We start from the raw sequence: 576,716 nt of genomic DNA, 5'->3' as shown, positions 1-576,716 counted from the left end.
CCAGACCTGGCCTCGATCCTTGCAAAACCATAGGAAGTGAGAAAAGCTAAGACCGCACCACTCTGCCCATGGCATCTAGGAAAACTAGCAGAACTCTTTTGGTGTATTTAAGATAAGCAGGAGGCTTTTTTTCTTTTACATTTTTGGTTTTTTCTTCTTTCCTTCTCTCTCTTTTTTTTTTCTTTCCTTCTTTCTCTCCCTCACCCCCCACCCCCAGTGACAATTAGACCTGGAGCTGTGAAAGGTCCAAAGACATCCAAAGAGGGAGTACAAGACTAACCCTAAAAATTGAAAATTGGAGATAAATTTCACTTTGCTATCCTATAGAACTTGCATTTTATTGTTTATTTGTATTACTATTATTTTTACTTATTTTATTTTATTAGTATTTTTTAATTTCTATTCTTTCTGTTCAGCTTTCTTCATTTTATTTCTTTGTTTAACTTCGTTGTTTGATTGGTTTTCCTTGTTCTGCCTTTCACATTATATTTTAATTTTTCTTCTTTCACTTCACTTGTGTTCCAATAACACAGTATTCTTTGTCATGTACTTTTTATTTTTGTTATTCAGATCATGTATTTCTTGTCATATTATTATTGTTCCAGTACTAGTGTAAATAATTTTTGTTCCAAGCAACTGTAAATAATACACAGCACCCTTCCCTGATCTTAGCCCATTTCACATCTGCTTTATTACTGTTGTGATTAATTCTATTCTCTCATACACTACGCCTACTTTCTATCCTTTACTCTCACTACATTTCATCATCTTACCTTGCACAAGTGCTCTGTTTCCTGGATTCAGTTCACAATCCTAACAAGAGTCTTATCTCTTTTTACCTTTTATAAAAAGTGGCTAGTTGGGTGAAATATCACAGTTAATGCTATACTTATCCAAAGGATCTCCGATCTCTCCTCTCCTTGTTGGTATTTTAAATCCCATAGATTACTCTCCAACCATCTTAATCTATTTTGCCTTCCCCCTGGCACTGATCACACACAAAATTAGGTGGGAACTGTGAACATCAGTATACATGCTGGAGGAGAGAACCCACCAACAAAGGAACCACCAATAGGTAAAAACCCAAGAACAACAAGAGAACCCAAACAAACAGAAGAAAGGGCAAACCTAGAGCATCCAGACAAGGAGATCAAAGAGACCACACCACTGAATCCCATAGAATTCCTACCAAAGAAGTTCACTCTACAAAGACAGCTATCAAAGTAGAACATTGGGAAGTGCAGAAACAAACAAAAAGAATCACCTAAAATGGGGAAACAAAAAAAAACCCTGCAATCAAAAGAAATAGAAGACTCCCCACTAAAAGAGCTAGATGAAGTGGAGGTAGCAAACTATAAGATATACCATTCAAAATAATGGTTATAAGGGTGGTCAAAGAACTCATAGACAACTACAAGGAACTGAGTAAGAACTAGAACAGTGTAAAAAAGTAAATAGAAGCTATAAGCAAAAAAAAAACAGGAAAAAATGAAAAATACCATTGTGGAAATAAAAAACACACTAGAAAGATTTACAAGTAGGCTGGATGAAGCAGAGGACTGAATTAGTGAGCTGGAAGACAAGGTGGAAATAAACAACCAGGTAGAGCAGATGAATGAAAAAAAGAAAAAAAAATATGAAGATAGCTTAAGGGAACTCCAAGACAACATGAAATGCAACAACCTTTGAATCATAGGAACACCAGGAGGAGAAGAAAAAGAACAAGGGATAGAAGCCCTGTTTGAAAAAAATAAAGACAGAAAACCTTTTATACCTGGAGAGTACAGAAAAAAAAAAACATGCAACTTCAGGAAGCACAGAGAGTCCCAATCAAGATTAACCCCAAGAGGCCTACTCCAAGACATACCATAATTAAAATGCCAAATTTTGAAGACAAAGAAAGAATCTTAAAAAGTTAAGGGAGAAACAAAAATAACATATAATGGGCGCCAATAAATCTAGCAGCTGAATCCTCAACAGAAACACTGCATTCCAGGAGAAAATGGCAAGAAGTATTTCAAGTAATGAAAAACAAAAGCCTACAACCAAAACTACTCTATCCAGAGAGGCTCTCAAATAAAATGGAAGGTGAAATGATAAATTTCTCAGGCAAAAGAAGGCTGAAAGAATACACCTCCACCAAACCAGCACTACAAGATATGCTAAAGGGACCACTATAAGATGAGAAAGTAAAAGAGTCAGAAAGAGGAACATAGGTACAAATGGAAAAAATGAATAAATACCTATCAGTAATAACCTTAAATGTTAATGGATTAAATGTTCCAATCAAAAGATATAGAGTAGCTGAATAGATAAAACCATATCACCCGAGGGGAGAAAATCCTCAACGATCTATGGAGTAGAGAAGCAAGCAACCAAGATACTTCAGCATATGTAAAAATAGGGGACCAAGGATTGTGGCGGAACCGAAAAACCAGACCCTAAGAAGAGGGCTGCAACAAGGTAGGGTCCCGGGGACCAGTGTGTGGTCCGGAGGCTGCAGCCCCAGGCCCAGGGCCCACTGCTGGGTTTTCCACAGAGTCCTTGGGAGAGAGCCAGGACAACTGCTCCCTCCCCAGCCAAACAAGATCTGAGCGGCACTGGGAGGAAGCCAGGTGCTAGCAAACACACAAGGGCTGTGAGCTACCTTTGGAGGCTGTGGACACCAAAGAGGCTGGGTTGCACAGCAGGCCCTGACACCCACAGTCACCTGTCTAGCTGGAGAGTTTGGCGGCAGAGAAGCCAGACCACTGTGGGGAGTGGCAGGCTTGAACAGGAGGAATTTCTCAAGAGGAAGGAGTAAATAGACACTGTTTGGGGAATTCTCCTAAAGGGATCAGTCACTCCAGCCTCCCTGCCACCTAGCCGTGGGCGTGGGGGCACACGTGCAGGGAGAGCATCCCCGCACCCCAGTCCACAGCAGTATACCTATTTACTATCCTCTACTCTCACCTTACCTCAGAATCTGACCTCCCACAACCTCCCTGCTTTACAGATCCAACTCACAATCCTTCCTTCCCCAACAAGAGTTTTATATTCTTTCCATCCTATCTAAAAATCAGTTAGCTGGGTGGAAGATCACAGTTAACACTATACATAGTCAAAGGATTACCTATATCTTCTCTACTTGTTGCTAATGTAAATATCATAGAATACTCTCTTGTTGTCTTAAACCGTTTTGCCTTCCCCCTCCAACTGATGACAAAAAAGAATAGGTGGAGGTGGTGAACACCAGGATACCCACTGGAAGAGGAAACCCAACAACAAAGGAACCACTAACAGATAACAACAGAAGAAGGTGAAGGAGGGAGTAGTAACCACACAAACCTCAATACAGGACCTATCTGGAAATACAACTAAACAGTAGAGACAGTACCCAATACAAACAACTGAACAAGAGCAAGAGAGAATTCTTTAAACCTTATACACACGGAAGAACCAGCTTCAACACAACCTGCCCTCACCGGCACAACAAAATACAGGAGGTGGTGGACAGAGTGACCATCATTTAACCAGCAGATGGGAAGAAACCACCAAAGAAAGACTCAACAACAATCAAAACAAAAAGGCAAACACAAAGCCAAGTTAAATGACAACCCAAAACCAGTGAGCTTGGGAGATCAAGGAAACTGCACCACTAAAACTCGCTGCTATTCTACTAAAGAAGTTCACACCACAAACCCAGGGAGCGAGAACAGATAAATTTAAGCTGAGAATAACAAGAAGAGTCTCACAAACAATGGGAAGACAAAGAAACAATCCCCAAATGAAAGGAAAGGAGGAAGCCTCAGAAAGAATGCTAAATGAAATAGAGGCAATTCAACTATCAGATATTGATTTCAAAGCAATCATTGTCAGGAAGCTCAATGACCTCACAATGAGCTACCAGAAACTACAGGGAAGCTACAATGAACTCACTGAAAACTACATCAGCATGAAAAAGGAAATATAAGCTCTCAACAAGGGCAAAGAGGAAATAAAGAATACAATTTCTGAACTGAAGAACACAGTGGAAGGAAAGAAAAGCAGAATCGATGAAGCAGAAGATCAGATCAGTGAGCTAGAGGACAAAGTAGAAGAAAACACCGAGGAAGAGCAAGAAAAGGAAAATAGGCTCAGGAAATATGAAGAGGGATTAAGGCAAATGCAAGAAAATATGAAATATAATAATATCCTTATAATAGGGATACCAGAAGGAGAAGAAGAAGAGCAAGGGATAAAAAACTATTGGAAAAAGTAATGAGGGGAAACTTCCCTAATTTGCTGAGACAAAAAGTCACAGGAATCTAGGAAATACAGAGAGCCCCAATCAAGAGAAACCCAAAGATACCAACCTCAAGATACATCATAATTAAAATGGCAAAATTTCAAGAAAAAGAGAGAATCTTAAAGGCAGCAAGGGAAAAATGGGAAGTAACATACAAGGCAGCCCCAGTAAGGCTAACAGCTGACTTCTCAATGGAAACGTTCCAAGCCAGAAAAAAATGGCAAGAAATATTCCAAGTAATGAGAACCAGAGGTCTGCAACCAAGGCTACGTTACCCATCAAGGCTCTCAATCAAGATAGAAGGCCAAATAAGAAACTTCTCAGAAAAAAAGAAGTCTAAAAGAATACACCTCCACCAAACCAGCTCAGCAAGAGATGCTAAAGGGACTGCTTTAAGGAAAGAAAGGAAAAGAGAGAGTGAGAGAGGAACACACGTACATAAAAGACAATGAATAAGTACCTATCAATAATAACCTTAAACGTAAATGGACTAAATATTCCAATCAAAAGACATAGAATAGCTAATTGGATAAGAAAACATGACCCACACATATGCAGCCTACAAGAGACCCACCTCAGGATAAAAGACCTACACAGGCTGAAAGTGAAGGGCTGGAAACAAATTTTCCAAGCATATGGACAGAAAAAAAAAAGCCGGGGTAGCAATACTCATATCTGACAAAATAGACTTCCAAAAAAGGACGATAAAGAGAGACCCAGAAGGTCATTTCATAATCCTCAAGGGAAGAATCCACCAAGAAGACATAAATATTGTAAATATACATGCACCAAACGTCGGAGCAGCCAAATACATGAAGAAAATTTCAGAGGACTTCAAGAAAGATATTGACAGCAACACAATTATTGTGGGGGATTTTAACACCCCACTATCAGAAATGGACACATCTTCCAAACAAAATATCAACAAAGATATTCTGGCATTGAACAATGCCCTAGATGAAATGGGCTTTACTGATATATAAAGAACACTCCACCCCAAAGAAGCTAAATACACATTCTTTTCAAATGTACATGAAACATTTTCAAAGATTGACCACATGATAGGACACAAAACATGCCTCAAGAATTTCAAAAAAATTGAAATCATACCAAGCATTTTCTTGGATCACAAGGGACTGAAACTAGAAACCAACCACAAGGAAAAAAACCCAAAACACTCAAAATCATGGAGATTAAAGAGCATGCTATTAAACAACAAATGTGTCAAGAATGACATTAGGGAAGAAATCAAAAAGTTTGTGGAAACAAATGAAAACAAATGCACAACAACCCAAAACTAATGGGACACAGCCAAAGCAGTCCTGAGAGGGAAGTTCATAGCGATACAGGCCCACCTAAAAAAGTTAGAAACATTTCAAACAACCTAACCCTATGTCTACAAGAACTCAAGGAACAACAACAAAGACAGCCCAGAGCAAGCAGTAGGAAGGAAATAACCAAGATCAGAGCAGAATTAAATGACATAGAGACTAAGAGCACAATTCTAAGGATCAATGATTCCAAGAGCTGGTTCTTTGAAAAGATAAACAAAATCGACAAGCCTTTAAGCAGACTCATCAAGAAAAAAAGAGAGAAGACCCCAATAAACACAATCAGAAATGAAAGAGGAGAGATTGCAACAGATACCACAGAAATAAAAAGGATTGTAAGAAATTAGTACAAAGAACTGTATGCCAAGAAATTTGAAAACCTAGATGAAATGGACAAATTTCTAGAAAAATATGATCTTCCAAAACTCAATGGAAAAGAAGCAGAAAGCCTGAACAAACCAATAACAGCAAATGAAATTGAAGCAATAATCAAAAAACAAAAGCCCTGGACCAGATGGTTTCACAGGAGAATTCTACAAAGCATTTAACAAAGAACTAACCCCTATCCTTCTGAGATTATTTCAAAAAATCCAAAAAGCTAGAAGACTCCCAAACTCTTTTTATGAGGCCAACATCATCCTAATTCCAAAACCAGATAAAGACACAACAAAGAAAGAAAATTTCAGGCCAATATCGTTGATGAACATTGACGCTAAAATCCTCAACAAAATACTGGCAAACTGCATCCAACAGTACATTAAAAAGATCATACACCATGACCAAGTGGGATTCATTCCAGGTATGCAAGGATGGTACAATATACGCAAATCAGTAAATGTAATACATCACATAAACAAAAGTAAAGACAAAAACCACATGATCATATCAATAGATGCAGAAAAAGCACTTGATAAGGTACAGCATCCATTTATGATAAAAACTCTCAGCAAAGTGGGAATAGAGGGAGCATTCTTCAACATAATAAAGGCCATATATGAGAGACCTACAGCCAACATCATACTCAATGGGCAAAAATTAAAATCCTTTCCACTAAGATCAGGAACAAAACAAGGATGTCCACTTTCACCACTTCTATTCAATGTAGTACTGGAAGTTTTAGTCACAGCAATCAGACAAGAAAAAGAAATAAAAGGCATCCAAATCAGAAAGGAGGAAACAAAACTGTCACTGTTTGCAGATGACATGATAGTGTACATAGAAAATCCTATAGATTCCACCAAAAAACTGCTCAACCTAATAAATGAATTTGGCAAAACAATGGGATACAAAGTCATTATCCAGAAATCAAAGGCATTTCTGTACACCAACAATGAAACAGCAGAAACAGAGATCAAGGAAAAAATCCCATTTGAAACAGCAAAAAGAAAAATAAAATACCTAGCAATTAACCTAACCAAAGAGGTAAAACACCTGTACTCGGAAAACTACATAACACTGAGGAGAGAAATCAAGGAAGACACAAACAAATGGAAACATATACTGTGTTCATGGATTGGAAGAATTAATATCATCAAAATGTCCATACTACCAAAAGCAATTTACACATTCAATGCAATACCTATTAAAGTACCAATGGCATATTTCACAGACATAGAACAAACACTTCAACAATTTATATGGAACCATAAATGACCCCGAATAGCTGCTGCAATTTTGAGAAAGAAGAGTAAAGTAGGGGAGATCACAATACCCGACACTAAACTATACTACAAGGCCACTGTAATCAAAACAGCCTGGTACTGGCATAAAAACAGGCACATAGACCACTGGAACAGAACAGAGAGCCCAGAAATAAACCCAAGTCTCTATGGTCAATTAATATTTGACGAAGGAAGCAGCAACATAAAATGGAATAAAAATAGCCTCTTCAACAAATGGTGTTGGGAGCACTGGACAGCTATGTGCAAAAAAAGGAAACTCGGGCACCAACTTACACCTTAAACAAAAATAAATTCAAGGTGGATAAAATACTTAAATATAAACCCTGACACCATTAAAGTCCTAGAAGAGAATGTAGGTAGGAAAATCTCAGATATTTCATGCAGAAACTTTTTTATTGACAATTCTGCTAGAGCAAGGGACATAAAGGAAAGAATAAACAAATGGGACCTCATCAAAATAATAAGCTTTTGCACAGCTAAAGAAAACAGTATCAAAATAAAAAGAGAACCAACTGTATGGGAAAACATATTTGCCAATGATACTTCAGACAAGGGTTTAACCTCCAAAATATATGAAGAACTTACACAACTCCACTCTAAGAAGACAAGTAACCCAATTAAAAAATGGGCAAAGGACTTGAACAGACACTTCTCCAAGGAGGACATACAGAAGATCCACAGACACACGAAACAATGTTCAATATCGCTAGCTATCAGAGAGATGCAAATTAAAACCACAATGAGATACCACTTCACACCAGTCAGAATGGCCATTATAAACAAAACAACAAACAACAAGTGTTGCAGAGGTTGTGGAGAAAAGGGGACCCTAGTGCACTGTTGGTGGGACTGCAGACTGGTACAACCACTATGGAAAGCAGCATGGAACTTCCTCAGAAAAGTAAAAATGGATCTGCCTTTTGACCCAGCAATTCCACTGCTGGGACTATATCCTAAGAACACTACACCACCAATCCAAAAGAACGTTTGCAGTGCGATGTTCATAGCAGGACAATTTACAATAGCTAGGTGCTGGAAGCAACCTAGATGCCCATCAGTAAACAAATGGATCAAAAAACTATGGCACATTTACACAATGGAATTCTATGCTGCAGAAAGAAAGAAGGAGCTCCTACCCTTTGTAACAGCATGGATGGAGCTGGAAAGCATTATGCTAAGCAAAACAAGCCAGTTAGTGAAAGACAAATACCATATGATCTCACATTTAACAGGAACCTAAACAGCAAAACGGAGAAACAAGCAAAATATAACCAAAGACACTGAAATAGAGGACAGACTGACAGTGACCAGAGGGGAGAGAAGAGGGAATTTCAGGGGAGAATGGGAAGGGTTTACAGGAACAAATTTAAACGACACATGGACAAAAGCTAGGGGGAGGGTGGTAATGGGAGGGAAGTGGGGAGGTTTGGTGGGTGGGCTGGAATGGGAGTAAAAGGGAGAAAACTGTACTTGAACAATGATTAAAATAAAATAAAATAAAAAAATATATCACCCACACATATGCTTCCTAAAAGAGACCAACCTCAGAAGAAAAGACCTGCACAAACTGAATGTGAAGGGTTAGAAAAAAAGAATTCCAAGCAAATGTACAGGTTAAAAAAAGCATTAGTAGGAATACGCATATCAGACAAACCAGACTTCAAAAAAAGGGCCATAAAAAGAACTGCAGAGCCCTGGTTGGTGTAGCTCACTGGATTGAGTGTGGGCTGTGAACCAAAGGGTTGCTAGTTCAATTCCCACTCAGGGCACATGCCCGGGTTGCAGGCCAGGTCCCCAGTAGGGGATGTGCCAGAGGCAAACACACAGTGATATTTCTCTCCCTCTCTTTCTTCGTCACGTCCCCTCTCTAAAATTATATGTAAAACATCTTTAAAAGCAAAAGCTCTTATTTTTTTAGAAAAAAAAAAGACCTCCAGAAAGATACGTAATAATTCTCAAGGGAAGAATCCATCAAGAAGATATAAACATTATAAACATATATGAACCCAACATAGGAGTACCCAAATACATAAAGAAAATCTTAGAGGATTTCAACAAAAATATGGACAGTAACAAAATTATAGTAGCGGATTTTAACACCCCACTGTCAAAAATGGATAGATCTTCCAAACAAAATAATAGCAAAGATATTGGATCATTGAACAATGCCCTAGATCAAATGGATTTAACTGATATATAGAACCTTTACTACCAAAGAAGCAAAATATACATTCTTGTCAAATGCAAATGAAACATTTTCAAAGATACACCACATGATAAGTCACAAATCAAGCCTCATCAAATTGAAGAAAGTTGAAATCATATCAAGCATCTTCTCCGACCACAAGGGACTGAAACTAGAAAACAACCTCAAGGAAAAAACTCAAAACCACTCAAATCCATGGAAACTGAATTGCATGTTATTAAACAATGAATAGGTTAAGAATGGGGTCAAGGAAGAAATCAAAAATTTTCTGGATAGAAATTTGAACCTCAGTGAAATGAACAGATTTCTAGAAAAATATAATCTTCCAAAACTGAATGAAGGAAAAGCAGAAAGCCTGAAGAAACCAATAATAGGAAAAGAAATTGAAGCAGTAATCAAAAAAATTCCCAGTGCACAAAAGCCTTGGACCAGAGAGTCTCACAGAAGAATTTTACAAAACATCTAAGGAAGAGCTAACCCCTATCCTTCACAGATTAATCCAAAAAAATCTAAAAAGACGGAAAACTCCCAAATGCTTTTTATGAAGTCAGCATTATCCTAATCCCAAATCCAGATAAAAAACACAACAAAGAAAGAAAACTATAGACCAATATCACTGATTAACACAGACAGTTAAATCCTCAACAAAATATTGGCAAACTGCAACCAGCAATACATTAAAAAGATCATACACCATGATCAAGTGGGATTCATCCCAGGGAGGCAAGAATGGTACAATATTTGCAAATCAATAAATGTAATACAACACAAAAATAAAATGAAAGACAAAAACTATATGATCATAGCAGTAGATGCCAAAAAAGCATTTGGCAAGGTACAGCACCCATTTATGATAAAAACACTCAGCAAAGTGGGAATAGACAGACCATTCCTCAACTAATAAAGGCCATATACAAGAGACCGATAGCCAACATCATACTCAATGGGCAAAAAATAAACTTTTCCCACTAAGATCAGAATGAAGACAAAATGTCTGCTTTCACCATTTTTATTCAACATAGTATTGGAAGTCCTAACCACAGCAATGGGACAAGAAAAAGAAATAAAACACATCCAAATTGGAAAGGAGAAAGCAAAACTGTCATTGTTTGCAGATCACATGATAGTTTACATAGAAAGTCCTATAGACTCCACCAAAAAACTATTCCACCTAGTAAGTAAATTTGTCAAAACAATGGGATACAAAATCAGCATTAAGAAATCAAAGGCATTTTTGTATACCAACAGTGAAATATCAGAAACAGAGATCAGGGGGGGAACCCAATTTGATATAGCAACAAGAAAAATAAAATACCTGGGAGAAAACCTAACCAAGCAGGTAAAAGACCTGTACTCAGGAAACTATACAACGCTGAAGAAAAAAATTAAGGAAGACACAAACAAATGGAAGCATATGCCATGTTCATGGATTGGAAAAAATAACATCATCAAAATGTCCATACACCCAAAGTAATTTATAGATTCAACACAATCCCTATTAAAGTACCAATGGGATATTTCACAGATATAGAACAAACATTTCAAAAATTTAGATGGAATCATAAATGACCCCAAATAGCTGCAGCAATTTTGAGAAAGAAGAGCAAAGTAGGAGGAATCACAATACCTGATATCAAATGGTATTACAAGGCCACTATAATCAAAACAGCCTAGTACTGGCATAAGAACAGACACATAGACCATTGGAACAGAATACAGAGCCCAGAAATAAACCCAAGTCTCTATGGTCAATTAATATTCAACAAAGGGGCAGAAGTGTAAAATGGAGTAAAAATAGCCTCTTCACTGAATGGCACTAGGAGATCTGGACAGCTATATGCAAAAAAATTAAACTTGATCACCAACTTACACGATATACAAAAATAAATTCAAGGTGGATAAAAGACTCAAATATAAACACAATAAAACTCCATCAGAAGAACATAGGCAGGAAAATTTCAATATTACATGCAGCAACTTCTTCACTGATATGTCCCCTAGAGCAAGAGACATGAAGGAAAGAATAAACAAATGGGACCTCATCAAATTAAAAAAACTTCTGCATGGCTAAAGAAAACATCATTAAAATGAAAAGAGAACCAAATTCATGGGAAAACATATTTGCCAATGATACCTCAGACAAGGTCTGATCTGCAAAATATATAAAGAATTCACACAGCTCCACTCTAGGAATACAAACAATCCAATTTAAAAAATGGGCAAAAAACTTAAACAGATGCTTGTCCAAGGAAGACATACACAGGATCCAGAGACATATGAAAAGATGCTCAGCATCGCTAGTCATCAGAGAGGTGCAAATTAAATGATACACAATAAGATACCACTTCACACCAGTCAGAATGGTCATTACAAACAAAGCAACAAAGGACAAGTGTTGGACAGGATATGAAGAAAAGGGGACCTTAGTGCACTGTTTGTAAGAATGCAGACTGGTATAGCCACTATGGAAAACAGTATGGAATTTCCTCAGAAAACTAAAAATGGAACTGTCTTTTGACCCAGCAATTCCACTGCTAGGATTATATCCTAAGAACCCTGAAACACCAATCCAAAAGAACCTATGCACCCCAATGTGCATAGCAGCCCAATTTATAATAGCCAAGTGCTGGAAGCAACCTAAGTGCCCTTAGGAAATGAATGGATCCAAAAACTACCGTTTATTTACACAGTGAAATACTATTCAGCAGAAAGGAAGAAGCTCCTACCCTTTGCAACAATATAGATGGAACTGGAGAATGTTATGCTAAATGAAATAAGCCAGATGGTGAAAGACAAATACCATATGATCTCTCCTATAAGTGGAACTTAATCAACAAAACAAACAAGCAAACAAAATATTACCAGAGACATTGAAATTAAGAACAAACTGACAATAACCAGAGGGGAGGTAGGAAGTCATAATGGAGAGAAAAGAGGGAAGAATTTTCAAGAACATGTACAAAGGCAGCATGGGCTAAACCAAAGAGGTGTAGCATCAAGGGTGGGGTGTGGGAATGGCTGGGGTGGTGGGAGTGGTAGGGGAAAATGAAGACAACTGTACTTGAACAACAATAAAAGAATTAATAAAATGTAGAAAAGAAAATGAAAACAGACCAACAATGAAGAAAATCAATGTAACAAAAAGCTGGTTCTTTGAAAAGATCAACACAATTGATAATTCTCAGTCAAGATTAAAAAAGAAAAAGAGAAGGCACAAATTCTCAATATCTGAAATGAAATGGGGGATATTTCTAGAGACACTGCTATGCTAACATCAAGGAGAATGCTATAAACAACTGTATATACATAAATTCGACAATTTACATTCAATGGACCAATTCATCAAAAAAGCACAAGCTACTACAACTTGCTCAATATGAAACAGATCATTTGAGTAACCCTATATATATTTAAAAAGTTTAATTCATAATTTTAGCACACTCCCCCAAAAAATCTCTAGGCCCATATCATTTCATTGGAGAATTCTACCAAATATTTAAAGATGAATTAATGGTAATTTTATAACACCTCTTCCATAAGATATAAGAGAAAAGAGCATCCCCCAATTCATTTTATGAATTAGTATTACCCAAATACCAAACTATGCTAAGTGAAAAAAGAAAATTCAATCTTAAAAGGTTACATGCTATATGATTCCATTAAGATTTTGGAAATGATGAAATTACAGAAATGAAAAACAATTTATGTTTGCCAGGCATTAATGAGGGAGAATGGGCAGAAAAGAGGTTGGTGTCACTATAAAAGGCAACATGAAGAAACTTGTGGCTATGGAAATATTTTTGGTTTTGTTTATATCAATATTAATTTCCTGGTTATAATGTTATATAGTTTGGAAATATTGTAACATTGGGGACAACTGGGTAAAGTGTACATAATATCTTTTATAATTGGATGTGAAACTACACTTTGAGATAACGCAATTATGTCAAAATAAAAAGTTCAATTAAGAAAAGACATTTTAGGGTACTGAGGACGGCAGCTAAGTAGGTAGAAGCTGAATCCACTTGCTCCTTTCCCCAACCTGGATTTTCAGCTGAACTTCAAACAATCAACCTGAACAATCATTGGAATCTTAGCTAATATGAAGTTTTGAAGCCAAAGAGTGCAGAAGATGCCTCACATCATCTGGTAAGGCGATTTCATAAATGAAAGGGGAAATACCATGTGTGTGGCTCCTCTTACAGTTGAGAGACCAGACAAAAATCATAGCTTTTGAGCTCCCTTCTACCTTAGAGCAAGGGGCCTTAGTTGCACACTAGGATCCCTAACTGTAATCAACAAAATGTGGGGGGATAGATACATTGTGATTGTGAAACCCAGGCTGCACACTCCCAGCAATCAGTTTCTATTGTTGAGGCACCAACTTGGAGAGCTCAGGATAAGGGCTCAGACTGCTGAAGGGACCAGATGGTAGCACCTGGGTCTATCAGAGGCACCTATAGGCTTCAGCCAGCCATGACTTTGAGAGACTTTTCACTCCTTGGGGTGGTTTTATAGGCAGAGAAGCAGACAGTGAATCAGTACTGCAGTGTACATACCGCATAGAGACTTATTTAAAGGAACTGAAATGTGGTCAGGCGAGTACCCAGTGCTCAGCTGTTCCTCCAGCAAAAAGGCCAGATTGAAATAACAGCAATGGGGCTCCCTTCCCTTTGAACTGTGGGGTCATAAAAGTATTCACAGAAATAGAGAGGGAAGGGGAGTCTGTAGGGTCTCAGGCAGTGGGATATAGTGAGTTCCACCACTCTTGTGAAAATGAGAGATCACAAATTCAGCATGAACTGGCTCTATGGTTGGGGCACCTGGTGGAAGTGTTAACTATACAACTCAGACTAAGAAAGAAACCATACTGAAACAACAGGATTTCTGAGCGTGGCAGCCAGCAGTAGTGTAATAGAGATTTCTGACTGCAAGTGAGGCCCAAGGAGGAAACCAAAACAAAGAACATGCTCAGTAGCTTGGGAAAGAGAACTGATTTCCCCACTCTCAAGTGTGTGGGCAGTGCCCTGCCCGCCCCCGCCCCCACTCCAATTTGTGAGCTGCTGCAGCTACAGTGAGGAACCTAGCAATACAGGACATGTGGGGATTTGGGGACCATTCTGAACTTTTCTCAGCCATGCCAAGCCATGTTGGATTTCTGGATCCTTTCCCAATAAAACCAGCTGGGCAGAGAGATAAGATATTTTTGCAATCAGGAGTTTGGGGGGCCCTACTCAGCTCAGTTTGTAAGCAAACCAGGGGCTGCATGAAGCAGAGAGTTCTGGACTGTGTCTCCTACAAAGGCTGTGGGCTGGAAGTTAGAAGGGTGAGAGCTGAGTACCTGGGATACTTTGCAGTGTGGCACATGCACTCACAGCCTACAAAAACCTGGGAAGTGTCCATCCTCCTCTTGTAGGGTTGCAGGAAACACCCCCAAAGGGGAAACCATGCATGTCAGCTTTCCAAATCCAAGATTTCCCTGCTGAGTGCGGTGCCACAGGGAGAAGAAAGAAAAACTCCAAAAAAGGACTTTCAAAGTGTAAGGCATTTGAAGGATGTCTCCTGGGAACAGGAGAGAGAGCTTAGCCTGCTACTGAAGTCTTGGAATGAGAAAGAGAATTTAGCCCCCACCTGTGGTCTGACCTTGCCCCAACCCCAATGGGATGTTCTTTCTATCTATTCCTTGAAGTTCAGAGCTGCTGAGCCCATTTCTGCAAAAGGAAATTTCAATGTACCCATCCTGAATCAGCACTGAACCCCTCTGAAGAAGCAAGTGCCAGAGGCTCTGGCAAAGACTGAGGGGTTGGCTTTGAGTTGGGGCTACTCTTCCCTCACTTGGTGCCTTACAGACTACAGGACCAACAAAGTGGAAACCTGCTAGTCCTATCTCAACAGAGTTGGTATTAGATTAGACCCTCAGCAGGAGGTTGTGGAGAAAAATCAGGCAATCCCAGGAAAGGGCAAACAGGCCAAAGGAGGAGGCTGGCCTCAGATAGCCTCAGCTCCTTAACACAGCTACCACCAGCTCCAATCAGGAAAGAGCTGTACATTTTACACAGATTGGCCCCTCACATGCACAAGTAGTTCTAGTAAACATGGATACAAGCAGTGAACTGCCTGGTAGCTGCAGAGAGATAGCCTAGAACTGGCTTCACATATTATCTGAAAGCAACCTTTTTCTGAACCCCACCAACTGGACCCAGAAACAATAAAACCAGTGGTAAGCTTCATCCCACACCAAAGTTCAAACCAACTAGACACACAATCAGTATACACAAAGGAGTATTCTTGCTGGCTCCAGATCTACCAGGAATGATGCATCAAGTGGCAACAACTGCACAGAATCCCATGCCAGGAGGTTAAGGTTTACCCTTACAGTTGCCCAGACTGAGGAATAATTCTATCCACAAAAGAACCACCAACATTTAAGATGAAACTACAATGAGGGGGTCACAGAACCCATCAGAAATACTCCTGGACCACAGAATCCAGGTATTCTGAAAGACTGGACAACTTATCCCTGCAAGACATCTTTATCATAAAACAGGCAAAGTATGTTCAGGAGACATAGCACACCTATCCAACACACAGAGATCAAATGGGTGACAAAGAAAAATGTCCCAAGCAAAAGAACAACAGACATCTCCACAAAAACAATGAAAAGATATAGATGAAATGGAAGAAACACAAATACCAGATGCAGAGTTTAAAATAATGGTTATAAGGATGCTCAAAGACCATAGAGAATGAACAAGATGATCTCAGTGAGAACTTAAAAAAGAGATAGTGAGCACTAAAAAGGACATTAAAAAGCAACGCCAAGGTATGGAAGCATCCCAAGCATGCATCAATAGATGAGTGGATAAAACAATTATGGGACATATAGTAAGATCAGTCTGGAAAAAGTCAACCTACTGTTAATATAATGAGAATGGTTGGCAGAACGTTAATGTAACCTGGAAGCCAAAGAGAGTGAGCTGGAATGTGCATGCATGAACAATGGCAACTTCACTATACTAGTCAGTGGGTCCAGTAGATGCCGTTGAGTGAGCACGAGTACTGTGTGATCATCACTTTCAAAACAATTGAGTGAGTAGAGCAACAAATCTGCATCAAATTTTGTTAAGCTTTAACCTTCTTCTGCAGAAACTATTTGGATGATTCAGAAGGCTACAGCTATGGGCAACTGGTGATTGACAGTTTCATCACAACAATGTGCCTGCTCATGCACCAAGTTTCATGTAGAGTTTTTTTGGAAAAACATTAAATTACCCAGGTGACTCAGCCTTCCTATACAGCCCAGATTAGGTACCCTGTGACTTCTGGGTATTCCCAAAACTATAATCACCTTTGAAAGGGAAGAGATTTCAGACTGTCAATGAGATGAAGGAAAATACAACATGTAGCTGATGGTGATTAGAAGGGCATAAGGTCCCAAGGTACCTACTTTGAAGGGGACTGAGGTGTCATTGTCCTATGTGCAATGTGTCTTGTATCTTATTTAATAAATGTCTCTAATTTTCATAGTACATGGCTGGACAGACCTTGTGACATACTTTCTGGACAGACCTTGTCACATACACGGTGGAATACAACTCAGCCATAAAAAAGAAAATTTTACCCCTTGTGACAGAATGGATAGACCTGGAAAACATGCTAACTGAAATAAGCCAGTCAGAGAAAGACAAATACCATAATATCTCACTTATATGTGGAAATTAATAAACAAACTGAACTAACAAACAAAATAGAGACAGGCTTATAGAAAGCAGGATGACAACTATTTGGGAGTGAGGAAGAAAGGGGTTGGAGGGATTGAGCAAAAAGGAATAAGGGGATTAAATGGTAATGGAAAAATACAATAAACTTTTTTCAAATAAGTTTTTTATTAAATATTGTAAAAATACAGCAGATTTTGTGGCAACTTATAAATAAACTGATACTTTGAACCTAAAAACAATATAACTAAAAATTCATTTCCAAATGCAAAGCAGTTACCCTTTATTTAGGGGTGGTTCATGTGAATGCATAATTTTGTTTTTAAGGAAAAGATAATTGTTACAATTAGCTATGTAACCACTTACATACCTCTAAATTCTACCTGTCAAAACAGTTCTTTTAAGAATCCAATTTAAACATCGTATGCTTTTCTTCAGTGATTTTCTCCATATTCCTTAATAGACAGAATGCAGGAAACTATTTGAACACCCAGATCATACTACAACACAGGCCTCTCCATGGGAGCCCAGCTCCAACTTGTGAAGAAGGCCCAGTTCAGAATGTAATGAGGTGGTAATTTATAATAGTACAAATCATTATCTAAAAGTAACAACTTTAGGAATCTTTATTTAGGGTTTCTGTGGTTTAGGCACATCCAAAATTTCTTCATAGTCCGCACTTATTTCCTTTGCCAAGAGACCAACTGTAACAATTCAATCTAAATCCTGACTTTGAAGGCAATCTTTCTTAAAATGTTCCACAGATCCACAAAGTCCATAGCAACCCTATCAGTGTAGACTCCTTTGGGATTACTGGTACAAGATCTAGACAAGTGCCCCATTTCCCCACAAAAAGCACTTTGCAAAAGGAAATTCACCAATAGCTGGGCCTACTTTAGCCTTGCATTTGGTTATCTTGTGCTCTGTAGATCCACACTGATAACATATTACAGTGCCCATATCTTGATTCTCAAGGGTGGCTAGGCAATCTGCAATCCCATGGCCAGATTTTCTACAATGAAAACATACCATTGCATTTTTCTTTGCCGCTTGTCTTTTTAATCACCTTCCTTCCCTTTGACTTTCTTTAAAGCAACTGTAATTTCTTCCTTTACTTCCTGATGGTTTGTTGCTATTATCTCCCCATTTGAGCCACCTGGGAGTTTTGTCTTAGGTATTCCATGAATCCATTCACATTTTAATTTAAGTACTCCTTTTTCCTTTTGTTCTTTTTGTGTTTTGCTTGGGGTGCATCACTTTTAAGGGACAGCCTATTGGCTTCAAGTTGTTTACTCTTTGGTAGGTTTTGGCTTTTTTCCTCAATGACCCCTTCTTCATATCCTTCCATGATGTTGAAGGCAAGAGTCTTTTGTTATGTGTGGTAGTAACTCATGTCCATCTGGTCATTGTTTCATCAGAGGTACTATATCAAGATAGTGCTGAGGGTTCTTCAGTGCCTAGCAGACAGGTCCTGTGCCATCAAGTCAGGTCCCAGGAAACCATGGAGGCCAGCCAATAATTTTTTTAATAAAATAGGATATAGAAACCATAAAGAAGAATCAGTCAGAAAAAGAGATTACAATATCTAAAGAAGAATTCACTTGAAGGAATCAACAGTAGCTTAGATGAAACAGAAGAATGAATCAGTGAATTAGAGGACAAGATTACAGTATCCACATTCAAATACTTGGAGGCTAAATAACATGCTATTAAAAAATGAATTCGTAACCAATGAAATCAAGGAGTAGATAAAAAAATTCCTGGTAACAAATGAAAATAAACATACAACAAGTCAAATCATCAAAAGCAGCCCTGAAAGGGAAATTCATAGCACTACAGGCCTACCTCAAAAAGCAAGGCAACGATGTTGTCAATTCTCAATATTGATGTAACACTATACTTAAAATAACTAGAAAATCAATAAATAAAGCCCAGAACAAGTATAAGAACAGAAATAATGAAGATCAGCATAGAAATCAATGACATACAAACTAAAAAAAAAAAAAATACAATACAGAAGATCAGTGAAACCAGGAGCTGTTTCCTCAAAAAGATAAACAAGATTGACACACTTTTAACCAGGCTCATCAAAAAAGAAGAGAAGTCATCAAAAAAAAATCTGAAATGAGAGAGATGAAATAACAACTGATATCACAGAAATACAAGGTATTATAAGAAATTACTGTGAACAGCTATATGTCAAGAAATTGGTCAACCTGGGTGAAATGGGCAGATTTCTAGAAACATACAAACTCCCAAAACTGAATCAAGAAGAAGCAGAAAACCTGAATAGACCAATAACAATGAATGAAATGTAAGCAGTAATCAAAAACCTCCCAGCAAACAAAAGTCCTGAACCACATGGCTTCACAAGCAAATTTTACCAATCATTCAAAAAACTATTGCCACTCCTCCTCAAACTATTCCAAAAAATTCAAGAAGAGGGAAGATTTCCAAGCTCTTTCTACAAGGCCAGTATTATCCTAATTCCAAAACAAGGTAAATACCAAGAAGAAAATTATAAGCCAATATCCCTGATGCTAAAATGCTCAACAAAATATTAGCAAGCCAGATCCAGCAATATACCAAAAAGATTAACACCATGATCAACTGGGATTTCTTCCAGGGATACAAGATTGTTACATTATTCACAAATCAATAACTGTGATTCATCAAATACAAACATGAAAGATAGGACTTCTAGCCAAGATAGAGGCATCGGTAGATGTACTTTACTTCTCCACACAACCAGAAGAAGGACAACAACAAATTTAAAAACATAAAACAACCAGAACTGCCAGAAAATAGAACTGTATGGAAATCCAACAACCAAGGAGATAAAGTAAAAACATTCATCCAGATTGGTAGGAAGAGGAGAGACAGGCAGCTGAGGTGGAGAGGACACAGGAAAAGGCAGCAGCTATTGGACCAGATGGTCTCACATTCACTTGTGGATAAACCAGGAGGAACAACTGGGGAGCAACACACACCACGCAAGCCAGGGTTCTGGCACAAGGAAATAAAGCTTCAAGACCTCTGGCTATAAAAATCTACAGGGGTTGTGGTAATGTGAGAATATCTGAGTCTCACAGGAGAGTTTGTTAGAGGGACCCATGGGGTCCTAGAATGTACACAAAGCCACCCATCCAGGAATCAGCAACAGAAGGGCCCAATGCACTTGTGGATAGTTGGGTACTGAAAGTGACACAAGAGCTGGATAAAGGACATTGTCTCCTTTCTGACCCAACCTCCACATACAGTACAACAATACATCAGAGAGGGTTGTCCCACCCTGGTGAATATCTGACACTCCGCCACTTATAATGTAACAAAGAAATGCAGAGACAAAGAAATATAGTCCAAAGGAAAAAAAAAAAAAAAAAACAGATCAGCCCTGGGTGGTGTGGCTCAGTGGAATGAGTGCCTACCTGAAAAAGAAAGGCTAACTGGTTAAATTCCCAGTCAGGACACATAGCTAGGTTGCTGGCAGGGTCCCCATTAGGGGGCATATGGGAGGCAAACACAATGATGCTTCTCCTTCCCTTTCTCAAAAAATAAATAAATAAAATTTAAAAGAAAATGAACAGATCGAAACTCCAGAAAAGGAACTAATTGACAAGGAGATAGCCAATCTATCAGATGCAGAGTTCAAAACACTGGTATTCAGGATGCTCACAGAAATAATTAGGACTGCAAAATAAAGGAAGAAGTGAAGGCTATATGAAATGAACTGAAGAAAAACATACAGGGAACCAATGGTGAAGAAAAGGAAACTGGGACTCACATGAAGAATTTAGAACAGAATGAATAAATAAACATGCAATGGGAACAGAATGAAGAAACAAGAATTCAAAAAAAAAATGAGGAGAGGCTTAGGAACATCTGGAGCAACTTTAAACATTCCAACATCCAAATCATAGGAGTGCCAGAAGGAGAACAGGAAAAGTAAGAATTTGAAAATTTATGTGAAAACATAATGAAGGAGACCTTCCCCCATCCGGCAAAGGAAATAAACTTCCAAGAAGTCCAGGAAGCTCAGAGAGTCCCAAAGAAGTTGGAGCCAAGGAAGCACACAGAAAAGCACATCATAATTACATTACCCAAGATTAAAGATAAGGAGAGAATCATAAAAGCAGCAAAGGAAGAAGTAACAGTTACCTACAAAGGAGTTCCCATAAGACTATCAGCTGATTTCTCAAAAGAAACCTTGCAGGCAAGAAAGGGATGGAAAGAAGTATTTGAAGTCAGGAAAGGCAAGGACCTACATCCGAGATTACTCTATCCAGCAAAGCTATCATTTAGAATGGAAGAGCAGATAAAGTGCTTCCCAGTTAAGGTAAAATTAAAGAAGTTCATCATCACCAAGTCTTTATTATATAAAATGTTAAAGTGATTTATCTAAGAAAAAGGAGATTAAAACTATGAACAGTAAAATGAAAAAAAAAATTCACAAATATCAACAACTGACCTTAGGGGAAAAAAATAAGGAAACAAATAAAACTGGAATAGAATCAGAGAAATGGGGGAAAAGATACAGGAAATAAAAGCATAATTGGTAGGTACAAAATAGGCATGTGGATGCTAAGAATAGTATGGGAAATGGAGGAGCTGAAGAACTAAAATGTACAACCCAGGGATGTAAATTAAGGCGAGTTGCTAGAGGAAGGTAACATGCAGGACAGAGGGGGACAAAGTAGAGAAGAAAATAGGACAACTATAATAGCATAATCAGTAAAATATACTTAAATAAACAAACAAACAAACAAAAGCTAAAAATCACATGAACATATCAATAGATGCAGAAAAAATATTTGATGAATTTCAGTACCAATTCATGATAAAAACTCTTAATGAAGTGAGAATAGAGGGATTATAACTGAATATTATGAGACCATATGAAACACCTACAGCTAATATCATTCTCAATGGGTAAAAACTAAAAGTATTCCCTTTAAATCCACTTTCACCTCTCTTATTTAACATACTTCTGGAAGTCCTAGCCACAATGATCAGATAAGAAGCATCTGAATAAAAGGCATCTAAATTGGAAAAGAGGATGTAAAGCTGTCATTATTCACAGATGGTATGATATTGTACATAGAAAACCCTAAAAACCACATCAAAATACTGCTAGACTTAATAAGTGAATTTGGAAACATAGCAGAATACAAAATTAAACCAAGAAATTGATAGCATTACTATACACCAATAGTAAGCTTTCAGAAAAAGAAAGTAAGGGAAGAGGCAAGGTGGCAGAGGAGTGAATGGAAGCCACACAACCTCCTCCCAGGAAAAATCTGGAATTACAACTAAAATGTGGAGAAATCTCCTAGAACAAACAATTGAACAATAACACAAAGAATCCTTATAACCTTAGACAAACAGAAGAATCATCTTCAGAACTAAATGACTGGTAAGGAGTGCAGTGGAGACTCAAGAGGACTGGCTAGGTGCACACAGGCGGCAGCACCAGAGGGATAATTAAGCAGCTGATAAGATCCCCCTGAGAAGAATGGGGTCTAAACCCTAAGCTGGGATCCCAAGCCTATAGCACCAGAGCCCAAAAAGTACACAGATAGCAACTGGTAACGAAAAGCAGAAGGGTTGCTCTCAGCCAGAGGTGGATAGTTGGAGATTTGGAGATGCAAAGAGCTGTTTGAAGGGCCAACACACAAATTTTCACTGGCAGCCACTTACCTGGCGCTCCAGCAAAGGTGGGAGCAGGATGGGCTAGAGACACCTGAGGAGAGACTGGGTATGAAAGCTTTGGGAAGAGGGCTGAGAGAATAGATGCCAGGATTGTGGTGCTGTCATCCCCCATACAGCAGCAGCCATTGTGCTCAAGCAGACCACTCCCCTCCAAGCAGCAGCATCCTGAGGGGAAACAACAGTTCCAACTCCAGGAAAGACTCTGCCCTGACTCTGTGATGCTTAAGCCTGATGGCTAAGTGCAGATTGACTAGATTAACAACTGAAGGAGACAGTCACAGACAGTAGATCCCTGGCAGTCTCAGAGCAGGCTGCCTAAGGTCAGATGGGGTCAACATCTGACATCACTAGAGGCACATTCAGAAAGAAAAAACAGTGGTAAATACTAGAAGCTACTGAGATGAAATCCACTGTGGTCTTCTCCATAATTAGCAATATTTTCCTTCCATAGCTTTTTAATATTCATTTCTCATCCAGCAAGTTTGTGCATGTTAAGTCACTAGATTTTATACTACAGTTTATTTCTCTTCTTTCTTATAATAGTCTTAATCTCTTTACACCCTTATTAATACTGATTCCTTTGCTATTGATAGTCGGATTGCTGAGGGGAGGGAGATGTGTTTGTGGAATTAGGTTTGTTCCCTGGGCTTTGTAGTTTTGTTCTGGAAGCACCTGTAAAACAGCATATAAAATGTGGGTGGCACAGTGACCCTCAGTCAACCAGCTAGAAGGTAGGACCCACCAAAGAATGACCCAACAATAATCAAAACTTAATTACATCCAGAGAGCCAACATAAATGGCATAAAGGACATCCCAAGGGCATCAGCTTCAGGAGATCAATGAGAGTGCACCACTGAATCTGACAGGTCACCCACCATAGAAATTCATGCCACAGACTCAGAGAGTCAAAACAAGTCAATTTAAGAAGCAGAGGAAACCAAGAATCTCACAAATGACAGGAGGGAAAAAAAAGGACATTCAAATGAAAGTAAAGGATGAATCCTCAGAAAGAATGCTAAATGAAATAGAGGCAAGTCAACTATCAAATATTGAATTCAAAACAATGGTTATAAGGAAGCTCAGTGAGCTCACTGAGAATTACCGAAAACAACAGGGAACTTAATGCAAATTATGCCAGCATGAAAAAGGACACAGAAACTATCAACAAGTGTTAAGATGAAATGAAGAATACAATTCCTGAACTAAAAACCACAGAGAAAAAAATCAAAAGCAAGCTAAAGGAAGCAGAGTATCAAATCAGTGAGCTGGAGAACAAAGTAGAAAAAAACTCCCAAAAAGAGCAAGACAAGGAAAAAGGACTCAAATAGATGAAAGAAGTATTAAAGGAATTGCAACATAACATGAAGTGGAATAGTATTCATGTAATAGGGATACCAGAAGGACAAGAAGAGAAAAGGATAGAAAATCTGTTTGAAAAGTAATGATGGAAAATTTCCCTAATTTGATGGGAGAAAAAAATCACACAACTGCAGGAAGCACAGAGGGTCCCAATGAAGAAGAACCCAAAGAGACCCACTCCAAGACACATCATAATTAAAATAACAAAATTCAAAGACAAAGAGAGAATCTTAAAGGAACCAATGGAAGTAAGAGGAAGTAAGCTACAAGGGAACCCCATAAGGCTAGCAGCTGACTTCTCAATGGAAACACTACAAGCAAGAAGTGAATGGCAAGACATATTTCGAGTAATGAAAAGCAAAGGCCTTTAACCAAGATTACTTCATCCAGAAAGTTTCTCAATTAAAATGGAAGGAGAAATAAGGAGTTTATCAGACAAAAGAAGGCTGAAAGAATACACCTTCACCAAATCAGCACTACCAAGATATGATAAAGGGATAGCTTTAAGAAAAAGGGAAAAAAAAAGAGTGAGAGAGATAGGCACAGGTACCAAGAAAGTAAAACGGTAATGAAGAAGTATCTATCAATAATAACCCTAAATGTAAATGGATAAAATGCTCCATTCAAAAGGCAGAGTAGCTGAATGGATAAGAAAACATGACCTGCACATAGGATGCATAAAAGAGACCCACCTTAGAACAAAAGACCTTGACAGACTGAAAGTGAAGGGTTGAAAAAAAATATTCCAAGCACAGGAAAAAAGAAGCTGGTGTAGCAATACTTATATCAGAAAAAAATAGACTTCAAAACAAAAGCTATAAAAGAGACACTGAAGGACATTTTATAATACTCAAGGGAAGAATCCATTCAGAAAACATAAACATTGTAAACATATATGCACCCAACATAGGAGCACCCAAATATAAAAGGAAACTTTTGGAGGACTTCAAGAAAGATATTGACAGCAGCACAATTATAGTAGGGGATTTTAACACCCCACAGTAAAAAATGGATAGACCTACCAAACAAAACATCATCAAGGATATTGTGACACTGAACAATGCTCTAGATCAAATGGACTTAAATATATATATATATATAAACTTTCATCCCAAAGAAGCAAAATATACATTTTTTCAAATGCACATGAAACATTTTAAAAAATAGACCACATGATAGAGCACAAAAGAAGCCTCAACAAATTCAAGAAAACTGAAATCATATCAAACATTTTCTCTGACCACAAGGGACTGAACCTAGAAACCAACCTCAAAGAAAAAACTCAAAAAACTTAAATTCATGGAGATTGAATAGCATGCTATTAACCAATGAAAGTGGTATAATGAGATCAAGGAAGAAGTTAAAAAGTACCTACAAACAATTGAAAATGAGCTCACAACAGTCCAAAACTTATGGGACACAGCAAAGGCAGCCCTGAGAGGAAAGTTCATAGCATTACAGGCCTACCTAAAAAATAAAATAGAAACATTTCAAATAAAAAACCTAACCCTACACCTTTAAAATAACTGGAGGAACAAAAACAAAACCCACAGCAAGTAGAAGGAAGGAAATAACCAAGATCAGAGCAGAACACTAAAGAACAACACAGACACTAAAAAACAATTTTAAGGTTCAATAAATCCATGAGCTGTTTCTTTGGAAAGATAAACAAAATCACAAGCCTCTAAGCAGACTCATCAAGAAAAAATGAGAGATCACCTAACTAAATAAAATCAGAATTGAAATAGGAGAGATTACAACTGACACCACAGAAATACAAAGGATTGTAAGAAATTACTATGAAGAACTGTATGCAAAGAAATTTAAAAACTTATATAAAACGAACAAATTTCTAGGAAAATATAATCTCCCAAAACCAAATGAAGAAGCAGCAGAAAGCCTGAACAGACCAATAACAGCTGATGAAATTGAAGCAGTAATAAAAACAACTCTCACCACACAAAACCCCTGGACCAGATGGTTTCACAGGAGAATTTCACAAAACATTTAAGGAAGAACTAACCCCCATCCTTCACAGACTACTCCAAAAAAATCCAAGAAGACAGAACACTCCCAGACTCTTTTTATGAAGCCAGCATTGTTCTAATCCCAAACTCAGATAAAGACACAACAAAGAAAGAAAACTTCTGGCCAATATCGTTGATGAACATAGACACTAAAATTCTCAACAAAATATTGTCAAACCACATCCAGCAATACATTAGATCATATTCCATGACCAAGTGGGATTCATCCCAGGGGTGAAAGGGTGGTACAATATTCACAAATCAATAAATGTAATACATCACATAAGCAAAATGAAAGACAAAAATCACATGATCATATCAATAGATTTGGAAAAAAAAGCATTTGATAAGGCATAGCATCCATTTATGATAAAAACACTTGGCAAAGTGGGAATAGAAGGAGCTTACCTCAGCATAATAAAGGCATATACAAGAGACCTAGAGCCAAGGTCATACTCAAGGGGCAAAAACTAAAGGTTTTCCCACTTAGATCAGGAACAAGACAAGGATGTCTGCTTTCACCACTTCTATTCAACATAGTATTGGAAGTCCTAGCAACACTAATCAAACAAGAAAAAGAAAAGGCATCCAAATTGAAAGGAGGAAGTAAAACTGTCATTGTTTGCAGGTGACATAGTTTGCATAGAAAATCCTACAGACTCCACCAAAAAACTACTCCACCTAATAAGTAAATTTAGCAAAACAACAGGATACAAAGTCAATATTCAGAAATCAAATGCATTTTTGTATACCAACAATGAGATACCAGAAAAAGAAGTCAGGGAAAAAAAATCCCATTTGCTATAGCAATAAGAAAAATAAAGTACCTGGGAATAAACCTAACCAAGGAGGTAAAAGGCCTATACTCAGAAAACTATACAACGCTGAAGAAAGAAATTAAGGAAGACACGAGTAAATGGAAGCAAGTACCAGGGTCATTGATTAGAAGAATTAACATCATTAAAATGTCCATACTGCCCAAAGCAATTTATAGATTCAACACAATCCCTATTAAAGTACCAATGGCATATTTCACAGATATGGAACAAATATTTCAAAAGTTTCTATGTAACCATAAATAACCCTGAATAGCTGCAGCAATTTTGGGAAAGAAGAACAAGGTAGGAGGGATTAGAATACCTCGCATCAAACTATATTAGAGCCAAGATGAAGGCATAGGTGGATATACTGTGACACCTCACACAACCAAAAGAAAGACAACAACAAACTTCAAAAAAAAACAGAGCTGACAGAAAATTGAAGTGTATTGAACTGTATTCAAGTGTAATAAGCAAGGAGTTAAAGGAGAAACACTCATCCAGAGTAGTAGGAAGGGCAGAGATGGGCAATTGAGCAGAAAGGACTGGTGGGAAGGCAGCTGCCAGAAGACTGGGGTGGGCAAGGCAGTGGCTGGTGGACCAAGTGAGGAAGTGGCTGGCAAAGCAGGTGATCCCACATTTGCTTGTGGATAGACCAGGGGGAACAACAGGGTAGTGAGACCATACAACCAATGGTTCCAGTGTGGGTAAACAAAGCCTCAAAACCTCTGACTGAAAAAAACATCTGGGGATTGAGGATGTGGGAGAAACTTCCAGCCTCAGAAGAGAGTCTGTTGGAAAGACCCATAGCATCCTAAAAGGTACAAAAACCCACCCACCCAGGAATCAGCACCAGAAGGACCCAATTTGCTTGTGGATAGCAAAGGAAGTGACTGAAAACCAGCAGAAATCTGAACAAGATGCATTGTTCCCTCTCAAAGCCCTCCCCCACATACAACAGCACAACCCATATTCCTGGTTGACCCACCCTGGTGAATATATAGGGCTCCACCCCTAACTGCATAATATGAGCTCTGAGGAAAAAAAATGGCCCCAATGAAAGAACAGATCAAAGCTACAGAGAAAATAAAACTAAGTGTTAAAAGAGATAGCCAACCTATCACATGCAGAGTTCAAAACACTGGTAATCAGAATGCTCACAGAACTGGTTCAGTATGGTGGCAAAATAGAGGTAAAAGTGAAGGATATGAAAAGTGAACTAAGGAAAATATACAGGGAACCAACAGTGATGGGAAGGAAACTGGGACTCAAATTGATGATTTGGACCAGAAGGAAGAAATAAACATTAAACCAGAACAGAATGAAGAAACAAGAATTAAAAAAAAAAATGAGGAGAGGCTTAGCAACATCCAGGACAACTTTAAACATTCCAACATCTGAATTGTATGGGTGTCAGAAGGAGAAAAGGAAGAGCAAGAATTGAAAACTTATTTAAACAAATAATGAAGGAGAACTTCCCCAATCTGGCAAAGGAAATAGACTTCCAGGAAGTCCAGGCAACTCAGAGAGTCCCAAACAAGTTGGAACCAAGGAATCACACAGCAAGGCACATCATAATTGCATTAGCCAAGATCAAAGATAAGGCAAGAATCTTAAAGCAGCAAGAGAAAAGGAGACATTTACCTACAAAGGAGTTCCCATAAGGCTGTCAGCTGATTCCTCAAAAGAAACCTTGCAGGCAAGAAAGGGCTGGAAAGAAGTATTCAAAGTCATGAAAGGCAAAGACCTACACTCAACATTACTGTATCCATCAAAGTTATCATTTGGAATCAAAGGGCAGATAAAGTGCTTCCCAGATAAGTTGTTACAATTAAAGGATTTCATCATCACCAAGCCCTTATTTTATGAAAAATTAAAGGGACTAATCTGTGAAAAAGAAGAAAATCAAAATATGAATAGTTAAATGACAACAAACTCACAACTATCAATGACTGAACCTAAAACAAAAACTAAAACAAAAACAAAAATGAACTTAGCAAACAACTAGAACAGGAACAGATTGACAGAAATGGAGATCACAGGGAGGGTTATCCATGGGGAAGGCGGGGGGAAGAATGGGAGAAAAGACTCAGGGAATAAGTAGCATAAATGGTAGGTAGAAAATAGGGTGAGATTAAGGATACTGTAGGAAATGTAGATGCCAAAGAATTTACATGTATGATCCATGGACATGAACTAAGGAGGGGGGTGTGCAAGTGGGAGGGTGTGTGCAGAGCAGAGAGAAACACAGGGGGAGAAATGAAACAAATTTTACAGCATAATCTATAAAATATATTTTTAAAAATCCTTAAAAACCTTATATTTGAAGGCGACTGTAATCAAAACAGTTCAGTCCTGACTTAGGAGCAAATATATAGATCAAAGGAACAGAATAGAGAGGCTAGAATAAACCCAAGTCTCTATGGTCAATTAATATTCAACAAATGGGGCAGAAGCATAAAATGAAATAAAAATAGCTTCTTCAACAAATGGTGCTGGGAGATCTGGACAGCTACATGCAAAAAAAAATGAAATTTGACTATCACCTTACATCATATGCAAAAATAAACTCAAGATGAATAATGACTTAAATATAAATCATGATGCCATAAAAGTCTTAGAGGAGAACATTGGCAGGAAAATCTAAGATATTCCATGAGGCAATGTTTTCAACAATATGTCCTCTAGAGTGAAGGACATAAGGGAAAGAATAAACAAATGGGACTTCATCAAAGTAAAAAGATTCTGCATAGCTAAAGAAAACAGCATTAAAATTAAAAGAGAAACAACCATATGGGAAAACATATTTGCCAATCATACCTTGGAGAAGTGTTTGATTTCCAAAATATATAAAGAAATCAGAGGACTCCACTCCAGGAAGAGAAACACCCAATTAAAAAAATAGGCAAAGAACCTGAACAGACACTTCTCCAAGGAGGGCATAGAGAGGGCCTAGAAATATATGAAAGAATGTTCAGCATCAATAGTCATCAGAGAGATGCAAAATAAAACCACGATGAGATACCACTTCACACTGGTTAGAATAGCCATCATAACCAAATCAACAAACAATAAGTGCTGGTGAGACTGTGGAGAAAAGGGAACCTTAGTACATACACTGTTGGTGGGAATGCAGACTGATGTAGTGACTAAGGCAAACAGTATGATATTTCTTCATAGATCTAAACTGCTTTTTCACCCAGCAATTCCACTGGTGGGATTATACCCTAAGAATCCTGAAACACCAATTGAAAAGAATTTATGTACCCCAATATCCATAGCAGCACAATTTATAACAGCCAAGGGCTGGAAGCAACCTAAGTGTCCACCAGCAAATGAGTGGATCAAAAACAATGGTACATTTACACAAAGGAATACTATGTAACAGAAAGAAAGAAGGAGCTCCTACCCTTCGTGACAGCATTGATGGATCTACGCTAAGTGAAATAAGCCAGGGAGTAAAAGACAAATACCATGTGATCTCACCTATAAGTGGAACCTAATCAACAAAACAAACAAGCAAGCAAAATATAATCAGACACATTGAAATTAAGAACAAACTGACAATAACCAGAGGGAAGGTTGGAGGAGATAACAGGGCGTTGGGGGAAGGGTTGTTGAGGATCATGTGTAAAGGACACATGGACAAAGCCAAAGGGGGATAGGATCAAGGGTGAGAGGTGGGGATGGCTGGGGTGGGGGGAAGTGATGGAAAATAGAGATAATTGTACTTGAACAGCAATAAAAAAGAGAAAAAAAGAAAAAATATAAAAATAATTCAAGCACAGAAATAGTAATTATACTGTTGGAACAAATATCCAGTTTTACTTCCTGTCCACATAAATAAATCTCACTTCTCATCTTCTGTAACTGGAATGGTTAACTGGAGGTTGTGATTATCCCAGATCACTTTCTATGCAATATGTAAGATATATATATAAGTATATATGTGCATTTAATTTTGTTTTTAAACTATTTGCTGCCTAAATGACATAATCCTATACTTAATATCAGCAATGGACTGTTTCCACTTCCTAAAACATAGTAGAGATCTTTCCATGTTGGTATATACAGAGCTATTTGATTATTTCACAGTACATAGGCATTAAAGTTCAACCAGTCCACAATCAATGTATGCATAAATTGATTTGAGTTGTTCTTTGCCATCAAATCCTTGTATTTGCATCTTTGGGCAAATGGGAATTATTCTCTAGGAAAAGCATTTTTTACTTGTTTTTTATTTATTGTGACTTTTGTCATTTAAAGTTTGTAATTTTTATGAAGGTAAATAAGACAACTTTATCCTTTATGTATTCTGAATTTAGAGACTTTCTCACAAAATTGTTTAAGACCCTACTTTATAAATAAAAATTCTCTTTATTTTCTCACTAAAAAAAGAGAGAGAAAATAAAAATTCCATTTACTATTGCAACAACAACAACAACAACAACAAAAATAAGGTACCTAGGAATAAATTTAACCAAGGAGATAAAAGATCTGTACTCTAAAAACTAAATGCCACTGAAGAAAGAAATTGAGGAAGATACAAATAAATGGAAGCATATACCTTGTCCATGGATTAGAAGAATTATCATAATTAAAATGACTATTCTATCCAAAGCAGTCTATACATTCAATTCATTCTTATTAAAATATCAATGACATAACTTCACAGAAATAGAACAAATACTCCAAAAATTTATGTGGAACCAAGAAAACACCCTGGTAACCCTCAGCAATCTTGAGAAAGAAAAACAAAGCTGAGGAACCACAGCTCCTGATATCAAACTATACTATAAGGTCACTGTAATAAAAACAGCCTGAGACTGGCACAAGAACAGACATATAAATCAATGGAACAGAACAGGGAGCCCAGAATTAAACCCACATCTATATGATCAATTGATATTTGACAAAGTTGACAAGAGTATACAATGGAACAAAGACAGTCTCTTCAATAAATGGTGTTAAGAAAACTGGACTGGTTCATGCAAAAAATGAAATTAGATCACCAACTTCTACAATACACCAAAATAAATTCAAAGTGGATGAAATACTTAAATGTAAATGACAAAACCATAAAAATCTTAGAAGAAAACATAGGGAGTAAAATCTCAGATACTCAATGTAGAAATATTATTGCTGATATATCTACTAAGGCACTGGAAACAAAGCAGAAAATAAACAAAGCACAAAATAAACAAAGCAGAAAATAAACAAAGCACAAATGGGACTACCTCAAATTAAAAAGCTTATGTATGCCAAAGAAACCAAAACCACAACAAATAGGGCACCCAGTATATGGGAGAATATTTTTGCCAATGATACATCTGACAAGATTTTAATCTCCAAAATATACAAAAGTAATACAACTCAACACCAGGAAGACAAATGACCCAATTAAGAAGTGGGCAAAACACTGAAATAAACACTTGTTCAAAGAGGACATACAAAGTGCCCATAAACATGTGGCAAAATGTGTAACATAACTAATCATCAGAAAAATGAAAGTTGAAACCTTATTGATATATCAACTTACCCCTGTCAGAATGGTTACAATCAATAAATCCAGAAACAACAAGTGATGGTGAGCTTGTGGAAAAAAAGGGAACCTTAGTGCACTGTTGGTGGGAATGTAGCCTGTACTGCCACTGTGGAAAACAATAAGGAGTATCCTTAAAAAATAAAATTGTAACTCCCTTTTGACCCAGTGACTCACTTCTGGGAATATACCACAAGGATCCCAAAACACCAATACAAAAAAATATATGCACCCCCATGTTTATAGCAGCATTGTTGCCACATACAATAGCCAAGATTTAGAAACAGCCGAAATGTCCATCAGTAGATGAGTGGATAAAAAAGCTGTGGTATGTTTACACAATGGAATATTACATAGCAGTAAAAAAAAAGAAGAAGAAACTCATATATTTTGCAACATCATGGCTGGACCTGGAGAAAATTATGCTAAGTGAATTAAGCTAGTCAGTGGAAGAAATATACCACATGATCTCACATATGTGGAATCTAATGAGCACAATAAACCAATGAACAAAATAGTAACAGAAGCTTAGATACAGTTTTAGATACATAAAACTGACTGAGAGCTACTGGATTGGATGAGGTGGAAACAGGATGAAAGATGGTGAACAGATTAACCAAAGAACATTTATATACAACCCCTGTACATGGACAATAATATGTGATTGGCTTGGGGTGGGGAGAGGATAGAGCTAGGTGGAGGTCAAGAAAGGGAGAGAAAGAGGGAATAACTGTAACAGCATAAACAATAAAAATAAAACTAAAAAAATAAAGTTTTAGTTCTTATTAAAAAAAAGAAAAAGAAGGCATTCTGTCCAAGATGGAGGTATAGGCAGAAATGCTTAGCTTCCTCACAAATCAAAAGAAGGACAACAATAAATTTGAAAACAAAGACAACCAGAACATCCAAAAAATCATTTGTGTAGAAGTTCAACAACCACACAGATAAAGAAACATTTATTCAGACTGGTATGGGGGGTAGAGATGAGCAGCTGGGTTGGAGAGGAAGCATAGCAAGGCAAGGCAGCAGACCCCATGGACAATCCTATAATCGCATGTTGATAAGCCAGGAGGAAAGGGTGGGGAGCAAGACAGACCATGACACACAAGGTGTCAGCAAGGCACACTAAACACTCCAAACGCCTGGCTATAAAAAATCTCTGGGGGTGGCAGTGGGGGAAACTCCCTGTCTTACATGAGAGTCCATTGGAGAGGCCCACAGGGTTCTAAAACATACAGAAAACCACCCACTTGTGAATCAGCACCTAAAAGGGCACAATCCACTTGTGGGAAGCAAGGGAAGTGATGGAAAATGGGGTGAAAGCTGAGAAAGTGGCATTGCTCCATCTCTGACCCCTCCCCCACAGCCCCACCAAGGAGTGTTGCCCTGCCTGGGCAAATACCTAAGGCTCCACCCCTTAGGTTTGAACAGGTGCACCAAAACAAAGATATATGGCTCAAATGAAAGAACAGATCAAAACTCCACAAAAAGAGCTAAGTAACGAGGAGATAACAACCCATCAGATACAGAGTTCAAAATGCTGGTAATCAGGATGCTCACAGAATTGATTGAGCTTGGTCACAAAAATGAAGGAAAAAATGAAGGCTACACAAAGTGAAATAAAGCAAGATATACAGGGAACCAACAGTGAAGGGAAGGAAACTGAGGCTCAAATCAATGATTTGGAACAAAAAAAAAACACCCAACTTGGAACAAAATGAAGAAACAAGAATTCAGAAAAATGGCTTAGGAACCTCTGGGACAACTTCAAATGCTCCAACATCCAAATTATAGGGGTGCCAGAAGAAAAGGAAGAGCAAGAAATTGAAAACTTATTTGAAAAAAAATAATGAAGGAAAACTTCACCAATCTGGCAAAGGAAATAGACTTCCAGGAAGTCCAGGAAGCCCAGAGAATCCTAAAGAAACTGGACCTAAGGAGGAACACACCAAGACACATCATAATTACATTACCTAAGATTAAAGAGGAGAGAATCTTAAAAGCAGCAAGAGAAAAGGAGACAGTTACCTGCAAAGGAGTTCCCTTAAGACAATCAACTGATTTCTCCAAAGAAACCTTACAGGCAAGAAGGGACTGGAAAGAAGTATTCAAAGTCATGAAAGGCAAGGACCTACATCCAAGATTATTCTATCCATAAAAGCTATCATTTAGAATGGAAAGGTGGATAAAATGCTTCCCAGATAAGGTCAAGTTAAAGGAGTTCACCTTCACTAAGTCTTTATTATGTGAAATGTTAAAGGGACTTATCTAAGAAATAGATTTATCTATTTCTACTATTATATACTATTATATATACTATTTATTATACTATAAACAGTATAATGACAACAAATTCACAACTATCAACAACTAAAACAAAAACAAAACAAGCAAACAACTAGAACAGGAACAGAATTACCGAAATCAAGATCACATGGAGGGTTATCAGTGGAGAGGAGATAGGGAGAGAATGGGGGAGAAGGTACAGGGAATTAGAAGCATAATTGGTAGACATGAAATATACAGAGGGAGGTTAAGAATAGTATAAGAAGTGGAGGAGCCAAAGAACTTACATGTACAACCCATGGACCTGAACTAAGGGAGGGAAATACTGGTGGGAGGTGGGGTACAGGGCAGAGGGGAACAAAGGGGAGAAAAATGGGACAACTGTAATAGCATAATCAATACAATATACTTAAAAAATAAAAAATATATATACAAACAGGGTAGCCCCAGCTAGGTGATTCAGTTGGTTAGAGTGTCATCCTATACATCAAAAGGTTGCAGGTTGAATCCTCGGTCAGGGTATGTCTGGGAGGCAACCAATTGATGTTTCTCTCTCACAATGATTTCTCTCCTCCCACTCCCCCTCCCTTCCTCTCTCTCTAAAATCAATCAGTATATCCTCAGGTACAGATTTTTAAAAATATATATGAGCAACCCTGACTGGTGTGGCTCAGTAGGTTGGGCGTTGTCCTGTGAACTAAGAACTGAAAGGTCAAGGGTTCAATTGCTGGTCAGGACACATGCCTAGGTTGTGGGCTAGGTCCCCAACTGGAGACATGTGAAAGGCAACCAATTAATGTTTCTCTCTCACATCAATGTTTCTCTCCCTCTCTTTCTTCTGCCCTTCCTCTGTATCTAAAAATAAATGAATAAAAATTTTTAAATATATATGTTATATGTATATTTTGTGTGTGTGTGTGCGTGTGTGCGTGTGTGTGTGTGTGTGTGTATGAATAGGGTCTCCACTATATGAAGCACAGGTTTTTATAAACAAACAATTTAGCTATGACTTGCTAAGGGTTAGAGTATGAATTGTATATCAGTTAGGTTCTTCAAGTTGACAGAAAAGACCACAGATAAGGAAAGTGAGGCTCAGACAGTAGAAAAACTAAGTCCACCAGCTTGTGAGGACTGGCACTGCTTTTATGCTGTCTGGAAGGATGCAGCTATTGGGAGAACAGTTGGGCTAATGTGGGTCAAAGTTATTTGCACAGTACCTGCTCTCTGTATATTTATCAATGGAGAGTCACTAACTGTCACTTGGGCTATTAGGTTCTTTTTCCTTATTCAGACATTGCAAAATTTCAGGGAAGAGGTACAGATAGGTAGGTAATGGGCACAAAAGTTAGTAGACAGACAAAAAAATAAAGATGGAAAAGAAAAAGACCTTATAAATTCTACAAACCAAAAACAGAGTAGTGTGTATGGCCCAAAATATATTTGAATATTTAGAAGAAAGTGAGTTTAACTACCACTCTGTCTGAAACCACATTTAAGAACAAAGTCAACTGAAAAAGATGCAGAATAGAAATGCATTCTGACTGCTCCTGCCTGTCTCTCATCCCCACCAAGAAGGGCTGGACTCATTAGTTTGTTAACAGAGCTGGGAGAAATTCGTTGTCTTGAAATTTTCCTTGACACTATTGGCAACTGTCCCTTCACAAATTGTCCTAGAAGCTATATCTTATTCAGTTTTCCTTGTCCCAGTTAGTTACCATATGCACCACTTAAAATTCTCAGACTATTGATCTTGGTGTGTTTTCTTTTAAATTTAAACAATGATGAGATCCTGAAAAGGTATGTGCCTCACTACCACACAACCTCTAGTGATGTTTCATGGAGGCCCAAGGCTGGGGAATCCTTCATCTGAAACAGGTCCCAAGAACACATCTGTTTTTCCCAAGCAGAATTCAGGCCTACCAAGTGCCAAAGGGACAAAGCTGCATAGAAATGTTCCTTCCATTAGGCCATCTCTTTTCAAGGCACTAATCCAGTGTGCTCATCAAGAAAGCATTAATCCCACATCAGCCCTTGCATCTGTCCTTCCATGGGACGCTCATTACCTGTTTTAAGTATGTCCAGTTTCTATAGAGCAGAATGAAGAAATGTTCTTTGAGAAAATAATACTAGGTGTATCTCCCTCAAGTCTCAACATCACTTTATGGAATTGGTAAATGTAACCAATATTTATTCAATAAATCTATTTATTCTGAATAGTAGAGATTTTAGTAGAGAGTATACTCATGTATCCTAAAAAGTGAAACCATGTGTTAGTCATTTATTGTTGCATAACAAATTATCCCAAAATGTAGTAAATTAAACAGAGTAAGTTTGTCTCACAGTTTCTGAAGTTTGGGAATCCAGGCAGAGCTCTGCTGGGCGCCTTTGTCTCCAGGCCTCACACAAAGCTTCAGTCAAGGTGGGAACTTGAGCCACAGTCATCTCACACCTCATCTGAGACCAAGCTCACTCACACTATTGGCGAGTCTCATGTTCTTGATCTCTTTGGGCTAGGGACATCAGTTCCTTGCCACATGGGCCTCTCTGGGAGGCCCCACATGGGACTCACAACACAGTAGCTTGGTTAACCCAGAGTGAGGGCTACTAGTGGAAACTAGAGAGGGAGCAGCAAAATGGAAGACAAAGTGTTTAGTAGCCTAACCTCAGAGGTAACAATCCATCATTCTTTTTTCCTATTTTGTTTATTAGAAGCCATCAAGTTCAGCCAACACTCAACAGGAGAGGATAATACCAGGGCATGAACACTAGCAGTCAAGGTCACTGACCATGTAGCCACTGCCTATCACACAACATACGTCCTTCTCCCTGTGTTAAACAATACCCAGACCCTGCATTCTTCCATGACCCCATGTTCAACAATTCTGGGATGGGGTATGTGTTCCCTACATTAAACAATACTAAGAAAAAATATTGCTTAGAGGTTCACTCCAGGAAATGCCTGCTCCTGGAAGATATGAGTGAACTAACATAGCTTATATAGAAAGATTAACATCTTGCTCATCAAGCCTGCTTCAAGACTTTCACTTCACTGTACCCAACAGTCCAGAGCTATGATGTCATAGATTTTATGCAAGCACAAGTTTCCTACCTAGCAAGATTCAACTTCAAATCACTTAGCTTGTGTCCTAACAACCTGTGAATGTTCCCCTCCACCCAGCTTTACATTTTCAGACAGTACTAAAACTTTGCATAGGTCATATTCTCTCTTACTGCAGTAGGTTTAAAAATAGTGTTGCATGAGAAACAGATTTCTCATTGGGCACTTTAGAGGTCAAGAGTTGACAATTTCAGCTATAGTTATTTCAGTTTTCATTATCAATGAAATCTTGGTATTTAAAAGTGACTCACTGTCATGATAGAATGGCAAATTATTTTAGTCAGTTTCCCCCTGAAATAAAATTATAATTATTTTTAAAAAAGGTACTGAGGCTTGCTACACATTCAACTGTTATGCCAAATCATCTTACTTAAAATTATAGATTGAATTAGATTTATGTATATCAAAAGATCCAAATTGTCCATATTTTGTTAACATCATTCTACTATTTCTTAATTTTTATTGATAGTGGGGCCCTTCCTGCCCTTCTCTTCCATCCCTTGAAGAGGGAAGTTGTAAAATTGCCTGAATCTCTTTTTTTCCACATAGGCAAAAATTCCAATAGATTCATCATTCACAAAACAATATTCTCTCACATCTCAAAATGCTTACTGAATTTTTCAGTTTTTTAAGTTCTTCTTTGATTTATTCAGAATCCTCTTGACTTTCTTTGGATAAAAAGTTAACACATGAAGCTCTCTTTCCTGTTTCCAATATCAAAAACAAACACCACTATAATTCATAGCATTTACCTCCATAGCACTTAATTTTTATGGAAGTGTTGTGTGGAGGGGCATTTTACTTTGTCATTGTTAGCTCATGAAAATTAATGGTATTACCATATGAAAATTATAGTTGATACTTAGAATTTTAACATAGCTGTAGTATCAAAAACAGAAAATAATCTGGCTTTTTTCAAATTGCTTTTTAATTTTTAGTTTTGTTTCAGAATATTCATCATGACTTAACAGCAGGTTTTATTCTATCTATAGCTGTCCTTATCCCTTACTATAGTGTTCAGTGGTAATGACAGAGAAAATGTTTAATACATGAGAGTCATTCTTACAGGCACTATTTGTCTTCTAATGGTGATTAATGTTGCTAATCTGATACTCAACTGAATTTATGAATTTTAAATTTGGGTTAAGTAAACAACCACATAAGGCACCATTCTAAAATAGTGTCCTTGCAATTAGTCATTGGGAACGGAGGAACATTTGTCTATAGGTGATGACACATTCCACAGGTTAAAAAAAATATGCATTCTGATGTTTGGAATGGGAGCCTGGTTATTTATCCAAAAGTGGCACTTTTGATTGAATAACCATTTACAAAAGAAGAGTTTCATCATGTTAGTTTCAACTTAGACCTTCCTCAGATAATTTCCTTCTCATTCCAGATCTAAATCATGTTCCTATAGTGCAGAATACAAATCTATTAAAACTTTGGGGCTTAGGTAGCCTTTTTATTGAAAACCACTATATTTCTCAAGTCCTGGGGTAATTTGGTCCTTGTATTCTAATGAGTAATTAGTACCACTACCAACCCATTAATCACTCATATTGCTGCTTTAATAAGTAATTTTTCCATGAATATAGCTTAAATATTATGATTGAAATAAAAATACCTCTGCTTTATCAGTTTATTGATATCCTCAATGAATTAATTCAAGCCCCACGTTTTCATTTATTTGAACTTGGTTTCACCAAATAAATTATGTCATTTTTCATAAATGTTCATACTCTTTAATGGTCAATATTCAATTTGATCAAGCATATTAAGATCCAGTGAAAAGTCTAGATGTCAACATGTAATGAGAAAAATCATTTAAAAAGTATTAATCTTTATTTTCACAGGAATCATGTGTCAACTTACAAATATGCCTCTCTACAGTGTGTTAAATAGACAGCAAATGTCTCCAAGTGTATAATCCCTTCAACTGCAGAATCCTGCTCTCCAGCCTTCAGTCATCCCCGCTTCTAGCTGAGGAGTTTGACAGCCAAAAGAACAGAATCAAGTTCTAAGCTTATTTCTTTCCAGAACTGAAGATCTAAAAGACAAAAACTCTTCTTTTTTTTCTCTGTGAATTAGTATTCATCTGTTTAACCACCCTCAGGAGGAGAAGGAATTTCTTTAGAAATGAACAACTTTCCATTAGAATTTCTTTCCACTGCAACCTTCCCAAATGTATTTATCTGTCCAATTAAAAATTCTGATTTTAAATAATTATTTTTGTAATTATTATCTTTAAATTTATTTTAAAATTCAAAGTAATAAAACTTTGAAAATAATTCAGCAATCATAGAAGTTCATGAGATAAACAGTAAAATTCTTTCTGGCACCTTCTTTTCCCAACCTCACTCCACAGAAGTAGTCCCTGATTGTTTTTAAAGCTTTCAAACATTTTTAAATTTCATTTTGAAATTATATGTATATACATGCAGCATTTTTAGGTACAGCAAAAGATTGGGGAAAAATTTAAAATCCATTACTAGGACATTGCTAAATAATTCACCCATATAACAGAATTCTCTGAAGCCATAAGTGAAAAGTCAGGAAATCCCCACATGCAAAATACAGCAAGGTCTCAAAGTTATACTGTCAAATGAAAAGAGCAAAGTATAGAACACTGTGTATGACATGCATACATTTTTATTTTAAAATGCATGAAAATACTACTAAAAATTAAAAAGAAAAAACAAATCTTATAATCTCAAAGGAAGGAATCAGGGGGCTGCGGCACAGGTGGTATAGGCTTTTATAAATTTATTACTTAAATAGTTAAAAAATCACAATAAAATTCAAATGTTTAATTAATAAATACATTTTATTGCAAAAATTTGTTCTGTTTTTTACATTAATAGAATTTACTCTATGGATTGTTTTTGCAATATGCTTTTTGTCACTTAGTGTATCTTTTAAATTTTTTTCTGCTCAATATGTAGGAAGATATGAATTATTTTTCAAAACTGCATATTATTCTAACAGACAAATCAAAGTTTATTTTAGCATTCCTCTATTAGTATACTAATTCACAAGGTTTGGAACCAATCAATAAATGCTTCATGACCTGATTTAATTAAGGTCTCTAATTTTAATTAACTATTAGCTCCTCCTTTGACCTATTAGTAGACAATGAATATAAAATAACAAATATGTTGTTACAATAATCAAATGAAAATTTAAGTAACAATAAGGAAAAATCTATTATTTGCAAAAGAAGTGAGTAACACCACACAGTACTAGTAAGGTATAAAATGGTAGGGTTTAAAGGCAAATTTGATTAAAAACATTAAAATGCATATTTTTTATTCCATAGATGCCATACCCATTCATTTCTTTTCATTAAGCAACTGGATAAGTTAGCCAAAATAAATGTGCTTCTTTTCATTATAACATTTTTATCAAAGAAAATATTAGAATCAAATGCTTAAGAATAATTGGTGATTGGTTACTTTTTTATGGTACACTCATACAATAAAATGCTATAAAGCCATTTCAAACAAAGCAAAAAATTATTTATTGAAATTGTTAAAAAGAAAAAGTTGGTGGAGATCTAAGATGGCGTCGGAGTAGGAAGGAGCAGATTTGGCTTTCCTCTGCTCAGGGGAGAGAGTCCTGACCGATCTTTGGAGTAGAAAGGCAAGCAACCAACATATTTCAACATTTTTGAAAACAGAGGACCAAGGATTGTGGCAGAACCGAAAGAACAAAGAACGGATCCTAGGGGGAGTGCTGCATTAAGCTGTGAGCACGCAGGCGGTGGACGGGCCGCGCCCGCCCGCAGGGGCACCGGTGCGAGCAGCAGACGGGCCGTGCCCGCTCACAGGAGCACGGGTTGCGCGGGGCGGCGGACGGACGGGCCGCAGAGCCAGTGCGAACCCCACGGGCCTAGGAAGAAAAGCCAAACAAGTCATCCTTCAGCCTGTCTCAAGCAGCAAGAGCAGAAAAACCGGTTTGGCCACTTTGAAATCAAGAGACTTTTAATTTGATTCTATTTTTTTTAACAATTTTTAATTTTTTAAGTTTTATTGTTTTTATTCTCTTTTGATTTCTTTTTCCTCTCTTACCTGATTTCTTGTTTTATTCCTTCCTCCTTCCTGTCCTCTAATTTTATCTCTTCTTCCTGCCTTCGTCTGCCTTTTCTATTTTTTTCTTTTTTAAATTTTTTTCATAAATACCTACAAGTGAGACAAAATCCTGGATCGGTGAAAAGACCAAAGTTGAACCCAAAGAAGGGGCATCACAACAGCTGGGACAGTGAGATAAATGTCACTCGGCTATTACAGAGAACCTGCAAGTTATTGCATATTTGTATTATTATTATTTTTCCAGTGTTCCTACATCTTTTTTTTTAACAATATTTTTATATCCCTCTTATTTTTGTATAGCCTGCTTTGCTAGGCTGGTTTTATTGTATGACCTGACAGCTTTCCCCTGATATCTCTTTCTATACCGTATTACTAATCTACTGTCCATTAACTCACCTGTGTCCTATCAACATACTACTCAATGTTCTGTACTCCCTACCCTTATTACCTAGATTTCATAGACTCTGCCATATGAATGTTGCCATAATATTATCATAAATAACTGCTGTTCCATGCAATTGTAATTACTTCACAACACCCCCCACCCCAGATCTTAGCCCATTTCAAAGTTTCCTGAACTCTATTACTGTAGTGGTTAACTCTATTCTCTCACACACTACACCTATTTACTATCCTTTACTCTCACCTTACCCCAGAATCTGACCGCCCACAACCTCTCTGCTTTATAGATCCAACTCACAATCCTTCCTCCCCTAACAAGAGTCTTATCTTCTTTCCATCCTTTCTAAAAATCAGCTAGCTGGGTGGAAGACCACGGTTAACACTATACATAGTGAAAGGATCTCCTATATCTTCCCTACTTCCTACTACTGTAAATAGCGTAGAATTCTCGGTTGCTGTCTTAAACCATTTTGCCTTCCCCTCCATCTGATGACAAAAAAGAATAGGTGGAGGAGGTGAACACCAGGATACCCACTGGAAGAGGAAACCCAACAACTAAGGAACCACTAACAGATAACAGCAGAAGAAGGTGAAGGAGGGAGTAGTAACCACACAAACCTCAATCCAGGACTTATCTGGAAATACAACTAAACAGTAGAGACAGTACCCAATACAAACAACTGATCAAGATTTCTTTAAACCTTGTACACACAGAAGAACCAGCCTCAACACAACCTGCCCTCACCAGCACAACAAAATACAGAAGGTGGTGGACAGAGTGACCCACATTTAACCAGCTGGCGGGAAGGAACCACCAAAGAAAGACTCAACAACAATCAAAACCCAAAGGCAAACACAAAGCCAACTTAAACAACAGCCCAAGATTAGCGAGCTTGGGGGGGTCAAGGAAACAGCACCACTGAAACTCACTGCTACTCTACTAAAGAAGTTCACATCATGAACCCAGGGAGCCAGAACAGATCAATATAAGAAGCTGAGGTGAACAAGAAGAGTCTCACAAACAATGGGAAGACAAAGAAATACTCCCCAAATGAAAGGAAAGGAGGAAGCCTCAAAAAGAATGCTAAATGAAACAGAGGCAATTCAACTATCAGATATTGAATTCAAAGCAGTGATTGTCAGGAAGCTCAATGAGCTCACAATGAGCTACGAGAAACTACAGGGAAGCTACAATGAACTCAATGAAAACTACATCAGCATAAAAAAGGAAATAGAAACTCTCAACAAGGGCCAAGAGGAAATGAAGAATACAATCTCTGAACTGAAGAACACAGTAGAAGGAATGAAAAGCAGGATCGATGAAGCAGAAGATCGGATCGGCGAGCTAGAGGACAAAATAGAAGAAAACAACCAGAAAGAGCAAGAAAGGGAAAAGAGGCTCAGAAAGAATGAAGAGGGACTAAGAGAAATGCAAGACAATATGAAACGTAATAATATCCGTATAATAGGAATACCAGAAGGAGAAGAAGAAGAACAAGGGATAGAAAACCTAGTTGAACAAGTGATGATGGAAAACTTCCCTAATTTGATGAGACAAAAAGTCACACAAATACAGGAAACACAGAGAGTCCCAATCAAGAGGAACCCAAGGAGGCCCACCTCAAGACACATCATAATTAAAATGGCAAAATTTCAAGACAAAGAGAGAATCTTAAAGGCAGCAAGGGAGAAGAAGGAAGTAACACACAAGGGGGCCCCAATAAGGCTAACAGCTGACTTCTCAATGGAAACACTCCAAGCCAGAAGAGAATGGCAAGAAATAATCCAAGTAATGAGAACCAGAGGCCTGCAACCAAGGCTACGTTACCCATTAGGCTCTCAATTAAGATAGAAGGCCAAATAAGAAGCTTCTCAGACAAAAGAAGTCTAAAAGAATACACCTCCACTAAACCAGCTCTGCAAGAGATGCTGAAGGGACTGCTCTAAGGAAAGAAAGGAAAAGAGAAAGTGAGAGAGGATCACACGTACATAAAAGGCGATGGATAAGTACCTATCAATAATAACCTTAAACGTAAATGGACTAAACGCTCCAATCAAAAGACATAGAATAGCTGATTGGATAAGAAAACATGACCCACACATATGCTGTCTACAAGAGACCCACCTCAGGATAAAAGATCTGCACAGGTTGAAAGTGAAGGGCTGGATACAAATTTTCCAAGCAAATGGACAGGAAAAAAAAGCCAGGGTAGCAATACTCATATCTGACAAAATAGACTTCCAAAGAAGATCCATAAAGAGAGACCCAGAAGGTCATTTCATAACACTCAAGGGAAGAATTCACCAAGAAGACATAAATATTGTAAATATATATGCACCCAACATAGGAGCACCCAAATACATAAAGAAAATCTTAGAGGACTTCAAGAAAGATATGGACAGCAACACAATTATTGTGGGGGATTTTAACACCCCTCTATCAAAAATGGACAGATCTTCCAAACAAAACATCAACGAAGATATTGTGGCATTGAACAATACCCTAGACGAACTGGGCTTTACTGATATTTACAGAACCCTCCATCCCAAAGAAGCTAAATACACATTTTTTTCAAATGTACATGGAACATTTTCAAAGATTGACCACATGATAGGACACAAAACAAGCCTCAACAATTTCAAAAAAATTGAAATCATACCAAGAAATTTCTCGGATCACAAGGGACTGAAACTAGAAACCAACCACAAGGAAAAAACCCAAAACACTCAAATTCATGGAGATTAAACAGCATGGTATTAAACAATGAATGGGTCAAGAATGATATTAGGGAAGAAATCAAACGGTTTTTGGAAACAAATGAAAACGAACTCACAACAACCCAAAACTTATGGGACACAGCCAAGGCAGTCCTGAGAGGGAAGATCATAGCGATACAGGCCCACCTAAAAAAGTTAGAAACATTTCAAACAAACAACCTAACCCTACATCTACAAGAACTCGAGGAACAATAACAAAGACAACCCAGAGCAAGCAGAAGGAAGGAAATAACCAAGATCAGAGCAGAATTAAATGACATAGAGACTAAAAGCACAATTCTAAAGATCAATGAATCCAAGAGCTGGTTCTTTGAAAAGATAAACAAAATCAACAAGCCTTTAAGCAGACTCATCAAGAAAAAAAGAGAGAAAACCCAAATAAACACAATCAGAAATGAAAGAGGAGAGATTGCAACAGATACCACAGAAATAAAAAGGATTGTAAGAAATTAGTACAAAGAGCTATATGCCAAGAAATTTGAAAACCTAGATGAAATGGACAAATTTCTAGAAAAATATGATCTTCCAAAACTCAATGGAAAAGAAGCAGAAAGCCTGAACAAACCAATAACAGCAAAAGAAATTGAAGCAGTAATCCAAAAACTCCCAACACACAAAAGCCCTGGACCAGATGGTTTCACAGGAGAATTCTACAAAGCATTTAAGGAAGAACTAACACCTATCCTTCACAGACTATTTCAAAAAATCCAAAAAGATGGAAGACTACCAAACTCTTTTTATGAGGTCAACATCATCTTAATTCCAAAACCAGATAAAGACACAACAAAGAAAGAAAACTGCAGGCCAATATTGCTGATGAACATTGACGCTAAAATCCTCAACAAGATACTGGCAAACCGCATCCAACAGTACATTAAGAAGATCATACACCATGACCAAGTGGGATTCATTCCAGGTATGCAAGGATGGTACAATATACGCAAATCAGTAAATGTAATACATCACGTAAACAAAATCAAAGACAAAAACCACATGATCATATCGATAGATGCAGAAAAAGCATTTGATAAGGTACAGCACCCATTTATGATAAAAACACTCAGTAAAGTGGGAATAGAGGGAGCATTCCTCAACATAATAAAGGCCATATATGAGAAACCTACAGCCAACATTATACTCAATGGGCAAAAATTAAAATCTTTTCCACTAAGAACAGGAACAAGACAAGGATGTCCACTTTCACCACTTCTATTCAATATAGTACTGGAAGTTCTAGCCACAGCAATCAGACAAGAAAAAGAAATAAAAGGAATCCAAATCAGAAAGGAGGAAACAAAACTGTCACTGTTTGCAGATGACATGATAGTGTACATAGAAAATCCTATAGACTCCACCAAAAAACTGCTTGACCTAATGAATGAATTTGGTAAAACAGCGGGATACAAAGTCAATATCCAGAAATCAAAGGCATTTCTGTACACCAACAATGAAACAGCAGAAGCAGAAATCAAGAAAAACATCCCATTTGAAATAGCAAAAAGGAAAATAAAATACCTAGGAATAAACGTAACCAAAGGGGTAAAAGACCTGTATTCAGAAAACTACATAACACTGAGGAGAGAAATCAAGGAAGACACAAACAAATGGAAACATATACCGTGTTCATGGATTGGGAGAATTAATATCATTAAAATGTCCATACTACCAAAAGCAAATTGCACATTCAATGCAATACCTATTAAAGTACCAATGGCATATTTCACAGACATAGAACAAACACTTCAACAATTTATATGGAACCATAAACGACCCCGAATAGCTGCTGCAATTTTGAGAAAGAAGAGTAAAGTAGGAGGAATCACAATACCTGACACTAAACTATACTACAAGGCCACTGTAATCAAAACAGCCTGGTACTGGCATAAAAACAGGCACATAGACCAATGGAACAGAACAGAGAGCCCAGAAATAAACCCAAGCCTCTACGGTCAATTAATATTTGACAAAGGAAGCAGCAACATAAAATGGAATAAAAATAGCCTCTTCAACAAATGGTGTTGGGAAAACTGGACAGCTACGTGCAAAAAAATGAAACTCGAGCACCAACTTACACCTTATACAAAAATAGATTCAAGGTGGATAAAACACTTAAATATAAAGCGTGACACCATTAAAGTCCTAGTAAGAGAACGTAGGTAGGAAAATCTCAGATATTTCACGCAGAAACTTTTTTACTGACTTGTCTCCTAGAGCAAGGGACATAAAGGAAAGAATAAACAAATGGGACCTCATCAAAATTAAAAGCTTTTGCACAGCTAAGGAAAACAGTATCAAAATAAAAAGAGAACCAACTGTATGGGAAAACATATTTGCTAATGATACCTCAGACATGGGTTTAATCTCCAAAATATATAAAGAACTTACACGACTCCACTCTAAGAAGACAAGTAACCCAATTAAAAAATGGGCAAAGGACTTGGACAGACACTTCTCCCAGGAGGACATACAGAAAATCCAAAGACACATAATGCGATGCTCAATATCGCTAGCCATCAGAGAGATGCAGATTAAAACCACAATGAGATACCACTTCACACCAGTCAGAATGGCCATCATAAACAAAGCAACAAACAATGATTGTTGGAGAGGCTGTGGAGAAAGGGGGTCCCTAGTGCACTGTTGGTGGGACTTCAGACTGGTACAACCATTATGGAAAGCAGTTTGGAACTTCCGCAGAAAACTAAAAATGGATCTGCCTGTTGACCCAGCAATTCCATTGCTGGGACTCTATCCTAAGAACACTAAAACACCAATACAAAAGAACCTTTGCACCCCGATGTTCATAGCAGGACAATTTACAATAGCTAGGTGCTGGAAGCAACCTAGATGCCCATCAGTAAACGAATGGATCAAAAAACTATGGTACATTTACACAATGGAATTCTATGCAGCAGAAAGAAAGAAGGAGCTCATACCCTTTGCAACAGCATGGATGGAGCTGGAAAGCATTGTGCTAAGTGAAACAAGCCAGGCAGTGAAAGACAAATACCACATGATATCACCTTTAACAGGAATCTAAACAACAAAACAAAACAAAACAAAAAACTAGCAAAATATAACCAAAGACACTGAAATAGGGGATAGTCTGACAGTGGCCAGAGGGGAGAGAAGAGGGAATTTCAGGGGGGAATGGGTAGGGATTACAGGAACAAATTTGGAGGACACATGGACAAAAACTAGGGGTGGGGGGTAATGGGGGGAAGGGGGGAGGGTTGGGTGGATGGGCTAGAACGGGAGTAGGGGGGAGAAAACTGTACTTGAACAATGATTGAAATAAAAAAATATGTAAAAAAGAAAAAAAGAAATGGGCAAACGCACTGAGTCTTCAAAAAAAAAATCACTGAGGCAGAATGCAGCTTCTCACAACAACGCCAGCTAGTACACTGACACAGATGTGTTCCTAAAATACTCACCTAGGGAGGGAAGCATGTGCTACAAGTGGCCTGCCCTGTGGAATATAATTCCTCTTTTTTTTTTAGTCCTTTCTCACACAGCATGGTGACTATTGTTAATAGTCCTGTATTGCAAATTTCAAAGTTATGAAGAGAGTAAATCTTAAGAGCTCTTATCACAGGAAAAATGTTTTCTAAGTAAATATGGTAAAAGATATTAATGACTTATTGTGATCTTTTCACAATACACACAAATATCATATTAGGTTTACACCTGAAACTAACAATGTTATATGTCAATTATACCTCAATAAGAAATAAAAAACAATCTACAAAAAAAAAAAAAGAAAAGAAAAAGTCAGGTTACAAAGCAGTTTCTAAGTCATGATGTCATTTTGGGAAAAGAATATATTTGCATTGAGAAACATTTTTACAAGACTATATACCAAAACATTAAATAGCAATCTTTGACAAAAGTTGGAAGCACACGTAATCTCTATTTCTTTCTTAATAAATATTTTATAGCTTTTTAAAAATTAACTTGCATCAGTTGTATTATATAAAAGTGATACACAGGTTTATAATTGTTTTGTAATCTCTTAAATTCTAACCTAGGTTGGAGCACATCAAGGGCAAAAGCATAATAATAATGGATTTAACAATCTTCTAAACTTACATTTTAACATCTAAAACTCACATTTATTTGTGTGTACAGTGTCCTTTGTTGCAAAACATTGTTTAAAAATAAAGCCACTAAGGGGTACAAACTTCCAGTTATAACACTAACTTCTGGGGACCTAATGCACAATGTGATGATTATAGCTAATATTGTATTATATACTTAAAAGTTGTAAAGAGAGTAAATCTTACATGCTATCACATGAATGCCATCATCACCACAGAGATTAAAAGAAATGGTAATTATGTGAGGTAGTAGAGGAAGTAGTGAAAGCTATGGGGGTCATCACTTTGTAATACATAAGTATCAAATCAACACACTGAACACCTTAAACATATGCAATGGTATATGTCAATTATATCTCAAAGCTGGAAAAGATAAAGGAAAATAAAACTACAGCTGGGGAGAGACAATGAATCCAATTCTAATTAAGGATTAGATTTCAGTAGTCATTATTACCCACCTTGATGTAGATAAAGGACAAGATCATCTTTTCTCTTGAAAGATCTGTAACTATTCTTACAAAAGTAGAAAGCAACTCTTAGAACTTCACAATTTTAGATATGTATAGCCAGCACCATCAACAAAGCTTGCCAAGAGAAAAAAAAAATGTTTGAATGAGTAAACTAAAAATAGAAAGTGGTGGTACTGAATAAAGAACTCTAGATGTGAAGGTTGCCCCTAAGTAGCTGATGTGAGTTTTCTTCATAAATACTCTTTGATGTTCTGCCAAATTCTTTACGGGAACCCCCTGCACCTACCCTCACTCCAACAGTGGTCAGAACAGAACATTTATCACACCATGTTTACTACTTACGTATATGCATTTCTCCCAATGCCTGCATGTAGGGTTTGTGAAGACACCATGTGTCATGTTTTTGTGCTAAAAAATCTCAGAGCTTCGATTTTGCTGTCTAGTTTTTCTGTTTTGTTTTGGTTTTTTGTGAGTGAATTTAAGAGAGTGACAAACCATGCTCCCCTGCTGGCATCTTCCTTTCACAATATATTTTTCATTTTAAAAAAAAGTAACTTACAAGCAGTATAGAGCACAGATCAGTAGGATCCCAATTTCTTTAAAGAGCATAGATAACCCAATCACAAGTATGCTTTGCTCTCCTAATATATTCTCGGTTTTGGGAAGCTTGTACCACAAATTCAGATAACAGGGATTCTCTGTTATCCAAAACCTATTTGGTGGTAGAAATTTGGATAGTGAAGAAATTATCAGAAAATGTACTCAAATCAATGTCTCCTGAGTTCAAATAGAGAAAGTTCACAATTTAATTAAATATTGGATATTATATTTTAATTATAAACAGTCAAGATGAGATTTCAGAAGATGAGGTGATTTTTACTTTCTTCTCTATTCCCTTATGTATTCTAGAAATTTTCTAAATCAAAGTCGACTGCTTTGTTTTCTTTTAAGTTAGGTGGTAATTCACATTTTAATATATCTTTCAGGAAATAAAAACCTAAGTCAGTATTGATGTGAATTGTGTGACTGACCATCAGATTGTTGCCCAGTCAACATAAAAGGTAACACATAATAAGAGGCACCTTTTTAATCAAAATGAGCTTTGCAATCATCAGAATAGGAAATATTCTAAGAAATGTGTTTTCTCACTGCCCCCAAAACATTCTGTACAATGATAAATAAAATTAATCATTTTCTTTACTTACTATATTAAGCCAATAAATTTTTGAAGGCAAAAAGAATCTGTAATGAAAGAGGAAGCAATATTATTTTTCTCGTAACAACTATGTTATTTAATCAGGTTGCTGTGAATTCAATAAAAGCAATCTATTTTTGCTCTGTCTGCCTTGTTGAGATCAATTTTTCCATTGCAAAAGCAATAAAAACCCCACACAAATTTAAAGGTCTGAATTAAAATCAATATAATTTATTCTGGAATACACTTCTGTTTTCTTCAATAGATGTACTTCAGGCTTTTGAGAATCCCTGCATGTCTGCTGATGAGAAAAGTAAAGCTCATCCTAAACACAGCACTGTAAATATAGCAGTAGCAGCAAAAACAATTTGCCATTGATTGTTTATGGTATTGGGAGTTTTATAAAAGGCTGTAGAAGTGCAAATGTCTGAGATATGAGGGTGTAACATAAAAGTTAGATGGAGCATTTGCACAAAAATACATCATTTAGCACTTGGACAGATCATCAAAATTATGACCCCTCAATGCTGCATTGTCTCTCCTCCTACCCAAAGGCCATGCCTATTTCTCAACTCACTTCAATTTTGACTAGCCTTATAACTTTCTTTCACCAACAGAATCTGGCAGAAGTGATTTTGTGAGTATTCCAAAGCTTAGGCCTAAAGAAGCTTTGCCACTTCTGCTGGCCCCATTTTCAGCCCTGAGACCACCATGCATAAAGACATGAAAGCATATGGCATGAGAGAATATGTGGAGAGAGAGATTCATCCACCGCTCAACCAGCTGCCCCAGCCAAGCACCCCAAGGACATCCAGACAAAGAATGCAAATGGGGTTTGGTTTCAGCTACTTAGTTTGAGAGTAGTTCCTTATGCAGCAATAAGTAAAGTCCTGCTTCATCTAATTATTCGTCCAACAACTAGTATGAACTTTGTGCTGGTCATGAGCACTGGAAAACAGAGGTGAGCATTAACAACAGTCCCTTTTTTATGGAGTCTTTATTCTAGTATTTAAAGGTAGGGAAGAGGAAGACCAACTATTAAAAAACAGTGAAATAAATAACTTCACATACAAAGAGGTGAGTGCTGGATAAAAACAAAGCAGGAGAAGCAGGTGGAGCATGAGTAAGGTGGGCAGGGGCAGGAAGAAGACTTTCACAAATGTTTCTCTGCTTTGGTGATATTTAATCAGAGACCTGAATGTTGAGAAGAAAGAAAAGAGGGAAAAATGTGAGGGAACAGCCTTTTACCAATAAATATAAAGGTTGTGATGTGGAATCAGGCTGCCATGGTTGGGTGTCATAAAGTCAGAGGCAGGAAGGTAATGAACTTGGGGCAAATGCCTGAAGTGGAGGTCCAAAAGCAGGTTCTGAAAAGCTGGTGTAGGCCCTTGTGCACCATAATCAGAAGGTCTGTTATATGGTGAGTGGTGAGCATTTTCTTCCCTTTTAATATGCAGTTATCCAGACACAAAAAATCTTGCTGTAAATAATTTAAGTGATGCAGTAACAAACTTCCCTGTGCCCCCAGTAAAGCCAGCCTGCTGTAATGGCCATTTTGACCCTTGGTTCAAAAATAAAATTAGCATCATTTTGAGCTTTGTAAGCTATCTGTTGCCTGGATTCAAATCTGATAAGCAAAAATTTATGACTGGAAGTATTGTCTTCAAAGAGCTTGTTTCACCCCAGAAATCCCTGAGACTAAAGGGAAATGAATTCAAATTTGGGTCGAATGATAAGGAGTTTGGAAAGCCTGCATTGTGAGAACAGCTCTGCAACTGAGGATGCTACCACTAGTCCGAAATTCAGAGGGAAAGTGGGCCAAACATGCTGCTCCTCACATTGTGTACCTGAAACAGGGGCCGATTGTACAGCTAATAAAGCACCACACTGAATCTCTAAGATTTTCATATCAAAAGTAATTATAAATTGAATTTTCTAAAGCAATACTTAAAGAAGCAATACCTGGATGTTGTCAGAGCAAATCAAAAGATAATGCAGAACTTAAGGGGCCACTGAAACAAGTGCATCCAAGTTTTTTCTGGATCTGCCAGCAGCAGCAACTGTCTACTTGAGCTTTGCTAGGCAAAGTGAGACTACTGTGCATGGGTGATTCATCATGGAATCAGGCTGTAAGTCTCTGGCTCCAGGTGAGCCTGTCATGTACATGTTATCAGTATGACTCTATTAATAAAGATATCCTACCTTGGAAAAGAGCAGAGATGCTGTATCTCATGTGGGTTCAGAGGCTGGCCCATTTCCAGGAGGGAAAGAAGACATAAGGAAACTGAAAAATGTTGGTAACTCTTCAAAAAATTAATTATAAAGACAATGAACCATGCTGTATGGTGGTCACAAGGGCAACCATAGCCAAGCACCACAGACTAGGTGGTGTAAGCAACAGCAATTTATTGTCTCACAGTTCCAGAGGCTGCACATCCAAGTCAGGGTGACAACAAGGTGACCTCCCTCTTGAGGGCAGTGACAGAGAATCAGCTCTATGCCTCTCTTCTGGTAACTGGCTGGCATACTGGGTATACCAAGGTTTATAAAAGTGTCACCCAGTCTCTGCCTTCCTCTTCAGATGGTGTTTCCCTATGTGGATTTCTGTCTCCAATTTTCCCCCTTTTTAAAGTATATTTTATTGATTATGTTATTACAGTTGTACCATTTTTTCTCCCCTTCCTTCCCCTCTTCCCTGCACCATCCTTCCCACCAGCATCCCCCGACCTTAGTCATGTCCATGGGTTCGTATAAGTCCATATAAGTTCTTTGGTTTCTTCACTTCCAGTAGTATTCTTAACATCCCCCCTGTCTATTTTACCTACCAATTACACTTCTTATTCCCTGTACCTTGTCCCCCATTATCACCCCAACCCCTTCCTGCTGATAACCCCCCATGTGATCTTCATTTCTGTTATTCTGTTCCTGTTCAAGTTGTTTGCTTAGTTAGTTTCTGTTGTTGTTTTTAGGTTCTCTTGTGAGTTTGTTGTCATTTTACTGTTCATAGTTTTGATCTCCTTGATTTTCTTAGATAAGTCCCTTTAACATTGCATATAATAAGGACTTTGTGATGATAAACTCCTTTAACTTGACCTTATCTGGGAACCACTGTATCCACCCTTCTATTCTAAATGATAGCTTTTCTGGATAGAGTAATCTTGGATGTAGGTCATTGCTTGTCATGACTTTGAATACTTCTTTCCAGCCCCTCTTTGCCTGCAAGGTTTCTTTTGAGAAATCAGTTGATTGTCTTATGGGAACTCCTTTGCAGGTAACTGTCTCCTTTTCTCTTGCTGCTTTTAAGATTCTCTCCTCATCTTTAATCTTGGGTAACATAATTATGATGTGCCTTGTTGTATATTTCCTAGGGTTCAATTTCTTTAGGACTCTCTGGGCTTCCTCAACTTCCTGGAAGTCTATTTCCTTCACCAGACTGGGGAAGTTTTCCTTCATTATTTTTTCAAATAAGTGTTCAATTTGCTGCTCTTCCTCTTCTCCTTCTGGCACCCCTATAATTCAGATGTTGGAAGGCTGAAAGTTGTCCTGGAGTTTCCTACACCTCTCCTCATTTTTTGGAATTCTTGTTTCTTTATTCTATTCTGGTTGAATCTTTATTTATTCCTTCTGGTCCAAATCGCTGATTTGAGTCATGTTTTACTTCCCTTCACTGTTGGTTTTCTATATATGGTTTTCTTTTATTTCTTTGTATAGCCTTCACTCCTTCCTCTATTTTGTGTCTGTACTCAATCAATTCTGTGAGCATTTTGATTACCAGTGTTTTGAACTCTGCACATGATAAGTTGGCTATCTCCTTGTCACTTAGTTTTTTTTTTTTAAGTTTTGCTCTGTGTTTTTATTTGTGTCATATTTCTTTGTCTTGGTATACTTGTTATGTTGTAAGGGGTAGAGCCTTAGGTATTCATCAGGGAGGGGTAACCCACATAGCTTTGTCATGGAACTGTATGTGGGGGAGGGTTACAGAGGGAATGATGCTGCTTGCTCAGCTCTCACTCCACCTTCAGTCACTATCTTTGATACCCACAAGCAAATTGGGCCCTTCTGGTGCTGATTCCCAGATGGGTAGGTTTGTGTACATTCTAGGGCCCCATGGTCTCTCCAAAAAATTCTCTTGTGAGACTAGCAGTTTCTCCCTCTACTGAAACCCCCACAGGTATTTATAGCCAGAGGTTCTGAGGCTTTATTTTGCCCATGCTGGAACCCTGGGTTTTATGGTCTATCTTGTTCCTCAGTTGTTCCCCAGGTTTATCTGCACGTGATTGTAGGACTTCCTGGTCTGCTGCCCTGCTCTGCATCTTCTCTGCCCCAGCTGCCCACCTCTACCCTTCCCATCAGTCTGGATGAATGTTTATTCTTTAACTCCTTGGTTGTTGGATTTCTATACAGTTTGATTTTCTGGCTGTCCTGGTTGTTTTTTGTTTTAAATTTATTGTTGTCCATCTTTTAGTTATGTGAGGAGGCAAAGTGTATCTACCTACACTTCCATCTTAACTAGAAGTCCAATTCCCTCGTTTTAAAAAACACCAGTCATATTGGATTATAGCCCATCATGATGATCTCATTTTAACTCCATTAAATCTCTGAAGACTCTCTCTAAGTAAGGTCACATCCTAAGGTACTGCCAATTAGGATGTCAACATATGAATTTGATGGATGGGTGGTTGGTGACACACTTCATCCCATAGTAGTGACATATCAAAAGGGTGGGGAATCATTTAGTATTCATGGTCTTGGTTGTGCCTCACAATCTCCTAAGGAGCTTTGAAGAGCAGCTGTGTCCCGATGCCACTCTCACTGATTACGATTGAATTAGTTTTGGTTAGGGCCCAGGCATGAGGAAGTTAAAGCATCTTGTATGCTTTCAAAGTACAGCCAAGATTGGAAAAACACTAATTCACTATAATGTTTAAAAGCAGGGTCTACCCTTATTCAGAAGGGAAACTATTAAATAGAAGAGTTATTTTGAGGATCCTGAAGGCAGAGACTATTTGCACTGATCACCAACTTATATATCCCTTGGACTTAACAGTGTCCTGCCTGATGTGGCTGTCCCAGAAATATTAATGTAAGAATGCACAGATGAATAAATTCAACTCAAGTCATATTCACCAAGTATATACTACATACATGTTGAGCATTACATTAAGCACTGAAGAAATAAATATTTTTGAGTAAATGAAGGCATGAGATCATAGCCAACATTCCCTCTGGTCCTCCTATATAATATATGATGGGGTGTTATGATCTAAAATTTAGCATTTTAGTGTACTAGAACTAAAATATTTATGTATTTATTTATTTACTTTTGGTCAAAGGAGAATTTCTATTACTTTTATGTACAGAAAACTCCACAGTGTACACTTAGCTCAACTTGGTAGTCAGTTCCTTACCCTTGACCTTTCTTAGCTTGGCAATTCGAGCCGCTAACTTTGGACCCAGGACATTGTCTCTCCATTGGTGTTAGATCTCATCATATCTGTTGCTGTAATTGGTCTAGATAGCTTCTACCAGCTTAGCCAGAGCTCTTTTGTCTTCTGAGATAACCTGTGTAAAGGTGATGGTGGTGCAGGTTTTTCTATGGACTAGAGGCCCCAGCCTGGCCTTCTCCTTGATGATGCAGTAAGGAACCCCTATCTTTCAGTACAGGGTGGGCAGGAAGACAACCAGCTTGATATGATCCATATTTTGTGCCATCATTACCAGCTAGGGCTTCTATTATCCACCAGGGTAATGACAGTGTTAGCCCCTACTAGAAGGACAGGTGGCTTCTTGGCAGGGACATCCCCTTTGCGGACAGTTTTTTTCTCAGCCCAGGTCAGCAATCTCTCCTTCTTCCCTTGCTTTGTCTCTGGTCAGTACTTATGGGCCAGTTTGAACAAGTGTGTAGCTATTTGATGGTCCAAGGCCTGGGTGAACTGGTTAATGGCAGGAAGCACTTTCAGACACTTACAGAAAATGGCCTTTTGCCTCTGCAGCCAGATGTAGCAGGGCTATTTGACAAAGTGGGTGAGAGTCCATTTTGGGTTGGATGTCCTGTCTGATGCCAAAATACTTGGACCTCTCCTCCAACAGGGGTTCACTAACTTCTTGGCCTCTTGCTTCATCATGATGACAGGGGCCAGCATGACCCTCCTCCCCTTGGTCTTCCTTCCCTTCAGCATCTTGGGCAGAGGGAGGAGAGATCTAAAATATTTATTTTAAATCACCTAAACAACCTGCTTTTACCTAGAATTTATTTATGTATTTATTTATTTACCTGTCTATTTGTAATGACTCATATAACTAAACCACATGGCCATCCTCTCTCACTAAGCACACAGACACTTACATAATAGCTGACAGAATCTTCGTTGACACACTTCAGCATTCCTTCAGAATGTTTCCAAGTTACCATTAATTTGTAGGAGGGAAAGTGATGACAGAATGCACACACAAAGTCCTCGTAAGAAATGCTTACATTCAAAATAAGACCATTCAGATGCCACTGCCCATGGAGCAGCACAACCTAAGATACAGATGTCAGGATTTATCCTTCACAAAGCTACTCAGAGATTGACTGAAATAAGGAAATAAGCAACCACCTGTTGATCTGGTCAGTATGGTAACTAGGCTAGGTGGTTCTAGCCTAGTGAAAAAGCTTCTTTGGCTTCTCTTTTGTTTTTTAATAGCTTTAGGAGATTGTGGAAAACTTTGATCAGTTGTTTGTTTACCCATCTATCCAACCAAGTCTGTATATACTATATGCATCAATAGAAGTTACAAAAAGGGGCTCTGATAGATAAATAAATTACCAGATAGATTCCCCTCTGTTAAGGCTGCCACCGGCCAAAGCCAGGGTACACAGCATGCAGGCTGAATCATAGTGCACTGCCTCTTAGGTAGTTATCTTTGTGCAGGGTGCTGATCACTACAGAAAGAAGCCCTCCATGCAATAAACATCTGTGAAATACCTATTATGTGCCGAAACTGTATTGAGCTCTGGAGGTAAAAAAAAAAATGATTGAGATGTAGTCCTGTCTCTCATGAAGTTAATCGTCCAGCTGGACAGACACAATCAGATGAAAAACTGTTAGACAGTGTAAACAGCAAAGACAAGAGTAATTTGTGGAATACAACCAGACCTCATTGAGGAGGGAATATTAGCAATGGGTTATAGACCATCAGTAGAACTTTATTACATAGAAAAAACGAACAAAAAAAACAAAAAGCAAAGAGAGAATGAATAGTAAGCAACAAAGTGTGATCACAGAAAGATATGGTCAGTGAAAAGCAAACCACCCTATGGAGCCAGAAAAAAGAAGTAGCATAATGGGGACAGCTGGAAAAGGAGCCTGAAAATGTACACTGGCTAGATAATAGATAAATATGGATCAATTCACCTAAGACAGAGGAAAAGGTTTCAGAAACCAAGATAATGGTGGGAAGCCCAAGGAGGCTCAAGGAGGCTCAAACAAAGTGGAGGAAAAGGCACTTATCCCTGTTTATCTGTGAACACAGGGAATTCCCAGTATCATATGGCTTTTGATCTTTAAGCCTTATTGCAATAAATTACTTCTGTGGATAACTTTAATTTATCATATGAATACATTTTCAAATGTCTCATTGCATTTCATTTAAACTTTTTTTATGAGAATAAGCTGCAAAAGGGAAAAAATAAAGAAACTTCAAACAAATTCACAAATGAATGATTTTATAATTGGCAAGTGTTTTTGCAGGGCCAGTAGGAATTTGTTACATTTACACAGAAACAGGGTATCAAAAATATTAAATGTATGAATGTTGTCTTTATTATTTAAGCAACACCTGCTGTTGTCAGTAAGTGGAGTTTAACTAAGACAAGGCAGGAGTATTCGGAAATAAGGAATATAGATTATACTGGGAAGTCTCAATATCAAATTTACTTAGAGGAGATCCAGCTGAGATAAACAATGTCACAGAAAAGAAACAGAAATTCTTTTAGACCTATAAACCCTATCATAACCAAAGTGAAGTTGTGAGCACATAAAAAAAGATGCATATCAGTCAAAATGGAGTTGGTATAGAAAATAAGAATGTGTAGGCAAGTATCCAAACAAAGTAAAAATGAAGTCAACAGCCTTCAAGTATGCAAGAAAGATTGACAAAAAGATTCTATGTCCCTATTCTAATTCTATGATCATAAAGAAATCCATATTACAATTTGACTTCCCTGAATGAGCTGGTTCTGCTATCATCAATATTACTATCCATTAACAGTTACTTTGCTTATTACAAGCAAAGCAACTGGTATTCAGGAGTTATACACCAGTTTAAAGGACTCTAGTGAATTACCGGTACAATTCTTTTTTCCTTTCTTATTGTAATTGTTGTTCAAGTACGGTTTTCTGCCTTTTACTCCCACCCCAGCCCACCCCCTCCAACCCTCCCCACCTCCCTCTCATATCCACCCTTCCTTGTTTTTGTCCATGTTTCTTTTATACTTTTTCCTGCAAACCCTATCCCTTTTCCCCTGAAATTCCCTCCCCTCTCCCCTGTGGTCACTGTCAGCCTGTTCCCTATTTAAGTGTCTTTGGTTATATTTTGCTTGTTTGTTTGTTTTGTTGATTAGATTCCTGTTAAAGGTGAGATCATATGGTATTTTTCTCACTGGCTGGCTTCTTTCACTTAGCATAATGCTTTCCAGTTCCATCCATGCTGTTACAAAGGGTAGGAGCTCCTTCTTTCTTTCTGCTGTATAGAATTCCATTGTGTAAATGTACCATAGATTTTGGATCCATTCATTTACTGATGGGCATCTAGATTGCTTCCAGCACTTGGCTATTGTAAATTGTACTGCTATGAACATTGGGGTGCATAGGTTCTTTTGGATTGGTGTTTCAGGGTTCCTAGGACATAACACTAGCAGTGGAATTGCTGGGTAAAAAGGCAGGTCCATCTTTAGTTTTCTGAGAAAATTCCATTCCATTTTCCATAATGGTTGTACTGATCTTTTTGTTTTCACTAAAAAGAAACTGAGGCATCAACACAGATTAATCAAGACATTTTAGTTTTGATTTTTAAATCCAAGGCACAGGAGAATATCCCAGTAGTCTCTCTTTCAAATAAAGAAACTAAAACCATGTGGTTTTGAAACCACAAAAGACACGGGCATCACTACCAAACCCAATAAGCAATGACAGGGATTGAATTTTTATGGGTGTTTTATACAGCTGGCCAGTGATCTGAGAAGATGTGGGTTCACACCCAAAAGAACCGTCTCACATTTTCTTTCCAGGCCAAGGTTTTTATAGCAAGGAATAAACAGTGGTGTGGTGAGGGGTTTTGAAGTTCAGGGAGGATTAGGCAAAAGAAACTGCAACATTCTTGTTCTGGGCAGTTAGCTGCTCCCAGGGGCTGTGGTCCTCTGCTGCTCCCTGGAACACAAAGGCCTGGATGCTTCCACTTGTCCCCAGGTGGTAATCTTTAGCAGTGCCCCAGGAGGTCAACTACTTTCCCCTGAGCCAGGATGGGCCTTATCTATCTGTAGTTTCTGAAACAAAAGCTTTAACATATATATTACTTGCTAGGCTTATAACTATTTACCTTAAACCAAAATTTCTCAACTCAAACTTTTTTAGTAAAGCTGGCATATGCCCCCTCCAAGTCTCTGTTTTATGACCATTTTTCCCCTCCCTGTTTAATCTCCGCACAGCAGTAAGTGGTTGTAATTATTAACAAACCCAGTTTGTGGCCAGTATCGATTTGATATTACATGGTAGCATAACAATTTGTGACTGCCCAGTTTGCATGAAATTTCAAATTTGATCACATTTTGGTAAGAATGTCGGTCTACATCCTTGTTCTTTTTTAGTTGCTTATATTTGCTTAGTGCCTTGAGGCTATGTAATTTTCTACACAGCTAAAATAGCATAAAATCTAATTTAAAAAATCAGTGGAGTTCAACTATAAATTATTCTGTGTTATATTCAAAGGCTAGAGGTTTGGGAATTGATCACATCAGCAACGTTTTGTTCTAATTGCATTAGGTTATTTGATAATGTTCTAATATACAGTTTTTGCAAAGTGTTGCTTTGAAAAGATAATTCTTTAAAATGAATGGAAGCATCAGGCTTGGAACAGGAAAGGAAACAGACTTGAAATAAGTCAGTTACATATGGGGCCAAATTAAGTGCCTTGTCAGACTTATACAATTGTCACATATCACTGCAACTGCATGGATTAGGAGACATTGAGCATTAAATCATTTGTTACCATAATTTTGCCTTGGTATTTAAAAATATTTTTACAATATTTTGTGAAGTTGCAGGGGACTCAAGAGTTGGAAAATTCTAGTTTAAGGGAAATAGTTATAGGCCTAGTAAGTAATACATATGTTAAAGCTTTTATTTCAGAAACTAGAGATAAGGCCCATCCTGGCTCCTGGGAAAGACAGCCGACCTCCTGGGGCACTGCTAAAGATTACCACCTGGGGACAAGTGGAGGCATCCAGGCCTGTGTGTTCCAGGGAGAGACAGATGACAACCAACCCCTGGGAACAACTAACTGCCCCGAACAAGAACACTGCAGTTTCTGTCACCAAATTCTCCCTGAATTTCAAAACCCTTCACCTCACCTTGTTTATTTCCTGCTATAAAAATGTTGGCCTGGAAAGAAAATGTAAAATGTTTTTTTTAGGACTCGAACCCACCATCGTCTCAGATCTTCCTCCATCTGAATAAAGCACCAATAGCTGATAGAGATTCAATCCCTGTCTCTGCTTATTGGGTTTAGCAAGTGACAGGTGGCACAAGCTCTGATGCCTTTTCTGGTTTCAAAATCCTTGAGGTTAAATTAAACAGGGTTCACCTTTGCATCTCCAGCACTTAGTCCATGAGCGGTACATACTAGGTATTCAAAACCCATTTAAGAAACAAATGAATAATAATGACTTCTTCATATATACGAAACCCTATCAAAAATGTTTTGTGTGAATTTTCTCATAATAACACCGTAAAGTCATTTCCATTTTTTATTTTGTAGATGTTAAAGAGAGGCTTAGAAAGATCTCACAGCCAGTTAAGCATAAGGAATGGGTCTTCATAGCTCTAATCTTCCCATTCTTAATTACTATGTTACACTAGATGTGGGCAAAAAAGTTTAAGTAAATACTGTCTAGTATGTATGAATCTCCATTTGTATAGTGCAACCAGTGTTAACATGGCCATGGAAAAATGCTATGGATGACTGTCTTCTACTCATACTCACAATACTTCTGACACCAGGTGTGTGAGAGTTTCCCTTCACCAAACAATTCTCTGTGACATGAGCTGGGTGTCCTATTTCAATGAATTCTGATATTAAACTGATATTAGTGCAGACCCCACAAGTTAAGGGTCCAGCCTCACAAGACCTCCACCCACTTCAGATGCTGGTCTTAAGTTCTAGGTTGTCACCCATACTTCTGACAGACTGACTGTGAATAGGAGGTTCCCATGATCCCTTCTTGAGTTTGATCATTTGTTAGAACTTACAGAACTCTGGGAAGTACTTACAGTTACTGGTTTTCAATAAAACAAGAAATATGATAAAGGGTACAGATGGACAATCACGTGAACAGATGCATAAAGGGAGATCCAGATGGGTCCTGAGCCCAGGAGCATCCATCCCCATAGAGATGAGCTGTGTCACCCTCCAGCATGTGGATATGTTCACCAACCCGGAAGTTCTTTGAATACTCTACTATTGGGATTTGTATGGAGGTTTCATCATGTAGCCATGATTGCCCCAATTTCCAGCCCCTCTCCCTTTCCCAGAAGATGGGAGTGAGGCTGACACTTTGAAGTTTTCATCATGCATGTTTCTTTTTGGAAGCCCCCATCCTGAAGCTATCACCTCACTGGAACAAAAGACATTCCTATCATTCAGGATATTCCAAGGAATTTAGGAGGTCTGTGCCAGGAACTCAGGACAGATGCCAATATACAGAATGTGTCAAAGGTAGGTTTACAGTTTGAGTACTTAAAATTCAGTTTATTCTGGTATTATTTATTAATTATTGTATCATTTTCCATATAAACAATGGCATACCTACTTTTATCCCACCCTGTATATATTTTTCTATTATTTCACAGAGCCATATACCCCATAACCCAGAGGCATAATGCAAAGCAGCAAGTGGAAGTACAGCTATGGAACAAAACCAAATTTGAGTTATGAATCATGCTAAATGGTTGCCATTATTCAAGAAATCATCAGGAAATTGTATAATTTTTAATTGTCCCATTCATTTTTCCTGTTGAAGACAAGAGAAATTCACCAATTCATTCAGGCAAGAATAAATCAGGTGAAATTATGGATTTTTTTGTCCAAATATCTTGTGTTTCATAATCTTGGAAAAACATTATTTTGAGCCGGTTTTCCAGAAAATAGCAGGTACCTAAGACAAGTATAGAATTGTATTTAATTATCAAAATACAACTTAATTATTCTTTCTTAGGAACCAAACTCCTGGAAGGCAAGAACATGACCTATATAGTAACAAGTTCTCCATATCAGGTCAGGAATAGAGAAAAGAAATAAAATGGAGTCACTATGATGAAGCTGCTAAATTACTAAAATAAAGTAGGTATGAGGAAACAATTCTATTTTTGTTTGAGTTATCCTGGGAAACTAAACTTTTGACCTTCCTAGTGCTGCATCAATGCCTAGATATGCATCAGACCTCCACACAACCCTCTGGTTGCTCTCTGAAAGACCAAGAAAAGGCTGCCCATGTATACAGGCTTCCTAACATCAATTATTCAGACCTCTGCTTATCTAGAGGATTACCATCTTGGACCAATCAAGATACTACTAAGAATGTAGGACTTATTCTTCTCAAGAATGTACTTTTTACTGTAAAAACTCATATTTTACTCTCTTCTTCAGAACACTTAGTTGTAGTTTTGCAAACCGTAAGACCATTGAATAAATTTTTATCATTTATTTCCAGCAAACCCTCCAGACTCCTTTTAAGTTTGTTGAACACAGGTAATTAGAAGTTTCTTCAACTTCATATATAAGTTATAATAACATACAATTATCAGGAATTCTAGAACTCCTTCCTAAGAACACAAAGGATCCCCACCAGTTTATAATTTGATCTAAAACATCAAGCTAAGTAATGAGGAAAACTCTTAACCCTGAAAACAATCAGGTCTGACCTTAAACCCTGGCTCTGTCAATTCCTAGCTGCATACCTCAGTTTTCTCAATAGTTCCATCATAAACTCCATGCATTTGATAATCACATCGGTCATAGTGACTGCTGCACCTAAAAAGAGTAATAAGTAATAACAATAATAGAAAATAGTTTTGATTATCTTCCATCTGCCAGAGACTGAGCCTGATACACATATAAGTACTTACCTCATTGCTAATGTGTACTATTATTATGCCCAGTTTATAAATGGGAAAATTTAAGTTTAGAGCTCAACTAACTTAAATAAGGTACACAGATAGGAAATTATTAAACTGGGCATTGAACTCAAGCTATTAAATGTGCAAACTAATCTTCAATTTAAAAAAGTAGGAAGGGGAAGAAAAGAAAAGAGAGAAGGGATAAGAAACAATAGGATGAAAAGAAAAAAGGGGAGGGGAGGTAAGGAAGACAGGAGATAGAATCAAAGAGAAAAAAGAAAGAGAAAACAAAAGTAAAAAAAAAGGAAAGGAAAGGAAAAGAAGAGAGGAAACATCCCAAAGTTGTGATGAGGTCTAAATTGATATAGTTATAAAAGTGCTTTTGAGATACATAAAGTGAGTTAAATGTGCAAGGTGCTATCACCTAACAGTATTGATATATATCAGTAAACACTGGGAATTAAAAGTTAATATCAGTGGAGGAATCAACTGTAAAAGTGGCATTATAAAGCAAAGCAAATTCAAAAAGAATGAGTTGGCTGTTTATTTGCTGAAATTATAGGTAAAATGCATTCTCCTAACCTGGTCAGTGACACAGCTGTTGAAAGTATAGGATGAATGCGTTCTAACAGGAAAATGCTTCTCCCAACAGCCTACTTATGGCACAAAAATGACAGCACAGAGTACCTGGCATCGATTCATTGACATTAAACAGATCTAAGCAATACGGTTTCCCCAATACCCGATGAAAGCAGTTATTCTGTTTAGTTCACCAGGCAGTTCATTCCACATTGGACCCCCAAGATAGTGCTCCTATTTCCTCCCTACCATTCCCAACAAAGAAAAGAATCATGTTTCAGAGTCACTTGGAGACACAGTAGGTGGCTACAAGTGAATAAATATAAAAGGTACAGCAGAAGTAAGTTTACAATTGTTCCTATAAAATAATATAATAATTAATAAATAATAATACAAGAATAAACTGTGTTTTGCATACTCACAACTGCAAATCTACTTTTGCCCCACCTGGTATTTCACACAAAATGATTTACCATTTACAGGGAAAATGGACTATTTGGCAAAAGTAAGTGCTAAAAAGAAAGGCGGTCTCTACAAGTTACATGGGTAACAGATTTTGTGTGCTAAGATTCCAGAAGGGATCCTGAAACAGTGATCAGATTCACCAAGATGCTTTAAGTGCCTTGGGAGAAAGAATCTGAAGACTCCTCTTGTGTTTTTTAAACCACAGTTTAAAAGCGACTTCATCAGAAAAGCCTTTTTGCACCTTCCAATCTGCACTTTCAGTGTACAATCTGTATATACTCTCAAAACACTATGTTCTTCTACCCCACAGCCCTTGTAATAATTTTAACTTTTTAAATTTTTGTTAGAACAACTTTTAAAATGCTCAAGAATATTCTCCCATATCTCAACATTCAGATGCAACAGTCATCATAATTTTATTACATTTGCTTTATTTACCTCTTTCTTCTTCTATTTGGTGAAATATTTAAAGCAAAACCCAGGCATCACATCATTTCATCTCTACATACTTCAATATGCAAGTCTTAATCAGTTTCTTTTATAATTAGAGCCTCAGCCTGGGTTCCCCCAAATGCAGAGCCTGAAACAAGGGATTGTGTGCATGTCTATTTTCGAAAGTGACCCCAAGGAAGAATGGGGTTGTGAAGAGTAAAACAAGGAAGGAGAGAAAATCCAGCCAAGGATGCATTATCAGAGGGTTGGCTCTGTGGTCACTGGGATTTGATTTTGTTGAGAATCTTCTGTGGAGCTACAGAATTTGATTCAAACTGTGTATTGAATGACCCAAATGGAGAGTATTATCCACTGTTCCCATATTGTGGTCAAGGATGCTTCATGACGTGGGACTGAACTCTCTTACTCTCCAAGTTTGCAGTGGGATGCTTCAGAATGGCCGAAAAAGTCCCACATCCCACAGGTGTCCTACAGGAGACAATTGAGCAGCCTAGACAGAAAGTGAGATACCAATGGTACAGTTGGCAGGGGCAGGGGATGCCTTCATGTTTTACCTGAACAACTCTGGATACAACAGCAATCGCTGGCATCAATGCTGGACAGAGGAACTGGATCCAGGACACAGAGGTGCCTGACACAACTTTGATGCCATTGCCACAGGTAAGTAAATTCATTTTAGTGCTTTGGATCATTCAATACTCACTCCAAAATCAATTCCCTCAATTGTCCAAGTATGTCTTTTTAGAGATGCTCTAGTCTAATTAGGATCCCAAAAAGGGCTACAAGTTATATTCTTAATTTATTACAGTTATTACTCCTTTAAATCTTTTTTACTTCAGAACAGTCCCCCTTTACTTTTTAAAATGCCATTCATTTATATGGCAATCATGTCAGTTGTTCCATATTTTGGCATAGCCTCATCATTTCACTTCTTTCAACATACCCCATATTTCCTACAAATGATCATAAGCTCTACAGGCTTTATTAAACTCAGTTATAATTTTTATGGCAAGAAATCGTTGTAAGTGATGCTGTATGCTTTGTATCACATTCCATCAGAAGATGCATGTGGCAGAATGAATGGTGGCTCACCAAAAAGATATGTCCACATCTAATCCCTGGAGCCTATGAAAATTACCTTATATGGCAAAATACATGATTAATTTAAAAAATTTAAGAACTTATCCTAAATTATCTGAGTGGATTCTAAATACAATTATATGTATTCAATGAAACAGAGATAGAAAGTTTGGGGATGGTCCCACAGAGGCTCTGTGAAGATAGGGGCAGAGACTGGAGTGATAAGTCCACAAGCCCTGGAACTCCAGAAGAACAACCAGAAGCTGGAAGAGGTAAGGAATAGATTGTCTCCTAGAGTCCTCTGGAGGGAATGCAGCCATGCTGGATTTCAGACTTCTAGCCTCCAGAACTCTGAGACAATCAATTTCAGGTAACAGTAGGGATGTAATGGCCTGAACTCTTCATTGAGAAGTTCCCCTCTGAAATTTCCCTTTAAGGGTTCCATTCACTGATGAGTGTGGCCTGTTTTAATTATTGTTTTATGATAATATTATTATATAAATTCTGTTTTATATAAATAGATAATACAATGGAGATTTGTAGGTTCTATCATTCCTTTCCCATTATTAGTAAGAATTATTTCATAAAGAACTTTCCCTTTTCAAGTTTTCTCTTTGCCTATGCTATAATGCAGCTCATACAAGAAACACTAATGATAAATAGTTAATTCTTTCCTTATAATTGCTATGTTCCCAAGGAAAGAATTGGCCATGATAGTAATTTAATAAATTTATAAAGACTTCCTAAAAGAAGTTTTAAGCTCACAGCAGAACAGAGCAGTAAAAACAGAGATTGCCCCTGTACCCCCAAGTCCCCACACAAGTACAACCTCTCCCACTATCAATATTTCCCTCCAGAGGGTACATTCATCACAATCAATGAACCTACACAGACAACATCATTGTCACTCAAAGTCCATAGTTTACATTAGGTTCACTCTTGGTATTGTTTATTCTATGGGTTTGGACAAATGCATAATTACATGTACCCACCCTTATAGTATCACACAGAGTAGTTCCACTGCCTTAAAAACCCTCTGTGTCCCACCTACTCATGATAGTAGTTTAAATGGTGTGTGCCATTCTTTAATATTTGTCTCCTTAGCTAGAGCCTAAACCCTGTGTGAGAAGAAAATCTGTCAGCCTTCTTCATTGCCTAATCCATTGGTGCCTGCCACAGGGAAAGAGTACACCTGTGATATTTTTATAAACAAGAGCTTCTACTATCCCTGAGGAATCCAAGAACACCAAGAGGAATGCAGAGCACCCGCTCCTTCTTCTCACCTTTTTCTTTTATCACAAAGCAGTGAAAACTACTTTAGGGGATTTTCCCCCCAAGCCCTAAATCAAGGAAGCAAAATCCTCTCAGGTGTATGAACAACACTTTGAGAAGACAACCAAACGTCAAAGGGAAAGGATCTCAAAGCTGCTTCAGAGAAGTCTTGGCATTATATTTCTCTTCTCAGGGAACCATCTTCTACGACATCAGAGAAAGGAGGGACTTTGGAATCACCAAGTCAAGTGCGTTTAAAAAATGCAATTCAAAACAGCCACCACTATAATAATAAAAAATAACCACAACAATAACAGTAATAATCATGAATACATCAAAAATGGGCTAGGTCAATCAATACCTTCAGGATCCAACTCAGGAATCTGTATTTCAAGCCCTTGGGTAATTCTGATGGATACTAGCTATGGCCTTGGGCTTGGAAAATACTCCTATAGTTACAAGGTTTTCAAATTAATATTTTATAATATAAACTTTGGTAAAACTTTAATATAGATCCAATGTGTTTTCAGAAATTAATTTATTCTAAAAATACTGAGAGACTATTAAGGGCCAGGACTATTCTACAAATTGAAAATACAGAAGGAAACAAAACCAAAAAGGTCACTGCCACTGTGGGGTTTATCTGACAATAGAGAAAATGTATAAATAAGTAAATAATTAATATATTCACATATACTGTATTTGTCCCTCCCACCTATCTTAGAAACCTTAGGGCTTTCTGTGGGCACAATGTGAAGGTCAGGCAGTGCCTAAGGAAGCGAGTTATCCAAGTCCACAGAATCAGACTGTGGTAGAGTAGGATAACTATAAACATTACCTTGGTTCTTGTCTACATATGGTTCTTCTTAACCACAGGGACCTGGGTGGTTTGTCTGTTCACCTGGCTCAAGTTTGCACAAGTAAACAACACTGAGGAAAGAGCGTCACTACTGGATGGGAGAATAGGAATCTAACCAGAATCCAAACTGGCTAGCCCCTCTCTAGATCAGCCAGGAGGTACAGAGGTTCATGGGCAACAGTCTGTGTAGAGGGCCATTTAGCCCAGGGTTTCCAAAGGCTACCTAAAGAGACTTTTCAAAATGCTGAGTTCTAGAATTTTGTTCCTGTGTATTTTCATTTGGTGGGATAGGAGTGAAGGCTGGGAATATGTATTTTATGAATCTCTATATTGAAGTTCCTGGGGTATTGTCTAAATGTTCAATAAATCTCTAGTGAATACATGAATAAATAAATACATGAATAAGATCCTTGAAATAACTGTATCAGCATCAGCTGTGAACATTTAAAAAAAAATTCTACTGTATGTCCCTACCTCCCACCTGCTAAGTTGAAACCTCTAGTGGACAGGGCCTTGGAATCTGCATTCAGAATCTTCCCAACTGTTGATTATGAATCCTGGAGTCTCAGAATTCCTTGTTTGGCATTCTTCAAAACCAGTATTGGCTTTCTTCCATGTTCCACTCCATTGCATCCCCTCTTTTCACCCACCCACAGTCTTCTTTATCTCAGACTCCTATGAGATCCCTCACTGCCCCAGTAGGCCAGGCAGTGTTTTCTGAATGTACTTCTGTTTGTTCTTCTGTATTTTTAGAGTGATCTTGGATGAAGAGAGTCTGTAACCAACAGTGTTCTAAAGATCCTACAGACCTTTTTGAAAATTAGTCCTTACATATGAAATTCTGCCCTTTTTCCCCCTACCTTGGAAATAACTTCAAAAATACTAAAATAGCCCTGGCCAGGTAGCTCATTTGGTTGGAGCATTGTCCCATACACCAAAAAGTCACAGGTTCGATTCTTGGTCAAGGTACACTCCCAGGTTGTGAGTTCAACACCCAGTCAGGACACATACAGGAGGCAACCCATCAATGTTTCTCTCTCACATTGATGTTTCTCTCTCTTCCTTTCTCTCCCTTCCTCTCTCTCTCTCTCTAAAATTAATAAACATATCCTTGGGTGAGAATTTTTTTAAAAGACTAAAATATTGTGTTGTTCGGGCCTGTGGTCTCAGAATGGAAGATACTTCTATGCTGTGTGTTTCTGTCCCATGTGTTTTTATCATGTTAGAGTCCAAACAGAAATCTGTATATGAGTCTCCCACAAAATAACAGTATGAAAAATGATGTGTGATGGCAAGGCAAAGAGTGCAAAACAGCTTGTCTGGTAAAAAGAGGAGATATAAAGGAACTACTGTTAGAATATGCATTAGGCAAGATATAAACAACAACACAAATACCTTCAGTTAAAACTCTACATAGCTGGCAGCTTACACTAACCTGAGTGGCCTGGGTTTTGTTTCATTAATTAAAAAGGAAAATGATACTTTGATATACGTTTTCACTACAAGGCTATCTATTGTAAAGTTGATCCATGTTAGCCAAATAAGTATGTTACTGCGCTTTCTAATATTGTTTTAGAGATTGAAACACAAAATTGGCAAAATTTGGGAGCTCAACTTTCCTACAAACTAGGGTATGTGCTTGCTGATTGGCTCAGAGAACCAGTGTGGTAGGCAAAATAATAGGCCCCAGGATGTTCTCATCCTTATCCTCAGAACCTCTCAGTATGTTACCCGGTAAAAGACAAATATGATTAAATTAAGAACCCTGACAGGGGTAAATGTCTTGAGTCATCTGGGTAGGCCCAATCTAATGACATGAATCCTTAAAATCCAAAAAAAATTTTCATATGGGTGAGAGAGAGAGAGAGAGAGAGAGAGAGAGAGAGAGAGAGAGAGAGAGGGAGGTGTGACTATGGAAGAATAACCAGAGAGATGCAGGGATGCTGGCTTTCAAGATTCAGGGAGAAGTCATATGCCAAAAACACAGGTGCCTCTAGAAGATGGAAAAGGCCAGGAGATAGATTCTCTGGAGCCTCCTCAAAGGAACACAGCCCTGCCGACACCTTGATTTTAGCCCAGTGAGATTTGTGTCTATTTAGACTTTAGATTTCTGAACTGCAAAACCATACAATAATAAATTTGTGTTATTTAAGCTACCAAATGCATGGTCGTTTGTTATAGAAACAATAAGAAAAAAAACAATATAACCATTGTAAAAAGGTAGTAATAAAGTAATGACGATCAGGCATCATGCTCATAATAGTATTGCTATAGAAGTCCCAAATTGGAAACACTTCAAATGCCCACCCAGAAGTGATTATGGCTTAGGTATTTGTTATATCTAGTTTGTGAAAAGTCAGGCTCATGAGGCAGGTGTTGCTGCAAAAGAAAAGATGTTTATTCGGGTGCCAAGACCTGGGACAATGGTAAATTCCTGTCTCAAAGACCACCCCACCCCTTCCTGCTCAAATATGCAGAGGTTTTTATGGGGATAGGGAGGGGATGGCTCTATTTTCTATCCAATTATCTTGCTAGATTTTGGCGTGCTTGGGTCCTGTCCATTCATCTCTCCAGTTTTTGGTGTGCTCAGTGTAAGAACTCCCCCTGCTCCACCTTGACCAATGGGGAGATTCAGGCACTCTGACTGACTGACTATGATAACAATTAAGCTATTGTATATAGCATACATAGCTTTCTATATGTACATATAGCAAGATTTATAAAATGGCAATGATGGTACATATGTTTATATAATAGAGTACTATGTGGTCATTTTGGTTTAGGACAGAGATTGGCAAATATATTAGCCCATTAACTAATCTCAGTGTAGTCATCATGCCTGTTCATTACATATTAACAGCTACCTATGGCAGCTTTTACACTACAATGGTAGAGCTGAGTAGTTGTGATAGATACCATGTGGTCTCAAAAACATATGACCCTTTCCAAAAAAAATTTGTTGACCCCTGGTTTTGAAGGATATTCAATAGCATTGTGGTAACTCAAAAAAAGTGAATTACAATAGTAAATATATTATATGATCCTGAGTGTATAAAACAAACTCAGATATAAAATAATACAAATGTAGGGAAAATTCTGTACCTCAAAAGTGTTCTTCGGAAACTCTACTTCTGCAAAATGTTTAAAAGTACTGTCTGGACTTCTAACCAAGATGGAGACATAGGTAGATACAATTTGCCTCTTTGCACAACCAAAAGACAAACAACAACAAATTAAAACACAAATAAACATGAGAACTGCCAGAAAATTGAACTGTATGGAAGTTGGACAACAACGAGTTAAAGAAGAAACATTCATCCAGATTGGTAGGAGAGGCAGAGATGGGCAGCCAGGATGGAGAGGACTCACAGCATGGTGGTAGCTGGCAGGCTGAGGTTCCACATTTGCGTGCAGATAAATGAGGAGAAACAACTGGAGCGAGACAGACTACCCGACCCAGGGTTCCAGCACAGGGAAATAAAGCCTCAAAACCTCTACGTGAACAAATTTGTAGGGTTGGGGTAGCAGAAGAAACTCCCAGCCTCAAAGGAGAGTTCATTGGAGAGACCCACAGGGTCCTAGAATGTACACAAAACCACCCACCATGGAATCAGCACCAGAAGGGCCCAATTTGCTTGTGGGTAGTGAAGGAAATGACTGAAAGCCTGCCAAGAGCTGGACAAGTGGCATTGTACCCTCTTGAACCCCTACCCCACATATAGTGCCACAACACTGTGACCTGGGTTGTCCCACACTGGAGAATACCTAAGGCTACACCCCTTACTATGTAACAGGTGCACCGAGACAAAAAAAAATATGGCTAAATGAAGAACAGATCAAGAATCCAGAAAAAATACAACCAAATGATGAAGAGATAGCCAACCTATCAGATGCAGAATTCAAAACACTGTTAATCAGGATGCTCACAGAAATGGTTGAGTATAGTCACAAAATAGAGGAAGGAGTGAAGGTTATGATAAGTGAAATAAAGGAAAATATACAGGGAATGAGCACTGGAGGGAAGGAAACTGGGACTCACATCAATGGTTTGGACCAGAGGGAAGAAATAAACATTCAACCAGAACAGAATGAAGAAATAAGAATTAAAAAAAATGATGGGAGGCTTAGAAACCTCCAGGACAACATTGAAAGTTCCAACATTCGAATTATTAGGGTACTAGAAGGAGAACAGGAAGAGCAAGAAATTAAAAACTGATTTTAAAACATAATGAAGGAGAACTTCCCCAATCTGGCAAAGGAAATAGACTTCCAGGAAGTCCAGGAAGCTCAGATGGTCCCAAAGAAATTGGACCCAAGGAATCACACAGCAAGGCACATCATAATTACATTACCCAAGATGAAAGATAAGGAGAGAATCTTAAAAATAGCAAGAGAAAAGAGAGTTATCTACAAAGGAGTTCCCATAAGACTATCAGTCAATTTCTCAAAAGAAACCTTACAGACAAGAAGGGGCTGGAAAGAAGTATTCAAAGTCATGAAAGGCAAGGACCTACATCCATTATTACTCTATTCAGCAAAGCTATCATTTTTTAAAGACTTATATATTGTTAGAGAGAGGGGAAGGGAGGGAGAAAGAGAGGGAAACATCGGAGTGAGGTTGCCTCTCATGTGCCCTGCACTGGGGACCTAACCCACAAACCAGGTATGTGCCCGGACTGGAATCGAACTGGCACCCCTTTGCTTCACAGTCTGGTGCTCAATCCACTGAGCCACACCAACCAGAGCCAAAGCTATCTTTTAAAATGAAAGGGCAGATAAAGTGCTTACCAATAAGGTGAAGTTAAATGAGTTCATCAACACCAAGCCCTTATTATATGAAATGCTAAAGGAGCTTATCTAAGAAAAAGAAGATCAAAAATTTGAACAGTAAAATGACAACAAACAACTATCAACAACCAAACCTAAGAAAAAACAAAAAGAAATGAACTAACTAAACAACTAGAACAGGAACAGATTCATAGAAATAAAGATCACATGGAGGGTTATCAGTGGGGGAAGGAGAAGAATAGGGGAAAAGATATAGGGAATAAAAAGCATAAGTGCTAGGGACAAAATAGACAGGAGGAGGTTAAGAATAGTATGGGAAATGGAGAAGCCAATGAATTTACATGTATGACCCATGGACAAGAACTAAGATGGGGAAATGATGGTGGGAGGAGGTGTGCAGGGTGGAGAGGAATAAAGGGGAAAAATGGGACAACTGTAATAGCATAATCAATACAATATATTAAAATTAAAAATAAAATAAAAGTACTATCTGTAAAAAGAATAAATTCTATCATCAAATAAGCTTGGGAACTTCTGGATTAAAAGAAATTTTAAGGATTTCCAGCCAAAAAGGAAACATAGGTAGACACACTGTGCCTCTTCGCACATTCAAGTTAGAGACAACAACAATTTAGAAACAGAATAACAACCAGAACTGACAGAAAATTGATCTGAATGGAAGTCGGACAACCAAGAAGTTAAAATAGACACGTCCATCCAGACCGGCTGGAGGGGCGGAGTTGGGCAGCCAGGGATGGGGCAGCTGGGGGTGGGGCAGCGGGGCCCTACCAGAGAGGTGAGAGTGTTGGGACTGGGTGTCTAAGGCCACCGGGGTGCACCAGACCACAGTGGGTGGACCCTGAGCCTAAGCATGCAAGTGGCAGCTGGCAGACCCTGGCCAAGGGGTGGCAACCGGAAGACCCAGAGGAGGCAATTGTGAAGCAAGGCACTGCGAGCAACCCAGGATCACAATGCTGGGAAATAGAGCCTTGGGGCACTGATTGAAAACACCTGTAGAGGTTGAGGCACAGGGAGAGACTCCCAGCCTCACAGGAGAGGTCCTTAGAAAGTCCCATGGCATGCACAAGCCCACCCACATGGGAATTGGCACCAGAGGGGCCCAGTTTGCTCAGGGGGAAGCAGCAGAAGGAACTGAGGTCCCATGAGAGCAGAGTAAGCACCATTGTTCCCTCTCGGACCCCACCCCCACATACAGTGTCACAACCCAGCAACTGGGTCGCCCTGCCCTGGTGAACACCTAAGGCTCCTCCCCTCATACGTAACAGGTGCTACCCAAAGGGGGGGGAAGATGGCTCAAACAGAATTGAAAGCTGCGCAACCAGTTTTTTTAAGCAACCAAGAGATAGCCAACCAATCAGATGCACAGTTCAAAGCACTGGTGATCAGGATGCTCACAGAACTGGTTGATTTTGGTCGCAAATTAGATGAAAAAATGAAGGCTACAATAAGTGAAATGAAGAAAAATGCACAGGAACTAATAGTGATGGAATGAAAGCTGGGTCTCACATCAATGGAGTGGACCAGACGGAAGAAAAGAAATACAACCAGAAAAGAATAAAGACATAATAATTCAAAAAATGAGGGGAGCCTTAGGAACCTCCAGGACATCTTTAAACAATCCAACATCTGAATTATAAGGGTACCAGAAGGAGAAGAGGAAGAGCAATCAGTGGCAAACTTATTTGAACAAATAATAAAGGAGAACTTCCCCAAGCTGGCAAAGGGAATAGACTTCCAGGAAGTCCAGGAAGCTCAGAGAGTCCCAAAGAAGTTGGACCCAAGAAGGAACACACCAAGGCACATCATAATTACATTAGCCAAGGTAAAAATGAAGGAGAGAATCCTAGAAACAGCAAGAGATATGGGGACAGTAACCTACAAAGGAGTTCCCATCAGACTGTCAGCTGATTTCTCAAAAGAAACCTTACAGTCCAGAAGGGGCTGGAAAGAAGTATTCCAAGTCATGAAAGGCAAGGACCTATATCCCAGATTGCTCTATCCAGCAAAGTTTTCATTTAGAATGGAAGGGCAGATAAAGTGCTTCTCAGATAAAGTCAAGTTCAAGGAGTTCATCATCACCAAGCCCTTATTTTATGAAATGTTAAAGGGACTTATCTAAGAAAAAGAAGATAAAAAACATGTATAGTAAAATGACAGCAAATTCGCAATTATGAACAACCACACCTAAAACAAAAACCAAAAGAAACTAAGCAAACAACTGGAACAGGAACAGATCCACAGAAATGGAGATCACATGGAGGGTTAGCAACAGGGGAATGGGAAGAGGAGAGAGGGGAAAAAGGCACAGAGAATAAGTAGCATAGATGGTAGGTAGAAAATAGACAGGGGAGGGCAAGAATAGTATGGGAAATGTAGAAGCTAAAGAACCTATGACACATGGACATGAACTAAAGGGGGGAATGTGTGTGGGAGAGGGTGTACAGGGTGGAAAGGAATAAAGGAGGATAATGGGACAACTGTAATAGCATAATCAATAAAATATATTTAAAAAAACCCATAACCAATCAAAAAGAATAATCACTTTCAACAGTTATCAATATATATATATATATATATATATGTATGTTTCTATGTATATAAAAGTAATTTTAAATAGGTTCACACACATTGTTTTGTAGACTGCCTTCTTCACTCAACAAGATATCACATCATCCTGTGTCAAGTATTTGTCCACAAAAACTCTTGTCATGATGGATCACTTTTGGTTTCAGCTTGGAAGTCATCATTCCCGTTCTTTTTAAAACATCATTATTGAGGTACAGTTCATTGACTTCCAGTCAAGATGACATCATAGACAGAGATGGCTCACCTCTTGGTACAGCTACATCAAAATTATAGCTAAAATATTGAACAACCATCACTCATAACTGTCAGAAATCGAGTTAAATAGAAGTCTTAAAATTATGGAATTAAAGAAACCACATGCATCCAGACTGAGCAGGAAAGCTGATGCCATATCTGAGACTCCATCAACCTAGCTAACAATGTTTGACCCACCTTAGAGATTCCCAGAGACTCCAGCCCACCCAACTTATGGGCCCACCGAAGCTGCTTTCCCATATGAATGACTGGTCTTGGCTCACATTTCACAACTTCTTACATCTTCTCAAACAATCAATGCTGGCCTCAGTGAACCCCAGACCCAGCATTATCGGCAGCCAAACTAGGTTCAGAGCTTTGCTTCAACTGGGAATCTCCAAGCCCAGCACAAGTAGCAGCCATCTTGGATTGCTATATAGCTCAGGCAGGGTGGCCCTGGGCAAAACAGGTGGGGGATGACCTTGGCCTATACCACCTGGGAAGCCCCAGAGCCTGCACATGCAGTAGACAGCTACAGACCATGTCAGAGCATCACTACCTTGCCCCTGTATAACTGATCCTCCATGGGGAGCAGAGGTTGGTAGACAATGGTCACAGCCAATCCTTGCAGCTGACTGGCCTGGGTAAATCACTTCCATTGACCTGCCAACAGCAATCAAGCCTCAACTATAAGAGGAATGTATACTCAGCCTACATGAAGGATGCACCCTGAGTACACAGTTTAGATGATAGGGGAGGCTGTGTCACTGGGCCCTACAGGACACCTACTATATTAGGCCACACTACAAAGGCACAGAGTTAAGCAGCTCTACCTAACACATAGAAACAAACACAGGGAGGCTGCCAAAATGGGGAGACAAAGAAACGTGTTCCAAATGAAAGAACAGATCAAAACTCCAGGAAAACAACTAAACAAAATGGAGGTAAGCAATCTATCAGATGCAGAGTGCAAAACACTGGTTATAAGGATGCTTGAGGAACTTACTGAAGACCTCAACAGCATAAAAAAAGATTCAGTCAAAAACAAAGGATACACTAAATGAAGTAAAGGGAATTTACAAGGAAACAGCCTAGAGTGGATGAAGCTGAGAAGAAAATCACTGATTTAGAACATAAGCAAGTAAAAAAACAAACAATCAGAACAACAAGAAAAAAAGAATCTAAATAAAGAGAAAAGTATAAGCAGCCTCTGGAACTCAAGAGGTCCAACATTCACATCATAGGGGTGGCAGAAGGAGAACTGAAAGAGTAAGATATTGTAAATCTATTTGAAAAAATAATGAAAAAAAACTTCCCTAATTTGGGGAAGGAAACAGACATACAAATCCAGGAAGCACAGAGCCCCAAACTAGATGGATATGAAGAGGCCTCCTCTAAGACACTTTATAATTAGAATGCCAAAAATCGAAAGTAAAGAGAGAATCTTAAAAGCATCAAGAGAAGAGAAGTTAGTTACCTATAGGAAGTTCCCATAAGACTGTCAGCTGATTTTTCAAAAGAAACTCTTTGCAGGCTAGAAGGGATTGGCAAGAAATATTCAAGTCATGAAAAGCAGGTACCTGCAGCCGAGATTGCTCTATGCAGCAAAGCTAACATTTCAAATTGAAAGGCAGATAAGGAAGTTCCCAGACAAGAAAAAAACTAAAGGAGTTCATCATCACCAAACCATTATTATATGAAATGTTAAAGGGACTTACTTGAGAAGAATATCAAAACTATGTACAAAAAAAAGGCAAAAAAAGAAAGAAATTTGAAAAGGTCTCCTGAGGCAGAGCTCCAAAAAATTAATGACTTTTTAATCTCCAAAAGAGAGGTAGAAAACATACATCCTCCAAATGTAATTGATCATAAGATTAGACACAATGACCACTCAAAGTTGTTTACCTTCTTGTCCCTATGAAGATATTACCTTTCCTGGGAAAAAGATAATTTCTGGATGTAAATAAGGTTTTAGTCCTTAAAATAGGGAGATTATTTTGAATTATCTTAATGACTCAAATATAATCACATAAACCCTTTAAAGCCAAGAACTTTCTCCAGTTGGATATAGTAATGATGGGACAGAGAAAGAATTCCAGGAGATTTGAAGCATGAGGAAGACTTGTCCTCTGATGTGATTCTGACTTTGCAGATGGAGTTGCAAACTAGGGGAGGAGGTGGCTTCTAAAAGCTGAGAATGATTCTTGGCTGACAGCCAGAAGAGTCCTCCATCTTACCATCCGAATCTGAAAATAGATACACACACACACACTCCATCCCCCAAGACTTCAGCTAAGAGCTGAGCTAGCCAACACCTTGATTTCAACCTGGTCAGACCCGAAGCACAGTATCCAGCTAAGCCCACCAACTTCTCACCAGAAAGACTTTCTCATACAGTAAATAGATGTTCCTAAAAACTATTATGTTTGTGGAGATTTGTTACAGCAGCAATAGAAGACGAATACAATAACTGATCCTGTTGTGCAGGGACATATCATGGGAGGAGTGTCCAGGGAACAGATTTCAGAGAATGCTGCTGTAAAGAAATGTACCAACATATTTTCAGCGCTAATTTATTTAATTCTGCAAGGAGTTTCAATTTTTCTTCTTTACGTTTTTCCATATTTTCTTTTTTTAATTTTATTTATTTATTTTTAGAGAAGGAAGGGAAACAGAAAGAGAGAGAGAGAGAAACATCAATGTGCAGTTGCTGGGGGCTGTGGCCTGCAACCCAGGCATGTGCCCTGACTGGGAATCGAACCTGCGATGCTTTGGTTCACAGCCTGCACTCAATCCACTGAGCTACGCCAGCCAGGATTTTTCCATATTTTCTAAATTTTGTGTTGTATATTTATTATTTTCATAACTATGAAGGATCTTTAGAAATATTTATTTTGAGAACTATAGAAGTCTTCCAGATTTAGTCAACAAATATATTTCAAGGAAAAGAAATAAAAGAAAACATATAGATTAAAAGAAGTTTCAGATATGTCAATTAATTATAATTTATAGACTTACTTGAATCTCAAATCAAATTTCAAATTAAGTAATTAATTATATACATTTATATATAATTATATGAGGTTTATCAGGTAATTAGAAACTGAATTATTGATCAATTTGGGTATGCTAACATTATCATGGATTTTTCTTAAATGTGTCCTTATCTCTTAGAAATACCTACGGAAATGTTTATGAAAAAATAAATTGGATAATTTATTATTAGGCCTGTAATGGATGCTTTTGTGTGCTCCCCAAGACTCCTTCCAGGACTGAAGCATCATTCCCTCCACTGCTGGGAAGGTTGACTACTGATAGATAGCTCAGGACCCTGGAGAAACTCTCCTCTGAAACCCTACTTCTTTCACTTCCCAGCAGTTATTGATGCCAAGAGCAGCACTCAGTGAACTTCCTGCATTCTAACCTCTGTCTCAGAGTCTGCTTACTCAGGAAACTAATGCACAAAGACGTCAATAATAACAAAGACACGGACTGTACTTCAGAGCACACCACCAGGAATTCCATGGAACATTTTCTTGAGTTTCTTGATATTGTTCACAGAAACTGACACAACCAAAAGCAGAGTTTTGGATCCAAGTGTCTCACCCACCTGTTTAGCAGCCAAGTTCACAGCTGCACAATGTGCTTCCAGGAAACAGAGTAGAGTGAATGAGAGAAGGAATTGTATGAACGTGTGAACAGTAGTGAGTGCTCACACTCCAGACACGCAGACACCAAGATGGGCTATGCACTTAGATTCTAGGGGACACCAGGCAACCTTCTGAATGACGGCAGGCTGCAAACAACAGCTATGTTTATTACAATGAAGCCTGGAGCACAGTTTCTTCATACACACTTCGAAGCAAAGCTATCTCCTGTATCAGGTCACTTAGACCAGTAACTGAGATGATGAGTTAACCTAGAATATGGCAACATTGTGCTGTTTTCACCTCAGCATTGAACAAGCAAAAGCCAGTATCTTAGGGGAGGCCCAAGTAGGAGAATCAAGTGGGTTTTTATTTAGGTTTCACCCTCCTAGTTACCTTAGCCCTTCTCTTCCCTCTCCCTGGTCTCCCTCCTATCTTCTCCTGAATTTAACTCAGGGGTCTACAAACTACAGTCCGTGGTGTAAATCCAGTCAGCAGCCTGTATCTGGCAGTCCTCAAACTAGAAATAGTTTTAAATGATTGTACTTTAAATAGTTATATAAATGCCTACATAAAAATCTCAATTTTACCTCTTTGCCTGAAAAGTCTTAAGTATTCATGACCTGCATCTTCAAAAATGATTCTTTTGCCCTGGCTGGTGTGGCTCAGTGGATGGAGCACTGGACTGTGAAGCAAAGGGTCACTGGTTTGATTACATGCCTGAGTTGTGGGCCAGGTCCCCAGTGGGGGACACATGAGAGGCAATCACATGTTGATGTTTCTCTCCCTCTGTTTCTCCCTCCCTTCCCCTATGTCTAAAAATAAATAAGTAAAGTCTTTAAAAAATTATTTGTTGACCTTTGGTCTGGCTCACAAAGCAGTATTCATGGAGCAGAAATATTACAACAGGTAGTTTAATGTTTGTCAAGGGCCACATAAACCAGATGGGTGTCCAGGTGTGATCAAGATGGAATCTGTTTTTTGCTGAGGACTCACCAGGACTTCTCTAGCTGAGCAGGTTCAGGTTGGATGTCTATTCTCAGGACTAGTGTGCTCCTAATGATTCTAGAGCAAGTACTGGCTTTTTATTTGTTTATTTGATGTATTTGTGTTAAGTAATGAGTAAAGATGAGCCAAGCCTGTAACAACAGCTAGATATACTTAAATGACTAGAAAACATATATGCAGGGCCTATGGGAGATAGCAATCCAGTCAACCCGTGCAGGTAGTCAGATGTATATTGTCCTCATAGTGTGGTCTGTGGACCAGCAGCGTTGGCATTATTCGGGAACTTGTCAGAAATACAAATTCTTGGGCCAGACCTTAGAATTTACTGCCTCAAAAATCTGGAGGATGGGGACAAGACATCTGTGTTTTCTGCCAAACCTGCAAGTAATTCTGATGCTGCTCAAGTCTGAGAACCACTGAGTTAAACCAATAAGATTTGTGCCAGGATAGAAGTTTTATGAATCAGGTTTTAGGGATGTAAATAGCTGTTTACCATGTTGATGTCAGAAAGTGCTTTAACCACCTTACCATCCTATGTAATTACTTTTTCTAAGGTTACAGAACAAAACATAATAACATCACAGAATGTCTAGGTTGCTTACTATGAACAGAAAACACTGAGCTAGGCACTGCAGTGAATGCTAGGCAATAAAGGCTGCTTGGTGCCTTACTGCCTCTTCTTTGAAAATGAAAATGAACTTATAGCATCAGTGTCATTATATACCAGGGACAGGAAAACATTTTCTGTAAAGGTCCAGATAGTAAATATTTTAGCCTTTGTGGGCCGTATGGTCTCTGTAACAATTATTTAGCCATGTTGTTATAGCACAAAAATATCATATCTATAGATAGCATATAAATGAATGGGCATAGCTTTTTAAACTTTATTTACAAAACCAGGCAGCAGTCCCAGGGGTCATAGTTTGCCAACCCCTGTTCTATACTATCATATTTCATATGCCAGTACATACGATGCCATAAACCCTCCTATACAGTTTTGATACAGGATGAGCCTCTCTTAAATGTATGGGAATGCTCTTGGGTTATTTTTTAAGCCTCTCCTAGGTAAGACACTCTCCAGAAAGCTGCATTCTGCACCTGGGTAGTCACTACCAGCTCACAGCAGGAACCTAAAAAGCAAAGATATCTACTCTGCACCTGCATGAAAAACCCAGCCCTGTATAAGCCAGACCCCAACAGCAGTGCAGGGAGCCATGCTCTATTAGTGTGCACTCCCTGATGCATTAAGCTCCCTCCCTATCTTCTTTTCCTCCACTTGGTTTTCAGTAACCTCTTCTTTTGAATCTACCATATTTTGCCATGCCTAATGTGCACATTTTTTTCCCAAATTTCTGAGGGGATTTGGGTGCACATTATACATGGGTAGTACTAACCCTGTATCTACATAAATGTTTTTAATTCTTTTATTTACACTTATATGTTAAAAGTGTAATTCTAGAAAGCAGTAACAATATCCATATGCAAATTAATATCCTGGAATATGATAATTGGTTTTGTTTATACACATAAATAAATAAAAAGTTGAACTAAAAAATTAAAACAAAATATTTTTCCCTGAAAGTTTGGGCCAAAACCATGGGTACATATTATACACAGCAAAATATGGTATTTTGCCCGCTCTCTTGATTTCTGTCTTGGGTGAGGGCTAGCAAGAACCCCTTCACTGGTGACAGTTTCAGTATATAATTCAATCTGATCATACTTTTTACACAATTCTCCCTGAAATTTAGTCATAACTGATTACCTAACTTTGACTTTCCAAAGCTCTGTTAATATACTGTTTATACAAAAATTTCTCAGAGCAGCCGCTTTCAGGAAATAACCTTACTCCAAGGAGAGAACACATCCTACTTGCTTGTTATCACAGTATTAACTACTGTGACAAAAAAAAAGTTCCTGAAGTTGATGTTATCACTTTAGAGATTAGAAACTAAGGTTTAAAGAGGTTAAACAAATCCATAAAACTCATACAAATGATTAGTTTTGAAATCAAGGCCTAAACTCTGTTTTTTCTGGCTCCAAAGCTCAAACCTTTAGCCATTAATAAGTATTGCTCCCTTTGCTTTGAATACCCAGTATGTACTTAATGTTTAACTGGAAATTTTGCCCAGGATGCAAATGCAAAATTTATGTGTAATTAGCTATTTCTCTCCCAGACTCTGTCTATAACTGTGATCTTGGTTTCAGCGCACTTGATAAGTCTCAGGACAATCACATTTGTTATAGGTAGTACATAATAGAAAACTCTAAATGAATACTAGTTAAGTAATTCTAGAATAGTAAACATTCTTTAACAGCTCAATCACTAGTCTCTTTTGCAACATACAGTCATTTATCCAGGGTCTAGCTCTCTGTGTGACCATTGGCAGGTCATTTCTCTCCTTGGACATTACTTTTTCCATCTGAAACTGAGGTTTTTTATATACTATCAAGAAAACTATCTTTGAATTCACAATTCTAATTCTATAGCAATATGATATTCTTCTCCTAAGTTTTCCACTCTTATGGAGATAATCCATTGTGTTTTTCCATGGTTACAGAATGCATGCTTCTTCTGTTGACACATATGTTAAACCAAATGCCCAGCTTTATAGACTTCACAGCCTAGAAAATTAAGGAAAGATTCATTTAAAACATGAAGCAGAAATGAATACCTGTGACTATGATCATTACTAAAGAAATAGTGAACAAAGCCAAAAATGACAAAAAATTACCAGGGAGTTCACCTGTGATATTCTAAAACTGGGAAGAAAAAATGAAGGTTGATCAAATAAAGCATGTGAAATCTGAGAATACAAGTAGATCTGTACAGATGGGAACATCAGTGAACAAGCACCCATATGCATGTTTTCAACTCAGATGGAGAGCCACTTAAAATAGATCAGAAAGTCCCACAGCCTGATAAGGACACATTTGAAAGAAAATTTAAACTCAGTCCCAGTGGAAGAAAAAAAGCTTACCATCATCCTATTTCCTTAGAAAGATATGGCTCTGATATGTTGCTCATTCAGAAAGTAAGAGGAGCCTGGACAAAGGAGCGAAACATGGTTTTAAACAAACATATTAGAAAGAGGTTCAAGGATTTCCTGAGGATTCAACAGTTCAACCAATGCCTGCCCTGGATGACTTGATTTTTATCATTCATAGTGACATGAAAAAAGTAACAGCCTTTTTCCCAAAGCTGCATTTATTTAATTTAAAGGAGAGTGTTATTTTCTTAGATTATGTTCTTCCTTTTATGTTGTTGTTGTTGTTACAAACCTTTATTTCTTTTAGATGGTGGAAACAGTGAAATTAAAAGACAGTCGGCTTGCTTTTTTTCTTTGTCGTCTTCACTTAACAAGGTAAAAGTTGGTCAAGTTTCTATCAGTTACATAAAAAAATGAAATTATTTTCATTCATGAAATCCCAAAGACTAAGGGCCTAACTTGATATGTGGCATTTGGGTGCTGTCACTATGAACTCTTACAACTGCTGCATTGTTGAGGACCTGTGTGAATCAAACACTTTACATTTGTCATTTATACTTACCTCCCAGACCTACAAGATATGCATTGTCACTCAGCTTACAAATGAGGGTGCCAAAGTTCATAGCAGTCAAATGGAAAGTCTAACGTAAAAGAGCTATTTAGCGCTGAGATACTACTACATAGCTATCAGAATGGCCAAAACCTGGATCACTGACAACACCAATTGCCAATGAGAATGTGGAGTGACAGGAACTCTCAATATTGCTAGTGGGAATGCAAAGTGGTGCAGCCACTTTGGAAAACAATTTCCTGCAAAACTAAGCATACTTTTACTCTATGATCTAGTGATTGTGTTCCTCAAAAACCTATGTCCACACAAAGACCTGCACATAGATGCTTATACCAGCTTTATTCATAGCTACCAAAACTTGGAAGCAATCAAAATGTCTTTCAGTAGGTGAACAGATAAGTAAACTGTGGAACTTCTAGACAATAGGATATTCTTCAGAGCTAAAATGAAATGAGCTATGAAGTCATGAAAATACCTGAAGGAATCTTAAATGCATATGACTAAGTTAAAAAAGACAATCTGAAAAAAAAATACACATTATATTATTCCACCTACATGGCATTCAAGAAGAGGCAAAACTATGGAGACACTTAAAAGATCAGTGTTTGCTAAAGATTAGAGGGAAGGTATCAATAGGTGGAGCACAGAGGATATTTAGGCTAGTGAAAATACTCTGTGTGATGCCATATTGATAGATGCATGTCATAATACATTTGTCCAAACCTATAGAATGTATACAACAAAGAGTGAATCCTAATGTAAACGCTGGGCTTGAGGAGATTATTCTGGTTGGGAGTGTTGATTATGAGGGAGGCTATGTATGTGTGTGGTGGGGAGGGGTATATAAGAAATCTCTGTATTTTCCCTTCAATTTTGCTGTGAATAAAGATACTCTAAAAGATAAAGTATTAATTTTTTAATGACAGTTCCCAATAGCTCTGTCCTTTCTCATGGACAAAGCAGCCTCAGATATCTGATTACAAATGACAGAAATCTCAGTGGCTGACTATTGAAAATTGGCAAAACACATTCTTACCTTCAAAGGAATACAAAACAGCAATCAACAGATACACACTCATTCTTATTGGCAACCTCCATGACTCAAATACTAACATTACCCCCAAACAGAATGAGTTGTAAGTAATTTTAAATGTTTATGTGTCTTAATGTGGCTTGATCTATCACAATGCTCACTAGCATTTTGGATAGACTCCATTTTGAATCGGAGAAACAGTTGGCAGCATTTTGCACATTTCATTTTAATTCAGAGGGAGAACATTTGAGCTCTGCAATTAAAAATAGACTTGGCAGTTATGAACTAACAAATTCACAATTTAAACTGATTTGAGGAAAATAACAACAGTCACTCTTGTGGAGGGTGGGTATGGAAACACAGTGAAGAGGGGGCCAGCTTGTCTATTAATAGTGCTCAGGTCAGGAATCAAAGGGTAGGGTGAACACCCATGGATGATCATTTGACACTTTATGAAGTAGAACAAAAACTTTGCTGAGCAATATTTTCAAAGTGATTCATCCAAGAGGCTGCTACTGAGAGTCATGTGCAACTGTACCCTATTGATGGGAAGGATAGTGAAAGAAAGGAATAGTCCACATTGAACCCACACTCCTAGAGGGAATCCTTCCATTTCATCTTTTCCCAGGAGAAAGCTCAGAAATCTCATGGCTTTGGGAAAATTATAAATGGCTAGATTTATTCAATGAGTCATTCTGGGTCTGAAAAAACTAATATTTACCCACCAAGTGATTTTCAAAAAAACCTATGTCCTTGTGAGGCTTACTGTAATACTCTCTGAAAATTTCTATAGCCTACAAGAGATAGAGACAGTGACAAACGTGGTTTCCATCCATGCTTCCAGACCATGAGAAAACAATGCATTTCAATGTTATTTCCATGAGGTGAACTCCAGCTATGACTCAATGTTTTAAATTTTTTATTTAGTCAATAAACAAGCGTGAAAAGAATGATAATTTAAAGTATCAAACTGTATTTTGCTTCTTGGGAGAAAGCTGGTCTCCCCCTGCTGTATCCCATCTGCCACAAAGATTAGGTCCAAAGCTGAGGAAAGAGACAGATAGGATGTAAGACCAGATCTTTCTAAGAGTGAAACTGGGGGGCCCTTGCAGTGCAGACAGGAGGAGACTTGGGGAGACAAGCAAAAGAAGCAAGAATCCTGAGCCTTGTGTCTCCTGGCCATACCTTGTAGACACCACCTTAGGACACCAAGGGTCAGGTGAAATGCACTAGGGACAGATAAAGCCAGCATTAAGGTCTTTCACCTCAAACACCAGAATGCTGTAGAAGCTCCCCAAAACGGACCACTGCAGGAAGAAGGGCCTTAGAAGTGGGAAGGATGCAATGCAGAACATCACTATCTAACAAAAATAAAATGAGAGGCATATGTACAAATAAAAATTCCCTAGTAACCACATTTTGAAAGGTAAAAAAGTACCAGGTAAAATTGATTTTAATAATATAACTTATTTAGCCCAACATAATAAAATATTATCATTGTGATCTGTAATTAACATGAAAGTATTAATCATATATTTTACATCCTTGAAACCTAGTCCACATTTCACTGGATTTTATTTGTAGCATATCTCTCTCAGATGAGCCTCATTTCAGGTGAGTGAGTGATTATTGATTAGAAAAAAAATGGGTGTGGAAAAGCCTCACATTCAATGTGGTACTTGAGTTTGCTTTTGAAGAACTAACTGATCTTCACCTGGGAGAGTAGAACACTCAAAATGAAAATATCTGAACGTCCTGGAAGATGAATATTTGGGGCACATCCTTCAATGGTCTTTGATGTTTGGAGGCAGGGGAGTAGTAGATGGAGACAAAGATGAGATGGAAGAAGTAAATTGGGGCCAAATTGTGAAAGGGTGGAAGGCTTTTTCTGAATTATTTGCAAGATTACTCTATTCTAGGCACCTGCTGTGCACTAGTATGGTAAAAATTCTTGCAATGCTAAAACAGACTTCTGCAGCATATTGATCTCTTGTTTTTGAGCTTTCAGAAAGTGATCAACCATTAAACAGCCAGAGAGGGGAAAGTGTCGGTATACAGTCTTTAGAGTTCACTGTACATTGCTATTGAATTTTTCCCATCTCAGTTAACTTTTTATTCTCCCCTGAATAAAGTTACTGAGAGAACAATATGATCAGGGAATAAAATAAAAATGTGCTGGGTTACATTTCACCTGAAAATAATAGAATGAGGTTTTTTAAATGGGGACAGGAGCAGCAATATTTGTTCACTCTTACCATCAAGCCTCTCTGGAAGGATGTTTTATCTACTGAAATAATATTAACACACAATCCAAACGGTGATATTAATGCATAAATCATAGGAATGTATCTGAAAATGTTTGTGCTATAAAAATAGAGTTTCTGACTAAAATGGTACTTTATAAATTCAATGTGCATATAGCAATAGTAAGTTTAGAGAGTAGCAATAAACAAAACAAAAAAGGAGGAGGAGACAATAGTTTGTGAAGCTTATAAAGGCATTTATTCCAGCATCTGGGTAATTGGAAATTTGGTTATGGTCAACACAATTTGGGTCCATGTTAAAGGGAGATAGTGCAGTGTGACTGTTAGTAATGTGAATGTTGAAATCGGGCAAGCAATGGTTCCAGCACTGGCTCCTTTTCTTACTACAAGGTGGTTTACCTCTCTGGTCCTCATATTTTTATCTGTAAAATAAAATGATAAAAGTAGTAACTCTGAGAGTTGTTGTGAACACTTAGTGAGATATCAAGGAAGCATCTGACACATGGTAGGAGCTCAGTAAATGATAGCTATTGTTTTATCATTTGTTCATTGAACAATTATTGAGCCACTATAATGTGTTAGGTTCTGGAAATTTAGAGGTGAAAAACACCTACTTAAGAAAGTTCACTATCTAATCTAACAAATACTTTCTATGAAAGCATGCGTTATTATATAGACTTAGAATATATATTCTATATAGTAGTGGTTTTCTCATGCTGTTTCCTATAGCCAAGGGTTTCTCAACCTCAACATAATTGGCATTTAGGCTGGATAACTGTTGTCAAAATTATCCTGCACATTGTTGGATGTTTAGCTACATCTTTGTCCTGTACCCGCCAGATGCCAGTAGCATCCTTCAACTGTGACAGCTAACAGTGTCTCTAGATATTGCCAAATTTCACAGGGAAGGCAAAATCATCCTTGGTGGAAAACTACTGACAAAGCCTAATGGCAAAGGTATTCCCAAATCCATAGATATAAACTAACAAAATTGAAAATAGAGAACATTCTACCATTTCAGTTAGGGTTTTTAATTCTTATTTTTTAAGGAGCCATCGCCTAAATCAGCCAACACAGTTAAGGTTTTATTTAGTCACCAAAACCAGACATTGTGTCGCCAAATTTGGTGATGGTGCCACTTAGCACAAGAGCCATCTGAATGTTACCTACCACCTCTGCATTCCAACAGCCTCTTCCCTAATTCAAGCCCATTCATGTCTCATCACAGCCGTTGTCCCACGTGAGCTGGTCTTAGAGCCTCTTTTCTCTCCTCACTCATCCTACACATCTTTTAGTACATGTTTTCCTCATCAAAAACCTACCCTTGGGCTGAGCAGTGATAGAGTAGCCAATTTGTGCTATTTTTCTCAGGACATGCCCAGTTTTAGCATTTAGCATTGGAAGAGTGAAAGACCCCTGTCCAGGAAAACTAGGGTAATGGGTCACCCACAAAAACAAGTCCATTGAATTTCCAGATAATTCTGTGGACTATCAGAATGTATATAACAGATACAAATCTTAGGTTCAGATCAGGTAGGCAAAATTTCTCATACTTTGTTTTTATTATTTTAAAAATAATTTAGCTTAATGTTGACTTCTCTCATTTTTCTGATTGTCCTTAATTTTTATAAGAGGAAAGAAACCCTTGGTCTAACTTCTACATTTCCAGGTCTAACCTGTACATTTCCAACCCCACATTTCCAGGGCTGAGCCATAGTACTGGGATGGTAAGCAGAGCTGACAAGCTGAGAGGCAAAGGGGCTGTCTTGGTCCTCTGTCATGCTGAGTTTACCACTGTGTCTGCCTACCTAGCCCTTTCTAGTGTTGCTTGCAGGCTGTGTCTACAGATATAGCCATTGCTGTGAGACCTTCTACCTATTCTCCAATGGAAGAAATTCAGGACTTTCTAAGCCCTCACATTGGTCCCTTCCTTCCCCAACAATCTGAAGGAATCCCCCCATTTTAGGCAGTGGGAAGAGGAAACTGCAATGTCCCCCTTGCTGCTTTAACACATTTTAGTATACCTATAAATTTTACCCCTTTTAATTTTCTGTCACCTTTTTTACCCAATTCTTCCACAGTTTAGTTCAGGATCTTAAACAGGTGGCACTTTGGCTGACTAGAGCCCACAGTCAAGCTTTGTGTACCTTACACATTGTTTTTGTTTGCTTGTTTGGTTAAGTTTAAAATTGAATTCTTTAAAAGCGAAAAGCACTCACCAGTTTCCAACACTCGGCCCTCACTATAGAAAAAAAGGCAATGAACACAGATAAAACTCTTATAGAGTGGAGGGAACTACAGAGAGGAAAAATATCCTAGATTCATGTCTCCAAATCCTGGCTTAGCCACATATGGAAAAAAAAAAAAAGCAGAGATGCTGCAGCTGAGGATACAGCACAGGATGTCCTGAGCCCTGAAACAGGGTGTAAGCCCTGACACAGGTGTAAAACCCACAGATCTGCAGAATGAATACAGACCTTTGCAATAATACTCTATCCTGCTCATCATATGACAATCCTCTCCTTTTGTCATCCCACTGCCCTCTGAGCCTCAGCAGTCCCACTGTGTAACCAGCTCCTTTGTACATCGGTCCTGTTCACTGTGTCTGAACAATTGAGCTTGTTGTGTTTTCTCCATGCTGGAATGTCCTTCCTACTGGTTTCTAGTTGAAGCCTAATTGTCTAGCAAGTAAGAGCTCAAACTCTATCTCTTTACAGCTTTACAAAACTTATTGTCACCTTTTCAGGTGCATTCTCCCTTCTCTCCCAGAATTTTAGCTATAGGGATTCCGCCACAAACCTAAAATCTCTCCCTTTATCCCCCTCCACAGATAATCTCATCCCTGATCACAGCTTCAATTATGACTTTTATGCAGATGACCCACATATGTGTATAGATTCCCAGCCTTTTAATGACCACATGTTGAATTGCCTTTTGGCATCTTTTTTTTTTTTGGATACCTCAAAAGCATCTCAAAGTCAACATAACTTAATTAATAACCCTTCTTTGCTGAACCTAAGTTCCCTTTTCAGCAATGGCCACCACCAATCAGCCATCCTGTTAGCAAACCAGAAGCCTGGCAGTCATCCAGGATGTGCCCTTCTCTCTTACACCCCATGTTTAAACCATGGCAAAAGTGGCTTTTACAAGAGGGAGGTAACCTCATCAGGCCCACTCAAAATAGTCTTTTCAATTCTTGCTGCTCAGAGTAAATCGTTGGCATTTTGATTTTCTCTTTCAGTGTTCATGGAGAGTATCATTAATCAACTCTGGGGCATTTACTGTTTGAATATCAGAATCAGTTAGTTTGAGAAAGGAAGTGTCTTGGAATGTAATGATCCCCAAGGATAAATATCATCATGTAAAGACATTATCAGTAATTAGGCCACCCATTATCCCAGCTTCCCACCTCTTTGAACCCACAGCTGTATCAGTCTAGGTTCTTCAGAGAAACAGAACCAACAGGATATATAGATTTATACATTATATTTACAAATATTGATTTTATTATTATTATTACATAATTATGGAGGCTGAGAAGTACAAGATCTGCAGTCAGACAGTTGGAGACACACAAAAAACTGATGATGTAGTTTCAGTTTAAATTCAAGGTCCTGAGAACCATGAGAGCTGATTGGATAAGCTCCAGTATGATTCTGCATCCAAGTCCAAAGGAAGAGGAAAGCTGATGCCCCCACTCAGAGAGGTCAGGCAGAGAGAAACTGTTCTTTTTAATTGGCCTTTTGCTCTGTTTAGGCCTTCAATGGATTAGGTGAGGTCTACCTACTCTGGGGAAAGCAATCTGCTTTAGTCAATTTATCAATTCTAGATGAGATTACTCATATAGCTAAAGTACCCACACAGACACACCAAGAAATAAGGTTTAACCAAATTCTGAGCACCCCATAGGCCAGTCAAGTCCACGCATAAAATTAACCATCACACAAGTTAAACTTGGCCATTTTCCTTTTTACCTGGCCTGAACTTGCTAATTTATCAATTTCAACCCACATCTCACACTGAGCCAAGGTCCACTGAAGATGCACGCTTTGCTACTGCTCTCAATAAGAATAAGGTCTGCCTATTCCTGGAAGCAGATGTTATACATTTACTGTAACCCTTCCTCCAAAGAAAAGAAGAATGTCATTAAAAATGCAGCATTTCCAAAAGTTAATTTAACTTGAGGAAATACAGTTCTATAAGACACACTAGAAAAAATGTTTTCTTGGTGTTATATCCCCCTATTAGTTTTATATGCTATGTAAAATATTACCACACTAGCAGTTTAAAACAACCCCCATTTACTATCTCCTAGTTCCAGTGGGTTAGGAGTCTGAGCTTGGCCCAGCTCAGTTCTCTGCTCAGATTTTCACAGGGTTGGCTGAGCTGTGTTTTCTCCTGGAGCTCAAGTCCACTTCCAAGCTCATGTAGTTGTTACCAGAATTCAGTTCCTTGTTGGAGATTGTACTGAGGCACTCAAAAACTAGAGATAGCCCTCTCCACTGGCAATCACACATGGCTGCTTATTTTTCAAGATCAGCAGGATGACTCCAACCGGTTTTTAAGGGCTTTCGCCTGATAAAATCAGGCCTACCCAGATAATCCCCTTTTTAATTAATTCAAAGTCAACTGATTTAAAACCCTTCATATTTGCCATATAATGTAGCCTAATCACAGGAGCAATGTCCCATCAATTTCACAAATTCCACCCTCACTCAAAGGGAAGAGATTACATTGAATGTACATACCAGGGTTGGAATGTTGAGGCCTATCTTGAAATACTGCCAGACACAATCCAGATCCCGTTTGTGAATGCTATGGGCTCTGACATTACAGAGCCTTGTACAATATCTATGAAATATCAGTATTGCTTCCCAAAGCTGGAAATAACACCTTGGAATGTGCCTGGCACAGATTGGAGATCCAATAAAGTAAAAATGCAGGTTGGCTTCCTTCCTCTCCATCTCGAAAATTTATAAACAATTACAAAAATGGTACTATACTGATGTTAAAGCACATAGTTTTTGGATATCACAATTGAAGGTTTACAACATCCTTAAGCTAAAAATTCCAAAGTTTAAATTTTAAAAGAAGTATATTTATTCATTCTGTTCATGATAATTCATGTTTTCAACATTTTTTCTTCACTACCATCAGATACAATCAATCCAGAAATGACTCATTAGCATATGGATGTCATTTCTGTGCTCTTCTTAACCACCAAAACACCAAAAAAGAGAAAATGTTCATTTATAAAAAAGATTTCAACCACAAAATGCAAAGCATAAACAACATAATGCCTTTGGAACAAGTGCCAATTTTTAGACACAAAATATTTGACATTTAGACTAATATTTGTGTGGTCTTCAGTAGTTACCTTTCAGAGCCTCAATCTGATTACCTAAAAAATGGACACAATAACAGTACCTGCATCATAGGTATATTATAAAAACAAAAATAGATAAAACTAAATGCAATGTGTGTTACTTATTAAGTGTAAAGTTACTTATTGTACTAATTTAAGCTCTCATTTCAGCTCAACTGCTGTGTTGTGCTTTTAAATCTTTGAACACAAAGTTGGTGCTAAACTCTGAAAAACTCAGAAAACTTAGTTCATGTTGGATCTCTTATTAAAAGGAAAAGAAAAACACCATTCTTGTATATTTCACTGTCATTAGACATTAACAGAGAGGAGAAAAATGCAGAGAGTATATTACTCATAAACAAAATTCTTTATAAATAGAATCCTTTACAATGTATCCCATGAGGCATCTGTAGGTCTTTAAGGATATAAAACAATCTATTGAAACTTCTGTGCAAATTGAAACTCATATTTGGAGCAATGCATTAAGAATCTACAGATCATTTATTTATGCTTGTCACTGAAGGGATTGCAAAGATCACTTTTATTATACAAATGTTCCTTCAGTGATTAAAATTCTTCCTCTCTGGCATATGGATGGAAAAGGAATAAAATAAAGTGAATAAGAAATGTAACCTGCTCTGATAAATTGCGTATATTCAAAAATAAGAAAAATAAAGTGTGTGTATCATATGAAAAACTATAATTTATTGGGAAATCTTTGAGTTTTCTTCCTCAATAATGAGAGGCATGGAATAGAATGTTCACTTAGAATATGTAATTTCATCAGCACACTATCAGTGAGACCAGAACAAATGGTAGACAGAAATATGAATAGGATATCATTTTGATATTACTATTGCAAACACAGCTAGGAGAGCTAATGCTCATTTTAAACTGCTTATCAGTCTTCAAAAGAGTCACAACCAAAAAAGAAAAAAAAATTCTTGCAATTGAATCCATTTTTCCCAGAGCTGCAATGTATCCAGTCCTTTTCTGGGCACTATTAAATATATAAGAAAAAGGTGTTGACATTTCCCAGGGTCACTGGGTGGGCTTGTGTTAATTGTGCACTCCACAACTCCTAGGAAGCTGGCCTAAGAGTTTTAACAGTGTATAAAACTGACTTGGAAGTCACTCAGAGCTGGAGAAACCTGATGTTGCCACTTATTGTGTGAATTTGGGTAAGTTTCTTAATTTTTTTGAAGATTCAATTTTTTCAATAGTCAAATAGGAATAAAAATACCTCCCTTTTACATTCATTACAGGGATTGAATGTTTATAAAGCACTTAACCCAAAATGCTGTAGATGGTTGCTGTCACCACTTTTCTAGTTAATGTGTGTCTTTGGCTTTTTCCAACAGCTATGCCTTAAACAAGGATCTGGGTGCAAAAAGTTTCTTTGGGAATTGATTCCAGACTAAAGGATGACAATGATGAGTGATTTGTTGAGCAGGTGACTGCTGCAGGTCACTGGGGCTCAGTCCCCCAGGGGAACTCTTTGAGAGACAAAGTAGACAGTTCCAGCATTACTTCCCACCCCCTACAAGGTGTGAGGGAACAGGGGTATTTATTCACCAACTCTTTGTTATTGCTTTAAGCATCATTCCTGAGGCCATTCACCTTCCCACACTTCTGGCCAGTCCTGCATGCTGGCTGAGCTTGCTCCCAAAGGCAGAGAAATGACCTCAGACATGGAGAATCAAAAGAATTTGAGGAAGTGCCCTTTACAGTATAGATGTGAGCAGTTAGGGAAGGCAGCAGGCCCCCAGGAGGATCTGGTATGTTCTCAGAACCAAGGCTTTAGTGATCTTCCCTTGGTTCCTGGGCTCCCCAGCTCCTCAGCTCCCACTACTTTACGAGGTTATTTTAAATAGGTCAAATATTTCAAATTGTATTCTTGGGCATATTCTTGTCTGAGGGCTTTAGGTTCTCAGAATTTGTGTGTATACCCTCTGTGTTAAGCAGATTTAGAACTTTGAGCTTGGACATCCAGATTAAGTGCAGGGTTAGTTTGGTAGAGGCTCTCAAATATTATAGTTCACAACTGAATTGAGGATACTGGACATACACAAGTAGTAAATATAAATTTAGAAATTTCAGGTGCCAAAGTAGGTGTAGTGGTGTTTTGTGAGAAGTGAGATGGCAGGTTTCGTCATTGAGAAATCTGCTGACTGTCCCAATGATATTTTTGCCTGGTAGCCTTTCCCTTTTTACTCTGAAACTTCAAAGCATCTGAATAGCGTGCACACACTGCCGACTTCTTTAACTATTAGTTGTTTAACTCAGTACTGAACTGGACAAATGATTTGATATAATAGAGTAAAAATAACCAAAGATCAGACAATTGCTTAGGAAACACCCTACCAAATTGTTTTGTTTTATTTATGTTAAGAGGAAAAAAAGGAGGAAATAAGTTATTTCCTACTTGTGTCATGAAGAAAGAAGCATCAAAGCTAAAGGTAAAGCTTTAAGTAAAAGTACAAAATTAGAAGAGTTCCTCAAATATGTAAATTTTGCTAATTAGAATGGAGAACAATTAATTAGTAAGTGTGTAAATTGAGTTCTTACAAAGATGGGGAGAATAGAAAAGAGCATAGGCTTAACTGAGGGACAAACCTGAGATCCAAGCTCCATTAGTTATGAGCTGAGATATCAGGTAACTTAGTTAACCTCCCTGAGACTAAATGCCTCTTTGTAAAATGGGCATAAGACCTGCTTCATAGTACTGTGGAGAGAATGTGACATATACATATAATATGATATGTAAAAGTGCTAGAGTCCATCACCTGGTGAATGAATTAACAAATTGTGTTACACTTTCACAATGGGATGCTTCTCAGCAATAAAAAGTAATGAATTACTGATGCACAAAACATGGACTAATCTTAAAATAATTATACCAGACCAAAAACAAAGAATTTATACTATTTTATTCCATTTATATACAACTCTAGAAAATACTAAGTAATCTATAGTCACAGGACATGAGTAGATTGCTTGAGGACTGAAGAATGGGATGGGTAGGAGGCACGGACCAGAAAGGGAAACATTGGGGAGATGGAAATGCTTGTAATGTCAATCGATGGCTGCAATGGTTTCATATGTGAATACATGTCAAATATTATCAAAGTTACTCTTAAAATATGTACTACTTATTATTTGTTAATTATATATCAGTGAAGTTATTGATTAAAACAGTGTTAGCGACATAGGCAATTCTCAGTAAATTTAATTGTTCTTCTCTGAATGTGTATTTATCTGACTTTGACTCAACCTGCTTGGAGTCAAAGTTGGTGAGTATAAATCAGTTAAAGCCATATAGAACTGACATTTATTATTTTGTCTGCCCATCACCTCTCCTTTTTTTCATGTAACAGAATCTTCTTTCTATTGGTAAACTGCTCTTTTTTTGGCACCAAAACATAGTTCTGGTTTGGGTTGTCAATCATAGAGACCCAACATGTGGGCTACTTAGGGATAGGTGCATACAGCAGACAGGAGTGCTGTGTGCTCAGCCTCCAACTTCTTTGTGGTTTGCTGCAAAATGCTGGTATCTGCAACTTTCTTTAGAGGTTGGCCTCAGGGTTACTGGAGTTGGTTTACTTCCAGGGTACTAGAGCTGGAAGTGCTTAGGAGATTATATCCCTCAAGGCAACCTGTAGCCAGTGGCTGGTGTGGAGATGCAAAAGCCCAGTTCCCTTCCTTCCAAATGTAGACAAACTCTCATGTTTAATTTATATTCCAGAGCCTCCAATGGTATAGGACAGAAGCTGACACTTTCCCTGAAACTGCAGTAGCAATCAATTCTTTCCCCCACCTTATCCTGTTCATCCCATTCCTGAACCATGTTGCACCAAGAATATCCTTAATAAAATCACTGTACTTGAATGTGACCTAAAACAGCATGGTAGGCATCTTTGGCCAAAGAGATTTGTCCAGGAATGGAACTGGAACCTAGCTAGCCTTATCAGTTTTTGATTATGTGTTTATTTGTTTTTTTAACATATTTTTAGGACTTGAACTCAGTGATGAGGACTTTCCTTTATAATCGAGAGGAGGTAAGGACAGCCCCAGTACCCAACATCTTCATTTTGTTAAAAAACAAAAACAAAAACCTGTTTTGGAAGAAAGAAGTCAAACTGAGAGTAACTCAGACCTGGGGTAAATAGAAAGTCTCCATGAGGTTTGAGCCCATGAAGTAAGCTATTTTTATTACAGTCACTCTTTCATTCCAGTAGGTTTTATATTGGCCAATGAATGGCTACAGTTTTGGCTACAGTTTCTCTCACAACAGAAGTTCTGATTGAAACCTCAGGCAAGCAGGGAACTAGGACTATTTGCCCTTGCCAGGTGCTATGGTTCAAGGGACAGGTTAGAACAAACTTCATCAAACAAGATAATTGCTCTTAATCAGGCCACAGGAAAGAGTCAATGTTGAACTTCAAAACTGCCTTTTAGAGCCCAGATAGATTTCTCCTTTTCCTGAATTAGAGATACAACTTGTATTTTGAGTTATAAGTAAGTACTTTAGCAATATTTTCTGTATTCTTGTCAGTTGCTTTTAATAATTTGAATTGATTTATTTCAGAATACCAAACTCTCCCTTTAAACAGAAATTACATCAGGGGAATTTGGAGGATAACCTTAGGTTTTTTACACTTTTCACTCTGGCTGGTGTGGCTCAGTTGGTTGACGTGTCATCCTGTAACTGAAAGATTGCAAGTTTGATTTCTGGTTAGGGCACATGCCTAGGTTGTGAGTTGGTCCTCAGTCTAGGTGCGTATGATCCTTGGTCCAGGCAGGAGTACAGGAGGCAACCATTCGATGCTTCCTTCTTGCATCGAGCATAGATGTTTCTGTCTCTCCCTTCTTCTTTCTCTAAAAGCAATGAAAAAATGTCCTTGGGTGAGGATAAAAAATTTACACGTTTCACCTGGCCAGGTGGTTCAGTTGATTGGAGTGATTGAGAAACATGTGTATGTTTCTCAATACACATACCTTCAGGTAAAGATTTTTTTTTTAATTAGGCTTTTCCCTGAGACTCAGAACAATAATAAACTCATTTTATCAAGGAAAGGAATGATCTTAATGGCACAGACTAACACTAATAGTATAAAAATGACTTCCTGAGAAAGTTTACCTCACAAATGGTTTGAACACTTACTAAGGCAGATGGATAGCAGGACCATTAACTGCCTGCACAATTTTCAAATTGAAATTTGCTGTTTGTGTAGGATATTAGAATAGTACATCTTTAATTTCACTAAAATCAGACTAATGACATAAGAATTGTGACTTTAATTCATTTAATGATTTCTTTTTTTAATTTAGGTTGCATTTTATTTTGCAAGTAATAAAAGATTTAGACATGCCCTTACTTTTTAAAAAATATATTTTATTGATTATGCTATTACAGTTGTCCCATTTCCCCGCTTCACTCCCCTCCGTCCTGTACACCCTCTCCCACACACATTCCCCCCCTTTAGTTCATGTCCATGTGTCATAAGTTCTTTAGCTTCTACATTTCTCATACTATTCCTACCCTCCCCCTATCTATTTTCAACCTACAATCTATGCTACTTATTCTCTGTACCTTTTCCCCCTCTGTCCTCCTCCCATTACCCTGTTGCTAACCCTCCATGTGATCTCCATTTCTGTGGTTCTGTTCCTGTTTTAGTTGTTTGCTTAGTTTTTTTTGGTTTTGCTTTAGGTGTGGTTGTTAATAATTGTGAGTTTGCTGTCATTTTACTATACATGTTTTTTTTATCTTCTTTTCTTAGATAAGTCCCTTTAACATTTCATAAATTAAGAACTTGGTGATGATGAACTCCTTTAACTTGACCTTATATGAGAAGTAATTTATCTGCCCTTCCATTCTAAATAAAAGCTTTCCTGGATAGAACAATCTGGGATATAGGTCCTTGCCTTTCATGACTTGGAATACTTCTTTCCAGCCCCTTCTGGCCTGTAAGGTTTCTTTTGAGAAATCAGCTGACAGTCTGATCGGAACTCCTTTTGAGGTTACTGTCCCATTGTCTCTTGCTGCTTCTAGGATTCTCTCCTTCATTTTTACCTTGGCTAATGTAATTATGATGTGCCTTGGTGTGTTTCTTCTTGGGTCCAACTTCTTTGGGACTTTCTGAGCGTCCTGGACTTCCTGGAAGTCTATTTCCTTTGCCAGAATGGGGAAGTTCTCTTTTATTATTTGTTTAAATATGTATTCAATCTGTTGCTCTTCCTTTTCTCCTTCTGGTACACCTATAATTTGAATATTGGAATATTTAAAGATGTCCAGGAGGTTCTTAAGCTTCTCCTCATTTTTTAAATTCTTATTTCTCCATTCTTTCCTGTTTGGTTGTTTCTTTGAGCCTCAGTTGACAATCACCTACTTTCCCTTTTTCTGGGTCCCTGAACCTCACAAACTTTAGTAAAGGTTCCAAGCAGTTTACATAAACAGGCTGTATAAAATAAAGGGTAAAGTCTGTCAACAGCCTGGTTTTATCTGGTCCTTTAAAACAAAATTTATGTTTTCATTTGACTGTCTTGGGGTGGAACATGTAGTTGTTACCAGAGCCCCAGCATTCCCTCCTTCCCTTATTAAGCATACCTCATTCATTTACAGTTCCTTGCTTTATTCCCCACAGGCCATGACATCTGCTACTTGTGACAGCAGGTGCTGTGAGAGGACAGACACAGTCTGTGGCTGTGGGAAGGACTTTAGTGAGGCTATTCAAAAGAACTAGGCACTTCAGGGGAGAGCTGAGGAAGGTAGAAAACAGAAAAAAATGACACTCTGCATAGACAAAAGCTGTGAATAAGTGTGCCAAGGTGGACATTATAAGGCATTTTCTGGCTGAGCCAACCTTCCATGCAGGAGACACATTGTGAAGACAGAAATGTATATTTAAACCAGAGGTTCAGGAGCTGTAAGCTCCAGGTGGAAAATTAAGATTTTTCTGAAGGCATTAACTTATATTGATGGAAAACATTAAATATTTTTAAATAGGATATAGAAGTGACAAGATGAAAAGGATCTTTTAATTTCTTTTTAAAATAAACTTTTTCTTAATATCAATATATATATTAATTATGGAAAGTTTAGAAATCACAGAAAATAATAAAGAAAATAAAAATCACCACCATCTCATCTCCTAGCTTTCAAGTTATACATGCTTATAGATATACATACATACCCACAACTTTTTAAAAACAAAATCAAAAGTAACAAAAATTTTGACCTGTATTAAAATTTGATGTATCAAAGAACTACAACCAAGACAACTCTGTCCAGCAAGGCTCTCAATTAAAATGGAAGGCCAAATAAGGGGATTCCCAGACAAAAGCAATCTAAAAGACCAAACCAGCTCTGCGAGAGATGCTAAAAGGTCTGCTTTAAGAACAGGAAGAAAAACAGTGAGAAAGAAGGGAACACATGTATGAAAATGACAATGAATAAGTACCTATCAATAATCACCTTTAATGTAAATGTTTTAATTCTCCAAACAAAAGACACAGAATAGCTGAATGGATAAGAAAACATGACTCACACATATGCTGCCTACAAGAGACCCATCTCAGAACAAAAGACCTACACAGACTGTAAGTGAAAGGCTGGAAACAAATATTCCAAGCAAATGGACAAAAAAAAGTGCCGAGGTAGCAATATTCATATCAGACAAACTAGACTTCAAAAAAAGGGCCATAAAGAGAGACCCAGAAGGACACTTTATAATATTCAAGGGAAGAATCCACCAAGAAGACATAAACATTATAAATATATATGCACCCAATGGAACACCCAAATACTTAAAGAAATTTTTGGAGGACTTCAAGAAAGATATTGCCAGCAACACAATAATAGTGGGGGATTTTAACACCACACTATCAAAAATGGACAGATCTTCCAAACAAAATATCAACAAAGATATTGTGGTATTGAACAATGTCCTAGATCAAATAGGTTTAACTGATATATATAAAGAGAGCCTTTCACCCCAAGAAATAAAATAAACATTCTTTTCAAATGCACATGAACATTTCGAAAGATAGACCACATAATAGGACACAAGCAAAGCTCAACAAATTCAAGAAAATTGAAATCACATCAAGCATTTTCTCTGACCACAAGAGATAAAACTAGGAACCAACCTCAAGGAAAAAATTCAAGAACACTCAAACTCATGGAGATTGAATAGCATGCTATTCAACAATGGATGGGTCAAGAATGAGATCAAGGAGGAAATCAAAAAGTTTCAGGAAACAAATGAAAATGAACTCACAGCACTCCAAAACTTATAGGACACAGTGAAGGCAGCCCTGAGAGAAAAGTTCATAGCAATACTGGTCTACCTAAAAAAGATAGAAACATTTCAAATAAACAATCTAACCTTACACCTACAAAAACTGGAAAAACAACAACAAAGACAACCCAGAGAAAGCAGAAGGAAGGAAATGACCAAGATTGGTGGAGAATTAAATGACATAGAGACTAAAGAAACAATTCTAAGTATCAATGCATTCAGGAGTGGGTTTCTAAAAAGATAAACAAAATTGAAAAGCCTTTAAGCAGACTCATCAAGAAAAAAAAAAGAGAGGACCTGAGTAAACACAATCAGAAATAGAAGAGGAGAGATTACAACTGATACCACAGAAATACAAAGGATTGTAAGAAATTACTATGAAGAACTATATGCCAAGAAATTTTAAAAAGTAGGTGAAATGGACAAGTTTCTAGAAAGACATAATCTTCCAAAACTGAATGAAGAAGAGGCAGAAAGCCTGAACAGGCCAATAACAGCTGACAAAATTGAAGCAGTAATCAAAACACTACCAACACAAAAAAACCCTGGACAAGATGTTTTACAGGAGAATTTTACAAAGCATTTAAGGAAGAGCTAACCCCTATTCTTCACAAATTATTCCAAAAAACACAAAAAGATGGAAGACTCACAAACTCTTTTTATGAAGCCAACATCATCCTAATTCCAAAACCAGATAAAGACACAACAAAGAAAGAAAACTTCAGGCCAATATCACTGATGACACTCAAGTCTTCCACAAAACATTGTCAAACTGTATCCAGCAATATATTAAAGAGATCACACAACATGAAGAAGTGGGATTCATCCCAGGGCTACAAGGATGGTACAATATTTGCAAATCAATAAATGTAGTACCTTACAAGAATAATAGCAAAGGCAAAAATCACATGATCATAGCAATAGATAAGGAAAAAGCTTTTGATAAGGTACAGCACCCATTTATGACTAAAACACTCAGCAAAGAAGGAATAGAGGGCACATTCCTCAACACAATAAAGGCCATATATGAGAGACCTACAGCCAACATCATACTCAATGGACAAAAACTTAGAGTTTTCCCACTAAGAGCAGGAACAAGACAAGGTTGTCCATTTTCACCACTCTATTCAACATAGTATTGTAAGTCCTAGCCACAGCAATCAGACAATGAAAGGAAATAAAAGGCATCTAAATTGGAAAAGGGGAAACAAAACTGTCATTATTTGCTGACAACATGATAGTGTGTGTAGGAAATCCTATACACTCCATCAAAAAACTGCTCAACCTAATAAATGAATTTGGCAAAATAACAGGATACAAAGTCAATATTCATAAGTCAAAAGCATTTTTCTATACCACCAATGAAATATCAGAAATAGAAATCAGAAAAAAATCCCATTTGATATAGCAACAATAAAAATAAAGTACCTAGGAATAAATCTAACCAAGGAGGTAAAAGACCTGTACTGAGAAAACTACACAACACTGAAGAAAGAAATTAAGGAAGACAGAAACAAATGGAAGCATACACCATGTTCATGGATTGGAAGAAATAACATCATCAAAATATCCCAAGGCAAATTATAGATTCAGTGCAATACCTATTAAAGTACCACATAGAAGAAACACTTCAAAAATTTATGTAGAACAATAAATGACCCAAATAGCTGCAGCAATTTTGAGAAAGAAGAACAAAGTAGGAGGGATCACAACACCTGATATCAAACTGAATTACAAGGCCGCTGTAATCAAAACAGCCTGGTACAGGCATAAAAACAGTTACATAGACCAATGAAACAGAATACAGAGCCCAGAAATAAACCCAAGTCTCTATGGTCAATTAATATTCAACAAAGTGGGCAGAAGTGTAAAATGGAGTAAAAATATCAAATGGTGTCGGGAGATCTGGACAACTACATGAAAAAACATGGAAGTTCATCACCAACTTATACAATATACAAAAATAAGTTCAAAGTGGATAAAAGACTTAAATATAAGTTGTGACACCATAAAAATCCATCAGGAGAACATAGGCAGGAAAATCTCAGATATTCCACACAGCAACATTTTCACTAATATGTCCCCTAGAGCGAGGGACATAAAGGAAAGAATAAATAAATGAGATCTCATCAAAATAAAAAGCTTCTGCATGGCTAAAGAAATATAATAAAATGAAAAGAGAATCAACCATATGGGAAAACATGTCTGCCAGTGATACCTCAGAAAAGGGTTTGATCTCCAAAATACATAAAGAACTCACACAACTCTACTCTAAGAAGACAAACAACCCAATTAAAAAATGGGAAACGACTTGAACAGACACTTCTCCAAGGAGGATATACAGAGGGTCCAGAGACATATGAAAGGATGATCGGTATTGCTAGCCATGAGAGGGAAGCGAATTAAAATCACAATGAGATACCATTTCACACATACCAGTTCAATGAGAATGGCCATCATGAACAAAGTAACAAAGAACAAGTGTTGGAGAGGTTATGGAGAAAAGGGAACCCTAGTGCACTGTTGGTGGGATTGCAGACTTGTGCAGCCACTATGGATAACAGTATGGAATTTCCTAAGAAAACTAAAAATTGAACTCCCTTTTGACCTGGCAATTCCACTGATAGGATTATATCCTAAGAACCCTGAAACACCAATCTGATGAGGACCCCAGCTCGTGTGGTCCGCAACATTGTGGATGAGACACAACAAATTCTCAAGGACTTCCTGTGAAGGAAAGGGGACGGTGCAGCTTTTCTCTCAAGAGGAAATAAAAGCCTTGGAGCACCTCAGCCAGTCTCTTAAGGGCAGACAGTTCCAAACTCTTGCCTTGACAAGCTTTTGTTGCTTTTCTGGGCACCTTACATGATGGTCCCTTATTTACTATGCACAGGTTCACTTTAGGTGGTCATCTTTTTTTTTTTTTTTTTTTTAATATTTTTTAAAGACTTTATTTATTTATTTTTAGAGAGGGAAGGGAGGGGAAAGAGAGAGAGAGAGAGAGAGAGAGAGAGAGAGAGAGAGAGAAACATCAATGTGCAGTTGCTGGGGGTTATGGCCTGCAACCCAGGCATGTACCCTGGCTGGGAATCGAACCTGGGACACTTTGGTTCCCAGCCCGCGCTCAATCCACTGAGCTACGCCAGCCAGGGCTAGGTGGTCATCTTTTACAGAAAACAAAGGAGAGGATGCCACTAATCACATCACAGAAGGAAGATATTTTCAAATGCAAAAAGTGATTGAACCAGTTACACTCATCCTTGGAAGGTTTAGCATGGAGTTTTGGAAGTTACTTTGCAGTGAATGTTTGCTGCCTCAATACAGGGTGAGGGAGTTTTAGCAAAAATAAGTCTCATAGTGGTCTAGGTACAATGCAGGCCTGATTCCCCACGGGAGAACCTATCTGTGGCTGTGGGTCCTGTCTGGGCCCACACTTTGCAGAACGGTCTCCTATACCAATCCAAAAGAATCTATGCATGCCAATGTTCATAGCAGCACAATTTACAATAGCCAAGTGCTGGAAGCAACCTACAGTAAGAGCTCATCAGTAAATGAATGGATAAAAAAACTATGGTACATTTACACAATGGAATTCTATGCAACGAAAGAAGGAAGGAGCTCCTACCCTTTGCAACAGTATGGATGAAACTGGAGAGCATTATGCTAAGTGAAATAAGCCAGGGAGTGAAAGACAAATACCATATGATCTCACCTTTAACTGGAATCTAATCAACAAAAACAAACAAGCAAGCAAAATATAACTGGAGACATAGAAATTAAGAACAAACTCACAGTAACCAAAGGAGTGATGGGAGGGATTAATGGGGGGGAGGGGAAAGGGTGAAGTGTTTACAGGAACAACTATAAAGGACACATAGATAAAAACAAGGGGGCGTGGAAACGGAGGGAGGTGGGGATGACTGGGGTTGGGGGAAAGGGTGGGGGAAAAGGAAGAAAACTGTTCTTGAAGAACAATAAAGTTCCAAAGTATTTAATAAAAAAAGAGAAAGAAAGGTCTCTTTTGAATCAGATATGGTTAATCTCAGGTCCCTAAAGCATGTGTTGTCAAGCTGGGTACACTATGTTTTTTTTCATGCAGAAGAAGTACGTTATGGAAATTTCTGTACCAAGCTCTTTAAAAAAACCTGTGTAACAACTTTCTATCAGAAAATGGCCTGGTATATACTGAAATTTTTGTGAAAGAAGTCTTTTGTCCACCCTATTTAGAAACATACAGTTGAAAGGGAAAAAAACTCGTTGTAGCCAAGAAATGTGAAAGAACTCTCTAAGTACTTGAAATCTGTAAGTTGCCTAAGTTTAGGAGGAAAATATATGTCGAAGAATCTACTGATCATTTTCAGCCTGTTTAACCTGCTCAGAAAGCCTCAGTGCAGTGTTTGAACATGCTTAAGTTTAATGCGTACTAAGTGAGATTTGGAAGTACTTAGCAGAAGCTAACATTTGTAAAAATAAACTCTCCTCATTATGTAAACTTCAATGTTGCCTTTATTTATGATAAAGCATGACCTTTCTAAAGACATTTGATAATGTCAAATGGAAAGTTTGATAAAAAAGAGCTATGTTTGCTTAAAAATAAATTAATTATCAAAGTTTGATGTATCAATGTTTCCATGCTATTCAATATTGTTCAAATATATTGTTTGTGATATAATTGTAGAAGTTAGCAAAGATCTGGTTCACTATAGAATTATTTGTTGTACTAAAAATAACATGGAAATCACATGAATGTACATTAATAGGAGCAACTGATTTCATTCATTCACTTCACAAATATTTATTGAGGGCTTACTATGTGTCAGATACTGTTCTAGGCATTGAGAATACAATAAGAAACACAAAAGATACAAATATTTGCACCCACTGAGTTTATATTCTATGAGTTTGTATTACAATCTATTAGCTTAAATTCTAAAAAGTTAGCATGAGGTACAGGAATTAGCAAACTTTTTCTGTAGAGGTCCAGATACATCTTTTAAATCGTATGGTCTCTGCAACTACTCAATTCTGCCATTGTAACTGCAAAGCAGCCATAGATAATACATAAAGAAATGAGTGTGCATGAGTTCCAATGAAGTTTTATTTACAAAGATAAGAAGCAGGCCAGATAGATGGATGTATGGATAGGTAAACATAAATATATAGACATGGGTATAGATATAGATAAATAGTATGTATAGATAGAAAAGAGATGAATATAGTAATAAATACAGATATACATAGATTAAAAATTTCATAAAGAAAAATATTAAGGAAATATAAGACAGCACTAACAGTGGCTATTACCTTCAGAGAGTTTAAAAATCTCACAGTGTGCACCCATTGCTTCTTTAAATAAATTTAAATTTTATAATTTTTGGTGTTGCTCAGTATTCTAGTTTATCTTTATGAACTACTTACCAAGAACATGGTTTCCAAAATTTCTCTGTTAAATATATTGCTGCAACTAATATCTTTGAATAAAAATCTTTAACTGTAAATTTAAGTATTTATTTAAGATAATCCTCAGAAATAAAATTATCAGATTGGAGGATTTAAACTCTTTTAGGCTCTGCATATATATGTATATTGCCAAATTGTCTTCTGGTAGGATGTAACCCAACTGAATACACATTGAGCATTTTATTTATTTAAAAACATGTACAAACTTTAATAAGTAATGTTACCTTTTGTTTTATTTTGCATTTCTTCAATACATTCAATGAAGTAAATCTTTCTTTTTCTTGTTTACTAAAGATTTCTACCTCTTCCTTTCTAAATTTTTTATGCATGTCATTTGTCCATTATGGTGTTTTTTTATTTCTTAAGAGCTTCTAGATATATTTAAAATATTTTAATGCTAAAATTTTACTCCAGTCTCCCTTGATCTTTTTCCATTGTGGCATTATTGGCTTCACTCTTATAGAAACTCTTGCTCTAACTTTGATCCAAGGTTATTTCTATTTTTTTGAAAAGAAATTTATGGAAGTTTATAACATGAAGAAATCTGTAAAAGCATCTTCTTTTTGAGGTAGCTAAGTTCTCCTTAGCCTCCATGGTCAGCCATTGGTTCAAACAGAGCTTTGGTAACATTCATTTTCCTACAATATCAAGAGTTCTCCACATTCTTTGAGCTTAAGCTTGTAAAGACCAGAAGCTAATATGGATCAAGTGGCTAGAATCTTTAATGCTGCTTTTTTTTGCAGAATCGAGTGTTTTTCCTCTTAAAGCTCATCTTCCTTTTTACTTGGCTTTTAGTCAACTGACTTCACCATAATTATACGTTTGCTTTCCTGGGAGCTCAACAAAGTTTGATATCAGAGGAGGAGAAATTATTATTTGCACCACTTCTTTCAACTTCTGCTGTAAAATATATTTTTGTTAAAAAAAAAAACACATGTAGATTCTTCCTGGTTTTCTTGCTGTAAATAAAAGCCAAACAAACAAACACTTTCTGGAATGTTTGAGTCTCTTTATGTCTCCACTGAAATTCTAGGGTCAGCTATTTTTTCAGCCCTGTTGAGGGGCCAAGATTGCAGGGATATTTAGACCATCCATGCTAAGCTAGAAATGATACTGATCAGAACAAAATTCACTAACTGATGTGGTCAGGAAAGCAGACCAGAGCACAGTTTACCACTATAGTTAAGGAACTTTTTCTTTTTTAAGTAGCAGAACCTTCCTTACCAACCTCAAGTGCCCTTCTTCCCACTCCAGGTGAAATACTAATATGAGCTAATCTGTAAGTTTAAAATGAGATTCAATATATTTTTACATGACCTCATATCCCCTTGATCTCCCTGGAAGTCACCTGCAGCTTTGCAGGGCAGTCCATCCTTCTTGCACCTGTGTCTCACTGTCCTAAGGCTTTATCTTGCCACAGGGATGTATGTGACTGTCCCACAGAGAGGCAGGTTTTAAGTCTGAGTGTACAGATAATGTGTTGATGCCCCAGGAACAGCCCTCAACCAATGAGGCCAAGGAGTTGTTGGATAAATATGACCACTTCCTCACCCCACAATGGGATGATTATGATGTATCTTCTACAACAGACTGTCAGAGTACCCCCTAAAAATTAATTTCAATTACCTCTAGCCAACTAATGCAGCCTTTATTAGTTTCCCTCCATTCTTATCTCAGTTCCCCACTCCCTCACTGGCTGCCTAGAATCACCCTTTAAATAAGCTATTTGTATCCACAATCCTTGTCTCAGTAACCACTATGAAAGTCACACAATTAAGAAAATAGTATGGTGGTACATAGTTTTTTGTACACTAGTTAGATAGCTTAGACCTGTACTAGTTAATATGGTTGCCACTAGCCATGGGTGGCTATTCAAAATTAAATGTAAGTTAGCTCTGGCTGTATAGCTCAGCTGTTTAAGGCATTGTCTGATATGCCAGAGTTGCATGTTCAATTCCTGGTCAGATCACATATAAGAATCAACCACTGAATGCATTAATTAGTGGAATGACAAATCAATGTTTCTCTTTCTCTCTCTCTCTCACCTCCTTTCCTCCATCTCTCTAAAATAAATAATAAAACTTTTAATTAAATATAAATTATTATATTAAATAACATTAAAGATTAGTTTTCTCAGTTCCACTAGCCATATTTCAACAGCTCAGTAGCCATATATGGCTAATGACTATGGTAGTGAACAGTATAGATATAGAATCTTTTCATCACTGCAAAAAGTTCTATTGGATGGTGCCTGCCTAGGTTTAATCTCAGATTGATAGGGATTGGTCTCTTCTTATTTATTATTCAGGCAACTTATTTCTCACTGGAAGACTCAATTTATACATCTATAAAATAGGACTGAGGTTAATAGTATAATTTATGTAAAATATAAGTGTTCAATGGGGTCTCCAATCAAAACAGCAGGCTAGATAAATTCTGTGCTCACCTTCTCCCAAAACTACTTCAAAATTACAACTAAATTTTAGAACAACTATCACTGAGAACCACCAGAAGACTAGCAAACAGAAGTCCTAGAACTAAGGATGTAAGAAGCCACATTGAGACTGGTAGGAGGGAGGGGAAATAGAAGTGGCAGGTCCCACATTCATGGTGTGGCAATTAAGAAACAGGAGGGATATATCAGCTTCAGAGGTTCCCCCTGAGGAGTGAGGGGTGACAGTCCCAAAATGGGGCACCAGTGTGGGAAGGGAAGTCCCATAACTTCTGGCTGTGAAAATGAGTGGGGATTGTGTCTGAGAAAAAAAAAATTGGGAGACCCAGGTACTACTCTTAAAGGATACAAACTCACTCTCTCAAAGGTCAATGTTGGGCAGGAACATAAAAAATACAGGAACTAAACTGACTAACTTCTGTGTGAGGGCTGGAGGGGCAGGGGTCTGGGTAACTCTCTCCAGGGCTGGAAGTAGAAGCAGGAGCCATTATTCCATTGTTGACCTCTCCACCACCCACCAAGCCAGCCCAGCACAGGTGGACATGAAATCTGAGCTCTCCATTAACCTAGCTAACAACATTAAGTCCACCCTAGTGGTTCCCTGAGACCATGCCCCACCCAAAAAACTGCCTGGCCCAGCATCTTCCAGTGGCTCCTTAATATGAGCAACCTGCCTCAGCTCATGCTATAGACTCACTCAAGGGACAGTAAACCTCAAACAAGTTTTGACTACCCTAGACTTGAGCTGCAGACTTTCTCAAAGATACACAAATCCACACAGCAGTGGCTAGGCTAATTGTGCATGATAGCTCCCTCGAAGTGACCCCAAGCCCAGCATTCTGACAGATCACTTAGTAGATCTTACCAGGCAGCCCCAAGTCCAACACAAACAGTGACTGACCCTGGCCAGCATGGAAGCCACTCCCATGAGACTCCAAACCTAATAACCCAGTGGCTATCTTTGGACTGCACCAGAGCCCTACTCTAACAGCTCCACAAACAGTATGCAAAAAGTGGACTGAGCTGGCACCAGGATCCCACTATAGTGACTGGTTCTCTGAGGGGTCAACCCTTTCACAAAAGCCCATCCTTTGCAGTCACAGCCAGCCCTAATAGCCAGTCAACCTGAGGGTCAATCCCACACATTAACAACAGCTCTCAAGACCCAACTACAACAGAAGGGGACACACAATCCACACAATCCCCAAGGGAATCCCTATTGAAGACCCAACTCAGGTGACTGAGGAGATTGCCCTAATAAGCCCCACAGGACACCTTCCACATAGGACAACTCTATTAAAGACCAGAAGATTTCCCTAGTACATAGAAACAAATATAAGGAGGCAGCCTAAATGAGGAGACCAAAAAGAAAAAAAGTCCCAAATAAGACAACAGGACAAAATCATAGAAAAAGAACTAAACAAAATGGAGACAAGCAATCTACCTGATACAGAGTTCAAAACACTGGTCATTAGGATGCTTAATAAATTTAGAGGAAGAATAGATGATCTTAGCAAGAACTTCAACAAAGACATAGATAATATAAAAAGGTAAATAATTTTTTTTAAAGAATCAGTCAACTCTGACTGGTGTGATATAGTTGGTTGGAGCATCACACCATAAACTGAAAGGTCACAAATTTGATTCCCAGTCAGGGCACATGCCTGGTTAGTTCCCTAGTTGGGGTGCATATAAGAGGCAACTGATTGATATTTCTCTCTCACATCGATGTTTCTTTCCCTTTCTCTCCATCCTTTCTCTCTTTCTAAAATAATCAATGAAAAAAAAGTCCTCAGGTGAGGATAAAAAAAGAACCAGTCAGAACTGAAGAATACAATAATAGAAATGAAGAATATCCTATAGAGAATCAAGAGCAGATTAGCTGAAGCAGAAGATTGAATCAGTGATCTGGAAGACAAAGTGACAAAAACACACAATCAGAACAGGAAAAATAAAAAAAAAGATTTTTTTAAAAAATGAGGATAGTTTAAGGAACCTCTGGGACAATATCAGATATACCAACATGTGCACTATAGATGCCCCAGAAGGAGAACAGAAAGAGACTAAACACCAGTTTTAAAAAGTAATGAAAAACTTCCCTAACCTGGTGATGGAAAAAAACATACAAGCCAAGGAAATGCAAAGTCCCAAACAAGATGAACCCAGAGAAGCCTTCATTGAGACACAACATAATTAAAATTTAAAAGGTTAAAGACAAAGAGAGGATCTTAAAAGTAACAATAGAAAAGCAGGTAGTTACACATGAGGCAGTTTCCACAAGACTGACAGCTGATTTTTCAACAGAAACTTTGCAGAACCAAAGGAAATGAGATGCAATAAAGATGATGAATGGAAAAGCCTTCACCAAGACTGCTTTATCCACCAAATTTTATTTTGAATAGAAACAAAAGTGAAAAGTTTCCCAGACAGAAAAAAGCTAAAGGAGTTCACCACTAAACCAGTATTACAAAAAAAAAATGTTGAAGGGACTCTTTTAAGTAGAAGAGATTAAAAAAAACTCATATAAGTAAAAAAAATAGAAGACAAAAAAGTTCTTAGTGACAAAGACAACACTTAGTAGAAGCAGTGTATCAGCCTATTAAAATGCAAGTAGAAGGGTCACAAGATAAAAAAGATCATGCATAATTGCAATAATAAATTAATGGATGCACAAAAACACACACACACAAAATAATGAAAAATTATAAATGTAGAGGGGATAAGTAAAAATGGTAGTGATTTTAGAATGTATTTTAACTTAAATGATAATAATCTTACAATAGACTGCTATAAAATTGCTCATATTTATATGAAGCACATGGTAGCCACAAATCAAAAATTTATAAGAGATATACAAGAAATAAAGGGAAACCAATTCATACCCAACACTATAGGAAGTTATCAACATACAAGAGAAAAGAGCAAGAGGAATAAAAAGAGAACAATAAGAAAGGAACAGAGAACTACAAAAACAATCAGAAAAGAAAGAACAAAATGGTAATAACTACTTAACTACCAATAATTACTTTAAATAAAAATGGACTAAGTGCTCCAGTCAAAAGACAGATTGAATGGTTGAAAAACTAAGACTTGGACATATGCTGCCTATTGGAAATCCAGTTTAGATTGAAAGACACACAAACTGAGGGTCAAGGGATGGAACAGATATTTCATGCAAGGAGAAACAAACAAACAAAAAAGTAGAGTAGCAATACTAATATCAGACAAAATAATATTTAAAACAAAGTAAGAATGCTTGCTTAGGCAGCACATATACTAAAGTTGGGATAATACAGAGAAGATTAGCATGGCCCCTGCATAAGGATGACATGCAAATCTGTGAAGCATTCCATTAAAAAAAAAGTAAGAGACAAAAGAGGACACTACATAATGATAAGGAATTAATCCATCAAGAGGATATAAGTCTTGTAAACATATGCACACCCAATGTGTACCTGAATATATAAAGCAAATATTAACAGATATAAAGGGAGAGATCAACAGTGACACAGTCATAGTAGAGGATTTTAACACCTCATCGACAGTATTTAATAGATTATTCAGACAGAAAATCAAAAAGGAAACAGTGGCCTTAAAAGAGACATTAGACCAGATGGAATTCATTGATATTATTAGGATTTTACCCACAAGCAGAAGAATATACATTCATTTTGGGTATGCATAGAACATTTTCTAGGATAGGCAACATGTTAGGACACAAAACAAATCTCATAAATTTAAGAAGATTGAAATCATACCAAGCAACTTACCAAATCTTAGTGGTATAAAACTAGAAATCAATTACAAGAAGAAAATGGAAAAAACCCATAAACATATGGAGGCCAAATAACATGGTATTAAACAATAAATAGGTTTACAATGAAACCAGGGAGAAGTTAAAATACACCCTAAGAAAAATGAAAATGAATACACAATGATTCAAACTTTTCTAAGGGGGGATATTTACAGCAATTCAGGCCTACCCCAAGAAACAAGAAGCATCTCAAATAATCTAACCTTATACTTACAAGAACTAAAGAAAGAAGAACAAAGTGCAAAACAAATAGAAGGATGGAAATAATAAAAATCAGAGTGAAAATAAACAAAATAGAGTTAAAGAAATCAACAGAAAAGAACAATAAAACCAAGAGCTAGTTCTTTTAAAAAGGTAACCAAAATTACTCTGGCTGGGTGGCTCAGTTAGTTGGAGTAATGTCCAATATACCAAAAGGTTGTGGGCTCAATCCCTGGTTAGGATACATTCGTACATTGGGAGTTTGATCCCTAGTAGGGGCACCTGCAGGAGGCAAACAACCAATGTTTCTCTCTGACTTTGATGTCTCTCTTTCTATGTTTCTCCCTTCCTCTCTCTCTAAAATCAATAAACGTATCCTCAGGTGAGGAATAAATGAATAAATAAACTGGTAATCAAAACTGATAAAATGTTAGGCAGAATGAAGAAAAAAAGAGACAGGATTCAAATAAGTAAAATTGGAAACGAAAGAGGAAAGTGACAACTGACACCATAGAAATGCAAAGAATTATGAGAAAATACTGTAGACAATTATATGCCAACAAATTTAACAATCTGGAGGAAAAGAATACATTTCTAGAAGCATACAATCTTCCAAGACTGAATCAAGAAGAAATAGCAAATCCGAACATACTGATAACTACTAATTAAATTGAGTCGATAATTAAAAAACAACTCCCAACAAACAAATGTCTTGTACTAGATGGTTTCACAAGTGAACTTTTCCAAACATTCAAAGAAGAATTAATACGTATCTTTCTCAAACTGTCCTAAAAAATTGAGGAGGAGGGAAGATTCTCTTATTCATTTTATGAAGTTTGAATCATGAACTTATGAAGTTTTATGAACTCAGTCCTGATACTAAAACCAAACAAATACACTAAAAAAATTATTGGCCAATATCCCTGATGATCGAGAGCTGCAAAAATTCTCTAAAATATTAACAAATCTAATTCAGGAAAACATTAAAAAGATCATGGCAAAATGATCAAGTAGGATTTTTTCCCTGGGCTACAATATCAACAAAGAAATTAGACTGCTACATCATATGAACAAAATGAAGCATAGACATCATATGATCATATCAATAGATGCAGTAAAAGCATTTGACAACATCTAACATTCATTTACAATAAAAATTCTGAGTAAAATGTGTGTAGGTGGAGTATACCTCAACATAATAGAGATCATTCACAACAAGCACATAGTTAAGATCATACTCAATGGTGAAAAACTGAAACCTTTTTCTTTTGCTCAGGGACAGACAAGTATGTGCACTTTCACCTCTTTAACCAACATAATATTGGAAGTCCTAGCTGCAGCAATCAGACAAAAGGAAGAGAAAAAGAAAAATTAATAAAAGACATCCAAATTAGAAAGAAAGAAGCAAAACTGTCACTATCTGCAGTTAACATATATAGATAACTCTAAAGATTCAACCAAAAAAAGATTAGATTAAATGAATTCAGTAAAAATACAAAATCCTTATTCAGATATAGGTTGCACTGTTATACACTAACAACGAACTATTGGAAAGTAAAATTACAATATTATGAAAAAGAATAAAATGCCTAGGAATAAATTAGCTAAAGAAGTAAAAGGCTTGTATTCAGAAAACTACAAGACATTGTTACATGAGGGAATACTACGCTGCAGAAAGAAAGAAGGAGCTCCTACCCTTTGAAAGAACATGGATGGAATTGGAGAGCATTATGCTAAATGAAACAAGCCAGGTGGTGAAATACCATATGATCTCACCTGTAATGGAATCTAATCAGTAAAACAAACAAGCAAGCAAAATATAATCAGAGACATTGAAATTAAGAACAAACTGACAGTAACCAGAGGGAAGATCAGAGGGGGAAAGTGGGGGGGGGCGGGGAGAGAAGGGTTTTCAGGAACTACTATAAAGGACACATGGATAAAACCAAGGGTTGGGTGGGATCAGGGTAGAAAGGTGGGTATGTCTAGGGTAGGGGAGAAATGGAGACAACTGTGCTTGAACAACAATAAAAATAAGTAAAAAAAAAAAAAAGAAACCTATAAGACATTGGAAAATATTAAAGGAGATGCAAATAAGTGGAAGCACACACCATGCTCATGGATAGGAAGAATTAACATTGTTCCAATGCCCATAATACACAAAGCAAACTACAGATTAAATGCATCGCCTAAAAAAATACCAATGGCAATGTTCACAAAACAAATAATCCTGAAATTTACACAGAACCACCAATGATCCAGAATAACCATGGCAATCTTAAAAAATAAGAACCAGTTTGCAGGCATAGTGCTATCTGATACCAAACAATACTACAGGGCTATAGTTATCAAAACAACATGACGCTGGCATAAAAACAGACAATAGACCAGTGAAACACAATAGAGAATCCAGAAATAAACCCACATCCATATGGTCAATTAATCTGTGACAAAGTGAGTAAGAATCTGCAACAGGTAAGAACAATCTGTTCAAGGAACAAGGTTAGGAATACTGGACAGATACATGCAAAAGTGAAACTAGATCACTTTATTACACTATATAAAAAATAAACTAAAAATGGATCAAGACTTAAATGTAAGACCCCAAACTATAAACTCCTAGAAAAAACATAGGCAGTAAACTCTCTGACATTGCTCTTAGCACTATATGTAGATTTTGAAATGTCTCTCCAGGCAAGGGAAACAAAAGAAAAAATAAACAAATTGGATTACATTAAAAAAATACCATCAACAAAATAAAAATAAAACCTACTGAATGGGTGAAGATATTCACCAATGATACATCTGATAAGGGGTAAAATCCAAAATATATAAGGAACACATATGACTTAAGACCAAAAAGCAATCCAATTTAAAAACTGGCAGAGGAGATGAACAGACACTCCTCCCAAGAGAACATACTAATGGCCAATAGACATATGAAAAGATGTTCAACATCAGTATTCATCACAGACATTCATATTAAGACTACAATGAGATATCACCTTGACAGAAACAAGTGTTGAGAATGTTGAGAAAGGAAAAACTCTTGTGCTCCGTTGGTGGGATTGTAAATTGATATAGAACTCTGGAAAAAACAATATGGAGGGTTCTCAAAAAATTAAAAATAAAACTATCTTTGATAAGCAATTCCACTCCTGGGCATTTATCAGAAGAAAGCCCAAATATTAATTAGAAAAGAGCTATGCACCTCCATGTTCATTGCAGCATTATTTACAATAGTCCTGATATGGAAGTAATCTCTCTCAACTAAGTGTCCACCAAAACACAATTGGCTAAAGAAAATGTGGTGCATATATACAATGGAATATTATTCATCCATAAAAGTAAGGAAATATTGCCACTTGTGGTAGCATTGATGAGCCTGGAGACTATTGTGCTAACTGAAATAAATCAGACAGAGAAAGACAAATATAATTTATCTTCTATGTAGAATCTAAAAAACAAAATAAACAAACAAAACAGAGAATCATAGGGAATGGACTGATGGTTGCCAGAGGAGAGGGGGTTTTGGAACTGGGTGAAAAAGACAAAAAGATTAAAGAGTACATATTAGTAGTTACAAAATAGACATGGGATGTAAAAGACAGCATGGGGAATATAGTCAATAATATTGTAATTACTAGGTATGGTGTCAGGATGGTATCAGACTTATCCAGTGATCACTTCAAATATTATGTAAATGTCTAATCACTATATTGTATACCTAAAACTAATATAATAGTGTATGTCAACTGTAATTGTAAAATAAATGTAGAGGAAAAGAGATGCATAAGGTAGATTTCTAAAGCATCTAAGAACAAGTGTAATGTGTGATAACAGGAAAGTTTTTTCCCTTCATAGGCCTCAATTTCCTATCTTGTTGGGGTGGTACTGAGAGATTTCTAGACCTTAATGACTCTGAATTTTCTTATTAAGGGTGATTATTGCATCAGCTTCATCTTTATTTATTTATCCTTTCTGCTTAAGGTATTGTACTGTGAGCAGGATAATAACATTGAAGAAGACACAGACTTTGTCACTGAAGATTTTAAAATCCTAAAGGAAGAAGCCAATGTAAATTATTCCTTGCTAACCCACTGAGATGACCCAGCCTTGCTTTCAGGGACTCTTGCTGAAGGGGCTGATTGATACTCAAGAGATCAGAGAGAGCCTGAGGCTGGTGAACCATAGGGATGGGTATTTCAGGCAGATGGAACAGCATTGAGACTTTGGAAAGAAAGATTAAGGTGGGTAGAAGTAGAGTAAGAAATGAAAGGAAAATGAGAAAGAAGGGAATAACATGATTGCTGTCCTTTTCCTCTAGCCTCCTCAAAGTCCCACCTTCCAGGTCAATGCCTCCTAAACCCTGGACCATGGATCACCTACACTAAAGATGGTGGGAGTTCATCATCACCAAAGCATTATTATATGAAATGTTAAAGGGACTTATTTTAAGAAAAATAAGATTAAACTATGAAATAAAATGGCAAGAACACATATCTATCAACAATTGAATCTAAAAATAAAACTGAGCAAACAAAAAGAAACAGAGACTGAATCATGGATATGGAGAGTGTTTGATAGTTGCCAGATGGGAGAAGGGTGTGGGGGAATGCATGAAGAGGTGAGGAGATTAAGAAGTATGAATAGGTAGTTACAGAATAGCCATGGGGCTGTAAAGTACAGTATAGGAAATGGAGTAGCCAAAGAATTTATACACATGACTCAAGGACATGAATAATGGTGGGAGGTTACCTGGGGGAGTGGGGGATGCTGGATAGAGGAGGCAAAGGGTGGGGGCCCAAGACAATTATAATAGAATAATCAATAAAAATAATTAAAAATTAAAAAATAACTGAACAAAATCCTATAGAGCCCTTTATTTAATCATCATAATAGTGATTTTCATTTCTGACATGCACCAGCATGAACTCAAATGTTATTCATAAAAATTAGGGTTATTTCTTTAAAATTCTACTTGGTTCTACAGGTTATAGTGAGTTTGTATTTGTCAAATGGTTTTCATGCTTAAAAGAAAAGGTAATGACAAACAACCATTGGAACTGCTAGGTTCACTAGCCCTGTGCTAGGTTTCATGACATGCCTCCCTGGCAAATCAGGGACGCTGGAGAAATCAGTATGGATATGAAAGTGAGCACAATATTTCACAGTTAACATGCACTGCTGAGATGAAAGAGAAAATGTATAAGCCTACTAATCTGTTTATTTTTCTTCTTGAAATGATTAATTTAAGATACAGATGTAGGCAGGCTGTTCTAAGTCCAAAGTTTGATCGTGGAGTTTTAGAACTTAACAATGTATGCAAATTTACGAGAAGTGTTACATTGCTAACTTCCAGTTCATATAAGATGCTGTTATACCTGTAATTCAATTTACTAATGGGGAAATTGAGGCTCATTGAGGTAGACACTAAAAAACAAACAAACATGAAAAGAATTTCTTAGTCAAGTAAAGAGGGCATGGTGGATAACAGCCACTGGGATCTCAAGAACTTCACAACACATTTTGGAAAATAGGTATCATTATAGTCTCCTTTTCACATATGAAACAATTGAGGCTGTGAAGTAATTTGTCCAAGGTCATGGAGCTTTTAAATCACAAAGTCAAGACTTGAGCTCGTTATATCTGATATGTACCTCTGAGCTTCAATCTGATATCAACAGTACAGAATGCTTCTGAGAGTGCTATTGCCTGTGGACACAGTCACTGTTCAAACAGTCCACAAGTACAATTTCAATAAGGAAAAAACATAGAATTGCTGTTTATTCACCCTTACCCAATTTTTCTATATGTCATAGCTGCCCTAGACCCTGGTAGGAAATGGATTTTGCATCAGAGTGTCAAGGTTTTCTGGAAGCAGCATTTAGTGATACCTGCATTTACAGTTTATCAACTTTATGTTCTACATTTAGGAACTCAATGGAGGAAAGTAGAGTAAATTATCTCTTGATATATCAAGACAATTATTGAGAGTTGGCCTCTCAGTGGCTTAATTTCTTTGCTTTTTTTTAGTTTTTAAACTAAGAAAACATTGGAGATGTTTTAATATGCAGATCATAGACCCCATGGTAAGTGACTTTGATTCAGTAGATCTATATCGGAGTCTAAAAATCTGCATTTTTGAAGCTCTAGAAATATAATGGGTCAAAGCAATCTTAAGAAAAAAATAAGGCTGGGGATACCATGTTCCTTGGTTCCAAACTATACTACAAATCTATATTAAACAAAACAGTATGGTATTGGCATAAAAAGAGACACATAAATTAATGGAACAGAAGAGAGCCTGGAAATAAAAACACACATATGGTCAATTAATTTATGATAAACGGGACAAGAATATAAAATGGGAAAAAGACAATCTTTTCAATAAATGCTGCTGGGAAAACTGGACAGACACATGGAAAAGAATAAAACTCGATTACTATCATATACCAATACAAAAATTAACTCAAAGTGGATAAAAGATTTGAATGTAAGACCTGAAATCATGAAACCCTTAGAAGAAAATATAGGAAGTAAGTTTCTAGACATTGGTTCTAGTGGTTTTTTTGGACCGGACTCCAGAAGCAAAGTCAACAAAAGTAAAAATAAACAAATAGGATTATATGAAACCCAAAAAAGCTCTGCACAATGAACAAAATTAGCAATAAACCAAAAGAAATCCTAATAATGGGAAGAGATATTTGCAAATCATTTATCTAATAAGGGATTACTATCCAAACTACATAAAGAATTCATACAACTCTAGCCCTGGCTGGTATAGCTCAGTGGATTGAGTGTGGGCTGCAAACCAAAGTGTCGCAGGTTCGATTCCCAGTCAGGGCACATGCCTGGGTTGCAGGCCATGACCCCCAGCAACCCCACATTGATGTTTCTCTCTCTTTCTCTCTCTACCTCCCTCCCTTCCCTCTCTAAAAAATAAATAAAATAAAATCTTTAAAAAAAAGAATTCATACAACTCAATAACAAAATAATAAAACGCCTGATTTTTAAATGGACAGATAGTCTGAATAGACATTTTCCCAAAGAAACATTTACATGGCCAACAGACACATGGAAATATGCTCAACATCACTATTTATCAAGAAATGCAAATCCATATGACCTCATACCTGTTAGAATGGCTATTATCAAAAAAGACAAGAGACAACGAGTGTTTGTGAGGATGTAAATAAAAGAGGAACCCTTATGCACACTAGGGGGGCATGTAGTAAATTGGTGTAACCTCTATGAAAAACAATATGAAAATTCTTCAAAAAATTAAAAATAGGAGTACCATATGATACATTAATTCTACTTCTGGAAAAGCTTGTGCACCTCTATGTACAATACAGCATTATTACAACAGCCAAGATATGGAAAACAATGCAAGCATCCATTAATGGATGAATGGATAAAGAAAATGTCATGTATATAATTTACAGTGAAACATTACTTGGCCATGAAAAAAATAAATAAATCTTGCTATTTGCAAAAACCCTGGATGGACCTAGTGAATATTATGCTAACTGAAAAAAGTCAGATAGGGAAAGACAAATGCCATATGATCTAATGTATATGTGGAATTTAAAACAAAACACAAAACAAACAAACAAAACATAACTTATACTCATAGGACACTAGAGAACACATTGTATTACCAGAGGGTAGGAGTAATGGTGGGGTTGAGGCAAACATGGGGTAAAAGGGTCAAGAGGTGCACATTTCCAATTATAAAATATAAAGTCAGGGTATGTAATGTATTGCTTGGAGAATACAGTAAATATTGTACTAACTCTGCATAGAGACAGATGGTACACTTACTGTGGAAATCATTTCAGAATACATATAAATGTCAAGTCACTATGCTATACACATGATACTACTATTATATGCCTATTATACTTCAATAAAAATTAGGTTTCCTGACCATTACCCTCTGCCAGCTTCCTGGAAGCAACCACTTCAAACACTTTTAATACTTTCATCTGGTTTTTACTCATTTCCAGAGTTCACCAGTGCTATCAAGATAAGTTACAAAGTGCCTGGGCCCTTGCAACTCACATCTCAGAGTGGCTCTGGTATTTCACATTAGATATCAAACAAAAATCATTAAGAACCTATTAGCAGAAGACAAACAACGTTTGTTAAACCCCTGCTAGGCACAAGATCCTTACATACAATATCTCATTGAATATATACTACCACCTTATGAAGTAGGTACTTCCCAGGCTACAGGTTTTTAAGGGGTAGAGGTGGCTTTTGAATCCAATCTCGTTTAACCGAAAACCCTGTGCTTGTCTCAGTAAAGCAAAGTGTAGAACTCTGTAGTGGAACCTCTGACCTCTAAGAGCTTCCTGTTTGGAAAAAATGCTCAGAAAATAGGAAAAATTCTTTAGAGCAGCTCAGTAAGTGGGACTTATCCTACCTGTGTTACTGCACACCTCCTCTAGTCCTGGCTGAGTGTGAGGCACTGGAGATAGCATACAAATGTCCTCCTGCTCCATCATCCTAGTTCCTTGGCTGCAGAGAAGGCAGAATGAGAGAATGTGCTTGAACACACTGAGGAATTGGTGACACAAGACTTGGGCCCCAAACCTGAGGACCAACTGAAACAGGAAAACTCATACAATGCTACTCAGACCACACAGTCCTCAGTTATGTACTAATAAGTAGTAAACCAATTAACGACTACCAAATGTACTTGAATGGCAATTAGAAAGCCTCTCTATATGCCACTTTCCAAACTCATACTCTAATAGAAAAACGTCATCCTAGAACACTGAACCAAAGAATGTCTTAAATATCTCCTTTCTTTTCATAAAATGTACTCTTCTTTCAGATCCCTTCTAGTCTCTGCTGGAAGGCTGATTTCCTTACCATGGTAACACCTGAGTTTACAGTCTTTGATGAATTCTACAGGTGATCTGCTTCTTGATGACATGTTCAAAACACTCACCAAGTTTAAACATTCAGTCTACAAACATTAATGAGTCTCTGCTCCATCTTGTTAGATGGCATCTCCAGTAGAAGTAATGATGGACGATGGGAACTCAGATCTACTCATGTCAAGGGGAGGGTATGGAGTGAAGTGGTTAGATTCTAGATTTGGGGTATGACTCCAAGCTATGTGACTCTGTGCAAGTTACATAATCCCTCTGTGGCCCACTTCTCTATGACAAAATAGGAATAACAGTAGGACACAGTCGAAGGGTTTCTGTGAGGTTTAAAAAGACCCATATCCAGAGGCAGCAATAGGATGTGTAAGCAATAGCAAAGAGCATAGGTTTGGCACAGAATAAAAAAATAATCCACGAGTCCATACTGATACCAATGAATACTAGAATAAGTAAAGAAATGTGGGAGAAGGTAAAGCTCTTCTCGGAGTAGAATCTCAACTAAAATATGTAGAAAAGGGTGGAACTAAATAATTGCCATTTTGCAACCATCACAGTAATAAGTGATTCAAACAATAATCACTAACAGATACTAAACCTAGCAGATAAAATTGTAATGAAATGAGGAATAGGCTATAAATCTATATATCTCTATCAAGAATAGCAAATGGCAAAATATACATGGCAACTCTGGGTAAAGGATATTTGTGCATTTTGGGGTAATATTCTTACAACTTTTCTGTGTATTTGATTTGTCAAAATTAAATTTTAAAAAAGGAGGGAGGGAGAGGAAGAAGAAAATTACAGCAATAGTTGCCCAGTTCTGTTACATTGTACCATTTTCTCCCATGATAACAAGCTCTGGAACAAGTAAATTAAAAAAAAAATCTAAAAATAGTGCTTAATGAGCTGGGGACAAGAGAGAGAATGGGTTTAATTCCATTTCCACTCGCTATCAGATCTGTGACCAGGAGCAAGTTCCTTAATCTCAATGTGTCTCAGTTTCCTTTTCTGCAAAATGTGGATTTTACACTTCTACGTACTGGAAAATGTTGCTATGGAGACTACATTTGTTCATATTTGTAAAGTTTTTGGCATGCACTAAGCATATTTGCTAGTTATTTTTATTTTTTTTAGTTTTTAAAATTGATTTGAGAGATGGAGAGAAAGAGAAAGGGAGGGAGGGAAGGGGCAGAAAGAAAAAGAGAGCGAGAAGGAGAGAGAGGCAGACATCTATTTCTTGTCCCTCTTATTTTATGCATTCATTGGTTGATTCATGCATGTGCCTTGACCTCCGGTAACCTGGGCTATCAGGAAGACATTCAAACCAAGTAGCTACTGGACCAGGGATATAGTCATTTTTATTGCATGTCCAGTCTTTAGAGTTGGTAAACTCCAAATGTTGTTATAGTGATGACAGGGCTTTGAATCCTTCAATAGTTTTGCATTAATACTCTGTTAGGATTAAAACGAAATCTTACTAAGATGTACGCAGGGGTGCCCAACCTGCAGCCTGCTGGCTGCTTGCGGCTCAGGATGACTATGAATGCAGCCCAACACAAACTCGCAAATTTACTTAAAAGATTATGCGATATTTTTTTTGTGATTACATGTCAAAATATATCAATGTGTGGCCCAAGACAAGTCTTCCAGTGTGGCTCAGAGTGCCAAAAGGTTGGACACCCCTGAAGGGTTTCCGCCAAAATCACCAGACCCATTTGCCTCTCCCTTATTCCTTCGTCTCAGCTCAAATGTCCCCATACTCCAGACCAGCCTGTGACCCAGGAGTAGGCTGTTACTTGGTCGATAATGTCAGCCCAGGCCCCTCCCTCCATCCCTCAATGCAAGGACTAATAGTTGCTTGTCTGTTGGTCCACGGGGACAGTTGAAGCCCCATGACCACTGGACTTGGGATCTTTTTTTTGCTTACAGGCATATTCCTGGTGGCATAGTGCCAAAGCCACCCCTCCGCTGAAAGCTAAAAGCGGACTTGGGGACTTGGAGCCTGGTCTGGGATACTGACGGACTGACGGATTGGCTGCTCCACCAGCGGGCCCCAGAACTGGGCGCTGCCCAGGGAAGCGTCTGCGTCCAGGGCGCACGTGGTAAGGGAGGAGCTTGGTAGTGGGGGAAGGCTGGGACCGCCTCTTTCCACTTCCCCCACCAGCACCTCGCTCAGTTAGCTCTCCGCGCGGGCTATCCTGTCTAAGATGGCGTTCCCGGCGGCAGCGCAGGCCCGAACTATTCTGCGAGACCTAGTGCTCTGGCCACCGCTTCTAGCTGCCAGGTCGCAGGTGAGCAGGCCGTAGGGGGTGCAGGAAAGGCACTGGTGGGGCACCCGCTTGCCTGGCCCCTCTTGTCCTCCTGTCCTATTTCTGCCCCAGTGTCCGGCAGCGCGGCGCTGCACCGGCGCACGAAGGACCTTGCACCCTCCCTCCTCTCTGGTGTGGGCTTAAGGGCTGAGAGGGGCGCCTGGTCTCTGCTCCAGACTGTGAGCCACCCAGGTCTCAGATGGCCCCAGCATCACTACTCGAGCTTGCGGGGAAGGCGTCTGGCCCGGTAAGGGCGCAGCATGCAAGTTGAGGAAGTTTCTCCCATGGCGTTTTGGAGTTCTGAGGTTTTACCCGCTTTCCAGTTAAGGTTTTGAAATGTCTCTACTTCTGAGCGCTTTTGTTAAGCCATGTGTGAACTTGCCTAGAAACCCGTCTCAGCCTAACTTTTCTATAGGCTACCTGCTTTTGCAGACCTCTACGGGGGGAGCTAGGGAAGTGCCCTCCCCTCTCCCGCCCTTCAGTGAAAACCAGTCTGGTCACTAAAACCCATCAGAACATTCGCCCTGTCCACTTTCTCCTTGTTTATAGGAAGTGAAACCCCAAGAGGGCCAGTGGTGGATGCCCAATATCGGATGTTGGAACTTGGCCTCCAGTAGAGTTTACTTTTGGGGGATGGCAAGAGGCAGAAGTTCTTTGTGGAGTTTGGAGTTGGTAATGACTCTTGGAGAAATCACTCAAGTACTTGACATTTTATTGCCCATATCAGGGGTGTCAAACTCATTTTCACCAGGGGCCACATCAGCCTCAGGGTTGCCTTCAGAGGACCGAATGTAATTTTAGGACTGTATAAATCTAACTACTCCTTAACAGTTAAGCAAGAGCTGGGCACTGCTGCTGGGTAGAAACAAGGTGCTGGGCCAGATAAAATAAGGTGGAAGGCCGGATTTGGCCCGTGGGCCTTGTGTTTGCCACCTGTGCCATAGATAATCAATCCCTCTCCCCCTTTTAAGAAAGGACAGTGTGGGGCTCAGCCACAGCAATGCAACATCCTTGTCCAGTTTTCCGTTTCTAATTGATGAGAAGCAGGTTATCACCTATGCAATTTTAACCACGGTATGTATAGTATAGTTTGTAAGAAAAAGATAGCTACTAATGATTTTTTGAGTTACTCTAAACTTTGACTAATTTTGACATCTGCGAGGTTTTTTTTTTATTTTCTGCTTTCACTTCCTGACTTTTCATTTCTCTCCTTTTGTTAATATAAACTTAAAAGGTGCTAATACTTATTACTGTAATATCTTTAATAGGCACTTGACAGTATGGTGGGATAGCAAAAGAAATGGTGGTTTTGTCTAATTAAAATCACTAATTGTTGTAATAGAGTAAGGAGGATATTTCCAGGTGATCAAGTTCTATTCATTATTTAGGTGTGACAAAAAGCTAGAACCGTGGTACTGTGAGTGTGGACTTGCATTGTTGAGAAATATGGGACACAGGGCATGAAAACTCAGGCAAAAGAAATAATTGTTCATAGAAACATAGGTGTTTAGCTGAATGCAGGACTTCTTACTTGCCTAACCAAGAAGTGGGAACTTGAACACAACTCTTTAGAGAATCTGGTTGTGGAGAGATACCCTTGGTTTGACCAATTGCATCTAGTAAACTTGATTTACATTGTAAATGATTTATTATCTTGTAAACAGAAGGCTTAGAAGATGAGCAAAATTTTTTAAAGTCAGAACGGTCCAAGAATCAGAAATGGACATTAGTGAGTATCTAGCCCAATCAATGCATCTCACAGGTAGAAAAATTGAAGCCTAAGGAAGTTCAGTGACTTGTTCAAGGTTATAAAGAAAATTTATGACAGAGCTGATTGCAGAATAAAGGCTTATACCAGGCGTTTGCTTTGTGAGTGTAGCTTTGCTCATGAAATGCAATATGCATTCATGTACATTAGTCTGCATACCAGTAGGCACTATATTGCACCGTTAAAGTCACTAGCACTGCTACACAGTTTATTTTTTTCTTTATAAAAAACATCTTGGAATTGGCAAAAATAAAATAGGTGAATATTGCTCCTGACCTTAAGGAACTCTTCAGATTCTTGGATGCTTCATCTAAATCTGCTTGGACATGCACCTATGCCCTCCCTTGACTGAGGCATATATTACAATTGAACGTCACCCACTTTTCTCACAAAACTTAAGAATCCTCACCAAGTGCCTCAGAAATCTGTTGCCACTTTTTTAACTCAGACCTGTTTTGTACCAGGCCTAGTGCAAAACTGTTAGATATACAGACATAGAAGACTGAGTGTCTACTTTAAGAAGTAACTTTAACCACTCTTATGAAGGTACCCATAGAGTGACACTTTACTCCCTCCCTGTAGTTAAATTTAACATTTGACATATATTCCTAATGCATAATGCCACTGAAATTTTTTTAAAGATGTTATTTAGAGAGGGGGGGAGGGAGGGAGAAAGAGAGGGAAACATCAATGTGTGGTTGCCTCTCATGTGCCCACTGCTGGGGACCTGGCCTGCAACCCAGGCATGTGTCCTGACTGGGAATGGAACCAGCAACCCTTTGGTTTGCAGGCTGACATTCAGTCCACTGAGCCACACCAGCCAGAGCTGAAATTTTTTATTTCCTGTGTTCTTGGCGTCACTGTTTTGATGTTTTGATTGCTTTTATATCCTTAAAGGGCCCACTTTAGCGATTTTTTTATTTTACATACATTTTTGTATTTGGCTGATAGCTAGAACAGGACTGTTCCAGGTGCTGAGGTTTGGAAGTGGTGGACAAGGTAGGCAGAGTCTTTGACCCTTGGCCACATGACACTTTAATGAACTAGGGAACAGCTAGCATGTACATACAGAAACAATAATGAAGATGATTTCAGCCAGTGACAGATGCTATGAGGAAAACAAAGCAGGGTCTTGGGATCTCAAATGAATAGTTTAGCCAGCAGGGTGGTATAGATTAGAAGATTAAGGAAAACTGATTTAACAAGGTAGTTTTTTTGTTTTGGTTTAAATTTCTTATTGAATATAATACACATACTAAAAATATGTATATTATAAGCAAACAACTTGATGAGTTCACCGACTGAACACATCCAGGTAACCAAATCCAGATCAAGAAAATAATCATTTACCAGTAACCTAGGGATGCCTCTGGTGCTCCTTACTTTCATTGCCCTACCCCTAAAGAGGGTAACCCCTCCCCTGACTTACACCAATCATACACTGGTTTTGTTCCTCTTTGTGCTTTATGTAAATGAAATTATATGACATGCACCCATAGAACTCAACATTATGTTTATGAGATCCTGGAAGTGACTTTTTGATATTTGAGCTGAGACCTGAGGAATGAAAAGTAGCCAGCAGGGGAAACTCCAGGGAAGAGTGTGTTGATAGGTAGAGAGGATAGCAAGTACAAAGGCCCTGAAGTGGGAATGAGCCCTGAGTCCAGGTAGTTAAAGAGGGAGAAGGTGGTATAGTACAAGTAGTAATCTGAGGGGTCAGCAGGGGCCAGGTCCGGTGAGCACTTGGAGGGTCTTATAAGGTGTTTTTAAGAGCTTAGAGTAGTTTAGTGACTTGCTCAAAGTTACTCAACTAGTAAACAATAGCTGAATCTGAATCACAGCCCTGGCTGCCCAACGATAGGCATTTTTCATTAGTGTGCTGTACACTCTGTTAGGGATATAGCTAGGCTGGTTTTGAATTTTTACAGGGCAATGTTTAGTGAACTCAGCGTTCCTGTAAAGATCTACATTGTTAGGCATCATCTCACAGACCCAAATCCTGGCAGATGCCACTTTGCCATGTCCAAGTAACAAGGAGAACATGGTGCTGTGGTACGTGGCAGTGTAATATAACAGGAACAGCCTTGGTGGGCATGAGATGAACCCATTCCATCCCTCACATCTCAGAGGATGTCTTGGCTGAGGGCACCGAGTTTTAATGGTAATTGTAAGTGTGGTATTGTTGCTTTTTCATACATTTCCTCTTTCATAATGGCTGGGTGAAGGTCATAGAGCTGTTCACTTGTAAGGGGAGCAGAGGGAGACACTGTAAGAAGCACCACCCCCCAGGTCTCCAGCTGTAGAATCTTTGTTGTGTGCTTCTTCACAAAGCCCAGAGCTTCTGTTTAGGAACTTGGAGAGAAATGTGTATTGTTGAAGGAAACTGCTTAACCTGCCCCTGTTGTTCTATACTTCAAAATGGGTGACTGCAGCTTAACTCTCTGTGCTTTCTAGAAGTAGGAGGCCCAAGACGGATGTTAGCCTTTTAGAAGGGAAGGACTAAAGGTCATGTATAAGTTCTTATCTGCTGATTGAGGCTGTGGAGGCTGCATTGGAAGTTGTGACTTAACCTATATCTGCCTTCTTGCCTAGAAAAAAAATAAGGCGTTTTTCTTCTTTTTTAAAAAAGTCAAGTACAGCTACAATTTCTGCTGTTAGAAAATGAATCCATCTTAGATCATTTAGATGCTAAACTATTGACCTTCTGTGTGGGGAAGACCTTTAACTGATAGCTCCTCTGCCAAATTGGTTTTGTTTACTGTAAATGAAATATTTCTGTAATGCGTGGGTGATGAGCTCATGAAATCACAGCAGTGAGAACTTTGCTGCCCTTGTACCCTGGCCCAGCTCTGCAGGCACAATGCCCAGAAAGTCCCTAAAATATCTGGTATTTTGAGGAGAGAAATAAATTACATAAGTAAACTCAGATCATTCGTTCAACTGTCTTTACTACTCAATCTGGAATTGTCAGTTGTTGCATCTCTCATTGTTACTTGATGGAAATGTTTTGTCTGAAGTATTTAAGAAATTTGTACATGTTCAAGCAAATGATAACATTAATACACTAATGAAATTTTGGGAAATAATACCAGGAGTTAGTCTGGTGAAGAAGGTGAAGGCAGGGAGGGCATTCCTGATGGAGTAGACTGTGTGCAAAGGCCGAGGAGAGAATGTGAGGAGTCAGAGGGGTCATTGCAAACATTTTTCTGTGGAGCGTGCAGCTGAGTAACAGGAGGAGGTGAAGAACAGTGATCTTTAGGACAAAAGAGGCCCAGAACTCTGCATGGCATAAAACTACATAACTAAAAGTTAAGCCAATATTATTCATTTAGTAAATGTTTTGTGAATACTTAGCGTGTGCTCAGTGCTGTTTGTTGTAAACTCCTGAAGGCAGGGAGTATGCTTATTTAGTTTTTCACTGTAAACCCAGTGCTTTGAGTTAAGAGAATGCTGGTACTTACCCAACGAGTGTTGTATGACTGAGTGAACACAGATGAAGCTACATGGCTCCTGCCCTCAAGGGACTCATAGTCTAGTGACAAAATTGGCATGTAATCCAGTAATCATATGGCAGCATTGCAAGTGATGCAGAGGGGGAGCAGGAACAGGAGGAGCAGAAGCAGATTATGTCCTCAGTCTTTTAAGACACTGCTTGTTCCTGCAACAAGGCACTTGCTGTTCCCTCTCTCTCTGAAACATTGTTCTCTCTGAACTCATGCCTTGTTCTTTCCCTTCATTCAGCTCTCTGATTCAATGTAAGTCTTCAGACAGGGCTTTCCCTGAGTATCTGGTACCCCTCTCCCCAGAAGTATTTTCTATCCCTCACCGTATACACTTTATCTGGTGGTTTATTACGTGTTTTTGTTTGTTTGTTTATTGTCTGTGTTCCACCTTCTCTCACAAATGCAAGAATTTAAGCTCTGAGGGCAGATTTTTCTTATACACTTCTGCTATTCTCCTGCTGGCCTGACTATTCTCCTGCTGGTCTGACTAGGTATTCAGCAAGCTTTTGTGGCCTAAGTGAATTAGTGGGGTACATAGAGAAGAAGGAAGAGGCAGATAAGTAACAGGAGAAGTTGAGGAATGATACGGATAATTTTGGCAAGTGAGGAAGGAAGGGGCTATAGGAAATCTAGTTGTGAAAGGGCTTTTGTAATAATGGGAGTATTCTTTCCTCTGTGACAGACCCTGTGCACAATTGTTTCTGCACATTATTTCTTTAACCCATATACAGTATTACTGCAAGAGAGACTGTACTGCCTTCATGTTGCATGCCAGGGAATGAGGCACAAGGGGTCACATAGTAGCTTGCTTAAAATCACAGTGCAGTCAGTCATCTGCCTTGTGCTGATAAGCCACTTATACTTTTAAAACATTAATGTAGATTGCCAAAGGATCCTGTTTGAGCTGACATTTGGTTGCACTGATTGCTTATCTTTTCCCACCTTTTTGCCCCCGAGTGCCAGGTAACTCCCGAGTGCCAGGTAACTCCCGTCATTTGGGCTTGTGTTGACTCAGGTGTACTAACCAGCACTGAGCAATTGTCCTTGCCAGGACTTCATTCATCTCCCTCCTTCCCTGGCTTTGGCCTCTGGGAAACAGTAACAGAGGGGAAAGGAGAATGAGTTCTATGTTCAAATAGAACTAAGTTCAAATTCTGGTCTGTCTGGTTCTTGCTCTGCAAATTATTGAACTTGACAAAACCTCAATTAATTGTTCTCTGAAAGAGAATAATTCTCACAGATGGTTACTAAGATTAAATAAGATGATATATATATATATATATATGACATTTGGCACTATGATTATGGTGGGCTCACAGCGATTTTTTCCTCATTGTGGATTTGAAGGTAAATTTACTTGCATTTTTTAAAACTTATTAAACTAGAATAATTTTCATTTCTCAGATTTCATAAACATGTATTGTTTGCTGCCATATCAGGGTTAGACCCTGGCTTGGTGTTAGCATATGTTTTATTTCACTTAATTCTTGCAACAACCATGTGAGACAGAGGTGGTTATTCTCAGTTTACATGTGGGGAACTGGAGGTTCACAGAGTTCAGGGCCTGCCTCTTGGGCTCCAGTCATCTCCATTGCTTCACAGATGACATGAAGGTCTGGTGAGTCCCAAGGTGGCAGTGGGGAGAGACACAGGGAGGGAGCTTAGTTGTACCATCCTGGATGTTGCTCATTTCAGAAACATTTGCACATCATGATGTTGACTTAGTAGTCATGGCTTCTGGAATTCATGTGCATTAATATTAATAATTCAATGTAGGGGGGCACCTACAAGACAGACTGTAATTACAACGTGTACCAAAGGGCAACTGGTGTGTGCCTTTACTGTCTGCCCAATACGAAGCACTGCCTCCAGGGTGGCAGGATCACGGGAGAAATTGGGAAATGCATTGCTTTGCCAGGTGCACTTTGGGTGATGGTCATGGAGGATGGCGTTCCCTGGTGTCCTGAGTTCAGACTTTGATCAGTGTGCTGATTATGTGGTTGGACTTTGCCCTTTTCTGAAAATGGTTCCAAATGAATAGCACTTAGGCACTAGTCCTCAAAGAATAGATTTCTAATATTTGCCTCTAAAGTTTATTTTTATTTAAAAAATTGGAAGGATTTGGTATAAAGTATGAATTGGTATTGGAGACATTAGGAATAGGCCAATTGAAGGAATAGGTCTGTGTAAGCTTGGGTCCTGTGAGTGACAGTGGGCCCTATTTCTCCGTGTACTTGCCATGTTTCCATTCCCAGGCTGTGTTAGTCCATGGTTGTGATTCCAGGGTGCTGAGGAATCTCAGGAGGGCTGCCTTGTGGAGTTTGAGGTGGGGGAGCACTAAGAGATGAGGCTGGAAACATAAGCAGGGGCAAAATTCTGCTTTATTTTTTTTACATTTTATTTATTTCTTTTTAGTGAGGGGAAAGGTGGGAGAAAGAGAGGGAGCAAAACATCAGTGTGTGGTTGCCTCTCATGCACCCCCTACTGGGGACCTGGCCTGCAACCCATGCATGTTCCCTGACTGGGAATCGAACTGACAACCCTTTGGTTCAAAGGACAGCACTCAATCCACTGAGCCACACTAGCCAGGGCAAAATTCTGACTCTTGTGAGTCTGGAAATGGAATTAAAGTTTATCCTGAGGTCAATGGGGGCCATTGAAGGGTTTTAGATGGTAGGGTGTCAGGGCAGTTTGTGCTTTCCAGTACTCTTTCTTTTTTTTTAAGATTTTATTTATTTTATTTTTAGAGAGGGGAAGGGGGAAGAAAGAGAGGGAAACATCAATGTGTGGTTGCCTTTTGAGCACTCCCTACTGGGGATCTGGCCTGCAACCCAGGCTTGTGTCCTGACTGGAAATCTAACCAGTGACCCTTTGGTTTGCAGACTGGCACACAATCCACTGAGTCCCTCCAGCCAGGGCTAGAGTATTCTTTATACATGTAGTAGGGCAAGAGTTGGAGGAATGACAGAATGGAGATCATTTGAAAGACTTGTAAAAACTCAGTGCATTAGTAATTATGGTCAGGATAATAGGCATTCAGCAGAATTGGAGTCAAGACTACCTGGGTTCAGATCTTGCCTTCAGCACCAATTACCTTTTTGTTCTTTGATGCTTCCTTAACATTTTATTACAAGACTCACTTTCTTTTTCACATTTCAACATCTCTGAAAACTGAATGTGTTTGTATACTTGTGTCATAGATTGGTTAACAGTTTTTTCCCCCTCCAATGGCATATAAAATGAGAGAATAATATAATTTTAGCTTAAACTAAAATTAGGGTGATTACATATTTTATTGCCAAGTTGGGATACTTTTGAATGTGAACTTGAGCACTGTGAATGATTATACCAGGACAACAGGTGTAATGAAACCAAGACTGTTACTGGAAAACAGGTATATAGTCATGGAACTAAAATGGACTCAATGGTGGTAATGGAATAGGAGAGGAACATTGACCTTATTAAGGGAACCCTGGACAGGACCCATTATTTCCCTGCTGGGTCCCCATTGCTGGCTCCTCACTGCTGACTTCTCCCATCCTTTGCCACATAGTAAAAAGGTCACAAAGGCCGTTTACTGTTCCTGAGTGAGAGGGTGTGAGGAGACCTACTTGGACTTACCTTAAGGAAGAAAAAAGGTTTATTGAAACTGACACATTAGAATTCAAGACAGATTTTCCTTGATGTTGGCTTCTCTGTGCCTTTTCTGTTCTGTTAACTGGTCGCTTACCAAAGAGATGGTCACATCTTTTTATAACTTCTGCTGCCCATGACTTTGTCTATTCACACACCCAGTCCAGCCCTTTGCCCCCAACACATCATCCAGCTTCTATTTCCGAGAAAGTTATAGTTCTAATAACAAGAAAATCTCACTAGTCTATATCATCCTTTTGCACTCAGGTTTGGGTTGCTGGGGTACTTCTCACCAACCAATGAGCTATAGATTTCAGGTTTCCATAATGCCCTCCTCAGATTTGATTAATTTGCTAGAGTGGCTCATAGAACTCAGAGAAACATGTGGCTTACTAGATCACTGGTTTATTATAAAAGGATGTAACTCAGGAACTGCCAGATGAAAGAGATGCTTAGGGCAATGTATGTGGGGTGGGTTGTGGAGCTTTCATGTTCTCTGAGCAGCTAGCCCCTCTCCTTAAATCTCCGTGTAGTCACCCACCAAGATGCTTCCTAAACCCCGTAGTTCTGGGATTTTTGTGGAGGCTTCATTACATAGGCATAACTTGAAATCATTGGCCATTGGTGATTGAATCTCTGGCCCCTCTCATCTCCCCTGAGATGAAGGGATGGAACTGAAAATTTCAACCCTCTAATCCAAGGGTGTCAAACTCATTTTCACTGGGAGCTACATTAGCCCTTTGGGTGCCTTCAAAGGGCCGAATATAATTTTAACTCCTTAATAGTTAAGGAGTAGTTACATTTATAGTCCTAAAATTATTTCAGCCCTTTGAAGACAACCAGGAGGCTGATGTGGCCCCCTGTGAAAATGAGTTTGACACCCCTGCCCTAATCCCTGTTTGGTTCCCCTAGCAACCAGCCCCCATCCTTAGTTTATTTAGGGACTTCTAAAGTTGCCTCATTAACACAACAAAGACATCTTTATCATACTTATGAAATTCCTAGGGTTTTAGGAGTTTGTACCAAGACCAGGGTTGAAGACCAAATATGGTTTTATTATTGTAAATCACACTATCATAGGGTACTTTTAGGATTGGAGTACCAAATCCAAAAGTAGCAGGACATGTTGTGAGTATAATGGATGCTTTCTGTTTTGTTTGATATAGATTTATGGTGAGGCTTTTATGAGTGGTATAAAATTGATTTTATGACTATGTGTATTGTGGAAGAAAGAGTGGTACTGTAATAAATCATCAATTCCTAACTGGGCATGTCATGGTGGACAATCATGGCTCAGGCTCGTAGCTTCTGTATGAAAGAAAGGTTCTGAAACCAGCCCCGTTCATTGTTCTTGAACATCTAGAACGCTGATGGCAAACACAAGGCCTACTGACTGAATCCGGCCTTCCACCTTGTTTTATCTAGCCTGGTGCCTTGTTTCTACCCAAGAGCAGGACCTAGCTCCTTGTCCCCAGTTAAGGAGTAGTTACATTTATAGAGTCCTAAAATTACATTCGGCCCTTTGAAGGTAACTACAAGGCTGATGTGGCCCCAAGTGAAAATGAGTTGACACCCCTGATCTAGGTTAACAGTCTTTTGAAATGCCAGGCCTGATACCCCACAAAGGAATAACTACCCTCAAGAAAACACATAATCTTGTTAAGTACCCTGTAGTCCAGTCCCCACCTTGATTTCGCCCACCTTCATGTAATCTATCTTAAATCCCCTCGTTAACTTCAGATGTATAGAATAATCTGCAGACTTACTCTCTAGAGCATTTGAAGTCTTGCTTCCCAGCAAGTGTAAGTTGGGCCTAAAGAAACTCTTATAAAAATTCTTTACATCTCACTTTTTTTATGAATGAAAGATAACATGTTGTCTGACAAACCTGTAGGCTGTGGGGCTATTTCGTGTTATCTAGATGGCAGACAGGAATCCTCCTTAAGCAGTTTGCAAAACTAAACCATCAAGTTAAATGAATGAAATTTCAAGTTTGTTGCTGAAGCACCTGGACTTTTAGATGAATTAGTGCCGAGCCCATCTCTCTGTGCTTGCATCCAACTATGATAAGCTACTTATGTCAAGTTGGTAGGGGCCCTTTGTGCTGAACCCCAAAGTAGCCTAATTAAGGTTGCTGATAACAAGAAATGAGGGGAATCCATAGAGAGAGAAACCTGTGAAGTGGTTGGTTGCAGTTCTGTGATGATTAAGGATTGTGTCAGAGTCTCAGGCAAGGGATGTCACTGAAGAGTACTTCATACGCAAAAAAAATGAAGAGATAAACTTCTTCGCTTTGTGTCTCAAAAAAAGTTCTTTACAGGTTTGCATGTTTCTTACAGCAACAATGTTTTATATAAAATATACTTATAATGTGGGGGAAAACTTACAGGGTTAAACTTTAGAAAAGATGAGAGAAAATTATTTTATTTTCCGTTAAATGACGCGAGTGAGTATGGCATTTCATTGCTCCTGATATTGGCAGTGTGTCAGTAATGTTATCTTTCTACTAATCCATGAGTTACAGTATTACTTTCTTAATAATATATTTTTTTTCTGTGCTGCAGGAGGGGGGATGAATCCCCCCAACATACTTCAGGGTCTGTCTTAATAGGTCAGAAAACATTTCCTTTCCTGGAACTTGGATGTTTTAAATAAGCAAAATTGTTATAATTTAAGTAAAATTAATTCTGAATGCAAAGCAGTGTTTTTGTGATTGAATTTTGGAGAGTTGGAGGAGTAGGGAAGGAACTGCTTTTTTAAAAAATTTTATTAATCATTGTTGGGTTTAATCATTGTTTAATCATTGGGACAGTACAATTTTCTGTCCTTTACTCCCATCCCAGCCCACCCACCCATCCCTCCTCACCTCTCTCCCATTTCTACCCCCCTCGTTTTTGTCCATGTGTCCTTTATACTTGTTACTGTAAACCCTTCCCATTTTCATTCTCCTCTGAAATTCCCTTCCCTCACCCATCTGGTCACTGTCAGCCTGTCCTCTACTTCAGTGTCTTTGACTATATTTTGCTTGTTTCTTTATTTTGTCGTTTAGGTTCCTGTTAAAGGTGAATCATATGGTATTTGGCTTTCACTGCCTGGCTTATTTCACTTAGCATAATGCTTTCCAGCTCACCCCATTCTGTTGCAAAGTGTAGGAGCTCCTTTTTTTCTTTCTTTCTGCTGCATAGAATTCCATTGTGTAAATGTACCATAGCTTTTTGATCTATTCATTTACTGATGGGCACCTAGGTTGCTTCCAGCACTTGTCTATTGTAAATTGTGCTGCTGTGAATATTGGGGTGCATGGGTTCTTTTGGATTGGTGTTTCAAGGTTCTTAGGATATAGTCCCAGCAGTGAAATTGCTGGGTCAAAAGGCAGATCCATTTTTAGTTTTCTGAGGAAGTTCCATACTGTTTTCCATAGCGGTTGTACCAGTCTGGAGTCCCACCAACAGTGCACTAGGGTTCCCTTTCCTCCACAACCTCTCCAACACTTGTTGTTTGTTGCTTTGTTTATGATGGCCATTCTGACCTGTGTGCAGTGGTATCTCATTTGTAGTTTTAATTTGAATCTCCCTGATAGCTAGCAATATTGAACATCTTTTCATGTGTCTCTGGATCCTCTGTATGTCCTCCTTGGAGAAGTGTCTGTTCAAGTCCTTTGCCCATTTTTTAATTGGGTTGCTTGTCTTCTTAGAGTGGAGTCATGTAAGTTCTTTATGTATTTTGGAGATTAAACCCTTGTCTTAGGTATCATTGGCAAATATGTTTTCCCATATAGTTGGTTCTCTTTTTATTTTAACACTGTTTTCTTTAGCTGTGCAGAAGCTTTTTTTTTAATGAGATCCCATTTCTTTATTCTTTCCTTAATGTCCCTTGCTCTAAGGGACATATTAGTAAAAATGTTTCTGCATGAATATCTGAGATTTTCCTGCCTTTGTTCTCCTCTAGGACTTTAATGGTGTCAGGGTTTATATTTAAGTCTTTTATCCACCTTGAATTTATTTTTGTGTAAGGTGTAAGTTGGTGCTTGAGTTTCATTTTGTTTGCACTTAGCTGTCCACTTCTCCCAACACCATTTGTTGAAGAGGCTAATTTCACTCCATTTTATGTTGCTGCCCCCTTTGTCAAATATTAATTGATCATAGAGACTTGGGTTCATTTCTGGGCTCTCTGGTTCCATTGGTCCATGTGCCTGTTTTTATGCCAATACCAGGCTGTTTTGATTACAGTGGCCTTGTAGTTTAGTGTCAGGTATTGTGATCCCTCCTACTTTGCTCTTCTTTCTCAAAATTGCACTAGCCATGTGGGGTTGTTTATTGTTCCATATAAATTTTTGAAGTGTTTGTTCTATGTCTGTGAAATTTGCCATTGGTACTTTAATAGGTATTGCATTAAATGTGTAAATTGCTTTGGGTAGTATGGACATTTTGATGATGTTAATTCCTCCAATCCATGAACACGGTGTATGTTTCCATTTGTTTGTGTCTTCGTTAATTTCTTTCTTCATTGTTACGTAGTTTTCTGAATACAGGTCTTTTACCTCTTTGGTTAGGTTTATTCCCAGGTATTTTATTTATTTATTTATTTTTGCTATATCATATGGGATTTTTTCTTGATTTCTGCTTCTGTTGTTTCATTGTTGGTGTACAGAAATGCCTTTGATTTCTGGATATTGACTTTGTATCCCGCTGTTTTGCCAAATTCATTTATTAGGTCAAGCAGTTTTTTGGTCGACTCTATAGGATTTTCTATGCACACTATCATGTCATCTGCAAACAGTGACAGTTTACTTTTTGACAGTGAAGATTTTAGTTTTTGCCCATTGAGTATGATGTTGGCTGTAGGTCTCTGATATATGGCCTTTATTATGTTGAGGAATGCTCCCTCTATTCCCACTTTGCTAAGTGTTTTTATTATAAATGGGTGCTGTACCTTGTCAAATGTGTTTCCTGCATCTGTTGATATGATCATGTGATTTTTGCCTTTGCTTTTGTTTATGTGATGTATTACATTTACTGATTTGTGAATACTACCATCCTTGCATCCCTGGAATGAATCCCACTTGGTCATGGTGTATGATCTTTTTAATGTATTGTTGGATGCAGTTTGCTAATATTTTGTTGAGGATTTAAGCATCTATGTTCATCAGTGATATTGGTGTGAAGTTTTCTTTCTTTGTTGTGTCTTTGTCTGGTTTTGGGATTCGGATGATTCTAGTCTCATAAAAAAAGTTTGGGAGTCTTCCATCTTTTTGGATTTTTTGGAATAGTCTGTGAAGGATAGGGGTTAGCTCTTCCTTAAATACTTTGTAGAATTCTCCCGTGAAACCATCTGGTCCAGGGCTTTTGTGTGTTGGGAGTTTTTTGATTACTGCTTCGATTTCATTTGCTGTTATTGATCTATTCAGTTTTCTGCTTCTTCTTCATTGAGTTTTGGAAGATTATATTTTTGTAGAAATTTGTCCATTTCACCCAGGTTTTCAGATTTCTTGGCATATAGTTGTTTGTTGTAACTTCTTACAAACTTTTGTGTTTCTGTGGTGTCAGTTGTAATCTCTCCTCTTTCATTTCTGATTCTGTTTATTTGGGTCTTTTTCTTTTTTTTTTGATGAGTCTGCTTAAAGCCTTGTTGATTTTGTTAATCTTTTCAAAGAATCAGCTCCTGGATTCATTGGTCCTTAGATTGTGCTTTTAGTCTCTATGTCATTTAATTCTGCTCTGATCTTGGGTACTTGCTCTGGGCTGTCTTTGTTGTTTTTCTTCCAGTTCTTGTAGGTGCAGGGTTAGGTTGCTTGAAATGTTTCTATCTTTTTTAGGTAGGCCTGTATTGCTATGAACTTCCCTCTCAGGCCTGCCTTTGCTGTGCCCCATAAGTTTTGGGTTGTTGTGAGTTCATTGTCATTTGTTTCCAGAAACCTTTTGATTTCTTGCCTAATTTCAATCTTGACCCATTCATTGGTTAATAGAATGCTATTTAATCTCCATGATTTTGAGTGTTTTGGGTTTTTTCCCTTGGGGTTGGTTTCTAGTTTCAGTCACTTGTGATCCAAGAAAATGCTTGATATAATTTCAAATTTCTTGAATTTGTTTAGGCTTGTTTTGTGACCTATCATGCGGTCCATCTTTGAAAATGTTTCATGTGCATTTGAAAAGAATGTGTATTTAGCTTTTTTTGGATGGAGGCTCTATATCTATCAGTTAAGTCCATTTCATCTAGGGCATTGTTCAGTGCCACAATATCTTTTTTGATATTTTGTTTGAAAGATATTTCTGTTTTTGACAGTGGGGTGTTAAAATCTACCAGTATAATAGTTTTGCTGTCAAGATTTTTCTCAAAGTCCTCTAAGATTTTCTTTATGCATTTGGGTGCTCCTATGTTGAGTGCATATGTATTTACAATGTTTGTGTCTTCTTGGTGGATTCTTTCCTTGAGTATTATGTAGTGACCTTCTTGGTCTCTCTCTATGGTCCTTTTTTTGAAGTCTATTTTGTCTGATATGAGTATTGCTACCCCGGCTTTTTTTTCCCTGTGTGTTTGCTTGGAAAATTTGTTTCCAGCCCTTCACTTTCAGCCTGTGTAGGTCTTTTATCCTGAGGTGGGTCTCTTATCCTGAGGCAGCATATGTGTGGGTCATGTTTTCTTATCTATTCAGCTATTCTATGTCTTTTGATTGGAGCATTTAATCCATTTACGTTTAAGGTTATTATTGATAGGTACTTATTCATTGCCATTTATGTGCCTGTGTTCCTTTCTCTCTCTCTCTCTCTCTTTTCCTTCCTTTTCTTAAAGCAGTCTGTGTAGTATCTCTTGCAGAACTGGTTTTGTGGAGGTTTATGCTTTTAGACTTCTTTTGTCTGGGAAGCTTTTTATTTGGCCTTCTGTGTTGATTGGGAGCCTTGCTGGGTAAGGTAGCCTTGGTTGCAGACCTCTGGATCTCATTACTTGGAATATTTCTTGCCATTCTCCTCTGGCTTGGAACGTTTCCATTGAGAAGTCAGCTGTTAGCCTTATTGGGGCTCCCTTCCTGTTACTTCCTGTTTTTCCCTTGCTGCCTTTAAGATTCTCTCTTTGTCTTGAAATTTTGCCATTTTAATTATGATGTGTCTTGAGGTGGGCCTCTTTGAGTTCCTCTTGATTGGGACTCTCTGTGTTTCCTGGATTTGTGTGACTTTTTCTCTCATCAAATTAGGGAAGTTTTCTGTCATTACTTTTTCAAATAGGTTTTCTGTCCCTTGCTGTTCTTCTCCTTCTGGTATCCCTGTTATACGGATATTATTATGTTTCATATTGTCATGCATTTCTCTTAATCCCTCCTCATTCTTTCTGAGTCTCATTTCCTTTTCTTGCTCTTTCTGGGTGTTTTTTTCTACTTTGCCCTCCAATTCACTGATCTGATTTTCTGCTTCATGAATCCTGCTTTTTATTCCTTCTAGTGTGTTCTTCAGTTCAGAAATTGTATTCTGCATTTCCTCTTGGCCCTTGTTGATAGTTTCTATTTCCTTTTTCATGTTGATATAGTTTGCAGTGAGTTCATTGTAGTTTCCTTGTAGTTTCTGGTAGCTCATTGTGTGCTGGTTGAGCTTCCTGGTAATCATTTCTTTGAACTCAATATCTGATAGTTTACTTGCCTCAATTTCATTTTGCATTTTTTCTGAGACTTCCTCCTTTCCCTTCATTTGGCAATTGTCTCTTTGTCTTCCTATTTTTCATGAGACTCTTCTTGTTAGCCTTTGTTTCTTAAATTGATCTGTTCTGGTTCCCAGGGTTTATGGTGTGAACTTCTGTGGTAGAATATCTGTGAGATTCAGTGGTGCAGTCTCTTTGAGGTCTCCTGGTGTTGAAGCTTCCATCTACTCTTTTAATGATCAGTTGGAGCGTAAGGAAAAATGGTTTAAGAGAGCAAGGGAGTATTCTATGATATTTACAGGAGCAGCCAGTAGAGAAGACATAGGAGATCCTTTGGCTATGTATAGTGTTAACTGTTATCTTCCACCCAGCTAGCCACTATTTAGAAAGGATGGAAAGTAGGTAAGACACTTGTTGTTAGAGCAGGAAAGATTGTGAGTTGGATCTAGAAAGCAGTGAGGTTGTGGGAGGTCAGATTTGAGGTAGGGTGAGAGTAAAGTATAGAAAATAGGTGTAGTGTTTGAAAGAATAGAGTTAAACACTACAGTAATAGAATTCAGGAAACCGTGCAGTGGGCTAAGATCTGGATGGGGTGTTGTGTAGTATTTACAATTGTATGGAATAGCTGTTATTTACAGTAATATTAGAGCAACAATCATATGACAGAATCTATGAGATCTAGATAACAAGAATAGGGATTATACAACCTTGAGTAGTGTACTAATGGAACACAAATGAAGGACAGTAAATTTGCAATGCAGTATGAATTAGATAACAGGGGAAATCTATCAAACGACATAATATAACCAGCCAAGGAAAGCAGACTATACATAAAGAAGATAAATATCAAAATACTATTAAAATTAAAAATGTAAGAATAATGAAAAAAGATAATAGAAATATGAAATAACTTGCAGGTTCAAAAAAAAGAAGGAAAAGAAGCAGAAGATGGAATGAAGAAGAAATAAATGTGAAAAGGAAGAAGGAATAACACTAGAGTAAAAAAGAGAAGTATAAGGAATTGAGAGGTATAAAAGTACTAAGAGTTAAAGTATAAAAGTTGCTTAATAAAAGATAAAATCAAACAATCAAACAAAAAACACCCTTGTTTGTTTCTAAGTGGCCAAACCAGTTTTTCTGGTCTTGCTGGCTTCAGCAGTCTGAGGGGCAATTGGAATCGCTTTTTTCCCTTCCCAATCAGAACTCAGTGAGTCTCTCTCATACTGTCCCCAGGTCTAGCTGTGAGGTCTTCCCAGAGCCAATCTGGTGCCTCTCCATAGGGCCCTGGGTGTGGGTGTGGGAGCTCCTAAGCACGATCTCTGGAGCTCACCACTGTGGGCTCCGGGTCCCACAGAGTGCACACGCCTTTTCCGGGTTCATTGAGTCAGCTCTGGGGATCCTGAGGGGCGCGCACCTCCCCGGAGTTCTCGCCTGTGGGTACCGGGGATCCTGCGGAGCACCTGTGCCTTTTCTGTGTTCAGGGCTGTGGGGTCTGGGTCTCCCACAAAACCACACTCTCTCCGGGTTGGGGGTGTGGGCACAGGGCCAGGCGACCCTTGGTCGCACAGGCTGGGGCACACACTCTTCCCAGGGCTATGGGTGTGTGCTCACAGCCCCTGTGTGATTGTCTCTCAGTTCTCACTCCCCTCTCTGTGCCTTCTTCAAGCAACTAGGCCTTCCCTGGTGCTGCTCAATCCTTGTTTGGCAGGGGAGGGAGTGGTTGACCCAGCTTTCTCCCAAGTGCCCTGAGGCAGACCCGGGAGCACCTGGCCTGGGTCTGCAACCTCGCTGGTCCCCACGCTGATCCCTGGGCCCTTATTATCCTGAAGCACTCTCCTTACCATCTGGTTTTTCAATGTCTGCTACAATTTTTGATCTCCTCTTTTCATAAATGTGATATTGTTGGCTTTTTGCCCTGTTCCTCTGTGGACTGGTTAGTTTTTCTCCTGTGTGTAGGGGGAAGTGGAATCTGCTCCCTCCTACAATGCCTCCATTCCTTCAGCCAGGAACTGCTTTTTTGATTAAAAGTTTAGGCCAGCAAATGATCTTTATGTCTCCAAAACCTTGTTTTTGCTTCTCAAACTTCTAAGGGTACTAAAGATATGAATGCATATTTTTTATTTAAAATTTTTATTATTTACATTTTATTGTGGTAAAATATACATATAAAATTTATGATTTAACCATTTTTAAATATACCTTTTTTGGCATTAAGTACATTCACATTTTTGTACCATCACCATCACCATGAAGTTCCATCACTTCTGGAACTTCCAGAAGTTCCAGAACTTCTTCATCTTCCTTAACTGAAACTTTATATCCATTAAACACTGTGGGGTGAGAAGAAACTTGTCCTCTGTCCTCAGGTTCATTTGGCTGTTCTAACAATCAGATGAATATGAGACAGATTGGCAAGAGAAAATAATCAAGTTTAACACATACACATGTATGGGAACCCTGTGTTTATTTGAGATTCAGACCCCATGTACAAGAGGTTCAGAGATACAAAGAGTATATATAAGACATCCTGAGCTAGGGATGAGGTCATGCACCTTGAGGGTTCCAAAGGGTCATTGCAGGATTGTAAGAAGAGCAGATGCTTAGTAAATCGAAGTTTGCCATGCCCTATTGTAGGTCAAAAGAGGTTATCTCTGATAATCTCCTATTATGGGCAAAGTCCCTAATTCAGGTTTTTCTAGGCAGAAGTTTTTTCTTGAATCTGAGGCTAAAATTGCCTTTAGCTCAGAGCAATCTGCATACCACAGAGGCACATCTTGTGAGATTTCTAAACTCCCACAATAACTCCCCATTTTCTTGTCATCCACCCCTGGAAACTGCCATTCTGCTTTCTGTCTCATGAGTTTGTCTACTCCAGGAACCTCATATAAGAATCATACTATATTTGTCTGTTGTGACTGGCTTATTTCACTTAGTATAATGCCATTAAGTTCCATCCCTGCTGTAGCATGTGTCAGAATTACCTTCTTTTTTCAGCCTGGATAATGCTCCCTTGTGTGTACATGTCACAGTTTGTCCATTTATCCAAGTGGACACTTGGGTTGCTTCCACCTTCTGGCTATGATGAATAATGCTGGTGTACAATGAATATGTAGTTAATGTTAATGATCACCTGAGCAGAAATGTTGTATGGTGTATAGTTGGGGCTACACTTTGTGTTTACTATGTCTGTTAAGAAATACCTTTAGTGTTAATATTTTCATGTTCATTTATTCTTCTAGTGGATATTTGTTATATGCAAAACAGGTGCACCATTAGGCCCAGAAGGTAGTGGGTTGGTAGAAAGCTTGGGCAGGTGAGGCCGTTGCTGCCTTTAAGAGACGTGTGGTCTAGGTGTTTGGCATTCAGAGGGCTCCCGGGGGCTCCCTGGGAGTACAGCTGTGCTGTTTCTCTTGGACTCACCTACACAGTGGTTATTAATGGTGTCTGTTTGGATAACCTGATGTTGAGTACACATAGAAGTAGACACCTGACATTTATCAAGCACATTCCATTGGGCCAATCCTGAGTGCTGTGTACTTGAAGAGGATTAGGTAAGCATTACTATTGTCATCATTGTACCCATTTTAAAGAGAATCATAAACTGTGGCGCAGAGACTTTAAACAACTTCTCTGTTGCCACAAATCTGTCCTGCAGTAAACCCTGGGGATGCAGCTTGCGTTGGTCAGTTCACTTGTGCTTGTTATGGGTTAAATTGTGTCCTCTCCACAATTTATGTTGAAGGCCTAACGCTCAGTACCTTAGAATGTGACCTTATTTGGTGATAGTCTTTACAGAGATGATTTGATGAGGTCGTTAGGGTGGGCTTCTATTCAGTATGACTGGTATCCTTGTACAATGGGGAACTTTAGGCTCAGAAATGCATGGAGACAGAACACAATCTGAACATGAAGATAGAACAGGGCAACACTTATACAGGCCAAGGAAAGTCAGAGACTGCCACCTTCAGAAACCAGGCAAGAAACAGGGAGCAAATTCTCCTTCAGTCTCAGAAGGAACCAACCCTAAGGACATGTTGATATCAGACTTCTAGCCTTCAGAACTGTGAGACTATAAATTTCTCTTGTTTAAGCCACCCAGTTTTTGATACAGGCATATCTTTCTCAGACTGATTGTGGGTTTCAGGTCCAGACTACTGCAGTAAAGCAAAAGTCACAACAAAGCAAGTCACATGGTTTTTAAATTTTTTTACATATAAAAATTATATTTGGACTATACTATAGTCTGTTAAGTGTATAATATCTAAAAAATGTACACACCTTAATTAAAAATATATCATTGGAGCTTTTAGCAAGTCATAATCTTTTTTGCTGGTTGAGGGTCTTGCCTTCAGTTTGTAAAAAACACACTATCTATGAAGTGTAGTAAAGTGGTGGATGCCTGTAGACTGTATGACAGCCCTAGGAAATGACTACTGTTGCTAGGCTCATCTTGAACTTCTCAGCTGAAGCTTTTGGAATCTGAGCTTATCCTAGAGATGCACATCTTGTTTTATAACTGCTTGAAAAGCTAGCACATGAACATGGTGACAGTCCATCTTTCTGTATACTTTATGTACTTGTTTTTGAACCAGAACATTGTTTCCTACCACCTTATTCACCAATGTTGGGGTTAAGACATTCTGACCATTTCTGAAAGTGGAATCAATTTAAAGGAAAAGGAGTTGCAGTTGAGAAGAATATTCCAAGGAATGTGGTACAGACTTGATACCACTTCCCGAGTAGGAGTTCTAGAAATATTTGGAACAGTTGCAAGAAATTGGAATATATAACTACTTATTCAAGTGTGTAAGTTCTGGTATTTTTCATTTTATTTAAAAGAAAAAAAACTTTTTTTCTTTCCCAGTTCTTAACTATTTTCTTTATAGCTCATTCAAGGTTAAACAAAAACTCCTGCATTTTAAAACTTGTGTTACAGGCCTTAAAAAAAAACAGTCATATAATTTAATCCATCTGGTTTTGTAATCACAGTGTAATACCAAGTACTGTTTTCTGTAGTAGTATAAGGTTGAAATTTAAGAATCATCAGCATGCAAACAACTGATTATAAATGGACAATAATGACCATAAAAGTGAAATCAATTTGAAGTGTTATAATGAAAGAGAAAAGGAGTAATAGCAGTAGTTGAAAGAGATCTACTTATGATAATAGGCAAATAGTGGATGAAAGTCATCCAGCAGTGTTGTTCATGGAGTTCTAAGAGTTTGAGTAAAATGGGGGAAACCAGCATAAGAGAGTAAAGAATTATATACATGTGCAGATATACTGCTATAGGTGAAGTCTTCTGGGAAGAGTCGTAGTGGGTTTTAGGAATGCATCATCTCTGTTTAAGATGTTGGCAGATATCACAGAGAGAAGAGGTTCAGTTGCGCTTGTTTCTGGCCCACTAACCAACTCTGGTTTTAAAGTAGGATTCTCAACTTCCATGAGACTGAATGCCCTTATTAACCTGTTTAAATTTGTTGTACATGAATTGTACCAGGAATTTTGCTATGTCTTAGATCAGTGATTTTTAATCTTTTTCAGCTTATGGTACACATAAACTAATTACTAAAATTCTTCAGCACACCAGAAAATATACTTTTGCCTATCTGAAGAAAAGTAGGTATAATTTTAATTCATTCATACCAGATGGGCAATTGTTGGCTGTTGTCATTTTTTAAAAATTGGAAAGCTAAGGCAACCATCCCCCATCCTTTTTGGCACCAGGGACTAGTTTCCTGGAAGATCATTTTTTTTCATGGATGGGTGTGGGGTGCAGGAGACTGAGCTCCCGCAGTAAGGTGAGCCAAGCTTCCCTCACTTGCTAGCTGGTCACCTTCTGCTGTGCAGCCAGGTTCCTAATAGTCCAGGAACTGGTACTGGGTCCACTGCCTTGTAGCTGGGGGTCCCTGATCTAAGGGAAAAATCAGTCCATGCCCTGCACTAAATAGTTAGATATTCCATGTAGACATTCTTGTGGATACTGGTTGAAAATTGCCGTACTAGAACATGTACAGCTTTGCAAATGGCTACTAACACCTTGCTTCCAGAAGGGGTGCATACCATTGATGGCACACGGGAGCAGGTAACACAGAGATGCCACATCGAATATGGATAAGACACCTAGTGAGGAAGTTACTCTGTTAAATATGTTTGAAACCTTAAGATTTTGTCAGGGGGAATTTTTTATTTCTGTGCTGGTATGCTATTGGGACAAAGCCCTAAAAGCCTAACTTCAGGATCAATTCTAAAGAACTGACACATAGCCTTGTTCAGATTCTTAAGAACTTTAATAGGAGAGAAACTTATTGGGTTGGTAAAAAGGTCTGCTTATTTTTTTTTCTATAAAATAAAAGACATGGTTTTCATTTTCACCAATAATTCTATTGATTTGGATATTTTGAATATGTTGGCTGTCTCCTGTGTGGTATAACATTGATTGTTCTTAATTAATATTTTGATTTGATCACTGTCATCTTTAACTGGTCTACCCAACCATGGAGCACCGTCCATAGAGAAATCTCCAGCACAAAACTTCACAACCACTTTTGACACATTTGATCAGTCACAGCACCTTCTCCATACATTGCACACAAATCTTTTTTGTGTTTCAGTTGCAGTTCTTACCTTGGATTAGTAAAGCATAATATGCTAAAAATGTGTATTTTCCTCCATCTTTAATATTAAAATAGCTACACAAATTCACCAACTTTGATAATTTTTTAAAATGTATGCTGATATGACAACTGTCAATACAATCCAAAAAAAATTGTTTAGAATGAAGTTAAAGACAATGAAGTTCTACTGCAGCCATCTTACAGGAAAAACCAAATGAACTTTTTGGCCAACCCAGTATATACTCATTAGAACAACTGCTCCCACAGGTGGTGGGCTGGCAAGAATCCACACCCATCCCAATTCACGGTCCCTTTTAAAGGGGGCTAATAATAGGGGTTTAATAGCAAAACCAGATTGTGGGTAGTTATGTAGACCTCTGTAGTTGTGTAGACCTTCCCAGAGAGCAATATACCACTAAATTAAAAGAAAAATTAAAAGATAACATCAGGGAGTTACCACATTCTATACATGCAGTAACCTCTTACCTGGGGGCATGCTGTTTGTCTTTGTGTTGCATTCCAGCTTCCTGGGTAGTCAGCCTAGCCCAAGGTTGCAGAGGTCAGTATTTGCCAGACATCTTTGCTGCTGGAGCCATATTATATCTCTAAAGTGAGGTCCCCAACATGTGCTTTTAAGATCTTTGGCTGAGGATTTTTCACCTGGACTAGCAAGAATTGAATCCCTTTTATTTTTAAATTGTGTATATCACCTTCTGCTTACATGTATGCAAACTTTGGAGGTAGTATGTAAGGTATCTTTAAAAAATGAAGTGATTTACATTAAAACCAGCCACATACAGAAGTTGATACTAGTGTTAGTGTTCTGCAGATATGGCAAGTGTTGTATGTGAGTGATTATCATTTGGGGTGCTTTGAACCAGAGTAACTTGGATTTTTTTTTTAGTTTGTGTTCCCTGGTAGCAGATCCTGAGAAAAAGACTTTTGGGAATGTGAATTTTTGGGTAGGTGTTTGTTCTCAGGATAATCTGGAAGAGTACTTGGGAAGTTGAACCTAGAAGGAGGAGTCTGAGAGGGTGGGTTAATACATTGAGTCTCAATGAGGGTGACTGCTTTAGTTCTACAGGACAGCTTTGGAGACAGTGTCGGGAGGTTATACTTCAAGAGTTGTCCCATTGGGGGCAAGGGAGTTGGGGCATTTATATACCATCATCACTCCCATTGGGATGTAAATTCCCAGGCACTTCTGGTTCTTCCTGCTCAAGGGTAAGTTGGCTTCAGCACTCCACATAGAAGGCCACAGGCTGGCTTTTGGGAGTGAGAGCACATAGGCAGGGATCTGAGGTGGTGTGAGTGGAGCACTGAGAGCCTCTGCCGCAAGTCCCTTCCACTTTTAAGTGACATGGGAACCACTTATTAGCTTTATGCCTTGGACAATTAGTTTGACCCTTAATATCTCGATTTCCTCATCCAGGTTAAAACAACAGTGTGACTTGCCTCTGAGGTTTTGTGATATTTAAATATCAGTGTTATCAATTTAATATTTATTTAAAATTTATTCACTAATTTTTTAAAATTTAAATCTTTATTTAAGTTTCACCATAAGCAATAATACCCATGAAATTATGGGCTTGATAGGTAATTGAGATATGTGTGTGTGTGTGTGTGTGTGTGTGTTTTCTAAACATGCATTAATAAAAAGCACATGGAAGAGTCCCAACATGGAGAAAGCACTCATGTCAGAGCTGTTATCTATTTTCTGAAACCTTTTCCCCTTTCCTATGGACACATGGCTGTCCTGCATTTTCCCACTTGCCCTGCAGCTGGGCACATTCATGTGACTTTGAAAAGGACAAGGCTAGCTTATGAAGAACTCCTGTATGGTTTCTTTATGTTCTTGTGCCTTTCTGTTGACAGAGATGGTGATCATCAAGGTAATTTGGAAAAATTCTAGTAAAGATGGCAGAGCCTGTGTAACCTGGGTCCCTGAGCAACTCCTGCAGAGCCCTGCCCTCCCTACCTGTTTGCCATCCCTGGATTGTAACTTCAGGATGAAGGATACTTTTGTTGTATTGAACCACTTCATGTTTGGGCTCATTTGTTAACACAGAGCTCAAAAAGCCTTGGCTAAAATCACACAAATGACTTTGAGGAATCAGTTCACATCATTTATAAAATGGGGATAATTAGTGTGTCTTGAAGAGTAGATGTGAGAGTCAAAATGAAGGTGAGGAATTCTTGGTAGACAGAGTGGAGCTCTACGTAGATGTGGGTCATTATGGTTTGTTACTCTGTGCCTGTGAAGAAGAGGGATCAGGGGTTCAGTACCTTTCCATTTGGGGTTGGAGGGCAATGTTACCTGGAGACTATTGTTACTTCTGTGATTCCTTTCAAACATCCTTATTTACAAGGCTCCTGCCTCCTTGCAACCCCCATTATACTGGGTGTGGTAACTACAGTGGCAGAAGAAAGCCAACCCTTGCCTCTCGGTGCTGCACAGACACTTAGTTGGTGGCACCACAACTGATTTTAGGGGTCCCCAGGTGAACATTTTAAATGTTGATCGGTATGCATTGTATGTTAGAAAAAAATTGTAACTAGCATTTTAAACGTGTAATTCCCTACATATTATTGCTTAGGATGAGGCTAAAGGAGATAATTACATAAAATATAGATAGTAGGCTAAAAATTTTAAGTATATAATTGTATTTTTAGTAAGGAGCCATAGTAAAAAATAAGGAAGCTGGTATGTGGTTAATCTGAAGTTTGGAAGGTACTATAATAGGCGGAGCCTCATATATATCATTACTTTCTCTGCCTTTGTTCATTCATTCAGCCAGTAATATTCAAATACTTACTATCATTTAGGGACAGTTTTAGGCACCAGGGATAGCACAAGACAAAACAAACAAAACTCTCTGCCACCTTTCTACTGGGGAAAGAGAGACACATTACAGTATGTGCTAGAATAAAGCAAGAGGGACAGATTGGGGGTTCAGTAATGGGATTATACCTTAAATAAGAGGCATCAGGAAAGTAGTCATTGATTTGAACAAAAATCTGAAGTGGATAGGAGGGAGCCATGGGGAAAATTGGGGGAGATTATTCCAGGCAGGTGGAGGGTAAATGCAGGGGCTCTGAGGTAGGGGCATATACCTGGTATGTTTAAGTAACAAATAGCCAGTGTATCTGGGAGGGGTGAGTAGAGAGAAGAAAAGGATCTTGGTGGGATGTGCAGTGCTTTATTCTCTAGAGCTGCTATGAATTACCACAAACTAGGTAGCTTATGACAGCAGGAAGTTTTTCTCTTGTCTGAAATCTTGAGTCAAGGTGTTGGCTCCTTCTCAGAAGGCTCTAGAGGGGACTCCTTTCTTCCTCTTCTTGCTCCTGGTGACTCCATGTGTTCCTTGACTTGTGTCTACATAGTTCAGTCTCTGGCTCCGTCTTCATCTGGCCTTTTCCTCTTCTCCGTGTACCATCTTGTCTTTTTTCTTGTATAAGTACACTTGTCATTAGAACTAGGGCCCATGTGGATAATCCAGGATGATCTCATCTGCAGATCCTTATTTTATTACATCTTTATTTTTTTCCCCATATAGTGTCATAGTACCAATAAGAGTTTCTTTGACGTAGATGTCACATATGGGGACCACCATTCAACCTATTACCATAAGCAGAGGAGAGGAAGTTGCTCATGTTGTGAGACCTGTAGGGAATTGTAAGGACTTCAGTTTTCACTCTAAATGAAGTCAGTAAAAGACTGGATCTGGCTTTTAAAGAGACCTAAAGAATCAGTCCTTTTTCTGTGAGAATAGGCTGTGTTTATAAGCAGGGAGATCAGCAGTAATCCAGAGAACAGATGAAGATGGCTTGGACCAGAGTGTTGGGTACACATGATAAGAAGTGGTCAGATTCTGGAAACATTTTGAAAGGAGACTCAGAATTTCCTGATGGGTTGAATATCAAGAATGAGAAGGAGAGAGAAGATTCAAGGATGACTCGATTCTAAGTGGCAATATGGAGTTGTCTTGTCAATCTTACACAAAACTGAAAAGTTTCCTAGAAAGCTTTTTAAAAGCATTTCCTTTTTATTTTTTTAAAATTATTTTATTGTTGTTCAATTACAATTGTGTGCATTTACCGACCACCACTCCCCTCACCCCAGCCAAACTCACCTTCTTCCCTTGCTTCTACCCCTGCTTGGTTTGTCCATGTGTCCTTTATAGTAGTTTCTGAAAACCCTTCCCCTCTTCCCCTCATTATATCTTCCCAACTCCCCTCTGGTTACTGTCAGATTGTTCTTAATTTCAATGACTCTGTTTATATTTAGCTTGCTTTTTTCTTTTGTTGATTAGATTCCAGTTAAAGATGAGATCATATGGTATTTGTCCCTCATGGCCTGGCTTATTTCACTTAACATATTGCTCTCCAGCTCCATCCATGCTGTCACAAAGGGTAGGAGCTCCTTCTTTCTCTCTGCTGTATAGTATTCCATTGTATAAATGTACCACTGTTTTTTGATCCATTCATTTATTGATGGGCACTTAGGTTGCTTCCAGCACTTGGCTGTTATAAATTGTGCTGCTATGAACATTGGGGTGCATAGGTTCTTTTGATAGGCGTTTCAAAGATAGTACACAAAGGTCTCCTAGTAGTTATATAATACATAATCAGAAGTATGCCACCAAAACTGGGAATTCGACACTGATACAATGTATGTGTATAGTTCAGTGCCATTTGTCACATGTGTAGATTTTTGTAACCACCAATACAATCAAGATACAGAATTATTCCATCAGTACAAAGTTCTCCATTTTTCTACCCCTTTATACTCACACCCACTCACTCCCCCTACCATCCCTGACCTCTGTCATCCACTAATCTGTTTCCCATTTCTGTGATTTGTCATATGTTATATAAATGGAATTGTACATTATCTGACCTTTTGAGATGCTTTTTTTTTTGGCTCAACATAAAGCCCTGAGTATGTATCCAAACTGCATGTTTTATTTGTTGTGCTTGATTACTGAGCAGTATCCCATGGTGAAACAGAACCATGGTGGGTTCTATTCCTCTGGGTTCTATTGCCCACTGCTGAAAAACCATGACTCCTAATGCCAGAGTCTAATGAAAAGGAAAGGAACTATTTACTGTGAGTTGCACAGGTTTAGAATAATGGTGGAATTCTGCTGTTAAATCCCACTCTCTTTAGAAACAAGAAAACACCCCTAATCACACAGTCCTGTCTCCCCTTGCCAAACCAGGCCAGTCAGGGGTACCATCTCTCAGGAAAAGAAATAGAAGTCTGTAGCTCAGTATTCACCTGGTCTCAGTTCAGCATTCCCAGTTTCTCTCAGTAATCCATGCTTGACTAGTGTCCTGGTCTTAATCCACCATTGGATGGCACTTCCTCATGGTGGGCTGGTGGGAGTCTTTCTGCATCCCTTCAAATCACATGGCCAGGACAGCTTTGTCTGCTCCCAAGCTGCATTGCTGAGGAGAGAGAGGAGATGGGGGACGAGAGGGAGAGAGGGAGAGAGGGAGAGGGGGAGAGGGGGAGAGAGGGTAGAGAGGGAGAGAGGGAGAGAGGGAGAGAGGGAGAGAGGGAGAGAGCGAGAGAGGGGGGGGGGCGAGGGGGAGGAGGGATGAGAGGGAGAGAGAATGCCTCTCATGGCTCTCCTTATTCTCCTTCCAGGCCACATGGTCCAGAGCTCCAGCATGTCTGCTGTTGCTAGGGTTCAATGTGTAGCTTGTCTTTTTACCTTTTAAAGAATCCTTCGCAGAGCAAGTTTTAAATTTTGATGAAGTCCAATTTATCTTTTTTCTTTGATGGATCATGCTTGTGGTGTGTCATGTCTAAAAATCTTCACGAAGCCCTAGATCCACAAGATTTTCTCCTGTGTTATCTTGTAAAGTTGTTCCAGTTTTACATATAAATGTATGATCAGTTTGAGTTAATTTCATGTGAGATGTGAGATTAGTTGAGGTTACATTTTCTTGGCTATGGATAGTCAGTTGCTCCAGCACCATTGGTTGGCAAGGCTATCTATCCTTCCTGTGTTGAATTAATTTTGTTTAGAAAACTTAATTCTTCTGATGAAATCTGGAATTTAGAATTTGTAGGCATCTTTGACATCATCTCTTACATGGTAAAGCAGCTGAATTGCAGAGAAATTGAATGTGGGAGGCCAGTGGTATTGCCTTGGTCAGAATGGGAACCGGAACCTTTGTCATTTGATTCCATTTCCAGGACACTTAGAGCTTCTAATCCAGAACCATATGAGATTCTGGAAAGAGATATTGAACATTTGGCTTAATATTCCCAAGGACTCTGGGCCATCCATCTGCATTAAAAAGGTATTACTCTCAAAACTTGGTCTCTTAGTGAAATCAGTATGTGTGTTTTCTCTTTGGAAGCTTTCTCCCTACAGTTTGAAGTGTAATAGAACACAGGGACCTGGGAAGGCACCCATTGGTGATAGTCTCAGTAACATTCATAAGCATGTTGATCAAGTAAAAATTGCTGAAATGGCTTCAGGTGATTGGTAATGGGTTGGTTTTTGTCAGCTTTCTGTGGTTCTCTTAGGAAGATAATTGATAAAAGATCAACTTTTTCTTGACTCTTTAAAGAGTTCCGCAGATAGATAGTGAATGATTTTATCAGTGGGTTACAGGATCTCAGGACTGTAAACAATTTTGGAAATTATTTAGTCCACAGGCGGCAAACACAAGGCCCGTGGGCCAAATCTGTCTCTTCACCTTGTTTTATCTGGCCCAGCACCTTGTTTCTACCTGGCTGCAGCGCCAAGCTCCTTGCCCCTAGTTAAGGAGTAGTTAAATTTATACAGTCCTAAAATTACATTTGGCCCTTTGAAGGCAACTGCTAGGCTGATGTGGCCCCAAGTGAAAATGAGTTTGACACCCCTGATATAGTCCCAACACAGAAGCCAAGGCTAATTTTTTATTTTTGGAAGGGAGGGTGTCAACATAAGAAACATCCAAACCTGTAGAGAATTTTTATGAGTTAATTTGAACCAAACTGACAACAGTTGCCAGGAAGCAAAATCTCAATGGATTGAGAAAAATGCATTGCATAGTGGCAGTTTTGCAGTTTATTTTATACATTAGAATCAAAGGAGGAGACATAAGGAGGTTACATGAAATCCACTGGTGGTAAATTAAGGGGGTGGGAGAAAGCAAAGCATGGAAATCTCTGAGATTGGATAAAATGTAAAACAGAGAGACGTACTTCTTTTACATTGGTGGGTATGGGATAGGTAATAATTAACAATGCAGCACATAGATTAACAGCACATAGTGGCAGTACTCAGGGAACAAGGTAACAATGAGGGTTTCTGTAGTCTCTGCTCTGAGATATGGGTGTGCCCTGAGAGGCCTGGAAAAGATCACCTTGAGATTTCAAAGGTACATTATCTTAGATACAAAAAGACAATAGACAAGCTTACTTAGGGTAAAGATGGTCCTTTGTCAAGGAAGCTACAGGCCTAGGATGTGATTGCCCTCAGGACTGACTCTCTTTTACTTTGGAAGTTTTATGTTCACACTGTCCTGTGTGGGTATTTTAGGTTTGTAGTTTTTGTAGTTAGGTTTGTAGTGGGCATTTTGAGTTTGTAGGGCCCAGTGTTGCAGGCTTTCCCCAAGTCTGTCAGGTTTAGGATGTGGCCCCTTTTTTATCCATATGGGCAATGGAAACTTGTTTATGGTCATTGGGAACAGAAATCTGTGTTTTGTTTTCTTGTCTTTTACATTTGTGTATGGCTGTTACATAGAATCAAATTGGGATTTAAAGACTTTGTTTTCATTCAGCTTTAGTAACAAATATTGCAACTAGGACTGTGAAGCAGTTGTACAGTTTGGTGGGTTAAAAACACAAACCCAGGGGTTAGGGGTGGAGAAACTATGGAGAGGTTGGTAAAAAAGGTACAGAGTTTCAGTCTGAGGACTTATTTATAACATGGTAAGTATAGTTGATAACACTGTGTTGTATAAGTAAACTTTTCAAAGAGAGTAGAACTTAAATATTCTCACATAGACACAAAATGGGTAAATATGAGGAGATAGATGTGTTAATTGACTTGATAGGGAGATCCTTTCACAGTTTGTATGTTTAAGAAATCATCACATTGCATGTTTTATCTTATGATTTTGTCAGTAAAGCTGGAGACAGAATAGGAAATACTGTATTCTTCATACTATAAGATGCCCCCTCCCCAAGTTGGGAGGAATAATGGTTGTTAATGTTGCTATTGAGTTCTGTTTACATTTACATTTGTGAAATATTGTGTTATTTTTGTTATTAAATTTTTACCACATTTTTTGCTTCAAATTTTTTTTTCCTATTTTAAAACCTAGGTGCGTCTTATGGTCTAAAAATATGGTAATCAATAGAAAAGCAAACAAAAGAAAACAAAAACAAAACATAGGCTCTTAAGGCAGACTCCTAGGTTCCAATCCTGGCCCTTCATCACGGAACTTAATTAAACTCTAAGAATTTTATTTTCTTCAAATGTTAATTGAGAAAATATAGTAAGGGGTTGTAAAGTCTTAACAGAAGTAAAAACTGTGCTGGGCATGTAGTAAGTGCTCAATAAATTGTGGTTATGGCCATGGTATTACTAGTACTAGTTATTTTCTTAGGTATGATAACAATAACAAGTTTTGCCTTTTTGTTTAATAAGTTGAATACTTTGTTAGCAAATCATTTTACATATGGGCACCCTAGAGGGTTAGAGTATATGGTATACTTTCTTAAAATAGCAAGTTAAATAACTTAAATACCACACCAGTTTGGAAAGTAAGAATTCATTCTGATGATCCTCTCTCTGGATCATCAGCATGTCCTAGAGAGTAATCTTGGTACTACGTTGTATATGGACAAGGTTCCTATTTCCTTTTCTAGCCCACTGTGGCCTCATTCTCTTTTCTCTTGTGCATGTGGGCTTGTAAACAGTGAAAAGTAGACCTTAGTACTTGGGCTTTAACTAAGAAAATAATTCAGAGCCAAGACTTGAACTGGAGAGAGAAAGTTTATTCAGCAAGCAAAGAAAAAGTACTCAAAAGAAAGTTTCCAGTGGTGGCTCAAAGAGCTGCCCTGGGGTATGAGCCATGGAGAGGGGTTAACTCTTCCTCAAGCTGACCTGTCGGTCCTGTCCCATTGGCTCCTGTCCATATGGGGAAGTGAAATGGGGCTTTTCTCCAGCCCCTTATTCTTCTCCAAGAGTAGGGAGTCTACCATTTGAGCTACATGCCAGGGGAGAAAAGGAGGGTGCCTTAGGGATGAGGTCCCAATTACCAATAGTTATTTGCTCTACCAGTACTTGTTCTCCCAGTTTTTCTCATTGCTAGGTGTCTGGAGGTATTCTGTCCTGGTGACCTTCTGTAACTGGCCCATCGTCCTTGCTCTGCTCATGTCTGTCTAACTGCCTACCACAGACTCAACATGTCTGTTCTACACTCCACCTGAGGTCCCTTCAGATTCTGGATTTGGATGTCCTTGTGCTTCTGCATAGCATGTTTTCTCTGCTGTATGCTGTGTGGATGTCTTTTCGTAACAACTCTTTTTTTCTTGTCTTCGAGATTTAGCTCAAAAGGTACTTATTGTGATTTTTGTGTGTTTTCCAGTGTTACTTCTCCCTGCAGTGGCTGAGGCTTTTTCACCTTTGAATCCCTAGCATCTTGCTCATGGAGGCTCTGTACACTGCATATGTCCAATTGCTGGTAAACAGAAGCTTATAATTAATTGATAGCAAGGAGTTTTCTGCTTTTGATAATTAGTAACTTTCAGTTATCTAGGAGAGAAAGTTTGGGTATCTGGATGACATCATCAGAACTAGATAAGTTGAGAATAATTTTTTTTCTCATTTAATAAGAAAGTGCTCATGAATAACTGATAAAAATTTAATTGAGAGAATAATCAGGTATTGCTTCCAGCCATTCTCTCCTCTCCGCCCGTTCCCCCCGCCCCAACCCCCCCCAACCCATGTGGAAAACCAATTACTTCACCCTTTTACCTGAGGAGCTCTTTAATCAATGTGATTTGGAATCGATTGTAGGGGAGAAGTTAAGAGTTGATGGTTTAATATTTGTTTAAAAAAAATCTTTTTTAATTTTTTGATTTGAGAGAGAAAGAGACATCTATTTCTTATTCCACTTATTTATACATTCATTGCTTGATTCTTGTATGTTCCCTGTCCAGGGATCCAACTCACAAACTTGGTGCATCAGAAGGATACTCTAACACAGGGGTCCCCAACCTCCCCTCTCTCTGTCCCCTGTTTATAGACACTGCTTGTAGTACCACACAAGCTCTTTCTCCTGTCTTCCATCCCCCTCCACTTCCCTGAGCTCCTCCTCCTGTCTCTCCCCACCTACCCTGCCCCTGGAAAAATGGTCTTCTATGAAACTAGTCCCTGGTGCCAAAAAAGTTGGGGACCACTACTCAAACTAACTAACCACTTGGCCAGGGCTAATTTCCATTCTTAATTTTCAGGGCTGGGAAGCTTTGTGGTTTACCATTAGTTGGCACTTTTTGCCTTTGTTATCTATAGTTATTAGCTTGCTTTTCAGTGCATTAAACTGTATTATACTAAATGGCAATATTGGTAATAAATCTGGGCATAGTCGGAAAAGCTTTTGGTTCTAATGTAAAGTCAGCTACACAGAAGGTAGAATATTTGAATACTTATTTTTGTAGTTGTTCTAATCTTAGCTTTGTATTTAGTTTTCAGAATTTACCTGGTGGCTACTAATGTTTTTATTTATTTTGTGGTATGAAATGAAGGAATTAAAAACTCAATAAGATAACAAACTGAGGGAAAGAGCAAAGTCAAAAATCTGATCTTTTCTAAACTATTCATTTTGGTATGAAAATGATTTCAGGGAAACCTTTTTGATTTTTAAAAAACTCTAATTTTTGTCATTATCTGGATATTTTTATCCTTCTTGCCCAACATTTCTGGCATTCCTGTCTCTAGTCTGTTCAAATTTTTATTAACCATCTCAAAATAGGATGTTGTCTAGCTTGACAGGTAACACTTGGTTTTATACTGAAACCTCAGTCTACTTGGAATTTAAGAATATTTTTAAAACCCTTTTTAAAAAAATATTTTATTTATTTATTTTTAAGAGGAGAGGGGAGGGAGAAAGAGGGAAAGAAAAATTGTTGTGTGGTTGCCTCTTGAGTGCCCCTACTGGGGACCTGGCCAGCAACCCAAGCATGTGCAGTGACTGGGAATTGAACCAGTGACCCTTTGGTTCTCAGCCTGGCACTCAGTCCACTGAGCCACACCAGCTAGGGCTAAAACCTTTTTTGACAAATAATATTTCTAAGGTACCAGGTTGCTGACAAAATGACTGATGTAAAGGCATAGTCTTAGAGAAAACCTATATGGGTGTCAGACATTCTGGACATCTGGTTTAACAGGTAATGTAATGTCTTTTCTGATTTTATTTCTGAATAAGAAAATTTAGCTTGCACCTACTGTAAAAAACCTGAAACTACAGAAAAATATCAAAAGATCATAAAGATATCTTGTGCTCTAGAGAAAGCCATTGTGGATAATAGTGTAGGCCTTTCATTATTTTGCGCACATGTGCATTATGTGTATATATATATATATATATATATATATATATATATATATATACACACTGAGTCAAACTAGCCTAAGAAATAAAGAATTCATTATTCCATATATACCTACCTCAGGAACTCCAGAGGTAGGATATGCCAAGGTTGGGTGATGCAGTAACTCACATGTTACTGAGATTCTAAGACCTTTGCTTCTCTCTTCTGTGAAAGCTTTGGCTCTGTTTTTGCTTTTACTTTGAAAGCCATATAACTTTAGCATTTCTGGGTCCAAGTCAATATCTAAAGAAAGAATAGAGATCATCTCATTTTGTTATTCTCCCAGGGAGGAGGAAGTTCTTCCTCCAAAACCTTCCATCAGGCATTCTCTAACTTGTTTTGGGGGCTCATTAGGTCATATGCTTATTACTGAACCAGCCCTTGTCAAAGAGGTGGAATTCCTGTCATTGGCTGAGACATCAGAACAGTTTAGAAAATATACTGGGTAGTCACTCACAGTGTCTACCTAAGCCATGTTGGGGGCCAGCAGCACAGCTAGAAGTGGAACCCTCTGTTAGACAGTATGCAAAGTCTGCATGATTTCCCCTGTGCTACCTGACTACTTAAACATCTGTCTACTACTAGCTGTAAAGGGTTGGAATTGTACTTCCCCTCATTGGTTTCCTACTGGAATTAGACTGATGGCCAGTGGTCCAAAATTGTGTTCAAGTGTCCACTTGCTGGCTTTCTGTATGGACTAAGCCTGCCCATCCCTTGGCTATGAGGGCATGTCCTGATCTGTGGAGCCCTAGCCCAGAGAGCAGGACTGTGTTTATATTCAGCTATGCGCTGCCCCACAGCAGTTTGATCAGCTGCACATTGTCAGCTAAGAGGTGGAAAGTCAAGTGTAGGTACAAGCTGGAAATGTGTTGATGTGCACCAGCTGGGAGATGATGCAGGGGGCAGTGTCTGAGCCTTTGCTGTGATAGCCCCACCCAAACAGGCCCACTAAGTGCTAAGCACTGTGAGTGCATTTCTTCCCTGACACTGACAGCGATCCTATGCAGTCTATATTGTTATTATCATTATCTATCATTATTCTCATTTTACGAAAGAGGAAACTGAACCTTAGAGAAGTTAAGTAGTTTGCCTAAATTGACCCAAATTGTAAGTGATAGAGTCTAGATTTGAATTCAGAGCTATGGGCCTTCAAAGCTTACACTTTTATCTAAAGTTTCTTAAAATTGTGAAATATAATATACAATACTGAAAAGAATTCCATACAACATTATATATATGTATGTTATACATATACATATACATACATACATATATGTATGTACATGTGTGTATGACATGTAATTATAAGTAGACATCACTCCCTAGGACCAAAATAGAAAGTTACCAGTACCCCATAAAATCCCATGCTCACTTTTGTGGTACTCACTCACTCGGTTGTGGAACTTATACTCTTAATTATCCTGCTTAATTATCCTCCTTAGCAAGTCATAATCTGGTTTAGGCAAAAGCTACATGAACCAGAAATCAGAGGCAAAGATGATCCCTTTCTGTAATTATATTTACCTTGGGCAGGTCATGTGTCTCTGAATAAGACAGATATGAGGCCAAATAGCTTCTAAAAACCTTAGTCACCATTATCCAGATCAGTGGTTGCTTAATTGGAGCTTGAACATCAAGATGAATGGCAGATTTTGGTTGCTTTTTCTTTGTTAATTTAGTAGTATGGTTACAGAAACACTTAATGATTTCAGTGACAGACTTCACTCATTTTGAATAGCAAGTATTTTGTTCATTTATGTAAGTCAGTAAATCACTCTTACACCTTATTGATTAAAATGTCCTAGATTCTGAAGCACTCACAAGAGTAATTTCTCTGAGACAGACTGTACTTTATTTTTAAAAATCTACTATTGAGGTCTGTGCATGATAAAGTGGAACCAAGTGGTTATTAATTTTTCATTGAAATCTTCTGAATAAGTGTTTTCTCTTGATTGGTTTCCAAAGGAGTCATATCCTGAATCTGATTAGAGGCAGTTCATGTACTATGGACTTATTAAGATTCAAGGCACTTTTTTTTATTTTAGCCTGTCTGATATCCCTTTTTAATTTCACTTATTTTTAAATTACTCTAGACATCATCTGGGCATATTGAAGATACTCACTATTATTAATAATGATGATGTTGATGAATCTGTCCTTATTCTTCTCAAGTTTCATAACTTTATTCTTTTCTTTTTTTTAATCCTCACCTGAGGACATGTTTGTTGATTTTAGAGAGAGATGAAGGAGTGGGAGGAGAAAGAGAGGGACAGAGAGAGAGAAACATTGATGTGAGAGAGAGACATCGATCATTTGCCTCCTATACTTGCCCTGACTGGGGATTGAACCTGCAGCCTACATATGTGCTCTGACCAGGAATTGAACACATAACCTTTTGGTGTATGGGACAACACTCCAACCAAGTCAGGCACCTGGCTAGGGCTTATAACCTTATTCTTAATTCTAGTTTGTGCATACATGACTCTATGCTTCCCCTTTTGCTTCCTCTGGAAGACATCGATAATCAATCATGACATTATTTTGGTGAGACCAGACAAAGCCTTGGAGACCTGCTTTATGAAGCATGCCAACTGTCTGCTATCTCTGGTCCTGATTGGCTGTCTTTGGTTTTAGATGTGCATATACCTCTTGACAACCTCTTGAGTAAGTTACATTATCAGCTATTTTTTCTGCTAAATTTCTTCCTTAGACTTCCATTTTCCTACCTATTTGGATGAAGACCTTTCCTTTACTGAGCCTCTATGTATTACATTACTTTCCAAATGTGCTCAAATCTTTCAAGCTGCCAACTAGTGTGAGCATCTCAGAACAAGCTGCTCTACTTACTTTTTGACCAGTCTTTGTCAGTTTCTCTAGAGTTATTTTTGGAAATGACTTTCTGTCTTAAGGTATGAACTGTTTTCTCACATAATGATATTGTTACCAGTGACGTCAACCCTAGTTCAAGACTCTCAGTTCTTCAGTTTGGCAAAAAAGAATGCTGAGTCAAGAACTCTAATGCAAGAGGCAGTTCATTTAGCAAAAGTACACTCGTAGAGAAGAATGGAATGGGCTATTCAGTGAGCCACTTTGGCCTTTTGGAAGGAAAGTCACCGAGGCAGAAGAAGTGAGCCAGTTGGGCTATATGGACTCAAAAAACAAGTTACAGAGGCAAAAGAAGGGCCCTTGGAAACAGATTCAGGGTATTAGTCCAGGACAAGCTGTTGCTGACTGCAGCTCCCCTGGTTGTAAGTCTTATGGGGACCCTTAGAGCTTAGGAGAAAGATAGCAAAGATACATGCCTGAAGAAAGAAGGAGCAGGCATACTCTAGAGAGAGAGCGTGTATGTGCTGGGTCCTTTGTCTTAAGGGTTTTTATCTGTTTTCTAAAGGGAGGAATTTTAAGGGAGGTCTCAGGGGAGGATCTCAATAGAATATTCATCAACTTTCCAGGTGTGTCCTTTAATATGCTGATTCATCAAAATGAACATACATGGTCAGTTTTGTGGTCTCTACTGATTGGTCGGCACTAGGGTAGGGGGTAGTTGATTAGTGCATTTGGTCCTTATGTCAGCCATGGAGTCTCTCTGATTTCACAAGGGTGTGTAGTTGGTGGGGTAATTGGCTTTTCTGGGTCTGGAGCTGAAACACAACTGAGGCCTGGATGTTGTCTCTATTTTGACTGAAACTCTGTGTCTGGGGTCAAGGGACTAGGGGCTTTGTTCCTAAGATTATTTGATGCTCATCAGAACTTCATTGTCTTGAGGGCTTAATGCTTAAGAGAGTGGTCCTGCAAGCAATTGAGGCAGGTGAGGCCAGTTAGGATCAGCTGTTCAGTTTCCCTTTTCCACTTGCCAAGGAATATTACTAGTTTCTTACTGTCCTGTATCAATATGAACTCTCAAAGTTCTGTCTCTGTTAATGAATTCTCTGGCTGTTTGGGATAGAAAAGAACATGTCTGCTTGAATCCCTTTGGGATATGTGCCGGGTAGGCTCCATTTCCAGGATGGCCATGTAAGCTTTTAACAGATTGAACTTTCTGTAACTAGTGACTACACAATAGACACAAAATACACAACCAACTAGTTGAACTTCTGGAGAGTGAAAAAAAGCAGGGAGATCCTGGAAGGGAGTCAAAATTGGAAAGGACAGGCATGTTCTAAGTTTCTAGTTATTATTTTCAGCTTTTTTCTTGAGAGCAGACCACAGTGTTGTCTACAACTCCAATAGAAAATCTATAGTCTTTCTGTCCTGAAGAACTGGGACAGTTTGGGACAACCACTGCACCTGGGAGGTGAGAAGGTATCCTGGAAAGGAGAGAGACAGAGAGGGTGAGTCCTGGATTCTGTGTACAAACTCAGCCAAGATCAGAAGGTATCCCTGGAAGGGTACAGGCAAGGGGCTGACTCTAAGTGGCCTGGCTTAGGTAAAAAAGAACTGAATGGAGACTTAAGCTGCTGCACAAGAGATAGAGTTTGCAATGTGAGTTTGAATGTGTCACCTGTGAATCATTCTTCACTGAGCACAGCTATTTTCGCTATGACTGATACACACAATGTAAATACACTCTTTCCCACTGTTCAGTTGCCTGAGTTTCATATGCTTCTTTCACAGTTGTTGGGCTTACAAGGCAGGCAAGAGGTCTAAAATGTTTAGAATTAGTTCAAATCCTCAGCCAAGTGTTTGATAAGAGATTTTAGGGATGATAGTTCTGTCACAATTCCTACTTCTTTTGCATGATTACTGGTGTGCTATGAAGATTTCTCCCTGCATTCTGATGTCATTGGCTGTTTCATGTTACTGTGTTGGATCTTCGGAATGGTGTTGGAAGCATATTGTAAAAATCACAATTAATAATAAATGATAATAGCTAGTATTTTCTGAGCTCTCATTACATGAAAGACACTTACATGTAGTAAATCATTTTATTGTCATGATAACCCTGTTTTGTCATTCCTATTTAAGGGTTGAGGACCAGAGAGGTTGAATACACAGCTCTAAAGTGGCAAAATCAGGAGTCAAGAGGAAGAGGAAGCTAGGTTAATATGGTATGTGTACTCATGTGCATACTCTCAGAATCATGGTTTGAATTGGGGGACAGGTATTGTCTGGACTGAGTTCCAGTAGATTCCTGAGCAAGGTAGATTTGACAATAATGTTTTTCTGCTACTATATTCTATCAAGTTTACTGGCATGAACTTGTCAGGGACTAGGGTAAGAAATACTAGTGTAGGCCCTAAGACTGAACCCTAATTCAAAGGGTTCAATGATAACCTCTAGACAACATATGCAAAGTAAGAAAAATTGCAAAAATATTAAAATATTTGAAGGTGTTGGAGGATTCCACCCTTCAAGTAAGGGAAGTATACTGAATGATATCCACATTTATTCATGTTCCTCTGAGGACCCTTCCTAGCCAGCCCAGTAAACAACTGTCTGTGGAACGTTATTTTATGTTATTTGCCTAATGAAGTTTTATCTTCACTTTTGCCAGGAAAGCTTGACACTGATAGGAAGTGTTGTTTTTTTAGTTGGTATTTACTACAAATACATGTTTCCTGGCCTTTCATTATGGGATATTTGTTTAATTTTATGTGGACTTGGGGACTTAACATAATTTTCTAGTTTATAGGATATGAGGGAATCAAATATAGAATGAAGGAGTCAAGGAATACTAACCATGTGGATATTGGTTTAGAACTTGGTTTTTGAAAATGTGCAAACTTCGCTGGCTTTTTCTGTGTTTTAAAGGTTTGACCTCTGTGTAAATGACTTTAATACAGATACTGATTGCAGTGTACTACAATGTTTATGAATATTGATATAAGAAATATTTAATGGCTACATTTTGCTTATAAGTACTTCATTCAGCATGGAATTAGAGAAATTTTACCTGAATCAGTCTGTGAAATAGCCCTAAAAACATAATCATGTCTTTTTGAATAACCTTAAAAACATTTTATTTATGTGATGACCACAGCCTTTTATGAGCCAAATAAAGAAGTCTCAGAAGAAACCAACTCTACAGATACCTTGACCACAAACTTCCAGCTTCCAAAATTGTGAGAAAATGTAGTTCTGTTGTTTAAGCAATTTTTTTTTTTACTTTTCATTATTCATTTGTTCTTGCTTTTTGTTTCTGACTTAAGTACATTAATTAAAAGTGCAGTACTGGTACATTCATCCCCCTATACTTGTGGGTTCTAGAGGTGATGGTGGCAGAAAAGCAAAATCAGACAAGCTTAGATTTATATTTCAATATGAAGGATTATGAAATATATTTGTATGTGCTTATTAAATTTGTGGAAGATCAAATGGATTCTTTGCTTGACTATTGAGATGATTATGGTAATGGAATAGTTATAATAATGAAAGCATTTATGGACTGCCTGTTTGGGCTGGGAACTATGATATATATTTCAAAGGGAGGATCTCATTGATGACAAATAATAACTTGACAGTATAATGATTAAGGTCATGGGCTCCAGAAGTTTGGTTTCAATCATTTGTGACTTTGGATAAATGTCTTTTTCTCTCTGTGCTTTAGTTTTCCATCTGCAGTTGGACAAAATAATACTTTTCTCACCTTGCTGTTCCCAGAGTATTGTACTAAGATGTAAACACCTTTCCTGGCTATCTCTCATTAAATGGTCATGGTTATTATCATAGTCTATGGTGTTAGCCACCTTACTGTGTGTTTGAGTGTGCTGCCTGACACGTAGCCCATGTTTAATAAATGTACTCTGAGGTACATCTCTAGTTTTGAGCTGGTTTTGAACTGGTTTGTTTGGCCATTTGTTGATAATATATGGCTAAACACAGAGAAAACTTCTCAGCTTTGGAGTTTTAGAGATAAATGATGGGCATATGGGCTGAAATCTGTATCACTAGAAATATGAGTACTAAACTATTAGCCCAGGGAAAAGCCTGGCCTTGTACAATTAACTCATTGTCACGAGAGCCATTGTTGTTTATCTGCCATGAAGGCAGGTCAGTGGTCCCAGTCTTGGCTTGAAAGTTTTTTATCAGTGGTCTCGATATCTAATTAATTAGTTGTTATTTAGCAAGTACTTACAAAGTACCTCATGTGTGCTTGGACTGGCCCAGGCATGGGGATAAGTTGGTGAACATAGCAGGTTGGTTTGTGCCTCTCGTGGGTTGTGCCAGAAATTGAGAAATCACCCAAATGTATAATTGCACTTTGAGACATCCTCTGAGGGACAGTGATGGACTGTAGTGAGAAAGTTGAATTTGGGAGTGGACTGCTGATGTGAGCTTTGGGGGAGTCAGCACATTTTTTTCTGTAAAGGACCACATAGTAAATGTTAGGCTTCTGGGCCTTAGATTCTCTGTTGCTACCACTTGCCTCAGTTTTTTCAGTGAAAGCAGCCCTGTCCAGTATATAAATGAATGGCTGTGGTTATGTCAGACTTGATTGATCAAAATAGGCTGGAGGGCAGATATGACCAGGGGCTGTAGTTTGCTAACCCCTGATTTTGGGACTCAGGAAAGGTTTTCTAGAGAAAACTATTCATTTGTAAAGAAAATTTATATTATTGAGACAGAATTCAAAAGACTGTAGAGTATTATAGTAAAAACGAAATCTTTTATACCCCCTGCTTTTCCTCAGAGGTGTGTACTATTGTCAGCTTTGGGTATAGAGTTTATTTTATAAGCCACACTTGTAAATTGTAATACACTTTTAAGAAGCCATTTACCTGGTAAGCTGAGTTAGGCGAGTTTTGTCTGGGAAAGAGCTGGTGCTGCTGCTTCTGGGTCTCTCACTATTCACTAGAGGTATGAGGTGAGGGGAACAGATTGTATTTGGCCTTCTCTATCAATAAATGTGACGCAGTCTTTCAGTACTTAATGCAGATCAGAATTTGTGAAATTAGTTTCTTCTCTCAAGACATCTGTATAATAAAAATCTATCAGCATGAGGTAAAGGAGCAGCCCTGGAATTATCATTGAATGGTGCAGAAAAATGGAATTTACAATCGGGAGCATCAAATGCTGCTTTCACTTTGTAATTTTAGAGAAGAAACTGTTCCTCACATAAGCCAAGTGTGTGTGGCAGTCTGTTGAAAATCTGTTCAAAACTTGGTTTTAAAAGCCCCTGGGTGAAAATTCCCATCTTTACTAGCTGTCATGGAATCACATGCTTATTTATTTAACCTGTGGGCTGGTTTGCATTATCTCAGCTGGGAGGTAAAAGACCATAATGAGAATCTTCCCCTCCTTTCCCTTTTGCCCTCTTTCCCCAGAAGTAGACCAGGTCTTCATCCTCTTCCCATGATCTGGATTGGAGAAAGGACATTCGATCCCTCAGGGTGTTTCTGATCAGAGTCAGAGAAGCGCATCAAAGGGCATAGATTGTTTTTACCTAACAAAGAGGTGTCTTTGCATGTCTCCACTGGGAGGCCACTTGGGTGTTCCCCTTGGCTAGACAGGTATACTGCTCCTGTGGGACTCACAGCTGGCCTAGGAGGACAGTAATGCAATTTTCTCTTCTGGACTCCAAGGAGTTTATCTCCTTCTCTCTTAAATATAGGTCAGGGGTCAGCAAACTTTTCCCTCAGAGAGAGTAGACCCGCTAGTAGGTATTTTAGGCTTTGCATCCATATAGTCTCTGTTGTGACTGCTCAAATCTACAGTTGTGTCAAGTAGCTATAGATGATACAGAAAGGGGCAGGCATAGCTGTGTTATGATAAAACTTGCTATTAAAAGTCTTTGTATGATATGTTTGTTCAGAAGAGTTGATTAAGACTTAGTATTCTCGGTCCTATGGAGCACACCCAACCACCCCTCACCACCTCACCCATCAATTTATATATCGAAGCCCTAATCCATAACATAATGATATTTGGAGGTGGACTTATAACCAGAGAATCAGCTCAGATTGGTCCTGTCCTGTTTAATGAGATACTGAGTTACTTTTCAGAGATAACAGACAAGATTTTAAGGGCCAGTGCATGCACAAAGGAGAGACTTTGGCCTTTAGCTGTACCCAGAACCAAAATCCCCCCACCCCCTATAGAACCAAAGGACCCAGACATGACTGAACTTGAATAGTGGAACCCTTTCAGAAGCCAAGCATCCAGGAAGATCTGGTACAGATGCCCCTTTGCAGTAAATGACCAAGTTCCAAGTTCCTCTGATAGGGGAACTCAGGAGTCAGAGATTTTAGCTGTTGTTATAGTTGATAGGCTAAGTGATTAAAGCTTGTGGAAAGCTATAGTTCCAGGAACTGGAATACATGACCTACATGACTCTGGGAGGTTGACAAGCCCCAGGGGATCTGTAAGTGATCATGCTATTTGAGCCATCCATTGTTTCCCAGGGAGGGAATGTGCATGGCACAGATAAAGAATTGTTGATCAGTACATAAAGAAATACAAGAAAAATTGGCAACTTTTATCTGATTATCCTTTTTCCATACCCCTTACCTACCTTTTTTTTTCCTTATAAAAGATTGGTTTGGGATGAAATGTTAAGAGGGCTTTTAGGGTATATAACCTGCCATCTTCTCAGATTGCTGGCATCTGAATAAAGCTCCCATAAAGATTTAGTCCCTGTCTCTACTTATCGGTTCTAATAGTGAAAGGCAGTGTGGCCACCTACTTTTCTGGTTTCATCTCTAGTTATAGCTTGCCTCACCAGCATGCATACCTGTTCCCCCCAGCTTCTTAAAAACCTTTGGCCTGGTTCAGTGAGTGAGATAGATTTGGGGCACCACTAGGTCTCCCAACTTCTTGGCTGGCACCTTCTCATTCAATAAACCCTTCCTTACTCCAAACCCTGATGTTTCAGTTTTGGCTTTTCAGAGCATTGGGCATGTGAACTCTGGGTCCAGTAACATAGCCTTTGAGAAATAATTAATTCATGAAAGTTTTTTTATATAAGAAATGCCCAGACTTATAGAGAATTTTTGTAAGAATTTATTTGAGCCAAACAGATAACATATGTGGGGGAGCAAGATCTCAAATGCTCCTGAGAATAATAGTTTTGAAGTTTCTCTGATGCATTTGAATTAAGGAGAGGATTTAAGGAAGATTACATGAAGGTGGGAGAAAGCCAGGCAGGGCTTGAATTACAGGATCATTGAGATTTTTTGCTCTCTTGAGAGTGGTTACATCTTAGAACAGGGGTGTCAAACTCATTTTCACTGGGGGCCACATCAGCCTCATGGTTGCCTTCAAAGGGCCAAAATAATTTTAGGATGTTATAAATGTAACTACTCCTTAACTGTTAAGGAGTTGAAATTACATTTGGCCCTTTGAAGGCAACCGTGAGGCTGATGTGGCCCCTGGTGAAAATGAGTTTGACACCCCTGTTTTAGAAGGAGGGGTCTGAAAAGAGGCATTGTCAAAACTGTATTAACCTAGATGTACAGAAACAATGCACAGGGTTTGATTAAGTCAAACATAGGCCTTTCACTAAACAAGTTAGAGACCTGGTGTGTGACTATCCCACCATGACCTGCCCAGTCAGGAATTTATGTTCAGATCACTCTATAAGGTTACTTTCTACAGAACCTCCTTTCATATAAGAAGAGAGATGAGCCCTGGCTGGTGTGGCTCAATGGGTTGAGTGCCATCCTGTGAACCACAGGGTCGCTGGTTCAATTCCCAGTCAGAGCACATGCCTGGGTTGTGGGCCAGGTCCCCAGTAGGGGGCATGTGAGAGGCAACCACACATTGATGTTTCTCTCCCTGTCTTTCTCCCTCCCTTCCCCTCTGACTAAAATTTAAAAAATTAAAAAATAAGAAGAGAGATGATCCCTCTGTTACCTCCTATTCTAATTCTTGCTCGTGGTACCCATGTGGAGCATGGCAGGGAGGAGGATTCTTCACCCCAAGGCCATTCTTTGGAGAAAAGGATGTGATTGATTAGTGATATCTGTCATAAACTCAGATTATGGGAACAGTGCTATGCATTTATCATCCTTGCCCCTAGGAATGCCTAGAAAACAAAGTCTTTGCCTATTTATCTTTATCTATCAGGTAGAGTTACAATATGTAAAAGTTTAAGAAAAGCTTATCAAATGAATGGACATTTAACTTGATGCCTTCCTAGAAAACTGAAATTAAACCAGTTACACTGCACAAGAAGTGCTTACTAAATACTTATAATGTTAATGTAAATATCTTTTTATTCTGATGGTTTTCCAAAGAAAGAAAATTCTTTGTATTCTATGTTTAATGTATTTTGACTGTCGGTATTTTATCTTTCTACGTAACAGATCCACTGAAATCTATAGTTTAAATGATATTTTTCTAGCTCTATTGTTAATTCATTTGTGACTTAAGCTTTTACATTTTTTACGAGTAATATAAACAATTAGAATTTGTGTTAACCTTTCTTTGAAATAATATAGAATGGGTAATTAGGAGTCATTCTTCATGTGTACTTCATCAAACTGGTTTCATTCCTTTACAATAAACAGATGCAGTGCCTTATACATTTACAATGCTCTGAATTGTTTTTTACAGGCACAATATACACTTCATGGCTATATAACAAAATTTACCTTTTTTATTTTTAGGGTTGTAGGATGGGAAAGGAGCAGAGAGCAGCATAAGAAACTGCTGTAATTCTCATATAGGTGACTTTTCTAGCACATAATGTGGCATAATAAACAAATATGTATTTGGTCTTTGTCTTGGGTTCTTGGCATAATGCTCCTAAAACCCTTGGAATTTCCTGAGTGACAGGAGTGTCCTTTTGTTATTTATAACTAGCTACCTTAGCCACACCTGAGTTTATGCTAATGTGTTGACTCCTGGTGGGTCCTTAGTTAGTTTCTACCAAGAGGATGTTCTGCTTAGAAGGTTGGAACTTCCAGTCTCCTTCCTAACCCTGCCTCTGGGTAGAGAAGAGCACCTGGAGATTGAGTTCAGTCAGGCAGGGTCAGTCATTTAATCAATCATTCTTATGTAATGAACCTGAATTAAAACTCTACAACAAGAAGATGAGGGCAGCTTCTACATTGGTGAACACATCCAAATACTGCCTGGGAAGGGTGACGTGCCTGGAGGACCTAGGATCTCTGCTCACATCCTGCATTTTGCCCTGTGCATGTCTTACATGTGGCCATTATTTGGTCATAAACCAAATAATGGCCACATGTAAAGCACTTTCCTGAGTTCTGTGAGTCATTCCGGTGAATTTTTGAACTTGAGAAAGGGCCCATGGGAATTGCCCAATTTGTAGTCAGCTGAGTAGAAATACAAGGAGACTGAGAACTCCATTTGCAGTTGGTATTTGAAGTAGGAATAATCTTGTGGGACTGAATCCTGAAACTGTAGGGTCTGTGCTAACTCTCAGAGTTAGTAACAGAGTTGAATTGAATTTTTGGACACCTTTGTATGTAAGAGAATTAGAGAATTTTTGTAGAAAAATGACATTTATCTGGTGATAAAAAATTCCATGCATAATATCTGCTCTTGGCCAATGTGTAATTCATTATGGGACTCAGCATCTTTTGATATTCTGCAGAACATAGTTCCATCAAATAATCAGTGAGCCAGATTATGCTGAAGGTTTCAGAGGGGACATGTAAAGTCATGGCATTCCTATGCTGCCTTCCTCAAACAGTCTCACAAGACCAGTCTCTTCTCCAATGGCCTTTCTCCCTGTACCAAGAAGTTTCTCCTATGTCATGTGGAGCAGTCTAACTCTGTTCCCAAACTATGTGTCCATGCACCAAAAAGCCCTGTAGTCAACTCAACTCCCTTCTCTTAGTTGCAAGTTTGGACACCATCTGAGACTACTTACACCTGTCCTTGTTTCTCATTCACTTAGCCCAATAGCTTATCAAAATGCTCCTTCCATATGCATATGGGAGTTTGAGACGAAGTAGATCTCCCTTTGTCCATCTTGTTCATCCCTTTGTTCAGCCTGATTCACTCAGTGAGACTGAACGGGAGCCCCCTACTCTGTGTCATGCAGAGTTTTAGTGCTGGCACCTTTCCAGGAACAAAACCAGTGTTTACCCAATCGAGCTGGGATTTATCTCTGTGTATGTGTAATGTCATATATATATATATGACATATTATACATATATATATATATATATATATATATATATAAAATGTTACAGGTAGGAAAGTTGAAACAGGGAAGCACCGACTACATTTCTATATTCATACTTTACTTTGCATTCCTGCTTTTGTCATTTGGGATCCAGTCAGAAATAAGTGTAGTGAGAAACTGTAGTTAACTGTAATGATAACTGTAGTTTCTCACTATACTTATCATTTGAATAAGGATAATTTAACAAGAAAATTGATTGAGGAAATATTGGAGGATTAAAGAAGACTTGGAATGGCAAAAAGAGAAGTGACTGAAGTAGAGATTGTAGGTGTAGGAGGAAGCTACCACCCCTGAAATCAAAGGAAGCCACTGTGGCTCTCCAGGAACTGGGGGAATGGAGGGGGTTCTGCAGAGCTGGGACCAGAGCTGTAAGGAAGGAGCCTGCTGGGCTGGTTCTGCTGGCTCTGTGTCTCTTCTGGGAGTGCTGGCAGACCTATGTGAAGTCTTGGAAGTCGCTGTTCAATCTACACTGACCTCCCTAGTTTCTCATGTATTTTATTTTCTTTGTAGCACTTCCCACTCTGTAATTAATTCCTCATTTGTGTGTTCCTGTCTTTCTTCCCTGCCTCCCCTCCTAGCACATAAACCTTGTTAACAGCAGCTTCTCTGTGCAGTGAATCTGTAGATATGGCATGCCAGCCAGAACCATGGCTGCCACATTGTGAATGCCCAGCAGAAAGTTTTTAAACAAATGAACAAGGTGCAGGTTCTGCCAGTGGTCTTGGTGTTACAGAACAGGGCCAAGGGGGATGATATACTATTACCATAAGTACCCCTACTAGGTTTGCATTGTCTGCCGCCAGAGGAAAGATGTCTCTCAATGCTAGAGAGTTGTGAAAGAAAACGAAATGTTTATTTAAAGCTATACAGACTTAAAGTAGTGACCTAATGTCTTCATTAAAATATTAAAATCTTTTAAGATACCCACAGACATACACAGTCCTTCCTTCTCCCTCTGCCCTAATCTGGGGTACTGTATCTCAGGAAAAGAAGTAGAAGTCCATAATTCAGGCTCCTGGGACCATCAGCTGTGTCGCCTCCAGGATCTCCAGCTAATCCAAACCATGTGGCACCTTCTCATGGCCCACCAATAAAAGTCCTTGCACCCCTTTTCTTCCAGACAAACTCTCTCATTTCTTAAGCCATGTGGCCAAAAGGAATGCCCCAAAGCTGTGGGGTCCTCACTCTTGCCCAAGCTGTGGGGGTCCCCCATCAAAGCTCTGGGGGTCTCCACCCTGGCCAAAGCTGGGTGGTTCTCTCTGCACTGCCACAGCCATGTGGTCCTCTTCTACTAAAGCCACGTGGTGATCCCTCAATGGCTGCCGTGTCTGGTTTAAATCCCCTCCCCAGTCTTCCTCTGTATGCCCATTTCCAACTCTTCCTACAATCAGCTACACCTGCCAGCATTCCTGTGTTATTCCAGATTTACTGGGCTGCCATTGTGAGTCTGGGCAGATGTGGCCCCATGTCATAGAGCCAATCTTCTCCAAGCTCTCTCACAGACTCTAACCAGGGGGACCTGCCCCCCTGTTATATCTTGGATGAAAGTCGCTTCTATCCCCCTGGCTTAAGGTGTGGCCACAGCTATTTAACATATCTATGCAACCAATTAAAGGTTATAGGTATGTTAAGTGACCACACCAGATGTTAGCTGCTGCAAAGCTGTTGCTGTACAAAACAGCTCTGCATGTTCCTGCTCCATGTGTCCCTTCCCCCAACTCACACCTGTGGGGGGAAGGGGTGAGGACATCCTATATATCTTTCTAATATTTCCTGGATACTTTGAGTTCTGGACCCCATTCCAAATCCCTACTTGGGGCCCCCCTCTTAGCTGCACGCTGTTTCATTGGTAGGAGTTAAATGCAAGTATATATGCCATCTCAGTTTGTTTTCCTGCTATGTATCAGTAAGTCTTGCCCACTTCTTTTCACAGTATAAAATTAGGGTGATTCTCTATGACATAATTGAGCCAGCACATTTTCCACTAGGAGACAGGCAGGCATTTTGAAATGATGCTGTTCAGTATTTTCAGGGCCTTTTATACATTTATTTTTGCTGTATTTATATGCTAATATTTATCAAGGTTGTATTTTTTTCTTCCATTTCTTGTTTGCTGTTGGCAGAGCAGAGGTCTGGAGTTAGGGAGTGAAGTCTCTGTGCATTTGTTCTGATTACAGAAAGTTTTACATTTCCTAACTCCTTAGAAAAAATAGGCTGCCTTTCTGCTGAACCTGATATAAAAAGAACCAGACAGTATTTGTGAGAATCTTAATTCTTTTGACACAGTGAAACCCATCCAGGAATCCCTCTCTCATTCAGAGCTTCCCATTTCTCCCCCGAATCTCTTTTTCAGGGCAACTCTGTACCTTCCTGCAGGGAAATTTGTGTACTGCCTCCTGCTGCTCCTCCTGCCTGTTATTTCCTTACTCAGTGGGCTGGAATGCCATTCACAATTAAAGTCTCACTGGAGCGCATAGACTGTGGAATCAGACATGCCTAAGTTTGAAATGTGGCTCTGCCTCTGACTGTCTCTGTGACTCTCAGTAGGCACTTAGCTTCTCTGAGCCTTAATTTGCTCATGTTTAAAATGGATCTTGTCCAGTCTCGTCCTCATGGGATTGTGGTGAGAATTAAATGAGGTGATACTTGTCAAGTGTAGAGTATAATTTCTGGAACTTCATGGCACTCATACATGTTAGTTAGTGTTCAGTTTGATTAAAAAATATAAGACTTTGTCAAGGTACCTTTGAGGAATGGGAAAAATTCCTCTTTCCCTTCTCTGGTTCTTTCTGGCTGGCCAGATAAGCAAATCAACAGGAGGCAGATTTACAAAAGAAAATCAAATTTAATCTCATGCAAATGGGAACCTTACACACAGGAGAGATTCATAGATAGAAAGGGGTGTACAGGTATACAAGACATCCTGAGGTAGGGATGAGGTAAGGTGTCTTGTGGGCTTCAAAAGCTCCTTGCAGGATGATAAGAGCAAGGCCTTCAGTAATTAATACTTTGCCTTGCCCTATAGACAGGTCAAAAGAAGGTCAAAACTTTCATCATATATAATAACAAAGGGTCAGCACTACATTCCTGCTCTTTCTTTTATGTCTCACATTAGTATTTCTTCCTTTCCTTGAGCTTAGGCTGCTAATCATACACTATGTTGCTTTTATTTATTTGTTTCTTTAACCATGTTTTCTTTCTGAAGGAGGAGTTGATGTGCTGGCATTATCACATTAAGAGCCAAACAGGAAAATACTATTATTTTTTTTATTATCATTATCACTATTTTTCCTCTTAAAAATAGGATTCCGCTTAATCTCTTTTACAGAGCAACAGTGAAGTGGCTTTTTTATCACAGTGTGTTTTAAGCAGTCAGGCCTTTTATTTTATAATACTGGTATTGAGATCTGTCTTTTTTTAAGATTTTATTTATTTATTTTTAGAGAGGGAAGGGAGGGAGGGAGGGAGAGAGAGAGAGAGAGACAGAGAGAGAGAGAGAGAGAGAGAGAGAGAGAGAGAGAGAAACATCAATGTGCAGTTGCCTGGGGTGCAACCCAGGCATGTACCCTGGCTGGGAATCGAACCTGTGACACTGGTTCACAGCCCGTGCTCAATCCACTGGGCTACGCCAGCCAGGGCTGAGATCTGTCTTTTCATCTGCACCAACATGTTTATTTGAAACCTAGTATTTCTTTGGTAACATGACTAAGGTAGATTTATGGGTGCTAATTTGCATGCAGAATTACATGGGCAAAAACTGAACTATAACAAACATATACCAACTTTTGGCCTGCCATAGCCCACTGAGCAACTGCTTTCCTTGTTTTGCCCATAACAAGATTTTCCTCTGAATTTACAGCTAATTCCTTGTTTGTTTTCCACTGCCTCATTGCTGTTGAGAGCTCAAAATGAGGTTTAAGAGCCTCTTCCTATGGAACAGCAGGAGTTTATAGGAGGTAGTTCTGTGTGACAGAGAATACAAGCTTTTGTCCCTACCGCTCCCACTTGTACTGCATGTCAAGAACTTGGCTACTTTAAATAAGGGTATAAGCCCTTCATTTTCCAGACAAGTTAATAGAGGCTCAAGGCTGTGCAGTTATGTTAAAGCCTAGCTTTGTGTATTTCATTTCAGTGTTGTTTTTAAGTAGATTGATTTTCATTACACAAATAATAAATGATCAGTGATTTGATTTTCCAGGTAAAGGTGGTGGAGCATGGTTACAGCTTTTCGTTGACTATGTTCAGCCCGTTTGGTAAACTTGTCCAGATTGAATATGCTTCAGCTGTTGTAGCTGGTGGAGTTTCTTCAGTGGAAATTAATGCTGCAAATGGTGTGGTATTAGCAACAGAGAAGAAACAGAAATCTATTCTGTATGATGAGTGAAGTGTACACAAAGTGGAACCAATTACAAACATGCAGGCTTGGTATATAGTGGTGTAGGCTCAGATTATAGAATGCTTGTGCGCTGAGCTCAAAAACTAGTTTGTCAGTATTATCTTGTTTACCAAGAACCTGTTCCCACAGCTCAGCTAGTGCAGATAATAGATTCTGTGATGCAAGAATATACAGAGTCAGGTGGTGTCTGTCCATTTTGGAATTTTTTACTAATTTGTGGTTGGATGACCATATTTATTTCAGATATATCAGGAGCTTACTTTGCCTGGAAAGCCACAGCAAAGGGAAAGAATTATGTGAATGGGAAAACTTCCCTTGCAAAAAGATACAATGAAGATCTAGAACTTGAAGATGGCATTCATATAGCCATATTAATCCTAAAGGAAAGCTTTGAAGGGTAAATGACAGAAGAGAATGTAGAAGTTGGACTCTGCAATGAAAGTGGGTTTAGGAGACTTACTCCAACTGAAGTTAAACATTACTTAGTTGCCAATAGCATACTAATGAAGTGACTGAAAAATCTGGAATTTCAGATAATTGCTGAACTTAAACATGTTCAAAGTATGTTTTGTTTTGTAAACTGTTTGCATACTTATTTCTATGTGATTTAATGGAGTGATGTTTTTAAATGACATTTATAGATCATAATAAACTGTTAAATCCAACTTTTAGGTTTTTAGGAGTTAATAAAATTTTTTAAATAGTTAAAAAATAATAAATGATTTTTCCATAATTTTTTAAAAACATTAGATTAGGTTAAATCTTCCTCTGATTACTGTCTTCCTGGCCTGCCTTCCTCAAGTTTTCTGGCATTAAGCTTGATGAACTTCATCTGGACCTTTTTCCTATACATTTAACTTATTCAGGGCTCTATCTTTAAAAGATACAGAATGTTGCTTGGTGTGTGGACATGTTTGTCTGAAGTATAAATGTTATTCTATTTTATGTATTGAAAGAGACTTGATGATTTCTTTTAGTAATGTACCTTGGAGAATGATCAGCATTAGGATGTTCATACTTATCAGGCTAGACTGGCCAATGATGCTATTACAAGTCATTCCCAAGATCTCAGTGGTAAACACATCAGAGATTAAACACATGAGAGATATATTTCTCATTTATGCAAACGTGGGTCAGGTGACTCTAAGGCTGTGTTCCTCCATGTGCTGACTCCACCCTTTCCACTTGTGGTTTCCAGGTCCTTTCAGCTAACAAATAGCATTCTGGAAGGTGGCATATTGTTGCTCAAAAGCTTTGGCATGCTAGTACAAGGGAACTGAGAATGTCAGGGCACACTGGGATACTGGGTGCTGTTGTGTTGGCACAGATATTTTTAAACCTCATATAGTCTGGATATACTGTGGTTTGTTTAGCCAGTATTTTTTTGTTCTAGCTTTCTCTTCTACTATGTATAACACTGCACAAAAGATCTCTGTCTGTATCCCCAGTACACGTGTGAATGTTTTGCTAGGTTAGAACCAGAAGTCTACGTGGGTGGGTATTGTAGTTGTCCTAAAAGCTGTCAAATTGTTTTTGAAGGTGTTTACACTGGTGTTTTATTTGCACAAGTAAATAAAGTATCAGCGTATGAGAAACAGTTCAGTGTACCTTCATAGTGACATTATCAAACCTTCATTCCTTTCGAATGAATGGCTTTTCATTTTTATTTTATTTTCTGTTTTTTTTTTATTACTAGTGAGTTTGTGGCTCTTTCTAATACCCCTTGATGCTGCTTTCTTGAGTGAAGCAGTATTGCTGTGGAAACTCAGGCTGAAGACTGTGAGAGCAGAGCCAGTAGGCAGGTGTGGCTCACACATGCTCCCTTTCTAGGATGCCCAGCTCAATGACATTACTTTCTAGACTCCCTTTATTGATTTTTTCCTCCTGTGGTGCTATTTCAGTAGCCTCCACACCTCTAATTTTAAAACCATGAGGCCAAAGATGATTTCTCAATTGTGTCATTTTTTTTCTGTGTAGCTGTCTAATTTCATGCTTTGATTTTTGGGGGAGAGGGGGTGAATTTTTGCCCTCTCAGTTATTGTATTTTATCTCTTTCTTCTTTTTGTCCTTTCTTTATTTTTCATTCTATTTCTTCTACCTCTGCTCCCTTGTTCCCTTGGCCCTTAAATCTTTATGCACAGCTTTTCTTTTAAGTTGCATTTTTCCTTTTCTCTTCTAGCTTAGAAATGGTTGCTCTTCCAGAGACATGGAAGGGAGAGGAACTAGAGGTCAGTATATAAGTCCTAAAGAAACCAAACCCAGGTACCCACCCACCTTGCTGTTTTGAGAACATGATACTGTCCCTAATATGATCACTTTACCAAAATCTGTATGAAAGAGCAAAAGAAAATTGCAATTTGTCCAGTTCCCATCCTGTCTCTGGCTCATTGTAGGATCCTAAGCACATTAAATCCTGTTTTTAGGCCTCAGGTTCCTGACTGTGGGAAAAAAAAGGAGGTTGGACCCCAATAGTCTTTATGTACCTTGGAATCTGAATGTATGAGTCATTTTCCTGCCTGGAAACTGCATAGAGCAGTGTCCCAGTGTCACCAGTGTTGCCTTCATAAGTGGGCCACTGCCATTTCCTTTGCTCCTCTGTCTTGAAGGGGTGCCTACAGGCTCTGTAGAGCATCAGGTCTTTTAATAGACTTTAACAGGAAAGACAAGTGGTTGTCAAGATGTTAGAGCCAATGGAAGGTAAACAGGAGGTCTCCTCTCTCAGCCCAAGCAATGGAAGGACACACCATTATGAGGCCAGGGCCAGCTGATGGGTGCAGGAGGCATGGTGGGAGAGATGGTGGGACTGGAATTATGGAGGAAAGTGTTGTCTGGAGGGGCCTGGAACTTCAGAGGAAATGGAGTCACTGCCAGAGTTTATGCCCAACTCAGAAAGAGGAAGAAAAAGCCTGTCCAGTCCCTGAGTAGAGCCTCAAGTTTAGGTAGAATCTGGATGGAAAAGAGCATAGGGGGAGCTGCAGGCAAATAACTGGCAGAAACTGTTGAAAGGCCCTGCATCAGATGATCTTTAAACTCCCTTCCATTGCTTCCATTCCAGAGTTCATGTGTTTTTTTGAGCAAGGCCTGACTTCTGTAGTTGAGATACTAGTTTTGCATTTTAATAGGTAGCTTTCTTTTTAAGAATTGAAAAAAAATGACCTCTATCATTTTAGTGTCTTAGGACAGCACCTATTCATACGTCCCTCCCAAAGTCTGGAGCAGTTACACTTTTTGTTACACATGTTGGGTCAGCGTCTTATGAGGGTTATATTCCTGGTAGGCATTTGAAGATAGGAACATGATTTTACTCTTTCCAATCTTTATTACCAGGGGCCTCTGGGATTTTAAAGCTGGAATTCAAATACAGGGAACCAGTAGTATTACACAGTTATCAATACTGTTGATTAGAGAAGCTGATCGACAGCCTCCTGTGATCTTGGGCCACCCATTCAGCCTGTCTTTCCTAATTTGTAAGATGGTTTTATAGTTAGTACAGGCAAGTTCTCCAGAGAGGCTACGTTCTGCAACAGTAAGAAATAATCCCCAGAATCTCATTGGCTAAAAGTTTACAAAGGTATATTTTTCACCTCACATTCATTGTGAGTCATCTGGGGACATGTCAGTCCTCACTTTGGCCCCTGGCTGGTACATCCACTGCCACATTGAATACTGCCATTCCTTGGGTCAGGAGAGTGCGGAGTTCTGTGGGTGGGAGGGTTGGGTTGGTTAATTACGTGTTGGCCCGGGTGTGTCACATACCATATGGATTTACAACTTACCCATGTTTTGCTGTGTATAATGTGCAATTTTTTGCCCAAATTTTTGAGGGAAGATAAGGATGTACATTATACAGGGGTACAATGATCACATAATCCCATATATAATGCCCACAAGAACATGGGGTGCATTATATGCAGCAAAATATGGTATCAGCCAGAGCTAGTTACAGGCCTCATCTCACTTCAGCTAAGGCTAGAAAATGCCTGGAAGAAGGAAGGTTAGGGATGTTTGTTGGTTTGCCCTAATGACAGCTGTTGAGAATGATAAAATGCTTGACTTCTCATGATTGTTTTGATTGTTCCATACATGAGTGTTTAGCATGATGCCTACTGTATGGTAAGTGCTCAGTCAGTAGAATTGTTCTCATTATTGTTATTACTATTCAGCATTTGATTACATTTCCACATACTTTACACCATTCATTTGCTTAGCATGTGTCTCTTTTCTTTTTTCTTCCTCCTGCAAATGCAAAAGTAGACTTAAGTTTTTCCTCTCTAGATATGTCACAAATTCTTAATGAATGAAGTTGAGTTAATGAAGTTTTAGACCCAGTCAGTGACCCTATTCTTTCAAGTTTAGGGTTGACAGACACAGGTAGTTATTAATCACTTTATGGGGTTATAGCTTGGAATCAGCAATGGCTTTAGAACCATGTTCACTGTGTTAGTTTTCAATTTAAGTGCAACCGACTTTAAGCAGGCTTTCATTTGGGTCAATGCAGAAACAGTCAATACGTATTATATGTCTGTGAAACTGGTCTCTGGATCAATTACAATTAGTTTGCAGCAGATTGCATTAAAATATCCAAAATTAATACAGTGAGTATTCTGATGAAAAAGAATTGACTATGACCACACCATGGCTGTTTTTAGTCTTTCTCAAATGTTCTTTACAAACCATATTTTTTCTTCTTCTGTCAACTGCTTTAAATTGGCATGTTAACATAGACTTAATCTATTGATCCTTTCATTTGTCTTTAAAAAATGTCCCAGAATATGGCACATATCTAAGGTGTAAACTTTTTATTTTTTAGGGAGCTTTTACTAAACACCTAATACTTCAGTTTTCCTTGGTATGTTATGTGATGTGCTATTAAGAATATTGGGACAGTGAACAAGTTCATTTTTGAAATTTTGTGTTTTTAAAATTATTAATGTTTCATTAAGACTTCTAAAACGTTTAGAATTAAGATTAACAAATCACATCCAGTTATACAATATTGAGTACATTATGTGACAATTGCTTACCTGGCAATTTATTTTTATCCCAGTATATTTATTTCTAAAGAAGTGCAGGCAATCTCAATATTAAAAACATCATTTCCAATATTAATAAGGATAGAACAGAGACATATCTTTAGGTTTAATCATGTCAGAATTTGAATTTTTTAAAAGTGTGTGTAAATTATGTTTATTTCACATCTGAAGGACTTTTTATTTATTTATGTATTTATTTATTTAAAGATTTTATTTATTTATTTTTAGAGAGGGAAGGGAGGGAGATGGAGAGAGAGAGAGAGAAACATCAATGTGTGGTTGCTGGGGGTCATGGCCTGCAACCCAGGCATGTGCCCTGACTGGGAATTGAATCTGTGACACTTTGGTTCGAAGCCCGCGCTCAATCCACTGAGCTACGCCAGCCAGGCCTGGGACTTTTTCTTTTTAGAGAAGGTCAGTTTCTGGGAATGAAAAGTTATTTGAATAATGGGACAAAAGGCCAGAAGGCAGGGTTTATTCATTTGTATATCTAACTGGTATTTTTGGAGTATCTTCATATGCCAAGCACCATGACATTCTTTATAAAGACACAAAGACAATGCCTACACATTCTCTACCCTTGAGTAGAACCCCGTAAAATTGCAAGGCTCTGGAGCCTCTTTGGAACGCCTTTTGTCCGAAAGAGCTCCATGCATCATAGCTTGGAGATTTCAGAATAAAATGTAGTTTTAAAATAAAGACACAGAGGTCCTGAAAGTTCATGATCCCATCTGGTAAAGCCCTGTGGACCTCAGTTGACAGTCTTTGTGTTTCTGCCTTGGGCATCCACTGAGGCTCTTGACAGAAACCACAAGGAGTGTGTTAGGAGGTCTCCTACCACCACGGCTGTGATGAGTTGTGATTGATGTTATGGTGTCTTTGTGCATGAGGGGCATTGTCATCCTAGCTCCTGTGAGCAGTGGATCCTCTGCATCATGACTCATAGGTGGAAATGAGTTTAAACTAAGTATATTTATTTTTTCCTGTTTTTTTTCTTCTTTTAAACATTGGACTTACAAATTTGATAGGGAATGCTGTTGATCTTACTAGAGAAAATGCAAAGAATCTATTCATGTTATTCTGTCCTTTGATTATCTTCTCTCTGCATAGATAAAAACTAATTGATACATAGCAAGGTGACTTTCATACACCAGTTTCAGTTTTTAGGAACCAGTTTAATTAATGGTGACACTTTCAGGTTACTGAACTTAGCTTTGGTGTGTGAAAGATAATCTCATTAAACATGTAATAATTATACCTAGACTCCATTAAAAACTATGGTAAAAAAATGGATTAGTCTGTGGTCCATTGACCTCAAAATGTTAAAAAAATTTTCCTGAGCTGCCTTACAATGATTAACAATGTTCATACAGGTAATGAAATAATGCTGTGAATTTTTTTTTTGTCTGGGGTGAGGATGGTGGAGGCATATGCTATGTAATAGAGTCCTTATTGTTTTTAAAAATAACTTTTATTTTAAAATACAGACTTACAGAGAGCTGTAAAAATAGTGCAAGAGTCTTTGTATACTTCTAGCCTCCCCTAACGTTGACATCTTAAATAGTTTTTATATAGTCAAAACCAGGAGATCAAGATAGGTACATTACTGTTAACTAGATGCAGATCTTACTGTTTTCATAGTTTCTTAAATGTTGCATGCATTTATATATGTAATTATCTTAATGTTTTGATTAGAAAAACAAGTATGAAAATTTATATGCATTTTTTTCTTTCATCTAAAATCTGTGTTGCTGATTGCCATTTGAGGGTATCTATAATAAGACTGGCCATATAGGTTGACTGTTATTTCTCTGGTTATTAATGTGTTCTTACCTCTCTCCCCAATTTCTCTAGGCAGTTCAATTAACTTCCAGACGGTGGCTGAACCTTCAGGAATACCAGAGCAAGAAACTGATGGCTGACAATGGAGTGAAAGTTCAAAGATTCTTTGTAGTGGACACTGCAAATGAGGCTCTGGAGGCTGCTAAGAAACTAAGTAAGCATACACATACAGGTGAAGTACATTGGCCGGAATCAGTGAATTCACAGGCAGCTGTTTCTCACCAGTAAAATTGCATTGTTGTGGGTTATACTAACAGTGACAGATACCGCAGAGAACTTTTCTTCTTTGCGGTATCTGTCCAAAAAAGCCCAATTAGGTAAACTATTTTTTTATAGGAGAGAGCAGCATATGGGCTGTTATTCTATGGTAATTTTCCTCAGTTTTTGTTAACACTTCACCCAGTTCTCTTATCTGTGGTTTAGTGGCTCAGAGAAATTTGGTTGAAGGATATGGAGTGTCAAAGAGAAGCCAATAGCAGGGTAGTCAGGGAAGGTACTTGGTGTCCTTTTTTAAATCTTTTAGAACATGGAGAAAGTTCCCCTTGAGTGACTGTGCAGATAAAATGGAAGAACATGTTATATTTCAAAATCGAGGTGACTTTGGTTCAGTGTTTTGCCATCTCATTTACTGGCTCCAACTTTACATCATTGCCTCAGCTTCCTTATCTATAAATCAAGGCTAATGTGTATATCTTACAGTACTGTTGTATTTCTTTAAGGACGACTGCATCGATACATGGTAGAGAATCTAACCAGTGTCTCTAGTTATAGATTGAGAAATTAGGAATCAGATCCTACTGTCTGTTTTTCAGTGGACTTTCCTTTTGGTGGCATCCAGACTTTCTTATTGTTGGTCTGGAGTAGCACTGTCTGATAGAAACATCAGTACAGTGTGAGCTACATAAACAATTTTAAATTTTCTAAGTGCCCTTAAGAAAACTAAAAATAAATGGGTGAAATTAATTTTAATAATATACTATGTTTACCTCAGTATATTCAAAATAGGATTTTAATGTAATTAACAAAATAATTATCAATGAGATGTTTTACATTCTTTTTTGGTTCTAATCTTCACAAATGCAGTTTGTACTTTACAGCTCCAGCACATCTCATTTCACACCAGCCACATGTCATGTGCTTGGGCAGACACATGGCTGATGGTCCCCATATTGGACAGCTCAGGTCTGGACACGAGAAGATTTTGCATGTGCATGTTCTGCCTGCAGCTTTGGAAAGCAGGTGTTGCCTATGAAAAGTGAAGAATAGAGCATCTGCTAACTGGCCTTGCCCAGGACTCAGCCAAATTGGAGAGTGTGAGGTAGAGGCAGGCTTCCTATCCCAATTTTCTCATTTTCTGTGATCTTTTAAAAGGAAGCAGTGAGGCACTTCAGCTGTTTGCTGTTCTTCTTTTCTCTCCCTTTCAAAATTCATTCAGATGCTTATACACCATATCCTTTCTTGTGTTATGTCATTTGAAATGTATATTTATTCTTTCCTGCAATAAGTATTTATTTTCGACCATGTATTAGGCACCACGGATATAGCTGTGGAAGATAAGCAAGCCCTCTTTCTCCTCAGAAGTTACATTATGGAAAAAAATTAATTTGTAATTTTTGGATGCTAAATGTAGAAATTGAGAGCAACTGATATATACTTTTAGTTTTATTTTTCAGTTAGAGTTTATATTTAGTATTATTTGGTATCAGTTTTAGGTGAGAGAGCCAATATTTTAAGAAATGAAAATTGGTTTCATTTTCAAAACTATCAAAAATTTTTTTATGGTGAAAAAATTCAGTAAAATTAGCCCTAACCTTGGATAAGTGCTCCTCAGTAAACTGATTATAGATTCAGTAAAAATTAGTATTCGAACCTTTTTACATGAAAGGATCATTTTTGTTTTATACTCCTGTGCTTTGGGAATTAGGTAATGAGAGCAAAGAAATGTAAAGTTCATGTTGGTTTCGGTCTTCATTTTCCCCATTATTTTCTTAAATTTGCTGACATATTAGTGTTCCAGGTCCAAGGGTCCTTCTTAAGGGAATTCTGCTAGAGCTGATCAGCCCCTTCAGGCACAGTTGGGAGGACTTCTTTTTTAGATTTTCATGGGGCTTTGGACTTAATGAACTAATTGGCTTCTTAGTCATGAATTTGTTTTATAAGCATTTATTTAGCCACTTCTTTGTGGTTGGGGATTGTATACAGTGTCTGTAAGACAGAAAATTGTACTCTGGAGGAATTAGCAAGGTGGTATTTATATGCTGGGGCCAGGGTGAAGGGAGGGAAGAGACAACGAAGCAAGTTTAAGTAAATGAAAAATAAAATTAAAAAATGAAAATAAACTTTTGAAAAATCCACTTTGATTTTTGAGGACTGTTTTTAAGGAAAATCAAACTGGATAAAAGTTTGAGAATGGCGTGGCTTGCCACATCCCTGTGACAGTTCTTTATATGGCATAGCTGTGGGAGGGCCTCTCTGGTATTGATTAGAGCTAAAAGGGAATTAAAAGAATGAATCCAAGGACCTCATTTGGTGAATGCATGAGTAATCCTTCTCTTACTCAGCGAGCATTTACTGTAGAAGAAAGGTGTTCTCTGGTTTTTGTTGCTGGATGGACAATTTTGATCAGAGGGGAAATTTATAGTATTGGACCATCTCTTCTTCCAATGAACTGAGGTGCTAGTAAATATTATATAAAAGGAAGTGTGCATGTCACTGAGATTGCCTGGATAAAGCAAAATAAGAATTTGGCAAAACTCCACAGTGTTTACATTTTTGTCACTACAAGATTGATAAGAACCAAGAACACAGTTGCAGTTTTATCAAATAGATTTGAGGTTAAGGTTAAAATTTAATGTATGTGGATAACACATATATCTTTCTGATTGTCCTTAAAATGGGACCTCTATTTTATAATTATGGTATTTTAATGAAAAAAATTACATAGAAGGATAATAATGACTAACATGCAGTAAGTGCTCTATAAGATTTTATTGCTATCATCATCATTATTATCTGCAGCAGCAGCATCATATAATTTCAGGGGCTTTGCTGATGTCAGGATTCAAATTCATAGACAAATTAGAGGTATGTAATAATCAGAATCTTATTGATCATATGATAGGGTTCATGTTTTAATTCAGAAAGTTTATAAATGATTTACATGTATATGCTTTTTTTTCTGCTTCATATTTGGATGTAGTTTTAAAATAACATGACATTTAATAAAATATTTTGAAAATAGATGTCAATGTTAGGCATGCCTATGATTTCCAGGAATCTCTGTGTGGGTCTACAGATCTCTTTCTTTGTGTCTGAACCCACATTCCTGGTTGTCTGTTCGCCACCCATTTATGAATGTCTCCATCTCTTTTGGCTCAAATGGCACTGGTTGTCTCTGGTTGCTCTAAACCCTCTCTTCCTCTATGTCCCTCTGCTTACCCAACTGTGAGATATTTCTAGGTCATCTCAAATGCCTCTCATGTCTGCCATATTCAATCATTTACCAAATCCTGCGATTGGTACTGTAGCATTGTTATTTTGCAAAGCAAGGGAATAAACAATATAAGGTTAAAAACTTGCCAAGTTTCTATAGCTAATAATTGATGAAGATGGGATTTCTACCCAGCCCGATTAGATTTAATCTCCTCCCCAAGCATTTTTCCTCTTTGCTAACTTGATGATGATCTTGGGAGATTTTTATGTGTGAGTCATCATTTTTAAGATGGAAAGTATATATTAATAAAATTAGAAAGTTGAATTAAAACTAGAAGTGGCAGCTTCTGTGGAGCAATTTATAGAAATTGTGTGGTCTGCAGATATTTTCTTAATGATTCATTTTGTTGTATCTTTTTAGGCAATAGAATATTTTGCCATATAGTTATGAAAAACTTGTTAAAATTTGAGCATTTGTTTAAAATGGGTAATGCATATGTTTTGTTTCTCAAACACAATTGAGAATGATAAGAGACTGAGTGAGAGCCTTGTTTTCTGGCACAGAAAATAGACTTATGTCTGATTGAGAGAGTTAATTTGGCTTGGTGAATTAAGTTTTTAATATGTGGGTAATAGTCATTTCTATAACAGTTTGAATGAGCTACCTTTTATAATCACACTTAAAATAAGGAATTGTTTTTCTTGCCTACAATTTTCTCAGGAGGTTTATTAATTACATGTGTTCTCCTCTGTAGGTTAACTTTAATGTATAAAATCAACAGATAATTATAGAATACCCACTGTGTGCATGTATGCGTAACTAAACTTGATGTTGCCTTTCAATTCTCTTTAAAGATGAATGAAGGATTGTGTCTCTCACATAATTCTAAATGCCTGCCTTAAGAGTATTTGCATTAAGCACATATGAAACTTTATTAGGTCCTCCACTTTTTAGTTTTTGGAATTGCCACAATTTGTTAATTATTCCATTATGTTGCTATGAACTCTGAACATTTGATTAAGCAAGAAGATTGTATTTCAAAAGTTCAGTTTTATTTTTTGCCAGGAAAGAAATTGAAATATGAGTGGAGAAATTAATATTCTCTGAGCTAATGACCTGCATTTTAAAATGGAGATAAGCTTTTATTGAACTTGCTTACCTTTAGATTACTTTTAGCTACAGCATGATTTTGTCAATCAATTATATATATATAATCAGCTATCATATATATATATGAAATATATATATATGTATTTTATGTATTTTATGTATATGTATTTTATATGAAAAGAGAACTACCCGTTGACTGTTGATTGACATGTACTATTAATCCCAAGACAATAAATGCATCACGAGCCTCCTTGATTTTTGTGGCTTTGTCATACCAAATTGCATGGTAAGGATCTTGCCAAAAGATCTTAATATCCTTTCTGTTGAGATGATGGTCATTATTGCCTTGTAATGACAGGCAAGGATAACATTGGTTCTGCATATTAAATCTTCATTTCACCACTGCATTGGATGCCTGTTATTTTGAATCTGGAGTCAGGAATGCAAAGAAGCAAGGGTCAGGCAAACACAGGCCATCGGAGGTTGCAGCAGGGTTTGCTTATCAGAAATAATGGTGATGTGCTCTCCTCATGGTGGTGTCTGTGGTGAGATCTGGCTCTTCCTGGCTGCTGGCCCCTTTGTTGCTTCCCATTGTTTTAGCCTCATTTTCCCACCTCCTTGATGATTATGTGAACCTCCCAATATCTTTTTGTAATTTACTTGATGCTTATTTCAGCTAGAATCAATTTCAGTTGCTTATTGCTGACAACCGTGACTCACTCAGACAGAAACTGTTATCATAAGTAAGATAGTAAACTCTGAGACATAGTAAATGCTCAATATTATTGTTAGTCAGAAAATTTTCATTTACTAATGTTTACTTATAAATTCTCCTTAAAGAAACACCTGAATTGACATTAAAGACATTCCCAAAATGTATGAAGAGGTTCTCATTTCCTGTTGCATGTCTTTTTGCAAAGAAGTACCCCTTTTATATAATGTTCTTTTCTCTTCTTCCTGAGTCTGCAAATACAAGCAAGTTTCTCTGGTTGTCATCTTAGAATTTTTCTGTGTTAGAATATCTTTTCCCTAATTGTCTCATGTTTACAGATAGAAGCAGCAGGATAGCTATATAGTGAAGGGTGAGATCAAGGCAGGCTGTGGGCAGGAAGGCTTCGAATGTAGCTTCCTATCAGCTTCCTTAGGAACAAATAACAGTGCATTGAAAGTCAGTGCATCAACTTGGATTTTGACAGTCTAATAACACAAGGATTAATTCATCTTTTCACACTTTAACCAATAAAAATACTAGTAGTGGCATTTAACCTTTGGTTCCCGGCCATGTGCTTGGCATGTGCTAAACATTTTGTGAGTGTGATCTCATGTCATCCTCATTTAAATTAAAAGAGAGGCTTTTCTTTAAGAACTGGTTCTGAATATCACGAGATCTCTGCCTGCACATGACTGTATAGCCACAGTAACTGACATACTTTTACTTTTGTCTTTTCAGTGTATATCGTTAATGGGGATATTTATTAATTTGTTTTTTAAAGCTTCCTTATTGTGAATGAACAAAGAAGGTGTGTGCACCGTCTCCTCCAGCACTTTCCTGTGAATGATTTTTCCTGGGGATCTTCGACTCCCCTTCAGTGTACATTTGGTAGTTCTGAATGTCTAGAGGGTGCCTGATGGGGCTGTAAATGTCAAAAAACCCTGCCTGGGGTAGAGGGGCATAACACTAGCTTGTATTATCTGTCTGCCTGGATGTATTGGCCTTTTTAAAGAAATCTTAAACATATACAAATCTCTTGTTTATTAAAGGAATATGCTCATTATTTTGATTTTAAAAATTACAGAAAAGTACAAAGAAGTAAAATTTCCTCCTATCCTATTGTCCAGAGGAAACCTGACAATATAATATATTTTCTTCCATTTTTTATGTATTCATTTGTTCAGTCAGCAACTTTAATTTCTGTGTACATATTTACATAAATATAATTGAGAGGGAATATTTGTTTTTCACTTGGGAAATTACTAATCATATAGTCCTGTATCTTTTAAAATTCCACATTATAACATGAGCATTACCCAAATAATAAATTTTTTAAAAGTATTGTTTTAATGGTTGTACTTTAATCTCTAGATTGACTGTTGTTTCCTATTATGACTTACTTAGATTGTTTTTTTCTCTTTTAGTATGTTAAGTAATGCTAGCTTCTGTAAACCATAAACTGCCAATTCTCATAGCTTACTACAATAAAGAGTTATTTCTTAGTCACATAAAAGCCCAATGTGGTGTTCTCGGTCTGCCTCTAAATGGTGACTCACAGATCCAGGCTCCTTTCATTGTTCCACTCTGCCTTCTTCAACACATTGCTCCTGCAGATGACCTGGGCATTGTGTTGATTCCAGCCACTTAAAAGGGGAAAAGAGCATGGAGTTGTATGTAGGGATTTTGCAGGGACCATATCACATCAGCTCACATTCTGTTGGCTGAAATTCACCAGGTGATCGTAATGAACTGCAAGAGAGACTAGGAATATTGTTTCAGTGCACACTTCAGAAGAGGAAAGGAATTAGATAGCAGTCTCTAGCATTTAGAATTGGGAGATATTTGTCTCTTTGTTTCTTCATTTATAATAAGCATGGACTATACATAGTCAAAAGAACACAGTTCTCATCCCAGCTCTACTTTGACTACTTAAGCTATAATTTACCTGACTATAAAATTGAGGATAATAACACATACTTCAAGGAATAATTCAGATGAAAAAAAGACAAACATAACACATGACACATATAAACAAAGTACTTGCCAATTTACCTTCCTTCTCTTTTGGTCTGAATTGAGCGAATGTTTCAAGCCATCGTAAAAGGAATGTAATAACAACTATTAGAAACATCAATAGCAGATAAAATGATCAGTGCTTTTGCAATAACACCTGAGTGTTAAACTATATTTACTATACATCTTGTTAGATGATTTGATAATGATTATATACTCGTATACCGTTGGTTTATATTTTCTAGGGAAATGGTAGTGATGAAACCAAATGTTGCATAATTTTGAAAGAAAGTGAAGATTGTGCTTTCTCTACATTTCAACAGAATAAATATTACCTAAGGGATTTTGCTTTTTAAGTTGCTGTGTTCTACCCTAAGGTGGTTATTACAGGAGATGACAGTGTCAACCAATGCACGTAAATAGCACTAATGCTCCACTTGACTTTTCTAGGTTACCTACAAAAAAGTCAGGCGATGAATTGAGAAAGTTTAAAAAAAATATGTTGACTTGATCTGCCTTAGCATGAAAACTGGATGAGTAGACAAACTATGTCAATTATGTATTTTTTCTTTTATTCAACATGGAACAAGCTAAGGGATTTGTGAGTCTGTTATTTTTCTTAAAATGTGGGCCAATTATTAGAATTTTAGGGTGGGGGGAAAGCAGATGGGATGTGGATAACAGAAGGGATTTGACAGTGATAGAAGTATTTGATATGCAAAAATCAAACTGTTCCCAGTCTTCAGGTGGGAGATGTATCACTGAAAAACAGCTTCACATAAACATATTTTCTTTCTAAGTAACCTACATAAAAGTATCATAAATACGGGAAAATTTAGATCCCTTTATTACTTTCCTCTTGCTCAGAATTCTTTACTACTTTCCCTTCTTTAGCAAATTCAGGGTAAATTCATGTGGCCAGTTGTACATGACACAGTCATGGTCTCTCTGGCAGATTCAAGATAAATTTAGATGGCCAGCTGTGCATGACATGGTCACAGTCTGTCTTTGACACACTGCCCTGTTGTGCTGTTTCCTAGTGTGTGGCCACATTGTTTCTTCCTGCCTCCTTCCATGTTCTTTCCTTCACAAAGGGCCTTCTAACCCAGTGGAGATCACCATGGAGTTGGCCTTAAATTCAAATCCTGCATCTTCTATATATTGGCTGTACCCTAGGCAAGTGATTTGACCTCTAGAATCCCCAGTTTGCCCATCTGTAACTGGGTTGAATATTGATAATAACACTCACTTCTTAGGGAACCATGAGAGTGAAGTTATGGACTTAGAAGATTTAGTGGAGTTGTATACCCTAAAGTCTCAGTAATGGGTAGCTGGGATCATTGTCATGGTTATTATTGCCTTTCATTTTGGTCTAGCCTAACTTCCCTTCTGAGTGAGATCTTCTAGGAGATACTGTGGAGGTATTTAAGAAAGTGGGCCTTCAAGGAGACTGACTTTGTATCAAACCTAGCTCCACCTTTTTGTTGGATTTGTTTTAACTTCTCTAGGGCTCCTTTTCCTCATCAGTAAAAGATGAGATGTCAGTCCTATCTACCCATGGACTTGGTGGGAGGTGTGACGTATGTCTTAATATAGTGACTGGCCCACAGGAAACATGGATAGATATTGTCATTATGTGTATGTGTATACTTATTTGAGTATATTGACATATATAGCATTATACTACTTTCTGTGATACAAATATATGTATATATTATAAAATGATTACCACAATAAGTCTAGTTAAAAATCTGTCACCCATAGTTACATATATTTTTATGTGTGAGAATTTTTAAGATCTGTTCTTTTAAAAACTTGCAAATATACAGTGGAGTATTATTAACTATAGCCACCATGATACATTTATTTTATAACTGGAAATTTGTGCCTTTTGATTCTCTTCATCCATTTTACCCACTTCCCACCCCTCAACTCTGGCAGCCACTACTCTGTTCTATTTCTGTAAGTTTTTTTTAAGATTCCAAATATAAATGAGATTGTGCAGTATTTGTCTTTTTTGACTTATTTCACTTAGCACAGTACCCTCAAGGTCTATCCATGTAACAGATGGGAGGATTTTCTTTTTATTTTTATGGCTGAATAATAAATCCATTGTATATAGAATGCATTTTCTTTATACATTCATTTGTCATTGGACATTTAGGTGGTTTCCATGTCTTTGCTATTATAAATAAAGATTTAATGAACATGAGGATGCAGATATCTTTTTTAGTGTTTTTGTTTCCTTTGGATAAATATCTGAAAGGAGGATTGCTATATCTTACAGTTATTTTATTTTTAATTTTTGGAGGAACCCCTTACACTGTTTTCCATAGTGGCTGCACCAAAGTACATTCCCACCAGCAGTACAGTTGTTGGCATTATATTGCTGTGGATTTTGCTATGATGATAAATGATATGCTGTGCATGTCAGTGTGCATGGGGTAGGGTAGAGGGTAACCCACCTGTGTGGTCTGTATGTCAGAAAGAAGAAGCACATTCCTTATGATACAGTTGTAGGCTGACCTCTCACATAGTACTTTTCATATAAGAAATAATGTGTATTCCTGTAAATTAGGACAGGAGGTTTCAAGAGTCATCAGGCATTTAAAGTTTTCAGAAGTGTCTCCAAGCATAGATGACCATCTCTATTGGTTTTCCTGGGACAGACTTAGATATATCTATTGTTCTTAAACTATTATTAATAGCAACCCCCAAATATATTGCTATTTTTTCCAAAATTGTCTCCATTTTAACAATAAAGTATTTGGTCACCTTACTCAAAGAGTAACTTTAAGGGTGACTCCTTGATAGCAATTGTCCTTAACATAAAGCCTGTTTAGTAAGACAGAATATTGTGTGTATATATATATATATATATTCTCCCATTAAATCATGAAGGATGAACAGGAGATGAAAGGGCCTTCCTGACACTGTTAGGGGTGATGGCAGGGAGCCAGGTATAAAAACAGTTGGGTAGGATGAGTCTTGATTCCAGGCTGTTTCTCATTCATCTTTGCATTCGGTAAGTGGTTACAGACTAGAAAAATCAATAAGGGAACAAACACCCCATGGAAATCTCCAACTAGGTTAACAGTTGGCAAGAAGGACTTCTCTGATGTACTCATCCAGTGGTTTTTCTCTAATACCACTGGCCCATGTCCTTAGACTTTATTGGGCATGGTAGATGATCAGCCTAGCAGCTTTGCCTTTGCAAGCTTTGTGTCAGAAATTGGTCCCGGGTTCTCTTTAGGCTGGTCTTCCTACCTAATGCCTCAAAACAGCCATGGTCAAAATGCTGGGACAGTCAAGTTTTCTGGTATTGTCAGGAATGAATCAACATAGACAAAGAACTTCACCTTTTGCCAAGATGTTCTCTCTGAGCTCTAGCTGGCCATGGAATGAAAGTCCCTTGTCCATAGTGGCTTTTTCTTCCGTTTACACCAGCCAACTCTACTTTCAGTTATAGCAGCAGTTTTCAACCAGTGTGCCCCAAGAATTTTTAAAACATGCACTGACTATTTAGTTGGGGACACTGACCTCTTTTCCCTTAGATTGTCAAACTAAAAAACGACAACAGCCAACACAACAATAGCTCTCTGGTGTGCATGAATCAAAATTATACTTAATTTTTTGTCAGATCACCAAAAATATATATTTTAATGTGCTACAGAATTTTAGTAATTAGTTTTATGTGTGCCATGAGATGAAAAGGGTTGAAAATCTCTGAGTTATAGCATCTTGTATGTGTGTTCATTTCAGTTGAAAGGTACCCCAATTATTCTCATTTCAGTGCCATTTTTCACACTGGCTCCTCTACTCTCAGAAAAAGAAATAGACAGTAGTTTTCCATCCTTGTGAGAATGTTGTTCATTACACTTTGATGAAATAAGAGAGGGGACTAAGAGGAAACCAGGGAGGGTTCAGAAATACATGTAAATATAATCTTTTTTCCATGTAGTGTTAATTAATTTAATAGTTATTGGGTGCCTGAAATGAGTTAGGCACTGAGATTGGTTGAGCACAAGGATGACTAAGAATGGTTGGTGCTTCTAAGATGTTTGCTGCATGGTAGAGAGACTGATGGATATATAACCCATAGGATGCAGGGTGGTCATTCTGATGGTAGGGGCATGGCCAGATGTTACAGACATACAGGGGGGAGGGTGCCTATACTATTGTGTGTGCTGGTGGTCAGATGTGGGGTGGGGCTTCCTGGAAGAGTGAAGCCCCATTACATTTCCTTTCTGACTCCTTGTTAAATGTAACACATTTAAGGTAGAGACTTTATTCTGACCCCAAAATAAAAACCTTGGCCTTAATTCTTTTTTCTTTTTGGGTGTCATGGTAACAGCCCTCAAAATAATTGGTTAATAATTGGTGGTACTAGGTTTTAAGAGAAGTTATAATTCAGATACTTTTGCTAGTTGTGTGTCTAAGTAGTTATTCTAGTGGGTAAGAGAAGTGTGCTGCCTGAGGGAACTGGAGATGGCTGCCTTCCCAAAGAATTCTGTGGACAACTCCTCAAGGGGCATTGTTTTTAATAAACCTGACCACTCCTTGCTTTTCTAGGTTGGGAAACTTTGAGTATCCAGTCAGAATTCATCAGACTAAGGTGGTTAGATATTTATCAACCAAACCTATAAGAATGATGTATAAGCCAGATTGCTGATGAGCACATTTACAAAGTGAAATGTTTTTGTCATGACTAGAATGTTCATATCTACTATCTTGATTGCTGTCTTAGAAGACAGATTTTTACCTTTCCAAGGTTTTTTCCGTTTTTAAGCAGAAGAACACACCTCAGCAGAAGCTGGGCTTTCACTTACTCAAACACTCAACAGTAGTTATTCAGTGCTTTTGCAAGGTGGTAGAAATGTAATAGCTAACATTAACTTGAGAATTGGTGTGTGTTTAACATACACTGTTAAGTGCTTTTCTGCCTTGTCTTAAAGAATACTCATAAGACATTTCTGAGATATGTCATCATCCTCATTCATAGATTGTAGAAAAATCTTCTAAGAGGCCCTAGGAGGTCCACATAAGCTGGATTCTGAGATCACACCTTCAGTAACTACAATGAGCATCACAAATTCCAGGCAGAATGGAGCACCTCTGAGTGACAGAAACACCACGTCAAGGGCCTTTTATTGCTGAGCCCAAAGGCAAGGGACAAGGGCCTTTACCATCCAGAGCCCTGCTTACAAGTTTGCTTGTCTTAACCCAGAGACTCTGGTCCATCTTTTACTCTCTTGCTCCCCAGAGCTTAGTCCCCCACACCCTAGACTGGGCAGGTTACCTCCTTAATCCTCCTTGCTTGAAGCCTTCTTGACATCCTGTCTCTTCTTTTCTTGGGTTGATTTTCTTAGAATCCTTAGGAGTCCTGGTATATCCCCTTCTCCTGCCACAAAATGGTGCAAGCAGCACCCATTAGTGAACCAGGAACTGGGGCTACTGTGGTTTACATCACAAAAATACTCTCAGTATAGAAACACATCCACTGTTATTCATTGCCTTTTAACTTTGCAGGGGCTGGAGTTTAAAGGGTCTCTTGTGTACACTAAGTCCCTGAAGAAAGCAGATAGCTGAAATTTTCCACTTTGTCAGTAGTATGGAACCATATACAATTAATGACAGAGAATGATTTCTTTATTGTTTCTTTTAACTTCTGTAGGTAAAAGGCTTGTGATTTCATATCAGACCAAATCACTTTTTATTTGTTCAACATCTTTTGGTATCTTCTCTGAAGAGGTGATTTTAAGCTGACACTTAGGAGGGAGGAGCCAGTCAGGAGAATTAGAAGTAAGGTGTTCCAGACAGAGGTGACCGATGAGGCCGAGATCCTGAAATGGAAATGGCTTTATAAATTGAAAAGCAGAAAGACCTGTGAGACTGGCATTTAGGGAAAGGCAGTGGGGTAAGATTTGAGAGGTAGGTAAGAGAAGTCATTGTAAGCCTAAAATATTTTTGGATTTTATTGTAAGTGAATGGGGAGCTACAGAAAGATTTTAATAAAATTTATATCTATTAGGCATCTCAACAATGCTGGATGATAAACCATCAGTGAATCATTTGTTCTTGCTCGAATGTTTGTATATTGGCCCATTCAGGGCCTCACTGGATATGGCAGCAGGCATCTGGTTGGGTCCAGGTCTGCTCCATGTTAAAGTCATTGTCCTTGAAGCAGTGGCATACCTAGGGACATGTCTTCATGGGGAAATGTCCACAAAAGAAGAGAGCAAACCTAACCACAAGCATGTATCAAGCCTCTCCTTGCATCACATCTGCTAACGTCCCACAGGTGGAACCTGGAGTCAAAGAGGACCCAGAAGAAGGACCTGCAAGGATACAGGGCACAGTGTGCCTCCAGGGAAGGCAAAAGAATAGGGCCATGATTTTATGTGACCACAAGCAATGACCTGATCTTATCTTTATATGAAAACAAATGTTTACCATTGACTAGATGACCAACTATCCTGTATTACCCAGAAGTGAGAGGGTTCCTGGGATATAGTGCTTCCAGAGCTTAAAACCAAGAAAGTCTCAGCCAAACCAGGATGTGTTGTTCCCTATTATGAATTTTCCTGTGATGAATGGATTAACAGGCTGCAGGAAGAGATAGGCTATTGCCGTGATCATCTAACAGAGAAGGTGGTGGTTAGATGATGAGGGTAGCAGAGGAACTGGGGAAAAGTGGATATATATATATATATATATATATATATATATATAGGGGATATCTTTTGGAGGTGGGGCCCATGGGACTTACTGATTTATGGAGTGTGGTAGATGAAGAAATTAACTGAGAGTACGTTAGACCAAGTGACTATGCAGTTTGCTACAATATGATGACCTAAATAACCTATAGAGTAGAATAGAAAATTATAATAATTATTACAAGAATATTATAATAAACCAGTACTTACAAATACTTTCTGTATGATAGTTCACAATATATGGCATTTCTCTTTGAAACCATGCCAAGAAATCAATGGAATAAATGTGGAGGTTGCTATATATAGATCTAGTCTTAGAATAACATAAACAGATTGTATCAGAAAAGTGATTGACACTAATAAAGTGAGTTTTCATAATAGCCTACAAATGTACCCCAGCTGACCAAAGGACTTTGTTTCTGTAGTGACCAAGAAAGCCATGACTATTGGAAAATGGGCCCAATTGTCTTTATTCTAATTTGCCAGGGGCTGAACCTATTGTGATAGACATTTTACATTTACAACATGAATTTCCTGTATAGTAGTATCTTGAGTGACTATATTGGTGTGGTGGAAAGAATATTTAAATAGGTCTGAATCTGAGCTGTGGTTTTTGTGTTCAGTCATTCCTCTCCACACTTTCTAGGTGTGGGGTCAAACACTGTGTATGATTGTGATTAGATACTGCTGATTTCTTTTTATCCACCTTTGTAGTTTAGTATTTTGAATGACAAGGAGAACCTGATCCCCAGACAATTAGGGGATGCTAAGTGGATTAACATTGAATTAATACCAGTTTACATGTGGACAATGCCACTGAATACTTTTGTGACTCTGAATGACTTGCTTGGCATATTTGGGTTCTGTGAACTGGGAATAACAATTTAGGGATGTTGTGAAGATCAAATGAAAGATTGTATGTGAAAGCCCTGTGTAGGATCCTATCAATAAGTTCTTCCTTTTCCACCAAGACCATGAGTTTTCAGGCCTGGTTTCATATTGGCTTCATTTTTTTTAAAAATTCACTGTGCTTTGCATCCTTGTACATAGTGGTAATAAGCATATATTTATGGGAGACATGGCAGATAAAGTGTCAGGTTTCTCATAGCTCTTGATTCTGTTACCTCTCTGGATTTTTGTGTTGGCTGCCTCTATAAGCCAGAGCTACTCAGGTATTTTTCTTCTAATTTTATGGCATGGGGTCTTGGGCAAGTACTTAATCCCTCTGTGCTTTAGTTTCCCCATCTAAAAAGGGACTAACATTTCTTGCATCAGAGATTTGCTGTGAGTCTCCTCATTCTTGTAATAACTCATTTTTTATAATCAGATAACTACACTTAATGATTGTTAGCTGTTTTAATTATAATTGTACTTATTATTTACAGGTAAGTTTCCTGCTGAATTTACTTGACTTGTAGACCTGAGAGATGGGACAAAACTGTCTGCGTATATAGGAAATTATAAAGTTTATGTGTTGATGAACTCTAAAGGGTGCTTTGATAGAGATTTTCATTATTTTTTGGTGATTTGTGATTTTTCTGCAGTGGTCATTGTACTCGACTTGATGTGTTTAATGTGTCATGTAAAAGGGTTTTGATAATCTGAAGTGCAGTCTTTTTGAATCTCAGTTGAACAAAATCCTATTTCACTTTCTCTTGTTCTGTGTTGGCCTGAGTCCATTTTAATGTTTAGTGTCCTCTTGCCAGCTTATTCCTCTGCCATCTTCAAGTTTTTGAGTTTCTCTTTATTTGTCCTAGCTTTTTAAAAATGTGTTCTCTTTGTGCTCTTGATTTATTAAATCTCTGAGATCTTCGTTTTTCTGGGATGGGTCGGCAACCTGAGAGATCTGAATTGCATCATGTGCTAGTCATTCCAGCCACTGATTAGAGGTTAGTAAATGCACACACTGATAATGCTGTGTGCTTTTTCTGGAAAACTGGGCTATAGTCAGTGTGCTAAATAGTGGAAGAGGTATTTTTTAGTTGGCATGCCTCTATAACTATAAATAACTATAAATCTAGAAGTTACTTTTTCAACATTTTCTTCTTCTTTGAATGTCTGAACTCTTAGGCAGTTTTGATATTTTTTCCTTCTGGAAGGATATGAGACTTCTGGCAGGATAAAGAAATAATTTTGGAATACTTAATACTCTGAAAAAAAATGAATGAGGCAAAACACTATCCACCTCAAAAGTTTGTTAGAAGCTGTTGTACCTTTGAAATTGGCAGTGGAAATTACCATGGTCCTTGCTTACTGGAGTATATAGGGTGGCAGGTAAGGAAGAACAAAATACAAATATTTTTAAAGTATGCTTTTTATAGATTTTTATGTATTATGATCTCATTTTTCTTCACATAATAAGAGGTGTTGGAGGACAGGAATTATTTCATTCTCCAGTGAGGAAACAGGCTGGGAGAACTCAAGAGGCTTGATTAAGTATCCCAGTGGCAGATGGGTCCACCGCAACATTTGCAGGACCAGGGACAAAGGTACAAAGGCCCAAGTTCCAAATACAGAGTTATAAATCAAGGTAACAGTCTATCATATAGACTAAAATACAGGTATCCAAAATGGCATAAATTGTTTTACCTTGATAAACATATCTTCAGAAAGACCTGGGAGTCCTGATTTAAAGTCTACATTCCTGTGCTCTCTGGAGTTTTGTAAGAGAATGTGCGTCATAGGGATTATCAACTACCTGTGTCATTCCTCTCCTCAACCTGGCCCATCCTGTATGGTTAGGTGCCTCATGTCGCTCATGTCCAGATCATCCACCTTTTCTGCAAATAGCCACATTTTGGCTAGCATTTCAGCCTCGGACTGCACTGAGGAGGTACCATGTTTTTCCCATGTAAGGTCAGATTTTAGGAAGAGGCCCATTGGAGCCCATTTGGGCAGAAGCTTCAAGGGGATGGGCTCTAGGGACATCCCCTGGGCCTCACAGATTCTTCACTCCATCCTGTGATTAAAACTGATTGCGATGGCTGTAGTGAGTGGGGTATCCGAGATACAAGTTGGATCCAAATGGATTGTTTGGCTACTTCAATCACATTATTAGTCAGTTTGGTGGAAAATAATGTTAATTCCTTCATTCAGTATGCATTTATTATATATAGGTTATTGGTGCTGGAGTTGTAGCTATGAACAAGATAGAAGAACTTAAATTCTACTGGGAGAAGACTGAAAATAAACATGTAAAAAATTACAAAATAATGTCCAAAGGTTACCAATGCTGTGAAGAAAATGAAAGATGATAGGGAGCTAGTGATGGAAGGGTAGGGAAGGGGCTAATGGTCAAGGAAGGCTTTTATGTGGAAATGACATTTGTGATATGAATGCTGAACAGTTGCAAGAAGATCTAAGGGAAGCATGTCCCAAGCAGGTGGAACACAGGTACTGGCCATGAGCTCAGCCACTTCAGGAGACAGAAAGCTGGTCAGACAGAGGTTTGGGCATAGGTGGTCAGGGAGTGGAAGGAAGTGAGGTTGGAGAGAGGGAAGGGTTTGGGAGGTCACTGGTATGTTGTATGCTCAAAGGATTTGGTTTGTGTTCAGTAGGATCCTTTGGAAGATGTTAAACAGGGGAGTGATACTAAAACTTCCTGATAGTTAACTCTGTGTGGCTTGTCAAAATTTTAATTATTTTGCCAATACCAAATGAATCCCCTACCATACAAATTCCCTCACTCTTACAATAGTGGAATGTAACATATATATTTTGTGGACATTTTGAAGAGTTAAACATTGATGTTTCTGGCAAGTAATGTGAAAAAAAGTAGCCATATATTTAGCTATCAAGTTTTATGTTCTTTGCTAAAAATATAGAACCAAGAGAGCTCTAAGCATAAGAGGCATGCTCTTGGTGTTGGTTATTTCATAATTATTCTTAGGTACCAATGTCATCTTCACATGATTTATAGTAATGTAAATAATGTGTTGGAGACTAACAAATCAAAATCTCATTTCAAATGTGTGACACTAATGTTGTGTTGACTTATTGTTTCATGTGTCAGATTTCTGATAGAATTTGTAAAAAACATCTTGAAAGAAGTAACAGGAAGAAACAATTGTGACATCAGATATTCAGCTATGTATACTTTCTCACTAATAAGTGATTGCTAATAAATTCTTAATTGTGTTAAATAGCATAATAGAATACCTCAATTTAGGATCACTCAACAACTTTAAATCGTTTGATAGCAAATCATTTCGAAGTAGCTTGATAATTAAGAGAAAACAAAGGCTAATTTTAAGTTTTATTTATTATAATATCTTTTTACTATTAAAGATGTTTCCTCAACAATTACCAGATGTATAACACAAAAGCAGCTGCATGAAGTTTTTATTTTTATGCATAATATAAGAAATCTTAGACAAGCTTTATTGTATGTTATGGAAAATGAAAGATCTGTTCCTAGACTAAACAGCTGTGTAAAACAAAATGATAACATTTTCTGCTGTTCCAAGTGACCATCTGTTTTTATGGGATTTGACAGGTAATTTATTAATTTTAAGAGGTTTGTTTTAGTTAAGTGTTGGGAAATGTGCATGTAGCAGACTTTTAGGAAAATACTATAAAGCTCTGGAGTTTTTTAGGGCCTTTCTGATGGTCTAGTGGAATCTTTAAAAGTCATTTTTTCTTGTCTGTTTTGAAATAGGTAAAAATATTTGCCAGTGAGTGATAGAATGAGCTTTGTAGGCATCAGTGGCCCATTTGACATTCATTTTGCTTTGGACAGAGTTTCTTTTTTAGTAATATTAACTGTTCAGTTAAGAAAATATTTATTGAATTGTTTTTCAGAGCCATCTCAATTTGTTTTTGCTGTCTTTTTAATATAAAAGTTAAACATAAAAATTAAGTGGTAAGTTGCTTTTTAAACTCTGCCCTTGTCCTTGCTGTCACTACACTTTGTTAGGATCCTTCTCAGATATTCTCAACTCCTGCAAGAGATGTCAGCTCTTTTTCCAGTTCATCTGACACTTTTACAGTCACTGAGTTATCTAGGCTGAATGCAAAACGATAAGAAATGACACAGTTATTATGCTGATTGTGACACATAAATTCTTTATGATAGGCCCTTACTCATGTCCTAATACTTTATTTATTCCAATGTGCTTAGCAAGTCAGCCTGCCCTTGTTTTTTTCCAGGTATATCAGGTGGCTGGAAACAGTCCTACCTATTTTCACATGGGAAGCTTAAATATTTTTAAGGTGACTTAATGCTGGGCAAATAGAGTCAAGCTTCGTCAGTTCTTTCTCTGCCTTTCAGTTGCCAGGTGATGCTGGGAGACTGAATAATTTTTAGTTCAGTCCCCCAATCTGCAAAATGAGCTTTGTGACATTTTCTTCTCTACTTTACTGGAATAGCATTAGAAAAATAAATGAATGTGGTGACTATTGAGTGGCATTTGCTGAATGTGGCTTTTCAGAGGTCAAGATTTAATTTAAAAAAACAGTTTAATTAGGTCTATAATATGGCTCTCTGGTAGTGATGATGATGAGGAGGATGGTGTTGGTGGTAAGGGTAGAAGGTACTATAATAGTGAATGAGAGGGACTTAGAATAGTGACTAATCCCCTAGATCCTGGAAGCAGACTGTCTTGGTTCAGACCCCTCTCCTGTCACTTACTAGTTTTGTGACCTTAGGCAAGTTACTTGTCTCTGAAGCTAGTGAATGTCAGATTTGGGATTTTAACCTGTGCCCATCTTAGCGTGTATTGCCTTTAAAGCAAAAAAAAAAAAAGCCCCAGAACATGTTCCAGAGCATTTGAAAAGGTTATCTGACAGAGCATAATAAAAAGTAGGAGAGCCAGAGACATCCTTATTTTCTTCAAAATATTCATTAAAATAAAATTTAAAATACCCCATGGAGTCATGGGTATCAGTCCAATTGGGGAAGGTAGATTAACTTTGTGCCTGAGGTCTGAGATTGGCATATTGGATCTGCTGCAGAGTTTGCTTGTTTCTGATCTCTCAAAAATCAGTGAATCTCATTATTCACTGATAACAGCTCTTTATTTCATTTGCAAAAGGAAATTCCTTTCCCATGCAATCTAGGTTGTTGTAGAGGCTGGTTGAGAAACTGTACAATAGTTTTGTGAGGTTAACTGGTGGTGTTCTTGGAACTCCTAAGCTTCTGTCCTTGACTTGGATGAGAGATTAGGCAGGAATAAAGAAAGAGCCCCCCCTTCACCACCACCGTCAGAGCTACAGTCTCCGGGAAAGTCATTGATGGTTACAGGGAGGATGCACTATTCTCACTACAAAAAGAAGAAAAAAACCTGGTGTAAAAAGTGGAAATAATGGTTTCTTTTGGAATTACGTGGAAGTGAATTTCATTGTGTAAGTGATTCTGATGAAGTGGAGGTGTTTCCTTTTTATTTTAGGATCTTAGTTGGTTGATATTGCCATTATTTTGCAAATGTTGAGGAAATTCCATCATGGAAATAACTGAAGTAAACTGGATTAGTTTGACAGGGTGTGGAGTGGCAGGGAGAAAGCAGTTCAGCAGAACAGTGATTTGTGCATTCCTGGTGGAGTCAGCTCTTACATTCCAGTGGCTCAGTGTGGCACCTAGTGGCAGCTAGAGACAGATGATGGAGTACTTCTGTTCCAAAGAATGTCATCTGCCTGTCCTCTTAAGTATTACCATGCTCAACTGCTATGATTTTCACAGTGTGGTCCTTTTTCATTGTATGTTCCCTTAGCCTGTGAGAGAGCAAAGGGGAGCAGAGGAGGCACTGAGCATCCTCTCCATGATCTTCCAATGGTCAGGACCATTTGAATTCAGAACTGGTTCAAGAGAGCTGGGCCTAAAGCAGTGATAGGTTAATTGTAAGGGTTGGGTTGACAAGATAAATTGGAGTGTGTTGGAGTACTCAAGCTGTTAAGGAGGTCAGTAGGTCGGGAACGGCATATTGGAAAGAGAAAGCACAGTAGAAAATGAGGTCATGGGTATGGGGAAGGCAAATCTGTAGGGCTTTGTAAGTAATGGGGGGTACTGACTTGAAATTTGCACAACATGAGTAACCACTTTGCAGTGTTTCTATTTAATTTTAATGTTGAAGTATTTAAATAAGTTTATTTGAGTCATTTTACATATAAAATTTACCCATTTCAAATGTACAGCTGGTTCAATGACTTCTGGTAATAAGTATACCAAGTTATGCAAACATCATCATAGTCCAGTTTTAGAACATTTTAATACTCCAATAAGATCTGTCATATGTATTTACTATTAATCCCATTATAACCCTCACAGACAACCATTTATTTACTTTCTGTTCCTATAGATTTGCTTTTTATGTAAATTATATTATGAAACATATAGTCTCTTGTTTCTGGCTTCTTAGTAGAAGTACATATCTCATTTAATATGATGTTTCTAAGGTTCATTCATGTTGCCAAATGTATTAGTAGTTTGTTCTTGTTTCTGAAGAGTATTCCATTGTATAGATATAGCACATTTTGTCTATTCATTTCCAACTGGTGGACTTTGAAGTTGTTTTGAATTTTTTTACCTGTTTTGGTTCTGTTGTGAACATTTATGTGTAAATCTTTGTGTGGAATATGTTCTTTGTTTCTGTAGAGTTTTATAGTAGGCAGAATTCTAGCCCCATGACCTCCATTCCTGTGGGTGATGCACCTATAAATATGTGATGTTACTGGCAAAAAGGACTTTACAGATACAATTAAGGTTACTGTGTGTTAAGGAAATGAAGACCTCAATCCAAAAGCTGTAAGGAACTGAATTCTGCCAATAACCAGTTAGCTTTGAAAGATGATCCTGAGCCCCAAATGAGTGTTACAGTCCTGATAAACTCCTTGCTTTTAGTTTGGTGGGACCCTAAGCAAAGAATCCAGTCCCATCATGCAGACCTCAGATCTATAAACACTGATATAATTAATGAGTGTTGCTTTAAACCGTTAAGTTTATTGTAATCTGTTATATCAAAAGAAAACTAATAGAGTACATCCTTAGGATGGAATTGCTGGGTTACATGGTAAATTGCCACTTTATGAAACTGCAGTGGCTTTGAGCAGAGCAGTGACATATTTGGAAAGGATCTTCTGGCTTTGCTGAAACCAGGCCATGGAGAGGCCAAGGGCAGAAGCAGGGATAACAGTTAGAAGGCAAGACAAGTAATGGTGGTGGCTTAACCAAAGTCTCCCTGTGTGAGCTGGAATCAGGACAGAGCCATTGATGACAGGCATCTGGAGACGGTTGGACCTTCTGGAAGTAGCATGGGGGAGGTGGCATGGTAGAAGGTGATGGTAACATTCTGGATCTCTTGTTGATTGAACATTCCACTTGGTCAGTCTCAGATGGAATCTGAGTCCACAGAAGAGGAGGTGGGATGTACAGTTGACTCAGTGGTAAAAGAAAGGGGCTGTAAGATACTTTCCCTTTTATCAATGCATGTAAATAAACAACTGCCACTTACCACTCTGAGACAGACTAGTTACAGTTGAAGTTGATGTAAGTTTGACAGAGGAAAACGAACATCAAAAAGAATAGACTGAGAGTCTTATGGGAGAAACATAGTGTGTCCTGTAAAGAAATGTGGCTTTGAGGGTGGAGAATGTCATTTCACACAAATATATGTGTGTTGTAATGAAATATCATACACATTACAAAACACTCCTAGTAGTTACTATCAGGTGTTAAGGACATAGGACATACTTGGTTCAATTTGACCTGAGAGATGAGCAGACTTCCTAATCTGGCTTCCTAATTTGGGTATTGTCAGTAATATTCAGTTCTCCAAGTTTTTTGAAGCTAATTGCTAACTCATTTATTCACTATTCCAACATCTTAAATACCATATTGACGATATCCTTACTAGTCTGAATCCCATTAGCTTCTTTAATACTTTTAGGTATTTGGATATACGTTATCTTCCTCCCTCCCTCCCTCCCTCCTTTTCTCCCTCCCCTGCTTCTTTCCTTCCTTCCTTTTTAAAAATCCTTATCTGAGGATATGTCCAGTGATTTTGAGACAGACAGACAGACAGAGAGAAAGAGAGAAAGAGATTCGCCGATGTGAGCAAGAACATCGATCTATTGCCTCCTGTACATGCCCCGACTGGGGACAGAACCCACAACCTAGGCGTATGCCCTGACCCGGAACCAAACCCCTGGCCTTTTGGTGTACGGGAGAATGCTCCACCCAACTGAGCCACCAAGCCAGGGCCCGGATGTGTTATTCTTCTCTCCCTTTGTACTTTAATACTTTAAGAAACTTCTCTGACCTTCCATGTTCAAGCTAGGTATCCCTAACTTGAGACACTGCCACTCCAGGCCCTTTACTCATTATATGCTGTTTTGTCTTAGCTTCTCATCTGTTTTCTTAACTTGATTTTGGGCTTCCAAAAGTTCAGAGCTCATTGTTTACCATTGAATCCCTAGTGCAAAGGACCTTGGCACAGGAAAGTGCTCAGTAAATATTAGTTTCATTAAAACAAGGAATCATAACCAGCATTTTATTGCACGCCCTCCTCTTTTGTTTTTTCTTTTTAGATTTTTATTTATTTTTAGAGAGAGGAGAAGGGAGGGAGAAAGAGAGGGAGGATAACATCAATGTGTGGTTGCCTTTCACATGTCCCCTACTGGGGACTTGGCCTGCAACCCAGGCACATGCCCTAACTAGGAATTGAACCTGTGAGCTTTGGTTTGCAGGTCAGTCAGCACTCAGTCCACTGAGCCACAGTAGCCCTCCTCTTTTAAAAATGTTTAACATATTATCTCTTATAGCAGGGGTGTCAAACTCATTCTCACTGGGGGCCACATCAGCCTTGTGGTTGCCTTCAGAGGTCCAAAATAATTTTAGGGCTGTATAAATGTAACTACTCCTTAATGATTAAGGAGTTGAAATTACATTCAGCCCTTTGAAGGTAACTGCGAGGCTGCGTGGCCCCCGGTGAAAATGAGTTTGACACCCCTGCTTAGAGAAAGAATGAGTGTCCAGAGAAAGTCATTTGTGACTTTCTTTTGACAAACAAATGGAGCAGAGAAAAGTATATTAAGCTGACCACAGATATTTGTGTTTTGCATCTGGTCACCAAGATCTTATTCAACATGATGGAAACTGCCATGTCCTAAGCACTTTTGGTCTTGTGCCTTACTGACTTGGATATATCTTTGGAGTTTGCTGTATCTCCTGAGAAAAGACTCCCATGGAACTGTCTGAAGAATATGTTAATGGCAACAATTATAGGCCTTTGTAATGCCCCCCATATCACTGTGCAGAGATATGTGTGAGAAAATTATTTATTAGAAAAGTGACTGGGCAGCCAAGTAGTAATAGGATAAAGTACTCTTGAGAGAAAGTTAGCATGGCTTACTGTGCAGGCTCCCATCGGGGTGGGGAGGGGGCGAGAATCCTTGATTTCAGGAACACAAACTCAGTTGAACACATGAGGTCTCATTTTCAGACGGTCTTGCCCAGGCTTCCCATTCACATACCCATAAGGTCCTACAAACAGTTCAATTTTATTTGACATTTATTGGGTTACACTTGACATTTCCAAATGTAGTAGATATTTTTCTTCCTGACAACTCAGTTGTGGAATTATGATTGACATTCCATAATGTTCAGCTCAATTGTGTTCAGAACTGACCAATGGTAAGTTTTAGAAGATGAACCAGTTCCAAATTTTGTGACCCATGGATAATATTCTCATCCTGTAAGTTGGAGTAACATTAATATTTAACCAAGGAAATGTCTCCACTGGTGATCTAGGATCTCAGGCTTCATTTCTGGAGTCAGAGGTTTGGCTAGTCTTTGTATGTCTTTCACAGTCCTCTCAGGAGGCACTCGGCAAACATTGGGTAAAAGAATAAATATAGTCACTTTGAGGATGTGTCTTTTATTATCTTTTAATTTTTTATTCTTTTTTTCAATTAACAAAAAAAAGTTGAACTGGAATCATTCCACACAGTGACTTCCACTGTTGGGAGCTTGGTTTATGGCCATTGAGACTTATATGTAAGTGCTTATAAGTGTATTTATTTTTCTTACATTGTGGAGGATACCATCCTGCAGTATCTATCTCGGCTGTGGATGCTCATTGAAACATGCTAAAAACATACACAGAGACAACCAGGTCCTGTGGGGGAATAGGAACAGAAGGGCCACTCCTCACATGGGGAGCGCCTTGGCCACCCTCTCTCCTGGAGGGCACCATGGCCACTCCCTCTTGTGGGGAGCACCTCATGTCCATACCCAAGCAGATTTTTATTGAGAAAACAGACTTAGTTTGTGGATTCAAAGTCTGGCAGAAAAGATCAGAAGAAGTAGGTGACTTACAAATGTGCAGACAGAACCTCTCTGTGATTCTGGGCAGAGATTGGGGTTTTATCTAACAGGGCTCAAAGGGCAGTTTTGGTTTCCTGTCTGTGCCTTTCAAATTCCAAGTTAATAACATTCTCCAGCAAACAGATCTCACAGGATCTTGCCTACTGTATGTCTCAGGCCTGATTACCTGGGGGTCCGCCGTTTCTGGTCTGGGCTGTTTTGCCCCTGCAGGCCTGAGAAGGGCAGGAGCAGAGGCAGCCAGGAGACTTGGATTTCTCACATCCAAGAACAAAGACTCAGGCTTTGACAAAGACAAAGGGGGCAGGGGTTGATGTCTATCACCCCTTCATTTTCACAGCCCTGTGAGTCTTGTCCCTGTCTTTACTTCATGAACGCATCTGTCTTAGATTCATTCTCTATCCAAGAGAATTGTTACCTGTCATTGACTGCCGTTCAAGCAGGAAAAGGAATGAGGCATATGAACAGGCAGTGTTCATGCCAGGGAAATAAGTTTTGTCTCCTTCAGTGGGTCCTGATCCAGAGGTCTCTCACTCAGCCTAAGTCACGGGGGGTTACAGCTTCCTGAGACCAGGCAGGGTGGTCCCCAACATTACATGTTAAAACTTCAGTCACCTTCATAGTACTTTTCATTTGATGTGATACGCCTGTAGAGACACTTTTTTCCACTGCTCAAAACGTTTCTTGAACTCAGCAATTTTGTTGCCTTTTAGCTTTGCTATTTTTTGTTTCATTTCTTCCACATCTGCAAAACATTTCCTTTGAGGACGTTTTTCATCAGAGAAAACAAACAAATAAAAAGTCTCTTGGGTCAAGATCAGGTTAATAGGGAGGGAGGGGTACGGGGGTCTTGCCATTTTTGGTCAAAAACTGCTGAACATCCAGTGCTGTGTGGGCAGTTGTGCTCGTAAATCACCCATCATGCACTCAGGGCAAATGGGTTGATAGAGCCTTCAAGAAAAATTCACTGAAGCTGAAGGCAGCCTCTCACAGCAGTGCAGGCTGGTACACTGATACAGATGGATTCCTAGAACAGTCACTTAGCAGAGGAAGCCTGTACTGCAAGAGGCTAACCCTCCAGAAGATAAGTCCAATTTTTTTGGGTCTGCCTTGTAGTTGGGAGCCGACATCACACACCCATCTTGTCAAGGAATAGAACTCTATACTATAGATATACACAGAATCACTACCTTATTTGACCAATCCTGTTTTTTTAGACATTTAGGATGCATTTGTTTTCTCTATTATACACAACCCTGCCATGAACATCCTTATTTGCTTAGGTGATCAGTGCTATAGGTGTGGAATTGCTGGTACATGACTTTTGAGAGTCCTTTGCTCATCACTGCCTGTGAGAAGCTATACCAGTGTACACACTTAATCCGAGTGGATGACTGAATCTCTCTTAGAGGTAATGTGTTTGTTTCCCTACAGCTGCTCTGAAGTTGTATGTGGTCATTCAGTTGCATTTTTACCAGCATGTTCACTGCCTCTTAGAGACTACTACTAATTCTGGTAGAGACATAATATTGCAAGCAGTGCCATTCTATAGTATTTATATTATTTGTGACCCAGATGTATGTTCCCTATTGTAACTCTGTACCTGTGAGTTTAAACTGTAAGCACATTGAGGACATAGATGGCCTCCTTTATATTGTAGGCAGTGCACAAAATATCATGTAAACTTCTACACAAATATTATATTCAATGACTTCTTTGGTGAAAGAAATTTTAGTTTGTTGTCTGTGTCAAGTGTTTCTGATCCTCATCTGTAGGCATTTGTCCAATATTTGTTTTTAAAAATTAGATGTTATTGCTTCCATGACTGATTCTGTTTGCTTCCTTGTATGTTCTGCTGGACTTTTGACCTAAATCCTTTTTTTAAAAATTTCAATTTTATTTTATTTATTTTTTCAAGTATATTTTATTGATTATGCTATTACAGTTGTCCTAATTTTTTTTCTCCCCATATTCCCCCTCCTCCCTGAAATTCTTTTTTTTTTTTTAAGATTTTATTTATTTTTAGAGAGGGGAGGGAGGGAGAAAGAGAAAGAGAGAGAAACATCAATGTGCAGTTGCTGGGGGTCATGGCTTGCAACCCAGGCATGTACCCTGACTGGGAATCATGAAATTCTTAATGTATCGGGGTCTGCTCTGTCTTGTGCAATCTCTTGTCTTTATCCAGTATATTTTACACTATTCTGGAAAATTTATTCTTTTAATTTTTTTTTCATTTTTAAGGGTCCACATTTAATTCATTTGCATTGGATATTTACTGGCTTTTTTTTTTAAAGCAAATGGTGTGTCTGTATAATATAGTTGAAGGCTAAAGAACACATGGATTTAGGGGTGATGATCACAATTTTTTCCATCCCTGCTTTTTGTGCCTTTGTGACTTGGAAAAGTTGTAATACCTCTCAAATCTCCTTACTTCTATGTAATATTAATAAAATAGTCTGCCTCATAGGGGGTGGTGAGGATGAAATGAAATTTCAGGAAAATAAAAACTCTTAACTATAAAATAATTGAAAAAGTAAGGGTTGTATTGCTTTTGAAGGAAAACAATAAAGTCCAGTCAATCTGTGAGCCAAATACAGAAATGCAGACAATCAGGAGCTGAAAGTATAAGGGTTGGGTTAATTTGGGAAGCCAAAAGTTTAAGCAGTGGTTAATGGAGAAGCTCTGTAGGAAGTAATAGACTAGAAATGAATAAGAAAAGATGGCACAGTTGCCTCTGGTTATGGAAAGGGCCTGACCTGTATAGTCCTGGCCAGGAAGACTTTATATATTTCCCTCTTGGTGAATGGTTGGTCTATCTCAGTGGATGGTTTGGGAGCCCTGCATTGAAGCACAGGATGCTTCAATGCAGGGCTCCCAAATGGCTGGATGAGAGCAGGTGGAGGTAGATGGAAAGCTAACTTTTATTGAGGGTCTTTCATATGCCAGCCATTATATTAAATACTTTCTTCAACATCACTTCTTTTGAATTCATACAGTGAAATGAGAACACATTTTAGTGGTAAGTACTCTGGGACACATTATTACTATTCCTAATTCTATAATAAGACAAATAATCACAAAATGACTGAAGTGGATTCTCTCACAATTCTGGCAAAGAAGTCTGACATGCAGATGTTGTAGGGTTGGTTTCTTCTGGAGGCCCTGAGGGAAGCTCTGTCCTGGTGGCTGGTTGCTGTCAGCAGTTATTGGTCTTTGTGATTTTCTGTGCATCCCTCAGGTTTTTGCCTCTGTCTTCACACTGCTTCACTTCCATTTTTCTGTGCCTCTAATTTCCCTGTGCCTTTCTCTTATATGGACACATGTCATTGGATTTAGGGCCCACTTGCACAACCCAGGATAGTCTCATTTGAAGATCCTTAACTTAGTACAAAGACCCTTTTTCCAAATAAGGTCATATTAACAGGTTCTGGGTGGACATGTCTTGGGGAACCACCATTTAACCTACTATAGACCATGATCTCAGATAAATTACCTGATGGTTTAGATTTTTCACTAAAATCTTGGTATTTACATTATAAAAAGAGTGCTCTCTCCTTTGATATCCTGGGGGGAAAGCTACTGCTCCAGACTAGTCCCCATCCCAGTGACAGAAGCAGTATGTCCCACTTGTATTATTCACTATTTCATTGAACCCTTAGCATAGCTCTGTGCAGTGGGATTTTTAAGCAGATTTCTACAGCACCCATGTTTGCCTGCAGTGTGAGTGGTCTGAACCACTCACTGAACTGAACTGAACAGGAGCACAGTGATTCTGTTAGGGAAGTCTGGCCTTTAGCTCAGCTTTAGGTGACTGGGTCTGCCTGTGATGCGAGTCACTGACACACCAAAGGTGTTCATACCTGATTTCTTTATTCTGCTCATGCTGAATATGCTGAAACCAACACAGATAGTGAGGGATATTGACTTTGTGTTCTTTATATAAAGTTCGATTTTTTTAAAGTCTTGGAATATATTCATATAGCAATGGTGGAATTAAATAAGGATTAAGTAATATAAGGTTGGACAAAAATATCTACTGTATTGAGATTTTCCAGAGTATATTTTCTTTTGTATATATTTTTTGTATCTATTTCTTTCCTTTTTTCTTTATGCTGACTCTTTCACTGCCTTGATATTTTAAAGTTGTAAAGTTACACTGGCAGACACCTGTGACTAAAATAAGTGTAATATGCAGAATAATAGGCCCTACTGCACTTGATCCTCAATGTCATGTGTTCTCTTGTGGAGGATACCGGCCAGCAGTATCCATCCCTGCTGTGGATACTCATTGAAACACGAGAACAACATACACAGGGACAACCGAGTCCTGTGGGGAAATAGGGATGAAACAGCCACTCTCTCTAGTGGAGAGCGCCCCGTCTTCCCGCCCAAGCAGGTTTATATTAAGAATACAGACATGGTTTGTGGATTATAGTCTGGCAGGGAAGATCAAAAGGGACAGGTAATTTTCAAAGGATCTGACAGAACTCCTGCTGGGATTCTGGGCAGAGCTTGGAGTTTTATCATTACAAGACCTAAAAGGCTAGTCTCGTTTCCCGCCCATGCCTTCATATTCTAATTTAATAGCATCCTCCAGCAAGCAGATCTCACAGGATCTTGCATATTCTGTGTCCCAGGCCTGATTACCCCAGGGGGTCTGCCGACTCTGGTCTGGACTACACCACCCTAGTTATTTCTGCAGGCCTGAGTCAACAGAGGAGACAAAGGCACCCAGGAGACTTGGAATTCTCACAACTAAGAACAAGAACTCAGGCTTTGACAAAGCTGAGGGGGCAGGGATTGATGTTGATCACCCCTTCATTTCCACAGCCCCGAGTCTCTTCCCTGAGGCCTCCACGTGATCATGCCTGTCTTAGATGATTCCCCCCATGGGAAATCTTACCTGTCATTGGCTAACTGATCAAGCATTGGAGGCCAGGCACAGAACAGGCAGCGTTCATGCCAGGGAAATAAGTTTTGTCTCCTTAGTGGCTTCTGATTCAGAGGTCTCTCACTTAGCCTAAGTCATGGGGGGTTACAGCTTCCTGAAACCAGGCAGGGTGGGCCCCAACATTCTCTTATAACCAAATTTTAAAAAGTCCTAACACAGAGGATGACATTGTAATCTAGTAGGCAATTGACATGGATTCCATTTCCTAGACCCTTTTCAAATGTTATCTTTCTAACAACATGCTGACTTGTTTTGAAATCCTTTAAGTGGTCTATTGAGGGGAGTAGTATCTAACTTAGAATAGCATTGTGTTCCCAGAACAGTCTTTCCTATCAAGTAGGAAGAGAAGCCAGGCCACAGAGCCCCCTTTGGAACTTTCTTGGTTTGTGATTTAGCTCCACTAAGCTTATTAAAATTTGTTTGGATCCCTCCCTGCCCCGATTTTATATTATATACAAGGTAAGTGATAAGGGTTTTTTTTAATAATGAGAAATAAATACTGTAGTTCTGAAATATTGTGTTAGTCTATGACTCATCCAATTTCAAGTTTCATCCCAGAATAACAAAGTTCTATGAGATCCTGGCCTTAGTTAAATATGGTGTAGATAACTTATTTTCACTTAATACCACTTGACATTCTAAATTCTTATACTCTTAATCTCATAATTGCTTCATTTTGCCATGATTTATACATTGTGAACTTGGACCCTTTATCTTGCTGAAAATTCCATTCTAGAAGGATTTATTAATGAGGAAGTAAAATCTATTTTATTTTCAGCTTTATTTGAATATAAATTCTGATATTGCATATAACATACTGAAATTTGTAATTACTTTTTAAAAGGAAATTTTAAGATTTCATAATATACATTTTAACCTTTGGAAAAATATTATTAAACCTTAGAAATTATTTTGGGTGAATCTAAGTTTATGGTGGGCCAGGTGCTCCTGGCCCCTTTCACATGGCTGCTCCCTTGAGCTTTCCCCACATGCCCAGTGGGCACCCTTTGTCTCCTGAGACCCAAGCTGAGCCACTCCAGAACCTCTGAGCTCAGGCTTTTCTCACCAATTTTTGGCACACTTTGACCAGTGAGAAAAAGGAGACAGAAGACCAAAAAAGGTTGCATATACATTTCTTGCTCTCTCTTTCTGCCCCATGTACTCCTGTCCTCTTCCCTCATGGATTGTTCTCACATACAGAAGCTCCACTGTCCCTGGGGAGAACTCCCATCCTCCATGACCAGCCAAACAGCTATGTTCTCAGGAGCCCTGGCCTCCTTGGCCACATGCTGTGTCTATTCCCACTGTCCATCTGCCTTGCCACCCTGCTCCCTCTCAGTCTGTGATGCCACCCTCAAATAAAGAATACCTTTGGCATACACTTTTTAAAAATAGGCTCTTATTTACTATAATCCAGTATAAGACATTTTGAAAACATAAATTTTCATTGTTTTGTCTAAATATTTATTAGGTAACTGGATAATTTCAGCAGACATAAGCCCTTACTCTTGATTAATTGCCACAACTTCTTTAGCTCTTCAATATAGAAATAAGGTTTTAAATTATTTATATAGATATGAAATATATATTATGTGTTGATTATATTATTAAATTTATACAACTTACTCATTTTGTGATGTGTAATCATCTTAATGAAAAGCATAGGTGTTTTTTGAAGTGGAAAGATTTTAAAGTGTTATTATATGACTAAATCAGAAACAAAAACACTGAGAGAAAGGAAGATATAAAATAATCACTGGCCTTCCCCCACCCCCACTGATCTCTCTTCAACTGGTTGGTGATGGGTGATACTCCTGTCCTTTCTTCTCATTCCTGCCATTACTCGAAGAGAAAGATTTACTCAACAAATAAAATATAGGCTCTGATATAGCTTTCTAGACGGTCAAATATCTGCCCTGGGTATTTAAAAACATTTCTATTAGGTCTCTATTGGTTGAAATGCCACTATGTTTTAAATCCCTATAATAATCAGAAATATTTTATTTAGTATTTAGTAGCTATGAAAAGTTAATATTTAAATCAAATTTTCTATTAACATGATATTTCTTTGTCTTTGTTTATTTAGTCTAATTCTCTCACTTTTTTCTAATCTAGTCTAATTTCCTAGTCTAATTTTTTTTCTAGCTCATGAGTCTACTTAAACTTATTAATCAAACTGTGCTCTGAGCCCCATTTCTTTTGTAATGAAGAGTATACCTTGTTTTCTTGAAAAAACCATTCATTTGTGACTTCACCATGATATGGAACATTTCAGAGAAGCACAACTTACATTGTTTATTTTGAGTTCAGCATGGGGTTTCTATGATTTCTCTTTAATTTTATCTATGAATTTGTACTTTTTTCAATAGCTTATTTGTATCACAAAGTGAATTTCACTCTTAACTGCTCTAGTTGAATTTAATTCTTTACTTATGCCTTCCAGTTGGACCAGGTCAACCTGTTGAGTTGTTTACACTGAGATCACTGATCCATTTTGAGATATTTTCCTTTCTTTTTTTTAATCACTGTTTTGAAATTGATAGTAAAAGTTCATTTGAACAATTTGCTATCAATTTTTAGTGAGAAGTGTTAAGCTGTGAATTAAGTGAACCTCTGATATTTAATGTTGTCTCAACCTAAAATGCTTTTCTGTGTAACCCAGCTAGTCTGAGATATGTATATTTATTTGACAGAGTGGAAGTAACCCTCAGCTGAAATGCTCTAAAATCAACAGTTGGAGAAAATGTGATACTTAATAAAGTTCTCTGAGAAGGTTTCTATTTTCTTTGATACCATCTCCTTCTTACATAGCAGAGTAGTTTTCTCAGGCAGATGTTGTTCTTGATATTTCCCTAAGCTATTGCAGCCCCTCAAGGGTGCTTTGGGAATTTAACTATGTTTATCTGAATTTGTCTATTTGCTGTTTAAAGAAGAGAATGTTCAAGATATTTATGAACGGGAAACACTTCTTTAAAACTTGGTTAAATTATGAATCAGGAATATTTTTGAACTCCACTTTTTTTTTTCCTATTAAAAGTTATACAGGTTATTTATTGGCCCACATGAGATGTTTTTGAGTTTTGCTTTGCACAAACCATACTATAGCTTAATTTGTCTTTCCCTTCAATACAGTCTCTGGGTTATGAATTAACAACATCTTTGTAAACTGCCATGTAGCAAAGGCTTTGTCTATGATTTCTCAAGGAGACCTGTGTTGAGAAGTTCTGTCCTGTGTTTGCCACTCTGTTGATTGGTAAATAGTTGTGTTTATAGTTACAGTACACACACAGTTCTGGTAGTCACGCAGAAAGCCAGGGTACAAAGGGCTCAGATGTCCATGGAGGTTGATTCCGAGTCAGGCTCTCTGTGGGTGTTCTGGATTTCATGTGAAGAGAGTATGGCCTCATGGGAAAAGCCCAGTTTTCTAGTGTAATTCAACATCAACCTAGAAAACAACTGCTCAGAACCCAGTAGACAGTGGACTTTATTATTCATTTTCTTCAAATCTGTTTGGATGAAATTAAGTATTTTGTATCTTTAAGGTCAGTGTTAATTTTATTTATTTTCCAAGATCATATGCTTCATTCTTGGATGTTTGTCATGGATTTCCTGGTTGTTTTTCCTTCTTTCTATAAACAGCTTTGTAGAGAAACATTTCACATACATTTTACCCATTTCAAGTGTACATTTTGGTGACTTTCAATAACTTTGTTGAGTTGTACAACCATCACCATAAATCTTGAGAATGTTTTTCTCTCCCAATAAGATCCCTGATGCCCAATCCTACCCCAACCGTAGGCAACCCCTAATCTACTTTCTGTCTCTTTTAGTTTGTCTTTTCTGAACATTTCATATAAATGGAGTTATGTGATAGGAAGCCTTTTGTCTCTGACTTCTGTCACTTAGCATAATGTTTTTAGGTTCATTTCTGACAGTGTGTGTGAGTTGTTCCTTTTCATTGCTTAGTAGTATTCCATTGAAAGGGTAATACTCCGTTTTGTCTATCTTTTTATTAGTTTGTAGACATTTAGATTATTTCCAATTTAGGGTTGTTATGAATAATGCTGCTAAGAATATTCACATGACAGCCTTTGTGTGGACATATGCTTTCATTTTTCTTGGGTGGATACCTAGAATTGGTATTGCTGGGTCATATGGTAACTTTATGATGAACTTTTTGAGAAACCAGTGAACTGTTTCCCTAATTTGCACACTGATTAACATTCCTATTAGCAATGCAGGGGCTTTCCTGTATTTTTACATCCACACCAACATTTGTTATTTTCTGTCTCATGTATTGTAGCTATTTTACTTATTAGCCATTAATCTGAATTCTTTGGTAACTTGTTTGGTCATGCCTTTGGTCTGTTTTTTCTTTTGGATTGGATATTTATTTCCTTATTATTGATTGTGTTACTTGTATATTTAGAGACAAGTCCTTTGGTGGATATGTTTTACAAGCATTTTCTCCTGGACTATTGTTGGTTATTTCATTTTTCAAATAGTCCTCTTGAAGTGCAAAGTTTTAGAACTTTAATGAGGTCCAACTTACTTTTTCTTTTTTATACTGTGTTTTAGATATCATATCTAAGAAATGTATACCTTGCCCAGGTCTCAAAGATTTTCTCCTGTTTTTCAAAAGGTTTATTTTTAGCTATTACATTTAAGTGTATTGACCATTTTAAGTCCACTTTTATATGTGGTATGACATGAGGGTCTAATTTGACCTTTTGCAATTGTATCAGCATCATTTTTTGAACACTATACTTCCCTTAATAAGTTGTCTTGACACCTTTGTCAAACATGAACTGATTGTAAGTATAGTATAAGGGTTTATTTTTGGACTCTCAATTCTGTTTCATTCATTATACACCTATCCTTATACAATGTGCTAGCTGCCTATCACAGGCAGCCCTTCACCCCCCACGATACCCATGTCCTAATCCCCAGAACCTATGATGTGTTTCTTTATGTGACAAAAGGAATTTCTCAGATGTGATTATGGTTTGAATGTTGAGGTGGAGGGTATTCTGGATCATTAGGTGGGCTCAGTTTAATCATACATGTACTTAAAAGTGGAGACCCTTTCCATGTTAGGTCAGGGAGATGAGATAAAAGGAAGAAGTACTTGAGAATGATAGGGACTCAACCCTCTGTGACTGGCTTTTAAAATGGATGGAGGCAGCCAGCCACTAGCCAAGGAAAGGTGTGTTGTCTCTAGAACCTGGAAACAACTCTCAGCTGGCAGTCAGCAGGTAGATAGGGATTTCAGTAGCACAACCTCAGGAACTGAATTCTGTTAATAACCTAAATGACAAAGGACACACAGTCTCTCCTAGAACCTCCAAAAAGGAATTCATCCCTTGATTTTAGCCCAATGAGACCGATTAAGTAGATTTTTCCATTATGTATGACATTTGCTGTGTTCTTAGTTTTTTGGACCTGAAGTACATGACATGGTGTTGCAAAATGGACAAGAGCTTACTCCCAGCAAGGGAGATGGCTACTAAGTGATCACTGGGTGGGGAGCATACGCAGGGTGGATACACTGATTCATGTCCTGGGCAGGATGGCGTGAAATTTCATTGTGTCACTCAGAATGGTGTGCAATTTAAAACTTATGAATTATTTCTGGAATTTTCCAGTTAATAGATTTGGACCGTGGTTGACCATGGATAACTGAAACTAGAAAGCGAAACTGGCAGGAATCAACTATACATTTATTCTGTGTTCAGAGTAAGGCTGTAAATCAGGTTCTCTTCTTAGACATTTATGTCCTGTGTATATATTGTAAGAACACACATATTTTAATTTTGTGCAAGTTCAAGCAGAAATTGGTAGTACTGCTGCTTATAAGCTAAAAAAAGAACAATTTTAATTATTCACTTATTCATTGTTTTATTTGTTCCTCCATTTGCTCTTGTGCTTTTTCATTCATTTGGCTATCTGTTCATCTGTCCTTCCATCCATCCAGGAGATGTAAATTAAAACATACAGTGTGTCAGGTGTTATGATAGGTTTTGGGGCCTGAGAAGGAAAAGTTATGTCTTTTGTTTGAGGGCTTGACTTTTGCATGGAAGGAGGTGGAAGACCCAGACAGAGAAAGACCAAATTAAACCTTGCTGGGTCTCAGGTATAAAGCATGCACAGGTTTGTGAGCAGAATGATCTCAAACTTGGGGCAGTTTACAATTTTCTGGGAGATGGTCGTGTGGGAGGGACTTTCTTACCCTGTGGTTGAGTTCAACAAGTGGTTGTGCTCAGCTGACTGCCAAGCAGTGTCATCTCTGGATTGCTGGGTTTATTTTCCTGTCATTGTCTCTGCAGTAACTCTCATGGGTCATTAAAACTTTGTTTCTTTGTAGAAAATAGATAATCAAAAAAGCCACTGTGTTTGGTAATAATGGAAAGAAAGAGACAAATAGTCATGGATGGAGAAGGTAAATTTTGCATAAAAAGATATATTTAATTTATTGACATTACAGATTTATGAAATCCAGGGTCATCAGTTCTGTAACAATTCAAGAAAAAACTGACCTGTGAACCTGCTTTTATTAGTATTCCAAACAGTGCAAAAAATTTTTTTTAATGGTTTTCATGATACAGGGAAAATTAAGTGATCTACAGCAAAATATTCAACAGTACTTACTTTGATCCAGACACGTTGCCAACTCATTTTAATATATGGTTTTATTTTTTCCATGAACAATCCTATGAAGCAAATTTGATTATTAATTTCATTTTACAAATGAAGAAATTGAGAATCAGAGGTTTGCAAGTTTGGTTGATGTTAAACAGAAGTAGTTTTGTGAAGTTGGCATTTGAGCATTGGCCCTTGGAATTTAGGGTGCTGTGTCAGTACTTCTTATCATCATAGATCCTGGGTGTCCACATTGTCAAGGCTCTGATGCAGGGTTTCCTAAATATGATATCCTTGACCCAGGATAATTGGATAATTCTGTGTTGTGGGAGACTGTCCTCGGCATTGTAGGATGTTTATTAGTGTCCTCGGCCTCTACACTCCAGATGCCAGAGCAACCCTCAGTTTAAACCACCAAAAATGTGCCTAGACATCATCAATTATCCTATGAGGGACAAAATCTCTCTAAGTTTAGAACCCCTGTAACCATCAGGCAAATTAGGATTCTGTGCTGTGATGTACTGAGGAGAATATCATGGTTAAATGTTTTGGGTAGTAGTAGAAGTATTACTGAGATGGTGCTACCTGAAATTTTGTCCCTGCCCCAAGTTAGTCAAACTGCAAAGTTAGAGGACACAGTCTCTAAGGCTGTCTTCACTTCTGACACTAACTTCAAGTTTGAGGATTTCTAAAACCACTCTCAGTTCTCATGGTTTGCTAATAGGACTCATAGAACTCACTGAAAGCTATTCTATTCAGGGTTGTGGTTTATTACAGAGAAAGAATGCAAATTAAAGTCAGCCGAGAGAAGAGACACATATGGTTCTAGACATGAGGCTCCTTTGTCATTTCCCTGTACAGTCAGGACACATTATATTCTCAGGATTGATGTGAGACATTATGCACAATATTGCCAACCGGGGAAGTTCACCTTAGTGAAATGTTCAGAATTTTTGTTGGAGCTTGCATGATTGTTTGATTGCCCATGTGGTGATGTCAGACAATGTGTTACTCATAGCCCTCACCCTAAATCACGTGGTAGGTTTTTCTGACACGGTCACCCCTTACCCTGAAACTATGGGATGTGTCTGGTCCCTAACAGCTCTTGCCCTAAACAAGCCACTCTCTCTAAGATTGCTTCCCAGAAGTTGAGGGCAAAACCCAGACCACTCTTTAGGAATGGCCAAATAATTTGTGACACAGTCTCTGAGAAAAGGAACAGATGTCCACTTGTAGTTGAGCTAGCATGGCATGCAGCCTCAGCCAGTAGCAATCAGGTGTAATGTGTAAATTGCAGGAATATTAGTTTGCTAGGGCTATCATAATAAAATTCCACAGACTGGGTGGCTTAAACAAAAATAATTTATTTTCTCACTGAGGCTTGAAGTATAAGATCAAGGTGTCAATAGTTTTGACACCTTCTGAGGCTTCTCTCCATAGCTTGCAGGTGGCTGCCATCTCATTGTGTCTTCACATGGTCTCTTCTCTGTGCACATCCATCTCTTCCATCTCTGGTTCCTCTTCTTTATTTTTAAGATTTTTTAAAAGATTTTATTTATTTATTTTTAGAGAGGGGAGAGAGAGAGAGACAGACAGACAGACAGACAGACATCAATGTGCCATTGCTGGGGGCTGTGTCCTGCAACCCAGGCATGTGCCCTGACTGGGAATCGAACTTGCGATGCTTTGGTTCGCAGCCCGAGCTCAATCCACTGAGCTAGGCCAGCCGGGGCTGGTTCCTCTTCTTAGAAGGACCCCAGTTATAATGGATTAGGGCTCCACCCTAATGACCTCATTTTAACATAATCACATCTTTAAAGACCTTAGCTCTAAATATGGTTACATTCTGTGTAACTGGAGGTTGGGACTTCAACATATGAATTTGGGAGAGAGAAGACATGATTCAGCCCCTGCCATTCTGCCCCCTTGTCCCCACTCCCCACATGAATGTCGGCCATTCATGTTCTTGTGTGAAAACTATACCACCGCATCCCAACAATCCTAAATGTATGAACCTATTCCAGAATCAACTCCAAGATCTCATCTGAATATGTAAGTCCACCATGACTGAGGCTCTAAGTGGAATCCATCCTGAGGCAGATTCCTCCGCAGTTGTGAACTTGTGAACCAGACAAGTTACTTCCTTACAAAATACTGCCCTGGCTGGTGTGGCTCAGTGAATTGATTGCCAGCCTGCAAACCAAGGTCGAAGATCTGATTCCCAGTCAGGGCTCATGCCTAGGTTGTGGGCCAGATTCCCAGTGGGGGGGCGCTCAAGAGGCAACCACACATTGATGTTTCTATCTCTCTCTTTCTCCCTCCCTTCCCCTCTCAAAACAATTTTTTTTAAATGTACAGTTAAATATTTTTAAGAAATACAGTGGTGGGGCAGGCACAGGACAGGCAATCCCATTGTACAGGCAGAGTCAGAATGAGAAAAAGTGTCACAGGTTCCAGGTAAGTCAAAACGTAGGGAAAATTCTGTTAAATTTTAAGGCTCAAGAGTTGTCCACTTTGTTTTGGTGATACTCTGTTTTCTGAGCTTCCTGGGGTGATGGCCTTGCCTTCTGGGCTCATTGGGGTAGCAGTGTTGCCCCCTCAATTATCAGTGGCAGCTTTAACCCCACAACTCCTGGTGAAGGTAAATATGATGAGAAATATTAAGCCCGACTTGATCTTCATATATACAGTCAAGGTGGGGAGACAGTCATCTACACAAATAGTTGTATCAAATTGATTATAATAAACAAAAGTTGTAATAAACAGTAAATTCTAAGAGTGCTAGAATTTTAAGAGTTTAGAAGTGTGATCTGGAATATCTGAGATTTTGAGATTTTTACTTACATTATATCTTTTAAGACATGATTCAATAAATGAGTCAAGACAGGAGAGAATTAATGCATTTGCTTTCGTGAGCTTGAGAATCTTAGGATTCCAGATAGAACTGGGGATTATAATTGAAAAGCTCAACTGTTTTATCATCATTCCTAAACATATCCTTAATATACTTTTAACTTCCATGAATAATCTTAGCTCAGGTCTGGAAATGTTTTCTCCAAATAGCTGTAATTGTTTTTGAGGCCTTTCAATACTTGTTTTTAAAAGTTTGCCTCTCTTAGAAAAAAGGGGTAAGATAATTTTAAGGATTTAAAATTTGTGTTCAGGAAATATTCGTGGCTTTTCTTCAAAAAATAAGTCACTTGTCTGCACAAAAAACTTGCACGCAAGGTGGATGTTGGAAATATTGGGGGCAGCATATTGTAAAGTATATGACTGTCAGACCTGAAACTAGTACGAAATAATATTGAATGCCAAGCCCCAAAACACATATAGACAGCTTTATTCATAATTGCCAAAACTTGGAAGCAACCAAGATATTCTTCAGTAGGTGAATGAATAAATAAACTGTGGAACATCCAGAAAGAATATTTCAGCCAAAAAAAATGAGCTATCAAGCCACAAAAAGACATGAAGGAAATTTAAATGCATATGGGTAGGTGAAAGAAGCCAATTTGAAAAGGCTACATACTGTATGATCCCAACTGTATAACATTCTGGAAAAGGCAAAACTGTGGAGGCAAAACAGTAAAAAAGATCGGTGTTGTTAGAGGTTAAAGGGAAGGGACAAATGTGTATGTGGAGTACAGAGGATGTTTAGGACAGTGAAACTACTCTGTACAATACTGGTGTACATATAATGTATGTATACACCATACGTACAATATGTATATTTGTCATTATACATTTGCTCAAACCCATAAAATGTACATCCTCAAGAATGAGCTCTAATGTAATCTGTGAACTCTAGGTGATAGGATGCATGAGTGGGTGTGTTGATAATGGCAGACATTATGCATGTGTTGGGGCAAGGTGTTTTTGGGAAATCTCTTTGCCTTCTGATCAATTTTGTAGTAAACCTAAAACATTTCTAAAAAAGCCCACCCAATCTATTTAAAAGAAAAAGTCACCAGTTTTCTTTAAGACCAGGAGGGAAAGCATTTGTTTTCTCATTTTCTTTCTCAATTGTCCCTTTCTGTGTTGCTATGAAATCTCAGGCTTACATCGGATCAAAGAATCATATTGCTATTTTGTCTTTTATTTTTTATCCTTTCCTTAACTTTGCTTCTTTAAAATTTACCTGATGATTTTCCTTCAGAGTTGTAGCAGATTGGGTCTTATCATTTTATTGAAAATCATACCCCTACTCTTCTCATTTGAGGGATCATTTTGGATTCTCCTTATTAAATTGCCTTGTGTGTGACATGAATACCCTTTTGTTTAGCAAGTTTAAACCCAACAATGAGTTTCTCTGAAATGGAAAAATATTCAATGACTCCAATACAGCAGGGGTTTTTTGTTTGTTTTTTCTGCTGTGGTCTTTTTCTAAGGCACAACAAAAGTCACCTGAAACTGGCCTCCAAGGTGCTTGTGTTTTACATTTTGGTGGAGTTTCGTTTGTGACAACTGTTCTTGAGAGAGCTAATCAATGCATGTCTTTATTCTTTGCTCAGGTGGCTAGTACGGTTGCCATCATCATCTTTTTTCTCTTTTCTCTAGTTGTAGTTGGGTACAACTGAATTAACTTTTTATAGTGATAGTTTCTGAAAACATTTTCTCAAGAACAAAAAGACAGATTTTCTTTGTATATAAGTAAAGAAGGGGGTTGATTTTGGGAGGATGAAGAATCCTTTAATAAAATATTGTCCCTCCTCTAGTTTGGCTCAACTGGGAAAAATCAATTTTATGTTCTTCAAGTGCAAAGAAAGATCAGAAAGAAAAGCTGCCAGTCTTAACAGAAGGCAAAGTGGGATGCTTACCTTTGGCCCCATCTCTCTGGTGGACTTTAAGCAGCCTCTTTCCAAATAGCATAAATTAAAGAGACAAAAGTTGCCTTCAGTGTGAGTGGGAATAGAAAGCAAATTGAATAAAAGTTTGCCAGAATGTTTTTCAAATTACTATTTTTTTTTAGTTTAGAAGTTCCTGACAGACATGAGGTATAGTTTTGCCATATTAAAATGCGTCATTACCTTATATGTAAAAGTATTTTGTTAATCTCCATTGTTATTTTCCCTCCCTTCCAGCAGAGGTTAAACACACTACAGTTACAAGACATGAAAAACATAACATGTGGCCCTGACTGGTGTAGCTCAGTGGATTGAGCTCGGGCTGTGAACCAAAGGGTCACCAGTTCGATTCCCAGTCAGGGCACATGTCTGGGTTGCAGGCCCGGTCCCCAGTGGGGGCCTGGTGAGAGGCAACCACACACTGATGTTTCGCTCCCTCTCTTTCTCCCCCCCTTCCCCTCTCTCTATTAATAAATAAATAAAATCTTTTTTAAAAACCTTGAAAATTAAAAAAAAAACAGCCCTGGCTGGCATAGCTCAGTGGATTGAGCACGGGCTGCAAACTAAAGCATTGAAGGTTCGATTCCCAGTCAGGGCACATGCCTAGGTTGCAGGCCACGGCCCCCAGCAACTGAACATTGATGTTTCTCTCTCTTTCTCTTTCTCCCTCCCTTCCCTCTCTAAAAATAAATAAATAAAATCTTTAAAAAATTTTCTCTTAAAAAAAGAAAGAAAAAAAAACATAAAATGGAAGAGATCCATAATTATAAAGGTAACCATCAATGTTTAAAATCCTAGATAATTATATCTGTTAAATTTCTTAAAAGCTCATTTTATTCACTATGGAGAGAGCTATAATGGCTTATTTACCTTTTGTATGTGTGTTTTTAATTAATGCAATTCAATTTACAAAACAGAACATGTATATTAGTGGAAGATAGTAGAGAAATTGTTACTTTGTAGAGTCCACTATAAAATCTGTTAAGAAAATACGCTTTTTACTTTTAGAATAAAGCAGAATTTCTATAAGTAATGCATGGTCATAATAGAAATATTAAAACCAGAGGGAATTATAAAGAACAAAGTCAAAGTCATCTATTTAATTAGTCCTCAGAGAGATAATTTATCTTCTTTATTTTCTTTGTGCAAATAAATGTGTATTGATTATTTTTATACAGCCGTATTTAACAAATCAAGTTCATATTTTTGTTGTAGTCTGCTTTTTTTACATTAACATTGTATATGAGAATTTTTCAATATTGTTAAATACTCTCCCCAATGTAATTTTAGTGTTTGTATTAAAGTTCATCATTTGATGAATTAGAACTTATTTTTTTCTTTTATTTTAATTGTTGTCCAAGTACAATTTTCTATCTTTTACTCCCAGCCCACCCACCCAGCCCTCCCCACCTCCCTCTCATTTCCACCCAACCCTAGTTTTTGTCCATGTGTCTTTTGTACTTGTTCCTATCAACCCTTCCCCTTTTCTCCTGAAATTCCTCTGAAATTCCCTCCCCTCTCCTTTCTGGACACTGTCAGCCTGTTCTCTATTTCAGTGATTTTGGTTATATTTTGCTTGTTTCTTTGTTTTGTTGTTTAAGTTCCTGTTAAAGGTGAGATCATGTGGTATTTGTCTTTCACTGCCTGGCTTATTTCAATTAGCAGAATGCTTTCCAGTTGAATCCATGCTGTTGCAAAGGGTAGGAGCTCCTTCTTTCTTTCTGCTGCATAAAATTCCATTATAAAAACAGGCACATGGACCAATGGAACAGAACAGAGAGCCAAGAAATAAACCCAAGTATCTACGGTCAATTAATATTTGACAATCGGGGCAGCAACATAAAATGGGGTAACAATAGCCTCTTCAACAAATGGTGTTGGGAGAACTGGACAGCTACGTGCAAAAAAAATTAAACCTGAGCACCAACTTATACAATACACAAAAATAAATTCAAGGTGGATAAAAGATTTAAATATAAGCCATGACACAACTTCTAGAGGAGAACATAGGCAGGAAAATCTCAGATATTTCACACAGCAACATTTGCACTGATATGTCCCCTTGAGCACGGGACATAAAGGAAAGAATAAAAAAATGGGATCTCATCAAAATAAAAAGCTTCTGCATGGCTAAAGAAAACGGTATTAAAAAGAGAACCAATCATATGGGCAAACATATTTGCCAATGATAACTCAGACAAAGGTTTAATCTCAATAATATATAAAGAAATTAGAATTTATTTAACCACTTTTATGCTTTGGGATTTTTAGGTTGACTTCTTTAAATTACTGTAAATTGGCAACTTGAGAAGTAAAGACATGACTTTATAAGATCAAAGATGGAATGTTCACCATCCTCAGAGAACCAAAAGTTTCATTTAAAAGGCTTATTAGTTGCTTCATGCTTGAGCATCTTTTTTTTTAAGATTTTATTTATTTTATTTTTAGACACAGGGGAAGGGAGGGAGAAAAAGAGGGAAACATCAGTGTATGCTTACTTCTCACGAGCCCCCTACTGGAGACCTGGCCCTCAACTCGTACATGTGCCTGATGGGGAATCGAACCCACAGTCCTTTGGTTCTCAGTCCAGTGCTCAATCCACTGAGACACACCAGCCAGGGCATGAGCATCTTTCTGCAAATGCTTGTCTTTGAAACAAAATCTTGTCTTCTGTGAACAAGTGTGATTCCCTTGCACTAGGTGATGGAAGGCACTGCCTGATGGAGCCGGGGTTTTGTGGCCACAGTAACTGGAACTGAGTGTGCCTCAGTAAATCAGAGATGAGAATAGGCAGGTGTAATTTCATATATGGTAGACAGCTGAGATGGACAGGAGTTTTAAGCCATTTCCAATGTGAGCAGTGAATGTGACTTGTGGAGCCTTGGAGAACTGAGTGACAGCTGTCTTGTAGTGTCCAGTTCACCCTCTGTCCTAGACACAGTCAATAGTCCTGTGTCATGGCTGCAGTGTACCAGCACCAGAGAGGGTGCTGGTGAGATGTCATGAAGGAGATAGGGTTTCTGTACAGGAGACATCCCAAGTTATGGAAAGTGACAAATAACTCTAGTATAATGTTAAAAACACAGTAGTAGGCATTTATAAATTACTCTGGGAACACAACAATTTACAAACCCACCTGAGTAGTCAGGAGGGTTTCCCAGGGGCAATGGATTTCTTATGCTGATGAATGTGAAGGGTGTTTGTACACTGATATTAAGTGGTTTGGACTGGAGGCAGTGGCTAGTGAAATGTGTTACATTTTTGTATTTTAATAATATCACTACAGAATTGCGGTGAGACTGAAAGCATAAAATAACTGGTTTTCACACAAATATTCCAAGTGGCATTACAGGATGCCACTTTACACATAATAAAAACAAAACAACACTATGTTCAATAGAGTTTTTCTTACTAAGTCCTCATAAATCAGGAACTATTATAGAGTATATATGACTACACCAAATAATTTATGAAATAATTTATTTGTGGAATGACTTCTCCTCCCCCCAGACATAATATATAAGCCTTGTGAAAACAAGCACACTGTTTACTTTATTTGCCTCTGTATCCCCAGCACCTAGCACAGTGCCTGAAATACAGCATATATTTCATAATGCATTCATGTAGGAATTCTGTTTGAGAAGGTTTGATTGATTCCATGAAGTTTGCTCATTATTTTGATTTTTCAGATGCCACAGTTTGAAAATCTAATATATATTTCTTTATTTAAAAATACCCAGTAGGAAAAATAGAGGTACTATTATAATGCAAGTTCCATTTAATTTTCACTGAAAAGGAAAAATGTTGCTCTAAGATTACAAATAGCAGTATATGCTTATGTCAGTTTTTTAAAATAGGGACACTTTTCTGCTGGAGTACCAGAATTTCAGGCTCTGACTGTTCTCTGTAGATTCGGAAGCAAATATTTAAGACAGGGGTTTGAAGCACCCACAGAAGATTTCATTTTGGAACTCTTGTCCATTTTGGTAAATATAGAGATTGTAATTGGCATTCATCCCCCATCCAGTTTCACTGATGTAACATACCACCTGACTTATTTCCTTCCCTATTTTGGTAGACTGCTTTGTAAGTTGCTGAAAATCTAAATCAGGCTGAAATATGAAATAAATATTGGACTGAATCCTAGCAGAATAAAAACCGAAACCCAGTGAGCCCTGTAAATCAGCTCCACAGAGTTTGTATGCTGGGATCTAACACTTCAGATATATGTTCCAAGGGGAAGAAAGCTGTCCAGAAAACTGAAGACTGTTTACTTCTGGTGCAGGCAGCCTACTGTTTGTAAAAAGAAAGCATGATGGCTGGCCAGATTACACTGTTACTGCAGTATGCTTGATTTTTCTAGAAGGAAAATTAAAAACATCCTTGAAGTTTTCCTCTTTTTATTCCTTCATACATATTACTTAAATGGCAAAAAAATTACTTCAGGGACAATTAGTACTTCTTTTCTAACATCTTCTAATAGTAATAGTTCAAATGCAGGTCCTTAAGAACTTCAATGAAGCCAGGTCAGCTTGACTGGTAGCGTATTGTCCATTCTAAGCTGTGTTTTCCCATTTCCCACTGAACAGTATCTTAGAGATCAATATAAAGGGAACATCTTCATTCTGATAGTTTACACTCTCCCAGTTTATGGGTGTACCATTTTTGCTTAAGTGTACATGCAGGCCATTCCTCCCTGCTTCAGGTTAAAGACCTGAAGCTTTAAGTTGGCTGAGGACTTGAAACTCAGGAACAATAGAGCATTTTACAGATGGTTGGACTTGCTCAAATTCAGAATAAAAATAAGAGGCTTGCTTTTCTCTAGAACACTGTCCTCTTCTTCACTGTTCACAATAGAGTTCCAAAAACTGTTCCCTGAAGCAGTGATTTCTCACCCTGACTCTGAGAGAATTCAGCACATTTCCAGTCAGCTTTTGTGCTATGGTGAGATTTTTCAGAGAAAACATGTAGCACTTTATTTTGTTCTATATTATAAATTATAATTTAAAATAATGAACTAATGGACTGATTATAAAAATACAAATGGAAATTATAGGCATTATAATTTTTAAGTTATAAATTATATTGAACATGTTTTCACTTTAATCTATAGGATAATAAAATATAAATTATGTAATTATATATAAATATACAATTATACAGTTTAGAAACTGTAGTTTTAAATATATAAATATATGTTTAAAGTATATTTTATTGATTATGCTTTTACAATTGTCCCAAATCTTTTTCCCTCCTTTATCCCCCTCCGCCCTCTACCACCCCCTTACCCGCCAGCTTTCCCCCTGTCCCCATAGTTCATGTCCATGGGTCGTAGTTATAAGTTCTTTGGCTTCTCCATTTCCTATACTATTCTTAACCTCCCCTTGTCTATTTTGTGGCTGCCTGTTATGCTTCTTTTTTTAAATTTTTAATTTTTTATTACTTTATTTTAATTGCTGTTCAAGTACAGTTTTCTGCCTTTTACTCCCATCCTAGCCCAACCCCCAGCCCTCCCTACCTCCCTCCTGTTTCCACCCCTCCTTGTTTTTGTCCATGTGTCCTTTATACTTGTTCCTTCAAACCCTTCCCCTTTTCCCCTGAAATTCTCTCCTCTCTCTCCTCTGCTCACTGTTAGCCTGGAACTGGAAAGCATTATGCTAAGCGAAATAAGCCATGTGGTAAAAGACAAATACCATATGATCTCACCTTTAACAGGAACCTAATCAACAAAACAAACTGCCCAACTGCCCAAATGCCTATTATGCTTCTTATTCCCTGTACCTTGTCCCCCCATTCTTCCCCTCCCCTTTCCCACTGATAACCCTCCATATGATCTCCATTTCTGTGATTTTGTTTCTGTTCTAGTTGTTTGCTTAGTTTTTGTTTTTTAGGTTCAAATATTGATAGTTGTAAGTTTGTTGTCATTTTATTGTTCATATTTTTGATCATCATCTTTTTAAAGATTTTATTTATGTATTTTTAGAGAGGGAAGGGAGGAAGAAAGAGAGAGAGAGAGAAACATCAATGTGTGGTTGCTGGGGGCCATGGCCTGCAACCCAGGCATGTGCCTGACTGGGAATTCAACTTGCTTTGGTCCGCAGCCCGTGCTCAATCTCCTGAGCTACGCCAGCCAGGGCTGATCATCTTCTTTTTCTTATATAAGTCCTTTTAACATTTCATATAATGACAGCTTAGTGATGGTGAACTCCTTTAACTTGACCTTATCTGGGAAGCATTTTATCTGCCCTTCCATTCTAAATGATAGCTTTGCTAGATAGCATAATCTTGGATGTAGGTCCTTGCCTTTCCTTACTTTGAATACTTCTTTCCAGCTCCTTCTTGCCTGTAAGGTTTCTTTTGAGAAATCAACTAACAGTCTTATCAGAACTCCTTTGCAGGTAACTGTCTCCTTTTCTCTGGCAGCTTTTAAGATTCTCTCCTTATCTTTAATCTTGGCTAATGTAATTATGATGTGCCTTGTGTTCAGTTTCTTTGGGACTCTCTGGGCTTCCTGGATGTCTATTTCCTTTGCCAGATTGGGGAAGTTTCCCTTCATTGTGTTTTCACATAAGTTGTCAATTTTTTCCTCTTCCTCTTGTCTTTCTGTCACCCTCATAATTCAGATGTTGGAATGCTTAAAGTTGCCCCAGAGGTTCCTAAGCGTCTCCTCATTTTTTTTTTTTTAATTCTTGTTCCTTCATTCTGTTCTGGTTGAATGTTTATTTCTTCTTTCTGGTCCAAACTGTTGATTTGAGTCCTGGTTTCTTTCCCTGCACAGTTGGTGTGCTGTATGTTTTCCTTAATTTCATTTTATGCAGGCCTCATTTCTTCCTTCATTTTGTGACCAAAGTCAGTCAGTTTTGTGAGCATCCTGATTTCCAGTGTTTTGAACTCTGCATCAGATAGGTTGTCTAGCTCCTTGTCACTTAGTTCTTTTTCTGGAGTTTTGTTCTTTCATTTGGGCCATATTTCTTTGTCTTGCTGCTCCTATATTGTGGTAAGGGGCAGAGACTTAGGTATTGCCAGGGCAGGCAACCCTCCTTGCTGCATTGTGGTGCTCTGAGGCAGGGTTCAGAGAGGGAACAATGCCACTTGCTGGGCTCTCGTCCCACTTCCCATCATTTCCTTTACTTCCCACAAGCAGATTGTGCCCTTTCTGTCCTGCTGATTTGATTTGTATGTGGGTGGATTTGCATATATTTTAGGACCCTGTGGGTCTCTCCAACAAACTCTCCTGTGAAGCTGGAGTTTCTCTTGCTGCCATAACCCCCACAGATTTTTTTATAGCCTGGGGTTTTGAGTCTTTAGTTTCCCATGCTGACACCCAGGGTTTCACGGTCTGTCTTGCTCCACTTTTGCTCCCCTTGGCTTGTCTGTGCATGAATGTGGGATTGCCCATGTGGTGCACTAGTCTCCTCCTTGCTACACATCTTCTCTGCCCAACTGCCCATCTCCCCACCTCTTACCGTATGGGTGAATGTTTCTTTTAAGTACTTGGCTGTTGAACTTCCACGCAAATGTTTTTCTGGCAGTTCTGTTTGATCTTTATTTTTAAATTGGTTGTTATCCTTTTGTTTGGTTATGTAAAGAAGCAAAGCATTTCTGCCTACTCCTTCATCTTGTCCAGAACTCTCCTAAATATATATATTTTTGTATGTGTGTACATTGACAGCTCACCAATGTTTGTGTGAATAAACTTTTTTACCTTACTGAGAATTATATTAATAGCAGTAAGAGTAGGAAGCACCACCTACTGAGCACTTACTTATGCCGGGTGTTATATTAGGGCAGTTTATAAAAATTAGGTCACTTTAATTCTTCAGCAACCTTATGAGGTGAAAGTATTACTGGATGAGATGAGTTTATTTGCACACATCAAAGCTTATAAGACACTAACCAGAGTTTGCAAAGAAAGTTAGGGTTTGTTTTTAGGAAGTGGCCCTCACCCAGACACACAAGTGAGGTAATGCTTAAAGATTTGGTTTCCTGATGACTTCGAGAAGATGGATGGGTTATATAAGGGGAAAGTCATCAATCTTGGTGACTAAGGGAGTTAGGCTCATGGTCTCTACTGATTAGTCGGCACTAGGGTAGGGAGTAGCTGATTAGTGTGTCTGGTCCTGATGTCATCCATGGCATTGTTTGTCTGGTTTTCACTATTTTTGGGGGTCTGAAGCCTGAAACACAATTGATGCCTAGATATTACCTCTAATTTGACTGAAATTCTGTCTGTCTCTGGGGTCATGAACCTGAGGTTTTGTTCCTAAGGTTATTTGATATTGATCAGAGCCTATTTGTCCTGAGTGCTTAGTGATTAAAGGAGTGAATGGGAAAGGGAGAAGGAGGCAGGTGAGTCACGGTGCTGGATGAGGCCAGTTCAAATCAAAAGGAAAGAAAGGAGAAAAAGTTGTATTAAGGAAATGAGGTTTAGACATGATTACAAAATGTCACCTTCATCTAATAGACAAGGAAATTGGTGTTGAGAATGTTTGTCACTTGCCATGCTCTTGACCATTAACATCGTACTACTTTATTAAATAAAATTGGGGAACCTTTCACCACATATACTTTAAATTGGGGAATGTGGTCTCTTAGAGTGCATTTTAAAGGGTCACATGGAGGCAAACTGGCATGACTAGAATTGCAAGGAAGAGTTCCCAGTGAGAGTGTCTGTCTGCATTCACTGGCCCAAGCTGGGCTTGGGGTGTCTGGTCTGAAGGGACAGTTGGTGCCTTTAAATGAGGAATGTCTTTTCCTCCTCACAGACCTATTCCTGTTTTCCCCATAACAAAATGGAAAAGGGAATGGAGGCAGGAGTATAGGAAGAGGTGCCAGAACCTTTGTGGAAACTAAATGTTGGTCTGGCCCAGTTTTGGGGTCTAACATTGGATAACTGGTAGATATAGGAGCAACCTTCAAAAATGACAGACTGGCCCTGGCCAAGTGGCTCATTTGATTGGAGCATCGCCCCATACACCCAAAGGTTGTGGGTTTGATTCTCAGTCAGGGCACTACCTGGGCTGCAGGTTTGATCTCTGGTTGGGGTGTATATGGGAGGCAGCTGATAGATGCTTCTCTCTCTCTGTCTGTTTCTTCCCCTCCCTTTTCTTTCTTTCTAAAATCAATAAAAATATATTCTTGGGTGAAGATTTTAAAACTTATAAATAAAATGCCAGATTGGACTTTGAAAACCCCCATAATGTACTGTGATAGCAGAGTAGCATCTCTAGATTTATTTTCATAGGCATGTGTCATGTGTGTATCTTGCTTGCACTGTAAATAGATAAAGACAGCAGTATAGAAACCTTGACGTATGTGATACACACAGCTATTTATTTCATCTGAATTTTGAGTATGCGCCACTGAAAAGTGAAATTTCAAGAATTTTTTTAAATCATTGTCATGGAGGGTGTGGGAATAGAGTAGAAAAAAGGACAAAGTGAGAAGAAATGATAGAATAATGATGATTGAATATTGAGGGAGGAAGTATTTGACCAGATGTTTGTTTTTTAAACATTTGATCAAACATTTATTTTTGCTGGAATATGAATGAATTATAGTCCAGCTCATTTTTGTGTATGTAGTTAGTCAGCAAAGCAAGTAGGCTGCTACAGCTGCTAAGCTGTGTGCTATTCTTTTGTCAGGCAAGAGGGTATTTTTTTTCATAGTTGTTGAAAGCATTAAAATTTGTTTAGCATGAAATGCCCCATATAATGTCAGCGATGTTTAATTGAAAATTAATGCAAGAAAGCAAAAGATACCCAAGAACTCACTTCATTTTTTTGGTGCTCATCAGTGTTCACAAGCATGGAGCAAAAAAGTGCTATGTTGAGTGGTTGTTAACTTTCCTACAAAAAGGCATCAGGGTCGGTGTTCATTACAGTACTTCTGCTTAGTGAAGTTTGTGGGAGTCATTGAAACAAGGTTCAAGTAGCCTCTGGGGATAAGACAAACCACATATAATACTAAATGACTGTGAGAGGCATGTGTTTCTCCTAACAGAAAAAAAAAAAGGTTAACTACCAAAGAGGAATATTTTTATGGTCTCGAAGCATTTGACAGGGTCAGGAGCCTGACATTCTAGATGAGCAAAGTAAACAGCTGTGTTAATTTTAACTTGCTGATTTTATGTTTATTGTGCTGTTTTTATATTCATTTTGTGAGTGTAGGGTGGGGGGTAGTAGAAAACGGGGCTGGGGGTGGGGGAAACTTGTTTGTTTAATAATGGCAATAGTAGCCCTGGCTGGTATAGCTCAGTGGATTGAGCGTGGGCTGAGAACCAAAGCATCGCAGGTTCGATTCCCAGTCAGGGCACATTCCTGTGTTGCAGGCCATGGCCCCCAGCAACCACACATTGATGTTTCTCTCTCTCTCTCTTTCTCCCTCCCTTCCCTCTCTAAAAATAAATAAAATTAAAACAATAATGTCAATAGTAACCACTGCCATCTACAACATCTCAAGATTAGGCAAAAAGACAGGACTATTAAAGTTTTGCTATTTAGTGACTTGAAAGAAGAGAAGAGTTTGTCATTCCAGAGATGTTAAACAGGAGACCTTGTGTGATGATCCAAGCATGTTGGAGTTATGGGAAGGAGGACCTAGAAAATCATCAAGGGTATTCCACACTCCCAGAGGCTGAGCAACTCAGGGGGCTGAGTCAGGTCATTTACCTCCATGATGCCCAGGTATTTATCTAATGCACCCTTCCTCATACTGTGGTAAGGAGGTTGCTGTTACGGCAAAGCTGTTTGGTCACAGAGTTAAGGCAGGGTAGAGTTGGGGCTTGAAGCCAGCTGCCATGTCTTATACCTGCATGACATCAATTGCTAGGGCTGCTCTATCTAACAAAATAACACAAATTTATTGTCCCACAGTTCTGGAAGCTAGAAGTCCAAGATCAAGGTGTGGGCAGCGTGGTTCCTTCTGAGGCTGAGGGAGAATTTGTTCTCTGCCTTTCACCTGTCTTCTTGAAATTTGCTGGCATTCTCTGTCATTCCTTGGCTTGTGGAAGCATCACCCCAATCTCTGCCTTCCTCGTGGCATGGTGTTCTCCAATATGTGTGTGTCTCCAAATTTTTTTATAACAATTCCTGTCATATTGGATTAGGGCCCACCCTAATAATCTCATCTTAATTAATGATATATGCAATATCTATCTCCATATGAGATCATATTCTGAGTTACTGGGTGATAGGATTTCAACCCATCAATTATGGAGGAACCCAATTCCACCTGTGCGATAGACTCAAGAGTTTTTACAGCAATTATAATTTTTGTTGATGAAATTTTTGATATTGGTTTCACAAAGTTTTGCCTCTGATTTGTTTTTAACTAACAAAATAAAATGCAGATTTCACTGAATGCATATGAGAATTCGCGGAGACCTATGACCTCCTGCTTCAGTCCCCATAGTTTTTTCTGCTCCTCCTGTTTGCTTACCTAATTGTAGAGGGGGTTTGTCATAAAATATGAAATAATGAAGGTTATGATGTTTTCATCAAAATAGTTAAGGAATTCTTTAAAGCAATTCTGTACTGTCATATTCTGACATAAAAAATTCACAAGTTTAGGGTTGAAAATTGTGAAAGGCTAATAAAGGGAAGGATTTTTTTTTCTGCCCCACTAGTTATCTTGAATAGAGTCTCTGTAAGTGTTCTTTTGTTTTTTTAACTTCCCAGCTGATGAATTTACCTAAATTGGACTGTTGGGAATTGACCAAATTTTACCATGTGATAAGTATAAAAAGACAACACATCCAATTAACACAGGAGCCTGAGTTTCCAGAGGGAGCAGCTCATCCTACAGCCTGCCCAGCCTAGTACATTTACATTTACTGCTTGAAAAACATTGCTTACTTTCAGTGGAACTGCTTGTTTTCCCTGTGGCATGGGCAGATTGCAGCATTGTTTTACAGACGTGCCTTTTGGAAATGGGTCTGTAGAAAGGTTCTATTACCAGAAATTGTCCATTTCAGGAGACGACTATTCTTTCAAGCCAGCTCACAAATGTGAAATAGAAAGACCAGCGCTTTGTCACACCTGTTCTAAGGTGTTCTCCTGGGATGAGGGTGATGAAGAAACAAATATACCAGAAGCCAGGTAGGACTCCAGTCCTCACCATCCACTGCCACACTGGAGCTGAAGTTTTAGGACCACAGAGGGAAAAGTGGGGTATCTTTCCAGAGAGCTACAGATGTGGTGGAAGTTTCAATTTTCTCTGTGGCATTTAAACAGTTTGATTTTTTTTTAGTGTCAAAGAATAGAATATTAGTTTTAATTGTTACTTATGAGGCACCATATGGCTACTCTATAATTCTGGCATCCCACAGAGCTGCACGCGCATATGGAAAATGAAATTAATTGGAAATCACACCCTGAAATCTATTATTAAGTTAATATAGCTAACAGCTTGTGGGGTGTCCTCATAGTCAGCGTGATGTAATTGCATATAACAACAAGTAACTATAAACTCATATGGGAGACCAGAAGGGATAAACAGAGGTCAAAGGGACAGGCTTTGGAAAGCAATAGCATTAATAATGGATGCTGCAGCAAACATTTCAGTTTCTTGCTGTCCACAAACCTAGGGTAGAGGGAAGCAGTTTAATCACATTCAAATAAATTAATCAGCAGTCTTGTGAATTTCACAGCTAAGGGACTGTTTTTTATTTGGCCAACTAGTGTTATAGTGAGCTAAGGTCATCTTACTGAATTAGTGACAGTTATTTAAATCAGAAGTTCCCAAAGTTAACTGCATCAAAATCTACTGAGGAACTCTTAAAAACACTGAATTCTGAATCTGATTCCTGGGATTTTGATTCATTAGTTCTAGATTTCTAAATTATTAAGAAGTACTGCATGTGATTCTGATCCAGCTCAGCCATGGACCATGGAAACCACTGATTTAAGTGATATATAGCACATGGCTTGATATATTTAAATAGTAAGTCTGCAGCCAGTATATGTCCAGTTCCCCTAATTAGGTTCCCAACTTTAAAATAGAGTAAAATAAGCTAAACTAAAAATATAACCTAACATCTGACACTTGGTAAACCTAGAAATGGTGAATAATTTGATGTCATCTGTACTTTTTATGAATTTTTTTAGTCTATATTGGTCTCCCAAAGACTGTGGACTCAGGGCATTGGCTGTTTTATTCATCTTGGTGTTCAGTTCAAGACACAGAATAGCAGGAATTAAATAAATGTTTATAGACTGTGAATATGAGTGTGAAAAAAGGAAAAGTATTCATTTTTAAAATTAATAGCTATTATAATAGGCATTAGATATAGTCTTTATTCATCTAAGTTGACATTAACAATAGTGTTATAAATTGCTACACAATTTGTGATATTAATGTAACCTTGTATTAGCTCATTGAGAACAGAATCCATGGATTTGTAACCAGGAAGGAGATTTTTCCTAGTCTTTTTTCCTTTTCTTGTGAGTGACAGGTCTGTAAACCTAAGTTATATCCATAAGGGCCATGTCTAGAATTCAGTTGTTGAGAGACTCATTGATCAGACTTTTTGGACAAATACCAGGCCAGGTTGGTCTTTGTGCTGGTGGTGGAAGGTCCTTGTGGTGGTGTAAAGGTGCCCCCTCTCTGTATCTCTGAAACCTGCTCTTATTTCTCTTTTATCTTCTATAGTTTGTGCTGTCTTACTTTCCTATGTTGCCTGGGTATTATTTTTGTTCTCCAGCTTCCACTCTTCTATTTCTGAGGGCAGAATTATGTCCAGAAGTTCTCAAATGCTGTGCAGGTACTGTGATGTTGAAAACCCTGTGTTATCTGGCCCAAAACACATTGCTTATGGTAACTGACTGGTTTGGGCATAAGGCAGATTGGGATCTTTTTGATGGACAGAGGGAAGGAAATGATGTTAAGGCAACAACATATATGTTAGTGTGATTTGTGGCCTGACAAGCAGAGACTGCATGCTGTTTCTTAATATCAGGGCTTCTTTTTCATCCTAAGCCATAAGGCCCTGAATGTTTTTTGTTTGGTGCTTTATTTTGAAGTAATTTCAAACTTACGGAGAATTCTAAGTCCCATACAAACAACTTCATATCACTTTCACCTAGATTCCCCAACTCTTAACATTTGAGAGCAAGCTACATACATGATTGCCTCATCACCCTAAACACTGTGGTATGTATTTCCTCAAATCAAGGAAACTTTCCTGCATCATCACCACTCTGTCCTCCAAGTCAGGAAACAGTGTTGATGACCACAGCCATTCACATTCCACCAACTGCCTTGACGGTGTGTTTTTTCTTTCCTGAACCAGGATCCAAGTCAAGAACACACGTTGCATTTAAATGTCAAACTATTTAATCACCTCTACTTTAGAACATTTCCTTGGTGTTTCTCTTTCTTTAAAGATCTTACTTAAAAGCGTCCAGGGCTTTCCTTCTGTGGAATGTTTCTCAGCCTGGGTCTTTCCAGTGTTCTGCATTCCTGGTAAAAATGCCCTAAAAATCATGGGCAGCTGTTCATAGTTGGTCACATTAGCAAGTATATGACCTTTCCCACCACTGGTCAAATTGGTGTCCGTCAAGTTTCCCCACCTTAGATTTTCCATTTTCCATTTGTAATTGGTTAGAATTTTGTGGGGAGCTGTTCTCAGATTACATGTATATCAAGTTCACCTCCTAACTTCTTCCCAGCTTTGACCTTCATGGACAATTTGTCACTTATCTCTATGATGGCTGCCAATTGGAGATTCTCATTTCCATCATTTGTACAAACTCGTGAGTTGGAAATCTGTAAGGAAGATTTTTCTTCCGCCTTATTTATTTATATCAGCAAGGGCCTATAAATTCCTGTTTTATTCAATCAATTATCATCCATTCCTAAGTCTTTTTGACATGTAGTTTCTGACTTTTGTACAAGATGTCCCTATTTCAACTTGTACTTCTCTTGGTCTAGCCCTCTATCAGCCATTTCCCTCAGAAGAGATACTATTCTTTTCAGTAGTGATACTATTTATAAACCAAAGTCTGGGTATGTTCTTGTGCTCATTATGTTGAGGTGTTAATTGCTGTTAGGCCATCTGAGATAGTTCGGTGTGTATACACACACACACACAAACATATATGTATATATGTGTATACATATTTATCTAAAAATATATGCATTCATTTTACTCTGCATATACACATTTATTTACATACATATAACATCAATAACCATTTCTTTGTCTATATATATGAATAAACATATTTATATCAGTACCTCCAATTTCAATCCTAAATCTGAGTTCATTCTAGCCTTCCCATTTTCTGTGTTTGGAAATACTTTTACCAATAGTAGGAAACCTGGCTTTCCTTATCTTCCAGTATGTGTATTTCCTCAGTCAATTTCTTATAACTGAGGGGGATGACCAATTTCCTGGCTATGCTTTCTGCCTACCACCCCACACCCTGTAATATCTGGCATGTCTGTATGAACACCTCTCCTCCCTCAGTGACAGTGAACTTGGGCTCCAGGTGTGCTGCAGTACTTTCATGATACCTCCCGTTCTCTCCTCAATAACACCCTTTATTCTCAGGGACCGGGAGTTCCCTGGTGTTTCATGAAGTCTATACCTACCCAGAATGAAGACTGTGTTTCTCAGTCTCCCTCATAGCTAGTTGCTGACTTGTGATTCTAGGCAATGGCAGCCACTTTGGTAAGGAGGTCCGAGTAATGTGATTGAGGACTGTGATGGTTATGGAATCATGACATTAGTTCTTAATGCACCTCAGGATGTTTTGTGAGAGAAAAAATGGACTTCTGTATTACTTGAAGTTTTAAAATTATTATTTAAAACTTTTGGTCCTGTCCTGGCTGGTGTGGCTCAGTGGATTGAGTGCCAGCCTGTGAACCAAAGGGTGGACTAAATTCCCAGTCAGGGCACATGCCTAGGTTGCAGGCCAGGCCCCCAGTAGGTGGTGCAAGAGAGGCAACCACACATTGATGTGTCTCTTTCTCTCTTTCTCCCTCCCTTCTCCTCTCTCTAAGAATAAATAAACACAATCTTTAAAAAAAAAAACTTTTGGCCCCTGAACATCTAACCTAATTCTAACTAATACTAGCACTACCACATGAGAAGAAACAAAAATAATTCTAAATTCTATGAGGCGATAGGGATGTATGTAAAGGAGGCCTTACCAAATTTATAGAGGTGCTGTAAGTGTTGAATTTTATCTCTAGACCAAGTGACAAGGTTTGTTGAAGTTTAAAAGAATGACTGTGGGGGAGTTGTTTCCATTTCTTTCCCTAACTACTAAAAATTGTCCCAACCTGAGTGTCAACAGCACGTGAAAAACCGCTCCTACACTGACTGAGAGGGTGACCCCAATTCCTTGGAGTTGTGACCTCATCTATGACATGGGATTTGAAAAGCGTTGTCTTAGTTGTTAGGTTACTTTTAACCCCATTTAGACTTAGAATTTAGTGAACAGATGATGAAATTTCTGAAACCCATATGATTAATCCTAAATAATTATTAATTTTCTGTATATATTTTTAGCTGATGTATTTGTAATGTTTAAGGGAATTTTTATTAAAGTAACAGTATATACTGATTCCACTGTATATGTTTTCAATTGGGTAATTGACATTACTGTTGTAATTTTTATGTTGAAACATAAAGTTATATATTACAACAATATTAACAATATTATAATGCTTTTAAAGTTCATTGAATCTTTTATTGGTGTAATTTAGTACTTGAGAAGGTTTTGCTTACTGGGTCTGACAGTTGAAGTACACAAGAAAAGAAAATGGATATATATATTTTTTTAAGATTTTATTTATTTATTAGAGAGGGAAGGGAGGGAGAAAGAGAGAGAGAGAGAAACATCGATGTGTGGTTGCTGGGGGCCATGGCCTGCAACCCAGGAATGTGCCCTGACTGGGAATTGAACCTGCAATGCTTTGGTTTGCAGCCCGTGCTCAATCCACTGAGCTAGGCCAGCCAGGTCTGAAAATGGGTATATTTAATTTATAAATTTAGTTGAAAATGTCAAGAAAAATGAGACTTTTGGCCAAGATGAAGGCATAGGTAGATACACTTTGCCTCCTTGCAAACCAAAAGAAGGACAACAACAAATTAAAAAACAAAAGATAACCAGAACTGCCAGAAAATCTTAACTGTATGGAAGTCTGGCAACCGAAGAGTTAAAGATGAAACATTCATTCAGATGTTCCACAAGGCAACAACATGGGTTGCCCACCCTTCTCACCCCTGGAGAATAGCTAAGGCTCTAATCCTTACAATATAACAGGTACACTGAGACAAAGAAATATGGCTCAAATGAAAGAACAGATCAAAACTCCCGAAAAAGAACTAAGGGATGAAGAAATAGCGTATCAGATGCAGAGTTCAAAACACTGATAATCAGGATGCTTACAGAATGGTTAAGTATGGTTGCAAAACAGAGGAAAAAGTGAAGGCTGTGAAAAGTGAAATAAAGGAAAATGTGCAGGGAACCAACAGTGAAGGGACGGAAACTGGGACTCAAATCAATGGTTTGGAGCATTGAAATCTTATTTGAAAAAATAATGAAGGAGAACTCCCCTAATCTGGCAAAGGAAAGAGACTTCCAGGAAGTCCAGGAAGCTCAGAGAGTCCCAAAGAAATTGGACCCAAGGAAGTACACACCAAGGCACATCATAATTACATTACCTAAGATTAAAGAGGAGAGAATCTTAAATGCAGCAAGAGAAAAGTATACAGTTACCTGCAAAGGAGTTCTGATAAGACTATCAGTTGATTTCCCTTTAAAAGAAACCTTTCAGATAAGAAAGGGCTGGAAGAAGTATTCAAAGTCATGAAAGGCAAGGACCTACATCCAAGATTATGCTATCTAGCAAAGCTATCATTTAGAATGGAAGGACAGATAAAGTGTTTCCCAGATAAGGTCAAGTTAAGGGTTCATCATCACCAAACCCTTATTATATGAAATGTTAAAGGGACTTATCTAAGAAAAAGATAAAAAATACAACAGTGAAATGACAACAAAGTGTACTATCAACAGCCGAACCTAAAACAAAAACAAAAACAAAAAGGAACTAAGCAAACAACTAGAACAGGAACTGATTCACAGAAGTAGAGACCATGTGGAGCGTTATCAGTGGGGAGGGGGCTGAGAGAGAATAGAGGAAAAGGTACAGGTAATAAGAAGCATAAATGGTAGGTACAAAACAGACAGGGGGAGGTTAAGAATAGCATAGAAAATGGAGAAGCCAAAGAACTTACATGTACAACTCAGGGACATGAACTAAGTGTGGAGGGAATGCTGATGGGAGGGGGTGTGCAGGGCAGAGGAGGATAAAGGGTAGAAAAAAAAATGGGACAACTATTAATATCATAATCAATAAAATATATTAAAAATTAAATTTGTAAGTGATACTGATTGCTGAAGGAGGATTTAGTGTGTTCAGCTTCAGGTGTTTGAACCTTAGTCAAAGCCTCCTGGAAAGTGAATGTTAAAATTTTACAGTTGTAATTAAAATGATAGGAATTGCAAGTTGAAGTCGAAACCGCAAGTGGATTTTTTAAGGCTACAGGTGTGCTCTTAGCAGCAAAGCCTCCCTAGGTCTCCAAACATATTGACACAGGACTGTTCCCTGTTGCAGTGACTGTGACCAAGGTGTGAGGTGAACAAGGTTGTCATCCTGGCAGGGACTGGTGCCAGGCTGTTCATCGAAGCCGATTTCTGGTGCCTCTTCCTGAGCCAATTGGTGATATGGGAGATTGTTAGCCTTCAGTAGATGATCCGCCACCCTGGGTAGGAAGATAGAACATTCACAACCCTCTTGGTTAGGATGGAGGTATAATAGAAAAAGCCTGAGCTGGAGGTCACACCCCTCAACAAGTCACTTCTGAAGGGAGACCCCCTGCAAAACCGGAATTATCTGCTGGAAGGTGGGTGCCTTGTAGTACAGGCTTCCTTTGCTAGGTGAGTGTTCTAGGAACCCCTGTATCAGTGTACCAGCTGGCATTATTGTGAGAGGCTATGCTGGGCTTCACTGAATTTTTTTGAAGACTCTTTTCAACATGTTTGTCCATTTCGTGATGAGTGACTTATGAGTGCACCTACCCACAATGCACTGAGTGTGCAGCAGCTTTTGACCAAAACAGCATGACCCCCATGGCTCACCATCCCTATTCACCTGGTCGCTTGCCCCAAGCGACTTTTTTTTGTTTTCCTGGATGAGAAAAGTCCTCAGAGGAAACATTTTGCCTATGTAGAAAAGGTGAAACAAGAAACAGCAGAAGTACTAAAAGGCATCAAAATTGATAAGTTCAAAAACTGTTTTGAGCACTAGAAAAAACATCTCAGTGTACTGCATCCAATGGAGAGTACTTTGAAGGTGAATGCAGTTTAAACATGAAGGAATAAATGCAAATTTTTATAGATAAATTCCAGGTTTTGGGAGGTTCCACTTCATGTTGTCCTTTGAAATATAGTATCTTCCACTATGAACTGGGGACAATTTCTCAATTATGGGACTATTGGGAGAATTGGTGATATTAGATGTTAAGTCATTCATATATTGCTTGTCATGTAGCAGGGACTTAACAGTAGTAGCATTTGTCAGACAAAAATGTGAAGGTCAATGGATTAGAGTATGTACCATTTGGGGTCACATCCGGGGGAATAATACATAAAACCATAAAGCTCCATATTCATTAGTCACCTGCCATTTCACCAGGCATTGCTCAGTCTTTACATGGATTGCACTCCAAATTCCCCGGTAACCTGTGAGATACTTGCCAGTATCCTTTCCATTTTCTAGATTAAAAATACTTGAAGTTTTGAGAGTTTATGTGACTTTTAAAACTTTACACAGCAAGTGAAATAATTGAACCAGAATTTAAATCTACGAACCCTGATGCTTGAATCCCTGTGGGGTCCACATCCCTGTCTGCAGTGCTGCAGAGGAGGTGGGGCCAGTACTGCCTCTGACTTTGTAGAATCGCTCTCTGACATTTGCACCCCACTAGTTTGGACTGCAGTCTTTTTTCACATGTATGATAAGAGTACTGAGAGAATACACTGATGCTGTAAGCTTGGTTTTATTACAGGATGATCAGTATATTAAATCACAAAAACAGTTGTATAGACAGTAAAAAGAATTGTTCTTGAAGCTGCTAATCCTTGTGAGCTACCTGGGAGTACCCTTTTATGCAGCTGAAAACAGGGTGTTTGCTGTTGTTGCTATAACAAGGTCATCATCTTTTCTTCATTTTAACTGGCAGAGCCCAGAAGTCATCATCAGGAATTCTGCTGGCTTGCCTTCTCTCTGACCACTGTCACCTTACCTACCTCCCAACCTCTTCCACTGCCCCAGACTTGAAGGAAGCATGCAGACTTGAAGAGGATAGGGTAATGAATGGTCATGCTCAAGTGCCATGTTGGAGCTTCAGCTCTGGCTGGATCCTGTGCTTTGAAATTTACAACTGTGTGACCTTGGACAAGGGACTTTATTTCTTTTGAGTTTCAGTGTCCTGATCTCTAGGAATAGTATCTCCTGCAGAGGACTGACGTGAAGATTAAATGAGATGAGGTGTGTAAAGTCCTTTGAGCAGTTCTTAGTGGGTAGTCAGTGCTGAATATGTGAGGTCTTTAAGACATAACAATCCCACCCACCATAGTGATAATGACAGCAATAGCAGCAGTGGTACTAAAGGACAGTTAACATGTGTCCTACCAGTGATGTATAAATGCAAGCTAAGCTCAGAGTCCCTCCGCTGCAGCCTGCCTCAGCGCAGGGCCTTCCCAGCACCAGTGTAGTGGGGGAGGTATGTGCTCAGTTTGCCAATGAATCCTGATGTTGAGCAGCTCTAGATGGAATCAAAGGACATGTTCTCTGTCAGGGATCCTGTGGGATGGGCCAGGGCATTTGTGCCACAAAATAACCACAAATATCAAAAGGGGGACAAACAAAAACAAAGACACACACAAGCCTTGGAACTAAACAGACTGCTCAAATGTAAATGAAAGCATGTGCATTCATGGCAGGGGCTCGTATCTGTGACCTGGAGATACCCAGTTTACTTACAAAACTTGGAGTCTGTCTGGGTGTGGCAGAGCAGTGCTGCACATCTGTAGATTTGGGCCGCTCTGGAAGGCATCTGATCATTTTTATCTCCATGTGAATTCATATGTTCTTGTCCAACCATGAGCACATTTCATCATTTCTGAATGACTGGAAAAAATACAAGATGGGTAGTTGATGTATTCTTAATGCTGATGTAAAAGTCAGTATTAGATTTTATTATTCATCATAAAAATTATCCTCTCCCATGGACAGAGTATTCATCATTATCATCATCATCTACCATTTACCTTATGAAATTTTATGCAAGTTTAAGTGTAAGCCAATATAAGTAAGTATAAGCCAGGCATTGTGTTAAGTACTTTACTTTTTCTTCTCATAAAATACTTATAGTGACTATGAAAGGTAGGTACTGTTTTTATCAGCTTTATTTTATAGATGAGAAAATTGAGTCTCTATTTTCTAGTCATGGTCACTCAACTGACTGTTAAGGGGCAAAGCCTGAGTACTACTCCATGGCTGCAAGACCCATGGCTCCTGAATTTGCCCACTGCACTTTAATCATTTCTTTTCGTTTTTAGGAGGGATTAAGAGGGATGGTATGGTTCTGTACATAGAAGGATGTTACTAATTTCACATTGGAGCTCAGGGATACCTCGAGAGGGCGCTTTACCTCTTTGAGTCACCCTTAAGGAAACATGACTTGAGGCACAGTGTCCTGAGTCTCACAGGGATGAATGTTGAGCCTACCCATAGCTAATTTTGGCAAACGCAGATGGATGTGCTTCCAGGTCTGAACACCATGGCTGGCTTTGAACTGTCAGCTGCTGAACTGACAAGGGGCAGGTTTTGGCCCTGCCTTCCATTCCGAGTCACACAATCTATGAACTGGTGGGTGGTGGTGAGCTGCGTAGATTCCAGTGGCTGTGCTCTGTGTTGCATGTCAGGCACTGATACAGACTAATGCATAATCTCATTTTAGAAATAGCTGCTATTCCCCTCCCCCACTGTTGACAGAAGTAATACATGGTCTTTGTAGCAAATTTGCAGTCAAAAAGAAGAAAAAGTTACCCATACTCCCCTCCAAATAATCAGTTAATACTTTGTTTTTTTATTCTTAATTTATCCTTAGCATATACATTATATATGTATACATGTACATACATGTTTTATTTAAATTGTAAAGTGGTTTTTCCCTGATTATAAATGACATAAACAGTCACTGTAAAAAGCACGAAACTTTAAAGAAGAAATTAAAAATTATCTCAACCTCAAGACCCCATAGGTAACCACTGTTGATGTGAGCTTTATATCATTTCAGCTTTTAAAAGGCATTTATTATGTCTGTGTTTTCTAAAGTTTTCAAGAGAGTAACATACTATAGTTGGTAACATAGATATGTTTTGGCTTTTATCTTCTAAATATTTTCTGGTGGTTTTCTTTAAAAAATCCTGCAGGATTATCAAAAGTCTAGAGTCCCACAGTGTTAAGCTTCAGGCAAGTGACAGTGACGCTGACAGCATAGAAGAGCTGTGGGTTAAAGATTGTCATTTTCATCACTCCATTACTTAAGAGTCAGACCCAGTCTCCAAGCATCATTCTGCTTTTTCCGGAGGTTGCAGGATACCCCCAGGAGAATTTACTTCCCTGTTCAACATGGAATAGTCACACCAAATTCACAGGACAGACATGTGCAAAGAAACACCTTTGGTATAGTTATTATCAATAGTTTCTCCTGAACTTAAAATATCACTGCTGTAAAAATTCATGTTTAAAAATGATTATTTTCAAAAAGCTACATTTGTTCATGGTAAAAAAAAATCCCTTTTGAAATCAGTACTTTATATATCATTGACTAATTTAGGAATATTTCAAAGAGGATTTTGATTTAGACTTGGTGGGGGAGAAGCTAACTCCTTTGTAGATACTATTGAATGCTTGCAGACCTGGTGGGTGCCTGCTATAGGCCAGGTATTAGGTGTTGATCTTTGTGCTGAGGTGTACACATTGAATATTTGTTATGTTTAGTTTCAGTGAAAATTCAGGTAAGAGGCTATAGATCCCTATTGACAATGCTTGTCCATTTACATATTTTGTACTAAGGACACTGTTATGTGTTTTCAGAAACAATAATGTATTTCTTGATTGGGATTTGAATCATACAGATATACAGGGTCTGGCAAAAGTAAGGTCTGCTTGAGTATGGTTGGTAGGGTGATAATGTGGGTGTAATAATTTATAGTTTTATTTTGAACATTTCACCTAAAATGTTGTATGGTGTGCTTGAGTGTGATATTGGAGTCTGTTAAAGAATTAAATGCCTAGGATTTTGTAATAAAAAGAGTTGTTATTTGTGCTAGACACTGTACGTGTCTGTCAAGCCTATTGAACAACACACTTCAGATTTGGTCAATCACTGTGTGTAAATTGTAAATTTTATCTCTCTCCAAAAAGGAACTGTAAATAAATATCAGACTTTAGTTACTGATTTGTGTGTTGAAACATTTAAGGGTAATGATAATGTTGAAACGCATGAAAAAAAAGGCGGGCTGTGATGAATGGAGAGAGATGTGATAAAGCAAGCGCAGTGAAACAGCAGTGGTAGAATCTGGGTACTATGTGGATGTTCACTTTTTCAGCTTTTTCATGTGATTGGAAATTTTTCTAATAAAACGTTGGGGGGCTGTATATATATAGGCTCTATATATACAGCCTATAATGAGGCTGTATATGAAGGGGTTAAAACAACATCTCTAGAATTTTCTTTCTGGCTTAAACATTCTGACCCTGTTTCTTATTAGCAATGTGACTGGACAACTCAGCCTCAGTTGGGTTATTTGTGATATGTGGCTAAGGAATAGGCTTAGTACAAATCTTATTTCATAGTAAGCTCCCAACAGACATTGATTATGGTTTCACAGGGCAAAGGAAGTAATGTTTATGAATAATGACCATATGCTGAGGGCCTACTATTTGCCTGGCAGTCTCCTTTGGTCATTTTCAGGAGAATGAGGTGATCTCACTCTCCATCACACTGTGTATGCCGTTCAGTAGAAACTTACACATGGGAGAAAGCATGAGGGGTGTGATGAGCAAAGCTACAGTTGTGTTACTGACTTTGACAGAACTATTCCCCGGCCCTGTGTGTCCCCCTTGGTTTGACATTTCCTTTGAACTGGGAGGGCCTTCTGAGGTGGATGGCATCTGTTGTGTTAGAGTCTATAATGTTCCTGAGTTCAAGCTGATTTTGTTGATCATCATGGCTCCTTTTGCAAAAGGTTAGGCCATCCCCTGTTTGGGTTGTTTTGTTTTCAGTTTAATGGACAAGTGTTCTGGGAATTCTTCTAAGTAGCAAGACCACCCTAAACACAGCCTAATCACGTTTATGCATTATGATAGCCTGTTCACCTCATGCTGGGAGGCAAGAGAAAGGGCGTGGATCCTGGGAAAGGCTGCCACAGGAGTAAACACACCAGTCCCAGGGCGGTAGGGGGAAGAAAGGAATGTTCCAGGGAATTCTGTGCAGGTGTTTACTTCTGATGTCTGATACCATGCTGCTGGAAACTGAGGTGGAAAACAGAGTAAGAACTATGGTGTTGAAGAAGACAATTGGATACAGAACAAATATTGGCCAAATTTTGGAGGGAGAGTGAGCTGTCATAAGTCTGTGAAGGAGATTTTGAATGTCCTCTGCAGTTGTGAAATCAGCCAGATACTGGGCCTGGTTTTGGAGGTAAGGGCTTCTGTGAGATGATCTCTGGGCTGCAGCTCTAAGGGCACAGGGCTCCCAGGTTTAGAGTGAGGTTGTGCCTGACTGAGCCCATTTCCCCTAGAGAGTGTGTCCTTTAGAACAGAGACTGCTGCAGAGGAAAAAGCTGAGTTACCAGGGGCTCAGCCACTCTTCTTAAGGGGCCCCTCTGCGAGGACCTACTTGTGAGAAGCTGGAGGATCCTCCTTGATGGCAGAAGGGAGAAGCACAGAGGAAACTGGAGTGGTATGGTCAGTGGACCATGTGTGGCAGAATGAGGACAGTCACTGGACAGTAGAGCAGATTCCAGACCATAGCCCATGAGAACACCTCTCACCAAGGGGAGGTTAGATAGAGGAATTGACTTAAATAAAGAAAATCGAGAAATATAAGATTTCTTCTAATCAAGAAGGTAGGAGATCTCAGAGATCTGTACCACTGATAATATGGCTTAAATAAAGATAATAGGGAAATATAAGATTTCTAATCAAGAAGGTAGGAGATCTCAGAGATCTCTACCACTGGTAATATGGCTGTGAAAGTGAAAGGAACATCTTTAAGTCTGTGTGCAGCCAGACAATATTTATATTACATACATTATAAGTTCAGTCATTTCTTTTGGCTCTGAAAACAAAAGCATCATGTCAGTGTTGGACATGCCACATGATTTTCTCCTCTTGTTCATCACTGTTTAAGATCAATAGGAGATCCCCTTTTATCTTTCAGTTATTAGGTAGCTTCCAAAATCTGCCACTAATGGAGGTATTTGCCCAAGCCTGGGCTGTGTGCTCAACATCTCCCACATTGTGAGAGCTTTAACTCCTATAGTAAATCCCTCATCCATGACTTGGACTGGTTCTGCTCCACTAATTGAACCTTGACTGAATGCATCTTTGGTTTGAAAATGAGGAGAAAAAAAGATTTTTTTATAGCTGGTTTTCCTTTATCCTTTCCCTTAAAATGTACCACAAAATCCTGTAGAAATGTATTGGTGTTCATAAATGCTTTTCATTTTCTATGACTGTTTCTAGGATCTGTTAAAGTTACAAATGTTACACAGATATTTTTATTAGCGTATCTCTTGTAATCTATATAAAACACAGTAGAGATTTCTTCTGGGTATTTTTTCTGTAAAAACTTGTTATTTCTTTTTCCTGAAAAATTGTCAGTTTTGAAGCAACTTCATTTGCAAAATATTTGTTTAATGTCCTATGGTTGCAATCTTATAGTATTAGAAATTTTGATTAGCTATAGGTACTTGAATAAAACACATGGGTATTATCACCATCAGTGTTAGGATGTTCAATCCTTAATTTTTCTTGTAGAAATATATATTTTAATTTAGTAGGCCAAATATAAAATTGGTTCATTAGTATTAAATTAAAAAGAGTAAGATATTACAACTGAATTGAGCCTTTCTAGAGATAATTTTTTATTTAGCTTTAATAATTTTATTACCATCAAAGTATATATTAATGGTTATGAATCTAATAATATCAGTGAAAAAATCAGAAGAGTAAGCTAATTTATCATTATAGATTTTAATGAAGGCTATAATATAGTAATAAATATACAGTATTTTTAAGATATGGCAATATGAAAAAATTTATCACACTTTAGGAATTTTTATAGGAACTAAAATTTAGAAATTTCCCTTGAAAACAAAAGTATGTTTTGTGTTAAAATAATATTATTATCTTCTTTATAATCTAACTGTTCAAAGTGGCATTTTCATGGACAAATCGCTTTAGATAATGTGGAATTAATTTGCTACCATATTTAATAGGAAACTTAAGATTTAAAACTCTAGTAAAAAGCCTTATCAGTAAAGGTTTTCTTAATGTGAAATAGTGTCTTCCAGGACAATTTCCTGTTTGTATCACAAAACCCCAGACCTAGACATGACCCTCCTTCCATCTTTTGTATATATGGGAGAATCACTGCGGTAGGCCTGTGTAATTTAAATTGCAATGGGCAGCAATCAGATAGGGAGCCAAGGATCCCTAATCCCAGTTCAGTCAAGGTATGTGACCAGTGGTGGAAAAGTTTATTCTGACATTTGGTCTGTTTGAAATTCTCCATTTCTACATTGATGAGCCTATGTCAGATATGTTGAAAGGTGAAATAATTGTTTTGGTCTCAGAGATGCCATTGGACATATGGAAAGCATCACTGCAGTATTATCTCTTTCCAGTGATCTACTTACAACTTCAGGAAACTGGAATCAGTCTACAGGAGATATTACAGTAATGACTGAAGAGTTTTAAGTTTGGGTTCTGTGGGGTCATAATGAAAACACAGAAGTTACCTTATTTTCCTTGTGAAATTGGCTGTTAGACCTCTAACTTATCACTCTATAACTGAATGTTCTTTACAAATGTTCATTTTTCTGTGATTCTTCGACTCTTGGCTCACCTCTCCCCTTCTCCTTGCCTTGCAGTAATAGGTAAATCTGAAATACATTTTAACTTTTTCAATGAAGGAGTCTATCAAACTTCATAAAAGGTGATCACCATGTAGAAATTATACCATACAGCTATACTGGAAACTAGATATTCCAATTTTGCTATAGTCGGTGAACTGTAGAAATCCTAGTTCCTCCAACAATTCCAGTGTTACCAACCCAAAGTAGATGATCACCAGGGTAGCCATCTCACTGCAATATCGGTATAAAAAGCCCTGTATTTGCATTTAGGAAAGTATTATATTTTTGAAGAGAGCAATGCTGAATAAAAACCAGTTCAGTAATACATTCAATTCTTCACTAAACTGCTTTAAAAAGATAGTTGAAAATGACTTATGTTTATCAATGTTCTTGATAAACATTTTCAGACATTTGCCATGATCCTCCTGCACTATAGTTCCAAACTGTGTCTTGTGAACAGTGTTTGGCATCTACATGTTGTTAGAATGCTGTCTCTACAAAGCAAAGTGAACCAGATTTACCAAGCTTGTCTAATTAAAGACATTTCTTATTTATTCAATGTTACACTTCTCTTAATGAATTTAATTTTTTAGGTTTAATAATGCTTGCAAGAATGTTTATTACTCAGCATTGGATTATTGGCAGACTATAAAATTGGTATAAAAGTAATTAGAATAGCACTTGTGGTAACAAATGAGAGGACAACAGTTGAGAAAGCATTATTTTTAATGTGGCTAATACAACTAAACAAGACCATAATGAGGGATATTTTTAGGCTTTCTAAATGACTGTAAATATTGTTCTCTTAATTGACATGGTATTTGAGAATCTTCCATATCTGTACATTTATCAAGTGTATTTCTTAGTGTGTTTTCTCCTAAAATACATATAAATGATAGTAAATGGGTTCCCATCGCACTGAGTGGGAGCCTGACTGTTAGCAATGCTACCTATCAGCAGTCTGCTGGGATAGGAATACAATAAAATGCATGTGGGGCATGTTTTGGCTCCCGCATGTGAGAGTCATTGTTAATAGCAAGGAATTGAGAGGTGTGCGGACCTGATGATACCAACTAAAAATGCACTAATATGGTTACCAGTGCACATATAGGTGTAACCTCTTTCCATGCAAAACTTATTAGTAGGTGGCTTCCCCCCCGACTCCCCCCTCCTTTTTACCTTGTTATCTTAAAGTATACTTAAGCCATTTTATGTATTCAGACAAAAATAGAATTTCATGTATGGGACATTCTTTTGTATTCCTGTTTGGGAATGGACAGGTAACATTAAAAAATATATACTCTAGAAATTTGTATGGGTTTTTGGAGAAATCATGTCTTTAAATAAAATGGAAGTAATGACATTAAGTATGATGTCAACTTGGTAAATACTGAATGAAAACACTAGTGACTGTTCAGTAGGATTTGGTCACTTTACTTAATTTTCAGTACTTTGTGTAAATAACCACATGAATTAAATTGTTTCATTTGAGTTTCCCTCAAGATGAGAAAAACTTGCTTTGCTCTGAGCTCTTGACCTGCTGTACTGGTTTAGCCCTTGAGATCTCACCAGAAGAGATGATTGTAGTGAATTTATTCTTGGCCTGCAGTATAAGCTGCAGAAGATGCACCTGGATTGTGTCCCTCCCTTTTTCTATATGCCTGACTGATTATACAGTTTCACAGTGTTCCAAGCGGTTGCTTTACCAAGAGGGTGACATAAGTTCTTTGACATATTGTCAAATAGTGACACAGAATTAACAACACTTCATTGAGGCTACAATGGTTTCTTTGTCTTGTTGGTAGTGCCTAAAGCAGATCTAATCGTGCCTGTGTAGTGCCAGTTAATAATGCCCAATTAGGTATTCTGTCTGCATTTCAAGTTTTGTTGCTAGAAAGCTTAGAGGGGAAGCATCTTTTTCTTCTGGATGAGGACATGAATAATGCTAGTGGCAGTGGAGTGCTGGTTATCCTAAAATAATTTGAAGAGATTACAAGGAAAAATCTGACTAGGCACAAAAAGAGTTTTTTTTCTGCTTGATATCTTCAAAAGATATATATTCCTATGTACCACTCTTGGTTAGTTGCTGAAAATAATTATAATGATGACAGCTATCATATTTTGGCTATTGTTTTCAGTGTGCCAGGTGTTGAGATAAGCATCTTACCTAATCTATTTCATTTACTTTTTCACATTAACTAATGTAAATTATTATGACTACTTTAAAGATGAGCATGCTACTTTTACCTTTCAGAACCTCTGTCTTCTCTTGGCTACAAAGGAAGTGATGGGCGGAGTTGGAGGTGGTCACTTGGATCTGTTTAATTCTAAAGTCCTTGCTGTACTGCTGTTCTTTACATGCGTTAGCATGAAGATGCAATAAATTCTTTTTGCTTGTTTTCTCTCCTGGTGAATCTCTGATAATAAGTGGTCATCATAACTTGTCTTTACTCAGTTTGATGGGAACCCAGTTTATTCTAAGACATGGTTTGACTGATGTTATGATGGTTCATTCCCAGGCAGAAACAATTGTCAGAGGGTATAGATTGCAGCAAAGAAAGAGCTGTTTGCTTCTGAGAGAAGGTGAACCCTGGTTTTCTGAGTATAAACAAATACAATAGAAAGGAAGACCAAGAAGTAAAGACAATAAACGAATAATTCACTACATCAGGTGGAGTGACTATCTTACCCAATGCCTGGTGTCAAATCCTTTTGCTGTTCTTTGTGCTTTCATGATAAAACCCTCTCTTGGAATCTTTACATGCTTGCCTATGAGTAACAACAACATCAATGTTAATAGCTGAAATTAGTCAACATGTATGGAGTACTCACTTTATGTAAATGGTTGTAGATACTAACAAATTTTTTTTGCCATCTTTGCCCAAGTGGAAATAATCCTTTTGAATCCTTACACTATATAAAGGCAGTAAGTGAACTAATTGATTGTGGCAATAGTCTTTTCATTAGTCATGAGTTTTTAGGTTCTTGGGATAAAATATTTATATGTATTATTTCCTTTAATTATTGAAACAATCTTCATCATCATTTCACAATCAAGTAAACTGAGTCTCAGAAATATTAAGTAACTTGTCCAATGCTATGAAGCTGGGTAAGGGATGAAGGCTGGATTGAAACCTAGGTCTGCAGAGTCAGAAAACTATTGGAGACTTACAGAAGATTGTCAGACTTGGTTCTCTGATTTTAGACAGATAGAAATCACAGAGGATGTTGGCTGTGGCCTGAGATGGGTACTGTTTGGTTCATTAAACATTTGATTTGGGGACTGCCTTTTTTTTCTTTCTGAGGGTTAAGGAGGGCAGATCTGCTGTTGCTGAGGCACTGTCTCCATCGCTGGGCTTCTTTGCATATCCAGCTTTCCTGTCAGGCTCATAAGGACATCTGAGATCATGACTCTGGTCTCAAATGTCAAGAACAGACAGTTCACTCTGTTTGTGAGTGAGAAATGAAGATTCTACAGCCACTTTCCCCTGGAATGTTTTGTTACTCTGCCAACGTTTTTAAAATATTGCTTGCTTTTAGTTTTAATCTATTTCCTCCTCCCCAGCCCTGTCAATGTATAGAGCAACTGCTGAGAACACTGTTGGTTTCCAATAATACAATTATTAAATACTCCCTTTGTGTCTTGTCTTTGAACCTTTCCTTTTATAATCTTGTCTTATCTTTGACATCTCAGATGACTGACAGCTAGCTAGTTTCTCTGACTAGCAGACTGGTTCCTCCACCACATGGGAATGCCATTACTTAGTAAAATTAATACTGCAGCCTGGATTTATTTAGCATCCTCTGACACTCATAAGAGCAAGGAAACACATGCCTTGCTTTCCCTTGGGATGGTGGAGTATTAGATTAAACTGGTAGAAATATTTCAATGTCCTCAATAAACAGACTTTGTATTTAGGCACATTGATGTTTTTGAAGTTGTTTATTGCCTTTATTTTCAAAGCTGGTTGGAGAGAGCTTTTACCACTTTTATATGTCATTACCACTTTCCTCATTGCTTAAGGAAATAAAAATATTTCTTTATTGCTTTAAAGATAATTAAAAATCAACTACCCACTCTGAATTTTCTTTTTCAGATGCAAAAGAAATTGTTTTAAAAGCGCAGATCTTAGCTGGAGGAAGAGGAAAAGGTATCTTCAGTAGTGGTTTGAAAGGAGGTGTTCATTTATCAAAAGAGTAAGTTTTGAGGTTTTAATTTCTTGTCTGTGGGCCAGGCTGTTACAGAAAAGGAGCACTAAGAGCGGGGTTTGGGCTATGAAAGGTAGGAGCTTAGAGCTATCAAATAGAGGAAACAATTAGAGGTAGATGCTGGCAATACCCCAGTTTTCCTCTTCTCCCATAAAAGGATTTTTCTTCACTAGTTGGCAAAACTTGACACTGCTTCTCTCCTAGATGATCAATTTTTCATTTCAAATGTTGGAAATGATACCATTTACAAATTGAGTACAGCTTCCATAATGCCACTTTCCTATTCGAGAACCTGCAGTGGCTCCCCACTGCCAGTGGTGTCAGTTGTCTCTCCTGTCTGATACAATCCAAGTCTTCCTTCATCTGAGCCTATCTATTCAGCTTTAGCTCCCATGTCTCCCAGAACTGAACACTTTCCTCTCTTGCCATTCATTATTTGTGATTCTTGCCTTCACCTTTATCCCCACTATTGGCCAGTACTTTCCCAAATTGCTCTCTGTCAACTCTTTGTTCAACTCTAAATGTGTTGTGCATTTCAGCTTTATCTCTTTACTATGAGTGTAATTTATTTGAGGGCGAGGGAGGAGGATAGGAGATGTAAACATGAATCTTTTCTTCTTGTCTTCCTGCCTCCCTTTCTCCCTCCCTTCCTTCCTTACATTCACTTGTTGTATTTATGAACAGAAAGTCCCAGGGATTCTGTGTTACACCAGTGTACCTTGTGCTGTGTGGACCTGAGAATTTTAGTATGGACTTGGCTTTAAAATTATTTTCAACATAGACATTGATTTTCTTTTATTTTTCTCTCTTTTTTTCTCTTTCTTTTAGCCCTAAAGTTGTGGGACAGTTGGCTAAACAGATGATTGGGTATAATCTAGCAACAAAACAAACTCCAAAAGAAGGTGTGAAAGTTAACAAGGTAATATGAATGCTTCTGGTCATTTTCTGTGTATGTGTTAAAAAAAAGAGAAAATCATACTTTAGTTTTTGGCAGAATTTAATGCACTTTGGCAATGCGCTATTTTATTTTAATTTTTAAACCTCATGTAATCTGTTTAGTGTGTGGTATGACTTAAAGAGAAATAAAAAGTTTCCGTAATAGTAATATTGTGTATTATCCTCAGCATGTAGTATAAGTGGGTACGGGTGATTGAAGCAATAGCCTTCCCTTTTAGAACTCAGACACATTCTGTTTAAAGCTGAAAAGGGCTTGGTATGACACTATCAAACTCAGTGAGGGATAGTCCCTGCTGCCCCACAACCCCAGCCACAGTACTGTGTATCAGAGTTACTGCCGTGGCTGTTTATCTAAGTGGACCTATACCTTATTTTGAGATTACTATCATTTTGAGCCAGTGCTATTTCTGAGAGTATGTTGTATCAGTGAGATCTGTTGAGGCACCCAACTGTGTGTAGGGCATGCATACACGCATGTGTACACACACGCACACAGAAAATAAAGCCCAGAGCGAAGTAGCCTGCCTCAGCCATGAGCTTGTGAGTATCAGAGCTGAGGCCAGAACCTAACTCTCATCCTATCAGTCTCTTCATTCTGTGTCCCACTGGTGTATTGAGGCACCAGACCTCGTTACCTGGTTTGTAGGACCCAGTGCAAAATAAAAATGTGAGGACCTTTGTTCGAATTTTAACAGAACATTAAACCAAGAGACTAGGAGTGGGATCCTTTTGAGCCTGGGTCCTATACCATTACACAGGTTGCACTCCCGGCCACAGAGGTGCAGATGGATAGATGGCCCCATCGTAGCAGTGAATTGGGCCCAACATTTGGGGGCAGCAACTGTCTGCTCTGTTGACATAGCATCATAGATGACGATCTCTACCAGTGTGCCATGCTTGGGGGAACTGAGGCAGTGCATTCTAGTTTTACTCTTCAGAGAGAGTTGTGTGGAACATTCTTGACATAACCAAAAAGAAAATCACAGCTGGTGGTGATTGTACCATGAGAGAGTCTGTCCTGTTCCCCAGGGAACACTGAGCCCGAGGGGCATCTGAGCACTGCAATCATCTTCATGCTGGTACAGTCTTTCTGGATGTTAAGGAAGCACACGCACAATGAGTCCTAGTTATTTCTTTTTACCACTGCCTCTCCAGTGGATGCAAAAACTGTTTAAAAGCAAAAGTGTTTTTGGTTTGATTTTGTTTGGCCCACTGCACTACCTTTATTTCCCTTTTAAATCTGGTTGTAAGCCTTTATCTGTGTAACTTCTTCAAAATTTCTCCACAGAGAACCTGATTAGTATTTTTACTTTAAAGAAGTTATTGTTTTTTATGTACACATGGATTTTTAAATTAGAGTTTGCAATATTTCTTAAAAGCATATAAAAATACACAAAGAAGAGTCATACTAGATAAGTATAAAATTAGTTTGTAGGTAGGTTCCTGAAATACTGGCGATAAGTGCATTCTTATAAATTGAGTCATTACCAAGAAACTACTAGAGTGATTTATTTTTAAGTAGTTGTTTTTTCCTGATTGCAGAAGTGATTAACCTATATAAAAATTCCAGTAGTATGGAAATATAAAAATTAGAAGTAAAACTTCCTTCTATTCTCACCACCCAGAAATAATTGTTATACATTATTTTGGTCTTTTTTCTGTGTAAAGTGTGTCAAATTGCATTTCTGTAACAATAACATTTTTTACAACTTTAAGGAACATGCAGTTTTTTACTTACAGAACCTTGGACATCAATCAGAAGTCCCCAGATTACAGAAACTTTATATTTCTAAGTTGTTTCAGAGGTTAATTTGACACATACATACACCTGTATACATGAGATTATTTTTTTCTAAAGCTGTGCCACTGTGTTAGTGGTGTGTTCCTTGACATAGTAATAGGGGAAGTGAGGTGCTGCATATTGCGTGCTCTGTGATTCAGGGACAGGGGTTGATACTGCTCTGCAATGAGACAACTTCAAAAACTGAGAATATAGTTTTTATCTTACCTAAGCACAATTGTGCTACATATAGTTTGTGCAATTATCCTCATCCACAGATCACATTTTGAGTATCTAGCCAAAAGAGGTTCAGTGGTCAAATTAAGGTAAAGTAAGTTAAAAAGCTTTCTATACCAGAGGACACTGCGAAAGGCTGCATTGATAATATTATTTGTGTCAGTCATAGATGAAGCTTTTCTGAAATATATCTCCCTGAGCTTTTCATGGCATGAGTGTTCATGGAGTTTATTTTGATTCTCTCTGTAACAATTCCTAAAATACTCTGATGTCCTGGGTCATAGGATGGCACAATAGTGTAAAAAATTGGTCTGTGTAAAGTGTGTCAAATCACATTTCTTGAATTATAAGATTTCTTGAATTATCTATTGATAATCATCATTTTCCTGGGGATGTTTTCTTGAAGAGTGATACATTATTTCTACCAAGCAGGAGCTGTTTGAGACAGCAGCTGCTCTTTACAAATAGAAATTTAATGGAATCCAGAGCACATCTGTCCACATTATAGAAGAATAAGAATGGGACTCTTGAATGACATTTATCATAAAAAGTTATAATGTTGTGTTGCTTCTAAGAATAACTACTGAAAATCATTAAATTTCTCATTCACTAGACTATCTCTTCATTAGAAAGTGAACTTAAAATCAGGATGGTTCTAGATAATCCCGACACCATGTGCCAAAAATATTTCTCACATACCATTTCTTACATACCATGACCTACCATTTATGACAAATGAATTAGTATGAAGCCCTTGTAAGGTGTTTTATTTCTAACTGGTGATAAATTCCATAAAAGTTTGAAAAGGAATTCTATATTTATTAAATTATAGCTTTTTAGGTCATAGAGTAGGATAAAAAATAGGTTTATTGTTGTGAGTTGCAAGTAGGAGGAACAGTTTAAATTCTTGTATTATTACTAATTGTTATATTATTTTACATATGAACAACTGTAAACCTACTTTTGCCCCATCTTGTATTTGTGTCATTTCAATTGACTTGAAACTTAAGAGTTTTTGTGGTATCTGGATAGCTAGAATCTAATGCTACTTAATCTGTAACTTTCTTGGTGAAACTTATCATTGAGCTACTTTTAGGAAAAGAAATGTAAGTGCTTTTATATTTTTACTTCTACTACTTATTATTTATGGTAGTTCTTATTTTCTTTTAAAAACCATCCAAGAGCCCTGGCCAGTGTGGCTCAGTGGATTGAGCTCTGGCCTGCTAACCAAAGGGTTGCTGGTTTGATTCCCAGTCAGGGCACATGCATGGGTTGCAGGCCAGGTCCCCAATGTAGGGGTGTGCAAGGGGCAACCACACATAGATGTTTTTCTCCCCCTCTCTCTCTCCCTACTCCTCTGTCTAAAAATAAATAAATAAAATATTTTAAAAAATAAAAATCATGCAAGACATCTTTTACCATTTTGAGGGGAGTGGAAGTTGGTATAGCCTGTCTCTCCAGGGCCATTTGAGAGTACTTAATCAAAATTTTGAATATGAAGATTCTAATACCTAGCCATTTTACTTTCAGGTACCTTATTTACAGGGTACTCAAACAAATGAGCAAAGATATATATACAAAAATATTCACTGAAGTAGCATTTTAGAAAAATTGAAGCCCATCTAAATATCATTAGGGACATTGTTAAAAAAATATTGATGCATAAATACCACATACTCACAAGGAAGAGAGAGGTCCTTGGAAAGATGTCTAAGCTGTAGTAGTAATATTAAAAGCAAGAAAAAATACAGGCATTCAAGTTCACATAGTGTGCCTGCATATGCAGGGTCATTCCACTGCTGTAATACTTGCAGATTAGTGCTTTTTCCTGCTCTAGTTACTGCATAGAGTTGTTAAGGTTGCCAAGGGCTATTGCCTGAGACAGTGAGTGGGGAGTGCATCCTCCTGTCCCACTCTCCTCCTACTCAGTCATGGATGGTCCTTGCATATGCCCACATCCTCCCAGAGCAAAGGGCAAGTTGCTGATAATCACAAAGGTTCCATATGGTTGCATGACCATGCTGACCGCTGGGTCCTGGGCAGGTATATGTGCAGCTGTTTTTATGTACTTCATGTGCCATTGACATTAATTTTGAACAAGCAAATATTATATTAGTCACTTAAAAGAAAGTAAAAATTGAAATATAAATACTGTGAACCAAGAGTCAAAGTATACAGATATCTGAACTATCAGACATACAGTAAAAGAATCCTTCTTTAGCAACCAGACTTGATTTTGCACTAGAGCAACTGGAGGAAAATCAGTGTGGTTAATATATATGTACTGTTAATGTCTCAAATTAAACTAACAGCTGTTTCCCTGGAGTTTTTCTTAAGTGTCAGGGTTTCTCAAGGAGAAAAAGATGATTAAAGTGGGAAGGTTCCTTGAGGCCAACCAGTACCTGTCACTTGAACACATTAATAGAATCAATTAAGAAAGTGAAAATGGGCATGGTGTGCCCTGAGAACAGAGCTCACAAAAATCTCTGGAAGCTTATTCACTGGGTTCAAAGAGCCTGAAAATGAAGCTGTGTGATTTGTATAGCAAGTTTTTATAGATTTCCAAGTGAAAATCACTTTGATGCTGAATTCATTGGACTTTCCTGTTAATATGGTAGGTGATGGTTGCTGAAGCCTTGAACATTTCCAGGGAAACCTACTTTGCAATTCTGATGGACCGGTCCTGCAATGGCCCTGTCCTGGTGGGCAGCCCCCAGGGGGGTGTGGACATTGAAGAGGTGGCAGCTTCAAATCCAGAACTTATTTTTAAGGTATGTTTAGATTTCTGGCGATTCCATGTTCATTAGAGATTGTAGCAGAAGCCGTTAAACCTTTAATGTGAAGTCTGAGGCTGGTAGTGATACATCTCCTTCTGGCATTTAAGGCCTGAAGATGTTGCATCCTTTTCTTCCTCCCTCATCCCTTTCCATCCAACCTGCTCCAAGAATTAATCAGTGGAAATGGACTGTGCTTTTTTCCATTTCCTCTTGGTTAGCATTACTCATTTAACAGTTTGTATGATCTAGCAAATCTCCAAGGAGAGCAGATGTGAACTAGAGATTACCTCGATGTCTTTCAACAATACTGATGTAAAATAGAATCCTTCTGAGGCCCAGACTCTGTTTCTTTCAATCCTTTAAATCTTTTTTCTTTTTATTGATATTAAGATTAGTTTCCAACCAAAGATATATGAGGTCAAATCCTAACTAGCCAGTAAGTTTTCCAATGTCTCTAAGCTTTACTTTTGAATTAGTAAAATGAAAATGGGGTATTGCCACCCCATAGAATTGTGAGGATTAAATGAGGTGATTGATGTGTATCAAGTGCTTCTCAACCTACCTCATCAATAACAAAATAAATCTAAGACCTTCTGAGCTATAATTCCAGTTTTTAATTCTGGGTTCTTAGTATCAAAAAATCACATTACAAATTTCTAGTAGAAATATTCATTATTTCTTTTCTAAAGTGATTTTGTTTTTCTTCAAAAAATGGGAAATTTATTTCTCGAATCTCTATTTGTAAAGCAATGATAACTATAGTGATTGGTTTTAGAATTATTTTTACCAGTGTTACATATTTAACTTAACTGCGTTGGAAGTTAATTTGAGACTTTATAGGCTGGCTTACTAATGCAGGTTCCCCCAGCCTCCATTCAGAAGTAGAGTTTTCCTATGAAACCTTCTGTAAGCTGAAATGGTGTACAGAGAAGAAGTATTTAGCTTAAGACACATCTTGCTGATGGATACACAAAGTAAACTAAGAAAAAGCCCAGGAGCTCACAGACTCATTTTACAGTTAGGGAAGCTGGATGCTGAGCTGATGAATGTCATTTCTGAGGATGGAGCTTTGTGGGGCCCCTTTTTCTGCTCAGACTGAGCTGCCTCTGTAAGAGTTGCTGCAAAACAAATGGTAAACTCTTTTTGCTTTTTGGCGTTTTTTGTAAAAGCAAAAATCCTCTTGAGATTTTTTCATTAATGAAAACAGGTAAAAACAAAGTGGCAAAGCGAACTTTTGAAAAGAGGGTAATACCTGTAAAACCTAGCCATTTTCAAAAGTAATGTTATTTAAAACAAACCATTCCATTTGTTAAGAAAATACATGAAAGAATGTACATATGTGAACAGTGCTCAGTATCTAGGAGAGAATAGCACTTGTAGAACTAAAGTATTCATAACTATCATCATTGTTAGAATGTTTTAAACCATAAGCTAATATTTAATCTATGTGACAAACTCTAAACAGCAACATTAGGCCAGAAAACCTTACTTTGGAAGCCTTCCAAAAGATGTCACAAAAATTAACTGACTAAATATTCATCAGTGCCATCTGCGTAGTAATTAAAAGTGAAAACTGGCATCCGATTATCTTGTCAGCATGCCACCCTGAAGAATTATATACTTTTTGGAAAGGCTATTTTATAGATGGCCTGCTAATTAAAGCTTGCCCCCTAGGCAGCTGTGCTAGCCCTGCTCAGACCTCTGGAAAGGTGCCATACTTTAATCACTCATTTGCAAATAAATAGGAAGCATTTTCTTTTGAAGTTGTAAGTCTTTTCACTTGACTCTGAATTTGTTTATTACCAGGAGAAAATTGACATTATTGATGGGGTAAAGGACAGCCAAGCTCAGCAGATGGCGGAAAATCTAGGCTTCCTTGGGCCTTTAAAAAACCAGGTACCTGCGCAATTGAAGGCCAGTGTGTCTAACTTGTTTCAGAAAACATTTGAGAACTTGCTTAATTGTCTTTAATATTTGCGATTACCCGGTGACAAGGTAATTTATTGTTGTGTAATTTTTTTCCTCCAATTGTTTATGATGATGAAAATATTTCTCTCGTGTTCCAAAAAAGGGTATTTATGGTGTGTGTGTGTATGTGTGGGGGGTATATATCTTGGTGTGTGTGAGGTGTGTGTGTGTGTGTCTCCTGCAGACACATACTTTGTTATGTGTGTTAGTTTATCTTCACAGCTTGCAGCTTCAGCCTATGAATTATAAAAGGCAGTATAGTGGTTAGAAGCACAGGCTATTGAGTTCATCTGACCTGGGTTTGAAGCCTGTACTGCAACCCAGCACATGTGTGATTCAGCCCGTCTGAACGTCAATTTCATCATCTCTCAATGGGGATGATGCGATCCTAACTGAGAGGGTTGCTTCGAGGACTGAGTACACTAATGTGTGAAAGTGCTAATTCAGTACTTTGGAGAGGTCAGTTATTATTGTTTTTAATAGTGCACATTACTTATTGTTATTCTTTCATGGCTAATGGCAATTTAAGATGAGTGTTAATGGCATGAAGGTGATTTTTTACTGAGAACAACTGAAAACATGCCAATTTAGTAATTATATCCCTTGGCTTCAAGGAAAGAAAAATTGACCTCCAAATTACTAAGGGAGAGTCTGTTTTGGGCATCATAGACCAGCACTGTTCTTTGTCCAGCCATGGAGCCTGACTGCATGTCTGCACAGTCAGTTTCCTTGTTCCACAGCTAAATCAGAAGTTAGTGAATCTGTGTAAGTGTATGTACCTCTATGTGTGTGTTTTTAACCCTAGGGCTCCAGGATTGTTACAGAACATTTTCTTTCGTTTAGTTGAGTAGTATTTCTCTAATAAAGCAGTAGATACTGTGTTTTTACTTATGGTCCATTCTTTTTCTTTTGATTGATTCTATTTCTATAAGTTTAAGAACGACAATAAGACAAATCACAGTAGAGTGAAGCAGGATAAGACTTTAAGTATGCATATGTTCCAAAAATGTATATGGAACCACAAAGAGTCTGAAAAACCACAGCAATCTTGAGAAAGAAGAACAAGGTTGTAGGAGTCATGCTACCTGATATCAAACTATACTAGAAGTCCATAGTAACCAAAACAGCATGGTACTGGTATAAAACAGACATAGATCAATGGAATAGATAGAGAACCTAGAAATAAACCCATGCCTTTATAGTCGATTAGTATTTGACAGAGGGGGCAAGAACATATAATGGGGTAATGATAGTCTTTTTAATAAATGGTGTTGGAAAAATTGATCAGATAGGTGCAAAAAATGAAACCAGAACACCTCTTTACACCATACACACATACACACCAAAAAAACCCCTGAAAATGGATTAAAGACTTAACTGTTAGACTCAAAGCCATAAAAATTCTAGGAGAAAACAGGCAGTAAAATCTCAGACATTTCTTGTAGCAATATTTTTTCTGATATATCTCTTCAAGCAAGGGAAGCAAAAGAAAAATATACAAATAGGACTACATTAAACTAAAAAGTCTGCACATCAAAGGAAATCAACAAAATGAAAAGACAAACCTTGGAGTGGTAGAACATATTCACCAATGATACATGTGATAAGGAGTTAATATTCAAAACTCATATAGAACTTATATAACTCATCCAAGAAAAAAGTCCAATTAAAAAAACGAGCGAAGGACCTGAATAGACACTTCTCTATTCAGACAGATGGCCAATAGACATGAAAAGATGGTCAACATCACTAATCATCATAAAAATGAAAATTAAACCACAATGAGATATCACCTCATACCTATCAGAACGGCTGTCATCCATAAATCAACAAACACATGTTGCCTATCGAGTATGTGGAAAAAGGGAATCCTCATGCACTGTGGGTGAGAATGCAGACTGGTGCAGTCACTGTGGAAAGCAATATGGAGTTTCCTCAAAAAATGAAAAATGGAACTGCCTTATGATCCAATGCTTCCACTGGCTGGGAATATATCCAAAGAAACCTGAAACAGTCATTTGAAAGAATATATCCACCCCTATGTCAATTGCAGCATTGTTTACAATAGCTAAGATTTGGAAGCAGCCTAAGTGCCCATCAATAGATGAGTAAATAAAAAAGCTTTGATACATTTGCACAATGGAATAGGATTCAGCTTCAAAAAGGAATGAAATCTTACTCTTTACAACAATGTGGATGGAGCTGGAGAATATTATGCAAAGTGAAATAAACCAATCAGAAAAAGACAAACACCATATGATTTCACTCATATGTGGAATCTAATGAACAAAAATCCCCAAATAAAATAGAAACAGACTCATAAGTACAGAGAACAGACTGACAGCTCTCAGATGGGAGGGTGTTGGAGGGCTACAGGACAGTGGTAAAGGGATTAAGCAAAACAAAATTTTGAAAAACCCAACTCATAGACATGGGCAGCAGTATGGTGACAACCAGAGTGAAAGGGGGTAGGGCAGACAGAAGAGAGTAAAGGCAGTGACAAATGGTGATGGAAGGAGACTTGACTTTGGGTGGTGAACACACAATACCGTAAACAGATAATGTATTATAGAATTGTACACCTGAAAACTATTGGTTAATTTTATTAACCAATGCCACCCCAACAAATTCAATAAATTTCTTTTTTAAAAATTAAGAGAGCACTTGAAGATGGGAAGAAAAGTTCCCTTGGAAAGCAAGAGTTTCAGGAGGTCAAAGGAACAGGATCATCCATTACTAAACCTCAGTAGAAGATACAGTCAGGATTCAGTGAACAATTAGAGGCACTACTTGCCATTTCTGGGACTGGCGAAGAGATGCCAGGGTAGTGACCTGTTGAAAGGCAGGTGCCAGACTACTTCTCTACTGTAAGTAGAGAAGTACAGAAGTACAGTTGATTTTCTCACTTGAGTATGAGGCCATAACTATGCTATTTATTTATTAAAAGGCTCCTTGTGCAAGATTGGTGGTCACTGGGTGTCACTTTCTCACGTAGTCGCTGTGCTGTAGCTGCTCTGTGCCTCAGCTCCACATGTACTCAGTCACTATGGTTATGTACTCCATGTCCCTTTGAACATCTGTAGTGCTCTCAGTCATTTGTAGTCACCTTTTCTGGATGTTATTGGGCACAATGGCACGGACTTTTGCAATCTTCCTCAGTGTTGTCTTGCCAGGAGTGTGCTTTGCAGATATATTAAGTGCCCAAGAAACAGCTGTTAAGTGCATGAATAAGTGAAATAGCACATCGAGGATGTTCACTTTGAAGAGATTCCTCAGGAGAATAAATCTGAAGTGGGCCAAATCTGCCAATCACACAGTTTGAAAGTGCAGGAGGTGAAATAACAGGGTTCTAGAGAAGGCAATAATAATAGCAGCACATCATAAGACACATCCCCCCAAAATTATAGAATATTAAGAGTTATTTATAGCTGTTAAATGTCTGAATCGTGTTTTCCTAGTGCCTCAAACATGATAGGTTTTAAGTGAGTTTCCTATGGAAAGAAGATGAACGTGCAAGTTCTTGGGGTTATTAATAGTCAATTGTCATTATAGATTTTTAATTACATGTATAAATTTATATATTTTCTTTCATTGCCGACTACATGAAAGGCTTTACATCTTCACTTGCTCAGCCAAGTTAGAGGGACTACTGAGTTGGGTGCTGCTCGCCCTGCTGTGCCCTGGTGGTCAGTGATGAGTAACAGCCATGGTCAGGAACTCTGTGGACAGTTGTCAGCCTACTGGCAGCAACTGCAGAAAGGGAGAATGTGAAGGGAAGAGGGTATGATCTCAGAAGTAGATATGTTAGAATATATTCATCTACAGACACCAGTTATATTTGTAGACTGGAAAGTGGAATGTATGGCATAGGAGCTCCAAGAAATTGTATATTTGGGGATCTCTGCTTTAAGATGCTTCTTCAAGCCACAGTGATTGGTGAAATGTTCCAGAAAACCAGTGGAGAAGGCACCTGAGAAGGAAAAGCATTTTAAATGATGATTAAGATGATTAATTGCTGATCGTTTGGTAAAGAAATGGTATCTTAGAAATTCCAAACAATTCAATATGACTTTGAAAGTTACTTAATTTTCATCTATAATGTGGTTCAGGAATTTAGGGAGGTACCTTGCTCATGGATGAACACGATATAAAATGATTATCTTATAAATTTAATTATATCTTTCCTGTGACTCATACCTGTTGTCTCTAAAATATGATGTAAGTTTTAATAAAATAAATATCACATTGCATATAAGCTAGCACTTATGTGTTTCTAACAAAAATTTACTGCAGCAAGAATTGGTTGAAAAAGACTAAGGCCATGGGATAGCTGAATATAACAAAAAACTCACAAGTTTCTCAAGTGTGTCTTAGTTATCATCTATACTATTAATTTCTGAAGACATTGGCACCATGAGTTGTCAACTTGCCTCTCAGATTGAAGCTGATAAATGATCTAAGCATCCAATGGTCTAAGTTAAAACCTACCTACTAATACGTAGGCATGGTTCATAGCTCTGGCTAGCTTTAAGAACCATATGTGAATGTTGATATTAATGTCTGGAATGCAAGAAAAGTATTTAAAAATTGTTTAACTTGTTTTTTATATATTTTATTGATTATGCTATTACAGTTGTCCCATTTCCACCCCTTCACTCCTCTCCACCCTGCACACCCACTCCCACCCACATTTCCCCCCTTTAGTTCACGACCATGGGTCGTAAGTTCTTTAGCTTCTATATTTCCCATATTATTCGTCCCTTCCCTCTGTCTGTTTTTCCCTACCGTCTATGCTACTTATTCTCTGTACCTTTTCCCCCTCTCTCCTCCTCCCACTCCCCTGTTGCTAACCCTCCATGTGATCTCCATTTCTGTGGCTCTGTTCCTGTTCTAGTTGTTTGCTTAGTTTCTTTCAGTTTTGCTTTAGGTGTGGTGGTTAATAACTGTGAGTTTGCTGTCTTTTTACTGTTCATATTTTTATCTCCTTTTTCTTAGATAAGTTCCTTTAACATTTCATATAATAAAGGCTTGGTGATCAACTCGTTTAACTGGACTTTATCTGAGAAGTGCTTTTATCTGCCCTTCCATTCTAAATGAAAGCTTTGCTGGATAGAGTAATCTTGGATGTAGGTCCTTGCCTTTCATGACTTGGAATATTTCTTTCTAGCCCCTTCTTGCCTGCAAGGTCTCTTTTGAGAAATCAGCTGACAGTCTGATGGGAACTCCTTTGTAGGGGACTGTCCCCTTATCTCTTGCTGCTTCTAGAATTCTCTCCTTAATTTTAATCTTGGCTAATGTAATTATGATGTGCCTTGGTGTGTTTCTCCTTGGGTCCAACTTCTTTGGGACTCTCCAAGCTTCCTGGACTTCCTGGAAGTCTATTTCCTTTGAACAGATTGGGGAAGTTCTCCTTTATTATTTGTTCAAATAGCTTTTACACTTGTTGCTTTTCCTCTTCCCCTTATGGTACCCCTATAATTAGGATGTTGGAATGTTTAAAGATGTCCTGGAGGTTCCTAAGCCTCTCCTCATTTTTTTGAATTCTTATTTCTTCATTATTTTCTGATTGTATGTTTTTTTTTCTTCCTTCTGGTCCACTCCATTGATGTGACACCCAGTTTTCTTTTCATCACTATTGGTTCCCTGTGCATTTTCTTCATTTCACTTAATGTAGCCTTTGTTTTTTCATCTAATTTGTGACCAAAATCAACCAATTCTGTGAACATCCTGATCAACAGTGTTTTGAACTGTGTATCTGATAGGTTGGCTGTCTCTTAGTCACTTAAAAGTATTGGCTCTGGGGCTTTCATTTGTTCTTCTGTTGAGCCATCTCTCTCTCTCTCTCTCTCCCTTTTTTTGGTCTGGTTGTGCCTATTATGTATGAGGGGTAGAGCCTTAGGTGTTCCCCCTCGGGCAGGGCAACCCAGTTGCTGCTTTCTGATGTTGTATGTGGGGGCGGGGTCCGAGAGGGAACAGTGGCTCTTGCTATGCTCTCTCTAGGACTTCAGTCCTCTCTGCCGCTTCTCACAAGCAAATTGGGCCTTTCTGGTGCTGGTTCTCAGGTGGGTGGGTTTGTGTACAGTCTAGGACCCTGTGGGTCTCTCCAGTGAACTCTCCTGTGAGGCTGGGAGTCTCTCTTGGCACCTCAACCCCCACAAGTGTTTCCAATCATTGCTTTTAGGCTTTATTTCCCAGTGCTGGGTCCATGGGTTGCAAGGTCTATCTCGCTGCCCGTTTTCACCTGGTTTCTCTGCATGTGAATGTGTGACTTTGGACAGCCAGCTGCCTTGTGCACCTCACTGAGTCTGCTCGTTGTCTCCCCATGCCTGGGGCCAATAGCCACCTGCACCCTGTGCGCCCCGGTCTGCCAGCCACTGCTTTTTCCTGCCTCGACCCCTCTCCTTGGGCCTCCAACTCTGCCCCTCTTACCAGTTTGGATGAGTGGTTGTCGGACTTCTGTACAGTTCAATTTTCTGTCTGTTCTGGTTGTTTTTTTTGTTTCTAAATTTTTGTTCTCCTTAATTTTGGTTGTGCAAGGAGGCACAGTGTGCCCACCTATGACTCCATCTTGGCCAGAAGTCCTTTTAACTTGTTAAAACATTTTCAAAGACACTTAATATAAGTTATCATGGTTTCAAGCATATGACCTCAGAGATATTTGATTTTAGGCATTTTAGCTATTCAACTGTTTGTTACAACCTTAACTTTAAGTTAAAAAACAATAGCCTTAAAATAACATTAACTGGTGTCAAAAGGAAAGAAAACACATTTTTGCATAGTGTGGCTATAAACTCAGGTGGCAGTAGCAAACTGGCTGATTGTAAGTTACCTAGCAGAATGTTTTCTTCGATTAATGTTCAGTTTATTTTTTAAATTCAAACACACTTAAAAAACAGGAAGGCTAACCTCAACTTGCCACTGGCTTTGCCATTTCCTATTTTACACATGGTCATACTGACACATCTCCTGTCCAGCCCTCATAGTCTCTTAGTGTGTTGTTTGTGGAATAAGGCATGTTCTTTCTCCAAGCCAGGCCGGCTCTCCCTTGCAGATTTTACAGTAAGATTTCATCATGCTTCAGCCCTGCTCAAAACATGTTTGTAGTTTGTCTTTGTACAAGAATAAACAATTACAACAGCAAAAACCCCCTCCCCCACAAATGCTGTGTTAATATATAATTACAATGGCATTAATGTGCAGAAAATTCAGGCTTCAGTGTAAGTTAGGTTGAGATAGGCTTAAGAAATTTTGAAGCAAACCAGGTATCTATTGACAAATTAATGGATAAACAAAATGTGGTATATACATAAAATGGAAGGTTCAGTCTTAAAAAAGAGGGGGGTAATTACATGTGCTGAGTATGGCTGAGCCTTGAGGACATTGCACTAAGTGAAATTAGCCAGTCATAAAATGATAAAGAGGTATGATCCCATTTACATGAGGTATCTGAAGAGTCAAATTCATGACAGAAGATAGATTGGTGCTTGTTAGGCACTGGGGAAGGGGGAAATGGGGAGTTATTTAATGGGTACAGAGTTTCAGTTTTGATTGAAACTCACATTGCTCACATTGCAAGCATATTTTTGACTTAGAAAACCCTTACAAGTGCAAAAAACAGTCAACAGTGTGTCACTTATCAGTTTACACTGTAGCTCAAATAAAATATTTGTGATTTTAGAAAGTAAACATCAAATAAAGGAAATTTTAGAGAGTATTTGAAAAAATAATAGAAGGATTGTTTTAACACTCAAAGTGGTACCAGCCTTTTTAAAGTCTGACACAAAGTCAGAAGCTATAAAAAAAAAAAAAAAGAGTGACAGACTTCTGGCCAAGACGGAGACATAGATAAATACACTTTACCTCCTTGCACAACCAAAAGGACAACAACAAATTTAAAATTAAAAAAATAACCAGTATTGACAGTAAATGAAATGGCATGGTAGTCTGACAACCAAGGAGTTAAGGAAGAAATATTCATCCAGACTGGTAGGAGGGGCAGAGACAGGCAGCCCAGGGAAGGGAGGACTCCTGGCAAGGCAATGGCTAGAGGACCAGGCAGTCCCACATTTGCAAGTGGATAAACCAGGAGGGAAAACTGGGGAACGAGATACACCACACAACACAGGGTTCCAGCATGGGGAAATAAAGCCTTAAAACCTCTGACTGAAAAAAACCTGTGGGGGTGAGGCGGAAGGAGAAACTCCCAGCCCCACAGTAAAGATCCTTGGAGAGACCCACAGGGTCCTAGAACATACACAAATCTACCCACCCTGGAAATCAACACCAGAAGGGCCCAATTTGCTTATGGGTAGCGGGGGAAGTGATTGAAAGGTGGCAGAGAGTTGAGCAAGTGGCATTGTTCCCTCTCGGACCCCCCCCACCACATATAGTGCTGTGCCACAATGCAGAGACCTGGGTTGCCCCACCCTGGTGAATACCTAAGGCTCTATCCCTTACTATGTAACAGTCATACCCAGATTAAAAAAAAATATGGCCCAAATGAAAGAACAGATCAAAGCTCCAGAGGAAGACATAGCTAACCTATTATATGCAGAGTTCAAAATACTGATAATCAAGGTGCTCACAGAAGTGGTTGAGTATGGTCAAAAAATAGAGGAAAAAGTGAAAGCTGTGAAAGTGAAATAAAGGAAAATGTGCAGGGAACCAGCAGTGAAGGGATGGAAACCAGGACTCAAATCAACAGTTTGGACCAGAAGGAAGAAATAAATATTCAGTGGGAACAGAATGAAGAAGCAAGAATTTAGCAAAATGAGAGGTTTAGGAACCTCCAGGAAAACTTTTAATGTTCTAACTGCCAAGTCATAGAGGTGCCAGAAAAAGAAGAGGAAGAGCAAAAAGTTGAAAAGTTATTTGAAAACATAATGAAGGAGAACTTCCCCAATCTGCCAAAGGAAAGAGACTTCCAGGGAGTCCAGGAAGCTCAGAGAGTCCCCCAAAAATTGGACCCAAAAAGCACACACCAAGGCACATCATAATTATATTACCCAAGATTAAAGATAAGGAGAGAATCTTAGAAAAGGACAAAGTTACCTACAAAGGAGTTCTGATAAGACTGTCAGCTGATTTCTCAAAAGAAACCTTTCAGTCAAGGTGCTGGAAAGAAGTATTCCAAGTCATGAAGGCAAGGACCTACATTCAAGATGACTCTATCCAGAAAAGCTTTCATTTAGAATGGAAGAGCAGATAAAGTGCTTCCCAGACGAGGTCGAGTTAAAGGAGTTCATCATCACCAAGCCCTTATTATATGAAATGTTAAAGGGACTTATCTAAGAAAAAGAGGGAGATCAAAAATACGAAAAGTAGAATGACAACAAACTCACAGCTGTCAACAATTGAACCTAAAAAAACTAAAATGAACTGTGCAAACAACTAGAACAGGAACAGATTCACAGAAATAGTATCACATGGAGGGTTATCAGTGGCAGAGGTGGGGGAGAAAGGGGGAAAAGACACAGGAAATAAGAAGCATAAATATTAGGTACAAAATAGACAGTGGAAGATTCAAGAATGGTATGGGAAATGGAGAAGCCAAAGAACTTATATGTATCACCTATGGACATGAACTAAGGTTGGGGAATGATGGTGGGAGGTGGGTACAAAGCAGAGGGTAATAAAGGGGAGAAAAAAAATAGGACAACTGTAATACCATAATCAGTAAAATATATTAAAAAATAAAATAAAACATGAAAACATGACTTTATTATTATTAAATTTCCATGTGGCAGAAGTAACAACATCATGGGCTATTGTAAAAGAAAAGTATTTGCAATTTATATAAAATAATGAGCTAATTCCTTCGTGTAACAATACCCCATTAATTAATGAGATAAAGACTTAACATCTCAACAGATAAATGGACAGAATTCACAGAAGAGGAAATACAAATGTCTCTTAAGCTCATAGAATAATTCTCAAATTCATTTCCTAATATGAGTAATTTCAATTAAAACTACAAATGGAATATGCATTTTTCACCTGGCACGCTGGCCAAGATCCAGATGGCTGTTGGTTATGATTAAAATGGTAGTCTCCACAGACCGGGTTTGTGGGAGGGGATTTACTGGCAGATTTTACCAAATACAATATCTGATAACCTTTTATTATTAAAATTCCCACACCCCTCTTTGTTCCATTGCTGGGAAGTTATCCTGCAGGTGTTTAATCACATGTATGGTATCCTTGCAGAAATAGGTCAGGTGGCATTTGAAGGAATGTCAGGCTATTAGAAACCACACAGCCATTATTAAAGAACCAGGTTAAATGAGTTGTGATACATCTATACAATAAGATATTACGCAGCCACTTAAAAGAATAAGATCCCTCTATTTGTGTGGCTGATGAAGGCTTTTTAAAATCTATTAAGAAAAGAAAGAAGGTATAGAACCAAATTTGTTCTTTTATAAAAGATGAGTGAAAAATATACATGCTTGCATATGCATAGAGTATCTCTCAATGTACCACCAAGTGGTAAGGTGGCTGCCATAGGAGTTGAGTGGGAGCTGCATGGCCAGAGAGTCCAGGAAGGCTCAGAGGGAGACTTTGATGTGCCTTGGGAATTTTGTGTCATGCATGTGTTATCCTCCCCCCCACTTAAAAATATTCAGTTTTATTCTTTATGTATATTTGTTTATTTATGCCCACTGGGTTTCAAATTAGGATTTAAGGAAGTTTGCAAATATACATAAAATAAATAATGAGTTCCATCTCCAGTTCTTCAGTCAATACTGGAACAAAGAAACTACTCTCAGCATTTGCCCCAGTGGGATTTTATTCTGAGGATTCAGTTACACAGTCACATAGATGTTGTAAGAGCTCAAAGATGTTGTAAGATGCTTCAGAGTGGACAGCGAGGCCATGTGGAGCTAAACAACAACAGGCAGTTAGTTATTGGTTGTTACCTGCATGCTTGGGGAACAAGGGAAGGTGGTGGTGTTAACTGCACACTGGGATACAGAAGCTAGAGCCCTGGTGGGCCTGTCTGTTAGGAGCTAAAATCAGCGCAAGAGATGCTGCCCCAGGGAGAAAGATGGGGGAAGAAATTTCCCAGCTTTGCCTCCCCCCCTCTACTGGCTCCCACTGCTGCTTCCCATGTGCAGAGCTAAGCCCAAGAGCCTTAGAAACTCAGCCTCCAAGATTCAGCTCCAATATACAGAATAGAGATAGGAGAAAGCCAAATAATATTTCTGAGGACAAATTGTGTAGGGCTGGGGTGATAAGCAAAAATGCAGCAAAGCAAAAGCCATGACTAGGAAATAAGATGGAATCAGGAATAAGACTGATGACCAACACTCAGCTGTGACTGCACAGCCTTGCTGTGTGATGCCTCAGGCTGTGTACACTGTAGCTATGAGCCTTCCAGGGCTGTGTCATGCCTCATTCATGACATCTTACCCAAGCCCCAGTTTACACAATGCCAGCATGCTGGGACAGGCAGTTTATAAATCTTGGTTGAAAGTAAATGAGTGAATGAACTTCAAGCAGAGTGAGAAAAATGAGGTAGGACTTAACATCAGGGAAACTTTGGATATTCTTGCTCTCTGTGGTTTATGCCTTTGAGACAAACTTTTCCATGTGAACTGCTGTTCATTAACTGCACTATGTAGGACTTTCCTCATCTTTTCTTGCAACAGTTTCCATTAGACACAATAATTGTTGTTGCACAGATTATAGGTTTGGATTGATGGATATAATAACTTTTATTACAACGTAATTAGGAAAATCTAGTCATTATAAACTCTCAAAATCATATTTACCTTTTACTTAAATAAAATTTGTTTGTGTTAACAATTGTAGCTCACATTGTAGCATAGCTTGGCTAATATTGACATGACAATTTACAGAAAGACTAATAGCACTTTAGGCCATGCTAAAAGTATTTTCTTGATAATGACCTGTTGTGGTGTCTGGAGGAAAGTTTAGCAATTCCTTCTAATGAATAGCAATGGAAATTAAAACAATTATTATGCTTTTCTGTTTTTCTGTTATTTTCTGTTTTTTACTTCAGAAAACCTAATAGAAAATAAAGACATAGCATGTTATTTGTAATATTTCATTAACCCAGCAGAATAAATGTTCTTTTACTGCTTTGGTGTAATTTCATTTCACTTGATCACATTTAGGCTGCAGATCAAATTAAGAAGCTGTATAATCTCTTCCTGAAAATTGATGCTACTCAGGTGGAAGTGAACCCCTTTGGTGAAACTCCAGAAGGACAAGGTAAAAAAATAAATGAGAGAAAACAAATGATTATAATTATTTATGCAAACTATAAATTGTTCAAAATACTGTAGTCGCAGCTCTGCATTAATTTCTTTCAGTAATTTAATTTCTGCTATAGTTTTAAATGCTCCCATGATGTAGTTGAACATTTCACCACTTGAATTTGTTTATAAACAAATGCCAAGCTTCAGAGGAGGCTAATTCTTATTTATTTACAGACATCCATCCTCCAGCACCCCATTATTTTTTCTGAGGCAAATCACTATGGTAAAGATTTGGGTGAAAACAGGAGCCACTGCACTTGGGTGTAACAAACGTATCTGCTTTTATGACCCACTTGAAGCTTTTAGTTTGTCCTCTTCTATATAAATTTACTTTGTGTCACCTTCTGGATGTATACCATCTTGGTGAAGCCCCTGGTGCCCCACCGTCCAACTGTTTCAGCTTACTTGATTGTGACCTTGTACTTCAGAAGGCAGCATTTTTGTGAGGAAGGTTTTTCTTATCCATCAGGTACTTGGAGAGTATAAGTAACTGTGTTATAGCTCAGCACCCACCACTAGCACTTTGTTCTGCATACAGAAATTATTTAATAATTCAACATTGTTATTAACATATTAATTAAATAATATTAATTATTAATTCAATATCCAAAGCTTGTGTTTGTGCATACCATTGGAGTTATAAGGTAGATAAGGTAGTGATACAAGAAACTAAGTTCTGTGAACCTTGTCTTTTTTAGTATATTTTACCCTCAATGTCTTCCATGCTGCCTAGAATGATGCGGGCAGTTAGTAAATAGGGATTTGCCTTTGGATTGGTAAATGAAGTGATCTGTTATATGCAAATACAACCAAGTTGTAGACCAAGGTGAATGGGACTTTTGTGTTTGCGTGTGTATGTTTTCATGCTTTAATTCAGAGCTGTCTGTTGCAGGTACAGCTCTGTCTGAACAAAAGAACAAGGGAAACAATAGTGAATGCCCCTCTCCACTTACCCCATTCCCAGATCCCCTGATGAAAGGGATGGCCGAATGTGAGAAAGAGTGCACTGTGCCCCTAGGTCAGTGGGGATCATGAGGTCACTGGGAAGTGGCCCCCTCAGAAGCCCTTTGCTCTAGCACCTTGTTTTTGCCCACCTGTCCCCAAATTGCTGTCACATACCCATGTGTGAGTGATGTTTGGGAAGAGTATTCAGTGTTTTAGAGTCTGGGTTCAGATTCAGGATCTTCATTCCTGGCCACAGACCTAAGTTAAACCTCATAGTTGTTCCTCTTTTTTTTCTTTTTTCTCTTCTCCAAAAGGGTGGTTGTCAAAATGAGGTAACTGGTGTTTGTGTAAGCATCCACTGTCAAACACAAAAATAAAATGTAGTTCCTGACATTCATAAAATGTAATTCCTTTTCTGAGGTACAGCAGTTGTCCAGGAATGGTATATATAGACTTTATCTTTTTGTCTATTTGTTTTGTTGTTGTTGTTTTAAACATTACAAATTAGGATAGGCAAAGGGCTCATGTTAAGGAAGTAATTGAAATATTATATTTCATGGTTTACACAAGTTACGACCAGATAAAAATTTGTAATAGATCATTTATAAACAAACTACCTTATTCATAAATATTTTTAAGCATTTAAAACTTGGCTGTGAAATATCTTTAGTATATCATAGACAGGAAGTCATTTGAACTTTTGAACTTTTTTGAACTCTATGTCAACCACTATGATAAACTTTTACTTATATTCTTTTTATTACTTAAACCAATTATGCAGTTAGGAGTGTTGTTTTCATTTTATAGAGGACTGAAAAATTAGCTCCCGCATGAGCAATTACCTGGGATTTGAACCCATGTCTCTCTCACTACAGTGTGTATTATGTTGATTTTAATATGCCAGGCTAACTTACAGTGACCTGCCTTTTTTTCTTTTCTTTTTTGAATCAGAATTGAATCTGATTCAATTTGCTTTCATCTGATTGATCTATAAGTAGTTCTAGTTTGGGACTATCAGTCGAAATTCATGCTACACTGAGTGGCTGATAATTAAATCCAAGAAATGAAAGAGAAAGAAGTTCAATATACATTCTTAAAGGTCATATATTGCTTTTCAAACTAATATGAACAATAAACCTGGTTACTTCATATTAAAAAGATGGAAATTCAGCCATGGAGTGGGATAAAAATTAGGCTGTAATACTATTTTCATTCAGTCCTTTGGGAAGTTGTCAGTCACAGAATTATGGTCTGGCAGCAGGGAATGGAACGGGTGTGAAAACCTTTTCCTACAGGGTATTTGTAAAACCTTGTGAAATCTGTAGATTTCTTTTTAATTATTAAGACAAAGAAAAATTCTTGAGCTTTTTTGAAGGATTCATCATAAAATACAGTCCATGCATACAGTTCATTAAAACATAAGTCTTATGTGATATTTTTAAGAGCAAAATTATCTAGCTCTTAATTTGTTCATTGTACCATAAAAAGTTCAGCTATTGAATTTAATTACAATTAAATGAGTGTGTTGGTTTATGACTCTAATGATCAGTAGTCAAATTAAACCCAATTAGGAAATGGTGATTAATGACCAAATGTACAAATTGATCTTCATCATTTTCACAATCCCCTAAAGCAGTCCTTTATTTAGGAGCTGTGAAAGTAATCATTTATATCTTAGCAATATTGATAATCTTAATATTTAATGTTTTAATTTATATCAGTCATAGGAAGATATATAAGCCTTCACATTAAAACTTTGGTTTAATAATTACTCTTTTAATTTAGAAGTTTAAGGAGCTAGGCATCACACCAAACATTTTTACTTTAATCTTATTCATTATGGGCATCATTGCAAGAGAATTTTTTCAGTCTTCCAATGCTTGATCATGAACATTTTTTAAAAATCCAAGTGCTTGGTCATATATTTCCAGATGATACTGGGTTGAATGGGAACAATAGCCTTGATATGTCTGTGCTGCTAGGTCACCCATAGGACATTGTTGACATTGAGAAAGAACTGTCTAGGAATGATTTTTTCCAACATGATTTATAATCTGATTCAAAGAATATGATTTGGCACTACTGACTGTAAGTAATTTAGTGACTGTCAGTTAGGTCTATAATGGTTATTAGTGATAGAAACCTCCATCAGCCTAGTTTTTGTGAAAAAGTGTCTACAGTGAGGGAGGTATACTTATTTTACTCATATAACAGGAGTAGTCTTAAGGAGTGGACTGGCTTAATTCATGAAGGGAATCAGGGATTCTCTGGTCCTTTCAGCCCTGCTTACCTCTAAATCTGTGCTTTGTCAGCCAGGCTGCTGCAGGGCAGCAGAGAGTGCTCCAGTCCTCATGAAGCTTCTCCAGCAACCATAGCAACCTCCCAGGCTATTCTGATCGGTCCTGCTTGGGTCACATATTCATGCCTAGACCAGCCGCAGTTGAACTCACGTGGTATAGGAGAAAGGCAGTTTCTTGATGGAAAAGGGGACACTGAGTCAAAACATGTCTACTAGGATGACCTAACTTATTGAAATGAAAATAAACTGTTCATTAGTCAAAGAGAACTTAACTGTTTTTCTTGCTTGTCCATTTGCAGTGCTAGAATTAATTCATTAAATTCTGACCAAGTTAGGAACAAATTTTTTTATTATTATTTATTGACTTATTCACTCATTTTCTTATTTTGTAAGCCACTGGGATTTTATGTCTTATTTCATTCTTCCCACTTTGAGCCAGATCTTGTTGCACATAGGCTCCTGTCTTTAAAATAATGTTTCTCAATGGAAAAGGTGGGCATTTGGTTTCTAGAAGATGTTTTACAATGTCTAAAAACATTTTTTTCATTGAGATATAATTGACTTATAACATTATGTTAGTTTCAGGTATATAACACAACCACAGTAAATCTAGTGAACATCCATTTTTGTTTGTCACAACTTGAGGTGCACATCGTTACCTGTTCCTAGAGGGCAGAGGGCAGGGATGTTGCCAAACATCCAGTAGTGCATAGCATAGCACCTCCCATCAGAGAATGATCTCATGCAACATGTCAGTAGTCCCCAGATTAAGAATACCTCCTCTAAGGCATCTCTGTCAGTTGGAACACACATTCATTCACCAAGCTAAAGGAATGAAATCCCATTTAAAACAGTGACTCTCTGGCCAAAATTCCATGAGAAGTACCTTAAGGCTGGGTTGAAGTTCACTGGAACATCACATCCCTTTCTTGCTTTAGATTAATTTCCCTAAACAGCAATGCTGTTGCTTGTGTTAGCAAGTGCCCATGTTGTCAGTGGGTGTTTCTCTGTTTCTGTCTTTATACATAGGACTTCTATTTTCAAGAACATTTTCAGTTCTCTACCTATCCCCAAACCCCCATCACTCCTCATGTCTATTTTCTCTTTTCATAGCAACTAAAAAAAGTTCTAAAAAGTTTAAAACTCTTGGAACATCAATATTTAATGAAAAGTGAGACCAATTTGAAAGTATCAGCATTTTAAGGCCACTTTGGCAAGGTGCATTTCAATAGCACATTATAGTTATTTGTCACAAATCAAATACAGTACATTGCTTAAAGACAGATTATTTTTCAAACTAATTATGGCAGTCTTATTTCCTGCTGTTTTATGTTTCTTTTGTGTGAGTCCCCCTCTGAAATGTAGTTTTCTTTTGTTTAATTCCATGGCACATTCTTCTGGTAAAACTCTGGGGTCAGAGGCTGCTAACTGCCAGCCATGTTCTTCATGGAGGTTGTTGAATTAGCAGCTCACAGAATCTCACACCACAGAACAAAACAACAAAAACACCCTGTGAATATAAGTGCCGCAGCTTTCTTTGATATTTGCTCAGAAAGAAAATTCATTTGTATAACCTATCAAACATGTAACAATGTGCTTTTGATGGTGAAAATTGTTTTATAAATATTAATAGGTGTGTTTTTCACCCACTTTGTACACAGAATGGCCTTTGTTCAAGTTGAATTTTCTAAAGAATTGAAGTTTTATTATTGTTACATTGAAAATCTTCATGTCTGAACCAAGCTCAGCATCTCTAAAAATATATTTTACCATAGTTTGTTGTTTTATTAAATGAAAAAGCTAAGGTTTGAGCAAGCAAGTTTGTTTTCTTGCCATGCTGTTGAAAGAGGCATCAGTCCATTTTTACGACACTAGTTCTCAGCACGTACTCGGAGGGGTCTTACAGGGGCAGATAAGCATATAAGAGTCAGTCAGTATTCAGGGATTAATCTACTTTTGTGCTAATTGCAATTTCTTGTTTATTTTGCTTGTTATGCTTTTTTGTTTGTTTGTTTTCAAGTTAGTAGGATGCACTTTCCTAAGTTTCTCACTCACCATAATAAATATGGTACCTAAGGCAACTTTCTCAGTTAAAGCAGGGTACTATGTGACAAGAACTGTGACCTAGCAGGAATGGGCAGCCTTTTTCTGTAATGGGCTGGCTAATCTCTGTTGCAGTTACTCATCTATGCTGTGGGACTCTTGGGACAGGAGCCGCAGAGGTACATAAATGAACTGATGTGGTTTCATTCTAGTAAAACCCAGTTCACAGGAACAGACAGTGAACTGACCTGAGTCATCGTGCTTGGCCACCCCTGACTTTGACTCTCTCTTGGGCTGTTATATACCAATCTGTAGCCATCCTGGCCTTATGCAGTGGTGAGTGTGATATGAGGGTCAATAGAGCCATCTCCTTCATCCTTTAGGAGAAAATTTCCTTCTTTGTCAATTACAACACCTGAAATGCCAGCCATTAAAATTCTTTCTGTGAGAAAATTCTTAGGGGTTAAGAAGGTAATCCAAAACTGAGTTGCTACTCTCAAAGCCTAAATCTTTTGGGGGGGTTGTGGAGTGAGGGGAATAAGAAAGTGCATGAACTTTCTTAGACACATACTTGGATTCTGAGGGTGGCATTTTATTGAAAAACCATTGTAACCTGCACAGATGTAAACTCCCCAAGGCATTAGTTTAGATTTATTCTAAATAGAAGTTCAGGATTATAAGGGAATGGACAAAGTGCAGGTCATTTTAAGAGAGAGGAGTCCTATATAGTCTGGGCTGCAGCAGCGGGAAGCTCTGAGTGCATGAAAACACTGTGCGTGTAGAGAATGGTGGTAGTAATGATAATGGCCCATGGGTGCCAGTTATCTGTGAGGCTGAATGCTTTGTGGACCTTCTCTTTCCAGCAACACCATGCAGTACAAAATACTCTGCTCCCCATTTTATACATAAGGCTGCCGGGCTTAAGGGAGGTGATTGGCTACCTGACTAGGAGGTGCCAGAGTTGTAACTCATACAGACAGGTGTTTTTGATGTTAGAGTATATTAAATGGTCAAGTTCAAAGAAAAAGCTTCAGGAGTTATCATCATATGTTATGTTCAGTTTATGTTATCATCATAAACTGAAGTAGTAAAACAAGAAAGCACTTTTTATGTTTGGGACTACTTCTAAAATGTTAAGCAAATATAATAAATATATGTCTGATGTACCTTCTTATTTCCATCCAGTCCTTATTCCCTTCACTCCAATCCCCCAAGAGATTTGGGCTTTGAAGTTGGCAACTCAGTTTTAGATTACTTTTTCTTTAACTCCTAAGTCTGCTGCCTGTTTATGTAGGTATTTAACTTTCCAAAGTACTTGGACACGTACATTGACCTAGGTATGTCACTTAGTTTTCCCTACAGAAGGAACAATGAGCAGGGAGCCATTGTAGATAACACCTTTTATCCCATAAGTATGATACCTGTAGATACATCTTTACTCCTCCCTATAGGTATCCTTTTCATCCCATAGTCACCACCTTGAAGTTCTGGTTAAACTCTAAAGTTCTTGCAGGGTGGTCCCCAAGTAGTCAGCTCATTTCTGTATTTGGCATATACATCATATCACAGGAAGAGAGCATCTTGAAAATCTGGGTTTGCAGACATTTAACTGGGCCTGCCTTTTGAATTTTGCATACATATTCATTAATATTGCTCTCTCTCAAGTTGCTTGTAAGTATAGTCTTTGTCAGAGCAAAGATCATCCTGGACCTCTTTTGATTTACTAGTTTATTGATCTTGACCAAGAATTCTTTTATTTGAAACTCTTCTCTTAGGAAGCTAATTTGGTAGCTTTTGCCCATTCATTTTTAAGGTGTCAGTTACAAGTAGTCTTGCCAATGAGTAATGGAGGAGCTACAGTTACTAATAAATTAATTAAAATGTATTTATAGACCCAGTGGACAGCCAAGAATGAAGTTGCTTTTCTATTGATTATTACACAGGTCATTAACTGCTGAGAAAATGCCATTGTAGCAAGCAGAGAACATTGGCCAATTCCTATGGTAATTGTAGGAATCCATTATTAAGATTTCAGTGCCCTGGAAAGTAATTACTCATTTGCTCCATGTATTCACAGTATGTGGGTAAAGTGGTTGGACATTTTGTGGCAAGACTAAGGACTCAGGCAGACATTAACTTCCATACAAGATTCTCTCTTGCCAGTCAGTGCTACTTCAAATAATTTGTGGTTTGGACTCTTATTTATGCTGAGTATTCTTAGATGTTTATATGCTAGATCTACACAGATTAGTATCAGAGTACTTGATTATGGTAGAGAGACGCTGGGGGAAAACCACTCCTTAAGGTCCTTAACCCCAGGATGTCAAAATGTAACAATATTTTCTTTCCATGGGAAATAAATGGGATCCACAGACTACACTCATTGCTTTTGATTGAAATGTGCCAGGGCCGTTGTTTCCTTTTTAAGAGTTAGGTGTCTGTCTATGATGCTGCAGGAGAAGAGTGACATCTGTGAATTCTTGGTCAAAGATCCCTGCCTATGAATATCCCAAGTAAAGTAAAGGGAGTTATGATGAAATGGCATTAAAGATAACTAACTTCTACCCTAAGTAGATATACTAAAAAGGATCAGATCCCAGAAACCATTGCACCACCCACCTCACTACACTGTCTCCCTGATTGTATATATGGAAGATCAGATCTCCTGTAAATCAGGGAAAGCACTCTGCAGTCCATCCTTATCACTGAGTGAATTTCACTGTTTCCAGGGCCATAGGCCACTGAAAGTGTTGAGACTCCCAGCACCAGGGAGAGGGGATGGCGTTACTGATGATGCCTGGCAACCTTACATGTATCTGACCATTCTTAGTCTCTTAGTGTTTTATAACTTGAATCAAAAGAGTCATGTCCTGCACACATCAAGGTGATGGTACTTATTTTAGTAGACCCTAAAGTAAGTATATCAGCAATCTAGGGATTATTTCCATTTTCCAAGTAAGAAAACTGAGGTCTAGGGAGGAAGTCAGTTATTATTATTAATTTTTTTTACCAAAGCTACCATTTGCCTTTCTACAACATCTTTCAGAAATACTGGTAAGGATACAGATTAAATAAAACCTTCACTCTTCATCATCAGAAGAAAGACAAAAACAGAATTAAGTGTTCATGTCTAGCATCTTTTGCATCAAAGGGAAAGGTGATGATCATGGTTAATTACTAAAAATAAGAAATATAGTAGGAATAGGTAATCAAAGCTTTATGTAGCTGGCAGTCTTAGCTTTTTTTTTAAAAGATTTTATTTATTTATAGAGAGGGAAGGGAGGAAGAAAGAGAGAGAGAGAGAAACATCAATGTGCAGTTGCTGGGGGTCATGGCCTGCAACCCAGGCATGTGCCCTGACTGGGAATCGAACCTGTGACACTTTGGTTCGCAGCCTGTGCTCAATCCACTGAGCTATGCCAGCCAGGGCCAGTCTTAGCTTTTAATGGCTAATAGCAACTTACATTATTTTCTGGAATAGAGACCAACAGATATAAGTTCCTCTGTTCCTTGTTGGAATGTAAGTCCCTTGAGAACAGCTACCATTTCATTTGTCTTTGTAGCTCTGAAGTTTAAGGTCAAGAAAGCCACAACAGCTTTTCCTGTTTATATTATGAGATAGGGTGGCAATATCTTTTATTTTTCTCTTGTGCCTGCAAGCCTATAGAACTTAATTATAGATCATAAGAGATAATCATATGTCTTCCTTTTTTAAAAAATTTAGTTGTCTGTTTTGATGCCAAGATAAACTTTGATGACAACGCAGAATTCCGACAGAAGGACATATTCGCTATGGATGACGGATCAGAAAATGAGCCCATTGAAAATGAAGCTGCCAGATATGACTTAAAATACATAGGACTGGATGGGAATATTGCTTGCTTTGGTAAGAAATCAGTTATATCAAAAGAATGATTTGTGGATTTTTGCAGAATTCAGGAAGTACCGATTTCTGACATGTTATTTTCTAATAGCAAATAAACGTAAGGTATTTTTGTACTCAAAAGTCTTAGGATACAATTCAGCGTTTCTTCTCAAAGTTTATTTTGGTCAGTGGTCACTGTTTTAAACAGGGTTTCTCAGCCCTGGCACTACTGACATTTTAAGTGGGAGAATTCTTTGCTGTGGGGGTTGTCCTGTGCGTTGTAAGGTATTCAGCAGTATCCCTTGGCCTTTAAGTGCCACTAGCACCCTCTACTTGTGACAACCAAAGTGTCTCCAAACATTGCAGAGTATCTTCTGATAGGCAGTATCATCCAAGTTGAGAACTACTATTCTAAAGCATCTCAGTTAAACTTACCTTAATAAAAACTGGAACCTTTTGTGCTCCAGGCAGTGTCAGTATGGTAGGAACTATTCTGAAATTTGGGTTCAGATAAAATTACTTTCTCAGAGGAAATAGAAGAGAACATGTACTTTAATCATTATTCTCAAATTTCAGTTTCTTTGATAACCAAATGATAAAATGTTTAATCCATTATACAAGTTTATTAATAAAACAGTTGAAAGCCCTGGCTTGTGTAGCTCAGTGGATTGAGTGCGAGCTGTGAACCAAAGCATCACAAGTTCGATTCCCAGTCAGGGCACATGCCTGGGTTGCAGGCCATGGTCCCCAGCAACCGCACATTGATGTTTCTTTCTCTCTCTCTCTTTCTCCCTCCCTTCCCTCTCTAAAAATAAATAAATACAATGAAAAAAAATTAAAATAAAAAATAAAACAGTTGATTTTGTCATACCTACCTAAATTTGTGAAAATGGCTTATTCAGTTGAGATAAGAATGGTTCTATAGAGGCAACACAACTTTTGTTATTGTCTATATCATATAGTACTGAGATTTATATGCTTCTGTGTTATGTTGAACAGATTTATTGCACTGGGAACTGAGATCTTAATTTTAATGGAATTAAAATAAAAATGATTTGTAGCTCATTAAACCAATAGTATTATTATATTCAGAACAGAACAGACCTCATCCAGTAGTTTGCCATTCAATACAATAGGAATTGATATCTAATTACAAGTGATACCAAAAGCTCTTGCTTTGTATTGGAGCAGTAGCTGGGATATGCCCATTACACACATCATTCTGATCTTGATAAGCTAATGTGCTCTCAATATTTGTAGGCATTTAGAAAGGAGAAAGTTATAATGGCATATTTAGGACATATTAAATACAGATGCTTTGTACCCTCTGTGTGAGTGTGAATGATTTGACCAACTTAGCCAACACATTTTAAATTGCTTTAAGATCCTATATAAACCATTTTTGTTTTAGTTGATCCAAAAATAATTAAATTAGTCCCAGTTCAATTGTCTGGGGAATTCAAGGGTCTGAAAAAAAGTGAAAGGTACTTCACCTTCAGTTTCTGCTGAGTTCAGATTTGCTTTCAGACCCTCCCCTCCCCTCCCCCCCCCCTCCCCTCCCCTTCCCCTTTCCCTTCCCCTTTTTTTTCCTAACCTGAGGAAAGTAATTTCATATAATTAAGCATAAAAATCAGAAGAAGTACAATTATTTGACCAATAAAACCTAATTATGGAAAATAAAAATTTTATGTTAAAACTCTACTTGGTTTTTAAAGAAAAGCTCATAAAATGTTAGCACATGTTTATTCTAGTTGTACTGATCGGGTTGCTACTGAACATTTTTTAATATTATGTTGAAAAAGGGACGGGGCATAGGAATGTTGTTTGAGTTGTCATTTGTTCATTTGTTTTCTGACTTCGTCCTGATGACATGTAAACATGGGTGGTTGCACTCAGTATGAAAGTGGGTGGAATCCTGTTGATGTTGAGATGCCCATGGTTCAGCCCCAGAGGGATGCCACATTCAAAGGGATGTTTTCTCAGCAAACAAAAAATTAAAAGAATTCCATTTTTACTTAAGTCTCTTAAAGGATATTAAAAGAATCTAACTCATAGGCCCTAGTTATTTTTCACAGCTTTTTTTCTCTCGTTTCTGATTCTCTTGAATTCTATACTTCCCAGAATCTAAAACTTGCTCCTTTATTACCATTCAATACAATAGAAAAAATGATTAGTAACTAGCCCAAATTGGTAACTCATTTAAACTCTTCCCTTTTTGCCATTTCCTAGATTTATTTAACTTTTGAATAAATCTATCTCCCCATTCCCAGGTCTTTTTTGGGTATTCTTTGTAGGCACATTTTCTGATTCTTTATTCTAAAAGTCTGTGAACTTATCTGGTTGAATAGAATTCCAAAGAGGGCAGAAATTGGCCCCTTATGACAGGGTTCTCTTTTGCAGTACAGTGAAGGAAAAAAGTTTATGCACCATTTGATGTTGCTAAATTTATTCTGTCTTGTGTGCCATTTGCAGTGAATGGTGCTGGACTCGCCATGGCTACTTGTGATATCATTTTCCTGAATGGTGGGAAACCAGCTAACTTCTTGGATCTTGGTGGTGGTGTAAAGGAAGCTCAAGTGTATGAAGCCTTCAAATTGCTTACCGCTGATCCTAAGGTAATCTCTCTTTGTTGGGAGGTTCCATAATGTTCTGATTTCTCACCATTCCTGCTAGAGTGACCTCATTCCTCCTGCTAGGCATTAATAAGTCAACATGTGTACTATGCAGCCCCAGATGCAAATTTTGCCTTACATTCCATTGGAATACCTGATGATTTAACTCATTTTGGGTGAAAGGTTTATAAGTACTCTCAGGATCTTATTTCTCAGGTTGTGCTTTAAAAGTTCTTGGAGGTGGCAAGAAGTAAAAGGTGTAAGTGCACTGAACAATGAAACATGGGTTGGTATGAAACATTATTTGGAAAGTTTTCACTGAAGCAATTCGTCTTACACTTACATGACTTAGACTAGGTCTTGGGTATTTCCATCAAGATGCTGAAGGTAGTATATGATTGGACACAGAAGACAATTATAGGATTATATTGTTATATATCTGAAAAATAATAACCTCACCTTCTCTGTATGCTTTTTGATCATCACCTCTGACAGTTACATATGTTACAGTTTGTAATATATGCTCTATGTAGCAAATAATATTGCTTTATTTGCATCTTCTCTTAACTAAAATGTAGCTATCATATCCATGCTGGGTGCATAGTAGATATTCAGTAAACATTTAATCAGTCTAAATACCAATATGCCTTGTTTCCATTGTAGGTACTAACTTGTCTATGATGACAAAGTTAAACTGGATATTTATTATGTGGAAAAGACTAAATTTTTGAATGTATCATCTAATGCTTTTGAGAGTTCTGTGGGGTAGTGTATATGCCACAACCATTTCATTCTAAACTTTGAGAGTCATTATTTCGATACTGTTAGAGTATCTAATATATTCTGTTCATTTTTAATGTATAATCACTAAGGAAATCTGAACTAATCTGAACTAATCACTAAGAATATCATGAATGAAAACAATACCCATATTTTTTTTAAAGAAATGTGATCTGAATTTACTATGGAAGCTTCCCCTTAATAAGTATAATGGCAATAGCATTTTGGGGTTTACATGTATAAAATTTTGTCTTATTATAGTAGTATAGTATGCTTGTCTTTTTCCATTATGACTTGGATAGTGGTAAACTTGTTTTTGCTAAGACTTTTCCTTCTGAATCACAGAATAAATGGTGAGGTATTATCAGCTGCTTGTCTTGAATTCTCCAGTGCTTTTGAGGAATATACAAGTCACAGAAGTCCAGAGTCATGCAGCCACAAGAAAAGTGTTTGGGGCTGATTTTTCTGTTTACATAAGCACCTTGTTTTCATTAAGTAGGAACATTATCAGTGGTTCACTAATTATTTATTAATTCACTTATCTCCTCTTCTTACTCCTTTCTAAGGGAAGAATCATTTTCCTCCCAGTGCTTTGCAAACCAGTTGTAATCTGTGAATTCCATGAACATAACACACAGCTCTTTAAACTACTTGAACCACAAAGTACTCAGAGGACAAGCAACTGTAATAAAATACTGAATTTTTGATGTCTACTGAAATTTGGTGTTAAGAATAATCAAGCACCATCGAGGAATTAAATCTGCCAGGACAATCATTGCATTTTTAAAAATATCTTTTCTTAGTGGCTGATCCTTAATTTAAATTTTGTAAAAAATTTAGGAGGAGAATGAAAAATTATTTGCAAAGCCACTTTTTAAAAACGATCTCTTCAAAAATTTTGACTTTACCTTTTGAAATATCTTCAAATGCTTGCGGTATTTAAACTTTTTTGAGATTGGCTGTCATCTTAGGTGGAAAAAGGTATGTGGGAGTTGTTTTTCTTATACTATATCAGGAAAATGAATGCAGACCTCATCTCATACTACATTTTCCAAATCTTGAAATTCCAAAGATAGTTAAAAAGCATAGAAATGTAAGGGGCATTTTCAATTCTGGCATTGTTTCACAGATTTCAGAATAGAGGCTAAAGAATAGTGTAAATGAATTGATTTGCTTTTGCAAGGAAACTGGTTGTAGTTCTGGCAGTAATTATTTAAAGTAGAGCCTTCTCTCTGCCCAGAAGTAGATTCCCAAGAGCCCAAACCTAATTATTTCAAAGGTATTGATTTCCTTGTTAGACACAAGGATTAGTCTGGTTGAATGCACTGAAACTCAAAATTACAACAGCCTGTTGTTAAACTTAAATCAACTGATACAACTATTTGTTTGCCATATGTATGAGCTAATTCTATTGATCGAGTAATAAATGTCATCATTCAAGAAAATATTGTGAATTGGCATATTTCTACTCATAATGCCAGTCATAGAGCTGGAACTTATATTTATTTTGCTTGACTGTTAGCCCAAATGCTGATTTTCCTTGGGACCTAACACAGGTGCCTTGATAATTACAGTTGCTTATTTGTTTGTTATACATATGAAATGGAATTTCTCTGCCAAACTGCTTATAACTAAAGTCTTTTTTTTTTTTTTTTTTTTTTTTTTTTTTTTTTTATAAAGATTTTATTTATTTATTTTTAGAGAGGGAAGGGAGGGAGATAGAGAGAGAGAAACATCAATGTGCGGTTGCTGGGAGTCATGGCCTGCAACCCAGGCATGTACCCTGGCTGGGAATCGAACCTGGGACACTTAAAGTCTTTTCAAGATAGTTTACTTACTAAATTAGATTCACATGAAGTGTATTATATATTTTATAATTCTGTTATTTTCCAGCTGGGCTTGAGATGAGAGCAAGGTAATAGAGTTTGTTCTGCTGGTGGTAGAAGAGATCTTATCTTAACTTCATCATTTTTAACATTCAGAATTCTAAACACCAGCATTCTTAAAATCATATAGTAAAAGTAATATAACTTAGGAAGTATAAGAGTTTTATGGTAATCTGTAATGAATTTTAGCACACTTAAAGACAAAACTAATAAGAAATGTTATCCTTGGGTTTTTTGTTTTCCTAAATTATGCTTTTTGGCTTTTACTTTGAATTTTAAACTTAGAATTCCAAAGCTGTAGAAAATGAGTTGCAACAACATCTGGAGAATGTGAAACATTTTGCATAAATGAATAAAATGAAAAGACAGTTGACATGAATCTCAATAGTAACCTCAACTCTAGCAGTCAAATTTAAGCAAATTTGTTGTTCTCTGTAGACCTAATTTTGCAAAGCAATGGTATATGGTTGGCATTAGTGAAGCCACCTCACTTGATTTGACTGTGCTTCCTGACTTAGATACAACTTAGAGTCACATTTCAAAGCCCTTTGAATGTCCAAGTAGAAATGTGCTCCAGAAGCATCAAATGCTAGTTTAAGAAGGAAGGGATTCTTTGTGGGCTCTGGTGCCAGATTGCCTGGGTTATAATCTGTCTTTACCACTTCCTGGTTATAAGACTTTGGGCATTTGACTTAACTTCTGTGTACCTTGATTTCCTCATTTATAAAGTGGAGGAATCACAGTACTTATTACCTGAGAGGGTTGTTTTATTACATGAATTGAGATAAACACACATATTTCCCATCTAGAGGAGTGATAATTTCATATGGTAGTATCATTTAAAAGTCTTAGTGAACTGCTATTACATACAGTCATACCTCAGTACTCAGCTTCAGAACTTGTCAAATCCTGTACTTGTTGCATTTTGATGAGAAAAAAAAATGTTTCAGCACTTGATGCTTACAGCTCAGGACTTATAGCAGCACTTGCTAGAACTTGTATGAGTTACACTGCCACCCCGCAAGAGAAAATACTTCATCATTCACTGCTTAAAAAATGTTTCTGCACTTATCATATGTTCCTCAAAGAATTAAGGACAAGTTCAGAGGTACCACTGTATAACCTACGTACCAAACAGCATACAGATCATTTTGGTTTGTAGCTTGATGAATTATCACAAAATGGACACAACTATGTAGTCTCCAGTCAGATCAAGAAATAGAATACGACCCATGTATGCACTGAATGTTTGTGTTTCCCCAAAATTCACATGTTGAAATCCCCCCCAATATGATGGTATTTAGGAGGTGGGGCATTTGGAAGTAATTAGATTATGAGGGTAGAGTTCCCATGAATGAAATTAGTGTTCTTATAAAAGACACTCCAGAAAGCTCTCTCGCCACTTTCATAATGTGAGAACACAACTAGAAGTAGGTTATCTGTGTACCAGGAAGGGAGCCCTCACCAAACACTGAATCTTTTGGTGCCTTGATTTTGGATTTTCCAGCATCCAGAATTGTGAGAAATAATTTTGTTGTTTAAGCCACCTAGTCTGTGGTAGTGTTATATAGAAGACTGAGTAGTCTCAAACAACCTCCATTCTAGAAGCCCCTGAAAGCTCCACAACTCCCATACTTCTCCTACCCAGCTTTTCCCCCAAAGTAACCACTATCCTAACTTCTAATATTATAGATTAATGTTGTCTGGTTTTAAGCTTAATATAAATAGAATCACATAGTGTATTTATATTCTTTTTGTGTTTGCCATCTTTCACTTAACTTTTATTTGTAAGACTCATCCACACTTTATGTCACAATAGTTCACTCATTCTTATTTCCATATAGCATTCTGTTGTATGTCTCTACCAGAACTTTTCTATCCTCTTCTGTTGATAGACATTTGTGTCATTCTCAGTTTTGACTATTATGAATGTCACTGTGAACATTCTCATATCCTTTGGTGCACATTTCTGTGGGATATATACTTGGAACTAAAATTTCTGGGTCATAGGGTATACATTTATTTAGCTTGAATCAAGACCACCAAACAGTTCTCCAAATGTACCAGATTACACTTAGCCATGTGCAGGAGTTATGAGTTTCACTAAACCTTCACCAGCATTTGACAGGCAGTCTTTTCAGTTCTTGTCATTCTGATAGGGTTGTAGTTTACTGCCTTTCTCTCATGACTAATGAGGCTGAGCATCTTTTCATATATTTGTTAGCTATTTGGACATAATTTTTAAACTTCGATCACCTCATCTCTAAAGTAGATATGAAAATAACACCCCAAAGCATTGTTTTAAGGATCAGCTGAGATAATATATGTGGAAGTATTTCACAAATGTTTCCAAAGCACATGAAAACCTTAGTTTGTGTAGTATTTTTGAGTGTCCAATTCTGTTTTCATTTCTAATGCTTAGATTTAGAATTATTGTAACAGTGGGGAATAATGCTCCTCTATAGAAATGGAAGGTGTCTGAAGCAGGTTCACTAATATGTGTTACTACATGTGTTGTTTTTAAATTGATAAAATGTTGTAAACATTCAGTAGCTTACAGTGATTTTCTGTTCAGACAAGGCAGAAAACACAATTTAATGAAAAGAGGATTAAATTCATTGCTTAAAAGAACTACAGAATATCATTTGGTATAAATTTGAGAAGAAGCCAGCTCTATGGTATGTGCTTCAAAAAGTCCTTAGAATTTGAAGACAAGTAAGTAAAACTGCATGTCTTCTTTTCTGTATCAGGTATATGCAGCTGCCTTAAGTTGTAATAAATATTTTGGGTGTAACATGTGCTTAATGCCCTACATATTGTTAATTATCATACTTCTAGAGTATATTTAAATATGAAACACAATGTCCTCTTTTTCTTTTAAATAGGTGCTTATATCAAAGCTGTAAAACAAAATTCATTTTATTACCATATGTATTTGCTAAAACATCTTATCTGCAAGGGAATGTTTATTGGGGAGGTGCAGGTAATAGAATTAATTCTTGAGGGATTTATTTTCTAATATAATGCCCAATGCTTTATACAACATGGGCATTATTTTTGAAATGACTACCCTGAATCCCTATTCTTACAGACCTGTTTGAAAATAAATTTTACTTTGCTATGGACCTGAAAAGATTAAAAGTTCAGGAAGCTATTCTTTATAGTAATAATCTGCCTTATAGCCTAGTCTGGAAGAATAAAAATGATCTTGAACCAATGAATATGTAAGCTGTCGTTAGCCATCACGTGCAATTGCCTGGGCAACACCTTGCATGAGCTCGAGGATGGGAACCTGTCTGCCTGGCTCATTTCTCTTCCTTTCTCTGCAGTGGTTTTCCTGATGTCATCAATTCATAAATATTGATTTTTGCATTTCTTGTCCTGACGTCCAGCTGATCCAAATTTCCAAGAAATGTCTGCCTCCCCACATCCAACTTACACTCATTCCATTCTACCTTCCAGTACTTCTGAGTCAGAGCTGCGCCCTGGCAAAAGGCCTTTGGTTAATCTTATGCATGATTAGAGTGTTTGATGGCTACCACATTTTCAAAGCATACCTAGTGCAACACTCTAAATCTGTTTTAATGCTTCTTGATAGCATACTATCAGAAATTAAACAAATAAGGCTTTTACCATATGCTCTGCTTCTCAAAATTCAAATTTTTTACCATGCTTTATTTTGCTTCACGGTAAGTGATTTAAAGAATTTAACAGATTTTGGGATATTTTAGTAAATTTTGTTATTAGTCCCAACATGCTTAATAATCGATTATGAATTCTGTATGGAGAAGCCTTTTTAAACACTTAAAAAGAAGTGAACCCCTACTTAAATTATAATGTCCTATATGTTGAAAATCATGTATAAATTATTAGAAGAGTTAGTGTTTGTTTGTTTTTTTTCTCCTAAAGTAACTACAGTGAGAAAGAAAGTGGTTGAACAACTTTGAACTGTGAAGGTCTCTGATTTGACTCTGTAGGCTGCAGAGATGATCTCCGGTGGACTAAGAACATTGCAGACACTGTGGATCCTCTTCCCTCCCTCTGCACTACCCCCGACCCACTTCCAGAGAACTGGGAATTAGGAATGACTGTCTTGTTCTAAACGAGCCACATGTCCATGTGGGCATACTGAAGAAATTGGTTTGATTCATAGTAGTTTGCTAAATAGTTTTTTGTCTTTGTTTTTGGGTGTTTTATTAAACAGAATCATTTTTCCTAATTATTAAATTAGGGAAGCTTAGACAAGTATAAAAATAAGTCAGATTATATATGTATCCACTTTGAAAGTGAATGCAGAGTATAAGTATAATATTTTGGCAAAACTAGTATCAATATAATTGACATTAGTATATAGTCTGCTCTTTTCACATTTGATGTACATTTTCGCCTGCCCTTGTGTAGTTCTCTACATCTTTAGTGGCTAGAGTATTCACTCATGTGGATATACAAGTTTATTTAACCAGTCCTCTGTTACTTGGTATTTAGAGTGTTTTCCACTTAAAATAAGGTGAGCCTTTTTGTAGTAATAACTTTGCATACAGATTTAAAGTAAGATGAATGTTGTGATTTGAAGTGGCATGTTCATCTCGTTATTAATAAGACCTGTAGATCATTTCCAAAGAATGTTTTACAAAGTATTGAAGGAATTTCATTGTATCCTAATGTGAGGTTTTCAATCAGTATTTTGAATACAGTTGATCTTCATTATTTGCTGATTCCATATTTGCAGATTTGCTTGTGTTCTAAAATTTATTTGTAACCCCAAATCAATACCCACATTGCTTTCTCAGTCATTTGTGGAAGTGCTCAGGGCAGTGAAAATTGTAGTTCTCTACATTCTGTTCCCAGCAGAGGCCAGAGGAGGCAGCCTCTTCCTTCTTGTTTCAGCTCTCATACTTCAAACCAAACAAGTGTCAATGCTGCCATCTGTTTAGAGCCACATTTGTGTCCTTTCTCATGTGTGACTTTTGCTGTTAAAAATGTCTCCGTGTATATGTGGCTTATAGAGAAAATACCAAAGTTTTGTTCAGGCATGACTTACAGTGTTATTTGCCATAAGGTCAATGTTAATGAACCAACAATGTATATTAAATATAATCATCTTGAATAGAAACACACATCAAACAGAGTTATGTATTGATCAGTTGACAAAAATCTTGTGACCAGAGGCTCCCAGGAACCTACCTAACCCTCTATTTCTCCTGGGCACAATGGCTCAATATTCACTAATTCATTCTTGTGGCAACTTTATAGAACATAACTCCAAATAATGAGAATCGCCTGAATAATGGTTTAGATAATTGTGGATCACTCTTTAGAGATTATGTGATAGAGACAGTTCATATAAAGAAAGGACAGACAGGAACCCTTAGCCTGAAGGTGAAGTAAAAAATCTTTTTATAATTTGCATTTATATGTTATTTTGAATACAAGAAGCTTCAGAATATATCAGTAATAGGTTTTTAGACATACTGCCTTTATACCTATAAATTAAGTGAAGAAACCTTGAGAAAATTTTAATTTAGCTTTTCACTTCAGTTAAGAGTGATTTCATTACATATTTAAATTTCTTCACTTTATACTTTTTTAAAGTTTTCTTGTATTTAAAAATTGATTATTTTTTGCATGTACACATATGAGATTTAAAAAGAAATTGCTCCTTTCTTCCCATAACACAACCACTATTTATAATTTTGGTAAATTTTCTCCTAGGATTATCTATGCATACCCTGTTTATAAGGGTGTAATTAGAATGCCCTTTGATGGCCTTTTTTTTTTCATTCACTGTTACATGATAAACATATTCCCATGTTGTTAAGCTGGTTTCTCTAGGCATCAATTTTATTAGCAGTATCAATAATGGGGTGTTTTAAAGGCATTTTGTTATTTAGATGGTTATTTCAAGTAACTCAGTACTTTAAATCGCCCTTAAAAAGTGAATGAACTTTGTAGGTCAGGCTTGTTAAAGCAGTATACAGTATAGTTAAACAAATGAAGTAGTAATGAGTATGAAAAGCTTTGTGATGTAAAACAAATTTTATTCAGTTACTAACTCAATGGACTGTTAATCTGAGTTTGTTTTATTTATCTCAGGATTAATGGTGAGTTGTTTGTTAATATCTGATAAATTCATTGTTAATTGCCTGGACTTTGAAGTACCTAAGAATCCGAGAGATGGCCCAATGTCCTTTCCTGACTGCTCAGTTCAGTATCTTTCTGATACAATCAGTTCAGTGAGAGAGAAGGAGTCAAGATTCAGAATTACTGGAGGTAGGAGAATAAAGTAATCTTTATTTTTCCATGCTCGTTCTTGCCAGGATTCTTCAACTGAATTGTTTTACTAAAGAACTTAATAAGAACCATTGGTTTCTCTATTCTCCAATATTTCAGGCAAACTTCTACAAATGGTGTCATTTGAATCTTTATAACCCTAAACAAACTGGCCTCTTTGGTGATAATTTTTCCCCATTTACCTTTATATGTGATATTTACAATTTAGAGTCCTCACCACTTAAGTCTCATTTATTCATTTATTTCTCTTTTTATATTCTGTAACATTATCTTGGAATTTCTTTTTTTTCCTCCCATTTATTGTTACCTTTTTATTAAACATTCCATTTGCTCCACATTCTGTAAAAATACCTAAAGGTATAGGCTTTCCTTGAGGGTTTTTTTTTTTCCCCATGGTTTCGTTTTGTTCAACTAGTATTATATATTTCATGATTTCTAGCCACTCTAATGGTTTAGGAAACATAGTAGGTTTTTAAAAAATGTCTTTTTAGAACAAATTCATATTGACAGTCTACAGTTCTATATGTACGTTAAAATTCAGATGAATGTTCTCAGCTGGGAAGAAAAGTATAGTAACTTAAACAGTTGTCCTTATGAAACAATTTGTTTTCCAGGCCAGCTGTGAATGCCATGTGTTTGCAAAGATTTTTATGGGATAGGGCAGCCTGGTAGGAACCATACAGAGACTGGAACTAGACTTGTCCCTCAGTGTCAAGGAAGCAATGGAGGGAAGGATCTCTTTTTAGAGGGTAGTGTGAGGTGCTACCCAGCAGCCAGACACAGTACCTGCAGGCAATAGTAGGTTAAACAGGGAGAATCATGAGAGTGCAGAGGGGATGCTATCTGAAAGCTGCATGTTAGTATAGCACACAGCAGGAGTACAAACATAAGGAGCCCAATCTTAAATCATATGTAGGGAGTACAGAGCTTCCTATAAGCTTGGTTCTAAGGAGACTGGAGTACCAGGCAAGTAACTAAGGAAGGATCTCAGTGGTAGATACAAGTCAGTGTGTCAAATAAGAGGTAGGTAAGGCTCATCCCACAGCATGAATGACTTTATTGGTGGGTTCCCCAGCTTACTGGGGGGCAACCCCCTCAACGAGGTCAGGACTAGTTCTCCAGATCACAGAATGACTGAGCTGGACAGAAAGCCATTGAGAAACAGCCAAATGAGAATATGATAGGTGTCTAGATCCCAGGCATTCCTCTAGGCACTGAGGATAAAGCAGGGAGGGAAGTAGTCTTGCTGTCTTTGAGCTGCCATTTTTTGAGGAGGAAGGTAGATAGTTAAACTGAGGAGTAGCTAAATATATAATATGAAACAAATATCTAATGTATTGGTGATAATATTTGCTATGTTGAAAAATAAAATCGAATTAATGGGGATGGTTGCTGAGAATACCAGAGGCTTGTTAATTTTGATAGGTTTGCTCCTGAAGTTTAGCTGCTAAGTTTACCTTGGAAAAAGAAATATCATAGCCATTTCATGATTTGGAGTTTGGGTTTGTGGACAGTGATACACATGCCACTGAAGAGGTAATCTGTCCAGCAGCTACTCCTGTTTGGAGCTGCCCTCCTTCCCTTGTATTTACTCACTGCTTCTTTACCAGAATGTTTGAAGCAATCTTGCTTGCTGTATTATAGACCTAAAAAAGGGAGTTTTGTCCACTCGAAAAGCTTATACTGCAAATTTAGTAATTTCAGTGGCAGCTCACATGCTATTAGATTTCCTTTCTGAATGTCGGTGGATATTTTATCTACATATTCACAACTGTCTCCTGGGGATGCTCTATTACAACCTTTGAGGTCTTATAATATGGAGCACTTTGAACACAAATATTAGTTAACATTCCCAAGAGGCTGCTGGCACAAATCCGAGTTAATTATTTTTCTTCCCACTTATCTGTGAATTCTCCCATTAATCGTTATCTATAAGCATTCTGGACACATCCCTTTTTCTCATTTAGAACTGTAGTAGAATATTTTTGAGCAACATTTAGGTGTTTGCTTTAATTCCCAGTGACCTAAGGGTCATAAACAATAAACAGAAAATCCATTTGGAGCTTTAACCCTTGACTTTCTAGATTTCACTTGCTCATAATACCAAATAGTACATTTCTATGAGAAGGAGATATAAGTGACTTTGAATCTTCATTGTGTCATTGTGATTCAAGAATGATGACATTTGGGTGTCAGGTTGAAGGTGAAATACCCCACTCATATTTTCCTGTGTTTTATAACCTATGATTAGTAGTTGTATTTTATGAGTGGAGTTTCTTCTCCATAAAGCTGAACTACCAAGTAGTTTATCCAAATTCTGACAGTGCTGACCAAATTTCAAAAAAGAAGTGTTTGATATTCAAATGAGGAGAGTGATAGAAGAAAAAGTAAAAAAAATACAAAAGCAAAAAAACTTGAAAAGAGAATTATTCCTGAAAGAATAAATTATGTGATTCTATTTTCGTACACAAGTACAATCTTAAACACAATGCCTATTGAATACTGACACCAATTTCTCACAATGCAAAGTAACTTTAAAAAAAATTTATTGAATTTCTTGGGGTAACATTGGTTCATAAAATTACATAGTTTTCAAGTATACAGCTCTATAATACATCATTTGTATTGTATTATATTGTGAGTTCACCAATGAAAGTCAAGTCTCTTTCCTTCACCTTCTACCCCCCTCATAACCTCTTCTACCTCCCCCTACCCCACTTTTCCTCTGGTATTCACCATACTGTTCTCTGAGTCTATGAGGTTTTTTTTATTAATCCCTTCACCTTTGTCACCCAGCCCCGAAACCCCTTCCCTTCTGACAGCTGTCAGTCTGTTTTCTGTGTCTATGAATCTCTTTCTATTTTGTTTATTTTGTTCATTAGATTTCACATTAAGTGAAATCATATGGTACTTGTATTTCTCTGACTGGCTTGTTTCACTTGGCATAAAACTCTCTAGGTCATCCATGCTGTTGCAAAAGGTAAGATTTCCTTTGTTTAATATCCAAATAGTATTCTGCTGTGTAAATATACCACAGCTTTTTTAAACATTCATCTACTGATGGTACTTGGGCTGCCTCCAAATCTTGGCTATTGTAAATAATGCTACTGGGATCATAGTGGTGGGCATATTTTTTCAAATTAGTATTTCACTTTTTTTTTCAGATATATTCCCAGAAATGGAATCAATGGGTCACATGGCAGATCAATTTTTCATTTTTATAAAAATCTCCATACTATTTTTCACAGTAGTTATACCAGTCCACATTCCCACCAACATTACAGTAGGGTCCCATTTCCTCCACACCCTGGCCAGCACTTGTTTGTTGACTTATGGATAGTAGCCATTCTGACAGGTATGAGGTGATATCTCCTTTTGCTTTTAATTTGTACTTCACTGATGGTTAGCAATGGTGACCAACTTTTCACATATTTATTGGCCATCTATCTGTATGTCCACTTTGTAGAAGTGTCTGTTCAGGTCCTTTGCTCATTTTTAATTGAATTGTTTTGTTTTGTTGTTTGGTATTGACTTGAATAATTCTTTATTAACTTTGGATATTAGCCCCTTATCAAATGTATCATTGGCAAGCATGTTCTCCCATTCAGTGGGTTGTCTTTTCACTTTGTTGATGGTTTCTTTTGCTGTGCAAAAGCTTTTATTTTTTTGTGTTTGACTTTGTTATTATTTTTAAATATATTTTATTTATTATGCTATTACAGTTGTCTTATTTTTTCTACTCTTTATGCACCTCTGTCCTGTATCTCCCCTCCCACCATCAGTCCCCCACCTTAGTTCATGTCCATGGGTCATACATATAAGTTCTTTGGCTTCTATATTTCCCATACTATACCTAACCTTCCCCTGTCTATTTTGTACCTAACATTTATGCTTGTTATTTCCTGTACTTCTTCCCCTATTCTCCCTCCCCATCCCCACTGATAACCCTCCATGTTATCTCCATTTCTGTGACTCTGTTCCTGTTCTAGTTTTTGCTTAGTTTGTTCTTTTTTCTTATTTTTAGGTTCAGTTTTTAATAGTTGAAAGTTTGTTGTCATTTTACTGTTCATATTTTTGATCATCTTTTTCTTAGATAAGTCCCTTTAACATTTCATATAATAAGGGATTGGTGAAGATGAACTCCTTTAACTTGACCTTATCTGGGAACCACTTTATCTGCACTTCTATCCTGCATGATAACTTTGCTGGATAGAGTAATCTTGGATATAGGTCTTTGTCTTTTCATGATTTTGAATACTTTCCATCCCCTCTTTGCCTGCAAGGTTTCTTTTGAGAAATCAGCTGATAGTCTTATGGGAACTCCTTTGGAGTTAACTATCTCCTTTTCTCTTGATGCTTTTAAAATTCTCTCCTTATCCTTAATCTTGGCTAATGTAATTATGATGTACCTTGCTGTGTGCTTCCTTGAGTATGACTTGTTTGGGACTCTCTGAGCTTCCTGGACTTCGTGGAAGTCTCTTTCCTTTGCTAGATTAGGGAAGTTCTCCTTCATCATTTTTTCAAGTAACTTTTCAATTTCTTTCTCTTCCTCTTCTCCATCTGGCACCCCTATGATTTGGAAAACGGAATGTTTAAAGTTTTCTGGGAGGTTCCTGAGCCTCTCCTCATTCTTTTGAATTCTTTTTTCTTCATTCTGTTCTGGTTGAATGTTTATTTCTTCTTTTGCTCTACACCTTTGATTGATTTGAGTCCCGATTTGCTTCCCATCACTGTTGGTTCTCTGTACATTTTCCTTTATTTCCCTTTTCATAGCCTTCATTTTTTCCTCTTATTTTGCAACCATACTCAATCATTTGTGTGAACATCCTGATTACCAGTGTTTTGAACTGTGCATCTGATAGGTTGGCTATCTCTTCATTGCTTAGTTGTCTTTTCTGGAGCTTTGATCTGTTCTTTTGTTTGGGCCATCTTTTTTGTCTTAGTGTGCCTGTTATGTAGCATGGGGTGGAGCCTTAGGTATTAGGAGAGGTGAAGAGGGGGCAACTCATGTCACTGTGCTGTGGCGCTATATGTGGGGGAGGCATCCCAAAGGCAATAATGCCACTTGCTGGGCTTTAGGCCAGCTTTTAGGCATTTCCTCTGCTACCCACAAGCCAGTTGGGCCCTTCTGGTGCTGATTTCTGGGTGGGTGGTTTTGTGTACATTCTAGGACCCTGTGGGTCTCTCCAATGAACTTTCCTGTGAGGCTGGGAGTTTTCTCTCACTGTCATGAACCCCACAGGTTTTTCCTGTCTGAGGTCTTGAGGCTTTATTTCCTTCACTAAAACCTCAGATTGTGCAGTCTGTCTCTCTCCCCAGTTGTTCCTCCTGGTTTATCAGCTTGCAAATGTGGGACTGCCTGCCCCACCTGCTGCTGCCTCGTTGGTCTGCATGCTGCCACTTTGCCACGAGTCCTCTCCAGCCTGGTTGCCCATCTCCGCCCCTCCTCTCCTACTGATCTGGATGAATGTTTCTTCAATTCCTTGGTTGTCAGACTTTCATACAGTTCAATTTTCTGTCAGTTCTGGTTGATTTTGTGTTTTTAAATTTGTTGTTGTCCTTCTTTTGGTTGTGGGAAGAGGCACAGTGTATCTACCTATGCCTTCATCTTGGCTGGAAGTCACTCCCAAGGCTTGTCTTGACACTGCTCAAGTATTTTCTTAATGACTTGAGTCCTTGTGACAGAGGCTCCCTGGCCCACCATAGTCTATCTAGAGTAGCAGTGCTCAGAAAGTAGTATCAGATCCATGCCATTTGTGGTGAAGTGCCAGTCTGTTGGCCCTTTGTTTTAGGTATATACTAAGTACAGAAATAGAGTAAGCATCTAGAAACTTTTATTGCAAATTGTCTTGACATGTAAGTATAAGATCAATTTTCTAACAATTCATATTATTATATTTTTCGAAAATATCAGTCAGGGGATTTTTTCAAAGTTGGTCCTTCACAGATTATATGAGATGATGTACATAAAAACCTAGTATAATAAGTGAATTTCTTTGTACATGGTGACTCTTGATGTCACAGTGAACTTTAACGATAATCATAATGTCACATAGTTGCTTGTCATCACATGACTCATTCTGTAGTTTCTTGAAGGATATTTCGCCCATTCCCTGTGATCTTGGCAATATCTCCTCCCCCTCTTGGTGTTCTCACTTGAATCCTCTTGTTCCCCTCTTGTTCACAGAGCATCCTTACACTCAGGGTCATCCCTGACACAGCAGGTGGCTTTCAGAGTCGCTCCTGGCATAGGGCCCTTAGTCCAGTCAGTGGCTTCCCCTGTCTTCTTCCTGAAGCTCATGAAAAAGATCATCTGCTGCTGGGATCATGAACTAAAACAGTTTGGCCCAGGAAACTGATCCCTGCAACCTTGGGAAAGCCCTAATCAGATCCAGGAGCAAAGCAGTATGTGATGGAGACACCTTCAGTCATAGGGCTTCATTCCTATAGCCTTGGTTTCTGGAGCTCATGGTTCTCCAAGTGCTTGGATCAGCAGGAGTGGCATCACCTGGAACCTCCTTGAAATGCAGATTCTTAGGCCCTCTCAAATCTACCAAATCAGAAACTTTGGGGTGGGGCCTAGCAACCTATGTTTTAACGAGCCCTTTTGGTGATTTTCATGTTTGTATAAATTTGAAAATCGCTGCTGTAGTCCTTTCTGTGGCATCTCCTCCTATGAGCTATTTCAGCATCCTTCTTTGAGGATACTTTTCCCATTCCCTGTGACTTTGGGGATGCCATCATATTTGATGTGAACTCATTCATTTTCCCCTTAAGATAGAATCTATGTTCTATCACTGACAACCCAAGTCATGGTTAATATACCATGTGTGTATTCTTACCGAACTGAGAATTTGCCCCAGCATTCTCTCCTGCTACCTTGTAGCCCCAGCCTCAGTTCTGTTAACTCATTTTTATTTTCTTCATCATACACTCTATACTTCAATATATTTTAAGAATTTCATTTCTGTATTTTGATATCAGAATCTCTCCCTGAAACTCAAAGGGACTTTATCAGTTCTAAAGTGACTTTTCAGTCCAAATGAGAATTAAGGGTAATCTAGTGAATAGGTAAAATTCATTGACTGGGTTTGTCAGTGTGTTTTTCTGAGAATCACCTCTCTCCCAGGAACCTTATTTCCCTTCCCTCTAAAAGTAGAGTACAACAAAAATTGTGTTATTTTCAAGTGACTTACTATAACATTGTGAAATTACCTTATCTTGAGCTCAATCACTGAAGTAAATCTAATTCATTTTTGTCCCAATTAAGTCACCATCAGCTGCTTCTTTTCACAAGAGATTTCCTTCTTGTTACTGTTCTTGGTGCATTTAACCTCTCCTGATACTTTTCTTCCCTCTCTTGATTTATAAGTGTTTTGCTGTGATTCAGTCTCCTGTCTATTCTTGTTTCTAAGTATAATCTGCATTTGTTATCTGGATACCTTGTGCTATTTGGGAAAAAGGCAGGTGGTCAGAGCTTTCAGTATTTGAATAATGTCATGATAATAGAGTCTTTCAAGATGGAAATGTTGAATCAACTTTTATGTTTAGTCAAGAAAATTGATTCATAATGATATGTGACATAGGTCTTTATTGAATTTTCTTTAGTATACATAGAGAATGGAAAATCACTGTTTTTTAAAAATACAATTTGTTTCTTTATCTTGATGCCTCTGTCAAACTCCTGCCACCATATTATGATCATCTTTGATTCTTTTTGTGGTATATGCTTATGAATGAGATTGGAGATGTGGTGTCTTTCTCCTCTTGGGTATATGGGACTGTCTTAAATGTATTTTTTAACCCTACACCCCAACATGGAAGAATTTTATTTTTTGCTGTTTCTCCTTACTTGATTGTCTTCCATCATTCCCTGAACAAAGCATTTCACTAAATAATCCCAAATGTTAAATAAAAACTGATTAACAAATAGATGCTGAGGCATTAACAGATGTATTCAGATTGTCTCTGTGTAATTAAATGAAATAAATCTTACTTCAATGGTGAGAGTTGGATATAAACAAATTATTATCATCAAAGGTATTTCATTATAAGGCAACACAATAAACAGATTCTGTGATAAAATATAAAAATCTAGTATATCTTATAATAAATATATTATCAAATTGGATCTGTTACTAAATATATGATACTTGTGACTGCTACAACCCTGCATTGAGCAAGAATGGAAACATGATTTTTTTTAAACAATTCTTTTTTTTTAATGTGTAAGTCAATAGTAAAACATGTGAATTTCCTAGACTTTACTTTCTGCATATATTAAAGAGATGAATGTTACTGTGTTCAAATTGCCTCAAAGTTAGAGTCCAGAAAAGAGCTTGTTTGTTATATTCCTGTTGGACTCATTTTATGGATTTTCTTGGATATACAAAACAGGTAATGGAGATGAAACTAGACTTGATTTTTTAGTGATATTATCAATTGAATTATTTTCATTATTTGTATGTCTTAAACCAAGGCCATCAGGCACTCTAAATACATGGAAACAAAATTGTTTAATATGTTTCTTGTCCTTGCTTTTTTCTCACACCTACTCTAAGGAGGAGAAGAGCCATGGATTGGGTTTGTTTCATTAAAGCCCAAGTTTCCCCTGAAGCTAGATCAGTTTTCTTTCTCCTTCATCATCATTTCTCCCCAATCCCTTTCTTTTATATCCAACTCCAGAGAAGGCAAGACCAATAGAGACCACACAGTTGTTGCCGTTCATGTGATAAATACAATGTATTCTCTTTCTTTCCCTCTGCTACTTTTTCTGTAACTAGAAAGTGAAGTTTTCTGGTTTCAACGAAGTGAAAAATTAAGAAAATTGGATTTAGGTGCTGGAGGTGGAGTATGGGAGTAGAGAAAGCAGTTATGATGTTCTAATATATTTTACCTAACTTGGTTAGAGAAGCCCTCAGCATAGTCATTCTATGTTCATAGACTTTGGGGTTCTCATCTGAGCTAATAGTACAGGTTACATGGCCTTGCATACCTTGTTAGTACGTTATTTCCCTCATGGGCCTCTTGTGGCAGCCTCAGTGCCAAGGCTGAGAGACTTCAGACTTCCCTGGGTGCTCTGGACAAATTTTGTTACCATCCTAATATACACCGGTGCTATTATTTTTAATCATTATTGCTCAAACAATACACAAACAAAACAGATGAAAATACTAAGATCTCAACACTGTTAGCAACATGTTATATCTCTTCAAGTGTTTCTGGTATCTTAAATTCCCGTGATTTCCTGCCCTTTTGACAGAGGCAGGGAGTGTTTTGGATCTGTAACAGCTGTGCTTGGAAAGTGGCTCCCTTTCTTAGGCAATAGGTGTGTAGGGCAAGGGCAGCAGTGGGCATCTATCTATCTAAATAATGGTCATCGAAGGCACTTAGGCATTTAGAGAAAAGCATATAAATGAAAGAAGAAAATGGAGTTACAGACTCAACACAAACAGAAAATTAAAGCAGAGGCAAAAATCTAAGAAGCTCATTTTGTGCATGTCTTTGGCTAATATGGGCCTGAGAAAACAACATAAAATGGAAAAAATTCACTTGCATTTCTTATTCCAACCATGTCATTCTTTTTGCTTTATTTTCTGAGTGTGCAGCTACATTCTGCTCTCTGGATTAGGTTGGATTTATGTATGGACTTTACACTTAAACTCATTGTGTGAGTCATAAAGTTTAATTTAGAAAGTTAATTCCATAAACATCATGGCCATTTTTATTTTTTAAGCTAAGTACCCTCTACCTGAGGCCTAAGATCAAGGTTGAGTTCTACTTCAGGGGACCATTCAGTTGAATCTCTCAAACACTTCCCTGGCTTCCCCTGAGATGCTGCTATAACAATCACAGTGACAACAGGTCCATCATTCCTCTTGTCCCCCATTGTATTTGAGATACAGTGCCCAGTGCCCAGCATGGCCTACTGAGCTGTGGAAGAGCCAGCCTACCTTATACCTATTTTTATCCATTTGATTTAGTTTGATCACTGATCTGCTTTCCTTTCTGGAATGTATGAGCACAAACCCATCCTCAGAGATTTGCCTGGTCTGTTCGTTCTGCCTCAAACTTCTGTTCCTGATATTCTTTCTTTTACTCATTCTTCAGGTCTCAACCTGAATATAATTATGCAGGGAGCTTTTCACCCCTCAGACTGGGTTTCTGGTGGCCAGAGTATATACATGCCTTGTTGTGACTTCTCAAATTAGACTCTACTTCTAGTTTAATTATAAGGTAATAAAGCTAATTTTATATTAAATTTTGTTTCCACCCCAAAGCCGATACAGTGGCTTAAAGTAGCAGTTTATTCTCAGCCCTCAGGGTGCTGTGGGTTGCTGGGCTCTGCTGAGCAGTCCTGGAATTCTGTCCCACATCTGTGGTCCCTGGTGGCTTGTACCCAGCATGGCTCCTTCACACGGCTGGCATTCATTCTTCTTGAGCCTCTCTCTTTCTTTCTCTCCAAATCCTGTCTCATCTCTCCATGAGCCCTTTCACAGCATGGTGATCTCAGGGTGATCATGTAGAAGACTGGTCCCAAGCCTTTTTTTGTACCAGGGACTGGTTTAGTAGAAGAAAAATTTACCATGAGCTGGAGGTGGGGGGTGGGGTTAGGAGGATGATGGCCACTCACTGATAGGGTCTTCATATGAGTCTGAAAGTAATTGATTTATTATGGTCTCTGTGCAGTCAAACCTCTCTGCTAATGATATCCTGTATTTGTAGCCACTTCCCAGTACTAACATCACCTCTGCTCCACCTCAGACCACCAAGCATTAGATTCTCCTAAGGAGCATACAACCTATGATATTTTGCTATGTATAATGTGCACTTTTTTGCCCAAATTCTTCAGGGAAAAATAGGGATGTGCATTATACATATATAGTACTAATTCCCGTGTATAATGCAAACTATACATGGGAATTCACATTAAAATATGGGTGCACATTATACATGGGAAAAATGCGGTAGCTCCCTTGCATGCACAATTTACAGTAGGATTTGTGCTCCTATGAGAATCTCATGCCACTGTTGATCTGACAGGAGGTAGAGCTCAGACAGTAATGTGAGCACTGGGGAAGCAGCTGTAAATAGAGATGAAGCTGCTCACCTCCTGATATGTTGCCTGGTTCCTAACAGGATTGGGGACCCCTGGTGTAGACTAACTGGCTTCCAAAAGTCAGGAAGTGAATTTTCACTTTCAAATATTCTATTAGAACAATCATTGTCCTGCCCAGATTTGGGGTGTGGGGTAGCAAAACAGACCCCAGCTCTTGATGTTAGCATGGCAGCATCAAACTGCAGAAAAGCATGTGTGGTGGGTGACAGTTGTGTGACTATCTTAAAAAGTGCCAGAACTCCCTTGAAAGCTGCACTATGACCTTCTGAAGTCAGGAGCCATGACTTACACTGTATTAGCATGTAGTAGGTGCTGAAATTATCTTTTTGAGCAAATAAATAAATAACTCCAGAGAAAAGTCTTGGACAATAGAAGGGTTGGCAAAAGTGGGTTTATAGTTATTCACATGGAAAACAGTAAGTAATACTACAGTAGTGTTACAGAACACAACAAGGGTGGCCTGGGATGATATACTATTATTGAAAGAAGGCCCCGGGTCCGTTATGTCCGCCGCCAGAGGAAAGACGTCTCTCAATGCTAGAGATTTGTGAAAAGGAAAGGAAATGTTTATTTAATGCTATACTAACTTAAAGTAGTGACCTAATGTCTTCACCAAAATCCCAAAGTCCCTTAAAACACCCACAAACAGACACAGTCCTTCCTTCCTTCCCCCTTTGCCCAGTCCAGAGTACCGTATCTCAGGAAAGGAAATAGAAGTCCATGGCTTAGGCAGTCCTCTGGTTCTTCCCAGTTAGTACTCCCTCTCAACTGGGAGACCTCCCTGGGTTCCCGGCACCCTCCGCTGAGTCACCGGGATCTCTGCTAAAACCAGGTGGTGGTTCCCCCTTCTAAAGCTGCGGGGGGGGGGGGGTCCCCACTCTGTCAAGGCCGCGTGGTTCTCCCTTTCTCAGAGCTGCGGGAGTCTTCACTCTGCTAAAGTTGTGTGGCTCTTTCTCCAACGGCTGTGATCCTCTCTCTCAGGGCTGCAGGAGTCTCCACTCCATCAAGTCCGCGTGGCTCTCCTTCCTAAAGCAGCATGGTTCTCCTTCTCAGGGCTGCGCTTGGCTCTCCTCCTAAAGCAGCATAGTTCTCCCTTCTAAAGCAGCATGGTTCTCCTCCTAAAGCAGCATGGTTCTCTCTCCTAAAGCAGCATGGTTCTCCTCTCCTCTCCTCTCAATGGCCGCCAAGTCTGGGTTTTTCAATCCCCGCGGCCAATCTTCTTCTGCAGCCTCATTTCCGACTCCTCCCACACTCCGCTTCACATGCCAGAACTCGTCTCCTTCCAGCTTTACTGGGCTGCCATCATGAGTCTGGGCAGGCATGGCCCCATGTCCTGGAGCCAATCCTCTCTGAGCTCCCACGCAGGCGCTGTAACGCAGGGGACCCGCCCCCCCAGTTACATCTGGGTGGGGAAGTTACTTCCATTCCCCTGGCTTAGAGCTGATCACAGCTACTTAACTTATCTATGCAACCAGTCAAAGGTTATAGATATGCCAAATGACCACGCCAGAGCTTAGCTGCAAGGCTGTTGCTATGCAAAACAGCTCTCAATGGCCCTGCTTCATTTGTCCGTTCCCCCAACCCACACCCTGGGGTGGGGGAGGAATGGAGACATCCCAAAATCTCCTGGACACCTTAAGTTCTGGACCCCATTTCAAATGCCTATTTGGGCCCCCCTCTTGGCTGCACCCTGTAACAGTAGTGAAATACATCCTCACAACTCAAAACGTACTTCGCCGCCCCCCCCCATAAGATCAGGCCAGGAAACAGATGTACGTGAGCTGTGTCTCTTGCCTCTAGCCCCTCTTCCCAAGTTAAACACCATTCTCTACCTGCCCTACCCCAATATTTCTAGAATATTTTACCACCCAGCATGCTTTCATTTCACATATTTGCCCCTCAAGTAGTAACTCTGGTGAGTAAATCTGTTGTAGTCATCTCATCTGCCATCTGTTTCCCCCAATAAAGTTTTGTTTGGGCATGCATTCTGTTCTTCAGGGTGCTTAGCTCAGGGTTACACAATGCAGTGTGATGGTTAAGAACCTGGGCTACTTACAAGTCAACTTGGGTTGGAATTTCAGGCCTGTCTTTCCTAGCTGTATGACTCTGGCAAATGACATAAGTCCTCTCAGATTCATCTTTTCTCTTGCCAGTAAAATTGGCTTGTTAATAAAAACAGTTCCTTGATGTTGCTTTGAGTATTAAATGATGTAATAAGACACATACTGTTACTGTACATTTCCTGTAACACCTGGTTATTGTTATGTTGATACTGCCCTCACTTAATACATACTAGTTGAGTGAATAAACATTTTATAATTTTTAACACTCCCTTTCAAGAACTTTCTATCCTGTTTCTTCAACACAAAGTTACAATTTAGGTTATCAAAGACACAGTCCTTTTACTAAAACTCTATTTGAAAAATCTGTCATCCTTGGCCTTTCCATTCCTTCTTTTTTCCATGTTATAGAAGGCAAGGTCAGTCGCTGTAGACCATAAGCAGGTGTGATACACACTTGACTAAACCCTCTGCTCTTAGTAACGTTGTGATGTTGGGAACCGCCCTGCCTGGTATCAGAAGCTGTAACCCCTGCCTAGGCTAAGGCTAAGAGCCAGCAAGGAGACAAAAGCTTATCTCCCTGGCAGGAACGCCGCTTCTGCTGCTTCATTCATAACTGAACCCCAAAGCTTGGTCGGTTAGCCAAAGATGGGTAAGATTCCCCAAGGGGGGAACAATCTAAGACAGGCACGATCATGTGGGAGGCCCCCAAAAGAAGGACTTTGGGGGCTATAGCAAAAGGGGGTGATGGACCCTTGCTCCTTGGCTTTGACATAGCCTGAGTTCTCATCGTCTGGGAGATCTCCTTATCTCTTGGTTGCCTTAGTTCCCTTGCTCCACCTAAGCCTGAAACAATGACAGGGTGGTACAGCTCTGTGCTGAAAAGGGTGGGTTCCTTGGGTAATCAGGCCTAAGAAAGAACATGTAAATCACTGTGAAACCTTCTTTGTTTAGAATGCTCTCAGTTGAATGAGAGGGGTCCAAGGAGGAAGTTAGTTTGTTCCTCAAAGTCTTACAGTTCTTTGACCCTGACTCAAAAGAGACCTGCAGAGTTCCTTGTTATCTATTGTTCCTTACTTCCTCGTAATGAGTAATGTACTTTACCTGAATTATTATGCAAAACGAGCCCAATAAAAGCAGGTTTGGACAGTAAGTCGGCGTGCTCCTCACTAGAGGGGGTGGCCATTCCGTCCTACTTCTCCACAGAACCTAGTCTGTCTCTGTGCATGTTTTTTCTCGAGTTTCAACAGCCATCCGCAGCGTTCCGTGATCACTGCTGGCCAGTGACCCATGTATCATTGTGAGAAACTTCAAAACTTCATAGTCCTCAGTTTTGAAGACTGGAGAAGTACATCAGAGCTACAATTTTGATTTACAGAGTTTAAGAGATTCTGCCTAGTATAGTAAACTTACATTCCAGGGGGTAATTATATAGTTAAATGTACTTACAACATTGACCTCAAGAGGTAAGAGAAAAACCAAGTTGTGGAGAACATTTTGAAATTCTACAAATGTGTTTGCAAGCCAGAGGTCATTAATTAGTAAGGAAAGTCCTTGTCTCTGAATTTATATTATTGTGAAATTTTTTTTCTTAATTCTTAAAAAGAAATGAAGTAGTCCTACTTTTCAGAATCCTGACCTGTGTCTAAAGTTATAATGGGCTAGATTTAATGTATTTTCCTCTCAGGAAAAGATAGTTAAGGGTTTGTTGGGAAGGAAATTTTCAGTTCTCTCCCCTTCATAAGCAGTAAAGTATGTACTATCCTTTATCTTGGATATGCAGCTGGGTAGTATGCCGTACATACCTCACTGTCCATAAGTTTCCTGATTGTAAGCAAGCTATTTTGTCATTATCATACTTGTTTGTACTTTGGCTGAGTCATCACCATCCACTAAAACCTTTGCATTTCTCCCTGGAAATCAGAGCACTTAATCTCAAAGGGAATAAAAGGGGGTCAAGATGCAGGTTTTGCCCCATGAAATCAATAGCAACAATCTTCAGGGACATTTCGTCTTTCCAGATGCCACCTCGATAGCACTTGTGCTTCCCTATGGTGGCAATGGTGTAACATCAAATTAAGGTTCCTTCACAAGAGAGTGATATAAATCAAGAGGTTTATTTTTACTGCCTAAAGGCTACAGAGCCAGTTAGATAGATGGGGCAGTAAGCCATGATCAAATCTGTGTTCTAGAAATGCCTTCAGCTGACCTGTAAATTAGTGTTCATTTATCAAGTCTGTCTTCTAAAAAATAATGGATGTAAAAACAGCATCATTTAATTCATTAGATAAAGCAGAGTACTTAAGCAGAGATATAATCTAAGGATTGTGTGTGTTATTAAGAGATGAGAAATGAACTGGAAGTTCATCAGGCTGAGTCCTGATTCTCACTCTGACTGTAAGTAACTGTATAATATTAAGTCATTTTTTCTCAAAGTTGAGCATGTTCCAAAACCATGATAAAGGCTTGGTAAAATGCAGATTGCTGGGTGCCATTCTAGATCTTTTTTTTGTGGTAAGTACTAAGAAAACAATACAGTAAGAGGAGATGATGGTGACTATATTGGTCAGGGTTCTAGACTCCAGAAAAACAGGATTGATATGAGGATTTTCTTGGGGGAGGTGCCTTTGGAAGAAAATGAAGAAAGAGCCAGGAGAGGCTGTGACATCCATCAGACTGTGATGCAGGTCTTGCCCTGAGTGAAGGAGAGGGAAGGAAGTTGGGTGGTGTGCAGAGTGAGGTAGGTATGGCAAGGCTGTCACAGAGTCCTAGAGCCAAAGTCTCCCGTTAGAGAAGACACATGGGTCCTGGGAATGAGCTGGTAGTGTCCCTCCACAGCTAATTATTCACTGGGAAAGCCAGGGGCAGTGTGGCCTTGGCACCAGTACATCCAGCCATGCCATATAACTGCAGGCACAAGGTGCATTTTCAAGACCTGACTGTGAGTAAGCAGTTGCTTTGGATGTTGTGACCAGAGACGGGAGGGCCCCTCTGAGGAGGCGACGTGGGAGCTGAGACTGAATGCTGTAAAGAAATTAACCTGTGGTGATCTGGGCTAAGTGGAAGGAGCAGGGACAGCAAACCAGGCTGAAGGCAGGAAACAACTCAGTGTCAGGGTAAAGCCAATGAGGACTAGCGGGTGAGAAGTACGCTGGGGCCAGCTCAGAATGTGACCTAGAGGCCAACTTAGGAAGTTTGAACTTTATTCTAAATGAAATGGAAAGCCTCTGGAAGGCTTTACGCACCAAAATGATGAAATCTGAGACAAAGATGGGAGTTTGCCTTGGAAAGGGAGAATACCAGTTAGTATTAGTCTAGGCAACACCAAACTTTCTGCTTTTGATTATTTGCTTTTTCTCTAAGCCTCCAAAATCCTGAAAATATGGTGAGTAGTCTATTTATATTTAGGGAAAAAGTACAGGTGCCCTGCATTCTTTCCCCTACAGTGTATTTCAGGCCATTGTTTTGTTAGATCTCTCCTCTGATATTGTCCTGGTGGCACTCACTCATCTTATGGACTTTCTGCCTACATTGTGCTCCTTTGATTATTTTTTCAGTTTTATTTTATATTGGTTTTGATGGTACAGCTTAGTGGTTAGACAGTCATATACTTTACATAGTGATTACCCTAATATTTCCAGTATCCAACTTGCACCATACACAGTTACCACAAAATTATTGACTATATTTCCTATGCTATAGTTTGTTTATGTCCCGTTACTGTTCTGTAACTAGCAATTTGTACTTAATCCCTTCACCTTTTTTCACCCATCCCCCCAACCCTGCAGCCTTGCATTTGAAGGTGTTCTTTACAAACCTTTACCACGGTATACATACCACATGAAATACTTAACTACCAATTTCATTTCACTTTCTATGGATCGTCTCAGAAGTTACATGCAGATTCATTCCCAAGAGCAAAAATGACATAAAATGTTGGGTAATCAACGGCAAGTTTCAAGAAAAACAAATGAGTGGAACTTGGTTAATTTTCAAGACAGGTCTTGTGTGATACCCATCCCCCCTTCCCCTTAGAAGCCCAGTATGTCAGAAGGATGGATATACGAATTCTGATTTGGATTTGGTGGGTTTGCTATACCCCTGAGCCTGCAGTTAGAGTGCTCTCTGACATCAGCCAGGTTCCTGGGCCTTTAGATTGTGTTTCCAGTAGCTAGTGAGTCCAGAGAAAATCCTAGCCCTGATAGAGAAGATGTAGAAATAGACCCTTGGTGGTTGGATTGTCCCCATTTCAAAGTGGTGCTGGCTACAAAAACACTGTTCCTATGCAGGGTGTGTGGTTGCACATGTAACACTTCACTCCTGTGAGGACTTCACACCTTCTTTCTTCAGCCATGAATTTCTGTGCTTTGATTGCCCTGTCCGAGAGCTGAGGAACTGGGCACTACCGAGATGGACGCTTGACATAGTAATTAGAAAAGTATCACTTTCAGAATCCACCCAAGCACTCACTAAAGGAATGGGCCAGGCCAGGTCTCTGCTGTTCAGATCAGAAGGTTACATGTGCAGGAAGATAAAACTGTGTCACAGGGGAGAAAATTGCCTCAAATGCACAGGAAGGGTATGACCCTCCAGCTCCTAAGCAATGGCACCTATTTCTGGATATTCAAAGATATATTTTCCTGGCCCTCTATGGCACTCATGCTACTTCCATACCTGCTTGAGGTTATTTCACTTTCCATGGGTTGTTTGTCTTGGAGTGATGTGTGCAGACTGTCAGTGAGGCAGTTTTCTCCTGGACCTGTCCTCAGGGAGGACACTTTCTCCTCCTTTCAAGGTGACCCCTGGCCTTTGCATAATGTTAGGGTCCCAGAGCTGGGGTCTTTTCCCTATGGCCCAGTCAGCTTCCTCAGGACAATGTTCTCCAGATTTCTAATACCTCAAGGATAGTGGATCACCCAACATGAACTCCTGAGAGATGACAGGAAAAAGTGTGGCTTCGTTGACAAATTATTTTGTAAATTTCCCAGATACCAGTTTCTTGGGACAGATCTGAGAAATGCTGACACTGGCCATCATTAGCCTGTCTTCCTTCAATACGCACAGCAGTGGCAGCAACAATAACAGTGAGGAAACAACCGTGGCCGGGGTGCTCTGTGTGTGAGGCAATGTACAAAATACTTCCTGTGTAATAAAACATTTCTGTTTTAAAAATTGGAGAAGTTTTCCTGTTTTTAGCCACTTTGTTAAGTAGACAATTTCAGAGGGGGGCTGTAATTACTCACCTCCCACTTGTTTTAATTAAAGCAATTAAAGGACAGAAGCCACAGCAGCACTGCCTCAAGCTCACTTCTTAGGACTTACTTTTTGTGCTTTTTATCTTAGTTTTGGTTTATGAACTTCAGTTGATCCCCGTTTTCTGCAGACTAAATTCTAAACTCCTGAGTCAGACTGCAAAGCTTGTATCTCTGGCCCCAGGCAATTTCATCTTCCACTGCTGGCATAAACATACTGTCTGTACAAGGTTTCTTTTCCTGGACATTCTCCCTGTCTCCCACCTTTGCCTACCTCAGTCATCACTGCATCCTTGGGACTATTCCCAGGTTGTGTAAACTGGAGGGGACCTAAACTATCTCTTTTCTACATATAAGAAAGGGTTTGATAAAGACACTACTAGAAGAAAAAAATATTTTTAATCTGTTAAGAGAACTAATCATTGCTGGCCCATTAAGGAATGTGGAAGCATCATGGAGTTTTAAAAACCAGCCACTGGAGTTCCCATGGCACAAAATGGGTGAATCAGGGCCAGGCAGGGATGGGCTTCTGTCTCATGCCGAAATCTTTAGGCTTAGTGCTGTCAGTAATGGAAATTGTACACAGTGTGTTCAGACAAGTTGTTCATTTCTATGTTAAGGACTACTTAGAGATTAGAAGGAAAGATAAGGATGGGCCAGATGCATCAACAAGCCTTCCAGGATGGGTGACAGAGTTAGGAGATCATCATATTCTTCAGAACAGTATTCCAAAATTATGGTTTGGGAACTCTGTGGATTCTCAAGAAAACTCTCTAGATGGTTAAATAACAATATTAAATAACCTTAACTCCTGGATAGAGGGATGGATAGAAGATAACTGTGTGATAAAGGAAATACAACAAATGCTAGTTGGTGATCTCTAGATGATTGGTGTGCACTGCTCAGTTTTTATAATTTCTCTGAATGCTTGAAAATTGTTACAATACAATATTGCGGGAAAATGAGACAGTTTATTCACTCATTAATTCTCTTTTAATTCTTAAAAATCTCAAGAAAGTCTCTTCTGCTAATGTGGCTTTAACACTTGGCTCAGAGCTACTGTTAGGATGTAAATTCTAGCTACTAGAATTCAATAAAATGCTATATTTTCCTGTTTCTTTTATTGTTACCTTCATTTATGGTAATCAATACAACTTTTTTATTATTGATAGTGATACTGTTTCTTTTTTCCAATAGTTATTTTAAAATATTCAATAAAAGATGTTGCATTGGTGTGGCAAAAAAATGTAGGGGTGGTATGCACATGAGTACTATAGGCAAAGTTTGGTTATTGAAGAGTTTTAAGGGTGCAGAAGTTATTCACTCTGTGCTCTTCATATGATTACAGAATGGATGTAGTCTTTGACTTCCTCTGACCATGATTAAACTCATGTACATTGTAATGGCTGCTGTCTTCGTGCTCATATTTTCCTCAAAAGCCTATGGAAGCTAAGCTTCAAGATAAAAAACTGAAGGTGTGGCACTCTTTTCTTGCTTTTGAAAAACATTGACATTCCCTGGAGGGAAAACTGTATATATGTATTGTCTGTGTATGTGTATTTTTCTGATACAAGAAGGAGCCTCTTAATTAGAGTGATTTGCTAAGCTGAGCCTGGCTGTGGATTGGATTTTAATGTCTGTCATAGTCACTTTTTTAAAATAGAATTTTTATTTTTTAATAGAATTTAGAAAACATTGTAAAGTATATCACTTCTACAAAGCAAATGCACAAATATGTTTTGTAAAAAAAAGCAAGAAAAATCAGTAAGTTAGACAGTATTTTTATATTACTTCTGTCTATTGCTAGGGTTTATGTTCATTACCATCTCAACAGAATTCAGGCTTCTTTTCTCTACCAGAATCAACAGCAACAAAAACAAGCAGAATAATTGGAGTTTACCCACTAAAAGGGGGAAAAAACTTTTTTTTTACACATGATATAGGAATTTTAAAGTCTAACCATTTTAAAGTATAGTGTTTCCCAGAACCAATTATAGTCAAAATTTAAGTGTCTTTTTAGACCACTGTTTGATGTGATGTGTTTACTTGCACACACACACATATATTTTATTTGGTTCTTTAAGGAAGTGTACCTATCCTACATATATTCTTCTATGGCTTGCATTTTCACCTGATAATAAGTCTTAGAAAGCTTTTTCTGTTAACCTACATGAAACTTTTTCATTCTTTTTCATGACTGAATTTTTATGTCCCAGAAAATAAATGTCTTATTACCAAGTCTTATCTTGATAGATATTAGGTTGTTAACACTTTTTTTCCTAATGAACACATTAACTATGTGTCTTTATGAACTCTACTGTGTATTTCTGATAAATTTTAGAAGTAAAATTGCCAAAACAATATATGTATATTTTAACTTTAGCTACTTTTTTAAACAAATTATTTTAAACTTTTATGAATTTCTCTATTGACAAATATGTGTATTTGGAATATAGTTTACTTGTGACCTAATATTCCTGTGGTGGCAGTCACAGTTTCCTCTTAAGGTATTATGCTTGTATCTGTTGTCTGTACATTGTATTATAGTCTGTGTTCCTGACCTACCCACATTCACATGCTTCCCACGTCCTCACTCCCCCAAAGTTGTGAGCATGTAACCCAACTAGTGGGGTCCTACTGCCTGCTGCCCATAGGCAATAACTCTGGAGACAGAGTCCAGTGAAAAAGAAAATGGTACTTTTACTTACTTATACACAGATTTCTTGATGCCCACCTCCAACTCCTGCTGCCATAGGAGTGAGCAGGCTGGTGGTGGGTGGCTTCAGCAGCAGTCCCCTGCAGCTTTGCACATGGGGAATGGGTGTGGGGTTTGTCACCCCAAACTGCCTCCCAGTATCTGACAGCCCATATGGCTGCTCCCCACCCAGCTTCCCCTTTCTAACTGGCCTTGCTCCTAGTATATGCAGTGCTTCAGATCAGCCCCAAAGTGATCAGGGAGGGGTACAGTGCTGACTGGCCTGTGCGGACCAAGGGCAGGTAGCAGCTGCCCCAGGGTGTGGAGCTTGCCATCTGAATCAGAGGCATAGGCCATAGGCTGGTGGCAGCCTCCATAGCCTCCTGCCTAGGGAAGGGCTGCAGGGCTTGCCAGCCTGAGTGGAGGTGTGGGCCACAGGCCTTCTGCCACAGTGGCCTTCTGCCTCGAGGAGGGGTATGGGGCTTGCTGGGCTTACACTACCCTGAGTCTGCTGGCCGGAGCCTCCCTGAACCTTCTGGTCTGAGCCTGCTCCCCTCCCCTCTTACCAGAACTCAATGCACTTCAGGCCCTCCCTGGAGAACTCAGAGAGGGGCTCCAGGAACACTTCCAAGCCACCCAGTCCCCAAGGTCCAGGGCCCAGGAACTCCAGCCCCATATTGGTAGAGAAGGAGGGGAGAATTCAAGAGAGCAGCTTTCCTGCACACAGTCCTTTTAAAGCCTCCTCCAAAATCTCCTGTGAAGCAGAAGCAGGTGGGAAGTTGTGTCTCTCCCATCCAGTCATCTTCCTGGTTTTTGGTGTCAGCCTTGCATGCTTCTTTTTTCTGTATCATCTGTGTGTAGGCTCAGTTGCCGAGCAAGTAAGCATGTGCCCTCCTCTGTACTTCTCCACCCCCCCCACATTCCCAGGGGCTGGAGGATCATTCCCCCTGTTAGAATTCCCCCATTTAATACTCTGGACCCTTGTAATCTTACAAAGGCAGATGGACAGAAGTCTCGTTCTTCTGTAACTGCTTCCTGTTTCCCAAGGAACATAGTCCTATCCTTTGGTCCAGAGGTTCCTAACAAAGGGAGTCTAGAGTACAGGGGAGCCTTCACACAAGGGAGGAGTATCTTGCAAAGTCTAGTTCAGTTGTTCCTGGAATGTGGTGTGCACAATGTCCAAAGGATGGCATTACTGGACAAGTTGGTATACTTGTATTCTGGAGGTGACAAATATGGTAAGAGGGTTAGAAGGTACTATCAGAACCATAATACCTGAATGACAAAGGTAGGGATTAATTCTACAGTGTCCATGATTAAGGAAAAAAATGGCTTCCTTGGAGGAAAGTGTGCAAGGCATGCCCCACCTATCTGAAGCCTTACTGCCTACTACACTCAACTTAAATTAGGCTTAGGGCGATATCTTGAGATTCTCCCCTTTAACACTTGTAGACCCTTTCTGTCCAAACTATTAAGGCAGAAAAAAGTGCAGTTTTAAAATAAAGTTGATAGGTTGCTCCATGCTTCACCAAGTCAACCATTTAGTCCAGTCAAACCATTGAGTTCCAGGAGGTAGCAATGCAAGTGGGCTTCTAAAGTGGGTCCTACACCTTTTCTAAGTCCACAAGACTGTTTTGAGAGGATGTTCAGTTATAAGGCCTTTGCTGGAATGATACTAAGCAGTGACAATTTGATATAATCAGGTTAAACTAGTGAAAATAAATTTTGAGGACAGCTGCATTCGAGTCCAATTATCATGACTGAGCATTGTGAATTTTCTTAAAACCTGACTCCTCTCTCTAAGATCACAGTCCTCATTGGCCTCAAAAAGACTGCCACTTTTCAATTGTGCCTCATCATTTGCTGGAAAAAAAAAAACAAGAACAGCACTAAACACATAGTTTTTTTTAAGCCTGCTTTGCTGGAACTTCCACAAGGAACATTCAGATTAACCCATAGACAGCCCTTCGGGGCAGGGAAGCCAAACTTCACAACTGTCATTTGACTTTGCCTGCAGTATCTGTATTCCTCAAATTCTTGAAGTTCCCATTGTATCTTAAGGTTCCTCCTTGCCATCTTTCAGGAAAGCAACCATTGTTCCTTCAGTGAAAAGACTGCCATGAACCACACAATCAAACAAGATACCAGGCCATTTCTCCAGTGGGCTTTTTTAGCTTCCAAAGTCCATCTTAGTTTCTTAAGGCTTTCTGGTAACAACCAAAGCCCAGGTGTGTCTCTTTCAGGCATGACATTCTAGTCAAAAGTCTTGGTTATTAAAACCATAATTTGAAACCAGTCTTATTGGCTTCATTAAAAGAAAATTATATATCATTATTCATTAAGAATGCCAAATATAGAGGGATTATGGGGGGAAAAATACAAAGCAAAATGGAAAATCCTTGTCCTTCCAATATCCATCAAAATTGTTTCCATGCCTTATATATCTTTCATTACTTTTCTTCCTAACCTGATGTGAAGGTTTAACACTTAGGAACCTCAGTTTCTTTTCAAAATGGAAACAAAACAAAAACCCAAAGCAAAGACAGAGTTCAAAATAAAGACAAGAAGGGACTAAAACTAACTTAAGGCTTTTGTCTCCCACCAACCTATCACACTAACTGGTCACAGACAGTCTTTCTCAGGTCCCAAATTGCATGAAGCCCCAATGGTAGAGACATTTTCTTGCCTACCAGTGCAGCCACTGGTCCCCCGGCAGAGACATGCTCTCTTGCCCCAGCCAGCTCTAACTAGCACCAAACAACCTTGCTTAGGTCCAAATGGCACAAATCCCTAAATGGCAGAGACATGTTCTCACATCAACCAGTACCACAAATGACCTTTATGAGGTCCAAATGGCAGAAATCCCCAAATAGCAGAGACAGAGCATTCTCCATGTAAACAAAACACTTAAGTTCCCTAAGTCCCAAAAAGATCAGAAAGTAAGAAACAAAACAAAACTGAAAGCAAAGTATAACTCAGCCTAAGCACTGAGATTTCTTTCCTTTCAAAAAAAAGTTCCACACCCTTCTATGGCCTGTACAACCTTCACAGAACTTTTTTTTTAGCTTTCTGTATGCCTTACAACTTTCTACATGCTATCTGCAACCTTCAAAGACCTTACTTATTCAGGAATAACCATAACTCACTTTCAGTCCTTGTCCTTTTTAACAATGGAATGGACCACACTCAAACTCAGTGTCTGGCAGCTAAAAGTTCCTAAATCTGTGAACACATAAAGTAAAAGAACATTGTCAGTTTGCACTGGGGCCTGCTCTCTTCAAAAAGAAAAATTTCAAATCTCCCTCCAGAGTGCAGGTCCAGCTTTCCTTTTAAGCATCAATCACAGTGGCAGGGTTCGAATTCTCCTCAGGTGGTACCCATTTTATTCATGTGTCATGGATCCAAAGCTTAATTTTTGTGATCTTCAGAGTAGCATGTGTTGTCAGTAGGGCGTCATAGGGGCCAGTCTATTGCTCAGCTAACTACTGTTCAGGTCCTTGAGTCTTTCAGGTCTTTCTTTAGTAAGACTCGGTCCCTTGGCTGGAACAGGTGTAATGGCTTATTACATGGGTAGACAGATCTGCAATGAAAAAACTTGTGCAGAATAGTTAGTGTTTGCCTTAAATATTGTATGTATTGTTTAATTTTCTACTCATGCTCCAAATATAGGGTGCATCCTCCCATAACTGAGATTTGGAAGGGTTTCCCATAAACTGTTTCAAAAGTGCTTAACTTAAGCCCACTTCTGGATGGTACCCTAATCTGCAGCAAAGTAATGGGAAGTACTTGGTCCCATTTGAAATGTGTTTCCTGACATATTTTTGCCAGGGTCTTTTTAGTGTGTAATTCATTTTCTCAGTCTTCCCCATAGATTGGGGTCTCTAAGATACATGTAGTTTCCATCTTATTTGCAGCACCTATCAAATCTTCTGGGAGATGTGCAAAGAGAATGATGGTCCATTGTAACTCTGAATACTATAAGGAAATCCAAACCTAGGAATTATCTCTTTAAGTAGAAGTTTCACTACCTCAGTCACCTTCTCAGTTCTAGTAGGTACACCTCTACCAATCTGGAAAAAGTGTCCACAAAAACTAATACAAATTTGAAATTCCCTCTGGTTTTAGGCATTTGCATTTGTACTTGCCAGTCCTCAAATGGGCATAACCCTTTTTATTGTACCCTCTTTTTTGCCAGGGTGCTTTCTGTCTTAGGATTGTTTTTGGCACATATCTGACAGGTTTGGGTAATCCTCTGAACAGTCCTTTGCAAATGGGGACCCTTCAGATGTGGCTTAATGAGGGCCATCAAAGCATCCCTTCCATAATGGGTCCCTTCATGCAGGTACTTGAGGATGGGATACACTAGAGCCTTGGAGGTAAGATCATTCCATGGGTGTTGATCTTCTATGTGGAATTAGGATCAGTGTTAGTGAACCCCATTCACGGGTCCATTCCTCATCTTGTTCTATGTGATGAGGATTAAAGTTTCCAAGTCCAAGCAGGAGATCAAACCCCTAAGCATGGTGACCCTCTGGCTGCTTGACTTGCTGTTTTATCAGTAGTTTGGTTTACCTGGCTCATTTGGGAGACTTCCTGTTGGTGTTCTGAGAAGTACATTATGGCAACCTCGTCCATTAGATTCATTGCCTCTGGCAACTGTAAAATCTCTGAGTGTTTAACATCCTTGTTGCCCAAGGTTGAGTCCTCTCTCCTTCCATATTTTTCCATGGGCATTGACTACCATGAAGGCATATTTGGAGTCCATTTCAGGGGTGTCAAACTCATTTTCACCAGGGGCCACATCAGCCTCACAGTTGCCTTCAAAGGGCTGAATGTAATTTTAGGACTATATAAATGTGACTACTCCTTAAATAGGAGCAAGGAGCTCGGCACTGCTTCCAGGTAGAAACAAGGTGCTAGGCTGAATAAAACAAGGAGGAGGGCCAGATTTGGTCCGTGGGCCTTGTGTTTGCCACCTGTGATGCAGATATTACGCTTCTTTCCTTGGGACAGTACTAAGGCTCTCGTGAGGGCTATCAACTCAGCCTTTTGTGCTGAGGTTCCCAGTGCAAGGGCTTGGGCTTCTATTACCTTGTCTGCAGTGACTACTGTGTACCCACCTCATCATTGGCTATTGTCCATGAAGCTGCTCCTGTCTGTGTATGGCTCCCTGTCCAGTGCAACCAGTAGTTGGTCCAGTAGAACCTGGCCTGCTGGAATAAACTCTGTCAGTAATTTCCAAGCAGTCATGCTGGAGGGCTGAATTTCCCTCCATGTCTGGGAGCAGGGTGGCCAGATTCAAAGTTGTGGTAGTCTGGCAAGAAAACATTTGGGTTGGCCAACAGAATATCCCAATATTTCCCCATATGCGCTGCTGTCGGCCAATATCCTCCTATCTTTCTCAGTAGAGTTAAAACCTGGTGTGGCACCAATACCATATAGTAGGTAGTCCCAAAGGGAACTTCTCAGCTTCCTGCAAGATGTCATAGGTAGCTGTCACTGCTCAAGGGTGGCCATCCCTTGTTGTGTGATCCAACTGCTGTGAGAGATAGGCTGTGTGCTTGGGGATGTTTCCCAGAGTCTGGCTTAGTAAACCCAGTCCATTCCTCTGCCTTTCATGAACAGAAAATTTGAAAGACTTCTATAAATTGGGCAATGCTAGTATGGGAGCTGAAACCAGGTTTTTCTTCAAGGTATTAAATGCCATCTGACAATCCCTTGTCCATTTGAGGGATTTCAAGGATTTTTTCAGTGGTTTTGCTATGAGTCCAAATTTGGAATCCAAATTTGTCAAAACCGTATAATCCCTAAGAACCCATGAGGCTGCCTTTGGTTTTCTGGGCTTTTTAGTGTAGCAATGGCTTGTTTTCTGTCTTCCATTGAGCTCCTTGTGCCCTGTTTCAGTTGGAATCCCAGATATGCCACTGCCTGTTTGCAAATCTGGGCCTTGTGAGATGATACCTTATATCCCCTTTTTGCCAGATAATTTAGGACTGTGATGGTATTGAGCAAGGAGTCTTTGTAGGTGCTGCTAGTTGCACCAGTCATCTACTGCTCAATGTCATCTACGTATTACAGAAGAACTTCTAATTTCAATTGAACATTCCTTAAGTCCTTGGCTAATACTTCACCAGATATAGTTAGGGAGTTTTTAAATCCTTATGGCAGCACTGTCCAGCAGTACTGGAGTATGGCTTTTGTTTCTGGGCCCTGCCATTCAAAGGTGAACAGTAGTTGAACCTGTTCATCTATTAGGATGCAGAAAAAAAGGCATCCTTCAAGTATAGGACTGAAAACCATTTGCTTTCCCCAGGTACATGGACGACAGAATGTAGGGGGTTGGGCACTGTAGGATGAATGTCCTGAGCAGTGTCATTTATTGCTCTAAGATCCTGTACAAACCAATATTCACCCAAGTGAGGCTTTTTGACTGATAAAATGGGAGTATTGTAGGAAGACAGGCATGACTGAATTAGTCCCAATTTTAAGAATTTCTGCAATACTGCCTGAATCCCCTCTAAAGACTCCTTTTTTTTAAGATTTTATTTATTTATTTTTTTTAGAGAGGGAAGGGAGGGAGGGGGAGAGAGAGAGAGAGAGAGAGAGAAAGAGAGAGAGAGAGAAAGAAACATCAATGTGCGGTTGCTGGGGGTTATGGCCTGCAACCCAGGAATGTACCCTGGCTGGGAATTGAACCTGGGACACTTTGGTTCCGAGCCCGCGCTCAATCCACTGAGCTACGCCAACCAGGGCTAAGACTCCTTTTTTTGAGGTGGTACTATTTCTTCCGTGGGATCCGCACTCCTTTTTTGGGGGGGTTAATTTTTATGGGTTGGATGTTAGCTGCTTTACCTGGGGTTCCATCAGCCCAAATGATGTTCATAGATCTCAGGTGGGAAGAGTTCACCTCCGAAACCTCCCAGGCAAGTCAGGAGTGCCTGGAGCTGTAGAGCATGTTCCACGGGGACTTCTGTACATAGTTGCTGTTTTTCAGGAGAAAAAGCTATTTGTGTGTGCCATTTTCACAGTAAATCTCGGCTCAGCAATGGAATAGGGCAGTCTGGCATGTAGAGAAAACAATGTATGTTCTTTTGATTCCCAAGCTGGAAGTCTAGGGCTTGAAAGAAGGCCTATTTTTGTAATTGCCCAGTCACTCCAGTAATTGTTACAGTATCTAAACTTTCCTTTTGTATTCAGCAGTGAGTGTGTGTGTGTGTGTGTGTGTGTGTATATATATATATATATATATATATATATATATAAACTCCTATATCTTCAAGAAAATCAATTGGCTTGTTCCCCACCATCAACAGTTTGCAGGGCTCCTGAGGGCCTATAATAATAGGTCAGGAGATGTCTAAGGGAGCCCCTGGGCATCCTCATTCGTCACCAGACTCCCTTCACCCTTTAGCATTTCCTGGTGAGTGTTTCCATCCTTACTTTCCCTTTCCTTTATTTTCCTCCTTTCTGCAGTGGCTCTCTTCCTTGTAATAGACACAGTGATTGGCAACTAGTGGGCCTCTCTTTTTTTTCTTTAGGGTCCTGCCTCTTCTTCTGGTCTCACCACCCTGTTTCTAAGAACACCATGACCTGTTTATCTTCCTTGTTCCCCAGGCATTGTAGACTTTAAATGCTATGTTCACCAGCTGAGAGGGATCCATTCCCAATGCACAATCTAAACTCTGGAGTTTCTTTCTGATATCCAGGGCACTTTGCCCAATGAAAGCCATGTTCACCATCTGCACATTCTCGTGCTTATGCTTTCTATAGGCCTGATAAATCCTCTCTAAAAACCCAGAAGGGCCCTCATATGGCTTTTGCTAAATGGTCGGTATTATATTCATGCTCTTTTGCTTAGGCACCCCTTTCTTAAGCCCTTCCAGTATACACTTTCTGTAATGTTCCAGGAAGACTAGGCCCCCGTCATTTGGGTTCTAGCCCTGTCAAAGGAATTGCCCCAACTGAGTTGAGGGTCCCATTGAAATTCTCTTGGTGGAGACATTGGGCCTCTCCATTAACCTTATTTATAACCAACCATCTCTCATCTACTGTTAACAAATATTGAGGAGAGCCTATACATCTGCCCATGTTGGATGATGAGTGGCAAAAAATGGAGGCTATAAGATCTACCATTCTCTGAGGATCATCTCTGTACAAGGGGTTAGAATTCTTCCAATTCAGTAAGTATGAAGTGGAGAACTGAGTATGGTCACAAATAGTAGCCAGCAGGCTGGCCTTCCTGTTTTACTACTCCTAGGGGATATCGCCTCAGGGGAAACTGGCTTTCTCTGAATAAGGAAGTTCCCTGGCCAAATTGGTCTTTGACGGGGAGACCCACCCTTTGTTATACAGGGATTGGACCATTGCCTCTTTGGGCTCTTTTTCAGGGGTAGCTTGCAGTGGGGATGACAATGGAGATGGCCCTCCTGCTATGAATCTTCTGCCCCTTGAGGTCAGACATTAATGAGGCCCATTTTCTTGTCTCCTTCTCTTCCTGGCTACTATCAAGAAGAGGTTTCAAGGTACCCTACCTTCTCTGTACCAGTAAGTGAACCTCTGTCTCTGGTGAAATCCTATTAAGCAACAACATAAATGCCTTGACATAATGGATTTCATCCCATTTATGCAACTGTTGGCAATACTGTTCCAGTTGCATAACAGTATGGTAATCTAGGAAACCATCCATGGGCCCCCTTCCCTCACAATCCAAAACATACATAGACCACACAATATGACAGTGATAAACCAATACTTCCTTGGACATTGGATAATGGCGGTATGTACCCCAGTCTGCTAAAATTCCACCCAGTGGGCTCCCTTCAGGAAACAATCCAGAATAACCCCTGCTGGCCCAGACACACAGTTGGCCTAACTATGACCAAAGGAAGCCAGACAACCTAAGAACAAAAAAGAAAACTGCTATCCATGACTTCATTATTTTCACAAATGCTCACAGGTAAGTTTTCTGTTAACCAATCTCATAATCAGTGAGTTCAAGCAATGTCCTCCCCCAAAATGAACAGTTCTCACACAGACTTTGATTCATAGCCCTAAAACTCAGGTGATCCTCCTTCCCAGACCCATTTCCTTTCCACCTGACAGGCATGTTTAAGTGGCCAAGGCCCCTAGAGGGTGTGTCCAGGAAATTCTCAGCAACTGGGAAGCCCCGCAGACCCACTCCTTGGGGAGGGGGCATTGGCTCACCACAAGTGTCTAGGGCCCCACATTGGGTGCCACAGTATAACTGAACTAGTGGGGTCCCACCACCTATGAGCCATAGGCACTAACTCTGGAGACAGAGTCTGGTGGAAAAGAAAATGGAGTTTTTATTTACTTATACACAGATTTCTTCATGCTCACCTCTTGCCCCCACTGCTGGAGGAACAAGCAGCCTGCTGGGTGGTGGCCACAGCAGTGATTCCCTGTGGCTTTGCATGTTGGGGAGGGGTGCGGGGCTTGTCGCCCAGCAATCCCACCTCTCAGGACCTGCTTCCTGGGACCTGCTGACTCAAATCTCCTCTCTCCTCCCCCACCACTACCTCTTCCTTACCAGCCTTGCTTCAAGTACTTGCAATGCTCCAGGTAAGGCCTGAAGTACTCAGGGAGAGGCACAGGGTTTGTTGGGCCCACACTGGAGACATGAGCTGTGAACGGGTGTGGGTGGGTATTTATAGGTGGTTCCTGCTTGGGAGAGGGGTGTGGGGCTTGCCAGGAGCACACTGCCCTGAGTCCACCAGGCTGAGCCTCCCCAACCCCACCAACCTGAGCCTCTTCCCCACCCCCTCTTACTGGAGCTCAGTGGGCTCCAGGCCCAATGAGAATGTTCCCAGTCTACCCAGCCCCCAAGGTCCAAGATCCATGAACTCCAGCCTGGATCAGTCAGAGGAAGGGGAGAATCCAAGAGAGCAGCATTCCTGCCTGCTCTCTTTAAAAAGTGTTCCTCAGAATCTGCCACATGGCAGAAGCCTTTTTTTTTTCATCTTTGGTGCCAGCCTTGCACACCTCTTTTCTGTATCATGAGCAAGTCATCCCAGTTGTCAGGGTAATACATGCATGCACCAACTTTGGTGCTTCTGCACCCCTCCCCATATCCATGGGGGAGTTCCCCCCCATTACAAGCACACAGTGGTTTACTGATATTTGTAACTAATTCCATTGATCCTAACACCTGACATATAATTATTACTTAGTTGATGGGGAGGGGGGTGCTCCACCAATAGAACTCCCCTGGTTGTCGCAGATGAGGAATAAAAATGCCCAACCCGTGATTTTCTTGGGGAGGAATGGGGACAGTCCCTCAAAGGAGAATGCTCCTGACTACCTTCTTCCCTGTGTTTTTATTTGGTTCAGCTCAGAGATACATAGTGTGTACATAAAGCTCATCAACCAGTGCTCAGAATGCTATTGACATCATTTACAGATAATAGTTGAAGAAACACAGGGATTGTCTCTGGTCAGGGTTGACTTTGGCTCAAGTGTCCTTCTCATAGCAACAGGGCAGAGCAGGTCCTAAAGGAAACAATGTATATTCTTCCTCTTCCTCTGGTCAGATTTGCCCCCCAGGAGCCATCTGTTCCAGTACAAGTTCTTTGGTATAGTTCCCAGGCTGAGTCAGGTAGGGAGAGCAAAGCAGCCAAGAGACTAGGAGACATTTTCAGAAAGACTGAGGACTCAGGCTATGACAAAGCCAAGGTGTGAGGGTCTTTCTGCCCCTTCTCTGAAGACCCCTAAGTCCTTCCCTGATGGCCCATTGCTACAGTGCCTGTCTTAGATTGTCCCTCCTCCTTTGAGGGATCTTACCCATCATTGGCTAACTTGTCATCCACCCAGGCCAAGCAAGGGAAAGTGAGGGAGGCAGGGGCTGTGCTCCTGACAGGAGGTAATGTCCTGTCTCCTTAGTGACTCGTGTCCCCAAGGCCTTTTCACTCAGCTCTAGCTGTTAGACAAAAGTCTACAGTCCCTGAAACCAAGGAGGGATGGCTCCCAACACTCAATAAATACTGAAAATATCCTACAGACTTATAAAATAATAATTTTTCTGTATTCAAACAATTGCTTTTCTGTTGTGACCTGATAACATTTCCTCTTATTGTTGTGCTTCAACTTCCTGGTGAATTTTATATTTAATTGAAAGATTTTATGGTACTAATGTACTTCTAGTATTAATACATTTGGAAAATGAGGTAGAAATCCTAAAGGAGACTAAGAAAATGATTTTTAAAATTAATTCAGTATTATAGACCTTGAATTTTAGCATGTTATCCAGTCGAGAGTAATTCCTGTAACATACATCTTGAGAATACATATTAAATAAAACTAATGAACCAAAATACAATGTATTTTCTTTAGCTAATTGCTAGTGATGATTTGTTAAACATGTTTGAAGCACTAATGTTAATCTTTAGATTTTAGCCATTTTCTGCCTCAAACATACATGATTATTTTAAAATTTGTATCTTATTAAAACACACTAATGGAGGTCTGTGATTAATAGATAATCTGGTTTTCATTAATTACTGTATTTTTTAGACTATAGGATGCACTTCCCTCCAAATTTGGGAGGAAAATGGGGGTGTGTCTTATAGTCCTAATGTAGCTTACCTGGCTCATTGTGGTGAGGAGGCAGCAGTGAAGTGGGGTCACAGGTTATTAAATATTTTACCACATTTTTTGCTTCAAAAATTTTTTTTCCTATTTTCCTCCTCTAAAACCTAGGTGCATCTTATAGTCCTAAAAATATGGTACAATGGAAAACCATTAAAATGAATAGCGATTTTCTTAGTTACTTGTTTGTTTGTTTTTGAGTGAAATGCCCTTTTGATGACCCACATGCTTTGAGTGTCTGGCATTGTCTTGCCAAAAATGACCTGCTTATATGTACATACTAGATAGATCTAATTATTATATATGTGATTTTTATAATGGGAATCGGATACACATTTTGTATTTTTTTTTATTTCATCTGAATTAGGACTGCAATGATTAATTACAGGGCAATATTTCTTGTCAAGTTGTGAATAAATATGTTTAGCATTAGTATAGCTGTTTTACAAACAAGAAAATCCATAGAGCTTGCCAAGCAGTTGATTAAAAAATGTACTCAATTCATCACATAGTCTCTGTAGGAAAGATCTTTATATTTGTATGGGTTAGCATTCAGTAATTAAATCTCTTTAAACATTTTAATTAGGCTGAAGGCCACCCAAAGCCTTTGCCCTCAACTTGAAAATGCTTGCAGAAAGCTGTTAGGGATGGCTAGTCACTTTCATGAGAGTTTTAAATCTAGAGCAGCTAGTGCTTCTCCAAATCTAGTGCACATAAAATCAGCTGGACAGCCTGCTGGAAATCAGATCCTTGAGCCTCACTTTCCAGATTCATTTCTGTAGCCTGGGTGGGGCGTCTCCAAGGACCTCCAGGTCTACACTCAGGCTGCTGGTCCAGCACATGCTTTGGGAACCACTGCACTAGGAAATTCCATTATAATTTAAAAGTTGTAACTTAAACAACTTTTAAAAAGAGACTTGCATTTGGCAGGTACTCCAAATATTTCAGAACAAGATACCGCTTGAGTAATAAAATAGTAGAAGTATTTTTATACAGGATTTAGAAGGAGGAACAGAAGGAAACAAGTGTGGTTGCCCCTCTACTTCCCTTCTTTTCATTGAGACCAGGGTCCTTTCAAGTCCTCACGAAATTCCCTAACGACAACTATACAGGTGAGCATATGGAAAAAGATATGTAGGTTATGATTATTGCAATAGCTTTATTAACTCAAAAGATGTCACAGTGGTACAGTAAACCCACTTTTACCCACCCCTATACTGAAATAGTTGCCAGTTTGAACTCTGCCACTATTAGCTGTGTCACCTTGAGCAAATTACTTTATGTATTATTATCTACTGCTATGTCAGAAAATATCCCAAATTTAGTAGATTAAAACAACCTATATTATCACTTTCATATTCTAAGGGTTGGAAATACGTCAGCAAATTAGTAGTGTCCTGGCTCAGGTTCTCATGAGGTTCCAGTCTCTGAAATATTTGAATATTTTCCTTTTGGCTCACTCCCATGGGTATTTGTAGGAGTCTTCAATTCCTTGCCTGTCTGCCTCTCCACATGTCTGTTTATGACACGGCAAGAGAGCACACAGAAGACAGAGGCTATAGTCTCCCTTTAACTTAATCTCAGAAGTGACAATTTTGTTTACTAGAAGTGAGTCATGAGTCTATTCCATACTCAAGTGAAGAAGTAAACTCCATCTCTTGAAGAGAGTATCAGAGAAGCTTTGGACACATCCTTAAAACCACCACAGTATATTAGCATCAGTTTCCTTGTCCATGAATTAGGAAAATGAGATTTAATTAGAGCTTAATAATGGTAGCCTATTAAGGTATCATAATGATCATAATCTTCTTCTTCACCTTCAACATCATCATGATTCCTTAAGAATTTAACATCCTGCTAAAGTGTCTCATGTCTCATGGGTGGGAAGAATTTCCCACCCATATCTGTATTTTAGAAACTGTCACATTTTGTAAAAGCCTCCCCCTTTTTAAGTGACTGAGATATACCCTAATAATAACAGACTCTATACAATCAAGTCAGAGACTGATATTATAATCTTGGAAGAGAACATCTGTGATAATTTATTACTGGATAGTATTCAGCAACTGTTAAAATAATCAGTTGCATTATCAAATAGGGTATATCCTTCCAACAAAAGGGCAGTCTGTCACTCTATCAGTTACCTTAAAAATTATTATACTGTTTGATCCTATAATCTATCTCTCTGATTTTGCCTTAAGAAAACAGTGCCAAAATTTTTGATGCAAAAAGATGTTTAGCACAGAATAGTATTTGTGGTTGGCAGCCTCCAAGATTGCCCTTAATGATTGGCCCTGCCTCCTGATTTTCATGCTCTTGTGTAATCTGCTGATACTGCATGGTTCCTCAACTCACTCTTGACCAAGTAACTCATTTCTATGAAACAGACTCACTTCTATGAAATAGAAATGGAAAATCGGGTTATAAAAAGACCGGCTTCTATCTTGGGGGCTGCTGCTCTCTATTTTTACGTACAATAAGTATGATTTTAATTACATATGACATCAATCTTCTCTTCACCCCAGAAACATACTAGAAGAAATATACAAAGTAATGACACCCTGTGTCTTTGAGTCTTAGGACTAAATGTTACTTGTTTTATTTTTCTTTGTTTTTCTACCTTCTATCAAGATTATGTATTATTTTACAATAGAGAAATGTTTAAAAAGAAAAAGATAAAAATGGAACAAAGTACATGTAGGTGTTTAAATACATGTAGCATTTGAGAAATGTTTGATTGTTTAAGGAGAAAAAAGTTGGAAATGTGTGCATTTGTAAGTACCTACAAGGAAAATATATAATTTGAGTTACGATTATGTAATATTTAAAATTTTTATGAGGGTCATATATGTTTATAATAAAACAAAAATTCTAAATGACACATTTATAGAAAAATACTGGTGCATTTTTACCTAGCACTTGCAGATGAAAATACCATGTAATTCTACAATAATATTATTGAAGACAATTTAGTCCTGTAGTAATCTAGTGTGTTCCCCGCCGAGATCTGAACTTTTACCAATGAAGATTCATGAGTTGTTGGTCTTGTTTGACAATAGAACTTTGTAAATGGCATTCAATAATGCTTTATGGTCTAGTTTTCTCACTGTTGCTTTACCTTCCCTCCTGTTCCAGTGCATTCTGTAGCACGTGGGTGCCTCCGTGGCAGTCTAGTCCATCCCCATTGGGGCTCTCCTTTGGAGTCTGCTATAGGTCACCATAATGTGAGTGTCTAGAGAAGGGCTGGCTAGGAGCAACATTCAATTGCTTCAGGTTGTTTGGCACCAGAAAGGTTTTCTCTGTTTTCAGCAAGGTTTTTTTTTTCTTGGTAATTTGGTATTACTAATGGTGTTTGTGTTGCCACTCTTCAAGGCCAGACAGGTCCATGGTATTCGTGCAGACAGAAAAATATTCATGGAGCTGTTGTGATGTCTGGCATGCCTTTATTCATGGATGGGTGAGCTACGCATGCTGTAAGCTGCATGTCTGTCTGTATGTCTCATGTCATGGCCTTTGCTCCCCAGTGTGGCACTCATTGTGGCACCTGTTCCCTTACGTGTCTCTCATCATCATTGCCCCCAGCAGGAAGTCCCTACCTGTTTAAGTACTAGAGAGAAACAAAACTGGCAAAATGCCAGAAATTATATAACATAATTCTGCGCATGCGAGCTCACTTCATGTTATGGGAACATTTTACTGGACCCAGTCTCAAGGCTATGAGAACACTAGTTATCTGGCACTTCCAAGGCTATGGGAACGCTGTTCCTCTTAGTTGCCCAGACACCTGAGCAAGGAAGCCAGACTGCTTCCACTTACCCTATAGCATTACATTTAGAAAAATAGGATTTGGGGTTTGGGTGGATCCTTTGTTCTTAAAATTACCTGAAGCATTTTGCTAAGATTTGAGTTTATTACATATATTTCTGTGATGCTTACAACTAATGTTCATTCTTTGTATTTAATTTTATTTTCTGAATTGGCTAAACCAAATGGAATAGTCTCCAAAGTACTAAATTTTCTAGGATTCCAAGTTTTTAAAAATATATCTATACTAAAACATACACATCTTTTTGACAGAAAATACAATTTCAGAGTCTACTTTTGGGAGATACCAGTTTTTCATACACTTAAGGTTCAGACAGTATTAATAGAGCTTCACTGTAAAATTTTATCACTCTAAAATCACTCCTCAGGAGGAAGAGGCCATTGAACTATATTAAATGTTCAGTGTAAATTCCACTTGGCTATATGCATATTTGTCCTTAAGTGGGCTTATTTAAGGGGAAAAAGTCATAATTGAGAAAGTATGTAATGTTCTCTTGTATGTACTTGCTTAGTTAAAAAAAACATTGCTTTTAAGGCTCATTTTTCTTTAAAAAATTCCATCATTAGCTTTCCTATTTCTGTAACCATAGAGCCACATATGTATGGATATAATGGTGAGCTAACATAATGTTTGTTTTTTAGTCTATAAGATGATGCATGTACATTCACCCAATTGAGTCTTCAGAGCTGCTTCAGTTTGAGCTGTGTGGTAACTTTGCATTTTCATTTTCTATGATTTAACTAATGTGTATAAATAAAGGCTACAAGTTACTTTAATAATGAAAAACCCATTATCAACATGCGGTAGAGATAACTTATTATCATTGCTACCTTTAACAACTGCTGTTGTTAATAATACATATGTTCATTTGAAGCGAAGGATTGAAGTAGTATTTTAAGTTTATGCTCTCAATGTTTTGTTCAGAAGGAAAATAATTGTTAAAAATTTTTGGAAATACATTGTTTGGGTCTAAATCAGTTATTGCAAGGTAGCAAGTGGTCCTCATACAAGTGCACTTGCAGTTGGCTGAGAATTATACAGAACAGCTGTACTACACCACCAGGTAGAGGAGAGAGAATTGCTGTAGTTCCCTATTCAAGCCAATATATAGATAGGCAAGTGAGGTAAGCCATTATAGGGTTGACCTTGAATCTTCAATAGTTCATGTACAAACACAAGTACTAAATCACTCATGGGTTTATATATTTATTATCTGTTACTTGTGATGGACCCAGACCTAACAACTGATGGGACACATGAAAAATGCACATTTAAGGATAGTTCTGAGATTGGAATTGGCCAGGCTGTTCCCCAATATAGCTCTCCTTCCCATTTATTTGGAATGAAAAGAGAAAAAAAGTAAAGACTTTGCACCGCATCTTGCCACATGGCAGGCATGTGTACATATACAAAAAATTATAAATAAAGAAGGAAATAATTTTTAAATGAAGCATTTTGTTTTCCTTTTTAGTATATTTGATTGATTATGCTATTACAGTTGCTCCATTTTTTATCCCCTTTATTTCCCTCCACCGTGTACCAACCCACCAGCATTCCCCAGCCTTACTTCGTGTGCATGGGTGGTATATATGAGTTCTTTAGCTTCTGCATTTCCTATAATATTCTTGACCTCCCCCTGTCTATTTTGTACCTACCCTTTATGCTTCTTACTCTCTCTACTGTTCCCCCCATTCTCCCCCATGCCTTCTCCACTGATGACCCTCTCTGTGATCTCCATTTCTCTGGTTCTGTTCCTGTTCTAGTTGTTTGTTTAATTCCTTTTTGTTTTTGTTTTTTAGGTTCAGTTGATAGTTGTGATTTTGTTGTCCTTTTACTGTTTATATTTTTTATCTTCTTTTTATTAGATAAGTCCCTTTAGCATTTCGTATAATAAGGACTTGGTGATGATGAACTCTTTTAACTTGACCTTATCTGGAAAGCACTTTATCTGCCCTTCCATTCTAAATGATAGCTTTGCTGGATAGAGTCGTCTTGGATGTAGGTCCTTGCTTTTCACGACTTCGAGTACTGCTTTCTAGCCCCATCTTGCCTGTAAGGTTTCTTTTGGGAAATCAGCTGATGGTTTTATGGAAACTCCTTTGTAGGTAACTGTCTCTTTTCCTCTTGCTGCTTTTAAGATTCTCTCCTTATCTTTAATCTTGGCTAATGTAATTATGATGTGCCTTGCTGTGTGCTTCCTTGGGTCCAATGTCTTTGGAACTCTCTGAGCTTCCTGAACTTCCTAGAAGTCTTACTTCCTTTGCCAGATTAGGGAAGTTCTCCTTCATTGTTTTCAATTTCTTGTTCTTCTCTTCTCCTTCTGTCACCCCTATGATTCGATGTTGAAATGCTTAAAGCTGTCCCAGAGTTTCCTAAGCCTCTCATCATTTTTTTTTGAATTCTTGTTTCTTCATTTTATTCTAGTTGAATGTTTATTTCTTCCTTCTGGTTCAAACTGTTGATTTGAGTCCTGGTGTCCTGACTGTTACTCTTGGTTCCCTGTACATTTTCCTTTAGTTCACTTTTCATAGCCTTCATTGTTTCCTCTATTTTGAGACCATACTCAGCCATTTCTGTGAGTATTCTGATTAGCAATGCTTTTAACTGTGCATCTGATATGTTGGCTATCTCTTCATCCCTTAGCTGTATTTTTCCTGGAGCTTTGATCTCTTTTTTCATTTGGGTCATATTTCTTTGTAGCAGTGGGTCTGTTATGTAGTAAGGGGCAGAACCTTAGGTATTTGCCTGGATGAGGCAACTACCTATGGTGCTACTGTGTTGTAGCACCATATGTGGGGAGGGGTCCAAGAGGGAACAGTGCCACTTGCTAGGCTTTCAGTTGTTTCCCCTACTTCCCACAAGCAAATTGGCCACTTCTGGTGCTGATTCCTGGGTGGGTAGTTTTGTGTATGTTCTAGGATCCTGTGTGTCTCTCCAACGAACTCTCCTGTGAGGCTGGGAGTTTCTGCAGCTGCTGCAACCCCCACATTTTTTTCAGTCAGAGATTTTGAGGCTTTATTTCCCCACACTGGAACCTTGGGTTGTGCTGTCTGTCTCACTCCCTAGTTGTTCCTGCCAGTTCATCCACATGCAAATGTGGAACCACCCAGTATGCCAGTTGCTGCCTTGACAGGAGTCCTCCCCACCCCTGCTGCCTATCTCCTCCCCTCCTACCAGTCTGGATGAATATTTCTTCTTTAACTTCTTGGTTGTCAGACTTCCATACAGTTTGATTTTCTGGCAATTCTGGTTATTTTTTGTTTTTAAAGGTGTTGTTGTCCTTCTTTTTGTTGTGGAAGGAGGCAGAGTATATCTACCTATATCTCCATCTTGTTCTGAAGTTCCTAAATAAAGCTTTGTATTCAGATTTGACCACCATCACCCCTCTCTCTAAGTGGTATAAAATTTCACTGCTGGCCGCCTTCTCCCATTTCAAGTGTTCAGAATAATTTTATTTTTTTTCTTTGCTACCCTGTGTGCAATTTTAAACTGAACTTATTTTAGCTGTATCCCATTTTATGATTCTGTAAGGCGGTGGTAATGATCACCATCCTTGTGTTGCATGTGTGCTATTTTGCCTGTCAGAGAGATTTTAACTGATTATTTCATTTCATCAATTTGCATATATAGCTGTTACTCTCACTTTAATGATTCGGAAGGCATGATCAGCACTCTTGAGATCCATGTCTCCCAAGTATTTTGTCAACCTCTAGATCTGTGGTGGCATCTTAGATTTGCTGTCATTGCTCAATTAGACTTTCCACAGGTACAGAAAGACTTTTTCTTTATAATTTTTATGAACAGAAATTAGGCTAATTATTAAAACAGCTAGTAGACAGTTAAAAAGATCTATTTTATAGATGTTTTTTATAGAGCTAGACTTAACTGAGTACCTCACTACAAATTAGTTCCCTTTTCAATAAATCCTGTACCTCACAATCCCTGGCTAATATGACCCTTGTTTAGCCTTTAGACCTTAAATTCAATTTACCCAGTCTCTGGATTTATTAGTAATTCCCTGGAGAACTGTCCTGAATGCTTGAGCAGTTTGCTTAATCAGCTAATGTGTTAGGCTCACTAAACCTCACTGCACAGTTTCTGTCTCACATCTCAGTTCTCTTTAGGAAAAAAAAATAGCCTTTCTTCCCTATGCAGTGGCTAAAAGAGAGAAAGGTCACTCAATAACTTAATCCTGGGCTACTTTCTTCTCTTCTATAACAAGAAAAGATTTTCTCTACTGACATGTCCTCTCTACCAACTTTAGTTGCTGAGAGGCCATCCTGGCTCCCATCTGAAATTTTTTAACTAAATAAAATTAGTTATTTCAACCAGTTTCATCAGATTAGTTCACAACTGGTAAGCGGAATAAGAAAGTAAAGTAATATTCCAGCTAAACATTTTTAAACTCATAAACAAGTGTTTGGGAAAACAATATGAAGTAGTTTCTCTTGGAGGTTCATTGAGGGTTTAACATAATGTTTATAAGGGTAGAATTTATAGAAGTGCTATTTTGAACTTTTACTAAAGTACATGGCTCTCAGCAATTTCCCATAAGTACACCAAACAGGATAGACAATAGAGAGACTATCCCCCTAAGTTAGAGTACAATTGTCTAGCATGACAAAATACCACCATCAGCTTTATTTCTTGCCCATTCACAGGATTTTAAAAAGATAGAAAACTCAGAAGACATTAAGTATTCCTTGCAATTTAATTCAACTCAATAAACATGTACTGAGCTACTACAACTCTGACCTTGGTGTTGTGGGAAGGGGCTTCAAGGAGGAATGGTTGCAAAAATAAGGTTCTGTTTCTGCCCTCAGATAAACTTAGAATAAAGAAATCATGTTGTGTAGCTGGAACATTCACAGCTGACCAGAGTCGGGTACACCATGCAACTAATTACTTGATACTTGGTTATTGACACGAGTTTAATAAATCAGCAAAACAATGACTAGCAATCAAATGTTGCCAGATTCAAAATTAAATATTTGCAATATTAAGGGTTCCAGCCAAGATGGATGTGTAGGTAGAAATGCTTCACTTACTTGCGCAACCAAAAGAAGGATAACAACCAATCTAAAAACAATAAACAACCAGAACTGCCAGAAAATCAAACCTCATGGAACTCTGACCACCAAGGAGTTAAAGAAACATTCACCCAGACTGTTAGGAGGAGCGGAGACAGGAGACAGGCAGCTGAGTGGAGAGTACAAGCAGCAAGGTAGCAGACTACACAGGTGAGGCAGGGCTGGCTGAATGGGAAACTAAAGACTCAAGGCTAGCTGTAAACTACTGAGGGGGCTGCCACAACAGGTAAAACTCCCAGTCTCACATGAGAGAGTCTGTTGGAAAGTGGGGTAGAGTGGAGCAAGTGAGCAGCATTGATCCTTTTCTGACCCCTCCCCCACAGACAACATCACAATGCAGCAAAGAGGGTTGTCCGACCCTGGCAAAAACCTAAGGCCCCACCCTCTTAGAACATAACAGGTGCACCAAGACAAAGAAATATGGCCCAAATGAAAGAACAAATCAAAACTCCAGAAAAAAGGCGAAGCATCAAGGACATAGTCAGCCTATCTGATGCAGAGTTCAAAACACTGGCAATCAGAATGAAGGCTACCCAAAGTGAAATAAAGCAAAATATACAGGGGACCAACAGTGAATGGAAGGAAACTGGGGCTCAAATTAACAATTTGGACCCGAAGGAAGAAAGAAACATCTAACCAAAACAGAACAAAGAAACAAGAATTCAAAAAAATGAGGAGAAGCTTATGAACCTCTGGGACAACTTTAAGTACTCTGACATCAGAATCATAGGGCTGCCAGAGGAGAAGAACAAGAGCAGGAAGTTTAAAACTTATTTGAACAAATAATGAAGGAGAACTTCCCCAATCTGGGAAAGGAAATAGACCTCCAGGAAATCCAGGAAGCCTAGAGAGCCCCAAAAAGTTGGATCCAAAGAGGAACACACCAAGGCACATCATCATTAAGTTACTCGAGATTGAAGATAAGGAAAGAATCTTAAAAGCAGCAAGAGAAAAGGAGACAGTTACCTGCAAATGAGTTCCCATAAGACTGTCAGCTGATTTCTCAACAGAAACCTTGCAGGCAAGAAGGAGCTGGAAAGAAGCATTTCAAGTCACAAAAAGCAAGGACCTACATCCAAGATTACTTTATCCAGCAAAGCTATCATTTAGAATGGAAGGGCAGATAAAGTGCTTCCCAGATAAGGTCAAGTTAAAGGAGTTCACTGTCATTAAGCCCTTATTATATGAAATGTTAAAAGGACTTATCTAAGAAAAAGACAAAAAACTATGAATAGTAAAATGACAACAAACTCACAACTATCAATACTTGAACCTAAAAAAAATAAAAACTAAGCAAACAACCAGAACAGAAAGAGAATCACAGAACTGGAGATCACATAGAGTGTTATCAGTGGTGAGGGGAGTGGGGGAAAATGATTCAGCAAATAAGAATCATAATTGGTAGGCATAAGATAGATAGAGGTTAAGAATGGTATAAGAAACAGAAGTCAAAGAACTCCTATGTACAACCATGGACATGAACTAAGATGGGGCAAATTCTGGAGAGTAGAGGGTACAGGGAGGAGGGGGGATAAAGGGCAGAAAAAAATGGGAAACCTATAATAGCATAATCAATAAAATACACTTAAAAATTAAGGATTTGTTGTCATCTGTGAAAGGTATAGTTAAATAGGGCATTACCCCTCCCATGTGGTCTTTCTCCCATTGTTATATCTGGCCCCCTGCCTGAGTACTTTTTTTCCTTTAAAGTGGCTATTTTTTTAAGTTTATATTTTAGAGACAGAGGAAGGGAGGGAGAAAGGGAAAACATTGACATGAAAGAGAAACATTGATTGGTTGCCTCTCACATGTTCCTCAGCTGGGGACAAATCCACACGCTAGGCATTTGCCTTGATGGGGAATCAAACCAGTGTATTTCACTTTGTGAAATGATGTCTGAAAAACTGAGGCACACTGGTCAAGACTAGAGCACCTTTTGACAGCTGAAAAATGCAGTTGGGACAAAGGGAGTCTGAGCAGACCATCCATCATCCCTTCCTGGTATAATTAAGGTCAGTTACTCTCAATGTGCCACCCAGGGAGAGTAAACTTAGTCTGCATGCTCTACCAAGCCACCATTGCTGACACCTAAATGATTATTATTTGTTTATATTTAATTTTGGCTTGAAGGTTGAACTGAGTTTTCCTGCCAACCAAGTAGGAAAAGTCTGTTGACTGTATTGGTTGCAGGCGTACAATTTGTCCCTAAGAAAGAGTGATAGCAATGCACTTCTGAAACCAAGCATTTGTGTCAGTGAACAATAAAGGAAGTCCAGGTCTTGAGTCAGTGACCTGGTTTCTATTGTTAACTCTCCTGTCAAGGGCCTCTCCTCCTTGAAGTTATTTTAAAACCTGATCTCACAGCAGTACATTCAGTTTCACATGTGAATTGGTGGACTACTTATAAAGAAAAATAATTTTTGCCAAAAAGCGAAGAGCACTAAAAAGTTTTAGGTGACTAGAACCATTACTAATCAGGGTATTATTTAGAGAAAAACTATTGTGTCTTTCTGATAATACAAAAAACCTTGTTCAATCTGATTATATAAAGCCAATAAGCAGGAAGAGATTCTATTGTAAATTACATTTTTTAGTACTTTTTCATTTTTCAATTACAATTGACATACAATATTTATTATATTCAGGTCTACAACCCAGTGATTAGACACATGTATAGCTTAAGTGATCACCTCAGTAAATCTACTTTCCTTCTACTGTCATGCCTAGTTGTTATACTGTTATTGACTATGTTCCCTATGCTGTACTTTACATCACCATAATTATGCTACAGGGTCTGGCACAAATAACACCCCTTTTTATTACAAAATCATGACTATGCAATTCTGTAACATGACAGTATCACACTGGAGCACACCATATGACATTTTAGGTGAAATGTTCAAGTTGCCGTCCATCTCATAGGAGACATTTATGTGCCCTACCAACCACACTCAACCAAGCCTTACCTCTGCCGGACCCTGTATAACTACCAATTTGTACTTAATCCTTTTACATTTTGCACAAATTTCCCACCCCCTCCTATCTGGTAACCATCTAGATGTTCTCTGTATCAATAATTGTGTTTGTTTCATTTTTTCATTTATTTTGTTTTTTAAATTCCACATATTAAGTGAAACCATCTGGCATTTGTCTTTGTCTAACTTATTCCACTCAGCACAATAACCTCTAGGTTCACCCATGTTGTTGGAGATGGCAAGATTTCATTGTTTTTTCTGGCTGAATCATATTCAATTGTGTATATATATGTACCACTTCTTTATTCAGTTATTTATGGACACTTAGCTGCTTCCAGATCTTGGCTAGTGCAAATAATGCTACAGTGAACATATGGATGTATATGCCTTTTTGATTTAGTGTTTTGGGTTTCTTCCAATCCTTCTTTGTCTCTTGTTATAGCCTTTGTTTAAAAGTCTACATTGTCTGGTATATGTATTACTAACTGAGATTTTAATTTGGTTTCCATTTTCATGAAATATCTTTTTTCATTCCTTTACTTTCAGTCTGTGTGTGTCTTTTGATCTGAATTGAGTTTTCTGTAGGTAGCATATGTAAAGGTCTTGTTTTGTTCATCTCTTCAGCTACCATCTATCTTTTGATTGAAGGATTAAATTCATTTACATTTAAAGTAATTATTTATATATATTCCTTTCACATATGCAGGGTCTTTCTGAGCTGGAATTCATCTTCAAATGTACATTAAACTTCTCTTGAACTTAGGGCGATATTTTATAGATCTCAATTTGAGACTAAATTTCCTTTATTTTAGATTGCCAAAAGCCTCAGCAGCTCTAATGTTAAGGAGTACCAGTGTCCAGTGAAGATTTACTTCACTTCCCAAGGTTCCTGATATTAATTCTAGGGCTAATTAACAAACTTAAAACATAGTGTAAGTTAGTCCACTGACAGTAACTGGCTCTTATTCTGTGTTCCCTGAATGATGCTGAGTGCAAGGAGTCAATAGCAAGTGAGAATAGGAAACTCTTTACCCTGTAATTGGAAAAACAAGTTGAATTCATAAGTCAATTAGAAAACCGTAAATCGTAGTAATCTCATATGGCATTGAGTTAAAACTAACAGAGCTTTTAATCAGAGTGAAATGATTATCTGAATAAAAGTGAGGGGGAAGGTGAGGTGATTTATGGGTTGAAGATTTTGGGTAGGCAGAATACTTGGAAGAGTGGAAGAGAAAAAGAGAGTCTTTTAAGATGGATGATCAAGCAGAAGAAGCCAGAGAAAGAGACTGTTCAAATTGGAAAAAGGTTGAATGATAGGTAAGATATTCAGCTTGGTAAAAAGGGACTAAATCATGGAGGCCAAGGAAAGCTATTGTCACTTCGTTATCTATTGTTCATTTGGAGTTAGTCATCAAGCAGTAAGAGAGGTGACAATGGTGGTGCTGAAGATGATATTAGTAATAGCCAGCAGTTACTGAGCTCTTATTTAGTGACCATCTCTTTCACTTTTTGTGGATTTTTGTATCTGAAACCATTAGTATTAGTGTTATCATTATCATCACCTATTTTACAGTCAAGGAAAGGAGGCTTAGAAGAGGTTCATAACTCACCCAAGACCACATAGCTAGTATGATAATAAAGCTGAATTTGAATTCAGGCAATTTTCACTCTAGTCCACAAGCTTCAGCATTTCTTATCATTACCTCTAGGCAATAAATATCTGCAGAGAGTGACAGTTCAGAAGCACCATCCTACATTTTTTGGAGGGACACTGTTTAAGGCCAGCCTTTAGAATTGAGAGAGACCCTGGGAAAGGAAGAACACCAAACATATTTTGGCAAAGGCAACATGATTTGTGGGCAAGGAAACCCAGGTCTTCAGTCTAATCAGTCTGTCTCCAAAAGCACAGGCCACTTCACCCTACCTCCTGTCCTCAGTTTTGGAGGCTTCAGCCTGATGTGATGGTGTCCTTGTGATCCCTCACTGTTGACCCTATTTCTTAGAGGAAGAAGTTTATTCAGTGTAAACTCTACAGATGCTGTATCTGTTGCCCACCCTTTAATAAGGCACACAGACATTAATGAGTGAATGGCCATCTCACAGATACCATCCTAAGTAGGCAGTGAAGTACCATTAAATGGGTATTTACCATTTATACAGAGATAGTCTTAGATGACTTGTGCTTTTGAAATCTCTTCCTCACTCTCTAGATCAAGTTCACCACTAGATTATAAAATCAGTAAAGACTTCCTGGTCACCAATTGCTCTGTGTTCACCTCTCAGTCCAGTGCTAGGCACCTTGTAGGTTCTTAGTAAATTTTTGTTGAATGCTCTTTTCTTTAATATCCCTGTCATATTTTATTGCTCTCAAGGCTATTTGGAGTTTTTAAAAAAAGCTTTAGAGCTTAGTCTGAGAATCACTCATTCCTGTTTTGCATTTACTTGCCTCATTTGAGTAAACTTTTCCTTACCTTGAAGAAATTATAAATACATTTAGACTGATTAATGTACAAATCTTTATTGCTTTAATTCTAAATATTAGAAATGTTTCTCATAGAAATATTCAGTTTCTCAATATAACCCAAACAAGCTTTTTAAAAGTCCATTTTAATTCTTTTTTCCAGTCTTGTTTCTGCCAGAAGCAACAGTTTAGTTCTTCTCACAATGTCTTTACATTCTAATTAAACTCTTCCAATTTGCAGGTCTTTTTCTCAATATTCCTTTATCCATGAAAGTCAGATTTGACCCAGATGTATAGTGGTGGATCATAAAACATTGAGCTTCTAATTCCCATATTCCCAATGAGTATTACTGTATTGCGTCTCCTTTATGCAATGCTGATAAAAAGTGTATGTAAGTGTATCACAGTGGAATAAAAGCAACATTCTGGTGCCATTCACTGTGATAATATTACTTGATTATATATTTTATACATTTGCACAGGAATGTTTCTCCAGGATTTCCAAAGCATGAGGCAACTGAGGCCATGGGAGGAGATGAAATGTTTCCAAGGTCCCATATGTAATTCGGGGAAGAGTGAAGATGCAAGTCTTCTGAGTACCCACCTGAGTACTCATGAAATGTTGCATGTGCTTGCTCCTTGGCTTGTTTTGTCCAGAAGGAATGTTTGGGGGAATATAAAAAGGCCTTCTTTTTGCATGTGTCTGGGGTCATGTAGTGCTATACTATTGAAGTCTGGGGTGCTATCGACATGGCTGGACAGTGGGGCTCTGAATGTGGTCAGCATTGTATCATGTTGGGTAGCAGTTTGGACTTTATGGTCAAGCAGACCTGGATTAAAGTTCCAGCTTGCACATCAAGGAACTATAGAATCTTGGGCAAGTTCTTAGCCTCCATGCCATCCAGTATCAACACCCACACTCATGGGGATGTAAGGACTAGCACCTGTAATGTGCTTAATGTAATATCTGACACAGAGTCATACCTTTAACAAATAGTTAACTATTCCTTGATGTTATATGTTTATCTGAGTTATGGTTATTGACAAACCATGTGTGCCTGAGGATGAAACCAGGCTTACTGCAATGGAACAAGTAAAGGTGATAGTCATGTTTCTTACTGTAGTCAGAACATACAACACACATGTATATATGTGTATATTCCTTTGCTTGTTTGGTTTTTACTGTGTCATCCTGCCTAAAGGAAGATTGTTTTTGAAATATAAAGAGAACGCTTTAGCATGTATTTGTCATGTTGTAGCACAATGGTAAACTGGGTGGTACCTTTGAGGTTCCCCTTACTGAAGGAATTAACAGAGAAAGGTCAGTAGTTTTACTTTGTGGCTCATAATCCTCTTTAAGTCCATAGCACAATAATAGTTCACTGTTTCTCACCATGTTTTGCATTCATGCTTAATAGTATCCCTCCCACTTTCTTTTTTTACTTATTCTCTTACCTGTCCTGAAGTTGGAGATCAAAAACTTTAATTTGCCAATAGTCTAATTTATTTTGGACAATGTTGTCTAGACTTCCTTCCTCACTTACTACCATGTATGGTATATTGTGCTCTTGTGAAGGAAAATGACACACAGTTTTTACATCAGCACATTTCAGTACATTCAGTCTGTTGCTTTGCATGTGTTCTATGCAAAATATGCAGTTGTGACAAGTGCCTGACTTTACATTGAATTGTAAATCTCCATGGAACAAGTCCAATTCTGTTTTCCTTTTCCTACTCCACTGCATTTTCCCCATTTTTCTTCTGAATTTAGGACGGCAAGTAGGTACCTCATTCCTTGCAAGTGAGTAGGTTCCTGGGTGATGATGATAAATCACTTGAATTGGGAGTTGCTGCCTGTATTGGTGCCTACAATTTCCCCATGAAATCCCTAATGCATGCTAATTGGTCCTTTTTATGAAGCAGTCAAACCATCCCTGCATTTTAAAAATTTGTGATGTTTCCCTCCACCTTTTCTTACTCATCTTAAGGAAGTACATGCTTCTGTGAAATGATTACATGGTCAGCAGCTTTTGACTGGTCTCTGATCATGCATCTTTGCATTTGAAACTTTTTTCCATATCATCAGTTATCACATTTTTTTGCTGCTGTTGATTCTCCACTCTGTCAATTATATCAATAATGGTTTTTAATAATTGTAAATTAATTTGTTCAGGGAATTGCAAATCATACTGCTATAAGTCAGGAATCAACTCAACATATATTTATCTTCTCATTAACTTTGGGGAGAAAATATTCCCCATATAAGTCTTTGAGAAAATAGTCACTAAGATTTGAATTTAAATTATTTGTTTCCTTTGACCTTACCAAGTGTACTAAAACACATCTGAAAGGAAACCCTCCTGCCTTAGAGCAGCATAGTTTCTATTAAAGTCATAGTTCATGGTCTCAGCCACATTCTTCAGAGCTAGAGGCAGACAGTTTGACAGTTTGACTCACAGGTAGTTTGGAGGCTAAGTTCTTATGCTCCTTCCTTCTGCATAAGCAGAAATGCATATTCTCAAAGGCAATTTGAAAGTAGTAGAAAATCTTTCAGAAGATAACCACTGACCTGGTGCTCTAAATTGAGGTATAGTTAGTTGTTTCTCTAACAAATTAAAGACATGATTTAGAGCTATTTTAATTTATTTTTCTACACATTCCTATGAGTAAGAATTCAATAGTTGATTTGAATAGAATGCCAGCTGCCATTCATGACAGTCTTGAGGTCAGAGGTCCCTCGGACCCTGGACCAACACAGTGCCTGACACACAGTGAGTGTTTGTTGCTGGCGGATGATAGATTGAGTTATATGCTTCTGCAACACCAGGAACAAGAAGCTGGAGGGCCGAAGGCATGACACAGGACTCTGTTCCTGGTTTGCTGTGCAGACTTTGTTTTTATGTGTATAGGAGACACATGACTATTTAAAAGGATGCAAAATCAGGAGGGTTCCTGCCATCTCAATACATTTCCTGTAGCATTCACCTATATGCCTTTATTTTCTACCTGACAGTTCCCTTTTGGGCAGCAGCTTTTTTTTTTTTAAGATTTTATTTATTTATTTTTAGAGGGGGAAGGGAGGGAGAAAGAAAGAGACAGAGAAACATCAATGTGCGGTTGCTGGGGGTCATGGACTGCAACCCAAGCACGTACCCTGACTGGCAATCGAACCTCGACACTTGGGTTGGCAGCCTGCACTCAATGCACTGAGGTGTGCCAGCCAGGGCGGGGCAGCAGCTTTTTGTCGTTGTCCTCATTATCCTGAGTGCCAGGATAGGTCCAGGCCGCCTACACCTGTCTTACAAGGAACATTAGGAGGTACAGGGATGCCAGGCCTCTATAGAGGTGGCTGCTAACTAGGAGAGTGGGGGCTCTGGGAGGAGAGGTGTGAAGAGCAGAAAGCAGGGCATGGGAGCTTCATGTTTCTAAGTCTGCCACCATCTCTACCTACAGGACCCCTTGCTCTACTGCGAATAGAAAGAAAGAGCCCTTGTGATTAGGCTTTGGCATTAATCATATTTAGGTAGGAAAAGGGGAAAGTTGGGACACAAGATAGTTCTGTCCTCACTACCACATGGGATAAGAATTCACCTTACTTTTCATGGAAGCAGCTCAGTGCAGCTGTTAAAGCTTTTGTCATCAGACAAACCTGTGTTGAAACCCTAACAAGAGTACTTGAAAGCTATTCCAGTACTCTGAGCCGAAGTTCTCCTGTCTCTAAAAACAGTGATGATAAATTATACCTCGTAGGAGTTTGGTAAAGAGAGAATAAGGTATTTGTCAGGTAATCAATACCTAGCAATAATAGGTATCAATTCCTGAGAATTTACCATTTGCCAGGTACCAGGCTTAGTGTATTAGTTGAATTATCTCATTTAATCTGGGCACCAACCCTGTGAGGCAGGTACTATTATGAACTTCATTTTACAGACATATAAATTGAGACCTAAAGAAGATAATTCAATCACCTAGATAGTGTCTGGTAAAGCTACCACTTGAGGGTCAGAGGACTGAATCATTACCTAGGGGGTAGAATTTTAGATCCTCAGAATTAGAATCATGTGGTACTTATCTTTGTGTCTTGCCTCTTATTTTGATCTCAGAAATCAGAATAGCATTTTGTTTTATGTTAAATGAAATCTCTCAATATAAGGATTGAAGAAGAACATTCAAACAATTGTAGCTTGATGGAGTGCACCGCCTTGCAAAGGAGGAAACTCCCTGCCTTTGAAAATGTTCAAGCTGCACTTGACTGACCTCTTGGGTCCTGTCTGCCTCAAGATTTTGTGGTTCATTAATCTGATCATAATGTCCATGTTACATAAGGTCCTTTCTCTACTAGAGGAGGGGGGAAAATGTTCCTGTCTGTGGGTTATGTGTTAAATTGTTCAGCCTTTACTCTTATAAAGTAAAAATCTCCTACGTGGGATTCTAGCAACTATTGTCTAAGCTTGACTAATGAATCTGATTTTCATTTTTACTTCTATTTTTAGTTTTGAGAAGCTGGTTCTGTTTCTTGTTAAATGTATTGTAAGCACCATGTAGCACCATTAACAAATGTATTATACAATATAAATGTAGCACTAGGTAACTTTATGTGAATTAGTCCATGTATGAGAAGTAACCATTTTGAAGTTGTTCTGAATAAAATTGTTTAAGGGAAAATGTCTTAAAGCCTGGCAGGTCCACTCTGAATTTGGGCAGACAGAAAAAAATTGTGTGGAGCCAAGGGGATACTTGATTTGCCTTTATTCAAGGGTGGGTGAGCCACACACACTGCAAATCACATGTTCCCCAACAGAGAGCCCCCACCCCCTTGTATACTAAATACAAACAAAGGCGGCAAGGTGCCAGAATGTATTCTATAACATGGCAAGATTCTGCACATGCAAGCCCACTCAATGTTATGGGAACCGTTTATCAGACCCAGTCTCAAGGCTATGAGAACACTACTTATCAGACCCATTCAAGGTTATGGGAAACTGCTTCCCTTAGTTACCCAGAAATCTGGGTAAGGAGGCCAGACTGCCTCCATTTACCCCACAGAAGGAAATTGAAAATGTACAGTTTTTCTACACCTTTTCAAAACTCTTGGCATTGTCTGGGCAGCTAGTAGTGAGGATTGTTCTGAAAATGAGATTACTGTGGCACTTTCTAGGTATATTTTAGAACTTCAATTATTTATAATGACATTAGCAAAGGAAACATTTACGGAAAAATTTACACTTAAACCAAGTATGTTGAAAATTTATGCTTACATTGGTGAAACATCAAGCATTATATGGTAATACTATTTTTTTCTGGAGACAGTAATTCTCTTTGTCTCTATTTTCCATGACTCATCTTTTCTTAACTCCTCTTTCTTTTCTTTTAAAGCTTTCTCTTCAGAGAATCAGAGCTTTCTTCATCATTTTTCTCTCCAATTCACAAGAGCTCCACTTTTAAGTAGAAGAAATAATGTTAGTTTTCCACAGTGATTGATTATAAATTCCTTCTCCTTGCTGAATTATGCTGGCCTCTAATGGCTACCTGTCCCAGTTGTGTTGTTTTGTAATGATCTTGCCTTACTCACATTGAATAACCCTATACCACATATTTTAATAACTTTCAAGAATCTATATTAAGCAGCACAATCACAATTGTTGGCAGCTTGAAGTAGATTTCATCATGAAATTGATTAAACTTTGTGTGTATGTTGTGATCATTCAAGGCCGGAAAGGTTCACAGGATTCAGGCAGAAGGAAGATTATTCACAGAGCTGTTGGGATGTCTGGCATGCCTTTATTCAAGGGTGGGTGAGTCATGCATGCTGCAAGCTGCCTGTGTCCAGTGGGAAGCCCCTACCCATTGGACAAAGCCAGCAGAAAGCCAGGATATTGTATAACAGCATGATTCTGCACATGCAAGCTCACTCAGTGTTATGGAAACAATTTATCAAACCCATTCTCAAGGCTGTGAGAACACTACTTATCAGGCCATTCTGAAAGTTAGCCAACTGCCTCCTTAGGTGCCTAGACACCTGGGTGAGGAAGCCAGACTGCCTCCATTTACTCTACAGTCTATCTACCTCTTCTGGGTTCCTCACCATACAATCTATGCAAAGATGTCTTCCGTGAAGGTCCCTTAGTAAGGAGGGCAAAACCCTGCACCCACGAACCGCCATAGCAGTAGCGGCTATAGCAACAAGCAACCAAAACACAAGTGCTGCCTCCCAAGACAGCAAGAACCCACTGCCATTAAGTGGTTAGGGATGCCCACCATTCCTGCAAAAGATTGCCTGTCAGGCATTCATTGGCATGGGTCTCAGAAGCTAATGCCAATAATGCTTGACTAACATTATGATGGACATCAGGAACATATACACAGCATTCTGCCCTACTAGGGCACATACCCCACCTTGGAATACAGTAATCATATCTAAAGCCATGCAATTTAGCAATGCTAGTTTTCTCAATTGATACACTTCCTCATTTAACAGGTTTAAGGAATTATGCATTGCATTCAACCTATGAGCAGTATGCAAAGCCAAAGCATTTATCTCAATCTCAGTGACTAAAGAAGCAGCTTGAGGAGAAAAAACAGCTATTGGATAATATCACCAGGGAGTATGCTTTACTCAGTGTTGCACTTTACACACTTCCCAAGTTTTTGGTTGGCTTACAAGAGTTTTCTGAACTCAAGCAGGCAAATAGGGCCATCCCCAGGTACAAGGTCAAGTCCAATTTCCAGGCAGGTAAGGCCATCCATATTAGCCACACACCCAGAGGGCCCCCGTGGGAGCTATAGCCCATGTATCATTCCATGCCTCCCCATAATGCTTCCGAGTCTGAGTCTGACAAAATCCTGTCAGAGCCGTCTTGAGGGGTTCTCAATGCAAAGGGGAGATGGTCCAGCCAGCTCCACAGCCTCAGCAGTAAGCCACCCCGAGCCATCCCATACAGAGTAGCCACCTAACAGCTGGAGCCAGTCATACTGCTGCTTCACCCCAACAGAGATGTCAGTCCAGGTTGCATTCCAGAAGGGATGTTTACTGCTCCACTGGGTCTGTTATTAAGTCCAGTTTGAGACAGAAGCAGGAGAGATGTGCCATAGGAGGCCAGCAGACATGCTCAGGGGGAGTTCAGTGCAGACCCAGCATGCTGACTGGTTAGCTACTGAAGCATAGCTATGAACCCGGTCCGCTAACGTGTTACTGTGTACCCTAAGAGTAGAAAAACAAAGCAGTTATAGGCACAAATAAGGGCGAGTCATAATCCTCAGGTAGTATACAAGCAAGCTTCTGGTCAGCCAATAAGACAGTGTGTAGCAGAAGGGGTCTTGCTGAGCATGAATACCAGACCTTTTGAATCTCAGCTGGGGCTCAGCATCTGCTTGTATCAACAATTGAGAATTCATAACAGGCCATAGGGAAATAACAAAGGTGCCACAAAGAAGCATTTCGTGGTCTGCTGGCCCTGGATATGTCACCTTTAAGATAAGGGGCCACGTCCCAATCACCCAGGGCACTATTTGCAAGTTTCTCCCCTTCCCCCTTAGCTCCAAGGGGCAATAAGAGCCGCCCAGTGCATGTGGGGGCTTTTATTTCCCAAGGCAACATCCAAGTGGTTGTTGGCCCTTGCTCCAGGCTCTCCAGAGCAGGCAAGAGAATATATCCCTGGTTTCCCATGCCTGGTTTCAGCAAAGTGCATCCATTGACCACTTTTAATGATTAAGGGTCACCCATAATGGCCCATGCATAACTATTTTCATGCCATGTAGAGATTCATACTATTAGCCTTGGTACACTGCCCAGCTATCTGTGTAAATAGTCAGGGGTGGTGCTTCATTTGCAGCCATGAGCCACAATGGCATGCAGTTCTCTTCACTGGCTACTCTGACCTATTCTAGTGGTAAACTAGTTAGTGTCTGCTTAACTGCCATCACCCGTCAGGGGATGTTACAGAACACAGGGGGCCAAGGAGGGGCTGAAGGCAATACTATTACCAAAAGGAACCCCCCAGGTTCGTTATGTCTACCGCCTTATAGGAAAGATGTCTCTCAATGCCAGAGATTCATGAAAAGAAAAGGAAATGTTTATTTAATGCTATACAAACTTAAAGTAGTGACCTAATGTCTTCATTAAAATATTAAAGTCCCTTAAAACACCCACAAACACACACAGTCCTTCCTTCCCCACTTTGCCCAGTCTGGGGTACCATATCTCAGGAAAAGAAATAGAAGTCCATGGCTCAGGCAGCCCCCAGTTCTTCCCAGTAATCTGTCTCGGCTGGTAGGCCTCCCTTGGTTCCTGGCACCATCAGCTCTGTCACTGGGATCTCTGCTAAAGCCGGGTGGTGGTTTCCCCTCCTAAAGCTGTGGGGATCCCCACTCTGGCAAAGCCGTGTGGTTCTCCCCTCTTCAATGGCTGCAAGGAGTGGGGGTCACCACTCTGCCAAAGCTGAGTGGTGGTTCTCTCTCACAGGGCTACGGGAGTCCCCGCTCTGCTAAAGACCGAGTGGTTCTCTCTCCACTGGCTGCTGCACCTGGGTTTAAATCCCCACACCAATCTTCCTCTTCAGCCCCATTTCCAACTCCTCCCACTATCCGCTACACTTGCCAGCACTCTCATATCCTTCCAGCTTTACTGGGCTTCCATCATGAGTCTGGGTAGGTGTGGCCCCACGTCATGGAGTCAATCCTCTCCAAGCTCCCACGCAGGTGCTGTAACTCGGGGGACCTGCCCCCCAGTTGTGTCTTGGTGGGGAAGTTAATTCCATTCCCCTGGCTCAGAGCCTGGTCGCAGCTATTTAACATATCTATGCAACCAGTTAAAGGTTATAGATATGTTAAATGACCATACCAGAGCTTAGCTGCAAAGCTGTTGCTATGCAAAACAGCTTTCAATGGTCCTGCTCCATTTGTCCCTTCACCCAACCCACACCTGTGGGGGGAAAGGGTGAGGACATCTTTAATATTTCTTGAACACCTTCAGTTCTGTACCCTATTTCAAATCCCTATTTGGGGCCCCCTTCTTGGCTGCACCCTGTTACAGCAGCATCTCAGCAACTAGAAATGCAAGCCTCAGGCTGCCCAACATGGGCGCAGCACACTGGCTGACGGCCTTTACTAGCAGCCCGCCGCCCCCAGGCCCATGGTGGTAACTGCCTTCTAGAATGCCCCTGCAAAGCCCGGCTTGCATAGCCTGTGTTAGCACTCGGGCGCAGAAGTGCACACCACTCACCCACAGGGTCCCCACCTCTTCCCCTTAGCACGCTCAAAGCAAAGCTTTCCAGGTGGGCTGCAGTCCATGGGCCTAGTTGCCCTCAGCAATGTGTTCCACACCTGTGTGGAGTGGGGGAGGGGAGGGAGATGCTGGGCTGCCGAAAATCAAATTACACCCAGGCTCTGTAGGCTGTTTCAATTTTATTTGCTGTATTGTTACTAGGCAGGCCCACAGGGACCTCAGTTCCTCTTCCCCCCACCTTTTCCCCTGAATTGCTCACTATGATCTGGAGGGGCATTGCTGCAGCTCCACTTAGACACTTTTTGCCAGGACACAGATTCAAGCCTTCCAGACTTTCTTTCTACCTCAGTGTTCACATACCTTTGGTGAGTCGGGAAGTGCAGTCTTCTCTTCTTCACCCTTCAGGGCTTCCACTTCCTCTCAGGACTCTCAGAACTTCACTGTGTCATGAAGTGCAGTCTTCGTCTCAGCTCACAAAACTGAAAGAAACACCTAGCCCATGACCTCTATGTTCACACAGGCACTGGACCTCTCCAGGGTCTCCCCAACCACCCGCAGGTCTTTTTTCACTGTGTCTGATCTGCCACTGACATGAGGTCACTCCCTGGGTGAAGCCCACGATGCCAGGAGGCTTGCCACTGGGTACCATATCCTGGTGTCTGGCCGCCCATCCAGGATCCCTTCAGGGAACCCAGGGATTCCTCTATTTCCATGCAGTGCAAATCCTGCCAACAGTGCCAATTGTCTTGCGATCATTCAAGGCTGGACAGGTTCATGGGATTCGGGCAGAAAGAAGAATATTCATGGAGCCATTGGAATGTCTGACATGCCTTCACTCAAGGCTGGGTAGGCTACGCACACTGCAAGCTGCCTGTGTCCAGTGGGAAGCCCCTACCCGTTGGACAAAGCTGGCAGAAAGCCAGCATATTGTATAACAGGGTGATTCTGCTCATGCAAGCTCACTCATTGTTATAGGAACCGTTTATCAGACCCAGTCTCAAGGCTATGAGAACACTACTTATCAGGCCCATTCTCAAGGTTATGGGAAACTGCTTCCCTTAGTTGCCCAGACACCTGGGTGAGGAAGCCAGACTTCTTCCATTTACCCTACAATGTGGATGGTCCTATTCTTATCAATATGCTTAACAAACATATTATTTCCTAGAATTTTTAAAGATGGAATTGTGATGTTAACTTTATAGTACTTGATTTAACAGATGTACTTAAGACATATAGAACAGATCTCTTTAGAAAATCGAAACTCTTCAGAGAAATAAGTTACTAATGCAATATGAAATTCTCATGTTCACAAAGCAAAAAATAGCTAACATGTTCCAAAGTGATAGCATCATGATCACAGTTGAATAATTCCACATATAAAATTTAAGAAAATCATCTTATTATAAAATATAAGTTCACGGTACTTCCTAGTACTTGCCATTCAGTGTACTTAATAAGATAAATGAATATAGTCATAATTCTGATATTCAGTCAGTAAATAATAAAATTATATCCATGTTTATTTGGTGATCTGCCATATATTCAAGGGTTAAATATATCCAGTTGAAAGAACCCAGTTTCATCACATTGTTAATGAAACCCTTACTAAACTCTACTTTTGATGACCCAGTGAGTCAATTGACCCTCTTCTTATTTGATAAATGTCACCTGGGTTTTATTTAAAAGGTGGTTTTGCCTCAGGGTTCCTCATGAGATTGCCAATCAGGAAATGGAGTTGTACAGTCACCTGAAGACTGGATTGATTGGGACCAGATGATCTACCCCCAGAGTCGCTCACTCACATGGCCCTTGGCAGAACACTTCAGTTCCTTGCTAGATGAACCTTCTATTGGGTTCACTGAGTGTCCTTATGACTTGGCATTGGCTCTTCCCAGACTGAATGATCTGAGAGAGATCAAAGAGGAAGAAAGCCCGATGCCTTTCATAACCTATCTCAAAACTCCCATGCAGCCATGTCCATCATATTCTGTTCACTTTGAAGTGAATCACTAAGTCCAGTCCACAAGCTCTACTTACTGTTAAAGGGAGGAGCATATGTGGACATGTTATAAAACCACCATGGAAATAATCTTTGTGGGAGGACTTGTCTCTTCATATTAGACTTATATGTGGAGGAAAGATATTTCTGGCCATACCAAGGGACTGTACCAAGCCTGTGGTGAAGGAGGGTCAGGTAGGCAGTAGGGCACAGTTGCTGTGGAGCCAGATTGGGAACTCTGTCCAGAGGTGTGACCTTGGGAAAGCCATCTGGCACCTCTGTGCTCTGTGCTATCTGCAGAATGGGGAGAATGGCTTTCCTCAGGAGTTGAGAATTAAGTAAGTTAGAAAAGTGCATGTTCTGAAACATGGTCAATAAAGTGCTGGCAGCTGCTTCTAGCATTGGCATTATGGCCACTGCAGGTGGGTCTATGCTCTCCACTCCCCTCTTCTTTAGCTCAAGAATCTCTGCCTGAATCACCTCTTCAGACTTGCTTAATTTTTTCTCTCTTCATACCCTTACTCTACATCCCTTAATTCACACACAAACTACTGTTTCACTAAAATATTTTACAACATCAAGATATTTTAAAATTCTTTGGGAGAGAGGAGGCACTCAGGACACTGGGGATAGAGGTGACAGCAGAAGGAAAGAAGTGTTCTATTGGGACAGCATCTTCTAGGATATGGAGACTCTGGCCAGTGAGGCAGCTACAGTGGTAAGCACAGGAGAGATGAAGCTCTCAGATACCTTTTTACCAGTAAGCTCAGTGTTTCTCAGAATCCAGATTTCTGGCTTTCGGAAAATGAAAGGTCTGGGCACACAAAGCTCACATCCCCATGGCAACGATCGGAAGGATTGTGTAGCTACAGTCCTTTTAGAAAACATGTATTTCCCAGTATTTCAAAGTATTTTCTGTTGTTATCCAGCTCTTATTCTCTTGTTACTCATTTACTCTCCTGCCTGGCTCTCAAGTGCATTGAGTTTGCAAGACCTATCTCCACTTAGAGACCAGCACTGTGCAATGTAGTTAAACAGTCTATTCTCCTGTAAGAAGTACCTGCACCTTTAAGGTATGCCATGTATCTATAAAGACCACTGAGCTGGGATAGGGGGAGGGGTGGGGGGTAAGCGCAGGCAACTGTAATTGAACAAAAAAATAACTTTAAAAACAGCAATAAATTTAACAAATTAAAAAAAAAGACCACTAGGCTGAAATTCCTGTCCTCACACCTGCCTGGGCAGAGATTACAGTACTCCCAGCTAGCCGGTAAGAACTTTGGGGTGTGGCTCAGTGATACTTTGTGACAGGGAACTTTACTGACTACAGTATGTGGCAGGAATGGGCATATTATGGAAAGTGTCATCGTTGTCGGGGCAGACAAAAAGTGGAGGATGACCTTAGCTAGTCTTGAGCAACTCAGAAAACTATCCCAAGGTTTCTGGAGTGAAGACTTGGACATGATACTTAAAGTAAAACGACATAAAAATGAGGAACTTCAGGTATTAATGAATATGTGTCTGTCAATACAAGGTGCTCCCACTTTGGTAGGACATGAACAGGAATTAAATAGGTTTAAGACTACCATTTAGATCCTTCTAGACATAGGACAATACTATTCGTGAAATAAACTCATGGTGAAGGACATACGTGGGATGGGTGAGGAGGGCCTCTGCCAAGAGATTTTAAGCCAGATGTTTCAAATAACAAAGGGCCGGTGCAGGTGTGGGGACCAGAAAAGGAAGCTCTAACAAAATGAATAAGTGTCTGAACCATGTGGGTTCAGGCAGTATGTGTGCAAACCTGGCCACACCAGGCACTGTTTACTTCCCAGAAAACCTATGTGTATCTTACGTAATCCGAGTTTCCTTCCTAGCATTTTTTTCTTGGTCGTTAAGCTATCCTACGCATACTATCTTGGGCTATGTTTTATTGTTTACTACTAACAGCATGATGACACAGTTCATTTGCTTGATAAAACAGAATAATGTGACGTTTGAGGTAAATGTGAGGCCACTACTTGCAACTGGGTCATTGGAGTTTCATGGAAATTAAACATCATCTTCCGTCCAAGACTACAGACCTACATATTTATTTATTAACCATCTTTTCGGGTTTGTCTCCATGTTATTTGTATTCTTCCTTGAGACAGAATGGGCGGCCACAAGAGGATTCTGATTTATTGAGCCTACCTTTCATTATGCTGAAAATAAGGATTGCAAGTCACCTTCTAGATGGGTCTCCCTTAGCTTTCATTTGCAGCTGATAAACCAAATGAGGCCATTTCAGTGCTGAGGAGCTCATTTTCACCTAACAAGCTATTGTTTGTCTCTTATAATGGACAAAACTGAAAATAATAAAGCACTGGGCTTGTTTTCCTTTTTCTGCCTTTAGGTATAGATCAGACAGTTAATGAGCAGTTCTTTCAGATTCTTAGGTGTTAGTCATCTCCCCCAGAAAACAGAAGGAAATGTTTGTTAATACTCATTAAATGACTTGAGCTGAGGGTGTTCAGATTTTTGTTTTTACTTTTACTTTTATTGTTTAATTCATGGTAATGGATATGTTGTAAGAGGAGAAAACTAAAAGAAAAAATTTAACTTTCTAATTTTAGAAGGTCCAGGCTTCAAATGAATAGATTTTTGCAAATTCAAGCTGGCTTGATCAAAAGAGGATGTTATCAATCACACCAGGAAACAATGACTCACTTACATAGCATCATTCGTGGTCTATATGGAGCAGGGCTTATTTACAAAAAGATGGATAATGAGAGTGAGGGTATGGGTCTCTCCTGTGCTTACCACTATAGCGGTAACAGCTTAGGATCTCCTGATTCCCTAAAGCAAAATCTAGAAAAAAAAGTTACTCGATCAGAATAAAAAGCCTATAATGAAGGTTTTCTTGAGATGATCAGAAAGACCTTTTGTGGCAGGACATAGCCACTCAAGACAACCTGACTGAGGGACCTGGAGGAACATAAATACCCTTCCCTCATAAGTATGACTTCCCTCTCCTCCTGCCACAGCTTCCCTAATGTCAGACAGGAAAAGGAACCCATGGGTGTAGCCCCTAGAGTCAGCCTTTCAGGACCTAGAGGGGTGAGGTGGAAAGGATGGGGCTAACCTGAAGAGGCACACAGATGGTCTGCAACACTGATAGTTTCCCTTGACATCCTTTTGATTATCCAATGGACATGTGCCTCAGGGTACAGCATATTCTGGCATCCTTTGGTAACTCTGATATTAAGTAAAGCTGAGATCCACAAAAGGTCAACCAAGGGTGAGGAAGAATTTGACCAATCAATGAGTTAGACTCTGAGGTGGAAAGAGTTTGGTTAAATTTCTCCTAGCAGGCTATGGAGAGTGCTTGCCAATGTAGTTTTTAACTTGCTCCAGACAAGATATTCTGACATTTGCTGAATAGCAAAATAAATAGATTAGACTTTTACAAAACAGATTTCAGCAAGGTCAGAAAATGATATCTATCAGTAATTTGAGAATATTGTCTATAGCTGAGGATATTTTTAGTGTCGGTGACATCTGATGCTGCTAGTAGATATCAAACAAATTCTATAGATTCCTCTCCTTCTGATATTAAACATAATAAGGAGCAGTCCTGCCCAGGCATTTTAAAGGAGCTCTAATTCAAATGTGATATTGATCTTTAGAATTACAGGTGTTTTAATGGGTAATTTTTTGGAGTCTTTAACTTTTTTTGTTTTGCTTAATTTACTCAAATTTAAAATTTTGATGTGAAAGAATATTATCTTCAATGACACTTTTGGAATTTAAAATTCTGGATGTTAGGTTTGAGGTTTGAGATAGTTTTACTGGGCTGAACAAAGGGTAGGATTTTAAGGAATAAATTGGAAGTTTATTCTTACAAAGAAATTTGGCAATAAACTGATTTTCACAAATATACTGGTGAGACCTGTTATGAGAAGAAACATATATGTGTTTTTAAAATTATAACAAATAGCTTATAACTTATTGAGATTTTAGCAGGAAACTAATATTTTTACTTTCCCAGGCAGATATTTATCCATTGGTTTTGATATGAATTTTTGTCAACCACTTGTTTTTCCAAAAAAACTAAATGACGAAATAGATTTATTTGAACAGATGTATGAAGCATCCCAGAATCATTATGTGCTACTTTCATCTTACATTACACTTATTATTTACAGAAACAGTGTGTTTTGCTATTAACTAAATTTATTTTCTTCACTTCTCTGTAGTGTGAAGTATGAATCCATGTGGTCCTAAGTTTCGGCTATGTCGGCTCAGCTAATGTTTTTAATTGATGCCAGTCATGAATAAAGGCAAAGAAGTCACCACAGAAGCATTTTTTTTTCTTTCCTGTAGGAACAGTTACCCTGTGGAGACTATGATATAGCAACAGTAGATGGATAGACATCCTGTTTATAGATTAATAAATGGGTCCTTCACCAAGTTGCCGATTTTATGGGAGTTCTCTATATTAACTCTCCAACTAATGACGATGGAGCATACATATTCACATTCATCAAGATGGCATAAGTCTGAGATGACTGAACAAATACTGCTCTGAAAGAATGTCAGTAGATATTCTTAATCTGCACCATTGTAGCTCCCAATACAAATAAAATACAGATATTGCATTATATACAATGAGCATCCTGCCCAAAAACAATTATATGTTAATTGCTAGGAAAGCAGTTTTGTAACCGAGATATTTCTTAGCAGTCATAATAATAGCTCATTTCTTAAGTGAGAATTATATGCCTCTTTCTTTTTAATCGTTTGATGCTTCCTGGTGAAAGGTTATAACCAAAGCCTCCTTTTTAAAAAAGTTATTGCAGATTAAAATGGCTCTTTGGCCAAACAACATACCATAGTAGTGTTTGCAAGACCTATTTTAAACATTTGGCACCCAAAATTACCTTTCATTTGCTATTTTAAATGTCTAAGTGGTTTTTGTTACTCTGGCAATGGCTCTAATTCTTACTTCAACAGGATACGGGAAATATCTCTGTAAATGATAAAACAAGTCTGTGCTGTTCCTCAAATTTCTGTGTTATCTGACCTTTCTAACTTCTTGTCTCCTGCTCCTGTTATAGTGCCAATCAATATTCCCTCTTCAGATGTTTCCTTCTCCAGAAGTCTGCTAAAGCTGATATAAGCATTGCCACTGTGTTTGCTGGCCAATAGGGGAAGCATTTGTGCCCCACACTTAGGTTTGGTGAGGCACTCATGGTGGTTCTTCTTGACAGTGAAAGCCTTCCACTTTTGCAGAGACTTACAAGTATGATCCAAATAGTGAAATGATTGGCAGCTTTGGGGAGCAAAACCTGTCACCTCACTGCCCAATACACCATCTCCTGAATACCAGCTCTCTGGGATCAGACTTTTAACTCTTGGACTCTTACAGAAAATGAAGTGTTATAAGGTAGAACACAGTTCATCTGCTAAAGCTTGCATAAGCTAGAATTCATGCAATGTGACCAGATGACTTGTTCATGAAGCATTACATAGTCCTAATGCTTCATAGAACACACTTTAGAAAGTTTTAACTTAAGCGAACAGAATCTTGAGAGGAAGTGTGGTTTTATAATTTATGTGGTTCGGTATCCGTAGTATTTTTAACTTGCTAAGATAAACCAATATGTGTAATGGAAGGTTCCTTTGGTCCTGTCTGATACTAGAGGTCAATATTCAAATTTTTTGGTGTTTATGTACTTACACATACATAATTAATGAGATTTGTAGTGATCATACTGGATGAGAACTGGGTTTACTTACTGTCTGATATTTTCTTTGTAAAAGCCATTAAAGGGGGCAGTTTTGTCAGAAAATCTTTCAGTTCTGTTAAACAAAACATGTGTTATGTAACTCCCAAGTTAAGGAGACAAACACATAATACACTAGATTTGACTTTTTCTCCACTGCCATGCAGGCATTGTTAGTAAGTCACAGCTCTCTCCCACTGAACCTGGATAGGAGTCCCTGTTCCAGCACAGCACTCCCAACAGCCACCCACACAGGTACCATATTTTCCAGGGGCCATTGCATCATTGGATAGTTAAAATATGTATCAATGGTGACATCTGAAATGGAATAATTCTCCATGAGAATTTTCTTTATCTTAATTTCAAATAATAACAGTGGCAAAGGGGTAGACTTCAGCATGTCAAAACGGTAAAAAGGGGTCTAATCAGTGTGTAGAGAGGGGCCCTGTGGGGACATTATGCCAGTTAGGACAGACTCTAGATTTTGAAGGCCAGGACCTACTCTTACACCATCATGACCACTCCATAATCCTGTCTAAGTAACAGTTGCAAACCGCAAACTGTGAACAACTCTTTACCAGTAAATAGGAAACATTGGATTGTGAAGAACCAAAATCCACCTGTCCACAAAAATAAAAAAAGATATCTTACTTCTGATCCATTTTTATTGAACAGTAAGATTTGAAAGCAAGAAATACTTGGGCATCAGAATAGGACTCAGGAGCATGTCCCTCAAGCTTAGAAATAGGACCAAAATAGAGTTGGGGCTCTTGACTAACCATAGAAGTCTCTGGTTATAGAGAGACAGTTAGAAGGAATAGAAAGAGCATGGACTTTAAAGTAGGACTGACTTGACCCAAATCCTGGCTCCATTGCTTAGTAACGGTGTGTCCTTGAACAAGTTATTTAAGCTCTTTGAGTCTCAGTTTACTTGCCAGGGAAGGTTGTAGCACATATAATTCCTAGTACTAGGAAAATTAACACTCAGTTGTTAATCCTCCATACCTCCATACCATTTTACTTATTCTAGTGAGGAGAAGATTGCAGGATATAAGCAGGGTGAGAATTCAAGAAGAGAAGACAGGTCAAGGACAAATTAGATACATTTCCCTTGGTTCACCCTGCCTGTTCTCCGAGGTCAAGCTTAATGGAAGGTTGGCTCTCCATCCAAATGTTCATTCATCAGATGGCATTTCCATGCTATCAGTTTTGCAAAGCTGGAATAAAATGATTGGGTTTATCCTGATTTGGTAATTAAAAATACCGAAGTGTTGTTTGGTATTAAGGTGCTGTTTGCAATACTTCATTTTGATTGTGAGATTATCAGGCTTGATTGTGAACTCATAAAAAGTATTTTTCCATGAAGGAAATTAAGAGGGCAGAGTGGGAAGGTGTTTTTTAAGAAATATATTTTTCTCATGTTATTTGTAGCTATGGGGGTTGAGGACACATCATTTGCTTCAACCCAAGGATCCTCGTGCTTGAATTCATACAAAAGAAAATTATTTCAAACTTCAAGACCAAACCAAAGGTAGAAAAGCAAGCTGGTAGCTCACCCAAGTTTCAGCAGAAGGCAATTTGGGTCCCAACTGAACAGATCTGTCAGCTTATTTGTAAGATTACAGCAATCCCCAACATTGAATTCCTCACCTGAATCATGTCCTTATTGACTGAATTTAGACTCCCTTCTAATTTAGCAGAGTATTTTTATTAAAGACAGGCATACACACATCAATTATCCAAGCTGCATCTAATTTTCTTCACCATTTATTTTCTTTCATTGTCTGCCAATGGATTAGAAGACATGATTAGAATTCAGCACGAAAAAATAAAAACAACAACAAAGAGAAAAACAGTTCCACAAAAACATAAGCTTAAATAAGAACTACAACATTCAGAATTAAAATAACTTGTGATTTCAAAAAGTCTTTATCTTGCCTAATATAAACATGCTTGTTTGATTTTTATCAGCAATGCCCACTACAACAGAATTTAATTCCCATGCTGAATTGGAATAAGCAGAGACAAACCCAGTAGTTTCATTTACAGTGCTTAAAGTATATATTACAATATGTTTTAAATGCAGAACAGTACTTAAGCATTTGTAATAACTGTTGCAAAATGGCTGGCTTATTGCTGAAGTTTTTCTTTGTTCCCTTCTAGCTATTGTCAGGGAGTGAAAGAGAATAAAGAGAAGGCTTTTAAGTCTTTTTATGAATTTGTTAAAGATACAGGTTTTATTTCAAAGGAATGATACAGAAATTGACATGGACATATTTAATCAGCCATCACTGTAGGCTGGGTCTGTTAATGGTGTCAGTGATAGTAAGAAAATGGCTGAATGAAGAAAAAACTTAAAATTTGAAAGTGCTGTCAAAGTAATAGCCAGTGAGGCAAAGTAGCTGAGGTAGTGGTTGCAGTGACCTTAAGGGTAAGCATGAACCAAATCCTGTCTATGTCAGGGGTTGGCTGGCCCCTATGGGCCAAATCTGGCCCACCACTTGTTTTTGTAAATAAAGTTTTATTGCAACATAGATACACTTACTCCTTTACGTATGGTCTACAACTGCTTTCATGCTGCAACAGCAGAGCTGAGTAGCTGTGACAGAGACTGGCCCACAAAGCCTAAAATATTTCCTGACTATTCCTTAACAGAGGGAGCTTGCCAACACTTGCTGTAGGTCCATGGCCCCCTGAGCTTTTCCAGATGTCCCAGAAAGCCCTGAATGTGGTATGGTGAAACAGACCTGGGATTGAACTGTGACTACTTAATGAGACCCTAAACTCTCTGCCAGTCTATCTGTAAAATGGAGGTGATAAAACCTATCTTACAAACTTAATGTAAATACATGTGGATGCTGATTCACATGTATTCATTCTCTTCCTGGCCTCCCTGAAATCTTCATAGGTGTCTTGAAACCAAAGACTTCTTGAACTCCTCCTTCTCACGGCTGAGAGCCAACTTGCATAAGACAGTAATTTGGCCCCTCCTGGTGAGGTCTGTCTCAATTCCCAGCACTTTACTTCCTGAGCCCCAGGCTCCTAATGCTCTGGGTTCTATTCAGCATCTCAACTACACCAAATGCACCAACTTCTCTTCTACCCCTAGACCTTTGCCCGTGGTATTCTCCTGTAGATGACACCGGCCAGCAGTATCCATCTCGGCTGCAGATGCTGGTCGACACACGAGAAAAACATACACAGAGATAACCAGGTGCTGTGGGGGAAGAGGGACAGAAGGGCCAGTCTCTCCCTCGTGGGGAGCGCCTTTAGCCACCCTGTCTCCTGGAGGGTGTGCCATTTCCATCCCCAAGCAGATTTTTATTGAGAACACAGTCTTAGTTTGTGTATTTACAGTCTGGCAGAAAAGATCAAAAGAAGTACATGACTGACAAAGGTGCGGACAGAGCTCCTGCTGTGATTCTGGACAAAGTTTGTGGTCTTTAACATATGAAAAGACTACAGGTTCCAAAGGTTTCCTGCCTGTGCCTTTAAATTCCAAGTTAATAACATCCTCCAGCAAACAGATCTCACAGGATCTTGCATATTCTATGTCCCAGGCCTGATTACCCCGGGGGTCCACCTTTTCTGGTCTGGGCTGCACCACCCCTGCAATTCTGAGTTAACAGAGAAGACAAAGGCAGCCAGGAGACTTGGATTTCTCACAAGGACTCAGGCTTTGACAAAGCTGAGGGGGCAGGGGTTGATGTCCATCACCCCTTCATTTCCACAGCCCCTTCCCTCAGGGCATTCCCACGTGATCGCATCTGTCTTAGATTCATTCTCTTTCTTAGAGAATTGTTACCTGTCATTGACTGCCAATCATGCAAAAGGGAAGTCAGGCATTAGAACAGGTAGCATTCATGCCAGGGAAATAAGTTTTGTCTCCTAAGTGGCTCCTGGTCCAGAGGTCTTTCACTCAGCCTAAGTCACGGGGGTTACAGCTTTCTGAGACCAGGCAGGGCGGTCCTCAATATTCTCCTGTCTCAAGGTATTGATTCCTTGATCTTTTATTAATCTCCTTGGCCTCTTCCTGACTGTCCTTTAGGTTCTAGCTTAAATGTCACTCCCTACTACAGGCCCTCCCTGACCACCCAGTGTAAAATGGGTCCTGCCCTATGAGCTCAGAATCAGGCTTTCCTCCCTTTCACAGCTGTTATCACAGTTTGCAATTTTAGGTATAGATACAGAACTTTTGTTTCTATTTCTTAAAAATCATTCTTGCCACCTTAGTTGCTGACCACGCACAATGGTTAAAAAATGTCAGCACAGAGGAGGTCCACAAAAATATGTTTGGAATAAATGACTCCCTTTTCATTGAGCAATAAGGCAGTATTTGCATTTCATTGAAAGGAGTCCAGATAGTGTTAAGGAAAAAGAACTCAAGGACATGGACAATGGTGTGGTGATTGCAGAGGGAAGGAAGGTATAAGGAAACTAAATGGTAATAGAAAAAAATGCAATAGTGAAAAAAGTCTAAAAATAAAGAAAGAAATAAAAGAAAAAGAAAAAAAACAATATTTTATCCTGACAACAGCCTGGCTGCATGATTTGATGTGAGATGTTTTTGACTTCTCTGATACTCAGTTTTCTCACCTGTAAAATGGGATAGGTAATACCTACCTTACGTGTTTATGGACGAGCCATGGTAATGAAGGAGAAAACATAAGCACAGCACACATATAGGTCCTCACTAGGCCTGAATGTTATTTGACTGTAGGTAAAGCTGTAGCCCTAGTGATTCTTCAGCATTTCCCTGTTTCTTTTTCTGTAAAATAGGATAATAGTACTTATGTATGAAACTTGTTAACACATGTAAAATTATTAGAATACTGCCTACCACTTGCCAAATGCCTAGTAAACATTAGCTAGTGTTGTATTTGTGATTATTATCAAATCATATCTTTTCTTAGAGGTTATGAACACTTTCCCCAGAAAAATATTCATTCAAACAAAATTTTGTAAATAATTGCAAAAAATTCATAATTTCCCTGCAACTTATACCACTATCCTACATGCATGTGCTATTACCTTTTGCCATTATCTGGCTTTGAGGGCAAATCCTTAGACTAGTCATGGAACTTACCTAGAATTACCCCCTGCCTCCCAAAATTGTTTTGCGTGTGAATTTATTTGACTGGGGTTCCCTAATGTTCATCAGATACTGAAAATGATTATGTTCCCCCAAAATGGCTTTAGTCATGATTTTTATTGGATTGTTTATTTCAGGTTGAGAGGAGTTTGTTAAATACTAAAGTCTGTTACTGCTTTTCTTCTTTGCATTTCATTCTTTACTTTAAATTGTCTACTAAAATCTGTAGCTGGAGTACATATTTTGCAAAGCCAAACACACACAGATGTGTAAAAACCTGCATTTGGGCTGCCTGCCCACCTGCACAGCTGCATACAGCTGCCACCCACCTGGCTGGGGGTCTGTGATGTGCACAGTGCATCTGGCACTGCAGCAATCTCACTGGGTGATCTTTACTTTTGAGAAACAATAAATATCAGCCTTTGTGATTCCTGCCCAAGAATTTGGAAAAACCTCCTTGCCAAAGCACTTAGAGATCTTCTGGTCTCTAGGTACTTACATAGACCCAAGTGCAGACTTATTTTTAACATTCTCTTTGTTAAAAAAAAAAGACTATTAAAATCGTTATTGGTATTGTCATGGAATGGCAATTAGTAGTTGTGATAATGAATGGACCATGAGGCACACATTGAAAATCTGACATGCACTGTAAATGCTAAATAATAATGATAATGTCACAATGCTTTCATTTTCTAACTGTCTTAATTTCATTCTCAGTTTGAGATTGCAGATTACAGTAGTTAATTATAGAAATGGGCCTAGAGTGAAACTTAAATCAGATTTCCATTAAAGTGCAGACTGCAGCAAATTACTTTATAGTGGGTGAGAATGGAATCATCTCTTGTGCAGTAGGGTCTCCCTAACCCCCACCCCATGGTGATTTCCTCTTGGTGCTCTGTGGTACACAGCTTCCTGAGAACCTTGCTTCTTCAGCTAAGCCATCTGTGCACACAAGTCTTATTGCTCTTCTTGTAGAAATCCTGCTTTGTTGGTTTCACTCAAACTCTCCTCCTTCACTCTCCTGTTCTCCCTGCTTTTCTGTCTCTTTTGTATTTCCCTCTCTATGTCTCCTCTCTCCCTCCCTCCTTTTCTCCCTCTTTTCCTCCCTTACTGATTTCTTTCTTGCTCCCACTCATTCTCTCACTCCCACTGCCCTCACATGATAGCTCTGTATATCTCCTGTTCATCTCTTCTCTCCATCCCTCATCCCCTCTCCTTCCAGTCACTCCTCCCCTATCCCTCAAGGGAGGTTACTTTAAAGACTTCTCTGGAAAAAGAAGAAATAAGTGAAAAGAAGTACTCATCCTGGTTCCAGGCCCTGGCCCCTGCCACTCCACCTGGCCTGCAGCATCTCAGGTTACTTCTCATTCAGCCTGTAGTTCCTGATTGAACCAAGTTGGGTGACAGTCCTACCTTCATCTTGGCTGCTCTCTTCTACTCAAGTTCTTGCTCTTTCCTTCCCTTCATCTACTAGAACATCACCTCTTTAAGAAGCCTCTTGTCACAACAGCCTGCATCCCTAGCCCTGTCCTCATCGTGGCTCTGAGACATCTTTAGACCCAGGATTGTAACTGCTGGTTTCCTAGTCTGGCTCTCAAACTAGTCTTTGCATTCCTTGACAACAATGATACCTTATTTAACTCCTTGTCCCAAGTTCTTAACTCTGTGCGTGGTGCAAAGATGATTGCCAGTGAATATCTGTTGAAATTGATCTAATTCATTCATTCTTGAAACTCTTATTTATTAGATGATTACACTGTGTCATGGATTGCACTAGCTGCTGATGGAAACACTACATAGTCCTACTGGAGAGGAGCAGAAAGGTGACGCACACAGGAGTGTTGCATTTTAGGGGTGGGTGTAGGGCGAGAGGTGAGTAAACTACATTGGAGAACAACAGTCCACTTCTCAGCAAGTCTAACAAAGCCCATTATTACTCCATTGGAAGTAATAATGGAAGAGGGCTTTTCCTTAGGTTCAGCACCACTTGAAGTGGTTATCATATGAAGAGTATCTATTTTTAATGTCAGATGTTCATCAAACACCAGGAGATGCTGATATGTAAGAGACTTACAGGAACTGATACCACCTGAGGCGACACCAGATCCACAGCTCATATTTGACACTCCTTCCAGGATGCACCCACACTGAGTAGATTGAATCACAGAGCCATGTGCATCATGTACCTTCTTGCCCCCCTCTCCTCCCTGTATAGATGAATCATGTAAGCATGTTGTATGTCATACAGCTACTCCACAGAGCAATCATACCGTTTAAAACAGACTAACAGAGTAATCACTCTGAGGTGATGAGATGGGATGACATCACTGAGAAGCAATTGATATCTGAACTCAGCCTTGAAAACCTTGCCATTGGGAACATGGCGGAAGTGTTCATGTGCCAGTGTGAGCTTTACTGGAGAGTGTGGTTCTGCACAAACCTGAGTGAGCCTCGGCCATTCCTGGTCCTGAGTTCCTCTCTGGAACCTGTGGAGTCAGCGTTGCTCTTGAATGTTGCTTCTTTCATTATCCTGGCAAGTTCCTCTCCATCCCACAGCTATTTGGAAACAGCTGCTATAACAAGCCTCAGTGCTAACAGCATTTAAAAGCTGTTATTAGAAAGCAAGCTTCTGCTTACCAGTCAGCCTGCTGTGAATGGTAATGAGAGATTTCTTTTTAGGGCGTAGCCCCAATCTGTAATTGGTTTCAAAAATATTGCTCATTTATTTGCTTAAGTTGTTACCTATTTATTGAATGTCAATAAGTTCATTTTTCTATTTGAATTCAACATAGCTGCAATCCACTGAAAGGTTTTCTTAATTTTTACTTGCTGTCTAGGTAATCTGCCCACTTTTCATCATTGCTTGTTGAAATAAATGCATGTATATTGCAGCCACTATGGAAAACTATATGCAGACTCTTCAAAAAATTAAAAATAGAGCTGCCACATGTCTCAGCAATTCCAATTCTAGGTATTTATCCAAAGAAAACAAAAACACTAATTTGAAAAGATCTATGCACCACTCTGTTGATTGCTGCATTATTACAATAGCCAAGATATGGAAGGGACCCAAGTGTCTTATCAATACATGAATGGATGAAGACGATGAGGTATATATACATACAATGGAATATTATTCAGAAATAAAACGAATGAAATTTTGCCACCTGCAATAACATGGATTGATGTAGAGGGTATTATGATAAGTGAAATCAGTCAGAGAAAGACAAATGCCACATAACTTCACTTAAATATTGAGTCTTAAAAGCAACGACAATAAACAAACAAAACACAACAGTAATAGAGCCACAGATGCAGAGAACAACCTGATGGTTGCCAAAGGAGAGGAGGGTAGGAGGATGAAAATTTAAAATAAAAGAAGTAAATGTATGCATAAATATTAGTTAAGTACTTTACAGGCATGTACTAAATACTTCATATATACAGTATTATCCTCATTTAGTCCTTTCAACAAACTTAGGGACCAGGTACTATTATTACCATTGTATAGATGAAGAAACTGTGTGCAAGACAAGGTATGTACCTTGCCCATGTTCTGTGTACCTAGATCCCAGCTCTAACAGCTGGCATGAATGAAAAATAGATTGGTATTCCAGAGAGCTTTCTTTGAGCTTCACCACTGCTACATATTAACTTTGTGACCTTGGGACACATCATGTGAGTTCTCTGAATGTCTTTCTCAATTACAGAGGGCTCACCCTCCCTGTACTTTCTGAATGGCTTTCTAGCAAGGATCAAAATTTTAAAAAGGGTTCAGCCCTGACCAAGTGGCTCAGTTGGTTGGAGTGTAGTCCCATATACCAAAAGGTTGCAGGTTTGATTCCTGGTCAGAGCACGTATCTAGGTTGTGGGTTCAATCCCTGATTGGAGCATGTATGGGAGGCAACCAATTGATGTTTCTCTTTCTCTGCTTCTCTCCCTCATCCCCTCCCTCCCTCCCTCTCTAAAAATCAATAAACATACCCTTCAGTGAGGATTTTTTAAAACTGAGGGTTCATGTAATGGCAGTTTCTAAACTGTTAAGTGCTGAACAAATGTAAGGCACTCTTCTCATATGCTTTGTGTAATTAATTTAGCATATTGAAGTAATGGGATTTAAACTGGAAAGCAGCACACTCATATGTGTTTTGCAGTTAGTGCAACATAATTTCATTGTGATTCTATTGTTGGAATTTTGATGCCTCCAGCTTGATGAATAACCATTTTTCTGTGCCTGTTACCAATTAATCTAGGTAATGAATTCTCTTCATTATCTTGTTCTTCATGTTAATTATGTAGGATTTTCTTATACCTATTTATCAAATCAGGACAAGTAATATTTTTTGCCCACACACCTTTGAATATGGAATATGCACAAATGGGTTAACGTGATGGGTTTAAATTTATATTTCTAAAAAATTTCAATGTCTCGACTTTCCTTATATCCTAACTTATAGTATGAGCTTGTATATCTTTCTTTTGGGTACCTATATCATTTTTTATAAAAAAGAATGTTATCTAAGAAAATTAGGCTATCTCTTGATGTGGACCCTAGCTCATGGGGTCCACTACATTGTGGATGAGGCACGAGAAATTCACACAGACCACTGAGTCCTGTGGAGGAAAAGGGACAGCATGGCTTCTCTCTCAAGAGGAGAAAAAGCCTTGGCCCTTGCCTTGACTGGCCTTTCTTTTCTGGGCACATTACATGATGGTCCTCATTTACTATGCCCAGGTTAACTTTAGGTGGTTACCTTTTACAGAAAACAAAGGAGATGATGCCACTAATCACATCACAGAAGAAGGATATTTGTAAATGCAAAGGGAAAAGTGGTTGAACTGGTTACACTCATCCTTGGGAGGCTTAGCATAGATTTTAGGAAGTTACAGTAAGCACTTGCTGTCTCAATTCAGGGTGAGGGAGTTTTAGCAAAAGCAAGTCTCATAACAGTCTAGGTACAATGCAGGCATGATTCCCCACGGGAGAACCTATCCATGGGCATGGGTCCTGTGCATCTCCAAAGTGAGAGCTGGACCCACGCCACGCAGAATGGTCTCCTATAATCTCTGACTTTTGAGTGTATACCTCTAGTATATCAAAATGGTATTAAAGAAGCATGGAAAAGTTTCTAGCTTTGCCTGTCAGTACAAAACAATAAATAATAAGTTCCTAGTTTTGAAATATTCCACAAGGCACCATGACAGATAAAGTTAAGCATAAACCATGGGGAGAAAAGACATCAGTGCATGAAATTTTATATTATGCTACTCATAAAAGAACAGTTCCAGATAAGTACATAAGAAAAAGCAGAAGACAGTATACAGTAAATGAGTGGTGATTGAATTCACTTTGAGTTCAGAGAAGCAACTGATGGGATAATGCGGGTTAATATAATAAAGTATATAGATATTTATTAGTTTACTTCTAAATTTTAACTTTCTTAATATTTTCTAGGTCTTTTATATTTTATATTCTGTGTTAAAAAAGTCTTTTTTAATGGTCTCTATTGTTCAGGCAGTTATTATTGAGAATGTTGACTATCAGCATTTTGATGGGCACCTTCTGTTTTTGAGTTCAGGTTGAAGCCATCCTCGTCAATATTTTGGTGGAATTGTCAACTGTGCCATCATTGCCAATGGGATCACCAAAGCCTGCCGGGAGCTGGAACTTAGGGTGCCCCTGGTGGTTCGGCTTGAAGGTGAGTTACGGGTGATTTCCACAGTTCCATCGCCCCTTCTCCAAGGTCAGGTAACCAGAGTGTTCTGCTCTCACAGACTTCCTAACAAAGCATAAGGAAACACTGGATTAAATAAAATGAAATAAATACAGTATGGAAGTGATTCTTTGAGCATCTAACAGACTAATATAGATTGAAGCTCTCCAAGAATGGCACATGTTATGATTCTCTAAATTTTCTGAATTTATTCCAGAGTAGAACCCTTTTATTATGAATCATTTCATGAAATTAGTGTTTTGGAGGAAACACTCTGAGAAATGCTGCTCCAAGAATTTATTCATCAGGGAAGAACAATGATTCCCAAAACCCTGTGGTCTCAGCACTCCTTATGTGTTAAAACTGTGGAACCAGGAGAGGGAAGATGGCGACAGAGTAGGAGAGAACAGATTCCACATCCCCCTACACATGGGAGAAAAACCTAGCCTATCTACAGGGGAACAGAGCAAACAGCCAACAGTACCCCAGTATATGTGAAAATAAGAGACCAAAAATTGTATTGGACACTGTAAAACCAGACGGGTAAGAAGAGTGCTTCAGGACAATAAAGTCCCAGAGACCAGCTTGGGGACCAGGGCGCCTGCAGCCTCAGGCCCCGCCTCCCGCCCTGAGTCGGCCACAGAGTCCATGGTAGCAGTGGGCCTGCCACAAAGTCCTTGGGAGAGAGCCAGGTCAACTGCTTCCTCCCTCCCTGGCCAATCAAGGTTTAAACAGAACTGGGAGAGACCTGGTTGCTTGAAGCTGCAGAAAGGGGAAAAATGACAAAATGGCAAACACACAGGGGCTGTGATCATCCACGGAGTCTGTGGACACTGGCTTGGGAGAGGTGAGAGTCCCGAATTGATAGGCACTGACCCCGATAGTCACAGGTCTAGCTGGAGAATTGGTCTATATGGAGCCTCAGGCTTGAATAGGAGGAATTTCTCAAAAAGAAAAACTGTTTTGGGGAATTCTATTACAACAGCCAGTTGGCTTCCTCCCCACCCACCCGGGCAACAATCCCAAGGTTGTGCGGATGTTTGCCCAGAATGCCCTGCGCACTCCCATAGCATTGGGAAGAGCGTGCACCGAAACCCGAGGGACTGAAGCAGCCTGGCCGAGTGTGTGCATTCCCGCACCCCAGCCCACAGTGGTAACCATGGGGAAAGAGCACTCTCAGGAAGACCTGAATCCCTCACCAAGATACCAAGAAGAGGCATCAGGCTAGCTCTGGGGAGCGTGCACACAAGACTGGCTGAGTGCAGATCAGGGACAAAACCCATACCAGTCGCCCCTTACCCTGCTGCAGCCACCAAGACCAGAAAAACCGGTTTGGCCAGTTTGAAACCAACAAGAGGGTTTGGGGTTTTTTTTTGGTTTTGTTTTTGTTTTTGTTTTTTAAGTACTCTTTTATTTTTTAATTTTTATTATTGTTTTATCTTTCAGTACCTTTTTCCTCTCTTTCCTTATCTCTTGTTTTATACCTTCTTCCTTTCTTTCCAAGTTTATCTCTTCCTTCTCCCTTCTTCAGTTTTTTTTTTAAATTCCCACAAGAGAGACAAAAAACCCCTGGAACTATGAAAAGACCAGAGTTGGACCCAAAGAGGGGGCATCCCAACAGTTGAGACAGTGAGACACAATTCACTTTGCTGTTATAGAGAACCTGCAACTTATTGCATATTTGTATGTTACTTTTTTCATTATTCTTACACCTTTTATTTTAATAGTATTTTTGTATTCCTCTTCTTTCTGTATAGTCCTCTTTGCTTGGCTGATTATATTGTATCATTTGAAAGGTTTCCAATGTTCTGTCTTCCATAGTGTATTGCTAATTTACCCTCCTTAACTTCACTTGTGTTCCATTAGCACTACTCAAGGTCCTGTACTCCCTATTCTTGCTATCCAGATCACATAGATTCTGTCATGTGACTGTGGCTCTAATACTATTGTAAATAATATCTGTTCCATACAATTGTAAATACTTCACAGCACCCCTCCCGGATCTTAGCACACTTGAGAGCTTCCACTTCAGAGTTTACTGTAGTGGTTAACTCTATTCTCTCACATACTATACCTATTTATTCTCCTTTACTCTCACCCTGCCTCAGAATCTGACCTCCCACAACCTCACTGCTTTCTAGATCCAACTCACAATCCTTCCCTCCTCAACAAGAGTCTTATCTTCTTTCCAACCTTTCTAAAAGTATGTAGATGGGTAGAAGATCATGGTTAACACTATACATAGCCAAAGGATCTCCTATCTCTTCTCCACTGGCTGCTATTGTCAATATCATAGAATGCTCTCTTACTGTCTTAAACCATGTTGCCTTCCCCCTCCAACTAATCACAAAAAAGAGTAGGTAGAAGCAGTTAAAACCAGGATACCCACTGGAAGAGGACACCCAACAACATAGGAACCACCAACAGGTAACAGCAGGAGAAGGTGAAGGAGAAAGTAAAAACCACAAAAACCTCAATCCAGGACCTATCTGGAAATACAACTAAATAGTGGAGAAACTACCCAGTCCAAACAACTGAAGAGCAAGAGAGAATCCTCAAAACCTTGTACACACGGAAGAAACAGCTTCAACACAACGTGCCCGCCCCAGAACAATAAAATACAAGAGGTGGCGGACAGAGTGACCCTCACTTAAGCAGCTGGAGGGAAGGACCCGCCAAAGAAATACCCAACAACAATCAAAACCCAAAGACAAACACAGAGCCACTTAAATGACAGTGAGATTGGGAGATCAAGGACACTGCACCACCGAATCTCACTGGTATTCTACCACAGAAGTTCACACTATAAACTCAGGGAGCCAAAACAGATCAATATAAAAAGCTGAGGCTAACAAGAAGAGTCTCACGAACAAAGGGAAGGCAAAGAAACAATCCCCAAATGAAAGGAAAGGAGGAAGCCTCAGAAAGAATGCTAAATGAAATAGAGGCAACAGCTATCATATACTGACTTCAAAGCAAAACTTATCAGGAAGCTCAATAACCTCACAATAAGCTACCAGAAACTACAGGGAAACTACAATGAAATCACTGCAAGCGAGATCAAGATGAAAAAGGAAAAAGAAACTATCAACATGGGACAAGAAGAAATGAAGAATACAATTTCTGAACTGAAGAACAGAGTAGAAGGAATCAAAAGCTGGATTGATGATGTAGAAGACCGGATCAGCAAGCTAGAGAAAAAAAGTAGAAAAAAACACCCAGAAAGAGCAAGAAAAGGAAAAGAGGCTCAGAAAGAATGAAGAGGGATTAAGAGAAATGCAAGACAATATGAAACATAATAATATCCATATAATAGGGATGCCAGAAGGAGAAGAATAAGAAGACCAAGAGATTGAAAACCTACTTGCAAAAGTAAAAATGGGAAACTTCCCTAATTTGATGAGAGAAAAAGCCACACAGATTCAGGAAACACAGAGAGTCCCAATCAAGAAGAACCCAAAAAGGTCCACTTCAAGACACATCATAATTAAAATGGCAAAATTCCAAGATAAACAGAGAATATTAAAGGCAGCAAGGGAAAAACAGGAAGTAACATACAAGGGAGCCGCAATAAGGTTAGCAGCTGACTTCTCAATAGAAATTCTCCAAGCCAGAGGAGAATGGCAAGAAATATTCCAAGTAATGAGAACCAGAGGCCTGCAACCAAGGCTACTTTACCCAGCAAGACCCTCAATCAAGACAGAAGGACATCAGGAGCCTCACAGACAAATCAGGAGCCTCAATCAAGACAGAAGGACAAATCAGGAGCCTCAAAGAAGTCTAAAAGAATGTACCACAACCAAACCAGTTCTGCAAGAGATGCTAAAGAGACTGCTGTAAGGAAAGTAAGGAAGAAGAGAGAGAGAGAGAGAGAGAGAGAGAGAGGGAACACAGGTAGGAAAATGCTAATGAATGAATACATAATAATAATCATAAACATAAATGGATTGAATGCTCCTATCAAAAGATACAGAATAGCTGAATGGATAAGAAAGCATGACTCACACATATGCTGCCTATAAGAGACCCACTTCAGGACAAAAGAACCACACAGACTGAAAGTGAAGGTCTGGAAACAAATTTCCCAAGCAAACACACAGGAAAAAAAGCCAGGGTAGCAATACTCATATCAGCAAAATAGACTTCAAAACAAGGGTCATGAAAAGAGACCCAGAAGGACACTTCATAATACTCAAGGGAAGAATCCACCAAGAAGACATAAACTTTGTAAATATATATGCACCCAACATAGGAGCACCCAGATACATAAAGAAATTCTTAGAAGACTTCAAGAAAGATATTGATAGCAACACAATTATAGAAGGGGATTTTAACACCCCACTGTTAAAAATGGAAAGATCTTCCAAACAAAATATCAACAAAGATATTGTGGCATTAAAATATGCCCTAGATGAAGTGGACTTAACTTATATATATTGAGCCCTTCATCCTAAAGAAGCTAAATACACATTCTTTTCAAATGCACAGGGGACATTTTCAAAGATAGACCACATAGGACACAAAACAAGTCTCAACAAATTCAAGAACATTGAAATCATATCAACCATTTTCTCTGACCACAAGGGACTGAAACTAGAAATGAACCCCAAGAAAAAAAAACCCCAAGCCACTCAAAATCATGGAGATTGAATAGCATGCTATTTAACAATGAATGGGTCAAGAATGAAATTAGGGAAGAAATAAAAAAGTTTCCGGAAACAAAGGCAAATGAACTCACAACAAACCAAAACTTACGGGGCACAGCAAAGGCAAGCCTGAGAGGGAAGTTCATAGCAATACAGGCCTACCTAAAAATGAAAGAAACATTTCAAGCAACCTAACCCTGCACCTACAAGAACTGGAGGAACAAGAAAGACAACCTAGAGCAAGTAGAAGGAAGGAAATAACTGATTTCAGAGCAGAGTTAAATGACATAGAGACTAAAAGCACAAATCTAAGGATCAATGAATCCAGGAGGTGGTTCTTTGAAAAGAAAAACAAAATCGACAAGCTTTTAAGAAATTTCATCAAGAAAAAAGAGAAAAGACCCAAATAAACACAATCAGAAATGAAAGAGGAGAGATTACAACTGACACCACAGAAATACAAAGGATTGCAAGAAATTACTGAAAAGAACTGTATGCCAAGAAATTTGAAAACCTAGGTGAAATGGACAAATTCCTAGAAAAATATAATCTTCCAAAGCTCAATGAAGAAGAAGCAGAAAGCCTAAACAGACCAATGACAGCAGATGAAATTGAAGCAGTAATCAAAAAGCTTCTGACACACAAAAGCCCTGGCCCAGAAAGCTTCACAAGAAAATTCTACAAAGCATTTAAGGAAGAGCTAAGACCTATTCTTCTCAGACTATTCCAAAAACTTCAAGAAGATGGAAGACTCCAAACTATTTTTATGAAGGCAACATCATCCTGATCCCAAAACCAGATAAAGACACAACAAGGAAAGAAAACTTCAGGTCAATATCCCTGATGAACATACATGCTAAAATCCTGAACAAAATATTGGGAAATTGCATCCAGCAATATGCTAAAAAGACCATACACCGTGACCAAGTGGGATTCATTCCAGGGATGCAAGGATGGTTTAATATTTTCAAATCAGTAAATATAGTACATCACATAAACAAAAGCAAACACAAAAATCACATGATCATATCAATAGATGTGGAAAAAGCATTTGATAAGATGCAGCACCAATTTATGATAAAAACACTCAGCAAAGTGGAAATAGAGGGAGCATTCCTCAACATAATAAAGGCCATGTATAAGAGACCTAGAGCCAACATCATACTCAATGGGCAAAAACTAAAATCTTTTCCACTAGGATCAGGAACAAGACAAGGTTGTCCACTTTCACCACTTCTATGCAATATAGTACTGGAAGTTTTAGCCACAGTGATCAGACAAGAAAAAGAAATAAAAGGCATCCAAATTGGAAAGGAGGAAACAAAACTGTCACTGTTTGCAGATTACATGATAGCATATATAGAAAATCCTATAGACTCCACCAAAAACTGCTCGACCTAATAAATGAATTTGGCAAAACAGTGGGATACAAAGTCAATATCCAGAAATCAAAGGCATTTTTCTATACCAACAATGAAACAGCAGAAGCAGAGATCAAGAAAAAAATTCCATTCGATATATCAAAAAGAAAAATAAAATACCTAAGAGTTAACCTAACCTAGGAGGTAAAAGACCTGTATGCAGAAAACTACACAACACTGAAGAAAGAAATCAAGGAAGACACAAACAAATGGAAACATGTACCGTGCTCATGGATTGGAAGAATTAACATTATCAAAATGTCTGTATCAACCTAAAGTGATTTATAGATTCAATGCACTCCCTACTAAGGTACCCATGACATATTTCACAGACATAGAACAAACACTTCAAAAATTTATATGGAACCATCAACAACCCCAAATAGCTGCTGCAATTTTGAGAAAGAAGAACATAGTAGGAGGGATGACAACACTTGATACCAAACTTTATTACAAGGCCACTGTAATCAAAACAGCCTAGTACTGGCATCAAAATAGGCACTTGGACCAGTGGAACAGAACAGAGAGCCCCGAAATAAACGCAAGTCTCTATGGTCAATTAATATTTGACAAAAGGGGTCAGCAACATAAAATAGAGTACAAATAGCCTCTTCAAGAAATGGTGTTGGGAGAACTGGACAGCTACATGGACAAAAATGAAACTCGAGCACCAACTTACACCACACACAAAAATAAATTCAAGGTGGATAAAATATTTAAATATAAACTACATCACCATTAAAGTCCTAGAGGGGAACATAGCTAGGAAAATCTCAGATATTTTATGCAGCAACATTGTCACTGATATGTTCCCTAGAGCAAGGGGCATAAAAGAAAGAATAAACAAATGGGATCTCATCAAAATAAAAAGCTTCTGCATGGCTAAAGAAAACAGTATCAAAATAAAAAGAGAACCAACTGTATGGGAAAACTTATTTGCCAATGAGACCTCAGACAAGGGTTTAATCTCCAAAATATACAAAGAACTTATACGACTCCACTCTAAGAAGACAAGCAACCCAATTAAGAAATAGGCAAGGGACTTGAGCAGACACTCCAAGGTAGACATACAGAGGATCCAGAGACACATGAAAAGATGTTCAGTATTGCTAGCTATCCAAGAGATGCAAATTAAAACCACAATGAGATACCACTTCACATCAGTCAGAATGGCCATGATAAACAAAGCAACAAACAAGTGTTGGAAGAGGTTGTGGAGAAAAGGGGACCCTAGTGCACTGTTGGTGGGACTGCAGACTGGAACAACCATTATGGAAAGCAGTATGGAACTTCCTCAGAAAACTAAAAATGGATCTGCCTTTTGACCCAGCAATTCCACTGCTGGGACTATATCCTAAGAACCCTGAAACACCAATCCAATGAACCTTTGCACCCCAATGTTCACAGCAGCACAATTTACAATAGCCAAGTGTTGGAAGCAACCTAGATTCCCATCAGTAAATGAATAGGTCAAAAAACTATGGTACATTTACACAATGGAATTCTACGCAGCAGAATGAAAGAAGGAGCTCCTACCCTTTGCAACAGCATGGATGGAGCTAGAAAGCATTATGCTAAGTGAAATAAGCCAAGTGGTGAAAGACAAATACCATATGATCTCACCTTTAACAGGAACCTAAACAACAAAACAAAGAAACAAGCAAAATATAGTCAAAGACACTGAAATAGAGGACAGGCTGACAGTGACCAGAGAGGAGAGGGGAGGGAATTTTGGAGGAGAATGGGAAGGGTTTACAGGAACAAATATAAAGGACACATGGACAAAAACTAGGGGGGTTGGAAATGGGAGGGAGGTGGGGAGGGATGGGTGGGTAGGCTGGAATGGGAGTAAAGGACAGAGAAGTGTACTTGAACGATGATCAAAATAAAATAAAAAAAAAAAGGAAATATCACCTAAAAAAAATAAAAGGCAACTTTAAAAAGTTATTTTAGTTGTTGAAAAAAGAAAAAGACCTGTACCTAAGTGTTGAAATTTTGTAAAATAAATATTTTTTACTGTTCATTAAGGACATTCTTACTTGCAAGTGACAACACTTTATGACAAGTATGTGGTGGTGAAAACAGGGTGATGGTGGGGTTCTTGCCACTGCTTGCTTCCGTGGTTACATGCTAGCAGTCTCACCCACCATCACCTTTGCTTCCTTAGTGAAAATGAAGCCAATAGAATTTTATTGTCTTTATTATGATTATTTTATTATTATTACTACTACAAAAATAGTTTTTACATTAGGGACCATACTTTGAGAACCACTGAAGGAGAGAAGGAAAAACCGATACTCTAATGTGAGAACTATGCAACAGGCCTGTCAGCATCATCAAAACCATATTCGCCCTAGCCAGTGTGTTTCAGTTGGTTGGAGCATCATCCTCTAACTGAGATATTGAAGATTCAATTCTAAGTCAGGGCACATACCTAGTTTGCATGTTCAATACCCAGTCCAGGTGCCTACAACCCCTAGTCTGAGTTCATATGGGAAGCAACCAGTCAATGTTTCTTCCTTCCTCTCACCTTTCCTCTTTCTCTAACAAACAATGAAAAAATGTCCTCAGGTCAGCATTAAAAAAAACGCACTTCAGATTACAGTGATCAAGTAGGCCCCCTTGAGTAGATTTTATACAGTATTCTTAAGACAAAGCCATTTCCCCATGCTCTGTGTTGGTGCCATAATTTGTGAGAGACATTCTCAAGATAAAAACCAGGCATATTTTGACCCAGCAGCCGTACCTCTGCTCTGATAGGTCAAGGCTCCAGCACAGCTGCAGCCTCCTTTTCTCTATTTGCTTCTTTCTTTGTGTCTCTCTCTCCTCTCACTCTCCTTTCTCTCTGAGACTCTCTGCCTCACAAACTCAGTATCATGTAGACTTGATAGACATTATGATCACAAAAGAAAAATGAAAATAGCAGAAGCTCCAGTTGCACAGTTTAATGTGGACATTAAAATAGCTGAATGAATTAAATCTTATAAATGTAAATGTAACAACTGATTTCAATGAAAATAATTTAAATAGAAAGGAAATGATTGGCAAGGCTACAATAAAAAGAAAATTGATCAAGGAGTTAATGGTGAGTTCATCAGTGTAAGTGTAACTCTGAGTAAAATGTTTATGGCTGACTGTTTTCAGGGTCAAAGTGACCAGTGACCCTCAGATTCTACAAGTCAGCTCTTGTGTTCTTAAAGGAGAGCAGTTCTCCAAACTAGTGTCTGTCCCATGAAAATTACTCAAAGTGCATGCCATGATGTACCCCTTTTGTCCTGTGATCCTCCCTGTACCTGTGTGTCAACAGAGGTGCATAATTATTAGTTTTTGGTACATTCCTAGAAAAGAAAGTTACCTCACTTTTATTTTTCCCCAAAGATTAAAAAGGATCAGTTCTCTTTTTCACACTATGCTTAGTATTCCAGTGGGAGGAAATGATCCCTGTCATTTAACATATCCCTATCATGTGTATCTGGATAATAAATATGCTGAAACATGCAAAATGCCACATCCAAGATTACCTCCTTTAATAATCTCTGTTGGCTGTATCAGAGGTCTGCCCAATGTACCAGGAACTTTTGACATTTCTAAGTTTGTTAGACAATCAGATTTTCATCTTTTAAGTTAAAATTAAGTTAACTTTTAAGTTACGTTTAAGTACTTCCAAGGTTATGCCTATATAAATGTTAATAAGTGTTTACCCTCCTAGAATCTGCTTCTGTCTTAGGATCAGTGGCCTTTGGGGTTTCCCAGACAGCCACCAGCACAGCCTGTGAAGCCTTCAGAAGTACTGACACCTCACAGTGTCCACTGTGACATGGGGAATTGCTTGTAATGAGTGAAGATGAGACCAAAGAGGATACTGTCACCAAATTTATGTAGGCTAAAAACACCCATGGTGACCTTTGACACTACTCTTCTTTCATCATCATAGTACCTATCCTGTAATAAGCACCTAGTTTACTAAGGGAGGAGAAACAGGAGAGCTTTTGACATTTCTGGAATCCTAGCTGGTATTCTTTCTTCCTCTTGTGGGAATTAGCATCTTGTGTGATAAATGTTGTTAGATAAATACTGGCTCTCACACTCGGCGTAGTCATGCAAAGGACACACACACTGTGATTTCTGGGAAACAAGCAGCCCTATACCAAAATCCCAAAATTATATTGATTCTGCATAATAAAAAAGGGAAAGATAAAGAATTCTACTCCAACTCTACTCTTGACACTAATAGTTAATAAAATGCAGAAACTGGAGACAGTATTATCCATAACAGCCCTATAAAGGGAACTAAATAAAAACCAAGCAGGTGCTCTACATGCTAAGGGAATGCAGACTACTGTGAGGTGTGTGTCTCTCAAGCTGGGTACCTGCTGTAGCTCAACCCACTTTTATTGGCATTCCCCCCTTTTTAAGCTCCCTCAGTATTGACTACTATAATTAAAGTACATTTAGGTATATGACTTAGCAAAGAAATATTATAAAAGGAGACCTTCCAAGTCAAATGTGGAAATTACTAAGATTTGAATCTTGGAAAGAAAGAGAGAATTTAGCAGATGATCAGAAGAAGACATCAGATCCGTTCCATACATGGGCATTGGTGCTGGGACCCTAACATGACAGGCTGAAAGTCAGGACATGGTAGATCAATGGCTGTGCTGGAGAGAGAAATGATTTTGCAGCAACATTTCATGCCTAAAAGAACAGAGTGGGAATTTTAGGTTAGTAGCCAGAGTCCATGACATTAGAAGCTAAAACCCAGGCAGGACTGTCATATAGACGTGCAGAGAGAGAAAGAGGGGAGCAGGGGTTTTACATTGAATAGCCAGGAGAATGATGGCTTAGTAGATGGATTTGGGAGAGTCAAAAGTGAAAACTAGAGAGAAGGGGAGAGTATTACATTAGGGCATAGCCATCCTTAGTGGTGAGATGAAGTGGTGATATCAGATGTGAAGGCAGAGATTTGGAGATACAGGGGATGAGCCAAAGAGATGTCACCCCCACCTGCAGTCTCCTCAGGACTTGCTGCATTGGACATTGTTGCCCAGCACTACAGCTCAGGTTAAGTAAGAAGCCAGCCAAAACCAAAAATCTGTCATAGAAAGTCTGGCTCTGATGGCTTCCAATGAGAAAAAGTAGTTAACTACAGGGAACTTTGAGGAGTTTCTCTGATACTTGATTTAAATTTTTCATTTCCTTTTTTCTGGGTTGGAACATAAATTCTGCTCCTCCCACACATCTCTTGCATTTAGTTCCATTTTACCCAACGTTAGAGTGTGATTTTGTTCTTTCTGTTTTTCTAAACAAAGCAACTCTTCATTGCCTTTGCTAACAGAGAAGGACAAAGGAGCAGGAATATTTTGGACAATTCTACTGGTAGTTTCTAGTTAACTTGACATAGAACTATGCTTTTTGTCATAATTAAAGAGATTCTCAATGATCTTTATTGATATTAATATTAAAATTGGTTTACATTTCCAAGACACATACCATTGTCTAGCTAGTCAAAGTGTGATGAGAAAGGGCTGTCCATCACCCCCACATCTATGTTAAAGCTGAGTGACATATAAAACTAAGTGTGGTAGCAAATCTTTACCAGAGTCTGAAATATAATAATAAATAATTACTATTGCTAGCATTTATTAACTGCCTTCTAAGTTCCAGATCCCCTGACACATGGCTGTATAGTCTGAAAAAATATAAGACATTTCAAAAGCCTGATAATATGTTTGCTTAGTAGTCTATCTTTCTAACAAATAAAGACAGTGGCCTCTCTTGCTTGTTTTAGAGGATCTAATACCCTGCCATTTGTAGAATCTAACATCCTGCTACAAGTCTAACCAATTTGTGGCCCACATTTTAAACACTTTGTCGCCACACTCAGTGTATTAGGAATGTCCTGATAAGGAAAGATTTAATCAATCAAATCAGGCTTGATTTAGTGGACAAATCTTTGTTCTCAACTGTATAGTAATTATAAGCTGTATACCAATAGATAAGGAAAGGATTAATTCTTCAAAAATGGCAACTTTATAACTACATGTATTACTTACCTTATCAGAATAGAACTCACCAGCCAAGACATGGCATTCTTTTTTTTAAATTATTTTATTGTTGTCAATTACAGTTGTCTGCATTTTCTCCCCACCACTCTCCCCCACCCCATTTAAACCCACCTCCCTCCTGTGCTTCGATCCTCCCCCTTGGTTTTGTCCATGTGTCCTTTATACTAGTCCCTGAAAACCCTTCTTCCCACTCTCCCTTCCCCCCTCCCCTCTGGCTATTGTTAGATTGTTCTTAATTTCAATGACTCTGGTTATATTTTGTTTGCTTTTTTCTTTTCTTGATTATGTTCTAGTTAAAGGTGAGATCATATGGTATTTGTCCCACACCACCTGGCTTATTTCACTTAACATAATGCTCTCCAGATCCATCCATGCTGTTGCAAAGGGTATAAGCTTCTTTCTCTCTGCTGCGTAGAATTCCATTGTGGAAAGGCACAGTTTTTTGATCCATTCGTTTGCCAGTGAGCACTTACGTTGCTCCCAGAACTTGGCTATTGTAAATTGTACTGCTATGAACATTGGGGTGCATAGGTTCTTTTGAATTGGTATTTCAGGGCTCTTAGGGTATAATCCCAGCAGTGGAATTGCTGGATTCAAAGTCAGTTCCATTTTTAGTTCTCTGAGGAAATTCCATACTGTTTTCTACAGTGGCTGCACCAGTCTTCATTCCCACCAACAGTGCAATAGGGTTCCCTTTTCTTCACATCCTCTCCAACACTTGTTTGTTGATTTGGTTATGATATGGCCATTCTGGCTAGTGTGAGGTGGTTATTTGCATCTCTCTGATGGCTAGTGATGCTGAGCATCTTTTTGTGTGGCTCTGGGCCCTCTGTATGTCCTTCTAGGAGAAGTGTCTGTTTAAATCCTTTGCCCATTTTTTAATTGGGTTGTTTGTCTTCCTGGAGTGGAGTTGTGTGAGTTCTTTATATATTTTGGAGATCAAACCCTTGACTGAGGTATCACTGGCAAATATGTTTTCCCATACAGTTCATTCTCTTTTCATTTTAATGCAGTTTTCTAGAGACTTGGGTTTATTTCTAGGCTCTCTGTTCTGTTCCATTGGTCTATGTGCCTGTTACTATGCTAGTACCAGACTATTTTGATTACAGTGTTTGATATGAGGTATTGTGATCCCTCCTGCTTTGTTCTTCTTTCTCACCATTGCTGCAGCTATTCGGGGGTGTTTACGGTTCCAGTAAATTTCTAACATGTTTGTTCTATATCTGTGAAATATGTCATGGGTACTTTAGTAGGGAGTGCATTGAATCTATAAATCACTTTAGGTTGATACAGACATTTTGATAATGTTAATTCTTCCAATCTATGAGCATGGTACATGTTTCCATTTGTTTGTGTCTTTCTTAATTTCTTTCTTTAGTGTTGTATAGTTTTCTGAGTACAGGTCTTTTACCTCCTTGGTTAGGTTTATTCCTAGGTACTTTATTTTTCTTGTTGCTATATCAAATGGGATTTTTTTCTGATTTCTGTTTCTGGCATTTCATTGTTAATGTACAAAAATGTCTTTGATTTCTGGATATTGACTTTGTATCCTACTGTTTTGCCAAATTAATTTATTAGGTTGAGCTGTTTTTTGGTGGAGTGTATGGGATTTTCTATGTACACTATCATGTCATCTGCAATGACAGTTTTATTTCCTCCTTTCCAATTTGGATGCCTTTTATTTCTTTTTCTTGTCTGATTGCTGTGGCTAGGACTTCTAGTACTATGTTGAATAGAAATGATGAAGCGGGCATCATCGTCTTATTCCTGATTTCTGTGGGAAAGTTCTAAGTTTTTTCCTATTGAGTATGAGGTTGTCTGTAGAGCTCCCATATATGGCCTTTATTATGTTGAGGAATGCTCCCACCATTCACACTTTGCTAAGGGTTTTTATCAAAGTGATTGCTATACCTTATCTCTTTTCCCCCATCTATTGATATGATCATGTGATTTTTGTCTTTCCTTTTGTTTATGTGGTGTATTATGTTTATTGATTTGTGAGCATTGTACCATCCTTGCATCCCTGGGATTAATCCCACTTGATCATGGTGTATGATCTTTTTAACATGTTTGTGGATACAGTTTGCCAATATTTTGTTGAAGATATTAGCATTTATGTTCATCAGAAATATTGGCCTGAAGTTTTCTTTCTTTGTTGTGTCTTTATCTGGTTTTGAGATTAGGATGATGTTGGCTTCATAAAAAGAGTTTGGAGTCTTCCATCTTCTTGAATTTTTTGAAATAATCTGTGGAGGATGGGTATTAGCACTTCCTTAAATGCTTTGTAAAATTCTCTTGTGAAATCCTCTGGGCCAGGGCTTTTGTGTGTCAGAAGCTTTTTGATTACTGCTTCAATTTCATCTGCTGTTATTGGTCTGTTCAGGCTTTCTCCTTCTTCACTGAGTTTTGGAAGATTATATTTTTCTAGAAATTTGTCCATTTCACCTAGGTTTTCAAATTTCTTGGCATACAGTTCTTGTTGTCCTTCATTTCCCTTAATACCTCTTCATTCTTTCTGAGCTTCCTTTCTTGTGCTCATTCTGGGTGTTTTTTTTTTCTACTTTGTCTCCCAGCTTGCTGATCTGTTCCTCTACTTCATCAGTCCTGCTTTTGATTCCTTCTAGTGTGTTCTTCAGTTCACAAATTGTATTCTGCATTTCCTCTTGGCCCTTGTTGATAGTTTCTTTTTCCTTTTTCATGTTGATACAGTTTTCAGTGAGTTCATTGTAGTTTCTCTGTAGTTTCTGTTAATTCACTGTGATCTCATTGAGCTTCCTGATAACCGTTGCTTTGAACTCAATGGCTGAATGCCTAAACTTTGCCACACTTAAACTTAAGCCAAGCCTCACATAACTTAAATTATTAGTTAAATTAGTTAAACCATCTTCAGATATAATGTTTATCTCTCCAGACAAGTAATCTCTTATTTTTATCACTCTGAGCTTTCATTTTTTCCCCTAGATAGTTTATGTGAGTCACTGAAATGTATACCATGTTCAATCCCCTCTACTTTATACAAGAGAAACCTCTGGCACATTGTGGGAAAGCCATCCTGTGGTGACAAGACCTAGACTTCCCTTAAGGAAGGTGGCCTCTGCAGGATGTAGCTTGTTTTTCTTTTTCTTTTTTGAATATAATGACTTGAGGATCTCCAACCACCTTAATACTGTATAAAGTCAGTTTATTGTCAGACTTCAATAAAATTGTACCTTGGAAGTCCCCTACTCTGACTCTCATACCCTCTTGTTCTTTCTTGGTGCCTCTACCTTCAGCCTCTTGTTGAGGCCAGCCTGGCCCCTGTGTTTTTCCTAGAAGTCCCAGTCCCACAGAGCATCAGTCTGTTAAGCTTAGCTAATAACCATCATTCCTGTTGTCCACAGCCCATCCAACCGGGCATGTTGTTGGATTGAGTAGACCGAAGAGATTCTTCCCCATCTGGCTTTTGATCCTGCTGAGAAATAAGACAAAGGACTCAAGAGACTGAAATATCACTGTCATTACTGATAAAGAGGTTGCAGGGTGCAACTTATTGTGTATGTGAGCTCCTTACTCTGAACTCAGGATTAGGCAGCTTGGCACACCCAGTCACAGGCACCTCCCACCTCCAGAACAGAAGCATAAAGGGTAAAAGACTGCCTGGGCTCACTGTAAGCAGCCTACTCTAATTAGAAAGCAGAGGAAGGGGTTGACTGCATGCACCCAGTTCTTCCTTCAGATGATCCAGTTAGGTAGGTCTCTGTCATCACCATCCAGAGCAGTGATGGAGAACAGGAGTGCTGTGCTGATGACTGACCCTTTGCATGGAAGGAAATGCCTTCTAATGCACACTGCAGGTCAGCAGTCTGTCTGCAGCATGGGCTGCCTTTGTGTCAGATGCCCACCATGGTCTAGGTGGTGGTCATCCCTGCAAAAACAAGAGTCTAACGTTGTTTCCCTGAGCAGAAGCTGTGCATGAGCACTTGAGTAAGTAGGAGTTTAAGAGCCAGCAGGTATGGGGACCCACATCTGAGTCCCACCTTGTATCATCACACCACCACTAAGTATTTTCTGAGTTACCAGTCAGTTCATTTCTTCATGCCTCAGTTTCCTTATGTAACAATTAAATGTTAAATTTGATCAGCCATCAAAAAGCAAAAGCACATAGCTATCAGAGAATTGACACTGAGGTAGATTCCATCTATGCTATTTTACAGGTGGCAGATGTGTCCTGTTAAAATGACTCCCCGAGAGTTCCACCTTGGGGCTGTCCAGAGGCACAACTACCTAAGACTTTGTGAGCATATTAGACAGGGAGGACATATGGCTTTCATCTCATGCCACCATCAGTTTATTGGCAATGCCACCTGCATTGCTGTGCTGATGAAGATTCTGAGGCTGGATTCCAGCTCAGTGGTAATTACTGTCCACCACAATTGTGGGAAAGGAGAGAGGGGACACTGGAGCCAATATTTGCCACTGTTGATTCAAAGAGTAGAGATGGAATTTTCTCCCCTAGAAATACAAGTGCCAATGTACCAGAAGTAGGAAGTGTGGTTGCAAGCTGGGAAGGCACCAAATGAAGCTGGGTTCTTGGCCTCTGCCAGGCCCTGCAACGATGAGGCCAGCAATTTGGATTGTATAGAGCAAAGGTCTAAACTTTTTCTATAAATGGCGAACTTTTAGGCTTTGTGGGTTCCCCCTCCCCCCATATTTTCCATCATCATGCAAAAAAGCAGCATAGAAAATATGAAACAAATGGGTGTAGCTGTGCCACAGTAAATCTTTTCCCCAAAGGCAGACAGTGGGACATAACTTGCAGCCTGGTGGAGAAAAGAGGGAATTCTGGAAGTTCCTTCATGGTAGCTATGTCTGAACCTCCCTCCACCCTCATCTCTAAAATACTCCATGAGAGTCAAAAAAGAATTTGGCAAGCAAACTAACCACTTAGAACCTAACTTCTCACAGACACTATTAGCAGTGAGGTCCACTCAGTCATTCCTCCATGAAGTACAGAATCATGTACAGTGAGGTCACTTGCTAGGAAGCAGTGGGGTTCAAAGCCACCATTTCAGGCAACTGAGAATTCTTGAAATCACCCATAAATTAAAATATACATGGATTGAGGTGGACGTAGGGAGGTGAAGTCTTACATGCAGATGTTTTGGTGTTTGGAACAGTTATTTCTCTAAAAGATCATTCCTGTCCCTTGCAGATGCAGAATTGTAAACTGTTCTTGTTCCCTTCTTGTTTAACATTAAGGCACCTGTACCTTTGCTGCTTTGAGAGTCAACATCATAAAAGCATAAGCTCTCAATGGATCCATGTTAGACTTGGTCCCAAACCCCACTTGTGTGACCATAAGCACATACACACCATTCTTTGAAACATAGCCAAGAACCTGGCCATCAGCTTCATCCCACTGGAGATGGTGACTTTTTCTGTTATCATTGGAATAACTGTCACATTCACACCCTGGGTGGTGGTTTCTTCTTACCATGGGAGAAGTCATTGAGGAATGGTGTGCAGAGGGTACAGCTCCCCAGAGTATCTTTTGTCATCTTTAGTTTTATACAATGTGAGGGATAAGCATTTTGATAAAATACTCACCCAACTACAGTATGTTGCCTGGGTTGCTCAGTTAGTCTGTACAGAGCCAGGTTTGAAATCTCAGCTCCCTCATCTGTGAAATGGGAATAAAAATATGTGAGCCTCATAGGGCTATTATAAAGATCAAATGTGCTTTCAAATCACCTAGAACATGATTAATACATGTTAGCTGTCATTATCTGAGCTCTTATACATAACTTGAATGTGGGCGGATGGAGGGCTGCCAGCTCAGCAGGGGCTTTACATCTGATCCTCAATCATTATCCCACTTCTGATGATACAGTAACAGGACAAAACAGATGTGATCAGTTGTCAAAATTCACAGGTCACCCGAAACGAGCCATTCTATCTGATTGTCACTTGAAAGGACAATACTGGGGAGGAGCAAGGGCACAAGGAAAGTGAGCATTTTAGAAGGAATGTGCTGCTTTATAGAATTTGATTTGCTTCCACACACCTCCCCTCTCTCAGTAAAACAAACAAAAAATCACTTGCTTTGAGAATGGGTCAGAGATTTTAGGACCCATGGGCCATGGCACCTCTAACAACCACCCAGTTCTGCCACTGAAGCTCAGAAACAGCCGCGTTTAGCTCTGTTCCACCAGAACTTTATTTATGGACAGAAATTTGAATTTCACATAATTGTCACATATCACAAAATATTGCCCTGATTTTTTCCAACTATTTTAAAATGTAAAAACTATTATAAGCTTGCAGGTGGTGCAGAAAGATGTCACTGCCTCAATTTGACCTCCAGGCCACTGTTTTCTGGTCCTGACTTGGAACACAGAGTTAGCGTCAGGGTTGTCATGGTTACTGGTTGTTTGACTTGAGCAAATTGTGTCACATCTCTGGGCCTCAGTTCCCTCCAGTAAAAACAAAAAAACCTTAGCTTAGAGGCTCCCTAGGACTCCTGTCCACACCGAGAGTCCAAGCTGCATGGTTGTCACATGCATTTGCAGTCACACAAGCCCAGATGCTAGTCCTGGCTCAGCCTTCGATTTGTGGGGGACATCAGGGAAGTTCCTAAGCCTCCCAGTGCCTCAGCTGTCTCATCTGTAAAATGGAGAAAAAAATGACATCACTTTAGGATTGCTACAAAGATTAAAGTGATGTATTTGTGAAGCCCTTAACTCATGTATCCAACATTTATTGTATCTCGTCTACACTCAATATGTGCTACCTATTATTCTCCTTAAAGAAAAAACTGACTTCATATTAATAATAATAGTTTTAAAAAGACAGATTCTACACACTGCTATGATAAGAAGCCCTGGTGGGGGGTGCACCTTTTGAACCAAACTCTGTAATTTGTGCTCACTACCATTATCTTCTCTCCATTGTAAGGAGGGCAAAGAATGAACTCTGTAAATTCACCTTGCTGCTCTGTGTACAGCTCTCTCACTCCACCCAGTGGCAGGAAGCCCATGGTCAAACAGAAAGAAGAGCTGGAAAATTTTTAAGACTTTAATCATTATTTTTAATATTTTCTATGGTGTTCTCTACTAGTGGAGCAAGACATCATTTTAAAACCATTCCCCTTTGATTCTTTGTGCATTGCTATGTTTGGGGCATGCAGTGGTAGATAACCACTCAACTGAGTAGTTTTCAATTAGCTGATGTAAAGTCCCTGAAGCTCGGCCAGCTGAACGGATTGTTTGTCTGATCAGGTGGTGATTCCAAGTGTTTCTCTGAGGAAGATACTGGCAGGGGCAGAGCTGCTGTGGACCACACTTGGCAAGCTCACAGTTTTCCTCACCTCCCTATTTGACTCTTTGTCTGCCCCTGTCTCTTTCTGTTCGTGTGCCTGTCCTTCTCTGGGTTATTCCTCATGACCCTCTCTTTTCGGGTTTCTCTGGGCTCTCTCTCTCTCTGTGCCCCTCACTCATCCTCCCTTCTTTTTCTTCTACTCCTCCCTCTGCCTCCATTCTCTTGTCTGTCTAAATCTCTAGTCTTCCACTATTACTCCTTCTGTCTCTTATCTCTTTTTTTCTGTCTATGTCTTTCTTCCTCTGTATGTCTCATATTCTGCCCATCTGTCCTTCTGTGTGTGTATCTCGTGTCTCAGTCTCTCTTTGACTCTCTCACCAGTCTCACCCTCTGCCTCCATCTAGTTCTTTCTTTCTCCAGGTGCCTTGGTCTCTCTGTCCTCTGTCTCTGACACTACCACTCCTACCCTGTGTGGTAGATTTTTGTCTGACCAGGTCCCCTGTATATGTTCTGTTTCCCCTCCTAGTCCTGTGTCTGAGCTTTCTGTTTCATGATGAATATTCCTTCCAAATAGCCTAGTTCTGAGTGTGCTTAGTATATGCTTAATAATTAAGACTATAATTAAAGTATAACTGCAAGTATAATTAAAATTCACTTTAATGGATCCTGAAATTATGAAGCAATTAGATATTTGATATGGTCCTGCAGGGGCAGCTGGAGAAGGGAGGGCTCTGTGTCCCCTCTGACCCTGGCCCTGCCTGCAGGCTCTGAACCAGGAGCATGAGGAGCTACTGGGCAGAGGCCTGGTGGCAGCTGGGAACCCTCACCAAAGAACACTGCACACAGCCAGCTGCTGAGGCCCCTCCAAAAGCCCCTAGAGAACCCTCGGAAAGCTCAAGAACAATCCCTCCTTGTTTTTCATCAGGCCATTTGGAGTTTCTATCACAAACCTAACACAAAGGGTTATTTGAGGATGTTGGGCCAGCAAGGTGATTAGAAAAGTACCAGCCTAGCACTCCCCTCCATCATCTCACTTTGCACGCATAAACCCATCTGTGGTGGTTTACTCCATCCAGGAGTAGGTGGTTTACTCCTACTTAACCACAGGAGGTGGTTAAGTCCCTCCTGTGTGATGGGCATTGTGCTGAGCCGGAGCTTCCCTGATGAGCAGGCCTGACAAAATGTCAGCCTTTGTGAAGCTTGTGTTTCGTGTGTATGAGAGAAGAGTCAATAAGTGAGTACAAGGTACTCTGGAAGCTCATTTTACAATCTTCTGCTCTAGTTTGGGATTTGGGAAGTGATGAAAAGAAAGCTTCCCCAAAGAAATGCCATTTACAGAGGTACCTCGTGAACCAATGAGTGTCAGCCAGGCAAGACAGGGCAACAGAATTCCAGGTAGAAGGGCAAAGGTTCAGCCTGTTTGAAGGGTCACAGGTTTCCAAACCAGTTGCTTTGCCCTCCTTGGAAATACCTGGTGCTAAGTTGGGTGCTAAAGAGGATATTAATTAACTGATTTAGTTAGGCTAATTTAAATAGGTTTCAAGGAAGAGCATTTATTTCGGGAACAAAGAAGTCTTCATGTAGAGGCGAACTCTGGTGAAGCTGAATAAACAGCTCTCAGAATGGAGTGGAACCATGGTGATACTGGCCCCATGCAAGAAAAGGGTCTGGGTTGGAGGCAGATCTCAGGAGCACCAGGGCAGCCCTCATCTGTTCACCTGACTCCACAGCCCCCTGCATACTTGGTCTGCTGTTCTCTTGTCTGATTGTGACTCAAGTCCTTTTCATGCTATTATGCTCATCATGGATACTACCCATATCCATGAGCAAATCTATTTGGACAAGCTAACGACCATCGTCTGTATTTGGACCATCCTTGGATCAACTGCAATCAATGTTTTGGGAACAATCAATTCTGCCTCAGGGAACACTGTGGTCCCTCCTCCAGCAGGGACAGTGGGTAGAGTAGGTTTAGCCAGATGGGCTGTTGGAAAGAGCAGGCATTCTAATTGTGCCTGATTTTTGCTCTTAAGTAATTTGTAGCATCATTGAAATTCAGGTGATCTCATGCATGGAATAGTGGTGCCAATTTTAAATGCCAAACAGGAGTCCCCAGGAAATGAAAATAGAGTGGGAAGAGCATAGAATTTTAAGGCTGAATCCTGCTAGTCACTAAGCCTCAGTGCTCTTGGCTGAAAAAGGAATGGATTTGTCAACACCTAACTCATAAGATCATTGTACAAGTCAAATAAAGTCATGTGGAAGGACTTTGTATACCACAAAAATGCAGAGATTTTTTATTATTGCCAACATTATTATGACATATATATATAAAATCATAAGGAGTTATTCAAGATTCAAAATAAGTGTGTCAAGTATCAGTTCCAGAAATCATTTAAACCAGTGACAGGGCATGTTGAATGCTCATTCCACTGCTTCCTAGCTACTACTAGCCACGCTTGCCAGACATTAGCTTTTGCTTAATTGTGCCTCAGTCCTCTCATCTGTAAAAGGAAGAATAATAACAGCTACCTTGGGATTGCCACCGAGGAACAAGTGAGCTAATACACTTAGAACCCTGGAACAGCCTGTGACACATGCTAAGTGATAGCTGCTATTATTGCTTTTACTATGATTATCACTACAACTAACACTGCTAATTCGTGTATCAATCCAGTTACACAGATAGCTTGACTGGCCTGAGTAAGACCCATGACCACGGCAGGACTCACACCAAGGAGAGGAAGAGTTAGGGACAATGACCCAGGGTGCCTGGAGAAATGGGCAGATGCGTCTGCCTCTTGGGGTGATCACTGGGGTCTTGGGATCCATGTGTTGAGATTGGAGGGTGCTCTGAAGAAGGGATGGGGGAGAAGAGCTTTTTGTATCTTAGGTTAGATTTCTTCCCTGGCAAATTGGAGAACCCTTGGGGAAAGAATTCTAGACTGTGCCTGTTTTGAAGGAGGTAAAAATTTACATATGTATGCGTTGGCTACTGTAGCTCAGTGGATTGAGCGTGGGCTGCAAACCAAAGGGACCCAGGTTTGATTCTCAGTCAGGGCACATGCCTGGATTGTGGATGAGGTTCCCGGTAGAGCGCACGTGAGAGGCAACCACACATTGATGTTTCCCTCTCTCCTTCCCTTCTCTACCTCTAAAAATAAATAAATAAAATCTTTTTAAAGTTTACATATTTACTTTTTATTCACCTTCTGGGCCAGTTGAGGCTTTTGCTTCACGCTGTGTCATTGCTCTGTGCTGGCTCTGCCTCTGGATTAATGTGGGAATTCCCTGCCCTGGTTCCAACACTTGCCATTGTCTGGTCCTCTGGCCTACTTTACAGCCTCTGGGACTTTGGCTGAAACTTCACCAAATCAGTCAATATACACACTGACATTGTTATTAATGAAATAATCTTTACATATGCATTAGTTAAGTAACAAATTGCCCTGAATTGCCCCCAAATTTAGCAGCTTAACACTTGGGAACATTGATGAGCTCAGTTTCTGTGGTGGGGAATCAGGGGTGGCTTGGCTGGGTCCTGAGGCTCAGGGTCTTTCACAGGGCTAAGATCACATCAAGGCTTAGCTGGGTAAGGGTCACTTCCAGGTGCACTTATGTGGCTGTGGGATGGAGGCCACAGTTCCTCATTGGCTGTTGGCCAGAGGCTGCCCTCAGTTCCTTGCCTTCTGGGTTTCCTATAAGGAAGTCAGCAGAATAGTCGAACAATGTAGGAGTCAGAGGGAACAAGAGAGAATCATGGGGTTTTGTAACTTAGTCTCAAAGGTGGCATTCCATCGCTTCGGTTACATTCTTATTCATAAGCAATTAGTTAGATCCAGCCCACTGTTATGTGGAGAGTATTACACAGGGGTGTGAACATGAGGATGGCGCAGATTGATTGTTTTGGTAGCTGCCTACCACATTAACAAAGTAATATGTTATTCAAGTAAATGCTAGCTTCTGTAACAAGAAGGAAATGCTAAAATGTCAGAGAATTAATAGAATGTTCTTTCTCATTCATTATGAGGTCCACGAAAGTAAGTGAGTAAGGTACTCTGCCCTAATCAATTATCCCTGTTGAAGGAGTCATTGCCATCTTCAAAAAGGTGCCTTCTGGGTTGTCCAGACTGGCAATGTTCCAGATGGCGGACAGTGAAACCAGTGTCCAGGGTCCCATTGGAGATTTTTATGGGCATGTATTTTCTTTCTCTTTGCACTCCAATGGCCATAATTCAGTCACGTAACCTCATCTGGATGCAAGGGGGCCTGGGTACTGCTCACAGCTTGGGTAGCCACCTCCCAGCCACTGCTCCCCATAGGAAAGCTGGCCTGGTCTGCCACAGATACTTTTCCATTTACAAAATGCTTTCACATGTGTTATTTCCTTTGCTTCTCACCATAGCCTATGCACCTATCAGCATTCTCACCCTCATTTTACAAGGGAACAGGCATAGCTTTAGAACAGTTACGATTATGTAATTAGAGAGAGTAGGGTTCACATCCTATCTCTGCCACTATGGCCTGTATGGCTACAAAAAAGTTCTTTAACCTCTCTGTGCCTCAGTAATGTCATCTTGTAACAGGGGCAGTAGGAGCTTTTCAGAGTCATTGAAAAGACTGCATGTAACTCACTTAGCATTATATTGGGCATATGTAAGTGTTTAATGAATATTTGTTATAAGAAAGATGGTCATAATGTTATGCCTGGAGATAAAGAAGTTGAGGCTCAAAGCAGTGAAATGATTTACTCAAAACTACAAACTAATGCACAACAGAGCCAGGATGAGAGGCTGGACATTTCTATAACAATGAAAGCCCTGCCTTTTGAGTTATTGCTTTGCAGAGACCACTTTCATCAGATTCCTATGTCAAGCAGTAGCAAGTGAGCATTGAGCCAAAGACCCAGTGCTGAGTGTTCCCTTTACCACTGCTTTGGTGGACCCAGGACCCCTGGAGAATCAACACAATGTCACCTTTTCACTCCACCAGTCCTTTTTAACTCACCTTTACCTTTTGTATGAAACATGCTGACCTCGTGCCTACTTTATCCTTGCATTCTTAGGTCCTCCAAGGTCTAGATTTCAAAGTCTTTGCTTATAAACAGTCTCTGTCTTACTAACTAGGTAAAAGCACAGGAAATAATGATATTTCATGAGACTCAAATTTTATCACATTTTTTAGGGGTTTTTTCAGTGAAAGAACAGAAAAACATTTTGCACGTTAAGTCGTCATTCCCAAAATCAAAACTTCAACTGTAATAGCTTGGCCAGCAAATCCTCCAGATTCACCAGCAATGGCCAAGAGATGCCATCAGAGACTGCAATGCTCCTTTTCAGGGCCTCTGCCCTTTTTTATATAGAATGAGGAAGAAGCAGGAATGGGCATGTTGAAGACTGTCATAGTCTCCAAAGCAGTGGATTCATGGCCAGAGGTGGGCAGATTGTCTGAACCTCCGATCTCAGGTCAGGCCATGACTCAGACCCTTTATATTAAGACACGAGGAACTGACCTCTTGTATGGGCCAAAACTGCATCAAGTCTACTTGACTGTGGATTTTCAGTAATTTCAGTTTTTATCAGTAAAAAAATGTCCCTTAGTCTCTCAGAAGTCCTATCTTTCATCTTCTTTTCTAGCTGGACCACTGGCTGATATAAATCTCATTACATAATCTCTCTTGTCAGGACATTGATTAGAACCTACGCTTCATTGCTTTGCTGGTGAAAAAATGCAGAATGAATAATCCCATGCAACCCAATACCCTGATTTACCATTCTCTGGTTCATTTTTACAAAAAGGTTTTTCTTTACTTTCCACATTCAGACTCTTCAGTCAAAGGATAAATCCATTTCAGATTTTCCTTTCAAAAATTTGTTAACAAGTGTTTATTAATCTTCCTTTTTTCACAGTACCATGAGAACCTCATTATTTTCATGTTTTAAATGCCAGAGAAAATATAGGCAATATATTTATAATGCCACACATTTAGATATAAAGAGGGGGGAAATAGCCCTGGCCAATATGTCTCATTTGGTTGGGCCTTGTTCTGCAAACCAAAAGGTCTTAGGTTCAATTCCATTTCATGTTCCTTAGGGAACATGCCTAGGTTGCAGGTTCAGTCCCCAGTCAGGTCATGTGCTAGGGGCAACCTCCCAACCTTCCTTGCCTTCTCTCTAAAAACCAAAAGGAAAAAATAAATTTGTCATCTGAATTTACTTAAATAGCCATATTTGCATCATAAAAAGCTGAAACTGAGTTGTAAGTGAATTATATTAGTGAGACCCGGGCATTCCATGATTTCAGTTTTTATGAAACTTTTTAGGGCATCACCTGCAGTTTCACATCAATAACTGTCCATCACCCCCCTTCTAGGAACCAATGTCCATGAGGCCCAGAACATACTCAATAACAGCGGGCTCCCCATTACTTCAGCCGTCGACCTGGAGGACGCAGCGAAGAAGGCTGTAGCCAGTGTGGCTAAGAAGTGATGCCTTTGTCATGGTCCCTTGGAGGAAGAAGTCCACTTTGCCATACAAATGGATGGTTCTCTCTTCACTGTGAAGGAAATGGTTATCTCACTGGGGAAAAATATGGGATGGGGAGGAGCAAGAATCATTGTATGAAAAATCTTGAATCTGTGTCGTCTTGAGTCAGAAATCTAGACAGCCTAAAAAAATCTGATTTTATTTACCATCTATTAAATTAATGCCCTGTGTTCTACTTTTCTGTCACCCTGAGCCTGCTCAGTAGGCATTGTGTTGCTGACATTGGAGAGCAGTCTGTGGCCAACAGGCCTGTATTCATTGACAGCATTTTGGGGGGACATGTACTCCTTTATAATAAGAAGATCTCAGGCCATCAAAACCTCAGACAAGACTACATTTAGCAGATTAGGTATCACAAAGGTGCAACTAAGACATGCAAACAAATAGCTGTTATACACTGTCATACTTTTTCCAAGTTTCTAATTCTAGCACATGTTTGAAAAATCTATGAATATTCCAAAGTATATTTTACAATGGGAAGTCCATACTTCCACAAGACATTCTATACCTGGATTCTACCACTTGCCTTAATATTGAATGTACTCCTTACCTCACATGAAAAATGAGGCCAGAAGCCTTATTTGAATCTTTGAGTAGATGATTTCATTTTAATATGAAAACTGAAGAGAGCTGATTCTTATGGAAATCTCTTTAATTAAGACATTCCAAGATGAAATTATTTTGTGATTGTCAGTATTTTATCTCCCCCTACCCTTCTGACCACTCCCCAGACTCTACCAGCTGGGGAAATGTAATTAAGAGAATGTGGCTTTTTTCATAATGTCCATTTGGGGGGAGGAGGGTAATTAGGTTTATGATGATATTTTGCTAAATTTTTATTTGTATACAAATTTAAATAAAATCCTGTTTTGTAAGCTGTAACATCTGTGTATTTTTCATTTTAGTCAATATTATTCCTTAAACATTTTTTTTTCTTTTACTAAGACACTAGTCTTAGTGTCTCAGGCATATCTCCAAAATGAGAACATTTGGGTTATATTTGTATACTGGTTAAATAGACCCAGGATTATTCCAGTTCCACTCAGCTTTATCAGTAATTATTTCTGTTAGGAGATTATTCAATGAAAGAATAAAAATTATATACAAGCCAGAAGCCCAGGTAAGCATCACAGATGTCTAATAGGTTAAAATGTGACTTCAATCTGCATAATGCTACAGAAATTAACAGACATAAACTCCTATTCAATGAGGTTCAGTGGCCAGCATTAACAGTTTTCCTATCAATGTTCAAATGTGTAGCAGATCAAACTTTTTTGTTTCTTACCAGTTCTCATAAATTTTCCATTGGACAAAAGTTGAAAAGTCACATTATAGCTCCATAGTTGCCATGGAGAGAAAAACAACTTAATAGATCTGTGTTATGTTCTTTTTAATTGTTATGCAGTAAATGAAAAATACCAACAATGTCTTTTTGGTATGTTTTGATTTTTTATATTTTTGTAACTACTTGTATGGTAAAAAGAGATATATATATATATTGTCAATTAGGCAAAAATCAGCACACTTGAATGTTTTGCTCTCTGTAAATTCCTGTGTTCACAGGACATACACGTTGATGTTTCTAATTAATCCAGTTTGGAGGGGCGGGATAAGGGAAGCAAATTATGTAATCATTTTGTAAGAGGATTAATAACAAACAAATAACCAACTCCCTTTTATTTTTCTGAATAAATGGTTGTCAGGATTCTTTTATTTTCTTGGAAGCTCCAAATATCTGAGTTTATATTGCTCAAATCTGTCCCAAGTATAGATTTCATAAAGATTTGTAGAATGAATACTGGTACCTGTGTGCAGGCCCAGCTCTACTGACTGAGGGCTCGGTGGGATTGGGGGCTGTGGTGCTGGTCATGGAACAGGAGTCCCTGTGTATTATCTACTCCAGAGTGTCCTATTTGCTGACCTTCCAGCATCCCCTCCAGTTCTTTGTCTCACCTGTCCTATATGTAAATATGAAAAATAGTTTCCTTTATAGCTGATCAATATTTTCTTAAACTTGGCTCTGTCCTAAGCAGGAATATCTGTGAAATGAGGTTACTATCTAAACTTGGTACTTTGTGTCCATGAAACTTATATAGAGTAATTTACACATTTTACCTGATCTGCTTTGCATGTAAGATTTGAACAGATCTGCTAGTCTCCATGACTAGCTTCATTCTCCTAGAAGCAGCATCACATTTAGAGAATGTGAAAGTCCTGACCCTCCCACTTCTCAGGGTTCACTTATATGAGTTGATTAACCTATTGTATGTATCTAAACTCACTTGTGACGCAGCCAATGGTCCGCAGTGTCCTTGGCATCATGGATGAGACATGAGACATTCACACAGACTACCAAGTCCTGTGTGGAGGAAAAGGGACGGCCTGGCTACCCTCTCAATGGGAGGGTGCCTTGGAGTGGCCTGACCACTCTCTCAAAGGAGAACGACCCAATCCTTCCCTTCACAGGGTTTTTATTGGGTTTCACTTTGCACAGGAATACAGGTAAAGTTCATCAATCACTGTCAGGCAGTAAGGATCAAACAACAGATAATGTTCAAAGAACTAAAAATGGCTCCCACTGAGTTGGGGTCTTACCACCTAAAAAACTACAGAACTTGAGGAGCTAAATTCATTTCCTGGCCAGGCCTTCATAATCTGGTTAAGAGCATCCTCAGCATGCAGGTTTCCCAGGAATTTACATATTCCTTTTTCAGGTCTGATCATCCCAGGGAGTCTGCAGTCCCCAATGTGGATTGCACCACCCCTTGTTATTGTCACAGGCTTGAGTTGGGCAGAGGAGACAAAGGCAGCCAGGATATTTGGACTTAATGAGGACTTAGGCTTTGTCAAAGCTGAGGGGCGAGGGTCAATCACCCCCTTTTTCCACAGCCCCCCCAAGTCCTTCCCTGGGGCCTCCACGTCATCATGCTTGTCTTAGGTGATTCTCCCCTTGGGGAATCTTACCTGTCATTGACTAACTGATCAAGCACTGGGGACCAAGCAAGGAGCAGAAGCAGTGCTCCTGCCAGGGAAATAAGCTTATCTCCTTAGTGTCTCCTGGTCCAGAGGTCCCTCACTCAGCCTTAGTCATGGGGGGTTACAGCTTCCTGAGACCAGGCAGGATGGACACCAACACTCTTGTAATGACAAAAACTCAACTCAAGCTTAAGAAAAAAAGGGGAGAACTGTTTTGCTCTTGTGGTTATAGAAACATGTTTCTGGTTACAGTTAAGTCTGCATGCAGAGGCTCAAAGCCATCAGAACTTGGAACTGCATCTCAAAACTAGCTTGTCTGTGTTGGTTTCATTCTCAGATGGACCACTTCCATAAGGTGGGAGAATGGTTGCCATACCATTTTGTGAAGCTTAGCATCTCTAAAAGAGGAGACAGAGTGGAGGAAGAGGAAAAGCAAGAAAGAGAATAAAAGGAAGAAACAGTGAGAGTGGGAGGGGAGAAAGGAAAGGAAGGAAGCTCCTTTCTCCTGGTAATTCTTAAGAAACATCCCAGAATTAAGATGACTAATTTTGGGTCAGGAACCTATCTATGAACTGGTTCTTCTAGGGCTTTAATAAGTGTATAAGGCTGTCTCTGAGGGTCCAAACTGGATTAAATACCAACTTGTTGACCTGAGGATGAAGCCAACCTCATCCAAACTGTCATCCAAACTATTAAGTCTGAGCATAAGGGAGGGAGGGAGCAGTTCCCTAAGGAAAATTGGAGATCTAATAAAAAGAAACAAAGCATTCTTGGATGGAAAAATAAGCACTGACAGCCACACTCATCAACCATAAGACAATGAGGCTGAACAAAGTATTCCACACAGACACCTCCAATTCTAAAATTTCATGATTCTGTTTTATTATCCTCGTGAGTTCTCTGGAGTCTACTTGTACCATGCATACACATCACCAGGTGTTTTGTATAGATGCTGCTTAAGTCATTGGAATACTTGACCTTAATTTATTTGTCTTGAACAGTAATATCCGCATACAAAATAATGACATTGAAGCACTTAGGTCAATTCTGGTTTTCTATTTAAGTTGTAATTCAATTTATGAATTAGTAAAATAGACAAGGAAAATTTAAATGACTAGATCCATGAATCATTTTTCATTTGTTCTTTTTACAATTTATATGCTATGTCCATTCCTCCCAATTTGCTATTGGAGGGGGAAAATAAGTTATCCCAAAGAATTTTATTGGATTTTAAGAACTTAATAAAAATGAAAAGAAAAATTACATTTTATGGACATTTATAAGTTAAACATTTAAAAATCAGTGGCCAATTGAAGGATGAAATATATGCTCAAAAATTAAAATAAATTAAACATACAATAGTAGTGAAAAATATTGTGGACAAGAGTGAGAAAGGATATGTTCTGATGTATCCTACATCTGAAGTTGGCACATTAAGGCCAGAGGGACTATTATAGTAAATGGTTTTATTGGCACAGAGTCATGCATGTTTATTTGCATATTGTCTATGGTTGCTTTCATGCTACAACAGTAGAGTAAGTAGTTATGATAAAGACCTGTAGCCCTAAAATATTTATTTTTTGGTCCTTTACAGTAAAGGACCAAAGTATTTGCCAAATACTTCCTATGATAAATTGTAAAAATACAATATTCCCTCTCAAATGACTGTAACAGATTATTGTTTCCAAACAAGCAAAAAAACAGATTTAAGCATTAAAGTGAAACAAAAGAATAAGTAGGAAGTATGATCTTTAATCTTTTCATTTTAAACCTTGTAAGAACTTACTAGTCTACAAAAGACCATTTGCCAATGAGAACCACAGAAATTACCTGCAGATAGCTTGGCATGCTTTTTAGCATATGGTTTTTGTTAACTACTTACAGGTGTGTTGGAATAATATCAAATCATGGCTATGAATATTGAATTCCCAAAGCACTGTTACCTCTTGAGTTGTCCTTAAAGTAGTCTTTTCTAGATACTGCACTGTGTACAATTTAATCTTGGGGTCCTGAGAAGATGATAAAGCAACCAAAAAAGTGATGTTAGTGTACCTAATCCCCATAGCATTGCTGCAAAGGCATCTGACCATTGAGGAAATAGTAATACAGTGAGATAAAGATGCTCTGCTAAAGTTACATAATTTTAAAGTTTAGACTTCTGTACTTCCAGTTCTTGGGTAACTGACATCTACTGTTTCAGTGCACAGAATTTCCTGTGATGATGGCAATAGTATGTCCAATATGTGGCCACTAGACACGTGTGACCACTGAGCCTAGAAAACAGAATTTTAGTCTGTGTAATGTCAATTACTTACTGGCCACGTGTTGCTGGAAGTTATATCTGACAGCACAACTCTGTGATTGAAATCGGGTGAATTTCAGACTGCATTCCTTTCTTCAGAGGAACTCACATTGAGTCAGTTCTTACTGTGAGCCAGGAACATCACCTACTTTGCCTTCATTAATCTTCTTAACAACTCTGCATCTATAGTTCCTGTTGTACAGATGAGAACACTGTATCTCAGGGAAAGTAAAAGTATGACCAAGAACACACAACTGGTATATGGCTGGTCAGGAATGAAATTCCCCTCCTAAGTCCAAAGCCATTGCTCTATGTTTTAAATCTGTAAGGACCCAAATTCACTATAGTTGTGCTGCTTATAGTCAAGGATAATTTGAAAGAATGCTGGAGGCACACATTTACCAAGATGTGTCTTGAACTGTATTACCTATTTAGTATACCCCATACCTTGGGAAGCAAAATTTTAAAGCTTAAAGCTTACTCTGTGCAGTTGGACTAATTGACTACAGTAGGAATGTGCCTTCCCAGCCTTGCACAGTTCATGAGGCAGGGGCCATTTTCTAGGGACAGAATTCCAGGCACGTTCCTGATAATTCATTGCCTTCCCCAATATACAAAACCACCCACAAGACAAAAGGCAAGGGGTAGGAAAGCTGAAGGCTGGAGACAGTATTATAGCAGTAGGAGAAAATTTAGTAACATCCAATGAAACTGGAGAACACTTTGCTTAGTAGATTAATGTATTCAACTAAAAATATAAATTCATTTATACAGGTCCTCATTAGGGGTTTTGAATTAATTTGCAATACAAACTATAAGACTATAAACATATGTAAGTTCTTACCAATAACATTCTATCTTTGGAAAAATATTAAATTGTAAAAGAAGAGAAAACATGGTCAATACAGACCCAAGTAAAAGTTTGTTTTTAAAATAATCCATTTAGACTGAGAAAGATGGCGACCAAGTAGCAGAGAGTAGATTCCACTTCCTCCTACTCACTGGGGGGAAAAACCTAGCTGATCTATGGAGGAACAGAGCAAACAGCCAACAGTACCCCAGCATATGAGGGTAAGAGACCAAAAATTGTAGCGGACACTGAAAAGCCAGAGGGTAAGAAGGGTACTTCAGGCCAACAAAGTCCCAGGGACCAGCTCGGGAACGTGGGCAGCTGCAGCCCCAAGCCAGGTGCCCACTGCAGGCCCTGCTGCCAAGTCCTTGGCAAAGAGCCGAGTCAACTGATCCCTCCCTCCCTGGCCAAACAAGGCTTAAAGGGCACTGGGAGAGATCTGGTTGCTTGAAGTGGCAGAGAGAGGATCACCCGCAGAGACTGGGGACTCGGGCTTGGGAGAGTTGAGAGTCGCGCAGTGACAAGCACTGCCTCGGATGGTCTGGCTGGGGAATTGGGCTGTACGGATCAGCAGGCTTGAGCGGGAGCAATTTCCCAAGAACTGTTTGGGAAATACTCCGGCATCAGCCGCCCGGCCTCCTCCCCAACCAGCAGGACTGTGATCTGGAGGTGGAGGGGAAGTTTGTGCACAAGCCCCTTTGCACCTCCATACCACTAGGAAGGGTGCACACCCGAGCCGAGGCATCAAGACAGCCTGTCCAAGTGAGTGCGAGCGCTGCTCCCAAGTCCACAGCAGTAACCCTGGAAGAAAGAGCACTCTCAGGAAGACCTGAGGAGAGGTGTTACACTAGCTCTGGGGAGAGTGGGAGCAAGACTGGCTGAGTGCAGAACGGGAAGGGAGAAAAACATACCAATTGCCCCTCAGCCAGCAAGACCAGAAAAACCGGTTTACGGTTTGGCCAGTTTGAAATCAACAAGAGGTGGTTTGCTGTTGTTTTGTTATTGTATTTTGTTTTAGAAATCTTTCATTTTTTAAATTTTTATTATTGTTTTATCTTTCAATACTTCCTTCCTCTCTTTCCTTCTTCCTTCTTTCCAATTTTATCTCTTCTTCCTCTCCTCTTCTACATTTTTTGTCTTTTTAGTACCCAAAAGTGAGACAAAAAGAAAAAAAAACCTAAACCTGGAACTGTGAAAAGACCAGAGTTGGACCCAAAGAGGGGGCAACCCAGCAGTTGAGACAGTGGAACAAAATTCACTTCACTCTTACAGAGAACCTGCAAGTTATTGCATATTTGTATTATTTTTTCATTACTTCTACATCTTTTATTTTAATAGTATTTTTGTGCACCTCTTCTTTCTGTATAGTCTTAGTTGCTTGGCTGTTTATATTGTATCATCTGACAGGTTTCCCCTCTTCTCTCTGACATAGTGTAGTGCTAATTTACTGTACTTCACATCACTTGTGTTCCATTAGCACACTACTCAAGGTCCTATACTCTCTACTCTGGATATATGGATCACATAGATTCTGTCATATGATTGTTGCTCTAATTTTATTGCAAATAGCTGTTTCATGCAATTGTAAATACTTAACAATACTCCTCCCAGATCTTAGCTCGCTTCTCAGTTTCCTGGACTCTATTACTGTAGTGGTTAACTCTAATCTCTGACACACTATGCCTATTTTCTATCCTTTACTCTCACCCTACCTCAAAATATGACCTCCCATAACCTCACTGCTTTCTAGATCCAACTCACAATCCTTTCCTCCCTAAAAAGAGTCTTCTCTACTTTCCCTCCTTTCTAAATAGTGGCTAGCTGGGTGGAAGATCACAGTTAACACTATACATAGCAAAAGGATCTCCTATATCTTCTCTACTGGCTGCTACTGTAATTATCATAAAATACTGTCTTGCTGTCTTACCATTTTGCCTTACTCCTCCAACTGATCACAAAAAAGAGTAAGTGGAAGCTGTGAACACTAGGAGACACAAAGGAGACTGCACCACTGAATCTCACAGGTATTCTACCAAAGAAGTTCACGCCATAAACACAGGGAGCCAGAACACATCAACTAAAGAATCAGAGGCTAACAAGAAGAGTCTTGCAAACAATGGGAAGACAAAGAAACAATCCCCAAATGAAGGGAAAGGAGGAAGCCTCAGAAAAAATGCTAAATGAAATAGAGGAAACTCAACTATCAGATATTGAATTCAAAGCAATGATTATTAGGAAGCTTAATGAGCTCACAGTGAACTACCAGAAACTACAGGGAAGCTACAATGAACTCACTGAAAACTATATCAACATGAAAAAGGAAATAGAAACTATCAACAAGGGCCAAGAGGAAATGAAAAATACAATTCCTGAACTGAAAAACACAGTAGAAGGAATAAAAACCAGGATCAATGAAGTAGAAGACAGGATCAGCGAGCTAGAGGAAAAACTAGAAAAAAACACCCAGAAAGAACAAGAAAAGGAAAAGAGGCTCAGAAAGAATGAAGAAGGATTAAGAGAAATGCAAGACAATATGAAATGTAATAATATCCGTATAATAGGGATACCAGAGAAGAAGAAGAGCAAGGGATAGAAAACCTACTTGAAAAAGCAATGATGGACAACTTCCCTAATTTGATGAGAGAAAAAGTGACACAAATCCAGGAAACACAGAGAGTCCCAATCAAGAGGAACCCAAAGAGGCCCACCTCAAGACACATCATAATTAAAATGGAAAAATTTCAATAAAAAGAGAGAATATTAAAGGCAGCAAGGGAAAAACAGGAAGTAACATACAAGGGAGCCCCAATAAGGCTAACAGCTGACTTCACAGTGGAAACACTCCAAGCCAGAAGAGAATGGCAAGAAATAATCCAAGTAATGAGAACCAGAGGTCTGCAACCAAGGCTACTTTACCCAGCAAGGCTCTCAATCAAGATAGAAGGCCAAATAAGAAGCTTCCCAGAGAAAAGAAGTCTAAAAGAATACGCCTCGACCAAACCACCTCTGCAAGGGATGCTATAGGGACAGCTTTAAGGAAAGGAAGAAAAAGGGAGAGAGAGAGAGGAACACAGGTACGTAAATGGCAATGAATAAGCACCTATCAATAATAACCTTAAACATAAATGGGTTAAATGCCCCCCAAAAAAGACATAGAATAGCTGAATGGATATGAAAGCATGACCCACGCATCTGCTGCCTACAAGAGACCGACCTCATGATAAACTACCTACACAGGCTAAAAGTGAAGGGCTGGAAACAATTTTTCCAAGCAAACGGACAGGAAAAAAAAACCGGACAGGGTAGGAGTACTCATATCAGGCAAAATAGACTTCCAAAAAAGGGCCATAAAGAGAGACCCAGAAGGTCAATTCATAATACTCAGGGAAGGATCCACCAAGAAAACATAAACATTGTCAATATATATGCACCCAATAGGAGCACCAGATACATAAAGAAAATCTTAGAGGACTTCAAGAAAGATATTGATAACAACACAGTTATAGTTGGGGATTTTAACACCCCACTGTTAAAAATGGAAAGGTCTTCCAAAAAAAATATTAACGAAGACATTGTGGCATTGAACAATGCCCTAGACCAAATGGACTTAACTGATATATAGAGAGCCCTCCATTCCAAAGAAGCTAAATACACATTCTTTTCAAATGCACAGGGAACATTTTCAAAGACAGACCACATGATAGGACACAAAACAAATCTCAACAATTTCAAAAAAATTGAAATCATACCAAGCATTTTCGTGGATCACAAGGGACTAAAACTAGAAACCAATCCCAAGGGAAAAAAACCCAAACCACTCAAAATTATGGAGATTGAATAGCATGCTATAAAACAATGAGTGGGTCAATATTGAAAGTAGAGAAGAAATCCCTGAATTAGGGAAGTTTCTGGAAACAAGTGAAAATGAACTCACAACAACACAAAATTTATGGGACACAGCAGAGGCAGGCCTGAGAAGGAACTTCACAGCAATACACGCCCACCTAAAAAAGATAGAAACATTTCAAACAAACAACCTAACCCTATGTGTACAAGAACTAAAGGAACAACAACAAAAACATCCCAGAGCAAGCAGAATGAAGAAATAACCATGATCAGAGCAGAATTAAATCACATGGAGGCTAAAAGTACAATTCTAAGGATCAATGAATCCAGGAGCTGGTTCTTTGAAAAGATAAACAAAATCAACAAGCCTTTAAGCAGGCTCATCAGGAGAAAAAGAGAGAAGACCCAAATAAACACAATCAGAAATGAAAGAGGAGAGATTACGACTGATACCACAGAAATACAAAGGATTTTAAGAAATTACTATGTAGAACTGTTTGCCAAGAAATTTGAAAATCTAGGTGAAATGGACAAATTTCTAGAAAAATATAATCTTCCAAAACTCAATAAAAAGAAGCAGAAAGCCTGAACAAACCAATAACAGCAAAAGAAATTGAAGCAGTAATCAAAAAACTCCCAACACACAAAAGCCCTGGACCAAATGGTTTCACAGGAGAATTCTACAAAACATTTAATGAAGAGCTAAACCCTATCCTTCACAGACTATTCCAAAAAATCCAAAAAGATGGAAGACTCCCAAATTCTTTTTATGAACACAGCATCATCCTAGTCCCAAAACCAGATAAAGACACAACAAAGAAAGAAAACTACAGGCCAATATAGCTGATGAACATAGATGCTAAAATCCTCAACAAAATATTGGCAAACCACATCCAACAGTACATTAAAAAGATCATATATGATGACCAAGTGGGATTTATCCCAGGGATGCAAGGATAGTACGATATTTGCAAATCAGTAAATGTAATACACCACATAACCAAAAAAAAACAAAAAACAAAAAGTACATGATCATATCAATAAATGTGGACAAAGCATTTGATAAGGTACAACACCCATTTATTATAAAAACACTGAGGAAAGTGGGAGTAGAAGGAGCATTCCTCAACATAATAAAGGCCATTTATGAGAGACCTACAGCCAACATCATACTCAATTGGCAAAAACTAAAATCTTTTCCAGGAGGATCAGGAACAAGACAAGGTTGTCCACTTTTACCACTTCTATGCAATATAGTAGTGGAAGTTTTATCCACAGCGATCAGACAAGGAAAGGAAATAAAAGGCATCCAAATAAGAAAGGAGGAAACAAAACTGTCACTGTTTGAAGATGACATGATAGTGTACACAGAAAATCCAATAGACTCCACCAAAAAATCTGCTCAACTTAACGAATGAATTTGGCAAAACAGCAGAATACAAAGTGAACATCCAGAAATCAAAGGCATTTTTGTATACCAACAATGAAACAGTAGAAGCAGAAATCAAGAAAAAATCCATTTGATATAGTACAAAGAAAAATAAAATACCTAGGAATAAACCTAACCAAGGAGGTAAAAGACCTGTGTTCAGAAAACTACATAACACTGAGGAAAGCAATCAAGGAAGACACAAACAAATGGAAACATACACCGTGTTCATGGATTGGAAGAATTAATATCATCAAAATGTCCATAGTACCCAAAGCAATTTACACATTCAATGTGAAACCTATTAAAGTACCAATGGCTTATTCCACAGACATAGAACAAACACTTCAAAAATTTATGTGGAACCATAAACCACCCCAAATAGCTGCTGCAATTTTGAAAAAGAAGAGTAAAGTAGGGGGGATCACAATACCTGATACCAAACTGTATTACAAGGCCACTGTAATCAAAACTGCCTTGTACTGGCATAAAAACAGGCACATGGACCAGTGGAACAGAACAGAGAGCCCCGAAATAAATCCAAGTCTCTACACTCAATTAATATTTGACAAAAGGGGCAACAACATAAAATGGAGTAACAATAGCCTCTTCAACAAATGATGTTGGGAGTACTGGACAGCTACATGCAAAAAAAATGAAACTCAAGCACCAACTTATACCATACACAAAAATAAATTCAAGGTGAATAAAAGATTTAAATATAAACTGTGACACCATTAAAGGCCTAGAGAAAAACATAGGCAAGAAAATCTCAGATATTTCATGCAGCAACATTTTTACTGATATGTCTCCTAGAGTAAGGGACATAAAGCAAAGAATAAACAAATGGGACCTCATCAAAATAAAAAGCTTCTGCATGGCTAAAGAAAACAGTATCAAAATAAAAAGAGAACCAACTGTATGAGAAAACTTATTTGCCATGAGACCTCAAACAAGGGTTTAATCTCCAAAATATACAAAGAACTTACACAACTCCACTCTAAGAAGACAAGTAACCCAATTAAGAAATAGGCAAGGGACTTGAGCAGACACTTCTCCAAGGTGGACATACAGAGGATCCAGAAACACATGAAAAGATGTTCAATATTGCTAGCTGTCAGAGAAATGCAAATTAAAACCACAATGAGATACCACTTCACACCAGTCAGAATGGCCATCATAAATAAAGCAACAAACATCAAGTGTTGGAGAGGTTGTGGAGAAAAGGGGACCCTAGTGCACTGTTGGTGGGACTGCAGACTGGTACAACCACTATGGAAAGCAGTATGGAACTTTCTCAAAAAACTAAAAATAGATCTGCCTTTGACCTTGCAATTCCACTGCTGGGACTATATCCTAAGAACACTAAAACGCCAATACAAAAAACCTTTACACCCCGATGTTCATAGCAGCACAATGTATAATATCTAAGTGCTGGAAGCAACCTAGGTGCCCATCAGTAACTGAATGAATCAAAAAACTTTGGTCCATTTACACAATGGAATTCTATGCAGCAGAAAGACAGAAGGAGCTCCTACCCTTTGTGACAGCATGGATGGAACTGGAAAGCATTGTGCTAAGCAAAATAAGCCAAGTGGTGAAAGACAAATACCATATGATCTCACCTTTAACAGGAACCTACTCAACAAAGCAAAGAAACAAGCAAAATATAGTCAAAGACACTGAAATAGAGAACACACTGACAGTGTTCAGACGGGTGAGGGGATGGAATTTTAGGGGAATTTCAGGGGAAAAGGGGAAGGGTTTACAGGAACAAGTATAAAGGACACATGGACAAAAACTAGGGGTGGATGGAAAATGGAGAGAGGTGGGGATGGCTGGGTAGGTGGGCTGGGATGGGCGTAAAAGATAGAAAATTATACTTGAACAATAATTAAAATTTGAAAAATAAATAAATAAAAATTATCTGTTTATATAACATTTTAAAATCTCCTTATTCAATTTACATTGTATTGTCACAGAGTAAATACTAATTTTAGAGTTAGGTCTGAGATTGAAATAATTAGCAATTTTCAACTAGTATATATTTCATGGAAATGCCCCCCGCCCGGTATTTTTCAATACATAGAAATCATTTTTTCTACAATATGAGTTGTAATGTATTAATGATGTGTTACATGTTATTTGGACTCCCTTAAACCATTAAAGTGTGGTATCTAAAATTATAATATTTGAAATTATACCACAGTGGGTTCCAGGAAAAAATGTCAAACTGTGGATCAATGTTGAAGCATTTAGTGGTGGTCAAACTTGCCATTTAGGAAGAAGCATAGTATAAGGACAAGCCTGACCCTCAGAAGCATAGTGGAAATTTGCTCCTGCAGATATGAAGAAGCATGTTCCAGGCAGGCAACAGTTCTTTCCAAACTACAAGAGAGCACTGGACAGAACTAAATGCTGCTCAAAGTGGTCACCACTCAAGTTGCAGATATGACTGATGAGATTCAGGTCCTCTGAATTTTCTTCATCTTTGAAATATATTTAAAATTCTAGCATTTTACAGTGTACCATGAACACAAACATCTTCAGGATCACTGTCCCACCATACAGCATTTTAAAATGGAGCTTGAAAAATATAGTTAAGTTTAATTCAAACATGTTTCTTTGCTCCAGCAACATGGCACTGCTGGGAGAAAACAGATTAAATAGAGACAGATCCTCTATTTGAGGATCAGATGATCCAGAAGCTTAGAACTACTCAGTGGAACTGCACAGGACTTGGGGAAGAGATGGAATGGGAAACACTAGAAAAATCTGGCCAGATGGTCCCAGAGATAAAAATCATATCATTTGGGAAGATTTCTCAGAGATTTAAATTGCTTTATTAGTTAATAAGTAATTAATTTATAAATTTTAAAGCCTACTTGTTAAACTGATATATCTTATTCTATTTACAAATTTACCCAATTCAACAAATCACTTTTAAGTAGCCTTTGATCCATGTGTCCATCTATTTTAGACTTAGTGAAATTCTTTTAAACATTCAAACTGTACAAATTGAATAGATTCCATTTTGTTTTTCAATGTTTTCAATTTTATGACAAGCTGCTTTGGGTGCTTATGTAATTCTAATTACATAAACCTAATCAATTAAAGTTTAAAATAATTATTTTTGAGATCATTCATTCAACTACCTTTTGTGAGTACCTAGATAAGCCATGACCAATTATTGGTAAGAGCTTGTCGAATGGATATCCCAGATCCCAGAAAACCTCCAAGATGATCAGAAGCTAGACATGAAGGAATTATGGAATCCAGAAACTAAAATCACCAGAAAAGTGACAAAACACTTGAAAAATCCTGGGGAGGCTTTCTTGAATTGGCAATGATTCTTTCAAGAAAAAGTCATGTTGGAGGATTTTTCACAGAATGTCAACTCTGCCTCCTCATAGTTTAATGAATTGGAAGAAAAAAAAGTCCAAAATTGTGTAAGTCATTGATGATATAAATACTTTTGATCAATGCTTAATAAAAATGAAAATGACTTTAAATAAAGATAAAAACAAAATTTAAAAAATAAAAGTTATTTTTAAATTATCTTAAATGTGCTGATTGTTTGTATACTTAGTAGGATTTCAATTTATATTCCCAAGTCCTTATTAAGTGCTCAGTCACACGTGTTAGGTTAGAAATAAGATGCTGACCTGTTGATGTAAATATTTCTTACACATAGAAAGTGCACAAAATATCATATCTTACATGTTGAAAACTCGAGTGCCTTAAACATTTCTCTGCTCAACTCTTAGTTTTCCTTGGGTTGAGACACAGGAGGACTGGGATACCTCCTTACAGCCTGGTGAAGGTGGAGCTCGAGGCTCCCACTCACTCTTGGCTGGCTTGGTTAGGAGTGGGGCATAGGTAATTTCTGGGGTGTTTGCTGCATTAAAAGAGTAATGGACTAAATGTTTTCTGCCAGCCTAATGGCTGATCCTTTTCTTATCCTTTAGCTAGAAAGAATAGGCTTTTGTGGTGGCTTTTCTTTTCTGTGCCCACTGACATTTCTAGGTGGCCAGCATCTCCAGCTCCAAATCTGAAATATATGGGACAAAAAGAAAACCCAGGAAACTTGCCACCTTGTTGTTCCTAGTTTCCTGAAGTCACTTAGGGATTATCTCTTCTTCACCTTTCAGAATTATCATATGTGTGTCTAATTCATCATATGCAAGAAGATCTTCAGTTGTACTTATTGAAAGGAAAATATATCTACTTCATCTTTCCAGAAGTGGGAGACCCCCTTCTTAAAACTTCTGAACTGAGTTTATTTAGGGGAAGAAAATTGCCATTGTTTTCTATGATTTTTTTGCTAAGTTACTCAATTTTTAACACTAAAAATACAGTCATGCTTTTATTTATATGTCAAAACTAAAACATCTTTAAGAAAGAAAATTAAAATCTTGAATAAGTCCAATGCTACTGCTCATATCTTGGTATGCTTCCTTTCATTTATTTTTTAATACCTAGATGGAGAAGTGGATGGAGAGATTTGTTTTGCTATTTAAGATAATATGTGAAACTTTGTATTATTTTTCTTATAACATGATATTCTGGGCCTTTCTGCAGCCACCATCACCTCTCCTTTAATTATCTTCTGAAAGCAACAATGCACAAATAGAGATGAAATGAAAATCCTAGTAGTCATATATCAGACATGCCCTCTACCTGCACAGCCCTATTTAGAAATGTATTATTGAATAATGGTACAATGAAAGGCACACACATTTCCAGAAAGGAATAAACTTTGCTATATATTCCTACATTTTATTCACTCTCTAAAAAAACGTACATTTGAAGAAGTTAGTATTAATGACCAGGGAAGCTCTAATCAACCCTGAAATTATTAGACATCTGTGAAATTCTGGATCCTTTGAGAAAAATGAGCTCTTATTTTCCTCTACATGAAGATTTATCCAAATGGATAATATTGCAGGGTTCTATCTTAGATTTAGTTCTTGGATGAGCAAGAAGTGCTCCAGTTGAACTCATGTCTTTGGTGGGGTTTGGTTGGAAGCAGAATCTGACACAATAATCCTCATTCATGTGGGTACAGTAGTCACATTCTCAAGAGAAGCCTAAGAAGCCTGAGAGGAATAACATAGTGCAAGGGAAGGGACTAGACAAAGATGTGGTTTTGGGAGAAGCCTAGCCTAAGTCTGGCCCCATGGAGTTTTAGAGCATTAATTGCATGACAGAGGTTGTCTTACCCAGAGAGAGCAGGCAAGGCTCTTCAACACCTGCATGGGTTATGGGCTTCCTCTGGGAAACAGGGTGTTTTTGGTAACCTCTTGGGGTACCTCTGTATAAGGCAGATCCTATTATTCAAGAGAAATCCCCTGGAGAAGGACACAGATAGAAGTTATTAACTGTCATCACCCACAGAAGGTAGAGGATAGATTTATTGGCTACACCTTTTTTTATCCAATAAAAATAGTACTAGTCACTGTATTAGGTATTGTCCACTGCATAGGGCACAATGGAGGAAAAAAAAACAGTTGTATCTTCTAAACTCTTGGACTTTGCAATCTAGTGTAGGAGACAGACTTAAAACCAATATTACAAAAATTAGAGTATAGGGTTGGCAAGAGGGTAGAGTAAGTGGAAGCCACACTAACTTCCTGCCAGAACAAATCTTGAATTACAACTAAATTGTGGAAAAATTACCCAGAACAAACAACTGAACAATAGCAAGAGAGAAGTCTTATAACTGAGGACAAACAGTGGAACTAGCTTTGACACAACCCAGCTGTTAAGGAGTAGAGTAGGGACTCAAGAGAGCTGGCTGGGGACCCACAAGTTGCAGTGCCAGAAGGATATTAAGCAGCAGATTGGATACCCTGAGAAGAATGGGTTGTAAACCCTAAACTAGGATCCCTAGCCTAGAGCACCAGAGCCCAAAAAGTACACAGATAACTGGCAGCAAAAAGTGGCAGGGTTGTTCTCTACCAGAGATGGATGGCCAGAGATGCAAAGAGCCATTTAAAGGGTAACATAAAAATTTTCATTTGCTGTCATCCAGGGTTCTGACAAAGGCAGGAGCAGAATGGGCTGGAGATGCTTGAGGAAAGACTGGGGACAAAAGGTTTTGGGGACAGAGTGGAGAGAGTAGCTGCAGGGAACCCAGTGCTGAGTCATCCCCCAAAGGGCAGCAGCTATTGTGCTCGGGCAAACCAGTCCCCTCTGAGCAGCAGCAACCAGAGGGGAAACAAAAGCCCCACCCCAAAGAAAAACTCTGCCCTGGCTCTGTGGTGCTTAAGCCTGATTGCTGAGTGCAGAGTGACAAGATTAATAATTAAAGGAGACAGCCACAGATATAGATCCATGGCAAAGGGAGGGCAGAGTGGACTAGAGATGCTTGAGGAGACACTGGAAATGGAGGCTTGGTGGAGAGAACCAGAGGCAAGCCACCAGGATCTTGGTGCTGAATCCTCACCCATAGTGCAGCAGCCATCCTGCTCAGGCAGACACTCCCCACTGAGCAGCAGCAGCCTCAGGGAGACAATACCCCAAACCCCAGGACGAATTCTGCCTCAACCTATGGGGCTTAAGCCTGACTGCTGAGTGCAAAGTGACTAATTAACAACTGAAGGAGATGACTATAAACAGCAAATCTCTGGTAGTCTCAGAGCAGGCTGCCTAAAGTCAGACAGGGTCAACATCTGATACCACCAGAGGCAGATCTGGAAAGAAAAATCAATAGTATATACTAAAGGCAACCAAAATGAAATGCACTGTGCTCTTCAACATGATTAGTGATATTTTCTTTCCTGTATAGCTTTTTCTTCTCTAGCAACTTTGTGTATATTAAGTCATTAGAATTAATACTATAGTTCATTTCTCTCCTTTCTTATAATAGTCTTAATCTCTTTACACACTTATAAATACTTGTTCATTTACTGTTGATATTGAGATTGAGGGGGGGTGGTAAGGAGGAAATATTTTGGCAGATGTGGGTTTGTTCCCTGGTCTTTGTGGTTTTCCTCTGGTAGCACTTGCACAACAGCATACAAGACATAATGGGTGGAGTGACCCTCAGTCAACTGAGAGAAGAAGGGAAGGACCCACCAAAGAATGACCTAACAACAATCAAAACCAAAATATATCCAGAGAGCCAACATAAGTGACAGCCCAAGAGAAGCAAGTTCAGGAGGTCAAGGAGACAAAATCACTGACTCTCATAAGTGCAACAGAAGTTCAGAGGGGGCTAAGATGGCGTCGGAGTAGGAAGGAGCAGATTCGGCTTCCCTCTGCTCAGGGGAGAAAATCCTGACCGATCTATGGAGTAGAGAAGCAAGCAACCAACATACTTCAGCATATGTGAAAATAGGGGACCAAGGATTGTGGCGGAACCAAAAAACTGGACCCTAAAAAGAGTGCTGCAACAAGGTAGGGTCCCAGGGACCAGCGTGTGGTCTGGGGGCTGCAGCCCCAAGCCCAGGGCCGGCTGCTGGGTTTGCCACAGAGTCCTTGGGAGAGAGCCAGGACAACTGCTCCCTCCCCAGCCAAACAAGGTCTGAGCGGCACTGTGAGGAATCCAGGTGCTAGCAAACACACAAGGGCTGTGAGCAGCTTTGGAGGCTGTGGACACTGGAGAGGCTGGGTCACACAGCAGGCCCTGACACCCACAGTCACTGGTCTGGCTGGAGAGTTGGGCTGCGGGAGAAGCCAGGCCATTGTGCAGAGAGGTAGGCTTGAACAGGAGGAATTTCTCAAGAGGAAGGAGTAAATAGACAGACACTGTTTGAGGAATTCTCCTAAAGTGATCAGTCGATCCAGCCTCCCTGCGACCCAGCTGTGGGCTCCCAGACATACGCACATGGGGAGAGCATCCCCGCACCCCAGTCCACAGCAGTAACCCTGGGGAAAGACCTGATTCTCACAGCCAGGGAGAAAGGCTAAGGAGCCACTTTAGCTTCCCAGACAGTGAGGGAGCCAGTGCGAGCTCCGCTGAACTAGGAAGAAAAGCCATACCAATCACCCCTCAGCCTGCTGCAGCCAGCAAGAGTAGAAAAACCTGTTTGGCCACTTTGAAACCAAGAGACTTTTTAATTTGATTCTATTTTTTTAACAATTTTTAATTTTTTAATTTGTATTGTTTTTATTCTCTTTGATTTCTTTTTCCTCTCTTTCCTGATTTCTTGTTTCATTCCTTCCTCATTCCTTTCCTCTAATTTTATTTCTTCTTCCTTCCTTCATCTGCCTTTTCTATTTTTACTTTTTAAATTTTTTTCTAAATAACTACAAGTGAGACAAAATCCTGGATCTGTGAAAAGACCAAAGTTGAAACCAAAGAAGAGGCATCACAATAGCAGGGAGAGTGAGACAAATTTCACTCTGCTATTACACAGAACCTGCAAGTTATTGCATATTTGTGTTATTATTATTTTTCCAGTATTCCTACATCTTTTTTTAATAGTAGTTTTATATCCCTCTTCTTTTTGTATAGTCTGCTTTGCTAGGCTGGATATATTGTATGACCTGACAGCTTTCCCCTGATATCTCTTTCGATACAGTATTGCTAATCTGCTGTCCTTAAACTCACCTGTGTCCCATTAACACACTACTCGAGGTTCTGTACTCCCTATTCTTGTAAACGAGATCTCATAGACTCTGTCATATGAATGTTGCCCTAATATTATTGTAAATAACTGCTGTTCCATGCAATTGTAATTACTTCACAACAGCGCCCCCCTCCAAGATCACAGCCCATTTCAAAGTTTCCTGAACTCTATTAATGTAGTGCTTAACTCTATTCTCTCAACCACTACCTATTTACCCTCACCTTACCTCAGAACCTGACCTCCCACAACCTCCCTGCTTTATAGATCCAACTCACAATCCTTCCTTCCCCAACAAGAGTCTTATCTTCTTTCCATCCTTTCTAAAAATCAGCGAGCTGGGTGGAAGATCACAGTTAACACTATACATAGTCAAAGGATCTCCTATCTCTTCCCAACTTGCTGCCACTGTAAATATCATAGAATTCTCTGTTGCTGTCTTAAACCATTTTGCCTTCCCCCTCCTACTGATGACAAAAAGGAATAGGTGGAGGAGGTGAACACCAGGATACCCACTGGAAGAGGAAACCCAACAACAAAGGAACCACTAACAGATAACAACAGAAGAAGGTGAAGGAAGGAGTAGTAACCACACAATCAATCCAGGACCTATCTGGAAATACACTAAACAGTAGAGCCAGTACCCAATACAAACAACTGAAAAAGAGCAAGAGAGAATTCTGGAAACCTTATACACATGGAAGAACCAGCTTCAACACAACATGCCCTTACCAGGACAATAAAATACAGGAGGTGGTGGACAGAGTGACCCTCATTGAAACAACTTGTGGGAAGGAACCACCAAAGAAGGACTCAACAACAACCAAAAACCAAAGACAAACACAAAGCCAATTTAAATGACAGCCCAAGACCAGTGAGCTTGGGAGATCAAGGAAACAGCACCACTGAAACTCACTGCTATTCTACTAAAGAAGTTCACAACATAAACCCAGGGAGCCAGGACAGATCAATATAAGAAGCTGAGGCAAACAAGAAGAGTCTCACAAACAATGGGAAGACAAAGAAATAATCCCCAAATGAAAGGAAAGGAGGAAGCCTCAGAAAGAATGCTAAATGAAATAGAGGCAATTCAATGATCAGATATTGAGTTCAAAGCAATGATCATCAGGAAGCTCAATGAGCTCACAATGAGCAACCAGAAACTACAGGGAAGCTACAATGAACTCACTGAAAACTAGATCCGCATAAAAAAGGAAATATAACCTCTCAACAAGGGCAAAGAAGAAATAAAGAATACAATTTCTGAACTGAAGAACACAGTAGAAGGAATGAAAGGCAGGATCGATGAAGCAGAAGATCAGATCAGCGAGCTAGAGGAAAAAACAGAAAAAAAAACACCCAGAAAGAACAAGAAAAGGAAAAGAGGCTCAGAAAAAATGAAGAAGGATTAAGAGAAATGCAAGACAATATGAAACGTAATAATATCCGTATAATTGGGATACCAGAAGGAGAAGAAGAAGAGCAAGGGATAGAAAACCTATTTGAAAAAGTCATGATGGAAAACTTCCCTAATTTGATGAGAGAAAAAGTCACACAAATCCAGGAAACACAGAGAGTCCCAATCAAGAGGAACCCAAAGAGGCCCACCTCAAGACACATCATAATTAAAATGGAAAAATTTCAATACAAAGAGAGAATATTAAAGGCAGCAAGAGAGAAACAGGAAGTAACATACAAGGGAGCCCCCAAAAGGATGACAGCTGACTTCTCAATGGAAACACTCCAAGCCAGAAGAGAATGGCAAGAAATAATCCAAGTAATGAGAACCAGAGGCCTGCAACCACGAGTACTTTACCCAGCAAGGCTCTGAATCAAGATAGAAGGCCAAATAAGAAGCTTCTCAGACAAAAGAAGTCTAAAAGAATACACCTCCACTAAACCAGCTCTGCAAGAGATGCTAAAGGGACTGATTTAAGGAAAGAAAGGAAAAGAGAGAGTGAGAGAGGAACACATGTACATAAAAGGCAATGAATAAGTACCTATCAATAATAACCTTAAACGTAAAGGGATTAAATCCTCCAATCTAAAGACATAGAATAGCTGATTGGATAAGAATATATGACCCACACATATGCTGCCTACAAGAGACCCACCTCAGGGCAAAAGATCTGCACAGGCTGAAAGGGAAGCGATGGAAACAAATTTTCCAAGCAAATGGACAGGAAAAAAAAGCCGGGGTAGCAATACTCATATCTGACAAAATAGACTTCCAAAGAAGGACCATAAAGAGAGACCCAGAAGGTCATTTCATAATACTCAAGGGAAGAATTCACCAAGAAGACATAGATATTTCAAATATATATGAACCCAACATAGGAGCACCCAAATACATAAAGAAAATCTTAGAGGACTTTAAGAAAGATATTGACAGCAACACAATTATTGTGGGGGATTTTAACACCCCACTATCAAAAATGGACAGATCTTCCAAACAAAATATCAACAAAGATATTGTGGCATTGAACAGTGCCCTAGATGAAATGGGCTTTACTGATATTTACCGAACCCTCCATTCAAAGAAGCTAAATACACATTTTTTTTATAATGCCCATGGAACATTTCCAAAGATTGACCACGTGATAGGACACAAAACAAGCCTCAACAATTTCAAAAAAATTCAAATCATATCAAGAATTTTCTCGGATCACAAGGGACTGAAGCTAGAAACTAACCCCAAGGAAAAAAACCCAAAACACTCAAATTCATGGAGATTAAATAGCATGCTATTAAACAATGAATGGGTCAAGAATGATACTAGGGAAGAAATCAAAAGGTTTCTGGAAACAAATGAAAACAAACTCACAACAACCCAAAACATACAGGACACAATGAAGGCAGTCCTGAGAAGGAAGTTCATAGCGATACAGGCCCACCTAAAAAAGTTGGAAACATTTCAAACAAACAACCTAACCCTACATCTACAAGAACTCGAGGAACAACAACAAAGACAGCCCAGAGCAAGCAGAAGGAAGGAAATAACCAAGATCAGAGCAGAATTAAATGACATAGAGACTAAAAGCACAATTGTGAAGATCAATGAATCCAAGAGTCGGTTCTTTGAAAAGATAAACAAAATCGACAAGCATTTAAGCAGACTCATCAAGAAAAAAAGAGAGAAAACCAAAATAAACACAATCAGAAATAAAAGAGGAGAGATTACAACAGATACCACACAAATACAAAGGATTGTAAGAAATTACTACAAAGAACTATATGCCAAGAAATTTGAAAACATAGATGAAATGGACAACTTTCTAGAAAAATATAATCTTCCAAAACTCAATAAAAAAGAAGCAGAAAGCCTGAACAAACCAATAACAGCAAAAGAAATTGAAGCAGTAATCAAAAAACTCCCAACACACAAAAGCCCTGGACCAGATGGTTTCACAGGAGAATTCTACAAAGCATTTAAGGAAGAGACAAACCCTATCCTTCAAAGAGTATTCCAAAAAATCCAAAAAGATGGAAGACTCACAAACTCTTTTTATGAGGCCAACATCATCTTAATTCCAAAACCAGATAAAGACACAACAAAGAAAGAAAACTACAGGCCAATATTGCTGATGAACATTGACACTAAAATCCTCAACAAGATACTGGCATCCAACAGTACATTAAGAAGATCATACACCACGACCAAGTGGGATTCATTCCAGGGATGCAAGGATGGTACAATATTCACAAATCAGTAAATGTAATCTATCACATAAACAAAAGCAAAGACAAAAACCACATGATCATATCAATAGATGCAGAATAAGCATTTGATAAAGTATAGCACCCATTTATGATAAAAACACTCTGCAAAGTGGGAATAGAGGGAGCATTCTTCAACATAATAAAGGTCATAGATGAGAAACCTACAGCCAACAGTATACTCAATGGGCAAAAATTAAAATCTTTTCCACTAAGAACAGGAACAAGACAAGGCTGTCCATTTCACCACTGCTATTCAATATAGTACTGGAAGTTTTAGCCACAGCAATCAGACAAGAAAAGAAATAAAAGGAATCCAAATCGGAAAGGAGGAAACAAAACTGTCACTGTTTGCAGATTACATGATAGCATACATAGAAAATCCTATAGACTCCACCCAAAAATTCTTAACCTAATAAATGAATTTGGCAAAACAGCAGGATACAAAGTAAATACCCAGAAATCAAAGGCATTTCTGTACACCAACAATGAAACAGCAGAAGCAGAAATCAAGAAAAAAATCCCATTTGAAATAGCAAAATGAAAAATAAAATATCTAGGAATTAACCTAACCAAAGGGGTAAAAGACTTGTATTCAGAAAACTACATAACACTGAGGAGAGAAATCAAGTAAGACACAAACAAATGGGAACATATATCGTGTTCATGGATTGGAAGAATTAATATCATCAAAATGTCCATAGTACCCAAAGCAATTTACACATTCAATGCAATACCTATTAAAGTACCAATGGCATATTTCACAGACATAGAACACATGCTTCAACAATTTATATGGAACTATAAATGACCCCGAATAGCTGCTGCATTTTGAGAAAGAAGAGTAAAGTAGGAGGGATCACAATACCCGACACTAAACTATACTACAAGGCCACTGTAATCAAAACTGCCTGGTACTGACATGAAAACAGGCACATGGACCAGTTGGAACAGACCAGAGAGCCCAGAAATAAACCCAAGCCTCTATGGTCAATTAATATTTGACAAAGGAGGCAGCAACATAAAATGGAGTAACAATAGCGTCTTCAACAAATGGTTTTGGGAGAAGTGGACAGCTATTTGCAAAAAAAAAAAAAAAAAAGAAACTCGAGCACCAACTTACACCTTATACAAAAATAGATTCAAGGTGGATAAAAGACTTAAATATAAAACGTAACACCATTAAAGTCCTAGAAGAGAATGTAGGTAGGAAAATCTCAGATATTTCACACAGAAACTTTTTTACTTACATGTCTCCTAGAGCAAGGGACATAAAGGAAAGAATAATAAAATGGGACCTCATCAAAATAAAAAGCTTTTGCACAACTAAAGAAAACAGTATCAAAATAAAAAGAGAACCAACTGTATGGGAAAACATATTTGCCAATGATACCTCAGACAAGGGTTTAATCTCCAAAATATATGAAGAACTTACACGACTCCACTCTAAGAAGACAAGCAACCCAATTAAAAAATGGGCAAAGGACTTGAACAGATACTTCTCCAAGGAGGACATGCAGAAAATCCAAAGACACATGAAATGATGCTCAATATCACTTGCTATCAGAGAGATGCAGATTAAAACCACAATGAGATACCACTTCACACTAATCAGAATGGCCATCATAAACAAAGCAACAAACATCAAGTGTTGGAGAGGTTGTGGAGAAAAGGGGACCCTAGTGCACTGTTGGTGGGACTGCAGACTGGTACAACCACTATGGAAAGCAGTATGGAACTTCCTCAGAAAACTCCAAATGGATCTGCCTTTTGACCCTGCAATTCCACTCCTGGGACTATATCCTAAGAACACTGATACACCAGTACAAAAGAACATTTGCACCCCAATGTTCATAGCAGCACAATTTATAATAGCTAAGTTCTGGATACAACCTAGGTTCCCATCAGTAAATGAATGGATCAAAAATCTATGGTCCATTTACACAATGGAATTCTATGCAGCAGAAAGACAGAAGGAGCTCCTACCCTTTGTGACAGCATGGATGAAGCTGGAAAACATTATGCTTAGCGAAACAAGCCAGTCAGTGAAAGTCAAATACCATATGATCTCACCTTTAACAGGAACCTAAACAACAAAACAATGAAACAAACAAAATATAGTCAAAGACACTGAAATAGAGGGCAATCTGACAGTGACCAGAGGGGAGAGAAGAGGGAATTTCAGTGGAAAATGGGAAGGGTTTACAGGAAGAAATTTAAAGGACACATGGACAAAAACTAGGGGGAGGGTGATAATGGGAGCGAAGTGGGAGGGATGGGTGGGCCGGCTGGAATGGAAGTAAAAGGGAGAAAACTATACTTGAACAATGATTAAAATAATTTTTTAAAAAAATGGATGTAAGTAGGAATAAAAAGAGAAAGAAGGAAAGAAAGGAGGAAGGAGTATAAGAAAACAAAATTACTTCAAAGAAAACATGCTGGCTTCAAACTGGCCCAGTCAGTTCTTCTGGTCTTCCTGGTTGCAGCAGGCTGAGGGGGAATATCTTTCATTTTTCTTCCTTCTTGAGCATACTCTTTACTCTTTGAAGTTTCCCAGCCTCTATCCCAGTTCCTCAGTTCACTGCCAGGCCTCCAGTGCCTGCCTTTCTGCCCCTAGCCTGCACCTTCAGTCCATCATTTGTGCTGTCCTTGAGGTGCACCGGTTAGGGGCAGTTCACACACCACCTTCTTGCTCTTTGCTGTCCTAGATGCTAGGTTCTCTCAGAGTCCCTTCAGGCTAGTTCAGTCCCCCCACTGAGTTAAGTCTTTCTGGGGATTGCTGACTCCCTGAGTCCTTCAGTTATCCTCTGCGGGGTCATCTCCACCTTCTTTCTAGAGAGCCAGTAGGCCCTGCAGGTTGGGTGTGCCACTGTGGCTGCCGCTGTGGATGCAGGTGCATGCATCCATCTGCTGCTTACCCCAAGGTGCAGTGGTGTGCAAATGTTGGGTGGGAGGTGCCTCTAGGTCAGGTTCACTCCTTCCCAGGCCTTCAGGTATGGCAGGACAGGCAGCTGTCAGTCCTGCAGGTTTGGGTATGCACCTTCCCAGGGCTTTGGGTGTGAGCTCAGGACCTTCCACACCACCATGGGAGCACTGCATGGTCAGGCGAGGGTAGGGGTGCAAGAGGCCGGGGTGGCTGCTACAGGAAAATTCCCCAAACAGTCACTGAGTGCCTCTTTTTTCTTTTCCATTTTGAAAAATTCCTCCTGCTCAAGCCTGCCACTCCAAGCAAGCACCTGGCTTCTCACACAGCCCAACTCTCCAACCAGACCAGAGACTATTCGGGTCAGGGTCTGTCACGGCCCAGCTCTCCCCAGTTGGCATCCACAATCTTAATGGGTGTACACAGCCCCTATATGTTTTCCACTTTGTCCTTATTGCCCTCCTGTGACTTCCAGCTTCTGGGTCCCTCCCAGTGCTGCTCAAACCTTGTTTGGCAGAGGAGGGAACTGTTGACCCAGCTCTCTCCCAAGAATTCTGTGGAGACCCAGTGCAACACCAGGCCTGGTGCTGCAGCCACTCTGGTACACGCGCTGGTCCCAGGGACCTTATTGTCCTGAAGTGGTCTACTTCCCGTCTGATTTTTCAATGCCCTCTACAATTTTTGGTCTCTAATCTTCATATGTGCTGGGATACTGTCGGCTGTTCACTCTTCTTCTCAGAAGATCAGCTAGGTGTTTCACCTGTGCACAAGGGGAAGTGGACTCCACTCCCACCTATCTCACCTCCATCTTCTGATACAAATTGCCTTTTTATACTTATATTTTCTTTTATTTTTTACAGTTGTGAGTTTGATAAATAATTAATTCTTGTATTATTATTTATTAATTATTGTATTGTTTTCATTTTCCCACATTTTTTATTGTTTTTTCTAGTATAGCACAAATCAACAAACAAGAGTTGGAGCAGATGTGGAGAAAAGGAAACCCTAGTACACAGTGGGTAGGAATGCAGACTGGTGCAGCCACTAGAGAAAACAGTATGGAATTTCCTCAGAAAACTAAAAATGGAATTGCATTTTGACTCAGCAATTCTACTGCTGGAATTATACCCTAAGAATCCTGAAACATTAATTCAAAATAACCTTTGTACCCCAATGTTCATAGAAGCACAACTTACAATAACAAAGTGCTGGAAGCTACCTCAGTGCCCATCAGTAAATGAATAGATAAAATAACTATGGTGCATTTACACAATAAAATACTAAACATATATTTTAAAGTTGCTGTTAGATTCTTTTGTAAAATAAATTTCTTTAAGAGTGAATTTTGCCAACAACAACAACAACAAAAACCCCTAGTATTTTAATTCTTGTGTTTGTTTTCTTGTTTTGTCATCCCTATATCCTTCTCCTTCTTTTAGTTGCTGACTTTAGGTTCTGGACTTGGAGTTTTTATCATATCACTTTGAGGCTCTTGGTTTACTATGATGTCAAGGATTTTAGTTCAATTTTTATTCATGCAGCTATTGCTGTGTGGTTGACAGATGATGAAAGCTTTAGCACCCTACAGTGGTGTGCAACTTTTTCCCCAGCTACTCTATCCCTGACTTTTAACAGTGAATCAGACTTATACTGCCTCTCTGTTGCACATCTCTTTTGGTCCCTGTTAACACATAGGGAGCCTAGAGAGCCCATGAGAAAATAGCTAATGCAGATTGGCAATAAGATATTACAGAGAGATCCCAAAGAAGATAAAATGTTAGCTGAAATGTCAAGGTTGACATGTAAGTTGTTATTCAAATTAGAAAGTGAGGTTTCCTACTTAGAGGTGGCAGGGCTAGAAATCTATATATGAAAGATGAAGGAATAAAACAATCACCGTGAGAGATGTGATAAAGAATATTAAAAGAGATGTCTGATCTAGTTAGTTATCATTAATTAATGAAACTTTAAACAAATGTGAAAATATGAATCCAGAAAAAGTTATATTTCAACTGTTTCTTCTTTCTAATGCCCCAAGCAAGTAGATGGGGGGAAATTGTTGAGTTAGATATTGTGTGCTTCTGTTTTTAACCATTACAAGTGTTTTCAAAAAAGACCTATAATTAAGGAATTTCCTGTATGACCTGATAATAACAGTAAGAGCTCAATGATTTTATACATCTATTTGACTGAGATGATCCTACTTTTTACCTTTTGTCCTATGTAGGTATTAATAGCACCTTTATCACTCTCAGAAGCATCCAGATCTGTATGATGAATGATATGGTCACTCTCATTATAACTGGTTATTAATGTTTACTTTTCAGATCTGTGCTCATTTATATACTTAATCATATTTCATTCTCACATCTACTCCATGATATTAAAGTACTTAACTATCTTCATTACAAAATTTGTCATTTCAGTATTTGTGCATTTATTAGATCCCTACAATATTCTAGGCAATATATTAAAAGTTGGAGATAAAATGACAAGCTCACTGGTTAATGTTAATTTTGACCAAGATTATATCATTTGTAGAAACCCAGGGTTTTAACCCAATTCAATCTGCCATCAAAGTTTATATTTGAACTACTACCTATGTACTTTTAGTGATAATAAAATTTTAAATTACACATTATTGACTGAGCCAGGTAACTATACAAATATCAAAAATGTCAATGTGTCAAATTTCACGGGCAGATTAAAATATCTCACACAACAGTATTTCAGGCCAAAAATATTTGATGGCAGATTTTTAATTTCAGTATACATTGCCATATGGTCTAATCATCATTCTATTAAACATTGAGAAAGATTAAACCAGTTGATCAACATTAGAAAGATTGTAGCTGGTGCAAAGACTACTTGCCACAGGCATTTTATCTTTGTAGGAGATTATTGTCAACATTGCCTGTTTCTTTTCTTTTTCCCTTCTAAAAACAAGTACACCTGGATTTCTAAAGCATGGAACATGCAAAAGTAGACCTTTAAGTTCCTTTCATTTAAAAAAATTACCTCTTAAAGATAATAAAAAATAGAATATTCTGAATATCCATCAATAGCTTAAAATACTGATTAAAATATGTAGAATACATAAACCATTAACAAGAATAGCAAAAGCTGACCTTTTTGAGAGGGGAAATTTATCTCTTAATATTTATCAGTTTTTCAAGTGAAAAAAATGATATCATGGAGCTGTTAATATAGTATTGTGTGAAAATGCCTTGGGTGACTTTCTAAAGGAGGTTGGATAGGAAAATGGAAAAGTAGGTGAGCATACTAGTCATAATCCCAATATTCAGGGATCAACCAGTGGTGAAGTTCAATTTAGTAGCCTCATAAAAGCATTTTCATGCTTTTCCAAGTAAGTTTTGTTTTATGTCAGCTGAAATAATGTATGGCATTAGTTCCATTGTTTATATTTATTACATGTGCATTTTTGCTGTTATTTTGTCACATTATTCCATCAATTCACTAAAATAAATAAATGGCCACAAATGGTTCTGGCTTAAACATAGTGATAGGAAAAGTAAAATTATTTACTCTTTATTATTTTCTGCAGCTTAAGATGAAGTTGTAAGCCTAAGGACTGAATACAGATTCTGAATCTGTGTTTGCTGGGACAAGAAAACCTGTATGTGTGAGGAGGTTACTGAGGCAGCCAAAACAACAAGGTATGTCCAAGAAGTATGGTGACGAACATCTGCAAGCTCAGTTTTATTGGATCAATAGAAAGCCTAATGCTCACTGCATTATCAATTTTTTAAATAATGGTGACATAATATATTTTATGTTTTATTGTTTTCAAATAGCATGCTGGCATACTAATTGTATTTTCTCAGAAAAAGAAATGCAGAATAAAATGGCAAGTACAGAATTTGATGCATTGTATAGGTAAGGACAGAGAAGGGAAGACCAACCACTACAGAGACATCAGGCAGAGATGCATCTTCATGGCCAACAGCAACAGAGTTAGCGATGCATTCTTGCAGAGAGAGTTAAGAGAACTTCCAGCACAATTCCTTTATTGAATGAAACTGATGACCATTGTTTCATGCAAGTGGGATATACTTGGGAATATAAAGCACTATTGTGTGCTTTGGTAGGTGCTTACATCACAATTGGGTAACACACTAAGGTCTCAACGTGTATGCATAGTACACCTAAGAGAAAGAAGTGCATAATGATTTTCTGTTCTGTTTACCAATGAGCTTTCCTTCCACAGAAGAGATCTTTTGTTTAGTTGATGGGCATTTGAAAGCTAGGCAGTGGAATGGAAACTGCATGTTGTAATCAGCACAGTAAGAGCACCAAATGCACATGAATCAGGGAAGGTCCTTGAATTACAGGGTTGTGCCTGATCACCAATCCAACACTGCCTTTTTGCCAATAACAACTGGTAGTGGATACTGTGTCTCCAGATCTTGATTTAATATTGACAAAAAATGTGATATATGTATATGAGTACTATTAATCAACGCATTTGATTTGAACTCTTCACAGAGCACTGTGCAATTTCAAAGTGAGTTTTTCACACTGCTGTTGAGGAAAACGTTGCTTAGATGAACTTTAAAATGAGAAATGAGATTTAACAAACACATTTGTTCATGACACTGATGATGACAGTAAAGACTATTTCTATGATTTCAGACAGTTTGCCTAGTGGCAGATTACAGAGACTTATTCAGAATCTTGAATACACACACCCATCACCTCAAGGAAATGTTGTTATTTTTACTTATTAAAGATAAGACATTAGGATTTCTTAAAAACAACAAATTATGGTGCAAAAACCCCAGTCTTTACAAATTTAATTCTTTTTAAATGTGTGGTGTGTTTCTCCCCCTCACCTCCAACTCATCTATGAAGGAAACCATTGACATACTATTGGGCATGCTTAAAAACCCATCCAAAAGCTTCAACAGTGAAAAGAAAACTATTTTCTAGAGCTGAAGACAGCTGGAGTGGATTAGGATACCATTTGTTGTGATCCTTCAAGTGAAATATTCAGTCTTCCAGCATTTGAGTGTGATATGTGATATGGTTGTTATCTTCAGTATCATATGTGAGCTGAGCTACCTATCTTCAATGAGAAATTTCCCCATAGCCTGGGTCTATATTTTGGCATGGATATGGTTTTATAAAAATAAAAGGTATATGTACACCAACAATGAAACAGCAGAAACAGAGATCAAGGAAAAAATCCCATTTGAAATAGCAAAAAGAAAAATAAAATATCTAGGAATTAACCTAACCAAAGAGGTAAAAGACCTGTATTCAGAAAACTACACAACACTGAAGAAACCAAGGAAGACACAAACAAATGAAAACATATACCGTGTTCATGGATTGGAAGAATTAATATCATCAAAATGTCCATACTACCCAAAGCAATTTACACATTCAGTGCAATACCTATTAAAGTACCAATGGCTTATTTCACAGACATAGAACAAACACTTCAAAAATTTATATGGAATTATAAACGGCCCCAAATAGCTGCTGCAATTTTGAGAAAGAAGAGTAAAGTAGGAGGAATCACAATATCCGACACTAAACTATACTGCAAGGCCACTGTAATCAAAACTGCCTGGTACTGGCATAAAAACAGGCACATAGACCAATGGAACAGAACAGAGAGCCCAGAAATAATCCCAAGTCTCTATGGTCAATTAATATTTGACAAAGGAGGCAGCAACATTAAATGGAATAAAAATAGCCTCTTCAACAAATGGTGTTGGGAGAACTGGACAGCCACGTGTAAAAAAAATGAAACTTGAGCACCAACTTACACCATATACAAAAATAAACTCAAGGTGGATAAAAGACTTAAATATAAAACGTGACACCATTAAGGTCCTAGAGGAGAACGTAGGTAGGAAAATCTCAGATATTTCACACAGAAACTTTTTTACTGACTTGTCCCCTAGAGCAGGGGACATAAAGGAAAGAATAAACAAATGGGACCTCATCAAAATTAAAAGCTTCTGCACAGCTAAAGAAAACAGTATCAAAATTAAAAGAGAACCAACTGTATGGGAAAACATATTTGCCAATGATACCTCAGACAAGGGTTTAATCTCCAAAATATATAAAGAACTTACACGACTCCACTCTAAGAAGACAAGGAATCCAATTAAAAAGTGGGCAAAGGACTTGAACAGACATTTCTCCAAGGAGGACATACAGAAAATCCAAAGACACATGAAACGATGTTCAATATCGCTAGCTATCAGAGAGATGCAAATTAAAACCACAATGAGATACCACTTCACACCAGTCAGAATGGCCATCATAAACAAAGCAACAAACAACAGGTGTTAGAGAGGTTGTGGAGAAAAGGGGACCCTAGTACACTGCTGGTGGGACTGCAGACTGGTACAACCACTATGGAAAGCAGTATGGAACTTCCTCAGAAAACTAAAAATGGATCTGCCTTTTGACCCAGCTATTCCACTGCTGGGACTATATCCTAAGAATACTAAAACACCAATTCAAAAGAACCTATGCATCCCATTGTTCATAGCAACGCAATTTACAATAGCTAGATGCTGGAAGCAACCAAGATGCCCATCAGTAAATGAATGGATCAAAAATCTATGGTACATTTACACAATGGAATTCTATGCAGCAGAAAGAAAGAAGGAGCTCCTACTCTTTGCAACAGTGTGGATGGAGCTGGAAAACATTATGCTTTGCGAAACAAGCCAGTCAGTGAAAGACAAATACCATATGATATCACCTTTAACAGGAACCTAAATAACAAAACAAAGAAACAAGCAAAATATAACCAAAGTCACTGAAATAGAGGACAGGCTGATGTTGACCGGAGGGGAGAGAAGAGGGAATTTAAGGGGACAGTGGGAAGGGTTCACAGGAAAAAACTTAAAGGACTCATGGTCATAAGCTAAGGCGAGGGTGGTAATGGGAGGGAAGTGGGGAGGGTGGGAGCGGGGACTGGATTGGGAGTAAAAAAGGAGAAAACTGTATATGAACAATGATTAAAATAAAAAAGAATTGAAAAAAAAATAAAAGGTATAAAAACAAACTGAGTGCATGAGGCACCTGGCCTACAGCTAATTTTACTTCTTATGCAAGTGGCTATCTATACTTTACTTAGCCTATGATATTAGTGTATATTATTAGCATATTGCAACATTATCTCTCTCATTGACATTTGAGTTTGCTAACACCAAATAGTAAATGCTACTACATTATTACATATTTAATTTACTGATATGGTGCTGTGCATGCCCCGAAATCCATTAATTGTTCTGTGAATGCCATAATTTGAGGAACACTGGTCTAAGTCCTAAAGGGTGAAACAACTCTGTTTAATGAAAAAAAAAAGGAGAAAAATTAAATTGAAGCATAAATAAGTGAGAGATCGGAAGACCTAATGTGTCAAGTGAGCTAAACTAATATTTTGTTTTGTTTTTTTTACATATATTTTATTGTTTATGCTATTACAGTTGCCCCAATTTTTTCTTTCCTTTATCACCTTTCCACCCTGCAACCCTCCACCCTCTAGCATTCTCCCCAACTTTAGTTCATGTCCATGGGTTGTACATACAAGTTCTTTCGCTTCTTTATTTTCTACACCATTCTTAAGCTCCCCCTATTTTATGCCTATCAATTATGCTTCTTATTTTCTGTACTTTTCCCCCACAATTTTCTCCCTCCTTCTTCCCAATGATAAACCTCCACATGATTCCATTACTGTGATTCTGTTCCTGTTCTAGTTGTTTGTTTAGTTTTTGTTTTTGTTTTTTAGGTTCAGTTGTTGATAGTTGTGAATTTGTTGTCATTTTACCATTCATAGCTTTTGATCTTCTATTTCTTAGATAAGTCTCTTTAACATTTCATAAAATAATCTTCCCTTCCATTCTAAATGAAAGCTTTGCTGGATAGAGTAATCTTGGATGTAGGTCCTTGCCTTTCATGACTTCAAATACTTACCAGCCCCTTCTTGCCTGCAAAGTTTCTTTTGAAAAATCGGTTAATGGTCTTATGGGAATTCCTTTGTAGGTAACTGTCTCCTTTTCTCTTGCTGCTTTTAAGATTCTGCCCTTATCTTTAATCTTGGGTGATTTAATTATGATGTGCTTTGTTGTGTGCTTCTTTAGCTCCAACTTGTTTGGGACTCTCTGAGCTTCCTGGACTTCCTGGAAGTCTATTTCCTTTGCCAGATTGGAGAAATTCTCCATTATTTGCTCAAATAAGTTTTCAATTACTTGCTCTTCCCCTTCTCCTTCTGGCATCCGTATGACTTGGATATTGGAATGTTTAAAGCTGTCCCAGAGGTTCCTAGGCCTCTCCTCATTTTTTGATTCTTGTTTCTTCATTCTGTTCTGGTTGGATGTTTATTTCTTCCTTTTGTTCCAAATCAGTGTTTTGAGTCCCAGTTTCCTTCCTTTCACTGTTGGTTCTCTGTAGTTTTTTCTTTATTGCACTTGATGTAGCCTTCATTTCTTCTTTCATTTTGTGACCAACTTCAGTCTATTCTGTGAGCATCCTAATTACCGGTGTTGTGAACTGTGCCTCAGACAGGTTGTCTGTCTCCTCCTCACTTAGCTCTTTTACTGGAGTTTTGATCTCTTCTTTCATTTGGGCCATATTCCTTTGTCTTGGCATACCTGTTATATTGTAAGGGGCAGAGCTTAAGTATTTCCCAGGGCAGGGTAACCCAGGTAGCTGTGTTGTTTCTCTGTCTGTGGGAGAGGGGTCAGAGAGGGAACAATGTATTTGTCTGGCTCCATTTTAGCCCCACTTCCCAATGAACTCTCTTGTGATACTGGAAGTTTCTCCTGCCTTCACAACCCCACTATATTTTACAGATAGAGTTTTTGAATCTTCAATTTCCTAGTCAGCCAGCCCCACCTTGCACTCCTCACCACCTTCCCGCCCAGCTGCCCATCTCTGTTCCTCCTACTGGTCTGGATGAATATTTCTTTAACTCTTTGGTTGTTGGAGTTCCATACAATTTGATTTTCTGGCAGTTCTGGCTGTTTGTTTTTAAATTGGTTATTATACTTCTTTTTGTTGTGCAAGGAAGTGAAGTGTTTCTACCTCACCCTGCATCTTGGCAGGAACTCCTAAACTAATATTTTAAAGAATCAAGTTCCCAAATGATTATTCTATGACATGATTTAAATTTTTTTACCCCAACTCTCAGTGAGAAATACATTTTATTGTATCAATCTGATACACATATGCATCTCTTTCACCATCCTTGGCCAGGTTTTGCTATGGTAAGAAATAACCACTTGCAGGCTGTGTGTCTGCAATGGCCCTGCTTCATGCTACAGTGCTCTTCCAGGCTGCTGGAAGCCTGTGACTCTGCAAGTCTGTTCCAATAGTTTGCTATTCTAGGACTTGGCTAAAGGAGTAGCCAGGTCCTGAGATGTGCTCTCTGAAGATGTAAGGAATTAAACACTGAGCCAAACTGAATAACTGCTCTGAAAGCTACTGCACATGCTTGGCATGTCCCTCATGCTTATTCTATTCCTTTGACTGGTAAGCCCCTTGACCCTTCCCAACATCAAATGAATTCCCTCTCTTGGGCCCTTTAGGTCCACTGGTTATGGGGAAAGAAGAAAAATCCTTCAGCAAGGAGATATGTGGGCATGGGGGAGGAGGGATAATTGTGGAATATAACATTATACAGTCCACCACATGTGTATATGGGTATTGAACCATATGTAATTAAGCCAGAATTTCACAAAATAATAATCATGCTTACTATGTGTGATATATTTTGATATTTCCTCTTCTGTTGTGTCTTATTTTTAAAAAAGTTTTGGTTGTACCTCACTAAATTGAATGTTTGACCCATTATGGTTACTGTTGGTGCTCTCTGAAGACTTATTCTTAGCCAAAGCAATTCCTTACAGTTTCTAGAGTATCACAGTCAGAAAGTGAATGGGTCCTTGATTATTGCTTTTCTTACAGGTGAATGAGACAAGACCATTTTTTCCTTGTGCTGAATTTAAGAATAGGTGATAGAAAGGGTAGATAGAACACTAGAATAAGAAGTTCAAGAATTTAGTCCTGGCTCAGCCACTGACTGATTGTATGACTCATTCCCTCTTTCGAAGACTCAGTTTCTCTGTCTGCAAAATGGGGGTGACACCTGCCTGTTCATACACACAGACTTTGAGAAAAGCCTCTAAACTAAAAATCTACCTCTGTAAGCTGAGGGGCAAGAAAATACCAAAGAAAGAGACTGGTCACTCCAGTACAATAATCATATAGTGTAGGAAGGTAAACTTCCATATGACACATGAAATGAATCCCAGTGTCACTTGGCAGGTGCCAAAGAATTATATAGGATAAGAAGGCCAGGTGGGTTGTTGCTATGTGAATGCTACCAGGTAAGGGAAATTACATGCTTGACTAGGCCAGGACAAGAACCTGTTCCCAGAGCCAGTACATACCAGGAGGCAAGGAAGAGGTGCTGATTTATGTCAGAATGAACATCAATTACAATCAGACCATCTGGAGTGAGGTATAGAAAGTGACCTTTATTCTGGCCTGGGTCCAGCTTACTGACAGAGAATGGTCACATTATGGAATAGTCCTGAATACTGCCTAGTCCACCTCAAGTGATAAATGACACCTCTGTGGTGCCTGCTACTGTTTTAAGCACTTCATATTTACTAACTCATTCAGCTGATGCAGCAACTGGTTAGATAGGTGCTACAGATGATTTTAAATGGTGGATCTAAGACGTGAAATGCAGTCTGGCTTTACAACCAGGCTGCTTATTCAGCCTTTAGCAGGGAAAATCACTTTTTTTTAGTGTGTGAAATCACCACCTTTAAAATAGTGCTGTATTCTTGTTGTTCATTCTCTGGAAAATGAATGGTCTGTTTTGACTTTTCAGAGTGTCCCTGGTGAAAACTCTAGATCCACTAACAGTGAAATTGGCAACAATTCTGATGAGCAGATGTCTTGGTCCCAAGTCAGAGGCACAGAGCCTGATGCAGCCTATGATTCGGTTTAGATACCTATGGGCCCATTGGGTCTCTCTCCTGAGGCAGAACCAGAAGCAGTAAGTTAGACTCAGTGAGTGCCGTTTTGCATTTACCTAATGACAGAAACAACTATGATCACTGCACATGGAGGTCTAATGTTAGGTTATTGAAATTCAAGCCCATTCTGCTTTGGTGTATTAATTTTGCTAGAGCATACAAATAAACAAGGGCCACCATTTTTTCTGAAAGTTTATGTTCCCCATCCCCACAATGTAATCACTTTCTGGATTGCTTTTTAAAGGGCTTGTTTACAGTGATATCCAGTCATGCCATAGTGAGATTATTCCTCCAGGAAAAACTGAGAAATACGAATCTGTGTTAAATTTCCTTCCCTATCTCTCTTTTTAAAGAACCAGTCTTTTCAAGTTCAAAACAAAGCCTTTGAGAAAGCACTATTTAATGAGAGAACATATAAACACAAATACAAGGAAAGTTTTTGTTCCTGAGGAACTAACCCATGGAAAAAACTCCTTGTATACAGATATAATTTACACTTTATAGATTCTACTATAAAAAAGGAGTCTTTATCCAAAAAATAGATTTGTATTTCGGGGCCCATTTCTGACCAAATGTGTCCATGTCAAGTAGTCTACTTAAAGGAAGAATATTTTGCAATGATATATAAAATCTGCTTTCTCAAGGAAACAGATAAAATAGTTAGTGTTTACGAAGCCTATTAAAATGTTCATGCCATCACTTAGCATTGATATTCTATCTAGAAGAATTATGGTCTAGCAAATTATTAAATCACTTGGTAATTTCTTAGCATTTCCTTTTTAAAGTCAACATTGTAGTTTTATTTACATACATTAAGAATCTTCCATTTTAAATGACAAATAAGTTTTGATAAATATACCCAGCAATGTAGCCACCACAATCACGCTGTAGAATAATTTTATCTAGAATACAAAAACCCTCTTACAATGCATTAATAAGAATATAAAAAATAGAGTTTAAAAGTTAAAACAATTTTAACACTTAACCAAAGAAGGTACACTAAGGCAAGTAAGTACCTGAAATAATAATCGACATCATTATTCATTTGGGAAGTTCAAATTAAAATCACAGCCAGATGCTATGACATCCACTTGGATGGTTAAATTAAAATGACTAATGACATCAAGTGTTGGCAAGAATATTTAGTGACTGAAATCTCATATATTTACCAGTGGGAATGCAAACAACAGACACCTTGAAAAAAAGAGTTTGGCAGTATCTCATAAAGTTAAATATACACTTATCTTATGATCTAGGAATCCTTCTTTGGGTATTTTCCCAAGAGAAATAAAAAGTTATTTTTACACGAAGTTTTATATGCAGATGCTTAGATCAGATTTGTTTATAATATTTAGTAATTGGTTACTAACCAACTATCTATCAACTAGATAATGGAGAAATAAATTGTGGCATACCTATTCAGTGGGTATTTTTCAGCATTAAAAATAGAACTATTGATGAATGCAACAGCATGGACGAATCCCAACCAAAGCGCTATGCTAATGAAAGAAGCCAGAAACAAAAAACTACTTACCTCCAGTATAGACCATATGTTAGATAACATAACAAACCTCAATACATTTCAAATGATAGAATCAATATATAATATAATATGTTTTACAAATATAAAGAGTTACTTTTTCTCCTAGGAATGCTATTTTATATCACTCTTTGTATGTGAGTGATTATTCCTACAACTGTGAATTTTTACAACCTATTACTGAAATGTATGTTCCAGTTTCCATATATTTGTAATATAGTTTAATTTTCTACTCAGTTAGTTTAGGAAATGTGTTCAGTTTAACTGGAAAAGAATATGGGTATGTGGTTGAAGTCTTCTTTTAATTTATATATTGAATCTTGTTAAATACTTTTTTGCTTGTTTTCTTGAGGATTGTTTTATTAATCACATTCATTCTGTTCTCTCTGGATTAAGATCTAGGCATATCATCTTGCCTTTGGCAACTCTATAAATAGGGAATTTTAGTATTGCTATTTATGGATTAACCAAAGAACATTTATGCATGACCTCTGGACATGAACGAAGATGTGGGGTTTGACTGAGGGAGGGGAAGGGATGGGGCTAGGTGGAGTGGGAAAAGGGAGGAAAAGTGAGAATGACTGTAGCAGCTCAAACAATAAAAGAAAATATTGCTGTTTTAAAGAACAAGCTCATAACAGAATGATGTTGTCAGTATACACAAGCAGACACACACATTTATATTTATATTCATATTACCTATCTTTCTCAACCTGAGGTCTTTGTATAATTTATTCACATATTCAATTCTTTTTTTTCCCATTCAGTAAGAGTGATATATATTGCTCTCCATTGGATATGCTTTTTGGCTGTGATTAACAGTGAACTCTGTATTAATCATTCTAGAAGAAAGAAAACTTCTATATCATATTTGTCTAAAAAGGATTAACTCTATCTTTAGAGCTAAAATTAAAAATAGATAAAATCCTCAGGAATACTTGTGATGGTTGCTATCTAACTTTTTAAATTTAAGTTTGGTGTATTGAAGTATATTTTACATACAGTAAAACTGGGTCACTTTTTATTGTAAATCTCAGTGGGTTTTAACAAGCTAATATAGTACTATAGCCACCACTATAATCAAAATATAGAACAGTGATAGCATCCATAAGTGCCCCATCCTTCTTTGTTATCAACCCTTCTCCCCAACCTCAACCACAAAAAGTCAGTAATATGTTTTCTATCTCTATTTTTTTACATTTGTAATATCATATAAATTGAATCATCCAGTATGTAGCCTTCTGAATCTGACTCATTTCACTTGGTGTAATTCATTTCATAGTCATCTATGTTGTTAGAGTATCGTTTCATTCAGTCCTTTTTATTGTTAAATGGTATTTTATGTACTGTATGTACCACAATATTTTATCCGTTCATCAACTGAAGGATATTTGGGTTGAGTGAATTGTTGGATTGTACGGTAAATATATGTTTAACTTTACAAGAAACTCCAGGCTGCTTGCCAAAGCAGCTGTACCATTTTGTATTCCCATCAGCAACATATGAGAATTTCAATGCTCTGTTTTCTCACTAACACTTGTTATTGTCAGAATGTTCTTAAATTTTTGTCATTATAATAAATTCATAGTGATATCTCACTGGGGTTTTAATTCGAATTTCCTTAATAATTTAGGGTGTTGAAAAGTTTTTTCCCTGCTTATTTGCCAGCTCAGAACATGGACCACTGCTCTATGCTGAATAATGAAATAAAACAAAATTATAACTATTTCAGGGGAGGCTGGATTTGATTTCGTATATATAGCTATTTGGGTCAGTTACCTGTTACCTCTGTAAGTCCCTAAGAAGGACTTTCATGTGGTCACTTATTAAAGGGAGGGGGAGATGAAAGAAAAAGCCAAGAGAGTCACTAAGCTGATCCATTTTGGATCAAGATCTGGCTTCACTGAAGCAGCAGCCATAAAATTGCCTTTGATTTTCTTCTTACTTCAGTTGTTTCTTCTTTTTCTTCTCTCCCTTCTCCCTCCCTCCTTCCTAAATTATTTTTATTCACCAATATAACTATCATGAGAAATATATAACCAAAAATGAAGAAATATCTATTGTCCAGGAAAGGAAAAGGGAACCCACATCACTTAACATCATGATTTCCAAGTCTGCGAAGACAAAAATTTATGCCTTATTCTGTTTTTTGTATAGTCAGCCTGTGCTTAAGGATCTAGTTTTTAATGAAAGAATGAATGAATGAGGATTTAGTTCCTTCCAGAAGAACACTAGAAGCTTCTTCCTTTTTTTTTTTGACTATGGAGTTTACTATGCAAGTTTTTAAGCATGCCCTGAGTTTCCTGAAACATCATTCTTGAGATGTTATCACTCCTGCTCTAGTGTGAAGGGCCAACTTTACAACCAGGTCACCATTTCATGTAGTGACTTCTCTTACGTCTGTCAAAATCATCTCTTTTTATATCAGACTAGAATCTATGGAAATTCCTGTATTACATTTACATTTGAAGTCTGCCTTATAAACCAATGTTCCCTCTCCCTATAATTCAGGCTCTGAGACACTACTCTTTCTCACCCAGGCTTGTGAACAATGATCTATCCATCCAAGTTAGTAATAATAAGTTAAATTTATGTGGGTAGGTTTTCAGCTTATTTCCCATTTGAAGTTACATTCTTTTTCCCTAGCCTGCATGTGAACAATGGCTTTAGTTACAAATGTTTCACAGTGAAGCAGCACTCCAGATGATTGAAATGAAACATTTTATTTCTTGTAAAACTGTGACATGAATCCCACCAATCACTGTGACATGCATTTGAGAAATTGCACTTGACTTTGCGACAGGTGTTTTATCACTCTGAAGTGGACTGGCACTATTTATAAGCCCTCTGATCGGGTAACCTTTTTAGAGGGTGGGTGGAGTATTGTCAAGTGAACATATTCTTGATGGGCAGGAAACAGAGGGACCAGGTAACTTGGTAGAATCTAGAAATGATTGTGTTTGACCTTGCATAATAATGATAATAATTATCAATACTGCCTTTAGAAAAGAAAAGGAAGCAGCAAAAAACATGCTTCATATTTTAAAATCTTTCACTTCTGTCTTTTTTTATATCATACTCTACTTTTTTCTTCCTACTGGTTAATGATCATCTTGTTTGTGTTAAATGAATAATCTGAAATTTAGTTTGTCTATCCCTGTTGTTCATCGATAAAATGAAGTTGCTAATTTTCTGGTCTATTAAATCCCAATTCTCTCTCTCTCAAATACACACTCATTACTCACACCCACATTAACTGCACTGATTTTCATTTGTAATATTTGAAGAATAACTTACATTGGAAAGTGATTCCAAAAGCCTATTGCTCTCATTTAGTCTGTACCATACTTCTGTTTGTATCTCTCATGCCCATTTTCATCTGAGGAAGCTGGTGTTTGGGGAGGTTCAGTGTCTTGACCCCACCTTGTCTTACATTTGGCAGGTGCACTTCTACTGCATTTGTGGGGACAATGATAAGATCTACTTCAAAATTTTTTGAAGATTACACAAGATAAATCACATGGAATACTTAGCTCAGAGCCTGATATTAATGAAAACTTAGGAAACAGAAGCTAAACTAACAAGTGTCTTTGGGGAAATACATATCATACCAGGTAGCTTTGTCTACCCCTTTAAGCACATTTATCTCCATGGGCACATTTCTCAAAAGGTCATTCAGTTTAATCAGCCTTAAAATAATGATACTTTCTAAAACCACATGCATGGTATTTTTAACACAGGGTTTGTGTGGCAATACTCTCTATAAAAAGATAAGTTGGCTACCTCTAGTCCCAAGCATAGAAATTTATATTAAAAGTATCAACACTGAGTGTACTTTTACAAAATTATTTTTTTTATTTTTACACCTCAGTTCTGACCATTTGAGGTTTTTATATTTGTATCAGAAAATGGTTTATAATATCTGTCCTAAGTCAGGTTCTTCAAGAAGCACACTCTGAAATGGAGACTAGTGTGTAGGAATTTTATTGAGGAGTACCCTGGGATCAATGCTGTGAGGAGTGGGGAAGGATTGGTTAGAGAGGATGTTGCAGTGGCAGCAGAATCTCAGTCTGCAGCTAAGATGAGCATTCAGAGTTGACTTACATGGCCATTCTCTGCCCCCATCAACCAGTCATTGTATTATCTAGGCTCTGTTTGAATAAAGGCATGCTCCTGAGTGCCACTCAGCTAAGGCCCATGAACCACCAACACTCCCAGCAACAGAGAAATTAAGCAGCTATCTATACAGCCCTCCACAGCATCCATCCACAGCAAAGCAACATCAGCTAAAGTCCACTCCCCCTTGTGCTTATCTGTTTCTGATGTTTTCTTGACCTCAGTACAGAAGGAATGGCAGATAGAATGATGCCTCTTGAATACCTTTCTTTTTGATTTGTCATTGAGATTTTTATTATTTCTTTGGTCTCTTAACTTTTAAAGTAAAAAAGTAAAATTAGGAATTTACTTTTTAGGATTAGGATTAGGAATTGTAAAAAGCACCTAGCTGGATTTGTTTCCAATTAATGATTGTAATTTGGGTTAAGGCTAAGGATCTTGGCAGAAAACAAATGGCAGGCTCAAATGGTGATAACTAAGAAAAATTTAATGAAGGATCTCTTTAGACATATATGGGCAGTGGTAGGAAAACTAACAATGAATGATGAAACCGTTGTTTGGGCAAAAGTGGAAGGTCATCCTGCCCCTAAGCTTGAAGGCAAGGAGAAGGGGAAGTTAAGAAAATTGTAGACTGTATTTGACAAAACCCATGCCCTTTGGAACAGAAATGAAACCACTAACAATACAACAGGGAGGAGCTCAGTAAGTAAATTCCCTGATGGCACTCTTTTGCCACCCTCTAATCTTCTGCTGGTGGTACCCATTGGCTTAGCACAACCTGCAGCAGGTCCAGGAGCCTGTGGAGGGTCCCTATGCATCAGTCAGCCTCTGGAGTGTTTATCAGGGTGGAGTAGATCTGGAAAGCAAATCCAAGGTCTCCTTTTATATCCTTGTGCCTTTCCAGTGTCATTCAACAGTTTAACATCCACGTCAATTTTGAATGTATGGTAAACCCTAGTATTGCTCCCATACAAACCTTTCTACCCAGTAATTAGAATGTAATTTTTAAAACATAATTCTTTGCCTAGTCCCTTCCCCTTCTTTGTATAAATGACCCATGGACATGCACAACAGTATGGCAATTGACTGTGGGAGTGGGAGATGGGATGGGCAGAGGAGGACAAAAGGGAAAAATTGGAACAACCATACTAGAATAACAATTTAAAAATGATTTAATAAAAAGAAACATAATTCTTCTCCTGCTATTTATTTGTTGAAAAAGTCTTCAATGACTACCCACTGCTCTTAAAAACAAAGGCCAATCATTGAAAATGACTCATAAGATTCTTGATCTGATCCTGTGTACAGGATCATTCTGTGCCAGCCACCATCTGTATAAATCTTTCAGGGCCTTGGATAATGTCTCCTCCCTTAACCCCCCCCCCCCCCACACACACACATACACTATTCCCTCCTCCTAGAACATACTGGCCCAATTAACCTCTCCTGGCCCTTCACATCTTAACTCTGAGAACTACTTCTTCCTGAAAAACTTTCTGACTCTCATCTACTCCCACAATGCTTCAGGACCCCCCTTGCAATGCTCTCATAGCACCCTCTATCAACATTTTTAATCATAGCACTTTTATAAATTTGCAAATTTATAGAACTGTTTCCTATTTTCCCTTAGAGTCTTAGACTATGCATTCTAAGAGGGCAGAATCTAGCACGATGTCTTCTGGCACAGGGTAGGTACTCAGGAAATAGTTATTGAATGAGTATATGAATTAATATCTGAATGAATGAATAAATGGTTCTGGATGGGAAAGTACAAACTAAACAGCACCTGCTTAATGGAGCAGCTGTAAAGATTCCCTATAGATCACAGGCTCAGTGTTGCTAAGAGGTTACATGAGACCACTGTTGCCAAAAATTTGCAGTTTTTAACTAAAATCAAGAACAACCTTGATATAATATAAAATCTTTTTATTTTCAAATGTTGGTGACTAATTCCTATTTGTTTTTTAAATACTATGTAGTCTCCAAACTAAAAACCACTATGTGGGCTGAATTCAACACAAGCTTGTCTGTTTTAATTCTTGGTATAGTCAGCTTCAAAGGTGGTAAAATTTCATATCAGAGGGTCTCTGTTTAGCATGTCAACACAAAATACTTTTTGCCTAATGTTATTTTTTGGAGGTAGGTTTTAGTCGAATTTATTTGTAATCAGTTAATGGCCCAATCTAACTTTCACTTAATCATAATAAATCAAGATATTTTAAAGGAAGAAGTAGACAGAGGACAAGATGTATGGAGTAGTCAAAAGCTCCTACTAAAAACATGAATTTGTAAACACTGGCTCATCTGGTCTTTTTTAATAACTACTTAACAAAAATGCATTAATTAAAATGAATAGTGTTGTTTTCATAAGGGCAAATTATGTTTTCATGGACAAAAGAAAACTTTGCTTGAAGACAAATCACACTAGGAGAAAATGTTTCTGTTCCAGTGGCTTCATGAGTTATTTTACCTGCTTTTCCTATTATGACTGTTTAGCATGCAGTTACTAAAAATACCATGTAGAAAGTGCTGAAGATAATAAATGGGAAGGAAATTGAGAAACAATAACACCATGGAAAAATGGGCTGCCATAGAAACTATGTGAAAGGTATATAGTATACTTTCCGAAATGTTGCATAGATTTTTGAATACCCTCATGAAAAGGTATTGGTTCAAATTCTTTGCCCAATTCAGCAAATATTCTGTTGGGAATAAGAATATTCTCACCACTACAAATTCAGTATTCTGAAGAGAGGTGTAGAGATCTCATACCATTTTTAGATTTATGCTTTCAAAGGTTGTGTATTATATTTCCCCATTCTGCCATTGCTTCAAATAAAAACACATATCTAAACTACTGCTGTCAAATGCTATTAATATCACATGTCTTCCAAGTTCCTCCTTTGGGAAAGCTGTGTGGTATGTTACAGGTGATATTTTCCAAGTGAAGAGGTATGTGGCATAACAAGAAAAAAAAGAGGTCTAGATATTTATTCTCTCCCCTAACCCCATCTCTGACACTGTCTTGGCCTGCATTTTCTCTAACTGCTCTCACAGTAGGCTTCTGCTCATGACTGTCTCCTTCCAGACAGTAGTAACTGCTCTTTCCATCCTTGCAGGCTTGTTAACACTTTATTCTCCCAATGTTATTGTTGGAAATAGTTTCCTATAGGCTTTTTTTGGTAAACACTTTCTGTAAAATAACCCTCCTCTAATTATTTAATTTGAGTATGACATTTTCTGTTGGAACCTATTGATATACAAGTCATCAGTCATAGACGTGTGCTTATTATTGGGTATTATACAAAAAAGTTATATTTAATACCATTAAATACAGGCATCTTGGCAATATAGAATTTGTAAAATATTAGCACAGCTTTGCCACTCTGAGATTCATTCAGTTACAGACCAGACATAAAATATTCAAGACTAAGCTTAACTGATTGATAAGCTTAGAACTTATCAATTTGAGAACAAAAACAAAGACCCTTTAAAAATTTGTAACTGGCTCCTAATTTTGGCAAAAATCACAAGAGAAAGACTGGGTTTGGATCTCTACCAAGATGATCACCATCCCTTATAAGAAATCATAGTAAAATGACTTTCACCAGAGACAGGAGAAAAATTTAGGTCAAGGAAAGTGGACACTCTTATAAGATCATAGAAAAAAATCATATATCCCACTCAAATCTGGCCAGGGTGAATTTCAACAATGGGTTTTTTAATTTTTTCCAAATGAAAAGTTTTGCTCCACCTGGCTGGTGTAGCTCAGTGGATTGAGCGCGGGCTGCTAACCAGTGTCGTAGGTTCGATTCCCAGTCAGGGCACATGCCTGGGTTGCAGGCCATGACCCCCAGCAACCGCACATTGATGTTCTCTCTCCCTCTCTTTCCTCTCTAAAAAAAATAAATAATAAAAAAATCTTTAAAAATAAAAAAATTATGAAGTTGGTATAAATAAACATGTATAATTTAAAAAAAAAGTTTTGCTCCCAAAAAGATGAAATAGCTGTATTTTCCTCTATTCTTCCCTATAAGTACAGCTAAAAATACTGTACAGTATAGGTAAAAAATATAAGAAGTCTCTGAAAAATGGATAAAAGTAGGAAAACAAACAAGGGACCTAGTAAACTAAGCATGACATGGTGATGGGTTCCAAGAGTTTTATTTTTGGCTTCACATATCCCAGATTTGGAGATGAAGAAGTAAGCAACAGCCCTGGCTGGTATAGTTCAGTAGATTGAGCAAAAGCCTACAAACCAAAGGGAAGCCAGTTCAATTCCCAGTCAGGGCACCGGCCTGGGCTGCAGGCCAGGTCCCCAGTAGAGGGGGGGTGAGGAACAACCACACGTTGATATTTCTCTCCCTCTCTTTCTCCTTCCCTCACCCTTTCTCTAAAAATAAATACTTAAAATCTTTTTTAAAAAGAAGCAAAAAATGTAGATATGACAATATATGAAACAAAGTAAGACCTGCCCCCTCCCCCCCAAAAAAGCCTGCTCTCTTTATCTGAAGGACCAGGAAAGTGAAAGCCATACAAAACAAAAATACTTGTAGAAAATGTGTCTTCATGTTAACAACATACTACAGAAAAAACTTCATGCTCAACCTCATGTGATGAGAAAAAGATGCCCCTCCCCTTCCTTCCGGGTGTGAGAAGCCCCTCAATACCAACCATTAAGAGAGTGAACTTCAGGGGCTAAGATGGCATCGGAGTAGGAAGGAGCAGATTCTCTTTCCCTCTGCTCAGGAGAGAAAATCCTGGCCGATCTATGGAGTAGAGAAGCAAGCAACCAACATACTTCAGCATTTTTGAAAGTAGGGGACCAAGGATTGTGGCAGAACCGAAGGACTGGACCCTAAGAAGAGTGCTGCAACAAGGTAGGGTCTCTGGGACCAGCGTGTGGTCCGGGGGCTGCCGCCCCAGGCCCAGGGCCTGCTGCTGGGTTTGCGACAGTGTCCTTGGGAGAGAGCCGGGACAACTGCTCCCTCCCCAGCCAAACAAGGTCTGAGAGGTACTGGGAGGAATCCGGGTGCTGGCAAACACACAGGAGCTGTGAGCACCTTTGAAGGCTGTGGGCACTGAAGGGGCTGAGTCGTGTAGCAAACCCGGACCCCCACGGTCACCAGTCTGGCTGGTGCATTTGGCAGTGGGAGAAGCCAGGCCACTGTGGGGAGCATGGGCTTCAGCAGGAGGAATTTCTAAAGAGGAAGGAGTAAATAGACTCAGACACTGTTTGGTGAATTCTCCTAAAGTGATCAGTGGCTCCAGCCTCCCTACTACCCAGCCGTGGGTGCGCCACAGGCGCACAGGCTGCACGGGCGTGCATGCAGGGAGAGCATCCCTGCACCCCAGTCCACAGCAGTAACCCTGGGGAAAGACCTGATTCACACACCCAGGGTGCAAAGCTGAGGAGCCAGTGCAAGCTCTGCTGGCCAAGGAAGAAAAGCCATACCAATCACTCTTCAGCTTGCCTCAGCCAGCAAGAGCAGAAAATTGGTTTGGCCACTTTGAAACCAAGAGACTTTTTAATTTGATTCTATTTTTTTTAACAATTTTTAATTTTTTAATTTTTATTGTTTTTATTATCTTTTGATTTCTTTTTCCTCTCTTACCTGATTTCTTGTTTTATTTCTTCCTCCTTCCTGTCCTCCAATTTTATCTCTTCTTCCTTCCTTTGCCTGCCTTTCCTATTTTTACTTTTTTAATTTTTTTCTAAATACCTACAAGTGAGACAAAATCCTGGATCTGTGAAAAGACCAAAGTTGAACCCAAAGAAGGGGCATCACAACAGCTGGGACAGTGAGATAAATGTCATTCTGCTATTACAGAGAATCTGCAAGTTATTGCATATTTGTATTATTATTATTTTTCCAGTATTCCTACATCATTTTCAATAGTATTTTTATATCCCTCTTCTTTTTGTATAGTCTCCTTTGCTAGCTGGGATATATTGCATGACCTGACAGCTTTCCCCTGATATCTCTTTACATACTGTACTGCTAATCTACTGTCTTTTAACTCACCTGTGTCCGATTAGCACACTACTTGAGGTTCTGTACTCCCTATTCTTGTTATCTAGATCTCATAGATTTTGTCATATGATAGTTGCCATAATATTATTGTAAATAACTGCTGTTCCATGCAATTGTAATTACTTCACAACCCGCCCCCCCCCAGATCTTAGCCCATTTCAGTTTCCTGAACTCTGTTACTGTAGTGCTTAACTCTATTCTCTCACACACTACACCTATTTACTATCCTTTACTCTCACCTTACCTCAGAATCTGACCTCCCACAACCTCCCTGTTTTATAGATCCAACTCATAATCCTTCCTTCCCCAACAAGAGTCTTATATTCTTTCCATCCTTTCTAAAAATCAGCTAGCTGGGTGGAAGATTATGGTTGACACTATACATAGTCAAAGGATCTCCTATCTCTTCTCTACTGGCTGCTACTGTAAATATCATAGAATTCTCTGTTACTGTCTTAAACCATCCTGCCTTCCCCCTCCAACTGATGACAAAAAAGCATAGGTGGAGGTGGTGAACACCAGGATACCCACTGGAAGAGGAAACCCAACAACAAAATAATCACTAACAGATAACAACAGAAGAAGGTGAAGGAGGGAGTAGTAACCACACAAACCTCAATACAGAACCTATCTGGAAATACAACTAAACAGTAGAGACAGTACCAAACAACTGAACAAGAGCAAGAGAGAATTCTTTAAACCTTATACACACGGAAGAACCAGCTTCAACACAACCTGCCCTCACCAGCACAACAAAATACAGGAGGTGGTGGACAGAGTGACCATCATTAAACCAGCTGGTGGGAAGGAACCACTAAAGAAAGACTCAACAACAATCAAAACACAAAGGCAAACACAAAGCCAACTTAAATGACAGCCCAAGACCAGTGAGCTTGGGAGATCAAGGAAACAGCACCACTGAAACTCACTGCTATTCTACTAAAGAAGTTCACACCACAAACCCAGGGAGTCAGAACAGATCAATTTAAGAAGCTGAGACTAACAAGAAGAGTCGCACAAAAAATGGGAAGACAAAGAAACAATCCCCAAATGAAAGGAAAGGAGGAAGCCTCAGAAAGAATGCTAAATGAAATAGAGGCAATTCAATGATCAGATATTGAGTTCAAAGCAATGATCATCAGGAAGCTCAATGAGCTCACAATGAGCAACCAGAAACTACAGGGAAGCTACAATGAACTCACTGAAAACTACATCAGCATGAAAAAGGAAATATAACCTCTCAACAAGGGCAAAGAAGAAATAAAGAATACAATTTCTGAACTGAAGAACACAGTAGAAGGAATGAAAGGCAGGATCGATGAAGCAGAAGATCAGATCAGCGAGCTAGAGGAAAAAAACAGAAAAAAAAAACACCCAGAAAGAACAAGAAAAGGAAAAGAGGCTCAGAAAGAATGAAGAGGGATTAAGAGAATTGCAAGAAAATATGAAACATAATAATATCCGTGTAATAGGGATACCGGAAGGAGAAGAAGAAGAGCAAGGGATAGAAAACCCAGTTGAAAAAGTCATGATGGACAACTTCCCTAATTTGATGAGAGAAAAAGTCACACAAATCCAGGAAACACAGAGAGTCCCAGTCAAGAGGAAGCCAAAGAGACCCACCTCAAGACACATCATAATTAAAATGGCAAAATTTCAAGACAAAGAGAGAATCTTAAATGCAACATGGGAGAATCAGGAAATAACATACAAGGGAGCCCCCAAAAGGATGACAGCTGACTTCTCAATGGAAACATTCCAAACCAGAAGAGAACGGCAGGAAATATTCCAAGTAATGAGAAGCAGAGGCCTGCAACCATGACTACTTTACCCAGCAAGGCTCTCAATTAAGATAGAAGGCCAAATAAGAAGCTTCACAGAAAAAAATCTAAAAGAATACACCTCCACTAAACCAGCTCTGCAAGAGATGCTAAAGGGACTGATTTAAGGAAAGAAAAGAAAAGAGAGAGTGAGAGAGGAACACATGTACATAAAAGGCAATGAATAAGTACCTATCAATAATAACCTTAAACATAAATGGATTAAATGCTCCAATCTAAAGGCATAGAATAGCTGATTGGATAAGAAAACATGACCAACACACATGCTGCCTACAAGAGACCCACCTCAGGATAAAAGATCTGCACAGGCTGAAAGTGAAGGGCTGGAAACAAATTTTCCAAGCAAATGGACAGGAAAAAAAAGCCGGGGTAGCAATACTCATATCTGACAAAATAGACTTCCAAAGAAGGACGATAAAGAGAGACCCAGAAGGTCATTTCATAATACTCAAGGGAAGAATTCACCGAGAAGACATAAGTATTGTAAATATATATTCACCCAACATAGGAGCACCCAAATACATAAAGAAACTCTTAGAGGACTTTAAGAAAGATATTGACAGCAACACCATTATTGTGGGGGATTTTAACACCCCACTATCAAAAATGGACAGATCTTTCAAACAAAGATATTGTGTCATTGAACAATACCCTAGATGAAATAGGCTTTACTGATAAATACAGAACCCTCCATCCCAAAGAAGGTAAATATACATTCTTTTCACATGTACATGGAACATTTTCAAAGATTGACCACATAATAGGACACAAAACAAGCCTGAACAATTTCAAAAAAAATTCAAATCATACCAAGCATTTCCTCACATCACAAGGGACTGAAACTAGAAACGAGCCCCAAGGAAAAAAAACCAAAACACTTAAATTCATGGAGATTAAATAGCATGCTATTAAACAATGAATGGATCAAGAATGATATTAGGGAAGAAATCAAAAGGTTTCTGGAAACAAATGAAAATGAACTCACAGCAACCCAAAACTTATGGGACACAGCCAAGGCAGTCCTGAGATGGAGGTTCATAGCAACATTGGCCCACCTAAAAAAGTTAAAAACATTTCAAACAAACAACCTAACCCTATGTGTACAAGAACTTGAAGAACAACAACAAAGACAGCCCAGAGAAATTAGAATGAAGGAAATAACCAAGATCAGAGCAGAATTAAATTACATAGAGACTCAAAGCACAATTCTAAAGATCAATGAATCCAAGAGCTGGTTCTTTGAAAAGATTAACCAAATCGACAAGCCTTTAAGCAGACTCATCAAGAAAAAAAGACAGAAAACCCAAATAAACACAATCAGAAATGAAAGAGGAGAGATTACAACAGATACCACAGAAATACAAAGGACTGTAAGAAATTACTATGAAGAACTGTATGCCAAGAAATTTGAAAACCTAGATGAAATAGACAAATTTCTAGAAAAATATAATCTTCCAAAACTCAATGGAAAAGAAGCAGAAAGCCTGAACAAACCAATAACAGCAAAAGAAATTGAAGCAGTAATCAAAAATCTCCCAACACACAAAAGCCCTGGACCAGATGGCTTCACAGGAGAATTCTACAAAGCATTTAAGGAAGAGATAAACCCTATCCTTCAAAGAGTATTCCAAAAAATCCAAAAAGATGGAAGACTCTCAAACTCTTTTTAAGAGGCCAACATCATCTTAATTCCAAAACCAGATAAAGACACAACAAAGAAAGAAAACCTCAGGCCAATATCGCTGATGAACACTGACGCTAAAATCCCCAACCAAATACTGGCAAACAGCATCCAACAGTACATTAAGAAGATCATACACCATGACCAAGTGGGATTCATTCCAGGGATGCAAGGATGGTTTAATATTCTCAAATCAGTAAATGTGGCACTTCACATAAACAAAAGCAATGACAAAAACAACATGATCATATCAATAGATGCAGAAAAAGCATTTGATAAATTACAGCACCCATTTATGATAAAAACACTCAGCAAAGTCAGAATAGAGGGAGCATTCCTCAACATAATAAGGCCATAGATGAGAGACCTACAGCCAACATCATACTCAATGGGAAAAAATTAAAATCTTTTCCACCAAGATCAGGAACAAGAGAAGGTTGTCTACTTTCACCACTTCTATTCAATATAGTACTGGAAGTTTTAGCCACAGCAATCAGACAAGAAAAAGAAATAAAAGGAATCCAAATTGGAAAGGAGGAAACAAAACTGTCACTGTTTGCAGATGACATGATAGTGTACACAGAAAATCCTATAGACTCGACCAAAAAGCTGCTTGACATAATAAATGAATTTGGCAAAACAGCGGGATACAAAGTCAATATCCAGAAATCAAAGGCATTTCTGTACACCAACAATGAAACAGCAGAAGCAGAAATCAAGAAAAAAATCCCATTTGAAACAGCAAAAAGAAAAATAAAATATCTAGGAATAAACCTAACCAAAGAGGTGAAAGGCCTGTATTCAGAAAACTACATAACACTGAGGAGAGAAATCAAGGAAGACACAAACAAATGAAAACATATACTGTGTTCATGGATTGGAAGAATTAATATCCTCACAATGTCCATACTACCAAAAGCAATTTACACGTTCAATGCAATACTTATTAAAGTACCAATGGCTTATTTCATAGACATTGAACAAACACTTCGATAATTTATATGGAATCATAAATGACCCCGAATAGCTGCTGCGATTTTGAGAAAGAAGAGTAAAGTAGGAGGGATCACAATACCTGACACTAAACTATAGTACAAGGCCACTGTAATCAAAACAGCCTGGTATTGGCATAAAAACAGGCACATGGACTAGTTGGAACAGAACAGAGAGCCCAGAAATAAACCCAAGTCTCTATGGTCAATTAACATTTGACAAAGGAGGCAGCAACATTAAATGGAATAAAAATAGCCTCTTCAACAAATGGTGTTGGATGAACTGGACAGCTACGTGGAAAAAAAAAAAAAAGAAACTCGAGCACCAACTTACACCTTATACAAAAATAAATTCAAGGTGGATAAAAGACTTAAATATAAACCATGACACCATTAAAGCCTAGAAGAGAATGTAGGCAGGAAAATCTCAGATATTTAGCGCAGAAACTTTTTTACTGACATGTCTCCTAGAGCAAGGGACATAAAGGAAAGAATAAACAAATGGGACCTCATCAAAATAAAAAGCTTTTGCACAGCTAAAGAAAACAGTATCAAAATAAAAAGAGAACCAACTGTATGGGAAAACATATTTGCCAATGATACCTAAGACAAGGGTTTAATCTCCAAAATACATAAAGAACTTACACGACTCCACTCTAAGAAGACAAGGAATCCAATTAAAAAGTGGGCAAAGGACTTGAACAGACATTTCTCCAAGGAGGACATACAGAAAATCCAAAGACACATGAAACGATGTTCAATATTGCTAGCTATCAGAGAGATGCAGATTAAAACCACAATGAGATACCACTTCACACCAGTCAGAATGGCCATCATAAAGAAAGCAACAAACAACAAGTGTTGGAGAGGTTGTGGAGAAAAGGGGACCCTAGTGCACTGTTGGTGGGACTGCAGACTGATACAACCACAATGGAAAACAGTATGGAACTTCCTCAGAAAACTAAAAATGGATCTGCCTTTTGACCCTGCAATTCCACTGCTGGGACTATATCCTAAGAACACTAAAACACCAATACAAAAGAACATTTCCACCCCAATGTTCATAGCAGCGCAATTTATAATAGCTAGGTGCTGGAAGCAACGTAGATGCCCATCAGTAAATGAACAGATCAAAAAACTACAGTACATTTACACAATGGAATTCTATGCAGCAGAAGAAAGAAGTAGCTGCTACCCTTTGCAACAGCGTGGATGGAGCTGGAAAGCATTATGCTAAGTGAAACAAGCCAGGCAGTGAAAGACAAATACCACATGATATCACTTTTAACAGGAACCTAAACAACAAAACAAAGAAACAAGCAAAATATAACCAAAGACACTGAAATGGGGGACAGACTAACAGTGAGCAGAGGGGAGAGAAGAGGGAATTTCAGGGGGGAATGGGTAGGGTTTACAGGAACAAATTTAAAGGATACATGGACAAAAACTAGGGGTGGGTGGTAATGGGAGTAAAAGGGAGAAAACTGTACTTGAACAATGATTAAAATAAAATTGAAAAAAAAAAGAGAGTGAACTTCTACCCCCACCTAGAAGTAATGAGGTGGCATTCCTTTCCCTTGCCAAGTAGCCAGAGGAATCTTGCCAAAACAGATATTTAAATAAAATGCAGATCTTACAACATAACTTTTAAAATGTCAAGTTTCAGTAAAAACTCACTTATCATACCAGCAACCAGGAAGATTCTAACTTCAATGAGGAAAGACAGTAGACACCAACACCAAGATGACAAAGATGTGAATATATGCTGACAAAAATTTTAAAGTTGTCATCATAAAAGTGCTTAATTGAGCTTTTTTGAACTCATTTTTTATATGTGAAAAAAATAGCAGTGTTAGTAAATAAGTAAAAGATATAAAAAAGAACAAAATAGAAATTCTGCAACAAATCTTAAAAACTGAATGAAACCCTGACTTGTGTGGCTCAGTGGCTTGAGTGCCAGCCTGTGGACCAAAGCGTCAGTTTGATTCCCACTCAGGGCACATGCCTGTGTTGTGTGCTGGGTCCCCTGTTCAGGGCACGTGAGCGGCAACCACACAGTGATATTTCTCTCCTTCTCTTCTCCTCTCTCTAAAAATAAATAAATAAAATCTTTTAAAAACTGAATGAATAGACTTAAGAACACAAGAAAGGACAGAGGAACTCTTTGTCTTGAAGGACTGGTGACCTTGAGTTTGTTAAAGCCATTCTGCAGTTGTTTTGATTTCTTTGTTAATCACATATCTTTGGAAGAAGATAGCATCAGGGTAGGAGGGAGCAAATTCTCCTTCCCTCTACACATGGGAGAAAATCCTTGCCAATCTATGGAGTAAATGAGCAAACAGCCAACAGTACCTCAGCATGTATGAAAATAAGAGACCAAAAATTGTAGCGTACACTGAAGAACAAGACCATAAGGAGAGTGCTTCAGAATAATAAGGTCCCAGGGACAAGTGCAGGGACCAGGGTGGCAGCAGCCCCAGGCTCGGTGTGCACTGGGTCTGTCACAGGGTCCTTGGAAGAGAGCTGGAGCAACTGCTCCCTTCCCAGCCAAACAATGTCTGAGCAGCACCTGGAGAGACCTTGTTTCTTGAAGTTGAAGAAAGGGGAATAAGGACTAAGTGTCAAACACACAGAGGCTGTGAGCATCCACGGAGTCTGTGGACGCTGGTTGGGGAGAGTTGAGAGTCTCACAGTGATGGGCCCTGACCCCGATAGTCACCGGTCTGGCTAGAGAATTGGGCTGTGGGAGAGGCCAGGCCATTGTATGGAGCAGCAGGCTTGAGTAGGAGGAATTTCTCAAAAAGAAAAAGTGAAAAGAGATACATTGTTTGGGGAATTCTCCTGTAGCAATGGCTCCAGACTACCCTCCACCCAGCCAGGCAGCGATCCCAAGGCTGTGCCCGAAGGTTGTGTGGAAAACCCTGCGTAGCTCCATAGCACTGGGAAGGTTGCACACCCCCGGGATCCAGGCAGCCTGGCCGAGCACACACATACCCACACACCAGCCCACAGCAGGAACCCCTGGGAAAGACCTGGACCCCACACCCAAGGCACCACAAAGAAGCTCCAGGCTAGCTCCGAAGATTGCCTGCAAGGCTGACTGAGTGCATATCAGGAAGGAAGAAAAGCCATACCAATGGCCCCTCAGCCTGCTGCAGCCAGCAAAACCGAAAAAAATGGTCTGACCACTTTGAAACCAAGAACCTTTTTCATTTTATTTTGTTTTTTTAATAATTTTTTATTTTTTTAATTTTTATTATTTTTTATTTTTCAATTCTGTTTTCCTCTCCTTCTTTCTTGTTTTATTCCTTCTTCCTTTCTTTCCAATTTTATCTCTTCTTCCTTCCTTCTTCTGGCTTTTTTTAAAATACCTGCAAGAGAGACAAAAAAAAACAAAACAAAACCCTGTAACTGTGAGAAGACCAGAGTTGGACTCAAAGAAGGGGCATTACAACAGCTGAGAGAGTGAGACAAATTTCACTTTGCTATTACAGAGAACCTGCAAGTTATTGCATATTTGTATTATTATTTTTTCATTACTACTACATCTTTTATTTTAATAGTATTTTTGTTTTCCTCTTCTTTCTGTATAGTCTGCTTTGCTTGACTGGTTATATTGTATCATTTGAAATGTTTTCACTGATCTCTCTTTCACAGTGTATTTCTAATGTACTCTCCTTCACTTCACTCATGTTCCATTAGCACAATACTCAAGGTCCTACACTCCCTATTCTTGTTATCCAGATCACATAGATTCTGTCATATGATTGTGGCTCTAATATTATTGTAAATAATAGCTGTTCCACACAATTGTAAATGCTACACAACACCCCTGCCAGATCTTGGCCCACTTCACAGTTTCCTAATTTTTTTACTGTAGTGGTTAACTCTATTCTCTCACACACTACACCTATTTACTATCTTTTACTCTCACCTTACCTCAGAATTTAACCTCCCAAACCTCACTGCTTTCTAGATCCAACACACAATCCTTCCCTCCCCAACAAGAGTCTTATCTTCTTTCCATCCTTTCTAAAAAGTGGCTAGTTGGGTGGGAAATCCTGGTTAACACTATACATAGCCGAAGAATCTCCTATAACTTCTCTACAGGCTGATACTGTAAATATCATAGAATATTATCTTACTGTCTTAAACCATTTTGCCTTCTCCCTTGAACTGATCACAAAAAGGAGTAGGTGGAAGTGGTGAACACTAGGATAACCACTGGAAGAGGAAACCCAGCAACAAAGCAACCACCCACAGAAAATATAGAAGAAGGTGAAGGAGGGAATGCAAGCTACACTAACCTCAATCAAGGACTTATCTAAAAATACAACTAAATAGTGGAGAAACTACCCAGTACAAACAACTGATCAAGAGCAAGACAGAATCCTCAAACTCTTGTACACATGGAAGAAACACCTTCAACACAACCTACCCCCATTAACACAACAAAACACAGGAGGTGGTGGACAGAGTGACCCTCAGTTAACCAGCTGTTGGGAAGGGCCCACAAAAGAAAGATCCTACAACAATCAAAACACAAAGACAAACACAGAGTCAACTTAAATGAAAGCCCAAGACCATTGAGCTTGGGAGATGAAGAAGACTGCACCACTGAATCTCACAGGTCTTCTACCATAGAAGTTCACACAATAAACCTAGAGAGCCAGAAAAGATAAATTTAAGAAGCTGAGGCTAATAAGAAGAGTCTCACAAATAAGGGGAAGACAAACAAACAATCCCTAAATGAAAGGAAAGGAGGAAGCCTCAGAAGGAATGCTAATTGATATAGAGGCAACTCAACTATCTGATATTGAGTTCAAAGCAAAGCTTATCAGGAAGCTCAATGACCTCACAATGTGCTACCAGAAACTATAGGGAAACTACAATGAACTCACTGCAAACAAGATCAACATAAAAAAGGAAATAGAAACTATTAACAAGGGCCAAGAGGAAATGAAGAATACAATTTCTGAACTGAAGAACACACTAGAAGGAATCAAAAGCAGGATCAATGAAGCAGAAGACTGGATCAGTGAGCTAGAGGACAAAGTATAAAAACAACACCCAGAAAGATCAAGAAAAGGAAAAGAGGCTCAGAAAAAATGAAGAGGGATGAAGAGAAATGCAAAACAATATGAAATGTAATAATATCCATATAATAGGGATACCAGAAGGAAAAGAAGAGCAAGGGATAGAAAACCTGTTTGCAAAAGTAATGATGGAAAACTTCCCTAATTTTATAAGAGAAAAAGTCCTCCAGGACATTTTTAAATGTTCCAACATCTGAATTATAGGAGTACCAGAAGGAGAAGAGGAAGAGCAACAAGTAGAAAAATCATTTGAATGAATAATAAAGGAGAACTTTTTATTCTGCCAAAGGAAATAGGCTTCCAGGAAATCCAGAAAGCTCAGAGAGTCCCAAAGAAGTTGGACCCAAGGAAGAACACACCAAGGTACATCATAATTAAGTTACCAAAGATTAAAGACAAGGAGAGAATCTTAAAACATCAAGACAAAAAAAAAAGAGGGTTACTTACAAAGGAGTACCCATAAGGCTGTTTGCTGATTTCTTGAAAGAAACTTTATAGGCAAGAAGGGGCTGGAAAAATGTATTCCAAGTCATGAAAGGCAAAGACCTACATTCAAGATTGCTCTATCCAGCAAAGCTTTCATTTAGAAAGGAAGGGCAGATGAAGTGCTTCTCAAATAAGGCCAAGTTAAAGGATTTCATCATCACCAAGCCCTTATTATATGAAATGTTAAAGTGACTTACTGAAGAAAAATAAGATAAAAAACATGTAAAGTAAAATGACATCAAAGCCACAATTATTAACAACCACAACTATAACAAAAACAAACTAAGCAAACAACTAGAACAGGAATAGAACCATAGAAATGGAGATCACATGGAGGGTTAGCAACAGGGGAGTGGGAGGAGGAGAGAGGGGGACAGGTACAGTGAATAAGTAGCATAGATGGTAGGTAGAAAATACACAGGGAGAAAGTAAGAATAGTGGAGGAAATGTAGAAGCCAAAGAACTTGTAAGTATGACACCTGGACATGAACTAAAGGGTGGGATTGTGGGTGGGAGGATGTGTGCAGGGTGGAGGGGAGTGTAGGGGGGAAAATAGGACAACTTTATTAGCATCATCAATAAAATATATTTTTAAAAATCTAACATTCTGCCCTGGCTGGCGTAGCTCAGTGGATTGAGTGCGGGCTGCGAACCCAAGTATTGCATGTTCAATTCCCAGCCAGGGTACATGCCTGGGTTGCAGGCCATAACCCCCAGCAACCGTTTCTCTCTCTCTCTTTCTCTCTCTCTCTTTCTATCTCCCTCCCTTCCCTCTCTAAAATAAATAAATAATAAATAAATAAATTTTAAAAAATCTAACATTCCTGTTTTTTGAGATCAAGATAAGAAGTGAAAGAGAATAGTGGTGGGATATTATTCAAAGAAAGTAGCTGAAAATTTTCTAAATATGATAAAGATATACACCTACAGATTCAAGAACCTGAGTGAATTCAAAACAGAAAAACCCAAAGATATCCAATGAAAATACATCATAATCAAATTTTCTAGCCCTGGGGGGCGTAGCTCAGTGGATTGAGCATGGGCTGGGAACCAAAGTGTCCCAGGTTCCATTCCCAGCTAGGGTACATTCCTGGGTTGCAGGCCATAACCTCTAGCAACCGCACATTGATGTTTCTCTTCTCTCTCTCTCTCTCTCTCTCTCTCCCCCTTCCCTTCCTAAAAATAAATAAATAAAATCTTAAAAAAAAATTTCTAAAACTAAAGACAAAGTCATGAAGGCAGTCAGAAAAAAAATGCATTAACTATTGAAGTACAAGTTCAAATGAAAGCAGATTTCTCATCAGAAATAATAAAAGCCAGAAGAAAGTGGTACATATTTTTTCAAGTGATTAAAGAAATGTCAATTAATAATGATATATTTTATATCCAAAGTAAATATCCTTTAAAAATGAAACATCACTCTCTCTCTCTCTCTCTCTCTCTCTTTTCTCTCTCTCTCTCTCTTTGTCTCTCTCTCATGCCTGCACTTTTCCCCCTCTTCTTCCCTCAATGCATATACACTTCCTCTTTTTCTTATGCTCCAAGGACACTTCTTTTTGCCTCTGTAACTTGTTTCCTGAATCCACACAACCGAGCTGGCTCATTTTTCTGACTCCATGACTTTCTAAATAAACTTTTGCTTGTATTTTGAAAAAAAAAAAAAAGAAATCAAGATCTCAGGTAAAGAAAACTGGGAGAATTTGTTGCCAGCAAACCTGTCCTAACAGAAGCACTAAAACAGAATTTTAAGCAGATGGAGAAGCATAAAAGAAAAAAAAAAACCTTGGACTAACAGAAAGAAAAAGAGAACAATGGAAAGAGGAAGACATAATATATTTTCTTCTATTATTATATTTTCTAAAATATACTTAACAATTGAAGCAAAAATCACAGTATCTAATGTAGATCTCAAAGCATGTAGAAGACAGATATTTTTTAAATTTCTTTATTTTTGTTGTTTAATTACAGTTGTCCCCATCCCCCTCATGTTGTTCTCCCCTTCCCTGTCCAACAACCCCTGCTTCCAAAGACAATCCCCAACACATTCTCTTGTCCAGCGGTCCTTTGTTCTTGTACCCCTACTCTCCCCTTTTATCCCCTTCCCCTTCCTCCTCTGTTCACTGTCAATTTGCTCTTTATTTCTGTGTCTGTTTCTTTGTTGCTCATTTGTTCATTTTGTTGATTAGGTTCTACTTCTAGGTGAGATCATATGGTATTAGCCTTTCACTGCCTGGCTTATTTCACTGAGCACAATACTCTCCAGTTCCATCTATGTTGTTGTGAAGGGTAAGAGTTCCTTCTTTCTGCTGCACAGTATTCCATTGTGTAAACATATCAGCTTTTTGACCCACTTATTTATTGATGGGGTCCTAGGCTGTTTCCAGCACTTGCACTTGGCTATTGTAAATAATGCTGCTATGAACATTGGGGTGCATAGGTTCTTTTGAAATGGTGATTCAGGATCCTTAGGGTATAAAACTGGCAGTGGAATCACTGGATCAAAAGGCAGTTCCATTAATTTTTTGAGAAATGCCATACTGTTTCCCATAGTGGCTGCACCAGTCTGCATTCACACCAACAGTGTACTTGGATTCCCTTTTCTCCACAATATGGCCAACACTTTTTGTTTGTTGATTTGTTAATGATGGCCATTCTCACTGGTGTGAAGTGGTATACCATTATGGTTTTAATTTGCATCTGTCTGATGGCTGGTGTTACTGAACATCTTTTCATATGTCTCTGAGCCCTCTGTATGTCCTCCTTGGAGAAGTGTCTATTCACGTCCTTTGCTCATTTTTAATTGGTTTGCAGATGACATGATAGTGTACATAGAAAACACTGTAGACTTCACAACAAAATTACTCAACCAAATAAGTTAATTTGGCAAAACAGCAGATTACAAAGTCAATATTCAGAAATCAAAGGCATTTTTGTACACCAACAATAAAATATGAGAAACAGAAATTAGGAAAAAATCTCATTTATTATAGAAACAAGAAAAATAAAGTCCCTAGGAATAAGCTTAACCAAGGAGGTAAAAGACCTATACTCAGAAATGTACAGAACATTAAAGAAAGATGTTAAGGAAGACACAAATAAATGGAAGCATATACCATGTTCATGGATTGGAAGAATTAACATCATCAAAATGTCCATACTACCCAAAGCAATCTATAGGTTCAACACAATCCCTATAAATATACCAATGACATATTTCATAAGTATAGAACAAACATTTCAAAATTTATATGGAACAAAAATGACCCCGAATAGCTTCCACAATTTTGAGGAAAAAAACAAAGTAGAAGGGATCACAATACCTGATATCACAAAGTATTACAAGGCCACTGTAAGCAAGACAGGCTGGTACTGGCATAAGAACAGACAATATATCAATGGAACATAATGAAGAGTCCAGAAATAAACCCAATCTTTGTGGTCATTAATATTTGAAGAAGGAGGAGGAGCATAAAATGGAATAAAATATCCTCTTCAGTATGGTGTTAGGATATCTGGACAGGTAGATGAAAAAAGAAAGAAAGAAAGAAAGAAAGAAAGAAAGAAAGAAAGAAAGAAAGAGAAGAAAGAAAGAAAGAAAGAATAGAGAGAGAGATAGAGAGATATAGGAGAGAGAGAGAGAAAGAAAGAAAGATAAGAAAGAAAGAAGAAAGAAAGAAAGAAAGAAATAAAGAAAGAAAGAAAGACAAAGAAAGAAAAGAAAGAAACTAGACCAACAATTTATGCCATGCACCAAAATAAATCAAGATGGATAAAAAATTAAATATAAATTGTGACACCATAATATTCCTAAAGGAAAACATAGGTAGCAAAATTTCAGATATCCCACCCAACCATATTTTTACCAATATATCCCCTGGGGTAAGGATATCAAGGAAAGAATAAACAAATGGGACTATATCAAATTAAAAGCTTCTGGATGGACAAAGAAAACATCAGCCAAATGAAAAGGGAACCAACTGAATGGGAAAACATACTTGTCAATGATACCTTGGGCAGGGATTGGGTCTCCAAATTATATAAAGAACTCACACAACTCCACACCAGAAAGAAGACAGATATGTTTAAGAAAAATTCTAAATGAGATGGTTAAGATATGAAAGGAGGTAAGATTTCTAGACTGCATTCAAATTGGTAAAACGATGATGCCATTAGACTATCATAAGTTATTTAATAACATATATAATATAATATCTGAAACAACCACTGAAAGAACTACATGTATAAAGAGATATACTAAAAGAGTATAGATAACTTAGAATTCTTAAAAAAGTGTTCAAGTAACTTACAGGAATACAAGAAAAAGAAAACAGAAATTTAAAAAAAAGAGAGAAAAGCTGAAAATAAAAAACATGAAATGTTTTGTATTATGATTTAAAAAGTTAAGTCATAATATATAAATAATTACATTAATACAAATAGTCCAAGCCTATAAATTAATAGAGACTGGCAGAGTGGATTACAAAGCATGAACCAATTATATTTTATCTGCAAAAAATTCACTTCAATATTATGATATAGATAGGTTGAAAGTAAAAGAATGAATAGAGATTTATCATGCAAACATTAATCACACCATACACAAATTACCTCAAAGTGGATCTTAACTCTGAATGAAAGAGATAAAAGTATAAAACTCTTAGAAGGCAATATAGGAGTAAATATTTTTGGCCTAGGCAATGGTTTCTTAAGTATGACATAAACCACAAAACATTAAAAAATAGATAAATTAGATTTCTTCAAAATTAAAAACTTATTTTGCTTCAATGGACATCATTAGAAAAATGAAAAGGCAATCCACAAAATGGGTGGAATATTTGTAAATTATGTATGTGACAAAGGACTTTTATTCAGAATACAGCAAGGATTTTTAAAATTCAAAAAATAAACCAATTTAAAAATGGGCAAAGGATTTGAATAAACATTACACTAAATAAGGTATGACATTGGCCAATAAATACATATAGAGATAGTGAACATCAGAAACACGCAAATTAAATCCACAATAAAATACCAGTTCACACTCACTAGGATAGCTAAATCAAAAGACAGATAATAACAAATGTTAGTGATGGTGCAGAAATAGGAACTGCCATATATAACTGGTGAAATTGTGAAATGGAAAGCCCACTTTGGAAAACAGTTTGTCAGTTTTCAGTTCCTCAAAATGTTAGAGATAGAGTTCAAACCTACATATATACTCAAGAGAATGAAGACATATCTACAGAAAAATGTATACATTAATGTTTATAGTTATATTATTTATAAAATACAAAAGAAGAAAACAAGCCAAGAATTTAACAACTAATGGGCAGGTAAATAAAATGTTGCATATCCATAAATGGAATATTATTCAGTCGTAAAAATGAATGAAGTACTGATTCATACTACAACATAGAGTAACATTGAAAACATGATGCTAAATGAAAAATTCAATAATGAAAGAACATGTGTAAGTTAATTTATGTGAGATGTCTAGAGTAGGAAAATCCAAAGAGACAGATAGTAGGTTAGTGTTGTCATGGGTTGGGTGCAGGAAGGGATGACTGTGAGGCTTCCTTTTGGTGACAAAAATTTACTAAAATTTGATAGTGGTAATGGTTGTACAACTCTGTGATTATACTAAAACCACTGAACTGTACAATATAAAAGTAAATTTTGTGGTATCTAAATTATACACCAAGAGAGCTGTTATTTAAAAACTATCAAGAAGAAAAAGAAAAACAAATCTACAATGATTATATAAATATCAGACAGAGAAGAACAATACATATGATAAAAGTGTCAATGCACCAAGAATACATAGTTTTTCTAAATGTGCATATACCAAACAACACAGTTGCAAAATATGTGAAGCAAAAACTTAGAACTGAAAGGAGAAATAGGCAAAAACACAATTACAGTTAGAGACTTCAACATCCTCTATTAACAACTGATAGAACAACTGTATGAAAAATCAGCAAGGATATGTCATTAGCATCAAATACTCTCAGGTCTAATCAACATATGTAGAACACTCTTCATAGTTACTGAAGAATAACATTCTGTTCAAGCATTCACAGAACATATATCAACATATCTAATAATATGGTCCATTAAAAAAGCTCAACAAATTTAAAAGAATTCAAATCATATGGAGTGTATTCCCAAACTGTAAATATAAAACAGAAAGATAACAGGAAAATCTCTGAACACTTGGAAACTAAACAATGAATTTGTAAATAACCCATGATATTAGAAAAGATGAAAAACTTCAACTCAATAGTCAAGTGTTTCACCCTAGAAAACTGAAAATAAGAGCATATTGAATCCAAAGTGACCACAAGAAAGGAAATAATAAGTATAATAAAATAAATTAGAAAACAGAAAACAATGGAAAAATCAATGAAACAACTAAAAATTTTAGTAGGTGAATGATTAAATACAATGTTGAACATTCATATCATGAAATACACCCCAGCAACAAAAAGGAATGAATTATTGATAAATGTAACTTCTTGGATAATTATAGACAGACCTCTCTGTACTATCTTTGCAAATTACTGTGAGTCTATAATTATTTCAAAATTATTTATATAATTATTTAAAGAAAGTTTGCTGAATAAATTTCTTTTTATCCTCCCAGGACATGCATGTTTGTTGTTTATAAGTGCCCACTTATGAATATTTTGATGAATTCAAAAGCAAAGGAAGCATCAGAAAACCTGTTTTTAAGTTCTGGTTAATCCACATTTAATCTTTGAGACTTTGAAAAATTAAGTTAACGTCTTTGAGACTCCCAGCTGTACTCAAAGGAGTTGTGTTTGGTAGTCTTGTGTTCTCCAGTGTATTCTGAATAAGGAGACCCAGACTGCTTTTTTCCACAGAGTACTTGGGAAGACCAAATGATACATTAACATGATTTGCAATAGTGAGTACTAGGTAACTACTTGCTGAATTTCACTGGATTGAATCATAGATAAAGCCAAGTGTATGTTATTGAGATGTACAATATGTTTATGGTGTATAATGCCTTCAAAGAGAATAAGTTTTGCCAACTCTTTTGCAGAGTTCAATAAATGAAGCTATCTTTGTGTAACATCAACATCATGAGTGAATTTTAGATTATGTAGTTTAACTGGATACTCATGACTGGAATATCTCTAGTGGATGTCGTTGATGTAAAGATGCTGTTTATTAGGAAGGTTCACATATTTCCTTCCTGCTGTGAGTGTTGTTAATGACTAGCATTTGCCTTCTTCACCAGAGATTTCTCAGCAAAGAGAGTTATTCTCACCTGGAAAGTTAATCCTAGCTTTGGGAGCAGGCCATGGTAAATGCCTAACACAGGGTGAAAGACTGTGCTTCAAGATTAAGCTAGGTTCCATTTGAGACCATGACTTTGTTTAGCCTCTCCCCTGCCCTATCCTGCTCTCCCTCCCTGGTTCTCTTTCTGTTGTGGGCCTTCTCAGTCAATCATGTGCTCCCAAATCCCATTCTCAGAATCTGCTCACATAAAATTCTTACCAGCCTTGTGAAGCAGATTGGGATTAGAAAACATATTAGGTATGGAGTTAGGGTTGCCAGAGAAAAAAATAGGATGCCCAATTAAATTTAAATTTCAGAGAGACAATACATTTTGGGGTGGTTGGGATAAGTATCAAAAATATTGCATGGGACATACTTATACCTTAAAAAAGTATTCAGTATTTCTAAAATTCAGATTTAACTGGGTGCTCTGTGTTGTCTTTGCTAAGTCTGGCAAGCCTGTAAGGAGTGGAATTGGGATTGACTAGACCCTCAAGCATGGTCTTTAGAGGAGCAGCAGCAGTGGCATTGTTTTAAAATTTGGTAGAAATGCAGATTTCAGGCATCTGCTCAGACCTCTGAGTTGTATCTGCACTTCAACAAGGTCCCTAGGTGATGCACATGAGCATTTGAGAAACAACAGGTAATGGAGTGGGATTCTGGGGTCTGAGAGCACAAGGTCCCTTTGAGGGAAGCTGTCCCAGCTCCAGCCACTTGTGGCCAGTACTGGACTGTGGTTCCAGGTTCAAAAGAATCTGAAGGTCTTTATTTTTATATAAAACTTCTTGATATATAAATTTTGGCAACCAAATCAATGTGTCATATATAGTTTGTGAGTCAATTAAAACACATCCTTGGACTGAACCCAATTTATGAGCCATCTATTTTGTTACCACTGATCTAGAAGTATTCCTACAGAGGTTCTTGAATGTACAATCTTGCATGGTGTTGGGGCTCCACCCACATAGCTTCCCCACTGTGGTAGATGAAAATAAATCTACCAAGACATGATCTGCTTGGGGAGGAAAGGTGAACAATCTCTCAGAAGAGAAGGGTCCTGAACATTTCCTTCTTGGCATCCTTATTGAGTTTAGTTCACACAGAGATACATAGTATGCACATAAAGTTCATCAACTGATGTCCAAAAAGCTACAGTCAAGAGAAACTGACATCATTTACAGATAATAGTTGAAAAAACAAAGGGATTGTCTCTGGTAAGACTTGGCTTTAGCTCAAGTGTCTGATTCATACCAACAGGGCACAGCAAGCCTCAAAGGAAACAATGTATATTCTTTCTTTGGCCAGATTTGCCCCCAGGAACCATCTGTTCCAGTACAAGGCCACAACTGGCTCTGGCATTGTTTTTAGGCTGAGTCAGGCAGAGAGAGTAAAGCAGCCAAGAGATTAGGAGACTTTTACAGAAAGACTGAAGACTAAGGCTATGACAAAACTGAGGGGTGAGGGTCTTTGTACCCCTTTTCTGTAGACCCCAAAGTCCTTTCCTGATGGCCCTGTGCAACTGTGCCTGTCTTATGTTTCCCCTTCCTTAAGAAGTCTTTCTCATTGGCTAACTGGTCATTGGCTAACCAGTTATCCGCCTGTGCCAAGCAGGGGGATATGAGGGAGGCAGGGGCACAGGAGGAAATGTTCTGTCTCCCTAGTGGCTCATGGCCCCAAGGCCTTTTCACTCAGTCCTAGCCATGGGACCTCTTTGTCAGTTAATGAGGCTACAGTCCCTAAACCAGGCAGGATGGCTCCCAACACTTACAGACGTAACAAAATGCTTGGGTGAAAAGGACTAAACTGGATGACCCAGTTTAGCCCAAAGTAAACGTGTGAATGAGTATGAGCTACATGTGTGCTTAAGTGTGTGCATCCTGGTAGGTATGCATATTATGTTGTGAATATGTGCAGCATCTGTGTGTGTGCATGTGTTTATGCATACAGGTGTGTATTTGCATATACACTTTGTGTATATGACACGTTGGTGTGAGTGCACATGTTAGTGTGCATGTATGTGTTTATATCTGGTTACAGCGAGGCTCTAATATTTCACTTTCTCCCCTTTCCTTAGCAGCTACTGGAAATCTTTGGCCAGAATTTTTAATCTTTTCTCTTAAGTGTCTGTCATTCTTGTCTCACCCAGAGATATGCTAAGGCAGCCAGTGTCTCATAAGAGAGACCTTATTACTTCACCAGGAGAAGTATAGTTTCAGGTGAGGAGTAGATTTTAAGTAGGGGTATTCCTCTTAATATTTCAAGGAATGTGCCTTTGTGACCCCTCCATAAGGCATTCTTCTGATAGTATGGTCCTGAAGCTTTCTGTCTCTCCCTAAGTTCTTTTGAAATTTGTTCTGCCTGAGCTGCAGGCATGAGATGACTTTCAAACCCTCCTTTCAAGAGACAAACTGATTAAATCAAAGCTATAAGTGTCTTTCTGATCCTAGAAACATAGTCTTGGTGATATGCTTCTCTCATTCGCTCTAAAAGTCCAGAATTTTACAGTATTACTGTTACTCTGTTGTATTGCTTGTGGTGAAATATGAGCACATGCATGTGTGGACCCACAGACTCACAGATTCACATACATGCATGTATGTACCTGCATGTCAAAGCCAGGGAAACACCAGTGGATGGCCCATAGAAACCCTACCATGCCTCTGTGTCCAACTATGCCATACCACATCTGGTGGTGGGCATCATCTCTTCAATGTGGGGAAGGCAATGTTTTCCTGTGGAATGATTCCTTCTGCCCATTCAGCCCCTCCATGATCATTTCTGGTATTACTTTTTTCATTGTTCATGGACTGATGACCACTTATGAAAGATTCCAGAAGTCAGAGGAAACCACCACTACCTACCTAGAAGAATGATATAATTAACTAGAATAAAATGGAAGCTTTAGCAATAGAGGAACCAACAGAGACCAGCCAGGTAGGATATTATAGTGGACAGCTCTGGTCTTCAACCTTTTACAGTTTCTTGAATGTTTTTAAGTAGAAATAAATTCTGGGTAAAAAAATAAAATCAGAGGTTAGAATCTTTTCAGTTCTTTTTACCTTAACTGAATAAACTGATATATTTCACTGGATAAATTATATTTGATAGTATCTGTCTCTGGTTCACAAGATAAACCATTCCATTCACTTATATTTTAGCCATTTTATAAAAATTTCCATTAAATTATCCCTAATTATAAAAGGCTATACTCCTAACCATGGTTTTCAGACATAAATATTTACAGTCAGCTATTTTGTATTTAAAATTTACCTGAAATATTTCCATTATACCCCTCAAAATGTCCATATTTATAAGTATTTAAATTTCAAATTACATGGAATAAAATGTTTACCATTGATAATAAGTATAGTGGTAGATTATCAACTATTTTGACTTGCTTTTCAATTTTTCTTTGAGTAATCAATAATAATAAAATAGCACTTCAAGTTAAAATAGAACTTGTATTTTAAACACTTAAAATATACATTTGTCTACAAATTCATTTTTGCTTATATTTTGTTACAGAATACTTTCTGCAGCTTTCCCATTGTAGCTTGACTTGTGAGACATGTCAGTCAAAAACTCTGTCACATTTTATAAGCCTGTTATACTTGTTTTGTACAATGAATACTCACAAGTGGTCATAATCAGTCTGCATGTTCTTTAGCAACAAATGTGACACTCAGGGATGCGTTTGAAACTCTAGTATCTTCCTGTTCCTGAAGTGTCCTAAGAGAGATAGCATAGCTTCCAAAAGGGGGTTAGCTTACTGCCAGAGAAAAATCTGGCTCACCTACTCACAAAAGTAAAATATATAGAGACACTTTGAATTAGTTTTATGATTGCAATGTGTGAGAATATCTACTCCTTTTACTTTCCCTTTGTGAAAATTAGACATAATTGAACATTTAGGTTAGGGTGGGGAGGAAAGAAAACCTGTGCTCCCTAAACATAAAAATAACTCAAGGACAGTTTTTCCTCTGGAATTTATGTGTATCTGCATTTTTTCAACTTCTATCTATAAAAGTAGAGTTGCAATAAGTTCATATATTCATATAATAATTATTGATGGAGAAGTCACAGAAGTTATGAGAGTAACTAAGACAGGCATTGCTCCTGCCTTCATAACACTAACCTTTTCATGAGGAAATGGACAATATTAAAGGTTAACAGACAACGTTATTTCAAATTTTGATAAGTGCAATAAAAGAATTGCTGAATAGGACAAGAATTACTCCAGATATAGCAAGAGAAAAATCTGTCTAAAGAGAGGCTATTTTAGTTGAGATATAAAGAAACAAGCAAGATGAAGAGTGACCCAGGCAGAGAGAACAGTAGGCCTTGAAATATGGAAGTCTTTGAGGATGGCTCAGGGGTATGGCAATAGTCTTGGCTCCAAGGGAAAGGAGGTTAAATAGAAAATCAGAGGCTAGATTCCAGGGGGCCTGGGGTTAATTATTTGGATTTATTCTAAATTCAAGAGGAAGCTTATGGAAGATTTTAAACTAGATCCACATGATATGATTATCCTCACAATTCTGTGGAAAATGGATTAGTGGAGGTGAAGTATAGAAGGGCAGCTTTAAAAAAAAAGAGACCTTTGTAGGAGACCACACATCCAGAGATGATGGTCTGAGCCAGGATGGAGCTAGAAAGGTTTGTCAACTTCATGATATATGAGTGCTTTGGAAAAGAAAATTGACAGTTGTTGATGTCTTGGAAGTGGGAGGAAAGGTAAAGGGAAGAAGCAGAAGTGACTCCTCAGTTTGGCTTAAGTGTTTAAATGCATCTTGGTGCCTTTTAGTAACATGGGCCAAACTACTTTTATATGTCATATATGCATTGGGTGCATGACAGTTATTCTTACTGGTTAGTATTTCAAGTGATGTTAACCATACAACGTGAGACATTTGCCTTTTGTCTCATGCTTAGCTATTTTTCATTGCATCACAGGTATAGATTTTTGCAGTTATATGATACAGTATACAGAAATGTTGATACCAGTTGCTTTTAAAAATTAGGAAAAGACCTACTCTTAAGAGCAATTTCTTGAATATATCCAGTGGATGTGACACTAACCTTTATCATGGAAAAATAAGCACAAGAGTTGATGAAAAACTTTCTTCCAAATACTCACTGAGTCGTCCACAATTCACCCTGAAGAGCTGATGATAGCAAGAGTCCTCTCAGATATATTCATACAATATACAAGGTAGATATGTTTATACAGCTCAGTGGAGAACCATCACTGCTGAATCAATGTATCTAACTTCATGAATGTCTAAATTGAAAAAGAATATATTCCTGCTAAGATTCCTATCAACTCTTGCTGATTATGTTTCATAAAAGCAAATTCTCCTACAGTGGCCTTTAAAAAAGAACAATTTTCTGCTTTTTTTTTTTACTGTATGAGACAATCAGGAATTAACAAAAAACAAAAACAAAAAAAGCAATGCCTGTCTGGGTTGTAAGCATCATGGTCTTATTTCTGCATAAATTCTCACAGGTCAACTCAAAATACAGCTCAGGGTTAAAATCTCATCTAGTCACCTAGATTAAAAACAAATTTCTCTAAAGTATACCCTATATTGAAACCTTGTCATGCAAATAAATAGCAAGGGTCTTATCCTCTCTTCCTTTATTAGTCAAGCATGTCATGAATTTGAACAGAACATTTGGTTCTGTGCTCTAATTATATGCATTATCAGGGAAAATCTATTCCTTGGGTACATATCATTGGAAGCAGCTCTGAGAGTGCAGTGCTATCACAGGGCTCGTCATGGCAGTTCATCATAATATCGGTGCTTTAGTCTTGGTTTAATCTTTTTGTTTCACACAAGATTAAAAGTCGCTTGATATCCAGTTCTTCATAGCATAGATGAACTAGCATAGATGGTGAATCTAATTGGACTTAATCCACATCTAAGTACTGCCTCTATCATGAAGCAGTTTGCTCCATTTTCCCAATATATGAGGTAATTATCTACTGATATGGGGAACATACTTCATTGATGAGAAAACCCAGGAAACCTGATTTTCTAAAAACTAATGTTTACTGACAAGTAAGTGGTTGAGCAAGAGGAATCAGTGATATCCTTTCCCCTAGCAAAACAGCAAACAAGAGTTGTCACTCGTTGCCTCTGTGACAGCCTGAAGACCTTGTTCTGCATGGTTTTTGGTTTATCAGCTGTTGAAATGTGATGGCTACCTTGAAATGAAATGACTTTTCAAAGCCTTGCAGAAGCTGTCAGGTATGTCAGTAAAAAGAAAGAAAATATAAACAGATGAAATGTGAACATAAAGAAAAATGACCTTCCTTCAAAAACTATTTATTGAAATAATAGTATAAAATAATAATATAATGTACTCATAGTACATAGAACCTGTAGAGTTGTTGAAACTTAAATGATGCAGCAGCTTTTTATCAGAAATGCAACAGTAATTTAAAGTTAGGCTCTCTGGCAACTTTACTTTTCATTAAGAAACACAAAGCCTCTCTTGTCTAAAGTGGTGACAGGGACAGGACAAAGACAGTGTATTGTAAAGAATGTTGGGGAATTGATGTTGTCTATTTCTCTCATCAAATATTGCACATTCCATCCATACTTATATTCATACTGAGGGTCCAATTACTATCAATAAGAGTCAGCACACCTGTCAGGGTATACTGGAATGCCACATGTTAGGAGAGCAGGGAAGTAGGGTGTCGAAACAAGGAAGACCTTCAATTACTTGTAATACTGTAAAATTTCTAGGTAGATTTTTGAACCATATCATGGGCATAATTTCACAACTAGAATGATTTTTGAACAAGTGCCCAATACTGTGCAAACAAGATATGTTTTGTTCCCCAATAAAAATAAACAGAGTGGCTTTGAATAGAAATGGCAGTTTTGAAGAGTGGTTGAGTCTATTTGGGAAAGTGTATCTGGTTCTTTGAAAGGAGCAGCACATAGCCTCCCTGTTGTCTGTTGGGAGTTCTCTTCTCACCTGTGCTCCATTATGTGAGAGTGGGCATTGCCGCTTCCTCTTTTACTAACATCACAACAGTCACTGTAGAAAACATGAGGTACTGGGAAGCTTTTCCCCGCAGGCCTTTTACAGGAAAGGATTATAGGTAGATAGTGAGGTTCTAAGGTTAGCCTAGGGAAAATTTGGTCATCCAGTTCCCTTTGCCCAGGTAACCCTGAAGATTGGTGGTAACAGGCAATTCCACTAGCCCTTGGCAGTGGAATTAATCAAATTCTGCTGCTGGCTGTCATTCCATGCCTTGGGTGATTTTTTAAGATCTCTTCTATTTCCTATTTTGTTACTCTAATGTTTCTAGGATATATGACCAAGCCCAAAATATTTCTAACAGATTCTTAAGGATGTGCATTTTCTGTCTCCTCAGCTTTTCTCTGTTACAACAAAAGTGAGGCTATATATATAATCCATTCTAGTAGAGGCATTTTGGAAAATGTATGTAAGCTGTATCTAACTATTATTGTGTTGTGCAATTATCTTAAAGCCTAACTTGCTGAAAGCCTTTGTTTGAATTCCAAAGACTGCACTAAGAAGAAGTATCTTAACTAAACAATAGCCATCTTCATCTCTTCTCTCCAGCTCTGATGTTAGAAATTGCAATAGGATGATTATGAAAATGAAAATGACTTGTCATGTGTGTTCCTCCAAACGAAGGCACAAAGCAAAGGAGTTGTGATGGAATAATTTCCAGACAGTGAGCTTGCTTTTCAGGAAAGACTATTTCTTGATATTTTCTAAAGAGCAAGCACCTTCTCAACCTTACACAAGAGGTGCAGTTTATTTTATCAAGTGTGAGAATGTTAAGAAATCAAACACACAAGTAGAGATTATGATTCCAATTTGAATTCTTCCTTAAAAGAAACAGACTTCCTTTCCTTATAACTTATAAAAAGCCCCTTCAATTTAAGCCTGGAAAATTCCTCTGGAATGACAAATAAACAAGAATAGTTGTAATATAGTGACTGTGTCATTAATGAAAAATGATGTCTAGTTATACATGAACTGCTGCTACTGTGGGCTTTTTGCACTTAATGAATCAGACAAATTATTCTTTTTGTGTATGTAGGTATTTTATATAAATATAAGTAATTTAAGTATATGACATTAATTTTGGTTAAATAAACATATTTGGGCTTCTGGCCAAGATGGAGGCATAGGTGACAATGCTTCCATTCATTGTACATCTGAAAGAAGGATAACAACCAATGTAAAAGCAAAAACCAACCAGAACTGCCAGAAAACCAAACCGTATGGAGTCCAACAACTAAGGAGTTATAGAATAAACATCCAGAAATGTAGGAGAAGTGGAGACAGGCAGCTGAAGAAGAGAGGATGCCAAAAGAGTGGTGGCTGGTGGAGTCAGTACCTGGCAGACCAGGCATTCCCATATTCACATGTGGACAAACCAGGAGGAACAACTGGGGAATGAAAAACAGTGAAACCCAGGGTTCCAGAATGGGGAAATAAAGCCTCAAAGCCTCTGGCTGCAAAATCTCTGGATGTTGCGGCAGCAGGAGAAACTCCTAGTCTCACAGACAGTACTTTTGAGGGATCCACAGTGTCCTATAAGGTACACAAGCCCACCAATCTTGGAATCAGCACCACAATAGTGCAATTTACTTGTGGGTAGCAGGGTAAGTGACTGAAACTAGGTCCAGAGCCTAGCAAATGGCATTGTTTCCTCTCTAACCCTTCCCTCACATATCGTGCCACAATGTAGTGAACTGGACTGCCCCACCATGGTGGACATAACAGGTGTACCAAGACAAATAAATATGGCCCAAATGAAAACAGATCAAAACACCAGAAAAAGAACTAAGCCATGCAGAGATAGACAACCTATCAGATGCAGAGTTCAAAACACTGGTAATCATGATGCTCACAGAAATGATTGAATACAGGTGCAAAAAAAAAAAAAAAGAAAGAAAGAAAGGAGTAAAGGCTATACAAAGTGTAATAAAGAAAAATATACAGAGAACCAACAGTGAAGGGAAGGAAACTAGGACTAAATCAATGATTTGGAACAAAAGAAAGAAATAAACATTCAACCAGAACAGAATGAAGAAAGAAGAATCAAAAAATCAAGTAAAGGCTCAGGAACCTCTGGGACAACTTTAAACATTTCAATATCTGAATCATAGGGGTTCCAGATGGAGAAGAGGAAGAGCAAGAAATTGAAAACTTATTTGAACAGATAATGAAGGAGAACTTCCCCAATCTGGCAAAGGAAATAGACTTCCAGGAAGTCCAGGAAACTCAGAGTGCCCCAAACAAGTTGGAGTTGAGGAAGCACACACCATATCACATCATAATTAGGTTACCAAAGATTAATGATAAGGAGAGAATCTTAAAAGTAGCAAGAGAAAGGAGACAGTTACCTACAAAGGAGTTCCTATAAGACTAACAACTGATTCATCAAAAGAAACTTTACAGGCAAGGAAGGACTGGAAAAAAGTATTCCAAGTCATGAAAGGCAAGGACCTACATCCAAGATGACTCTATCCAGCAAGGCTATCATTTAGAATGGAAGGGGAGATAAAGTGCTTCCCAGATAAGGTCAAGTTAAAGGAATCCATCATCACCAAACCCTTATTATATGAATTGTTAAAGGAACTTATCTAAGAAAAGGAAGATGCTAAAAAATATGAACAGTATAATGACAATAAACTCACAACTATCAACAACTGAACCTAAAAAGAACAAAAATTAAGCAAACAACTAGAAGAGGAACAGATTCAGAGAAATAGAGATCACATGGAGGATTATCAGAGGAGATAGGAGGGGGCAAATGGGAGGAAAGGTACAGGGAATAAGAAGCATTAATGGTAGGTACAAAATAGACAGGGAAGGTTAAAAATAGTATAGGAAATGGGGAAACCAAAGAACTTAACATGTATGACCCATGGGCATGAACTAAGTGGAGGAGGGGTGGGGTATGCTGGAGGGAAGAGGGCTACAGGTTGAAGAAAGATGAGAAAGGTTGAAGAAAGGTGAGAAAAACCGGACAGCCATAATAGCATAATCAATAAAATACACCCCCCCAAAAAAAAAGATACAGATATGGTGGTCCAACTGGGCTGGACCTGCTTCCCCAGCCACATACATTTTTCCCCAGCTCTCATCCTCCTCCAGAGAGCACAGGAAGGAAACTGGGTTGGGTACAAAGGGTGTAGAATGGAGCCAGGTTAATTCCTCTTATTGTTGGATTTCCAGAGGTGGAGAAGGCAGAAAGCCTAGTGGTGCCTTCAGACAGACAGCAGACCTCCAGCTGGCCTCTTGGGACTCAAGCCCTCCTATGAGTCAAAGAACGCTTGTCTGTTTCTCCAAAAATCCTCTCCTGCCTCTAGCTCTCCTCATTTAGGGAACAGGGGCCTCAAGTCTATAGTCCAGGAGATCCCCAGGGGAGGATTGGCCCTGGCCTTGGGTGTAAGGGCCTGGGGTGTAAGGCCCTGGAGTGGGATTGGAGGTACAGTTGCATCTGGAAGCTGATATCTGGAATTTCACCCTCTAACCTTTCAGCTCGCTTTAACTTTTTGTCAGGAAAGCTTTGGGAAAGTTCAATTCTCCTAATTCTGGATCAAATACTCTAGATGACATCATGTATCCTAAATCATCTCCATATCTTTCTTTTATGAACCTGTTATTTTCCCCAGAATCTTCATTTACTGGCCACAAGATCCCCAGGTAACTTTCCTCTCTATTATGGCTGTGAGAGCTCAGGTGGAGAAGGTCGAAGGGTCTACCCAAGGTCATTCAGCAACTTACTCCATAAAATACTGAGCAAATGCTTGTTGATCCTCTCTAGAGATGCCACATCCTCAAGTAGGAGAAGGCAGCATCCACTTTGTATAGGAAACTTGTCTCTCATTGAAGCAAAACCAGACCCTTGGAGGTTGGTCCTGGAAGAAGAGCTTCTGGAGGAGCCAAGTGGGAGTCCAGTCTCTGGCCTTGGAACTAGATTCACCTTCCTTTGATGGGGGTCTCTCTCACCCTGATTCCCATGCTCCCATCCTGCTGGTCCCATTGGGTGCTTTGGGGAAAGAAGGACAGACACAAACACCAAGAGAATGGAAAGGAGTCATTGTCCAGAGCCTGAGATTTCTGCCCTTCAGTGTTAAGGGCCAGATTTCTGGCCTGCATGTGCCTCCACATGCACAGCTCATTTACTGGGGGTTCCCCTTCCATTTTGCAACCTCCTCAGGGTCCAGGTCCAAAGAACACTGTTGCCAGGCCCCTGCTTGGTCAGGCCTTTCAGCTCAGGGCTGGCTCTTGTGCCAAGAGACCGACTTTTCAGAGCTGGTCTCAGCAATGCTTGCCCTTCCAATGAGACCCACCTCTTACATTTGGGCTGTGGTCCAGCAGTATAAACACAGCAGTATAATTTTGTTTTAATTAAACAATATACATCTACTGTAGAAAATACAAATTAGCATAAAAAGATAAAAATCGCCTAATTTCAACAGTTGCAAAACAGTCACAGGATGTAAAGTATGCCATAGCAAATATAGTCAATAATATTGTAATGACTATGTATGGTGCCAGGTGGGTACTGGAAATTAGAGAATCATATACTTTGTAAAGTATATGATTGTCTAACCACAATGCTGTATACCTAAACCTAATATAAAATCATATTGAATATAAACTATAATTGAAAAATAAAAATTAAAAGTCATCTATTTTTTACCCCACAAATAAATAAATAAATAAATTTGGATGTAAATAAATATATTATTACATATACACTTTAATGAAATCATATTTTTGTCTTATTTTATTTTGCTGATGCTATTCTTTTAGCAAATACTATTAATTGGCAATGTCTATCCTTGGATAATATGTGATGAGTTGCCTCTCTGATTAAATATATTTAAATAGGAAAGTGAGTCAAAAATATACTCTAGCTTCTAGTTCATTTTCATAGGCACATGGTAATGATGAGCTGAGTAATCCAGTACCTGTGTAAACTACTGTAACTTTTCATACTGTGAGCCTAATTATACCTCTGGTGAAACACAAGCTAAATTGATAGTAAGTATACTTTTTTATTGTTGTTCAATTACAGCTGTCCCCATTTTTTCTCCATTACTCTCCCCTGCCCTCCCAGCCTCCACCTCCCACATTAAGCCCTCCTCCCCCATTATCTTTGTCCATGGTCCTTTACACATGTTCCTTGACTTGACCCTTCCCCTTCTTTTCTCCATTTTCTCCCTCCCCCTCTCCTCTGGTCACTGTCAGTTTGTTCATTATTTCCATGTCCTTGTTTCTATTTTTTCGCACTTGCAAGTATACTTTCAGAAACATTTTTCATTGAATTTATTGGGGTGACATTGGTTAATAAAGTTATATAACCTTCAGGTGTACAATTCTGTAATATATCATCTGTATGCAGCATTGTGTGTTCACCACCCCAGGTCAAGTCTCCTTCAATCACCATTTATTCCTCCTTTGCCCTCTTTTACCTTCCCCTTGTTGGTAATCCCTTTACCATTGTCTGTGTCTATGAGTTGTTTTTTTCTTTTGCTTAATGCTTTTGCCTTTTTCACCCAAACCCCAAACCCCCACCCCTCTGACAGCTGACAGAGTTAAAGAATAGAATTTAAATCTGAAATGTAGTCTCAATAGTGCTTATAGTTACAGTTGTATTTTTAGGGAGGATATGAATTAATGCAAATTTGAATCTGGTTCAGTAATATTATAGAAGCCATGATTTTATAATCCATTCCATTGGTGCCCAAGGTAATATATTTTCATCACTCGATTCCCACAATATCTGAGAATGTTTCCATAGACCAAGCACAATGCAAGAATATTTTGCAAGTTCAGTGAAAACTGGATGGCCAAGATCGTATTTTTCATGGAATTTATATTCAAGGGGGAGAAATTATAAAATAAATAAATAAGCAAAATTATTTTTACATTAAATTTACTTTTTCCTACTTGATTTTTTAATGTTTACTCTATTACAGTTGTGCCAATTTTCCCCTTTCCCCCTCTCTACCCATCCCACCACTCTCTCCCACAGTCAATACCCTCTCCATGGTCCATATACATGAGTCATTCATATATGTTTTTTGACTGATACCTTCCCCTTTCTTCCATCATTCCACCCTCTCACCTCTCCTCCTACAGCTGTCAGTCTCTTCCATGTTTCTATGTCTCTGATTATATTTTTCTCATTAGTTTATTTTATTCATTAGATTCCACATATAAGTGAGATCATATGGTATTTGTCTTTCACCAACTGGCTTATTTCATTTAGCATAGCGGTCTCCAGTTCCATCCATGCTGTTGCAAAACTAGAAATTCCTTTTTTGTTTCTGATGCATATATGACACTGTGTAAATGTACCACAGTTTTTAATCCTCTTGTCTACTGATGGATACTTGGGCTGTTTCCAACACTTGGCTATTGTAAATAGTGCTGCTATGAAGATAGAGGTGCATAACTTCCTTTGAATTGGTATTTCAGCATTCTTAAGGTATATTCCCAGCAGTGGAATCACTGGATCATGAGGTAGTTCCATTTTTGATGTTTTGAGGAAATCCCATACTGTTTTCCACCATGGAAGCACTAGTTTGTATTGTCATCAACAGTGCAAAGACAGTTCCCCTTTCTTCACTTCCTTGCCAACACTTGTTGTTTGTTGATTTATTAATGATAGCCATTTTGACAAATGTGAGGTGATATCTCATCATGGTTTTAATTTGCTACTATATGATGGCTAGTGATGTTGAGCCTTTTTCATGTGAATATGGGCCCTCTATATGTCTTCCTTGGAGAAGTGTCTATTCACCTCCTTTGTCCATTTTTTAATTTGGTTGTCACCCTGGTGTTGAGTTATATGAGTTCTTCATATATTCTGAAGATTAAACCCTTGTCTGATGTGTCATTGACAAATATTTTCTCCCATACAGTCGACTCCCTTTTTATTTTGATGATGGCTTCTTTAGATATGCAGAAATTTTTAATTTGATGTAGTCCCACTTGTTTATTTTTTTCTTTATTTCCCTTGCCCTTTGGAGATATATAAGCAAAATTATTGCTATATGGTATGTCTAAAATTTTACTGCCTATGTTTTCCTCTAGGATTTTTATGGCATTACTACTTATATTTAAGTCCTTTATCCATTTTGAGTTTATGCTGGTATATAGTGTAAGTTGGTGCTCTAGTTTCACTTATTTTTGCATGTACCCTTCTGGTTCTCCCAACACGATTTATTGAAGAGAATGTTTTCACTCTATTGCATGCTCATGCCTCCTCTATCAGATATTAATTGACCTTAGACACATGGGTTTGTTCCTGAACTCTATTCTGTTTCATTGATCTATGTGTCTGTTCTTATGCAAGTACCAGACTGTCTTGAACACAGTGGCCTTGTAATATAATTTGATATTAAGTATTGTCATCTCCTCTTACTTTGTTCTTCTTCACAGGATTGCTGAGGCTATTCAGAGTCTTTTTTTTTTTTTTTGGTTTCATATAAATTTTTGGAATATTTGTTCTAGATCTGTGAAATATGTCACTGGTATTTTAATAGGAATGATATTGAATTTATAGATTGCTTTGGGTAATATGGACATTTTGATGGACAGTACGATGTTAGTTCTTCCAATCCATGAACACAGTATATGTTTCCATTTATTTGTATCTTCTTCAGTTTCATTCTTCAGTTTTCTATAGTTTTCTCAGTACAGGTCTCTTACATCCTTGGTTAAATTTATTCCTAGGTACTTTATTTTTCTTGCTGCTATAATAAATGGGATTTTTTCTTAGTTTCTCTTTTCGATAATTTGCTGTTGGTGTACAACAATGCCATCAGTTTCTGAATATTGACTTTGTATCCCACTATTTTGTTGAATTCACTTATTAGGTCGAATAGTTTTTTGTGAGAACTATAGGGTTTTCTATGTACACTATCATGTCATCAGAGAATAATGGCAGTTTTACTTCTTACTTTCCAATTTAGGTGCCTTTTATTTCTTCTTGTTTGATCATTGTGGTAATCACAGAGGAGGGGATAGGGGATAATGGAGGGAAAGCGGGGAGGGTTGTCAGGAACATGGATAAAGGACACATGGAGAAAGCCAAAGGAGTATAGGATCATGGGTGGGAGGTGGAGATGGCTGGGGTGAAGGGAAAATAGAGACAACTGTACTTGAACAGCAATAACAAAAAATTCAAGTAAATAAAATGAGTTTGGAAGTTTAAAAAAAAAGAACTTCTGCCCTGGCTGGTGTAGCTCCGTGGATTGAGCATGGGCTGCGAACCAAAGCATCACAGGTTCAATTCCCAGTCAGGGCACATGCCTGGGTTACAGGCCACAACCCCCAGCAACCACACATTGATGTTTCTCTCTCTCTCTTTTTCTCCCTCCTTTCCCTCTCTAAAAATAAATAATAAAATCTTTAAGAAATAATAAATTAAAAAAAAGAACTTCCAGTACCATGTGGAATAAGAGTGGTGAAAGCAGACACCCTCATGTTGTTCCTAATATGAAAGGGAAAGCTTTTACTTTTTGACCATAGAGTATTATGTTGGCTGTAGGTTTCTTGTATGTGACCTTTATTATGTCGAGATATGCTCCCTCTATTCCCACTCTGCTGAGTGCTTTTACTATAAATGGGTGCTGGATTTTATAAAATGCTTTTGTAGCATCTATCGATATGATCATGGGATTTTTTTAATTTCATTTTGTTTATGTGATATATTACAATTATTGACTTGTGAATGTTATACCATCCTTGCAATCCTGGGGTAAATCACAATTGATCATGGTGTATGATCTATTCAATGTATTGCTGGATCAGAATGCCAATATTTGTTCAGGATTTTAGCACCTATGTTCATCAGAGATATTGGCCTGCAGTTTTATTTCCTTGTTGTGTTTACCTAGTTTTGTAATTAAGATAATACTCTCTTTGTAAAAAAAAAAAGAGCTTGGGAATCTTCCCTCTTCTTGAATTTTTTGGAATAGTTTGTGAAAGATCATTCTTAGTTTTTTTAATGTTTAGTAAAATTTGCCTGTGAAGTCATCTGATCCAAGGCTTTTGTGTGCCTGGAATTTGTTTTAGTTTCACTAGTTGTTTTCAATCTGTTCAGGCTTTCTGCTTTTTTATTTGGTTTTGGGAGATTATATGTTTCTAGAAATTTTTCCATTTCACATAGGTTGTCCAGTTTCTTAGCATGTATTTGTTCATAATAATTTCCTACAATCCTTTGTTTTTCTGTGGTATCAGTTACTACTTCTACTCTTTCATTTCTGATTTCATTTATTTGGGTCTTATTTTTCCTGTTTAGCCTGGTTAAAGGTTTGTCTATTTTATTTATATTTTCAAAGAACCAGCTCCTGGATTCATTATTCTTTGGATTGTTTTTTAAAATCAATGTTATTTAATTTACTCTGAACTTGGTTATTTCTTTCCTTCTACTTGCTCTGGGCTTTGTTTATTGTTGTTATTCTAGTTCTTTTAGAGGTAGGGTTAGATTGTTTATTTGATATTTTTCTATATTCTTTACATAGGCCTGTATTGCTATGAAGTTCCCCCTCAGGACTGCCTTTGTAGTATACCATAGGTTTTCAGTTGTTGTGTGTTCATTTTCATTTGTTTCCAGACACTTTAATTTTTTTCTTTATTTCATTGTTAAACCATTCATTATTTAATAAAATGTTATTCAGCCTCAGGGTATTTGAGTGTTTTTGAGGTTTTTTTTTCTTGAGGTTGGTTTCTAGTTTCAAGCCATTGTGATCTGAGAAGATGCTTGATATGATTTCAATTTTCTTGAAATTTTTAAGGCTTGTTTTGTTTCTTAACATGTGGTCTAATCTTTGAAAATTCCATGAGCATTTGAAAAGAATGTATACTTTGCCTCTTTGGGGTGAAAGGTTATGCAAACTTCAAGTAAGTCCATTTGATCTAGAGTGTTGTTCAATGCTACTCTATCCTTGTTGATTCTTCATTTGGAAGATCTATCCATTGTTGACAGTGGTGTATTAAAATTCCCTGTGATGACTGTACTACAGTCAATCTCCTTCTTGAAGTCCTCCAAGATTTTCCTTATGTACTTAGGTGCTCTCATGGTGAATGCTTATATGTTTACATGTGTTATGTCCTCTTGTTGGACAACTCCCTCAAGTATTATGTAGTGATCTCATTTGTTTCTTTTTAAGGCTTCTGTTTTGAAATCTATTTTTTTCTGTTGTAAATATTGTTACACCTGATTTTTATGTCTATTTGCTATTTGCTTGGAGTATTTTTTCCATATCTTCACTTTCAGTCTGTGTAGATCTTTTATTCTGAGATTGGTCTCTTTAAGACAACATATATGAGGACCATGTTTTCTTATCTCAGCTACCCTATGCCTTTTGATTGGAACATTTACTCTATTTACATTTAAGATTATTATTGACAGATACTTATTCATTGCCATTTTTCCCTTTAACCTGTGTTCCCTACCCCCTCTCTATTTCTTCTTCTTCAAGCAGTCCCTTTAGCATCTCTAGCAGTGTTGACTTGATGGAAATTTATGCTTTTAGCCTTCTTTGGTCTGGGAAGCTCTTTATTTTGCCTTCCATTTTAAATGAGAGCTTTGCTGGATAGAGTAGTCTTGGTTGCAGGTCCTGGTTTTTCATTACTTGGAATATTTGTGCCTGTCCCTTCTGGCTTGTAGTGTTTCTGTTGAGAAATCAGCTGATAGTCTTACTGGATCTCCCTTGTATATTAGTAGCTATTTCTCCCTTGCTGCCTTTAAGATTCTCTCTTTGTCTTTAAAATTTCGCCATTTTAACTATAATGAGTCTTGGAGGGAACCTCTTTCATTAGATCTTGATTGGGACCCTCTATGCTTCCCGTATTGCATGACATTTTCCCTCACCCAGTTAGGGAAGTTTTCTGTCATTATTTCTTCAAACAGGATTTCTATCCCTTGCTCCTTTTTTTCTCTTTTTGTTATCCCTATTATGTGAATGTTATTATGTTTCATGTTGTCTTGCAACTCTCAAACTATCTTAATTTTTGATAGTTTGATAGTTTGATAACAAAACAACAAACTAACTTTTTTGTTTTGTTACCCTGACTGGGTGTTTTTATTTTTTCCTATGTTGTCTTCCAGCTCACTGATTCAGTCTTCTTCATCTAGCCTGTTTTTAATTCCTTCTGGTGTATTTTTTACTTCAGATATTGTACTCTTCATTTCTTCCTTGTTCTTATTCATAGTTTCTATGTTCTTTTTCATGCTGTTGTAGTTTCCACTAAGTTCCTTGTAGCTCCCATAAGGTTCCTTGTAGTTATCACTATGCCCCTTGAGCATCCTTATAACCATTATTTTGAACTCTATGTATGATAGATTGCTTCCTTCTATTTCATTTAGCTCTTTTTTTCTGGGGATTCCTACCTTCCTTTCAATTGGGGGTTGTTACTTTGTCTCCCAATTTTAGGTGACTCTTTTTGTTTGTTTCTGCATCTCAGATTGGTCTGCTTTGATTCCCTGTCTTTGTAGGATGGCCTTCTGTGGTAGGGGTTCTGTGGGACTCAGTGGTGCAGTCTCTTTGATCTCCTGAGTTGGATGCTCAAGGGATGGCCTGTATTCAGTTTATGTGGGCCCTCTTGTTCTCCTTGGGCTTTGATTATTGATGGCTCATTCATTTGTGGGTTCTCTCCTCCCACTAGTTGACTGAGAGTCACAACCCCCACCACATCTTATGTTATGTTGTACCAGTGCTGGCAGGACAACTCAATACTACCCACAAAGCCAAACCCATGCCAGCAAATATACCCCTTAACACATCAGCAATATCAGCAGCAGATGAGCAAAGATTAATAAAGGTGGGAAGGGATTGAGAATAGTATAAGGTAGGGAAAAAGAATATGAGATGACTAAAGGAAAGAAAAATGATTTTGAGAGGAAAGAAGGAGAAATGATAAAAACAGGGAATAGAAACAAGGTGAAGAAAGGGAGAAAATACATTTTAACATGAAAGTAAAAAGAGGAAGGTAGATGGCAACATGGAGTAAGAAAAGGGAAGAGTATAATATGAGGTTTGAAATAAATTTTTTTAAAGTAGTGAACCAGTAGGAACAAAATTGAAGAAAAACCACAACAGGGTCAATAAAAATGACAGATGAGTAAAGATTAATGAAGGTGGAAAGAGAATAAGGATATTATAAGAAAGAGAAAAGAGGTTATGAGATGTCTACAGTAAAAAAAAATAATATTGACAGGATAGAAGGAGGAGAAACAATAAGAGTAAGGAATAGAATCCAGGCTAAGGAAGGGAAAAATAAAATTCCAAACTCAAATAAGAAAGGTCATGAGGAAGACAAAATGTAGTATGATGGGGGAGAGCGACATGTGAGATTTGAAATAAAAAATAGTGAACAAATAGGAAAAATTGTTAAGAAAAGCAATAACTGCAATGTCCATGCCAAACAAGCAATGAGCAATAAAGGTGAGAAGAAAATAAAAAATATTGTAAGAAAGGGAAATAGAATGTGAACTCCAAAGGAAAGAAAAATGATTTGGGGAGGGTTGAGCAAAGAGAAATGGTAAGAGTAAGGAATAGGAACAAGGCATGGAAAGGGGGAAAATAAAATTTAAAACTAAAATAAGAAAGGGCGGGAAGAAGGCAAAATGGAGTAAGACAAGGAAGGGTGCAATGTGAGATCTGAAATATAGATAAAAATTTTAAAATATATAAAAATATAAATAAAAAGAATAAAAAAGACAAAAAATAGTGAATTAGTTGGAATACAATGGAAGAAAAGAAAAATGTTAAAAGGCTATGTGAGAGGAAATATGTCACAACTACTGAAGAAGAACAAAGTAGAATTTGAACAGAGTTCGTTTGCCTTCTGTATTCTTCTGGATATGCCTCTAGACTTTTATCAGCTCAAGGTCCAGGGGTGGGTCAACTTCTTGGAGAACCACATGTACCACCTTTGCCTGCCTCTAATGGCAACTGGGAGGGTGGGAAACTTGGGCTTCCCTGAGAGGTGCTGTTTAGTCTCCTGGAAAGATTGTGGGTGTGTTCCCCTCTCCCTGCACCACCTGTCTTGGTCTGTCCCAGCTTATTTCCAATAATGTATAGTTTCTGATGAACTATCTATACATTGCAAGGGAAGGACCAATCTGTGGAAGAGGGTCAGTTCTTTCCTGCATGGTGCTGATGGTAGCTCTGTGTGGGAGCCAAGCCTGGATAGGGCTCTGATTACCCTTTTCTGCATGATTTCTGATTTCCCTGCTTTATTGGCCTCAGTGGAATAAGGCCCTAGGAACCAGTATATTTTTTCACCCTGAGAGCAGTTCAAAGTGGGCCCTTTTGGTATTTATCTTCCTGTCTTTCTCCTGTAGACATGCACCCTGCAAGGGGTTCCTAAGCTTGTCCTGATTATTCTGCAGAGCTTCCCTGTTGGATGCTTTGCTTGCAATCCTGCAGGAGGTGGGGCTATATACATCCTTCCCTTCCCAGTGGTTTGAGCTCTGCCAGGCAGTAGAATTCTGTTTGATTATAAATAATCACAGATGCTTGACTCTTGTCCCTCTAATTCTTAGCCCACTGCCCTCAGAGTAGACATAGTAGACACAGTACCTAACTCTCTGTTTTGTGTAACCCTCAGCTTGCTAGATGTGCTGAGCTGGGGCCCAGAAATCCCTTTGCTTTGCAATTTTCTGGTCTCCCTGCCCAGCTGTATTCAGTGGGAGCAAATTTCAATTTCAATTTTGTCCTTTTGCTGGCAGGGTAGCTGTGTACAGGGTCCTTGCCCAACATGTTTCAGCTCCATTTTTTAAAAAGTCTCTCTGTGGCATTCCCACTGGCAGCACCCTGCCTCCACCTGACCCAGGTTTGGCCCTTGATCATCTTGGGAGATAGAGTCCCTTTCTCTCTCTCTAGCATTCTCCCAGTTGGTGTTTGGTGCTGCAGCTATAGATGTGCTGCTCACTGAGTGTATGTAGCCTGGATCTCCCTGACTCCATATATCCTCCCAAGTCACTCCTGGCTAGGATCTGATGGTTCCTTGCACAGGACTGGGCCCCCCTGCCCTGGGAGGAGAGGGAGTCAACACACATGGGGTATTTCCCTTTCAACTTATAAAATCTCCTTACCACCCACTGTGAAGCATCTTACATACTCCTTGGCTTCAAAACTTCATATCAGTTGAGATTCCATTGATTGTTCAGGTTATTTGTCTGAAGATCAGCTTAGATTCTGAGTTGGGGGCAATAGCAAATGGACTCAACTTCCACCTACTCAGCCACCATCTTCAATCTAATTTTACTTTAAAAAATTCACAATTAAGCCCTGGCTGGTGTAGCTCAGTGGACTGAGTGTGGGCTGGGAACCAAAGTGTCCCAGGTTCAATTCCCAGCCAGGGTACATTCCTGGGTTGCAGGCCATAACCCCCAGCAACTGCACATTGATGTTTCTCTCCCTCTCTCACTGTCTCTCTCTCTCTCTCTCTCTTTCTCTTTCTCTCTCCCCGTCCCTAAAAACAAATAAATAAAATCTTAAAAAAAAAAATTCACAATTAAATTGTGATAAGTACCAGGAAGGAAACCAACAGAGTCCTATGATTAAAGATAACTGACCACCTGTGTTTGGTATGAGGGTAAGCTCCTCAGAGGACAAGACCTTCAGAAAAAACCTGAATCAAGGTGAGACAGCAGGTTTGCCGAGGACCCTAGGAGAAGCAAAAGCAAATGCAAAGTTCCTGAGGCAGGAGAGAGCTGGACTATATTCTCAGAAGACTCGTGAGCTTGTGGCTTAGTGAGTGAGAAGAGAGCAGGATGAACAGACCCTTTGCATACTGGGCAGAGCATAAATAGAGGGGAAATGGAGGTGGAAAAGGAGGGGTCCCTCCATTAGCTTATCTTATCCAGTTTAGGCTGTTAACATGATTGCTCTCCAACCCAACACTTCACTCAGATTGCCTTCTTACATTTATTTAATGATATATTGTTGTTTTCTTTTGTTTTGCTAATGCTGTTATTTTGGCAAATATTGTTAAATGGCAACTTCTAAACCATGGATAATATATATGACCAGTTACCTCTCTTCAAAAATATTATTAAACAGGAGAGTGAATAAACATTTATTAAAAAGTATAAAAACTAAAAAGAAGTTTATCATGTTCATTCTCAAAGAATATAAACCCTATATAAATCATCCTACCACTATTGTAGAATCCATCAGAAGAGAGAGATCTTGTCATTGAAAAAATATCCCAAAGTTTCTAGTCATTGTGCTTATGAAATGCTTGCTGAAGTATCTTATACTTAAGGCATATACTCTAAGACACAAGCTGACACTTTCAGTAATCTTGGATCAAATAAAACTGATAAATTACAAACTAGTTCATGATTATTTGCCACCATTAAAATAGATCGTCACTGAGCTGTACCTTAATATTACTAGTAATTCTGTGGTCCTTACAAGGGACATTATAAAACCCAGCTAATCCCTGTGCAAATGGCCAAAAAGTATATGATAAGTCACCCACCTAACAATATGAAAAGATATTCAACTTTGCTCATAATTAAAGAACTTAACACATTAGTTTTTTTAACCTATCAGATTAGTACAAATTTAAGTTTTGATATTATCCAATGCTGGTAAAAACCTGAAGAACATATGTTTTCAAACACTCTTGCAGAAAGTGTTTGTTTGTATAATTCTTTTAAAATTAATATATTATTAAAATATAATATATTTATTTCAAATGTACAACATAATGATTCAATATATGCCTATACAGCAAAATGATCACCATAATAAGTCTAATTAACATCCATCACCACACATAGGTACTTTTTTCTTGTGAAAAGAACATCCACTTTTCACCATTGAGTATGATGTTAGCTGTGAGCTTTTTATATACAGCCATCATTGTGTCCAGGGAAATTCTCTGTATACCCACTTTGTTGAATTTTTATCATAAATAGACATGGAATTTTGTCAAATGCTTTTCCTGTGTCTATTGAGATGGTCAGATGAATTTTATCCTTTAATTTGTTAATGTACTGTATCTCATTGATTGATTGGCAGATGTTGAACATTCTTGAATCCCTGAAATAAGCCCCATTTGATTATTGTGGATGATCCTTTTAACACATTGTTGAATTCAGTTTATCAATATTTTGTTGAGGATTTTTATATCCATGTTCATTAGAAATATTGTCCTATAGTCTTCTTTTCTTGTACTATTCTTGTTTGGTTTTGGTATCAGGGTAATACTAGCCTTTTAAAACTGTTTTGGAAGTGTTCCATCGATATTTTGGAAGAGTTGAAGAAGAATAGGTCTTAATTTTTTTTTTGTATTTTAGGTAGAATTTATCAGCAAAGCCATCTGGTCCTGGATTTTTATTTGTTGGGAGGTTTTTGATTACTAATTCAATATCCTTACTACTAATTAGTCTGTATAGATTTTTTTATTCCCTTATTGTTCAATTTTGGTTGGTTGTACATTTCTAAAGATTACTCACTTCCAGTTTCTCTAATTTGTTGGCATGTAATTGCTTATTGGAAAATAGGTTCCTAAGATCTATATGTTTTGGTGAAATTAGTTGTAATTCTCCTCTTTAATTTATGATTGTATTTGAGTTTTCACTTTGTCTTAGTTTAACTAAAAATTTGTCAATTTTGTTTATCTTTCAAAAAAATCACTTCATCATTTATTGATTTTGAAAGATTTTATTTATTTACTTTTAGAGAGGGAAAGGGAAGGAGAAAGAGAGAGAAACATCAACGTGTGGTTTCCTTTCACATGGCCCCCACTGGGGACCTAGCCTGCAACCCAGGCATGTGCCCTGACTGGGAATTGAACCAGCAACCCTTTGGTTCATAGGCTGGCACTCAATCCACTGAGCTATGCTATCCAGGGCCTATTGATCTTTTTATTGTCCTTTCACTCTCTATTTCATTCACTTAAGTTCTGATGTTTATTTCTTTTCTTCTACTGACTTTGGTCCTAGCTTTTTTCTTGTTTCTAGTTCTTTGAGTTATAAAGTTAGGCTGTTTATTTAAAAAACTTTATTTTCTTAATGTAAGCATTTATCATAATAAACTGTTCTCTTAGAACTCTTTGGATGCATCCCATAGTTTTTGTTTGGTGTTTCCATTTTCATTTGTCTTGAAATATTTTTGACTTCTTCTTTGACCCACTGGTTGTTCAGGAGCATGTCATTTAATCTCCACATGATCCTGAATTTTTCAGTTTTCTTCTTGTAGTTAATTTCTAGTTTCATACTATTGTAGTTTGAAAGATGCTTGATATGATTTCAATCTTCTTAAATTTATTAAGACTTCTTTTGCTGTATAATGTGTAATCCATCCTGGAGAATTTGTATTCTGCTCTTTATGTAGTACATACAAGTATAAATAACTCTGGGCAAGGCATACCCTTACTAGATCTCAGTTTCTTTTGAAAATGAAGGTGATATACTAGATAATCTCAAATATCTCATTAAGCCTTAAATTGTGTAATTTTATACAACTCCTTTTTAAAAAGTTTCTGCATTAAAATTGCAACAGAAATCCTACTAATTCAGAGATCATTAGCATTTGTGAATGTTGAAATATATTCATACAAGCAATAAAATCAAGTTGTAAACATAGCTAAACATTCTCTCAAACTAGTTTCATATTCTTCAACAGCCTGTGTATTGTTACTTGAATGATGTTGTTGAGTAAAAATTAAAAGGCAACACTAAGCATATTTAAGAGTCATATTATTTCTTTTGATAAATGGAATGTGTGTTTGAAGGCAAGAAAATAGCATTTTGATTCTGCTTTCTTTCTTCCTCTAAAGTTTGTTGAATTTTCCTTTGCCTATTTAGGAAAACTGAAATAAACAAAAGCATGTCTAATTCACATACCTTGTCTCCTCTCACAAGATACTTTGCTTCCGCACTGATTCCATCCCCACAGGTTAGCAACTCAGGGAACAGTATTTACTGGTTAACTCCACATGCTACACTGGTTCAGACATATTAAAGAAGCTGTGTTCCATAAAATTAATAACTGATTTTCTTTTATATTTCTCTCCTTGTATACATAAGAAAACCCAAGACCACATTCAGAATGTTTTATATTTGTACAAAGAGGAATAAAGTCACTAAAAATGACATTTAGTTTTCTGCATTGTTCAAATAAATGGTGATGCTATCCATGAGCTGCAGAATATTAGAAAAGGATCAGATTTTAGATGATGTCAGTATATATGTGTGCATTTAAGGTGCCTTGGAGAAAGCCAAATGGAGATGTGCTAGCAACATGTACTATTTGAGTCCAGAGCTGAGTGAAACGTCTAGGGTGGAAACATCAAAGTGGAAGCCACTGGCATATCCTTCTGGTTAATTAAAACTACAGGGCCCCTGGAAAAGAGTTGCTGAGAAGAAAGTACCATAATATAAATCTCTCCTATATCTCACCTCATTTGCACCCTCAAAAATCTCAAAGGTGAATATTATTAACCTCACCTTACAGATCAAGAAATTAAACCTCAGAAACAAGCAAACAAGAACTTCTCCCATGGTGAAACACTGCTCTTTACTTTTATCCTCTACTTTTTCTTAAATCAAAATGATAAAATGTTGCTGTTCCCTCCCTAGCCCCCATTCTAATCAGAATAAGCACTGATAAAATAGCAGTCCCAGCTGGAAATTGCTGAAGGCAGAGATGTTGCCTGTGGTTTCTCAATGGAGACCTGTGTAATTTCTACTCCAGAGGATGCATGCAATCAGACAAGGAGGGAAGAAAAACTACAAGCCATCCTCCTTGAACAATCAGCTGTACAGTGAGAAAAGTTTGATATTTGTATCATTATTTCCAATTTTATTTGAGTCTTGCCAGCCCCAGAGTTCAATTTCCTTGCAATCCTTTTTCTATTATTATCTTTCCATTTTTATTAGACATTATCACTGGACTTTTCTGTGGTTGGAATTCCAATGCCTCATGCAGTTTCCAATGCCATTTCAGGCTTCAGAATTACTCCAACCTCATGAGTTTTTTCTTTATTGACCTGCCCAGTTCTTTTCTTGTCATGTCAACATTGACACTGGAAGGCTGGAAGTGAGTCACAGAAACATACATAAGTATTTATTACTGGAGACCTAGAGTAAAAGGTTAGATTCAGCTGAGGTTTTGGAGGGAGGAGTTTTACAAGTCAGATAACAGCATAGCAAATACCATAATAGCTTGAAGTTTAGGCTATTTCTAAAACCCAGGCAGTCCCCATGGAAACAGGGCTTTGCTGTTGCATAAAAATTCTCTACAGCAAATAATCAGTGATAGCAGACTTTCTTCCTCCATTCTCCTTATGACAATTGTGAGTCCTCAACTGGAATGAGAGAACAAAATGATAGGGATGCTGTTGATTTTGAACGATAAGTGAAATACCTTCTAGGAGATCACACCAAAAAGAAGACAGACAGCAACTGGGAGTTTAAAGCTTAAGGGTTTAAAAAATAGACAAAAATTATAAGCACATTTCACTTTAGGCTGGTTGGAAACTTGATGAAGAGGCTATGGCCCTGGGTAGTTCAATGCCTTTGGTAAATATTTACTGTGTCCCAAATATCAAATCTTTATACCAGGCCCTAACCAAAGTGCATGGTGTCTAAATTCTTCAGGGTCTGGAGTTTATACAATGGGTTGAAGAATTGGGATGTGTATCCTGTAAGACAGTAATGTAAAATCCTGAATATAGAATTAGGTAAAGGGCATTGGAAGGGCCCAAGAAAAAAATAGGGCCCCTGAAATTTAAGCTTCAGTGACTTCCTGGTATATCCACCTCTTATTCTAAAAGTAGATCAATAAATAATAATAATAAGCACAATAACAACAATAATAGCAGCAGAAGTAGCTACTGTAAACTGAGTGCCTAGCACTGTACTGAGCACTTTGTATGCATTATGTCATTCAATCCTCAACATACACCACAAATAAACACTAATTTTGCACTAAAGAAACTGAGGCTTAGTAACTTGCCAAAGAATACACACTGGTGGAATCAAATTCAAAATCAGATATACTGACTCTAATGGGGGAGTGACACTCCCGAAAGAAGTCATAGCAAGAACAAAGTCAGAATACTGAAAAACATGATTGATAACAGGAAGGGCAGGTAATTTCATGCTACTTGAGGCTAAACAACAAGGCTGAGGACTAGTTGTTGGTGAAGTAGGAAGAGGTCAGTTTACAGAGGTCAATAAATATCATACTTAGGAGTCAGAGTTTTATGCTATTAGAGGAGAAGGGGTGCATAAAACTATCACGACATATGATATTAACATGGCCAGCAGTACATTTCCAATAGTCCCCCAGTCTCTTTGTGGATAATATATCTTATGGTGACAAGTTTAGTTCAGTTAACTTTGTCCTTTTCCATTTCAGACATCTAAGATGTCTAGAAATCATCTAAAAGTCCCAGAGAAATGAGAATATGGATGGCTTACTGACAATTCATTTGCAAACAGAAATCTCAGTACAGAACTACCAGGGAGTGGGCTGGCCACATCACCTTCTGATATGATGTGCTGGGAAAGCCTTTACTGCTAAACTACTGTAATGGTTTCATGAGGGAAACAAAGCATGAAAGAGATGAAGGCAGCCATAGAAAATCTGCACATAATATCCACTATCTTGTTATCTACCCTTAAAATAGAGAAGAAAATTAATGAACCATAAAATGTGTCCATGAGCTGATCAACTGGATTGAACCATTTGAACTATAAGAGCAGCATTTTCATAGTATGGCAGACATTGCTCTTTGCCTTTCTAATATCCGTCCTCCCCTTTATTATTACTAACAACATTCTCATTTTTACAGGCTACAATGCTATGTTCCCACTTAAAACTCTTTACTTACTCATATTCTTAGGCAGCTACAGGTGACCAAGTGACCCATGCAAAAAAGATATATGCAGGCATTGTTGTGTGGAGTTTCCTGTCCCCAAAACATTCATTAGTAAAGATCAATACACGGTTAAATTTGGAATAGTCTGATATTACAATAGGGTGAGTAAATCACTTATAACTCTAGCAAAAAAGGTTAAAAGACAGAAGTTTTAAAATAACTGAAACTATAATAATTTGTTAAAGAATAAAGGCAAAAAGATGTGAATTGTGACATTAAAACCATAAAATGTGTGGGGTGGGAGAGTATAAAAATCTACAGCTTTTGTATGCAAAGTTAAATTGTTATTATATGAAAATATTTATAAATATAAAATATTTTTTGTTAGCCTCATGGTAACCACAAAGCAAAAATCCACAGTACATACACAAAAGTTGAAGAGAAAGGAATCAAAGTGTACCATTAGAGAACATAAAATCACAAACAAGAGAGAGCAAGAGGGGAAGAAAGGAACAAAGAAACTGGAGAACAGCCAGGAATAAATTAATAAATAGCAATGATAAGTCCATACTTATGAATAATTACTTTAAATGTAAATGGATTAAATTCTCCAATAAAAATACTCAGAGTGGTCAAATTGATAAACATCTATGCACACACACATAACCCAAGACCTAACTAGATACTATCTATAAGAGACTCATTTCAGTTTTAAAGACACATATAGAATCAAAAAGAAGAAGTGGAAATAGATACCCCAAGCAAATGAAAACCAAAAAAGAGCAAGGGACCTATACTTTTATTAGACAAAATAAACTTCAATCCAAAAACTGTAACCAGGGTTATACAAGGTCAATACATGATTATATAAAGGGGTCAATTTATTAATAAGATATAACAATTATATTTATGCAACCAACATGGGAGCATCTAAATATAGAAAGCAAATATTAACAGATCTGAAGGGAGAAATAGACAGCAATACAATAATAGTAGACCAACACCCCACTTTCAACAATGGGTAGATCATCCAGACAGAAAATAAATAAAGAAATACTGAGCTTAAACTACATATTAGACCAAATGGACCTCAAGGTCTGTCTGAAAAAAAGCCCAACCACTGTTAATGTAACAAGAACAGTTTGCATGACATCAGTGTAACCTTGCAGCCAAAGAGAGTGGACTGGAATGAACATGCATGAACAATGCACAATGCATTGAACAATACATGAACAATGACTTCACTGTACTAATCCATGGGGGCAGTAGACATCATTAAGTCAGCATGTGTACTCTGTGGCCATCACATTCAAAATGATTGAACGACTAAAGCAACAAATCTACATCAAATTTTATGTTAAGTTTGAACATTCCTCTGTGGAAATTATTCAGATGATTTAGAAGGCTGCAGCTATAAGCAACTGGTGATTTACAGCTTCACCATGACAATGTTCCTGCTCATATATCATGTTGTGTGCAGAGCTTTTTTGGCAAAACAAAATTACCCAGGTGACTTGGCCCCACTACAACACAGATCTAGTGCCCTGAGACTTCTGATCTTTCCCAAAACTAAAATGACCTTTGAAAAGGAAGAGATTTCAGGCCTAGATGAGATTCAGGAAAATAAAATGAGGCAGTTGATGGTGATTTGGTGAACTGTGTGAGGTCCCAAGCTGCCTACTTTAAGGGATCAAGGTTTCATTGTCCTATGTACAATCTTTTTTGTATCATATATCTTCTTCAATAAGTGTCTCTATTTTTCATAATACATACCTGTTCTGGACAGACCTCATATAGTGTCAGAACTGAATCTAGAACCTAGACTTTTAAATCTCTACCTAGATTCTTCATTCTGGTGTTGGTATTCAATATCTATTCTACTTTAAACATTTTTTAACCCAAAAGTTATTTCACTGAAAGTTCACTGAGACATTTGTTTTGTTAATTTCTTTTTAGATGCTTTGGGACACCTCAATCATAATGAAAATGAAATGAAACTTTGACACAAAACTAAAGGATGTAAATGTGATGACCATTTTCTTCCCATATTACTCTTTCCTCATGTTCCCTGAATGTCCTCTGCATCTACCATTCTGATACTTCCCTTGACCTTGATTATTTCACCAATTGCTGCAAATTTATCATTAACTATCTTTTGAATTCATTACCAAAATAGTCTATTATTAAAACATTTGTTCCCTTGCCTGGGGAGATATATCTGGTAAAAAATTGCTATGGTCAATGTGCGAGATTTTGCTACCTATGTTTTCTTCTACAATTTTTATGGTTTGGGGCTTAATACTTAAGTCTCTGATCCATTTTGAATTTATTCTTGTGTGTGGCATAAGAAGGTGGTCTAGTTTCATTCTTCTGCATGTGTCTGTCCAATTTTCCCAATACCATTGATTGAATAAACTATTTTTTAGCACATTGTATGTGCTTGCTTCCTCTGTTGAATATTAATCAACTATAAAGGTGTGGGTTTACCTCGGGCTCTTTATTCTGTTCCATTGATCCTTGTATGTGTTTTAATTCTGGCACCATGCTGTTTTGATTACTATTATCTTATAGGATAGTTTGATATTAGGTAGCATGATTCCTCCTACTTTATACTTCTTTCACAGGGTTGCTGTTGCTATGTGGGGTCTTTTGTGCTTCCATATAAATTTTTGAAATATTTGTTCTAGTTTTGTGAAATATGTCATTGGAATCTTGATAGAAATTGTGTTGCATCTAAACATAAATAAATTAATGGGACTACATCAAACTAAAAAGTTTTTGCACAGCAAAGGAAATCATCAACAAAATAGAAAAACAACCCGGAGAATCTTGTCAAAACATATTCATTGGTACATATGATAAGGGGTTAATATCCAAAATTTATAAAGAACTTACAAAACTCAACACCAAAACAAACAAACAAACAAACCAAACAACCCAATTAAAAAATGGGCAAATGACCTGAATAGACACTTCTCCAAAGAGGGCATACAGACATCTTATAGACATATAAAAAGATATTCAACATCACTAATCATCAGAGAAATGCAAATCAAAAGCACAATTAAATATCATCTCACACCTGTCAGAATGGCTGTCATCAATAAATAAACAAGTGCTGGCAAGGATGTGGAGAAAGGGAAATTCTTTTGCACTGTTGGTGGGAATACAGACTAACATATCCATTGTGGAAGGCATTATGGAGATATCTCAAAAAATTAAAAATGAATCTGCCTTTTGACCCAGTGACCCACTTCTGGGAATTTATTCAAAGGAATCCAAAACACTAATTTGAAAGAAAATAAGCACCCCTATGTTCATTGCAGCATTATTTACAAATGCCAAGATATAAAAGCAGTCCGAGTGTCCCTCAGTAGATGAGTGGATAAAACAACTATGGGACATTTACACAATGGAATACTACTTGGCCATAAAAAGAAGAAAAATACGCTTTGTGACAGAATGAATGGACCTGCAAATCATTATGCTAAGTTAAGTAAGCCAGACAGAGAAAGACAAATACCATATAATTTCACTCACATGTGGAATCTAATGAACAAACTGAACTAACAAGGAAGATGGGGACAGACTCATAGATGGAGAGCAAGATGACAGCTAAGGTGGGGGGGCATTAGAGGGTAGAGGGTTTGAGCAGAAAGGCAAAAGGATTCATGGACATGGACAACAGTGTGATGATTGCTGGGGGCAGGGAGGTATAAAGGACTAAATGGTAATGGAAAAAATTACGATAAAGATTAACTTAAAAACACACAAAAATAAAAAAATAACATTTGTATCCTCACTTGTCTACATTTAAACATTAATCTTTCATTTAAAGTTGAATTAAATAAAACAACTATATTTTAAAACTCTTGATAATTTGCTTTTTAACCATCTTTTTTAAGGCATTGAATTATCAAAATAACAGAGTATTTGCCTTGAGATTAATTGCTTGGTTTTCAAAGCCAATTTTTATGAGTAGACAGCCTGTTGTTTCCTGCATATTATAATTCAGAGGATGTAAAGTAGATTTTAGCTTTGTTTAGCTTCTTTGCAGATCCCACATGCTACAGTACCCTCATATTCAGTGTACTCATGGAAAATTGTTAGCATCCACATATGAGGTGTATTTCTCTACATGTGCCACACAGCAACACAAGATCTCATAGATTAGTGATGCTGTCTGCATCAGGCAGTATCATTTATCAAACAATGATAAACATAGTGAGGACAAATACATATCTTTTCAGGTTAAACAACATTTTTATTCTGCCCCCCTCCCCCCACATAAAGCAAAACCAGGCAGGAATATGTCAAAGCAAACCTAGGCATATCATACTGAAGTTTCTGACTTGACTGAAATTTTTCTAAGTGGCCTGGAAATTAGAAATCTCCACTTGCAAAGGAACACTTGGCCCCTGGCCATTACACTAGACTCAAAAGTTGACATTTGTGTCCGGCTTCTGAGGGTCAATACTTTTAATCAAAGCTGTTAGAAAGGGCGACTCCTTCTTGGAGTAATAAGAATATACCTTTTTTAGTATACAAGCATATATTTCACATTTTAAAAGTTTACAATTATAGAATTTTAAAAAAGAAATTTAAATGAAATAACCCATTCTGTGATTGATCAAACTTGGGAATGACAAATTATTACATTGGTTAAGATGTCTTACAATGCCAACAGTCATTGGTTCTAGGTCTCTCTTCTTATTTTTATTTTCCTAGAAAGCTCAATTCTGTAAACATTTTGACTTTGTATCACAAAATATAGAGTAGATCATCTTGTCCTAAATACAGACAATCCTAAACTTCCCATTGACTAACTCATATATTTCCTCTGATCCCTCTTCCCTTCTGTGGTATGAAAGAACAAGGAAGCTGCTTGCCTCTGTGGTTTATTTCCAGGACACTTGCACCTGAGTTTTTCTTTTCCTAAGTCTCTAATACACACAGTCAAAACCCAGTGCAAAAAATATCATTATAACCCTTGCTATTGGCATTTTAGAGACTCAGGCAGAGGGATGCATTCCTAGTGACTTCACACTCATGGCTGATGGCAATGACAAGACTGTATTTGTATTGCAATATTTATACCATCAGGAATCCCCTTTTCTTGGATTAATTTTTCTGCCTTGCACCCATTCTTCCCTCCTCCTGGTACCTTACACCTGAGTTTCTAAGAGAATTTGTCCTTCCCTGCTTTCGTTATTTTGACATGTTATTTGTCTGGTGTCAAGTAGCCCAGCCTTGACCCACCACAGCATTCCACTGAAACCAGCCAGATGCTATGAGAGCTATGAATTTTTCTCAGAATAGTTGGAATTACTAGAAATGAAGGATCTTCTTCCATTCATTAAATGTGAAGCTTGACAGACATTAGTCTGGAATAGCTATCAATGCTGACCTGTCCATAGCCCTGAGGTGCTCACCACTTCCCTGCTAGAAGACTCAATGGCTTCCAATGGTAAGCCAATAGGTCTCCTTGCCTAATAGCCCTTTTTCTGGCCACAGCAGCCAGCCCATTCAGCTGCCACATTCATGGAAAAGGCTATAAGTGCTAGAGAATTCATGCTCCCAGAACAGCTTTGCAGCAGTGACTGATGAGAATTGGTGAATCATCCAGCTCTCTCTTCTCATGGTTGACAAATCTCTAAATTGGGAACTTGAATTCTCAAAGCCAACCTATTATTTGTTATTTGCCTTGGATGGATACATATGTATGTGTATACACACATGTATACATATATTTAAATGTGTTTGTGTGAATGAATATAAACATGTATAAGCATAACATAAATATGCAAACACATGTACAATTTATGTTATTTTTATATTGTTCATAATTTTTATTTTTATAGTGTTAAGATATCTCTGACTTAGGTGGGGGAGTATTTTTTAGTACCTTACCTGGTTTGTTAATAAAACTCTGTTCTAATTAGTTTAATCAGATTAGCCACTACTTAATTCCAGAGCTGACACTCAGCTAGTATTTCCCAGCACAACTATATTATTTCTGCAGCTGGTACTCACTTGATGGGTGTCAGTTCTGCCTGGTCCATGTACACACCAGAATCTCAAAGCTACAGCCAGCACCATGGCTGTCTGTACACCCACTGTCAAAACCATGTCCACATCTCCCCAGTGCTCATATTCTAGTCCCACATGCTCAGAGAATAATCTTGCCTCCCCACATGAGGCCCAAGACTATCAAAATTATGATGAGGACACTCAGTTCCTGGGTAGAAAGGAAAAGGTGAAGCATAGACTCTCTTGCCTCTTTAGACCTGCAAGAGACTGAAGACAGGATACAATTTTTAATGATATTAGCATATTGGGGTTCCCTTATCTTCTTCATTCCAAAGAATCAGACCCCCTTGCTTTTTGTTTTTGGATTCTTGCAGGATTGAAAACGAAACCTTGAGAATCTCTGCTTCTATTACCTTGTGTAAACAACTAAATTTATTGAATTTATTATGTACAGGAGGCTCAGTACAAGGACAGAGCAATAAGAAAGGGATGAGTTCTTGGTAGAGAAGTAGAGAAATGCTCAGTTGCCCAGGTCCACAGTGCAATGGAACAGGTCAATGTCACCAGGCCCTGCCCCAGTTTGCTATCAGATAAGTCTTCCAGATTTGGGGGCACACACTAGCCTCAAATAAATGTTTGAGTACCTTAATCTGATTTAAGGAGGTACATATTTTTTATTTAAAATGAATATTTTTCAAATAAGGAAATATCCTTAGTTAAGATATAAATAAATAGGGAAAATTAAGAAACATATTTCTTATTTAAATTGGGGATTGAAGAACTATACCCTCAATAATCTTATAGAATAGGCTTGTGAGAAATAGCTGCTCTTCTCTTCTCATGAGGGCATCATTCCTGGACCAAGGGCCTGTCTTCTCATGAGGAATCCTAATGTGATCATGTGTGGGAAGTCAGGGCTTGGTGAGATGTTGCGGTCAAGGGATACTGGCTCAAAGTGATTGAATGGTTTCTCTGGCATTCGATGTGAGGGGAACTAGGTCTAGCTTTTGCTGCCCTGGGACTGAGCATTTTTTGTTGTTTGCAGATGCTGCAACCAGTATTTAATTTCTTTGAGAATTTTTGTACCATCTGAATGCTGCCCCAAAGCTTTAAAAGAAATATACACACTCCAACATGAAGATTTATGGGTTTCAGTGCAAAATATTTCAATGCAGAGATTTTAAAAGTTAATTTATATTTGAGGCTGCACTATAGAGTATTTGAGGCATTTAAGAACTTTAAATATGAGGGAGTCTGTTGAAGGGGGAAGCGAATCATTTCAAATAGTATATCAGAATTTAGAACAGGTGGGGAAACTCAATTTTTTTCTTAATGGAAGGAATGTTGCAAAATTGAGTTTTTCTTTGCTCACACAGGAATACTAAGAAACTAAAGCACCAGCCTTCATCTCTGCTAAAGAGCTCCAAATATGTAACATTGCAGTCACTTCCACATATTCAGTGCAATCCACCATGTGCATTTGTAAACAACTAAAGACCCAGCTAATCTGGAACTAATACACCAATGAGCCATCTTTGAGACCACCAGTTGCCTGCTAATAACTTTCTAAAATTGCTCTCCAGCACTAATTGAAACCATAAATCCCCATCACATTCAAAGCCTAACTACTGTACACCATTAACTCCCTTCGGTTTATCTTCTTCTTCTTCTGGGGCCCTTTCTTGCCATATCCTTCTTCTCCTCTGAGCAGCCACATTATTCCTATTGGAGAGAGCTAAACATCTCTCTGAGCACCTTAGTAAGAAGGCATGCTTAATAGGAATACCTATCCCAGTCCCACTGGAACAAGGTTAAAAAATGTTGGTAAAATATATTTTCACTTAGTTCATCCTAGATGCCTGTAGAGAACATGGATCCAAAGAATATTTAAATTGTTTTGTTATGATAGGCTTCTTCTGCTACATAGTAGAGCAGGTAGGAGGTTAGGGTTGCCTCTAGATAATTTGCCAGGCAAAAAAATGGCTTCACAGACCACCTGGCAGCTTTATTCTTGTGGCTCTGGCAGAAAAATAGGCAGAAAAGATCGCAGAGGTGGCAGAGTGGAATACAACACAAAACTTCAGAAAAATGTTAACTGGCTGTAAAATGAGTGTGAAGCTGTAGTAAGGGAAGCAGCCTTTCAGTTATATAAAATCACTTATTACAACATTTTTATAGCCAATTATACTCCCTTCTGTGCTGTATCTTTGGGTCTGTTGCCTGGGATAGATGGTAAAGAATCCTTCCACAAGGCACAAAATATTTATATAAAAGAAGAGAGAAGCAGCGGCCATGAATTATGTTATAGCTGAATCACACTCCTGGTCCCAAGAAAGCCCCTGGCAGTGTTGGTCTGATTTATATGGAGCCTATGCTTTTACAGATCTGTTCTTGCCCCATTTATGTGCCTGTACCACCATTCCTGGACCTGCTAATGGACACATAATTAATGTGGAATGCTCTGATACCTGTATCCATACAAGGCCATTTAGGGGCCTCAAATCATTGAGGCAACAGTGAACACTGCAAGTTTTCTGTTGCTTGAAGCAGAAAAAAACTGACTCAATAAAGTATTTTCTTAGATGATGGCCCACTTGGTAGCATCTTCAGTTTATCCTTTTTAGCCACACTCATTGAACATAGAAAAGAAATTATCCTCTCAAACCTCTTGTAAGAACTAACAAAGACTTGGACATACCATCCCCTAAAGAAAGCTCTTCTTTATAAAAAAAACTTTTGAGTTAACAGGCTATGCATGCCCTGCATCCTACTGTTGCAAGAAATATTAATATGTGTTTATTCAAAGAGAAAAATCAGTAATGAAGTATTTGGGAAAACACTGGGTGAGTCAATTGAATAGGTTTTCCTATTGCTGGACCTCTCAGAGATGCAGATGTCCTAACAGGAGCTTTAGATCTTTAAGACAAATGTCTCCATTGCTAATATTTATTTTACCCTACGGTAAAATAGGACTCATTAATATTGGACTCTCTATGGAAAATTGCATGGGATCAGTTTCTTAGAAGACTCTAAGAAATAATGTCCTTTATCTAGTACTCTATTAACAGGGAGAAATAATGTTTCTTTTTTTTTCTTTTTTTATTATATTTCAATTATTGTTCAAATACAGTTTTCTCTCCTTTTTAATCCCAATCCTTTCCCCCCTCCCACCCTCCCCACTTCCCTCCCATTACCACCCTCCCCTTAGTTTATGACCATGTGCTCTTTAAGTTTGTTCCTGTGAGCCCTTCCCACTGACCCCTTAAATTCCCTCTTCTCTCCCTTCCCGTCACCGTGAGCCTGTCCTCTATTTCTCTTTTTTTTTTCTGTGCAAGGTGTTTAATTCAACCTGTTTTGTTCAAGGGAGTCACATTTTTGTGTGAATTACTAGTGTTGAAAGAGTTCATTACTGTTCATTCTGGGAGAAATGTACTTTTTACAGAAAATGAACGCTTAGATTCATACTCAGTTTCACATTCACAAAACCATCTTCTGCCAGTCTGTACTAATCAGTAGACAAATGTCTTAACTCCTCTGTACTTTTAACCTGAAGAAATATTTTGCAGCATTTTGGTCCTTAGAGTTTCTTTCTTCTTTTTTTAATTTTAATAATTGTTCAAGTACAGTAGGGAGAAATAATGTTTCTTTAAATGACAGGCAAATTTAAATACTTGCCTTTTCAAAAAAATTTAGAACTCCCCATTCTAAAGAATAATGATCAGATGTATTTATTTTATTTGATTTTATCTTACTTTTGCCATTCAAAATCCTAAAAGACCAGGCCCCAAACTTTTTCTCCCTTTATGATGCAATACTTAGCTTTCCTTGCCCCTCATACTCTAGTCTCATTTATTTCTTGCTGCTCTCTACATACTGTTTGTATCTATCACCTCTATATTCCTGAACATAATGATTCCTCTGACAAACTTTCCCCTTACTTTTAGTTATTTGGGACTTAACCATTTTTCCAGGATCATGCCCAGTGCTGTCTTCCACAAAGTATTCTCCAGTCTTGCTGTTGGGAATCGGTGTTCCTGTGTTAATGTTTCTGCTCAATGTGCAGCTCTAGCCCAGCTTACATTAGCTTTCACATGTTTTGGTTGTTTTTTCTAATTTCCATGAGTTCTTCTCCTCAAATATGAGTTTCTTCAGAGCAGGGACTCGTTCATCTTTGGGCACAGATCATGTTATATTGTGAAAACAAACAGAATCTAGGTCACACTAAAATGCAATATGCAGCCCCTCGACACCATTTCTGCCTGACCCCTTTCCTTCAGCTTTCCTGCAGTGTTTTTGAAATGGCCAGGCCATAAGTTGATGGCAGTTTCTACCCTAGCAAGTCTGAGTGCACTATGATGAGCTCCAATGTTACATGTCTCTTTCATCACTTCATGATTGACAGGGTGCTCCTAGCTGAGAGAGTTTCTATGAGCAGGTCCAGTTTACCTGCAGAATTGTTCAGGACTTATACTCACAGAGCTGAGCCTGCCATGCTGAGGAGACAGCTGAGCTTACAAAAGGTCTCATGTGCTTCTCTCGGCTCCAGCAACTACCCATGTACATGTCCCTGATGGGAATGCTGTCTCCAAGTTCTTCCCAGTCTCAGTCTCTGAAGAGCCCTCAGAATTATGCTTTCCTCAGGTGGATTTATTCTCTGCAGCTTCTTTATTAAGGTCTCTGTTTGCTGTATGCCCTGAAATTGAGAGACCATGTGTCCTCCCAGCTTTGGGAGCCCTGTCTAGGTCAGAGCCCTGAACCTTCCCATGTCACCAGGTCAAACCTGCCATTACAGGGCCTTGTGCCTGGAAGCAATGCCATATAGATTTAAGAGTAAATAGGAGCTCAGAGTCAAGTGGTCTTGTTCTTATCTTGCTTCCACCATAAAATAGCTGTGAGTTTGGGAAAATTAGCCTTTGTGACCTCAGTTTACTTCACTATAAAATAAGATGATAGTAACACCTATGTGCAGGCATTTCATGAGAACTGAAGGAAAAGTCACATGTGAAGTATCTGGTACAATTACTGGCTTGTTGTAAGTGCCCCCAAATGGCAGCTTTTGTTATTACTTTGGAATACAGTGGAAAGACAAATTTAAAGCTTAGAGAGTCCCCAGGCAACAAGTTTAATATTCCCACTGCCCTCACCTGTAAAATGGTGTGCTGCATAACAGAGAACTACAGGCTCTGCAGCTTTGACAAACACACTCATTATCTCCCAGTCCCCATGGGTCAGGAGTCCAGGCAATGCTCAGCTGGTCCTCTGCAAGGCTGTGTTGCTCATCCTGCGGGATTCTCTTCTGGGGCCTGGGGACAGTCAACTCCCAAATCTCACTCAGGCTGTGGGCAGAATTCATTCCCTGTGTCTGCAGGACTCATGGCTCACTTCTTCAAAGCCAGGAATGGGGCAAGAGAGAGATTCCACAGAGATTGCCCCACAGCACAATCACACATGTCCCATTACCTGTGCCAGGTGACACTGGTTACAAGCAAGTCACTGAAAGTCACAGATCCTACCCACACGTGAGGGTAAGGGATCACACAGAAGCATGAATACCAGGAATGGCATAATTGGGGCCAATTTAGTGTCTCTCTGCCACAAAAGGAATAATTAAAATAGGAATGAACTCATAGCTGTTATGAAGATTAAACAAATTAACACATAGAAAACATTTGAAATAGTGCCTGGTTCTAGTAAGTGCTCACTAAGGGTTTTTTGTTTATAATCAAGCCCATGAATAGAGGAGAAAGCTGAGTTGGGATGAATGAATGAATGAATGAATGAAGCTTTGTTCATGATTCATAACTGAGTTGATTCTTTCCAAGCAAGCTTTTCACGGGGGTGATTTCTACAGTGGTTTTAAATCAGTGGCTGTGAGCTCTGCTGTGGGTGGTGTTGAATGTCAACTGTAGGTGGGTATAATTTTCCTTAGTCATGTGTAACTAATTTAAAGTACACTTTTCAGGCAAGTGTCTATAATTGCCACTTTTGCTAACTGTGAGAGTAACTTGTTTGCTGTCTTCTCTCACAATTATAAGAAAGTGAATCAGGAATGAAGGAATGGGTTTGAATGAATTGACTTCTTCCTGTGTGAGCTACCTAACAATTGGTTTGGCACAATAGATTGGCTTGTAGGCAAAGTTCAGACAATCACAAGGCTTAGGAATCACTGTAACCAAACAGAGGCTCACTGATTCACTAGCAAGTGGCACAAAAAATGCATTTCTTCATTTATTCAGGAGACTCTTCTGTGCCAGGCTTTGTCTTGATACTCATAGGACAATGGGAAAGAAACTTAGACAAAACTCATGTAATTTTTAAGGTAAGGCCTCAAAATTCCTTGCCACTCCTCCCATTGAGTGGGAAGGGAACATGTCTCTTTTCTCCTTGAGTCTATGACTATTGTCCAATAGCATATGGCAGAAGTGATGCTGTGCTTGTTCCCAGTCTTTTAGACTTAAGATTTACAACATCCACTTCCTGTCTCTTGCTTTTAAAACTCAGTCACAGGTCACCATGGTAAGTCCCATGTGTACATGCAGTGATAACAGCACCACCTGCCACCCAGAACTGATGTCTTGTAGAACAGAGGTGAGCAATCTCCATCCAGCAACACTTGCCCAAATTGCAGATTCATGAGAAAAATAATGGTTGTTGTTTTAAGCCACTAAATTTTGAGGTGGTTTGTTATGCAGCAGTAAATAACTGGATCAGTTATAGTGTCTTTCAGTCAGAAAGGGCATCCCTCTCTGGAAAAATGATGCTGGAGCTGAGGGCAAAAGGATGTAAGTACATTAACTAGATCAAAGAGGAGCAGGAAGCAACTTGTGCAAAAGCCTCATGGTGAACAAGAGCATGAGATGTTTAAAGAAGTGGGAAAAGCCCTAGCTGGTGTGGCTCAGTGGATTGAGCACTGGCCTGTGAACCAAAGGGTTGCCAGTTCAATTCTTAGTCAGGGCACAGGCCTAGGTTGTGGGACAGGTCCCGAGTAGGGGGCACATGAGAGGCAACCACACTTTGATGTTTCTCTCCCTGTCTTTCTCCCTCCCTTCCCCTCTGTTTAAAAATAAATAAAAATATTAAAAAATAAAAAGTGAGAAAAGATCAATGTGGATTGAGGGGTGAGGGAAGGAGTGACTCAGAAGCTGCAGATAAGGTCAGTAGTGTCCAGATGTTTGAGTGGGACTATCTCTGCAGAAGGGAATGTTTTCAAATCTCATGGGAGAGGAATATGTGACTGTGGGGCTCACAGACACATGTAGGATGAGTTGAAGAGAAAGGACTGAAGCTTGGCAGGAGGTTTGGTGTAACCTACCCATCTTACCTACAAATTCAACCCATAGTGTATGTCCCACTGTTGCAATGGGGTGGGGTCTTAATTCTGTGAGGAATCAATTGTTTCCTGGGAGGAAAAAGGCAAAAAAAGCACCACATTTTATTAACAGTTCTAACTCCTATTTCAAACTTCATTTCATAGCTGCCCTAATTCAGTAGCAATGTCTACACAAGTTTTTAATAGACTCATAGGGATTAGTGTTTCACAGACTTCTCTCTATTTTTACATCTTTACAGAGAAGAAGTTATTCCTTATAGCTAAGCATACTTGCTGAGATTTTGGTCTGATTTCTCTTCTCTTGCCTCTGTATGTAGAAAGATGTTGAGCAGAGGTCTTTGCATAGATCTGGCTCATGTGCATGAGGACAATTGCTTCAGCCCTCCTCTATTATCCAGCTTCTTTGGATCATCCCTATTTTTCAGTCAGCATCTTCTGCCCTTAACCCCCAAGTTTACACTTTATTCCTTTCCACACTCACAGCATATCCACATCACCTCATACCTAAGACTGAGCTTCATATAAGCAACAAGTATTTTTTGAGCACGTATTTGTGCCAGGCCCTAGGCACTGAGGATTTCAGAGTAAGGTCTAGTGTAGTCTGACCAGGACAGTAGGTCTCAACTCTAGCAACATATTAGAATCACTGGAGGGGTCATGAGGACAGAGGTGAGAGTTTTAAAATATATTGATGCCTTGGACATAGTCCCTGATATTTTTATTTTATTGATTTTTTTATTATTTGTGAGGGAGGACAAATAAGCCAGAGAAGTAAGCTAGACTGATCCATGCAGTAAATAATTGACAAAACTCAGAGATATCAGTATGAATTCATGTTTGGCTTAGTATAGATAAAAATGATTACATGTAGAAATACTTATACAAATGTGTATATACATAGATTAGTACATTCACATATATTTCCTTGCTCCGTCACCTGAAATGACCTAGAAGCAATGATGCCTCAGTGGCAGTGAGCACACCTGGAGCTCAGGTCGAGAGCCAAGGATCCAAAAAAGGGGATCCTTAGAAAAATGGATGATTTTAGAGCTGGGGCACGAAATACACAAGATGATCCTGGAGCATCTTGTAGTACCAGAATATAAATGAGTGACACAAAACACACACGGGAACACAATCTCACAATGATGAGAGTATGGCAAAGGGCACTCGCAGAGCTCCCAGAGTCCAAAGCTGAGAACATTTGAGCAGGAAAATAAATAGAATGGGATTGGATTATAACCAAGAGCATAAAATAAATATCCATAATTCCATATGGGTATACATAAATGATTACATAAACAAATAGAGAGAAAATAGAAATGAAAGAAATGTCCCATGCATAAGTCCAAATAACTTATGTATAAACCTTGCTCCTTGGGAGGTGAAGCATAACTCCCCACTTCTTAAGTGTGGGACACAGTGAAAGCACACAGTGGCTTCCTTCCAAAGAGTATGGACAGGATGAAAATAACGATTTCACAATGGAGAAGTCTGACAAACAATACCTCAACCAGGTGATCAAGATAAACATTAAAAGTGTTAGGTCTTGTTGATCATATATACTCTCGGCATGATATGATACAAATGGCTCTTTACCTCTGTGATCTTCCTCCCCCCAAAAAACCTTAATTCTAAATTAATCATAAGGAAAAAATAAAGCATCCTAAATAAGGGACATCCTGTAAAATACCTCACCAGTACTTTTTGAAACTGACAAAGTCATCAAAAACAAGAGAAATCTGAAAAACTGTGACAATCCAGAGGAGCCAAGGAGACATGACAGGTAGAGGTAATGTAGTTCTTTAGATGGGATTCCAGAACAGAAAAGGACACTAGGTAACAGCTATGGAAATCTGAATAAAGTATGAGATTATGTAATAGTAATGTATCAGTATTAGTTTACCAATTATGACTAATGTGGCATATTAACATAAGATGTTAATAAGGGAAATGGATGTGGAGTATATGGAAAATCTCTGTACTATCTGCTCAGTTTTCTATAAATCTAAAAGCATTCTAAGATAAAAAAAAGTTTATTTAACAAATAAAAGTCTGTTTCATAATATTTAGTTATCTCCATATTGTTTGTCTTCTGGCCAACTAACAAGACTATGAGTTCTCTGAAAACAAAATCCTCTTTCTTTTTATATTATTTTAACATGTACTACCATATGAAATAAGTGCCTGTTATATTTATTGCAATGGCCTGACAATGAGAAAATTTGAAGTAACATACACTGCTTTCATAAAATTGAGGAAGAGTTAAAGTAAAAGGAAACATAAAAATACTCATGATTATGTGATGTCTAAGATTATCACTGTTCATGTTTTCATATTCTGCTAGATATTCTTTGTTTTCCATTATAAAATTGAGATCATGTATTACCTATTATTTTGAAACCTATTTTAAGTAATGGTCTATTGATGTTTTTCTTATTCCAAAAATAATCTTATTCCAGTATAAATTGAAATTTTAATAGCTAGATAATATTTAATTGCTAAGATTGCTCAGAACCTAGGGAAAAAAGAAAAGTGGCATGATAAAGGTTAGGGGAGAGTAGGAGCAGTGTCAAGCAATAGCAGTGGTGTCGGCACTGGGTGTCAGGAGTGCTCAACTTGCTACGGTGGTGGGAGTCAGGCAGGCGAAGAGAAAACTAGTCCTCCTTGCTCCTCTAAAGTCACTTTTCTACAGGCAAAAGGACCTGAAGCGGTTATTTTAATATTTCTCCTTTTCCACTGCAAATGAGGAAGAAGGCAACTCACCATCAAATTGAACAGCATTTCCAGCACCATGTTATTTCTTTGCCTCATTCAGTGGACAGTCTAAGAGTCAGAGGCTAGCTGGCATACAGTGAATAGCTCAGTTGTGTCTTTGTGGAGCTCCAGCTTTCTCTGCTCAGAGCCACTGTCTAGCCTGTTTGTACAGTGGTAGAGTGTGCTAGGAACAACTAATTGAGAGGAGGTTGCTCTTCCTTCCTGTCCTCAAAATATATGGAAACACAGAGTAAGCAGAGTTGACCCCATGCTACAAATCCTCCTTTAATTTCTACTCCCCACTCCCCCCAAAATCAAGTTTCACAGTGCCTAAGCAGGTTTTTACTTCATAAAACAAATTGTGTTTGAGACATGCTAAGTAATCTTGCCTAGGTTTTTATAGGGCAGTGCTTATATGTAGGAGCAGAAAAATAAATCAGATAGGCTTTATATAAAACCAGATGCTGAGTCCCAAATTCTGTGACATGCATTCCCATTTCAGATGTTTAAAAAGAAAAATTGAAGTAAAAACTTTATCTGAGTTGGTTGCTGTGAATGGAGAAATATTTTAGGTTGGCATAAGGACATTTAGAAAACAATGAGTGTTTACTTGGAGAGTGAGGGAAGCAGTCATGAAATGTGGGACCAGCGTGGATTTGGAGTTTTAAATAGCACATGGGTAACTGCTGACATTTGAGAACTTTCATTTGGGGTGGTTACACATGTAGGAATTACATGTGTAGGCATCTAATTGGCATTTAGTAATGCCAAATTGAGAACTGATATAATTTCGTGGGAAAAAAAGTTCATAAGTTAACTTATCCTTGAGATAAAGATACTATAGGGTCATGTTGATAAGTATTTCTGGGTGTTGGAGAATGTTTATAGCCACTATAAATCAACCTTCTGAAAATACTAGAATTTCCAATTTATGTGTGTGTTTTTTTTTTTTGCTGTAGCGAAATTTCAGGATTATGTGAATCCCTCTTAAATTCCATCCCAGGAGCATTAGTTAGAGAAATCATTTAAGGCTCTTCTTTTTAAAAATAAATATGTATTTATTTATTTTTAGAGAAAAGGGAAGGGATGGAGAAAGAGAGTGAGTTGTCCCTGGACCAAACCCACAATCCAGCCATGTGTACTGACTGGGCATCAAATGAGTGACCTTTCCCCTTGCAGAATGACATCCAACCAACTGAGCCACTCCAGTCAGGACAAGGCTCTTCTTGGAAGTTATCTTAACTATGAGAAATTGGATGCCACTAGAATATGTATTAGGAAGGGGGAATTCAACCCCCTGCTTTGTTATTAACCGTGTGCCCCTTTATATGGGTGGTTTCACTTTCCATGATTTTAGTTACCACCTGTACACAGGGATCCCAGGACACAGGTTCTAGAAATTGCCTCCATTTTGGATTGTCACTTAAATCTTTTTAACTTGTATGCTCTTATTTAATCTCTCCCACTGTTAAAGTGTAAGTTCCTTGAAGACAGGCATGAGACTTGTACGTTAGCAAGAAAACATGTGGCAAATGTGAATAAAATGCTTGATTTGCTCAATGTGTGCTGATATTATTAAATGGAAAATTCCAAAAACTAAACAAGTCATAAGTGTTAAACTTTATATTGTTCTGAGTAGCATAATGAAATCTTGTACCATCCTGCTCTGTTCTGCCTGGGTTCTGAAGAAATCCCTTTCCACATCATTATATGCTACCTGCCCAGCACTCATTTAGTAGCCATCTCAGTTATCAGATCCACTGTCACTGTATGACAGTTAGTGTTCAAGAAACCTTATTTTACTTAAAATGGCCCCAAAGCTCAAGAGTAGTAATGCTGGCAGTTTTGGTATGCCAAAAAGAAGTCCAAAACTGCTTGCTTTAAGAGAAAAGGTGAGTCCAGCATTAGATATTTTGAGACAGAGAAATCATATTTACATACTTTTTATTAAGTATAGTATATTTTTCTATTTTATTATCAGTTATTGTTGTTAATCTCTTACTGTGCCTGATCTATTCATTAAATTTTATTATAGGTATGTACTTATAGAAAAAAAAAACATTGTATTTACAGGGTTTGGTACTATCTATAGCTTCAGTCATCCACTGGGGATTCTTAGAATGTAACCTCTGCAGGTAAGGGACCACTGTACCTTACTCTGCAACAATAGTGAAACACAGAATCATAGACAATTCCAAGTCACTGTGGTAAGTTCTGGTGGTGTGTGATCAGAAAGCATGGATCTGAATCCTTGCTCCATCACTTCTTAGCTATGTGACCATTAGAAAAGTCAGAGAACTTTCCTGAACTTCAATTTTCTTTTCCAAAAAATGAGAATACTGGCTCTGGTTAAGATGGAAGTGTAGGTAAAAATGTTTCACTTCCTTGCACAACCAAAGAAGGATAACAACTAATTTAAAAACAAAAAACAACCAGAACTGCCAGAAAATGAAACGGCATGGAACTGTAATAACCAAGGAGATAAAGAGACATTCATTGAGACTGGTAGGAGGAGCAGAGACTGGCAACTGGGTGGACAGGGTGCACAGCAAGGCAACAAATCGTGCAAACAAGGTGGGGGCTGGTGGATTGGACACTCCTGAATTCATGTGCAGATAAGCCGGGGGGAACAATAGGGAAATGAGACAGACTGAGAAACCCAGGGTTTCAGCATGGAAACTGAAGACTCAAAACCTCTGGCTATAAAATTCTGTGGGGGTTGTGAAATAGGAGAATCTCTCAGTCTCACAAGAGAGTCCTTTGAAGAGGCCCACAAGGTCCTAGAATGTACACAAACTCACCTACATGGGAATCAGCACCTGAAACAGTACAATCTGCTTGTGGGAAGCAAGAGAAGTGACATAAAATGGGGCAAGAGCCCAGCAAGTGGCATTGTTCCCTCTCAGACTGCTCCCCCATATACAGCACCACATGGCAGTGAAGTGAGTTGCCCTGCCCTGGCAAACACCTAAAGCTCCACCCCTTACAACATAAGAGGTATGCTGAGACAAAAAATAAGGCTCAAATGAAAGGACAGATCCAAACTCCAGAAAAAGAACTAAGCAACAAAGAGACAGACAACCTATCAGATGCAGAGTTCAAAACACTGGTAATCAGGATGCTTACAGAAATGATTGAGTTTGGTTACAAAATAAAGGAAGAAATGAAGGCTATACAAGTGAAATAAAAGAAAATATATAGGGAACAAACAGTGAAGGAAAGGAAACCAGGACTCAAATCCACAATTTGGAACAGAAGGAAGAAATAAATATTCAACCATGACAGAATGTAGAAATAAGAATTAAAAAAAAAATTAGGAGAGGCTCAGGAACCTCCAGGACAACTTTAAACTTTCCAAAATCCAAATCATATGGGTGCCAAAAGGTGAAGAGGAAGAGCAAGAAATTGAAAACTTATTTGAAGAAATAATGATGAAGAATTTCCCCAATCTGGCAAAGGAAACAGACTCCCAGGAAGTCCAGGAAGCCCAGAAAGCCCAGAGTGTCCCTAAGAAGTTGGATCCAAGAAGAAACACACCAAGACACATCATAAATAAGTTACCCGAGATTAATAATAAGGAGAGAATCTTAAAAAGATCAAGAAGAAAGCAGCAAGGAACTCCTATACCTACAAAAGAGTTCCCAGAAGTCTTATCAGCTGATTTCTCAAAAGAAACCTTACATGCAAGAAGGGGCTGGAAGGAAGTATTTGAAGTCATGAAAGGCAAGGACCTACATCCAAGATTACTCCATCCAGCAAAGCTTTCATTTAGAAAGGAAGGGCAGATAAAGTGCTTCACAGACAAGGTCAAGTTAAAGGAATCCATCATCACCAAGCCCTTATTATATGAAATGTTAAAGGGACTTATCTAAGAAATAAGAGTTTATTTCTTAGATAAGAAGATAAGAAACTCTGAACAGTAAAATGACAAGAAACTCACAACTACCTACAACTGAACCTAAAAACAAAAACTAAAACTAAGCAAACAACTAGAACAGGAACAGATTCACAGAAATGGAGATCACATAGAGGGTTTTCAATGAGGAGGGGGAGGAGGAGAATGGGGCAAAAGATACAGGGAATAAGAAGCATAATTGGTTAGCATAAAATAGACAGGGGTATGTTAAGAATAGTATAGGGCAAATATAAATGAATGGATCAAGAAACTATGGTACATTTATGCAATGGAATACTACATAGCAGAAAGAAAGAAGGAGTTTCTACCCTTTGTGACAGCATGGGTGAAAATGGAGAGCATTATGCTAAGTGAAACAAGCCAGGTGGTGAAGACAAATACCATATGATCTTACCTTCAAGTGGAACCTAATCAACAAAACAAACATGCAAGCAAAATATAACCAGAAACATTGAAATTAAGAACAAACTAACAGTAACCAGAGGGGAGGTGGGAGGGGATAATTGGGGGCAAAGGGGTAAGAGTTTTCAGGAACACTATAAAGGACACATGGATAAAGGGTGAGGGGTGGAATCAGGGAAGAAAGTGGGATGGCTGGGGTGGGGGGAGTTTTGGGGGGTAAATGCAGACAACTGTACTTGAACAACAGTAAAATAATTAAAAATAAATTTAAATTAAATCTACTTATAGGTTTTGATTTCTCCATAATCAACACACACACAAAAGAGAATAGTATAGGGAATGGAGATGCCAAACAACTTATATGCACAATCCATGGACATGACCTGAGGGGGCAAGGGGGCTGCTGGAGGATGGGGGGGTTGCAGGGTAGAGGGGATAAAGGAGAGAAAAAAATTTGGGACAACTGTAATAGCATAATCAATAAAATATACTTTAAATAAATAAAAAATAAATGAGAATACTGATAATAAAGACTTGTCCTACAACCTCTACCATGTGGTGGACAGAAGGAAACAAGGAAGATGGAAAGCCTGATGTGGATATATAATTATATGTGAAATACTGGCACAGACCCCAAATTGATGTTGCTATGTGGTTTTAGTTCTGATTGAGGAAGCTTTAAGACCTTGGAAATCATTTAATCATGACACATTTTTAAATCAATTTTGTTCTCTAAAACCCAGACTCTCTCCAGAGAAAAAGGAATAGATTTGTCTGTAGGCATCCCCCTCCTTGTCTCCAGAGCATCAAGACACCTTGTTCACAAAGGTTACTACATGGTGTAAGTGATATCAGGGTGAGGATTCCTGCTGGCCTAAGGGCTGGGGAGGGTGACTTTTTCTCATAAGTCTCTCTCCATGAATAACCAATCCAGAGGTTCTTACCAAGAAGGTAACACTGACTAGGCCAGATGGCCCTGACTTGACATGAAGAGGAGACCAAGTGTTCCCACAACAAAGGCTTCCAGGACACAGGTTCTATAAATTGCCCTCATTTTGCATTGTCACTTAAATCTTTTTAATTTGTATGCTCTTATCTCATCTCTCCCATTATTAAAGTGTAAGTTCCTTGAAGACAGGCACGTTAGTTTTTCCTTAGGAAGAAAGCATGTGGCAAATACAGATAAAATACTGATTTGGAGTTAAAACAATCAATATCTAATGTCATCTTCAAACAATGAGGTCTCCAAATTTAGCTGTATGAGACTAGACAAGAAGCTCTTAAAGCCCCTGAGCCTTGTTTTCTGCTTCTAGATATGAGAACTATTATAGCCTCCAACGGGATAATTTGGCTTTGTTTAAATTTGCTTAATATTGACAGTGTCTGTTAGGGCATTTGTGCTTGGTTCTTTATGTGTGTTAACTCATGAAGCCTCACAACTCAATGGGGTACAATATTATGATGTCCGTTTTGTAGATATAATCATTTGCCATTTTACAAAAACATCAGAAATGCCCTGAGATTCAGTCCTTGGTTGTTTTTTGACTCTTTTTCTATTTATACTTACTCCCTAAGTGCCATCTGGCCTCAAGACTTTCAACATCATCTGGCTCCAAACACTTCCAACTTAATCTGTCAATCCCAGATCACTCCAAGGAACTTCATACCCAAATACCTAACTGCTCACTCAATATTGAACATGAATCTGAACATGACCTAAGCCAAGCTCCTTTTTCAGTTACACATACTCTGTAAGTGTTAACTTCCTTCTTTCAATTGCTGAGACCAAGCGCCTTGGAGTCATCCTTGAATCCTCTCTTAATCTGACCTCCCACATCCAATCCATGAAAAAAAATCTTTTCAGCTCTATGTTTGGGCCCCTCATTTCTGGGTATCTACTGCCACCCCTTAGTTCAAGCTACCATCATCTCCCACATGAATTATTGCTGGAGTCTTTTGACTGGTCTCCCTGCTTCTGAGCTTTCCCTGTGATGGTCTGTTCTCAATAAAACAGCCAGGGGAATGCTATTGGAAAGAGAAGTTAAATTATGTGTCTCCTCTGCTCTACACACTCTTATGGCTGCCCATCTCATCAGAGGAAAATCCAAGTCCTCTGACACCAATGAGGACTAACGTGATCTGCTGCCTGCCCATGGCCCTCTGACCTCATCATCTCTTAGCAACCTGGTCCTCCTTGACTCCCGCCTTATTGAAACCTGGCTGATTCTTCAGAACCCCTGCATCTTCTCCTCAGAACCTTGTGCTTGCTGCTCCCTCTGCCTAGAACTCTCTGCTCTCACATACCCACACGGCTCCTTCCCTCATTTCCTTCAGGCTTGTCTCCAACATTCTCCTGGCTCCTTTTTCTAGGCCATCAGCCCTGAAACACCCCAATTCATGATGTTCAACCCCTTCCTTTATTGTTCTTTCTCAGCATGTTTCATTGCCTAGAATATTACATATTTCCTTTGTCTATGGTCCGTCAGTACCTCTAGAATGAGAACTCTACCAGGGCAAACATGTCTGTTTTGGTCAAGACTGTGACCCCAGTGTCCAGTACATGACACTTAGAAGGTGCTTAATTCATTTTGGAATTGATGAATAAGGAAACCAAATCTCACAGAGATTAAAAATTGCCTACAATAAAAAATGTTGACACAGGAAATAGTATTTGCAGTATCTGAAACTTAAGGTCTCTCTGAAGTAGGAAAAGGGGAGATTTGGGCCCTTTGGGTCATGGTCCATTTATTTCTGAAAGCTCCTCAAGTGCCATTCTTGCCATAAAGTGTCTTTCAGAACTCTCGGTGATGGTGCCCAGTGAGTCAACCCTGGCAGGCTGCCCAGTGCATAGCAAGCTGACACAGATAAGTCCTGGAGTTCCATGCATAACTCAGATTCATAGCCCTTGACATGGCCTGTCAGTTCCCACTGCCTTAGGTTCTAAATTTGTGTGATCTCAGCATAATTAGGCCAGTTTTTGTCATTCCACAACTGCTAAGTATGCAGTGGCTGATGCATGTTATGGCTCCTCTTGGAAGCAGATGACATATCATGAAATATTTATTTAAAAAAAACAAGTGCAGTTTTTCTTAATTATTGTCACTGACTGCTTCCCCTCGAAGTCCGGGAGAGGTGATTCTGTGTACAGCACCATTGCTTGAATATGATAATTTCTTTTGATCTTTAATTTTCCTCCAGAGCATTTAGGTACATTTTGTGGTTTCTTTGAAAAGCTCCACTCAGCCAGGCTGGCTGCTTATTTCCCCAATTTGCAATGTCTTTTGTTTTATCATTTACATTTCTTAGGCTGTTTCAGATGAATAAATATTGACCCAACTGCTCTACCTTAATAAAACTATTATTGTTCACTACCTCTGTGTGCTAGAATTAGCTGGAAAATATGCAGTGAGACTGTCCTCTGGTTTTCTGTATTTACTATTAAAAAATCACTTCTTTCTCTGGGACCCCTGGAGTATATTTTTGGAAGTGAAGAAACAGATCTTTGGACACAAGTTAATGAGATCAGGTCATTGCTACCTAGGACCCATTTTTTACTTAAAGGCATCACCAGTTCTTAGGTGGGTGAGTAGAATTAGAAAGTGAAATGTGCTTCAGGTGTTCACAAATCCCTGCAGCTCATTAAAGCTGCTTGGTCTCAGAGCTCTTTTCATCCAGGTCTTAAACCTCTCCCTTCTTTCTTCCCCCTTTCTTGCCTTTCTCTTATTCCACAGCTTTCTTCTCATATAAACACAAAAACTTTATTTAACGAGTTTTCACATTGACCAAGTCTGGGGTCTCCCACCTCTACAAAGTGGAACTAGAGGATGGAAAGCCTATTCCATATGAGGATTATGAGATCATTAACCATACAACTGCTTGAAACAAGAACACGTCTCTCAATTTCTTTTGCCTTTTCTCAACCCTCTTAATCCTGCCTGTTTTTGGAGAAGCCAAAGCTATTGGAATGGATAGAAACCTATGCACTAAGATCTTAAAATAGACATTTACTTTTATGCTATACTAAGCAAAGTAGAAGCTAATCTCATAACCCCCCTTTTCATGGATGGAAAAGCTGAGGAACTGAGAAGCTAAGATCTAAAAATTCAAGTAAAACCTGAGGGTAATAAGAGGGAGTATTTAATATATACAAAAGAATATGTAACTCAATGAGACGTAAAATACACTAACAAAATGAATACCGAGAATACAATATCCAGCTCAAGAACTTGGACATTACTGATACGATTGAGTTCATCTGTAGAGAGCCCCAGAGCTAACCACTGTTCTAAATTTATGTTTATTGTTCCTCTGATTTTTTCAAAGAGTATTACTACATTTTTTCACATTTCTAACCAATATATATTTCATTTTGTTTGTTTTTAAGACCAACAAAATGGTAACATATTGTAAGTAGTTCTGATACTTACTCTTTTTTTTTTCACTAGTACGACCCCCAACTCCATCATTATCAATACATGTAGTACAAATAATTCAAGCACATGAAATGGGGGTTCACGTTACTTGCAGATTAATGAAATATGGAGAGCAAGCCCAGAAAGGTGTATGGCTAGAATTCTGAAACTGCGGATGCACAGTTCAAATCCATCTGGTCCTGGCTGCATCTGGTGGCAGTTGCCTGCTCCTACTGTATGTCAGTGAGGACTACTCTGTAATCAGCATTACCATTCAGAAGAGAGCCACTAAGTAGAGCTGACTGACCTGCAGTGGACTCTGATGAGAATATTTTTAGGCCAGTGAGATTCAGGTTGTTTTTCAGAGCACCTTGTTTTTTTTTAGCTATCCTGATCAATATAGCTTCTTTCAATTTCAAATGACGCTTCAGACCTGTACCTTTTCTGCATCTTGATCAGCCTCATTTGACATTTGTTGACTTTACACTAGTCTTTTCAAAGAAGTGGCTTTGGCTTAATGGACTATCTCTATTTAAAGGTCTGAGTTTTATTTCAATTAAACAAATTTCCCTTTTACTTTCTTGGAGTCTGTGCAGTGACATCTTTATTTAGCTGCTTAGCTCATTAAATGTCATTCTCTCTTCTTATGCAAATATCTAGAGCTATATGTTTTCTTGAAGTACTAATTTTGGTCTATGCTACATCTTGAATTGTAGTTATATCAGTCAGGATAGTCTGGATATGCTACAGTAATAAACAGCTCCAAAATCTCATTTAATCAGAACAACAAAGGTTGTTGCTAACAAATTCCCAGTTACTGTTGCTGGTTCTGACTCCTGGGCCACACCCTGAGTAGCACTGCTTTATCTTTATTCCTTCCTTTCTACTAAATGATACCTTAAGCCAGTAATAATTATGAAATAAACTATGTACCTTAAGCTATGAAATGGATAAGTAACCTCTATTACTGAAGTCATTTATTCCTTTGTACTGTGTCTTCAGACATCCTCTCGGGGACATATCTTGATGGTGTTAATCCTCCTTTCCAGGTAGGGAAATTAAGGAGCATAAGAGGTTTCCTCCAAGGCAGCAGCAGGTATTTGGCCCTGGATGCTGACCTAACATGGTCTTATTCAACTATGTCTAGACCACAGGTGAAGGCAACTCAGAGAGCTCATACCACTCCAGAAGGTCCCATCACTTTTCCCTGACCCACCCACCCTGAAAGGCACCCAACAAAGTAACGCTCCACTGTATAGGTTAAATCTCACAATATCTGCCATGCTACATCCCACTTAAATGAAGTCCCTTCCATATACATCAAAACTAGGGCATATTGTAATGTTACCCAACCTTTGGTAGGGCGAAAGGTGGGTAGCCCAGTGTGAAAGCTCTGTGTAACAAGAACAATGCAGATTAATCAGACCACTAGATTGTCATCCCAGGAGTATTATAATTCTGTTTTTTTCCCAAGACACCAGATTAATAGACTCTTTATGATCAAAAAGACTGAAATTTCTATTGTAGTAGAAGAGGGTTAAGAAAGCCTGTTTCAAAGCTTAGGCTCATAGGGAATTAACGTTTGATTGTTCAAAGACAGTGGCATCAAAAGATAGGAAGGGGCTGTTTGCCCCTGGACAAAGATGAGCATATTTAAATTACTTGCTGGTTGATAATTTTTTTAAAAAGCAAACTTGTGGATATCATTATAGTTTTTACATTTTTATTTATAGGAAAGACACCCTCTTATTACCTGTTGTGAGACAGAGTACACTCAGTGGCGACCTTGGAATGCCACTGTTGAAAGGATAGGTTTCCAAAGGTAAAGGGCAGGGTTGATGAGCAAGCGTGGGGCAGTTCTTCTTTGGGGTGATAGGGGAAAGAGTATCCCATCTCACACAGCACCTATGACAGGCAGACCTCAGCATGTGCACATGCCTGAGCATGTGAGAGTGCATGTGCATATCTGGAGAGTCAGCACTCCATGCTGTGACCATGGGAGCTGAAGTCCAAAAGGGAGTGGCTCCTTGAGCATCTCTGGATGAATTATAGGAATTTACTCAATGAACATCCTAGCTATTACCTACATGGTCTGTGAGCATCAGAGGCTCTTTTCCAAGCTTAGTAGACTTCCATAGATTCCAGAGTTATTTTCATACATTTCTCCAAAAGGATTAAAATTTTCCACCAATGTGGTGATAGGGCATGGAGAAAGGTTTGATTCAGAAAAATCAAGGAATAGGGTGTTTTTGTTCTACGTGTCAAGAACCAAAGTGATATATATTAAGTTGTCTTGCTTATTGCCATATTTATTCTTATAATAGCCCTCATGGCTTGAAGAAATTTGAATGACCCTTTATTCCTTGCTGAGAAAAGGAGGCAAACTGGTTCAGAAACATATTGCAAAATGAGTCTTCCCTGAACAGCTGTTTGCTGCTTCAGGTCAAAGGGGGGAATTACCCAGTTTCACAGGAATGTTAGTGTCTCAGAAAATGAATTCCTGGCAGGCTCTCTTTCCTCTGTTTGATGAGACATTCTGGACCATACAGAGTGGGAACTTGAGCCAAAGAAAGGACAAGTGGGTCCCAGGAGAAAGGCAGAAAATCGGGAAAGCAAAAGTTGTTTCCACAAATACAGGATACCTTCTTCTATCCTTCCTCCTAAGAAAGTGGCTTATTTGGAAAATGATACATTTTCCCATTACCTGTCTAAACCTTCTTGACAGCACGTTGTATCCCTTTTTCAAGGATACTACATCACTTGCTTGATGGTTGCAGGTTGGCCTGTGTCCCTCAAAACAACATCAATACCTCTGTGACCTTGAAGTCACCATGGGGTTGTTTCTGGACTTCCAGAATTCTTTAACAGCAACCTCCCATAAACCCTTGTTTGCCCATAGTTGGTGGGTGGATTTTTCTTCAAACACAGGAAGGAAGTCACAGAGTGGAGATATTATGATCCCGGAATGATATAGAGTTCATTCAAGGCTCTAATGAGAATGATTTCAATTCTCTTCATGCTCCCCTCCCCCATTCTGGTCATACCTTTTTGAAACTCTTCCTCCCCTGAACTCTACATTAAGTTTAACCTGGACTGACTTAATGCTTGGACAAATGTAAGATTAAGCATCAATGGTTGCTTTATTCACTTACTGCTGCATAAAGTCAACCCCAAATTTATTGAACTAGTTAGCAATATTAGCATATTATTTCTCCAAGTTTCACTTGAGTTTCTCATGCAGTAGCAACCGTATATTGGCTGAGCTATAGTCATCTGGAGTCCTAACATGGGCTGAAGAATACACTTCCTAAATGATTCTCATTTGCCTGATGAGATGGTGCTGTTGGTCGGAGGCTGCAGATCCTCACTATGGGATGCATGAGCATTCACAGCATATGACCGCTGATTTCCCCAATGGGAGGGACCTAAGAGAATGGTGGAAATTGCAGCGCATTTTCTGTTCTAGCCTTGTCACTTCCACTGTGTTCTATTGGTTGAGGCCATTATAAAAGTCTGCTTGGGATCTAGGGGAGAGGACAACTCTACCTCCTGATGGAGTCACATTGTAAAAAGAGTATGCATATGGGATCTATTTTATTGCAGCCATTTTTAGAAAATATAATCTGCCATAATGGCTGATAAAAATGTAACAGTGCTCCAGGTATGTGTTGGAAACACAGGTTTCCTAAATTTCTTTTTTAAATATATTTTATTGATCATGCTATTACAGTTGTCCCATTTTTTCTCCCCTTTATTCCCCTCCACCCTGCACACCCCCTTCCACCAGCATTTTCTCTACCTTTAGTTTATGTCCATGGGTCATACATACAAGTTCTTTTTCATCTCCATTTCCTATACTATTCTTAACCCTGTCAATTTTGTACCTACCAATTTTGCTTTTTATTCCCTGTACCTTTTCCACCATTCTCTCCCCTCCACCTCCCCACTTACAAGCCTCCATGTGATCTCACTTTGGGTGATTCTGTCCCTGTTCTACTTGTTTGTTTAGGTTGTTTTTTGGTTTTGTTTTTAGGCTCAGTTGTTGATGGTTGTGAGTTTGTTGTCATTTTACTGTTCATAGTCTTGTTCTTGTTTTTCTTAGGTATGCCCCTTTAACATTGTATATAATAAGGGCTTGGTGATGATGAACTCATTTAACTTGACCTTATCTAATCTGCCTTTCCTTTCTAAATGATAGCATTGCTTCATAAGGTAATCTTGAATGTATGCCCTTGCCTTTCATGACTTTGAATATTTCTTTCCAGCCTCTTCTTGCCTGCAGGTTTCTTTTGAGAAATCAGCTGATAGTCTTATGGAAACTCCTTTGTAGGTAACTGCCTCCTTTTATCTTGCCACTTTTAAGATTCTCTCCTTGTTGTTAAGCTTGAGTAATGTGATTATGATGTGCCTTGCTGTGTGTGCTTCCTTGGGTCCAACTTCTTTAGGATTCTCTGAGCTTCCTGGACTTACTGGAGACCCATTTCCTTTGGCAGGTTAGGGAAGTTTATGTTTTAAAATGAGTTTTCAATTTCTTCCTCTTTCTCTTCTCCCTCTGGCACCGCTATGATTTGGATTTTGGAAAGTTTAAAATTGTCCTGGAGGTTCCCAATCCTCTCCTCATTTTTTTGAATTCTCATTTTTTCATTCTGTTCCAGTTGGATATTTATTTCTTCCTTCTGCTCCAAACCGTTGATTGGTTTGAGTCCTGGTTTCCTTCCCATCACTGTTGGGTCCCTGTACACTTTTGTTTATTTCACTTTTCACAGCCTTCACTTCTTCCTCTATTTTGTGACCATACTCAACCATTTCTGTGAGCATCCTGATTACCAGTGTTTTGAACTGTACATCTGATAGGTTGGCTCTCTCTTCATTGCTTAGTTCTATTTTTGGAACCTTGATCTGTTCTTTCATTTGGGCCATATTTTTTTGTCTCTGTGCACCTGTTAAGGGGCAGAGCCTTAGGTGTCACCAAGGTGGGGCAACCCACTTTGGTGCATTGTGATGCTGTATGTGGGGGAGGGGTCTGAGCAGGAACAATGCCACTTGCTTGGCTCTCAGCTGACTTTCAATCCCTTCCCTCACTACCTATAAGCAAATTGGGCTCTTCTGGTGCTGATTCTAGGTGGGTGGTTTGTGTATGCTATAGGACCTTGTGGGTCTCTCCAACGAAGTCTCCTGTGAGACTGGGCATTTCTCTCACTGTCTTAACCCCAGCAGGTTATTACAGTCAGAGGTTTTGAGGCTTTATTTCCCTGCTCTGGAACTCTGGGTTGCATGGTTCATCTTGCTCCCCAGTTGTTCCTCTAGGTTTATCCACAAGCAAGTGTGGGACCAACAAGTCTGCCAATCACAGCCTCACCTACCCCAGCCCTCCAGCCACCACTTTGCTGCAAGTCCTCTCTGCCCTGGCTGCCTGTCTCTGCCCTTTCTACCAATCTGGGTAAATATTTCTTCTTTGACTCCCTGACTGTCAGACTTTCATACGGTTCAATTTTTGGCAATTCTGGTTATTTTTGTTTTTTAAATTTGTTGTTGTCCTACTTTTGATTGTGTGAGGAGTCAAAGTGTATCTACCTATGCCTCCATCTTGGCTAAAAGTGGTTTCATAAATTTCTGAAGGTACAAATCCTTACCAAAAAAGCCCAAATATATAATGTTAGAAAGTAAATTTGTCCCTGGAATGTAATCTGGACAGTAACCACAAATTGTACATGAGAGATTCAGTAATGAGAGAACTTCAGGCCCTGAATTAGGAGATCTCACAAGTCTGAAGAAAGACAAAAAACTAGCACTTACAATTTGAGAAATTTCAATGATTCTTTCCTCCACACTTGTTCTTAAAATAAAGAAGATAGTTTTCCTTAAGGAAGTTCTAACTTCATAAAGCAGGTTCTTTTGGCTTTGGGGATCCAGAGTTAGAAGAATGGAGTTAGCATGGTGGGGTAGCATGGAGAGTGAAATGGAAAGAAGGAAGGATAAGGTAAAGGAGTCAGGCCTGCCTTAGTGACTGATTGACTTAACTAGAGTGAGAAGAAAGCACTTGGCCTGGAATCAAGTATTTGGCAATATAGTTTGAGGGTCATTACAGGAGAGGCATGCTATGAGGGTAGTAGAGAAATGAGGATTTCATGGGTTTGAACTGTGCATTTGCTGTTCTTTAATATTCTTAATAGATTTGAGAAAAGAATGGGATTCTTTTCAAATTAATTTTACCCACTGAATTGTAATTTTTTCATTTTATTGATTCCAGAGAAAAGGGGAGGGAGGGAGAAAGAAAGGGAGAAAAACATTGATGTGGGAGAGAAACATCGACTGGTTGCCTCTTGCACATGTTCTCACTGAGGACCAAACCAGCAACCAGGCATGTGCCCTGACTGGGAACGAAACTCACCACCTTTCAGTTTGCAGGACAACAGCCAACCAACTGAGCCACACTGGGCAGGGCTGAATTGTATTTTTGAATGAGATTCATACCAAAAACTGAATCACATGTGCATTGGGGGTTGAAAAACCCAGAAATTAAAATTTTGGGTAAAAGTGTGATCTCTGAAGTCACACAGATATGGATACAATGTTAGCTTATGAGGTAGTGCCTGGAAGCTGGGGACAAATTATTTACCTTCTTGGAGCCTCAGTTTTATCTTCAATTAAATGAAGTAATGTGTTTCTAAGTTTCCCCTAGCATTTTAAATACTAGACTTGATACATTCCCAAATCATATGACTTCCTATAGTTTGGCATCCAGGCAAAAATCAAGAGTTTGAAAAATAGAATCCCTGAAACAGAATAATAAGAGGAGTTTCTTAAAATAGAGGTTCTCCAGCAAATCCAGGGCACAAGACTCTTCATTTATGGCAATTAAAACTTTTCAGCCCTCTCTGTGGAAACTGGGGCATGCCACCTGCTCCTCAGCTTCTCTATGGCATGTACTTTGCATTAGAAAGTTGTAAAAGAATCAAGTAGAATTCTTTTTCAAAAAGTATGTCCAAGTTCTGTTATGTTCAAATTAGATTTTAACTCTTCTTCTTAGATATTTAAAGTGAAAATAAAGGCAGGAACTGAGGCAAAATATCAACTTCCCCCCCAAACTTAATGTTTATTTAGGAAAGCATTCAGACATTTTTGTTTTTATTTAAAGCATACTTAGATAGATTTGCTCCCTCACCACCGTTTACTCTAAAAAGCAGTTTCAATATAATTCACATACAATTTGAAATTATTTTTGAAAATGCTACTTTTTCTATTATTTTCCCCAACTGATAGGGTTTTACTTGAACCTGGAATCTTATGTTGCTGGTGATAGTAACTATAGTAATTGACTAGGAAGACCTTCAGTATTCTGGACCTCTTTATATCTTCAAATTCGTCATTTCTTCCTTCTCTTTTTTTCTTCCTTCTCTCTCTTTAGACCTTGTCTTCATGACCATGATCTCAGCACTTTTTCTTGAGCCAGCCACAATGTGTAGGAATTTTCATATATTCTTTCAATTTTTATAACATTCTCTAAATATTATATTATTATTTCCAACTTAAAGATAGGAAGTGTAAACCCAGCATGATTAGTTAACCTATCCAAGGTACACAGTCTGCAAAATAGCAGAGCTAAATTGCTTGATTCCAAAATATTTTTCTCATAACATACAAAATTCTTTTATTCAATCACAACTGCTAGTAGTTGACCATTTCCTCCTAAAACATTCCAAGTAACACCATGGAGTGTGATTGCTGGGTCATATGGCAGGATTATGTATAGCTTTATAAGAAACTGTCAAACTATATTCCAGAGTGGCTGCACTATTTTGCATTTCCACCAGCAATGGATGAGACTTCCAGTTGCTCCACAAACTTGTTAGCATTTGGTATTGTCAGTTTTTTTTTTTAACTTTAGCCATTCTCTTAGATGTATGGAGGTGTCTTAGTGTTGTTTTACTTTGAAATTCCTTAATGATGTATGATGCTGAACATCTTTTCACTGGCCCCTTTGCCATCTAAATATCTTCCTTAATGAAGTGTGTGTTCAGATTTTTTGCCTGTTTTGGAAATCGATTTAGTTGTTTTCTTATTGTTGACTTTTATAGGTTCTTTGTCTATGGATATACAAGTCTTTAATAGATATGTGTTTCACAAATATTTTCTTCATCTATGGATTATATTTTCATTTTCTTATGCTTTATTGCTTTTTAAGAGGAACTTCCTAAGTTATTAAAATTTGGAAATGTCCTATTGACATTCTTACCAAATGTTGCCAGGTAAAGAAAACAAAATAAAACACCAAACCTTCAGTGAAAAATTAAACCATTTTCATCAATCATGTTCAGGTACACTGATACCAAGTTCCCAGAGGTTGCACACCTCTACCACAGCACACATTCTTTTATCACTAGAGCATCCACAGTAGGAGATCATATGATACAGTCTTACAAATAAGTGAGAGGTTTGACCACTGCTAATAAAAGTAGTCATTGGGATTGTTCCTATTCTTTGCAGCCAAATGTGATGCATTCCCTGTTCTCAGTTATTCTCAGATCTTCTAAGATGAGGCAGATCTGTGACACCCTGCTTACTCATTGTGCATTCATTATACAGAACTAGCTGAGTTATCTTTGGGAATTTCTATTTATGTGTTTTGATTTTTACCCACTCCCTTGGATTAGTCATCCTTGGCTAGATTATGCTGCAATGCCAATTCAAGAATCTCAGAGGCTCAAAACCCACACATCACACTTTATGCACTCATGAAGGGTTATCCTCAGTCAGTGATTCGAGCTGATAGAAGCTGAACCATTGGGCCCATTGTTAGTTGCTATGGCAAGAGAAGCAGGAATGTGGAATGGACCACTAGGTCCTGAAGTTTTCTTCCCAGGACTAACACAGTTTCATGAGCCATATCAAGCCACATGACCATATCTAACTTGAAAAGGACAAAAAAGTAAAATCCTACCATGTACACAATGGGAGAGACAGGATATATGAGTGAATAGTCCTAATGACTGCCAAGCACCATGACTAGAGGATCCTGAAACATTCTGGATATTATTTTTAATTTTTTTTTAAATTTTTAATTCCAGTTTACATTCAATAATGTTTTGTATTAATTTCAGATGTACAGCATAGTGATTAGACAATCATGTACTTTACAGAGTGGCTCCCCGAAATCTCAAGTACCCTCTTGGCCCCATACATAGTTATTATAATACAACTGACCTTGTTTTCATAGTATAGTGGTTATTGTGTTCACCTAACATTCTGGCTACTACTGATAACTATCATTAAGCATGTACTGTGTGGTCTTGAGTGGATATTTTTGAGGAATTGGTCATAACCTCTATCTGAGGTCAAAGTACACCCTGTATCCTGATATTCAGGCAGTGACAGTCATCTGCTACAGAATTTGCTGAGAAAAGGCTGATTTAGTTGAAGTGCATTTCACTGTTACTTCTCACCTTTTGGAGGAATGAGAGTGGGTTAGGACTCATTTGGTTTTTCTACCTAAAGCTGAAGTATGGGGGGTGGTTGGTAGTGAGAAAATCATTTTTGAAGGCTTATAAGTTTTGCAAGAAGGAAAGAGATGTATCATATTCATCATGGGTTTTCTCCCAAGAGGTCGGACTCTACTTATGCTGGTGCTCCCAACGTGGAATAAAAGACATTACTGCAGTGAGTGGTGGTATACCCCTAAGATAAAGTCAGTCTATGCCTACATAGAGGTGAAGAAAAGTGAAAATAGGGGACTCAGATTTGTTGGAGAACACATAGGTATGGGGCAAATGGGCCTGCGTCAAAGAGATGTGGCTTGATGGCACCACCAGGAGAATGTGAGCTAATTCTGTGAAGAATAATCAACACCATGGAAGCTGGTTGGATTGAGGCCCTCACCTAGTTGGCCTTTTGGGGCCTGCACAAGCATACAATGACCCTTCAGACAATGAGCTACCAGCTTTCTTAACACAGGGAAAGACCAATCTAATCAAGGTCACTTAGAGTAATTCATATTAGGAAAGGGTCATTACCACCCACAAAGAAAATGTTAGATAGCAGCCAGGAATGAGCAGCCAGAGGGGAAGTAAAGTAGGGTCCCAGCCCAGAGCAATCTAATGAAGAACAACTTAAAGCAGGACACTAGAAACAAAAGGGAAACATGTCTCACTTGTTGAGTCAGCAGCCCTGAGCCTAGTACAATAAGATTGCCAGGTGTTTGCAATATCACAAGCAAAACTATGATAGCACAAAAGAAGAGGAGCCCTTGAAATTCTGTGTACAATATTTCCACTAGCTGGGAAAGAAATCCTTTGAAACTGTATATTAATCCCAAGGTCTGGGGAAGGAAGGAGGAGGAGTACCTAGAAGATGGCTAAAGTATATAACCCTTGAACCCCAATAGTCAGTGCACATAGATTAGCTGAGTGCCCACTTGAGCTTCGGACTCAAATGTATAGAACAAACTTACTAACAAACTTATTAACAGCTTTATTTCCTCTATACATGTGGCATCCAGACTAGCTGGGTGCCTGCCTGTAGTTGAGTGCTCAAGTGTATTTTATTAAACTTGTTATCTCATTTCCATTATACATGCCGTCTCTCACCTGAATTCTTCTCTTGCGAATAAGGCAAGAATAAAGGAGAAGGAGTCCCTTAACTCAAGTTTTCCCTGATAACAAAAGCAGCCAGTGCAACATGGTGCCATGATATGATGATATAAGGAAATACTAGTTTTCCCCTTCCCTGTTCTGAGGCAGAGCAGCAAGGGTGGGGTTTGGGATGGGATGCAAGTGTGGGAGTACATATCCCTTCCACCCCAAACCCCTTGGATAGGGGTGGAGGAGGAAAAAACACTTTGAGCTGACTAGCATATGAGATTAGAAATGGGAAATACTATATATTCACTTAAATGAGGCTGCTTAAATAACCAAAAATGACTGAAAAGTCGTAAATTGAGATGAGGGCTATTAAAATGGCGAGCTCAGTAGTGAGAAAGGTGAGCTTTGATGATGCATGGTGCATAGCAGGGAAAAATGAAACCCATCTATGTTTATGCTTCAGTACATTGAGATTGTAATCAACTAGGCTCCATATAATGAAACAATTTACATTGGTGTAGTGACTTCTAGTTTAAACAATGCTTCATATCCTTTTCCACCATCAATCTTTTTAGCAGCCCTGACCTGAGAGGTGTGTAGGATAAATATTGTCATCCTGGTTTTATTAGATAAGGAAAGTAAGTTTTCAAGCAATGAAGTGACTTGTCCAAAGCTACATGGTCATTAAGATCTTAACTACCAGTTGTGTCCAGCCTGTCCAATTTCCTTTCTGTTCTATTAACATAATGGATTAAGAAAAAAGCTTTAGAATTCAAGTAAATACTAAAGTAAATAGAGGAACCAAAGACAATTTTGCAAATAGGCATAGAATGAAGTAAAAATGAGAGTGTTTCTCAGAGTGAGATATTTGGTCTGTCGACATTCAAATCTCCTGAGTATGAATCTATTAAAATTTCAGATTTTTAACATTAACCCTCAGACCTTTTGAATCAGAATTTCACAGTTGGGGTCCAACATTCTACTGTGAAACTCCCTCAGGGATTCTTATTCATTCCAGTGGTTTAAAGTTAAACACTGTCTTCATGTTTATTTTGCTCTTTTCTTTCTTAGTTCTTGCTAAGAACCGGACACAGTAATTTGATCATACTTTACAAAATTTACTCATTTAATTCTTCACAACTATCAAAAAAGTTAGGGCTATTATCTCCACTTTACAGTTAGGAAAACTGAGGAACAGACATTTAAATAGTTTTCCCAGAGTCACACAGCTAGTAGGCAGATGAGGTAGGCTGCAACTCATAGGCCTGTAGGGTTAATTCAGGCTCCATTACCTCCTTCATATTCTGCTTTCATGTTGCCCGGGTTTTCTAAGCCCTTTGATTCTTGTGAAATGAGTTACTCTCCCATGTCTGAAAAAATATATCAAATATATTCAGAGCCAGGCAACTTAACTGAGGTCAGATAAGCTCATTTTTCAGTCCTACAAAAGTCATCAAGAGATTGTTTGTAAAGGATGCATTTATACACTGATTTATCTCTCAATAATTTATTGATCTATTAATGTTGTCTTTTGTTTCTATTTTATTCTGAGAAGCAGTCAAGTTTTCTCCTAAGTTATGTTTTATTGCAAGGATGAGGATAATAGTTTGTTAATGCATTTTCCATATTGTTTGAGAATTTCAGCCTGAAAGTATAAAAAGTTGGTGGAGGTGCCAGGGGAGAAGGAGGAAAAAGGAGTCCATCTATGCCTTGTTTCATCTGGCTTCTGAAATGTCCATTCAGCAGAAGGTCTTCTTAAAAGCAGACTCTCCTGGCTATCACAGTCTAGCTTCAGAATCTTGTGCAGTATTTTTCATGGCTGTGTCACTGACTTAGCCTCAAAAGTCTATATATCCCATGGGAGCCATCTCACTTGCTATAGTCCATCTCCCTGAACTGCACAGAGACCCTTGCCAGTATTCAACAGAAGGAGTTTAGTATGGAGATCTGATGTTAATAAACTTTGTTGTGGGAATCCTTTCTCCTGATCATGCTGTACACTTTAAATATATTAAAATTTTATTTCTATATGTTATGATTGAAATATATTAGCATTTTATTTATCAAATATACCTCAATAATAAAGCTGAAAAAATCTAGGGATCTAGTTGTAGAGGTGTTAAAAGAGCTGAAAGTAAACAGGAAAAGATGAGAAAACCCACAGTTTAACAAATGCAAGAAGGTGCTTCTAAGGGTAGAACTGGTAGAATTGTAAGGACCAGAAGAGAAGATGGTGTTATCAGAATCCAGGAGTCAGGACTGCCCTAGGAAGTGGGACTTTGGAGAGGGTACTGGCCTAGGGGACTGTATCTGAAACTGTCAGGTGAAAGCTGAAACTCTCAGGTAAGAGAGTGAGGGGCACAGAGGGAATGTGCACCCAGCAGGAAATGGGAACATGTAGGAGATGCAGCCACTGACAAGATGCCTCCTGAGCAGACAAGGGGAGGAGAAATATCCTGACTGCTCCTTTCTTTCTGCCCTCCAGTCTTTCAACATTTCCTCACATTAGCAAAGAAGCCTGAGAATTGTAGGGCTTTTTTTTTAAGATTTTATTTATTTATTTTTAGAGAGAGGGGAAGGGAAGGAGAAAGGGAGAGAGAGAAACATTAATGTGTGGTTGCCTTTTGTGTGCCCCTTGCTGGGTACCTGGCCTGCAACCCAGGCATGTGCCCTGACTGGAAATCAAACCTCAACCGTTTGGTTCACTGGCCTGTGCTTAATCCACTGAGTAACACCAGCCAGGGCAGAATTGTAGTTTTCAGCATTCCACTTCCTGTGACACAGAGCAGAACAGAGAAAGTGTCAGAGTAGATCTGAGAGGAACTGGGCAACTGATAATCAATACAGACATTAAAAGGAAATGACACGTGAGTAACATCACAATTATAGCTTACAAATTTGGGGCTAAAATTCTGGAAACACAGAAAATATATATATAACACATGGTTTAGAGATTACATTATAGTATGTATGTTCAACAACATTACATGGTATGTTCATTGTTTCGACCCTCATTAGTATCCATAGTTCGGCGCACTATGAAAAGTGCTATAATAATGTTACATGAATGCATTTTTATCTATTTCTGCACAGGCAAATGATACCTGTTGCATATCATGACTTTTGCCTTTGATTTTACGTTTTTTTTACTTCTTTTTAAATCATTGTTCAAGTACAGTTTTCCCCCTTTTACTCCTAATCCAGCCCTCCCTCCCAACCCTCCCCTCTTCCCTCCCATTATCACCCTCCCCCTAGTTTTCGTCCATGTGTCCTTTAAATTTGTTCCTGTTAACCCTTCCCATTGTCCCCTGAAATTCCCTCTTCTCTCCCCTCTGGTCACTGTTAGCCTGTCCTCTATTTCAGTGACTTTGGTTATATTTTGCTTGTTTCTTTGTTTTGTTGTTTAGGTTCCTGTTAAAGGTGAGATCATATAGTATTTGTCTTTCACTGCCTGGCTTATTTTGCTTAGCATAATGCTTTCCAGCTCCATCCAAGCTGTTGCAAAGGGTAGGAGCTCCTTCTTTCTTTCTGCTGCATAAAATTCCATTGTGTAAATGTACCATAGTTTTCTGAACCATTCATGGGCATCTTGGTTGCTTCCAGCATCTAGCTATTGTAAATTGTGCTGCTATGAACATGGGGATGCATAGGTTCATTTGGATTGGTGTTTTAGTGTTCTTAGGATAGAGTCCCAGCAGTGGAATTGCTGGGTCAAAAGGCAGATCCATTTTTAGTTTTCTGAGGAAGTTTCATACTGCTTTCCATAGTGGTTGTACCATTCCACAGTTCCACCAACAGTGCACCAAGGTCCCCTTTTCCCCACAACCCCTCCAAAACTTGTTGTTTGTTGCTTTGTTTATGATAGCCATTCTGACTGGTGTGAAGTGGTATCTCATTGTGGTTTTAATTTGCATCTCTCTGATAGCTGGCGATATTGAACATCATTTCATGTGTCTTTGGATTTTCTGCATGTCCTCCTTGGAGAAGTGTCTGCTCAAGTCCTTTGCCCATTTTTTAATTGGGTTACTTGTCTTCTTAGAGTAGAGTCGTGTAAGTTCTTTATATATTTTGGAGATTAAACCCTTGCCGGAGGTATCATTGGTAAATATGTTTTCACATACAGTTGGTTCTCTTTTTATTTTGATACTGTTTTCCTTAGCTGTGCAAAAGCTTTTAATTTTGATGAGGTCCCATTTGTTTATTCTTTCCTTTATATCCCTTGCTCTAGGAGACAAGTCAGTGAAAAAGTTTCTGCGTGAAATATCTGAGATTTTCCTACCTACATTGTCCTCTAGGACGGTAATGGTGTCACTTTTTATATTTAAGTCTTTTATCCACGTTGAATTTATTTTTGTATATGGTGTAAGTTGGTGCTCGAGTTTCATTTTTTTGCATGTAGCTGCCCAGCTCTCCCAACACCATTTGTTGAAGACGCTATTTTTATTCCATTTTATGCTGCTGCCTCCTTTGTCAAATATTAATTGACCATAGAGACTTGGGTTTATTTCTGGGCTCTCTGTTCTGTTCCATTGGTCCATATGCCTGTTTTTATGCCAGTACCAGGCAGTTTTGATTACAGTGGCCTTGTAGTATAGTTTAGTGTTGGATATTGTGATCCCTCCTACTTTACTCTTCTTTCTCAAAATCGCAGCAGCTATTCGGGGTCATTTATGATTCCATATAAATTTTTGAAGTGTTTGTTCTATGTCTGTGAAATATGTCATTGGTACTTTAATAGGAATTGCATTGAATGTGTAAATTGCTTTTGGTAGTATGGACATTTTGATGATATTAATTCTTCCAATCCATGAACACAGTATATGTTTCCATTTGTTTGTGTCTTCCTTGATTTCTTTCCTCAGTGTTATGTAGTTTTCTAAATAGGGGCCTTTTACCTGTTTAGTTAGGTTTATTCCTAGATATTTTATTTTTCTTTTTGCTATTTCAAATGGGATTTTTTCCTTGATTTCTGCTTCTGCTGTTTCATTATTGGTGTACAGAAATGCCTTTGATTTCAGGATATTGACTTTGTATCTGCTGTTTTGCCAAATTCATTTAATAGGTTAAGCAGTTTTTTGGTGGAGTCTATAGGATTTTCTATGTGCACTATCATGTCATCTGCAAACAGTGACAGTTTTGTTTCCTCCTTTCCAATTTGGATGCCTTCTTTTCTTTTTCCTGTCTGATCTCTGTGGCTAAAACTTCCAGTACTATATTGAATAGAAGTGGTGAAAGTGGACAGCCTTCTCTTGTTCCTGATCTTAGTGGAAAAGATTTTAATTTTGCCCATTGAGAATGATATTGGCTGTAGGTCTCTCATATATGGCCTTTATTATGTTGAGGAATGCTCCCTCTATTCCCACTTTGCTGAGTGTTTTTATCATAAATGGGTGCTGTACCTTATCAAATGCTTTTTCTGCATCTATTGATATGATCATGTGGTTTTTGTCTTTGCTTTTGTTTATGTGATGTATTACATTTACTGATTTGTGAATATTGTACCATCCTTGCATCCCTGGAATGAATCTCACTTGGTCATGGTGTACGATCTTTTTAATGTACTCTTGGTTGCGGTTTGCCAGTATTTTGTTGGGGATTTTTGCGTCAATGTTCATCAGTGATATTTGCCTGAAGTTTTCTTTCTTTGTTGTGTCTTTATCTGGTTTTGGGATTAGGATGATGTTGGCCTCATAAAAAGAGTTTGGGAGTCTTCCATCTTTTTGGATTTTTTGAAATAGTCTGTGAAGGATAGGTGTTAGTTCTTCCTTAAATGCTTTGTAGAATTCTCCTGTGAAACCATGTGGTCCAGGGATTTTGTGTTTTGGGAGTTTTTTGATTACTGCTTCAATTTCTTTTGTTGTTATTGGTCTGTTCAGGCTTTCTGGTTCTTTTTCATTGAGTTTTGGAAGATTATATTTTTCTAGAAAGTTGTCCATTTCACCTAGGTTTTCAAATTTCTTGGCATATAGCTCTTTGTAGTAATTTCTTACAATCCTTTGTATTTCTGTGGTATCTGTTGTAATCTCTCCTCTTTCATTTCTGATTGTGTTTATTTGGGTCTTCTCTCTTTTTTTCTTGATGAGTCTGCTTAAATGCTTGTCGATTTTGTTTATCTTTTCAAAGAACCAGCTCTTGGATTCATTTATCCTTAGAATTATGCTTTGAGTCTCTATGTCATTTAATTCTGCTCTGATCTTGGTTATTTCCTTCCTTCTGCTTGCTCTGGGCTGTCTTTGTTGTTGTTCCTCGAGTTCTTGTGGATGTAGGGTTAGGTTGTTTGTTTGGAATGTTTCTAACATTTTAGGGGTCCTGTATCACCATGAACTTTTCTCTCAGGACTTCCTTGGCTGTGTCCCATAAGTTTTGGGTTGTTTTGAGTTCGTTTTTATTTGTTTCCAGAAACCTTTTGATTTCTTCCCTAATATCATTCTTGACCCATTCATTGTTTAATAGCATGTTATTTCATCTCCATGATTTTGAGTGTTTGGGTTTTTTCACCTTTGGGTAGGTTTCTAGCTTCAGTCCCTTGTGGTCTGAGAAAATGATTGGTATGATTTCAATTTTCTTGAAATTCTTGAGGCTTGTTTTGTGTCCTATCATGTGGTCAATCTTTAAAAATATTTCATGTACATATGAAAAGAACATGTATTTAGCTTCTTTTGAGCCTTTGATTTCTCAATGCATAATCTGCATCATTAGCATATTGAAGCAGACACTGGCCCACAGTTTCCATGTCATTATGGTTGAAATGAGACATTCACACAGACTACCGAGTTCTGTGGAGGAAAAGGGACAGCATGGCTTTTCTTTCAAGGGGAGCAAAAGCTGCAGCCTCTGCCATAACAGGCTTTTATTGGGTTTCTCCACCCATTACATGATGGTCTTCATTTACTATGCGCAGGTTGGCTTTAGGTGGTTACCTTTTACAGAAAACAAAGGAGCCAATGCCACTAATCACATCACAGAAGAGGGATATTTGCAAATGAAAAGGCAAAAGTGGTTGAACCAGTTACACTCATCCTTGAAAGGTTTAGCATAGACTTTAAGAAGTTACTTTGTAGTAAATCCTCAATTCAAGGTGAGGGAGTTTTAGCAAAAAACAAGACCCATAGTGGCCTGGGTATATTGCAGGCCTGATTCCCCATGGGAGGACCTATCTGTGGGCATGGGTCTTGTGCATCTTCCAGTGAGAGCTGGGCCCACACCACACAGAATGGTCTCCTACAGCATATCCCAAAAGAACTGTGTCCAATATGTTTTTACAACAATATGCCTTACATTACATGCATTAACTTGTTTAGTTAGCTACTATTGCACATTAAACTCCATCTCTAATTTAATCCACAGAGAAAATCTGACTTAATCTACAGAAAAGTAAACTTCCAGTTTTGCAAGCTCATTTTCATGACACGTAACTGAGGGCCTAGTGATCAGTATGAATTGAAGAAATAGGTTGAGGATAAACTCTACTCTGTGCCTCAGTTTATTTCAAAAATGGTGTTTTGCAGTATGGAAATCTAGAAAAGGTATCCACCTGGCACTTATGAAATCAGGACACATAAGAAACACTCTGGAGGATCACAATTTGAACAGAATTGTAGATCTGAAGTTTACTCATTACTGATCCAGAAAGTAAAATTCAAGGAGAGAGGACTGTAGTCAGGTTATTAGATCAAATGTGAGTCTTAGACTCTTCAGAGGCTGTGAATGACATATAGAGACTAAACTATTTCTCCTCACCCTTCTATCTAAATGACTAGTCTTCACACTCAGTTGGCCAAGCTGTAAACATTTGTCAAGCTTCCTTGCTCCCGATTGCTTCCCACTTTCCTTTGTAGCAGGTCCTGTAATCTCTACTACTTATGCCTATCGTTTTTAAGTCTGTTTTGCTCATACCCAAGAACAGGGCTTCATATCAAATTCATATGTATTTATACCTTGTCTAATGCAACAGCTTCCTAACCAGCTTCCATTTTGGTTCATTATTCATCTAATAAATCTTTCAATCTATATTTCCATGTGGTGACTGGAGTAGCATTTCTAATATTTTGATCCAATCATGTAACTCCTTAGTTAAAACCTATAACTGGCCCTTTTCCTATTAACTAAACTCTATTACAACTTACTATCAAACAACAACAACAAAACAGTATGAACATGACATATGAAAGTCTTCCTAATATGACTCGAACCTAAATTTATAGCACCTCCCCTGCAGTGTCCCTTTATTTAATAATTGCTATTCTAAGGACTAAAACCTTACTCAAAGTATTTCAGGTGTGGATAAAACAATTTTCAGCCATCTGTTTTAGTCTTTAGTGCTATTGGTCAATATTTCTGGTTCTCTATCATTGGGGTACATGGTGAGATTGTTTCTCCCTTTGTGGTGGGTGGGTACGGATGATCAGCTCTGGCCCACATATTTTGTATGGTTGTGGTATGGGTCCCTGCCATACTGGAGCACTTAATTGTTGGTGCAAGACCTTGCAGGGCTCTTTTTCTTTGCACAGTGTGTGATGGTGCTCAGCACGGAGCCTGCAACTGTAAGCCTCTCCCAGACAAAGGAGTCTTCGTGCAAAGCTCCACAGTGATAAGCATCAGGAGTGACAAATTAACACTTCTTATTAAAAGCTTCTCAGTTTGTTGGTACTTGTTGCTACAGTACAAGAGTAGGCAAACTTCTTCTATATATATATATATATAAAACTCTGTGGGCAATGTAGGTAATTGACCCCCTTTGTCATCCACACTTATGATCCTTAATATTGTAAAAACAATCCCTAGGCTGGGTTGTCCCAAGGACCATAGTTTACCTGTGATAGTAACTAAAGACAGGAAACAAAATACATGTTCTTTCATGATCATTTTTTTCTGTGAGTCTCTTCAGTTCTTATCTCTGGACCAGTTTCCTCTGCTTCTTGTTGCATAAGACCTAATGCAGTCACCATACATAGCTCAACATGGCTGCCCTTGTCTCAACTTTTCAGCTTACATACCTCTGATGTATTAGTTCAGATTCTCTAAGGGCAATCTAATCAGTAACTTAACAACCAATGTATTGGGTAAGGTATCATCTTTGATCCAGTTGGCATGGGCAAACTGCAGGTACATAGAATCTCCATTCATAAGCTGTGAGTGTGACAGACTCTATAAAATAGGCCATGAACAGGGAATGTTTCTACATTTGTCTAATAGAGTACTCAAACATTTTGTACAGACTGTTCCAATCCTCTCATTTGGTCTATGTGGCACATGTTTCTTTTCCCTGCTCTCCACTATACAATCTTTGATCCATATTCCAAGATTCAGCCTAAACATCTCCTCCTCTGTGAGGTTTTTCATTGACCATGAGCATCATCTCATGCCTGCCATTCAGCCCAATGAGGCAAAATTACTTGTTTGTCCTTTGTAGTTCCATAGACCCTAAATAAATTAACCAAACTAATATAGTCATGTAGTAATTGCATGTATATCTCCCTTAAAAGGAGCTGAACTTGAAGAAATCATAGGTCATTCACTATCAGGGTAGTTTATTGTTGCAAGGTTGCTTCCTCCCTAGCTCTTAAGGAACACAGTCCCATAATAATTCTTATCATTCTAAATTTAGATTTATCTTTGGCAACCACTTCTGAGGTTCTTAGTAACAATTATTTAAAAATAGATTCAATGAATTTACATTTTCCTTTAGCAGAACAAATCTAATTTTTAAAAGATTTATCTTCAGAAGTGCAGAAATTATAAAATCTATATGCAGCCATGTATAAAACTAAGCCCCTCCCTCCTCCAAATCAACTCTAGCTTGAAGTTTAAAAAATATTAGGTAACTGCTGCTTATAGGCTAAATTCACACAGAAGTTTTTTTCCCCCAGTGGAGAGCAAAGTTATAGAATTTTTAGCTTTAGCTACCAAACCACCAGAAGCTGGTTTAACTTTAATAAAACATCAAGCTGCTAAATATGCCATGCTTTTTTATTACAGCTTTTAGTATATGTACTGATTTGCTGCAGTTCCTGGAATGCAAAAAAGTAAGAACAATATGTGTAAGATATATTTATCTTAAATTATTATTTGGCAATATTTAAATTTATAATGTCAGTATTTAAACATTTAGGGACTTTTTTTTAGTATACAATGTCATTTAAATGTAAAATTTGCCATCTTTAAAGGTAATTTAACATTTGAAAATACCAAAGTTTATGACATGGAAGCCCCTTTTGGGCATTTTAGTCTGGGAATAATCAATATCAGTTAAATAATCAATTATTGGTTAATGGTGAGCTCATTTTAAAAGAAGATTAGCACGTTCTTTTTCTTTGCTCTCAGATGGCTATAAAATGTTCAACTTGAGTATTCACTGGTATTGTTCAGATGGTAAGAAACATGGGTTATTAGTGCTGTAGAGGCTGAAAGTCAAGGGGTGATAAAGAGGAAATAAGGTAGAGCAGCCAATAGGTAGTTGAAGGAGAAATGGTGAATAATGCTGGGGAATAAGTAGCAAGAAGGAAAAGGCAAGTATTTAGAGGCCAAGGAAAGGGGGAAAGTCCTGAGAGAGAAAAAATACAGATCCAGAAGATAAAGCCACATTTTCAAAGAAATTGACCATCTACCTGTACACCGGACCCTTAATTAATGGCTGTTGGGTGTCAGGGTATGTTTAATATCCTACATGTTATTCCCATGCATAGGAGACCATTCTGCATGGCATGGGCCCAGGTCCCACTCGGAGATGCACAAGACCCATGCCCACAGAAAGGTTCTCCCATGGGAAATCAGGCCTGCAATGTGCCTAGGCCACTCTGAGTCTTGCTCTAGCTAAAAAACTCCCTCACCCTGAATTAAGGACATTTACTGCAAAGTAGCTTCCTAAAATCCATGCTAAACCTTTCAAGGATGAGTGTAACTGGTTCAACCACTTTTGCCTTTTCATTTGCAAATATCCCTCTTCTGTGATGTGATTAGTGGCATTGGCTCCTTTGTTTTCTGTAAAAGGTAACCACCTAAAGCCAACCTGTGCATAGTAAATGAGGTCCATCATGTAATGGGTGGAGAAACCCAATAAAAGCCTGTTATGGCAGAGGCTACAGCTTTTGCTCCCCTTGAAAGAAAAGCCATGCTGTCCCTTTTCCTCCACAGAACTCGGTAGTCTGTGTGAATGTGTCATTTCATCCATAATGACTCAGACACTGCAGGCCAGTATCTGCATTTGCATTACCCATGGCCAAGGGCCATAGGAACATACAAATACTGCCTTGAGCCAGCTCCCTAGTTTCACCATGAGGTCCTCATGACAGCAGATAGATACTTACCAACAGTAATCAGCAATTGGGGTGACTAGCTATCACTGTGGTTGAACCTCAATGCCAAGAACAAGTTCTAGTGAGATTTCTTTTTTAAAAATATTTTATTGAGTATGCTATTACCATTGCCCCATTCCCCACACCCTTATTTCCCTCTGCCCCAAACTGCCCCTCACACCAGCATTCTCCACCTTTAGTTCATATCCATGGGTCATACATATGTTCTTTGGCTTCTCCATTTCCCATACTATTCTTAACATCCCTCTGTCTATTTTGTAGACCATTTATGCTTCTTATTCCCTGTACCTTTTCCCTCATTCTCCCTGCTTCCCTCCTGAAAATGCTCCATATGATCTCTATTTCTCTGAATCTGTTCCTGATATAGTTGTTTGCTTAGTTTTAGTTTTTGTTTTTTTGGTTCAGTTGTTGATAGTTATAAGTATGTTGTCATTTTACTATTCATATTTTTTATCTTCTTCTTTTCCTTAGATAAGTCCCTTTAACAATTCATATAATAAGGACTTGGTGAAGATGAATTCCTATAACTTGATCTTATCTGAGAAGCACTTTATCTGCTCTTCTATTCTAAGTGATAGCCTTGCTGGATGGAGTAATCTTGGATATAGGTACTTGCTTTTCATGACTTGTAATACTTCTTTCCAGCCCCTTCTCACCTGCAAGTTTTCTTCTGAGAAATTAGCTAACAGTCTTATGGGAACTCCTTTGTAGGTAACTGTTACCTCTTCCCTTGCTCCTTTTAAGATTCTCTCCTTATCTTTAATCTTGGGTAATGCAATCACTATGTGCTTTGGTGTGTGCATTCTTGGGTCCAACTTCTCTTGGAGTCTCTGAGCTTCCTGGACTTACTGGAAGTCTATTTCCCTCACCAGATTGGGGAAGTTCTCCTTCATTATTTGTCCCAATAAATTTTCAATTTCTTGGTCTTCCTCTTCTCCTTCTGGCACCCCTGTGATTCGGATGTTGGTGTTTAAAGTTTCCCAGAGGTTCCTGAGCCTCTCCTCACTTTTTTGAATTCTTGTTTCTTCATTCTGTCCTGGGTGAATGTGTATTTCTTCCTTCTGTTTCAATCGGTTGATTTGAGTCTCGGTTTCCTTCCCATCACTGTTGGTTCCCTGTGCATTTTCTTTTATTTTACTTTTCATAGCCTTCACTTTTTCCTCTATTTTGCAACCATACTCAACCATTTCAGTAGCATCCTGATTGCCAGTGTTTCAAACTGTGCTTTTGATAGGTTGGCTATCTCTTCATCTCTTAGTTTTAATTTTTTCTGGGGCTTTGTTCTGTTCTTTCATTTGGGCCATTTTTTTTTGTCTTAGTGCATCTGTTATGCAGTAAGGAGTGGAGCCTTAGTTATTCATCAGGGTGGGGCAACCAATGGTGCTGTTGTGGCACTGTATGTGGGGGAGGTGTCTGAGAGGGAACAATGCTGCCTGCTGAGCTCTCAGGTGACTTTCAGTCACTTCCTCCACTACTCACAAGCAAATTGGGTCCTATTGGGGCTGATTTCCAGGTGGGTGGTTTTGTGTATGTTCTACGACCTTGTGGGTCTCTCCAATGAACTTTCCTGTGAGGTTGGGAATTTCTCTCACTGTTACAATACCCATAGGTTTTTTCAGTCAGAGGCTTGAGGAACCCTGGATTGCATGGTTTGTCTTGCACTCTCATTGTTCTTCCTGGTTTATCAGCATGCAAATGTGGGACTTCTTGCTCTGCCAGTTGCATCACTGAGTTTGCTAGGTGCCGCCTTGCCATGATTCCTCTCTGCCCTGGCTGACTGTCTCCACCCCTCCTATCGGTCTAGATGAATGTTTCTTTTTTAACTTATTGCTTGTCAGACTTCTATACAGTTAAATTTTCTGTCAGTTCTGGTTGTTTTTGTTTTTAAATTTGTTGTTGTCCTTCTTTTGGTTGTGCAAGGAAGCACAGTGTATCTACCTATGCCTCTCTAATGAGTTTTCATGACTAAATTGAAGATTTCTTTCTTTAAAGCCAATTAGGCCTGATCAACCTCAGGTGAAGCAGGTTGTGAGGATGGCTCTACTACTTATCCAACCTTGTTTCAAAAGCTCAAACACAGGACTCTGGTTCATTGTGATGAGGTGAGATGTCCAATTTCCACCAACAATGGGCAATGGAGCTCAAACAAGCTGGCCTAGGTTCCCTTCCAAAGCTACCTAACATAAAGGAAAGAAGGCATCTAAGGACAGACAGAGAGATGCTAGGCCCTATAAAGAATAGCCCAAAACTCTTTCCATCTCTTGGGAGATCAGGAAAAAAGAGGAGAGAGGCCATGCCCACATATCACATAACTTTTATCCCCTCTAAAAGTTGTCCTATAAACATTTTTAAATTTTAGCAGCTCTCCCTCCTTGGAAAGCCAAGTTTCTTGCTATGGATCCTAGGGAGGTAGGAATCAGTTTAGAAATGATTCAGGCAGGAAACTGTCTTGACTCCTCCTACAGACAAACAGTGCTCTACTTCTCACTTTATTCCATTATGTTATATAAATATATTTAAGACAGGATAAAATAGTGTCTACCAAGTGCAATATTCAGGTCATCTCAGATTTTTGTGAATTTCCATTGAATAAAACTTGTTAATTATTTATAAATCTCTGACCCTTGTATCCTAAATATTACCAATATTTCAGACTTTAACTAAACTCCTGGCTCAGATATAACCATTTTTAATTTGACCCCTTTACCTTAATGGCCCTATTTCTGAATACTGTCTGATTATGTGACCGTTCAAAGACTTCCTAACTCCTCTTTAAGTGCCCTCAGATTTTTAACTCAGGCTTCTGATTCTTGACTTTTAAGAGAGTAAGCATTTGAGCAACCCACATTTTCCAGTAAGATTTTTTTTTATTTTTTCAAACAGCAAAAGTTTTTACAAGGAACCAATTTAGCAACATTCATTTACAAAGTCATTTTTTAAAGGGTGTAAATACATTTGCAAAATCATGTAAGTTCATGGTAATAACATGACCCGGAAATTACAAGGTAATTAAACTCAAAGCATGTAAGTATAGTACTACAAGAATAAATTACTTCTTGGTGCCAGGAGTCAAGACTTTATGCTGCTAAGCACTAAGGGAAAAGGGGTTAGTACTGAAATTCTAAGCTACCATACTCTGGGAATTATGGGGGCTACCTCTGCAGTTGCCAGGTATAAATGATGATGGCAAGGAGTGGAGGCAGTGGTGTAAGAATGTTCAGAGAAGACTATTACAAAAGTTTATTGTTATCTTAAAGCAAGTTTTGTGTTCCTGGTGGAAAGCAAATTTAAGCATCTCAGTGTCCTATATAACAAAGGACTGCCGTAAAAGTCAGGACTCGATCAAACCTGGATGTATCTGAATATTTGAAAGTGGAGGTGATAGTTTGATGGTATAGATTGAGTTTACTGATACCATAGGAAAGTTCTGGAGGAGATTTTTCCAGGGTAAAAATGGAAAGTTTTCAGATCACAGTTTGGACTGTCTAAATCATAGTGGAAAAAAATCCAAAGCCAAGCATTTCCCCTAAACCCTGAAGCAAATTGCTTGCCCCCAAAGCAGCTGCCCAGCAGACTGTGGTTGCCATCTTGAATAGGAACCATCCTCTTGGACTGTGCTTATCTGACACACCAGATGCCTGCCACCAAAAGGGCTTTTTTATTCTACTGAAAAGAAATAAGTGATATACTTCAGGTCACCTCCACATTGTCTGTTTGGGTCTCCTGAGAAGACAATAAGGAGACATACTGCTTTCCAGCCATAAGGAATTGGTGTTATCTATGGTGTGCTGTGGCTCATGTGAAGCAGCTATAAAATTTACTAGGAAAAGAGTCAATGTTGCTGCCTCTTGGGGCCTAAGGATGGCTTATCCCTCAACCTAAAGTGACTTCTTTTCTCAAGGTTGCCCCCTCACATGATGGGGGCAACCTTTTTTTTTTTTTTTTTTTTTGCAGCATCTTTCTTTTTCAGACCTAAAAAGGTAACCATTCCTCTCTTATTAACCCTGGAGTACTGTGCTATTCCTTGTGGTTTTCCTACATCTGCCCAAATCTTTTAAATATTCCCTCCATTAAGTCCTCTTTGGATTATCCTAATTTGAATGAACTGTTTGTTTCCTGTTGGGATGCTAACTGATATTCTTATTAATATATGGGGGGAGTTTTTGAGTTAAATATTTGTCATCGATATCTATTTTAATTGTTAATAGAATGTAGTCTGTGAAACACATTCTAATTCTTTGTGGTTTTCTTTATTTTTGTTTTTGTGACTTGTGAGCTAAAATTGGTTTATTTTTATAAATGATTCATGAATGTGTAAAAAGTCATATTCTTTATGTGGGAGTCAGGGTACTACATAGATTCATTATATTAAACTTTAACAAGAAATCAGACTCACCAAAAGTCATGAGACCTTTGAAAATGCCTAAACTGAAATACTCCTAGAACATGAACTTTATCTCATAAAATGTAGTAATGTGTGATTGAAAAATATAAGTCAGTCCCCAGGCTCCTAAAAAGAGAGACCCTTCAAGCTCTAATGAGTAGAAAGTCAAGCCAGTGGACAGGTGGGAGCTGTGCTGTCTGCTAAATTCACCTACAAGCTCAGTTAACCTGGGTTGGACCCTCAGAATTTGAAGCTTCAGGAAAATTGTGCGTAGCTATATCCCAAAGACCTTTGGAACAGTCCTCTGCAATTAGACTTGCAAGTGTGAAGTCCATACAGACCAAGACCTGTGTCCATGAATCTAGTTCACTGTGCCATTGGCCAAGGGACCCAACAGCGGTAATGCAGGTGTGGTCACAGCTGCCCAAGGACAGAGAACACTGGTGTGGATACACATTTATTTGGCATGGAGATGATGGCAATGTTTGTTGTGTGGAGAATAAGACTTGTGTATGCTATGGCTGCAGGAAGCCTGTGAGGAGGACAGCATAGATGTTATTAATGGAAACCATATAGAGAAGGAAAAGGTGAATAATTCAGATTTTCTACAGTTCTTTTTCTCTTGATCTTTGCTCTTGAAGATGTTCCTATAAGGCTAGGTGTCTAATAAGAGACATTAACATAGATTAAACTTTTAATTAATGAATATTAACTTTTAATGATCAAATGTTTTATTTATTTTAATAATTTTGTCTGTTCAATTTACTAGTATCTAAAAGATATGTGATAAAATGTCTTATGATTGTGTTTGTCGGTTTTTGCCTCAAAGCTCTTTTATTCATAAATGTAACTTATCTGTCATGTATTCCATTTTCTGACCTTGTTTCTCCAAGATTACAGTTATCTTTTAGTTAATTTACCTTAAATTATTACTGATTGTTAATAAGTTAATATGTTGTCTGATCCATAGGCTATATCTCGAAAGCCCCTCTATTTACAAATAGATTCAGTTCTAAAAGATTCTACTTGTAACTCAGAGAGACCACTAGTGCCTTTTGAGGCCATATTTAATGAGCTTTTGATCTGGTATGCTTCTTTGCTCATATTTTTAGCAGCTTGCATCAATGAGAGGTCCCATGTTTAAACATGATTAGAGGCTCTTCTAATCATGTAACTTAAATAGTGTATCTGTTCCACAATGAGGAAGAGATGGAATGAATGGTGAGAGCCACAGTAGATGTGTAATTGAGATCCCCCTTCAAGAAAGGGCTCCTTGCTCAGCTGTAAAATGTATAGCTAGCTGATCACCTGCAGCTGTTACCTCCTTCAGTGGACCCTAGAGTTTCAGCCAAGGTCACATTTTTTTCAGGGTAGCCCCAGCCAATGACTGAGCAGTGCAGTGCTACAAGGGCCAGGGATGTCCAACCCATGGCCGGCAGGCCACATGGGACCCAGGATGACTATGAATGTGGTCCAACACAAAATTGTAAATTTACTTAAAACATTATGAGATTTTTTTTGTTTTTGCTAGTGTTTGTGTATTTAATGTGTGGCCCAAGACAACTCTTCTTCTCCTTCACTGTGGACCAGAGATGCCAAAAAGTTGGATACCCCTGGGTCTTCCCAAAGAATACTCCTCTAAAGGGCTGGCTATGCTCTGCAGAGACCTGTTGGGCTGCCAGATCTATATAAGGTCTGAAGATCCTCTCTGCCCAATTTGGCTTCCTCCCTTTTCCTTTCACAAATGTTACTTCCCCCCAAATATTCTATAATCCTAACAGTCTAAACATCTACTTCCCAGAGGACCCAACTGATACCAAAGTAAACCAAAAATGTCCATTCTGAACCAGTTCTTTTACTTCCTGCCATGCTGCTTCTATAATTCTTCTAGAAAGATTAAAGAATTTATTTCAACTGGAGTCAGTTTTATTTCAATCTGTAAAGCAATGTGCCCAACAGATTCATTAATAAGTTCAGGACAACATTGGCTCATCATACTTCCATAACTCTTGACTTGTCTTAAGGTATTTTGCCTGAATAATCTCCATGCCATGGAGGAACAAATATTTTTTTTACTTTTTAATGTAATCCTTATTGTATTTTTTTCCTTTAATATGTAGTCCCCTTATGCCCCTGCCCCCCAGCAATCACCACACTGTTGTCTATGTCCATGAGTCCTTTTCCTTTTTGCTCAATCCATCCACCCCGTACCTAACCTCCCTGCCCCAAGATGTCATCTGCTGTCCATCTATGAGTCTATCTCTATTGTGCTTTTTAGTTCAGTTTGTTCATTGAATTCCACATATCAGTGAAATAAAATGGCATTTGTCTTTCTCTGACTGACATATTTCACTTAACATAATGTTCTCCAGGTCCATCCATTCTGTTGCAAAGGGTAATTTTTTTACAGTCAAGTAGAATTCTATTGTGTAAATGTCTCATAATTGTTTTATCCATACATCTAGCAGCCCAAGATGGACACTTGGGCTGCTTCCATATCTTAGCAATTGTAAATAATGTTACAATAAACATAGGGGTGCTTATGTTCTTTAGAATTAGTGGTTTGGGTTCCTTCAGATATATTCCCAGAAGTGGGATTGCTAGGTCAAAAGGCAGATCCAATTTTAACTTTTTGATGTATCTCCATACTGCGTTTCACAGTGGCTGTACTAGTCTGCATTCCCATTAACAGTGAAGAAAAGTTCCCCTTTCTCTTCACCCTCACCAACACTTGTTTGTTAATTTATTGATGATAGCCATTCTGGCAGGTGTGAGATGATATCTCATTGTGGTTTTAATTTTCATTTCTCTAATAATTAGTGACATTAAGCACCTTTTCATATGTCTATTGGCTATCTGTATGTTCTCTTTTGAGAAATGTCTATTCAGATTCTTCGCCCATTTTTTAATTGGTTTGTTTATTTTTTTGGAGTTGAGTTTTGTAAGTTCTTTATAAATTTTGGACATTAACCTCTTATTACATGTATCGGAGAGTATGTTCTCCCATTCTGTGGGTTGTCTTTTTTGTTGTTGATGATTTCCTTTGCTGTACAAAAATTTTTAGTTTGATGTAGTCCAATTTGTTTATTTTTTCTCATTTCCTTTCCTGGGGAGATATATCTGATAACAAATTTCTATAGGTAATGTCCAGGACTTTGCTGTCTATGTTTTCTTCTATAATTTTTATGGTTTGGGGTATAAGATTTACATCTTTGATTCATTTTTAATTTCTCCTTGTATGTGGTATAAGAAGATGCTCTAGTTTCATTTTTCTCCATGTATGTGTCCAATTTTCCCAACACCACTTATTGAACAACCTATCTCTAATCTATTTTATGTGCCTGCTACCTCTAACACTAATTGACTACAAAGCTGTGGGTTCATTTATGGCCTTTCTGTTTGGTTCCATTGATCCATGTGTCTGTTTTTATGCCAGTACCATGCTGCTTTGATTACTGTGGCCTTATAGTATAATTTGATAATAGGTAGCATGATTTCTCCAACTTTGTTCTTCTTTCTCAGGATCTCTGTTGCTATTCAGGGTCTTTTGTGGTTCCATATAAATTATTGAAATATTTGTTCTAGTTTTGTGAACTACATCATTAGAATCTTGTTAGGAATTTAGCTGAATCTCTAGATTGCTTTTTGTAGTATAGAAATTTTAATAATGTTAATTTTTCCTATTCATGAAAACAGTATGTACTTCCACTTATTTGTATTTTCTTCAAATTCTTTCTTCAGTGTCTTATAATTTTCTGACTACAGGTCTTTTACATCGTTGGGTAGGTTTATTCCTAGGTATTTTATTATTTTTAAAGTAATTGTGAATGGGATTGTTTCTTAATTTCCCTTTCTGTTAGTTTGTTATTAGCATATAAAAAGATAACTGATTTATGGATATTAATTTTGTATCTTGCAACTTTGCTGAAATCACTAATCAGTTCCAGTAGTTGCTTGGTGGAATCTTTGGGTTTCTCTATGTACAGTATTATGTCATCTGCAAATAAAGACAGTTTTACTCCTTCCTTTTTAAGTTGGATGCCCTTTTTTCTTCTTCTTCTTCTTGTCTGATTGCTGTGGCTATGACTTACAGTACTATGTTGAATAAAATAAGTAAAATCAGACATCCCTGTCTTGTTCCCAATCTTAAGGGAACTACTTGTACTTTTTGCCCATTGAGCATGATGCTGGCATTGAGTTTGTCATATATGGCCTTTATTATGTTTAGGTATGTTCCCTCTATTCCCATTTTACCAAAAGTTTTTATCATAAATGGGTGTTGAATATGTTATCCAAAGGTTTTTCTGCATATATTTAAGTGATCATGTGGTTTTAATCTTTCATTTTGTCTATGTGGTAAATCACATTTACTGATTTGTGAATGTTGTGTTCACCTTGCATTCCTGGAATAAATCCCACTTGATCATGGTGTATGATCTTTCTGATGCATTTCTGTATTTGGTTTTCTAAAATTTTGTTGAGGATTTTAACTTTGGCCTAAAAATTTATTTCTTTGTAATGTCTCTATGTGGTTTTGGAATTAGGATAATGCTGGCTTCATAAAATGAGGTTGGGAGCCTTCCCTCTTGAGTTTTTTGAAATACTTTGGGGAGAGGTATTAGTTCTTCTCATACTGTTTGGTAAAATTGACCTGTGAAGCCTTCTGGTACAGGGCTTTTGGCTGTTGAAAGCTTTCTTTGATTACTAATTCAATTTCATTAAATGTAATCTATCTATTCAGATTCTCTGGTTCTTTTTATTTAGTTTTGGAAGATTGTATGTTTCTAGGAATGTATCTATTTTATCCAGGTTGTCCAGTTTGTTTGCATATAATTGATCATAATGTTTTCTTACAATCCTCTGTATTTCTTTGGTGTCAGTTATTATTTCTCCTCTTTCACCTCTCGTTTTATTTATTTCGGTCCTTTCTCTTTTTTTCTTTGTGAGTCTGGTTAAGGATTTTTCAATCTTGTTTATTTTTTCAAAGAACCTTCTCTTGGATTCATTGACCTTTTGTACCATTTTTAAAGACTCTGTTTAATTTATTTCTGTTCTAATCTTCGTTATTTCTTTCTTCCTACTCACTTTGAGCTTTGCGTTTTTCTTTTTCAAATTACTTTAAGTATAAAGTTAGGTCATTTATTTGTGCTTTTTCTTGCTTGTTTATCTATTTGTTTGTCTGAGATAGACCTATAATGCTGTGAATTTCCCTCTTAGGATTGCTTTCCCAATGTCCTACAGATTTGGGATTGTTATGTTCTCATTTTCATTTGCTTCAAGATATATTTTGGTTTCTTCCTTGATCTCATTGTTAACCCATTCATTGTTTAATAACATGTTATTTAGCTTCCATTTCTTTGCATGTTTTCAGGGTTCTTCTTATTGTTGATTTTTAGTTTCATAGCATTGTGGTCAGAGAAGATGCTTGATGTGATTTCAATCTTCTTAAACTTATTAAGACTTGCTTTGTGTCCTAACATGTGGTCCATCCTAGAAAACATTCCATGTGCATTTGAAAAGTAGACATATTCTGTTGCTTTGGGCTGAAATGCTCTGGAGATATCAATTAATTCCAGCTGATCTAGTATGTCATTTAAGGCTACTGTCTTCTTGTTGATTTTCTGTCTGGAAGATCTCTCCATTGAAGTCAGTGAGGTGTTAAAATCCCCAACTATGATTGTATTTCTGTCTTTCTCTCCCTTTATGTTCATGAAGATTTGCTTTACATATTTAGGTGTTCCTATGTTGGGTGAGGCACAAATGTTAAGTTACAGATGCCATTGGTTTCCTACATAGGTAGCAAACACAAGACCCATGGGCCTAATCCAGCCCTCTACCTTGTTTTACTTGGCCCTGAACCTCATTTCTATCTGGTGGCAGTGCTGAGCTCTCACTTAACTGTTAAAGAGTAGTTACATTTATACAGTCCTAAAATTAGGCCCTTTGAAGGCAACCATGAGGCTGATGTGGCCCCCTGTGAAAATGAGTTTGACACCCCTGTAGGACTGACAAAATACTACAAGAAAACAATTCTTGAAATTTGAGTTCATTTGATTAGTGTGTAGGAAAGTGAGGAACCAGGAGTCAAGTATTAACTTCAGACATCAGATTTTGTGCTTTTCCCAGTGAATGTATTTGTTTCTCTATTATTTAAAATCTAAATGTGAAATTTGTCCACTTCTAATAGCTGAGAAGACCTGCATTTCACAACACATAAAACTTAAACTTCAAAGTTAATTTAGAAGTTAAAGGGATTGCAGTAGGTGAGATGTAAGAAAAGCAAATAAGACAGGGATGTTCTGAGGTATTAAGTTACTGGGCTAGTATTGCAGAAGAATGAAGAGCACTTACATGTGATATAAATATATTCTAGGTTATAAACTAAAACTCAGAACAAATAATCTGACAAAGGAAAATTATGTTTTTCTTGTGTGCAAGAGAAAAGTCTAGGTGCTGAAATACTGAATTTCTATGATAGTCTGATAGTTTTGAAGGCAATGGAACTGAATATTCGAGACCTGGCTTTGAGTTGGAAAAAATCAATTGGTCCTTATTTTAGCTTTATTTATTATCTCCTTCAGCTATGCAGAATCTGACACTCAAAAAAATCAGGATTTAGTACTTGAAGTTTCCTAGAAAATGCAGTGTGGTGCATTAGTCTTGTAGTTTCTTAAACTGGCGTGGTACTGTCATTCTTGACTCATCTTTGAGTTTCTGACTGATGTTGGAACACCTAGGTGATCTTTGAAGCATTGGAGGGGAATGGTGTAAAGATTGCTATGTCAAACTAGCCAAAATATTTGTAAAGAAAAAAGATGGAGCCCTGACTGGTGTGGCACAGCGAGTTGGGTGTCATCCTTCAGACCAAATGGCTGCCAGTTCTACTCCTGGCCAGGGCACATGCCCAAGCTGCATGCCAGGTCCCTGGTTGGGTGCATATAAGAGACAACAAACTAATGTTTCTCTCCATCCCTTTCTTCCTCCCTTCCTCTCTCCTTAAAATAAATAACTAAAATCTTTGTAAAACTTATTTTTAAAAAGATGGAAATAATAGGACAAAAGTAGGACTATGATCCACTCATTTGCCATCAATGACCTTTAAAATCCAAGATAATCTTAACATAGGTTTAATCTCTGATCAAATAAGTTAATGAAATCCAGTAAAATACTTTCATGGAAGGGTGAATGGGAAGAGAGGGAAACAGATTTTATTCTGCCCAAATCACAGTGGTTCAATGATATGACACCATATTGATCCAACTTGACAAATAAAACATCACATTTGTGTAATGATACTTGTCAGGTTTCTTTGGTCTCTAGAAATGAGAGTGAAATGAAGGGGGAAAGAAGTTAGACATTTTAGAGGAATATTTTCAACAATATGCATTACAAAAGTAAAGTTTTGTTATCAACACTCAATAATGAGTTCCCACAACCAGGCATTTTACTTAATGAGACTGTTAATGCAATAATTAAACTCAAAAGTATGCATTATAAGAAAAGTAAAAAATATGTCATGATGGGAGACAAAAGGAATAATGGAAAAGGAAAGATAGTAAGACTGAAGCCCATTAAAACCTGTGACTTTTGTTAAAGTTTCAAAGGAAATAATTGCCATAATGAAGATGAACATTTGGCAAAGTCCAGAAAGCTTGTTATCTCCCTCTATCTGAGAGCTGCCAAAAAGACAAAGAGAATTTAAAAGTGAACTTCTTGGCAGGGTTCATCAGAAAATACCCCCCTAATTACAATTTTCTGAAACATTTTCCCTGACTCCAAGATCTTTGCATTTCTAGATCCTTTAAAATGTTTCTGCTTTCTCCAAAGCATCAGAAAGGAAATTGATAGGATACTTCACATTTCACAATAGAAAGAGAATCCATTTCCAATGCAATTTGGAATGGAAGCAAGTCTGGCCTCATTCTTTATCTGGGGTCGTCTCCAATATCCTCCCTTCCAACAATGCTGGAGTTTGACAGCCAGGAGACTGTCAGCAAGAGAAAGAGGTAAAAGACAAAATTAGCCACTTAGCTGGGCTTAACCTGTCCCGCGGAATACTGAACATTCACTTTGGTATTTCTGTGACTTGTAATGCCAATGGTGTTGTGATACTGCTGCTTTGTCTTTGTTGTTTTTTCATCTTGTTGCTTCTTCAGTTGCATCTTTGTAAAGACCAGTAACTATGTATTTATAAGCCTCAAACAATTATTAGTGCATATGTGGAGGCAATTGGAAGTGCTGGTGATGCATATGTTAAATTGATTTGCACCTACACTTTGCATTTACTCTCCTGGTATATTTGACACTAATGTTGTGATTGAACTGCCATGATGAAGATTAATTACATAAACATTTTTCTGCAGACTTTTGAGCAGCCAAGTTGATTGTTGTACTTGATTTTCTAAGCCTGGTACCTAATCACAAGATGGGAAACATTTCCTGGTTTTGCTCAGCACCTTCATAGATTAAGTGCCCCAAACCAGTTTGACCTCATAGTGTCAGGGGAAAGAATTTTGCGAGTGACAATATACAAGCTTACTTGATTGGGAAAGGAGAAGTAGAAGACTGTTCTACTGGAGTTTTTGCAAACATTTGGATTTGAGCAGGGTTATCCAGAACAAAATAAGGATTGTGCTTCTAAAGTGGGTACAAATCTAACCTACACACAAAAAATGGCAATGTGGCCCTGGCTGGTGTGGCTCAGTGGACTGAATACCAGCATGTGAACAAAAATGTCACTGGTTCGATTCCCTGCTGGGGCACATGCTTGGGTTGCATGCTGGGTCCCCAATTGAGAACATGTGAGAGGCAACTGATCAATGTTTCCTTGCACATTGATGTTTTTTTCTCTCTCCTTCTCCCTCCCTTTCTCTTTCTCTAAAAATAAAAATAAGAAATAAAAAGAAATGGTGATTTGTTTAGCTTTCATGATCAACCAGTATTGACCCCAACACCTTGAGCTGGTGAAGGTTAAGTTCTCATAGGGTACATTTTTCTCCTTTGCAAAATGGGGATAATTAGCATTACCACCTATGCTCACTGGACTACTCATCAGTGTCCCTGGGGCATTATCTGACCTCTAGGGAGACCCTAAGGCCTCTAAAGGTGACCACGTTGCAGTCACTCCTATAGAATTCATTGTACAAGTCCACATGTGCATTGGAAGAGGTGGCTGTGATACTTCTGCAAGGGGCTTGGAGTGGGAGTTCTTTGCTGACATTGCAAAACCCACGGGTCTGATGTTTCAGGCCTTCAACACCCACAACTACTGCCTCAGAGTGAAGGAAAGCCCCTGGGCTTTCTCCAAACCCTGCACCACTCCTGTGTGCCAGCCAGACAGTTCCCAGAACCAGCCTGCCTCCTGAGACACCTATGTTCAACAAGGCTTGTATCTCTAGGTTGGTCAGTAACTTCTGTTTTCATCCCTGAAACACAAGTTCAGGTTTAATCAACTCCTGAAACAAGAAGGCCAATACCCAGTAAACAGAGCCTTATAACCTTTTTGTTCTGGGCCTAGAGAAAAACACTCCTTGTTATTCCAACTCCCATAGGTGAGTCAAAAGAAAGCACAATTTACTGTTTCTAGAAATACACCTTCCTCATTAATATTTGAATTCACTTTCTTAATATATGTTTGCTGCCTTAGTAAGTGCCCTGGAAACAGAAGGCAAAGGTGTGGGTCCAGTGTCAGGAAGACCACAGGAATATTCCAGAACCATGGTCATTATTAGGAGGGAGAAGTTACCACACATGGTCCTGAGAGAGCAAGGGGTTTGCAGACAAGGCAGCTGTGTGAAAAGGAATGCTTTTTTCTCTGTTTCGTTGAGGGATGCTGCTTGGAGGAACGGGGGAAATTAATACCTTACCTGGCTCTCTCAATGCCTCTGTTCTCATACTGGAAGTCAGAGAGGCCAAGGAAGCCCAGTGATGTGGCCCATGCTGGCTGACCTCAAGGCAGGAGCAGAGAAGGTGGAGAACAGGCAAGGGCCAAATGAAGACATCCAGCACAGCTTCTTTCCATGATGGTCATTTTTCAGAATATTAGCTGACATTCCCTGGGTACTAGTCATGGGCACCAATTAATGCCAGGCACTGCTCTAAACATTTTATATACATTATCTAATTTGATCCTCACAATAGAACAGTGGGATAGACATGATTATTTTAGGGATGAAAAACTGGAGACTCAGAGAAGTTAAAAAATTCAGCTTCCTTTCACCTTAAAGGTAATTTCATTATCAGGATACTAAATATATCTGTGGAATTGGCAAATGAAACAGCCATATTTTAGCTTGAGTTTGCCAATAGGTGATATACTGATTCTCTGTGTCTAAACTCAGAATCAGTTGAGAAAATCTTTTTCATTATCTGTCATTAAAGAAGATCAAATCTAGCAGGCAGTGGTAGCCTGCTTTCTCCTTTTGGCCTTTATTTATTTTATTTTTTTTAAATTATATTCTATTGATTATACTATTACAGTTGTCCCAATTTGTCTCCTTTTGCCCTTCCACCGAGCAGGCAATCCCTACACCATTGTTCACATTAATGGGTCATCCATATAGGTTGTTCAGCTATACCATTTCCTGTCGTGTAATTTACATCCCTGTGGCTATTCTGTAACTACCTATTTGTACTTCTTAATCCCCTCACCTCTTCACCCAACCATCAAAACATTCTCTGTATCCATGATTCTGTCTCTGTTCTTCTCATTTGCTAGTTATTTTTTTTAGATTCAATTGTTGATAGATACATATGTATTGCCATTTTATTGTTCATAGTTTTGATCTGTTTTTCTTAAATAAGTTTTTCTAAAATAAAACATTTATTTTCTAAAATAAAACATTTATTCCCTTAAATAAATGTTAAGAAAAATGTTTTCTTAACATTTGATATAATAATGGTTTCATGATAATGAACTCCTTTGTTTTTTTCTTACCTGGGAAGCCCTTATTCTGCTATTCTATTCTAAATGATAGCTTTGCTGGTAGAACACTCTTGGCTGTAGTTCCCCACTTTTCATGACTTTGAATATTTCTTGCCATCTCTTCTGGCCTGCAAATTTCTTTTGAGAAATCAGCCGACAGTCTTACAGGAACTCCTGTTTAGGCAACTAACTGCTTTTGTCTTGCTGCTTTTAAAATTTTCTCTTTATCTGTAACCTTTGGCATTTTAATTATGATGTGTTTTAGAGAAGGCCTCTTAGCATCCATGTTGTTTGGGACTCTCTGTGCTTTCTGGACTTGCACATCTATTTCCTTCACCAAATTAGAGGAGTTTTCTTTCATTATTTTTTCAAATAGATTTCCAATTTATTGCTCTTTCTCTTCTCCTTCTGCCACCCCTGTGATGCAAATGTTGGAATGCTTGAAGTTGGCCCTTGTTTATTTTAGTTATATGTTTATTTCTTGTAAACTTTTTTCAGAGCATAATATGCATGCAGAAGAATACTCAAGTTTAAGTGTATGGTCTGATGAACTTTCACAAAGTAATTCACTATGTAACCAGCACCCAATACAAAATGGAGCATTTGTAGTTCTAGAAGCCCATGGGCACCTTCTAGCAGCTAGTCTACCATCCAGATTTCTAATTACCATATGTGACTTGTCTTTAGTCCTTGGTAGGATGAAACAGGAGATGAATAATACTTATTTTACATTTAATGCAGATTTGTTAATGGTTTATCATATTATATTAGGGGATGGCAAACTACAGTCCATAAGCCAAACACCAATATTTGTAAATAAAGTTTTAATGAAATATGGCTATGACCATTTTTCTACATATTGGCTATGACTGATTCAAACTACGATGGCAGAATTGAGCAGTCCTAAAGGAAACCTCCTCATCCACAAAGCCAAAAATATATAGTTACTATATAGCCTTTTGAAGAGAAATTTACTGAGCCATGCACTAACATATGGAGACAGAATAGTAAAAATATGAATCCAATCTGTGTTCTCAAAATGCATATAGACGGCTTGGAGAGAATAATTGTAAATAAGTAGCTACTCTTTGCAACAGCATGGATGGAACTGGAGAGCATTATGCTAAGTGAAATAAGCCAGGCAGTGAAAGAGAAATACCATATGATCTCACCTATAAGTGGAACCTTATCAACAAAACAAACAAGCAAGCAAAATACAACCAGAGACATTGAAATTAAGAAAAAAACTCAGTTACCAGAGAGGAGGGGGGAAAGGGATAATAGGGGAAGGGCCATCAAGGAATATGTATAAAGGACACATGGATAAAGCCAAAGGGGTTAGGTTGATGGTAGGAGGTGGAGATGGGTGGAGTGGGGTGAGTGTGGTGGGGTAAAAATGGAGACAACTGTACTTGGACAACAATAAAAAGAATAAATAAATAGTAAATTACATACCATGAATGTTCTCTGAAAAGAAAGCCCAGAGTGCTATGTGGGGAACAGGAGGATACTAGAGGCTATCCACTTTGCCGTCACATTTTTCAGAAAGTCTGCCTACCTTGGTATAGACAGGTTTTGTTTTACTTGGATGGGGACAGTGAGGATCTTTTGGAACTATAATGGAATGTGAATGAGAACCATGGAGAGGATTGTTTTCAAACACCCAGCATCCATGGTAGGAGGGACGCAGAGGATCATGCTTGAGCCACTGTGCAGAGGTGCCTCACCACAATATTATTGCATATATCTGCTTGATAATGGGATGTTGACTTGGCTACTTACCTTTAACCTGGAGGCCCAGACCTGCTTCCTATCTTTTGTTACCCAGTGGCCTCGTTTATCAGCAGCCTGTGAACTTGGCTGTCATGTGTAGTTCTCACAGAAGACATTGAGAAGCCCTGGGACGGGGCAGTAGGCGCAAGCTTCAAGGGAGCATGGCAGGTTTACATTTAATATTGTTAGGAAAGCTTTTATTTCTTTTCCACCCCTGCAGAGTTTACAAAACGTGAATATTTGGATTTGTCTGTGAAGGAAGAAATTTGCAATGACTTTCTGCCTTTGTCTAGTCTGGAGTCATGTGAGAATAGGCATTTGGGGGAATCAAACCTGAGATGTCAATAAAGGTACAAGACTGCCACAAAGAGTTTCAGCCACCAGGCCTGCTAGGGGCTACCTCCTGGGTTTTATGATGTGAGTTGTTTGGAAGTTTGTCTTGATGTTTTTCCTTTAGATATTTTATTGAAGAAAAACGAGTCCTCATTGGGCAGGCATTTCAGTTACCTGAGATGAGATTGTAGTTCTGAGAGGTTCACCTTTACAGCTGGTTATTGGAACAGATTTGTCCTAACACCAGGCAAGTAGCCCTCCAAGCTTTGCATGTTCTCAGTGCATCCATAACAACAGAATGTGGCCTTGCCCCTCTGGGCTGTATGCTGAAAAGAAAATAGCTTGGAGATGATGATTTGGCATTTGAATAAGATGTCTTAGAAAGACTGTCAATATTTACAAGGGAGGCATAAACTTACAGAAATTAAATTTACAGATGGAAAACCTCCAGATAAATTTCCATTTATGTAAATCAAGCCCATGTCAAACATCAATAATCAATCACGGTACTCCTTTGTGCTGAGCCTGGACAAGGCTTCAGACTCTTTCATAACACTCTATTTTTGGCAGCTACTATCAGGCAGTAATGTAAACTTGAACAGATTTACTATTCTTGATTTAAGTAATTACTTTTGAGTGGACAGCATATTGTCAATAATGATAATAATAGCTAACATGAGTATTTACTATGTGCCAGACATTGTTCTAGGTGCTCAACATGGACTCACTCATTTAATGCAAGATTACAGACATTTTTTAGATTATTATTACCTTGCCAGTGCCTAAAATAGGTGCTGGTACATAATGGGTGCTAAATAAATCCTGTTATCCAAGCAAATTCTAAAACAATTATTTTTATCCTATTCCAGAGAAAAAACTGAAGCCCCAGAGAGCTTAAGTAACTTGCCTAAACCAGTAAGGGCTGGAGCCATGATTTGATATTGCATTAGTTCATACTTCTAACCACTTTTTGGCTTATTGGAGCTGTTTGATAACTCTGTTCTATTTACTAATGTCCAGTAACTTGCTTATCCAGTCTCTTTGCTTCTCTTTATTCTTCTTGCTTCTATCCATTTTGATATTTTAAGAGCCACTTATCTCTGAGACAAAAAAAGAGAAGAGCAGGAGGTGATATTTCCATGCCTATAGAGTTTGAACAGAAGACAGAAGTGAGGGGCAGGCCTGGTGGCCATGGGCAGGGGAATGAGCACAGCTCTAGGCAGCTTTTGCCACTTCGAGAATCCAAGCCAACATTGACAGCTCTTCTCACTTTTCAATAGAAGTAGGAAATCTAAACTTTCATATCAAAATACTAAAATGAAAATACCAATCTGAAGAACCCCATATATAAAATGTTATGATACAAGGTACTTTACTAAACAAAAACCTACAAAACATTGCCAAGTCAAATAAAGTATCTCCATGGGCTCCACTAGCCCATTGACCTGTAGTGGGCAACCTGAGGGGGAAAACAATGTTGACACAGAAGTAAAAGTGTCTTTTACAACTGATCTTACAGTTCTGGTAAAAAACAAACACAAACAACAAAGAGAACAGGATGGGAGACAGTTGTAACTACATGTTAAAATTTTAGAATTGGGTTGTTTCTGGGAAATGCAGCCACCATAATGACAGTTTTGGATAGCACTTCATGTTTTTTCAATCACTCCTATATATGCACTTGAATATTCCTGAAAATCGCTTTGATGGTGAATTACTTTGTCAATAATTAAGCAGTAAGATTCAGAATTTAGACACTGATCTCCCAATTCTCAACTTATTTTTCTTTTATCCACACAGTCCTTGACTGGCGATGACTGACTACCAACATCCATAATTCTTATGGACCTGTGCTTTTTAATCTAATAGATAATCAATATACACATATCAAGATATAGAGCATATTCCCAATTTCTGCTGAATGTTCAGGTAGGAAAGAAATAGGACAATCATTTGAGGATGTGTGTATGATTGCTAAAACATATTATTCTTGGAAGATTGAGTTGTTGATTTCCATTTGGTCCTCCTCAAATTATCTCTAATTATAAAAATACACACCTACCAAATGTTGGATAAATAATGTAATTGTGGCCTAATCACTGTGTACATTCCTAACACTCTACTAATGGCTTAGCAGGTTTGGTGTTTTGCTCCTCCAAGTGCAGCTTATTGCCAGCCAGAGCTGAAATGTGGCGTGTTTTACAGGTTCCATGGAAATGATTTTAAATTAAGCAGATTTGGAAATCATCACACAGAAGGAAATTGTTCTATTACTGGGCCTGTGTGGGCCTCTTGAATGTCCATTCTATGCAGGAAGGGCTCTGGCATTCAGTGCCTTTCTGCCAGGTTGTGTGTATTTGACAGCTGTTCAGTAGCTGTCTTTTCCCAGCCACTGCCTTAGCTACTGTCATAAAGCCAATTAGAGTCACAGGCAATTAATGTTATATTCCTCACGTGCTCCTGGAAGTGCTTATGTTATATAGCACTTTGGCATGAATCTGTGACCTTTGGAAATACAAGCACAGAAAGCAAATGCTCTTAGCTATGCATGTCCATGTTCCATTATGTTATGACGAATATGAAAACAGATTGTAGTTGCTGGATGCAAAAATGTCCACGGAGCACTGTATGTCTCAGCATTCTTAGAAATGAAAATATATGCCCATACCAAAACCCAGATGAACCATAAAAGGGTGGTTGGTATACTGAACAGCAATGCATTTACATATTTTCAGCAAATTGCTTAACAAAATTCATGAATTGTAACACATCCAGAATGAGGTTCCATAACTAGTACTTTACAGTTGTTTTGTCACATTTAAGAAGGTTATTAACAAACTGAAAATCAAGAGAAACCCTGATATTTTAGGAAGAATTGGGGAAAATGGGGTTGCTTGAGCTAGAAAGAGAAGATTTGGGGGAATTATCCTCCAATAGGTAAAATGAACTCTGCATGAGAATGCTTGTCTTATTCCCTGTGTAAACCCCGAAGAGCCCTTGTAACCCTTGGTTGAGAACACTATGCCTAGAGCATAATAAGTGCTTAATAAAATTTGTTGAATGAGTAAAAAAATGAATAGGACCAATAGTGCAAGATATTTGCTAGGAGATGAATCTACAAAAGCAGCTATTTTGTGTAAGGGATCAGTTTGTCAGGAGTTCTCCCTGTTATCCATTTAAGTCAGGGCTGTAAGTTGGTGGCCGATGGACCACCACTTACAAATGGATGGATATTATTTGCCCACTCACTGTGTTCTTCAAGTTTGGTGTATTAAAAAATTGTTAATTGAAAGGACTGCTTGTTCCCCACCCCTTCTCTCTGTTCTGCATCTCAACAACTACAAGATGAGAAGCTCTCCTCTGGTGAGGCATGTGTTTCTTGGTTTCCTCACACCCCACTTATCCCTGTGGCTCAGCTCCATTTCACTCATTGGCCAGACCTCCATTGCCTCTGGAGGCACCTGAGCTTGCTGCCCTTGGCTGAAGCTGAGGCAGTGACCAACTACCTCCTGTAAGTGTAGAAGTGGTTCCTACAACAAGAAAAAGGATGGGTCAAAAGGCAGTTCCATTTTTAGTTTTTTGAGGAAATTCCATACTGTTTTCCATAGTGGTTGCACCAGCCTGCATTCCTACCAACAGTGTACTAGGGTTCCCTTTTCTCCACAACCTCTCCAACACTTGTTATATGATCTCACCTTTAACAGGTACCTAATCAACAAAACAAATAAGCAAGCAAAATATAACCAAAGACACTGAAATCGAGAATAGGCTGACAGTGACCAGAGGGGAGAGGGGAGAGAATTTTAGGGAAAAAGGGTGAAGGGTTTGCAGGAACAATTATAAAGGACACATGGACAATAACAAGGGGGGGGGGTGGAAACAGTGAAAGGGGGTGGGGAGGGCTGGGGTTTTGGACTGGGGTGGGGGAAAAGGCAGAAAACTGTACTTTAACAACAATTAAAAAAAAGAAAGGAAAAAGAAATAAAGAACATCCAAATCAAAAAAAGAAAGAAAGAAAAAGGATGGACCAGACTTTTAATCCTAACATGCCTTGCTCATCGGAGTAAAAACAGTATTGGTCTAGTTTCTTGTAGCTCACAAGCACTTCCTTTCAACCCAGCCAGTACCATCACATGGAGCTCTGCTGGATCTCCAAATCCCCTGGCCTATGTAGGTCTGGATGGCACTGTGTCCTCAGAATTCCATGTCACCTCTGCAGGGTGACTAGCTAAAACTACACTTTCATGCCATCCTTCACCCTTCCTATCTCACTGACATTGGTTCCCCTCCAGCTGCACACAGACAAATTGTCCAGGAAGTAGGGATAAGGGAACTTATGGAAAAGAGTTGTGTCACCAATTGACATCAGTGTCAAGAAGAGCTGGAACTAAGCAAGTGTGCAGGGAGCTGGGAGCAGAGGCTTGTTTGAATTTAAAGGTTGCCATGGTTGTGCTAAATGCCAATTGCTTTGTAAGCACACAGGCTAATGGGTGCAGAGATTGGGGCTCATGTGTTTTAGCTATTCCAGGCTGGCTCCTGAGAGAGCAGCAGACTTTTGGCTTTGCTGTACCCCTTCTGCTTTGCTCCCTTCAAATAATTATCCTTATATGGGGTCCCCTAAAATTTAGACAACAGCCACAAGAGAGCTGGAGAGGCAGTGAGAATAAAAAACAAATCTTCTGATTCTCACTCAAGGTTCAATTGTTGACAACACACCTAATCAGATTAAATTGGCTTTAGAATGTTGCATTCATTTCCTTTGATGTCTTCTAAATCCTGCATCACCACATCGGAAAAGGCCAGATTGTTGTATTTCTCAGTGGGGAATCGGAGAGAGGCAAGTTTTTTTGTCGGGGGCCAGGGGGTGGGAATCTGATCCACAATCACCTAGCAAGTGCTGAGTAAACACCAGAGAGGCTGGAAGCCACGTGCCTTCAGTCCCAGAGTTGGTTCTGCTGTGTTGAGAGGTTCGTGTTCACTCTGTCTCTCAGGTGCTATAAGCTAGTGACAGGATGGTGTCCTTGGGCCACACATGTTTTGGTCATTGTCCAATATGTTAGGCCATAAAGGCAGATGGCGAACAGGACAATGTTTCTGGACTTTTGGAAAATATACCACTTAGGTTTCCAGCTGAAATTGGACAATAATGTAATAGAATATTTGATTTGCCATCAAAGACCCAAGCTGGGAAGATTGCCACATTGAAACAAGAGGACAGCTTGGCTGATTTCTTTCAGCTCTACTTGGTAATTGCCTCTCAGTGGGCTGGGCCTAGACTCCTAAGGGGACCACAAAGTGCCTCTTTGACCTCTCTGTCCCCCAAACACTACACATCCATAAGCACACACCCAGGTGAGGTTTGGAGCCATATTTAAAACGTTAGAACATTGGCCTAAGAACAAAGATCAGGGTCAGTGGTCATTGCATGTTCCCTCAGAAGGTATATAGGTGTCCATCAGAGTGGGTGAAAAGATAAGGGAAATACCATTTACATTGAACTCAGTTAGCCTTTTCTCCATGCTGCCAGCCACTGACTATGTCTCCCTGATGTCAAGTTTTTCTGTGACTCACCAGAACCTTTTATAACCAGAATACCTCAATCCTCCAAGGAGCCACTAACTTGAAATTAAGATTGCCCCTTGTCCATCATCCTAGGTCTTAGGGTAAAGAATCTATCATTTCCTCCCAATATTCTGGAAAGTTTTCAAAGAATACTTCCTTGGCATTACCCTACCTGTGGAAGGCTGCTTATTGTAAATACCTATGATTCTTCATTTTTCTTCCCTAAGGGAACGCTCTTGGAAAGTGTGAAATGCTGGGAGTGAATGGTTCCAGAAGCAGCCTTCAGTTGATAACAAATGAGAAGCCAATGGAAACTATGTCAGCTTCTTTGTCCTTAGTTGGGACCATTTCCTGAAATGTGTTCTGTAGTTTTCCCTAGTTTCCTAGGAGGGGGAGCTCCAGTGGTTTATAGTGGTATGTGACTTGAACCATACATTGTATCATGTGCTTCCTTCCTTTATTGTCATATCTACTCCCCTTTTGGTGTTTCCTGATAGCTCCCCCCCAAATTTTAGATACTAGAATCTCCCTCTCAGTGTCCATACTGGGGAAATCCAGACTAAGAAGTTAGCATCCATGCAGGAGGAAGGGTGTGCAAATTAGATTGTGAGATTGTGTGTTTGGTGGCCTGCATTCAGGGCTTGCTTTACCAGGAAGCATTGATCTTCACTGGGAAGCATACAAAAAAAAAAAAAAAAAACAAAGAAAATTACAAAAAAGCTATGAGGATGAACTTTAGGAAGGAGAAGGTTGGCACTTTTTGACGTGCAAAAATGGCCAGAGTCTTAGATCTTGGTTAAGGTCTCTTTCTCAGTGAAGTGTTTAAGTTCTTAGAGGGCAGGCCATACAGACTTTGCTCACCAGTGTGTCCCCATTAGGTAGACACACAATAATGTTATTCCACTCTAATAATAGTAGAATACAATAATAGAATACTTTCCATGTATTGTTTTTGTGCAGAAAAGCTCTGAACCTTTTGTTGGCACAGCTGCGCTGACTGGCATTAGGTGCCCACTACTGCCCTGATGCATGAACAGAGGACCAACAGTGTCACAGAACAGGAGAAACTGACTCTTCCTGGGGAGCTAGTGAAGGGCATCTTTCATCGAGGTCTTGAAAATATTAGTAGTTCTATAGAAAACAGGGGTGAGTAGAGTGTGGAGATTATTTATTCATTCTGCAAATGTATAATATAGTACCAGTTATGTGTCAGGGATTCTGCTTAGCATAGAAAGGAGGCTGTGAGCAAGGTTGACAGTGATGCTGCCTTCTTGGAGCTCAATTGAAGCTCTATTCACACTGCATTCTCTTTGCTTGTGTGCCAACTCTTCTGGAGAGAGCTAGTGATCATTAAAAAATTTTCATGGCTTTTCTGAAAGAAAGAGTTTATTGAGCCACATGGTCTCCAGAAAAGGCCCAGGTCATTCGGGGTGCAGTCTGAACCACCAGCAGCAGCACCAAGTAAGTAGAGAGGCAGCATGTCCTCCGTCCTGTAGTTGATGGGCTTTTCTTACACACTAAGCAGGGGGCAGAAAGATGCAAGTTGTTTTGAAATAATTATTGATATATTGGCTACAGCTACAGGACTGTGGAAGGTGAAGAAGACCTAGTTGTGGGATAGGTACAAAGTCTGTAAGGGAAAATATTTTCTCCTTTGGATTGGCTGTGGGCCACGAAAGTTTATGCATAAGCAAGACACAGGTTCCTGGGAGGTGGTGGCACCTGGCTATTCTATCTACATAACTGGAGAAATAGCCACTGGAAAGTAAAAGTTCTAACATACACTCAGGAATATGAGCAGTCTTCTGTTGATTTTGTCGGGCAGTTGTGAATTGATTCACCCTCCTTGTCTCATCCTTCCACCCTCTAGCATGGTGTAATTGCATTCAGGACATCTCAGAATTTTCTCTTTGTCAACATAAAACAAGTAAAGAAATTCATAAAACAAATAAAATAATAATAAAGGGAATGCACTAGAGCAGCGATTCCCAAACTTGAATAGACATCTGCCTCATGTGGGGATCTTATTTAAGTGCAGAATCTGACACAGAAGGTCAGAGGCCTGAGATTTCACATTTCTAACCAGCTCACAAGTGATACCATGCCTCTAGCCCTGGGACTACAGTTGGAGGGGCATGGTGCTGGACCCCTGGTTCTCAACCCCGTCTGTGCATGGCAGCTCCTTGAAGAAGTTTAATCATTACCAATGCCTAATTTTACTCCACCAGCTCTTATTTAATTTGACCAAGAGGGACATTGAGAATTTTTTAAAACAGCTTTATTGAGGTATAATGTATATATCATAAAACCCATTTATTTTATTCTATAATTTAAGCATACAGTTAATGATTTTTAGTATATTTACAGTTTTGCCACCATTGCCACAATCCAGTTTTAACATATTTTCTATCACTCCAGAAATATCCACTGTATTCATCTGCCATACATCCTTGTTTCCACCCTCAGCCCCCAGGCAGCCACTTTCTACTTCCTGTCTTTATAGATTTCCCTATGCTGGACATTTTGTGTAAATAAAATCAAACAATATATCGTCTTTTGTGCCTGGCTTTCTTCACTTAGCATAATGTTTTTGAGGTTCATCCATGTTGTAGGACATGTATCACAGCACCATTCCCTCTCATTACTTAATTGGTTCTATTATATAGATATACTAATATATTTTTTCTATCCATTTACCAGTGACTGACATCAGAATTGTCTCTATTCTTTGATAAATAATTTTGCCTTAAATATTTACATGCATCTTTTTACATGGACATATATTTTCATTTATTTTTGGATACCTAAGAGTATATTTGCTAGTCAGATGATAACTCTATATTTACCTTTGCAAATTGTTTTATCAAAGACTATGTCAAACTGTTTCATCAAAATGGCTACACATTGTACATTTCCATGAGCCAGATTATAGTTTCTTCATATCCCCACCAACAGGTTACCATCTCTGTGTTTATAGCCATCTTTATAGTACATAGTGATATCTCACTGTGGTTTTTATTTGCATTTCCCTAGTGCCTAATGATGCTGAGCACCTTTTCATGTGTCTTTAGCTATTTATATATTTGATTTAGTGAAATGCCTCTTTCTACCTTTTGCCCATTTGTAAATGGGTTGCTTGTCTCCTTACTGAGTTGTAAGAGTTCTTCAAGTATTCTGGATGTCAAGTCCTTTATCAGACATATACTTCTGAAAAATTTTCTGATGCAGACCCCAGCTCATGGGGTCTGTGACATTGTGGGTGGGGGAGAGACATTCACACAGACTACTGAGTCCTGTGGAGGAAAAGGGCGGGCGGTGTTGCTCTCAAGAAGAGCCAAAAGCCTTGGCCTCCACTATGACAGGTCTTTATTTCTTTTTCTGGTCACATTACATGATGGACCTCATTTACTATGCACAGGATCGCTTTAGGTGGTTACCTTTTACAGTAAGCAAAGGAGCCAATGCCACTAATCACATCACAGAAGAGGGATATTTGCAAATGAAAAGGCAAAAGTGGTTGAACCAGTTACACTCATCCTTGAAAGGTTTAGCATGGATTTTAGGAAGTTACTTTGCAGTAAATGTCCTCAATTCAGGGTGAGGGAGTTTTTTAGCAAAAGCAAGACTCAAAGCTGCCTAGGCACATTACAGGCTTGATTCCCCACAGGAGAACCTATCCGTGGACATGGGTCTTGTGCCTCTCCGAGTGGGAGCTGGGCCTACACCACACAGAACGGTCTCCTACAATTTTATTCAAGTCTGTAGCTTATCTTTTTATTTTCTTAATAATCTCTTTTGAAACACAGAAGCTTTTAATTTTGATGAAATACAATTCATCATTTTTTCTTTTATAGATTATGTTTTTGGTGTCATATCTAAAAATTCTTACTCAAGATCACAAAGATTTTTTCTTTATTTCCTCTCAAAGTTCTGTAGTTTTAGCTCTTGAATTTAAATTTTAATCCATTTGAGCTAATTTTTTGCATATGTTTTACAGTAAGGGTCTAAATTCATCTTTTTACATGTGGATATCCAATTATTGCAGCACTATTTGTTGAAAAAAAAACCCTTTCCCATTGACATTTCTTTCCGTCTTGGTCTAAAATCAATTGATAATGCATGTAACAGTTTATTTCTGGACTCTCATTTCTTTCTTTGTATCAATACATGTATTCTTATGCCCAGTGCCACATTGTCTTGGGATTTTATTGTAACTAGGATTTTTGAAAGGCCTTCAGGCAACTCTAATGGGCAGCAAAATTTGAGAATCACTTTGATAAAGAATAATGTGGTGGTGGGAGGGGAGGCCACTTTCATACGATGGTCAGGGGAAGACCTTTCTGGAGCAATTATGTTTCAGCTCAAGACTGAAAGGTGAGGAAAAAAAACAACTATGAGAAGAGTTGAGGAAAGAATATCCATGAGACATATTGCAGGAGGCACTTTGCCAGTCCAGGCTGGTGATGCTGTAGTCTGACTGAGGAAAGCTGAGTGGCTGTTCTGATGACTCAGTAGGTCCTGTACCATAATGTCTCAAGTTCCCAGATCTACACAGGGTCAGCCAACATCTCATCCATTCATTTATTTTCAAATTGAGGTGCATGGAACCTTCTTGAGCTACTCAAGGGTATAGCATAGGCAAAGCCACAGAATAAGCCAAGCATTCATTTACTCATTCATTCATTAAATAAATATTCATGGAGTGTCTCCTGTATGCAGAGCACTGTACTAAGCAGTAGGGATATAATGATGAATGAAACAGCCTTTGCTTCATGGAATTGACAGGGCAGCTCCCAAGAACATCAGTTACACTGACACACATGCAAAAATTATAAGATTTAAAAATAATGGTGCCAGAAGAATAAATTATTGCACATTCTCTAATTGTTGGGCTCCTTTGTTACTTCTAAAGAGACTGAAATAGATATAGACACCCTCAAAGGATTGTGTATAATGATATGCTAGTGCTAATGTCCATGGTCTGAGTGCCCTATGTTAGCCCATGTGCTAGTTATCAATTTATTGTCTCTCAACTCCAAATCCCCCCTCTTTGCACTGCTTTGTGATGCTGGTGCTGGACCCTGTAGACAGTTTCCTTTCCCCACTGTCAAGATGTTAGCCTTTGTCAGAAGTGGACACTGGAGTAACCTTTAAGGCTCTGGAGGCAGGAAGACACTTTTTGTGGCTTCAGTCTCCTGATACTTATTATTCAATGTGGAAACAGAGTGATATGTATGTACCAGCTCCAGTGGGGCCATCAGGAAAGGTTATCACCACTGCCCACTGAAACCTGACAATGGGAGGCTACTTCTACATAAGGTAACCTCTTGCAAGTTCCTTGACCTTCAGTGAACTCTCTCTGTGGTAGCTGCACCCTCTTCAAAGAGCTCTGAGCCTTGTCTTGGAGGAATACCTGGGTACTTTGGTCCTCACTGCCCACTCATCCTCAGTCTAGACGCAAAAGCTGCTCTTCCACTCTGTTGCTTCTTGGGCCATTACAATCTCTTTTACTACCTGCCCCCCAACTTATTTTATAGTTAAGCACCTTCTCCTAATTTATAAGTCTTTATATTAGAATTTTCCTGTTCAATTAGCCAGTGAATTTTCTGCCTTCTCTCTGGCCCCTGACTGAGATAGCCCAGAATTATGAAAACAGTTCAGTTTCATTCAAGTTCAAGCAGTAAGATACATTGAATGGCTCCTCAAAACAGAAAGGGTAGGGAGAGAGAGATAAAAAGAGAAAGAGAGAGAGGCAGAGAAAAATTGGTTCAGCCTAGACTGATTTCACAGCTCTGCATCATACAAGGAGCCTGTGACCAATCAACATTTCCCCAGGCTTTGTAGCTCTTAACAGTTAGTGACAGAAATGGTTAAAATTAATCCTCTCAGCCCTGGCAGGTGGCTCAGTTGGTTGGAGCATCAGCCATATACCCAAAAGTTTGCGGGTTTGATCTCTGCTCAGGGTACATGCCTAGGTTTCAGGTTTGATCCCTGGTCAGGGCATGTATAGGAGGCAAGTGATGAATGTTTTTCTCTCATATAGATGTTTCTCTCTCTCTCTCTCTCTCCTCCCCTCCTCTCTCTCTCTCCCCTTCCCTCCCTCCCTCCCTCTCTCTTTCCTCTCCATCACTTCTTCACTTTCTAAAATCAGTACAAATATTCTTGGTTGAGGATTTTTTAAAAAAATTGATGCTATCATTCCAAACTGCTGATTTCATTTTGTTGCTACCTCAGGTTTGCTTCAAGGTTGATGAAATTGTTGGGAGAGATAGAAAAAGATGCAAAGCAGCATCTTAGCCCCAAGGATTTGTACACAGAAAGGTGTTCATAACAAAGCTAATAATGAAGTGGCACTTCAGGCCCCAGGGCTATATCTTAGAGCTGGTGTGACAAGGAAGGTACAACTTCAAGGTACCCAGCCTTCTAAATGTGTACATCCTTCCCTCTTGCCTGTTGTGAAGAAAGCAACACTGCATAGTGTTTAAGCATGCAAATGTTAGAGCCTGCTACCTGGTTAAATCCTGGCTCAGCCATTTTCTGTGTTATCTATGTCAAATTACTCAATATGCTTCAGTTTCCTCATCTGTAAAATGGGGATAATCTATATCTTAGATCATAGACGGTTGTGTGAGGATTTAATGAGTTACTATATATGAAGTGCTTAGATGGTTACCTGGCACATTGTGTGGGCTACAAGTGTTCACTGTCATGATGATGGTGGCCATCACTGGGGGGTCTTCATTTGTTATCCTGTCTCAGGCCCCACAAATGCTATAGGTAGGCCTACTACTCCCTGAACTCTCAACATGTAAGGGATGTTCATTCTATTATTCATTTTTCATCCATTCAGCAAATACTGACTGAATATTAACCGTGCCAGACCCTGGGACCCAGGGAGGTTATATAACAAACATTTATAAGCATTACAGGCAAAGCTGAGATGCAAATGTAGGCAGCCTGCCCACCATGCTAATATTGCAGAATGTTGAACCATATACAGTGAGAAATGTGGGTAAAAAATAATGTTTTATTCTCTTCTATTTGCCTCCACCCCACCCCAAACTAACTATTAACTAGTAAATAGCATACACATAGGACAATCTAAATAGACAGAAACATTCAGGTCAGATGCTGGTGGGCACACGTATGAAAAGAAACATGGGGACCAGAAGTCAGGGCACTGAGGCTAGAGGATCTGAAGACATGGGACTCCCACTAAAGTTTAAAGGGAGCCAGAGACATTGAGCAGCAGAGAAAAGCAAAGAGTAAGCTATTCACCAGAGAGGTAGCATCAGTATCTCCAGGTGGGTCACATGATGACCCTTATGAATTTTGACCCCAGCTCAGCACAGTATATACCCATGTCATCCTCTCTCCCTTTCTCAGGGATAGCTGTGAAGCCCAGCATGCCCCCTTCTCCCTCCTGTTTACCCAGTAAGTCTCAAGATTGTTTTCAATGTTTCCAATATTTCCTCAGAGAAGCAGTTAGGAAAGAAAAATCCATCATTCCCTACACATCTACTGAAAGGCTCTTACACCATTGACTAATCAGCATGCATATAAACCAAACAAAGTGGTCAGGCTAGTGTATGGCCACTGAAACATCCCATCACCCTGTGACGTGATTCTTCAACTGTTCCCCTTTCCTCCAGTTGTGAGGCCTGGAAGAGAAGGTAAATTCTGGGGACACTCAGAATTACATCCTCCAGCTCTAATTGTGGGTCAAAATGTTTTTATCTGGGCCCATTTAAATGGACCAGGGGACCCAAGCCCACTTGTTAATGAAAAAAGGACTCTTGAAGAACAAAGAATGGGAGAGGAACAAAATGCTGAAAACTAGCAAATTTTAGCCATCCTCAATCACTCAAATCTAGTAAGTTGACTAGAACAAAATTCTTATTGCACACATATATCAAGGCCTTTCTTATCTATATAATTTTTCTATAAGCCAGCAGCTGTGGGCAACCCCCATGTCCACATGCTTTTGCCACCTCACATCCTACTACTTCCCGGTCTTCCCAGGCTTGTATCATCATTTCTTCCCTGGAGGGACTCCTCTGGCCATCACTTCAGGCTGTAAAGGCATCCTCCCTCCCAGTAGCCCTCAGTGAGTTTCTGGAGGGAGCCACGGATGACTCTCAGCTCAGTGCCCTCACATGGATGGCTCTGAGCCATGTGATCTGTACTGACTCCCAAAGATCCCCAGAAGAAGCAAGTTTCAGTTCCCCACAGTGGTAACAATTGGATAATATACATTTTATTGCCTTCCTTCCCTTTCTATCTCACATCCTCCTCCACTACTGCTTTCTAGAATCACCTCTTAATTGCTTCCATTCAAAGCCTTATTCAGGGTCTCCTTGTGGGGATCCCAAACCCAGAAACATTGTTTTATTCTTTTTGTTAAACAGCAAGGCATACCAACTTTAAATACTTCAATAGGAGAAAAAGCAAAGAAACCCTTTCCCCTTCAAGCAAATGTTAGGCAATTCTGCTTGCTCTAATTCAGACTTAACTGCCTGTAAATTTGTTGAGGTTGTTCCAAGTCAAGGATCATTTAGTTTAAGTGACACAAACCTACTTAAGCTAGATTAAGTTTTTGAAAGGAGAATGAGGGACTTTATTTTAAGGACACTGAGGTATCTCTCCAGGCTGGGAATGCACCTTGAGGCAGAGTGAGAATTCAGTACCTAGAAGTGGACAGCCATCTTGCTCTTCCTCTGGGGTTTCAAGTTCTCTTAGTTTTACTTTATTTTGCACATCTACTTCTCTCTCTGTAGACTGGATTTTCCCACCACTTTGTATGAATGGATGAGTATGTTCACCTGATAATCTTTGAGATCCTACTTTCTCTTCTGCCTTAGAGCAATTCAGAATTTCAGGAGAGAGCCCTGACTGTCCTACCTGAGTCAAATGTGATCTGATGCAATTAGCAGGAGAGAGGACAGTGAACAGTGGTGTAGTGAAGTGTGTGCCTCTAGGGAACTCAAAGAAGAAGGCTGAGGCTTAGGGATCCCCCAAATGGTGGGAGTTACTCAAATCTGCGAACAGAGAAGGATATGAAATCTTTTTCTTAATTTATTAAAAAAATTGTTCTCCACATTTGGGCATCACCTGTATGGACGTTTGAAAAAAGGCACCTAGTTCCAAGATGGTAAATTTCTGCATATCGTATGCAATGCAAAATGCCCCTATGCACTAATACCAATGGTCATTCACCTAACAAACGTTGTTTAAACACATTGAACTGGAAGAAACTAAATGTTTTCCAAAGTGTTTTCACCTGGGGAAAGACACAAAAATGTGGGGTTTATCCATTGCCGATTTTTGTACCCCAAACATGATCAATGTATAGTGCCTATGCAGAGAAGGAAGAAATACTGGTCCACTTTGGATGACTTTGGGTTAAACTTTCAGTATGTATTATTTTTTTCTTTCAAGCAGAGTTGGGTTTGAATGCCAGTTCTGCCACTTTCTAGCTACAGTTTTCATCTATAAAATGGGAACATTAATTGAAAAGTAGTAATTGATAAACTGCCTGGTATATTGAGAGGGGGATATGAGTGCAATAAATGGTAGCTGTTGATGTTATTGTTATTAATATTCTATCCATAGATCATTTCTCATTAAGATAATTAAGAAGGCAACAAAAACACAGGTGGAATTCTGTGAACTGGTTAAAATCATGTGTTCCAGAGTCTTTCTGCCTCATACATTTCACTATCTCTATTTCAGTGGAAAGGATGGCCCAATGAATTAAATATTCCAGTTATTAGTGGTGAAACAGTGTCAAAAGTCTTATTTCCTCCTCAAAGCAAAAATAAATCTGCTTTGAATATGTGGCCACTAGGCACAGGAAAAATTTGCTGCTTTAGTGTGAACTATTCCAGGCCAAAAATTTCACAAATATGTATTTCAACTCAAGTTTACTAGTAAAATATAGTAAGAAAATTACTCATTTAGGACTATTTTTGTGTATTAGGCAAGCCACAACTTTAAACACTAGCCTGTCTGCCTTTTGAATTGAATCCATGTTTATTTTTGTGATTCTGAGAAACTGTTTACTGTAGTTGCAAACTCTTAAGTCCATTGTCATTATCATTTGCATCCTGACTGTAGGTGCAGACTCTGGGATGGTTAGTGTCCTGTTACAGGGATGTCAGCCATGCTGGTGATTCTGATCACACTCAAGTTAGAAAACCCCAGGGGTAATGGACGTGAGGGTGAGCTTTGAGATCAGTTCACTAGGTTCTGAATCCCAACACTATCACACACTAGCCATGAACTTATAAATTACCTAATTCCCATGTCTTTGTCCCTTCACTTATAAAACATATTGTTGTGACATTTTAATGAGATAATAAATGTCAAGTACTCAGAACAATATCTGGCACATAATAAACTCTCAAAAGTGTCTGTATAGTGACTCTAAAAATCCCATTTCACAGCTGAGAAAACCGAAGGTAAGAGCATGAGAAGGTTTTACTGATTGAAGTAAGGTCTAAATTAGAGGCCATGACCCCAAAGTTCTGACGGCATTCTGAAAATGGGTCAGCTGTAGAAGAGGTTGAGACTAGGGAGATCCCCAAAAGGATTGACTAAATTTCATGTGTCAAGTGTTTCCTGAGTAATTTAATTCAGTGGAAACAACAGTCAGCTTGGGTGCCAGTTGCAAGATAAGTCTGAGTGAAAGCATTCCTTCCTATTGAATTGCTCAGTGAACTCCCTTCAAGAGCCACAACTTACCCAGGATGCTAACAGCAATGAAGAGTCCATGTGCTTAGCTCACACAGTAATGTAATGGCTGCAGTTTTCTCTGTAACCTTTAAAAAAATCTTAGAAAAAATGGTGAGAAGCCCAAAAGACAGGTAAAGGTAGTCATAGTAAGGGAATCTGTGAAGTGCTATCTGGAGGATTAAATCAGATAATATGTCCAGTGTTTCTCAATATAGTGGCTGGCATTTTGTGAGTGGTCAATAAGGAGCAGCTATGTGTAAAGGAAAGCAGTTTCAATTCAGCCAGAGGAAAATGTCCTGCCTGGCTCTGAAAAAAAAAGTGTTGTTTCATTTTACTGTGCTTGGGCTGATAAAATTCCTTTAAAGGGGCAAAATCAGCACACATTATATATCCCTTTAAGATTGAAGCTCATCACAGGTATCAACCCTGCCTTTTGGCAAAGGTCAATCTGCCATTCACTCAAGTAATGACCACAGGAGTATTAAAATTGCCAAGCCATTCCTCTGGAATTCAGATTTTAGTGGATGTAATGAAATAAAACAAGTAGTCATGAGGCTGTAAAGAATTCAGTAGGTTTCATCTTTTTCAGTAACTAAAGTCTGTGTTTGATGTGGTGTCTCCTCTGCTGTGGTTCCTGCTGTCAACACTTTGATAATGATTTTTCTCAGATCTATTCTTTGCAAGTGAAGTCTGGTTTCTGTAGATGGGCTCTCTCAGACCTGCATTCAAATTCTGCAACTTACTAGCTCCTGTGCTCTTTCAACCCCTTCAGTTCCTAATATCCTTATCTGAAAAATGAAGACAGTGATAGTGAAACCCACATCAGGGTTGTCAGGGTTAAAGAAATAATGAAATGAGAAATGAGAGACTGCACAGTATCTAATGCTTAGTAAACATTTAACAAAAGGTGACCATTGTCAGTATTTTAATTGGTAGTGTTATTTCTGTTACTGTTGCAACTATAATTTAGATTTTCATACAGGTGAGGACATGGAGAGAAATGGGGAAAGTCAGAAAGTCTACCATTAAGACTTCCTGTGAGGAATAATATAGATAGACACTGAACATTGACCATAGACAATACCTAATGCTACCTGTTTATTATCGCCTTTTAGTTTTACACGTGTGACCAGGAAATGAGTATAGGGCCTATATCTAAGATGAAATACAATGGCCAGGTGGAAAACTACCACAGCCTGTGCACCTGCTCATTGTAACAGCTTTTGGCTGAACTGGAACACAAAGTTTTTCAGGGCCTGAATTTATGTTCGTCTTTTAGATTAGTGTGAAGGATTGTTTTAAAGGGACTGATATTTTCATACTGAAAAAAATCAAGTGTGCCAAAAAACAGCTATTTGTACAGCTTCTCCTCATGAGTCCTGCCAGGAGTGCCATAAATCACCTCCATATTGACTATTATGTCATCATCAGGAACTGGAATGACATAATCTGGAGCAGCCTCACAGCAACTGAGGAGATGGTTTTCTTGCTTGTGTCAATTCAAATCAAAGTACTTAGAAGCAGTGCTGAATGCATGCCCTACCTTTTAAATCTTCTTCCTGCTTTTTTATGCAATAAATGAAGGGTCAGAGGAAGCTCATTTCTGCTTCCTTGCATAATGGTGGTGGGTGAAAAATTAATTTGCCGATACTCTCATTATCAGAGTATCTGAAACTCATTCAGATACTCTTGTTATTCAGACTCTGAAACTATGTGCAGGGAGGTAAGGACTTGACCTGACAGGCATACATACTTCTACAGATATCTCACTGGGAAAACTAAGGAGTAAAGAAAATGAAGAGATGAGTAGGAGCGGCCCTGCCCAGGCCAGAAAGTGTGATCATGTTGGATTTCAAGAATGATGCTTGCGTGCAATGCAGTCAGTCCTTCTCATCCCCCTGAGCAGGTGGAGAGTGAATAGTTAGTTACACAGGGGAGGTGCTATGTAGCCTTTATGAATTATACATCTTAAACAAACTTGCATGACCTTGAGCACTCAAATGCAAGCCTTTTAGCCAGAAGGAAGCCACTCTAAAACCCTGCTGTAGATCTTGGCAATGGCTTTCAAAAGTTGTGTTTTGTCACTTGCATTGGTGGGACACTATACACTTGGCTCTGACTCACTTCTTAGTTGCTACCCACTGCCATTCCCACGTGGATGGCTGTCTTGCAGGTTTTTTCATCATGGTGCTTTCAGAAAGCTACTCCCTTGAAATGAAAATTACCAGGATCACTGCTTTTTTGTATTTAGGGCTATGAGTAGGGCAAAGCATTCCCCTCTGGGCTCCATAGGCACAGATTCCAAAGATAAAGAAAGGAGAAAAGACGGGAAATCTCAGTCATTCAAGAGGAAGAAAAAGTAGAAAGAAACAGCAGAAAGGGAGAAGTATATTAGAGGACAATAGATGCCTCCCAGGGATATGTAAGATGTTAATGTCCTGAGCTATTCACCTCAACACAAGATTGTGGGTTTCAGTAATGGATAATTTTGACTATAATGAGAAATGCATAGGACTAGGAATCAAGATACATGTACCGAGAGCACAGTCACCTGCTGGATACCCAATAATCAGTAGCTGAAAGAAATTGGAGTGGACTGAATTGAACTAAATTGAAATCATTTATTTAACTCTACAATTCCTATTAGCTAATTGTT

At 38.5% G+C, this 576,716-nt stretch overlaps 1 protein-coding gene, 1 non-coding gene and 3 pseudogenes across 2 annotated transcripts; 3 read left to right on the top strand and 2 right to left on the bottom strand.

The window, feature by feature from the left end:
- Positions 1 to 17,870: 17,870 nt before the first annotated feature.
- On the bottom strand, positions 17,871 to 18,636 carry LOC114501352 (annotated as a pseudogene).
- Positions 18,637 to 56,474: 37,838 nt separating this feature from the next.
- On the bottom strand, positions 56,475 to 57,276 carry LOC114501351 (annotated as a pseudogene).
- A 55,877-nt stretch (positions 57,277 to 113,153) lies between these two features.
- LOC114502159 lies at positions 113,154 to 113,256 on the top strand. The gene has a single exon (XR_003685014.1). It is a non-coding gene; the product is annotated as a U6 spliceosomal RNA (small nuclear RNA).
- Positions 113,257 to 124,955: 11,699 nt separating this feature from the next.
- Positions 124,956 to 399,870, top strand: SUCLG2 (succinate-CoA ligase GDP-forming subunit beta). The gene is given in 12 exon segments (XM_028518141.2): positions 124,956 to 125,106; positions 184,258 to 184,399; positions 257,302 to 257,401; positions 258,242 to 258,332; positions 263,006 to 263,158; positions 264,971 to 265,060; positions 277,273 to 277,369; positions 286,428 to 286,589; positions 289,041 to 289,183; positions 372,881 to 372,899; positions 372,902 to 373,000; positions 398,816 to 399,870. Coding segments are annotated over 12 exon segments (1,296 nt in total). The 5' UTR covers positions 124,956 to 125,022; the 3' UTR covers positions 398,932 to 399,870.
- LOC114501350 lies at positions 176,620 to 178,038 on the top strand (annotated as a pseudogene).
- Positions 399,871 to 576,716: the final 176,846 nt, after the last annotated feature.

This window comes from Phyllostomus discolor, chromosome 7 (genome assembly GCF_004126475.2).
Source record: "Phyllostomus discolor isolate MPI-MPIP mPhyDis1 chromosome 7, mPhyDis1.pri.v3, whole genome shotgun sequence".
Taxonomy (NCBI): Eukaryota; Metazoa; Chordata; class Mammalia; order Chiroptera; family Phyllostomidae; genus Phyllostomus; species Phyllostomus discolor.
Note: the sequence above shows the minus strand (reverse complement) of the source record. Positions and strands in the feature narration are given on the sequence as shown.